Below are 476,057 nucleotides of genomic sequence, written 5' to 3' on the forward strand. Positions count from 1 at the left end.
GTTTTATACATTATAACATTATACATCTCCTGGAGGAGATGTATAATGTTTTTATTAAAGGCAAAGGGGCCAACCACCCAGACCAGTTTCGACCTTTACTGAGGTCTCATCAGTGGGAGCCAAGATAGAAAAATACCAAGATTTTAGTAATGCAGAGCTTATAAGTATTTTACCAGAACAAGTTACTATAAGGTGTTTTAACTTTATTAAATAAAAATCTCAGGAGGAGATATACCATTTTACCATGAGTTGCCTTGCTCTTGCACTACATGTAGGATCAGCTAGACTTGCAACACTTGCAGGTGCAAACTTGACTTGTTTGTCTGTTTGCTTACTTGGGAAATGGAGTAAAACCAGGCTTAAAATAGTTTGGTATCTTTAACATTTATTATACCCAAGGTAAAATACTTTCTACATATATATTAGGTTACCAAGTAATATTATAAGCTTGGTTATTTAACTCCTAATCCCAAGTATGCAAACAAATAAGTTTGCACCTGAAACATAGTTGAAGTCTAAAGATGGTACAACACCAGGGCAACTCATTGTAAAGGTGGGTAAAGCTCTGATCACTATTCTTAGTATTTTCCATAATGTAAAGCACATCTCACTAAAAGATGTATACTGCAATACATTATGGGTGGGGTCACTACCCAGACCGGTTTCGACCTTTTTTGAGGTCTCCTCAGTGAGTAGCTAGACCCTAAATACCAAGGTTGACATTGACATTTATGTCTTTAGGGGTGAAGCAAGATGCTTTTCATATTCCCCGCTATCTGTCGTGGTTACAGTGAGGGTAAAATTTACGAGCAGTTTGCTCGCCCTGAATGGGCATGGAGATTATGTATCGCTATAGGAGATACCAAGGTTTTAGTAATACAGAGCCTTATCAACTTTACCTATACAAGTTGCAACAAGGTGTTTTTATTTTTAATAAGAATCTCTGGAGGAGATATAGATGAAATTAATTTTTTAACTTGGGGATATTGTATATTAGGGTTACCAAGTAATATTATAAGCTTGGTTATTTAACTCCTAATCCCAAGTATGCAAACAAATAAGTTTGCACCTGAAACATAGTTCAAGTCTAAAGATATCCATAATGTATTGCAGTATACATCTTTTAGTGAGATGTGCTTTACATTATGGAAAACACTAAGAATAGTGATCAGAACTTTACCCACCTTTACAATGAGTTGCCCTGGTGTTGTACCATCTTTAGACTTCAACTATGTTTCGGGTGCAAACTTATTTGTTTGTATACTTGGGATTAGGAGTTAAATAACCAAGCTTATATAATATTACTTGGTAACCCTAATATACAATATCCCCAAGTTAAAAAATTAATTTCATATATATATATATATATATATATATATTATTTTTAAAAAAAAAACCCTGTGTTTTTCTAATTTTATCTTCCCACCATGCCTCAAACCCCCCCCCCCCACACACACACGTTTCCTACCCCCTTTAATGGCCAACAGAAGTATGGTGGGAGAATGAAGACATCCTAACATCCAAACAAGGTATGTGCAAAATTTCTTCCTCTATTAGTCTGCATATATTTACCTCTAAAATACACTCATAATGCCCTAAAAATTCTTGGATAAAAATCCAATGTATTTAAAATAAAGGACACTCTTAAACGAAAACAAGCCAAAATAGCCATATAAATAATAGTTTTTAAGAAGAGTAACATGGAATTTTCCCAGAAATAATACCTTAATTTTTAAAATTTCATTTTATTTTGATATAATGCCTCATAAATCTAGCAGTAATTTAATCTTTCAGGTGTATATCTTTGAAGCACTTAGCTATTCTAGATTCAAAATTAATGTCCAACAGCGAAAAGAAGGAAACCAGGTATGAATTCAAAAGTCATAAAATTCTTAAAACTGCTGTTTGGGAGAAATGTGCAGTTCCATATGTATTATCATCATTACTGTATTTATTGGTGGCACTGAACATTTCTCTGAAAATCTCTGTTTATTATGAAACTTTTTCTGTTTATATTCCTGTTATAACAAAATTTTATGTTAATTATTATTATCATTATTATTATTATTACATGACACCTCCAGGGAATCCAAGGACTCATCGTGGGAGGGCATTCTACTTTGCCTCGCTAAATACATCTCACTCTCTCCACTACCTCTCATCATCACCACCATCAGCAGTATTTTTTTTTTTTTTGTCTGTAAATTCTGTAAATTGTGTGTGTTCTTGAAGGCCAATTTGTCTGTATGCAGAAGAAAAAACCCTGCTACTTCCATATGAGATCGGCGAACTCACCTTCAATTGAAAAAGTCCATATAAGGATTCCCCTCATTATGATGAGAATCAAACCCAGGTCTTTTCCAATCGAAAGGTGCAATGTTCTGCTGTTCTTCCAATTGCGCTACAGAGGCAGGCACCAAAATATATATATATATAAATTTATAAATATATATTAAAAAATTATCAAAATTATTTGAAGAAGCACAATATATTGGGTAGCATACTGTACGATTAGGTTTTACTTGTTAATTTGATAATAGGAGGAAACATTGAAGAATCAGTTATTCAGATCTGTCATGATATAATTAATGAAATGACATTGAAACATAAGACTGTATTTTGGATTGAAGTTATATGAATGAATAGCAGAAAATAGCACTTCACTATAGATAAAAAGGTTAGAATGAGTTGCTTTTGCTAACCTTAGGTTGATAATCTAGCTTGCTCATTGTTTAGATTATATTTGGTCATTCAAACATATACCATATTTTTCGGACGATAAGATGCACCCCAAATTTATGAGACGATTTTTAGAAAAAAATATTTTATTATATAAAGATATTTATAAATTTTTACTTAATTTTTATTTATTATTACAATCATTTGTATTAGCAATATTCAATTCATCTTCACTTTCAGTACTATCACTCGTCTTGTTAATGTCACCGTTCGTATTGTTTTGTCTGAACTATTGTTGTCACTTCCTTCAATTGTGGGAATGGATACTTGGGAGAAGGGAGACAATGTGAGGCAACACTGAGCCCAGTGGAGTCTAGAAGGGATAATGCTGGGTATAGAAACAATGGCATTTATATGCTTTATACTAATGCCAGGAGTATCCGGAATAAGGGAGAGGAATTGGTGGTGCAGATAGCATCAGCGTGGCCAAAAATTATTCCGATCACTGAGACGTGGTTGACAGAAGAGGATATAACAACAGAAATAGAAGTCGCTGGATATAGCATTTTTCGTCAGGACAGGCGGGGAAAGCGTGGTGGTGGGGTACTGCTTATGATAAGTGATGACCTATGTCCTCTAAGAGTGGAGAATTTGGAAGGAAGTGAGACAAATGATTTTGAGAGCGTATGGTGTGAGGTAGAGGCAGGCAAGACAGGATATTTAGTGGGGTGTTGCTACAGACCCAAGAGCACAGAGAATGGGGACCAGGAGATGTTTAGACAGCTAAGTTTGGCAACTGCAAGAAGAATGATTGTTATGGCAGATTTTAACTTCAGTAGTATAAATTGGAGAGAGGAATATGCATGTAGCAAGAGGGGAATGGAATTTCTAGAATTCTTGAGGGACAAATGTCTTAGTCAACATGTAACAGAGGGAACAAGAGGTTCAAAAGTTTTGGATTTGGTTATAGCATCAGAAGAGTTGATAATAACTGAGTTGATGTCTCTCCCACCAGTTGGAGAGAGTGACCATATGGTGTTGACTTGGAAAATGAATAGACATGCAGGAGTATCAAAGAGACGGGAACTTATGTGGAATTATAAGGCAGGTGATTATAATAGTCTTAGACGTTGACGAGTTTCATGGAGGCAGGAATTGGAAGGCCTGGATATCACTAGTGCGTGGGAAATTGTGAAAGAATATTTGTTATCAGTAATGGTAAGTTGTATACCACGAGTAAAGAAGAGGACACGATTTGGAGTAAAGTGGATGACAAACAATATTAAACAGGAATTGCATGCGAAAAAGAGGCTATGTAAGAGATATAAGGAGACAGGTGAAGAGCTGCATGAGGAATATAAGACACAGGCCAGAAGAGTGACTAGTGTGGTAAGGAAAGCGAAACTGGAATATGAGAGGAGATTGGCCCTAAGATCCAAAGAAAATCCTAGGGAATTTTTTAGCTATGTGGCCAGTAGGAGGAGAAATAACTGTGGAAGAATGATATTGTTGGATAAAAATGGAAATAGAGTGACTGATGCAGAGGACATAGTGGAATTGTTCAATGAACACTTTATTGGAGTATTTCATCCTAGAGGAGTTAGTTTTCATGCTAGAAGGATAGGGCTGGTTCGAGGTTTAGAGGTACAGGAGGAGAGAGTATTTCAGATACTGAGTACTCTGGATGTCAGTAAAACTTTGGGACTGGATGGTATTTCACCACGAGTTTTGAGAGAATGTGCCAGGGAACTGACAGTGCCTTTAACCTGGCTTTTCAATGAAAGTCTAGCTTTGGCAAAGGTGCCCAGGGAATGGAAGGAAGGTAAGATAGTGCCATTGCATAAGGGTGGTAACAGACTGGAAGTGTCTAATTATAGGGCAGTCTGTGTGTCATCAGTAGTTGTTAAGATCTTGGAGAAAATAGTGAGAGGATTGCTGCTGTTATGAGAAGGACACTGACCTGCAGAGATAAGAGGGTTATCATTCCGTTGCATAAGTCTCTGATCAGACCACACTTGGACTATTGTTCTCAGATTTGGTCCCCAGGATTTGAAGGGGATAAATTAACTGTGGAAAGGATACAAAGACGGATGATAAAGATGGTTTCAGGACTGTACAAGGATAGTTATGAGGATCGGCTGAGAGAATGTGGACTGCAGAGTTTGGTGGATAGAGGAAGGAGAGGTGATATGATTGAGACTTTTAAACTGTTGAGAGGTGGTTACAGGGTTGACACTGGGGAGTTCTTTCTCTTGGTTAAACAGCGGGAAGGAGTAATGACAAGAGGCCATCCCTGGAAGTTACGAAAGGAAACTGTGAGCAAGAGGGTAAAGAGTGGTTTCTTTGTGTGGAGGGTGGTTGATCTGTGGAATGCATTGCCTGATGGAGTGGTGGGAGCGAGAACGGTCAGTGAGTTTAAAGAGTGGTATGATAGACTTTGTGTTTCTCAGGGAGGGGGGGGGGCCCTCCCGTCGATGACTCTTGACAGACTTTATGTCTAAGGAAGGACCTCCCTCGATGAGTCTTTTGACTCCTAGGAGGCCTGAATAATAATAATAATAATAATAAACTGCGTTCTTCGGTACAATCCATCGCATTACTTATCACGCATTTCTTAAATGACTTTATAATTATCTCTTCTTTCACAGATTCCCATGAATTTTTCACCTAGGTACATACTTCTGAAATTGTTGGCCTGTTGCTGTAACATCATGATTTGGCTTTGACATCCATTTGTTCCACTCTTCCAGCATAAAATTTTTGAATGGTTTATTAATAGATCCATCCAAAGGTTTTAATTGACTTGTAAGGCCTCCAGGAATGACAGCTAATTCTGTATTCATTTCTTTTAGAAGCTTCTTGGTTGATTCTGTTTTATGCGGTCTGAATTGATCCCACACTAACATCTCAGGCTTTTTAAACAACGCACCTGGACGTTTTGCCCATATCTTTTGTATCCATAATTTCATTTCTGTTTCGTCCATCTAGCCTTTATCTTGAACGTGGTTAATAATGCCACGAGGAATTTGATCTCGCGATAACGTTTTTCTCTTGAAGATTAACAAGCTAAAACTACAGTGTAGCGAGTTTTTTCGTGACCTGTTGTTTTGATCACTATTGATTTGGTGCCTTTTTGAGTAACATTAAAATGGATGAAGTGCCTGTAACATTAAAAGTTACAGGCACTTCATCCATGTTTGCAATTTGATTAAGCTCAAAGTTAAATTTCCTTCTTGCTGATATGACAAATCCATGGAATTCTATAATTTTTGCTTCATAGTCAGCCTGCATTTTTTGGCCTAGAATGGTTTTTGTATGCATGCATAACCTGTGTCTTTTCATAAATTTAAAGCACCAAGACTGCGATCCTGTAAAATCTAAAATTCCATTAGCAGTTGCCCATCGTTTTGCTTCAAAATTTATCATCTTCGTAGAAACAGATGTTCCCATGTTTCGATGATTTGTTACCCAATTTTTCATTTGTTCTTCTAATTCTGGCCAGTTTTCTAGGTGAACGGAATGTTTTCTTGTGTTTACATATTATATAGCAGTTTTATTTGTTCCTCTTGTTTTCTCCACTCACGAACCATTTTTTCTGTTGGTGGTGGACCAAAATGTCTTTCTGCTGCTCTGTTTCCATATTGTTTTGCATAAATCATCACATTTAATTTATAACTCACGTTATATGAAAGTCTCTTTTTTGTTTTACACTCATTTTTTCTAATTTTAAGATAACAATTTTAAAGACTTATAAAAGTAATTCAAATGAACCGTACAAAAGTGCATATGTTTACACGCTAATGACTATTGACGCTCTAAATCAGTGATTCATCCACATGCAGTGAGATAACTTAGTTACCTACTTTCAGTGGCGTACCTTACTAATTTTATTAACATATTGCGCCACTAATTGAACTTCGCTAACAGCTTCAGTACAGTGTAAAGATTCATATTTTAATGTTACCTTTGAGCCATGAGACGCACCCCAATTTTCAGTCGATTTTTCTATGTAAAAAAAAAAAAAAGTGCATCTTATGGTCCAAAAAATACGGTAATTAAAATGAAATATATATTGATCTTTAATTGACCATGATTTATAAACATCTAATACCAACAAGTTTCAACGATGGGGCTGTCTGGCTTCTTCAGGACTTGTAATGGTAAGAGGAAAAAAAAATTCAAAGTGGCTAGTACAGAGAAAATGGAGTAACACTATCGAATAAATGAAACATTAAAACAGAACTCGTAACATTACACACATGGAGCGTGTTGTGTTAGTCACTGTTATGAAAGCACATTCTGTAGTTTTGAGCGAAATTAAATTCTGGCAGACTGAGTGATCTTATTAAGGTTTTCCATATGTCAGCTATTATCATTCCCTGGTTTCTGTTAAAATTTTCTCCAGAACGGAGGACTACAACGGCTTCCTTGAAATTTGTACAATGGAAATCTTCTTCTAGGTAAGGCATGGAGCTGCTATCTCAATCAATGGTATGGTTAGTACTTGCGAAATGATGGGCTAGACCTGAGTTGTCTCTTCTGCTGTTATTAACATCTCCTATATGTTATTTTTTTACAGATTTCGAGGCTTCTCGACGTCTGTCCTATATAGTTTAGACCACAAGCACATGGGATGTTGTACACTCCAGCATGTTTGAAAAAAGGATTAATGTCTTTTGGCGATCTTAAAATGTGACGGACAGTCTTGACTGGTTTGAATGCAACTCTGATGTTGTGTTAAGTCGGAGTGAAACTTAAATTTCAGAAAATTACGTTTCATATGGACTTAACATGGTCCTTATGCTTTGGGCATAAGGACCATGTTAATTATTTAACCCATGTTAATATATTTAGCCTGACAAATAATGATTTGTCAGGCTAAATAAGCACTTGTATAACAATCAAAATGTACTAAACACAGAATAATTTAGTTTTATGTCTTATCTTGTATTTTATTGTAAAGTTTTTTATTTTATATAAAGCTGCTTAGTCATAACTACTCTGTAAGTACCAAACAATTGCTGGGAAAGAATTGATATTCCATAATGCGAAATGGCCGACTTCTATAACACGTATTTCAGTGCACCGGTATATCCATTAGTAAGCACGGTGCCTTCCCCCCCTTCCATTACTACACTCTGTAAGTTGCGCGAGGATTCCGCGTGCGGCGCTAAGTGCTGGGTGACGCTAAGAAAGCTTGACGTAGGAGGATGGCAGAGCAGAAAGGAGTGACACGGAGTTTAATAGTGCATGTAACGCTGAAGACAAGGCTTTTTTCTTGCTGCTGTAGGAGTGTTCCTGAGTCCTCGCAGGTCTGGCTGGTGTGGAGCCTCCACGTGGTGTTCCTTTGTTCGATGAGGATCCGAAAGAATGACTCAGAAGCCTACCATTTGGCAACCAGCCCAGCAGACGATAATTGCAGAAGACTGCAGAGCTATCCCGATATAAAGTACAGAAAGAATATATAGAGAATATCCTGAAAATGTGGGAAGTGAACTAGACATCAAAGGTGAATATTTGACGAGATTAGTGAAGAGGCCAGAGTAACATGCCAGCAATTGGTAAAGTACATTTTTTATATCTTCTAACTAGTGGAAATGATTAGGAAGATTAATTGTAAGTGCTACGAGAGACTCTTGAGACATCTAATTGACCAATTGTGAAAGGAAGAGAATAATGTTCGTAAAATTTGTGCAGCAGCCAGTATCTAGAAAATAGTTCCTAAATGAACGAGATAGAGAAAGTCATTGTATGAAATAGTCTTGTGAGAGATTGTAAGGATATTTAATTAAGTCTGAATATAATATGGAATTAATTGATTAGAGTAGCATAACAAGAGTAAATGTTTAAATGTCATAAATAAGTTTCTCAGATTGAAATCCATGGGAAAGATAAAGTAATTGTAAGCAAGAATGATATTTCTTCACCTACCTTTTATTGCTTGTTTAATTTAGTGTCATAAAGGGTATTACATGTCTAACAGATAAGCTTAGGCGTTGATGGTTATTCATGACTTATTTTTCACGGTATTAACAACACCACAAACACTTTTATCAACAAGGATGTTTTATTATTATTATTATTATTAAACAAGACCTCATGGAGTCAAAGACTCTTCTAGGCGGTCCTTTTATCTCACACACATCTCATCATACCGGGTCTTAAACACATTCAAACTCCTTGCAGACACCACACTCTCAGGCAAGGCATTCCAATCATTCACAACTCTGCACGAAAAAAACCTGCCTCTCACTCCCCTACTCACATCCTCTTTATACAGTTTCCAGGGATGACCTCTGGTTCTCCCCTGATCTCCCACTATTCGCTGTAGAACTTCTCCACCATTGATCCTATAGCAACCCCTTACCAACTTGTAGGTCTCTATCATATCTCCCCTCTTCCTTCTCTCCACTAGTCTCTGCAAATTACATCTTTTCAATCTTTCCTCATACTCGACATTCCAGAGGTCAGAAACTACCTTAGTCAGTCGCCTTTGGACCCTTTCCAACATCTCTTCATCCTTCTGAAAACCAGGTGACCAAATCTGGGCACAATAGTTAGTCCATGTGTGGCCTAATCAAAGCCTTATACAATGGAACAAGAATCTCCCTACTTCTACACGTTAGTGTCCTCCTCATCATTCCCAGAAGTCTTTGTGTTGTCTTCACAATTTTGGCGATGTGACCCCTAAATTTTAGATCCTTATCCACTATCACTCCCAGATCTCTTATTTCCTCTACTTCCAACAATATATTCTTACCAAGCATAAATTCTGCATCCCATCTTTGTTTTCCAAATTTTAAAACCTTACATTTTGCAACATTGAAATTGCATCCCCATTTGCTTGCCCAACCACTCAATTTATTCAAGTCTTCTTGCAAGGCCACAACATCTTCACTACTCTTTATGGTTCGTCCCAACTTTGCATCATCTGCAAACAACTGAATATCTCCATTAACGCTAATATTTCGCTGATTTTCAACTCGGCATCATCAGAGCACAACACACATGTAAACGCGACAGTGAGTGAGTGAAACAATATAATTGCAAAAGATAAAAGATCTAAAGTCCTATTTTTGGTGCCCTCTAATGGGGAAAAAAAAAAAAAAGCAGCAGTTATCCAGGAGTTTTTCTTAGGATAACCTTCTCCCAAATTTTTGGCAAATTAATGCAACCATATTTGTTAAGGTTGGGAGAATTCTTCAAAGCCATTGCTGACTCAAAAAATAATCTTTCAGATCTATAACGACTCCTAAATAGCACATTCGTTTTCCTCCATCTAATCCTGTATGAAGGAGTGTCCAAAGCGTGGTCTGCCAGTCCCGACTTGCCATAGTAATAGTAGCGAATGTATCTTTCATGTTCTTCCAGGCGGATGCTCACTGATCTTCCTGTTTGCCCATAATAGGCCAAGTCACAGTCACATGGAACTTCATACACTCCTGGGTGTGCTAAAGGGTGAAGTTTATCCTTTGGCGAGCGGATCAGAGTTGCCAGCTTGACATGAGGCTTGAAGGTGGTGCGAAGGCCATGTTTCAACAATACTTTGGCTATCTTTTCCGATGTACCTCTGATATAGGGAATAGAAATGATCATGTTGTATTCTTGTGTATTAGGGGGGGGCAGAGTAATGGGCCTATGTAGTATTTTTTCTATTTTGTAGGGATTGTAGCCATTGGCTAAGAACATATGGTGCAGGTACTGGAGTTCAGTGGTCCAAGCTGTATCGTTAGAACAAATGGCTCTGGCTCTGTGTGTAAGTGTTTTTAAAATGCCGTACTGTTGGACTGGATGATGATGTGATTGTTTATGTAGGTATCTTCCTGTGTGTGTAGGCTTCCTGTAAATAGAAAAAGATAGTGATCCATCTGAAAGGCGGGTGACTAATGTGTCAAGAAATGGTAAACAGTTATTTGATTCTTTTTCTACTGTGAAGTGAATTTTGGGGTGTTGGCTGTTTAGGTAGGTGACAAAAGCATCCAAAGTGTCTTGTACATGGGGCCAGATGGCAAACACATCATCTACATAGTGCAACCACACTTGTGGCTTGTATGTAGCTGTGGTAAGTACTTTGTTTTCAAAGTGTTCCATGTAAGAATTTGCTAACGGGGGGGGGGACCCATAGCAGTACCATTAATCTGTTTGTAGAATTTCCCCCCCATGTAAAGTAACCTGCATTCATGGTAAATTGAAATAATTCAAAAATATCTGGGGGAAATTTAGACTTCATTAAATCAAGAGTGTCTATAAGTGGTACATTGGTAAATAGGGAGGGGACATCGAAACTAACCATTATGTCTGAATTTTTTTAGGATTAGATTTTTAACCAGTGTTTTGAAATGGATTGAATTTTTTACAAAAGTAGAGGAGTTGCCAGTAAGAGGGGCAAGCGACTTAGCTAAATGCCGGGCCAGTTTATATGTGGGACTATCTATGCTATCAACTATGGGGCGTAGGGGAACATTAGTTTTGTGGATTTTTGGTAATCCATAAATACGGGGTGTTTTAACATGAATTGGTTTTATTTTTCTGATGATTTCTTTGGGCCATGATGTCACTTTTTTCAGTAATTTTCGGACTTTTTTCTTTTGCGACATTGTAGGGTCTCGACGTATAATACGTGGAACTGTCACATATGAGATCTTGCATTTTTTTGTTATACTCTTCTTTATTCATGATAACTGTTGCATTTCCTTTATCGGCTTTTGTAATAATAATATTTTTATTATTATATAACTTTTTTAGGGCAGTTATTTGCTTATGTGGTATATTACTTTTTGGAGGCTTAGCTTTGTTTATAATACTTGCTATGTCTAGTCGCACGTTATTGGCCATTGCTGGCGGAAGATCGTGGATACCCCGTTCTACTTTCATCATAATTTCGAGTTTAGGAATTTGTTTGGGCGCGACGGCAAAGTTATATCCTAAACTGAGAACGTTCTTGGCTTCTTCAGTGAGTGTTTCCGATGATAGGTTTACGACCACGTGGTCTCGTCGAAGTTGCGGTAGGGACTTTGTTTGTTGGCGCTGTTGTAGTAGTTCAAATTTCTTTAGGTGCTTGCTTTTAACTTTTGTGAATTCTTTTTTTGCTGCGACTTCGTTGATCTGCTGTAGGACAGTTCATATTTTAGGATTTAACACATTTATTAGTTCTTGTTGTAGAGCTGTTTAGCTTACTAAGCTCTATGCGAGTAGCGGCGATTTGTTCTCGAAGAAGCGCTAAACTCGCCCGTCGATAAATACGATGTGCCTTTGCCGATTGCAACTTTTCTTTGAATTTCAGAAAAGATGGAATAATATCATTGCCGCGGCATCGTTTAGGGAAGGCTAACTGGTTCAATTTTCTGGACAATTTCAGTTTCAACTTACCGAACCGTCGCGCTTTGTAAACAGTATCTTCTCCGTGCAGAATCATTAATCTAACAGATAAGCTTAGGCGTTGATGGTTATTCATGACTTATTTTTCACGGTATTAACAACACCACAAACACTTTTATCAACAAGGATGTTTTATTAATGCTAATATTTCGCTGATTTTCAACTCAGCATCATCAGAGCACAACACACATGTAAACGCGACAGTGAGTGAGTGAAACAATATAATTGCAAAAGACAAAAGATCTAAAGTCCTATTTTTGGTGCTCTCTAACGAAAAAATATGATATGGGATATAATATGGCAAAAATATAATATGGGATATAAAAAGGATAACTGCTGCTTTTTTTTTCCGTTAGAGGGCGCCAAAAATAGGACTTTAGATCTTTTGTCTTTTGCAATTATATTGTTTCACTCACTCACTGTCGCGTTTACATCTGTGTTGTGCTCTGATGATGCTGAGTTGAAAATCACGAAATATTAGCGTTAATAAAACATCCTTGTTGATAAAAGTGTTTGTGGTGTTATTAATACCGTGAAAAATAAGTCATGTGTATTACATGTCTTTGCTTGAATTAAATGTTTTGTTTAAAGTATAAATGTTGTTTTGCCTGAGATTTGTACCTACTGCACTTGCTCATAAAATTTGGCGAACCTAGCAGGAGGATAGATAGTAATAGATCATGACTGCAGATATGAAAAATATAGTTGATAAGATTGAATGCTGAATGTGTTCTAATTCCTTGGTGATACAAGCTTAGTAAAATCTAGGATTCAGGGTGGTGCAGCGAAAAAAAAAAATTCTCTGAGTCTGAATAAGGAATTAGAACCAGTGCTGAGACAAAGGAATAGGCATCCGCCATTAGCATTTCCTTTCTCACAAACCAACAGTTTCACTCTTGTCAGTGATTTGGCCTGAGATAAGTTTAAGTTAAGTATAAATAGATAAAGTTATAAAGCAAATGGTAATAGATAAGTAATAAGAAGGAATTACAAAGAGAAAAGTAGAACAAAGAGATATACATATATAAGGGATAAAAGAGATGGCAAAAATTATAGAAGTAACGACATAACAGTTGAAAGGTTTAAAAAGTTGTGCGATCTTCTCGGACACTGTACCTGAATAAGGAATAACTATGGATGAACTGTATTGAGTGTTGATAGGTTGTTGTTGTTATGGTGGAGGATTTCTATGAAGAATTTTGTTAATTAAATTCCTTGGATAGCCATTTTTTATTAATGTCTCTGATATATGCTGACTGTGTTCTAATTCCGTGGTGATACAAGCTTAGTAAAATCTAGGATTCAGGGTGGTGCAGTGAAAAAAAAAATTCTCTGAGTCGGAATAAGGAATTAGAACCAGTGCTGAGACAAAGGAATAGGCATCCGCCATTAGCATTTCCTTTGTCTCACAAACCAACAGTTGACTTGGCGCTAGCGTCACCGTAGTATGTGGTGGTGAATTTGAGCTGTGCAGAAGAAAGTGATTTTAAATTGGTGAATAGTCAGTTTTTTTTCCGTTTTTCTGCGTTTTTAAGTGCTAAATTGTTTCTCTGAATACGAGTGTACTTCAGTGGTTGTTTTTTGGAAGTTAGTTGCTGTCACGATATAATATATTTTGGTTACGGTAGGAATCGAATGCATAATGGTGGAAGACAAAACGAAGCTAAGTTTTCATTACTGTATTTAGTTATATTTCATTTTATTTAGTGTACTTAAATGTTTTGTTTTGCTTGTAATTGTTTATACTTTTTTTTCTATTTATTTAACGGAATTTATTAATTGAATAATTAACGATTACGCCACTCGGCACTAAGGAATGATGGCGGATTCAGCTGCAGTGCAAGTGGCGTATCACCAAGTCCTCCACCATTTAAGAACTCGATTATAAGAAATATCATAAGGGACTTTGTGGCATGCAGAATTTGCGGCATGTATGCGTCTCGAGAATTAGATATGTGGCTTGTTAAAGAGAGCGGAGAGCATATGTGTGCAAAATGCAGGGAGTGGGCGGAAATAAGTGTCGAATTATCAATATCGGACCTTGTTGCTCCAGGAATGGGGAATGAATGTAGGAAGACGAGTAGCGTGATAGGAGAGAATGAAAAAAATATATGTATGAATGAGAAAATAATAGTTGATAGTGTGGAAGGCGTGAGTGACTGTGAAAGTTTAGGAGATGGTTTTGTTTGGGAGAGTGAATTTAGATTAAGAATGACTGACCTGCAGAGGGAGATACATGAACTGAAAGAGGAGGCGGAATGTCTTGTGAATGAGAGCAGAAGTATGAAAGATAAGATTAGGAGAATGGAAGAGATAAATGCAAGCCGAATCAGAGTGGGGGAGAGAGAGAAATTTGGGAGTATTAGAAGAGGAGAGAAAGGAATCAGAAGAGAGGGAATGAGTGAGAGGTATGTGGGTGCTAGAAGAGGAGAGAATGGAAACAGTAGAAGAGAGGGAATGAGAGAGAGGTATGGGAATGCTAGCAGACGAGAGGATGGAAACAGTAAGAGAGATGGAATGAGAGATAGATATGAAAGTGCTAGAAGTGGAGAAAATGGAAACAGTAGGAGAGAGGGAATGAGAGAGATGTATGGGAATGTCAGAAGAGGACAGAATGGAAACAGTAGGAGAAATGGAATGAGAGAGAGATATGGGAATGCTAGAAGACGAGAGGATGGAAACAGTAGGAGAGACGGAATGAGAGAGAGAGATATGGAAGTGCTAGAAGTGGAGAAAATGGAAACGATAGGAGAGAGGGAATGAGAGAGATGTACGGGAGTGCTAGAAGAGGGGAGAATGGAACAGTAGGAGAGAGAGGTATGGGAATGCTAGAAGAGAGAATAGCAGTAGAAGAGAGGGAATGGGAGAGACCTATGGGAATGAAGGAAGAGGAGAGAATGGAAACAATAGGAGAGAGAGAATGGTAAGAGGTATAATGTATGCCGACTCAATGATCCATGGTGTTCAATACAGGATGCATGAGAAGTGTTTGCCAGGAGGTAGAAAAGGTAGCTATGGCAATTAAGAGAGGCGAAGTGTGGATGAGATGATTGTGATGGTAGGAACAAATGATTTGAGTGGTAATGTAAGTCAGTCAGTGAGAAATATGAGATTTTTGCTTCAGGCTGTATGGAAGAAGACAGAGAGAGGAAAAATAGTGTGCGTGTTGCCTAGGTATGATAATGATGAACTAAGCAGAAGAGCGGTGATATTTAATGGCATAATAGCAAGAATGTGTGACAAGAGAGGACTGGTATATGTGGATGCTTGGAGTGCGTTTGAGGAAAGAGAGGAATTGTATGCGAGAAACTGTTTACATTTGAATGAGGAAGGACGTAGGCATCTGGAGAGATTGCTGTTCTGAACGAGTCAGTGTGTCCCAGGGAGGATGATAGCAGAGGTGGCCTCTTGTGGGAATGGATACTCAGGAGAAGGGAGACGATGTCAGGTAGCATTGAGCCCAGTGGAGTCTAGAAGGGATAATGCTGGGTATAGAAACAGTGGCATTTATATGTTTTATACTAATGCCAGGAGTATCCGGAATAAGGGAGAGTAATTGGTGGCGCAGATAGCATCAGCCTGGCAAAAAATTATTGGGATTACTGAGATGTGGTTGACAGAAGGGAATATAATAACAGGAATAGAAGTCGCTGAGTATAGCATTTTTCATCAGGATAGGAGGGGAAAGCGTGGTGGTGGGGTACTGCTTATGATAAGTGATGACCTATGTCCTCTAAGAGTGGAGGCTTTGGAAGGAAGTGAGACAAATGATTTTGAGAGCGTATGGTGTGAGGTAGAGGTAGGCAAGACAGGATATTTAGTGGGGTATTGCTACAGACCCAGGAGCACAGAGAATAGGGACCAGGAGATGTTTAGACAGTTAAGTTTGGCAAGTGCAAGAAGAATGATTGTTATGGGAGATTTTAACTACAGTAGTATAAATTGGAGAGAGGAAGATGCATGTAGCAATAGGGGAGTGGAAATTCTAGAATTCTTGAGGGACAGATGTCTTAGGCAACATGTAACAGAGGGAACAAGAGGTTCAAGATATTGGGATTTGGTTATAGCATCAGAAGAGTTGATAATAACTGAGATCACATCTCTCCCACCAGTTGGAGAGAGTGACCATATGGTTTTGACTTGGAAAATGAATAGACATGCAGGAGTATCAAAGAGACAGATATTTATGTGGAATTATAAGGCAGGTGATTGTAATAGTCTTAGACGTCAACTTTGTGAAGTTTCATGGAGGTAGGAATTGGAAAGCCGAGATATCATTAGTGCGTGGGAAATTGTGAAAGAATATTTGTTATCAGCAATGGTAAGTTGTATACCACGAGTGAAGAAGAGGACACAATTTAGAGTAAAGCGGATGACAAACAATATTAAACAGGAATTGCATGTGAAAAAGAGGCTATGGAAGAGATATAAGGAGACAGGTGAAGAGAGGATGCATGAAGAATATAAGACACAGGCCAGAAGAGTGACTACCGTGGTACGGAAAGCGAAACTGGAATATGAGAGAAGGTTAGCCCTAAGATACAAAGAAAATCCTAGGGAATTTTTTAGCTATGTGGCCAGTAGGAGGAGAAATGACTGTGGAAGAATGATATTGTGGGATAAAAATGGAAATAGAGTGACTGATGCAGAGGACATAGTGGAATTGTTCAATGAACACTTTATTGGAGTATTTCATCCTAGAGGAGTTAGTTTTCATGCTAGAAGGATAGGGCTGGTTCGAGGTTTAGAGGTACAGGAGGGAGAGTATTTCAGATACTGAGTACTCTGGATGTCAGTAAAACTTTGGGACTGGATGGTATTTCACCACGAGTTTTGAGAGAATGTGCCAGGGAACTGACAGTGCCTTTAACCTGGCTTTTCAATGAAAGTCTGGCTTTGGCAAATGTGCCCAGGGAATGGAAGGAAGGTGAGATAGTGCCATTGCATAAGGGTGGTAACAAACTGGAGGTGTCTAATTATAGGATAGTCTGTGTGTCATCAGTAGTTGTCAAGATCTTGGAGAAAGTAGTGAGGGACCGTATACAACATTGGGCAGATGAGGATAATGTTATCTGTGAGAGTCAACATGGATTTGTGAAAGGGTGCTCTTGTTTTAGCAATATGCTAGCCTTCTATAATAAAGTTACAAGAACATTAGATGAGGGAAAGGCATATACTGTAATTTTCTTATACTTAGCAAAGGCATTTGACAGGGTGCCACATGATAAGCTGATATTTAAGTTGCAGCACATGGGTCTGGATGTCAGATTGATCAACTAGATTCAGGATTGGCTGTCTGATAGTTATCAGAGAGTTGTGTATGGTGGAGCAGTTTCAAGGAGGCAGAGGGTTACAAGTGGGGTCCCACAGAGCTCAGTACTAGGACCTCTATTATTTAACCTTTATATCAATGACATTGCCAGTGGATTGCAAGGGGATATTCAGTTGTTTGCGGATGATGCGAAGCTGGGAAGGATTATTAGTAATAGTGTAAATGTGGTAGCCCTTCAAGAAGATTTGAATAAGCTAGAAAAATGGGCAAATGAATGGGGGTTTGGTTTAATGCAGCAAAATGTAAGGTCTTGAGGTTTGGGAAACATCGATAGGATGCAGCATACTGTATGGGAGGAGTTATGCTGGAGGAAGTAGAGGAGATAAGAGATCTGGGGGTTGATGGTTGATAGAAACCTGAAGTTTAGGGGACATATTGCAAAGGTGGTGAAGGTAACACAGAGGATTACTGCAATTATGAGAAGGACACTGACCTGCAGAGATAAGAGGGTTATCATTCCGTTGTATAAGTCTCTGATCAGACAACACTTGGACTATTGTTCTCAGATTTGGTCTCCAGGATTTGAATGGGATAAATTAACTGTGGAAAGGATACAAAGACGGATGATAAAGATGATTTCAGGACTATACAAGGATAGTTATGGGGATCGGCTAAGGGAATATGGACTGCAGAGTTTGGTGGATAGAAGGAGAGGTGATATGATTGAGGCTTTTAAACTGTTGAGAGGTGGTTACAGGGTTGACACTTCTTTCGCTTGGTTGAACAGCGGGAAGGAGTGATGACAAGAGGCCATCCCTGGAAGTTACTAAAGGAAACTGTGAGCAAGAGGGTGAGGAGTGGTTTTTTTGCATGGAGGGTGGTTGAATCGTGGAATGCATTGCCTGACGGAGTGGTGAGAGCGGGAATGGTCAATGAGTTTAATGAGTTGTATGATAGACTTTGTGTTTCTTAGGGGGGGGATCTCCTCTCAATGAGTCTTGACAGACTTTATGTTCTTAGGAAGGACCTCCCACGATGAGTCTTTCGACTCCATGGAGTACTGAATAATAATAATAATAATATGAGTAATTTTATCATAGAGTTCTTTTTCTTCTGAGATGATGTTCGTTGCGCTATTTTTGAGCATATGTATTATACTGAGCTTCTGGGAAATATGGTGAGTTGATTTGATATGAAGGTAGCGTCCGGTGTGTGTTGGTTTCCATTGATTGAGATAACAGCGCCATGCCTTACCTAGAAGAAGATTTCCATTGTACAAATTTCCAGGAAGCCATTGTAGATCTCCATTCTGGAGAAAATCTTAACAGAAACCAGGGAACGATAATAGCTGACATGTGGAAAACCTTAATAAGATCACTCAGTCTTCCAGAATTTAATTTTGCTCTAAACTATAGAACGTGCTTTCATAACAGTAACTAACACAACATGCTCCATGCGTGTAATGTTACTTGTTCACGTTAATTTATATGATAGTGTTACTCGATTTTTTCCGTAGTAGCCACTTTGAGTTTTTTCTCTTACCGTTATAAATCCTGAAGAAGCCAGACAGCTCCCATCAGCAAAACTTGTTGGTATTAGATGTTTATAAATCATGGTCAATTAAAGATCAATATATATTTCATTTTAATCTAGCTTGCTTTAAGTTGAAACACACACAGCTTGCATTTCAAACTAAATGAAAGTGTTTTTTTTTTTATGATATTCTTAACAGCTAAGTTAACTTTGCTTGTTATTTTCATTACTTCTGTCCCCCCTTGCTCACTTTTTTTTGTCATCTTAATTGCTGTTTATCTTAATCATATGTTTAGATTTGTTTTAATCAATTATGACAGATTTGAATACAATATATTTTCACATAAGTACCAAATGTGATCCAAACAACATTCATAATTTAATTCTATGTTATTTAAATTAAACTTGCCATGAAATTATATTCTTGTGTAATCCTTTATGTAAGTGTGATAATGAGATAAATGAGATAATCCTTTATCTCATGAAGCATCTTCAAGACTAGGCTACTTGTATCTAGATGTCAATAACTACCTGTTAATTGCCTTAGTATCGCATAATGCAAAGCACACATCCTTTTGGACATGTATAATACTATGCATTATGGGAAGGCAACTATCTAGACTAGTTTTGACATGAAGTGGGAGGTACATCTCCAAAAACTGAGTGATCTACAAGATTACTTTGAATCTTATTGAATGACCCTAAAGGATCATTACTAAACTCATCACTACTGACTTGAATCACTCAGGACAGGAAACTCAGTGTCGACTCTGCTCAGTGACAGGCAATAACCCACTCAAATTTTTTGGTGATCGAGTTGCAGAGTGGAAAAAAAAGATCATAAGATGACAGTTTGGTGAGTAGACCCTATGCCAAACCCGATTTAGATTTAGCTTACTTTAGTGTCATGTAGCTAGTGTGTAACTTACTTCAGTGTCCTGTGCATATTGTATGTTTTCCTGATGATGATGACCTCAATATGGATGTTGAAACGTTGAGTGTTATTTACTTAATACTTGAGCACTAACACGTCATTGAGAGTGCTAGAGTCGCCAGAGAACATGTCAGGGGATTTGAGATGTGCTTAATAAAAGTGCTTTTTAATCGGTGAATAGTGACTTCTGTCGAGATTTGTGCTACATTTTTCAGTAATACAAGTGTCCTGCAGTGTTTTTGGAGTTAGTTGTTGTCGCTATATTGTGTATTTTTGGTTACCGAGAAGACGGGATTGGAATCAGATGCATAGCGGTGGAGGAGAGATGAAGATAACATAAGTTTTCATTATTTCATTACTTTTGTTGGTTTGTAAATTTGGTGTCCATAGTAGGATTTGCACCCATGGTCTTTTAGTTTGAAAGGGGATATGCCAATCACTTGGCCAATCAAGCAGGCTATTAGTTACATAGTTTCCATTGTGGTGAAAAAACTCTTGAGAAGGTCCAGCGATGAGTAGCTAAGACAACAATAGGACTCTGGAATATTATTATGGGAATTCAGTTGAGGAAATGAAAGTACCGAATTTGGTGGAAATACAGAGGTGTGTTATTATTATTTCTCAGACATCTCTGTGGAATCAGACTCATCATAAGAAACCCACTTCCACCATTTTTTCACAAAATTCCATACTTCCATATTTCATACTTCTCCTTAAACTTATTTCACTGACAACCTCTTCACTATCCTCCAAGCAAAAAACCCAATCCTTAACATACTTGCTAATCACATTCCTATTCAATTTCCATGGATGACACTTGTTCACCTTCTTGCCATCTACTGAAAAAAAAAAACTCTTTGGTATCAGCCCTTTAAAACCCTTTTTAATAATTTATATGCTTCTGTCACATCCCCTCTGATTCATCTCAGCTAGTTTTTGAAGCCCACAGAACATAAATCTATTTTAATAAAAAGCATTCGATAAATTTGTGACAATCTTGGTCACTTACCTAGGGATCTTCTCTACCACTTCTTCATCCCCCATACAGAAATCAAGGGGACCAAATCTTCAGTAGTTGATGTGGCCTTATTAACACCTTATAAAGAGGACTAATAACCTAAACATATAATCTGATGTGATGTGGTGTTTTGGTCAGATGGAAAAACTCTTTCAATGGTGGTTAATATCTGTTCATCAACCACCATTCTTCATACCAAAGTGCGTGACCTTACACTTCGTCCCCTTAAACTGGTAGCTGTTTACCTTATTTACCTTTGCCTATATTTCCAGTCTGTTTAAGTCATCCTGCAGGATTTCTACATCATTTTCATTGACTGTCGCTCTTCTCAGCTTTGCATAATCAGTAAACAACTGAAGGGGAAACCGTTCAATAATTTTCTATATCATTGATGTAGAAATTGAACAGCATAGAACCAAGTACTCAGCCCTATCATGCACCACTAGTTACCTACCTTCTCTGACTTAACTCCCTCATACGTTACTCTTTGATATCTGTCCATCAACCACTCTCCTATCCATATCACCAGCTTCATATACATTCCCATTTGCACCAATTGATGCAACAGAGTTCCACATGGAATCCTGTCGAATGCCTTTACAAAATCCAGTGGCATCATTTAGTAGCGGGGTTTCTTTAGCCAACTTATTTGTCACTGAGTTGACTGAGATGACTAAGGCAAAAACCTACCCTTCAGTAAACCATGTTGCTCCTATAAAGAATCATTTATGTCCACCAAGTCCATAATTCTGATTTTTACCAATACTTGAATTACCACTCCTGAAATACTGATCAGCCTATAATTTGCGACTTCTGTCTTAGAGCCTTCTTGTTTTGACTAGCACACTGACTCCTGACTCATTTACAGTCAAAGCTCTTCCTATCAGCTCTTTTCTATCATACTGTGGTAACACTCACAGTTTTTACTCTCTCACTCTTATTATTAATTTGTACCAGGAACTCTTTCATATCTTCATACATGCTGTTCATATTATCCATACATACTTGTCATCTGCTAGATCATTAGAACTACTCTATATCCTTCAACATCACTAATATCTTTAATTATGGTCCCCAGGGAAACACAGTTTTTTCACTCTCCCCAAGTGCACTCCTCTTATCGTGGAATCACAATACAAAATTTGAGCATTATTATCTTTTGCTTTTATACTTTGCTTTCTCTCCCCATGCATTTTCCCCCTTCTTTTGCTACTGTGCCATACCACTTACCTAGCATTGTTCCAACATTCTTTTTCACATTTTATTCTTAAGTTGATGAAGGAATTTTACAAGATTATTTCTTGTAAAATGTTGCATAAGAGAGATTATATAGATACACAGAGCAGAAGGTGAGAGGGGAAAGAACAAAGTCTCCCATCACTGGGTATTGTATGTGTGTGTTTATATATATATATATATATATATATATATATATATATTTTTTTTTTTTTAAAGATTTGAATGACTAGAACCGAGATTTAAGTAAAAAGGTTTTAATATAAAAGCACTACTAGTTTCAGCCTTCTTCAGGTGACATTATAAAAGAAAGAAAAAACACTAAACATTGAGGGTTAAAAGACTATGAACAGCATAGACAGTCTCTATACATAATTAGCATGAAAACGTTGTAGTTGTATTTGAAGCTGTTCTTTCGTTTGTTGCATTGTTAGGAGAGTGCGTGCTTGCTGCATCATGTGAACGCCAGTACATGATTACAGCTGAATGACTATCTGGGAGGTTGTAGCTCAAGTTGTTATTTAGATGAACAGGATTGAAGATGATTTCTCTAGATTCCACTATTTTTCTCTCTAGTTAGTCACTGCAATGGAAGATATTAGAAGATTTTTCTCAGCAGACTTTGTTACTTTGGTTATCATCATCATTAGGATTAGCTGAGAAAAGGATATGACTTGATAATGCACTAGCTCGCTGTCTCTTGTAAGTAATGTTTCTCATGTGTTCTTCCATACGCAATTCGACAGACTTGTCTGTCTGCCCAAAGTAAGGAATATCACAATCACACAATATTTTATATACACCAGGGTATTTTAGTTGATGATACAAGGTTTTGGGTGGCTAATTAAGGAACGTATCTTTGGAAGTGGAGTGAACAAGGTTCTGATATTGTATGTTCAATATCAGAATCTTCATTGTTTGGAGCCATGGACATGAATCCCTTATGGTTTTCCTCGAATATCTCAATAGCCAACATCAAAGTATTAAGTTTACTGCCGAGCTTGAAATGGATAATGCCTTACCTTTTTTTGATGTCAAACTGACTCGCTCTTCTGATAAACTCAAAATATCGATATATAGAAAGCCCACACATACCAACAGATATCTGCACAGTCAGTCCCATCATTTCCCTCCTCATAAGCTTGGAATAATTTCCACATTGGGACATAGAGCCCGTTCTCTTCTTGATGACCCAAATGAACTTCTTACAGAAATAAACCATCTGAAAACTTTTTTGAAGTTAATGGATATTCCAAGAAAATCATTGACAAATTCCTTCTTAATCCTCCTAGACATCATTCAGAAGAAACAAATAGATATCAAAGGGAATATATCTATTCCTTACATAAGTACTGTTGCACATAAATTAGCAAAAGTTCTAAGAAAATACAATATCAGAACCTTGTTCACTCCACTTCCAAAGATCTGTTCCTTAATTAGCCACCCAAAACCTTGTCATCATCAACTAAAATACCCTGGTGTATATAAAATATTGTGTGATTGTGATATTCCTTACTTTAGGCAGACAGACAAGTCTGTCGAATTGCGTATGGAAGAACACATGAGAAACATTACTTACAAGAGACAGCGAGCTAGTGCATTATCAAGTCATATCCTTTTCTCAGCTAATCCTAATGATGATAACCAAAGTCACAAAGTCTGCTGAGAAAAATCTACTAACATCTTCCGTTGCAGTGACGAACTAGAGAGAAAAAGTGGAATCTAGAGAAATCATCTTCAATCCTGTTCATCTAAATAACAACTTGAGCTACAACCTCCTAGATAGTCATTCAGCTGTAATCATGTACTGGCGTTCATGTGACACAGCAAGCACGTACTCTCCTAATAATGCAACAAACGAAAGAACAGCTTCAAATACAACTACAACGTTTTCACGCTAATTATATATAGAGACTGTCTACGCTGTTCATAGTCTTTTAACCCTCAATGTTTAGTGTTTTTTCTTTCTTTCATAATGTCACCTGAAGAAGGCTGTTACAGGCTGAAACTAGTAGTGTTTTTATATTAAAACCTTAAATCTTGGTTCTAGTCATTCAAATCTTTTAAAACATATGTATGTTAACCGAGTCAATCATCATTCTGTCATATATATATATATATATTAGGATAACCAAGTTATTTTATAAACTTTAGAACTTTGGACTTGAACTTTGTTTCAGGCGCAAACTTAATTGTTTGCATACTTGGGATTAGGAGTTAAAATAACCAAGTTTATAAATAATTTGGTTATCCTAATATACAATATCCCCAAGTTAAAAATTTTTTTACATATATATATATATTTATATTTAACAACTTAACAACTACTGTGTGTCATCAGTAGTTGTTAAGATCTTGGAGAAAGTAGTGAGGGACTGTATACAGCATTGGACAGATGAGGGTAATGTTATCTGTGAGAGTCAACATGGATTTCTGAAAGGGCGCTCTTGTTTTAGCAATATGCTAGCCTTTTATAATAAAGTTACAAGAACGTTAGATGAGGGAAAGGCATATACTGCAATTTTCTTAGACTTAGCAAAGGCATTTGACAGGGTGCCACATGATAAGCTGATATTTAAGTTGCAGCACATGGGTCTGGATGTCAGATTGGTCAACTGGATTCAGGATTGGCTGTCTGATAGGTATCAGAGAGTTGTGTGGGGTCCCACAGGGCTCAGTACCGGGACCTATATTGTTTAACCTTTATATCAATGACATTGCAAGGGGATATTCAGTTGTTTGCGGATGATGCGAAGCTGGGAAGGATTATTAGTAATAGTGCAGATGTGGTAGCCCTGCAGGAGGATTTAAATAAGCTAGATAGATGGGCAAATGAATGGGCGTTTGGGTTTAATGCAGCAAAATGTAAGGTCTTGAGGTTTGGGAAACATCGATGGGATGCTGTATACTCTATGGGAGGAGTTATACTGGAGGAAGTAGGGGAGACAAGAGATCTGGGGTTGATGATTGATAGAAACCTGAAGTTTAGGGGACATATTGCAAAGCTGGTGAAGGTAACATAGAGGATTGCTGCAATTATGAGGACACTGACCTGCAGAGATAAGAGGGTTATCATTCTGTTGTATAAGTCTCTGATCAGACCACACTTGGACTATTGTTCTCAGATTTGGTCCCCAGGATTTGAAGGGAATAAATTAACTGTGGAAAGGATACAAAGACGGATGACAAAGATGGTTTCAGGACTGTACAAGGATAGTTATGAGGATCGGCTGAGGGAATGTGGACTGCAGAGTTTGTTGGATAGAAGAAGGAGAGGTGATATGATTGAGACTTTTAAACTATTGAGAGGTGGTTACAGGGTTGACACTGGGGAGTTCTTTCGCTTGGTTGAACAGCGGGAAGGAGTGATGACAAGAGGCCATCCCTGGAAGTTACGAAAGGAAACTGTGAGCAAGAAGGTAAGGAGTTGTTTCTTTGCGTGGAGGGTGGTTGAACCGTGGAATGCATTGCCTGATGGAGTGGTGGGAGCAAGAATGGTCAATGAGTTTGAGGAGTGGTATGATAGACTTTGTGTTTCTTAGGAATGACCTCCCACAAAGAGTCTTTTTACTCCATGGAGGCCTGAATAATAATAATAATAATAATAATATATATATATATATATATATATATATATATATATATATATATATATATATATTATTATTATTATTATTATTGCCCATATATATATATGGGCATGCAAACAGTAAAATGAGGTTTTTTTTTTCTTGTATTGTGAGTAGTGAATGAGTTATGAGTAGGTACAGGAATACTTTGTATAGCACGGTTTTGAACAACGTGGGTTTTGGTCTAACGCAGTTTTTATTATTACACTTATCATCATTACACTAACATTGTCAACACTCACCAGCGACTCCCAGGTGCAGCAAGTGACAGTTGTGAGCCACGTTTGTGCAGTAGTTATTCGATTGGCTCTCACATAGACACTTTCTTTCTCCGCGGCATTTTATTATTTACGTGAATATTAGTATTTAATATTTTTTTATTATTTAAGTATGAGTGAAAAGAGACAAAACAAAGAAGACACTGTTGGAGTAACAAAAAAACGCAAGTGGTTGACATTAGAGAAGAAACTTGAAATAGCATGTGAGAATTCAATGAATGAGTCATCTGTACGAACAATTATTCAGAGCAAAGAAGAGATTAAACAACATGGAATGAGCACCGCTTCTTATATGTCAAAAGTGATCACGAGAAATCGATCTTCTACAATGGAAAATATGGAACGCCTTCTAATGATCTGGATTGAAGATTGTAATCAGAAAACAATTCCTTTGAGTCAAATGATAATCGAGGCAAAAGTAAAGTCTATGTGACAAAATAAAAGAAAATGAAAGCGAAAATGAAGGAGGTACAACCAGTGAAACATTTATAGCAAGTAGTAGGTGGTTCTACAATTTCAAAAAGCGTATGGGATTCCATAACATAAGAATACAAAGTGAAAGCGCAAGTGCTGACACTAAAACTGCAGAATTATTTCTCAATGAATTGAAGGAGCTTATTGAGAAGGAAGGCTATACAGATCATAAAATTTTTAATGCTGACGAGACTGGCTTGTTATGGAAAAGAATGCCATTGCGCACATTTCTAACAGAGAAGGAAAAAACCCAAGCTGAGTATAAAGTGTCAAAAGACCGATTGACACTTTTTCTAGGAGGTGATGCATCAGGTGATTTAAAATTGAGGCCACTGTTAGTGTAGAGAGTGAAAAACCCAAGAGCTCTTAAGGTCTTTACAAAAAAACAGTTTACTTGTTCATTGGCGTTCGAATAAAAAAGCGTGACTCATTCAATTTTCGAAGACTGGTTTAAAAACTTGTTTTTGCCCTGAAGTTAAAAGCTATCATAAAAAGAAAGATATTCCTTTCAAAATTTTGCTTTTATTAGACAGACGGCTAGGCCATCCAGCTCTATTGACAGACGTAGATGAAACTGTCAACATTCATTTTTTCCCTCAAAAACACAACATCAATTCTCCAGCCGTTGGATCAAGGCGTTATCTCCACTTTCCAGGCTTACATAGTTCGTCTTACTATTTAAGACGAACTTTTGCTCAAGCTATTAAAGCTGAAGCAGAAGAAGATTCTTGGACTTTGAGTGAATATTGGAAGAAATTATTATTATTACCCCAAGACTTCATGGAGTCAGAGACTCATCTGGGAGGTCCTTTTATCACACACACACATCTCATCATACCGTGTCTTAAACACACTCAAACTACTTGCAAACACCACATTCTCAGGCAAGGCATTCCAATCATTCACAACTCTGCATGAAAAAAACCTGTCTCTCACTCCCCTACTCACACCCTCTTTATACAGTTTCCAGGGATGACCTCTGGTTCTCCCCTGATCTCCCACTATTCTCTGTAGAACTTCTCCACCATTGATCTTATAACAACCCCTTACCAACTTATAGGTCTCTATCATATCTCCATTCTTTCTTCTCTCCACCAGACTCTGCAAATTACATCTTCTCAATCTTTCCTCATACTCAACATTCCAGAGGTCAGAAACTACCTTAGTCAGTCTCCTTTGGACCCTTTCCAACATCTCTTCATCCTTCTGAAAACCCGATAACCAAATCTGGGCACAATAGTCCATGTGTGGCCTAATCAAAGCCTTATACAATGGAACAAGAATCTCCCTACTTCTACACGTCAGTGTCCTCCTCATCATTCCCAGAAGCCTTTGTGTTGTCTTCACAATTTTGGCTATGTGTCCCCTAAATTTTAGATCCTTATCCACTATCACCCCCCAGATCTCTTATTTCCTCTACTTCCAACAATATATTCTCACCAAGCATAAATTCTGCATCCCATCTTTGTTTTCCAAATTTTAAAACCTTACATTTTGCAACATTGAACTCACATCCCCATTTGCTTCCCCAATCACTCGATTTATTCAAGTCTTCTTGCAAGACCATAACATCTTCACTACTCTTTATGGTTCGTTCCAACTTTGCATCATCTACAAACAACTGAATATCTCCATCCAAATCTTTGCCAATATCATTAACATACAAGTTAAATAGTAATGGCCCTAAAACAGACCCCTGAGGCACTCCACTAGTGACTTTCCTTTACCTGGTTATCGCACCCCCATACACAACTTGTTGATACCTATCAGATAGCCACTCTCCAATCCAATGCACTAATCTAATATCCAACCCCATCTGCTCTAGTTTGTCTGTCAACTTATCATGAGGTACTCTATCAAAAGCTTTTGCCAAATCCGAGTATATTACTGTGTATCCTTCTCCTCTGTTCAAGGAAGCAGTCACTTTATTGTAATAAGTAAGTAGATTACTAAAACATGACCTCCCTTTAGCAAATCCATGCTGTCCATAAAAGATTATACCATTGTTGTCAACCCAACTCTGCATCCTAGTTCTCACAAGCTTCTCCAACAACTTAACCACAACACCTGACACAGAGATAGGCCTATAGTTCGATGCTTGAGTTTGATCACCTCCTTTATAAGTAGCACAATCTTGCCCTCTTACCATTCTTTAGGAACTTGACCAAGTGCAAGACTCGTATTAAAAAAAATATGTCAAGGCAGGTGTCAACTCTCTGGCACATTCCTTCAGAATACTTGGTGATATATTATCAAGTCCCACAGCCTTATTTTCTCAACACCCCCAAATACCTCTTGCTCACTTACAGTCAGCCTCTGTCATCAACTGCTCTCAATCTCTCCATTAAGTCACATTCGCAAGATTGAAAGATCTTTATGAACTGCTCATTAAGTATCTCCACCACACATTCTGCAACAGTTGTCTTTATACCATTTAATCCAATCAATCTCATCCTTCCATAATTATTCTTTCTTTCTTTTGCGAGCTACATATCGAAAGAACCCCCTAGGTTTCTTTTTGGCTTCATTAGCTAACTGCTGTTCATACCTCTCTTTAGCTACTCTCACCAACCAAGTCGCCCTCGTTGCCTGGTCTTTGTAGACCTCATGAAATTGGTTATTTCCACTTCTCTTATGCTGCCTCCACAATGCCCTTTTTCTCTGTATCGCTTGCTTAATCTTTTTATTCATCCATCTCACACCTACCTTATTTAACCCTTTCACCCTTGGAATACATTTAGACATTGCATCTACTAGATAGTTTTTGAAAATCCCCCAAGCCTGCATTGATCTCTTTTCCAGCTAACTCCTTCCATGCTACACCTGCAAGTTGGCTCCTGAGCTCTTCATAATCACCCCCTTTGTAGTTCCATATATACCCTTTTCTCACAGGGGTCCTTGCACTGCTGGCAACCACCCAGGTACCTCATGGTCACTCTCACCAATTGGTGAATGATTTGACACCTCATTTATAATTACATCCTTTGATGAGATGACCAAATCCAAGACCCTTAATCCTCGTGTGCACTCTGTTACATACTGTCTGAGGTAGATTTTAAAAGATTCAGTCCTGAAGATATTTTCAGGCACTAACTTTGTTTGCTCTCACTGGGATAAAGGATTAAGCTAAATTTATCATATCACTGTCTGAGGTAGTAATCCCTCAAAAACTCAAGAAACTCATTTTCTTTACTTCCGTTTGCTCTCTCATCATTCCAGTCTATTTTGCAATAATTAAAATCAACGATAATGATCATCCTTTTCTTATTTGCTTGGATAATTTGACTATACATTTCACCATCACCACCATCCACATTACCAGGTCTTTAACAACATCCCACCAAGTATTTGATTCTATTCACCTCTATTTCACACCATACTGCCTCAAAACCACTGACCCTATTTCCCTCTTGCATCTCTACTTTATGTGGACATAACTTTTTCTCTATCATCAATAGCACTCCTCCCTTTTAACCCCTTCTATCCTCACGAAACATATTATAACCTTCTATCTCTATATATCTGTGTGTGCTGCCTCGTTTTGACAATTACGAGTTAAGTAGACGAGCAATGATAATGAATGATATGATTGCAAGAATGTGCAGAAAAAGAGGTCTGGAGTTTGTTGATGTTTGGAGTGTGTTTGAAGGAAAAAGGCAGTTGTATGCTAGAGATGGACTGCATCTTAACATGGAAGGACATAAGAGATTGAAGAAGTTATTGTTTTCTGAACAGGTTGAAGTTATTGGGCAGGGAAACTAATATTGAAAAGGTTGAGTGTAAGAGAGAGAAACTTTAGCACTGATTGTGTATTTATTGATCCTTATAGGCAGAATAAATTGCAGAAGAGAGGGGAAAAAAAATCGGCATAGGACTACGGTAGTTAGTGACTTATATATCAGTTCTAAAGCCGGTACAAGATCTAGAGGGAATCTGCAATTTTTGTAACCAATGCTAGAAGCATTAGAAATAAGAGAGAAGAATTTTTGGCATTAGTCAGTGAAATCTCACCAAAAGTTGTAGGCATTAGTGAAACTTGGCTGTCAGCAGAAGATGTGGTCACTGGAATTGAATGTGATGGGTACAGTATTTTCAGGGAGGATAGAGAAGATAGAACAGGAGGAGGAGTACTGTTGATGATAGCTGATGTGTTGCAGCCAAAGAAAGTAGTATATCATGATGATAGACATGTGAATGAGAGTTCATTTGAGGCAGTCTGGTGCGAAATAGTGACCAACGCAACCAAATATACAGTTGGATGCTGCTATAGGCCAGGGAGTACAGGGGGAGATATTGAATTCATGCATCAGCAACTTAGTGCAATGAGTGAAGGCTTAGTGATTATTATGGGGGATTTTAATTATGGTGATATCAATTGGAAGGAGGAAATATCACGTAGCAAAAAGGAAATGGAGTTCATACATCTGCTACGAGATAATTACTTGAAACAGCACGTAACTGAAGGGACACGTGGTGTGAGAGTGTTGGACCTGGTTATTGGTTCAGAGGTTATATGCATAAGTAAGGTGACCTCGTTACCTCCAGTTGGTGAAAGCGATCATGTGGTATTGACTTGGGAGGTTGCAAAATCTGTGGATTTTTCTATTAAGAAGGGGTATGTACGAAACTACAGGTCAGGCAATTATAACAAGCTTCGGAGTGAGCTTGCAGCCATCCCATGGCAGAACATATTGCAAGGGAAAGATGTTAGCAGTGCTTGGGATAAAATCAGTGGGTATCTGAGGAAAGCAATATCAGATTGTGTCCCCATGGTCAGGAGGTCAAACAAGGCAGGCATTAGATGGATGAGCAGTAGTATCAAGCTTGAACTACAAAAAAAGAAAATGTTATGGAGAATTTACAAGGAGAAGGGCGATCAGGACACCCATGAGCAGTACAAGGCTCAAGCTAGGAAGGTTACCAGCATAGTAAGAAAAGCTAAATCAGATTATGAGAAGACCTTAGCCAAAGAGATCAAGGGTAATCCCAAAGAGTTCTTCCGCTATGTGGCAAGTAAGAGGAAGAATGACTTCGGAAGGATAACCTTAGTGGGTGCTGATGGTATTGAGGTGACAAAATCAGATGTAATAGTCGAGTTACTGAGTGATCACTTCTCAAAAGTCTATCACCCAAGTGAGGATATCTCTATACCTATAGCAATACCTAATGTGAGAATTGAAGCTAAAGAATCAGAGGTATTAAATATATTGCGAAACTTAAATGCAAACACTGCGGTAGGCTTAGATGGAATATCAGCTCGGGTGTTGCGTGAATGTGCAAATGAATTGTCAACCCCTCTTACCTGGATATTTAATTTAAGTTTGAACTCTGGTATGGTCCCTAGGGAGTGGAAGTTAGGCAAAGTGGTTCCTTTGCATAAGGGTGGCTCTAAAACTGCAGTATTGAATTACAGACCAATCACCATCTCAGGAGTAGTAGTAAAAGTATTGGAAAAGTTGGTTAAAGACAAAATTCAAGAATGGGTGGATCAGGATATGATACTCTATAGAGGCCAACATGGTTTTGTTAAAGGTAGATCCTGCCTTAGCAATCTATTAACTATCCATAATAGAATAACATCAGAGTTGGACAAAGGAACTGGCTACACAGTGGTACTTCTGGATTTTGCTAAGGCTTTTGACAGGATACCCCATAGAACACTGTTACGCAAATTGGAGCAGATGGGAATGGATATTAAATTGGTGATATGGATAGGAGAATGGCTCAGGGAGAGATACCATAAGGTGGTGTATGGAGGAGCCGAGTCCAGAATGAGGCAGGTGACCAGTGGTGTGCCTCAGGGCTCTGTGCTTGGGCCAATGTTGTTTAATTTGTATATAAATGATATAGGAAATGGCTTAAAGGGAGATATTCAGTTGTTTGCTGATGATGCAAAGTTGTGTAGTGCAATAAAAAATCAAGCTGATGTTGAAAGTTTGCAGGAGGATTTAAATAAGCTGGTAAAATGGGCAAAAGAAAATGGATGTCAGTTCAATGTGGAAAAGTGTAAAGTCTTGCATTTTGGGATTAAAAGATTACCAGCTGTGTACTACATAGATGGAAAGGTACTCCAAGAGATTGATGAGGCTAGGGACTTAGGGGTATTGGTAGATAAGGAGATGAAGTTCAGAGGACACATTGCTAAGGTGTCCAAGATTGCACATAGGATTACTTGGTTGTTGAGGAACACACTGACATCCAGAGATAAAGAGGTTATTATTCCCCTTTATAAAGCATTGATACTTCCACATTTGGATTACTGTGCTCAGGTCTGGTCACCTGGATTCCTTGGAGATGAGGAGGCTGTGGAGAGGGTTCAGAGAAGAGTGACCAAGTTGGTGAGTGATATAAAAAATGCTCCCTACATTGATAGATTGAGAGCTTGTGGATTGCAGAGATTGGCTGATAGGCGAAGAAGAGGGGATATGATAGAAACATTCAAATTACTAAAAGGTTTTTATAGGATTGATGCAGGGGAAATGTTTCAGCTGTGTGATAGTGATGGAAGAACAAGAGGTCATCTCTGGAAATTAAAGAAGAGTGTGGCTAACAAAGGTGTCAGAACAAGGTTTTTTGCCTGGAGGGTGGTGAATGAGTGGAATTCATTGCCTGACTTTGTTGTGAGCTCTTCATCTGTAAATGAATTCAAGAAGAGATATGACAGATATTGTTTTGCTAGTTTGGGTCTCCCGCGATGAGTCTACTGACTCCATGGAGATACCTGTAATAATAATAATAATAATAATATTCCTGTCAGGATGTCGTCCTCATCTAACCATGTCTCACTTATTCCGACAATCTTTGGGTGAACAGACGCAATTAGTGCAACCATTTCATCCACCTTGTTTCTTATACTTCTAGCATTGATATACAAACACGACAGCTCATTTCTGGATCCACAGCCTAATCCACTGATACCACTCACTCGATGTGATCCCTCAATGCATGACTGGGGCCATTTCCCTTTCTGCTTCTTCATTTTAGAACTTTTCAATTCCAACTGTTTCCTCTTGATCCCTTTTCATCCCATTCCTTTCCTGCCTACCCATGCTCTCACCTCCTCTTGGAGCATCTACCTTTCTCACGCTGTGTACCCCTGTCCACCCTGAGCCTCTGCGTTTCCCTGCTCCTCTTGCACACCCATTCTCTCATTTTCTATACTCATACCACTCACTTCCCCATTCATATCCACTTCTTCAGTCTCTCCTGTCTTACTCTCCCTCTCTTCCACATCACTCCACTCTCAATGTGATTCATTCTCTCTATTCACTTCTCTACCTTCCAGCAGTAGTAAATTTAACATAAAAGATGCCATTCAAAATATTTATGAATCTTTGCATGAAGTGACTGAAAGCAACACGAGAGTCATGTGGCATAATATCTTGCCACATTGTTCAAAGGACTTTATTGCCTTTTGCAACACCAAAAGAGGAAATCTCAACAGAAATTGTGCAAATGGGCAAAGATCTTGGTTTTACATGTTTAGATCGTAACAATGTGAATGAATGTATTGATTCTCATTCAAATGATCTGGATGATGAAACCCTTTTGGAGTTGGAACTGCAATGAGCCTATGAAGCAGAAGAAGATGAAGATAACCGCACTGATGTCATTGTGAAAGAATTTTCCTTTGCTGACCTTTCAACTTTTGGGAGAAAAATCGACGAAGGTTCCAACTTTCTCATAAATGCCCACCCAATTTTGGAAAGAAGCATCAAGGTGAGACAAAGTCTCAATAATGCCATCAAATGCTACAGAGATCTAGTATTTGAAGAGACAAAGAAGACAAGGATGGTTCATCGAACACTAAAAGACTACTTTAGTAAAAAGTAAATTAATGTGTTCTAAAATCGAAGCAATATTTGTTTTGTTTTCTACAACTTTTATATCAGTTTAAAGGATTTTATTTGTTATTTAGTTAATAAAAATAAAAAAAATTGTTCATTTTTAAACACTTTCGTTATCCTAAATTTTGTAATAAACAAATGAAATTGAAAACCTTTATAAATAAACCTCAAACAACACGGTTTTGCATAGCGCGGACGCTTCTTGGAACCAATTAACCGTGCTATGCAAAGTATTCCTGGAGAGTGTTGGGAAGAACTATGAATAAGATTAAGGTTAAATATGATAATTATGTTAATAGGCCAATGCGACATTCTGATGAGAATGTTTGCTTAGTAAAGAAGATAATTGCTTGTAGTCAGCCATTGCCAATGAATGATAAATTGGTATTTCCAATTATGTGGAAAATTCTTTCTTTAGAGTTTAGAAAATTAATTTTGATCTGCTCTGAAAAGAGTGAAGTAAGTGGTTGATTTTATTCTTCTGTGATACTGAATGCCCAACTTTTCACAGTAGTAGTACTTTTTGTTCTTAGTTTCATTCTTTGATTTACAATAAAAACCATAATCAAGTAATAAATTTAACCTTCAGAAATGTAAACATTGTTTTCATAATGGTTAGTAGGGTTGAATGAAGTGCTAATAACAATATTGTTATTATTATTGCAATAACCTTCATGGAGTCAGCAGATTCATTGTGTATAGGGCTACTTAACTTTCAGCATCGCTCACATTGAAAGTTGAAGTAATTTACAATACCTGTATTCACAGTGCATTCCAGTTACTCACCACTCTCCATATATAAAAAAAAAAAAAATCTATTCCTCACACTTTTCTTCACCACCTCTTAATATAACTTCCAGGGATGGCCTCTCTTTCTGTCCATTTTGTTTGGTCCATTATAAATTATTTTTATAATCCCTTCTGTATTAACTATATTCACTAGTGAATACAGAAATGTGCCGCAGGGTTCTGTTCTTGGACCACTGCTGTTTAATTTGTTTATTAACGATATAGGGAAGGATCTGAGAGGAATGGTTCATTTGTTCACCGATGAAGCAAAGTTGGGTAGGACAATAGTGAATGCAGAAGATGTCAAAATTTTGCAGGATGATTTGGATAGATTGGAGGTCTGGGATAAGGAGAATGGATGTCAATTAAATGTAAGGTTATGCATTTTGGGGTGAAAAGATTAGCAGCAGTATATCACATTGGTGGAACTGTACTGCAGGAGATTGATGAGGCCAGGAACATGGGAGTGTTGGTGGATAGGGAGTTGCAGTTTAGGGGGCACATCGCAAAAGTGGGTAAATCAGCTCATCAAATCACTTGGATGCTGAAGAATACTTTGACGAGCAGAGACAAGCAAGTTATTGTTCCTCTGTATCGAGCCTTGATAAGACCCCATCTCGACTACAGATTTGGTCACCTAGGTTTCTTCTTGATGGGGAGGAGGTTGAGAGGATCCAGATGATAGCAGGTCTATGGAATGAACCTTATGAGAACAGGTTGAAGATTTGTGGGTTGCAGAAATTGGTTGATAGGCAGAAAAGGGGAGATATGATTGAGACATTCAAATTGCTGAAGGGGTTCTATAGGATTAATTCAGAAGATGTTTTTGAGAACTAGACTGGTAGTGGGAGGACTAGGGGACATCCATGGAAGCTGGGCAAGAGTGTGGTTAGTAAGGGTGTTAGAGCTAGGTTTTTTACTTTTAGAGTGGTGAATGAGTGGAATAAGTTGCTAGAGTCTGTTGCGGGTGTTATGACAGTGAATCAAAGTATAATAGATACTATGTGAATGTTGAATAGTTGTGATGGACATGATGTTTAGGACCTTCCTCGATGAGTCTAAGTACTTCTTGGAGTCGCCTGTAATAATAATAATAATTTTATTATTAATCTAGTAAAATCTCTTCATTAACTTGAAGATCTCTGTCATATTAATGATAGAGATTGTCAAGAACTTCACTTGTTTGTCTTCTATATTCCAACTTGAGCAATATACATTCCTAAGTGTTCTGCATAATTAACCTTCTAGAGTCATTTGTCTTTAGATCTTCCGTAGTGTTTACATATCACAATGAAAACTAGGTGAGCAAATTTGAGCACGGTGGTCTATTGTAGTCTGACCAGTGCCTTATCCAGAGGTACTACCACTTCCTTATCCCTACATATCAACAGACTTCTTATCATTGCTATAATAAATTTAGTTTAATCCTTTATCCAAGTGTAAGCAAACAAAGTTTGTGCCTGAAAATATCTTCAGGATTGAGGTAAGGTGGAACATCCCCTGGCAACTTGAAGCAAAGGTGGACCAAGCGCTCATCACTCCTTGTCTCAGTATCTCCCATAATGCAAACTTCTAACTTCTTATCATTGCAGCAATATGATGTGCATTCTTCACAACACTTGCAGTATGTCATCAGCCTATGATCCCAAATCTCATCCATTTACTGAAGCACAACTCCACCAACACAGCACACAGCCTTTTATCTCTGCACCCCAAAGTACAGCACCTTGTGTTTATTAATATTAAAATTATAATCCCACTCATTTGTCCAATCCAAGCTAAAAGCCCATTCAAATCTTTCCATAAATAATTCTTCTTATGATGATGCTATCTTCTATCGAAGGTCAGCAACCATCTTGGCTAACAAACTGTGTTCTTGCGTTAATCGGAGCAGTTGTGTGCTTCTCTTTCCTGTCTGCGTCTTGATGTTGTCAAATCATGATATTCTTTTTCTTCCTCTAGTTCCTTTGCCATCAATTCTTCCTACCAAAATAGTTTGTAGAAGTTGGTATTTGCTGTTTATCATGATGTGGCCAAGATATGATGTTTTTCGTTTCTTCATTATTTGTACAAGATCTTTAGCTTTGCCAATGGATTTTAAGACATCTTCATTGGTAATTTTTTCTGTCCATGATATCTTTAGCATTCTTCTGTATAGCCACATCTCAAAGGCTTCAGTTTTCTTGATGGTTGTCACCTTCAATGTCCATGTTTCAACTCCATAGAGCAGAATAGACCACACGTAGCATTTCAGAATTCGGTATCTGACTTCCATGTTTAGGTCTTTATTGCAGAATATTGTTCTCATTTTCATTAAGGACTGCCGTGCAACTTCAGTCCTTGTCTTTATATCTATTTCAGGATCCCACCTTTCATTAAGCCAGCAACCAAGATATTTATATCTTGACACTTGATCGATATTTTTCCCATTGAGTGTCAGTTTCATTGATGAGGTTGGATGTTTGCTGATGACCATGTATTTTGTCTTGTTGATGTTTATATTTATTCCCATTCTTTGGCTTTCTATGTATACTCTGTCAATGAGTTTTTGGAGATCCATAATGTTATCTGTTAACACGGTGTAATCTACATATCGTAGGTTGTTAACAATCTTTCCATTTATTGTGATTCCCTCTGAACATTCTTCCAATGCCTTTTTAAAGATTACCTCTACGTATATGTTGACGTAGATAATTAACATCGGCAATACTACTAATAATGCTACCTAACTTTACATCATCAACAAACATTTGATTATACTTTATATTATACATACCCATAAGGATATGTGCTTTGCATTATGGGATAATAAATCAAGTGATATGAAGTCATTAGCTACTATATACGAGTTTCCCTAGTCCTAATAATATTTCAGGTGCAAACTTTATTTGCTTATGCTTGGATAAAGGGTTGAATGAAGTATATAATTTCTTGATATCTTTAATTTATTTTGCAGTGCACTATTCAGCATTGTGCATAAACATGCACAATGCTGAATAGTGTACATTTGTGTGCATGCATTTCTTTAATGAAGGCTTTGATGTATTCAGACATGTTGACATTTAGTTAAGTTTGGATTTAGACATTTCAGATCTAATATAATTTCCAAGGATTCTCAAATTTTTCTTTCTGTTATGTCATAGCAACAGTCTACTTTTTGTTACTATCTTATTCCAGTTTTCTGCCTTATGATCTGTTACTTGCATATTCATTGACTGGCAAAGACTACAAGCATATATGGGGGGGGGGTGATTACGAAGAGCTCAGGATACAGTTTGCAGGCATAGCATGGAATGAGAAGTTAGCTGGAAATGAGATCAATGCCAATGCAGCTTGGGGGATTTTAAAAAACTATTTAGTAGATGCAATGTCTAAATGTATTCCAAGGGTGAGAAGGTTAAATAAAGTAGGTGTGAAATGGATGAATAAAGAGATTAAGCATGCGATACAGGGAGAAAAGGCTAAGAGAAGTGGAAATAACCAATTTCATGAGGATTACAAAGACCAGGCAAGGCAGGTGACTTGGTTGGTGAGGATAGCTAAAGAGAGGTATGAACAGCAGTTAGCTAATGAAGCCAAAAAGAATCCCAAGGAGTTCTTTCGATATGTAGCCTGCAAAAGAAAGAATGATTATGGAAGGATGACGTTGATTAGAGAAAATGGTATAAAGAGAGCTGTTGCAGAATGTGTGGTGGAGATACTTAATGAGTAGTTCATAAAGGTCTTTCAATCTTGTGAATGTGACTACATGGAGAGCAGTAGATGATGGGGAGGAGAGATTGACTATAAGTGAGCTAGATGCCAGCCTTGACATATTTTTTTAATAAGAGTCTTGCACTTGGTCAAGTTCCTAAGGAGGGCAAGATTGTGCCACTTTATAAAGGAGGTGATAAAACTCAAGCATCAAACTATAGGCCTATCTGTGTGTCAGGTGTTGTAGTTAAGTTGTTGGAGAAGCTTGTGAAAAGTGGGATCCAGAATTGGGTTGACAACAATGGTATTATCTTTGATGGACAGCATGGATTTACTAAAGAGAGGTCATGTTTTAGCAATCTACTTACTTATTACAAGAAGATTTGCCAGCCTGGCTGGCCGAGTGGTTAGCGTATCTGCTCTGCAATCAAAAGGCTGTGGGTTCGAATCCCACCATGAGCATGGATGTTTATGATTGTCTGTGGAAATACTAGTGGTAGTGGTTGGTGGTAAATGGCGTTGGTGGAGTCAGCTGGTGAATTGATGGAGACAGAGTGGTACAGCAGGCGCCCTCCCTCGATGAGTCTTTGGACTCCCTGGAGGTGTCAAATAATAATAATAATAAGGTGACTGCTTCCATGGACAGAGAAAGATACACAGTAATATACTTAAATTTCATCAAGGCTTTTGATAGATTACTGCATGATAAGTTGATAGTCAAACTGCAGTGGATGGGGTTGGATATTAAATTGGTGCATTGGATTGGAGACTGGCTATCTGATAGGTATCAACAAGTTGTGTATGTGGAGCAATATCCAGGAAAAGGAAAGTTATTAGTGGTGTGCCTCAGGGGTCTGTTTTGGGGGCGTTGCTGTTTAACTTGTATATTAATGATATTGGTGAAAATTTGGATGGAGATATTCAGTTGATGATGCAAAGTTGGGACTAACCATGAAGAGTAGTAAAGAGGTTGTGTCCTTTCACGAAGACTTGAATAAATTAAGTGATTGGGCACGGAAATGGGGATATGAGTTTAATGTTGCAAAATGTAAAGTTTTAAAATTTGGAAAACAAAGATGGGATGCAGAATTTAAGCTTGAGGATATATTGTTGGAGGTGGAAGAAATTAGAGATCTGGGGGTGATAGTTGATAAGGATCTGAAATTTAGGAGACACATACCCAAAATTGTGGAGATAACACAAAGACTTCTGGGAATGATGCGGAGGACACTGACGTGTAGAAGTAGGGAGATTCTTGTTCCTTTGTATAAGGATTTGATTAGGCTGCACATGGATTATTGTGCCCAGATTTGGTCACCTGGTTTTCAGAAGGAGGACGAGATGTTGGAAAGGGTCCAGAGCTGACTGACTAAGGTAGTTTCTAACTTCTGTAATGTCGAGTATGAGGAATGATTGAGAAGATGTAATTTGCAGAGTCTGGTGGACAGGAGAAGGAGAGGAGATATGATAGAGACCTGCAAGTTAGTATGGCGTTGTTATGGGATCGGTGCTGGAGAGTTTCTACAGAAAATAGTTGGAGATCAGGGGAGATACCAGAGGTCATCCTTAGAAACTGTATAAAGAGGGTGTGAGTAGGGGAGTGAGAAGATTTTTTTCATGCAGAGTTGTGAATGATTGGAATGCCTTCCCTGAGAGTGTGGTGTCTGCAGAGAATTTGGGTGTGTTTAAAGCACAGTATGATGAGCTGTGTGTATGATAAAAAGACCTCCTAGATGAGTCTTTAACTCCATTGGGTCTTGGGTAATAATAATAATATATGAATTAGTGTTCATTGATTTAAAAAACTATTATTGATCATAATAACTAAATTATTGCACCTTAATGTTAGGCACAAGACTCAAAATAAGATTTTTTTTTGTTTAAATTTGTGCCTTCTGTCACTTCTCAAGTAGCAGTGGTTTTCATTTTGTATAATTCATACATTCTTTATTTTTAATATATTTTATGTTATTGATTATTATTTTTTTAATATTTTTTATTAATATTTTTAGCTTTTAAAACAAACATTGTATTTTAGAATTTTAATATATTGGTATCATTATTTTTATAACAGTCATTGCTATTTTTAGCTAGGAGAATATTTTGGTGCAGCTGTATTAGGAATAGACCTCAACTCTGACAACTTTACAGATCTCCTGGTAGGTGCACCATTATTCTCAAATTTGCCATCTGGAGGGGATGAAGGAAAAGTTTATATTTACTTAAGTAATGGGGTAGTAAGTATATGATATTATTTGTAATATATTTATTGAAATTTTTAATTACAATGCTTCTTAGTGGGAACAAATTATTTTTGATCATGTATGGAGTTCCACAGATCTGGAACTCCATACATGATCAATGATAGCATGAAATATTTACTAAAACAAAATGACTTAATCTGTATGCTAACATGCACCTTGCAACACTACTAGACACCATCTATCAACACAGCGATTTTGTGGAGAGGATGAAATACTACTTGAATACTAATTCTCAGCAGCCTGAGAATTTTAGAAAATATCTTCCAATATTCCTTTGATATATGGGATTGAAATGTGATCAATTTCTCCTAGAATGGAAGAAGAAAGCTGCTGGCCTGGTTGGCTGAGTGTTCAATGTGTCCACTTTCCAACTAATGGGCTGGGGATTCAAATCCCACTGTGGTCGTGGATATATACAATTGTCTTTAGGCAGGAGAGGAATTTCACTGTTTGGTGTGAGATCACTGGTGATTATATATTATTTATTGGTGATTATTTATAATTTTTTCTAACTTTGCACTGAAATAGTGCTCCATACTATGGTCTCATATGTAGGACCAGAAGAGGCTAGGTCCTACAATATTGTGTGCTAGCCAACTCCAGACCTGGGAATTCAAGAAGTCATTCTCTGGTAAGTTCTCCATGCTACCAGCATACCCTGCAAGGCATGCAAAGAGTAGTATTTTGAAATCAGCTTGTGAGAGAGTCTAAAGCTTAGTAAGTCCATATAACTATGCTGACATCATAAACTTTCAAAAGATACAGTTTGCAGAGATAAATTTTGGTATGATGGTGTTCGCCCACACCCACAACTTGTACATCAATATCTCCTCTCTTTACTACAATGTCAGGCTTCTTCATTGTATAGTGGGGTTATGTTAGTGTCCAACCTTTGTTCTTCAACCTATTCTCTACAACCCTCACTATTGCATTGTGTCTTCTGACCCATACTCCATGTGTGCAATAACAGCATTGAGCAACATGAGCTAAAGTTTCTATACTCTGACAGCCTGCTCTGCAGTTCTTGTCATCACTTCTTCCCTGAGTTGTATGAGCTCAAGTTGGCAGAGCATTGATTCTTGCCCTAATTAAATCTATATATTCAAAACCAGCTAGGAAATGAATTTCATCTTTGATCCATTGATGCTGAGAGGGAACATGTTTAGATTCTTGTAATGCAGATCCATCTACTGAATGGTGCAGCATTAAAGCCCACGTCATTTTTTCAGCCAAGGCAGTCATAATCGGTGTCTTTCCATCAAAACCTATCCAGAGATAGGTCTGTAATCATCCTTAATACATGAAGCCCAAGAAATAGAAAGACATACTTGTAAAGAGGAGATAGAAAATTTCTGTAATCTGGATAGACATAATCTAGGCACTAACCATCATAATGAGGAAATACCAAGATCTCCATGGTTTACAGTGCATGGAAGAATGCTAGTGGCACATCGTGAGGAAGACGTAACCATGTCCGGACCGCTGAGTAAACTGCTACATCCATCCGAGATAGTACTAGAGAGAGACTTTACCTAGGACTAACCTATGATAGAGTCTAGGAAGAAGGAAATAATTCAGAACGAAGAGTCTCTGTTGCGGTTTAAGTGGAACTTTATGGAGAGAAAAAAGAAAAGATCCTAGTGTAGATGGGAAAGAGGAACAGCCTGTTAGACAGAAGAGAACACCAAGGTATCTCCACTCCTCCATAACAGAGATAGAATGCAAAGACATGCTGTGCAGGGAAAACTCAAAGTTCTCAACCTTCAGTTTCTTATCTCTACTTGAGGGGACAAGAGCAAGCTTATTTGATTTTGTCATATTGATGTTTAAGCCTCAAACTTTGAAAGGAGTTGACTGTTTGGGTGAGGAGTTCCTGAAAGCTTTCTCTAGTAGAGGCAGTGAGTATAAAGTCCTCAGCAAATGCCATAGTATTAACAGTGGTTGTGTCAAGAGAGTAGCCAATATGGCTTGGAAGAGAGCAAAGAAACTCATCAATGACAGAATTGAAGAAATTAGGAGAGAGAGTTGAGGGTGTTTAAACATTCTGTATTTCTATTACGTATTTCTCAACCCTGCTTTGTCTTTGTTCTGCTTTACTTAAAGCTTCGTGAATTGTCAGAAATGGTGTACTGCCTTAACTATCAACTGCCTTCATTTATATATTTCTACTAGATTTTATGTTCTCATGCTCTATAATCTAACAAATTTATTTGTTTTATGAATGAATTTTAAAATCTTATAATCTCACACTCAGACTATGTATTGAGTGTGAGATTATAAGATTTTAAACTAAAGACAACAGATATTATTAGCATTCTCTGCTTATATTAATCTTTTACCTTTTGCATCTTCCTTACCACATTTCCGGTGGTAAGGAAGATGTAAAGTGCCAAAAGAGCTGGGAGTATAAAGTCTCATGCCTCATGATAAAACTCTGCCCCCAATCCATCTGTATCAAGCTCTTTCTTGGCTCGGCATTGCTTAAAGGCTGTTATTATTTCAGCCACCATAAAAGGACGATCCAACCCTGCTTCAATGTGCATAGGGAGGGTAGTGATGTTCCAAGATTAGTAGTCTGGAGAGACGCCATCATCTGTGTAAATTCATTGTAGTGCCTCTGGAAGGCTTGCAGGATGTCAGAATTGGTGTTGATGATGTTACTGCTTTCCGTGACGTTAAGTATGGTTCTCTCCTCTCTGAACCCTGTCTTCCAAGTGCAAGTGTGTTCTAATCTTGAAATTTCTTTCCTCTGCTTGCCTTTGCTTAGTTGTTGAGACTCTGGAAGAACGCTGGTCTTGTAGGTGCATTAGCCGGGCGTAGATGTTAAGGAACCTTGTGGTACAACCCTGGTTCTTCCGATCTATGGTGAGAATTCTGCATTCCTTTGGATCTTGTGAAAGGCTCCCTAGGAGGGGGGGGGATAGCATAAGTACTCAACTCCTGCACTGAGTGGTGTTCGGCTGAAGTTCCAATTGATGTCAAGGGTTACTTTCTGTTAAGTTCCTGCATGTCTCTGTAGTGGTATAAGTGTGTTTCGTGAAAGAACAATAGCCTGAAGTTGTATGCTAGCATCAGTTTCCACACAGACTCCTGTTTAAATTGTGATCGGAGGCTTCTGATGTTAAGTGAGGTGATGCAAAAGGTTGGTGGCATCATTAGTTGTTTATACCCAGTCTAGATCCTTGATTCTAAGTTCTTTGGAAAATCTAAGCAAGGATTCTGTTCATAGAGGAGAAGTAGAATCTCCTCCCCGCCCCCCTGCAGGTTCGTTACTTCAAGTTTGGAACATGAGTTCGCCAGGACTTCGAACTCGTGTCTACTGTCCTTTATCTTGAAGCTGACTATTCTATCTTCAGAGGTCTTCTACGAATAGATGTAAAATTGTGACTCCATGTACCTCTTGAATTTATGATTGATGTTGTCTTCTCTTGAAGGAAAGAGGTGGGAATCCAGCTCCATTTCTGATTCTGATGTTTCTGTAGTTTTTCTGGTCCTGGATTTTTGTTTCTTTTATTTCTTTGGAGCTGATTCCTCTTTGTGTTTCACCGCCTTTGATGTTTCTGTTGGTGGCAGTGGGCGTGAAGTGTGATATTTCCCTTTCTTCAAGTTGCATATCAGTGGCCAGATCGGTTTGAAAGCACAGTTCTGTTCTGATCACTGAAGTTAAGCAAACCTGAGCCTAGTTAGTACTCAGGAGGGTGCCAACTGGGAACCCTGGGTGCCGCTGGCATTAATTATTTGCCAGCCTGATTGGCCGAGTGGTTAGCGTATTCGCTTCCCAGCCAAAGACTGCGGGTTTGAATCCCGCCGTGGGCATGGATGTTTTTGATTGTCTGTGAAAATAATAGTGGTGATGGCGGAGAGTAGATGACATTGGTGTAGAGGAGGCGGTATGTGGATGAGGTTGAGAGTTGTAGAGTAGGTGCCCTCCCTCAATGAGTCTTAGGACTCCCTGGAGTCCTAAGACTTTTGGCAGCTGGTAAAACAGTTGGTTTTACCAGCTGCCGTTGTTGCCAGTAATATGATTGCTTCTATAGGAGTTTCTGGTTCAGCTGTTGTTTCAGGCTTGGCTTCAGGTGTTGGTTTATCTGGCTGATTGTCAGTTGCTGGTGCCGTCGTAGCTGCTGATGTTGCAGTAGAAGTAGCTACAGGGGTGTTATTCGTAGCTACTTCTTTCTTCGTTCTTTATCTTCCCAAGGACTGTCTGTGTGAAGATCTTCTCCCTGGTGGTCTTAAGGAGTTGTGAAAAATGATCTTGTGCAACACCCTATCATGACCACCGGATAATCACCCGGAGGTCATGATAGGATGTTGCATCAGTGGCTCTATTGGTGCTTCTGCTCTTTCTGCACCTGTGCAGAAAGAGCAGAAGCACCAAGTTTGCAGGTGCATAGTGGGCAGCTAGTAATCCGATGTTCCAGATGGCAAGGGTTAGAGCACTGGCTGGAGATGTACCCAACACTAACATAATTAAAGCATTTGGCTCGGGGCAGTCTTTGCCCAGATGTTTGACCAAGCTGCAGCGTAAACACTGTCACTGCACTCTAGGGTAGTTTACCATTACCTGTGCTGTTCTGATGTTAACAAAGTTCGGCAAAGGTAACCTCATGTATCGTAAAGGTTGCTTCTCCTGGAGAACCAAGTGGGATCTTCTTTTGAAATGCTGCATTTTATGTTACTCACTTTTCCCCACTTTGCAAAAGCTTGTACTAAAACGTCTCCGGATTGGATGTATTCCATAGAGAATCTATCTATTTTGAGAGTACGCACTTGGTTTCCTACCATGACTGGTGTTAGTGCATGGAAGGTGGTTAAGAGGTGTTTGCAGGAAGCAATGGCTGACTGTATACCTAGAGTCCTAATAATAAATCAAGTAGGGGTTAAATGGATGAATAACACCATTAAGATTGAGCTGCAAAAAAAGAAATTGTGGAGGGAATTTAAGGAGAAAGGTGACCTGCAAGCACATGAACAGTATAAAGCGCAGGCCAGAAGGGTAATGAGTGTGGTAAGAAAAGCAAAAGCAGATTATGAAAGAACATTAGCCGTGCAGGCTAAAGAGAATCCCAAACAGTTTTTTTTTTTCGATATGCTGCAAGTAAAAGAAAAAATGTATACGGCAGAATGATTTTAAAGAATGCCGATTGTAGGGAGGTAACCGAATCAGTTGATATAGTGGAATTACTGAGCGAGCACTTTGCAAGAGTATATCATCCAGGTGGTGACATTGCAGGAATGAAAGAACCAACAGATTATACGGAAATTGTGGTAAATGAAGTGGAGGTGAATAGTCTATTACAAAACCTCAATTTCAATACATCTGTGGGATTGGATGGTATACCAACTCGTGTCGTACGTGAAGCGGCTAAAGAATTGTCAGTGCCCTTGACCATTTTGTTTAATTTGAGTCTTGGGTCTGGGTTAGTCCCAAAGGGGTGGAAAGAGGGGAAAAGGGGGGAAGAAAAATAGTTCCACTGCATAAAGGAGGCTCCAAGACTGCTGTTGAAAATTACCATCCGATTAGCATGTCAGGAATTGTTGTCAAGTTCTTGGAGAAAATAGTCAAGAGGAAAATACAGGATTGTATAGATGAAAATGGGATACTGTATGGGGGACAGCATGGTTTTGTGAAGGGTAGATCATGCCTGAATAACTTGCTCATGTTTTATAACACAGTGAGAGCTGAACTGGATGAAGGTAATGGGTTTACAGTGATTCTACTGGTACTTGCAAAGGCCTTTGACAGAATACCACATGGAATTCTAATCAGTAAACTGCAGCATATGGGGATGGATATAGGGTTTGTGAGATGGATAGGGAGGGTGATTGATGAAGAGATATCAGAGAGTGGTTTATTCATGAGTTGAGTCCAAGAGATGGCCTGTGACTAGTGGTGTGCCGCAGGGTTCTGTTCTTGGACCACTACTGTTCAATTTGTTCATTAACGATATAGGAAAGCATCTGAGAGGAACTTCATTTGTTTGCTGATGATGCAAAGTTGGGTAGAGCAATAGTGAGTGCACAGGATGTCAAAATTTTGCAGGATGATTTGGATAGTTTAGAGGACTGGGCTAAGGAGAATGGATGTCAATTTAATGTGGCAAAATGTAAGGTTATGCATTTTGGGGTGAAAAGATTAGTAGCAGTATATCACATTGGTGGATCTGTACTCCAGGAGATGGACACGGCCAGGGATTTGGGAGTGTTGGTGGATAGGGAGTTGAAGTTTAGGGGGCACATCAAATCACTTGGTTGCTGAAGAATACTTTAACAAGCAGAGACAAACAGGTTATTGTTCCTCTGTATCGAGCCTTGATAAGACCCCATTTAGTCTACTGTGTACAGGGTTTCTTCTTGATGGGGAGGAGGAGGTGGAGAGGATCCAGAGACAAGTAACCAAGATGATAGCAGGTCTATGGAATGAACCTTATGAGAATGGGTTGAAGATTTGTGGGTTGCAGAAATTGGTTGATAGATGGAAAAGGGGTGATATGTTGAGACATTCAAATTACTGAAGGATTTCTATAAGATTAATTCAGAAGATATTTTTGGAGAATAGGACTGGTGGTGGGAGGACTAGGGGCCATACATGGAAGCTGGGCAAGAGTGTGGTTAGCAAGGATGTTAGAGCTAGGTTTTTTACTTGGAGAATGGTGAATGAGTGGAATAAGCTACCAGAAGTCTGTTGTGGGTGCCATGACCATAAATCAGTTCAAGGCGAACTCATATGATAGATATTGTGTGAATGTCAAATAGTTGTTCTTGACATGATGTTAGGGTCTCCCTCGATGAGTCTATGGACTCCTTGGAGTTGCCCGTAATAATAATAATATGGTTCCCTTGCACAGAGAAACTCTCTAAAAGTTTCTCTCTCAAATCCATATTCTTGATGATAATGAGGAATGAACATCTACTCCTCCACTCCTATACGGAGTAAAGGAGTAGATGTTCTGTGCCCCAATGATCTCTTTTAATACCTTTCCTGACATGTCTATCCCTAGCATTCTAGTCTTGAAAGGGACTGGAATCAATTTACTCATTATAAACTCTGCATTAAAAACGACCTCACATGGCAGTAAACCGCGGTAAGAGAAGGAGGAGCAACCTAAGACAAAATCCTTTTTGACAATACGGCTTATAAAGGCCCAGACTACCATTGTATGCATGCTTGCATCTCCCAAACTTCCATAATATGGTCATGTGTCAACATCTGAACATGATCACTTCGTACTTCGCAATTCTTTTGAAATTGCCATATATGGACATGGGTTAATAGCATTACACAATGACATCATGTGCCACATTATTTTAACAAATGCTCATGGTTAAGTTATTACAAATGCAAGATTATTATAGAAAAGATTGACATTTCTTTAAGCAATATCCTTAGAAAAACATGTAAAAACGAACATGATAAATTACATATCATGATAGATGATTTTGCAAAGGGGTTGGTCTCCTTGGTATACACTTCTAAATAGTAGGATATATGTTGATTTGGAGCCCAGGGTGAAGGTAATGAAATTTTCAGAGTAATTCTCTATTATGCAGGTAAGGATAGGTTCTGGACATCCTGCCATACGACTGAGCTCAAAGTATAGCTTGAAGAGAGATACTATTATTATTATTATTATTTCCCAAGACCTCGTAGAGTCAAAGACTCATCTGGGAGGTCCTTTTATCACACACATCTCATCATACTGTGTCTTAAACACACTCAAACTCCTTGCAGACACCACACTCTCAGGCAAGGCATTCCAATCATTCACAACTCTGCACGAAAAAAACCTGCCTCTCACTCCCTTACTCACACCCTCTTTATACAGTTTCCAGGGATGACCTCAGGTTCCCCCCTGATCTCCCACTATTCTCTGTAGAACTTCTCCACCATTGATCCTATAACAACCCCTTACCAACTTGTAGGTCTCTATCATATCTCCCCTCTTCCTTCTCTCCAACAGACTCTGCAAATTACATCTTCTCAATCTTTCCTCATACTCAACATTCCAGAGGTCAGAAACTACCTTAGTCAGTCGCCTTTGGACCCTTTCAAACATCTCTTCATCCTTCTGAAAACCCGGTGACCAAATCTGGGCACAATAGCCCATGTGTGGCCTAATCAAAGCCTTATACAATGGAACAAGTATCTCTCTACTTCTACACGGCAGTGTCCTCTGCATCATTCTCAGAAGTCTTTGTGTTGTCTTCACAATTTTGGCAATGTGTCCCCTAAATTTCAGATCCTTATCCACTATCACCCCCAGATCTCTTATTTCTTCCACCTCCAACAATATATCCTTACCAAGCAAAAATTCTGCATCCCATCTTTGTTTTCCAAATTTTAAAACCTTACATTTTGCAACATTGAACTCACATCCCCATTTCCGTTCCTAATCACTCAGTTTATTCAAGTCTGATTGCAAGGCCACAACAGCTTCACTACTCTTCATGGTTCATCCCAACTTTGCATCATCTGCACACAACTGAATATCTCCATCCAAATCTTCGCCGATATCATTAATATACAAGTTAAATAGTAATGGCCCTAAAACAGACCCCTGAGGCACTCCACTAGTGACTTTCCTTTTTCTGGATATCGCACCCACACACACAACTTATTGATACCTATCAGATAGCCAGTCTCCAATCCAATGCACTAATCTAATATCCAACTCCATCTGCTTTAGTTTGACTGTCAACTTATCATGAGGTACTCTATCAAAACCCTTTGTGAAATCCAAGTATATTACTGTGTATCCTTCTCCTCTGTCCAAGGAAGCAGTCACTTTATTGTAATAAGTAAGTAGATTATTAAAACATGACCTCCCTTTAGCAAATCCATGCTGTCCATAAAAGATTATACCATTGTTGCCAACCCAACTCTTGATCCTAGTTCTCACAAGCTTCTCCAACAACTTAACCACAACACCTGACACACAGATAGGCCTATAGTTTGATGCTTGAGTTCGATCACCTCCTTTATGAAGTGGCACAATCTTGCCCTCCTTCCACTCTTTAGGAACTTGACCAAGTGCAAGACTCGTATTAAAAAAAATATGTCAAGGCAGGTGTCAACTCTCTGGCACATTCCTTCAGAATATGCAGTGATATATTATCAAGTCCCACAGGCTTATTTACATCTAGTTCACTCAACTTCCCAAACACCTCTTGCTCACTTACAGTCAGTCTCTCCTCCCCATCATCAACTGCTCTCCATGTAGTCACATTCACAAGATTGAAAGATCTTTATGAACTGCTCATTAAGTATCTCCACCACACATTCTGCAACAGTTGTCTTTATACCATTTCCTCTAATCAATGTCATCCTTCCATAATCATTCTTTCTTTTGCTGGCTACGTATCGAAAGAACTCCCTAGGATTCTTTTTGGATTCATTAGCTAACTGCTGTTCATACCTCTCTTTAGCTACTCTCACTAACCATGTCACCCTGCTTGCCTGGTCTTTGTAGACCTCATGAAATTGGTTACTTCCACTTCTCTTATGCTGTCTCGACAATGCCCTTTTTCTCTGTATCGCATGCTTAATCTCTTTATTCATGCTTCTCACACCTACCTTATTTAACCTTCTCACCCTTGGAATACATTTAGACATTGCATCTACTAAATAGTTTTTGAAAATCCCCCAAGCTGTATTGATCTCTTTTCCAGCTATCTCCTCATTCCATGTTACACCCGCAAGCTGTCTCCTGAGCTCTTCATAATCAATCTTCTCCATTCAAGGGAAATGGCTTCATCTCTACTCATTTCATTTTAACTTAAGAAATAATCAAGTGTTGTTTAATCATTTATTGAATCATTAGTGTCACGTTGCTGTAAGCAAGATGATGCTAAAGTTGATTGACTAAGGTGGTTTCTGGTCTCTGGCATGAAGTATAAAGTTGAATATGAAGAAATTTTAAGAAGATGCTACTTACAGAGTCTAATGGATAGAATGGATGATATGGTATAGATATAAGTTGGTAAGGGATTCTTATTCAATTAATGTCGAAGAGATTTTCCGTAGAATGTTGGGAGAAGTGGGGAGGAACAAGAGATCATCCAGGAAGTTGTATAAGGAACAGTGTGAGCAAAAGAGTGAGAAACAGACTTTTTATATTGAATGTGGTGAATGATTGGAATGTATTCCTTCAGAATGTGGTGTCTGCAGAGAGTGTGAATCTACTTAAGGCACAGTAGTACAGTGAGCAGTATGTATGACAGAGCGATTTCCCAGGATGAGTCTTTGACTCCATGGAGGTTTGTAGATTAATAATAATAATATCAGATAAGAAAGACAATTTACAAAGAACAATATATAATTTAAACTTTATAGTAGAACAGTTTTAAATGAAAATATCCATAGATAAAACTTAATGGCATTTTGTGGACAAACTCTAGTTAGAAGTAAAATAGTTATTAATAGTAAAATAATAGAATAGATAAATACTTTCAGTTATCTTGGATGTGAAATATCATATGAACGAAAAAAAGACATAAAATTAAAAACTTCAAAATTTTTACAGCTGGCCTGGTTGGCACCGAATGGTTAGTGTATCTGCTCTCCAGCCAAAAGGCTACGGGTTTGAATCCTGCCATGGGCATGGATGTTTGTGATTGTCTGTGAAAATACTGTGGCAGTGATGGTGGGCGATAGATGGCGTTGGTGTAGATGATGGTAGTTGCTGTTTGTTGTAGTTGATGGATTGAATGGTGGAGACAGTGAGCTGTAGAGTAGGTGTCCTCCCTCGATGAATCTTTGAACTCCCTGGAGGTGTCACGTAATAATAAAAATAATAAAAAAAATTATAGGCCTGATAAATAGAACATTAAATCCAAATATTGTACAAAAAGAAACCCTCTTGAAAATACACAATACTTTAGCAATGTCCACATTATTATATGGCAGCAAAATTTGGGCAATAAACAAAGAATAAAAACAGGTGAAGTGAAATTCCCAAGAAGAACTGTAGAATACATATTATTAGAAAAAAAAAAAAAAAGGATTGAAGATATTTTACAAGAACTAAAAATAAAATCAATAAAAAGTAAACAATTACAAACAGAATTGGATAGAACAAAAGAGGATACTTGATGGATAATGAGACTGAAACAGACCAATATGGTTTATAGCTGTAATTAGCGTTATCATGGTGATGACGAAACCAGCATATCCCAAGCAAAATGAATGATTTTATTATAATTATTATAAGCAAAATGAAAATCTGTATTATAATTGTCTTTCCTGTTCGATTTCTTTATCATTATTATTATCCTAAGACCCCCATATAGTCCAAGACTCATCTAGGAGGTCCTTTTGTTATACACACAGCTCATCATACCTTGCCTTAAACACATTCAGTTTCTCTGCAGAAACCACACTCATAGTCCATACATTTCAATTATTGACAGCTCTCCATGCAAAAAACCTGCTTCTCACTCCCTTGCTCACACTCTCCTTATACAGCTTGTATAAGCTGTATAAATTGCATCTTCTCTGAACCTTTCTTCATATTAAACATTCCAGATATCAGAAACTACCTTAGTCAATGGCCTCTGGACCCTTCTCTTCATCCTTTTGAAAACCAACTGACCAAATTTGTGCATAGTAGTTCGTATGTGGTCTAGTTAAGGCCTTATACAATGAAACCAGACTCTCCTTACTTCTACAAGTCAGTGTCCTTCACATCATCTCCAGAATTCATTAATTTTGGCAATGTATCCTCTAAATTTTAGATCCTTATCCACCATACCCAAGATCTCTTATTCCCTCTACCTTCAACAATATATTCTTGCCAAGCATAAATTCTACATCTGATCTTTTTTTTCCTCAAATTTTAAAACTTGACATTTTGCGACATTGAACTGGCATCCCCACTACCATGCCAATTCACTCAGCCTATTCAAGTCTTCTTGTAAGGCCAGAACATCTGGACTACTCCTCATAGTTCATGCCAACTTTGCATCATCTGCAAACAACTGAATATCCCCATCCATACTTTCCCCTGTATCATTAACGTACAGGTTAGACAGCAATGGCCCTAAAATAGAATCATTTGGAAAAATATTATTTTTTTCAATTGATTCTGTGATCTGTATATCCAAAGCATGGTCTGCAAGGCCAGATTGGCCATAGTCATGACAGCAGATGTATTTTTTATGTTCTTCCATGCAAGTAGTAGCTGATCTTCCTATTTATTAGCAGGCCAACTTGTAGGAAAAGAACAATATATACACCTGGAACTGAGAGAGAGAGAGAGAGAAAGAAAGGAGGGTGTTTGTCTTTAGTGGAATGGATAAGGTTTGATAGTTTTAAGTAGGGCTTGAAAGTGGTGCAAAGATTGTATTTCTTAAAGATTCTGGATATTTTTTCTGATGGGCCTTGGACATACTGATGATGATAGCATTACTAAAATCTTTCTGAAGAGAATGTTATTTTAGTTTCCTTTTTCATTGTAACAAGTATTACAAGCCTCATATTGTACTCCATGATGATGCTTCTGTAACTGAGATGAAGTATTGGAAGAATTAAATATTATTTTTAATCCTTTCCTAGTGCTGTTTCACTCCATTAAACTTTTAACATGAATAAAAATAAAACTGCTGATCAAAAACTGGAGACCATAGATATGAGAGTTCTACAAGAAATTAGGGATGCAAACATATCCCATCAGTGGAAGAATCATTTTAAAAATGAAGACATTAGGAAGGAAATTGATATTGTTATACATTCAGGAATTCATGAGCAGTGCTAATCTAAGATGGTATGATCACTTAAACAGAATGAGAAAGGAGATTGATGATCATAATTGTTTTATTTGATTATGGGAAAAAGAATTAAGCATGCATGGCCAATGTACATTATGTATGTTATCCTGTGTGTTCTATGGTGCTGGTTTGTCTGTTTTCACAAGATAAAAGAAATCCAAATTTCTCGATTAAAAACTTATCACCTGCAATGAGACTAACTTGGCTTATCGTCAGTTGAAAAAGGCTTCATATATTGTGATGAAAGTGACATGTTGTCTAGCATTAATTATATTTATTTAAAAAATGAGGTATGAAGTATATGTACTGATGCAGATATTGTGAGTCCCACAACATCATGCAATTAATTGTATGAGTGGGCACATGAAATAGAACTGTTAGTTTAATGTTGTAAAGTGAAAGGTTCTTAAGTTTGGTAGACCATGATGGAATGTAAAGTATATGCTTGGTGAGGAAATTTTGAAGGAGGTAGAGGAGATGAGATCTGGGCAGTGGCAGTGGATAACCTGAATTTCAGGGGTCTCCGTAGCGCAATTGGAAGAACACCGGTACGTTGCGCCCTTTGATTGAAATAGGCCTAAGTTCAATTCTCGTCGTGATGGGACGAATCTTTATGTGAACTTTTTCAATTGAAGGTGAGTTAGCCGATCTCATATGGAGACAGCAGGGTTTTTCTCCCAGAAACTCGGGTTTTTTATCCCGCATACAGACAAATCGGCCCTTCAGAACACATGCAATTTACAGATAAAAAATACTAGCTGTGGTGATGGGCGGTAGATAGCGCTGATGTTGATAGTAGATGATCGATGTAGTGGTGGAGACAGAGAGTTGTACAATAGGTGTCCTCCCGCGATGAGTCTTCGGACTCCTTGGAAGTGTCATGAATAATAATAATAATAATAATAATAATATAGCACAAGTTGTGAAGTCATCACATGAGATTATGGCAATAATGCAAAGAACATTGACATGCAGAAATAAAGTGGTTATGGATCGATTGTATAAGTCCTTGATCAGGTCTCATATGGATTATTGTGCACAGGATTGGTTTTCATGGGATTGATATATTATAAAGGGTCCAGAGAAGGCTATCTAAGGTGGTAAATGGTCTTTGGAAAGTGGAATATAAAGATAGATTGAGGGAATGCAATTTTCAGTCTTGTGAATAGGAGGAGGAGAAGGGATATGATTTAGAGATATGAATTGGTCAAGAGTTGTTACCAGGTTAATGTGGAAGAAATTTTTTATATGGGAGTGACTGTGTGTGCATGTGTGTGGAGGGGGTTAGAATAAGAGACCATCTCTGTAAACTGTATGAAGAAGGTGTGAGCAGGGAGTCAGGAGAAGTTCTTTGAATGGAGAGTAGTTAGTGAGTGAGTGGATTGCATTGGCTGAGTGTGTGTTAAATGCAAACACATTGAATAATAATGAGTCTTTTAACTCCATAGAGGTTTGCTATTAATGATACTAAATTTTGCTTGTATTTAGTTCAAATTAATGTCCCAGTCGCAGTTGAAAACAAAAAAAATAAAAAAAACAGGTAAGTCCTATACACTTATGTGCTCTGCTTTGCCACAAGCTATCATAAAGAATTAACATGTTGGCGTAAGTTTTACAGAAAAATGACTAACATAAAGTCATACATTTGAAACAAACAAACAAAAAAAAAAAAAAAACATGCAGGGAGAAAACTGTTAATTAGCACAGCAGAAGACCAGTGCAAAAATCTGAGGTCTCTTCTTCTAGAGAAAGATGTTATTGTTGGTAGAAAACTAGTAATGAAGTTTTTTTGGATTGAGGCATCTTAATATCCTGGATATTGAAGGTACATTCCATGAAAAAATGAAGATGATATCATATCAGCTTAAACTTTATAATTCTTAGCACTTATGTTATTAGAATAAAATATTATTTTCTCCTTTTGTAGGGACTTCAGTTATCAAAAGAGATCCATGGGCTGAAAATATTTAGGTCGAGATTTGGTACAGCTATTGCTGACCTTGGTGATATAAACCAAGATGGCTTTAATGGTAAGAATGTTTTATTTCATTTAATACAACATTTCAGAAAATAATAGAATTATTAATTCCCAAGAATAGATTTGAGGGAGAATACAAATTCAAATGAGCCATCCTATGCATATTTTATTGCACAGGATTTCTGATTTTTAGATGATCCTAAACTCATCGTCATCAATTCTTGATATGTACAGTTTACCATGATAGTACTAACTGTAACGTTTACCTTTCTTTTAGTTTACACAGTAATCAGCATTCATTTTAGAAATTATGGACTTTACAACCGTGTTATAAATAACTCTTTTAATAGTGGGACAAGCGCTGCAGATGCGATTTGAAGAGCTCCTGATTCAGATAAGTTTTACTAGGAATAATTAAGTATATATGTGTAATTGTTTGAGTAAGAGTGGCAGTAAACGTTGTACGCTACCGTATTATTAGTGTGGGGGTTTTTTCTTGCCTAAACTAAATTACGAAATCGTTATTATTAGACCTAGTAACCTGAAGAGAGAAAAAAAATGGCGGCGGCATTGTCATTCCATGATTTGAATTTAGATTTCAGTCGTTTCGCTAAGTGTTAGGTCTGTTATATGTATTCCTTCGATTACATAAATGATTTGTGGATGTTTAGTGCGGATGGAAGAAGGGTGTGTGCGAAGTGGGATCTGAACGAGGAACTGATGAATGCGAATATGAAATTGATGACAGAAAGTGCTAGTACCGATTGTGTCGTGAGTGCACGTTTGAAAGAGGATGGTGAGAAAAAGAGGTGAAAAAATGTTAAAATTTCAACCGTAATGGATGTTAAAAGGGACAAAAGTGAGGCGGAAAGAAACGAAATTGAGAGAACGAATGAAAGTAGAAATGGCATGATGCAGAAATCGCAAGTAAAAAAAATCGAAAGAATAAATGATAGCGAAAAAGAATAAATGATGGCAAAAGTTCGACGCATATTGGACCGAAAGTACTGAAACAAAGAAAGATGAATGACAGTAAAAGTGAGAAGAATGATAGCGAAAGTTGGACGCATGTTAGTCCGAAAGTACGGAAACAAAGAAAGATAAATGAGAGTGAAAGTGAGAAGAATGATAGTGAAAGTTGGACGTATGTTGGACCGATTGTACGGAAACAAAGAAGGATGAATGAGACGGAAAGTGAGAAGAGGGGGTCGAGAGTTAGAAAGTTAGAAAGATTTAATGATAGATAGAATGTGTCGCGAGGTTGCCTCAGGTCTTGCCTCATCCAATCCAATTCGGAAGGTGAATTGGATTGGATGAGGCAAGAAATGAAATGGATATGGAATGAAATTAAGAGAATTCAGGTCAAAACTATTAAAATAAATCATGATGGCATGAAAGAGTTAACGAAAGATGAGCGAGTGGCATTGTATGGCGACACCATTATTAAAGGTGTGCTAGAGGATAAAATGCACAAGGTATGTTTTCCAGCGGTAAAATGAGTAGAGTGATTGAGGCATTGAATATGAGGCGGGAATGAGCAAAAGAGTTAATTGTATTAATTGGTACAAATGATTTGAGAGAGAACAAAGAGCATGTCAAAATGAATGTCAGGAGACTGCTTGGAAAGATAAAAGAGAATAGTGTGACAGGAAGGGTAGTCAGTGTGTTGCCTAGGTATGATTGTGGTGAAATGAGGCGGAGAGCAAGGATTATGAACGATTTTCTGGCTGAAATGTGTGAGGAGATGGAAGTACAGTTTGTTAATGTGTGGAATGAGTTTGAAGGACGAAGTGAGCTGTATGGGAGTGATTGACTGCATTTGAGTGGTTATGGTGTGAGTCGCTTGGAGAGACTACTGCTGGAAAGTAGAGAAGTGAATAGAGAGAATGAATCAGATCGAGAGGGGAGTGATGTGGAAGAGCAGGAGAGATTGAAGAAGTGGAAATGAATGGGGAAGTGAGTGGTATGAGTATAGAAAATGAGGGAATGGGGAGGCTCAGGGTGGACAGGGGTACACAGTGTGAGAAAGATGGATGCTCCAAGAGGAGGTGAGAGCATGTGTAGGCAGGAAAGTAATGGGATGACCAGGAATCAAGAGGGAACAGATGGGATTACAAAGTGTTCTAAAATGAAGAGGCAGAAAGGGAAATGGCCCCAGTCCAGCATGGAGAGATCACATCGAGTGAGTGGTATCAGTGGAACTAGCTGTAGATCCAGAAATGAGTTGTTGTGTTTGTATACCAATGCTAGAAGTAGAAGAAACAAGGCGGATAAAATGGTTGCACTAATTGCGTCTGTGCACCCAGAGATTGTCGGAATAAGTGAAACATGGTTAGATGAGGACGACATCCTGACAGGAATAGAGATGGAAAGGTATGATGTGTTTCGTGAGGATAGAAAGGGTAAAAAGGGAGGGGGAGTGCTATTGATGATGGAGAAAGAGTTATGTCCATATAAGGTAGAGATGCAAGAGAGAAATAGGGCCAGTGGTTTTGAGGCAGTATGGTGTGAGATATAGGTGAATAGAATCAAATACTTAGTGGGATGTTGTTATAGACCTGGTAATGTCAAAGTCTTACAAGATGACTTAGATAGATTGGAGTTCTGGACTAAGGAGAATGGATGTCAATTTAATGTGACAAAATGTAAGGTTATGCATTTCGGAGTGAAAAGATTAGCAGCAGTATACCACATTGGTGGAACTGTACTCCAAGAGATTGATGAGGCCAGGGACTTGGGAGTGTTGGTGGATAGGGAGATGAAGTTTAGGGGGCACATTTCGAAAGTAGCTAAATCAGCTCATCAACTCACTTGGTTGTTGAAAAATACCTTGACGAGCAGAGAAAAACAAGTTATTGTACCTCTGTACCAAGCCCTGATAAGACCTCATCTCGACTACTGTTCCCAGATTTGGTCACCTCGGTTCCTTCTTGATGATGAGAAAAAGGGGAGATATGATTGAGACATTCAAATTGCTAAAAGGATTCTATAGGATTAATTCAAATGATATTTTTGAGATCAGGACTGGTGGTGGGAGAACTAGGGGACACCCATGGAAGCTGGGCAAGAGCGTGGTTAGCAGGGGTGTTAGAGCTGGGTTCTTTACTTTTAGAGTGGTAAATGAGTGGAATAAGCTGCCAGAGTCTGTTGTGGGTGCTATGACAGTGAGCGAGTTCAAGGCAAGGTATGATAGATACTGTGAGAATGTTGAACAGCTGTGTGAACATGATGTTTAGGGCCTCCCTCGATGAGTCTAAGGACTCCTGGAGTAGCCCGTGGTAATAATAATAATAATAATAATGTGGATGGTGGTGATAGTGAAATGTATAGTCAAATAATGCAAGCAAATAAGAAAAGGGTGATCATTATGGGTGATTTCAATTATGGCAATATAGACTGGAATGAAGAGATAGCGACTGCAAGTAAAGAAAATGAGTTTCTTGAGTTTTTGAGGGATAACTACCTCAGACAGTATGTAACAGAGGGCACACGAGGATTAAGGGTCTTGGATTTGGTCATCTCATTGGAGGATGTAATTATAAATGAGGTGTCAAATCATCCACCAATTGGTGAAAGTGACCATGAGGTGATTACCTGCGTGGTTGCCAGCAGTGCAAGGACAACTGTGAAAAAAGGGTATATGTGGAACTACAAGGGGGTGATTATGAAGAGCTCAGGAGATAGATTACAGGTGTAGCATGGAATGAGGAGTTAGCTGGAAAAGAGATCAATGCAGCTTGGGGGATTTTCAAAAACTATTTAGTAGTTGCAATGTCTAAATGTATTCCAAGGGTGGAAGGTTAAATAAGGTAGGTGTGAGATGGATGAATAAAGAGATAAAGCATGCAATACAGAAAAAAAGGGCATTGTGGAGGCAGCATAAGAGAAGTAGAAGTAACCAGTTTCATGAGGCCTACAAAGACCAGGCAAGGAGGGTGACGTGGTTGGTGAGAGTAGCTAAAGAGAGAGGTATGAACAGCAGTTAGCTAATGAAGCCAAAAAGAATCCTAGTGAGTTCTTTCGTTATCTAGCCAGCAAAAGAAGGAATGATTATGGAAGGATGACATTGATTGGAGGAAATGGTATAAAGACAGCTGTTGCAGAATGTGTGGTGGAGATACTTAATGAGCAGTTCATAAAGATCTTTCAATCTTGTGAATGTGACTACATGGAGAGCAGTTGATGATGGGGAGGAGAGACTGACTGTAAGTGAGCAAGAGGTGTTTGGGGTGTTGAGTAAACTAGATGTAAATAAGGCTGTGGGACTTGATAATATATCACTGCGTATTCTGAAGGAATACGCAGAGTTGACACCTGAGTTGACACCTGCCTTGACATATTTTTTTAATATGAGTGGTTAGATGATAATAAAGGATTGAATGTGTGTAGAAAATGTAGGGAGAATGAGGAATTGAAGTGTATTTCGGATCGTGAGTGTGATATTTTTGTCAACCTTCAGAATGAAGGAAATAGCGATATGACAAGAAACGGCAAGGTTGTACATGAAAATTGTGAGAGTGTGAATGTAGAAAGTTTGAATGATAGTATAAATGGTTTCTCAGAGAACAAAAAAGATCAGATAGATGCATTGAGTGAGATCGCTTTGTTGAATAGTGCGATAGAAAGAGCAAAACAGCAGCTAGAGTGCATGAACAAAAGTAGACTGAATGAACCAACCAATAATAAAAGGTATGACAGGAAAAATAGACGTATGAATGTGAACATGAACAAAATGAAGAATAGAGTGCTGTATGGAGACTCGTTAGTACGAGGTGTGTTAGTAGAGAATTTGACAAAATCGTACCAAACTGGTGCGACCATAAAGGACGTAACTGAGTCTATTAGAGAGCAAAAGGAAAGGGTGAAAGAAATGATTGTTGTGGCAGGTACGAACGATTTGAAAGGAGATAAAATGGAAATGATAGAAAACCTAAATGAATTGTTTGAGGTAGCAAAAGAAAAGAGTGAGAGAGTTAGAATGATTAGTCTTTTGCCACGGTATGACAGTGTAATGTTTAAAAGGAGGACTATAATTGCGAATGACTTTATGCGTGGGTTATGTATGACAAGTGGTGTGGAATTTGTGGATGTGTGGAGTGAGTTTGATGGGCGTAAGGATCTATATAAGATGGATGGCTTGCATTTGAATGGTTACGGTGTAAGAAGACTTGAGAAAGTGTTGCTGAATGTAGTGGATGTGCAAATTCAGGGAAACTAGATTTGTTAAGGGGGGGGGGAGTAGAGATACAGTCCTTATGGAGGCAGTTGAATGTAAGAATTAATATAATATGCCAGAGCAAATAAGGACAACAAATCTGAGTGGGACAGTTAATATAAGGCATCAAGGTAGGGTTGGGGCTAATGGGGGTCTTAAATTCATGTACACTAATACTAGGAGTATTAGGAACAAGAAGGAAGAGTTTTTGGCCATGGTTGGCACTTCCAGACCCCAGGTTATAGGTATTAGTGAAACATGGCTGACTGTAGATGATATAACTAGTGGGATTGAATGTGATGGGTATAGTGTGTTCAGGAATGACAGAGAGAATAAAATGGGGGGAGGAGTATTGTTGATGATAGCTGATGAGCTCCAGCCAAGGAGAATAGAAGTTGAATTGCAGGATAGAGAAAAGAGCACATTTGAGGCCATTTGGTGTGAGATTGTGGCTAGCAGAACTAAATATACAATTGGGTGCTGCTATAGACCAGGTGATGGAAAAGATGGTGGTGACAGTATGCACAAGCAAATAGAAGAAATGGGTGGAAGGAGGGTGATTATTATGGGAGATTTCAACTATAGTTGCATTGATTGGAGTGAGGAGAGGACACACGGGAGGAAGGAACTGGATTTTATGCGGTTATTAAGGGATAACTATCTGCGACAGCATGTAATTGAAAATACTAGGGGTCAGAGAGTGCTTGACCTAGTAATTACATCTGAGGATTTGGCTGTAACAAATATGACCACATTGCCACCAATCGGTGAGAGTGATCATAGGGTCTTAACTTGGGTGGTGGCTAAAGGTGTAGAATTTTCAATTAAGACAGGGTACATGTGGAATTATCGGCCTGGAAAGTATGACAAGCTTAGTAGTTTGATTGGTTCAGTGCCATGGCATGTACAACTGCAAGGACTAGAAGTTGATAGTGCATGGGAGGTAGTTAAGAAGTGCTTGCATGAAGCAATGGCTGACTGTATACCTAGAGTCCGAATAATAAATCAAGTAGGGGTTAAATGGATGAATAACACCATTAAGCTTGAGTTGCAAAAAAAGAAACAACTATGGAGGGAATTTAAGGAAAAGGGTGACCAGCAGGCAAATGAATGGTATAAAGCGCATGCCAGAAGGGTGACATGTGTGGTAAGAAAAGCAAAAAAGGATTACGAAAAAACATTGGCAATGCAGGCTAAAGAGAATCCTAAACAGTTTTTTAGATATGTAGCAAGTAAAAGGAAAAATATACATGGCAGATTGATTTTAAAGAATGCCGATGGTAGGGAGGTAACTGAATCAGTTGAGATAGTTGAGTTACTGAGTGAGCACTTTGCAAGAATATATCATCCAGGTGGTGACATTGCAGAAACGAATAAACCAGTAGATTATATGGGAATTGTGGTTAATGAAGTGGAGGTGAGTAGTCTATTGCATAACCTCAATGTCAATACATCTGTGGGATTGGATGGTATACCAGCTCGTGTTGTACGAGAAGCAGCTAAAGAATTGTCTGTACCCTTGACCATTTTGTTTAATTTGAGTCTCGGGTCTGGGTTAGTCCCGAGCGGGTGGAAAGAGGGGAAAATAGTTCCACTGCATAAAGGTGGTTCCAAGACTGCTGTTGTAAATTACCGACCGATTAGCATATCAGGAATCATTGTCAAGGTCTTAGAGAAATTAGTCAAGAAAAGAATACAGGATTGGATAGATGAAAATGGGATATTGTATGGGGGACAACATGGTTTTGTGAAGGGTAGGTCATGCCTCAGTAACTTGCTCATGTTTTATAACACAGTGATGGCTGAACTGGATAGGGGTAATTGGTTTACAGTGATACTACTGGACCTTGCCAAGGCCTTTGATAGGATACCACATGGAACCCTAATCAGTAAACTGGAGCAGATGGGTATAGATATAGGATTGGTGAGATGGATAAGAGGGTGGTTGAAGGAGAGATATCAAAGAGTAGTTTATTCAGGAGTGGAGTCTAAAAGACGTCTTGTGACTAGTGGAGTGCAACAGGGCTCTGTTCTTGGACCACTGCTTTTCAATTTGTTCATCAATGATATTGGAAAGGATCTGAGAGGAAGTGTTCACTTGTTTGCTAATGATGCAAAGTTGGGTAGAGCAATTATGAGTACACAGGATGTCAAAATTTTACAGGATGATTTGGATAGTTTGGAGGACTGGGCTAGGAAAAATGGATGTCAATTTAATGTGGCAAAGTGTAAGGTTATGCACTTTGGGGTGAAAAGAATAGCAGCAGTATATCGCATTGGTGGAACCATACTCCAGGAAATTGATGAGGCCAGGGATTTGGGAGTGTTGGTGGATAGGGAGTTGAAGTTTAGAGGGCACATTGCAAAAGTAACTAAAACAGCTCACCAAATCACTTGGCTTCTGAAAAATACTTTAACATGCAGAGATGAACAAGTTGTTGTTCCTCTGTATCGAGCCTTGATAAGACCCCATCTGGACTTCTGTGCCCAGCTATGGGCACCAGGGTTTCTTCATGATGGGGAGGAAGTGGAGAGTGTCCAGAGACGAGTGACCAAGATGATAGCAGGTCTGTGGAATGAACCTTATGAGAATAGGTTGAAGATTTGTTGGTTGCAGAAATTGGACGATAGGCGAAGGAGGGGTGATATGATTGAGACATTCAGATTACTGAAGGGTTTTTATAAGATTGATCCAGGAGATATTTTTGAAAATATGACTGGTGGTGGGAGGACTAGGGGCCATGCATGGAAGCTGGGCAAGAGTGTGGTTGACAAGGGTGTTAGAGCTAGGTTCTTTACTTCGAGAGTGGTAAATGAGTGGAATAAGCTTCCAGAGTCTGTTGTGGGTGCTACGACCGTGAATGAGTTCAAGGCAAGATATGATAGATACTGTGTGAATGTTGAATAGTTGTTCTTGACATGATGTTAGGGCCTCCCTCGATGAGTCTGTCGACTCCTTGGAGTTTCCCAGAACAATAATAATAATAATAATAATAATAATAATAATAATAATAAAAAAGTTACTAAAGAGTGGAATGAGGGCAAGATTGTGCCACTTCATAAAGGAGGTGATCGAACTCAGGCATCCCACTATAGGCCTATCTGTGTGTCAGGTGTTGTGGTTAAGTTGTTGGAGAAGCTTGTGAGAACTAGGATCCAGAGTTCAGTTGACAACAATGGTATAATCTTTGATGGACAGCATGGATTTGCTAAAGGGAGGTCATGTTTTAATAATCTACTTACTTATTACAATAAAGTGACTGCTTCTTGGATAGAGGAGAAGGATATACAGTAATATACTTGGATTTCGCAAAAGCTTTTGATAGAGTTTCTCATGATAAGTTGACAGTCAAACTAGAGCAGATGAGGTTGGATATTAGATTAGTGCATTGGATTGGAGACTGGCTATCTGATAGGTATCAACAAGTTGTGTATGTGGGTGCGATATCCAGGAAAATGAAAGTCACTAATGGAATGCCTCAGGGGTCTGTTTTAGGACCATTACTATTTAACTTATATATTAATGATATTGGCGAAGATTTGGATGGAGATATTCAGTTGTTTGCAGATGATGCAAAGTTGGGAATGAACCATAAAGAGTAGTGAAGATGTTGTTGGCCTTGCAAGAAGACTTGAATAAATTGAGTGATTGGGCAAGCAAATGGGGATGTGAGTTCAATGTTGCAAAATATAAGGGTTTAAAATTTGGAAAACAAAGATGGGATGCAGAATTTATACTTGGTGAGAATATATTGTTGGAAGTAGAGGAAATAAGAGATCTGGGGGTGATAGTGGATAAGGATCTAAAATTTAGGGGACACATCGCCAAAATTGTGAAGACAACACAAAGACTTCTGGGAATGATGCGGTGGACACTGACGTATAGAAGTAGGGAGATACTTGTTCCATTGTATAAGGCTTTGATTAGGCCACACATGGACTATTGTGCCCAGATTTGGTCACCGGGTTTTCAGAAGGATGAAGAGATGTTGGAAAGGGTCCAAAGGCGACTGACTAAGGTAGTTTCTGACCTCTGGAATGTTGAGTATGAGGAAAGATCGAAAAGATGTAATTTGCAGAGTCTAGTGGAGAGAAGGAAGAGGGGAGATATGATAGAGACCTACAAGTTGGTAAGGGGTTGTTATAGGATCAATGGTGGAGAAGTTCTACAGAGATTAGTGGGAGATCAGGGGAGAACCAGAGGTCATCCCTGGAAACTGTATAAAGAGGGTGTGAGTAAGGGAGTGAGAGGCAGTTTTTTTTCGTGCAGAGTTGTGAGTGATTGGAATGCCTTGCTTGAGAGTGTGGTGTGTGCAAGGAGTTTGAATGTGTTTAAGACACGGTATGATGAGATGTGTGTGTGAGATAAAACGACCTCCTAGATGAGTCTTTGACTCCATGAGGTCTTGTTTAATAATAATAATAATAATATATCCCAATATTTCGGTCTTCATATTAAGATCATCATCTGGAGCATATATACATATACAAATATACAGAACAAGCTAAGTTACATTACATATATTAAGCTAGAGAAACAATGAATTGATCATGAGTTATTCTACTGGCATAACCTCTAGTGAAAAAAAAATTTAATTATTTATAAACTACATCAAGCTAAATTCTATTTATAATAACATGAATAAACATTCTTTCTTACAGATTGTTTTCTTTCAGTAACAATGATGTCCTATTTTTAGCATTACAATTGTTAATTTTGATTTAGGATCCTTGATTATCTACAGTCCTGTTTATAGTTGCTCTTAGAGAGGAAGGTTCCATGGGTCAAATATATGCCTTCCATATATTTGGGATTTTTAGACCATCATTATTGTTCAGATTGGGGTGGTTAGTAATAATCTCACAGGCTTCCTTAAATTTGCGTTCATACCATGTTTTGGTGTGAATCACACCATGTTTTGGTGTGAATCACACCATAAATAGGACTGTAGAAAATCCAGGATCCTAAATCAAATATAACAATTGTAATACTAAAAATAGGACATCATTGTTACTGAAAAAACACTATCTGTAAGAAAGAATGCTTATTCATGTTATCATAAATAGAATTTAGCTTGATGTAGTTTATAAATAATTAATTTTTTTTTTTTTGACTAGAGTTCATGCCAATAGAATAACTTATGATCAATTCATTGTTTCTCTAGCTTACTGTATGTAATGTAACTTAGCTTGTTCTGTATATTTGTATATGTATATATGCTCCAGATGATGATCTTAATATGAAGATCGAAACATCAGGATATTAAAAGAGTTATTCATAACATGGTTGTAAAGTCCATAATTTCTAAAATGAAAAGTTTACATTATTATGAACTTCCTGTTGACAATTTTCCTTCAAATTAGTCTATCTGTCAGAACCCTAATATTGTTAGGTATTTTATATTTTGTCTTCTAAGGCATTTCTGACTTCATCAATCCATCTAGATCTAGGTCTTCTGGGTTTTTTCCTGGCATCAAACACCTACTTTGAATAATCTTTCCTCTTCCATTCTGTTTAAGTGTCAGCATACCACCTGTGATTTTCTCTGCTCACATATGCCTGAATGCTAACATCGGGTTAATTCCTAATATCTTGACTGCCAATGATACTATATGTTCAATTCTCTGATTTTTCTCAGAGGAGTGAATAGTGAACTTTCATAGTTGTTGTGGTCTCTAGTCTCTGATCTACTGTTTATTTCAAACCTAACTCTTAGATCTGTAAGTTAAAATTGGTTTAAATGCTCTCTTGTATATAGTTACTTTAGTTTTCTGACTAATTTTTCTCTTCTTGCATATACATTTATTCAGTTGTTCTGTTGCCTATTCGAACACTAAATTTTCTATTTCATTAAAAATTATGCCTAAAAATAGTTGAAATGTTTTTATTTATTTTTTTATATTGACCCACATGAAAATCCACAAGACGTAGACCAAAAGAGTGCCACGTGTGGGCAATTGACAAGTTTCTTAAAAAGCTTGGTAGATTATACTTATCAGGGAAAACAGTATCAGGAAAGCTATTCTAAAGAACTAAGGCAGATGAAGTGAAAGAAGATGCTGGACAGTTGGTTTGACATGTTGGTTTGGATGTTGACCAGTGGGTGGCTGTTGCTCTAATTCTTGCATGATTAGAGGAAAGCAGATTAATGGTATTTGCTAACTCAGTGACCAATGAATATCTATAAAAAAAATTTAAAAAAAAGTAAGGCAAAAACAGAGCATCTATAATAAAGTTACTGGATGAAGTCTGTGAGAGAGAGGGATCACCTACTGATTGTTTTCTTCTGTATACAATCAAGAATTCTTTGGGGGGGGGGGTTGTGCACACACTCTTCTGGGGGCTTTGAGATTTATAAAGCATTAGGAATTGAACAAGAGAGAAGTTTAATATTCTAAAAATAAACATTATATACATGCATTAAAATCACATTGATTTTGTAATAAAGTACTTGTTTTGTATATATATAATGCACTCATAATAGCTGCATAATATAAAGTAATTGGTTAATCAATAATTCACAATTGGCAAACATCAGAGAATGTGGCGATTCATATCAGGACCTTCCTCTTGTTATTAATGATGAAAGTAAGGTTCTAATTGTGGATCATCAGGGTTGACTGGAGCATTCTTGATATTCTTCATCTGTCTTTGGATCAGTTGAAATGTTTCAGATTTCTTTTTTAAAATAAGAGCCTAGGTTTTGTTTGCATTTCTTGATACCTTTCCGCCCAAAATATGGTAGTAAGTCTGCAACATTGCACCTCTTCTTCTAATAGAATAGCTTCTTTTCCAGTTAGGATTGATACTACCTAGCCTTTACAGGCATTTATCAATCTCAAGAAGAATTTGCTGCAAGTCATGGGTTTTTGTGAAATAGACTCTCTTTGTTGCTGCTGTTTTCTCTTAGCCAAATCTTCTCATTTTTAAGAGGCTGGAAGAATGATTCCATAAACTCCATTACATCATGCTGAACATTGCCAAGCTGTATCGCTTTAGCAAGTCTGGTATTTTATTTAATTTGCAATCTGTGGCATTTCATCAACTCCTGGGAAATCACACTTATACTACATTTTTTGCCACATTCCACTCATATAAGTTAATGTGACCTATTTCCAAGTAGCATCGATGTTGTTGATGCCTTTCAGGATAATATATGAACACCAATATTCTTTGACAGGAATGATGCAGTTGACCATTTTCTAATATCGCCCTGAAAGTCTGCCAAAGGTGGTAAGCTTTAAAATTTCCGTGGCCCTCCTCATATTTATCCTATCATACCAAGGCAGCAGACTCACAATCTTTACTTTCTTACTTTTCATTTTTGCTTCCTCTAAAAACTCTTTTGTATCTTCTCTCATTGCATATTCTCACCTTTCAAATCATTTGTGCCTGCCAAAACAATTAACTTATTCACTTCTTTCTTCTGCAAACTTAAAGCTTCATTATCATCCTTTATCTTTTTACTTAAAAAACATGCTTTCATTATTTTCTCATTAAGTATATCTCTTATCATTCAATCACCATACTATCTCTTTTCTCCCAGTTTCTCACACTTTTATGCTTTTCCCAATCACTCTTTCTCTCATTCTCCAATACCAATCGCTTGAACTCACGTTTTGTCCTGTAAAGGAGTCCATTTAGTGTGCAATTTCTTTCCATGCTAGTATCTCATCATCTACATTAGTACTTTCAACCACTTTCGATCACTCTATCTCCTTTCAAACTCTCATTCGTATTTCATGCACTATCATTCACCGCTTCCGATACATTCTCTACAACACTGTGACAATCCCCTTATATCTATAATATCAGTCACATATTATGCATATGTGTGTATATTGTACATAGGTCAAGATGTTAATGTTAATATCTGCAGCCATTATGAAAATTTTTATCTGTAATTTTTGTGTCTTTCTCATCTCTGATTCCTTTTGCCGTTTTCTCCATTTCTATGCTTTTTTAGTCATATCTAAAACATTTTGCCACCTTCCTGATATGGTGTGTGTATGTATATAATATATGTAACAATGTGTATAGCAGAGTGGAGTAGAGTGCCTTCCAGTGATGAGTCCTTAAAGGTGTCACATAATAGTAATAATAATAATAATTGTTATTATTTATTATTCAGGTCTCCATGGAGTCAAAAGACTCTGTCGGGGAGGTCCTTCCTAGGAAACGCAATCTTTCATACCACTCCTTGAACTCATTGACTGTTCTCACTCTCACCACTCCATCAGGCAATTCGTTCCATGGTTCAACCACCTTCCATGCAAAGAAACCAGTCCTCACCCTCTTGCTCACAGCTTCCTATCGTAACTTCCATGGATGGCCCTTGTCATCACTCCTTCCCGCTGTTCAACCAAGTGAAAGAACTCCCCAGTGTCAACCCTGTAACTACCTCTCAACAGTTTAAAAGTCTCAATCAATATCACTTCTCCTTCTTCTATCTACTAAAGTAGTCCACATTCCTTCAGTCGATCCTCATAACTAACATTTTGCAGTCCTGAAACCATCTTTGTTATCTGCCTCTGTACCCTTTCCACAGTTAATTTATCCCCTTCAAATCCTGGGGACCAAATTTAAGAACAGGTAGTCGAAGTGTGGTCTGATCAGGGTCTTATAGAATGAACTCTTTTGTCTCTGCAGGTCAGCATCCTTCTCAGTATTGCAGTAATTCTCTGTGTTACCTTCGCCACTTTTGCAATATGTCCCCTGAATTTCAAATTTCTATCAATCATCAACCCCCCAGATCTCTTGTCTCCCCTACTTCCTCCAGTATAACTCCTCCCATAGAGTATGCAGAGTCTCATCGATGTTTCCCAAACCTCAAGACCTTACATTTTAGTGCATTAAACCGATACCCCATTCATTTGCCCATCTGTCTATTCAAATCCTCTTGCAGGGCAACCACATAATAAAAATAATACACAAAATTGTTAAATTTTCAAGCAGAAGTCCAGTATTATATAAAAAAATGCCAGGCATCATCATCTTACTGAACATATATTGAAATGAATGTAGTTTACCAGCAGAAAAATTGAATTGGCCCTATTTTATACACAGCAGTTGTAGTTTTGACTTGATTAAGATATTTTAAAAGTTTTTATGTAAGATTTTTAATGTTTTACTTTTTTGAATTGTCACTCTAAAAATGAGACAATAAATAAAATGCACTGTCCATATTGATTTTACAGTCCACATAATACACTTCAGATACTTAAGATGGTGTCAGTTTAAAACTTGAAACTTTTGTTGCATTTTTTTTTTTTTTTTTGGATTTTCACTGCTTATTATTATTATTATTATTTTCTCTGAAGTTCACCTTCCAAATTACATATGCATATTATGCACAGGTGTGTATTTTACATAGGTGAAGATGGTAGTATCTGCAGACTTTAAAAAAATCTTTATCTGTAGTTTTCATTTCGTCTTTATCATCTTTGATTCTTTATACAGTTTTCTTTTCTCCCTTTCAATAGCCTCCAAAGCATTTTACCACCTTCCTGATGCAGTGATCCCTTAATTATCTAACCACATTGGAAAAGGAGTTACTAGTCATGTAATTGAAGGGTTGGGTAACTAAAAGTACATTTATATTGTGCTTTACTAGAAGTTGGTTCTCTCTCTCTCTCACACACACACACACACACACACTAACCTATCGAAGAGATGGTTAATTGAAGATTCAGTCATTTGAATGTTTGATAATCAAGAGACCACTGTACTTACCAAGTCCCATCATGTAACTACAATTAGTAATCCTTAACTCGTATTTATTACTTTTTTGATATATTTTTCTGAAATGGTTACTGAATATGTAAATTTCAACTGAGTTAAAAAAAAAAAATTGATTTCTTCTTGTTTAAGCTGCATGTTGCAGAAGTAGTACAACTGTGAATTAGAGAAAACAAAAGAAAATTATATACCATATACAAGAAACCAGCCATATGACTGGCAGTGCATATTGTAAGTTTCAGAAAAAAGTATGTAGTTTGTTCATTACCCTACAAAATGGGGACAAAATAGCATTGTTAGTATAATGGGAGTTAGGTTTGAAGCTAAGCCAACAAGAATTTTGTGTTCAGAATGCTTCTGAAAGATAACTAGTTTTTTTAATTTTAGTTAATAATATTAAGTTGATTTATAGTAATTTTTTGGTATACATGTGTGATAAATTGAGTTATTTAGATTTAAGAAAAACTTGTATACTGTATTTGTATTTGAGTCAGTATAGTGCCAATACTTAGTAGATCAATGGTGAACAAGATATTTTTGTTGGGTGAGTTGAATGTGCAAGATTTTGCTCATTGCAGTATGTGTGAGATGTATTGTCATGAAAGATAGAGATTTGAAGGATAGAGACTGAACAGGAGATTAGAGAGTGTATGGATATATCAAGTGTGATATTCTGTTGGACTACAAGTTATTGTTAATGTGAAAACTGTCTGATGATGAAATGAAAGAGTGCATAATTGTGGGAGCAAATGACTGTATGAATCACAGAATAGAAGCAATTGCAGGAGCAAATGATTGTATAAATTACAGAACTATGGAAGAGAAAGAAAGTATAGCTGAAGAAATGAAAGCAAGTGGCACTGCAGAAGATAAGAAACTTCAGAATGAGGAAATTCTCTGAAAAAACTTCCCAGATGAGTCTTTGATTCCATGAGGTCTTGGGTAATAATAATAAATGAAAGAAATGAATGATAGACTGACAAATAATGTGATTACCAGGATTCAAGATGAAAAATGAGTTGATCAGAATGACAAGTGAAATGAAAACTATGAGAAGTTTGATGGATAAGAATGGACAAACACAAAAGGTTAGAATGAAGAAAAGCAGAGTAAAAAAGGTGATGAATGACCCGAGAATAGTAGCATATGGAGATTCCATTATCAGAGGTGTGGTAAATGAGAAATCGCATAAGGTGTGTTTTCCAGGTGGAAGAATTAGCAGGATAATTGAAGCATTAGATAAGAAGCATATGAGCAAGTGAGCTGGCAGTGGTTGTTGGAAAAAATGACTTGTATGGACGTAAGGAACATGTAAGAATGGATATCAGTATATTTTTGAGGAGAGTTAAAGATAACAGTGTGGTTGGAAGGGTGGTAAGTGAGCTGCCTAGATATGATAATGTTGAGTTTAGATGAAGAGCAGGGATCATGAATGATATGATGGCAGAGCTGTGTGCGAGGAGAAGGGGGTGGAATTTGTGAATGCGTGGGATGCATATGAAGGAAAGATGGAAATGTACAAAAGCAGTGGGTTGCATTTGAATGGTTAGGTGTGCAGAAATCACAACCTACAAGTGGTATGGGCAGGATGCGTTATAGGCCTAAAAGTGAATTGCCGTTTATTTACAAATTCCAGGAGCATAAAAAAAAAAAAGGGAGATGAAATGGTTTTGTTGATGGAGTTTACTCGACCCAAAATTGCTGGAATAAGGAAACAACATGGTTGGATAAGGATGATATCCTGACAGGAATAGAAAGGGAAGGGTATGATGTTTTCCATGAGGATAGAAAGGAAAAGAAGGGAGAGAGGAGTTCTGTTGATGATAGAAGGCAAATTGTATCCACATTAAGTGGAGAGGTGAGATGTAAATAGTTGTAATGGTTTTGAGTCAGTATGGTGCAAGGTGGAGGTTGACAGGAAGAGATATTTATTTGGTTGCTGCTATAGGCTAGGGAATGTGGAGAGTAGTGATGAAAGATTGATAAGCAAGTTGGATTTGTGAAGAAGGGAAGAGTGATTATTATGGATGATTTTAATTATGGCAGTATAGATTGGAATAAAGAGATAGCATTAGATAGTGAAGGTATATGAGAAATTAAATAAGTTGGATGTCAATAAGGTGATAGGATTTGATGACATCACCACATATCTTAAAGGAATGAATGTTCCAGGGAATTGGCGGCAGCAGCATTGGCATGTCTGTTTAATAAGTCTTTACAACAGCACAGGTTCCAAGAGAGTGGAAACAAGATAAAATGTTTTCCACTGCATAAAGGTGGTGATAAGGCTGTGACTACAAATTATAGACCAATTTGTATATCTGGAGTTGTGGTTAAGGTGCTGGAGAGATTGGTGAGAACTGAAAACTAAGATACAGAAATAGGTTGATAACAGCAGTATTCGCTGTGGTTATCAGCATGAGTTTGTTAAAGAAAGAATCGTGTATTATAACAAGGTGCCATATGTCTTGGACAAGGAAGATGCATATTATAGTGGTATATTTATAAATAATAAATTACATGATAACCACAGTAATTAACTTTAATGAAATGAAAGTACAGTTATTTCATACTGAAAATAACAGTACATCATCATCAGTGTGATATTTCAGTACAAATTATTTGTACTTTCATTTCATTAAAGTTCATTAGTGTATTTATAGTGATGCCACAGGTACCTTTTAAAGAATAATAGTATATTTATATTTAGCAAAAGTTTTTGATAGACTGCTACATGACACACTGTATTAAATAAAATGAAAGAAATTGGATTGGATCACAGACTAGTGCATTGGATCAGTGACTGTCTATCAGATGAGGTATCAGAAAGTTGTATATAGAGGGAGAGTGGTGATGGATAAGAACCACTCTCCACCCAAAGTAGGAAGGTCACTAGTGGCATGCAACTGGATTGGGCTTTCTCAACTGGGGTCTGTATTAGAGCCAATTTTTATATTAATGATATTGAGATGGGTTTAAGTAACTGGAGATATGTAGCTATTTGCAGATGATGCAAAATTGAGAAGAGCAGTGCAGAGTCAAGCAGATGTTATGGCCTTATAGGAGGACTTGAATAAAATCTATGAATAGGCAGATAAGTGGAACTATCAGGTCAGTCTTACAAAGTAAGGTTTTGAAATTTGGTAAGCAACGATAGGATGCCAAGTGTGCACGTAGTGGGGATACTTTAAAGTAGATAGAGCAGATGAGCGATCTGGGGGTGGTGGTAGGCAATGCCCTGAAATTGACATTGCACTAGCTGTAAATCATCACACTGGATAATGACAATGATGCAGAGGAACTTGATATGTAGAAATAGAGAGGTCATGATTCCATTGTGTAAGGCCTCATATGGATTACTGTGCACAGATTTAGTCACCAGTTTTTCATGGTGACGAGGATATTTTAGAAAGGATCTAAAGAAGATTCACAAAGGTGGTCAGTGGTCTTTGGAATGGGGAGTATGAAGACAGATTTTAAGAATTTAATTTGTAGAGAATGTAAATTGCAAAGCCTTGTGAATAGGAGGAGGAAGGATATGGATATGATTGAGACATATGTTAGTCAGGGGGTTGTTATTAGGCTGACATGGAAGAAATTTTTCATAGAATGGGAGAGGGGGGAGAAGTAGAACAAGAGGTCATTCCTGGAAACTGTATAAGGTGGGGTGTGAGCAGAGGAGTGAGGAGAAGTTCTTTGCATGGAGAGTGGTTGGTGAGTGAAATGCCTTACCTGAGTGTGTTGTGAATGTAGACATTGAATTAGTTAAAGGCACTGTTGGATAAGCTTTGTGTATGATAGTGTGTACCTCCTACAGTGAGTCTCTGACTCCATGGAGGTCAAATGTAATAATAATAATAATAACTTGTGAAAGAAAAGTGTGACTGGTAAGCAAATATGAATTAAGTGTTTTAAAAGTGAGTACCATTTTGACTGAAGTCTAGTCAATTTGTAATATGTCTCAAGTGACAATATTGACTGAAGTCCAAAAAGGTAATGTCAATATATTGTTGAAAGTGCAGTGGTTGAAGATCAGGAGAATGAAGAGAACCTCAAAAGGAAAATAGTGTGTGCTTATATGTAGTCCTTCACATGACAAAGTGTGATATCGACAGAATGTAGAAACAACAAGAGTAGAGCTAAGAAGAGGAAAACTTTACCAAACAAAAGGTGCTAGGTAAGAAACAAGACCATATGAGGAAATGAGATAAAGAAGATAAGGAAAAGTTTTTTTTAAATTATTCTATGATAAGAGGAGTACTTCATGAAAGCATCACAAAATCTTGTTTCTCTGATAAAAAAAATAATAATATTAGTAAAATTGTCAGCAAAAAAAAAAAGAAAAAAAAAGGTAATATTGAAGAATTGAGATTTTGCCAGTGCTAATGACTTGAAGGGAGAAAAAAATTATATAAGAGAAGATATGAAAGAGTAATTGTCAGAAGAGGTGTAGAAAAAAAGAGTGAGAGGGTGAGATTGTAAATCTACTGTTATGCTATGCTAGAAGCAAATTGAGGAGGAGGACATGATAACAAATGACTGAAGGCACAAGTTGTGCTGAAGAAATGATCTACGGTTTGTAGACTTATTGAATGAATTTGACAGATGGAACAACTTAAGAGTTAGGTGCCTACAGAGAAATTTGTTCACTGAGAGTGTGGAAGTGCAAAGTTAGGAAAAACTAAAGTAATTAGGTAGGATGATAGAGAAAGAGTTATGTCCATACAAAGTAGAGATGCAAGACGGTAATAGTGCCAGTGGTTTTGAGGAAGTATGGTGTGAGATATAGGTGAATGAAATCAAATACTTGGTGGGATGTTGTTATAGACCAGGTAATGTGAATGGTGGTGATAGTGAAATGTATAGCCAAATTAGCCAAACAAATAAGAAAAGGGTGATCATTATGGGTGATTTTAATTATGGCAATTTAGACTGGAATGATGAGATAGCAACTGGAAGTAAAGAAAATGAGTTTCTTGAGTTTTTTGAGGGATAACTACATCAGACAGTATGTAAGAGAGGGCACACGAGGATTAAGGGTCTTGGATTTGGTCATCTCATCAGAGGATGTAATTATTAATGAGGTGTCAAATCCTATGTAGATTAGAGTAGAGCTAATTGGTGAGAGTGACCATGAGGTGATTACCTGGGTGGTTGCCAGCAGTGCGAGGAACCCTGTGAGAAAAGGGTATATGTGGAACTACAAGGGAGGTGATTATGAAGAGCTCAGGAGACAGCTTGCAGGTGTAGCTTGGAATGAGGAATTAGCTGGAAAAGAGATCAATGCAGCTTGGGGGATTTTCAAAAACTATCTAGTAGATGCAATGTCTAAATGTATTCCAAGGGTGAGAAGGTTAAATAAAGTAGGTGTGAGATGGATGAATAAACAGATTAAGAATGCAATACAAAGAAAAAGGACATTGAGGAGTTAGCATAAGAGAAGTGGAAATTCTACAAAGACCAGGCAAGGAGGGTGACTTGGTTGGTGAGTAGCTAAAGAGAGGTATGAACAGCAGTTGGCTAATCAAGCCAAAAAGAATCCTAGGGAGTTCTTTCGATATGTAGCCAGCAAAAGAAAGAATAATTATGGAAGGATGACATTGATTGAAAAGGTATAAAGACAGCTGTTTCAGAATGGGTGGTGGAGATACTTAATGAGCAGTTCATAAAGATCTTTCAATCTTGTAAATGTGACTTCATGGAGAGATTGAGAGCAGTTGATGATGGAGAAGGAGAGACTGACTGTAAGTGAGCAAGAGGTGTTTAGGGAATTGAGTAAACTAGGTGTAAATAAGGCCATGGAACTTGATAATATATCACCACGTATTCTGAAGGAATGTGCCAGGGAGTTGACACCTGCCTTGACATATTTTTTTAATTTGAGTCTTGCACTCGGTAGAGTTAGTAAGGAATGGAAGGAGGGCACGATTGTGCCACTTCATAAAGGAGGTGATTGAACTCAAGCATCAAATTATAGGCCTATCTGTGTGTCAGGTGTTGTGGTTAAGTTGTTGGAGAAGCTTGTGAGAACTAGGATCCAGAGTTGGGTTGACAACAATGATATTATCTTTGATGGACAGCATGGATTTGCTAAAGGGAGGTCATGTTTTAGTAATCTACTTACTTATTCAATAAAGTGACTGCTTCCTTGGACAGAGGAGAAGGATACACAGTAATATACTTAGATTTCACAAAGGATTTTGATAGAGTACCTCATGATAATTTGATAGTCAAACTAGAGCAGGCGGGGTTGGATATTAGATTAGTGCATTGGATTGGAGACTGGCTATCTGATAGGTATCAACAAGTAGTGTATGGGGGTGCGATATCCAGGAAAAGGAAAGTCACTAGTGGAGTGCGTCGGGGGTCTGTTTTATGACCATTACTGTTTAACTTGTATATTAATGATATTGGTGATATTCAGTTGTTTGCAGATGATGCGAAGTTTGGACGAACCATAAAGAGTAGTGAAGATGTTGTGGCCTTACAAGAAGACTTGAATAAATTGAGTGATTGGGCATGGAAATGGGGATGTGAGTTCAATGTTGCAAATTGTAAGGTTTTAAAATTTGGAAAACAAAGATGGGATGCAGAATTTATGCTTGCTGAGAATATATTGTTGGAGGTAGAGGAAATAAGAGATCTGGAGGTGATAACGGATAAGGATCTAAAATTTAGGGGACACATCGCCAGAATTTTGAAGACAACACAAAGGCTTCTGGGCATGACGCAGAGGACACTGATGTGTAGAAGTAGGGGAGATTCTTGTTCCATTGTATAAGGCTTTGATTAGACCACAGATGGACTATTGTGCCCAGATTTGGTCACTGGGTTTTCAGAAGGATGAAGAGCTGTTGGAAAAGGTTCAAAGGCGACTGACATAGGTAGTTTCTGACCTCTGGAATGTCAAGTATGAGGAAAGATTGAGAAGATATAATTTCCAGAGTCTGGAGGACAGGTGGAAAGGGGGAGATATGATAGAGACCTACAAGTTTGTAAGGTGTTGTTATAGGATCAATGGTGGAGAAGTTCTACAGAGAATAGTGGAGAACCAAAGGTCATCCCTGGAAACTGTATAAAGAGGGTGTGAGTAGGGGAGTGAGAGGCAGGTTTTTTCGTGCAGAGTTGTGAATGATTAGAATGCCTTGCCTGAGAGTGTGGTATCTGCAAGGAGTTTGAGTGTGTTTAATACACGGTGTGATGAGATGTGTGTGTCATAAAAGGACCTCTCAGATGAGTCTTTGACTCCATGAGTTCTTGGGGTAATAATAATAATAATAATAATGTTGGAAGCAGATGAATGCGTGTACAGGCACTTTGGGGGTTGTGTAAGTGGAAGAATTTGAAAAAGAAAAAAAAAAGTGAAATTTTAGAAAATCTCTCGGGTAACAGTATCGAATGGGGTAGTAAATGCAGGATGTAAAGGTGGTTGGGAGCCTAAAAGGATGCTACTGTTTCTATATACTAATTCTAGAACTATCATTAACAAGAGGGAGGAGTTTTTGGCATTGGTTAGTGCAACCTTGCCAAAAGATACAGGCATCAGTGCATCTTGGCTAATGGCATGATGTAGTAATAGTGATGTAGTTGCATTGAATAGAATGTGAAGGGTTTAATCTTTTTTGGGAAGAATAGAGAAGACAGGATTGTAGGAGGGGCACTGCTGACTGACAACAGATGAGCTGCAGCCAAAAAGAATAGGAGAGAGGTTGGAGGGTAGCTGTTCTTTTTTGAAGCAGTTTGGTGTGATATTGAGCCAATAATATAGAATATATGGTTGGCTATTGCTATTGACCGGTGGATTCTTTGGATAATCTGGGAGATGTTCATCTGTAAATTGGTATAATGTGTGAAGGTCAAGTAATTATTTTGAGGGACTTGAACTATGGAGATGTAGCTCAGAAGGAAGAAAGATCACATGATAGGAAGAAAATAGAATTTATACAGCCATTGAAAGATAACTACTTGAGGCAGCATGTGATGGAGGGGACTTGGGGTACAAAAATACTTGATCTGGTCATTGGATCCAAAACAAAGGTGGCCATATTTCCTCCATTTGGAGTAGAGTGATCATGCCACCTTAACTGCTTGACTAGTTTGCAGAGCATATCTTCCACTGAGAATCAGAAAGATGCACCTTATTAACCATAAGTAAGGAAATGTTAGAACACTTTTTGCAAAAAAAAATTGTATGTATACAGATAATCATCCTAACTCTTGGGGAGTTGCCGCTAGAGGGATTCGTAGTGTGTGGTGTTCGTTGAGAGCTCCTGATAAGATAAGTGTTATTTTAAGTTATCATTGACAGATTTACTTGAATATTACGTAGTTTTGTTTGTTTTGCGTATCTTAGTGTGTCTGTTTGTGTGTTTTTGGTGTTTCAATTATTAATTTGATAAAGTACGATAGAAGTGAGTATGGCTCCCGTAAAAAGGAAAATGGCGGCTAGTAATAATGGTTCGCCATCTTTATTCAATAACTGTAATATAAAGGAGATTATTCAGTGTACTATATGCGAAATGTACGCTTTGCGGAGTACGAGTGGTGTATGGCTAAATGATAATAAAGGCGTGAATGTGTGTATAAAATGTAAGGAAAATGAGGAATTAAAGTGTATTTCAGGTCGTGAGTGTGATATTTTTGTCAAACTTCAGAATGAAGAAAATAGTGACATGACAAGAAATGGTGAGGTTGTACCAGAGAACTGTGAGGGCGTGAATGTAGAAAGTGTGAATGACGGTATTAATACAGAGCAATTTAATAGTTTAACAGAAAATAAAAAAAGATGCTATGAGTGAGATCGCGTTGTTGAGCGGAGCGATACAAAGAGCAAAGCAGCAGCTAGAGCGTATGAACAAAAGTCTACTGAGTGTACCAGCCAATAATAAAAAGTATGATAGGAAAAATAAGAGTATGAGTGTGAACTTAAACAAAACGAAGGAGAGAGTGTTGTACGGAGATTTGTTAGTACGAGGTGTGTTAGTAGAGGATTTGACAAAATTGTACCAACCTGGTGCGACCATCAAGGACGTAACTGAGTCTATTAGAGAGCAAAAGGAAAGGGTGAAATAAATGATTGTTGTGGCAGGTACGAATGATTTGAAAGGAGATAAAAGGGAAATGATAGAGGAACCTGAATGAATTGTTTGAGGTAGCAAAAGAAAAGAGTGAGAGAGTTAGGATGATTAGTCTTTTGCTGCGGTATGACAGTGAAGTGTTTAAAAGGAGGGTCATAATTGCAAATGAATTTATGCATGGGTTATGTATGACGAGTGGTGTGGAATTTGTGGACGTGTGGAGTGAGTTCGATGGGCGAAAGGATCTGTATAAGATAGATGGCTTGCATTTGAATGGATTCGGTGTAAGGAGACTTGAAAAAGTTTGTTGAATGAGGTGGATGTGCAGAATCAGGGAAACTAGATTTATTAAGGGGGGGGGAGTAGATATGCCTTAGGAAGGCAGTTGAGTGTATGAATGAGTATAATATGCCCGAGCGAATAAGGACAACAAATCAGAATGGGATAGTTAGTATAAGGCATCAAGGTAGGGATGGGGCTAATGGGGTCTGAAATTCATTTACACTAATGCTAGGAGTATTAGGAACAAGAAGGAAGAATTTTTGGTAATGATTGGCACTTCCAGACCACAGGTTATTGGCATTAGTGAAACATGGCTGACTGTAGATTATATAGCTAGTGGGATTGAATGTGATGGGTATAGTGTGTTCAGGAATGACAGGGAGAATCAAATTGGGGGAGGAGTATTATTGATGATAGCTGATGAGCTGCAGCCAAGGAGAATAGAAGTTGAATTGCAGGATAGAGAAAAGAGCACATTTGAGGCCATTTGGTGTGAGATTGTGGCTAGCAGAACAAAATATACAATTGGGTACTGCTATAGACCAGGTGATGGAAAAGATGGTGGAGATAGTATGCACAAGCAAATGGAAGAAATGAGTGGAAGGAGGGTAATTATTATGGGAGATTTCAAGTATGGTCGCATTGATTGGAGTGAGGAGAGGACACACGGGAGGAAGGAACTGGATTTTATGCGGTTATTAAGGGATAACTATCTGCGACAGCATGTAATGGAAAATACTAGGGGTCAGAGAGTGCTTGACCTAGTAATTACATCTGAGGATTTGGCTGTAACAAATATGACCACATTGCCACCAATCGGTGAGAGTGATCATAAGGTCTTAACTTGGGAGGTGGCTAAAGATGTAGAATTTTCAATTAAGACAGGGTACATGTGGAATTATCGGGCTGGAAAGTATGACAAGCTTAGGAGTTTGATTAGTTCAGTGCCATGGCATATACAACTGCAAGGGCTAGTGTTTGCATGAAGCAATGGCTGACTGTATACCTAGAGTCAGAATAATAAATCAAGTAGAGGTTAAATGGATGAATAACACCATTAAGCTTGAATTAAGGTGAATAAAGTGGAGGTGAGTAGTTGCATAACCTCATTGCCAATACATCTGTGGGATTGGATGGTATACCAGCTTGTATCGTACGTGAAGTGGCTAAAGAATTGTCAGTACCCTTGACCATTTTGTTTAATTTGAGTCTCAGGTCTGAGTTAGTCCCGAGGGGGTGGAAAGAGGGGAAAATGGTTCCACTGCATAAAGGAGGTTCCAAGACTGCTGTTGTAAATTACCGACCGATTAGCATATCAGGAATTGTTGTCAAGGTCTTGGAGAAATTAGTGAAGAAAAGAATACAGGATTGGATTGATGAAAATGGGATATTGTATGGGGGACAAAATGGTTTTGTGAAGGGTAGATCATGCCTCAGTAACTTGCTCACGTTTTATATCACTGACGGCTGAACTGGATAAGGGTAATGGGTTTACAGTGATTCTACTGGACCTTGCAAAGGTCTTTGACAGGATACCACATGGAACTCTAATCAGTAAACTGGAGCAGATGGGTATGGATATAGTGTTAGTGAGATGGATAGGAGGGTGGTTGATGGAGAGATACCAGAGAGTGATTTATTCAGGAGTTGAGTCCAAAAGATGGCTTGTGACTAGTGGTGTGCCACAGGGCTCTGTTCTTGGACCACTACTTTTCAATTTATTCATCAATGATATAGGAAAGGATCTGAGAGGAAGTGTTCACTTGTTTGCTGATGATGCAAAGTTGGGTAGAGCAATTGTGAGTGCACAGGATGTCAAAATTTTACAGGATGATTTGGATAGTTTGGAGGATTGGGCTAGGGAAAATGGATGTCAGTTTAATGTGGTAAAGTGTAAGGTTATACATTTTGGGGTGAAAAGAATAGCAGCAGTATATCACATTGGTGGAACCGTACTCCAAGAGATTGATGAGGCCAGGGATTGGGAGTGTTGGCGGATAGGGAATTGAAGTGGGGGGGGAGGGGGCATTGCAAAAGTGGCTAAATCAGCTCATCAAATCACTTGGCTTCTGAAAAATACTTTAACAAGCAGAGACAAACAAGTTATTGTTCCTCTGTATCGAGCCTTCATAAGACCCCATCTAGACTATTGTGCCCAGATATGTGCACCAGGGTTTCTTCTTGATGGGGAGGAGGTGGAGAGGATCCAGAGACGAGTGACCAAGATGATAGCAGGTCTGTGGAATGAACCTTATGAGAACAGGTTGAAGATTTGTGGGTTGCAAAAATTGATCGATAGGTGGAAAAGGGGTGATATGATCGAGACATTCAAATTACTGAAGGATTGCTATAAGATTAATCCCGAAGATATTTTTGAGAATAGGACTGGTGGTGGGAAGACTAGGGGCCATACATGGAAGCTGGGCAAGAGTGTGGTTAGCAAGGATGTTAGAGCTAGGTTTTTTACTTGGAGAGTGGTGAATGTGTGGAATAAGCTGCCAGTCTGTTGTGGGTGCCATGACTGTAAATGAGTTCAAGGCGAAGTATGATAGATACTGTGTGAATATCGAATAGTTGTTCTTGACATGATGTTAGGGCCTCCCTCGATGAGTCTGTAGACTCATTGGAGTTGCCCGGAATAATAATAATAATAATAGACGATAGTAACAAACAATTTCATGTGTTATCCTGAGCAGAAAAGGTTCTATGCTTAATCACTTTGTGTTCTATGATAAAGCAACATTTAATTTGTTAGGCATCATCAACACATGTGCATACACATCATGATTTGTCTCAGCATTTTTCTGAAGATGCATAACAGTTCCAAACTTATTGTGTTTTGCATTGTGATATCTTTCATAAATTTGTGAACATTTCTTCTTGATGCAAAAACAGGAATCAAAGGGAACAAACACATCTTTGGTGTATCTAGATGTGCTCTACATGTTCCTGGTGGCTCAGTAGGAAGCAAATTTTTCCAAAGAATGATTGCCTTTTCTAGTAGGATAAGGTTCCATTTTACTTAGCTTCAACTTTTGTACTTCAGTGTCATCCTACCAGGCTTGTAGATTAGTAAGGGACATTGGTTTGTGAGGTCTCCAACCTCAACCCATGACATAGAGCAGGGTTTCTGGACTATGTAAAAAATAAATTAATTAAATTTTAAAAAAAATTATAAAATTGATAAAATAGGCAACAAAATCCTAAGCCCACCCTCGGTACAAAATGTACTATATGTTTACAAATAACCTTTCATAGGTAGGAGAAACAAAAAAAAAAACAGTGAAATCCTGTATGGTTTGCATACAAGAATTCACTGAATGGGTTGGAACTATTGATGCATTTAGATATACTGGAGAAATTGATGTCATTCCCACTCATAAAAAGTTGAAACCTTTCATATTAGTAATGTGGATGAGCTAAGGATTAGACAAACAGGATACTGTTCTAAAGACTTATTGTGTTACTTTAGATCATCAGTAAGCAGGTCTTACACTAGGTAATGCAAATTGTTTGTCACTGAAAGGCATTCTTGTCATCTCTGCCGCACTGAGATTAGAACCCATATTCTGTAGTGTAAGAGTAAATACATTGTCTACTTCACCAACTAGCCTGGTAATTGGACTATTTCTCTGATGTTGGCTGTGTAATGGGTGGGTTCATGTTGAACACATATAATCTGGACTTTATTGTCTGTCTTATTTGGCATATTTTGTTTTAGTATTCTGTTTCATGTACACTGTGTTGAAATAGGAAAAGAATGATATGATTAGGACTATAGGAGGTCCCACACAATATTGATCCATATATAGCACTGCATTTTAAAGAAACTTAAGTTGAATATAGCTGAGTACTGTGTGGGCCTCCTTTCATCATATTCATATCACTTCTTTCTAGGCATACTCTCATGCCATAATACAAGTCAGGTATTTCGAACCATTCTTCCTTCAACATTACCACTAGTCTATGCATCACTGTTGGATTCACATTTCGGGCCTGCTTATGTTCAGGTTGGTCCGAAGTTGTTCTTTTGGGTTGAGATTCTGAGTCTGCAGTCCATTCTAGTTTTACTACATTATTCTCCTCAAGCTGCTGTCTACTTAGCTGACTCCTCAACATCATCTACAGCACAGACCAGTACATAAACTGGGCATAAAATTCACACCTTGTAGGAAGTAGTTGCATATCCTTTGGCATTCATCCTTCCAGGCACTGCAAATAAAGGTGTGAGTTCACACTGAGAGAAGCAGATCCAGACCATTGAACCTCCCTGATACTAATCTCCACAGTTAGTGAGTTTCTCCAGGCATCAAACTACACCTTAAATGGTGTAGTCTAATTTGTCATCCATATTTGGACTATCAGTGTTCTATAAACAATAATGATGTTTTTAGAGCAGTAGGGAAGAGGCACAGTTAAATCTGTTGTTCAGATGTTGCATTAGTACTGTGAGTGGAACATATAAGAGTTAGTCTGGAAACCATTTTAAAGCCATTTCAAGCCTCCAGTAAGCAGGATGGCACTCTTGCACCAAGCAGTGTGATTCATCTACTACCTAAACATATTCACAAACATGCATTTATGCTCACAGTAGGATTCCAACCTACTTGTTTGTAGAGTGGACTTGCTGACTAGGTAGGCAGAGTGCTTTATATAGTAGTGTTGGTTATGTTTAGCAATAGGAATATATATGTTGACTAATCTCCACAGTAAAAAAAAAAAAAAAAAGGTGACCAAAAAAAAGTACTTATTTCAACCCATTGCATAATGGAATACCTGTAATATTATCTTCCTCAGCCTGAGGCTCTCTAAAGCTGGTGTGTTTGAAAAACTAATATAAAGAGTAAAAAAGTTTTAATATGATGTATTTCACTAAATAAAAATGTAGTTTTGAAACATTCCTTACTGAAATTCATTAAGAAATTTATTTTCATTCCTGATGAAACAAGGAAATGTTATTTCATTGGGAATGATGGGCATTCTTCTCAATTAGTTGACAGTTTTTTTATACATTGCTAATACCTTAGATGTTGCAATAGGAGCACCATATGAAAATGACAAAGGAACCATTTATATTTACCATGGCAGCAGGTCTGGTATTAAATCACAATTTGCTCAGGTAAGTTAAAAATTAGAAAATAAAATAGAAATAGTCTAATATATTTGCTATAGTATTTCATGCAATATTTTTAATATGCAATATTTTCCAACATAATTTTATGATTTGATAATGCAATAAACCTCCTCAAGCCATCGAGATCTAAGTCAGCAACTACCTGTTTCCAGCACTCTACCGATTTCATCACCTGACCTTTTTTAGTTATCTACCTAGTTACCCATTTTATGAAATGAAAAACATAATTTGTTTTTCATTTCCATTGAAACGAAGGGTGTCACTCTAATGAGGAGGGAAGAAAATGTATTTATCATCTCAGTATGAATGATTTGAGAGGGAATGTGAATTGTAAGTAAGAGATTTGAAAACGATGTTAAAAATGGTGAGACTGAAGCAAGAAAGAGAAAGAAAGAGAGCAGATTTGATGGGTGAACATGTATTGTTCATGTATGACAGTGGATATCTGAAGAGGCAAAATGATATGTTAGCCAGAATGTATGGAGGGAGACTGAATGGGTTGATGTCTGAAAAGCATTTGGCAGAAATAAATTGCATGCTACTAAAATTGCATTTGAATAAGTGTGCACATGTGCACATATGCATTTAGAAACACTTCTGTTTACTGAGAGGGTAAATGCATTAAATCACTGAGCTAGACTTGTTGAGGTGGAATATGGGATGATGATATCTTAAGATTTCAATTTTAAACATAAGATTTCCTAGATAGTTATCATGGATCAGGATTAAAAGCAGAGAGAAATCTTTCAAAAGTTGTTTTGAAATCTAGAAATATACAGTTCAAACATACCCCAATTCATATGACACGTTAGGTTCCAGACCACGTCAATATAGTAAATCACCGCCTTTTTTTCCACTTGTAAATTATTATTATTATTATTATTACGTCACACCTCCAGGGAGTCCAAAGACTCATTGAGGGAAGACACCTACTCTATATATCTCTGTCTCCACACTCAATCCACCAACTACAACTAACCACAACTATATCAATGCCATCTACCGCTCACAACCACTAGTACTTCCACAGACAATCACAAACATCCATGCCTACAGCGAATTCGAACCTGTAGCCTTTTTGCTGGGAAGCGGATATGCTAATCGCTCGGCCAACCTGGCTGGCAATGCATGTAATAGTTTAATAACATGCTTTTAAGCTGTGATATATTTGAGTAAATTACATAAATAAAGCATTTATTTACATCGGTTATGCAAATGAAATTTGACATGTGGTGTTACAGTAGGCTGTTGACTATGTCATATACTGAAAGGTGGATAATGGAGGGGTTCTAGAAAGGATCACTAGAACTTTAAGGCTCCTTAAGGATATTGATAGAGGAAAGTTGAAATACTTTGAACACATTGAAAGGATGGAAAGAGGACTTCTCAAAACAGTAATAGAAAGTAAAGTTCCTGGAAAAAGAGGAAGGGTAGACTGTCAATGAGATGGATGGATGGTATGTCTGGAGTGACTGATCCAGAAAAGCATACAACAGGATCCCATGGCATGGACTGGTGTGGCACATCACTCAGCATCTGAGTGACCATATGGCACTTCTGATGTCGAATGAACAGTTGGATGGATGCAAATGAAAAACTTAGAATGATTTTTGCAACTGAAAAAGTTTTTCTGAAAGCTTGGTTTAAGGAAACATGCCAACCAGTTTGGTCATCAACCTAAACCATTAAAAGTTTTTTCCATATCATCAATCAGATTGTCACATTTATGGATAACTGTAACATTAACTCCAGGCCTGGTAGTGTAACACGTTTCACTTTATCTTAGTTTTTAACAACTGTAACAACATTAATATGAGGTAAATTTAGCTTGCTGCCTATCTCAGTGTTCAACATACCATTGTTGCAAAATTTAATAATTTTAATCTTGGTATGTAATGTAATAAATTTTTGGGTTTTCTTTTCACTGGAAGCAATGGCACTCTTACTTTGAATTTTATCTGCTGTTATGAAGAACAATAAAATAAAAAATAGTTAAAAACAGTTTATAATTCCTGGTGAAACACCAAAACACAGAGAGATGCAGTGAGCAGCTACATCATAAATAAATTTAATTCATAAATAATGTGCATTTGGTAGCATGACATCACTAAAACTGCTGTATGAGGCATCACATGGGCATTGGTCATAACTGAAAAGCATTGTATGAGCAGATTGTAGTAAAGTGAAGCATCGTAAGGCAGGATATTGCTGCATTAGAAAGAGAAAAAGTTTTATTATTATTATTAGGAGAAAATGGTATAAAGACAGCTGTTGCAGAATGTGTGGTGGAGATACTTAATGAGTATACATAAAGGTCTTTCATTCTTGTGAATGTGACTTCAGAGAGAGATTGAGAGCAGTAGATGATGGGGAGGAGAGACCGACTGTAAGTGAGCAAGAGGTGTATGGAGAGTTGAGTAAACTAGATGTTAATAAGACTGTGGGACTTGATAATATATCACCACATATTCTGAAGGAATGTGCCAGGGAGTTGACACCTGCCTTGACATATTTTTTTAATACGAGTCTTGCACTCGGTCGAGAGTTCCTAAGGAGTGGAAGGAGGGCAAGATTGTACCACTTCATAAAGGAGGTGATCGAACTCAAGCAAAAAAACATTGCCAAACTATAGGCCTATCTGTGTGTCGGGTGTGGTTAAGTTGTTGGAGAAGCTTGTGAGAACTAGGATCCAAAGTTGGGTTGACGACAATGGCAACAACAAAAATCTTTGATGGATAGCATGGATTTGCTAAAGGGAGTCACATTTTAGTAATCTACTTACTTATTACGATAAAGTGACTGCTACCTTGGACAGAGGAGAAGGATACACAGTAATATACTTAGATTTAGCAAAGGCTTTTGATAGAGTACCTCATGATAAATTGATAGTCAAACTAGAGCAGATGGGGTTGGATATTAGATTAGTGCATTGGATTGGAGACTGGCTATCTGATAGGTATCAGCAAGTTGTATGGGGATGTGATATCCAGGAAAACGAAAGTACTAGTGGAGTTCCTTGGGGGTCTGTTTTAGGACCATTATTGTTTAATTTGTATATTAATGATATACGTGAAGATTTGGATGGAGATATTCAGTTGTTTGCAGATGATGCAAAGTTGGGATGAACCATGAAGAGTAGTGAAGCTGTTGTGGCCTTGCAATCAGGCTTGAATAAACTGAGTGATTAGGAACGGAAATGGGGATGTGAGTTCAATGTTGCAAAATGTAAGGTTTTAAAATTTGGAAAACAAAGATGGGATGCAGAATTTTTGCTTGGTAAGGATATATTGTTGGAGGTGGAAGAAATAAGAGATCTAGGGGTGATAGTGGATAAGGATCTGAAGTTTAGGGGACACATTGCCAAAATTGTGAAGACAACACAAAGGCTTCTGGGAATGATGCGGAGGACACTGACTTGTAGAAGTAGGGAGATTCTTATTCCTTTGAATAAGGCTTTGATTAGGCCACACATGAATTATTGTGCACAGATTTGGTCGCCTGGTTTTCAGAAGGATGAAGAGATGTTGGAAAGGGTCCAAAGGTGACCAACTAAGGTAGTTTCTGACATCTGGAATGTCGAGTATGAGGAAAGATTGAGAAGATGTAATTTGCTGAGTCTGGTGGACAGTAGGAAGAGGAGAAATATGATAGAGACCTACAAGTTGGTAAGGGATTGTTATAGGATCAATGCTGGAGTAGTTCTACAGAAAATAGTGGGAGATCTGGGAAGAACCAGAGGTCATCCCTGGAAACTGTATAAAGAAGGTGTGAGTAGGGGAGTGAGAGGCAAGTTTTTTTCATGCAGAGTTGTAAATGATTGAAATGCCTTGCCTGACAGTGTGGTTTCTGCAATAAGTTTGAATGTGTTCAAGGCACAGTATGATGAGCTGTGTGTGTGTGTGTTGTAAAAGGACCTACCAGATGAGTCTTTGACTCAATGAGGTCTTGGGGTAATAATAATAATTATTATTACGTAACACCTCCAGGGAGTCCAAAGACTCATCGAGGGAAGGCATCTACACAAGTTTCCATCTCCACCACTCCACTAACCGCAACTACCTTCATCATCTACACCAGCAGCTAATGCCGATCACCACTACTGGCATTTTCACAGACAATCACAAACATCCATACCCACGCCGTGATTGAAATCCCCAGACTTTTGGCTGGAGAGCGGATACACTAACCACTCGGCGAACCAGTCAAATTTTTTTCACTTCCTAGATTAACTTTATCTTTAATTAACCATGTTTTATTGATGTTAATGCAACATAGCTGATAAAGGTTGGCATCCCAGTAGAAATCGAAAGATTGGCATATTCCAGGATGATTTATTCAGCTAATACATTTTTATTAGTTTGGCAGTATTGCTAGCAACAGTAACTTCGTCCTTTATAAAATCTTTCAGATGCAGTAGCTCTGTCAATCAAAAAAATCTTTTTTTTTTTCTGCCATTCTAGGTATTACTTCTATCTCAACATTTACTTTGTACAAATTCCATATTCATTCTTATAATGGATATTTCCCCATAGTGTGGTTGGAAGGTACACTGCCCATTGGTAGTAAAAGAAACAAGTTTGTTCTTTACTGAAGACTTGTGAGGATAGGGCTATAATCAAAGTGGGCATGAAAATTACAGGATTGACTTGGTAATTAATTAGAAGACCGAAAGGAGGATCTTAGAATTAGTCTTAGAGTTGCATATGTTTTAATGTTGCAGCATAGTCTAGAAAGTCTTTTGGACTTAAATTTGCTTGTATATGATAAAGAAGATTTTTTTAACCTCTCCATTATAACCTTATATATGCAGAATATGAAGCATGTCTACAACACTTGAGTGACTATGATAGTCACTCATATAACCATGGCACTTCTGTAAAAGTGGCAAAGATCCTTAAGAAACACAATCTTGTGACCACCTTAAAAACAAACAAAAAATTAGCATCCATTATCTGCTGTCTTAAATATCAGCTATAACTTCTGGATTTACCAGGGTTCTACTAGGTATCCTTTGACTGCAACCTTTCTTCCTTTGGCCAAACAGGCAGGACAGGCAATATTAGGATCTTAGAACATCAAGACCACATCCTATTGCACACTATAGCTGCTGAGGTTCAGCTGACCATGCCTTGGTTACCTATCACTGGATCTGCTATGAAAAAAAAGTCAGTTTACTCCAGTGAAACAAATGCAAATATAAGAGCCTTTCCTGGATTTTGCTTCAGCACTCAGATTACTCAAATCTCAACAAATATGGTTGCATATAGCTGTTCTTTAAGGGGAACTCATCTGAGAAACTCATCCACAGGTAATCAGCCCACCTTCCAAGAACACACAGTCAAATTCAAGGTGGTGCTATTTATGAACTGTAAGCCTATTTATTTATGCTATTTATGCAAGAATGTGCAGAAAAAGAGGTCTGGAGTTTGTTGATGTTTGGAGTGTGTTTGAAGGAAAAAGGCAGTTGTATGCTAGAGATGTCCTGCATCTTAACATGGAAGGACATAAGCGATTGAATAAGTTATTGTTTTCTGAACAGGTTGAAGTTATTGGGCAGGGAAACTAATATTGAAAAGGTTGAGTGTAAGAGAGAGAAACTTTAGCACTGATTGTGTATTTATTGATCCTTATAGGCAGAATAAATTACAGAAGAGAGGGGAAAAAAAATCGGCATAGGACTACGGTAGTTAGTGACTTATATATCAGTTCTAAAGCCGGTACAAGATCTAGAGGGAATCTGCAATTTTTGTATACCAATGCCAGAAGCATTTGAAATAAGAGAGAAGAATTTTTGGCATTAGTCAGTGAAATCTCACCAAAAGTTGTAGGCATTAGTGAAACTTGGCTGTCAGCAGAAGATGTGGTCACTGGAATTGAATGTGATGGGTACAGTATTTTCAGGGAGGATAGAGAAGATAGAACAGGAGGAGGAGTACTGTTGATGATAGCTGATGTGTTGCAGCCAAAGAAAGTAGTATATCATGATGATAGACATGTGAATGAGAGTTCATTTGAGGCAGTCTGGTGCGAAATAGTGACCAACGCAACCAAATATACAGTTGGATGCTGCTATAGGCCAGGGAGTACGGGGGGAGATATTGAATTCATGCATCAGCAACTTAGTGCAATGAGTGAAGGCTTAGTGATTATTATGGGGGATTTTAATTATGGTGATATCAATTGGAAGGAGGAAATATCACGTAGCAAAAAGGAAATGGAGTTCATACATCTTCTACGAGATAATTACTTGAAACAGCACGTAACTGAAGGGACACGTGGTGTGAGTGTTGGACCTGGTTATTGGTTCAGAGGTTATATGCATAAGTAAGGTGTTCTCGTTACCTCCAGTTGGTGAAAGCGATCATTTGGTATTGACTTGGGAGGTTGCAAAATCTGTGGATTTTTCTATTAAGAAGGGGTATGTACGGAACTACAGGTTAGGCAATTATAACAAGCTTCGGAGTGAGCTTGCAGCCATCCCATGGCAGAACATATTGCAAGGGAAAGATGTTAGCAGTGCTTGGGATAAAATCAGCGGGTATCTGAGGAAAGCAATATCAGATTGTGTCCCCATGGTCAGGAGGTCAAACAAGGCAGGCATTAGATGGATGAGCAGTAGTATCAAGCTTGAACTGCAAAAAAAGAAAATGTTATGGAGAATTTACAAGGAGAAGGGCGATCAGGACACCCATGAGCAGTACAAGGCTCAAGCTAGGAAGGTTACCAGCATAGTAAGAAAAGCTAAATCAGATTATGAGAAGACCTTAGCCAAAGAGATCAAGGGCAATCCCAAAGAGTTCTTCCGCTATGTGGCAAGTAAGAGGAAGAATGACTTCGGAAGGATAACCTTAGTGGGTGCTGATGGTATTGAAGTGACAAAATCAGATGTAATAGTCGAGTTACTGAGTGATCACTTCTCAAAAGTCTATCACCCAAGTGAGGCTATCTCTATACCTATAGCAATACCTAATGTGAGAATTGAAGCTAAAGAATCAGAGGTATTAAATATATTGCAAAACTTAAATGCAAACACTGCGGTAGGCCTAGATGGAATATCAGCTCGGGTGTTGCGTGAATGTGCAAATGAATTGTCAACCCCTCTTACCTGGATATTTAATTTAAGTTTGAACTCTGGTATGGTCCCTAGGGAGTGGAAGTTAGGCAAAGTGGTTCCTTTGCATAAGGGTGGCTCTAAAACTGCGGTATTGAATTACAGACCAATCACCATCTCAGGAGTAGTGGTAAAAGTATTGGAAAAGTTGGTTAAAGACAAAATTCAAGAATGGGTGGATCAGGATATGATACTCTATAGAGGCCAACATGGTTTTGTTAAAGGTAGATCCTGCCTTAGCAATCTATTAACTATTCATAATAGAATAACATCTGAGTTGGACAAAGGAACTGGCTACACAGTGGTACTTCTGGATTTTGCTAAGGCTTTTGACAGGATACCCCATAGAACACTGTTATGCAAATTGGAGCAGATAGGAATGGATATTAAATTGGTGATATGGATAGGAGAATGGCTCAGGGAGAGATACCATAAGGTGGTGTATGGAGGAGCCGAGTCCAGAATGAGGCAGGTGACCAGTGGTGTGCCTCAGGGCTCTGTGCTTGGGCCAATGTTGTTTAATTTGTATATAAATGATATAGGAAATGGCTTAAAGGGAGATATTCAGTTGTTTGCTGATGATGCAAAGTTGTGTAGTGCAATAAAAAATCAAGCTGATGTTGAAAGTCTGCAGGAGGATTTAAATAAGCTGGTAAAATGGGCAAAAGAAAATGGATGTCAGTTCAATGTGGAAAAGTGTAAAGTCATGCATTTTGGGATTAAAAGATTACCAGCTGTGTACTACATTGATGGAAAGGTACTCCAAGAGATTGATGAGGCTAGGGACTTAGGGGTATTGGTAGATAGGGAGATGAAGTTCAGAGGACACATTGCTAAGGTGTCCAAGATTGCACATAGGATTACTTGGTTGTTGAGGAACACACTGACATCCAGAGATAAAGAGGTTATTATTCCCCTTTATAAAGCATTGATACTTCCACATTTGGATTACTGTGCTCAGGTCTGGTCACCTGGATTCCTTGGAGATGAGGAGGCTGTGGAGAGGGTTCAGAGAAGAGTGACCAAGTTGGTGAGTGATATAAAAAATGCTCCCTACATTGATAGATTGAGAGCTTGTGGATTGCAGAGATTGGTTGATAGGCGAAGAAGAGGGGATATGATAGAAACATTCAAATTACTAAAAGGTTTTTATAGGATTGATGCAGGGGAAATGTTTCAGCTGTGTGATAGTGATGGAAGAACTAGAGGCCATCTCTGGAAATTAAAGAAGAGTGTGGTTAACAAAGGTGTCAGAACAAGGTTTTTTGCCTGGAGGGTGGTGAATGAGTGGAATTCATTGCCTGACTTAGTTGTGAGCTCTTTGTCTGTAAATGAATTCAAGAAGAGATATGACAGATATTGTTTTGCTAGTTTGGGTCTCCCGCGATGAGTCTACTGACTCCATGGAGATACCCGTAATAATAAAAATAATAATAAAAAAAAAGCCTCCTTGTGTTTTTCTTTGTAATCCTTACTTACTGGTGTAGTGCCTGTATGCACATGTCTGTACTATTGTATGGTTTCTTGGTTCCCCAGATGATGCCAATTTTGGAGAAATATTGGAATTAATAATTAAATAACTTTTAAAAATTTCTGTGTTGTCATTTTGGGGTGCTTAAGGTTCAAAGCTGGATCACTAAGAGGAAACTCCATGTAGTCTTTTAAGGAATACAGAGAATCAACCAAGGCTTCTGACCTAAGGTCCATTCCTCACCTTCTTGTGGTGCACCCTGTTAGGTATCTACCTGGATACTGAACAAATAAGGATGTCCTGTAAATTTGTGATTTAGCTGACCAAATTGTTTTTCTTATTGGATTAAACCATAATGTCAGAGCTTCTTGCCATGCTCAAGCATTACTTAGTTAAACAAGGACCCATTGTTTTTGTCAGAGAATCAAGGCAAACAATGAAAAGTCAGCTGCTGGACCAAATCCCAATTCAACATTGGCAGAGCTGAAAACCAACACAATCGACATAAGAAGCATCAATGAAAAATGAATGGAACTAGCAGAAGATTGGATAAGTGCCAGATTGATATAATGGTGTAACCAAAACAAAGAAGACCAAAGCAGGTAAGATTTTTCTAAGCAAAAAATACAAGATGCTATATTCAGGCAATAACTATCAGGGAAAGGAGTAGCTAATGTATTTAACACTAAATAATGAAAATAATTTTCTTGAATGGCAGGCAATATCAAGGAGAGTGATGTGGAAAATATCAAAATCAGAAACTAGACAATGAGCCTTATTTTTGTCTATGATATTATGGAAGATTCTCCTATGAAAGAAGCAGAGGAATTTTTCAAGGCATTACAGAAGGCAGCTGACATAAAGAAAAAGGAAAAGTTGGATCTTTTTGTGAATCTTAACAGCAAAGTAGGAAACAATTACCAGACATAGAAATGTTTTGGAAAAATTATGAAAAAAGAACAAAGCAAATAACAACAGGTATTCGGGACATGGACTAGTTATTACTAACATCATTTTCAACATAAAAATCTGCACATATTCACATGGAGAGAAGATGTAAGAAATAAGAAGAGTTTCAGTGACTATGTTGTGGTTGATAGCAGTGTTTTCCCACTGGTTCAGGACACAGTGTACAGAGGATTTGAAATAGCAAGTGATCACCATTGAGTATTGAACAGGATAAAATTGAATATTAGATTGGAAGGAAGAGTGTTTAAGAAAGACTTAAAATGAATCAGAATTGAGCAGCTTCCACAGGTGAACTGTAGACTAAATACATAATATTTAATCAAGAAATAATGAAAGAGTTTGAAAACAAGAACCAAACATTGGAGATTCATTGGCAAACTCTGATGAAAACATTGATTGATTTAACCAGAGAGTCATGTTGTGAAGTTTACCTGCAAGATAGAAATATCAAAACTGTATGATATACTCAGGAAGTTAAAGAGGCATCAAGGAAAAGAAGAAATCATGTGAAAAGTTACTAGCAAATAACTCGACTTGTACTCTGAGAGAATACAGAGAAAAATATACGACAGTGAAGCACTAGCTAATCAAAAGAACATGGAAAATAAATATCAGTAAGGTGCATTCTGTAGGCTATTGAAAAAGCATACAAATGGAGGAAAGAGTATTGTGAAAGGAATCAGAGATGATAAACATGACATGAAAACTGAAAATATTCTAGATGTTTGGAGTAATGACTTCAAATGATTGCTAAATGAAAAAAGCAGTCACAGCATGATGGCAGAAAATACTTTTTGGAATGCAGTCAGAAATACATATAAATACTTAAAGTAGGAAAAAAAAGGCCATTGAGAACTTGAAATGTGGAAAGGCAGCTGGAGTAGATGATATTTCACTAGAAATGACCAAATATGGAGGTATAAAAATTTCACAGTGGCTATACTGCATAATTAAGAAGACTTGTTCACAGGATCGAATTTCAGATGATTGGAGGAAGAGCTCTCATAGTAACAATCTATAAAAAAAAAAAGGGAAATAAAACTAAATATGAGAATTATAGAGGAATTTCCCTACTGATTGTTCATGGTATGATTTATGTGCGTGTACTTGAGAAATGGATAAGAGAAATTGTGGCATGGAAGGGAAGCTTGGAAAAAGAACATAATGGATTCAGACCAAATAGATGTTCTCACAATCAGATTTTCACTTTAAGACAAATAGTTGAGAAATATTGGGAATGTAATAAGGATTTGTTGATTTGAAAAAGACATATGAGAAGGTCCTAAGAGAAAAACAATTCAAAATGCTGCAGTTAAATGGTAAAAATTTTTTGTACAGTGCAGGAGGAAAGAGAACGAGCGGTCACCCTGGAAATTGTGTAAGAGTATGGTTAACAAGGTTGTTAGCACTAGATTTTTTGCTTGGAGGATGGTGAATGGGTGAAATGTATTACTAGAGGTAGTTGTGAATGCTTCATCTGTGAATTAATTCAAGGAGGGGTATGATAGGTATTGTGTGAATAATGGCTATTATGTCAATATAGGGCCTTCGATGATGAGTCTCCGACTGCATGGAGTCACCCATATAATAATAATAAATGGGATATTATATCGAGTAATACTTAGTCTAAATTTGATTTGTAAGTCAGCAATTAGAATAGAATTGAATGAAGTATAGGTTTGATGTTAAATCAGGTGTTGAGACAAAGGTATACATTTCCACTCTTATTCATCATCTACAAGAATCACATTATGAAGAAAAGTGTATTAAACCTGATATCAAAACTGGACTAATCTCAGCTCTTTACTTTATGCTGATGATTTTATTCTTCTAAATAAATTCAGTACAAATCTGCAGGATTCCCAGCCTAAACTGAACTTGTAATAAATTTGGTAAGAAATTAGCAATAAAAAGAGAAATCCAGTAAAAATAGGCAGAAACGTTGAAAACATCAATTGTATCCTGAATGGATAACCTATAGAACAAGCAAAACATTTCAGCTATTTAGGCATAATTTTTAGTGCAGATAGCAACTTAAATATGGAAATAGACAGCAGAGTTAGCAAAGCTGGTATAATAGGAAGTCAACTGAAAGAGAGCAATTAATCAAAACATTAAACTAGCTGCATACAAGAGTGATCAAACCAATTTTAATTTATTGATCTGATATCTGGCTTAGAAAGGAAACACTTAATCAAAGACAGGGGACTACAGATATGAGAGTTTGAGAAAGATGAGGAGAGTGAACAGATGGCATCAATGGCAGTATCACGTTATTGTTATTATCATTATCCAGGCCTCCATGGAGTCAAAAGACTCATCGTGGGAGGTCGTTTTTAGGAAACACAAAGTTTATCATACCACTCCTTGAACCCATTGACCGTTCCCGCTCCAACCACTCTCTCAGGCAATGCATTCCAAGGTTCAACCACCTTCCATGCAAAGAAACCACTCCTCACCTTCTTGCGCACAGCCTCCTTTCATAACTTCCAGGGATGGCCCCTTGTTATCGCTCCTTCCTGCCATTACACCAAAAAAAAAAAGAACTCTCCAATGTCTACCCTGTAACTGCCTCTCAACAGTTTAAAAGTCTTGATCCTATCACCTCTCCTTTTAAAAATGAGAATATTAGGAAAGTACTTGATATTGCAAAACATTCAGGAATGTGTTAACAGTGGTAATCTCAGGTGGAATGGCACTTAAATAGTATGACCGAGGAATGGTTAGTAAAATAAGTGTTCTTTTCAATTATATATTTGGTTTAACCCCCAACTGCCCATGACATCTATAGACGTCCAGATAAATCTGGATATGAAGGTCTAAAACTCTTTGAATAACATGGATAAGAAGTGCAATTTGGTGTCACTATTTCATCCACATTGGCTGGTAGGGAAGTTAATCCTTTATCCCAGTGTAAGCAAACAAAGTTTGTGCCTGAAGCATTTTCAGGACTGGGGCAACTCATGGTAATGGTAGTATAAGTTCTCATCACTTGCCTTAGTATCTTCCATAATGCAAAGTATATTTCCTTTCCAGGATGGTAGGAAAAAAAAAAAGGCACAAGAAGACCAAGATATAGGTGGATCAATACAGTAAAAGATGCCCTAGATCAGTGGTTCTCAACCTTTTATATTTCACATATCCCCTAGAAATGTGTATGTAACTAGTATACCCCTTGTATAGATAGATAAAACTATATTTATTGTATAACAATGGGAATAAAATAAAACATATGTATATATACACACACAAACACACATACATTAAATTTTGTATTCATAAATTACATATATCAATAAACACAGAGAGTGACATAAACAATTTAACAAATCTTATAAAATTATAAACATTTCACTGGGGATTAATCAGTGAGGTGGTTGTGCAGTATCAGTGTTGCCAACTTAGTGACTTTGTTACTAGATCTAGCGACTTTTGAGCTCGTACGGCATACATACACCCCAAAAGTCTTACCACATCCCCAAGGGGTACACATACCACAGGTTGAGAACCCCTACTCTAGATTATATAAATATAAGATTAATAATATTAGAATCTTGACAGATAACAGAATTAATTTGAAGGAAAACTGCCTATTACAAGTTAATTATGATTTAACATCTTTAAGTAGTACTATCATAATTATATCCTGTATACCCATGATGATACTTCTGGAATTCAATGATGATTTAATTTCCTGAAAAATGAAAAAAAATGAGAAAAAGAGCTATCAGACAATTAGAACTAATCCAACAGTGATAAAAATTTACATGCAGGATTTTATTTCGTATAAATCAGTTAAGAAAAATATCATTCTGCCCACAACCTAGCATTCAATCCTGGTGATATCATCTGATACCATTTCATATTAACATGCAAAACTCATTCAAGAATATATTGCTTTCTCACTTTATTCTTTCAACATCTGATGACAACTAACTGACTTACAAAATGGGTACATGGTATTGAGGTCTCTTATGTTTAGTCTTTTATCTTTTTACAAGATTTTTAGATAATGTGTCATCTGTGAACATGGATAACAATTTTGAATGTTTTAACTCAGTTTTTCTCATTGTTAGTATGTTGATTCTTTCTTTTGTTTAGCTTAAAGTTGTCCTATCAGGTTTTAAAATTTACAGTTTAATTACTTATTAAACAACAGGCCTGTATAATGGCTTCTATATTTAGATATGACAACATAATAAAACCACAGTTTAACACCCTAACCGGCCATGACGTCTATAGATATCCAGCAAAATCTGGATACGATTCTGTAACACCTATTGAATAACATGGATAAGAAGTGCAATTTGATCTCATTATTTCATTCACCATGGCCGGTAGAGAAGTTAAAGGCATGTAATTGCTTTTAGTAAAATTCATTTGTATTTAAGCTACTTTGAGGATTTACTATTAAATTAAGGGATAGCTCCAAAAATTTGAAGCTTGCTGTTGGAGTAACATGAACACAGGGGTTCAAAAAAAAACCTTGCTAAAACATTTAGTGAAGTTTTGAAACAAACTTGTTCCCAAATTCACATGTATTAAACTGTTCTTAAGTTTAAACTGTCTAATTAGTCCAGTTAGAGTTGAGCCCTATGAATGTAGTAATACTTTATTAACAATATTTTATGTGGCAGTGAGTTTGAAGCCATCTGGTGGCTTCAAACTCACAAGACAAATTACAAGTGAGGTGTTATTACAGATCTGATGGATCATTTGCTGGTGATGAAGAAATACATTACCAAATAGAAAAGATGAGTGCAAAAAGAGTAATAATAATGGGAGACTTTAATTATCCAAATATTGATTGGGTAACAGTAGAATCTCATGAGAAGAATGAAAATGCATTTATTGAACTGTTGCGGGACAACTTCCTCAAGCAGCATGTGACAGAAGGAACTCGAGGTCAAAGAGTGTTAGATTTGATTATAGTCAGAGGGCGTTTCAGTTAAATACCTAACTATTCTGCCCCCAGTTGGTGACAGTGATCATGCGGTACTCACTTGGGAAGTGACTAAGTTAATGAATCTTCCATTCAAAAGGGTTACATGCTGAACTACAAAGCAGAAATTATGACCAACTGAGGCATATACTGAATACAGTGGAATGGGGTCAGCTGATGGATGGGAAGAATATCAACAGTGCATGGGAAACATTTAAACAATACTTAAATGATGCAATATCAGCATGTGTCCTGAGAATCCGAAGAGTAAATAGGGTAGGAGTCAAATGGATGTGTAATCTTATTAAGCAAGAGATTCATAAGAAAAGAAAGATGTGGAAGGAATACCGTTTGCATAAGGATGACATCCGTTATGAACATTATAAGCAGTAAGCTAGAATAGTCAATACTGTTGTATGGAAAGCAAAGTCTGAGTATGAAAAGTAACTGGCTCTGCACTAAAGACAGTTTACAAGAATTCTATCGATATGCTGCAAGTAAAATAGAATAACTCTTCTAAATGCAGAAGTCATGAGGGTAACAGATGCAGAAGAGGTTGTTCAACTAATGACTGACCAAAAGCTATCAACCTAGTCTTCACTGGATGAAGAAACTCAGGTGAATGAGGATGAGTTATTAGAACTGTTGCAAAAGCTGAATAAGAATTCAGCAATAGGGACTAACTGGATATCAGCACATATGCTAAAAGAGTGTTCAGCTGAAGTGGCTATTCCTTTGACCATTCTGTATATGAGTTTCTCAGAAGATTCTGAGAGAATTTCCATTCCTGAATGGAAATTCTCTCATGGAAAGAATGTATATTGTTCCATCGCACAAGGGCAGTGCAAAGACCGATGTATCCAACTATCGACCAGTTAGTATCTCAGGAGTGGTGGTGAAAATTTTGGAAAAATTAGTTAGGGCTTCCATTCAGGAATGGGTTGACATTGAATCTCTACTTTGCAATGAGCAACATGGTTTACTAAGGGAAGGTCATGTTTTAGCAACTTGCTCACATTCTATAATAATGTAACCATTGAATTAGACAGGGGGAAATGGATACATCATGATACTTTTGGATTTTGCTAAGACTTTTGCCAGAATACAGCATGGGAGACTGTTGCATAAATTGGAAAATATGGGTTTGGATTATAGAACATTAGCATAAATAAGACGACGGCTGACTGACAGATATCAAAAAATTGTATATGGGGGATGTGAGTCTGCAAGATCTAAGGTAACCAGTGGTGTACCACAAAGATCAGTGCTTGGTCCACTGTTATTCAATCTGTACGTTAATGATATTGGGAAGGATTTGACAAGCGACATGCAATTATTTGCTGATGATGCAAAGATAGGTGGGGTAATCAGGAATGCTGCTGATATGCAGTACTTGCAGAATGATTTGAATAGGCTGGAATTGTGGCCATGGAAAAATGGGTGTCAGTTCAATGTCAGTAAATGTAAAGTCATTCACTTCGGCATGATCAGATATCCAATGTCGTATTATATTGGTGGGATTAGGCTAGAAGAAACTGATGAGGCTAGGGATCTTGGAGTGTTAGTAGATAGGAAGTTGAAGTTTATTGACCATTTGGCAAAGATTGCAAATACAACTCAAAAGATAATTGCAATGCTGAAATCAACGTTCACATGTAAAGATAAGGATGTTATTTTGCCTCTTTACAAGTCCTTGATAAGACCTCACTTGGACTATTGTGTGCAGGTCTGGTCTCGTGGTTTCTGTTGTGATTCTGATATATTAAAGAGAGTAGAAAGGGAGTGTTAAAAATGATATCAGGATTGTGGCATACTGATTATGAAGACAATTGAGAATTTGTAGACTGCAGACACTAGCAAACAGGAGAAAGAGGGGTGATATGATTGAGACTTATAAACTTCTGAAAGGGTCATAAGGATTTCAATTGATGGAAGTTTTCAATTTATGGAGGGTGGGGAAAGGACAAGAGGGAATCCTTGGAAGCTGAGAATGAATGCTGCCAAGAAGATGTGAGGGCTAGATGTTTCTCTCAGAGGGTGGTGCGCGATTGGAATGGTTTGCCATTAGATGTTGTGAGTGCAAGTATGTGAATGAATTCAAGAATAAGTATGATAGCTGGTGTGTGTGTGTGTGTGTGTGTGTGTGTGTGTGTGTGTGTGTGGCCTCCCTCAATGAGTCTCTGACTCCCTGAAGGTCTCTCTTAATAATAATAACTGGTAGTTGGGTACAGACTTGACTGCAAATAAACAACACATCAGATTGCATATCAGGAAGTTGTTGAGATTGGTAAAAGAGAATAGTGTGTTGCCTTGGTATGACAGTTGTGAGATGAGGTGAAGAGCAAAGGTTATGAATGATCTGTTAGCAGAAATGTGTGAGGAAAAAGGAGTGCAGTTTGTTAATGTGTGGAATGAGTTTGAAAGATGAAGTGAACTGTATAGGAGGGATGGACTGCATTTGAGTGGTTTTGGTGTGAGTCGCTTAGAGAGACTGCTGCTTGAAGGTAGAGAATTGAGTGCAGAGAATGAATCTTATCAAGTGGTAAACAATGTGGGAGAATGAGAGAGTAAGAGAGGAGAATTTGAAGAGGTGGCTGTGAATGAAGAAGTGAGCGGCATGAATATAGAGAATGAGAAAACAGGTGTGCAAGACATTCAGGGAAACGGGAGGCTTAGGGTGGACAGAGGAACACAGCGTGAGAAAGGTAGATGCTCCAAGAGGATGTGAATGCATGTGTAGACAAAAAGGGAAGGGAATGGCCTGGGATCAAGAGAAAACAGTTGAATCTGAAGAAGGTTCTAAGATGAATAAGGAGAAAAAGAAATGACATGAGTTAAGCATGCAGAAGTCACATCAAATAAGTAGTATCAGTGGAACTAGCTATAGATCCAGGAATGAGCTGATATGATTGTATACAAATGCCAGAAGTGAAAGAAACGAGGCAAATTAAATGGTTGCATTAATTGAGTCTGTTCACCCCAAAATTGTTGGAATAAGTGAGACATGGTTGGATAAGGATGACATCCTGACAGGAATAGAGATGCAAGGGTGATGTGTTTCGTGAGGATAAAAAGGGTAAAGAGGGAGGAGGGAGTGCTATTAGTTGCATGAGGGAAATAGTGCCAGTGGTTTGAGGCAGTATGGTGTGAGATAGAGGTGGATAGAATGAAATACTTGGTTGGATGTTGTTATAGACCTGGTAATGTGGATGGTAGTGACTATGAAATGTATAATCAAATTAGCCAAGCAAATAAGGAAAGGGTGATTATTATGGGTGATTTTAACTATGGCAATATAGAATAGGATGATGAGATAACAACTGGAAGTAAAGAAAATGAGTTTCTTTTTTTTCAGCGACAACTACCACAGACAGTATGTAACAGAGGGCACACGAGGATTTGAGGGTCTTGGATTTAATCATCTCATCAAAGCATGTAATTATAAGTGAGGTGTCAAATCACCCTCCAGTTGGTGAGAGTAACAATGAAGTGATTACCTGGGTAATTTCCAGCAGTGTGAGGACCTCTGTGAGAAAAGGATATATGTGGAACTACAAGGCTGGTAATTATGAAAAGCTCAGGAGACAGCTTGCAGGTGTAGCATGGAATGAGGAGTTAGCTGGAAAAGAGATCAATACAGCTTGGGGATTATTCAAGAACTATCTAGTAGAAGCAACGTCTAAATGTATTCCAAGAGTTGGAAGGTTAAATAAGGTAGGTGTGAAATGGATGAATGAATAGATGAAGCATTTGATACAGAGAAAAAAAGGCATTATGGAGGCCGCATAAGAGAAGTAGTAATAACCAATTCCATGAGGATTACAAAGACCAAGCAAAGAGGGTGACTTCGCTGTTAAGAGTAGCAAAAGTAAAGTATGAGCAGCAGGTAGTTAATGGAATCAAAAAGAATCCTAGGAAGTTCTTTCGATATGTAGCCAGCAAAAAAAAAAAAAGAATGATTAAGAAAGATGACATTGATTGGAGAAAATGACAATTACTGCGTAAGATATAGTTGAGATACTTAATGAGCAGTTCATAAAGGTCTTTTTCTTGTGAATGTGACATAATAGAGAGATTGAGAGCAGTTGATCATGGGGGAGGAGAAACTGACTATAAGTGAGCAGGAGGTGTATGGGGAATTTAGCAAACATGATGTTAATAAGGCTGTGGATTTGATAACATACCACCAAGTATTCTGAAGGATTGTTCCATGGAGTTGACATCTGCCTTGACATATTTTTTTAATATGAGTCTTGCACTGGATTGAGTTCCAAAGGAGTGGAAGGAGCACAAGATTGTGCCACTTCATAAGGGAGGTGATAGAACTCAGGCCTATCTCTTTGTCAGATGTTGTAGTTAAGTTGTTGGGAGAAGCTGGTGATAACTAGAATCAAGAAGTGGGTTGACAATAATATTACCTTTAATAGACAGTATGGATTTGCTAAAGGGTGGTCATGTTTTAGTAATCTACATACTTATTACAATAAAGTGACTGCTTCCTTAGACAGAGGAGAGGGATACACAATAGTATACTTATATTTCGCAAAGGCTTTTGATAGATTTTTGCATGATAAGTTGATAATTAAACTATAGCAAGTGGAGTTGGATATTAGATGAGTGTATTGGATCAGAGACTGGATATCTGATAGGTATCAGCAAGTTATGTATTGGGGAGCAATATCCAGGAAGAGGAAAGTTACTAGAGGTGTGCCTCAGGGATCTGTTTTAGGACCATTGCTGTTTAACCTGTATGTTAATGATATTGACGAAGATTTGGATGGGGATAGTCAGTGGATTGCAGATGATGCAAAGTTGGGATGCTATGAAGAATAGAGAACATGCTGTGCCTTAAAAGATGACTTGAATAAATTGATTGAATTGGCACAGAAATAGGGATGCAAGTTCAAAGTTGCAAAATGCAAGGTTTAAAATTTGGAAAACAAAGATGGGATGTAGAATTTATGTTTGGTGGGGATATATTGTTGAAAGTTGAGGAAATAAGAGATCTTGGGATGATAGTAGATAAGGATATGAAATTTAGAGGACACATTGTCAAAATTGTGAGGACAACACGAAGAATTCTAGGAATGATGTGGAGGGAGATTCTTGTTCCATTGTATAAGGCTTTGATTAGGCCATACATGGAATAATGTGCACAGATTTGGTCACCTGGTTTTCAGAAGGAAGAAGAGATGTTGGAAAGGGTCCAGAGACAACTTATAATGTAGTTTCTGATCTCTGGAATGTCGAATATGAGCTAAGGATGAGAAGATGCAATTTACAGAGTCTAGTGGATAGGAGGAAGTGGGGTGATATGATAGAGACCTACAAGTTAGTAGGTCTCTATCATGAGGGGTTGTTATAGAATCAGTGTTGGAGAGGTTTTACAGAAAACAGTGGTAGATCAGGGGAGAACCATATGACATCTGTGGAAGCTGTATAAGGAGGGTGTGATCAGGGGAGTGAGAAGCTATATGTTCATGTTGGAGTCTTAATGGAATATATACAGCACTCAGATAGGATTAAAATTGATTTTTAATACTTCCAATATTTTGTCTCAATCACTGAGACATCTACAGGGATTATTAAAAAAAAAAATGTTACACACACTCAAATATAAAAATACAATACTAAGTGAAATATGTGGGTGACTCTAAAGTCCTGTCAAGGTGGTGCGCCCTCTATGGGAATTTGTGGGTAGTCTAGGATATAAAGTGGGATCTCTGATAATTAATGTTTCCCAAATTTTGGGAAGTTTTATGCAAATGTATTTATTGAAATTCAATTGATTTCTGAGGGCCACCGCAAATTGTAAAAATAGTCTTTCTTTTTTGAATTTACTATAGTGGGGCATGGTTGTTTTTTTCCAGGAGATCGTGTTGGTTGTTTCCAAAATATGGTCTGCCAGTCCAGATTGAGTGGAGTGAGAAGCAGGTTTTTTGCATGCAGAGTCGTGAATGATTGGAATGCCTTACCTGAGAGTGTGGTGTCTGCAGAGAATTTAAGTGTGTTTAAGGCACAGGATGATGAGCTGTGTGTATGACAAAAGGACCTCCTAGATGAGTTTTTGACTTCATGGGGTCTTGTAATAATAATAAATAATTAAAATCCAATATTATAATCAATAGTATATATATGTATATAGCAATTTGTAGTATTAACTTGGTACTCGGATATGTTCATATTTATATATACTGACTATAACCAAGACTAGAATAACAATTAAATTCATTCAAAACGCAACATGTTTCATCGGATTGTCCGACTTCTTCAGGCGTGGGAACATAGAAAGCAAGTAAACACTATAAGAAACATTGTATCACTATAAAACGACTATTATAAAATCAGTTAGCTTTGAACTGTAGCTACAGTCCGTGTTGAAGTTCTATTGTTAAGTAGCTGCGTGTGTCTGATTTCATGCGTGTGCCAATATCGGATAGCAGAGCTGAAAGAGTCCGGTAGATTATAGCTGAGGTTATTATTTATGTGATGAGGGTCCATAACAATTTCCTTAGACTCGACTATGCGTCGCTCCACCTCATCACGGCATATATGAAGGTTTGAGGTTGTTATCCTGTTTATCTCATGTTGACGGCCTTCATCATTTGAGTTTACTGAAATGGCTTGACAGGGCACTTGCTCTAGTTCTTTTGTAGGCAATGTCTCTCTGATGTTCTTCTAGACGTAGGAGGATGGATTTTTCAGTTTGGCGATAGTATTGCTTCCCGCAGTCAAACCTGATTTTGTACACTCCTGGGAATTGTAGATGGTTGTGAGCTTGTTTGTATTCTTAAACCAAAAATTTGGCTAAAATTTGTAGATGACATATTTCTTATCTGGGACCATGGCACCGATAACCTTCAGTCTTTTTTAAATCATTTAAACAACTTCCACCAAGATATCAAATTAACAATGGAGGTTGAAGAAAATGGATCTCTTCCCTTCCTGGACGTAAGACTTACCAAGTCATCTGATTCTATTAAAATATCAATCTTTAGAAAATCTACACACACAGATCGATACCTGCATGCATCCTCACATCACTATCCTGCACAGAAAGTGGGTATCATCTCAACCCTAGCACATCATGCTAGATCTATACTGTCAGATGATGAAGATCTAAAAAAGGAACTACAACATCTACAAAGAACCTTCACAAGTAATGGCTACTCGTCGAAAACTAATAATAAGCATCTATACCACCGCCTTCAAAACAACTCAGAAACACAAGACAATCCAGAAGGTTATATCTCCTTACCATATATTAGCTCGCTCTCCATGAAACTAAGAAGAATTTTAAGAAAGTTCAACATAAAAACCTGTTTCTCTACTCTTCCTAACCTAAGATCGATTTTCAGCAAATACCAACAAGCTCACAACCATCTACAATTCCCAGGAGTGTACAAAATCAGGTGTGACTGCGGGAAGCAATACTATCGCCAAACTGAAAAATCCATCCTCCTATGTCTAGAAGAACATCAGAGAGACATTGCTTACAAAAGAACTAGAGCAAGTGCCCTGTCAAGCCATGTACTGTTTTCAGTAAACACAAATGATGAAGGCCGTCAACATGAGATAAACTGGACAACAACCTCAAACCTTCATATATGCCGTGATGAGGTGGAGCGCTGCATAGTCGAGTCTAAGGAAATTGTTATGGACCCTCATCACATAAATAATAACCTCAGCTATAATCTACCAGACTCTTTCAGCTCTGCTATCCGATATTGGCACATGCATGAAATCAGACGCACGCAGCTACTTAACAATAGAACTTCAACACGGACTGTAGCTACAGTTCAAAGCTAACTGATTTTATAATAGTCGTTTTATAGTGATACGATGTTTCTTATAGTGTTTACTTGCTTTCTATGTTCCCACACCTGAAGAAGTCGGACAATCCGATGAAACATGTTGCGTTTTGAATAAATTTAATTGTTATTCTAGTCTCGGTTATAGTCAGTATATATGAATATATATATATATATGTGTGTGTGTGTGTGTGTGTATGTATCTTCTTTAACCTGTAATAATTGGCATAAAATTCACTAAAATAGCAGTATGCTTTGCCTGTTCCTCCAGCTTCTTTTATCTTATTTCTTTATCACACATTGTTTATATCTCTTTTCTACTTCTCATACAGCTGACTGGTGATTATTTCATGTATTCTATAGTATCTACCTAATTTCTTTGTTCACTTCATCTACTCTGTTTATCCTTTTAAACCTCTGATCACAGTCAGTACAACCAATTTAAAAAAGTCTGATTATTTTACAATTGATGATGACTAACAATTTTAATTTATTGATCTGAGATCTGGCTTAGAAAGGAAACACTTGATCAAAGCCTGGAGGCCACATAATTGAGTTCTGAGAAAGATTAGTGAATAGATGGCATCAGTGGCAATATCATACACAGTTTCTTAAAAACTGAAAAAAATGTTTGTTGCCTTAATTTCTCTGTGTTTTGAAAATATACATTAGATGGTAAAAAGTTGATGACATGCTCTTTGCATGGGCAGCATGTTTAAGGGTCTCTCTTCTCCTACTGCATGCTCCTCTATGCTTTTCTCTTCATCCTGAAAGAGTAATATTGTGGTAAACTCAGGTATAACATCCCTGCAATTAAAATTTCTAGATCCTTTCCACCAGGTACCTGGGTGGAAAGGATCTAGAAGTGAATGGCTAAGATTGCGACAAGTTTATAAAATGGTCCTTATGAGGATACAGCAATCCTCGATAAATGTGCCTAATGCATTCTTTAAAACAGGTGCATTAATCAAAAATGCACTAATTGAATATAATAACCTATAGAAAAAAGTGTAATTCATTCCTGTGTCGCGAGTGCACGTTTGAAAGAGAAGGATGGCGGGAAGACAGGCGAAAAAATGTTAAAAAATCAGAAAAAAAGAAAAAGAGCGATTTGACAACCGTAATGGATGTTAAAAGGGACGAAAGTGAGGCGGAAAGAAACGAAATTGAGAAAACGAATGAAAGTAGAAATGGCGTGGTGCAGAAATCGCAAGTAAAAAAAATCGAAAGAATGAATGATAGCGAAAAAAGAATGACTGATGGCGAAAGTTGGACACATGTTGGAACGAAAGTACTGAACCAAAGAAAGATGAATGACAGTAAAAGTGAGAAGAATGATAGCGAAAGTTGGACGCATGTTAGTCCGAAAGTACGGAAACAAAGAAAGATATGTGAGAGTGAGAAGAATGATAGTGAAAGTTGGACGTATGTTGGACCGAAAGTACGGAAACAAAGAAGGATGAATGAGAGGGAAAGTGAGAAGAGGGGGTCGAGAGTTAGAAAGTTAGAAAGATTTTATGATAGAGTGAATGTGTCGCGAGGTTCAGAGGGTGAATTGGATTGGATGAAGCAAGAAATGAAATGGATGCGGAATGAAATTAAGAGTTCAGGTCAAAACTATTAAAATAAATCATGATGGCATGAAAGAGATAACAAAAGATGAGTGAGTGGCGTTGTATGGCGACTCCATTATTAAAGGTGTGCTAGAGGATAAAATGCACAAGGTATGTTTTCCAGGCGGTAAAGTGAGTAGAGTGATTGAGGCATTGAATATGAGGCGGGAACGAGCAAAAGAGTTAATTGTATTAATTGGTACGAATGATTTGAGAGAGAACAAAGAGCATGTCAAAATGAATGTCAGGAGACTGCTTTGAAAGATAAAGGAGAATAGTGTGACAGGAAGGGTGGTCAGTGTGTTGCCTAGGTATGATTGTGGTGAAATGAGGCAGAGAGCAAGGATTATGAATGATATTCTGGCTGAAATGTGTGAGGAGATGGGAGTAGAGTTTGTTAATGTGTGGAATGAGTTTGAGGGACGAAGTGAGCTGTATGGGAGCGATGGACTGCATTTGAGTGGTTATGGTGTGAGTCGCTTGGAGAGACTGCTGCTGGAAGGTAGAGAAGTGAATAGAGAGAATGAATCAGATCGAGAGGGGAGTGATGTGGAAGAGCAGGAGAGTAAGACAGGAGAGATTGAAGGAGTGGAAATGAATGTGGAAGTGAGTGGTATGAGTATAGAAAATGAGAGAATGGGTGTGCAAGAGGAGCAGGGAAACGGCGAGGCTCAGGGTGGACAGGGATACACAGCGTGAGAAAGGTGGATGCTCCAAGAGGAGGTGAGAGAATGTGTAGGCGGGAAAGTAATGGGATGATCAGGGATCAAAAGGAAACAGATGGAATTGCAAAGGGTTCTAAAATGAAGAAGCAGAAAGGGAAATGGCCCCAGTCCAGCATGGAGAGATCACATCGAGTGAGTGGCATCAGTGGAACTAGCTGTAGATCCAGAAATGAGTTGTTGTGTTTGTATACCAATGCTAGAAGTATAAGAAACAAGGCGGATGAAATGGTTGCACTAATTGCATCTGTGCACCCAGAGATTGTCGGAATAAGTGAGACATGGTTAGATGAGGATGACATCCTGACAGGAATAGAGATGGAAAGGTATGATGTGTTTCGTGAGGATAGAAGGGGTAAAAAGGGAGGGGGAGTGCTATTGATGATAGAGAAAGAGTTATGTCCATACAAAGTAGAGATGCAAGAGGGAAATGGGGCCAGGGGTTTTGAGGCAGTATGGTGTGAGATAGAGGTGAATAGAATCAAATACTTGGTGGGATGTTGTTATAGACCTGGTAATGTGGATGGTGGTGATAGTGAAATGTATAGTCAAATAAGCCAAGCAAATAAGAAAAGGGTGATCATTATGGGTGATTTTAATTATGGCAATATAGACTGGAATGAAGAGATAGCAACTGGAAGTAAAGAAAATGAGTTTCTTGAGTTTTTGATGAATAACTACCTCAGACAGTATGTAACAGACGGCACAAGAGGATTAAGGGTCTTGGATTTGGTCATCTCATCGGAGGATGTAATTATCAATGAGGTATCAAATCATCCACCAATTGGTGAAAGTGACCATGAGGTGATTACTTGGGTGGTTGCCAGCAGTGCAAGGACCCCAGTGAAAAAAGGGTATATGTGGAACTACAAGGGGGGTGATTATGAAGAGCTCAGGAGACAACTTGCAGGTGTAGCATGGAATGAGGAGTTAGCTGGAAAAGAGATCAATGCAGCTTGGGGGATTTTCAAAAAATATTTAGTGGATGCAATGTCTAAATGTATACCACGGGTGAGAAGGTTAAATAAGTTAGGTGTGAGATGGATGAATAAAGAGATTAAGCATGCAATACAGAGAAAAAGGGCATTGTGGAGGCAGCATAAGAGAAGTGGAAGTAACCAATTTCATGAGTTCTACAAAAACCAGGCAAGGAGAGCGACTTGGTTGGTGAGAGTAGCTAAAGAGAGGTATGAACAGCAGTTAGCTAATGAAGCTAAAAAGAATCCTAGGGAGTTCTTTCGATATGTAGCCAGCAAAAGAAAGAATGATTATGGAAGGATGACATTGATTGGAGGAAATGGTATAAAGACAGCTGTTGCAGAATGTGTGGTGGAGATACTTAATGAGCAGTTCATAAAGATCTTTCAATCTTGTGAATGTGAATTCATGGAGAGATTAAGAGCAGTTGATGATGGGGAGGAGAGACTGACTGTAAGTGAGGAAGAGGTGTTTGGGGAGTTGAGTAAACTAGATGTAAATAAGGCTGTGGGACTTGATAATATATCACCGCGTATTCTGAAGGAATGTGCCAGAGAGTTGACACCTGCCTTGACATATTTTTTTAATACGAGTCTTGCACTTGGTCAAGTCCCTAAAGAGTGGAAGGAGGGCAAGATTGTGCCACTTCATAAAGGAGGTGATCGAACTCAAGCATCAAACTATAGGCCTATCTGTGTGTCAGGTGTTGTGGTTAAGTTGTTGGAGAAGCTTGTGAGAACTAGGATCCAGAGTTGGGTTGACAACAATGGTATAATCTTTGATGGACAGCATGGATTTGCTAAAGGGAGGTCGTGTTTTAGTAATCTACTTACTTATTACAATAAAGTGACTGCTTCCTTGGACAGAGGAGAAGGTTACACAGTAATATATTTGGATTTTGCAAAAGCTTTTGATAGAGTACCTCATGATAAGTTGACAGTCAAACTAGAGCAGATGGGGTTGGATATTAGATTAGTGCATTGGATTGGAGACTGGCTATCTGATAGGTATCAACAAGTTGTGTATGTGGGTGCAATATCCAGGAAAAGGAAAGTCACTAGTGGAGTGCTTCAGGGATCTGTTTTAGGGCCATTACTATTTAACTTGTATATTAATGATATTGGCAAAGATTTGGATGGAGATATTCAGTTGTTTGCAGATGATGCAAAGTTGGGACGAACCATAAAGAGTAGTGAAGATGTTGTGGCCTTGCAAGAAGACTTGAATAAATTGAGTGATTGGGCAAGCAAATGGGGATGTGAGTTCAATGTTGCAAAATGTAAGGTTTTAAAATTTGGAAAACAAAGATGGGATGCAGAATTTATGCTTGGTGAGAATATATTGTTGGAAGTAGAGGAAATAAGAGATCTGGGAGTGATAGTGGATAAGGATCTAAAATTTAGGGGACACATCGCCAAAATTGTGAAGACAACACAAAGGCTTCTGGGAATGATGAGGAGGACACTGTCGTGTAGAAGTAGGGAGATTCTTGTTCCATTGTATAAGGCTTTGATTAGGCCACACATGGACTATTGTGCTCAGATTTGGTCACCTGGTTTTCAGAAGGATGAAGAGATGTTGGATAGGGTCCAAAGGCGACTGACTAAGGTAGTTTCTGACCTCTGGAATGTCGAGTATGAGGAAAGATTGAAAAGATGTAATTTGCAGAGTCTAGTGGAGAGAAGGAAGAAGGGAGATATGATAGAGACCTACAAGTTGGTTAGGGGTTGTTATAGGATCAATGGTGGAGAAGTTCTACAGAGATTAGTGGGAGATCAGGGGAGAACCAGAGATCATGCCTGGAAACTGTATAAAGAGGGTGTGAGTAGGGGTGTGAGAGGCAGGTTTTTTTCGTGCAGAGTTGTGAATGATTGGAATGCCTTGCCTGAGAGTGTGGTGTCTGCAAGGAGTTTGAATGTGTTTAAGACCCGGTATGATGAGATGTGTGTGAGATAAAAGGACCTCCTAGATGAGTCTTTGACTCCATGAGGTCTTGTTTAATAATAATAATAATAATAAATTCCCCAAATTTATTTTTTGACCCTTAATTTTTTATTTTTATTTTTATTTTTTTATAAAAGAATTAAGGTATATCTCAGGGTCTAGTTAAAGTAAAACCATGAAGCTGAAAGACAATAGAAACATATTCAGAATGTAAATTTATTATTCTACTTAACAAAGAATTGAGCTAACGTAGTTTGGCAGGCATTCTGTTTTTCTTTTTTCTTTTTTTTCATACAACTGACGGTATGATCCTATTGCCTCTTCTACTGCTTCTGCAAATTTTACTGATTCTCTCTTCACAAGGGTCAGCCTCTAAGCATTGCTGCTTAAAAACTTCGATTGTTTGAAAAATATTTTCAAATTATTTCTGTGAAATCTCTTTGCACTTGTCAGTGATTAAAATTTCTCCATATTCTTCAGGATCTTCTCGCTATGCATCTAAATATGGTAGGTCGGAATCACTGAACTTCTCAGAATGAGATTTAATAAACTTAAATTTATTTGAAAAGCCTCTAAAATCATTTAGAGGCTTTTCAAACTTTAAGAGCCATAATTGAAAGAGGAAGTTATCCTTCTGAACTAGTTTTTAATGCTGATGAAATGGAACTTTTCTGGAAAAAAGTTTCCAGAAACGTTGCTCACTTTTTCTGCACAAGTGAGTACCAGGATTCAAGCTGCAAAAGGCCGTTTAACCCTTCTTCTGGAAGGTAACAACATTGCAGATTTCAAATTAAAACCATTGCTTGTGTATCATTCCAGAACACCAAGAGCCATGAAAAGTAAGCTAATATAAAAATAACTTAAAGTAAAACTTGTTTATTCTTGGTTGCATGTTCCCCTTAAAATGACCCTGTTTAATGCTGTTTCATTTAGCCCTTTTTCTTCTAGGAATGCATCCTGAGCATTAATCAAGGTATTACTGTATTTTTAAGGATATGTGCATTGCATCATGGGATGTCAACGCAATTGATGTGAAGTCAATAGCCTCTATATATGAGTTGTCCAGTCATGAAGTTACTTCATGTGCAAACTTGGCTTTCTTACACTTTGATAAAGGATGAAACCAAGAATATAGTTTATTGGTACCTTTAATTTATGATTTAACCAAGTGGAAAAACGGGGGATTTTTTTGTGTAGAGGGAGGTGAATGGGTGGAATGGATTTCCAGAGGTGCTTGAATGAGTTTAAGGAGAGGTATGATAGGTATTGTGTAAGTAATGCCTGCTGTGTGAATAATGGCTTGCCTGTGATGAGTCTTCTGACTCCATGGAGATACCTGTATAATAATAATATATTGTCAATGAGAGTTGTGAATGTACGGATTGAGAAGGACTTTAATGTGTTTTTTGATAGATATTTTGGTAGTTACATGTGGAATTTATAATAATAATGAAGTTTATTTTAATAGATCCATTTTAGCATTTATTAGTTCAAATTAATGCAGTTCGTCAAAATCTGATAAATCTGTAAAATTCTCTTGGTTAGTTTTCATTAGACTTCTATACATACTGATGAATATTAAAATAATTGCACATTTGTGATTATGACTTTTTTGATCTTAATTATTATGTATATCTGAAGTTCTGTAGAAATTGACTTATTTTTTTCCTCCCTTATAGAGGATAGTTTCTACAGAAATAGATCCTGGATTTGAATGGTTGTGGCATTAGTATTTCTCGTGGTACTGACATTGATGCAAATTTTTATCCTGGTAAGAAGTTCTTAATTAGTTCTTAATTAATAGATATTTTTAAAAAATCATACTTGGTTTACATTTTACCACCAGTTTTTCCTTACAAAAACATTGGTTCTTTTATTTGTTCAAACAATTAAGGGACTATATTGAAACATGCATTTCAGAATTTATATATATAAAAAATTATTTTCAGTCATTTATTATTTTGATATATTTGCTGAAATTCTATTTTAACCACCCAAATAGCCACCATAGGAATGAAATATATCGGTTAATTTAAATCTTTGTATCTATGTTATTATAGTGTACAAATGTTATTTCAATTTTAATGGACACTTCACATCCATGTAATTACTTAGGTGTAAACATGTCAAAGTCTGTTCATCATCATCATCAAATTCCTGCCATGTACCCTCAAGGGGTGTACAGGATATGACAGTACTACATGAAAAAATTACATCATTACTAACTTCCTATCTACAATTTTCCTCCAAATCAGTCTGTTACTTGTCAAGACTCCAACATTATCAGATCTTATATTTCTATCGTCTAAGGCACTTTGTACCGTATCAATCCACCTATATCTTGGTCTTCCTCTGGGTCGTTTTCCTGCCAACCTGGCAGAGAACACTTGTTTTGCTAATCTTTCCTCTCCCATTCTATTTAAGTGACCATACCATCTGAGATTAGCTCTGCTAATGCATTCCTGGATGCTGACAATGTCAAGTTCTTTCCTAATATCCTCATTTTTAATATGATATTGCCATCGATGCCATCTGTTCATGCCTCTAATCTTTCTCAGGACTCTCATATCTGCGGTTTCTAGTCTTTGGTCAAGTGTTTTACTTCTGACCCAGCTCTCAGATCCATAAGTTAAAATTGGTTTGAACACAGTCTTGTATACAGCTAATTTAGTGTTCCGACTAATTTCTTTCTTATTCCATATGAATTTATTCAATTGACTTCCCACGATACCAGCTTTGCTGATTCTGTTGTCTATTTCTATATTTAGTTTACCATCTTCAGTAAAAATTGTGCCTAAGTAGCTGAAATGTTTTACTTGTTCCACAGGTTCTCCATTCACAACACAGTTGACATTTTCAATGATTCTGCCTATTTTCATTGTCTTTGTCTTTTTATTGCTGACCTTCATACCATATCTATTACAACAGCTATTCAATTTAGTCAGAGAATCTTGCAGACTTGTAGCGGATTTATTTAGAAGTATGTCAAAGTCTGTTAAGAGATTTAAATGTGGTAATATAATGCCACATTTGTTTTAAGTTAGGGGAACATAAATGTTTTTTCCCCCAAGACTCACTTTTATACCAGCAATGACAAGCCATTTCTAGTTGGTGTACCCAAACTACAAAAATTAGATAACCATGAATGTCTCATGTACCAGAATAAAAATCTGTAAATGAAATATTTTGTTTATTGTACAGGTAATGTAAATGATTTAGCCATTTTACTTTTTGTGTGCTTAATTATAGCAAACTTGCACAGATTAAGAGAACTTACAATCAAAATTAAAACAAATCTCAATGGGAAACAGTAGACTCATCATCTCTCATGCTGAACTTTGATAAAAACTCCTTCACACTCTTAGCATTTATAACATCTTCTGTCAGCACATTCCTGTCATCTACCCCTTTCCGTGTAAGTCTTTTCCTCACCCCCTTGTTTATCCAACAACCAGAGATGGCTTCTTGTTCTTCTCTTCCTCAGCTTATCCAATAACCAGTTCCAGTCCTGATAGTGCCTAAGTTTAAAATTCAAAGGGCACATTACAACTGCTGCAGAGTTATCTTTGAACTTCAATCTGTGAGTCTGCTATCAATCCCTGATCCTAAATGTCAGCCACCTCCTGGAGCAGGTTATTATTATTATTATACGGTATCTCCATTGAGTCCAAAGATTCAGTGTGGGATACCCTCATAAACTTTTACACGCACACACACACACAAAAGCTATCATACCTCACCCTAAACTCATTTACTGTCAATTCACTCAAACTAATTCTTGCAATCAATTCCACTCGTTCACCATTCTCCATGCAAAAAATCTAGTCTATACATCCTTATCAACCATACTCTTACACAACATCCACAGATGACCCTGGTTCTCTGATTATTTTTCATATATTGAAAAATTTCCTTAGCATCAATTTTATAAAACCCCTTTAATGCCATATGTTTCTATCATGTCATCTCTTTTCTGCTTATCAACTAAACTTAACCTGGGTGGGTGCCAGCAGTGTGAGGACCTCTATAAGAAAAGGGTATATGTGGAACTATAAGGGGGTAATTATGAAGAGCTCAGGAGACAGCTTGCAGGTGTAGCATGGAATGAGGAGTTAGCGGGAAAAGAGATGAATGCAGCTTGGGGGATTTTCAAAAACTATCTAGTAGATGCAATGTTCCAATGGTGAGAAGGTTAAATAAGGTAGATGTGGAATGGATGAATAAAGAGATTAAGCATGCGATACAGAGAAAAAGGGTATTATGAAGGCAGCATAAGAGAAGTGGAAATAACCAATTCCATGAAGACTACAAAGACCAGGCAAGCAGGTGACTTGGTTGATGAGGGTAGCTAAAGAGAGGTATGAACAGCAGTTAGCTAATGAAGCCAAAAAAAAAAAAGAATCCTAAGGAGTTCTTTCGATATGTATCCAGCAAAAGAAAAAGAAAGAATGATTATGGAAGGATGACATTGACTGGAGAAAATGTTATAAAGACAGCTGTTGCAGAAGGTGTGATGGAGATACTTAATGAGCAGTTCATAAAGATCTTTCAATCTTGTGAATGTGACTACATGGAGAGATTGAGAGCAGTAGATGATGGGGAGGAGAGACTGACTGTAAGTGAGCAAGAGGTGCATGGGGAGTTGAGCAAACTAGATGTAAATAATGCTGTGGGACTTGATAATACACTCATGAGCAGCTGAATTAGAGATAACTGCCTAGTAGTGGGTAGCACCCCCTTTCGCCTTGATGACGGCAGCAATGCAGCGTGGCACCAGACGTGTTGGGGAGCCAAACTGATCCATGACCACTGCACAGCCTCCCACAGTGCACGGAGATTGGTCAGAGCAGGGTCCAGGGTGCATATATCTCTCTCGACAGTATCCCAGATGTGTTCGACGAGATTGAGGTCAGGGGACCTCGGGGGGGCCAACCAAGCATCATGTCCGTGGAGTGTTCATCCACCCACTCGGCCACAATTTGGGAGCGGTGGGCCAGTGCATTGTCTTGCTGTAGGTACAGGTCTTCTGCAGGCGCAGAAATGGGTGCACATGATCTGACAGCAGGTTCCTGTATCTTTTGAGGGACGGTGAGGGACGATGGTAGATGTACCAGGGGACCCATTTTATCCCATGTAAACAGTCCCCATACGAGGATACCACCACTGTACTACCACCGGCCTGAACTGTACCCTGCTGGCACAAGGGATCCATCGCTTCATGTGCTTGGCAACCCACTCGTACCCTGCCATTGGTGTGTACCAATGTGTACCTCGACTTATCAGTCCAGGGTACCTTTTTCCATGCATTGAGTGTCCAATGGCGGTGTTCCTGCTCTCATGCTAATTGTTGTGCCTTGTGACATGCTCTGAGCAGAGGTACCCTAGTAGGGCAGTAATGGCTTCTGTACCCCATAGCGAAGAGATGGTGTGGCTGCTCACACGTCGTTTTTGTCCAGCATTGAATTGGTGAGTGATCTGCGACACTGTGGCCCGTCTATCTACTGTTACCATCTGAGCTAGCCGACGGAGTCCCTTGCAGTTGAAACCACAGCAGTTTTCCCTGGTGTCTGTGGTTTTACCCAATTCCATATACTCGCAGTACACTCTTGACACAGTGGCCTGTGAAAAGCCCAGTACCTGCACAACTTCAGAGATGGAGTGCCTCATACATCTGGCTCTGACTATCTGGGTGCGATCGAATTCACTGAGATCTCGAGTCTTCCCAATTCTGTGCTCGACTATTATTCAGATGGTCAGTACAAGGTTTGATGACATCCCCGTCACGTGCCACATGGCACTATTCCATTTCGCCATGGAGACCACAGCACCATTTCGCCAACACGGCAGTTATCTCTAATTCAACTGCTCATCAGTGTATATCACCACGTATTCTGAGGGAATGTGCCAGGGAGTTGACACCAGCCTTGACATATTGTTTTAATACGAATCTTGCACTGGGTCAAGTTCCTAAGGAGTGGAAGGAGGGCAAGATTGTGCCACTTCATAAAGGAGGTGATAAAACTCAAGCATCAAACTATAGGCCTATCTCTGTGTCAGGTGTTGTAGTTAAGTTGTTGGAGAAGCTTGTGAGAACTAGGATCCAGAATTGGGTTGGCAACAATGGTATTAACTTTGATGGACAGCATGGATTTGCTAAAGGGAGGTCATGTTTTAGTAATCTACTTACTTATTACAATAAGGTGACTGCTTCCATGGACAGAGGAGAAGGATACACAGTAATATACTTAGATTTTGCAAAGGATTTTGATAGAGTACCTCACAATAAGTTGACAGTCAAACTAGAGCAAATGAGGTTGGATATTAGATTAGTGCATTGGATTGGAGACTGGCTATCTGATAGGTATCAACAGGTTGTGTATGGGGGGTGTGATATCCAGGAAAAGGAAAGTACTAGTGGTGTGCTTCAGGGATCTGTTTTAGGGCCACTGCTGTTTAACTTGTATATTAACGATATTGGTGAAGATTTGGATGGTGATATTCAGTTGTTTGCAGATGATGCAAAGTTGGGATGAACCATGAAGAGTAGAGAAGATGTTGTGGCCTTACAAGAAGACTTGAATAAATTGAGTGATTGGGCACGGGAACAGGGATGCAATTTCAATGTTGCAAAATGTAAGGTTTTAAAATTTGGAAAACAAAGATGGGATGCAGAATTTATGCTTGTGAGAATATACTGTTAGAGGTAGAAGAAATAAGAGATCTGGGGGTGATAGTGGATAAGGATCGGAAATTTAGGGGACACATAGCCAAAATTGTGAAGACAACACAAAGCCTTCTGGGAATGATGCAGAGGACACTGACTTGTAGAAGTAGGGAGATTCTTGTTCCATTGTATAAGGCTTTGATTAGGCCACACATAGACTGTTGTGCCCAGATTTGGTCATCACCTGGTTTTCAGAAGGATGAAGAGATGTTGGAAAGGGTCCAGAGGCGACTGACTAAGGTAGTTTCTAACCTCTGAAATGAGGAAAGATTGAGACGATGCAACTTGCAGAGTCTGGTGGATAGGAGGAAGAGGGAGATATGATAGAGACCTACAAGTTATTAAGGGGTTGTTATAGGATCAATGCTGGAGAGGTTATACAGAAAATTGTGGGAGATCAGGGAAGAATTAGAGGTCATCCCCTGGAAACTATATAAAGAGGATGTGGGTAGGGGAGTGAGAACCAGGTTTTTTTCATGCAGAGTTGTGAATGAAAAATACAAAATTCTCAGGCAAGGCATTGTAATGCCTTGTCTGAGAATCTGGTGTCTGCAGACAATTTGAGTGTGTTTAAAGCATGATATGATGAGCTGGGTGTTTGATAAAAGGACCTCCTAGATGAGTCTTTGACTCCATGGGGTCAGGGGTAATAATAATGATGATAATAATAAACTTTTTAACCCCCACACCTTCATATCCTCATAGCTAGTTCCACCGACCTGTCACCAGCTTGGTCACTTGTCTCTGAATCCTCTCTACCACCTCCTGATCTCCAAGGAACCCATGTGACCAAATCTGTGCATGTGGCCAAATCAGAGGGATAATAACATCCCTGTCTTTACATGTTAGTGTGTTTTTTCAACATCCAAGTATTTTTTTGAACTATTTTGCCAACTTTTTCAATATGCTGCTTAAACTTCAACTCTCTACCCACTATTATCCCCAAGTCTCAGCCTCATTAATTTCCTGCAATACAGTACCATCAATGTAATACACAGTATGCAACCTTTTCAACCTGAAGTGATTAACCTTACATTTTGCAATGCTAAATTGACATATCCTTTGCCCACAGTACCAGTTTATTTATATCATACTGCAGATATCTACATTACCTTTATCAACTATTGCCATCCTGTTTTGCATCCTCAGCAATCAACTGAATATCCCCCTTTAAATCTTTCCTTATATCATTGATATTCAGATTAAAGAGTAGAAGTCTTAGCACAGAATCCTGAAGTACTCTGCTAGTCATTCTCCTAGATTCCACTGCAGCATATACTACTCTTTTGTGGCTGCCTGCACCCACTTCCTTTTCCATTTGCTGTAACTTTTGTAATAGTTTTCCATGTACTTTTCTATCAAAACCTTTTGCAAAGTCAAGCAGTATCATGTTGTAGCCATTTTCTTTATCTGACTTTACTGTCATTATTATAAAATAAGTAAAGTAGGTAAGACCTATCCTTCAAAAAAACTCTGCTTCCCACCATAGAGTATCGGATCCCTATCCACTAATGTTGGATTTTACATGTAACCAACTTTTTCAGTACTTTAACCACTACTTTTATGTAAAGGAACTATCTTATCCTTTTCCCACTTTGAACCTTCCCAGAGCTGACTTTGATTGAACATCATCAGAGGCAATGCCATTTTTTTTGCATGTCCATGCAATACATAGGCTGACACTGCTGTATTCATGTTGATATTTTTCCATAAAGTGAGCACCTCCTGTTCATTTACCTCAATTCAGACATCAATCTCTGTCACAGCAACTGCATAATCTCCACCTGGAGGATACATCTTTGCAATGTGATCATTCAGCAATGCAACTATTTTTTCCTCTTTTATCATGTTCCTACTATCAGCATAGATTAAAGTCATCCTTCCAGAGTTCTTCTTTCTCTTACTTGATACATATCAAAACAACTCTTTTGGATTTTTTAAAATTTTTTATTTTATTTTTTCGTTTGCTTAGCTAATTTTGTCATAATTTGATTAGGCTTTCCTTGCCATATTAGTTGCCCTTGCTTCACCTTTCTACTGCTCACAAGTATGCTGATCATCTTTTCTTTATTTTTCCTCCAGAGTGTTTTCTTTTTTTTGCAGCTCTTGCTTTATATCTCTTCTTATCCACTTAATACCTACTTAGGTTATCCTCCTGACCTTGGGTATGCACTCTGATATTTCTTTTGTCAAACAATCCCTGACAATTCTTACTATACACTGTTGACATTCTTTCTTTGTAGCTTCTCAAGCCACTGCACCATTCCAAGATACCTCTCAAGTCTGTCATAATTAATAGCTTTATAGTTCAATATAAACGTTTTCTTGACAGAAAATTCCACATATTTAGCAAATTCCCAGAACAGAACTGCATGGTCACTCTGCCTGATTGGAGGCAGAATTTATGAATATATCTTCTGATACTATTACCAGATCCAGCACTCTTGAACCATTGATCATATTGAGCTGCGCTAAGAAAATTGTTTTTAATAGTTTTTAAATAGGAACTAAACTGGAAAGATGAAGAAAAGTACTGGAAGAAAGAGAGAGGTATGAGACTGAGCAGAAGTAAGACAGAGTATATGTGTTGCACAGTGGGCGGCAGACAGGAAACAGATCTGGAGTTGGAAGGAAATGTCATCAGGAAGGTGAGAGACTTTAGATACTTAGGTTCAACATTGGAAGAAGATGGAGGAGCTGAGAAGGAAGTGGAATGCAGGATACAAGCGGGTTGGAGGAACTGGAGGGAGATGGCTGGAGTGTTATGCGATAAGAGGGTGCTGATCAATCTGAAAGGCAAAATCTATAGGACAGTAGTGAGACCAGCTATGACATATGCTATAGAAACTGTGGCCCTGAGGAAAAATAACATCAGCAGGATGGAAGTAGCAGAGATGAGAATGCTTAGGTGGATGTGCGGTGTGACCAGAAAGGATCATCTGAGAAATGACTATGTCAGGGGAACAGTGAAAGTTACGAACTTAGGAGCGAAAATATAGGAGGCAAGGTTGAGATGGTTTGGTCATGTGATGAGGAGGGAGGACGAATATGTGGGAAGACGGGTCATGCAGATGGATGTGCAAGGAAGCCAGAAGTGTGGGCGGCCAAAGAAGAGATGGAGGGAGCTGGGAGAAGAGGACTTGAGGATGAAGAACTTGGATGTGATGACAGCCCAAGACAGGAAGGTGTGGAGGAGACTCATTATCAACAATGACCCCACTTAAGTGGGAGAAGCTGCAGAAGATGATGATGCTGGATACAGATGTATTTCAGTAGTGTTTGTTGTTGGAATTTTGTTTTTTTATTTGTGTTTTGCTATTTGTTTGTTGTTGGAATTTTGTTTTTTTATTTGTGTTTTGCTATTTGTTTGTTTCTGCCACTTTTGCTTTTTGGAAAAAAAAAAATGAAAAGTGAAATGAAGTATCTGAATAATAAGATTAAACACCTAACGAAGAGATTGGCTGATGCAAATTAGGAAGAAGTTGGTATTACAAAGAACAAGTTAAAGGATAATCATAAATCATTGCATGGGGACTCAATGATGAATAATAAAGTACACAAAAAATGCTTTCATGGTGGAACAATGAAACAGATAACCAATGTTCTGTACAGAAGGAAAGAGCAGGTATCAGAATTAGTGGCAGTTGTGGGCACAAATGATTTAGTTGGCGAAAAAAGGAATGTTAATAGAAACATGAGAAAATTATGCAAGGTAAAGAATAATAGTTTTGTTGGAAAAGTCAGCATGTTGCTCAGATATGACAATAGCAATTTGAGGAGAGCAGAGAACATGAATAACAAAATGGCTGTGTGAGGCAAAGAAGGTTCAGTTTGTGAATATGTGGAGTGAATTTGAAGGAAAGTTGGGATGGGTTAAAATTGATGGATTGCATTTGAATGGGTGGTTTGGTGCTGGACATTTAGAAAGACTATTGTTTGCTTAGAAGGCACATAATCAAGAATTTAATTTACTAATGATTATTTAATTGTAAATATTTCATCCTAAGTATCTTAGGACATCATCAGTACAGTATTTAAACAAAAATTAGGAATAACATACAGTTAGGGCGCATGATTACAATAGAATCTCATGAAAATGTGCAAAAGTAGTACCAAAAAAATTGTGTTAAATAATTAACGTTTTTTTTTTTTTTTTTTTTTTTTTTTTGTACTACTTTAGCATGTTATGCACATTTTCATGAGATTCTATTGTAATCATGTGCCCTAACTGTATGTTATTCCTAATTTTTGTTTAAATACTGTACTGATGATGTCCTAAGATACTTAGGATGAAATATTTACAATTAAATAATTTTCACTGTGGTTTATACGTGTGTTTCTTCTAATTGATTGTGAAATGTTTAGGCAAATTGCTTGAGCACAGATAAAGATCCTGATCCTGATGAGAGACTTTAATTACAGGAATATAGAATGGAAGGAAGAGATAGTGTATGGAAACAAGGAGTGAGTTCGTTGAATTTTTGAGGAATAAATATCTTAAGCAGCATGTGACAGAAAGTAACAAGAGGTTTTAGAGTGTTGGATTTGGTGCCATCTTCAAAAGATGTGGTTGTTAATAAGGTATTAACACTGCCACCATTTAATGAGAGTGATGAATTTACTTGTTTGGGAAATGTAAAACAAGAATAGAATACTGTCAAATAGTGATATATGTGGAATTATAACGTGTGAGATTATAGGAAGCTCTGTAGTCCACTAGCATAAGTACATTGTGTAGATAAGCTGTGTAGAAAAGAATTTGGCACTGCATGGAAATTCATAAGGCAGTATCTGATGCGAGCAATGTATAACTACATACTAAGGGATAGGTAGATGAATAGAATTTTCGCCTGTGATACATAGGCGAAAATTATACTATTAAAAAAAATCTTTTTACGTGAGATTTTCCGTCATTAATTTTGTATTTAGATGAATAGAGTAGGTGTGAAATGGATGAACAGTGAAATCAAGCAAGCCACATTAGAAAAGAAAACGCTATGGAGGAAGTACAAGTCAGTTGGTGGTGATTGGATCCATGAAGAGCATAAAGTGCAGGCTAGGAAGGTGATAAGCATGGTAAAGAAAGAAAAGTGCAGTATGAGAGAGAATTGGCTGGTCAGGACAAGATTAATTCAAGGGAATTCCTCCACCATATGGCAAGCAGGAGAAAGAATAATTATGGCAAGTAGACATATTTTTTTTTAAAATTTGATTTTTATGGTGCAAAGACATCAAAGGTCATGCTGTACCAGGACGCAAGTCACATCAGTACATATGGTAATTGTTTAGTAGGTGTTAATTAAGTTAGATGTTGATAAGGTTGTGGAATGGATGACATATCACAGCATATTTTTAAGGAATGTGCACAACAGCAAGCTATACCCCTGACCTAGTTATTTAATAAAACTCTTGCAATGGGTAAGGTTCCTAAGGAGCGGAAAGAAGAAAAAATGTTACCACTCCACAAGCATGGTTCCTAAGAGAGAGGTTTCCAATTATAATAAATTTAGTTTAATCCTTTATCCAAGTGTGAGCAAACAAAGTTTGTGCCTGAAAGTATCTTCAGGACTGGGGTAAAGTAGTACAACACCGGACAACTCGTTGCAAAGGTGGAGCAAGCTAACATCACTCCTATCTCAGTATCTCCCTTAATGCAAAACACATCTCCTTGTGGATATGTATAATGTTATGCATTAAGGGAAGGGCCACTACCCAGACTAGTTTCTACCCACAAGGAGATGTGTTTTGCATTAAGGGAGATACTGAGATAGGAGTGATGTTAGCTTGCGCCACCTTTGTAACGAGTTTCCCGGTGTTGTACTACCTTATCCCAGTCCTGAAGATACTTTCAGGCACAAACTTTGTTTGCTCACTTGGATAAAGGATTAAACTAAATTTATTATAGTCTGACCAAGTGAAAAATAATCTTTCAACATCTTTCTCTAAATCCAGAGTAATTTAATAATAAGGTGGCACACCGTTTGGCAGCTCCTATAGGAGGAGATGACCTTGCTAATGCTTCTGCCTGGTATCTCCACTTGGGCCTGGCTCCCACTGAAGAGACATCAATAAAGCTCGAAACTAGTCTGGATAGCGATACTTCCCTTAATGCATAACATTATACATATCCGCAAGGAGATGTGCTTTGCATTATGGGAGATACTGAGATAGGAGTGTTGGTAGCTTGCTCCACCTTTGCAAGGAGTTGCCCGGTGTTGTACTACCTTACCCCAGTCCTGAAGGGCTGGGGTAAGGTACAAACCTTACTGTTTCAGGCACAAACTTTGTTTGCTCACACTTAGATAAAGGATTAAACTAAATTTATTATAGTCTAACCAAGTGAAAAATAAACTTTCAACAGTTTCCAATTATACACCAATATTTATAACTGCAGTTGTAGTCAAGTTATTGGAGTGATTGGTTAGGAATAGAATACAGGATTGTGGTGACGGACATAGTATTCTTTATGATGGTCAGCATGGATTTGTAAAGGATAGGTTTTGTTTTAGTAATTTACTTTATTTAGAGAGAGAGAGGAGATGCTTATATGTTAATCTCCTCTTGGATGGTAACCAAGAGGAGATTTGGTTGATGGGGAAAAAAAGTAGGAACTAAATTATATCTTTTCAGATATAATGACCCTCTCTCTCTCTCTCTATTCCCAAGATTTGAGAGAGTCCAATCCACATTAATGGCAAGCAGTAGGATCAATGCTGGAGGGTTCTACAGAAAATAGTGGGAGATCAGGGGAGAACCAGAGGTCATCCCTAGAAACTATATAAAGAGGGTGTGAGTAGGGGAGTGAGAAGCAGGTTTTTTTCATGGCTTGAGAGTGCAGTGTCTGTAGAGAATTTGAGTTTAAAGCATGGTATGATGAGCTGTGTGTGTGTGTGATAAAAGGACTGCCTACATAGTCTTTGACTCCATGGGGTCTTGGGTAATAATAATAATAATGTTCCCCCCCTTTTAATTTTTAATTTTTTTATTATTTTTTTTTAATATATTGCTGTATCATTTCATTATGTAATTAAATATAATTTTATTTCAAATCAATTAATTTTAAATTTAGATCTTAATTGTAATCTTATTTATTGTGATTACCCACTGGATGGCATCTGGCATGTGACTTAGCTCTGTAAATAGGATTAACTTTCTTTGTTGTAGCTTCACATTGTGATCATGCTAATGCACTGATAATGACCAGTTAGTTTCTGGGTGAAATATTTGCAGCAGTAAAATTACTATATTCTTGTGAATACGTATGTATAATAATGAAAAAAAGAGGGTAACCAGTGCCGTGCCGCAGGGTTCTGTTCTTGGGACCCTGCTATTTAACTTATTTGAAAATGATGTGTCATGTGAACTGACAACAGATTTTCAGTTGTTTGATGATGTTAATTCCAGTCTTTCAATGCTTCTGCCTATTTTCATTGTCTTTGCCTTGCCGGGTGGTTAGCATGTCCGCTCTCCAGTCAAGAGGCTGCCGGTTCGAATCCCGCCATGGGCATGGATGTTTGTGATTGTCTGTGGAAATACCAGTAGTGGTGGTTAGCAGTAGATGGCGTTGGTGGATTGTGAGTGGCGGAAGCAGAGCTGTAGAGTAGATGCCCTCCCTCGATGAGTCTTTGGACTCCCTGGAGGTGACAAATAATAATAATAATTTTCATACCAAATTTATTACAACAATTATTCCATTTAGTTGTGGAATGTTGGACTTGTAATGGATTTATTCACAAGTATAACATCATCTACATAAAGTAAAGAGCTAAGATTAACATTGACAATTCTGGTATCAGATTTAATAAAACTTTCCTTAATAATGTGATCCATTTAGATAATGAATAACATTTTTACAGTGGAAATAATGTACTCTCTTGTTGCACACCTGATTTAACATGAGATGTCTTGTAAGTCAGCAATTCTAACTACTGGTTTACAGCTTAAATAGAGACTATGCATTGCTGGATATTATTCAGTTGTTTGCAGATGATGCAAAGTTGGGACGAACCATAAAGAGTAGTGAAGATGTTGTGGCCTTGCAAGAAGACTTGAATAAATTGAGTGATTGGGCAAGCAAATGGGGATGTGAGTTCCATGTTGCAAAATGTAAGGTTTTAAAATTTGGAAAACAAAGATGGGATGCAGAATTTATGCTTGGTGAGAATATATTGTTGGAAGTAGAGGAAATAAGAGATCTGGGAGTGATAGTGGATAAGGATCTAAAATTTAGGGGACACATTGCCAAAATTGTGAAGACAACACAAAGACTTCTGGGAATGATGAGGAGGACACTGACGTGTAGAAGTAGGGAGATTCTTGTTCCATTGTATAAGGCTTTGATTAGGCCACACATGGACTATTGTGCCCAGATTTGGTCACCAGGTTTTCATAAGGATGAAGAGATGTTGGAAAGGGTCCAAAGGCGACTGACTAAGGTAGTTTCTGACCTCTGGAATGTCGAGTATGAGGAAAGATTGAAAAGATGTAATTTGCAGAGTCTAGTGGAGAGAAGGAAGAGGGGAGATATGATAGAGACCTACAAGTTGGTAAGGGGTTGTTATAGGATCAATGGTGGAGAAGTTCTACAGAGAATAGTGGGAGATCAGGGGAGAACCAGAGGTCATGCCTGGAAACTGTATAAAGAGGGTGTGAGTAGGGGAGTGAGAGGCAGGTTTTTTTCGTGCAGAGTTGTGAATGATTGGAATGCCTTGCCTGAGAGTGTGGTGTCTGCAAGGAGTTTGAATGTGTTTAAGACCCGGTATGATGAGATGTGTGTGAGATAAAAGGACCTCCTAGATGAGTCTTTGACTCCATGAGGTCTTGTTTAATAATAATAATAATAATAATAATAATAATAATAATAATATAATGTCTCATTAGTTTCCTTGAAACCTTATGACACTATAAAACATCATTCATGGTTCTAATAGCTACTTATGCTTGTCTTGTTCAAATTGCCATGTCCATTTCCCAATGGCTTTACTTATCCATCACTGAGCCAAGATATTATTATTAAGTGAGACCTCCAGGGAGTCAGAGACTCATCAAGGGAGGCCAAATACTACACACACCAGCTATCATACTTATTCTTGAATTCATTTACACTGCTTCCACTCAAAACATCCAATGGCAATCCATTCCAATCACGCACCACCCTATGAGAGAAAAATCTAGCCCTCACACCCTTCTTGCCGGCCTTCATTCTCAGCTTCCAAGGATGCCCTCTCGTTCTTTCCACACCCTCCATAAATTGAAAAATTTCATCAATTGTAATCCTGTATGACCCTATCAGAAGTTTGTAAGTCTCAATCATATCACCCCTCTTTCTCCTGTTTGCTAGTGTCTGTAGTCTACAAATTCTCAATCTGTCTTCATAATCAGTATTCCATAATCCTGATATCATTTTTAACACTTCTTTGTATTCTCTCCAATATATCAGAATCACAATGGAAACCAGGAGACCAGACCTGCGCACAATAGTCCAAGTGAGGTCTTATCAAAGCCTTGTAAAGAGGCAAAATAGCATCCTTATCTTTACATGTGAACGTTCATTTCAGCATTGCAATTATCTTTTGAGTTGTATTTGCAATCTTTGCTACCTGACCCCTGAACTTCAACTTCCTGTCTATTAACACCCCAAGATCCCTAGCCTCATCAGTTTCTTCCAGCCTAATCCCACCAATATAATACAACATTGGATATCTAATCAGTGGTGCACCCAGAGGGGGGGGGGGGGCAAGGGGCCCAGGCACCCCCAAAAGAAAAGGAAAAAACACTAGAAAAATTTCCAAAAAGCTTTTCCTAATTAAAATTCATTTTTTTATTTATGTTGTGTGCTACTTATGAATTAGTGATCACTGCAGATGCTCAGTTATAGGTCATATGCGATGTAGTGTGTATTCGCAAAACGTCTACTCAACTCGGCCCCCCAAAGGTTAAATCCTGAGCACTCGGCACCCTCCAAGATTAAATCCTGAGTGCGCCACTGTATCTAATCATGCCGAAGTGAATGACTTTACATTTTCTGACATTGAACTGACACCCATTTTCCCTTGCCCACAATTCCAGCCTATTCAAATCATTCTGCAAAGACTACGTATCAGCAGCATTCCTGATTACCCTACCTATCTTTGCATCATCAGTAAATAACTGTATGTCACTTGTCAAATCCTTCTTAATATCATTAATGTACAGATTGAATAACAGTGGACCAAGCACTGATCCTTGTGGTACACCACTTGTTGCCTTAAACTTTGCAGCCTCAGATCCCCCGTGTACTACTTTTTGATATCTGTCAGTCAGCCATTCTCTTATCCATGCTAATATTGTATAACCCAAACCCATTTTCTCCAATTTATGCAGCAGTCTGCCACGCTGTATTCTGTCAAAAGCCTTAGCAAAATCCAAAAGTATCATATTTACTTATACTGTGGTTCCTGTCTCTAACTAAAGGTTTGTTGGACTATCACCTCAAACTACAAGGTACTTGGTTTTTAAGAGATTTAACTTTTACGCCTCAATATTTATAAATATACAACAGTTTTCTCATCTGGTTTTCTACTTATCCTGTGTGAGAATTACCTGATCATTAGCAAAATGAAGAGAATGTAGAACTTGTTCTCCTTTGGATACACCCATTTCATGGCATTACCTGTTCCAATCTCCCCAAAGCTACATTGAAGCAAATCTTAACATGTTCGGTGCTACGCTCCTCGGGCATAGTTTGTTACCACACACCAAGCACTTTCACTTCTTCAAGGTCAGTGCGAGTCGACATACAAGTATATTCGTAGTTGGCTTGTGAGGCTCATAGTTTGCTGCCATGTTCCTCGGGCATAGTTTGTTACTGCACACCAAGCGCTTTCACTTCTTCATGGTCAGTATGAGTCGACATAAGAGTATATTCATAGTTGGCTTGTGAGGCTCATAGTTCGCTGCCATGCTCCTTGGGCATAGCTTGTTAAAGCACGCCAAGCACTTTCACTTCTTCGAGGTCAGTACGAGTCGACATATGAGTATATTCGTAGTTGGCTTGTGAGACTCACATACCAACTACGAGTATACTCATAGTTGGCAGCAAACGTGTTAAACAATGTTAGCGACATACATCTCTGCTTAAGCCTTTTACTAGTAATCTAGTCTACATAACATCTCATCTACCTAGTACATTCAATTTTTAGTCTCTAAAACAGGGATTCTCAACCCTATGGTACGTGTACCACTGGTGGTATGTGAGCCTTATTGGTACATTTAATATCTTGAATTAAATATAGTGGTACACCACTGGAAAAGGTTGAGAACCCCTGCTCTAAAACATATGCCTCCCTTTAGGTATTTTCATGGCATCACTCAAACTAGTATGAAATATTCTGACAAATTTTCACTAAATAATTCCGCTATATTTTCTGCCATGGTCACTTTATTGACATTATCGTTATCCAGTGTCACACTTCCATAATTATTCTTCCTTTTGTAGTCACTTTTTTATAGTTGCCATGCTTCTAGTCCCTGTTTACTTGCCAATTTATATTTCTTCTCTAAATACTTTTTCCACACTGCCTAAATTTGCTGTTGATTAATTTCACTCCACTCTTTATTATTCATCTGATTCTTGGTATGCAGTTGTACATTGCCTCCGTCAGATTTATTTTAAGTGGTTTCTATATGCTGCCAGATTCTTTTCATTGTAGATAATTATCCCATGGTATTAATATAATTATATTATTATCATCATTAATATCAGACGTCTATGGAATTAAAAAACCCATTATGGGAGGTCACACACTTAGTTGTTATATGATGCCTTAAACTTATCCACTACTATTGCAGTGGATAAGTTTCACTCTCAAACAATGCATTTCCACTGAGCAACCACTCTCCACACCAAACAACCTGCTCCCCATTGCCCTGCTCATAACTTTCATATATAGCTGAAAGTGATGTTCTGTTCTATTCCTGTCACCATTCTGTGAAAAGTTGCTTCAACATTAATTCAGGAACAGCTCCATAACAACTTATGTCTCAGTTATATCCCTCCCTCTCTCTCTCTCCTCTTGTCCATTGGGCTCTGCAAATTGCATTTCTTTAATCTTGATTTCTACCCAACATGTGAGAGATTAGAAAATGGCTTATTCAGTGTCTCTTGATCAATACGTCTTTATCTCATGAAAATCAGGTGATTAAATATACATAGTTAGTAATCACAATAATCCACACCCTGATCAAGGGCTTATAAGGGAACCATAACCTCCTTTGGTGAATATATCAATGTTGTTGCACAGTGGCAGCCCGTCCATAAGGACTGCAGGGCTAGCTACAACCCCTCCAGTATAAAATGAAGTTCCTGTTTTATTATTGCCATTCTTAAATTTTTATATATTTATCTAAAAACTATTATTTTCTTGTTTGTAATACACTACCTCTTGTAGTATTTTATATAATTCATTTTGAAGCAATAGTTGTCTTTTGCAATAGTCAATGTGCTGTGCGGGCTAGGGCCGGTATCATTACTGACAAGTATACTCAATGCTGGAGCTGCATTCAATGCAGACCGCACCAAACTGCTACCTAGTGGGGATTATGCAGTGGGAGCAATTCATGATTTACATGCAGTTTGGGCTGGTAGCATTGCAGCCCAAGATATGTTGCTACTACACAAACAACACAAATTAACGCCGTTGTCATTAAAATGGATCTAGAAACCATTATTTTCTTGTTTGTAATACAATGCTGCTCGATAGTATTTTATATAATTCATTTTGTTGCAATAGTCAAAGTTCTGTGCAGGCTAGGGCTGATATCAGTACTTGCTAGTATACTCAGTGCTGGAGCTATTCAATACAGACCTCACCAAACCGCTACCTAGTGGGGGTAACACGTGATTTACACAGTTTGGGCTGGTAGCATTGCAGCCCCACCACTACAAATCCTTATGAACGACCAGTGCTGTTGCATGATGTAATAATCTATTGTGATTTCCTTGAAATTTGAGCCATGTGTCCCCTTAATTTTAAGTAATTTTCCACCATTTTCCTGACATCCCTTGTCACTTCCACCTCTTGTAAGATATTGGTTATCTTACTTGGTTATTTAAATTAAGTTTGAACTCTGGTATGGTCCCTAGGGAGTGGAAGGAAGGCAAAGTAGTTCCTTTGTATAAAGGTGGCTCTCAAACTGCAGTAGTAAATTACAGACCAATCACCGTCTCAGAAGTGGTGGGAAAAGTATTGGAAAAGTTGGTAACTTTTCCAATAACTTTTCCATGTTGGTAATATAGTGTATGATAATCTGATCCACCCATTCAAGAATGGGTGGATCAGGTTATCATACACTATAGAGGCCAACATGGTTTTGTTAAAGGTAGATCCTGTCTTAGCAATTTATTAACTTTTTATAATAGAATGACATCTAAGTTGGACAAAGGAAATGGCTACACAGTTGTACTTCTGGATTCTGCTAAGGCTTTTGACAGGATACCCCCATGGAATACTGTTGTGCAAATTGGAGCAGATGGGAATGGATACTAAATAATGATATGGATAGGAGAATGACTCAGGGAGAGATACCAGAAAGTAGTGTATGGAGAAGCTGGGTCCAGGATGAGGCAGGTGACCAGTGGTGTGCCTCAGAGCTCTGTGCTTGGGCCATTGTTGTTTAATTTGTACATAAATGATATAGGAAATGGCTTAAAGGGAGATATTCAGTTGCTTGCTGATGATGCAAAGTTGGGTAGCGCAATAAAAAATCAAGCTAATGTTGAAAGTTTGCAGGATGATTTAAATAAGCTGGCAAAATGTAAAAAAGGTAATGGTCATCAGTTCATTGTGGAAAAGTGTAAAGTTATGCATTTTGGGATTAAAAGATTACCAGCTGTGTACTACATTGGAACAGTATTCCAAGAGATTGATGAGGCTATGGACTTAGGGGTATTGGTAGATAGGGAGATGAAGTTCAGGGGGACACATTGCTAAGGTGTCCAAGATTGCACATAGGATTACTTGGTTATTGAGAAATACACTAACATCCAGAGATAAAGAGGTTATTATTCCCATTTATAATGCATTGATACTTTCACATTTGGATTACTGTACTCAGGTCTGGTGACCTGGATTCCTTGGAGACGAGGAGGTTGTGGAGAGGGTTTAGAGGAGAGTGACTAAGTTGGTGAGTGATGTAAAAAATGCTCCCTACATTGATAGATTGAGAGCTTGTGGATTGCAGTGGTTGGTTAATAGGCAGAGAAGATGCGATATGATAGAAACATTTAAATTACTAAAAGATTTTTATAATATTGATGCAGGGGGAACGTTTCAGCTCTATGATAGTGATGGAAGAACAAGAGGTCATCCCTGGAAATTAAGGAAAAGTGTGGTTAACAAGTGTGAGTTCTTCATCTGTATGAATTCAAGAAGAGATATGATAGATATTGTTTTGATAGTTTGGATCTCCTGCAATGAGTCTACTGACACCTTGGAGATACTACTACTACTAATATTAATATCCTCACAAATTGTGTATTTTGCATTCAATTTTTGCTTTCTGAATTTTAAAACATTACACTTTGCAACATTAAACTGGTTCACTTAAATTCAGTTCTTATGTTCCCTCCATTATGGGTGCATAAGGTTGTTGTTTCTTAAATGCTCAAAATCTGTTCTCTTTGTTCACAAATTTAATCTCTTCAGTTCAGTCAGTATTACCATAAAAACCGTTCTTTTCTTTTCTTTTCTCAATTTGAGTATTCATTTCATTGTTATTATCTTCCACATTCCCAGGCCTATATATAATAACACTCAACTAAATATTCTATCTTGCTGACCACTGTGATATGCTATACCACCTCAAATGGCCACTATTTGTCCCTTCTATTTCTGCTTTCTGCAGCTATAACTCCTCTATTGCTATCGACAACTGCTGTTATCGACAGCAATTCTGTCTCCTTCTTGCTCTTCCAAAGCATCATACAGTTTTTAGATGAATGAATGAACTCAATCAGTGGAACAACTTCATCACTTTTATATCTGATTCTCTTTTTATTTAAACAAGTATAGTCATCATTTTAGGATTTACAACTAGTTCTACTTATGTCATCTCTCAAATATGACTTCTTTGAATCTGCAGTATGCTCTTCCTCTCTTTCATCCTATCCTATGATTTTTCTCACATTTAAGTGTTTCCCCTTTCATTCCAAACCACTTCATTCCTATACAGACTGTCTCCACACACACACACACATCCCCTGCTTCTACTAGTATCCTAACTTCTCACTCCATGTCTCCTTGTCCATCTGAGCTCTTCCAATCCTTTATCCATCTTGCATTCTTCTCTTTTTTCTCTCTCTTTCTCTCCCCCCACTACCCACCTCTGATTTTCACAAGCACTTGTTATTCTCTCATTCTATACTCTCCTTTTCTTTCACATGATCTCCTACTCTCCTTAGATCTTTTATTTACCTTTGTCATTACTCTCCCTTCTAGCAGTAGCATCTCCATTTGACTCATATGAAATCCATTTAAATACAGTTCATCACTTCCCTCAAATTCACTCAACTTGTTCACAAACTGCACTCTTTTCTCCTCACACAGCTCTGCAAAATACCACTATGATCTTTGCTTGTCATCTTAACTTTTTGTCATACCTGGACAACACATTTAACTACATTTTCTACCACATTGTTATCTTTTACTCTTTTCAATAATTTTTTGATATTTATTCTCATATTCTCTTTCTGTTCAACTAAATCATTTGTTCCTACAGCCACTATGTCTTGTTTGTTTACTAATAATAACATAATTCTCATACATTGCTACCCTTAAATTTTTCATTACCTATTTCACTTGGTCATCTCTCACTCGACTCTTCTATACATATCTGCCAATCTTCTGATTTCTCTTGCAAACAATATTCATTCCTTGCTTCATCTTCACCAAGTCACAAGTGAAGTCGGATCAAGTCTTTAATCACTTTCTCATTTACTCTTGCTGTTATGTTATCAACAAGATTTCTTATCATCATTTACATTTGTTTTCATATCAGTTGTCACAATCTCTCATTCACCTGTTTTTGCATACTACCACTCACATTTCTGCTCACTGCCTTTCAGTCTTTTATCAGACATTATTTCCTCCACTTATACTTTCAAGAAATCTTAGTCACACTTCTTGCACACCACTCCACACTTGTTTACTTCTCATGTTCATTCTTTCCACAATACATGTTCTCCTCATTCCTCCATGCATATCTATTATGCTCTCAGGAATGTACCATCTTAGAAAATCACAACATTCATGTTGTTTACGTTATTCACTGACATGTTGTTTTTTGATGGTATATAGCAGAACACAGAATTATAAGTAATCTTATAGGTAATCTTATTGGGATTATAGTGTCCATTCACTCAAGGACAGCATCCCTACTTTATCACCAGGAGTCTACGAAGTACCTTGCTCATGTGATGCATACTAATGACAAGCATACTACGGTCAAACAGAAAGAACTGTGGACATCTGCATCAGTGAACATAAAAGATATATCCGGCACTATGGCAAGTCAGGCCTAGCAGACCGTGCTTTGGATACCCCTGCACACAGGATCAACAGGAAGAAAACAAAAGTACTGCACAGAAGCTTTTACAAGTCAGAAATATTGTTCTTAGAAGCAACAAAAACCCTGAAACATACTCTGAATCTCAACAAATATGGCTGTATAAATTTGCCTAAGATTTGGGAGATAATCATCTTAAGACATAACTAGTACCTGCTTTCTCTCTTTTTCTTTTTTAGATAGAGGGTGCCTAATTAGGACTTTAGTCTGTGTTGTTGCTACAATTTTGTTAAACTAGTCCCTTTGTTACACCATGTTGTTGTAGTCTCGCGTACTGCGACAAACTGTGTTTTTGTGCTCTGAAGATGCTGGTTATAACACCAGCGAAATATCAACAATAAGTCAATAAATAATTATTTACCTATAATTCTGTGCTTTGATATATACCATCAAAATTAAACAACATGTATGATGAACACATAAGCTTTCTACATGCTTATTCACTGACGATGCAGTGATTTCATTCTTACTGCAATCATATCTCCATTGCAGTTAATTTGACTGCAGTGGAGTTGTAATTGCAAAAATTTCCATGATCATCAACATTATAGTATATTATAATTCCATGTGTATTGAGAGATACACATGGAACTATACTGAGAGACATTCCTGTCCACTAGAAATACTGCTAAGAGATATTCCTGTCCATTAGAAATTTTCTGATACTTGGCTTTTTCTATACCAAGGCTTCATAATCACTCTCTACAACCATTGGTACTGTGGATATCTCAATCGTAACAGTAATTCTATGAAGCTATTACTCAATAATTGAGTAATAGCTTCAATAATTAATTACTCAATATTTCTTCAATATTACTCAATAATCAAGATTTAAATATATCGTTTATGTTCATTTAATTTTGTTTTATATTCAAGATTAAAAAATGAAAATATATTAATCATCCTACTTATGTCTTTTTATAACTTTAGATATTTTAATTGGATGTTATTCTTCTGATCAGGCTGTCCTGTTGAGGTAATTAATATTTTATGAATTATGAGATTTATGTATTTTGCATTTTTTTTTTTTGTCATGTTGTACCATCATTTTTTATTTTCCAATCATCGGGAATTCGTCCCTCTGTCCAGGCATAGTTCAGAAAGCCTGGACAGAGGGACGAATTCCCGATGATTGGAGTAGAGCTCTCATAGTACCCATATATAAAAAGGGAAATAAAACTGAATGTGAGAATTACAGAGGTATTTCCCTACTGAGTGTTCCTGGCAAGATCTATGCAAGTATACTTGAGAAACGGTTGAGAAGAATTGTGGAAGAAAAGCTTGGTGAAGAACAAGCTGGATTCAGGCCAAATAGAGGCTGTCAGGATCAGATCTTCACTTTACGACAAATAGTCGAGAAAGCATGGGAATATAACAAAGATCTGTATTCAAGTTTTGTCGATTTGGAAAAGGCATATGACAAGGTGCCAAGAGAGAAGCTATTCAATATGCTGCAGTTATATGGTGTCAATGGGGCATTATATCAAGCAATACTTAGTCTTTATTTGAGTTGTGAGTCAGCAGTTAGAATTGAAGGAAGTACAGGAAAATGGTTTAATGTTAAATCTGGTGTGAGACAAGGATGTACATTATCCCCTCTGTTATTCATTATCTATATGGATCACATTATGAAGGAATGTGGTATTAAACCTGATATCAAAATTGGAGATGTTAATGTCAGCTCTTTGCTTTATGCGGATGATGTTATACTTCTAAATAAATCCGCTACAAGTCTGCAAGATTCTCTGACTAAATTGAATAGCTGTTGTAATAGATATGGTATGAAGGTCAGCAATAAAAGGACAAAGACGATGAAAATAGGCAGAATCATTGAAAATGTCAACTGTGTTGTGAATGGAGAACCTGTGGAACAAGTAAAACATTTCAGCTACTTAGGCACAATTTTTACTGAAGATGGTAAACTAAATATAGAAATAGACAACAGAATCAGCAAAGCTGGTATCGTGGGAAGTCAATTGAATAAATTCATATGGAATAAAAAAGAAATTAGTCGGAATACTAAATTAGCTGTATACAAGACTGTGTTCAAACCAATTTTAACTTATGGATCTGAGAGCTGTGTCAGAAGTAAAACACTTGACCAAAGACTAGAGACCGCAGATATGAGAGTCCTGAGAAAGATTAGAGGCGTGAACAGATGGCATCAATGACAATATCATATTAAAAATGAGGATATTAGGAAAGAACTTGACATTGTCAGCATCCAGGAATGCGTTAGCAGAGCTAATCTCAGATGGTATGGTCACTTAAATAGAATGGGAGAGGAAAGATTAGCAAAACAAGTGTTCTCTGCCAGGTTGGCAGGAAAACGACCCAGAGGATGACCAAGATATAGGTGGATTGATACGGTACAAAGTGCCTTAGACGATAGAAATATAAGATCTGATAATGTTGGAGTCTTGACAAGTAACAGACTGATTTGGAGGAAAATTGTAGATAGGAAGTTAGTAATGATGTAATTTTTTCATGTAGTACTGTCATATCCTGTACACCCCTTGAGGGTACATGGCAGGAATTTGATGATGATGATGATGATGTATTTTGCAAATAGTGCTTAGATGTTGATATGTTTCTCTCAGTATTTATGTTTAAAAATTAGTATAATGAGGTGCAGGTTGAGTAGGTGGCTTCAACTATGGAGACACATTGGGGAGAGGAAAGATCACATGGCAAGAAAGATATAAAATCTATACTATACACCTACTGAGAGATAATTACTTGAAGCATCATGTCATGGAGAGGACTCAGGGTATAATGGTGTTGGATCTGGTTATAGGATCAGAGGATCTGTCCATAACCAAGTACCTACATTGCCTCCGACTGGGAGAGTGATCATATAGTCTTGACTCGGTAGAGTTGTAAATGTGGAGTTTTCAGTTAAGAAGGGTATATGAGGAACTACAAGAGAGGTAAGTTTGACAAGCATAGGGGACAGCTTGAAGCAAAGCAATGACCTAAAAATCTGTAAGGTATTGTCAAGGGGTAGTTGTGCTTGGAACAGTACATTATCAAGATATCCATTATCAGTTTGAAGAATCGCTGTTCAGATGACATCAGAAAAAGGTAAGATCAAAAAAGATCTATCATAATAGGAACAAAACTGAGTATTCTGGATGCAACTGTTTTTTTTTTTTTTTTTTTTAGTATATACTTATGGATGTGAATCTTGGCACATGTAGAATGTGGTGTTGTAGAAGATTGTTGAGGACCTCATGACAAATGGTACTTGAAAAGATCAGTACTTTTAAGTCTCCTTAAAAGTATTGATAGAAAAAAGCTGAAATACTGTGGACATATAGAAAGAATGGAAGGGGACTTCTCTTCTCAAAACAGTAATATAGGATAAATTTCTGGAAAAAGGGAAGTGGTAGATCTTCAGTGAGAAGGAAAGATGGTCCTGATATATTGATCCTCTACAATGTGAGTTTGAGAGATTTATATGCACATCAGTGCCATATGTGAATTGCAGATGAGGACCGAGATAGTTTATTGATGTTTTTTCTTTTCTTTTTTTTTTTTTTTGAAGAACTGCAGGTTGTAGTTGTTTGGGAACACTTCATGAGAAAGGCTTTTCCAAAGAATAGAGATGGATGGAATAAAAGAGGAACGGAAGAAGTAGGTTCAGTGTATTTGCAGTTGCCCAACAAAGGGATGCTGAGCAGTTGATGCTCTTGTATTAACAGATGCAACAGAAAGTGGAGGAATGATAGTTGCCAATTCACTGTAACCATGGAAGTACCTGTAGAATAGAGACAGTGCTGACATTGCATCCTTTTCTGTGGGAAATAAGGCCAAGCGTGTTTTGGTGAGGGCAACAACAATGGTAGAATACCAATTTTGGTCACACCTATAAAAAAAAAAAATGCTCTTCTATTATACAAACTATTCTAGAGGTTTGATATCAGAATGGGATTTCCTCGATCTTTCAGATTAATAGATCTAAAACCAATTCCTAGTACCAACCAGGAATATCGCCCTTACTTTTGTTATTCCCAAATTTTCAAAATCAGTAAAACAACATCTGAATTGTCCTTAGGCTCAACATCCCTACTCTGATGAGATGCTATAAATGTATAAATGACAGTAATAAGGGCATGCACAAACTTGTATGGTGGCTCTAGAACCTATTCCCAGTGTGGTAGTAAGTAGCTTAACAATAAATCTCATTCCACAAAAAAACCTAAATGTGTGAACTGTCAAGAACATCCAGCCTACTCACCATCATCATCATCATCAAATTCCTGCCATGTACCCTCAAGGGGTGTACAGGATATGACAGTACTACATGAAAAAATTACATCATTACTAACTTCCTATCTACAATTTTCCTCCAAATCAGTCTGTTACTTGTCAAGACTCCAACATTATCGGATCTTATATTTCTATCGTCTAAGGCACTTTGTACCGTATCAATCCACCTATATCTTGGTCTTCCTCTGGGTCGTTTTCCTGCCAACCTGGCAGAGAACACTTGTTTTGCTAATCTTTCCTCTCCCATTCTATTTAAGTGACCATACCACCTGAGAAAATTGGAAGGACAAAAAAAAAAAAATATGCAAGATAAAAACAGAACAAAATACACTGCTTGGAAAGAAATCAATGGACGCCCCCATGGGCAAGGTGCATCATGGCATGTAATGAAGCATGCATTTATAGCCAATATAAATTGGAGGAATGTGATGCTCCCAAGTCCATGCAAGCATGTCTGGGTGAAGTGAGTAGGGAACTGATGGAGTTTAAAAGAGGCATTATAATAGGATGTCATGTTGCAGGCCTATCTGTTTGGCAAATTCTAGACAGATTTGACCATCCGAGGTCTACAATCATACTGAGATGGAGGCATGGGGAGTAAACTGCAAGTGCTACCCTTAGTGAACGACCCACCAGACTCACCAAATGTTACCATAGGGTGCAACAAAGCATAATATGCAAAAATCACCATTCATCAGGCATTGAATGGTGGAGTTTCAGGCATCAACTGGAACACAAAAACATTCAACAAAGGCTCATAACATGGGTTTCCATGGTAGGACTGCAACATACAAGCCTCACATTATCTGGATCTACATGCAGTGTTATCTTCAGTGATGCAGATAGCACAGTGGGACGTGGAAGCTTGGTACAGTGTGGGTGAGATGAATGCCTGGTGAACTTCTCTTACCAGAGAGCATGAACTCATCTATGAAATTTGGAGGTATCATGTGATGGTTATGGTCCTGTTTTTCTGGTTTGATCTTGGACCTCTGTTTGTGGTGCCATGAACATTGATGTTCAAGAGGTATCTTAACATTTCAAAAATGCTTTGCTTCCTACTTGTGGTATTTCTGACCATTGTCTCTTTCAGCAAGACAGTGCACTATGTCATAAGGCCGCTGCTATAACCGTATAGTTTGTGAACTGTGTGGAAAGGCTTATGTGTTCGTCGTAATGTTGATTGGATTTTATCAAAACTCGCCATTAAGTCTTAACTTTTTAAACAATTGTCACAAACAATTCTTCCCATCTAAAAAAGTATTTTAGAAAACCACACCTTAAAAAGTTCAGACTTAATGGTGAGCTTTGAAATCATCTCACTATTCACGAATGTACCATTAACTGAAACCCTTAATTTACCAAATTCACAATTTCCCCCTGATATATTTCAGCTATTTAAATTCACAATACAGGCAGGTTATTTTATATGGGAAGGGAAAATATACAAACAATTAGATGAAATCCCCCCCCCCTTAGCCAACTTCTACACAGAACATCTGGAAAAGCTAGCTATCAATACAGCCACTCTCAAACCTAGTCTCTGGCTACACTATTGATGATGTGCTTGCTATTTGGCCACATGCCCAGACACATTGAATACATATTTAGTGCATTTAAATAGCCAGCACCCGAAAATCCACTTTACAATGGAACTAGAAGCCAATGACTGTCTGCCCTTCCTGTACACACTAATCACACCTCTTCCAGAAGTTTCCTTATCATTCTCGGTTTATAGAAAACCCACACATACAGGGAGATATTTACACAATCACACCATCACCCTTCTCAACAATATGGTATCTTAAAAACACTAACCCATAAAGCTAGAGCAATCTGTTCCAATGACATTGTTCTCACTGCTGAACTTTCTCACCTGCGCCACACCTTCCTGACCAATGGCTATAATCCCCATAAGACAGATAAAATACTAAATGCTCCCCAGAAATCCCCCCCCCGTGCTGTCTACCACCAAAAACTACAAAAAAAAACTGTCACCATTCCGTACATTAAAGGCACATCTGAAAAGATATCTGGAGTGCTTAACAAACATCAACTACTCACCATATTTTAAACCTTATGTGAAATTGGCAACTCTCATCCATTCACCTAAGGACAGATTCTCTCCTTTATCACATCCAGGAGTCTATGAAGTGCCCTGTTCATGTGATCAAGCCTACTATGGACAGACAGGAAGAACTGTGGACGTCTGTCTCATTGAACACAAAAAATATATTTGGCACTTTTGCTATGACAAGTCGGGTCTAGCAGACCATGCTTTGGATACCCCTGCACACAGGATCAATTGAAAAAAAACAAAAGTGCTGCATAAAGGTTTTACAAGTCAGAGAGATTGTTCCTGAAATCAACAGAAGTTAAAACATACTGCAAACCTCAACAAGTATGGTATAAATCTACCAAAGATTTTGGAGACAGTCATCCTAAGACCAAATTAATACCTGCTTTCTCTCTCATTTTTTTTTTTTTCCAATTTAGATGGCACCTAATTAGAACTTTGGTCTTTATGTTGCATGCTACTAGTCCCACTGTTACATGGGATTTTGGTTGTTAGAGTGCTCTGAAGATGCTAGATAGAATACCAGCAAAATATTAGCAATTAAGTCAATAAATAGTTATTTTCTTATCAATCTGTGTTCGCATTTATATCGTTAAAATCCAGTCAACATGTGTAGTTTGTGGACATGAACGTCACCACACTTGACTGGCCTCCACATAGCCCAGATCTCAATCCTATCGAACATCTGTGTGATGAATTGGAGCATTACATGAGGTCAAGGGATGTCCACCCACAACAGTCCAGCACCTTATTACATGTCTACAGGAAGAATAGTTCAAAATTCCCATCAATTGCTATTATACACGGAGGCTACTCAAGCATAGGCACTGTGGAACTGCAGCACTCCCAATTTTTCTCGATATATAAATATATTTATTAATTTATTTATATTTGCTTGTAATATTTAATTTTATCATCAACAATCCTATACAATTCTCTTTATTTTGTATAAAAAATTGAAAGTTTATTTTTCACTTGGTCAGACTATAAGAAATTTAATTTAATCCTTTATCCAAGTGTGTGCAAACAAAGTTTGCGCCTGAAAGTATCTTCAGGACTGGGATAAAGTGGTACAACATCAGGCCACTCCTTGCAAAGGTGGAGCAAGCTACAAACACTCCTATCTCAGTATCTCCCATAATGCAAAACACATCTCCTTGCAGATATGTATAATGTTATGCATTATACATATATATTGTATATATATTATGGGTAAAGGATTAAACTAAATTTATTATAGTCTGACCAAGTGAAAAATAAACTTTCAACATCTTTCTCTAAATCCAGAGTAATTTAATAAAAAAGGTGGCACACCATTTGGCAGCTCCTATAGGAGGAGATGACCTTGCTAATGCTTCTGCCTGCTATCTCCACTTGGGTCTGGCTCCCACTGAAGAGACCTCAAGTGCTTCAGCTCAACCCAAACAAGCTGTACTGGAAAATTTTGACCACTTTGACTGGGAAAAGCCCGATCTGGGCACAAACGAAGAGGTGCTGTTCACGAACATAAAAAACAGCTGGGAGCAACCATTTCACCGGGACTTAGCCTGGAGAATCGCCTACGGGAGACTCTCGGTGAAACTGGTAAAATCAGCCTACAGCTCATGACCGTGCAACCCCTTCTGCGACGTCTGCGGCGCGATAGAAACTGTAGGGCACTTTTTCTTTCACTGCCCGCCAGTACAACGTGTTTGGCACAGACTGGCTGAGGTGCTTGCGATCCCAGCACTCACATTCGCCGAAGTAGTTTTGCTACAGTTTCCTCCCCCAGTAACCAAAAACAAGAAACACCTGATTTTCCTAATAAATGTGATCAAACACCACATTTGGAAAATCAGGAAAAAACACCTTCTTAACGAGGAGGATCGCATCTATCTCCGTGTTAGGAACTGTCTCTCAGCCTACCTCCACCGCTTCCTGGAGCAGGAAAGGTGCTTACGTGGTGAGGAGCGGTTCCTGAGGAGATGATGCGACCCACCAACCATCTGCCAGATCATACAGGGGGGAATCCGGTTGTGTCTGCTCCTATAACACCTTCAAGTTGTAGGTGTTGACGCTATCTCGATCTTCCTTCCCGATCAGCGTTTAACCCACAGGTATGTCTAGTCCTTTCGCAGTTGAAAGTTTTTCTGTCCCCCAGGTTGGGGTTGACCTGAACAAACCCGGACTGCGAAGGCCAACATCGAGGTGGTCCCAAGCCCTTTTCAGGGCGGGGTCTTCTGGGCCAGGTCATCTCCCTTCTTTTCCTGGTTATACTGTTCTGGGTTTGCTCGGCAAACTCATTCTTCTATAGAATTGTCTTCCACATAGTCTTTAGATTTATTTACACTTGTTAAATTTGCTTAGTCTCTCCTTTTTTTTCCTTTTCAGGATTTTTCCTTTTTTAAAGTGAAAAATCAACGACCGTTTTAGAAGCACCCCTGGGGGGTCAACAGCTAAAACAGGTCAGCTGAGGCCTCATTCATCTACTCTACTACTATGCACTCTATCTTTATCTCCTCTACTACTATCTGCTGAATCTCAGCCTATCTTACTCCACAGGCCAATGATGAGATACGTTGAACTCACAAAATTAATAAAGGTCGAAACTAGTCTGGGTAGTGGCCCTTCCTTTAATACATAACATTATACATATCTGCAAGGAGATGTGTTTTGCATTATGGGAGATACTGAGATAGGAGTGTTGGTAGCTTGCTCCACCTTTGCAAGGAGTTGCCCGGTGTTGTACCACTTTACCCCAGTCCTGAAGATACTTTCAGGCGCAAACTTTGTTTGCACACACTTGGATAAAAGATTAAACTAAATTTATTATTGTATAAAAAATAATAAAAATACATCTTGTAGCACTTAGGAGGGCGAAGGAAGGTAGCAGCACTGTGTTTACCACAGTGTCATATTGCTATGTGCGCAAGCATATGCACGTCATGGTGAGATGCGAGCTATTAGCATAACGTAACTGTCCTCGCACAGTTCCACTGTTGTTTATATGCAGTTTGCACCAGTAATAGAGTGTTCATAGTGCTTATCGTATTTACTCCATCTCTTTAAATATTTGGACATTACAATTAAAGACATAAAATTTTTTATAGTTTTTATTTTAGAACATTATTGGGGTTATTGACAATTATGACCCCAAAAATGCAACCTCAAGAAATAGGTTTTGTGACAGTGGTGACTGTAAGTGAACTACAAAAACTTAAATTTTCATAGTTGACTCTCGCTGAGAAAGTTTCTATTAAAATAAGAGGTCGTCCTTCGATATTCAAATATCTCAGCCAGGAATAAACAATGATAAGAGGTACATTAGAAGTTTAATACAGAGTGGTATAAAAAAAAAGGTTAAATGCACTTGCGATGATTTCAACGGAGAAAAAATTCTTCAACAGTCGCACAAACATCAAGGAAGAAGATTATACCAAACTGTATAATTTTATCGATAATAAACAATATTTTTTCATGTTTAATTTTTTTTAAAAATTTTTACCATAATTTTGATATTTTATCCAAACACTTATACACTGTACTTACAGTGTGTATGTATATTTCGAAAGTTGCAGCACCCCCACGATTTCAAGCCAAGCCACCATTGATTGCACACTTGTGGAAAGTGTGCCCTGTAGGATTGCTGCTGTCATCACAGTAAAAGGAGGTCCTACATCTTGTTAAGGTGGGAGTCATGGTTGTATGTTTCTCACACTATGGTGTCCTTGGTATATGGCCTTGATTATTTTTTTTAATATGTTCATCTACGTAATATTTTAATAACATATTTAGCTATTTTTTTTTAATTATCAATTTATTAATACCTTGTATTCATCTGTAAATCTTGTATTGGCATAGTACTAGTGCTATTGCTCTTCTTGCACAAGTACGCCAACAAACAACCAACCAACCAACTGAAGAGCAGCAGAGATATGATTGAGACATATATAAATTTTGGAGTGGTTGTTACTGGATTAATGTGGAAGAAATTTTTCATAGAATGGAAGAATGGGTAGAACAGGAGGTCCTTCCTAGTGTGGTTTGAAAGTGGAATGAATTGCTTTTGACAGTGTGGTGAATGCAGACACATTGAATGACTTTAAAGCAGAATGTGATGAGCTTTGTGTTTGTGATGGTGCAGTGAGTCTTTTGACTCCATGAAGATCTGCATTAATGATAAGAATCATCCTTCTCTTGTTTGCCTCCACATTTCCTTGTCACCACCAACATTCAATTGAGTATCTTATGCTGTCATTTTTTGCCTCAAAAAACACTGTTACTTCTCTGCATTTCCACCTTTTTTTCAGACATAATTTGTCCACTATCATCAACATCACTTCTCTTTCCTTCTTGCCTTCCTCTCCCCACAAAAAACATCATATCCTTCCATTTCTATTTCTGTTTCAGGATATCGTCATCATCCAGCTGTGTTTCACTTATTCTAATAATTTTTGAGTGAATAAATTCGTTCATAATGCACCATGGCTTAGTTGATTTCGATGATGCTCTTGTTTGGAATAACCTGATTGAATCCCGTCAATGATGTAAAGGACCTTTATCAGGATATTTCACTTGCAAATGAGCTCAACATGAAAGGATGATGAGATAAATTCAGTCAGTGTGATAATTTCATTTCTCTTATTTATGATACTCCAAGTGTCAAGTCACCATTTTGGTGATGTGACACTCACCCCCTCCCCTACCCACTGACTTATTATTATTATCTGAGACCTCCAGGGAGTCAAGGACTCATCGAGGGAAGTTATACATCATCCAAACCAGCTGTCATACCTTCCCTTAAACTCAATCACATTAGATGTTCTCACTACTTCAACAGGCAAACTATTCTACTCTGTCACTGCTTTATGAGAGCAAATTCTGGCTCTAACCCCTTTCTCAATCACAAACAAACTTAACTTGCCGGCCTGGATGGCCGAGTGGTTAGTGTATCCACTCTCCAGCCAAAAGGCTGCAGGTTCGAATCCCGCCATGGACATTGACGTTTGTGATTGTCTATGAAGGTACTAGTGGTGGTAGTCAGCGGTAGATGGCATTGGTGTTAGATGATGAAGGATGTAATAATAATAACTTCCATGGATGACCCTGTCTCTCCTCACCTTCCATATAATCAAAAATTTCATCCAATGATATCCTATAACGCCCATTCTGAAGTTTACAGACTTCTGTCATATCATCCATCTTTCTCTTGTTAACCAGAGTCCTTACTCAACATACTTTTAGATTGTCCTCATAATCTAAATTCCATAATCTCAATATAATCTTGGTATCTCTTCTTTGCACCATTTTCACAGCTTTTTTTTATCTCCTTGGAACCAAGGAGACCAAATCTACTCACAGTAGTCTAGGTGTGGTCTTATTGATGACTCGTGAAGTAGCAAAATGACTTTTTTATCCATGCATGTCAAGGTTTGCTTCAACATCGCAATTATTATTATTATTTCGGGCTACTCCAGGGAGTCCTTAGACTCATCGAGGGAGGCATTAAACATCATGTCCACACAACTATACAACATTCTCACAGTATCTATCATACCTTGCCTTGAACTCTCTCACTGTCATAGCACCCACAACAGACTCTGGCAGCTTATTCCACTCATTTACCACTCTAAAAGTAAAGAACCCAGCTCTAACACCCCTGCTAACCACACTCTTGCCCAGCTTCCATAGGTGTCCCCTAGTTCTCCCACCGCCAGTCCTGATCTCAAAAATATCCTCTGATTTAATCCTATAGAATCCCTTTAGCAATTTGAATGTCTCAATCATATCTCCCCTCCTCTGCCTATCAACTAGTTTCTGCAACCCACAAATCTTCAACCTGTTCTCATATGGTTCATTCCATAGACCTGTTATCATCTTAGTCACTCGCCTCTGGATCCTCTCCACCTCCTCCCCATCAAGAAGGAACCGAGGTGACCAAATCTGGGCACAGTAGTCAAGATGAGGTCTTATTAAGGCTCGGCACAGAGGTACAATAACTTGCTCGTCTCGTTAAGGTATTTTTCAACAACCAAGTGAGTTGATGACCTGATTTAGCTACTTTCGCAATGTGCCCCCTAAACTTCATCTCCCTATTCACCAACACTCCCAAATCCCTGGCCTCATCAATCTCTTGGAGTACAGTTCCACCAATGTGGTATACTGCTGCTAATCTTTTCACCCCAAAATTCATAACCTTACATTTTGTCACATTAAATTGACATCCATTCTCCTTTGCCCAGAACTCCAATCTGTCTAAGTCATCCTGCAAGACTTTGACATCTTCTGCATTCACTATTGCCCTACCCAACTTTGCATCATCAGCGAACAAATGAGCTGTTCCACTTAGATCCTTCCCTATATCGTTAATGAACAGATTAAAGAGCAGTGGTCCAAGAACAGAACCCTGCGGCACACCACTAGTCACAGGCCGTCTTTTGGACTCTACTCCTGAATAAACTACTCTTTAATATCTCTCCATCAACCACCCACCTATCCATCTCACCAACCCTATATCCATTCCCGTATGTTGTAGTTTATACGGATTAGAATTCCATGTGGTATCCTGTCAAACGCCTTTGCCAGGTCCAGCAGTATCACTGTAACCCATTTCCCTTATCCAGTTCAGCCATCACCTTGTTATAAAACTTGAGCAAGTTACTGAGGCATGATCTACCCTTCATGAAGCCATGCTGTCCCCCATACAGTATCTCATTTTCATCAATCCATTCCTGTATTTTTCCCTTGACTACTTTCTCCAAGACCTTGACAACGACTCCTGATATGCTGATCAGTCGGTAATTTGCAACCATAGTCTTGGATCCTCCTTTATGCAGTGAAACTATTTTCCCCTTCTTCCATGCCTTTGGGACTAAACCAGATCCGAGACTCAGATTAAACAACATGGTCAAGGGCACTGATAATTCCTTAGCTGCTTCACGCAAGACCCGTGCCTGTATACCATCCAATCCCACAGAGGTATTCACATTAAGGTTCTGTAATAGACTATTCACCTCCACTTCATTCATTACAATTCCTGTATAAACTAATGGTTCATTCATTTTTTCAATGTCACCACCTGGATGATATACTTTTGCAAAGTGCGCGCTCAGTAACTCCACTATATCGACTGATTCGGTGACCTCCTTACCATCGTCATTCCTTAAAATCATTTTGCCATGTACAGTTTTTTCTTGCTGGCAGCATATTGAAAGAACTGTTTGGGATTCTCTTTTGCTTGCATAGCTAGTTTCCTTTCATAATCGGTTTTTGCTGTTTTTACCACACTCGTTACCCTTCTGGCCTGCACTTTATACCGTTCGTGTGCCTGCAGGTCACCCCTTTCTTTAAATTCTCTCCACAGTTGTTTCTTTTTTTGCAGCTCAAGCTTAATGGTGTTATTCATCCATTTAACCCCTACTTGTTTTACTATTCGGACCCTAGGTATACAATCAGCCATAACCTCCTTGACCACTTCCCATGCTCTATCAACATCCAGCCCTTGCAGTTGTACATGCCATGGCACTGATCCAAGCAATCTCCTAAGCTTGTCATACTTACCAGCACAGTAATTCCACATATACCCTGTCTTGATCAAAAATTCCACACCTTTAGCCACCTCCCAGGTCAAGACCTTATGATCACTCTCACCAATAGGTGGCAACATGGTCATATTTATTACAGTCAGATTGTGAGATGCTATTACCAGGTCAAGCACTCTCACACCCCTAGTATTTTCAATTACATGCTGTCTCAGATAGTTATCCCTTAATAATTGAATAAAATCCATTTCCTTCCTCACATGTTTCCTCTCCTCTTTCCAATCAATGTTACCATAGTTGAAATCCCCCATAATAATTACCCTCCTTCCCCTCATTTCATCAATTTGTTTATGCATACTATCTCTACCATCTATTCCATCACCTGGTCTATAGCAGCACCCAACTGTATATTTTATTCTGCCAGTCTCAATCTCACACCAAATAGCCTCAAATGAGCTCCTTTCACTATCCTGCAATACAACTTCAATTCTCCTTGGCTGCAGTTCATCAGCTATCATCAATAACACCCCTCCCCCCATTTTATTCTCTCTGTCCCTCCTAAACACACTATAACCTACACATTCTATCCCACTAACTATATAATCTACAGTTAGCCATGTTTCACTAATGCCAATAACCTGTGGCCAGGAAGAGCCAATCAAGGCCAAAAATTCTTCCTTCTTGTTCCTAATACTCCTGGCATTAGTATACATGAAATGCAGTGATCCCTTTGTCCCACCCCTATTTTGATGCATTATTCTAAATGTCCCATTCCCATTTTTTGTCCTTAGTGCTGGCTCAGGTACATTATATACATTTTTACACTCAACTGTCTCGCCGATGTCTGCATATCCACTCCCCCCCTCCTTGGTAGTTCTAGTTTCCCTGGTTCTGAACATCCATTTCAACTTCATTCAGCAACACTTTTTCCAGTCTCTGCACACCAAGTCCATTCAAATGCAGGCCATCCATCTTGTATAAGTCCTTTCACCCATCAAACTCATTCCACACGTCCACGAATTCTACACCACTCCGTCTGCATAACCTGCGCATAATGTCATTTGCGATTATGGCCCTCCTTCTAAACTCCTCTCTGTCATACCGCGGCAACAGACTCACCATTCTAACTCTGTCACTCTTTTCTTTCGCTACCTTTAACAATACTTTCAAGTCCTATCCTCTACATTGTGTTTGCAATTTTTGCTATGTGACTTTTGAACTTCAAATACCTGTCCACCATTACATCAAGTTCCTAGGATCATTACCTCATTAGTTTCTTATAGCATAATTCTACTAATATACTATGCTGTTAGATATCTCATCATACCAAAATGCATACCTTTACTAAAGAAAGAAAGAGACATACGGCTTCATTTCTGTGATGTAAAATTACATAGACAAAGTGGATATTAGATCCAACATTACTTTAAAACTGATTGTTTGTAGAAACTATGAAAGTTCTGTAGAATTGACCTCCGAGCTTATGAGAATTCAATCCTTGGCATCGGAGTTGCCTTAGCTTGTACTACTTAAAAGACGTAAAAGGCGAATATATGGATGGATGCTTGGGCGTCACTCATGTCTTTTAAGTAGTGCAAGATAAGGAAACTCTGATGCTGTGGATTGTATTCTCATAAACTCTCAGGTCAATTTAATGAAACTTTCATAGTTTTTACAAACATTAAACATTTCACTTTGAAATAATGTTGAATCTAATATCCACTTTACCTGTGCATACTTTACTCTTATTAACATTGAACTGATAGCTATTTTCATTTTGCCAAATTTCCAGGCTATTCAAATCATTCTGTAAGTGCTGGATATCACTTTTATTATCTCTTATTGTATATCTCCTAACTCTCTCCTTGTATTTGAGGCTGTTCCATTCTTATGATAACCATTCCACTTTCCTTATGCTGTGATCTCACACTACTCCCTCTCACTCATCATTCATTCACAAGCACTTGATTCTTACCTATTCTACCTTCCAGCTTTTTCATTTCATGTCCTTTTCCTACATTCTCTTGTTCACATCATTCATTAGATTTCCTTCTAGCAGAAGCCACTTCAGATTCCTATCAAATTCAGTTAATTGGGGTGGAATTTTATGCAATTCCATCTGTCCATTAAATACATCTAATACATTAATATATTACTTCCTTTCTCCTCACAGATCTATAAATTAAAGATGCGAAGAAATTATATTATTGGTTTAATCCTTTATCCAAATGTAAAGTTTGAAGTGACTTCACGACTGGGCAATTCATATATAGAGGCTAATGACTTCTCATCACTTGCCTTAGTATCCCCATAATACAAAGCACATATCCTTTTGGGTATGTAATGCATATTGCTATACATTATGGGAAGGGTCACTACCCGGACAATTTTTGACCTTTATTGAGGTGAAAAATTAAAGGGTTGATCATCATATGCCTAGAGTAGTTAGGATAGGGGTGCAAGAGAGCCTGATAGTATTAGGAGGAAGAAAGACGGATAGAAAGCATGAGAGATAGAGAAAAGGCCTCAGCTCTTTTATATCATCATATAGCCAAAGGCTATCAGTTTTTCTTTTTCACCAAGCTCATATAGATGAACAACCAAAAGACCAATTAAAACTAAAGCAAAAAGATGACTAATACCCAGGTTGTTAGCCCCATCTGGGTTAACTGCCTTGAGTTGGCCATCTCTGCTGGGATTGCTCTCCAGTCATCCCTGCAATTGACTATAAGATTACATTGAATTAAGAGGATGGAACTATTTAAAACATCTCTTATAGCAAGAATAGACAGAATTTTATCTCTCCCTGGTGAATATTGCATATGTAGGTGGGCTACACCATCTAGTAATAAATTTGATATCTCCTAGAATGCTTCTTTCTAAATACAAAAATCATCTGACCGAACAATAAAATTTCCACAATACAATATTATGAAGCATTTGGATGTCATATTGCTGGTTTTCAAATCCATGTTTTTTTTTAACCTTCCATAAATGGTATTTTCATTCATTAATTATAAAAATCAAAATTCTCTTCCCATTGCTGACGGGTGGTGGCTATTGTAAAAAAATAACTTGTTCTGTTGTAAATAGTGGAATGCCCAACATATTACATACTCTGTTCCAAATAGCAGAGCAAGAGGGCAGCTGTAGAATGCATGTTCTACTGTTTCCAATTGGTAACAGGTGTCACAGATTGGATCTCCGATGTTAAAGTGCATCCACTTGATGGGATTGACTGGAAGGCAGCCATATGCAATTCTCCAAGCAAGATCCTTCCTGTTAGGGTACCCTTGGAACTTCATCAAGTTATGAAACAAAATATTGTTGTCAGTACCCAACTGTGGAACTTCGCAGCGAAAGAGATTAAAGATTTCTTTATACCAACTTTTACTTTTTTTTTAATGGAAAGAATGTCAATTCCGGAGTGTTTTAGCACAGAGTGTTGTAGTGTTTGGAAACAATCTCAGCTTTTTTTTTTATATGACAGCTCCAGGGAATCCAATGACTCATCGAGGGAGGGCACCTACTCTACAGCTCTCTGTCTCCACCAAGTACAACAAACTGCAATTACACCAATGACATCTACTGCTTATCACCACCACTAGTATTTTCACAGAAAATCACAAACATCCATGCCCACTACTGGATTCGAACCCACAGCATTTTGGTTGGAGAGTGGATACGCTGACCACTCAGCCAACCAGGATGGCTTTTGACTTTTATAATCGTTAACTCCAAACTGGGGAAGATAAAACCACCAGTAGTACCGGAGAAGGTCTGCACACGTGTGATTAGTTTGCAATATTTTATGAATTTTTGAAGCTGTATTGCTTAAATAGCAGAATTTTAAGACTGGAAGTCCAAATCCTCCATGCTTTTTTGAATAGTTGAAGAAATTCCTTTTTAACTTTTTGGTATTGACTGGACCAAAAAAATTGCAGAGATTTACTATATAATTGCTTTTCTTCAGCTTCTGTGATGTCTGTAATATTTATTATGCACAACTCAGCAGGAAAGATTATTATTATTATTCAGGCCTCCATGGAGTCGAAAGACTCATCGTGGGAGGTCCCTCCTAAGAACATAAAGTCTGTCAAGACTCATCAAGGGGAGATCTCCCTCCCCTAAGAAACACAAAGTCTATCATACCACTCCTTAAACTCATTGACCGTTCTTGCTCTCACCACTCCATCAGGCAATGCATTCCACGGTTCAACCACCCTTCATGTAAAGAAACCACTCCTCACCCTCTTGCTCACAGTTTCCTTTCGTAACTTCCAGGGATGGCCTCTTGTCATCATTCCTTCCCGTTCTAGCATATTGCTAAAACAAGAGCGCCCTTTCACAAATCCATGTTGACTCTCACAGATAACATTACCCTCACCTGCCCAATGTTGTATACGGTCCCTCACTACTTTCTCCAAGATCGTAACAACTACTGATGACACACAGAGTAGCCTATAATTAGACACTTCCAGTCTGTTACCACCCTTATGCAATGGCACTATCTTACCTTCCTTCCATTCCCTGGGCACCTTTGCCAAAGCCAGACTTTCATTGGAAAGCCAGGTTAAAGGCACTGTCAGTTCCCTGGCACATTCTCTCAAAACTCGTGGTGAAATTGTATTTCAGGTTTATTCCTTTATCCAGGTGTAAAGTCTGCATTACTTCAACCTTGGTATTACTTTTGGGTCTGGCTCCAACTGATGAGACCTCAATAAAGGTTGAAACCAGTTTGGGTAGTGACTTTTCCCATAATGCATAGCATTATACATGTCCATAAGGATATGTGCTTCGCATTATGGATTACTAAGGCAAGCGATGTGAAGTCAGAAGTCCTTAGCCTCTTTATACGAGTTGTCCAGTTGTGAAGTCACCTCACACTCAAACTTTGTTTGCTTAAGCTCATCATCATCATACCTGGGCAGTACACTAACTACCTTTCTTGCTATACTATTGTTTGACATTCTCTTCAATAATCTCCTGCTATCCATCCTAACAATCTGTTTTCTCTCTCTCTCTGTCCAATTAAATCACATATTTCCATTACTATCTCTATGATCTTGCTTGTTTACTTTTCATATCCAAAGCTCACTGACTGGACAATAGGAGGGTGCACAAAGTTCACTTGTGCATCCTCTCCTCTACCACACCTTTAGTAATTGAACCTTTCTGCAGCTTTGCTCGTGTCATTTGTTACCTCTCTCTCTCTCTCTCTGCTATCTTTCATTCTTTTCCTTCACACCTATTCAATGTCTAATCCCAGTTTGCATATCCTTAATCTCATTTATTGCCTTGATAATCTAATTCTTCAAAGTCTGCATTCTAGCAGGTGTTCTCTCTCTCTACTAATATAACTTCTCAAATAGCTTTTTGTAGTGAAGTAAAATTTCTGACATTGGATAACTGAAAAATTTCTCAGTAACTGATATATTTTTCACAATCATACTTATTGTAAATTATGTGCACTTTGAAGTCCAGCTTCTATAACTTGGCATTTGTTATACAAAATGGCTCCGTTCATATGTCAGCAATTCTATAATCTGTTGATTGGGGTAAGTTTTCTATTCCAAAATGGTAGTTTTTGGAATAGTTGTTTTGCAGCCGCTATTCTTTATAATTTGATAATTTTCAAATTTCACATAGTTATTTTCATTTCCATTCTGTTATTGAACAAGATTCAAGTATTATGCTTCAGTATACACTGAGTGGCCAGTTTATTAAAGCTATTCACCTAATAGTGTGTTGGACCATTCTAAGAAACAGTATTGAAGACCTGACAAATAATTGATTATCTTGGAAGAAAACTGTCGACAGAACGCAGATAATTTAGTTTACATTACTATGTGTAATATAAACAGGTAATCCTGTAATATAAACAAGTAGAAATATAATTACTACATATGGACTTAATTATATAATGCTATCATTAGTAGCCTATAGAAACCCTGAGGATAGAATTGATGTTATATATATATATATATATATATATATATATATATATATATATATATATATATATATATATACACAGTCATACCCCGAAGTTACGCAGTAGGTGGTACCAACAAAGGGCGCGTAATTCGAATTCGCATAACTCGGGGTAAATTTTGCATGTAATTTATATATACAAACATACAAAATATTAGTTAATTGGGACCAAAGGTTTACAAAAACACCTATATTTTTTAAGAAATATAATCATCATTGTAGTTTTTCGTACATAAAAAAAAGACAGTTATTTCTATGTCGATGGTTTCATAAAATCTAATAGATTCGTCTGACGGCATAATGTCTTTTTCTTGTCATACAAAATTTCTTCATAACGAGCTAATGATTTTTTTATTCCTTGCCTTGTGGCTACAATTCGTTCCTCATTAGAATCTATGTCCTCCAAAATCTGTAAACCTTTCTTTTATGATTGTTCTTACTGTGGATTCCTGTAGATCGAACTTCTTTGCTATCTCACAAATTTTCATTCCACCTTCAAAATCCTTAATAATGTTGAGTTTTGTTTCCGAAGTCAGTGTTTTTCTTTTCTTGCTAGCTGTAAAAGAATAATGTCATCCAAAAGAATCGGACTTGCTTCTTTTGGACGACATTATTATTTTTTATGTGATAAAATTTTTATCAAGAACATAACATTAAACAATCACAAGATTTGTAGACTATAAAAATCGTGTATGAATGGAGACTGGCGAAACACGTCAGTGCTTGTTCACAGCATGTGCGACACTGGCGAAAGCGGCCAGCGCTGAAAAGATGCGACTAGTGGTGAAGCGGGATGGGAATACGTACATATAAGAAACTGCGTAAGTGGGGGTAGCGTAAGTCGGGGTATGACTGTATATATATTCACTGCTTGGAACAAAGTCAATGGACACCACAGTGTAAGAAACAAACAGCCATCCTACCTCCACCTTAATAAGATGTATGAACTTCTTTCGCTGCAATGAATGCAGCAAGCCTATGTGGTATACTTTCCACAAGAGTATGATTACTTCAATTCTGATACTTCAATTCATCCCAGATATGCAATAAGGTTGAGATAAGGTCTCTGTGGGGACCAGTCAAGTGTGGTGACATTCATATCCACAAACCACTCAGTTACAGCAGCAGCCTTATGTTAGGGTGCATTGTCTTGCTGAAAGAGAATGGTCAGTTCCATAGAAATGCCACAAAGTAGGAAGCATTGCATTGTCTAGAATGTTCAGATACCTGTGGCAATATTTGTGGTACCACAAACAGAGGTCTAAGGCCAAACCAGGAAAAACAGAACCATATCATTGCACCACCGCCTCCAAACTTTATAGTTAGGGTTATGCACTCTGGTAAGAGACATTCACCAGGCATCTGCCACACCAACACATGTCCATCTGATCAGTAGAGGTGTAGCGTGATAGTTCAGTCCATAACACAGCTGTCGAAACTTCCACATTCCACCACGGAAGACAATGATGCATGCTGGTTCAAGTAATGCAGGGCTTGCATATTGCAATCCTACTGTGGAAACCCATGTTGTGAGCCTTCGTTCTGAATATTTTTGTGCAGATTGGTGTTCCAGTCGATGCCCTGAACTCCACATTCAAACTGTCAGTTAATGAATAGACAATGAATGGCAGTTTTTACATATTATCTTTAGTAGCATATCCTATATTCACATTCAGTGAGTGTGGTGGGTCATCCACAGCAGATAGCACTTGCTGTTCATTCTTGTGTTTCAGTCTTGTCAACCTGGAATGACTAATTTGTCGATAATTTGCTGAACAGAGAGAGACCTGCAACATAGTATCCTATCACAACACACCTCTTTCAAACTCTGTCAGTTCCCTTCTCATAGCCATTTCACCTGGACACAGTTGCACTGACTTGGGATCATCATATTCCTCCAATTTATATCAGCTAGAAATGCATGCCTTGTTAAATGGCACGATGCACCTTGCTGATGAGGTTGTCCATTGACTTCTTGCCAAGGCTCTGTGTGTGTGTGTGTGTGTGTGTGTGTGTGTGTGTGTGTGTGTGTGTGTGTGCGCGCGCACGCACGCGCTTCCCCTCATTGGCAGTCAGGCTCAAGAGCATTAGTTGTAATTTTCTTTGTTCCTTTTTGTGTGTGTTGTATGCATACATGGTGACTGTATGTACTATATATTTGATGACCTTACCACAAATATCAGATTGCGAAACTTGAATAATTAACTTTATATTATCTTTAACTGTATTACTCCAGCCTGTTAGTAATAGTGGTCTCCATAATGAAGAAATAAGTCATTAAATTTATTTTCTATATTGCTGTCTATTTCTATCCCCTGCCTTCCTTTCTTGCTAGGTCCAATCCTGTTGTTCAGCTGAGATCAAATTTGGTATTTAATCCTTCCCAAATAAATATGAATACCACCAACTGCAACTTTAACGGTAAAAGGATGTCTTGTGTTAATGTAACTAGCTGTCTTCAATATTCAGGCAAGCATGTTCCTAGTAGTATAGGTAAGTTTCACTATTATATGATTTTTTAAGTGTAATAAAATGCACATCACTCATTGAATTAGAGACATGATTTTACTCCTTTGGAAAAAACATCAGCACTGCTGATGTTAATTCTCTTCAGTAACATTTAATATATTATTATTATTATCTGATAGTATTATTATTGCACATTCCATGGAGTCGGCAGACATATCATGGGAGAATCATTCAACTGACAACATATTTATCATACCAAATCTTAAAATCCTTAACACATCTTGCATTAACAACACATTCTGGTAATGCATTTCATTCACTGACAATTCTCCTTATAAAAAATCTACTCTTCATCACTTCCAGGCATGGCCTCTGCTTTTATTTTTATTGTCTTATATTTGTTTAATAAAACCACCTGGATTAATCCAATAAAATCCTCTCACTAACTTAAATGTGTCTATCATATCACCTCTTTTCCTCCTTTCCACCAAACTCTGCAAACCACATTTCTTCAAACTCTTTCCATAGCCAGCATTCCAAAGTCCTGATATTGTCTTAGTCACTTGTCTGTGGAACATCTCCAATGTTTCCACATCACACTGAAAACCAGTTGACCCAATCTGAGCACAGTGATATAATAAGACTATAATAAGAAGTACTCTACATATTAGAGTACTTCTTATTATAGCGGTACTACAATGTGCAGTGTGCAACACTTACCATATGCACTGTAAACTTCAGTATACTGTCAACCATCACTCACAAATCTTGAATTTCATCTACTTCCTGCAGTACGACACTGTCAATATAGTACACTGCCTTATATTTCTACTCTCCAAAATGCAATACCTTCCACTTATTAATATTAAAACTAAAACCCCCACTCCTTTTGTCTGAGACAAAAGTGTATTCAAATCTTCCTGGAGGAAATTAACATCAGCAGTGCTACTTATAATTCTCCTCAACTCTGCATCATCAGCAAACAACTGAAGATCCCCAATCAGTCCACGTGACATATCATTTGCAAACAAGTTAAAGAGCAAGGACCCAAGAACAGAACCCTGGAGCATGCTACTGGTTACCCTCCTTTTGTGAGATGACACTATTCCATCATACACAACTTTCTGGTATTGTTCTGATCCAAATTGAAAGAGCCAATATTTGATCCATCTAACCAATATACTATCTATTCTCATCATTTCAAGCTTGTACTACAACTTATGTGCTAAGTTGTGTGGAGGGGTACTATTTTGGCTTCTTTCCACTGCTTAGGAACCCTACCCACTGTAAGACTTTCATCAAACAACCCAACTCAAGGGCATAGCTAACTGTTCATTTCAGACAAATTAAGGATTAATTTTCAATTTTTTTTCAATTATTTTTTTAATTAATTACTTTAATATCTCGACATTTTGACTTTTGTATTAAGGTCATCATCTTTAGTACACACACACACACACACACACACACACACACACACACATATATATATATACTGAGACAAATTATATTACATTTCAGACAGTATGCCAAAGAAACAATGATTTGATCAACCATTATTCTACTGGCTATATCTCTAGTGAGGTAAAAAAAAAAACTTACTTCAAAGCTATATTCTATTTATAACATTATCAGAGAACAAATTCATATAGATAATTTTATTACAGGAAAAATCATGTCCTAATTTAATATGAGAGTCGTTATATTAGAATTAAGATTCTGGATTATTTACAGACATATTTATAATTAACTTAGACGAAAAGGTTATGTGGGTAGAATATATGCCTTCCATATTCTTGGGATTTTTAGACCATCATTATTGTTAAAATTAGGGTAGTTGATAAGAATTTCACAAGCCTACTTAAATTCATGTTATTATTATTATTCAGGTCTCCATGGAGTCAAAAGACTCATCATAGGAGGTCCTTCCTAAGAAACACAAAGTCATACCACTCCTTGAACTAATTGACCGTTCTCGCTCTCACCACTCCATCAGGCAATGCATTCCATGGTTCAACCACCCTCAATGCAAAGAAACCACTCCTCACCTTCTTGCTCACATTTTCCTTTCGTAACTTCTAGGAATGGCCTCTTGTCATCACTCCTTCCCGCTGTTCAACCAAGCGAAAGAGCTCCCCAGTGTCAACCCTGTAACCACCTCTCAACAGTTTAAAAGTCTCAATCATATCATCTCTCCTTCTTCTATCCACCAAACTCTACGGTCCACATTCCCTCAGCTGATCCTCATAACTATCATTGTACATTCATAAAACCATCTTTGTTATCCACCTTTGTACCCTTTCCACACTTAATTTATCCCCTTCAAATCCTGAGGACAAAATCTGAGAACAATAGTCCAAGTGTGGTCTGATCAGGGTCTTATACAACGGAATGATAACTGTTTTATCTCTGCAGGTCAGTGTCCTTCTCATTATTGCAGCAATCCTCTGTGTTACCTTCACCACCTTTGCAATATGTCCCCTAAATTTCAGGTTTCTATCAATCATCAATCCCAGATATCTTGTCTCCCCTACTTTCTCCAGTATAACTCCTCCCATAGAATATGCAGTGTCCCATCGATGTTTCCCAAACCTCAAAACCGTACATTTTGCTGCATTAAACCGACATCCCCATTCATTTGCCCATCTATATAGCTTATTCAAATCCTCTTGCAGAACTGCCGCATCTGCACTATTACTAATAACTTCCCAGCTTTGCATCATCTGCAAACAACTGAATATCCCCTTGCAATCCACTGACAATGTTATTTATATAAAGGTTAAACAATATAGGTCCTAGTACTGAGCCCTGTGGGACACCACTTGTAGGCCTCTGCTTCCTTGAAACTGCCCCACCATACACAACTCTCTGATACCTATCAGACAGCCAATCCTGAATCTGATTGACTAATATGACATCCAGACCTATGTGTGTGCTGCAACTTAAATATCAGCTTATCATGTGGCACCCTGTCAAATGCCTTCGCCGAGTCTAAGAAAATAGCACTATATGCCTTTCCCTCATCTAATGCTCTTGTAACTTTATTATAAAAGGCTAGCATATTGCTAAAACAAGAGCGCCCCTTCACAAATCCATGTTGACTCTCACAGATAACGTTACCCTCATCTGCCCAATGCTGTATACGGTCCTTCACTACTTTCTCCAAGATCTTACTAACTACTGATGACACACAAACTGGGCTATAATTAGAGACTTCCAGTCTGCTACTGCCCTTATGTAATGGCACTATCTTACCTTCCTTCCATTCCATGGGTACCTTTCCCATAGCCAAACTTTCATTGAAAAGCAAGGTCAACAGCACTGTCAGTTCCCTAGCACATTCTCTCAAAACTCGTGGTGAAATACCATCCAGTCCCACAGCTTTACTGACATCCAGAGCACAGTATTTGAAACACACTCTTCCTGTACCTCTAAACCTTCAACCTGCCCTATCCCTCTAGCATTAAAACTGACTCCTCCAGGATGAAATACTCCAATGAAGTGTTCATTGAACAACTCCACTATATCCTCTGCATCAATCACTCTATTCCCATTTTTATCCCACAATATCAGCCACATATCTAAAAAGTTCCTAGGATTGTCTTTGGATCTTAGGGCTAATCTCCTCTCATATTACAGTTTCGTCTTCCTTACCATACTAGTCACTCTTCTGACCTGTGTCTTATACTCTTCATGCATCTTCTCTTCTCCTGTCTCCTTACATCTCTTCCACAGCCTCTTTTTCGCATGCAATTCCTGTTTAATATTGTTTGACATCCACTTTACTCTACATTGTGTCCTCTTGTTCACTCGTGGTATACAACTTACCATTGCTGCTAACAAATATTCTTTCATAATTTCCAACGCACTAATGATATCATGGCCTTCCAATTCCTCTCTCCATGAAACTTCCCCAAGTTGACGTTTAAGACTATTATAATCACCTGCCTTATAATTCCACATACTTTCCCATCTCTTTGATACTCCTGCATGTCTATTCATTTTCCAAGTGAAAACCATATGGTCACTCTCTCCAACTGGTGGGAGAGATGTCATCTCAGTTATTATCAACTCTTCTGATGCTATAACCAAATCCAAAACTCTTGAACTTCTTGTTCCCTTTATTACATGTTGCCTAAGATATTTGTCCATCAATAATTCTAGAAATTCCATTCCCCCTATTGCTACATGCATCTTCCTCTCTGAAATTTATACTACTGTAGTTAAAATCTCCCATAACAATCATTCTTCTTGCACTTGCCAAACTTAACTGTCTAAACATCTCCTGGTCCCCCACCCTCTGTACTCCTGGGTCTGTAGCAACAACCCACTAAATATCCTGCCTTGCCCACCTCTACCTCACACCATATGCTTTCAAAATTGTTAGTGTCACTGCCTTCCAAATTCTCCACTCTTAGAGGACATAGGTCATCACTTATTGTAAGCAGTATTGCACCGCCACACTTTCCCTTCCTATCCTGCCGAAAAATGCTGTACCCAGCAACTTCTATTCCTGTTATTATATCCCCTTCTGTCAACCATGTCTCAGCGATCCCAATAATTTTTGGTCAGGCTGATGCTATCTGCACCACCAATTCCTCTCCCTTATTCTGGATACTCCTGGCATTAGTATATAGCATATAAATGCCGTTGTTTCTATACCCAGCATGATCCCCTCTAGACTCCACTGGGCTCAGTGTTACCTGATGTCGTCCCCCTTCTCCCAAATATCCATTCCCACAAGATGCCACCCCTGCTACCTTTCTTCCTAGGGCACACTGACTTTTTCAGAACAGCAATCTCTCCAGATGGCTAAGTCCTTCCTCATTCATATGTAAGTGGTCTCTAGCATACAATTCCTCTCTGTCCTCAAACTGACTCCAAGCATCTGCATATTCCAGTCCTATCTTGTCACATATTCTAGCTATTATGTCATTCAATATTACTGCTCTTCTGCTGCTCAGTTCGTCATTATCATACCTAGGTAACACAGACACCATTTTTCCTCTCTGTCTTCTTTCGTACCACCTCAAGCAAGAATCTCATATCTCTCGCTGCCCTATTTACACCACCACTCAAGTCATTTGTTCCCACCATCACAATCATCTCATCCACCTTTTCACCTCTGTTAACTGCCATAGCCACCCTTTCTATCGTTCTTCCTGGCAAACACTTCTCACACATCCTATCTTGAACAGCACGGATCATTGAATCCCCATACATTATACCTCTTACCATTCCCTCTCTCTCTCTCCTATTGTTTCCATTTTTCTCCTCTTCTTTCATTCCCATACCTCTCTCTCATTCCCTCTTTCCTACTGTTTCCATTTTCTCCTCTTCTAGCACTGCCATGCCTCTCTCTCATTCCATCTCTCCTAGTGTTTCTATTCTCTCCTCTTCTAGCATTCCCATACCTCTCTCTCATTCCCTCTTTGCTACTGTTTCCATTTTCTCCTCTTGTAGCACTTCCATACCTCTCTCTCTCCTGTTTCCATTCTCTCCATTTCCATAGCCAATTCCATTCTCTCCTCTTTTATCATTCACAAATTTCTCTCCTCTCCTATTATTCCCAAAACTCTCTCTCTCCCCTACTCTGATTTGCCTTGCATTTATCTCTTCCATTCTGCTAATCTCATCTTTTATACTTATCATACTTCTCCCAAGACATTCCACCTCCTCTTTCAGCTCCTCTATCTCCCTCATCTCCCTCTGCAGGTCAGTCACTCTAAATCGAAATTCACTCTCCCAAACAAAACCATCTAAACTTTCAGTCACTCATGCCTTCCACACTATCAACTATTATTTTCTCATTCACATTTTTTTCTTCTCTCCTATCACACTACTCGTCTTCCTGTATTCGTTTCCTGTTCCTGGAGCAACAAGGTCGGTTATTGAGATATCTATTGCATTTATATCCTCCCACTGCCTGCACTTTAAACACACACGCGCATCCTCTCTCACAAGTAAGACATCCAATCCCTGAGATGCATGCATGCCGCAAATACTGCATGCCACAAACTCTCTTATTATATTGCTTATAATAGAGTGCCTAAATGGCGGAGGACTTGGCGACACGCCATTTGCAACTGCAGCTGAATCCCCCATCATTCGTTACTGCTGAGGGACTACTAGCGTAATCGTTAATTATTCAAATTAGTTTCAAAAATAAACAATAAATAAGTATTAGGGAGTACAAATAAATAAGAAAAGTATAAACAATTACAAGCAATGTTCATACCATGTTTTAGTGTGATGTAAACAACAGGTGCCTTTCTATTCAGTTCTATGTACAGTATTCAGGGCATGATCAGAAAGTTCGGATTCACCATAGTTATTAAGTTTAATGTGCCTTTATGTTCCTTTTTTCCGATAGGAACTGTGTGTGTCCTGTTTCACCTATATAGGACAAATCACAGGTGCAACGAATACGGTATACTCCAGGGTGGACCAGAAGATGGAGTGGATCCTTGGATGAGTTGAATAAGTTCTTTAACTTTGCAGGAGGTTTAAAGGTGGCATTAAGGTTGTATTTCTGTAGTATTCTGTTTATCTGATATCCCTTTAAAGTGTGAAATGGTTACAGTTTTGTGGGAATAGTCAAAATGTATGGTATAATGTTTCAAATAGAGTCAAGAGGGAATATTATTATTATCTAGACCCCATAGAATCAAAGACCCATCTAATAGGTCCCTTTGTCATACACACTGCTCATCATACCTTGCTTAAACATATTCAAATTCTCTGCAGACACCACACTCTCAGGCAAGGCATTCCAATCATTCACAACTCTATATACAAAAAAGCCTGCTTTTCATTCCCTTGTTCACGCCTTCCTTATACAGCTTCCAGGGATGACCTCTTGTTCTCTCTGATCTCCCACTATTTTATGAAAAACTTCTTCAACATTGATCCTATAAAATCCCTTATCAACTTGAACTTGTCTATCATATCACCACTCTTCCTAATATCCACTAAATTTTGTAAAAGTGGATACCCAAAATTAATTGGAATCTGAAATTGAAGCATGCGCATTTTCTAGTTACAGATGATGCCACTAGGCATCATGAGTGTGCAGTTTTCCGCACCAGTCTGGCAAGTAGCATCTCTGCATACTGGTTCATTGTTCTGGATGCTTTTTGTTGGCACTTATAAGCAGGTTTGGCAATTTTGTTACTGCTGACCACAAGGAACAGAGAATGTTATGTGATTTTTTGTTTTCTTTTGGATAAAACTGCAGCTGAAACTACTGTTATGCTTCAGCAAGCCTTTAAAGATGATGCTTTAGGAAATTCATTCGTACACCTGTGTTTTACCTAAAGCATGATCTTTGACAAGCAGAAATGATGAAATCATTGAAAAGGTTTGCCAGGAAATCAATGAAGATTGTTGAAAGACCATTGAGCAAGTTTATGAAGAGATGAATTTGTCTTGGAGTTTTTGTAAGCGTATTTTAACAGAAGATTTGCAAATAAAATGTGTGTCCTCTGAGACACATTTCATTGCAAATGAAATGTATGGAAAAAATGTTGGGACTAGTGCATTGACTCACATGGCAAGTACTCTGAAGAAGACTAGAATATGGTATAAACTTTAATAAAATTAAAAAAAAAAAAAAATTCTGGTAATTTTTGGGTCCCCTCCCCCCCAATTCTCCATGCAAAAAACCTGTTTGTTGCTCCCTTGCCCACACACCCCCTTATACTACTTCCAGACTATACTACTTCCAGACCTCTTGTTCTCCCCCAATCTTCCACCATTTTATGAAAAACCTTTTTATCATTTATCCTATAACAACCTCTTGCTAAACTATACATCTTTATCTTGTCCTTCCGCTTCCTCCTATCCACTAAACTCTGCAAATTGCATCATCTCAACCTTTCCTCATATGCAACATTCCAAGCATAAGAAACTACCTTAGTCGTTTGCCTCTGCACCCTTTTAAACATATTTTCGTCCTTTTGAAAACCATGTGATCAAATGTGTGCACAGTGGTTCATGTGACCTAATCAAGGAATTATACTATGGAATCTCCTTACTTCTAACTCTGTATCGTTCCCAGAATTCGTTGTGTCGACCTCATAATTTTGGCAATGTATCCTCTAAATTTTAGATCCTTATCTGCCATCACCCAAGATCTCTTATTTCCTCTGCCTCCAAAATTATATCCCATCAAGTGTAAATTCTACATCCCATCTTTGTTTCCTAAATTTTAAAACCTTACATTTTGCAACATTGAACTGGTATTCCCATTCCTATGCTCATTCACTCAATCAATTCAAGTCTCCTTGTAAGGCCAGAACATCTGCTCTACTCCTCATAGTTTGTCCCAACTTTGCATCACCTGCGAACAATTCTCCATACACCTCTTGGATAGGAGGAAGAGAGAGGATAAGATAGAGATGTATATATTTAGTAAGAGGTTGTTATAGGATATCCCATCCAAATCTTCCCCATTATCATGCAGGTTAAACAGCAATGGCCCTAAAACAGACCCCTGAAGCATGCCACTAATGACTTTCCTCTTCTGGGATATTGCTCCCCCATACACAACTTACTGATATCTATCAAATAGCCAATCTCCAATCCAGTGCACTAGTCTAATATCCAAGCCCATCTTCTTTAGTTTAAGTATCAACTTATCATGTGGTAATATATCAAAAGCCTTTGCAAAATCTGAGTATCCTACTGTGTATCCATCTCCTTTGTTTGATGAAGCCATCACCTTATTGTAATAAGTAAGTAATTTACTAAAACATGACCTATCTTTAACAAATCCATCCTGTCCATCAAGGATAATATCACTTTTGTCAACCTTATTCTGAATCCTAGTTGTTAACAGCTTCTGAAACACCTTAATCAACATTTGACACACAGATAGGCCTATAACTTGATGCATAAGTTCTGTTACCTCCCTTATGAAGCAGTACAATCTTGCCTTCCTTCCACTCCTTTGGAACTCAACCCAGTGCAAGACGCAAGACTCATATTAAACAAATATGTCAAGCAATTACCAGCTCCCTGGCACATTCCTTCAAAATATGTGGTGTTATATTATCAAGTCCCACAGCCTTATTAACAAGAAGTTTGCTCAATTCCCCATACACCTCTTGCTCACTTACAGTCAGTCTCTCCTCCTCATCAAACTGCTCTCAAACTCTCATGTCACATTCACAAAAATGAAAGACCTTTATGAACTGCTCATTAAATATCTCAGTTATATCCTCTGCAGCAGTTGTTCTTCTTATGCAATTTTTTCCAATCAGTGTCATCCTTCTATAATCATTCTTTTTTTTTTTTTTTTTTTTTTTTTTTTTTTTTTTTTTTTTTGCTAGCTACATATCGAAAGAACTCTCTAGGATTATTTTTTGCTAAGTGGTGCTCATACTTTAATTTTGCTACTCTTACCAACCAAGTCACCCTCCTTGCCTATTCTTTGTAATCTTCATGGAATTGATTATTACCACTCCTCTTATGTCACATCCATAATGCCTTTTTCTACTTTATTTAACCTTCATTTAACAAAAAAAAACAAAACATTGCTTCTACTAGTTAGTTCTTGAATATCACCCAAGCAGCATTGATCTCCTTTCCAGCCAATTCCTCATTCCATGCTGCACCTGCAAGCTGTCTCCAGAGCATCTCATAATCACCAGCCTCATAGTTTTACATAGATTCTTTCCTCACAGAGGTCCTCATACTGTTAGCAACCACCCAAGTGATCACTTCATGGTCACTTTCATCAAAACTGGAGAGTGATTTGACATCTCATTTATAATGACATCCTCGATGAGATATCAAATTCAAGACCCTCAGTCCTCATGTGCCCTCTGTACTGCCTGAAGTAGTTGTCTCTCAAAAACTCAAGAAACACATTTTCTTTACTTCCAGTTGCTATCTTATCATCCCAATCTATACTGCCATAATTAAAATCACCCGATTATGATTACCATTTTCTTATTTGCTTGCTAATTTGATTATACATTTCATGGTCTATAATAACATCCACATTACCAGGTCTATAATAACATCTGACTGAGTATTTCATTCTGTTCACCCCTATCTCATTCCATACTACCTCGAAACCACTGCCACTATTTTCCTCTTGCATCTCTGCCTTCTATGTACATAACTTTTGGAGAATATAAATACCTGTACTGATAATGCATTGGTTTTTCTTTATGAGAAATGCCATGAATATTAGGAATAAAAGAAATGAATTGGTGGCACAATTAGCCTCAATCTCTCTCCAGAGATTATTGGAATCACTGTGAAACATGGTTGACAGAAGATCATGTTTTCTTCTATTCCAGACAGGAAAGAAGTAGAAGAATTCATCATCTTCTGTATGGAAATACAAATTGGTTAGTGGAGTGTTACTTATGGTACATGATAAGTTGTGTTCTCTTGGTATGGAGAAAAATTGGAGGGTAGTAACAGTTTTGAGAGAATGTGGTGTGAGATGGTGGTATACAGGACAGGATATTTAGTGAAATGTTGCTATTAGTCAGGAAACACAGAGTGATGAGAAGAAATATTTAGGCAGATAAATTTGGGAAGTGCAAAGTGAGTGATCATCATCACGAACTAAAGGCTCACTGCCTGTTGGTGTCCGATGCCTCCTTCACTATCTTCTTCCACCTTTCTGTACACCCATTCCACACCAGTCCTTTATGTTGTCTATCCATTCTCTGTATGGTCTACTACTTGTGTTTACGGCATCGATAATACCAAACATGAATATCTTTATCATCTGATCCTCACTCATTCTGCAGATATGTCCAAATAATTGCAGCTTCCATTTTATAATCTTCTGCATTAGATTCTCCTTTGGTTGTATCTTCTGATAGAGCTCTTCATTTGTGACTTTCTGAATCCATCCTATTCTTAGAATCTTCCTGTGACAAGTTCTTTCAAATGCCAAAATTTTTTCTTGATTCCTTATTTATTATTATTATTATTATTCAGGCCTGCATGGAGTCAAAAGACTCATCATGGGAGGTCCTTCCTAAGAACATAAAGTCTGTCAAGACTCATTGAGGGGAGGTCCCCCCCTAGAAACACAAAGTTTATCATATCACTCCTTTCATTGACCGTTCTCACACTCACCACTCCATCAGGCAATGTATTCCACTGTTCAGCCACCCTCCATGCAAAGAAACCACTCCTCACCCTCTTGCTCACAGTTTCCTTTCGTAACTTCCAGGGATGGCCTCTTGTCATCACTCCCTCCTGCTGTTCCAAGCGAAAGAACCCCCCACTGTCAACCCTGTAACCACCTCTCAACAGTTTAAAAGTCTCAATCATATCACCTCTCCTTCTTCTATCCACCAAACTCTACAGTCCACATTCCCTCAGCCATCCTCATAACCAAAATTGTACAGTCCTGAAACCATCTTTGTCATCCGTCTCTGTACCTTTTGTGCAGTTAATTTATCCCCTTCAAATCCTGGGGACCAAATCTGAGAACAATAGTCTAAGTGTGGTCTGATCAGAGACTTATACAACGGAATGATAACCCTTTTATCTCTGCAGGTCAGTGTTCTTCTCATAATTGCAGCAATCCTCTGTGTTACCTTCACCACCTTTGCAATATGTCCCCTAAATTTCAGGTTTCTATCAATCATTAACCCCAGATCTCTTGTCTCCACTACTTCCTCCAGTATAACTCTTTCTTCAAACACTTGGATGAGTATGCAGCATCCCATTGATGTTTCCCAAACCTCAAGACCTTACATTTTGCTGCATGAAACTGAAACCCCAATTCATTTGCCCATCTATCTAGTTTATTCAAATCCTCTTGCAGGGCTACCACATCTACACTATTACTAATAATCCTTCCCAGCTTCGCATCATCTGCAAAACTGAATATCCCCTTGAAATCCACTGGCAATCATTGATATAAAGGTTAAACAATATAGGTCCCAGTACTGAGCCCTGTGGGACTGCACTTGTAACCCTTTGCCTCCTTGAAACTGCTCCACCATACACAACTCTCTGATACCTATCAGACAGCCAATCCTGAATCCAGTTGACCAATCTGACATCCCGACCCATGTGCTGCAACCTAAATATCAGCTTATCATGTGGCACCCTGTCAAATGCCTTTGCTAAGTCTAAGAAAATTGCAGTATATGCCTTTCCCTCATCTAATGTTCTTGTAACTTTATTATAAAAGGCTAGCATGTTACTAAAACAAGAGAACCCCCTTCACAAATTGTTGACTCTCACAGATAACATTATCCTCATCTGCCCAATCCTGTATACGGTCCCTCACTACTTTCTCCAAGATCTTAACAACTACTGATGACACACAAACTGGCCTATAATTAGACACTTCCAGCCTGTTACCACCCTTATGCAATGGCACTATCTTACCTTCCTTCCATTCCCTGGGCACCTTTCCCACAGCCAGACTTTCATTGAAAAGCCAGGTTAAAGGCACTGTCAGTTCCCTGGCACATTCTCTTAAAACTCATGGTGAAATACCATCCAGTCCCAAAGCTTTACTGACATTCCGAGTACTCAGTATCTGAAACACACTCTCCTCCTGTACCTCTAAACCTTGAACCTGCTCTATCCCTCTAGCATTAAAACTGACTCCTCTTGGATGAAATTCTCCAATAAAGTGTTCATTGAACAATTCTACTATGTCCTCTGCATCAGTTACTTTATTCTCATTTTTATCCCACAATATCATTCTTCCACAGTCATTTCTCCTCTTACTGGCCACATAGCTAAAAAAATTCCCTTGGATTGTCTTTGAATCTTAGGGCCAGTCTTCTCTCGTATTCCAGTTTTGCTTTCCTTGCCACACTAGTCACTCTTCTGGCCTGTGTCTTATATTCTTCATGCATCTTCTCTTCACCTGTCTCCTTATATCTCTTCCATAGTCTCTTTTTCATATGCAGTGCCTGTTTAATATTGTTTGTCATCCACTTTACTCCAAATTGTGTCCTCTTCTTCACTCTTGGTATACTACTTACCATTGCTGCTAACAAATATTCTTTCACAATTTTCCATGCACTAATGATATCCCGGCCTTCCAATTCCTCCCTCCATGAAACTTCCCGAAGTTGACGTCTAAGACTATTATAATCACCTGCTTTATATTGAACATAAGTTCCTGTCTCTTTGATTCTCCTGCATGTCTATTCATTTTCCAAGTCAAAACCATATGGTCACTCTCTCCAACTGGTGGGAGAGATGTCATCTCAGTTATTATCAACTCTTCTGATGCTAAAACCAAATCCAAAACTCTTGAACCTCTTGTTCCCTCTGTTACATGTTGCCTAAGATATTTGTCCATCAATAATTCTAGAAATTCCATTCCCCTATTGCTACATGCATCTTCCTCTCTCAAATTTATACTACTGTAGTTAAAATCTCCCATAACAATCATTCTTCTTGCACTTGCCAAACTTAACTGTGTGAACATCTCCTGGTCACCATCCTCTGTGCTCCTGTGTCTGTAGCAACACCCCAATAAATATCCTTTCTTGCCCACCTCTACATCACACCATATGCTCTCAAAATCATTTGTCTCACTGCCTTCCAAAGTCTCCACTCTTAGAGGACATAAGTCGTCACTTATCATAAACAGTACTCCACCACCACGCTTTCCCCTCCTATCCTGCCAAAAAATGCTGTACCCAGCGACTTCTATTCCTGTTATTATATCCTCTTCTGTCAAATTACCCACGTTTCAGATCCATAAAGTACACTGCTAAAGATGCATGTTTCCAGTACTCTTAGTTTTATTTGCAGACTGATCACTTTACTTTTCCAGATGTTATCCATGCCCTTCAGATTTGTTCTTCCCTTTGCATTCCAGATCTTTATTTCTTTTTAACAGTCCAAATCATATATCATTTTGCTTCCCAAATAAATGAATTGTTCTGCATTTTCTATATCAATTCCATCCACTTGTATCTTTGTTTCATGTTCTTCTCACCAAATACCATTGTCTTTGTTTTTTCCCAAGTTCATAAGAAGTCCAAATCTCTTTCCTTCCTCATTTAACAACTTCAGTGTTTTTTTGGAGTTCTCTTTCGTCTTCTTCCATAATAACAATGTCACATGCAAATCTCAGATTGTTAATTCTCATTCCATGCACTGATATTCCTTCTGCATCTTCATTTTATCCATTGCTCTTTGTAAATGTGTGATGAAAATGCTTGGTGATATTTGTTCCCCTCCCCCATGTCTAGTACATCTGCTTGTTTTAAACCATTTCCCCAAATTATCACGTATTCTAACTACTGCAACTGCATTCTTATAAACATCTTTTAGTATATCTGTTAGTTTTCTGTCAATTCCATAGGATTCTAGCACTGCTGATGTCACTTTCTGGTCGATACTGTCAAATGCCTTCTGAAAATCAACAAAACAAGTATATATGTTTATGTTTTTTTCTCCTAGCTTTCTCTGCTATTAACCACATCGTCAAAATTTGTTGAATTGTAGTTCTATATTTCTTAAATCCTGCTTGCTCGTCTGCAAGGTATGCTTCCAATTGTGTTCTCAATCTTTCTGTCAAAATCATCATCATCACCACCTTACCATACTTCTGTAACCATACTTTCGCCACCATATTTAATCATTTATCCAGTGATGTTATCATTACCAGGACTCTTGTTGTGTGATAGCTGTCCTATTGCATTTTCTACCTCTCCTCTTAAAATGTCCATATCATACCCATTTCATGGTGGTGATATCTGCTTCAATTCTTCAGTCAGATTCCCAACCCTATCTAAACTTAGTTTTTCTTCATATAACTCACTACAGTATCTTGTCCACTGCTGTACAATTTTATCTTCTATTAATGGTTCTAATCATTTTGAACACCACCCTAGTTTTATGCTCTCCATAGTGCTGTTCTATATTATTGCATTGGGCTTCTAACCATTTCATCTTATCCATTCTGACTGCTTTTTTCACCTCATTACACTTTCTTCTATATTGTTCCTCTATTTGTTCTGATGTATCCCTTCTTATCTTCTAGCATATCAGGGGTCATTGTCAAGGTCTTGGAGAAAGTAGTCAAGGGAAAAATACAGGAATGGACTGATGAAAATGAGATACTGTATGGGGGACAACATGGTTTTGGGAAGGGTAGATCATGCCTCAGTAACTTGCTCAGGTTTTATAACACAGTGATGGCTGAACTGGATAAGGGTAATGGGTTTACAGTGATACTGCTGGACTTGGCTAAGGCCTTTGACAGGATACGACATGGAATTCTAATCCGTAAACTGCAACATATGGGAATAGATATAGGGTTTGTGAGATGGATATGAGGGTGGTTGATGGAGAGATATCAGAGAGTAGTTTACTCAGGAGTAGAGTCCAAAAGATGGCCTGTGACTAGTGGTGTACCTCAGGGTTCTGTTCTTGGATGACTGCTATTTAATTTGTTCATTAACAATATAGGGAAGGATATGAGAAGAACGGTTCATTTGTTCGCTTATGGTGCAAAGTTGGGTAGGGCAATAGTGAATGCAGAAGACGTCAAAATTTTGCAGGATAATTTGGATAGATTGGAGGTCTGGGCTAAGGAGAATGGATGTCAATTTAATGTGGCAAAATGTAAGGTTATGCATTTTGGGGTGAAAAGATTAACAGCAGTATATCACATTGGTGGAACTGTACTCGAGGTTATTGATGAGGCCAGGGACTTGGGAGTGTTGGTGGATAGGAAGTTGAAGTTTAGGGGACACATTGCAAAAGTGGCTAAATCAGCTCATCGACTCACTTGGTTGGTGAAAAATACTTTGACGAGCAGAGACAAGGAAGTTATTGTACCTCTGTACTGAGCCTTGATAAGACCTCATCTCGACTACTGTGCCCAGATTTGGTCACCTAGGTTTTTTCTTGATGGGGAGGAGGCGGAGAGGATCCAGAGGCAAGTGAGCATGATGATAGCAGTACTATGGCATGAACCGTATGAGAACAGATTGAAGATTTGTGGGTTGCAAAAATTGGTTGATAGGCGGAAAAGTGGGAGATATGATTGATACATTCAAATTGCTGAAGGATTTCTATAGGATTAATTCAGAGGATATTTTTGAGAACAAGACTGGTGGTGGGAGAACTAGGGGACATCCATGGAAGCTGGGCAAGTGTGTGGTTAGTAAGGGTGTGTTAGAGCTAGGTTTTTTACTTTTAGAGTGGTGAATGAGTGGAATAAGCTGCCAGAGTCTGTTGTGGGTACTATGACAGTGAATGAGTTCAAGGCAAAGTATGATAGATACTATGTGAATGTCGAACAGTTGTGAATGACATGATGTTTAGGGCCTCCCTAGATGAGTCTAAGTACTTCTTGGAGTCGCCCATAATAATAATAATCTTCAACATTCTTTTCTCCTGTACTAATTTCAGTGTTTCTTGTCTAATCCACTTCTTCTTGATCTTCTCTTCTTCTGGTACTGTTTCTTCAGCAGCATCTTCTATCGCCTTCATTGCTCCTTTCACTCTTAGATTCAATTTTTTTTTCTTTGTCTACACTTTTCTCTTTTAACACTGTTCTGTACCTCCTTCCTATTTCTGCTTCACTTATTCTTGCTATATCTCTTCATTTCTGATGATGGGGTTTATATTTTCTTTTTAATTTCAACTTGATGTTCACAATCACTAAACTATGATCCAAGTCTATATCTGCTCCTTGAAAAGTTTGACACTGCTGTACTGATGTTATTCATCTTCTTTTAATCATAATCATATCAATCATGTTCTTGGTTTTCCCATCATTTGATCGGCACGTCCATTTTCTACAGTCCTTTTGTTGGAATCTTGTGTTACAGATCATCATCTCAGGTCCACAGCAAATTCTAACATTTTTTCACCCCTCGTTCATTTCTTTCTCTGAAACCAAAACCATATTTTCCCATGACACTTTCCCAACCATCATTATCTATTCTGACTTTGGCATTCCAATCTCCTTCAATAATTAGTACATCTTGCTTTGGTATTGTTTCTATTGTCTCTGTGAGATCTTTGTAAAATAAGTCAATATCCTAATCTGTGCTGTCAGATGTGGGTGCATATATCTGTACTATTGATAATGGTTTTGCTTGAAATCTTGCTGCTATGATTCGTTCATTTCACTGGTTAAGAAGGAAGCTAACTCCTGCTTCATGCTTGATGTCATGCCCTCAACATATGACTTCACATCCATTTCTCTCCTGATGATGTCCATCGCATCTCTGCATGTCCTAATATATCACACCGATATCTCTTCATTTCCTCGCGAAGTAGTTCTAGCTTTCCTGACATCCAAAGTGTCCATACATTCCATGTTCCTACTGATAGTAGTTCTGTTAGTTTCAGTTTCTGTTTTCTTTTGGTATCCCACTTTTCGATCCAACCCCGATCGCTCGATTGGTATCATGGACCTTTCCAAGCCGGCATGTTTTGGCTGTTGATCATATAGTAATCATTATGAAAGATTTTAAATATAGCAGTATAAAACGGGCACAAGAAACAACACAGTAGAAAGGGCATGAGATTTCTGAAATTCTTGAGGAGAGCGCAAGGCAACATGTAGTCAGATAAAAGTTCCTCACATCATGGACGGGAATCAAACCCAGGTCTTTCTGACCATAGGGCTTCATCTGTACTGATTGAGCTATAGAGGCTCTATATTCGTATAACAAAAACAAAGACAAAAATAATGGCTTTCAAAGGAGCAAACCCAATAAGAAAAATAGTGGTAGATAATAACATATTAGAACAAGTAAATACTTTCAACTACCTGGGATGTGACTTATCATATAAAGATGAAAAACATATAGACATTAAAATATCGAATTTTGTTGAAGTAAACGGTGTAATGAATAATATATTTAAGCCATCCCTGGTACAAAAAGACTCAAGAATCAGACTATATATTGTCCTGCCTAAACAAATTTATTATATAGAAGTGAAACTTGTACCATAAAAAAGAAGATGAAAAACATTCAAACAGCAGAGTTGAAATTTCTCAGAAAATCAGCTTGATATACCAAGTGGGACCATAAAACAAATGAAGAAATTTTGCAGTCTCTGAATATAATACCAATGAACTACTATAGAAGTAAATATAAACAAAAATGGTTAGAATGTCTAAGGTGAATTTATGACTTAATTTTTTAATGGTATTTAAAATACCAGACAATTTAATCAAAAGATGTTTTATTAACTGCTTATATTTCACTGAATTTCAAATCAGCATCATCAGAGCACAGCACACTTGTACATGTGACAGTGAGTAAGTAAAACAATAAAATTGCAATGTACAAAAGATCTAAAGTCCTATTTATGGCACTCTCTAATGTTTGGGAAAAAAATAATTACAGCTATGTGGGAGTTGCCCTTAGGATGACAGTTTCCGAAATTTTTGTCAAATTAATGCAACCATACTTGTTCAGGTTAGGAGAGTTCTTCAAAGCCATTGCTGACTCAAAAAATAATGTTTCAGATCTGTAACAACTCCTAAATAGCACATTCGTTTTCTTCCATGTGTGAAGGAGTGTCCAAAGCATGGTCTGCCACTCCTGACTTGCCATAGTAATAGTAGCAAATGTATTTTTTATGTTCTTCCAGGCAGATGTTAACTGACCTTCCTGTTTGTACACTCCTGGGTATGCTAAAGAGTGAAGTTCATCCTTAGGTGAGCAGATCAGAGTTGCTAGTTTTACATGTGGTTTGAAAATAGTGCGAAGGCCAAGTTTCATTAGTACTTTGGCTATCTTTTCTGATGTACCTCTGACATAGGGAATAGAGATGGTCATGTTGTGCTCCTGTGTATTAGGGAAGGGAGGAGTAATGGGGCTGTGTAGTATTTTATCTATTTTGTAGAGATTGTAGCCATTGACTAAGAACATATGGCACAGATATTTGAGTTCTGTGGTCAGAGCTGTATCGTTAGAGCAAATGACTCTGGCTCTGTGTGTGAGTGTTTTTAAAATGCCATACTGTTGGACTGGATGATGATGTGATTGTTTATGTAGGTATCTTCCTGTGTGTGTTGGCTTTCTGTAAATGGAAAAAGATGGTGATCCATCTGAAATGCAGGTGACTAATGTATCAAGAAATAGTAAACAGTTATTAGATTCTTTTTCTACTGTGAAGTGGATTTTGGGGTGTTGACTGTTTAGGTAGGTGACAAATGCATCCAAAGTGTCTTGTCCGTGGGGCCAAATGGCAAACACATCATATACATGACGTAACCAAACTAGTGGCTTGTATGTAGCTGTGGTAAGTACTTTATTTTCAAAGTGTTCCATGTAAATGTTTGCTAAAGGGGGGAGAGAGGATGGAACCCATAGAAACACCATTAATCTGTTTGTAGATTTTTCCTCCCCATGTAAAGTAACCTGCATACTTTAGATCTGTATGCAGGTTACCTTTACACGAAGAGATTACTTTACATTTAGATCTTTTGTGCAATGCAATTTTATTGTTTTACTTACTCACTGTTGTGTGTACAAGTGTGTTGTGCTCTGATGATGCTGATTTGAAATTCAGCAAAATGTAAGCAGTTAATAAAACATCTTTTGATTAAATTGTTTGGTGTTGTTAATAGTGTTAAAAAATTAAGTCATGAATAACCGTCAACACCTAAACTTATCTGTTAGATCTAAGGCGAATGGACAATAGCAGACTGCCAAAAATACTATATGAATATAAAATGAATGGAAAAAGAAGAATTGGAAGACAAAGAAAGTGATGGCATGAGATCAGAACAGAATTCTTGGCTAAAATCCACGATAGGAAGAAGATAAATAATTAAATTAAATTGAATCATTTTACAATTTGATGATGAAAGTGAGTTAAAGGATAGGTTAACCAAATAATTCACTTTCATCAAAATGCAAAATTATTTCATCATGAATCATGGGCTTACTGCCCGTTGATGTCTGATACCTGTTTCACTATCTTCTTCCACCTTTCTTTGTCCAGTGCACAGTGTCGCAGTTTTTGTACACCCATTCCACACGAGTCTTTTATATCGTCTATCCATTCTCTGTATGGTCTTCTGTTGGAACCATCCAAAATACCAAACATAAATGTCTTTATCTTCCGGTCCTCACTCATTCTACAGATGTGTCCAAATAATTGCAGCTTCCGTTTTATAATCTTCTGCATTAGATTGTATCTTCTGATAGAGCTCTTCATTGGTGATTTTCTGTACCCATCCTATTCTTAGAATCTTCCTGTAACAAGTTCTTTCAAATGCCAAAATTCTTTTTCTTGATTCCTTATTTATTACCCACGTTTCAGATCCGTACAGTACACCGCTGAAGATGCATGTTTCCAATACTCTTAGTTTTGTTTGCAGACTGATCACTTTACTTTTCCAGATGTTATCCATGGCCTTCAGATTTGTTCTTCCCTTTGCAATCCTGATCTTTATTTCTGTTTTATAGTCCAAGTCATATGTCAGTTTACTTCCCAAATATGTGAATTGTTCTACATTTTCTATATCAGTTCCATCCACTTGTATCTTTTTTTTTCATATTCTTCTCACCAAATACCATTCTCTTTGTTTTTTCAAAGTTCATAACAAGTCCAAATCTCTTCCCTTCCTCATTTAACAGTTTCAGTGTTTTTTGTAGTTCTCTTTCATCTTCTTCAGTAATAACAATGTCATCTGCAAATCTCAGATTGTTAATTCTCATTTCGTGCACAGGTATTCCTTTGGCATCTTCTTTCATTTTATCCATTGCTCTTTCTAGATGTGCGATGAAAATGCTTGGTGATATTGAATCTCCCTGTCTAGTACCTCTGCTTGTTTTAAACCATTTCCCAAAATCATCACCAATTCTAACTGCTGCAACTGCATTCTGGTAAACATCTTTTAATATAGCTATTAGTTTTTTATCAATTCCATAGGATTCCAGAACTGCTAATGTCACTTTCTGGTCAATACTGTCAAATGCTTTCTGAAAGTCAACAAAGCAAGTATATATGTTTTTGTTTTTTCTCCTAGCTTTCTCTGCTATTAACCTCATTGTAAAAATCTGTTGAATTGTAGTTCTATCCTTCCTAAATCCTGCTTGCTCGTCTGCCTGCTCATCTTCCAATTGTGTTCTCAATCTTTCTGTCAATATGATCATCATCACTTTACCAAGGTGACTTATCAAGGCAATTGTTCTATAATTTTTACATTCTAGCTTATTTCCTTTCTTGTATAATGTTACTAATATTGATTTCACCCATTCCTCTGGCATTTTCCCTTCTTTCCATACCATATTGCATAGTTGGTGCATTTCTGTAACCATACTTTCACCACCGTATTTAATCATTTCTCCAGTAATGTTATCGTTACCAGGACTCTTGTTGTGTTTTAGCCATCCTATTGCTTTTTCTACCTCTCCTCTTAAAATGTCCATATCATGCTCATTACCTGGTGGTGATATCTGCTTCAATTCTTCAGTGAGTTACCCAATGCTATCTGAATCTAGTTTTTCTTCATATAACTCACTACAGTATCTTGTCCACCGCTGTACAATTTTTTCTTTATTCATCAATGCTTTGCCCTTTTCATCTTTAATTGTGGTCTGTTTTGGTTGCCACTTTCTATTAATAGTTCTGATCATTCTGTATACCTCCCTTGTTTTATGCTCTCCATAGTACTGTTCTATATTGTTGCATTGGGCTTCTAACCATTTCATTTTATCCATTCTGACTGCTTTTTTCACCTCATTACACTTTCTTCTATATTGCTCTTCTATTTGTTCTGATGTATCCCTTCTTATCTTCAACATTCTTTTCTCCTGTACTAACTTCAGTGTTTCTTGTGTAATCCATTTCTTCTTGATCTTCTCTTCTTCTGGTATTGTTTCTTCAACTGCATCTTCTATTGCCTTCATTACTCTTTTCACTCTTAAATTCGAGTTTTTTTCTTTCTCCACACTTTTAAGTTTCTCTGCTAACACTGTTCTGTACCTTCTTCCTATTTCTGCTTCACTTATTCATGCTGTATCTCTTCTATTCTGATGTTGGGGTTTATATTTCTTTTTCAACTTCATCTTGATGTTTGCAATCACTAAACTATGGTCCGAGGCTATATCCGCTCCTTGAAAATTTGACATTGCTGTACTGATGTTATCCATCTTCTTTTAATCATAATCATATCAAAATTATTTAGATTCAATTTAATTTGGTGATTTGACATGGAATGACCCATAACTGAGGATGTACACATTACTGTTTTATTTATTTCAGGTTGTATACCCATGATTCTCTTCACTTCCAGGACATTGCATTTGAGGCCCTTTGATAATAAGATATTTTGCTCCCTCCTTTACTTTTGTATTGACTGCATTATAGAAAGTATGTAACCAATACTAAGCTACTAAACCTTATTCCTTTTCATCTTCTTCTGGAATGTAGAGAATTTATATCTTCTTTCTTTTCAATTCATCCAACCCAGTGCTCATTCTCTTAGTGTCAAATTCTAATGTTCAGTGTTGTCCTAAATCTTCCTTCTTTTAGTCTCTTAATATATATTGTTCGTGTCTCTTCAAACTTGCCTACCTATCATGATGTGTGCATAACTTATTTATACTGTAACTGTAGAGATCAAGTGATGTGTCTACTCTAACTGGGAGTGCTCTAGCTTTCATTTTATTCCCTGGATCTGCATCACATAGACATTGCAGCAAATGTTTTATGACCAGATGGGCTTTATATCATCAACCTACCTTCCTCCTCTATCTTTTAGCTTGTAACTAGCTATAAATACACTAACTTGCCCATCTCTATGCAGAATTTGGAATGGCATCTCAATGATGTTATCATTAATATTGATATTTGGATCTCTTTCTGTTAAAAAAAGGTTCCATCACTTGAAATTAGGATTGACAGCTGACTAGGAGAAGATATATATATTATGGTGTGTCAGCAGTAACGCATCCCCTAAATTTCAGTTCTGTGTCTGCTTATATTGCCTATATCGCCACAACAATTAACCCCCCCCCCTGCAGCACAAATTTTCCAATAAAGTATTATAATATATATATGGTATTTTGCCTCTCTTCATGTTCTGCAATTATTCAAAAGTCTTTCATGATTTTTAAAACTTTTAAACATGTTAAATAGAGATGTTTTTGAAGAGACAGCTATACTTACTTGCTTTTCCATTACAAATGTTCCATGTTTGAGACTGTTTCTCCCAACACCCTTGTTGTCAAGTGTAATATCATTTAAGGATGATCCCATGCAGTTATTCACCCACCAGAAATTGGTGATCCAAACTATCTAGCCCTTTGCCAATAAGTTATTCTCACTAATTTATATCATAATCCCCTCTTTCTTATGTATATTGAGTTCTAATTTCTATTTCTTTAGTCTGCACTCAGAACTCTCATAATATGATCTAGCATTTTCAAAGTGTAAAACTTTTCAAGCTTAAATTAGACATTAGACCTCCATAGATGTCTGAAGACTGACAATGGGAGGTGGCCACTATCACTCCCATACATAAGGATTACACACCATTCCTCAAATTAATTCACCATTCTGCACTCACCACACTCTCATGCAATGCATTCCATTTAGTAGTCACTCTCAATGCAGAGAATATACTCCTCATCTCTTTGTTCAAATCCTTCTTACAGTTTTAGAAAAGGCCACTACTATGAAAAATACTATACTATGAATACTATACTAGCCAGAAAGGTTGGCAGAGTAGTTAGCATATCCGCTCTCCAGCCAAAAGGCTGTGGGTTCAAATCCCGCCATGGGCTTGGATGTTTGTGATTGTCTGTGAAAATATCAGTGATAGTGGTGGGTGGTAGATGGCATTGGTGAAGTTGTGGTTCATTGTAGTTGGTGGATTATGGGTGGTGGAGATAGAGAGTTGTAGTGTAGATACCCCTCCCTTGATGAGTCTTGGTACTCCCTGGTACTCCCTAATAATGTGGTATTTAGCAGTTTCTTCTTAAAGTAACTAAGGCATTGTATTTTTATCAAAATTGTACTACTTATGAATTAGAAATTTCATTAATTGATCTCATATCATTATTATTATACAGGCCTCCATGGAGTCAAAAGACTCATCGCATTAGGTCCTTCATAAGAAATACAAAGTCTATCAAGACTCATCATGGGAGGTCCCTCCTAGGAAACACAAAGTCTATCATACCACTCCTTAAACTCATTGACCATTCTTGCTCTCACCACTATATCAGGCAATGCATTACATGGTTCAACCATCCTCCATGCGAAGAAACCACTCCTCATCCTCTTGCTCACAGTTTTCTTTCGTAACTTCCAGGGATGGCCTCTTGTCATCACTCTTTCCCGCTGTTCAACCAAGCGAAAGAACTCCCCAATGTCAACCCTGTAACCACCTCTCAACAGTTTAAAAGTCTCAATCATATCACCTCTCCTTCAAATATCCACCAAACTCTGCAGTCCACATTCCCTCAGCCGATCCTCATAACTAACATTGTACAGTCCTGAAACCATCTTTGTTATCCCCCTTTCCACAGTTAATTTATCCCCTTCAAATCCTGGGGACCTAATCTGAGAACAATAGTCCAAGTGTGGTCTGATCGGGGTCTTAAACAACAAAATGATAACTGTTTTATCTCTGCAGGTCAGTGTCCTTCTCATTATTGCAGCAATCCTCTGTGTTACCTTCACCACCTTTGCAATATGTCCCCTAAATTTCAGGTTTCCATCAATCTTCAACCCCAGATCTCGTCTCCCCTACTTCCTCCAGTATAACTCCTCTGTTGTGTCAGAAAAAGTGCTGATTCATTTTGATGAGTCATCCTTTCTCTGACCCAACATAAGGTAACGTCAGAAAGGACGGATAAGGACATACTTATACCTCCAGATGGAAAATGTGCCTGTTAATGACCTAGAACATGTATATATTCAGTTTTGTAAGTATTAAGTAATGTAAGAGAAGCCCATAACTTGAACAGAGAATGTTTGTAAATTATTTAAGATAAGAAATCCATGTAAAATTGCTAAGAACATGTATATATAAGTTAATACAAGCATTAGGCCATGTCAAAGGCAGTTTGGAGCCGCGGTAACCAATTGGCTGCTGCCGTATGCATGACGACACCACGAAGTGAGGGCGCTGTTTTGTGGTATATAGGTTTTGGTGGGGAATTTAATCGCTCTCTTTTTTGTCAGTTCCTGGTTTCCTGAGCGGAGGGCTGAGTAGCTGCGGAAAGCTTGTCGCTGTGTGCAGCAAGAATTTCCCCTTGCTGTACGTGCCATGTGGATCACAGCTGCAGCTAAAATGCAACCTGAGTTCTGGAAGAAAGGGCCGCTGGTGAATCAACGCCAGCGTACAAGTCAGTGAAAGAGTGTTCTCTTTGAGTAGAATAAAAGAACAGCAGAGACGCCATTGAAGAAAATACGGTGAGGAGATCCGAGAATCTAATTAAGAAGTCCTAAATCTACCAGATAAAGCAAGAACGGTAAACTGAAACCTTTTGTATTAAAATAGAGTAACCAGAGAGGAATGAGAAACAGAACGTTGAGAAAATAGCCAATTTTCCATGTGTTGCTTAAGGAACTATCTTCCTTTGGACATTTTGTCTACACCTGAGGAATAAGAGGCATCTTAGGCTTGAGCCGAATAGGAAACCGAGGCTTCGGACTGTTTGTATCGAAAGAAGGAAATTAATGTTATTATGTTAAAATTTAATTTGAATGCTAGCTAAAATTCTGGGGGGGGGAACAAAGTTTAAATACAAGAAGGAACGTTATCTCATGAAATCCATGCCAGGATTGAAGAATAAGCCTGTACATATGTGTATTTTCTATGTGTGATAGTAATGAGTAATTCAGTATCAATTAACAGAGTCTGAGAATAGATATATAAGGAAGAGTAAGATTTTGATAGTATAAGAAATTATACTGTAGAACCTTTTTTTGGATGTGTTAACTTAAGAAAAGGGAGGGCACTCAGACTCTTTTAGAATTGAAGGTTTAACTAAAGTGTAACTCTATGTTTTGCCAGAATAAATGTATTTCTTATGTGTAAACCAAATGAGTCTGTCATGTTTTCTGTGGATTGAATTACCGCTTGAAAAATCACAAACCGTGCATTAGAGGAAAATCAATTAGTAACTAAAGAAACGGGACCACGACTGCAAACTTCCTGATCCCTGCATTCTTTTTCTTAGTAATCTAGGATAATATATTAGAATTCATTTGCCGGCTGGCACAGTCATAAAATAACTATAAATTTGTCGGCAAACGAAATAACTGATATTTACATAAAATAAGATAAAGGATAACTGATTATATAAAGATAACAAACAACGAAGGAAAGTAACAAGGGACTTAACACCTCCCATAGAGTATGCAGAGTCTCATTGATGTTTCCCAAACTTCATGACCTTACATTTTACTGCATTAAATTGACACCCCATTCATTTGCACATCTGTCTAGCTTATTCAAATCCTCTTGCAGAGCTACCACATATGCACTATTACTAATAACCCTTCCCAGCTTCTAATCATCTGCAAACAACTGAATATCCCCCTGCAATCCACTGACAATGTCATTGATATAAAGGTTAAACAATATAGGTTCCAGTATTGAGCCCTGTGGGACCCCACTTGTAACCCTCTGCCTCCTTGAAACTGCCCCACCATACACAACTCTCTTGATACCTATCGGACAGCCAATCCTGAATCCAGTTGACCAAACCTGATATCCAGACCCATGTGCTGCAACTTAAATATCAGCTTATCATGTGGCACCCTGTCAAATGCCTTTGCTAAATCCAAGAAAATGGCAGTGTATGCCTTTCCCTCATCTACTACTCTTGTAACTTTATTATAAAAGGCTAGCATGTTACTAAAACAAGAGCATCCCCTTCACAAATCCATGTTGACTCTCACAGAAAACATTACCCTCATCTGCCCAATGCTATATATGGTCCCTAACTAATTTCTCCAAGATCTTAACAACTACTGATGACACACAAACTGGCCTATAATTACACACTTCCAGTCTGCTACTGCCCTTATGGAATGGCACTATCTTACCTTCCTTCCATTCCATGGGCACCTTTCCTGTATCTAGACTTTCATTGAAAAGCCAGGTGAAAGGAGCTGTCAGTTCTTTAGCACATTCTCTCAAAACTCATGGTGAAATACCATTCAGTCCCACAGCTTTACTGACATCCAGAGTACTCAGTATTTGGAACACACTCTCTTACTGTACCTCTAAACCTCGACCCTGCCCTATCCCTCTAGTATTAAAATTTACTCCTCCAGGATGAAATACTCCAATAAAGTGTTCATTGAACAATTCCACTATGTCCTCTGCATCAGTCACTCTATTCCCATTTTTATCCCACTATGTTATTCTTCTACAGTCATTTCTCCTCCTACTGGCCACATAACTAAAAAATTACCTAGGATTTTATTTGGATCTTAGGGCCAATCTCTTCATATTCCAGTTTCGCCTTCTTACCATACTAGTCACTCTCCTGGCCTGTGTCTTATATTCTTCATGCATCTTCTCTTCACCTGTCTCCTTATATTTCTTCCATAGTCTCTTTTTCATATGCAGTTTAATATTGTTTGTCATCCACTTTACTTCAAAATGTGTCCTCTTCTTCACTTGTGGAATACAGTTTACTATTGCTGCTAACAAATATTCCTTCACAATTTCCCCAGCACTAATGATATCCCGTCTTTCCAATTCCTCCCTCCATGAAACTTCCCCAAGTTGACGTCTAAGACTATTATAATCACCTATTATTAAAAGAACACTTAAGACCACAGTAATAACTTTTAATTAATAAAGGTACAGGTATTTCATACTAAAACTAATAGTACATCTTCAGTGTCATACGAACAGTTATATCATAGGAATGGAATACAAGTAACGAACATTCACTAGATCACCTATTAAAATACAATTGTTGCCGCATGCTAGGAAATTATAGAAAATAATAATTTATCTTTAAGATAATTGTTTTTTTTATTTATTACATAAAATAAAAGTCTCCCAGATTTTTGAGAGAGAGAGAGAGAATCATTTCGATTTAAATTCGGTTGGTGTAAAATAGCTTCACAACTTTCTTTAAAAAGGCATTCATAATTGAACCTGCATCTATGGAGGAGAATAGCTTTATCCAATCCCTTACATTCCAGGAATCTCAGAACCTATAGGTAGAATTTTGAAAAAGTAGAATTTTTTAAAAGTACCAATTGATTCCCACGTATGTTCCTATCAACAAAATTTCCTCTTTATTGCCTTCTACAAAGGATAAATTGTCATCTCTATTTTCGGCTGGCATTTTCCAAATACTATGTCAATGTGATGTTTCTTGTTTTGGACTAACTGACTGTTAGTCCAAAACAAGAAATGTTTTGGACTAACAGACTTTAGACTGTTAGTTCCGTGGAAAAAAGAATTAAAGAACATCAATATTATATTGAATACAACAAACCTCAGAAGTCTGGTCTAGCACAACACAGTATTAATATTAGTCATAATATCCAGTGGGATAAAGCTATTCTCCTCCATAGATGAAGATTCAAATATGAATGCCTTTTTAAAGAAAGTTGTGAATCTATTTAATTCCACATACGTCCCTTGATATTCTTGCATGTCTATTCATCTTCCAAGTCAAAACCATATGGTCACTCTATGGTGGGAGAGATGTCATCTCAGTTATTATCAACTTTTCTGATGCTATGACCAAATCCAAAACTCTTGAACCTCTTGTTCCCTCTATTACATGTTGCCTAAGACATTTGTCCCTCAAGAATCCTAGAAATTCCATTCCCTTATTGCTACATGCATCTTCCTCTCCCTAATTTATACTGCTGTAGTTAAAATCTCCCATAGCAATCATTCTTCTTGCACTTGCCAAACTCTACTGTCTAAACATCTCCTGGTCCCCATCGTCTGTAGCAACACCACACTAAATATCCTGTCTTTCCCACCTCTACCTCACACCATATGCTTTCAAAATCATTAGTGTCACCGCCTTCTAAAGCCTCTACTCTTAGAGGGCATAAGTCGTCACTTATCATAAGCAGTATTCCACCACTATGCTTTCCCTTCCTATCCTGCTGAAAAATGCTGTACCCTGCTATTTCTATTCCTGTTGTTATATCCTCTTCTGTCAACCACGTCTCAGTGACCCCAACAATCTTTGGCCAGGCTGATGCTATCAGTGCCACCAATTCCTCTCCTTTATTTCGGATGCTCCTAGCATTAATATAAAGCATAAAAATGCCATTGCTTCTATACCCAACCCACTAAAATTGTAGAACAGCTGTATATATATATAGATAGTCTGCAATGCTACAAAAAGCAATAAATATATATATATATATATATATATATATATACACATTATACATGTTATCAAGAAGTGAAATTCTACCCTCTAAAAAATCTAACTGTAGTGTCCATCCATTAAAACTGTAGAACATCTGTATGCACATATACTGATACTGTATGCATATATAGATAGTCTGCAATGCTACAAAAGAAATACACACACACACACACACACACTGTTGATTGTATAAACAGGTCATTTTTGCTTTGCAGCACTGAAATGCTGAAATGGAATGATGTTATAATGTTACTTTATCAGTAAAGCTGTATTGGGTGGCAAATTCACAGGTAGATAAGAAAATGAAAATCATGTTACAGGCAACATGAAAGCCTGCAGAGGACATTTCTGTAATGTGACAATCAGCAGACAGTAACTGAGATGATGCTACTGTTTTAGGCTTTGATTAGACTGCATTAATCATCAGGCTACACTAGTAATCTAGTTTTTGTAGTGATAAAAAAAATTAAAACTAGAAAGAATCAAAAGTTGTCAACTAAGGTAAGATCAGAAATCCGAAATATTCACTGAGAATTAATTGAAGGAATGTAATCAGAAATCCTAATGCTGAGAGCTTCAAGAAAGCCTGATGAGCCTGACTAGCTCACACAAGCCTCCTATTATGAGAGAGGCTGATAAAAATTTATGTTCTGAAAGGGCCTATCAAAAGCTTGTTGTCATGGAGAAATGACAAAAAAAAATCATTGTTATTTTCACAAGAATTCCATGGAGTCAGGAGATTCATTGTGGGATGTCTACTTCATATTATAAAAACTTTAATACTTAAACAAATTTATCATCTACATTTTTGCCACCTTTTTTGGATAGTGCATTCCATCCATCTTCCACTGTCTTACTCACTATTCTCTCGCATAATTTCAGGAATGGACCATCCTCTGAAAAATCTCCTAACCATCCAGTAAACATTTCTCAACAGCTTAAATGTCTCAATCAAGGTCAGCCCTCTGAGCTGACTTTTTACAAGCATTCCATAGAGAATTCCATCTTCCAAAATCTGCAGGTTAAATACTCTGTCTTTCTGCATAATCAATGTTCCAAAGACCCAATAAGCATTTTGTTACTCTCCTTCGTGCATTTTCTACAGTTTCTTCTCTCCTATTTCCTCTAATGTTTTTTTTTTTTAATTCCCAAAATGAGTACAGGAGCTCCTTTAGCCCTAACTAAACTTAAGATTGATGAGTAGTCACTTTCTGCCCTTCAGCCATCATTGATAGTGAGCTTCAGACTAAAGCATAACAGATATATATTATGTCTGAAATAGTGATAGTTCTATGATTGATGTTTTTGAGCTGCAATGTTATAAACCACCTGAGTTTCCAGGAGGTAAAACCCTAATTGACTGCACCGAAGATCAATTAACTCAGGTAAACAGCCAAAGAAAGACCTAGGAAATGTTACTTTTATCAGTGACTAGAATCAAACCTATAATTATCTTCCAGGTTGTCTAGCACTATGGGAGCAAACACTATTACCACAAGCCTACACAGGCACTAAAGTGTCCTCCTCCTTATCCCAGCCACCAGAACTGACAGTATAGTAGTCCATATATGATCTGATCAGAGTTTTATATATTGGAAGCACCATACTTTTATTTCTGTTGATTAACATCTTTCTCACTTTTGCAGAAATCCTCTTGGTTGTTTCAACCATCTTTGCAATGCATTTCCTGACTTTTTGATTTTCCATCTGTCATTGCCCTAAGACAGATGTATAATTCCATTGGAGTTTGCAGCTTTCCATATATTGATCCCAAGTCCAAACCATAGTTATCATTAAATTTGATCCCACCACTTTTCAGCCTTTCCAGCTTATTCCGATATTCTTGAAGAGACATAATATTCATTACCATTGCTAATAACTCTGTTCACCTTCATGCATCACACACACACACACACACACACACACACACACACACACACACACACACACACACACACACACACACACACACACACAGTGGAGCACTTAGGATTTAATCTTGGATGGGGCAGAGCACTCAAGATTTAATCTTGGGGGGGGGTTTGAGTAGACGATTTGAGAATACACACTACGCATCGCATACGAGCTATGACTGAGCATGTGCATTGATCGCCAATACATGATACCCGTGATCTCCTCTGACCCGGCTCGGGCAAACGAAGTAGCCCCGAGCACTACTTCATTCACTTTGCGTTCGCAGCGGCCAGGATTCACGAGAGCTATAGGGTATTCCCACCTTATGTGACCGCTAATTCATAAGTAGCATAGGAACAGAAGATTTCTTTTTTTTGGGGGGGGGGGGGGGCAGGCCCCTTGGACCCCTCCCTGGGTGCACCAATGCACACACATAACTGAATATCTCCTTGTATTCCAGTGAAAATATCATTGGTATAAAAGATGAATAGTTACAGTACTCCATGCCATGCCTTGTGAAATTACTCTTCTCTACTATGCTTCTCCCCTGTACACATTCTAATGTCTTTCAGACAGACAGCTGCTAATCCAATCCATTAACTTGCTATCTTGCCCCATTTGTTGTAGCTTGAAATTCACACCAATTCACAACAATAAATGGCATAAATATCAACCACATTAAATATGCAGAATCTGAAAATATTTCATCCCTTAAATTACAAATAGGAAGCATTGTTATAAAAAACCCATATAATAACTTATTGAAAAATCCTGACCAAATTTCTAATACAGCGCTATTCTAGAGAAAATTCACCATGACAGACTATTCTGTAGTCTTTTTAAGTTGGTTACACTAAATGTCAGCTGCTGTGTAAGTTTCATAAGTTAGATGAATCTTGCTTAGCCACTCATTTTTTAGTTATCTGATCTGTAAAACATGTAAAATATATATCCAAATTTACTTTACTTTTTCTAAAAACTTTCCTTTGTATATATAAAAAAGAATGAAATAGTTTCCCCACCCCTCCTCCATCTTTTATAGATGTGTTGGTAAACCTTGAGGTTGATTCTATTAAATGGAGAGAGATAAATGTACCAAGAGGATATTTTTTTCTTAAAAATGGTGTTGTCTTTTTGGTTCAGAAAAAAATGACATTACGAGAAGACACTGAAAGCTGCTTTTCACTTCTGACCTATGTTCAAGTAAGTACTCAAAAAATGCATTTGTCATTTAAATTTTTTTGCCTTGCATTATTAATAGATAGCTCTAGTTCAGAGATGTGGTTAAAAATGTGTTCACAATAAATAAAAAAATATTGTTTGTTTGGTACGTTATTCACACTTGACACCACTGGATGCCATATGGCCACTCCTTTACTTTATAGTGTTTTGAGAGAAGCTGTCTGCCAGAAGAAGTGGTAGTTTCACAGACACCCTTTCAACATGGAGTTAGTCGGACAATTACAAACATCCATGCCCATGTCGGGATTTGAACTTGCAGCCTCTTGGCTGGAAGGCTGATGTGCTAGCCACTCAGCTAACCAGGCTGGCCTCTTTTGCTAACCTGTTACTGAAATCATTCAGTATTCATAATAAAGAATTCATTCTATTATCAGTGATACAAAAACTACATAGCTAGTTTTAAACAAGGTAAGAATATATAGCAATTGACTACCTTCGAGCCAAGTGCTGCACACTACCAGAAATCATGTGCTTCACTATTGAATGCTTTCAAGTTTATTAAAATGATAGATTTATTCTCAGATTTATAACACTTAAAGTGGCTGCTGTTTTGGTTAAAGTGAAACTGCCACCTCCTAACATTTCTGAACCCAAACATCTCACGAGTTCTATGAAATATAATATAATATTAACTTTATCATCTTGAAAAGCAATTAAAGGAAACCCATCATTAATGGATAGGATAGATCTTCATTATTATTATTATTACATGACATCTACAAGGACTCATCATGGGAGGATACACTATTCTATTACACACAACTCATTATTTCCTTGACTTAACCCTCCTACTACACACAACAACACTGCTATTAACAATACGCAGTTCCATTTAATGTACACCACCACCACCACCAGAAGCATTTTTTTTGTCTGTAAATTTCCTCTGCTATGCTAGAAAGAGTATAATTATTTTTTTAAGATAGGATTACCTATTAAGTGATAGTTGCAATATAACTAAAACCAGATAAAACTAGGAAAAAACTTGATAAAGTCACAAGCTTGGAGTAGGAACAGGCTTAAAAGTTATGGACACCTTGGTTTTAGAATTCTATCTGTTCCACAAAGATGGCTGCCCAGTGTGACCAGTTATAAATTGTACTAGTGCAGCTACCTAAAAAAAATTCTTATCATGGCTTCTAAGTGCAAAGCATTCTAATTTCATCAAAAATTTGGCTGATTTTCTTGTCAAATTTGCAAGTATGATATCAACTTCTATATTATGTCTTGTTGACTAACATCCCTTACCTGATATATTTTATCTTTTATATCAAGAGTTTTATCCTGATATAGTTAACATTTTTGACTCTTAACATGCTCTAATTATTTTAGCTGGAAAAACAAGATCTACAAACAGATCAAAATTACTGCAAAGGGAAGAACACCTTCTTCTTATTCTTCCTCCCTGGCGAACGGTTATTTAGTAAATCTGGAAGACCAACTGTGTTCAATTATACAACCTCTGCTATCACTTCAGGTCTACCATAATGACTATTACATTTGGCCTCATTTAGATTCCAAATTGATTATCTTCCTTTAAAATAATAATCTTCACCCCCAGATTCAATTTAATGTGGCAAAAGAAATAAAAAAAATTGTTCTTAGATATACTTACTGAAACTTCTGAAGGCACATTTGCCTGCTCTATGCTGTTAATCTATTCTTCACATGGAGATACAGAAATAAAGTTGACTCTTTATCCTTTACGAGAATATAGCATCATAAAAATACTAGTCAGCAAAGCTCACTGCCATCATTCTGTTAATGCAGCTTTACAACAAGACCTTACTATCCTCAATGCAGCAAAATGGTTATCACAGACAATTACACACTTTTTCTCCAACCATTACTGCTGTTGATAGAAGGGTTCTAGTTCCTTATTGGAAATACTTGTATATCAATAGAATATCAAGAAAGTACAAATTTGCCACTGCATTTGTTTCACACAACAGAATTTCACTTTTTTTTCCCTCTCTGCTAAAGGCAAACAAGTTCCTTTCTTTACTTGGTGTATATCAGCTGTACGAATGTAACCTCTTATTTGTCATAGTGAGCACACCAACACTGATTATCATATGGTGAATTGCATCAGTCATTCTAGCTCAATATGCTGTTGATACTGAAAATATGATCCTTTGGGAAAATACTAAGCTTATTTACAGAAGCAGTTACAGAACTTCCCTTGTTGTTGCCTTGCTCTAACTTGAATTGAAATGATGGATTATCTATGCCAGTGATTTGGAAAATTCTTATCTTAAATGTGAATTAAGTAAGTTCATAAGTGATATGTATTTTACATGTAAATTTGTCATTCGAGTCCACATGAGAATAAATTCCAACAGTGAAATGCATCATCTCTGGAATGTACCACTTTCCTCGAACAGTTAGCTAATTGTTGTACAGTATTACTTTATTTTAAACTAGCTATATAGTTCTCTGTTGCTGGATGGAATGTTCTTATTCAGAAATGATATTTTAAATTATTAGTAAACAAGTACTTTTTTATTATTATTAGTTAATGTATACTAAAACCAGTTTTTTTCCCCAATTTAAAACTTTGTTCACTTTGCAGTTTAAATTGTTCACAGAAATAAATAGAGTTGAAGTGATAGGCAAATTTCACAGGAAGATGCAAAATGAAAGCTTGCAATAGCTTGAAAAAATTCTATATTTGATTTATTCAGCAGAGTTTCTAGATTATAGGTTTCTAGATTTATTCAGCACTGTTTCTATCATCTAGCTCCAATACTAATGTACTGTGATCTTTGACAACCTATCATGGGTGAGATTGACTTATTAAAATAGTCATTTATACATGACAATGACAATTTTTATTATGTAAAATTAACATAATTAAATAGCTGTATGGGAGCGATGGACTGCATTTGAGTGGTTATGGTGTGAGTCGCTTGAAGAGACTGCTGCTGGAAGGTAGAGAAGTGAATAGAGAGAATGAATATGATCAAGAGGTGGGGGGGAGTGATGTGGAAGAGCAAGAGAGTAAGACTGGAGAGATTGAAAAAGTGGTTATGAATGGGGAAGAGAGTGGTATGAGTATAGAAAATGAGAGAATGGGTGTGCAAGAGGAGCAAGGAAACGGGGAGGCCAAGGGTGGACAGGGGTACACAGCGTGAGAAAGGTGGATGCTCCAAGAGGAGGTGAGAGCATATGTAGGCAGGAAAGGAAGGGGATGACCAGGGATCAAGAGGAAACAGATGGAATTGCAAAGGGTTCTAAAATGAAGAAGCAGAAAGGGAAATGGCCCCAGTCGAGCATGGAGAGATCACATCGAATGAGTGGTATCAGTGGAACTAGCTGTAGATCCAGAAATGAGCTGTTGTGTTTATATATCAATGCTAGAAGTATAAGAAACAAGGCAGATGAAATGGTTGCACTAATTGCATCTGTTCACCCAAAGATTATCGGAATAAGTGAGACATGGTTGGAAGAGGATGACATCCTGACAGGAATAGAGATGGAAGGGTATGATGTGTTTCGTGAGGCTAGAAAGGGTAAAAGGGGAGAGGGAGTGCTATTGATGATAGAGAAAGAGTTATGTCCATACAAAGATGCAAGACGGAAATAGTGCCAGTGGTTTAGAGGAAGAATGATGTGAGATAGAGGTGAATGGAATCAAATACTTGGTGGGATATTGTTATAGACCAGGTAATGTGGATGGTGGTGATAGTTAAAAGTATAGTCAAATTAGCCAAGCAAATAAGAAAAGGGTGATCATTATGGGTGATTTTAATTATGGCAATATAGACTGGAATGATGAGATAGCAATTGGAAGTAAAGAAAAAGAGTTTCTTAAGTTTTTGAGGGATAACTACCTCAGACAGTATGTAACAGAGGGCACATGAGGATTAAGGGTCCTTGATTTGGTCATCTCATCGGAGGATGTAATTATAAATGAGGTGTCAAATCATGCACCAATTGGTGAGAGTGATCATGAGGTGATTACCTGGGTGGTTGCCAGCAGTGCAAAGACCACTGTGAGTAAAGAGTATATGTGGAACTACAAAGGGGGGGGGGTGATTATGAGGAGCTCAGGAGACAGCTTGCGGATGTAGCGTGGAATGAGGAGTTACCTGGAAAAGAGATCAATGCATCTTCGGAAATTTTCAAAAACTATCTAGTAGATGCAATGTCCAAATGTATTCCAAGGGTGAGAAGGTTAAAAAAGGTAAGTGTGAAATGGATGAATGAATATGAGCATGCGATACAGAGAAAAAGGGCATTGTGGAGGCTGCATAAGAGAAGTGGAAATAACCAATTTCATGAGGTCTACAAAGACCAGGCAAGGAGAGTGACTTGGTTGGTGAGAGTAGCTAAAGAGAGGTATGAACAGCAGTTACTTAATGAAGCCAAAAAGAATCCTAATGAGTTCTTTCGATATGTAGCCAGCAAAAGAAAGAATGATTATGGAAGGATGACATTGATTGGAGGAAATGGTATAAAGACAGCTGTTGCAGAATGTGTGGTGAAGATACTTTTCATAAAGATCTTTCAATCTTGTGAATGTGACTTCATGGAGAGATTAAGAGCAGTTGATGATGGGGAGGAGAGACTGACTGTAAGTGAGCAATAGGTGTTTGGGGAGTTGAGTAAACTACATGTAATTACTGTTTAACTTGAAAATAAGGCTATGGGACTTGATGATATATCACCACATATTCTGAAGGAATGTCCCAGGAAGTTGACACCTGCCTTGACATATTTTTTTAATACGAGTCTTGCACTTGGTCAAGTTCCTAAAGAGTGGCAGGAGGGCAAGATTGTGTCACTTCATAAAGGAGGTGATCGAACTCAAGTATCAAACTATAGGCCTATTTCTGTGTCAGGTGTTGTGGTTAAGTTGTTGGAGAAGCTTGTGAGAACTAGGATCCAGAGTTGGGTTCACAACAATGGTATTATCTTTGATGGACAGCATTGATTTGCTAAAGGGAGATCATGTTTTAGTAATCTACTTACTTATTACAATAAAGTGACTGCTTCCTTATACAGAGGAGAAGGATACACAGTAATATACTTGGATTTCCCAAAGGCTTTTGATAGAGTACCTCATGATAAGTGGACAGTCAAACTAGAGCAGATAGGGTTGGATATTAGATTAGTGCATTAGATTGGAGACTGGCTATCTGATAGGTATCAACAAGTTGTGAATGGGGGTGCGATATTCAGGAAAAGGAAAGTCACTAGTGGAGTGCCTCAGGGGTCTGTTTTAGGGCCATTACTATTTAACTTGTATATTAATGATATTGGCAAAGATTTGGATGGAGATATTCAGTTGTTTGCAGATGATGCAAAGTTGGGACGAATCATATAGAGTAGTGAAGATGTTGTGGCCTTGCAAGAAGGCTTGAATAAATTGAGTGATTGGGCAAGCAAAAGGGGATGTGAGTTCAATGTTGCGAAATGTAAGGTTTTAAAATTTGGAAAACAAAGATGGGATGCAGAATTTATTCTTAGTGAGAATATAGTGTTGGAAGTAGAGGAAATAAGAGATCTGGGGGTGATAGTGGATAAGGATCTAAAATTTAGGGGGACACATCACCAAAATTGTGAAGACAACACAAAGGCTTCTGGGAATGTTTCGAAGGACACTGACGTGTAGAAGTAGGGAGATTCTTGTTCCATTGTATAAGCCTTTGATTAGGCCACACATGGACTATTGTGCCCAGATTTGGTCATCGGGTTTTCTGAAGGATGAAGAGATGTTGGAAAGGGTCGAAAGGCGACTGACTAAGGTAGTTTCTGACCTATAAGGTAGTTTCGAGTATGAGGAAAGATTGAAAAGATGTAATTTGTAGAGTCTCGTGGAGAGAAGGAAGAGGGGAGATATGATAGAGACCTATAAGTTAATAAGGGGTTGTTATAGGATCAATGGTAGAGAAGTTCTACAGAAAATAGTGGGAGATCAGGGGAGAACCAGAGGTCATCCATGGAAACTGTATAAAGAGGGTGTGAGTATGGGAGTGAAGGGCAGGTTTTTTTCTTGCAGAGTTGTTAATGATGGAATGCCTTCTCTGAGAGTATGGTGTCTGCAAGGCGTTTGAATGTGTTCAAGGCACGGTATGATGAGCTGTGTGTGTGATAAAAGGACCTTCCAAATGAGTCTTTGACTCCATGAGGTCTTGGGGTAATAATAATAATAACTTGTAAATGAAAAATATATTAGCAAGGCACTTGCGAAATAAATGAAGTGCCAATAGCACTTCATTTATTTCACAAGAAATGTGTTACATTTTTTCATTCATCTGGAATTTAGACAGTTGGAAATTCCAACTCAGTATACTCCTATTCAGAATTTAGATTTAGATTGCTTGGATATATATATAAATATTTCAAAGGGAAAGGGAAGGACCACTCATTAGATCTCTAAAAATGCTGTTGAAGTATCATCATCATCATCATTTCAAAATAAATGGAAGAAATGTGACACTAAAAGGTTCAAAGAAAGTGTGAACTGCTAGTGATTTATGGATGAAAAATGTTGTTCCAAAGTGAAAATAAATCTGTCAGAATCTTTTTATTATATATGCGTAGCAGAACCTTGCAATCAGTTTCTGAAGGCAGATTTAACTGAAATTCAAGACACAAGCCAAGCAATGCTAGTAGCATGAGACCTGAATGCTAAGCACACAGCCTGGAATAGCAGAACCAGGGCCGGTTTTAGACTTAGATGCCTGCGTGCTAGAGATGATTGGCCACCTTTGAGGGTAAGGCTACACTAGTATTCTTTTTCGAACATGTACAGCAGTGAATAGAATATATGCAAGAATGGTGATGGCCACGTTGATGGAAAAAATTTGTACAGAACATCACCATTCTTGTGCATATGTTCTATTCACTGCTGTACATATTAGAGAAAAAAAAAACTAGTGTAGCCTTACCCTAACAATGCAGATTGCAAATAAATTTACAGCATAACTCAGAATATTACTATTAGTACGTTTTTATGACAGTATAATGTAGCCTAATTGTCAAAGGAAAATTCATAAAATATTTTATATACTGTGTAGGCTATTTATTTTAATTTTATAAAAATAAAAAAAGTACAATGAATGTATAAATTATATGAAACAGATGCAAAATGTACAACTTCCCAAACAGGTGCAATCATTACGTCAGAACATTGCTCTTCTTGCTTTATTTGCCAATTTATCAAAACATATGATAATTCTAATTTTTCAGACAAATCCTTTTCTATTGCTAGCAATCCTAAATCACTAAACCTGTCTAGAGTCATTGATGTTCTTAAATATGTTTTTATAAGTTTGAGTTTCAAAAAGCTCCTTTTACATGCTGCTACACTAACGAGTAATGTGAGGAAAATTCTCAAAGCTATAAATAGATTTTGAAATGATGACATCAAGTTATTTTTTGCAATATATGTCAAATTTTTTAATGGGTCAGTTTCTGTAATGCCACTGCCACCGCTAAAAGTTCTGTACATATTGCGCCCTTCGATTGGAATAGGCCTAAGTTCAATTCTCGTCGCGATGGGAGGAATCTTTATCTGGATGATTTCAATCGAAGGTGAGTTAGCCGATCTCATACGGAGGTAGCAGGGTTTTTTCTCCCGGAAACTCGGGTGTTTCATCCCACATACAGACAAATCGGCCCTTCAGAACACATGCAACAATTTACAGACAAAAAATACTAGTTGTGGTGGAGGTGGGCAGTAGATGGCACTGATGGAGATGATTCGTAGTAGAAGTTCGGTAGTTGAGACTAGTAGTTGAGACAGTTGTAGGTGTCCTCCCGCGATGAGTCTTCGGACTCCTTGGAGGTGTCACGAATAATAATAATAATAATAATTTTTATTAATTTGAAGGGATACATCTAAATCAACACATGATTTTTTAATTTTTTTTTTTTTGGTCATTTCTCTGAATTCACAAAGGAATTTAAATACTTTATTACATTCATTCAGAATTTCAAATCTTTCCTTAATGGAATTTAATGCAGTATCAACAATTATTAGATAAAATTGTATTCTGAACAATTCTTTTGAATTTTTTATTTCTTCATCAAGTTCAATTGGACTTTCATAATCTAAGTGGTGAACTTTAGTTCTGTTCCTTACAACTGGAAATTCGGATACTACATTTACTTCTTTAGCTAAAACGTCTGCATCTTTAATATAAATATTAAATGCTTCATCGCATCTAGCTGACCTTAAAAATTTAACAAGCTCATCCAAAACATTAAGAGATTCATTTATATTAGATTCAGGAGACTGCAACATTTTGCTTACGACAGCAATTTTTGACAGAATATCGTTCCATATAACAATTGAGCAAATGAACTTGAAAGAAGCAATCTGATCGAACAAACACTGAACTGTATGTTTTGTTTTCATGTCTCTGGAATTATCATCTAATATATCATTTAAACTTTTTAAAACTTCACTTAATTGCAATCTGAGAGGTTGCATGGCTTTTATTCTGCTCTCCCGCCTTGTATCACTTACAGGCTTTAGTGTCAATTTAGGAATATTGTTTTTTAGTAATATTCTATAAGGGGATGCAGAGAAAAATGGATACAATTCTTGGATAATGTTAAAAAAATTAACTGTTTCAAATGTTTTTGGCAGCATCGTTTACAATAAGATGAAAGAATGAGATGCACAAGGTACAAAAAAGGCTCTAGGATTTATATTCCTAATTTTGTTCTGCAAACCATTATTCTTGCCACGCATATTGGCTCCATTATCATACCCTTGTCCATGCAATTCAAGAATTCTTAAATTGCAATATCAGAAGTGTCAACATTTACAATTCTTACTACAAATGATATCTGTTTAATGTGACTGGCATCTGGAGTGCAGTCGAGAATTATAGAAAAATATTTTGCCTTTTTTACAAATTCCTTAATTTTTGATTTAATGCTGTTGCTAAAACAGATATAATTTCATTTTGAAAAGAATGGCCTAAGTAATGGAGTATATGATTTCTAGAATTTGAGATTCTGTTATATTGTTTACATGCTGTGAAATAATAGGGTCAAATTTTGCCAACATTTCTACAGCCTTTAAAAAATTTCCATTATTTGCTTCATATAATTTATTATTTGTACCTCTGAAAGCCAAACACTGCCCTGCTAAAAATTGTACAATTGCAACGATTCTTTTGATGATTGCTCACCATTGTCTTTTTTTCAGATTCAAAATACCGTTGCTGTTCTTTATCAATTGTGCAATTGTTGTCAAGGCGTGTTTTTAATTCATACCACTTTTTACAATTTTGCATATGTTCTACACTTGTTTCATGTCATGATAAATTAGTGGTCAAATATCGCCAATCTGAAAACCCCTGACTATCTGTTAATTTGTTTTTTCTTTAAAGCAAACAGCTTACAACAAAAGCAAAATACACTATTGGATTTTTCAGAATAGATTAACCAAGTTCTTTGAACTTTTCCACCATTAGGTAAGAGTCTTACAAATTGTGACGTGAAAAATGATCTTCCATTGTTATCTTTAATAAAGTTTATATTTTGAGGTGTTACAGGTACCTTATGAATTATGAGTTCTAATAACCAATTATTAACAATAGATGGTCAGGTACAAGGATCCCCTGAATCACATTCTGTTGTGAATGCAGCACAATTACCAGAAGGCCTGTGGGGAAATCAAGCTGTGGGGATAATTTACTTTGTAAATTATCCCCCTGCTTGATTTTGGCATTGACTCTTCCTCCTGGCACAGTTCTGAACGAAATTCAAACTTTTCATTTGATTTTTCACATTCTACTTTGATTTCACCCTTACTGCCTGGAAAAGGTTCTGAAGTGATTGATGTTGTTGAGTTATCTTCGTCTAACTTTACATATTTCAGTATGGATCCATGTAATTTTTCCTTTTCCTTATTATTATTATTATTATTATTATTATTATTATTAAGCAAGACCTCATGGAGTCAAAGACTCATTTAGGAGGTCCTTTTATCTCACACACATCTCATCATACCGCGTCTTAAACACATTCAAACTCCTTGCAGACACCACACTCTCAGGCAAGGCATTCCAATCATTCACAACTCTGCACGAAAAAAACCTGCCTCTCACTCCCTTACTCACACCCTCTTTATACAGTTTCCAGGGATGACCTCTGGTTCTACCCTGATCTCCCACTATTCTCTGTAGAACTTCTCCACCATTGATCCTATAACAACCCCTTACCAACTTGTAGGTCTCTATCATATCTCCCCTCTTCCTTCTCTCCACTAGACTCTGCAAATTGCATCTTTTCAATCTTTCCTCATACTCGACATTCCAGAGGTCAGAAACTTTCCTTATCACTTTCATTCTTTCTTTTGCGATAAAAAGCACCAGACAGATGTTTAGTTTTCCTATCCAACATATCTAAAGATAAAATAAAAAACATTAATACTAATGGTAATAATAATAATAAGCACAAATTATTTTTTCTCTTTTTGAATGAATAAATAAATGTTGTAATGACCCAAACTGACTTAAGCCTTTCTGTACAGATTCCGAAAAAACTACTATCTGTCCGTCAGTCTGTCAGAAAGACAGTGGTATATTTTATAACAGGTACTAGAAAAAAAAAAAAAAAAATTGTAATTCCATTTTTTTCCCAATTATGTATTTTTAGTAGCAAAAAACTAGGCCAAAACTATGGTTCGCTTGAATGAACATTCCTAGTTGAGTGAGGTTTTTAAAGAGATAGAGAATGAAACCCAAAGAAGATATTTCGAATTTAGTACCACTATAAGTTTTAACAATGTTATGTTCCTATTTCATCGCCAGTATTTTAAAATTAACTATAGGCTATATCGAATTTATACCATCGGCCTCCCTAGAGATTTTGCCACCTACGTGCACGCACTCCCTGCACACCTATTAGAACTGGCCCTGAACAGAACCTTTAATAGCTGCTGCTGCTGCCAGGAACATCATCATTATAAGACATCCATAACACATGTTCTGCAATGTACAGGACTTTGTTTCTTTTTTTTTTTTTTTTTAAATATATATATATATATATATACAGGGTGTTCGGGATAAATTTGAAATATTTATAATTAATTATATTTTTCCGTAAGTTACATGTATTAACACACACTTCTCTTCATTTAAAAGTTTGGACCCTTCTTCATTCATATACAAGATGTCAGAAAGGATGGATAGCTGGAACCCACCTGAATCATGGAAGAGAATAACTTGTATCATGATGATTCGTGCCCGCCATCAAAATAAGGATATTACGACTGCTGCCCAATGCTCCCTGAATACAGTAAAAACAATCAGGCATGAACTAGAGACTTGCAATGGTGACTACGAGGATGTAGCAAGAAGAAAGATCCCTAGCAGACGATCTGATTGCGTTCGTACAGCAGAATTCCTCGCAAATCTGCAGGAACAGGTGTTGAAGAACCCTGGCATTGGAATTCGGGCTTTGTTCGTGGAGTTGCTAACTGTAGTCAAGCCCTGGATAACAAGGGTAGCCAATGGTAGGCCGTATGTATGGCAGCAGGATTCGGCCCCTTGCCACACCTCTGGGAAAAGTCAAAAATGGTTGTCTGAAAATTTCTATGACTTCACCAGTCCAAATGTTTGGCCTCCAAACTCCCCAGACCTTAACCCCATGGATTATTTTGTATGGGGCGCAGTTGAAAAAGACACCAATCGCACTTCCAGTAATACAAAAGCCCAGTTAATGGATAAAATTAAAACAGTTTTTGCGGCCCTTCCCAGGGAGACTGTAGCATCAGCTTGTTCGAGGTTCCGAAGCAGAATTGAAGCTGTGATCGATGCTAATGGTGGTTATTTTGAGTAAATCTTGTTGATAGTATTGTAATTAACTCTGCCTGTAATGTTTTTTTGTCAATTCATTAAATTTAATAGATACAAAGAAGATTTTCTTTTTCCTTACGAAACTGTCAAATTTATCCCGAACACCCTGTATATATATTGATCCCATACACTAGAGGTCAAACAACCTATAAGCCCATCAGTACATGTAATAAATTTAGTTTAATCCTTTATCCAAGTGTGAGCAAACAAAGTTTGTGCCTGAAAGTATCTTCAGGACTGGGGTAAGGTAGTACAACACTGGGCAACTCGTTGCAAAGGTGGAGCAAGTTAATATCACTCCTATCTCAGTATCACCCATAATGCAAAACACATCTCCTTGCGGCTAATAAAGGTCAGAACTAGTCTGGGTAGTGGCCCTTCCCTTAATGCATAACATTATACATATCCACAAGGAGATGTGCTTTCTTATGAAATAAACCTTTTTTCACCAGCAAGACTATTCAAACACTGTACGGACAACACTTTTTTTCATATTTGAGGACAAATATTGGGAGCAAACATGACATGGGTATACTTCCCCTATCTCCAGCCTTGGCCAACCTCTTTATGGAAAATTTTGAAATGAATACTGTTAAAAACCATTACAGGAAACCAGAACCTGGTTATGTTACATTGATGATATTTTCATTATTTGACGAATGATGGATGACTTAATTCCTTTCAAAGACTATCTAAACAGCTTGGCATCTCAATATAAAATTCATTCTTGAACTGGAAGATCACAAAAAATTACCATTCCTTGTGATATACTTGTCAAAATAAGAGAAGAATTATTTACATGCAGCTTCACACTATCATCCATTACAAAAGATAGGCATGATTACAGAGGCATAGCTGGGGGTGGGGGGGGGAGAACCGGTCTGCCCCAGGTGACACTTGGAACCTTTTGGGACTTTTGCAGTTAATTCTAAAATGCAATCTCAAGAACTCATTTCCAAATATTGTAATACTACTGTGAATTTTCCTCACAATTGCTGTAAGTGTTGCTAGTTGTGAGAAGAGTTTTTCGAAATAAAATTGATTAAGAATTACCTACATTACTATGAAATAGACTTTGCCAATGTCATTGACAATTTCACTAACAGAAAAGCAAGACAAATAACATTTTAGAATGTTGAAATTAAAGTTTTACTTCAAAAATAAACATAGTGTTTTAATTTATTTCCCTATACGTCGTTTTGACTTTTTGTAGTATTTTTGCTGTATATTGAGAGGGGCGGCAAACTAAGAGACTGCCCCGGATGGCACACAAAAGCTCTAGGCTACACCACTGCATGATTAAAACATTATGAGCTAGATCATACAAGATGTCCATTACATTAATTAATAGGAATGAAGAACTACACTACCTGAGGCATAACCTCACCTTCAATGGTATTAACCATTGAGGGTGAGGTTATGCTCAAGATGATCAACACAATTCTTAATACATCTTCTACAACTCCTGTACTTAAACAAGATTTTAAGAATGCAGTCATGCTACTTTACATCAAGAATGTTACAGGCAAAGTTGCTCTGTGAGTACAAATTAAAGTGGCTTTATGACCATTGCATAAAATCTTCAGATTCTTACATGCACCAAAACCTCCACATCATCCAATGAAAAAACCAGGTGTTTATGAAATTCATTATAACATTTGCTATGTAGGCCAAATGGGAAGGTTGGGGAAGATCCGCATGCCTGAACACTTAAGAGACATTGAAAAAAGATGACATAAATCATTTTTGGCATCCCATACAACTAACACAGGCTATCAAGTAGTTTGGCAATAAACAAAAATAGCTTATACTGATCATAATTCTTTTACAAGAAAGTTTAAGAAAGCCCCTGAAATGCTGTGGATCCCCAGACAATGTAGCAAGACTTGAGACTTAATTCTACATCAAGTTTGGTCTGGTTTCACTAAAAATCTAACTGCCATGGACCTAGGATGCAATATGCTTGATGCTACAGAATGTGACAGCAGCAACTAGCATTGTTCCAACACATACAGTAATTAATTTAATGTTTTTATTCTGGTTATTTATTTATATGTATGAATTGTGAAGTTCTGATAATATCTAATATGTGTAATTAATTGTTTCTAGTCTCTTTTCTGTAAAACGTTTGCTAATACCCCCCTGACAATGTAAGTCTGAACATATTTCCTCAAAACTTGAGGGATTATATTAAAATAAAGAGCCAAAAGGCTTCAGTTCGGCAATGCAGAATTTATAAAAATCAAGTGGATATCAGATCCAGCATTATTTTAAAGCCAAATGTAGAAACTATGAAAGTTTCATAAAAGTAAGTTGGAGATGTTGAAGATCTGTTTGTGTTTCTTCAGAGACCAGGCAGAAACCTTAAAAAAAGCATGCATAGTTTCTACATTCAGCTTTGAAATAATGCTGGATCTAATATTTACTCGATTTTTATAAATTTTGCATTGCCGAACTGAAGCCTTTTGGCTCTTTACTTTAGTAAATAATTTTACAACCCATCTGAGAATTTGCTTATGAAAAATAAACCTCTCCAATGTTTCAGGTTCCTTAGTGTTGAAAGAGAGTTTTTGCTGTCTTAAGGTTTTTGCATGGTCTCTGAAGAGAACCAACCAGTTTGAAACAGCTGTCAGGCCAGTGAAACCTTAAAAAATGGACCAAATTGCGAATATATAGATGCCTGGGCAGCATGCATGTTTTCTAAAGTGGTCTGTGCTAGGGTGACTCATAAATGCTGGTGGGCATATTTCCATAAACTCTCTGGTCAACTTATTTTTACAAAACTTTCATGGTTTCTACATTCGGCTTTGAAATAATGCTGGCTCCAATATCCACTTGATTTTTATATATTGTAGGATTATATTTTATTAAACTCCTTATTGATCTTAAAACATGTCTTCTCAATACCAGAAGCATCTACAGATGTGTTTTCTCATCTCATAATCGATATCATCAAGGCTTACTGCACTGCCATGAGAGAGTCAAGAGCTTTTTAGTTCCTCCTTAATGAATGGCTGATTTTGAGTGGAAGGAGGGTAAGATAGTGTCATTGCATAAGGGCAGTAGCAGACTGGAAGTGTCAAATTATAGACCAGTTTGGATTTCATCAGTAGTTCTGCATTTTTATGAATTTTGCAAAGGTATTTGACTGGGTGCCACATGATAAGCTGATATTTAAGTTGCAACACATGGGTTTAGATGTCAGGTTAATCAACTGGATTCAGGATTGGCTATCTGATAGGTATCATAAAGTTGTGTGTGGTGGGGCAATATCAAGGAGGCAGAAGGTTACAAGTGGGGTCCCACAGAACTCAGTACTGGACCTGTATTGTTTAATGTTTATATCAATGACGTTGTCAGTGGATTGCAGGAGGATATTAAGGTGATGTCATCAAGATGATTTGAATAAACTGGACAGATGGGCACATGCATGGGGGTCTCATTTTAATGCAGCAAATTGTAAAGTCTTGAAGTTTGGGATACATCAATGGGAGGCTGCATACTCTGTTGGAGTAGCTGTACTGGAGGAAGTAAGGGAGACAAGAGATCTGGGACTGATGATTGATAGAAACCTGAAATTCAGGGAACATTGCAAATTTTTTGAAGGTAACCTACAGAATTGCTGCAATAATGAGAAGGACGCTGACCTGCAGAGATAAAAGAATTGTCATTACTTTGTATAAAACCATGATCAGACCACACTTATACTATTGTTCTCAAATCTGGTCCTCAGGATTTGAAGGGGATAAATTAACTGTGGAAAGAATGCAGATGCATATAACTAAGATGATATCAGGGCTGTACAATATTAGTTCTGAGGATAGGCTGAGGGAATGTGGACTGCAGAGTTTGGTAGATAGAAGGAGAGGTGATATGATTGAGACTTTTAAACTGTTGAGAGGTAGTTACTGGGAAGATCTTTCGCTTGGTGGAGCAAGAGGAAGGAGCAAGAACAAGGGGCCATCCATGGAAGTTACAAAAGGAAGCTGTGAGCAAAAGGGTGAAGAGTGGTTTCTTTGCATAGAGGTGATTGAACTGTGGAATGCATTGCCTGATAGAGTGGTGAGACCATGAATGGTCAATGAGTTCAAGGAGTAGTATGATATGTGTGTTTTCTAGAAAGGGCCTCTCACAATGAGCCTTTTGTGGGTCCATGGAAGCCTGAATCAATAATAATAACAACAAACAAATATTTGCATTTTGGAAATGTACGAATCTAACCGTAATTGTTATCTGTTCTATATGGCTTATCATTAGAGGCCGTATCTAAAATAGTTGAGTATATATTAATATTTAGCATTTCTTACCTTTTTCAAAATTATTTCATTCATCATATCTGCTTTAGTAATTTTCACTATTTGGGTTTATATTTCATGCCTTTAAGTAATGTGTGATATTAATTGGTGTTCATATTTATATTCTGCATAAATCTCTGTCATTATTAATGTTATCAAATTTTGTAATGGTTTCTGTCAAATGAAGAAAATTCCCATTATCCCATTCATAAAGTTTCTTGGACATTCCTGTGAACGCTAGACATTGCTTTGCCAAAAAACTGACTCATGTATATTATTCATTCAATAACAGCAGGTAATATATTTTTTCTTCTCTTCCCATGCATTGTGTGTATGTGTGTGTATTATTTTTATTTATTTATTTGATTATTTTTTCATAGATTTCAGTTTTGAATAATTAATGTGAACTTCACTTTCTTTATGGATTACTAAGAATATGTGATAAGTGCTGCCTATTTCTGCACCAATTCACTATTTGCTTTTTATTTCCACCCACAAAGAGTTTCCAGTATTGACAAAATGCAGAATCTTTGATGGTCAAATAAATTAACCAGGATCTAGTAATTTTTTTTTTTTTTTTCACTATTCAGAAGAATGTGCAGGTGTTATATATTTTTTCTGAAAATTTCTTACTTCTACTGTATATCAGTAAGTTAAAATTTCTTACTTGGATGATGTTTAACAAGACCATTAAGCATCATCAAATTACTTGGCCATACCCTTGAATCAACAGAAAGCACATTGTTCAATTGATTTTCTTTTTCTTTTCTTATCATCCAGTGTTTCTTGAATTCATCAGTTATTTTTTTACATGAAGGTAGAATATAATTTGCATCCTGTTCTTCCATTAGTGGCATATCTGTATTAGATTGTGTTGAAACCATATCACTTCTTTTTTTTTTCAGTCTATTTTCTTCAAAAATTTATTGAATAATCTTTAGATTATTTTCTTTTATTTTCTTCTCTAATGGCTTGAAATTTTATATTTTCTTATGCTGATATATATATATATATATTATTTCTCTTTTCAAAATCTGGGAGAAATACTGTGGAAGAATGACATTGTGGGATAAAAATGGGAATAGAGTGATTGATGCAGAGGACATAGTGGAATTGTTCAATGAACACTTTATTGGAGTGTTTCATCTTGGAGGAATCAATTTGAATACTAGATGGATAGAGCAGGTTCGAGGTTTAGAGGTGCAGGAGGAGAGTGTGTTCCACATATGGAATACTCTTGATATTAGTAAAGCTATGGGACTGGATGGTATTTCACCACGAGTTTTGAGAGAATGTGCTAGGAACTGACAGTGCCCTTGACCTGGCTTTTCAATGAAAGTTTGGCTGCAGGAAAGGTGCCCATGGAATGGAAGGAAGATAAGATAGTGCCATTCCATAAGGGTGGTAGCAGACTGGAAGTGTCTAATTATAGGCCAGTTTGTGTGTCATCAGTAGTTAGTAAGATCTTGGAGAAAGTAGCGAGGGACCATATACAGCATTGGGCAGATGAGGGTAATGTTATCTGTGAGAGTCAACATGGATTTGTGAAGGGGGAGCTCTTGTTTTAGTAGTATGCTAGCCTTTTATAATAAAGTTACAAGAGCATTAGATGAGGGAAAGGCAAATACTGCCATTTTCCTAGACTTAGCAAAGGCATTTGACAGGGTGCTACATGATAAGCTGATATTCAAGTTGCAGCACATGGGTCTGGATGTCAGATTGGTCAACTGGATTCAGGATTGGCTGTCCTAAAGGTATCAGAGAGTTGTGTTTGGTGGAACAATATCAAAGAGGCAGAAGGTTACAAGTGGGTTCCACAGGACTCAGTACTGAGACCTATATTGTTTAACCTTTTTTATCAATGACATTTTCCGTGGATTGCAAGGGGATATTCTGTTGTTTGCAGATGATGCGAAGCTGGGAAGGGTTATTAGTAATAGTGCAGATGTGGTAGCCCTGCAAGAGGATTTGAATAAGCAAGACAGATGGGCAAATGAATGGGGTGTCGGTTTAATGCAGTAAAATGTAAGGTCTTGAGATTTGGGACACATCAACGGGATGCTGCATACACTATTGGAGGAAGTTGTGGAGACAAGAGATCTGGAGTTGATGATTGATAGAAACCTGAAATTCAAGGGACATATTGCAAAGGTGGTGAAGGTAACACAAAGGATTGCTGCAATAATGAGAAGGATGATGAAATGCAGAGATTAAAGAGTTATCATTCCTTTGTATAAGACCCTGATCAGACACCCACTTAGACTATTGTTCTCAGATTTGGTCCCCAGAATTTCAAGGGGATAAATTAACTATGGAAAGGGTACAGAGGCAGATAACAAAGACAGTTTCAGGACTGTACAATGTTAGTTATGAGGATCGGCTGAGGGAATGTGGACTGCAGAGTTTTGTAGATAGAAGGAGAGGTGATATGATTGAGACTTTTAAACTATTGAGAGGTGGTTACGGGGTTGACACTGGGAAGTTCTTTTGCTTGGTTGAACAGCAGGAAGGAGTCATCAGAAGGGGCCATCCCTGGAAGTTACGAAAGGAAACTGTGAGAGAGAGGGTGAGGAGCGGTTTCTTTGCATGGAGGGTGGTTGAACCAAGGAATGCATTGCCTGATGGAGTGGTGAGAGTGAGAACAGTCAATGCATTTAAGGAATGGTATGATAGACTTGTGTTTCTTAGAATGGACTCCCACGATGAGTCTTTTGACTCCATGGAGGCCTGGGTAATAATAATAATAGAGCAGCTTAGCATTACATGCTAGAATTTGTAATATATCTAAATAATATGTATGTATACTTCTGATTTTTTTTAGGAAATGACAATGTAAACTAAATTATTAATTATAAAATCTTTAATAACTACCTATATTCGGCAATGTTACATTACCATCTTCAGGGATCACAAAACAATGATATGTGTACACAGGTACTCACACTAAGCAAATGAGGCTGAAGAAATGCAACTTAAGTCAATCCTAGAGTCCTAAAAGATGCAAACCCCCCCCCCCAAGTTGGCTAAAAGGAAACACTTGTACTTGCTGTGGTGTAATAAAGTGGCTTTCTTCCAGCGTATTGTGGTGGGTGTCCAAAATGCATGGTCAGTATGATCTGAGTGACTGTATTGGTGAAACCAGATATAGTCCTTCTGTGCAGGTATCCTGATATTGGCTGTCCTGCTTGTTTGGCCATAGTAGGACAATTTGCAACCGCATGGGATTAATAAAAACCCATGTATACTCTAGGTAGGTCTATGGGAAGTGGATAAGAGATGCCAATTTCTTATGTGGTTTGTAACTAGTTGTGAGGTCATATTTTCTTAGGATTTTTTTGTTAGTTTTTCAGATGTACCCTGGATGCATGAAATGGTTACAGATTAATGAAATGGTAACAGAGTAATCTCTCTTATGAATGGAAAGTGGGGGTTGGGAGTTGTGGTTAACTTGTTTTAATATTTTTTGGATTTTTCAAGGGTTATAGCCATTTGCTAAAGTGTTAAGCATGTGGTTAAGTTCAGCAGTTATCATTTGGGCATTGTTATCTGAACTGATTATTTTTGCCCTGTTATATATGGGGTTTTTATAATCCCATATTGTTGGGAGTGTAGCTTTTCTGTAAACAGAAAGGCAGGGATCCATCAGACTGGCATGTAATCAGAGTGTCTAGGAAAGAGCTGAATCCTGGGGTGTTGATTGTTTAAGTGCGTTGAAAAATTGTGGAGTATATCCGGGCCGTGCAGCCAATTGACGAACTCATCATCCACTTAGTGTAGTCAGACAGTGGGTTTCTGTGGGGCAGAGTTTAAAGCTTTTTCTTCAAAGATCTCCATGGGTAGTTATTAATTAAAGTTTTTATAATTAATAAGATTGTGTCAGTCGTTTTCAGGTAATAAGATTGTGTGAGTTGCTCCAAGTGACTCACTGTGTGAGTCGATTGGAGAGACTGCTGCAGGAAGGTAGAGAAATGAATAGAGACATTGAATCAGATCAAGGGGGGAATGATGTGGAAGAGCAGGAGAGATTGAAGAAGTGGATATGAATGGGGGAAGTGAGTGGTATGAGTATAGAAAATGAGAGAATGGGTGTGCAAGAGGAGCAGGAAAACGGGGAGGCCAAGGGTGGACAGGGGTACACAGCGTGAGAAAGGTGGATGTTCCAAGAGGAGGTGAGAGCATGTGTAGGCAGGAAAGGAATGGGATGAACAGGGATCAAGAGGAAACAGTTGGAATTGAAAAGGGTTCTAAAATGAAGAAGTGGAAAGGGAAATGGCCCCAGTCGAGCATAGAGAGATCACATCGAGTGAGTGGTATCAGTGGAACTAGCTGTAGATCCAGAAATGAGCTGTTGTGTTTGTATACCAATGCTAGAAGTATAAGAAACAAGGTAGATGAAATGTTTGCACTAATTGCGTCTGTTCACCCAAAGATTGTCGGAATAAGTGAGACATGGTTGGAAGAGGATGACATCCTGACAGGAATAGAGATGGAAGGGTATGATGTGTTTCGTGAGGATACAAGGGGTAAAAAGGGAGCAAGCGAGTGCTATTGATGATAGAGAAAGAGTTATGTCCGAACAAAGTAGAGATGCAAGATGGAAATAGTGCCAGTAGTTTTGAGGCAGTATGGTGTGAGATAGAGGTGAATGGAATCAAATACTTGGTGGGATGTTGTTATAGACCAGGTAATGTGGATGGTGGTGATAGTGAAAAGTATAGTCAAATTAGCCAAGCAAATAAGAAAAGGGTTATCATTATGGGTGATTTTAATTATGGCAATATAGACTGGAATGATGAGATAGCAACTTGAAGTAAAGAATGAGTTTCTTGAGTTTTTGAGGGATAACTACCTCAGACAGTATGTAACAGAGGGCACGCGAGGATTAAGGGTCTTGGATTTGGTCATCTCATCAGAGGATATAATTATAAATGAGGTATCAAATCATCCACCAATTGGTGAGAGTGCCCATGAGGTGATTACTTGGATGGTTGCCAGCAGTGCGAGGACCCCTGTGAGAAAAGGGTATATGAGAAACTACAAGGGGGGGGGTGATTATGAGGAGCTCAGGAGACAGCTTGTGAGTGTAGCATGGAATGAGGAGTTAGCTGGAAAAGAGATCAATGCAGCTTGGGCGATTTTCAAGAAACTATCTAGTAGATGCAATGTCTAAATGTATCCAAGGGTTAGAAGGTTAAATAAGGTAGGTGTGAGATGGATGAATAAAGAGATTAAGCATGCAATACAGAAAAAAAGGGCATTGTGGAGACAGCATAAGAGAAGTGGAAGTAACCAATTTCATGAGGTCTACAAAGACCAGGCAAGGAGAGTGACTTGGTTGGTGAGAGAAGCTAAAGAGAGGTATGAACAGCAGTTAGCTAATGAAGCCAAAAAGAATCCTAGGGAGTTCTTTCGATATGTAGCCAGCAAAAGAAAGAATGATTATGGAAAGATGACATTGATTGGAGGAAATGGTATAAAGACAGATGTTGCAGAATGTGTGGTGGAGATACTTAATGAGCAGTTCATAAAGATCTTTCAATCTTGTGAATGTGACTTCATGGCGAGATTGAGAGCAGTTGATGATGGGGAGGAGAGACTGACTGTAAGTGAGCCAGAGGTGTTTGGGGAGTTGAGTAAACTAGATGTAAATAAGGCTGTGGGACTTGATAATATATCACCGCATATTCTGAAGAAATGTGCCAGAGAGTTGACACCTGCCTTGACATATTTTTTTAATATGAATCTTCACTTGGTCAAGTTCCTAAAAAGTGGAAGGAGGGCAAGATTGTGCAGCTTCATAAATGAGGCGATCGAACTCAAGCATCAAACTATAGGCCTATCTTTGTGTCAGGTGTTGTGGTTAAGTTGTTGGAGAAGCTTGTGAGAACTAGGATCCAGAGTTGGGTTGACAACAATGGTATAATCTTTGATGGACAGCATGGATTTGCTAAAGGGAGGTCATGTTTTAGTAATCTACTTACTTATTACAATAAAGTGACTGCTTCCTTAGACAGAGGAGAAGGATACACAGTAATATACTTGGATTTCGCAAAGGTTCTTAATGGAGTACCTCATGACAAGTTGACAGTCAAACTAAAGCAGATGGAGTTGGATATTAGATTAGTGCATTGGATTGGAGACTGGCTATCTGATAGGTATCAGCAAGTTGTGTGTGGGGGTGCGATATCCAGGAAAAGGAAAGTCACTAGTGGAGTGCCTCAGGGGTCTGTTTTAGGGTAATTACTGTTTAACTTGTATATTAATGATATTGTCGAAGATTTGGATGGAGATATTCAGTTGTTTGCAGATGATGCAAAGTTGGGAAGAACCATGAAGAATAGTGAAGATGTTGTAGCCTTGCAAGAAGACTTGAATAAATTGAGTGACTGAGCACGGAAATGGGGATGTGAGTTCAATGTAAGGTTTTAAAATTTGGAAAACAAAGATGGGATGCAGAATTTATGCTTGGTGAGAATATATATTGTTGGAGGTGGAAGAAATAAGCGATTTGGAGGTGATAGTGGATAAGGATCTGAAATTTAATGGATACATAGCAAAAATTGTGAAGACAACACAGAGGCTTCTGGGAAGGATGCAGAGGACACTGAAGTGTAGAAGTAGGGAGATTCTTTTTCCATTGTATAAGGCTTTGATTAGACCACACGTGGACTATTGTGCCCAGATTTGGTCACCTGGTTTTTAGAAGGATGAAGAGATGTTGGAAAGTGTCCAAAGGCGACTGACTATGGTAGTTTCTGACCTCTGGAATGTTGAGTATGAGGAAAGATTGAGAAGATGTAATTTGCAGATTCTGGTGGAGAGGAAGAAGAGGGGAGATGTGATAGAGACCTACAAGTTGGTAAGAGGTTGTTATAAGATCAATGGTTGAGAAGTTCTACAGAGAATAGTGGGAGATCAGGGGAGAACCAGAGGTCATCCCTGGAAACTGTATAAAGAAGGTGAGTAGGCGGAGTGAGAGGCAGGTTTTTTTCATGCAGAGTTGTGAATGATTGGAATGCCTTGCCTCAGAGTGTGGTGTCTGCAAGTTGTTTGAGTGTGTTTAAGACACAGTATGATGAGATGTATCTGTGATAATGGGACATCCCAGATGAATCTTTGACTTCATGAGGTCTTGGGGTAATAATAATCATAATAATAAGGTAGTTTATGTTGTCATTTCCTAAAAAATTAGAAGTATGTCTAACCAACACATATACGTATCTACAAGTAATATGTATGCATGTAACCAGCTGTTAAATTTTAACAGCAGTTAGCTTTGGCATATAAATATAATTGCAGATAATTATTTAGTAATATCTAATTTATGTCTATGTATTAATTTATAAATAAATATCAGTTATTTCATACCAATTTGTGTCATAATGAAAGTACTTGTAGATTTAAATTGGGATCTTAGCCATACCATTCTGGGACAGTAAACAAAGGGAAGATGATGTGAATTGCAATATGAAATGTTGAATCTAGGTGTGCACTAATATCAGTATGTTTTTATTTTATTATTATTATTATTATTATTATTATTATCTGAGACCTCCAGGGTTTCAAGGACTCATCGAGGGAGGCTATAAATCACGCAAACCAGCTATCATACCTTCCCTTAAATTCATTTACACTAGATGCACTCACTCACTGCTCTCTCTGAGAAAAACCTAGCTCTTACCCATTTCTTGACTGTGAACAACCTTAACTTCCATGGATGCCCCTGTGTTCTCTCCCTGCCTTCCATATAATGAGAAATTTCCTCAGTTGAAATGCTATAATACCCATTCAAAAGCTTATAGACCTCTATCATATCACCTCTCTTTCTCCTGTTAACCAGTCTGCATTCCACATATTGCAATCTCTCCTTGTAATCAAAATCCCATAATTCGGATATAATCTTTGTAAATCTTCTTTTCACCTTTTCCACAGCTTCTTTATCCATTTGGAATCTGGGTGACCAAATCTGCACACAATAATCCACTGTGATCTTATTAAAGCCTTATAAAGAGGCAAAATGACTTCCTTATCTTTGCATGTCAAGGTTCACTTCAAATTTTTATTTTATTTTTTTTGTAAGTCTATGCTGTGAATAACTTGGAAGAAGACACTTTACTTCCATTTTTCAGGACATTTTTGTGATAGATATGTAAATGGCATATATTTGATGGCATCAAAGTTATAATGAAAAAAGGCAAAAAAATTTCAAAACAGTGAACACACCTACTGTGTAAATGGTTGCTATTTTAGATGTAGAATCTTTGTGCTGTGCACAACCTGAACACACCTGTATGTTGCAGCCCTGGAGGGAATTGTATGCAGTTTGTAGATATATGGAGGAATTTGATAAGTTTATAAGTTTATATGTGATTGATGGCTTGAACTTAGCAGTTGGCCTTGCTGAGGGAGGCAGCATATTTTTGACTATCAATACATGGTTGCTGCTTTAGGCATAGGGTATGTATAAAGATATAAATACCATGCATTGGCAGATTAGCAGGAGTTTGTGCCAAGTATTTATTATAAGTAACTTCAAGTATATGATTATAAAGAGGAAACAGAAAGGATACATTAGAAGTGAAATTTATACACTACTAATAGATAATGACTTGAAACAGCATGTGATAGAGGAGGACTCACATTTTTCCGAATGTTGCATTTGGTAAGAGTATCAACATATATATCCATAATCAAAGTTTGTATTTTGCACTTCATCTCTGATTGGGGAGCATCATCATGCAATCTGAGCTATGAGGGTTTCAAATGTGGAATTTGGGGTTAAAAGGAATAGAGCATGTGGAAATACATATGATTATAACAAACTTAAGCAACTTGAAGAACTTCCATAGCATAAAAGATATGATATTCAGTTGTTTGAAGATGATGTGAAGCTGGGAAGGGTTATTAGTAATAGTGCAGATGTGGCAGCCCTGCAAGAGGATTTGAATAAACTAGATATTATTATTATTATTTCCCAAGACCTCATGGAGTCCAAGACTCATCTGGGAGGTCCTTTTATCACACACACATCTCATCATACCGTGTCTTAAACACACTCAAACTCCTTGCAGACACCACACTCTCAGGCAAGGCATTCCAATCATTTACAACTCTGCACGAAAAAAATGAGGAGTTTGATTTAATTCACCAAAATGTAAAGTCTTGAAGTTTGCGATACATAGTTGGGAGGCTGCATAACCAATTGGAGGAGCTGTACTGGAGAAAGTAGGGGAGACGAGAGATCTGTGGGTGATGATTGATAGAAAACTGAAATTCAGGGAGCATATTGCAAAGAAAACCAGGACGTCCTCTTAATCGATTCAATGATGACTTCTAAGGCTGGAACAGGCCATGCTAGGCCTAAATCCTTGATATACGCATGATGATGATGTTGCAAAGGTCGTGAAGGTAACCTAGAGGATTGCTGCAATTATAAGAAGGACGTGCAGAGATAAAAGAGTTATCGTTCCATTGTATAAGACCCTGATCAGACCACACTTAGACTATTGTTCTCAAATTTGGTCCCCAAGATTTTAAAGGAATAAATTAACTGTGGAAAGGATACAGAGGTGGATAACAAAGATGGTTTCAGGACTGTACAATGTTAGTTATGAGGATTGGCTGAGAGAATGTGGACTGCAGAGTTTGGTAGATGAAGCAGGAGAAGTGATATGATCGAGACTTTTAAACTGTTGAAAGGTAGTTACAGGGCTGACACTGGGGATTTCTCTCACTTGGTGGAATAACGGGCAGGAGAGATGACAAGGGCCATCCCTGGAAGTTGCAAAAGGAAGCTGTGAACAAGAAAGTGAGGAGTAGTTTCTTTATGTGGAGGGTGGTTGAACCATGAAATGCATTGCCTGTTAGAGTGGTGAGAGTAAGAATGGTCAATGAGTTCAAGTAGTGGCATGATAGACTTTGTTTCCTAGGAAGGACCTCCTACGACGAGTCTTTTGACTCCATGGAGGCCTGAATAATAATGATAATAATAAAAATCTGCAATGGATGGATGTTATCAGCTCATAGTAAATGGCTAAGGAATGTTTTAAAGGAAGCAGTTTCAGACTGTATGCTCAGGGTTAAGAAGATAAATCGGGTAGGAGTCACATGAATAAACATCCTTAAGCAGATGAAAAAAAAAAAAGCATAAAAAAAAATAAAGTGATCAGAAGGCTAAAGTGCAGGAAAGAGCACAAGAAAGAAAGGATAACCAACATGATAAGAATGACAAAATCATATGATTTGAGAAAATTTACTATCCCAGCAAAAGGAAATCCGGAAGGGTAATTCTGTTATGTGACAAGTATATATTTTCTTTGGTCACCAGGTTTTCAGAAGGATGAAGAGATGTTGGAAAGGGTCCAAAGGAGAATGACTAAGGTAGTTTCTGACCTTTGGAATGTCGAGTATGAGAAAAGATTGCGAAGATGTAATTTGCAGAGTCTGTCTGGTGAACAGGAGGAAGAGGGGGTGATATGATAGAGACCTACATGTTGGTAAGGGGTTGTTATAGGATCGATGCTGGAGAAGTTTTACAGAGAATAGTGGGAGATCAGGAGAGAACCAGAGGTCATCCCTGAAAGGTGTATAAAGAGGGTGTGAGTAGGTGAGTGAGAGGCAGGTTTTTTTCGTGCAGAGTTGTGAATGATTGGAATGCCTTGCCTGAGAATGTGGTGTCTGCAAAGAGTTTGAATGTGTTTAACACGTTCGCTGCCACGCCACTTCGGCATAGTCTGTTCCCCTCGCCGAGCAATTTCACTTCTTCAAGATCAGTACGGTAATCTCGTTGCCGGCGGTAAGTGTCATACGAGTATACTCATAGTTGGCTTGTGCAGAGCATATACCATCTATGAGAATACACAGTTTTGATGCTAGCTCCACAAGCCAAGCATTTTCACTTCTTCAAGGTCAGTACAGTAATCTCGTTGCTAGTGGTAAGCATCATACGAGTATACTCGTAGCTGGCTTGTGTAGCTGCTTTACCAACTACGAGTATGCTCGTAGTTGGCAGCGAACGTGTTAAAACACGGTATGATGAGCTGTGTGTGTGTGTGTGTTTGTGTGATAAAAGGACCTCCCAGATGATTCTTTGACTCCATGAGGTCTTGGGGTGATAATAATAATAAGTACACTGGTTTCCAAAATGATATGTGGAGTGATATGTTTCCAAAATGAATTTGGAATGTATCCTGGCCATGAGGCCAAATTGCAAACACATCATCTACATAGTGTAGCCAAACAGTGGGTTTATGTGGGGCAGTTTAAGCCGTTTTCTTCAAAGGTCTCCATAGGTAGTTAAAGTTTTTATAATTATTAATGTAGTTTATGTGACAATTTACATAACTGACGATTTCAAGTAGAAAGCAGTTACACATTCATATTTTCAAATTGTGCACAAAGGGATCATGTGGTAGCACTCAACAGCATAAAAGAAAAAAGATTGTACTAAGTAAATTGTGTTTGAAGGAAGCTCTTTTCATGAAGGAAGAAGGTTGCAAACTTGGATATCTTGTAATGTCTAATAGACATAATCTAGATGATTTCACTTGTGGAAGAATTATTGGAAAGCTTGAAGATGGTCACAGAATTATCAATATTGCCAGATAATTTGGAATTGCACATAGCATTGTATCCAGGCTCTGGGCAGTGTTTCAAACCAATGAAATGTGTTCTAGATCTTGGCTAAAAGTTCACCCTCACTCTACCATGGAGCATAAAGACAGATTTTTGGTTATAACAACCAAATGTAATCGATGCACCACAGCAGGTCAGCTTACAAGTCGGCTCCATTCAAGCACAGGTATGCAGATATCTTGACAAACTCTGACAAGACATCTCCAACAAGTAATCTTATACACCCAAAGGCCTGTAGTCTGTGTCCCTTTATCCACAGCTCATGGTAGAGTGCATTTTCAGTGGTGTTGTATCCATAAATATTGGAGGAGACACAAATGGACTAATGTGCTCTTTACAGATGAGAGTCATTTTAGTCTTTCCTCTGATTCTAGACTACACTGGATCTGGTGTGAAAGTGGTACTGCTTATCATCGCGAAAGTGTTTTTAAAAGGGATAGACACGGTAGCACTGGGGTCATGCTGTGGGGAGGCATTATACTTAATGGATGTGCTGGAAAAAGGGATTATGACTGGTGAACGATATTGTAAAGAGGTTCTTCAATGTTCATATTTGATTGTTCTGTGGTGCTGTAGGCAAAGAATTCATTTTTAGGTATGACAGTGCCACACCACATTATATACGAGCAGTGGAGATGCTTCTGTAGACCACAGATATTAATTGAATTGGGTGGTCAGCATGCTCTCCAGATCTCACCCCCAATAGAACACTTTTGGGACACAATAGGGAAATGTTTCTCAAAATTCCCCTCCAGAAAACAAACAAAGGCTTATCATTGCTCTGAAGGAGGAGTGGGCCAGTTTGTCTCGAGAACTCCAAAATCACTTGGTGCTAAGTTGGTACAACATAACAGCAAGACGTAATTGATGCACCACAGCAGGTCAGCTTACAAGTTAGCTCCATTCAAGCACAGCTATCATCACACCTCAGGGCAGATATATTCCATACTAAATGACTCATCACATAGTCTTCTGTAAGCACTGTACATTAATTCCTTTACTACATCCTTAGGAAATTTGTAACTTTTACCAAAAATGCATTACAATTTTATTTGTATGAAATTTATAACATATTTTGTGTAATGTAATTTACTAGTATGCTGGTAATAAATTTATGCCCACATTTGGCTGTAATTATGAAAACGTTTCTCATATACAGGTAAAAATGTAGTTGTTTTTCCTTTTACTTTCACGTCCTTTTGGACACAAAAGTAAAAGGAAGAATGGCTACAGAAACATAACTTTAGTGGATGCTGATGGTGGGAGATTGCAGAAACAGAGGAAATAGTTGAATTCCTAAGTGGTCATTTACAAGGATACTTCAGGTGGAGATATTGCAGTTGCCAATGTAGGATAAAATCTGAGAGCAGAGATTGATTAGCTGAGCATGGTACTGGAGAGGATATCTGTTTGTTTTGTGTGTGTGTATCAGAATGAGCCAGAGAATCAGCAATGCGTAAGATCCTGAGGGGGGGGGGGGAGTAAGGGAAGAAAGATTTATGTGAAAAAGGCCCCAAGACAGATATAGTCATTAGAGACTGATCAGTATGTTAGTATACTGATGAATTCTTCTCTTGGTTAAAGACAAAATTCAGGAATGGATAGGAATAGCATAATGAATGGGGAGGACAGCACAGTTTTGCAAAGGAAAGGATCTACCTTAGCAGTTTGCATAATAGTATAATATAGTGGTACTTCTGGATTTTGCTAAGGCTTTTGATAGGATACCCCATGGAACACTGTTACGCAAATTGGAGCAGATGGGAATGGATACTAAATAATGATATGGATAGGAGAATGGCTCAGGGAGAGATACCAGAAGGTGGTGTATAGAGGAGCAGAGTCCAGGATGAGGCAGGTCACCAATGGTGTGCCTCATGGCTCTGTGCTTGGGCCATTATTGTTTAATTTGTACATAAATGATATAGGAAATGGCTTGAGGAGAGATATTCAGTTGTTTGCTGATGATGCAAAGTTGGGTAGCACAATAAAAAATCAAGCTGATGTTGAGAATTTGCAGGATGATTTAAATAAGCTAGCAAAATGGGCAAAGGGTAACGGATGTCAGTTCAATGTGGAAAAGTGTAAAGTCACGCATTTTGTGATTAAAAGATTACCAGCTGTGTACTACATTGATGGAACGGTACTCCAAGAGATTGACGAGGCTAGGGACTTAGGGGGGTGTCGGTGGTTAGAGAGATGAAGTTCAGGGGATTGCTAAGGTGTCCAAGATTACACATAAGATTACGTGGTTATTGAGGAACACACTGACATCCAGAGATAAAGAGGTTATTATTCCCTTTTATAAAGCGTTGATACTTCCACATTTCAATTATTGTACTCAGGTCTGGTCGCCTGGATTCCTTGGAGATGAGGAGGCTGTGGAGAGGGTTCATAGGAGAGTGACTAGGTTGGTGAGTGATGTAAAAAATGCTCCTTACTTTAATAGATTGAGAGTGTGTGGATTGCAGAGGTTGGTTGATAGGCTGATAGGCGGAGAAGAGGGGATATGATAGAAACATTTAAATCACTAAAAGGTTTTTATAAGATTGATGCAGGGGAAATGTTTCAGCTGTGTGATAGTGATGGAAGAACAAGAGGTCATCCCTGGAAATTAAAGAAAAGTGTGGTTAACAAGGGTGTGAGAACAAGGTTTTTTGCCTGGAGGGTGGTGAATGAGTGGAATTCATTGCCTGACTCAGTTGTGAGTTCTTCGTCTGTAAATGTATTCAAGAAGAGATATGATAGATATTGTTTTGCTAGTTTGGGTCTCCCGCGATGAGTCTACTGACTCCATGGATACCCGTAATAATAATACTAATTTGACAGTTGGATAAAGAAAATGGTTACACAGTAATACTGCTAGAATGTTGTGTAAATTGGGGCAAATGGTGCTGGATATGATATGGATAAGATAGTGGCTGACAGACAAGTATCCAAGGATCGTGTATGGTAGAGTGGAATTAAGAAGTAAGCTGGTAACCAGTGGTGTGCAGCAGTACACTGCACCTAAGTCACCAACACTTAATATTTACGTTAATGACATAAGGAATGGTTTGAAGAATATCCGATCATTTGCTAGTGATACAGAACTGAGGAAGCCAATAGTTAAATGAAAGTGATGTAGAGATCCTGCAGGATGATTCAAATAGATTTATAGCATGGGTAAATATAATGGTGTTTGCAGTATGTGTAAGATTGTGCACTCTGGCATGAAAAGATTATAAGCTGTGTTACATCTACAGAACTGAACTGCAGGAAATTGATGGTGTTGGGGGATTTGTTTTGGGGTGGGAATAATAGTAGATAGGGAGTTGAAATTTAGAGATAATCTTGCAAATGTGGAAAAAACAACTGTAAGGATCACCTGGATTTTGAACAAATTGACAAGTAGAGATAAGGAGATATTACCCATCTTTATTAGGCTTAAGTTTGCCACATCTTACTACTTTGTATGGACTGGTCGGCAGTGTTTCACTGATCTGTTCACAAGATGTGAACAGATCCATTCAATATCCCTATGAGGATATACTGAAAGTGTGTGGGTTACAAAGTTTAATTGACAAGTGGAAAAGTGTATCTTCTGACTTCTCAGAGATATCTCTATAATAATAATAATAATAATAATTTAATATAATATATATATAATATAATATATACTGGTATAATTATGCAATTAACATATAAAGTTTTCTTTTGGAAGTATGCAATGCTGCCAAAAGAAAATTATGAGTTTATTTTTATTTATTTTTTTATTTTTTCATTTTAGGCTCAAAAACATGATATTGTAAGACCTATATATTTTACTTTGACCTATGAGTTAGCTGGACGTGTTTCACGACAACAAGAGTTTTGCAAGTCATGTCCGATTCTTGATCCAAACATTCCTAACCATATTACTAAAAAGGTATGAATTTTTTTTAATATGTTGAAATTAAGTAAGTTAGATTTCATTTAATAAAATATTTAAAAATTTGATTAAATTACTATCAAATTTTAGTAACTGTTAATGAAAATGCAAAATGAACATTATTTTCAGTTCATAAAAAACATTGTTGGCTCATGTTGCAAATAAAATTTCTTTAATTTAGCTGAACTCTCATGCTGGAATATGCATGAATGTTTGCAGTTGTCTTTAGATGGGTTTGTGGATTATGTTAACAAATAAAATGAATTAAAAAATATTATTACTGACTCATTTTAATGATATTACAATATCAAAAACAAATTTTGACACTAAATTAGAAAATGATGTTTATTAACCAGCTTATATTTTGCTGGATTTCAAACAAGCTTCTTCAGAGAGCTTGTTCCCTTTGCACATTTTTACATGAAGCATATTGAGAACAAAATACTTACCACATTGATGATGTGTTTGCCATTTGCTCCCATGGGCAAGTCATTTTGAATTCCTTTGTAACTTACCTTAACAGCCAACACTCCAAAATTTGCTTCACAATATAAAAAGAATCTAATAACTGTTTCCTTTTCTTGACACATTAGTCACCTGCCTTTCAGATGGTTTACTATCTTTTTTCCATTTATAAAAAAAAATCAGCACACAGTAACACATCTACACATACAATCACATCATCATCTGGTTCAACAATGAAATTCTCAAAACTATAACTTATAGAACAAGAGTTGATATTTAAGTTGCAGCACATGGGTCTGGATGTCAGATTGGTCAACTGAATTCAGGATTCGCTGTCCGATAGGTATCAGAGAGTTGTGTATGGTGGGGCATTTTCAAAGAAGCAGAGGGTTACAAGTGGGACCTATATTGTTTAACCTTTATATCAATGACATTGTCAGTAGATTGCAAGGGGATATTCAGTTGTTTGCAGATGATGCGAAGCTGGGAAGGATTATTAGTAATAGTGCAGATGCAGCAACCCTGCAAGAGGATTTGAATAAACTAGATAGATGGGCAAATGAATGGGGTTTTCAGTTTAATGCAGCAAAATGTAAGGTCTTGAGGTTTGGGAAACATTGATGGGACACTGCATACTCTATACTGGAGGAAGTAGGGGAGACAAGAGATCTGGGGTTGATGATTGATAGAAACCTGAAATTTAGGGGACATATTGCAAAGGTGGTGAAGGTAACACAGAGGATTGCTGCAATAATGAGAAGGACACTGACCTGCAGAGATAAAACAGTTATTATTCCATTGTAAAAGACCCTGATCAGACGACACTTGGACTATTGTTCTCAGATTTGGTCCCCAGGATTTGTAGGGGATAAATTAACTATGGAAAGGGTACAAAGGCTGATATCAAAGATGGTTTCAGGACTGTACAATGATAGTTATGAGGATCGGCTAAGGGAATGTGGACTGCAGAGTTTGGTGGATAGAAGGAGGAGAGGTGATATGATTGAGACTTTTAAACTGTTGAGAGGTGGTTACAGGGTTGACACTGGGGAGTTCTTTCACTTGGTTGAACAGCGGGAAGGAGTGATGACAAGAGGCTATCCCTGGAAGTTACGAAAGGAAACTGTGAGCAAGAGGGTGAGGAGTGGTTTCTTTGGAGGGTGGTTGAACCATGGGCATGGCCTGAAGGAGTGGTGAGAGCGAGAATGGTCAATGAATTCAAGTAGTGGTATGATAGACTTTGTGTTTCTTCGGGGGGGGGATGAGCTTCCTTCGATGAGTCTTGATAGACTTTGTGTTTCTTAGGAAGGACCTCCCACGATGAGTATTGACTCAATGGAGGCCTGAATAATAATAATAATAAAGAGTTGTTTGTTCTAATGATGCAGCCCTTTCCATAGAACTCAACAGTCTTAGCCAGTCTTTCTTGGCCAATGGCTACAGCTCCTACAAAATTTTATCTAGGAGCAAAACACCTCTTAGATAAAATATTACATGACCCCCTTTACCTCTCTGTCTCTCCAAATGCACAAGAACAAAATACCACTATTCCTATTCCACATACCACATCTGAAAAGATAGCCAAAGTACTATAGAAACATAACCTTCACACCAGATTCAAACCACGTGACAAATTAGCAACTCTGATCTGTGTTCCTAAGGAGAAACTTCATCCTCTAGCACATCCTGAAGGGTATGAAGTTCCTTGTGACAGTGACTTGGCCAACTATGGACAGACAGGAAGACCCATTAATATCCATTATGAAGAACATAAGAAATACATTCACTACCATTATTATTATGGCAAGTCGGGACTAGCAAGATAAGCTTTGAACACCCCTTCACACAGGATTAGATGGAAGAAGTCAGATAGACTGTTTTTAGAGTCGGCAATGGAGAACTACAAAAAACACTGAAACTGTTAAATGAGGAAGGGAAGAAATTTGGACTTGTTATGAACTTGAAAAAAACAAAGACAATGGATTTTATTAAATCTTACGTTGTTTTAAAACTGAATAAGAAACTCAAAGATTGAAATCAGAGAGTTTCATGCCGAATATAATAAGTATCAGTGATTACTAGCGTGAGCTACAATTTACAAGTAGTCCTAGTACGTAGTACAATCTCAGGCAACTTGCAGCAAAGGTGGTAAAGTTCTGATCGCTATTCTTGGTATTTTCCATAATGTAAAAACACATTTCCTAGGAAATGTATGCTGTTATTACATTATGGTGGGAGGTCACTACTCAGACCGGTTTCAGCCTTTTTTGAGGCTTCATCAGTGAGTAGCTAGACCAAATAGATACCAAAGGGTATAGCGAAAAGAACTTATATATTCTGCTATACGAATTGTCAAAAAGGCGCAACATTAAGTTACTTAAATATAAAGAGCCAATAGGCTTCATTTCGGCGATATACCTTGTACTACGTACTAGGACTACTTGCATTAGCTCATGCTAATAATCGTCAATACTTTTATAGTTTACTATATTCGGCATGAAACTCTCTGATTCCAATCTTTGAGTTTCTTATTCTGTTTTAACACAATGTGGGATTTAATATCCCCTTAATTTAAATAATGTTTATATCGCCGAAATGAAGCCTATTGGCTCTTTATATTTAAGTAAAAAAAGACAATGGTATTTGGCGAGAAGAAAATGAAACAAAAGAAACAAGTGCATGGAACTGATATAGAATATGTAGAACAATTCACATATTTGGGAAGTAAACTGACATATGACTTGGACTGTAAAAAAGAAATAAAGATCAGGATTGCAAAGCAAAGAATAAATCTAAAAGCCATGGATAACATCTGGAAAAGTAAAGTGATCAGCCTGCAAACAAAACTAAGAGTACTGGAAACATGCATCTTCAGCAGTGTACTGTATGGATCTGAAACGTGGGTAATAAATAAGGAATCAAAAAAAAGAATTTTGGCATTTGAAAGAACTTGTTACAGGAAGATTCAGAATAGGATGGGTACATAAAATCACCAATGAAGAGCACTATCAGAAGATACAACCAAAACAGAATCTAATGTAGAAGATTATAAAACGGAAGCTGCAATTATTTGGACACATCTGTAGAATGAGTGAGGACCGGAACACCAAACATAAAGGCATTTATGTTTGGTGTTTTGGATGGTTTAAACAGAAGAGGTAGACCATACAGAGAATGGATAGATGATATAAAAGACTGCTGTGGAATGGGTATATAAAAACTGTGACACTGTGCACTGGACAAAGAAAGGTGGAAGAAGATAGTGAAGTAGGCATCAGACATCAACGGGCAGTGAGCCCATGGTTCTTGATGATGAATGGTATGAAGCATTCTCCTGCCTTAATAAGTATGGCTATATTAATCTCCCAAAAATATGGAAGACAGTCATCTTAAGATCAATTCCTATGCAACTACAATAACTTCTTTTATAAAGCAGTAGAGGGCATCAAATTAGGACATTAGATCTTGTGTCCATTACAATTTGAATTGTTTCGTTGTCATATGTAAACTGCAATGTTGTTTTACTTGGAAGATGGTGCTTCATAATCTAGCAAAATATAAGCAAAGCATCCTTTAATAATTTAGTGCTGTTATACCATTAAAATAAGTTATGAATAATATCCAACACCTAAGCTTATCAACATTATTATTACTAAATTAAAAATGCCAAGAAATGATATTGTTGTTCAATCCTTTCTCCAAGTGTAAGCAAATGAAGTTTGCTCATGATTCACAACTAGGCTACTTAGATGTGAAGGCAAATAATGCAAGGCAAATAGCTGAAATATAACTGAAGTGAAAAAGTAAAAGTGTTTTCATCATAGGCATAGGGTAGTTAGTATAGGGAGTGCAAGATAACCTGATAGTATGAGAGAGAGAGAGAAAAGACCTCAGCTCTTTTATATCATCATATAGCCAAAGGCTGTCAGTTTTCCTTTTTCACCAGTCTCATGTGGATGAACGAACAAAAGACCAACTGAAACTAAAGCACAAAGATGACTGATACCAAGGTAGTTAGCTTTATTGGAGTTAACCACCTTGAGTTGTCCTTCTCTGCCTGGGATTGCTCTCCTGTCATTCCTGCAGTCAACCATAAGACAAAATTGAACTAAGAGGATGGAACCATTTAAAAAAAAAAAAACTCTCCCACCACCTGTGCATAATGGTGGTCTACACCATTATGCAATAGTGCACAGGTGGTGGATACAGCCAAAAACAAAAAAACAAAATAAAAACATGCTCTGGTGCAAGTAATGAAATGCACAACACATTACATAATCTGTTCCAAATATGCAATGCAAGAGGGTAGCTGTAGAATGCATGTTCTACTGTTTCCAATTGATAACAGATCACAGATTGGATCTCTGATGTTCAAGTACCTCCATTACCTTGAAGCACCATTAAGCTTGAAGTAATGCAGAAATGATATATTTCTCATATACAAATAGTGAAAACGTGTAACACCTTGAAAGTTTATTTTTCACTTGGTCAGACTATAATAAATTTAGTTTAATCCTTTATCCAAGTGTGAGCAAACAAAGTTGGTGCCTGAAAGTATCTTCTGCTTCTGCCTGGTATCTCCACTTCGGCCTGGCTCCCACTGAAGAGACCTCAATAAAGGTTGAAACTAGACTGGGTAGTGGCCATTCCCTTAATGCATAACATTATACATATCTGCAAGGAGATGTGTTTTGCATTATGGGAGATACTGAGATAGGAATGATATTAGCTTGCTCCACCTTTGCAATGAGTTTCCTGGTGTTGTACCACCTTACCCCAGTCCTGAAGATACTTTCAGGCACAAACTTTGTTTGCTCACACTTGGATAAAGGATTAAACTAAATTTATTATGGTGTAACACCTTATTATTAAAATACTCTGTATTCGACTTAGTTGTAGAGAGTTTTTCACTTGGTTATAAATTAAATTTTAATAAATTAAAAATGCCAAGAAATTATATTCTTGTTTATTCCTTTATACAAATATAAGCAAACAAAGTTTCTACATGAAATATCTTCATGTATATAGAGGCTAATGACTTCACATTAATTGACTTAGTATCCCATAATGCAAGGCACACATCCTTTGAAGTGTGTATAATAACTTGGGATCAAAAGGAAACAGTTGGACTTGAAGAGGGTTATAAAATGAATAAGCAGAAAGGGAAATGACTCCAGTTGAACATGGAGAAATCACATCAAGTCAGTGGTATCAGTGGAACTAGCTGTAGATCCAGAAATGAGCTGTTGTGTTTGTATACAAATGCTAGAAATCTAAGAAACAAGGCAGATGAAATGGTTGCATTAATTGAGTCTGTTCACCTAAAATTATTGAAGTAAGTGAGACATAGTTAGATGAGGATGACATTCTGACAGGAATAGAGATGGCGGGGGTATGATGTATTTTGTGAGGATAGAAAGGGTAAAAAGGGAGGGAGAGTGCTACTGATGATGGAGAAAGAGTTACATCCATACGAAGTAGAGATGCAAGAGGGGAAATAGTGCCAGTGGTTTTGGAGCAGTATGGTGTGACATAGAGGTGAATAGAATGAAATACTTGGTTGGATGTTGTTATAGACTTGGTAATATGGATGGTAGTGACTATGAAATGTATAATCAAATTAGCCAAGCAAATAAGGAAAGGGTGATCATTATGGGTGATTTTAACAATGGCAATATAGACTGGAATGAGCAGATAGCAATTGGAAGTAAAGAAAACGAATTGATTGCATTTTCGAGGGACAATTACCCCAGACAATATGTAACAGAGGGCACAGGAGGATTGAAGGGTCTTGGATTTAATCATGTCATCAGAGGATGTAATTATAAATGAGATTTCCAATCACCCACCAATTGGTGAGAATGACCATGAGGGGTTTATATGGATGGTTGCCAGCAGTGTGAGCACCTCTGTGAGGTGAGGAAGAGATTATATGCGGAACTACGGGGGGGGGGGGGGTTGATTATGAAGAGCTTAGGAGACAGCTTGTGAGTGTAGCATGGAATGAGGAGTTAGCTGGAAAAGAGATCAATGCAGCTTGGGCGATTTTCAAGAACTATCTAGTAGATGCAATGTCTAAATGTATCCAAGGGTTAGAAGGTTAAATAATCTAGGTGGGAGATGGATGAATAAAGAGATTAAGCATGCGATACAGAGAAAAAGGGCATTGTGGAGGCAGCATAAGAGAAGTGGAAATAACCAATTTCATGAGGTCTACAAAGACCAGGCAAGGAAGATGACTTGGATGGTGAGAGTAGCTAAAGAGAGGTATGAACAGCAGTTAGCTAATGAATCCAAAAAGAATCCTAAGGAGTTCTTTCAATATGTAGCCAGCAAAAAAAATGATTATGGAAGGATGACATTGATTGGAGAAAATGGAAGACAGCTGTTGTGGAAGATGTAGTGGAGATACTTAATGTGCAGTTCGCAAAGGTCTTTCAATCTTGTGAATGTTACTTCATGGAGAGATTGAGAGCAGTTGATGATGTGGAGGAGAGACTTACTGTAAGTGGGCAAGAGGTATATGGGAAGTGAACCAACTAGATGATAATAAGGCTGTAGGACTTGATAATACATCACCACATATTCTGAAGGAATGTGCCACGAAGTTGACACCTGCCTTTACATATTTTTTTAATATGAGTCTTGCATTGGGTCAAGTTCCTAAGGAGTGGAAGGAGGACAAGATTGTGCTGCTTCATAAGGGAGGTGATAGAACTGAAGCAAGGGCTCAAATTATAGGCTTATCTGTGTGTTAGGTGTTGTGGTTAAGTTGATGGAGAAGCTTGTGAGAACTAGAATTCAGAATTGGGTTGACAATAATGGTATTATCTTTGATGGACAGCATGGATTTGCTAAAGAGAGGTCATGTTTTACTAATCTACTTACTTATTACAATAAGGTGAGTGCTTCCTTGGACATAGGAGAGGGATACACAGTAATATACTTAGATTTTGCAAAGGCTTTTGATAGGTTACTGCATAACTTGATAGTCAAACTAGAGTGGATGGGTTGGATATTAGATTAGTGCATTGGATTGGAGACTGGCTATCTGATAGGTATCAGCACGTTGTGTATGGGGAGCAATATCCAGAAAAGGAAAGTCACTAGTGGTGTGCCTGGGGATCTATTTTAGGGCCATTACTGTTTAACTAGTATATTAATGATAGTGGAGAAGATTTGGGTGCAGATATTCAGTTGTTTACAGATGATGCAAAGTTAGGACGAACCATTAAGAGTAGAGAAAATATTGTGGCCTTACAAGAAGACTTGAATAAATTGAGTTATTGGGCACAGGAATGGGGATGTGAGTTCAATGTTGCAAAATGTAAGATTTTAAAATTTGGGAAACAAAGTTGGGATGCAGAATTTATGCTTGGTGAGGATAATACTGTTGGAGGTGGAGAAAATAAGAAATCTCGGGGTGATAGTGGATAAGGATCTGAAATTTAGGGGACATATTGCCAAAATTGTGAAGACAACACAAAGACTTCTGGGAATGATGCGGAGGACACTGACTTGTAGAAGTAGTGAGATTCTTGTTCCATTCTATAAGGCTGTGATTAGACCACACATGGACTACTGTGCCCAGATTTGGTCACCTTGTTTTCAGAATGACGAAGAGATGTATGAAAGGGTCCACAGGTGACTGACTAAGGTAGTTTCTGACCTCTGAAATGTCTAATATGAGGAAAGGTTGGGAAGATGCACTTTACAGAGTCTGGTAGATAGGAGGAAGAGGGATGATATGATAGAGACAAGTTGGTAAGGGGTTGTTATAGGATCAATGTTGGAGAGGTTCTACAGAAAACAGTGAAAGATCAGTGGAGAACCAGAGGTCATCCCTGGAAACTGTATAAAGAGGGTGTGAGTAGGGGAGTGAGGAGCAATTTTTTTGCATCCAGAGTTGTGAAAGATTGGAATGCCTTGCCTGAGAGTGTGGTGTCTGCACAGAATTTGAGTGTGTTTAAAGCATGTATAATGAGCTGTGTGTATAATAAAGGACCTCCTAGATGATTCTTTGAATCCATGGGTCTTGGGTGGTAATATAATAATAATGCATTATGGAAAGGGCCACCTCTGTATCTCTGCATTATGGAAAGGGCCACTACCCAGACTTATTTTGTACTTTATTGAGATCTCATTTTGGGAGAATCAGATCAGAAATAATATGATTATTGCTAACTGTATTAATAGTTTTTCTTCAAATTAGTGTCTCATTTGTCTTTTACTGAAATCTGAAATATATGATTTGATAATACTGGTATCAGATCATATATTTCAGATTTTAGTCTTCTAACTGCATCAGTCCACATACATCTTGGTACCTCTGTATCTTTTTATCAGCGATCCTGGCATCTTTCATGTTATCACATTTTTAATATATGGCTGAATATATATCATTTATATTTTTATATTTAATCACAGGAATAAGCAGTGTTTCTATAACAGAGGTGCTTCTTAAGAATATACACAAATTTGCTATATTATAATATTTGCTATATTACAATTATCTTCAGGTATTCAAAAAAAAAACTGATTAGATTCCTTTTTTGTTCATATATTCTCTTGTCCACAAAAAGCTCTGATATGTGCAGATTTTGTGACATTTGTTAAAATGAGTCAGATATTTAAATATAAAGAGCCAATAGGCTTCATTTGAATAATGAGTCAGATATTTAAAAATAAAAATTAGAACACTGCAGATTACCTCTGCTCACACATTCCTGAATCCTTATACTGTCAAGTTCCTTCTGAATATCTTCCTTTTTAATCTGATTTTGAATCAATACCATCTGTTCAAAACCCTAACTTTTCTCACAACTCTCATATCTGTGGTATTTAATCTTTTGATCAACTATTTTTTATTTCTGACCCATTTCTGAGATCTGGGAGTTAAAATTAATTTAAACACTGTCTTGTACATAGCTTGTCTTGTATATAACTAATTTAGTTAATCAACTGAATTTATTTAAGTTAAGGGATATTACATCCCATATTGTTTCTTAGCCGAATAAGAAACTCAAAGAGTTTCATGCGAATATAGAAAACTATATAAAGTTCAGCGATTCCAAGCGTAACCAAATACCTGGATAGTGCAGTAACTGACCCTTAAGGTAGTGCAAGCTGAGGCAACTCGTAGCAAAGGTGGAGCAAGTTCCGATCACTATTCTTGATATTTACTCATAATGTGAACTTAGTTCCTAGGAGCTGTATTACTGTTCTACATTATGAGAGAAGGTCACTACCCAGACCGGTTTCAACTTTTATTGAGGTCTCATCAGTGAGTAGGTAGACCTAGTTTATAATACCAAGTTTGTAGCGAACAGAACTTGCATCCCTTCTATGAGAATTGCCAAGAGGTGTCCTAAGCAAAACTTTTATTTCCTATTTCATACTATATTCAATTCATTTATCAAGCTCTGTAACTAAATACTGTGTGATCTCTACCTTCAGATCTATTCAGGTATGTCTAATTAGTGATTTTTCTAATGCATAATAAATTTTAATTATTAAAACTATTATTTGGGCAACAGTAGGGTTATAATAATGGGTGACTTTAATTATGGAAGTATTGACTGGAAGTAGGTGACATCATCTCATACAGCAATGATAGAAGATGTCACCATGGTGCCACTAGTTGGAGGGAGAGTGATCATGTGGTCTTGACATGGGGAGTGGCAGGCCACGTATGAGGTTAATCAAACAAGAGATATGTGTGTAATTACAAATCAAGGAACTATGATAAATTAAAAAAAAAAAAAAACAGATTGCTCATGTGCAGTGGCTTGATCGGTTGAAAGGGAGAGAAATCAATAGTGCCTGAGATTTGGTGTGGAATAAAATTACTTAGGGAAATGTTAGATTATGTTTTTAAGGTTTTGGGAGGATAAATAGGAGTGAAATGGATTAATTGTGGAATTATGGAGGAGATATAAAGAACAGGATACCTATCAGCAGCATGATTAATATACGATGCAAGCTAGGAAGGTGGTGACAAGTGTTTTTTGCTAGTAGAAGAAAGGGTGAATATGGAGAACTGACTTTAGTTGCTGCAGATGAAAAAAGAGTCACATCTGCTGAAGATAACTAGGAAATGTTTAATGAGTATTTTGTTAGTGTGTTTCATGCAGGAGGCTTAGAGTAGTGTTGAATAGCAAAGGAAGGAGGACAGACAACTCACAGTTCAAGAATGGGAAGTGTTTAGAATTTTAAGTAATCTTGATGTTAATAAAGATGTGGAATTGGATGGGATATCACCACATATATTAAGGGAATGTGCAAAAGAGATGCCAGTACACTTGACCTGGTTGTTCGACAGAAGTCTGGCAACAGAAATAGTCCCAGAAGAGTAGAAAGAAGGAAAAAATAGTGCCACTGCATAACAGAGAATACAAGTCAGTAGTGTCAAACTGTGTAAATAAGTTGGTGCCACAATTTATGTCAAGTATAGTGGTATAGTGTTAGAGAGAGAATACAAATGTGGATTGATGAGAATGGAAAATTTTCTAGAGAGCAGCATTGATTTGTTTGAGGGAGGTTATGCTTTAGTAACTTGGTTACATTTTATGACTGGATGACTTGCATATTTGATGGGAGAGATGCTTATACAGTGATTTATTTGGATTTGAACACCACATAATAAACTACTGTTGAAATTTGGGCAGGAAGGGGTTAGATATTCATTTGGTAGCTTGGTTACAAGGCTGGTTGATTATTATAGCCAGAGATTTGTGTATGGAGATGCAGCATCCCAAAAAAGGAAGGTGATGAGTGGGGTGCCACAAGGTTCTTTTCTGGGAGCACTGCCATTTATAGTACAGTGTGTGAAAGGAGATATTCAGTTGTTTGCTGATAATGCTAAATTGGAAAGATTAATGTCAGGAAATTCTGATGTGTTGTTGCTGCAAGAGGATTTGAATAGGTTAGTGCTTAATGCTGAAGAATGGGGATGTCATTTCAATGACGCTAGTGTAAAGATCTGGTTACCTGACTATATTGGTGATAGGGAAACATTGGAGAGAGTTCAGAGATAAATAACTAAGACTGTCTCAGGATTCTGGAATATTGAGTATGAGGACAAATTGGTAGATTGAGGGAATATGGTCTTCGGAACTTGAATGATAGGAGAAGGAAGGGGGGGATGATATGATTGAGACAGATATGATTGAGGTGAGAGGAGTCTGCCAAATAGATGTAGAGGAATTATTGCATAGGATAATGGGTGACTCAAAGAACTAGAGGTCATCCCTGAAGGCTGTACATGAGTCATGAGAGTAAAGAAGCTTGGCTGGTGGTGAACAAGTGGGATGTGTTGCTAGAATGAGTTCTGAGGGGTTCAGCATTGAATGTGTTCAAAGCAAATTATAATAGTTATTGTGGTCTGTCAGTATTTGACCTCCTGTAATGAGTCTTTGGACTCCATGGAGGCATGGAAGTAATCTTCTTCTGCAGCTTGTCCCACTTAAGTAGGGTCGCTGTTTGTGGTGAGTCTCCTCCACATCCTCCTATTTGGATGTGCTATAACCACATCCAAGTTCTTCATCCTCAAGTCCTCCTCGACCCACTCCCTCCATCTCTTCTTTGGCCGCTCGTGCTTCCTCCTCCCCTGCACATCCATCTGCATGACCTTTCTTCTCACATACTCATCCTCCCTCCTCATCACATGACCAAACCATCTCAACCGTGCCTCCTGTATCTTCTCTCCTAAGTTTGTAACTTTTACTGTTCCCCTCACATAGTCATTTCTCAGACAATCCTTTCTGGTCACACTGCACATCCACCTAAGCATTCTCGTCTCCACTACCTCTATCCTGCTGATGTTATTTTTTCTCAGGGCCACAGTTTCCATAACATAGCTTGTCTCACTATTGTCCGATAGATTTTACCTTTTAGATTGATTGGCACCCTCTTATCGTATAGCACTCCAGCCATCTCTCTCCAGTTCCTCCATCCCACTTCCTTCTTGGCCTCTCCATTCTCTTCCACTGTTGAACCTAAGTATCTAAAGCCCCTAACCTTCCTGATGACATTTCCTTCCAGCTCCAGATCTGTCTCCTCGCTGCCATTCACTTTGCAACACATATACTCTGTCTTACTTCTGCTCAGTCTCATACCTCTCTCTTCCAGTACTTTTTTCCATCTTTCTAGTTTAGCTGCCACTTCTCTTGATTTTACACCGAGCAAGATGTCATCCCATACAACATTGTCCAAGGTGCATCTTCTCTCACCTCCTTCGTCACCACCTCCATCACAATATTAAACAGGAACGGACTTAATGCTGACCCTTGATGTAAGCCAACTGTCACTTGAAAACTTTCTATCTGTCCCAGGCAGGTCCGAACTCTTGTCTTCACATTTCTGTACATCTTCTGCACCAACCTGACATATTTCTCCAGTACCTTCTTCTCCCTCAGACGCCTCCAGACTTCTTGCCATGGCACTCTATTATACACTTTCTCCAGATCAATAAACACCAGATGTAGCTCCCGTTGTTTCTCTTGAAACTTTTCCATCATCTGCTGTAACCCAAAGATAGCATCTGTCGTTGATCGACCAGGCATGAAGGCAAATTGCTCCTTTGCAATCTCCACCTCCTTCCTTAATTCTTCCATCAAGAAACCTTTCTAGGATTTTCATTGTGTGGGACATCAACTTTATTCCTCTATAATTCTTACAGTCTTGTGCATCCCCTTTACCCCTGTAGATGGGGACAAAAGTACTTTCCCTCTATTCCTCGGGTATATTTTCCTGTTGGCAAACTTTCATGAACAGGTCCCACAGCAGGTCAATTCCCTCTTCCCCAATGCCTTCCATGCCTCCACTGGGATCTTGTCAGGGCCCACCGATTTTCCATTCTTCATCCTCTTCATGTCCTCCTTCACTTCCACTCTACTGATGTTCTGCACCATCCCCTCAGAAGGCTGCCCATCTTCTCTATGAGTCCTTGCATTTTCCTCATTCAATAGTCCTTCAAAGTATATTTTCCATCTATTTCTTATATCCACATCCCTCCTTAATACTCTTCCTCCAGAGTCTTTCATCTGCCTCACATGTAAGAGGTCCTTTGATGCCTTATTTCTACATTTTACTAATCGATGAATTTTTCTCTGTCCTTCCTTGTTTCTAATTGATCATAAAGATCTTGATATGCCATGGCCTTCGCCTGTGCAACAAATCATATAACTCAGCTGCATTGTGTTTCCATAATTATCAATGTGTCATCTACATATCTCCACCAAATTGACAGTTTAGGATTTGTAGATAACAAGACCTAATTTTCGAACTTTTCCATGAATAAGTCCACACAAGGAGATAAAGGGCTTCCCGTTGCAAGGCCCGAAACTTGTTTGTAGATTTTTTCATTCCATCGGAAAAACATTTGTAAATAACAGTACAACATCCAGACTAGGCAGAATGTTTGTTCATGAGATAGGAATTTCTCCTAGTTTTTCTACAAAGTGTTGTGTATTTTTGATATATGCATCTGTGTGTTGTAATGTGCTCCTTTAGAAGATGAGCAGGATGTTTTGATAACAAATAAGTTGTCAAGCTAATACCATCTACGATCAGTCAAAGACGAATATTAGTTTTGTATACTTTTGGTAATCCATATAAATGTCAAACTAACGGATACATGGATTTCAGTTTTTTCTTAAGATCCGCAGGCCATGTAATCATGTTGCATAAAAGGTTGTTGGTTCCTACATGGTTCATCCAAGTAGGGTTAGAATCTAACTGAGGAAGTAGAAGTATCAGAAAGTAAAATTGAAATTTTGGTCATATAATCTGTTGTATTCAAGATCACAGTTGAATTGCCTTTGTCAGCCTTAAGTACTATAATATATTTATTCTTCTTTAAATTAGATGGTGCTCTTTTTTCTAAGGCACTGATATTCTTTTTAGGAGGAATATCAGCAATGGATATCCTAAAAAATAGCAAAAAAAATACCACTCTCTAATCCCTCTCTACAACAAATCCATGGCATTCATTACAGAACTTCAGTTTCCATCCCTTTTGTTATTGAACTCTCACAAAAACTTGCTAATCTCCTGAAATGTCATGACATTAGAGTAGCCTTCAAACCAATTATGACAGTATGAAATCTGTTATGCTCACCCAAGGATCACAACTCTTTTACAAATATCCTAGAGTTTACAACATCCCATGTTCTTGTGGTCTTAATTATATAGGACAAACTTCGAGAAGTTTAGAAATAAGACAAAAGGTACATATTGGAGATGTCAACAACAACAGAGAGAACAGTTCAAGGGTATTCCATTTCTTCAACACTAACCACAACATTGAATGGGATAAGAGCTCCATGCCATACATAGAAGAAGACTACAGCTCCCGCAACATAAAAGAGGCTACAGTGGTAATCAAAAACAACAGCAAAAAATAAATAAAAAAAAACAGCATCAAATTCCCCCACTCTGTACTAAGACCATAGTAACACGTACAGCTGCCACCCAACATCCTTTCACAGTACACCTTGAAGCCAACAGAACAAGTTTCTTTTCCTCTTTCTTCATCCCTGCTACTGCTGTACTGTGAAACAGCCTTCCCTCTGATGTATTTCCAAAGGAATACAATATGTAGGCTTTTAAATCGAATGTCAACAAGTTTCTCCTTTCTCATTCCGCTGCCCATATACGGTACTAAAGTACTATAGGTTGACCGGCCAACCTCTCATATATGGGCCCAACATAAAAAAAAAATATATATATATATATATTCCAATCCACCGAGTCCTGAATTCTGGTCTTTCACCAATTTCTCCAATACCTTAACCATCACTCCTGAGATGAAAATTGGCCTATAATTTACTACTTCTGTCTCCTTTATGCAAAGAAACTATTTTGCCCTCTTGCCACTCCATTGGCACCTTCAACTGAGGTTTAAATTAAAGAGCTTGGTCAGAGGAGCTGATAATTCATTTTCACATTCTCATAATACACAGGCTAATATGCCATCTAATCCCATGGTGTTTGTATTGAAATTCTGCAATATTTTAAGCACCTCCATTTCTGCAACCTTTATTCTTCTATCAGTGGTAGCATTATAATAGAATGTGAGCAAGTTGCTAAAACATGACCTTCCCTTAGTAAAGCCATGCTGTTCGTTGCAAAAATTTTGCATGCCTGGTAATTTCCAAGGTCAAAACTATGATCACTTTCTCCACATGGAAGAAGCATAGCTAGATTGGTTAGTGTTTAAGTTCTCTGATGCAATGATCAGAAGTTCAGACTCTTGAACTTCATGTCCCCTGTGTTACCTTGGTAATTATCTCTCAGCAGCTGTATAAATTCCATTTCCTTCCCTGCCTGAGACCATTCCTCCTCCCAGTTTATGTCCCTAAGTTGAAATCCCCCATAATGATTACTCGTCCTGTGCTCACCATGCTAATTTGAGAGTGCCTATCATCTACATTCTCCTATATACTGTCTGGATTGTAGCAGCAAACATTACATATTTAGTCCTGTTGGCCTCTATCTCATACCAGATAGCTTCAAATGAACTACCCTGTGAATCTCTGTTTCTGTGATACTTCTACTCTTTCTGGTTTTAATTCCTCTGCTATTATTAAAAAATATGAATGGGAACATAGCAGTGAGACTGGATGGCATATCAGCCTGTGCACCACGTGAATGTGCAAGAGAATTGGAATTGCCCCTGACGAAGTTGTTCAGTCTAAGTCTCAGCACTGGCAAGGAAGTAGAAAGAGAGTAAGATGTCCCTATAGTTGAAATCCCCCATAATGATTACTCAACCTGTGCTCACCATGCTAATTCTGTCTTGGAGGTGTCTCCAAGACAGAAGTAGCAAACAGCAGACTACAGACCAATTAATATATTGTGAGTGGTTGTATTTGGAAAGTTGGTGAAAGGTAAAATACAACAGTGGGTGGATAGGGATGCAATACTCTATAGTGGGCAGCATTGCTTTGTAAATGGTAGGTCCTGTCTTAGTAACTTATTCACATTTTATAATAACGGGACAGCAGAATTAGATTAAGGTAATGACTATACCTTGAACTGCTTGACTTTGTCAAGGCATTAACAACTTACAACATGGAAAACTAATAAAAAAAAACTAGATCAAATGGGAGTGGATTATGAACCTAGTAGCATGGATGGGGGTTGTGGTTGATGGACAGACACCAGGGAGTAGTATACAGTGGAGTGAAATCTAGGAGCATGCTGGTAACTGATCAATCACACAGGGAAAGATTTAAGAAGGGATATTCAGTTGTTTGCTGATGATGCAAAACTGGGGAGAGTAATAGTTGATAAAGGTGATGTAGATTATTATTATTACCCAAAGACCCCATGGAGTCAAAGACTCGTCTAGGAGTTCCCTTTGTCATACACACAGCTCATCATACCATGCCTTAAACACATTCATATTCTCTGCAGACACTACACTCTGAAGCAAGGCATTCCAATCATTCACAACTCTTCATGCAAAAAACCTGCTTCTCATAGAGCATCCAGGGATGGCCTCTTTTTCTCCCCTGATCTCCCCATTTTACAAAAACCTCTTCAACATTGATTCTATAACAACCCTTTACCAACTTGTATGTCTCTATCATATCACCCTGCTCATTCTCCTAATCACTAGAATCTGTAAATTGCAACTTTTCAACCTTTCCTCATATTCAGTATTTCAGAGATCAGAAACTATCTTAGTCAGTTGCCTCTGGACCCTTTCCAACATCTTTTTCCAACAGCAATGATAGTATTATATACTATGAAGAATGATGTTAATAAAAAAAGAAACTGTAGACAAACCATTTGTAAATTTGTATTGAATGACAATGAAGAATAAACATTCTTTAACATTTCTATGGCATAAATAATTATGATTTGCTTGCATTTAAAAGCTTTGTTTTAATTTCTTTGAATAAATAAATCATTGTTTAAGCAAAGAATACTGTTTTGTTAACCTTTATTTAGCATTACTATGCTTTTATGAAATTTCATAGTTGGAAATGTAAACTTCTGTTTTTAACAATAAGTCTGTGAGAAATAAATTCCTACTTAAGAAGTTTTCGCTTTATGAGCTCATGCAAGGAACGAATTAACTTGTAAAGTCAGTACCTACCTGTATTTCATTATAGTCATTCATTGTTATTATTTTTACAGCTATTTTTGCCTGTTTTTGTTTAGGAGTGTCCCTTATTTAAATATAAATTATTTAAAATTTTATTTTAAAAACCGCAACTATCCCACACAACTAATAAATTACGTGAACAGAACAGCAAAAACCCGTCAAAACACCCCTACAACCAAAACAGACTTCTCAACATGAAAGGTCATCAAACTGCCCTACATCCAAAACACATACAAAGCCTACAAATACATTTTCAAACACATGGTTTATAAACTAGTATTCACCACGAACCAAAAATTAGCAACTCTCTTAAAATCCACTAAATCTCTCGCGCACAAAGAAATATTAGAACACCACAATGTTGTCTACAAATTTCCTTGCCAAAAGACTGTGATATCACCTACACAGGTTCTACCATCAGGTCTTTATGGGCCAGACTACAAGAACACTTCTGGGACCATAACATCCCTATTCCAGAACATTTAAACACAAAAAAATGCATCATCAAAAAGAAAAATAGAATACAGTGTACAGGGAAGACAGAAATAGCAGATCACACCCTTGAACAGAAACATTACCCGCAAATTGACAAGGCCATAATAATAGACAAACAAGACAATGAAACAATGCGAATATCAGAAACTATTGCCATAAAATGTGACGAAAACTCGATCAACGTCCACCGACCCTACCTAATTTCCGAGTGTTGGAAGCGCCACAACATAAAAATTAGGTCAAGACCCCGACCAATATGCGATAACATAAGCTCCCCTAAAGCAGATACACCAAGCCACCATGACATAGCCCTACACTTATCCCGAAATGTTCCGATGACGAAACATGATCGAAACGACTCGCACTCCGTTAATGCTCTCCCCCACCCCTGTTTCCCATAAGACCCTTCCCCTTCCCCAAAGTAGCGCCCTTAAATATAATATATATATATATATATATTATTTTGAAAAAAACAGGTTTTCTAATTAATCCCCCTCCCCCTCAACAGCCTAAACAGCAGAAGTATGGAGAACGAAGACATCCTAACATCTAAACAAGGTATGTGCAAAATTTCTTCCTCTATTAGTCTGCATATATTTATCCTTAAAATACATTTATAATACCCTATGAATTCTTGAGTAAAAAGCCAATGTATTTAAAATAAGGGATACTCCTAAACGAAAACAGGCAAAAATAGCTGTAAAAATAATAGTTTTTAAGAGGAGTAACATGGGAATTTCCAAGAAATAATACCTATATTCATAGTTATGTTCTTATGAAAGCAGTATATATTTAAAATCTTTCTTTGTTTATTTTGTCGTAGGTGATGTTTCTGACTGGATGTGGTGAAGATAATGAGTGCCTTTCAGATTTAATTATAAAAGCAACAATTCTGGAACAGAAGTATATCTAAAACTTTCAGTGAAATATTTAATATATATATATATATAATCATCAATTTCCTTATATGTATCCCAAAGGGTATTCAGGTTACTATGACAGCATTACATGATCAGTTTACATTATTAATAATCTCCTATCAACAATTTTCCTGCAAGTTGTTTATTATTTTAACGGTATAATAGAACACAGAAACTAAGTAAATAATTAATTTATTAACTTGATGCTGATATTTCGCTGGTATTATAACCAGCATCTTCAGAGCACAAAAACACTGTTTGTCACAATACGCGAGACTAAAACAACATGGTGTACTTAAACAAAATTGTAGCAGCACTTACACCACACCTTCTTGGCCAACAGCTACAATCCACAAAAAATAAACAAAATACTAAACACTCCTAAGAAACCCCTCCCACCATCCACCACAGAGAACTACAACAAAACAGTCACCATCCCTTACATTAAAGGCACATCCGAAAAGATCTCAAGAATTCTCAATAAACATAAACTACGCACTACATTCAGACCATGTAGCAAAAGAGCCACCCTCATCCGCTCACCCAAGGACAGCATTCCTCCTTTATCACATCCAGGAGTCTACCAAGTACCCTGCTCATGCAATCAAGCCTACTAAGGTCAAACAGGAAGAACTGTGAATATCCGCATCAGCGAACATAAACGATACGTCCGGAAATATCATTATGGGAAGTCGGGCCTAGCAGACCATGCTCTGGATACCCCTGCACACAGGATCAACTGGAAAAACACAAAAGTACTACACAGAAACCCATATAAATCAGAGAGATTGTTCTTAGAGATGACAGAAGCCCTAAAACACACTCCAAATCTCAACAAATATGGCTGTATTAACTTGCCGAAGATCTTGGAGACAGTCATATTAAGAAAAAACTAGCGCTTTTCTAGGACTCTAGTAATATATGATAGCGTTTTTTTTTTTTTTTTTTTTTTTTTTTTTTTTTTTTTTTTTTTTTTTTCAGATAGAGGGCGCCAAAATCAGGACTCTAGTCTTTGTGTTGCTGCTACAATTTTGTTTAAGTACACCATGTTGTTTTAGTCTCGCGTATTGTGACAAACAGTGTTTTTGTGCTCTGAAGATGCTGGTTATAATACCAGCGAAATATCAGCATCAAGTTAATAAATTAATTATTTACTTAGTTTCTGTGTTCTATTATACCGTTAAAATAATAAACAACATGTTCCACGAACACATAAGTCTGTCCACAAATTTTCCTGCAAATCAGTCTATTACATGTGAGCACTCCAATATTGTCATGTTTAACATATTATGCTTCTAAGGCACTTCTGACTAAATCAATCCACCTAGACCTTGGTCTTAGTCTGAGTCTCTTTCATGCCATCTTGGAATCAAACACCTGTTTTTGCTAACCTTTCTTCATCCATTCCATTTAAGTAGCCATACAACCTTAGATTAGCTCTGCTGACACATTCTTTAATACTTATAATGTCAAGTTCATTTCTAATATATTCATTTTTAATATGATTCTGCCATTGATGCATTAGTTCACTCTGCTAATTTTTCTCAGAAACCTTATATCTGTGGTCTCTGATCTTTGATCAAGTGCTTCATTTCCAACTCAACTCTCAGAATCATAACATAAAACTGGTTTAAACACTGTTTTGTATATTGCTAGTTTTGTTTCGGATAATTTCTCTCTTATTCCATATAAATTTATTTAACTGGCTACCCATCATACCAGCTTTGCTTATTCTGTTGTCTATTTCCAGATTTAACCTTCCATCATCACTAAAAACTGTGCCTAAATAGCTGAAATATTTTATTTGTTCTATAGGATCCCCATTCAAAATGCAGCAGAAATTTTCTATGCTCCTGCATAGTTTCGAGCTTTTTATTTCAGATTTTCATGACAAATTCATTATACCTGTTATTCAATTTAGTTAGTGAATCCAAGAGACTTGCACTAGATGTGTTTAGGAGTACAACATCATCTGCATACAGCAAAGAGCTAAGTTTGACATCTCCAATATTAATATCAGACCTAATGCCACTTTTTTTCACAATATGATCCATGTAGATGGTTAATAAGAGTGGAGATAATGTGCATCCTTCTCTTATCCCTGATTTTACATAAAACCAGCTTCCATTATTTCCTTCAATTCTAACTGCTGACTGACAATGTAAATATAGAATATGGATTGCTCTGAATAATATTCCAGTCACCCCATATAATTGTAGTGTTTTGAAAATCTTTTAAATCTACAAAACTTAAGTACAGATCCTTGTCATATTCCCATGATTTCTCAACTATTTGTCTTAAAGTGAAAATCTGATCTTGACAACCTCTATTTGGCCTGAACTCAGCTTGTTCTTCTCCAAGTTTCTCCTCCACAATCTTTCTCAACCTTTTTTCAAGTATGTTTGCATAAATCTTACCTGGAACACTTGGTAGAGAAATTCCTCTGTAATTCTCACATTCAGTTTTATTGTGAGAGCTCTACTCCAATATTTTTATTTCATGAGAGCTCTACTCCAATCATCGGGAATTCGCCTTTCTTACCAGGTGTTCTGAATTATGCAGTGTAGCCACTGCAAAACCTTTATACCTCCATAGTTAAGCATTTCTGGTCGAATATCATCTATTCCATCTGCCTTTCCACATTTCAAGTTTCTGATGGCTTTTTCTAATCAAGTATTGATATGTACTCCTCTTTGCATTCCTCTTGAAAATTTTCTAATATGGTTCTGTCACTGCTTGGTTCATTAGTCTTTCAAAGTAATTATTCCAGACATCTAGGATATCCTTATCTTCAGTTTTCATGTCACCTTTGTTATATTTGATTCCTTTTACAGCACTCTTCGTCAATAGCTTCCAGAACAGTTTGCCACCTACTTGATATTTATTTTCTATCAGGTCATCCCAAAAGTAATGTTGTATTTTTATACTGTGCTTGTTCAAATGTGTCTAAACATGAATTTTTAAAGCTATATAAGTACCGCTAAGATGAAGCGGCCTCATTCTAGTGGCTTCCATCATAAATAAAGGGTTATTTATGATGTATGATGGTCTTCCAAGGTGGAATATCATACATCATAAATAACCCTTTATTACTATAGAGGTCAGGTCACTGATGAGCACATTAGACACATCATGCTTTATGAGTTCGAAAAGCGGCAACACTGCAAAAAATGTGCAAGAAGTGCTGATGATAATGTTTTGAATGTGCGAAAGTGCCAGCGATGGTTCCAAAAAATTTTGACCAGGGGAATTTAGCTTGAAAGACTCCCCTTGTTCTGGGCACCCTATCTCTCTTTCAATAATGATATGCTGGAAGTTACTATTGCTATTTCTTGCAATAGTAGCTTCCAGCATAACTTAAGCATAACCATTGAAGATTTAGCAAAAAGATTTAGCTGATGAACAACAGTTGAAGAGAGTGCATCAACATTTGTGCTGTTCTTCATTCTCAAGTGGTTCAGTCCCTTACGCTCTCACCACCCTATCAGGCAATGCATTCCATGGTTAAACCACTCCTCACCCTCTTTCTCAGAGTTTCCTTTCGTAACTTCCAGGAATGGCCATTTGTCATCACTCCTTCCTGCTGTTCAACCAAGCAAAAGAACTCCCCAGTGTCAACCCTGTAATCACCTCTCAACAGTTTAAAAGTCTCAATCATATCACCTCTCCTTCTCTCCAACAAACTCTGCAGTCCATATTCCCTCAGCCGATCCTCATAACTAACATTGTACAGTCCTGAAACTGTCTTTGTTATCTGCTTCTGTGCCCTTTCCATAGTTAATTTATCTCCTTCAAATCCTGCAGACCAAATCTGAGAACAGTAGTCCAAGTGTGGTCTGATCAGGGTCTTATACAACGGAATGATAACTGTTTTATCTCTGCAGGTCAGTGTTCTTCTCATTATTGCAGCAATCCTTTGTGTTACCTTCACCACCTTTGCAATATGTCCCTTGAATTTCAGGTTTCCATCAATCATCAACCTCTTGTCTCCCCTACTTCCTCCAGTATATCTTCTCCAATAGAGTATGCAGCATCCCATTGATGTGTCCCAAACCTCAAGACCTTACATTTTGCTGCATTAAACCAATACCCCCATTTATCCATTCTCCTTAAATTCCCCCCACAATTGTTTCTTTTTTGCAGCTCCAGCTTGATGATGAAATTCATCCATTTAACTCCCACTTGATTTACTCTCCTGACTCTAGGTATGCAGTCTGCCATTACCTCCCTCAAGCACCTCTTTACCACTTCCCTTACACTATCAACATCCCACCCTTGCAGTTTTGCATGCCATGGCACTGATTTCAGCAATCTCCTAAGCTAGTCTTACTTACCATTCCTGTAATTCTACACGAACTCCATCTTAACTGAAAATTTCACACATTTAGCCATCTCCCAGGTCAAGACCATATAATTACTCTCACCAATTGGTGGCAACATGGCCATATTCATTATAGACAAATTCTCAGATGCAGTTACTAGATCGAGCACTCGTGAATCCCTAGTCTATTCCATTACTCAGGTAATTATCCCTTAGTTACTGCATAAAATCCACTTCTTTTCTCCCATGTGTCCTCTTCTTCTTCCAATTAATGTTAGCATAGTTGAAATCCCTCATAATAATTACCTGTCATCCACTCATTGAGTCTCTTTGCCTATGCATACTATCTGTCATCTATTTCATCGCCTGGTCTATAGCAGCACTCAACTGTATATTTTGTTCTGCTGGCCTCAATCTCACACCAGATTGTCTCAAATGTGCTATTTTCACTATCCTGCAGTTGAACTTCTATTCTCTTTGGCTTGGCTGCAGTTCAATAGCTATCATCAATAACACTCCCCTCCCCCATTCTTTTCTCTCTGTCTTTCTTGAACACTATGCTCTTCACATTCTATCCCACTAACTATATCATCTTCTGTTAGCCATGTCTAGCCAAAGATATATGAAAGGAGATTAATTGGCTGAAGCAGCAAAGCAAAACCTCCCTATATTATGTTTCAGTTATGTTGCTAGCAGAATAAAGTATGATTATGGAAGACTAACTTAGTTTCTGGAGATGGAACACAGGTCACATCAAATTGTTCAGTGACTATTTTGTTAGTATATTTCATACAGAGGTTAGGATTAGTGTTGAATAAATGAAGACTGAAGAAAGTTCAAGACTAGGAAGTGTGTAGAATTTTAAGTAACAGTAACATAAATACAGTTAGAGGTCTGGATGAGATATCACTGTGTATATTAAGGGAACATACAAAAGTGCTACCTCTGCCTTTGTCCTTGTTTATTCGAAAGGGCATTCTGAATAAATAACCCTGAAAAGTAAGCATAAATAGATTATAGTTGCAGTGCATAAGGCACTATTCAGGCTTCTTATGGATTTCTCTGAACAGAACTTGTTACCTGGTTATGGGCAGTAAGAAAGCATTAGAGCAGAGGCAAATAACACTGTCTTATGATTTTGGAATGTAGAATATGAAGGCAGATTAAGGGAATAGAGTCTGCAGAACTTGGTTTATAGGAGGAGAGGAGATAATGTGATGAATTATAAAGTTTGTGAATGAGCCTGTCAAATAGATATAGGAGAATTATGCAGAATTAGCAGAATGTGATGATGAGAATGGAAAAATCATCCGTGAAAGCTGTAGAAATATAATCATAGTATTTTTGCAATCTCTGCATCTTTTACATGATGCTTTTTGGCTTGATGATACCTGTGTTAAATTATATTCACTTTTGAGAGCCAACTTTTCAGTGTTTGCCTTGGTTCTTAGATGAAACATTTTGATTAGTTTAGTGGTTGTTATATCCACTTTCCCATCAACAGGCTGTGAATTTGAATCCCACTGAGAACACGGATGTTCTGTGAATGTCTTTAGGTAGTAGACAGATTTATTTCCTGGTATGAGATCACTATCTTGTTTATTAAGTCGTGCAGTGCATTCTAAAAATACCACCTTTGGTATCTAGAGCAGTTTTTTTTATATTATTATTATTATTCAGGCCTTCATGGAGTCAAAAGACTCATCACAGGTGGTCCTTCCTAGGAAACACAAGTCTATCAAGACTCATTGCGGGAGGTTCCCTCCTAGGAAGCATGAAGTCTATTCATACCACTTCTTGAACTCATGGACCGTTCTCACTCTCACCACTCTATCAGGCAATGCATTCCATGTTTCAACCACCCTCCATGCAAAGAAGCTACTCCTCACCCTCTTGCTCACAGCTTCCTTTCGTAACTTACAGGGATGGCCCCTTGTCATCACTCCTTCCCACAGTTCATCCAAGCCAAAAAATTCATCTGAGTCAACCTTGTAACCTCTCAACAGTTTAAAAGTCTCAATCATATCACCTCTCCTTCTTCTATCCACCAAACTCTGCAGTTCACATTCCCTCAGCCGATCCTCATAACATTGTACATGCTGAAACCATCTTTGTTATCTGCTTCTGTACCCTTTCCACAGTTAACTTATCCCTTTCAAATCTTGGGGACAAAATTTGAGAACAGTAGTCTAAGTGTGGTCTGATCATGGTCTTATACAATGGAATGATAACTCTTTTATCTCTTTAGGTCAGCGTTCTTCTCAGTTTTGTAGCAGTCCTCTTTGATTCCTTCACCACCTGCAATATGTGGTGAAGGAATTCAATGACATTGCAATATGTGCCCTGAATTTCAGGTTTCTATCAACCACCAACCACAGATCTTGTCTCCCTTTCTTCCTCCAATACAGTATTGATGTGTCCCAAACCTCAAGACCTTACATTTTGCTGCATTAAACCGAAATCCCCATTCATTTGCCTATCTGTCTAATTTATTCAAATCCGCTTGCAGGGCTACCATATCTGCACTATTACTAATAACCTTTCCAAGCTTCACATCACATGCAAACAACTGAATATCTCCCTGCAATCCACTGACAATATAGGTCCCAGTACTGAGCTCTGCAGGACCCCACTTGTAACCTTCTGCCTCCCTGAAACTGCCCCACCATACACAACTCTCTGTTACCTATCGGACAACCAATCCTGAATCCAGTTGACCACATTCAAACCCATGTGCTGCAACTTAAATATCAACTTATCATGTGGCACCCTGTCAAATCCCTTCGCTAAATTCAAGAAAATGGCAGTGTATGCCTTTCCCTCATCAACTGCTCTTTTAACTTTATTATAAAAGGCTACCATATTACTAATACAAGAGCATCCCTTAACAAATCCATGTTGACTCTCACAGATAACATTACCCTCATCTGCCAGATGCTGTATATGGTCCCTCACTAATTTCTCCAAGATCTCGACAACTACTAATGACACACAAACTGGCCTATAATTAGACACTTCCAGTCTGCTACTGCCCTTATGCAATGGCACTATCTTACCTTCCTTCCATTACCTGGGCATCTTTCCCATAGCCAAACTTTTATTGAAAAGCCAGGTCAAAGGAGCTGTGAGTTCTTTAGCACATTCCCTCAAAACTCATGGTGAAATACCACCCAGTCCCACAACTTTACTGACATCCAGAGTACGCAGTATTTGGAACACACTCTCCTCCTGCACCTCTAAACCTCGAACCTACCCTATCCCTCTAGTATTGAAACCTACTTCTCCATGATGAAATACTCCAATAAAGTGTTCATTGAACAACTGCCTTATGTCCTCTGCATCAGTCACTCTATTCCCATTTTTATTCCACAATGTCATTCTTCCACAATCATTTCTTCTCCTGCTGGCCACATAGCTAAAAAATTCCCTAGGATTTTCTTCGGGTCTTAGGGCCAGTCTCTTCTTATATGCTAGTTTCGCCTTCCTTACTATGCTAGTCACTCTCCTGGCCTGTGTCTTATATTCGTTATGCATCTGCTCTTCACTTATCTCTTATATAGCCTCTTTTTCACATCCACTTCCTGTTTAATATTGTTTATCATCCACTTTACACCAAATTGTGTCCTCTTCTTCACTTGTGGAATACAGCTTACTATTGCTGCCAACAAATATTCCTTCACAATTTCCCCAGCACTAATGATATTTGGGCCTTCCAATTCCTCCCTCCATGAAACTTCCCCAAGTTGATATCTAAGACCGTTATAATCACCTGCTTTATAATTCCACATACGTTTCCCTCTCTTTGATACTCCTGCATGTCTATTCATCTTCCAAGTCAAAACCACATGGTCGCTCTCTCCAACTAGTGGGAGAGATGCCATCTCAGTTATTATCAACTCTTCTGATGTCATGACCAAATCCAAAACTCTTGTTCCCTCTATTACATGTTACCTAAGACATTTGTCCCTCAAGAATTCTAGAAATTCCATTCCCTTATTGCTACATGCATCTTACTCTCCCAATTTATATTTCTGTTGTTAAAATCTCTCATAACAATCATTCTGCTTAAACTTGCCAAGCTCAACTGTCTAAACATCTCCTGGTCTCCGCCCTCTGTGCTCCTTGGTTTGTAGCAACACCCCACTAAATATCCTGTTGCCCACCTCTACCTCACACCATATGCTTTCAAAATCATTAGTGTCACTGCCTTCTAAATCTTCTACTCTTAGAGGACATAAGTCATCACTTTTCATAAGCAGTACTCCTCCACCATGCTTTCTCTTCCTATCCTGCTGAAAAATGCTGTACCATGCTACTTCTATTCCTGTTATTATATCCTCTTCTGTCAACGACATCTCAGTGATCCCAATAATCTTTGGCCAGGTTGATGCAATCAGCACCATTAATTTCTCTCCTTTATTCCGGATACTCTTGGCATTAGTATAAAGCATAAGAGGGTTTCCCGAATTGCAGAGCTTCTGACTCTGTTCAGTTTTGTCAGTCCCGCAACCCCTCGAAGGAACCTCATTTCAGCCGCTTGGATTCATGTCCACATTCTTTCGGTCATTACCCAACTCTCATAGGTGAGGATGGGGACGACTGTATTGAAGACAGCCAGCTTTGCCTTCTGGCTTAACTCCCGCTTCAATACTATCAAACGGCCAAGCTCAAGCAATATTGAGCTTGCTAAGCCAATTCGAGTATCTAGCTCTACGAACCATTTTCCATCATTCGTGAATATGGACCCAAGGTATTTAAATTTCTCCACCTGCCTCATTGGGACTCCACTTACATGTAGAGTGCACTGGGATGGTTGTCTTGAGACCACAAATGTTTCAGTTTTGGCCACACTGATCTTCATTCCGGTGTCTGCAGAAACAGCTACAAACCTATCCAGGGTCCGCTAGAGGTCATCTGTATAAGAGCTCAGCAGAACTAGGTCATCTGCAAAAGCAGACGTCCAATGCTACATCTTCCAATTACGACACACTCACTGCCATTGCTGTGCCTATCAATCCAGTCCATAAATATGAAATGGAGGGGTGACAGAACACACCCTTAGCGGAGGCCAACGGAGACTGTGAAAGGTTCAGATTTTGTGCTGTTTACCCTGACATAAAACTCTGGGCATTCATACAGGGACTTGATGGCAGCTAATAGTTGGCCACCCACTCCATACTCCTGGACTACTTGCCAAAGCTTATCCCAAGGAACCCGGTCATATGCCTTCTCCAAGTCCACAAAACATGTGTAGACATTCTTGGCATATTCCCAAGATTTCTCAAAGACTTGCCTTAAAATGAAGATTTGGTCAGTTGTGCTTCTACCAGGATGAAAACCACATTGTTTTTCCTGGAACTTTGACTCAACTATGCTCTTGCACTGTTTTTCCAAGCACCTAGCATACACTTTCCCGGGCAGGCTGAGCAGAGAGATGCCACGATAATTACTGCAATCCTTTTGGTCTCCCTTCTTGAAGACTGGTATTATTATGCCTGTCTGCCATTGCTTTGGTGCTCGCCCAGATCCAAGCAGCCTGACACACTCGAGTCAGCCAGAGAACACCGTCTCGATTTAAGGCTTTTAGCATTTTGGGCCAAATTTCATTATTGCCAGCAGCCTTGCCCAATTTTAGTGATTTTATTGCTAAATGGACATCTTCTGCTGTGAGACTAGTCATTGCCCTGATCTGCACCTCTTGGATGTCCACAACTGCTGGGCCACCTGGGTTAAGAAGACTCTCAAAGTATTCCCTCCATCTGTGGAGGATATCCTTCTCAGTTGTTAAAAGTGCACCATCAGAGGCCTTAATTGCCCTTGCTGTGCTCTATTTTCTCCCTCGAAGGTGGCAGATGGTCTGCCAGAATACTTTGTTTGCATTTGCATAGGATGAGTCTAATATTTCTCCAAAGGATTCCCGAGCCTTCTGCTTTGCTGTCTTTACTACCTCAGCAGCAGCTTTTCATGCCTCAGCATACTGCAAATGCATCTAAGGTGACCTGACCTTAAGCCATGTTAGGTAGAACTCCTTTTTTACCCAGACAGTTTGTTGGACTTCTTGGTTCCACCAAGGTGTCCTTTTCTCACTGCCCATTGCCATGCCGAGCCACTTTCTCCCACAGCATGAGAGTGCAGAGGCAGTGACAGCTGTTCTGAACAGCTTCCACTCCTTCTCAACATCTGCAGTATGCTTCGGAATCTCTTTGAACCTGGAGGAAATGTCATCTGCAAAATTCTTCCTCACGGCCTCGTTTTCCAATGCCTCCCATTTCACACGGTATAGCTGCTTAGTCCTACCAGCGTTGATGGTAGCATCTGGTTTCTGAAGCTGTAGAGTGCACACAACAAGGTGGTGGTCAGTTGACAGTTCTGCCCCTCTTCTCACATGAACGTCCAACACTGATGAAAATAGGTCTGCTGAGACTATAAAGAAGTCAATCAGAGACCTTTGTTCTGGTGTATCCCTGTACCAGGTATACTTATGGACTTTTCAGTGCTGGAAGAAGGTATTCATTATGGACAAGCTGTTAGTACAGCAGAAGTCCAATAATTTCAACCCATGCACGTTAAGGTCAGGGGCGCCGTTCCTCCCAACCACACTCCTCTATGTCTGGTCATCTGTTCCAACATGTGCATTGAAGTCACCCATTAGCAGGACTGATCCCATGTCTGCCACCCTGGCAAAAGCAGCATCCACTTCCTCTAGGAAGGCAGAGTATTCTGACTCCAGATTAGGTGCATAGGCTTGCACCACAGCCATGGTTTTTCATCTGAAGCCTTAACACACATACCCGTCCCCTCAATGGGATCCACTCAGCCTCCAGCTGTCAGACTGTGTCTACCACCAGAGTAGTAGAGCTTCCAGCCCTTATCCAGGTCGTCAGTTCCAGAGCCTCTCCTCTTGGTCGAAGAAAGCCCGAATAAGTCTAGCCGGTAGTGCTTGGCTTCCTCGATCAGTTCCAACTCCTTCCCTGTCAGAGAGAAGATGTTCAGTTGCCTAAAGCCATAGTCTGGTGCCGTTGTCATTGCCATTTCTGTCCTTTTGCAGAACCATTTCTTTGTGCTGCCCCTAAACACCTCCCCAAATGGGTAGCAGGCCCATTGATGGAGTTTCCTCTAGCAGAGTGCTGAGGAGTGGTGTCTAAGGGAGACCGTAACATATTTTTCGAATGGGTCCCTCTGCCTAAAACCCGAACACATCCCTTGGTAACCCGCGCGACAGACGATGCAGTATAAACATTTTTTGATGGCCTGATCATGTTACAGTGTTTGATAATGTCTTGTTAGTACAAGACGAAATGACACAGCAAAATTGGAAAGATTCCCCTCGAATACTCTAATAGCATTCGGGGGAAGGAGAAAGAAGAGAAGAAAGAAAGAAGCAAGGGAGGAAGTGGAGGGACTAGTCTACAGATAATATAACAGATGTATATTACATGAAGTAAGGCATGGTCCAACATCAGGTGCCTTGGGTTTGCCAAGCCCATACTCACTAAAGTGAGCCCCTGAGGCTATAAGTTAACTTAAATATATAAACATATATAAGTTAACTATAAGTATAAAACATATTTAAGTATACTAAATATCTCCATAATGAAAACTTATGTTATCTTCTTCACTGCTATGCGTTCGATTCCAACCAACCCCGCCTTCTCGGTAACTTATAGTTACCGAGTGAATATTTCTGTAATACAAGTGAAGAACACTTGTATTACAGAAAAACAGTGTAGCACAAATCTCAACAGAAGTCATGCTATTCACTGATTAAAAAAGCATTTTTTTCGGCACAGCTTGAAATCTACTGCCACATTCTTCGGCGACTATATAGTGCTCTCCCAATGAACAAGCTATTTGGAAACTGTACATAGATGGACCTAGAATACAAGATTTTGATAAAGCTAGGCATTTGGCTGAGATGGTGGAGAGGGAGTTGAAGTTAAGGAAGACATATTGTGAAACTCAACAAAAAATGTTCAAAGGATCAATTGGATGTTGACATGCATACTGACAAGTAAGGATAAATAATTATTCTCTCTCTTCTATAAGTATTGACATACCATATTTGGACTACTGTGCACAGTTTTCATTATCTCAGTATCTTTGGAACGAGGAAGCAGCCAGAGAAGATCTAGAGACAGGTGACCCCTGAAATCTAACCCATAGAGTTATCATTTCAATGAAATAAGATTGTTTACCAAGGTATGAGGATTATATTTTTTGTTTGAAACTCATAACAAGCAAAATAAGTGCATTGTTAGTGAATGAATTTAAGGAAGGATACTTTATGTGCATCAAGTGAATAATAGTTATTGTTGGAATCTTATAATAAGTCCATTGACACTTCATGGAGATTTCTGGATAATAACGAAGAGACCAAATATAGAACTTTTACAAGCCTCCACCAAAGTTCCAGTAGGCTCACATTGGGTGATCAAAATTATACACCACTTAAATAATCATAACTATTCATGCCATGCTGATCTATAAATTTACATCCTGTTCCTCAGAGATCAGATATGCTTTCAACTTAGCCCATCCATGTGGGGAACCTGGTTTTGGTGGAGAGGATCTCCCAGTGATACTTCTAGCCCTTTTCATTTTCTGTCTGATTCTGTTTTTTTCTTCCAACATTCTTTACTCTCCTCCTGTACCATTCCTTTGCCACCTGTAATTGTAACTAATTATAACTGTAATTCCTTTGCCATCTATTGTAACAGAAGGATAATAAAGACATGCTTCACTCTAACAATTTCCACTCATGGAGGCAGTTATCATTTGCCTCTCAGTAGGACCTCTTACTGTCATTCTTCATACTTCTAATGGGAGATTTAAATGGCCATAGTTCTCTTTGGGCTAGTGCACAAAATCAGAGAATGGGTTGTTGAGCACATGTCCAACAACATTAATATTTTCCTCATGAAGACCAGATATACTTTCTTCTGCATGCCTACCTGAACATTTATTGCTATTGAATTTCATCACTATCCTGCTTCCCATTGTTTAAGTGGAAAGTAGAGAATAACATCTATAGGAACAATCATTTACGCATTGATATCCATTCTTTTATCTAGGCAACCATGTAATCTAACAGATATATATATATATATATATATTTTTTTTTTTTTTTTTTTTTTTTTAATTCATTACGTGACACCTCCAGGTAGTCCATAGACTCATCAAGGAAGGGCACTTGCTCTTCATTAAAACTATTTATTGCAAAATGTTATTTTTTTATTTGGTTCTTTTTGTAATCTGAAGAAGCCGAAACCCTAATGAAAATGAAGAATATAAAAGATTAAGACAGACAAATAAAAATAAATGTAGATTTATTTTTATTTGTCTTTTATTTAAAGATATTTTTCTTTAAATATACAGGAAGTCTAATGTAGATAGAACCTATTTTCTGTTGATACATATGTAATATATTTTAATGTTTTGTCAGTGTTTTTTGTGCTATATATGTTTGAATAATGGCAACTCATGCAGTTCAGTTTGACAGTACATTACTGCCTAGCCCATTCCATTTAAGGACTAAATTTTACACAGCATATTACAATATTTTGTGGTATGTGGAAAACATAGGTGAATTAAAATAAATGCTTAGAAGTAGAGAAATTAAATAATTATCATTATTATTACATGGCACCTCCAGGGAGTCCAAAGACTTATCAAGGGAGGGCACCTGCTCTACAACAAACCGCAATCACACCAACGCCATCTACCACCCACCACAGTGGTATTTTCACAGACAATCACAAACATCCATGCCCACAGCAGGATTCGAACCCACATCCTTTTGGCTGGAGAACGGATACACTAACCACTCAGCCAACCAGGCCAGCAGATATCATGATGAAAACGAAATCAGTTTGACTGGAATATCTGCTGATCATTGGCGGAATTTGAATCAGCCTTCCTTAACACTATAGCAACATATCAAGTTACAGAGTATATAATATGAGCTTCCAGAATTGCATTACTGAAAATCAAATCACTTTCAGCTATTCCCCAAATCACAGTAGAATTCAGAATGTACAGAAGCAAAGAAAATCCAAAATTAAACAACAGGACTCCCCTTTTGGATACTTAATATTCCATTACTCTATGGGCAATATTCAATTTTCCATTTACAGGGAACCTGCCTTCACTGGCAGGTATTCTACCCTGCTTCACATCACCATTCATCATTAAAGTGAGGTATTATCAAAAGTCTTGTTTGCAGAGTTCTCAGAGTTTGTTCTTATCCATTAGAAGAATTCATTAAAATAAGAATGACATTGGCATCTAACTGGTATAATGACGTCACTGTTCAGAAAATAACAAAGAATTACATTCTTCAGCTAGACTACAAGCTGATTTTAAAAGGATTTCCATGCCTTACCATAAAAAAGACTTCTGAACAAATAGTACAGATTCTTCAGAAATACAATCTATACACTACTTCCAAACCAGCTTAAAAGTTATCTTCTTTCTCAATAGCTATCAAGAATAAATTGTGACCTCTATCCTTATGTGGTATTTATAAAGTGCCGTGTTCCTGCCAACTTTGGACAGATTGATAAGGAAAGAATATAAGAATACCAAAAGGAAAGAAGTGAATACCAAAACAATGTAAGATTTTTAGGCTCCGAGGTTTCCAGCCTTGTTTCATGCCATAGACAATAGACACGAAGTTCAGTGAAATCAAACTTAGATTTTGTGCTAATGTAGATTTAAATTCATTCATCTATTCTTTTAAACTTTGAAAGCTCTTGTGATTTTCCTAATTTTTATCACCAGACTACATGCCTATGTTGTAGTTTTTGGAAGCAATTGCCATAAACTGTTCCAGTGTTTATGGTGATTCCTGTTTCCTGTTCAGTCAGCTGTGAGTGAGACATGATGAAGTATACTTATGCTGTAAGACTTATTCTAGTGTTTTATAATTTGAATATCATAACCAGTATTTTTGTATTCTCCCTGAATGATGATCATGTTTCTATGAGTGAAATATTGGAATTGATATTAAATTCTAATTTCACTTACATGTATTAACAGTTTTTACCTTATTACACAATCACTATCTGTATAAATTCTTTGATGAGCTTTACCACCCATGTTTTTATTTTCCTTTTCACTAATATATTTAGTATGGTCTATAGTGATGATACAGTAAAATGTTTTAACAAAGTGACAGCAAATGAAGATATGTTTTTTTATATATCTTTTTCTTTAAATATACAGGAAGTCTAATGTTGATAGAACCTATTTTCTGTTGATACATATGTAATATATTTTAATATGTTTTGTCAGTGTTTTTTGTGCTATATATGTTTGAATAATGGCAACTCATGCAGTTCAGTTTGGCAGTACATTACTGCCTAGCCCATTCCATTTAAGGACTAAATTTTACACAGCATATTACAATATTTTGTGGTATGTGGAATTTGTATTATATTTGCATCCAGGCCATTAGAAATGTGGTAGGCAGGAGAGGGACTGAGAAGTGAATATCTGCTTAAAACATAAGAAATTGGAAGGGCTCAGTCATATGGAAATTAGCATAACAAACTCTGGCAGCATTATGTCAGAAATGAGTGAATACCTACTAAAAGAGACAAGTAGCATGACTGAGTGTGAGGAAGACAAGCATCATGAATAATAACATAAACTTATGGAGTATAGCAGGTTTAGGAGATAGTGTTGAGCGGAGCGGTGAACATCGAGTAAGAATAGGTTGCTTGGAGAGAGAGAAAGATGTACTGAGAAGAAGTGGAATGTATATGGAATAAGTTAAGAGATTAGGAGACTGGAAAGAATGGAAGTGAATTGAATGAGAGTTGTAGTGTGAGAGAGGTGTTGGAATGATAGAATGGGAGAGTATAGGAGAAACAGACAAAGAGAGGGAATGAGAGGAAGGCAAGACAGTAGCAGCTACACATGGAGAGATCACAGAAAAGCAGGTAAATGGAAAAACAAGAAGAGAAAGTATCAGAGGAGAGACAGAATCACACAGGGAGAGAGAGAGAGAGGATGCAAGTGATCAAGGATAGAACAAGGTGGTAACAGGTGTGCTGAAATATTGGATGAGATGATTGTGTTGTTGCATATGAATTACTTGAGAGGCAGTGCAAATTGGGTGGCAAGAGATCTGGAGTTTATGCTTAAGGTTGTACGGTAGAAGAGAGAGAGAGAGGGGGAAAGATAGTATCTTACCTATGTGTGATAAATGCAGAGCTGAGGAGACAAGAATGAATGGTATAATAGCCATAATGTGTTGAAAGAGAGATTTAGATTATTGGGATGCCTGGAGTGCATTTGAAGACAGGAAGAGAACTTATGTGAGGGATGCCTGCATTTGAATGAGGACAGGTGCCTTTTAGAGATTCTCTGGATGAACAAATCTTGCATGCTCTTGATACTAGGGATTTCATAATACCAAATTTTTGAGATGGATGCATGCTGGGCTGATGTATTGTGGATATGTAAAACTACCTGTAAAAGTAGTTTTTTTTGTAGACAAAAGTGGAAATGGATCCATTGTGTTTATGTTGGATGTGCACACCTAGATAGAAAATACCTGTTGATGATTCTTTTTCTAGTGTGAACTTAATAAAGGATGTAGAATGTTGATTTTTTTGTAGAAACGAGTGGCATTCTGATTCTGTGTGAAACCAGACTGCAAAGATGCCATTAATGTTCCAAAGCCAAATTGCTGGTTTTGGGTCAAGAGAGAAAATTCTTTTTTCTACTCGTATGTGTTCAAGACAAAAGTTGATTAGATTAGGAGATAAGGATAAGCCCATTGCAATTCCTTACTTTTGTTTATATGTTTTCCTTTCCATGTGAAAAACCTGATGTAATTCTAAGTCCACTATTACCTTGATGGACCTGTGATTTCAGTCAGGATTTCTCCATGACTGCAGGTCATAAAGAGTCAAGCTATTCCTATCTTGGGCCTTTCTTCTTCATTTTCTTCCAACTTTCTTAATCATTGGGTCTTCCCACCTTAAGGCTGGTCTTCGAGGTTTCAGTTTGTAACTCTGACTGTCCATCTGTTGTCTCTCATTTTGGCAAGATGTCCTGCTCATATTCTTTTGCTGCTGCTGATGTCCACTATATGTCCACCAGCAAAAGGCCACTATATCCAACAGAAATTTTTGGGCTAGAAATTCTATCGTCTCTTTCTGAGGAATATTTCTAAATATACACATTTAACATAAGCAAAATAGATCCATTTCCACTTCTGTCTACCAAAAACACTTTTACAGGTTGCTCTATCCTCAATACATCAGCCCAGCATCCATCTCGAAAATTTGATGTCGTGAAATTTACAGTATCAAGATCTTGCAAGATTTGTTCTTCCAGAGAATCTTTAAAACAAGAACTGGAAACTATCAAACAACCAGCCTTACTAAATGGCTATAATCCCAGAATGTAACATGTAAATAACATGTAAAAATAAATTTTTATATAAATATTGACCATTATATCAATAAACATTTTTATTGTTGTTCACTGTTTCCACTAATATGTCTTATGATACGTAAGACAAAATATTTGCATAATAAATTTAATTTTTTACTGTGGTACACATATGATTCTATAATTATGGATACTCTACAGGTCTCTTTATACAAGAGACCTCTACAGTATCCATGAAGTCACATTCACCCTCTTACCACGCTTAAAAGGTTTATTGATATAATGGTCAATATGTATATAAAAATTGAATTTTTCATGTTATTTACTTGTTACATTTTCACTCCTAAACTTTGACCCTCAGCATTAATAGGCATAACTGCTCATACACCATTAAAAGTCCAAATAACAACAGACATTCACTTTACTAACCAGAACAACAATTCCTTTTAATTATAGTGAATTCAACTCGTGGTGTTTGATTATAGTAAAACATTGCAAATTAAAGTTATTATATGACTGACTTCAGTGTCTCCGTTAACATTTTTATTTTTCCTTTTCAGGCAGAATGAATCTATGATGATTGGACAGAATATGAGTTTCACTCTAGATGTGGAAGTAACCAATTTAGGAGAACCAGCATATTTGGCACAGGTTCTTATTTCATTGCCAACAGAATTAATCATCATTAATGAAGCTCAGTGTGACATCATTCGAAACACAGGAAATTTACAAAATAATGTTAGACTAGTGTGTGGTGTAGGAAATCCACTTCATCATAATCAGGCAGTAATTGAAGATATCTGATTTAAAGTCTAAAAATTTACAATATTGGGAAATAAAAAGTATTGTTTATTATGCCTATTACTATCATATTGGAAAATTTTAAAAATTACCTATTAGAATCCATTTTATCTGATAAATAATATTAAAATACTTTTTTTTTTCTCAAACATTGTGGTATAATTTTGTTTTTAATTTGATAGTTACCATATTTAATATTTCATTTTAAACCAAAAAAATTGATATTTTATTATTACTTCACTTTTATTGTAATAAAGTAATGTACTAAAAAATAATTTTTTGGCTTACTATAAATTTGTCAGGTATTAAGAATTATATGAATTAACATACTTTTTTGTTTACAGTATCAATTTTCCATAAAACTGGATATATCTAAATTGTCAAGTGATGTTGAAGAATTGCATCTTAATTTGTCAGCAACAACAGTCAGCCAAGAGATCAATTATGCAGATAATACTCAAATTATTAAGGTGCACTTTGATGTTTTAGCTGATGTGAGCATTATAGGGTATGTACTACCATTATTATTGTTAAAAAAAGTCATTATTATTATTATTATTCAAAAGTCATTATTATTATTATTAACATCTGATCAGAACTTGCCAGCTGGATGTAGTGTAGATGATGATGATAATTTCAGTTCATAGTGGTTGGTGGATTGAGTGGTGGGGACGGAGTTGTAGAGTAGGTACCCTCCCCAATGAGTCTTCAGACTCTCTGGAGGTGTCGCATAATAATAACAACCCATTCACAGTTTTCGCACAAACTACAATCATTCTTCATGCAAAGAACCTTCTTCTTGCTCCCCTGTGCACACCCTTCTTATACAGCTTCCATGGATGGCCTTTAGTTCTATCCCTTCCACCCTCTACTCTAAGAAATATCTTCTCCACATTAATCTGGTAACTACCCCTCACCAACTCACCAACTTATGTCTAAATCATATCCCCTCTTCTTCTTCTATCCATAAGGCTCTGTAAGTTGCATTCCCTCAGTCTTTTCTCATATCTGGCATTTCATAAACCTAACACTAACTTAGTAAACCTTCTCTGGACTTTCTCCAATGTACCCCCCCCTTCCAAATCAGATAACCAAAAATCTATGCACAGTAGTCCATACATGACCCTATCAAAACTTACAGGGGAATCATAACCTCTTTGCTTCTGCATGTCAATGTCCTCCTCATTATTGCCATAATCTGTTGGGATGTTCTAACAAATTTAGCAAGGTGACCCCTAAATGTCAAGTCTGTGTCCACCATCACTCCAAGATCTCTCATCTCCTTCACCACCTTCAAAATTTCTCCATTAATTGTAAACTCTGCATCCCAACCTTGCCTACCAAATTTCAAGACCTTGCATTTTGCAACATTAAACCAATGCCCCACTCATTTGCTCACTCACACAGTCTATTCAGATCCTCCTGGAAGGCCACAACATCTACTCTACTTCTTATAGCTCTTCTGAACTTTGCATCATCAGCGCACGGCTACATATCTCCAGTTAAATCAGTTCCAGTTCATAGTAAGTGTCATTAACGTACAATAAAGTACGTGAACGGCCCTGCCTACTCCCTATACGGGAACAAATAGGCGTTAGCTGATTTTTTTTTTTTTTTATGATACTGGGTTAATGACACAATAATGGTCCAAAAACAGATCTCTGTGTCACTTCACTCTTTTGGGGGTACCACTCCTCCATACGCAACCTGCTGATACCCTGTCGAGGGACCTATAGGCACATCAGTGCCGTGTGTGGGGTCCAGATGATGATATAGAAGTTTATTGATTTGTTTTGGAAGAGTTACAGGGTGTAGTTGACTGGAAATATTTGTATAATATCATCCCTTCTTATTTTATCCACATATCTTCCATCTGTTCTCATACTGAATATTCCAGGAATTTTCCACAGACATGCTAATTTAGTCACTTTCTCTCTCTCCCTTCTGAAACCTCTTCATCGCTTCAAAAGCCAGATACCAAATCTGCCTAACATATATACACTTATACAATGAAGCAGAATTCACTTGATTTCTACATGCTGATGTCCCTACCATTGTCATAATTAGTGCTTTGTCCATCATATCCATTATCTCCCTCATCTTCCTTAATTTATGCTTACTGAATAATACATAACATTCTATCTAAATTGCAGAATCTTCCTTTATAACATTGTCTTGGCATATTGTTGCATTGGCGATATACTAGGAATGTTCTTTTGGTATTACATAGTAAAAATATTTGAACCTGAATAATGATTGGAAGCAAGCATTTGCTGGTTCATGGACGATGTATACCACTGATAACTGCCTGTGTTAGTAAAGACTGATGAATTAGTAAAGACTAAACCACACGTAAAATCATACCTTGTTTTGTGTTACACTGTAGAAGGTGTTTCATCATTTCAGCTGATTCTTTAAAGGTTTTTTGGAAAAAAAATCTGTAAATGCTCTGTGGAGAATTTTTGTTTGTTGCCATAGTACTTGATGTTTTGTTTCAATTATATATGCTACCAGTCCTGACTTGTGTTTTCTTTTGTTCTTGATGTGTTCTGATCTGTGTACCTCTCTTGGCCTTCAAGTCTGTCCTGTTTAGTGAAGACCACAACTAAACTACAGCTGATCTTGTAGACACCTGGTTTTTCAAGTGGCAGATAGGGAGTTTTCAGATTATTAGAGATCTTGTTGATTAGGTAGAAGGCGATCTTTATATTTTGTTATCAAAGCAACTTTACTATTTTAGTGATTGATTATATATATGGGAGAATCACTGTCTTTTAAAGTCTTGGTTTACTGTTTATCTGATGACTGTTTTGGAAGATGTAGGATTTTTTTATTAATATTCTATTGTAACCATACTTTGGTAGGATTGAACTCAGGTCTAGTAACTCTTGGTTACTTTTATCTATATTAGTGGAAATTCTGTAAGCTTTATTGCATAGGGAGTACAGGGGGAGATATTGAACTCATGCATCAGCAAATTAGTTCAATGAGTGCAAGTTTAGTGATTATTATGGGGGATTTTAATTATGGTGATATCAATTGGAAGGAGGAAATATCATGTAGCAAAAAGAACATGGAGTTCATACATCTTCTACGAGATAATTACTTGAAACAGCACATAACTGAAGGGACACGTGGTGTGAGAGTGTTGGATCTAGTTATTGGTTCAGAGGATATATGCATAAGTAAGGTGTCCTCGTTAGCTCCAATTGGTGAAAATGATCATGTGGTATTGACTTGGGAGGTTGCAAAATCTGGGGTTAAAAAGGGGTATATACTACAGGTTAGGCAATTATAACAAGCTTCGAAGTGAGCTTGCATCCATCCCATGGCAGAACATATTGCAGGGGAAAGATGTTAGCAGTGCATGGGATAAAATCAGCCAGTATCCGAGGAAATCAATATCAGATTGTGTCCCCATGGTCAGGAAGTCAAACAAGGCAGGCATTAGATGGATGAGCAGTAGTATCAAGCTTGATCTGCAAAAAAAGAAAATGTTATGGAGAATTTACAAGGAGCAAGGCAATCAGTACACCCATGAGTGGTACAAGGCTCAAGCTAGGAAGGTTACCAGCATAAGTAAGAAAAGCTAAATCAGATTATGAGAAGACCTCAGCCAAAGAGATCAAGGATAATCCCAAAGAGTTCTTTCGCTATGTGGCAAGTAAACGGAAGAATGACTTCGGAAGGATAACTTTAGTGGGTGCTGATGGTATTGAGGTGACAAAATCAGATGTAATAGTCGAGTTACTGAGTGATCACTTTTCAAAAGTCTATCACCCAAGTGAGGATATCTCTGTACCTGTAGCAATAACTAATGTGAGAATTGAAGCTAAGAAATCAGAGGTATTTAATATATTGCAAAATTTAAATGCAAACATTGCTGTAGGTTTAGATAGAATATCAGCTCGGGTGTTGCGTGAATGTGCAAATGAATTGTCAATCCCTCTTACTTGGATATTTAACTTAAGTTTGAACTCTGGTATGGTCTCTAGGGAGTGGAAGTTAGGCAAAGTGGTTCCTTTGCATAAAGCGGCTCTAAAACTGTGGTAGTTAATTACAGACCAATCACCATCTCAGGAGTAGTGGTAAAAGTATTGGAAAAGTTGGTTAAAGACAAAATTCAAGAATGGGTGGATCAGGATATCATACTCTATAGAGTCCAACATGGTTTTGTTAAAGGTAGATCCTACCTTAGCAATCTATTAACTTTTCATAATAGAATGACATCTGAGTTGGACAAAGGAACTGGCTACACAGTGGTATTTCTGGATTTTGCTAAGGCTTTTGACAGGATACCCCATGGAACACTGTTATGCAAATTGGAGCAGATGGGAATGGATACTAAATAATGATATGGATAGGAGAATGACTCAGGGAGAGATACCAGAAGGTGGGGATATGGAGGAGCCGAGTCCAGGATGAGGCAGGTAACCAGTGGTGTGCCTTAGGGCTCTGTGCTTGGGCCATTGTTGTTTAATTTGTATATAAATGTTATAGGAAATGCCTTAAAGGGAGATATTCAGTTGTTTGCTGATGATGCAAAGTTGAGTAGCGCAATAAAAATCAAGCTGATGTTGAAAGTTTATAGGATGATTTAAATAAGCTGGTAGAATGGGAAAAAGGTAATGGATGTCAGTTCAGTGTGGAAAAGTGTAAAGTCATGAATTTTGGAATTAAAAGATTACCAGCTGTGTACTACATTGATGGAACAGAACTCCAAGAGATTGATGAGGCTAGGAACTTAGGGGTGTTGGCAGATAGGGAGATGAAGTTCAGGGGATAAATTGCTAAGGTGTCCAAGATTGCACATAGGATTATTACTTGGTTGTTGAGGAACACACTGACATCCAGAGATAAAGAGGTTATTATTCCCCTTTATGAAGCGTTGATACTTCCACATTTGGATTACTGTGCTCAGGTCTGGTCACCTGGATTCCTTGGAGATGAGGAGGCTGTTTAGAGGGTTCAGAGAAGCGTAACTAAGTTGGTGAGTGATGTAAAAAATGCTCCTTACATGATAGATTGAGAGCTTGTGGATTTCAGAGGTTGGTTGATAGGGAGAAGAGGAGATATGATAGAAACATTTAAATTACTGAAAGGTTTTTATAGGATTGATGCAGGGGAAATGTTTCAGCTGTGTGATAGTGATGGAAGAACAAGAGGTCATCCCTGGAAATTAAAGAAGAGTGTGGTTAACAAGGGTGTCAGAATAAGGTTTTTTACCTGGAGGGTGGTGAATGAGTGGAATTCATTGCCTGACTTAGTTGTGATTTCTTCGTCTGTAAATGAATTCAAGAAGAGATATGACAGATATTGTTTTGCTAGTTTGGGTCTCCCATGATGGGTCTACTGACTCCATAGAGATACCCAAAATAATAGGGAACAGTGATGCCTATTTTCTGTGCTGGGTGGTGAACAGAAGGCAGGACTAGCAATAGGCTTCCCCCCCCCCCTTGTTAGCAAATTTATTCATGGAGAAGTTTGAAGCCTTTCATATCAAGGAACACAACCTAAAATTTGGCAGAGATAAGTCAATGATTTTCTCACAGTCTGGCCTAGCTCTTTTACCGATTAGAAGCTTTCATCATGTACCTCAACTTCCCTCACCCTCAAATTAAATTCACTGTTGAATTAGAGGCAAATAGGTCTTTGACATTTTTGGATACACTTATTGGGATATCTGAACAGAACACACACACACACACACCATTTCTTAGTCTGTAGGAAGCCAACAAATACCAGAAGTTACCTACACATCACATCCCATCACCACTGGGTGCAGAAAATAGGCATCATCCATTCCCTATGTAATAAGGCTTATAGGATTTGCACTAATATAGATAACAAGAACCAAGAGTTACAAAACCTGAGTTAAATCCTACCAAAGAATGGTTACAATAAAATATTAATTTAAAAAATCCTACATCAACCTCCAAAATAATGAGGTGAACAGAAAAATCAAGACTTTAGTGGAGCAGTGATTTTCCTATATATACAATCAATCACAGATAAAACAGCACTGTTGCTATAGGCTGTGGGTTTGATTTACACTGCGGCATGAGTTTGTGAATGTCTTTAGGTAGATTTTCATGGAGACAAGAGACTATCATTCTGCTTATTGGAGACCTGAAATGGCTCAAAAAAATTCCAAGTTTGATCTGAGATTATTTGTAGATTATGTAACAATAAATAATTGCACAGATATGTAACTCTAACCCAACCATAGTACTAAAATGTGGTACACATTTATAACCATTTGTGGTTAGAGATGACATTGATATAGCACTGTATATTCATCCATACTAATCCTTTCTTGTATACATCTCTTAATCTATTGTAATATGTAAGTAAATTTCCAAAAATTGATTTCTCCAGAATCATAATGATTGTCATAGAGATTTCTGCTGTTATCATAACAATTTGGTATTCCACTCCTCTCATCCTCTCCAGTACCATTATCATTTGAAGAATTGCTTTAATTTGAAATCTCAGTCTTCATATTTCACTTGTACACCAGAAAAGTTTGACCCTCTTTTCATATCCTTGGATCCTGAAACTATTTGTTAACATTAAATTTACTATTTAGCATTTCAGACTTCATACTCCTGAGGATGTTCCCAAAGTTCACAAACATAACGTTCCACTTTGGCCGATAGTTGAAGATATAGACAGTCCTAATTAACCTAACCAAGAAATTAGCATCAACACTCAAGGAGTTGGTAGCTCATTTTACCCCCCCCCCCCCGAATTGTGTCAGTGACATGACACAATTCTTCGCGTACAGAACAAATTTCTGCTTGATATTATAGCTCGCTTTGTGCATATACTACATTCTGGTTACTTCGTGTGGCAAAATAATTTTTACCTACAAAAAGAAGGTACAGTTATAGTAACAAAGTGTAGTAAAATGAAGGTACACCAAATTGATTGGAAAGGTGCCCGTTTCTTACATCATACATACAAAAATGTGTATGAATGCAAATTCAAGGAAGTCTGTGAAATTTTGATCATAAACAATAATGGTTGCATAAAAATCCCAAGAATTTGGATTGTACACATTCAGACCACTTAAGTTCTTTCGTGTTCTCCAGCAAACCCTTGCTATAGGACTCTAAGCAATAATTTCAGCCCCTATTTGCCATCATCTATACTGTTTTGTTCTAATTTATCTGAGAGCACATTACTGTCTAGCTTAACATATACTTAATGATTTGTAATCAAATAACAGGACACTAGTGTTAATGAAGTAAGCCTTTTTTTTTTCTTCCAGAGGTCAGGTCAGTAGTGTTAACAGTTGACCAAATTAGCGTGACTTTAGCATACTATATAATTGTAATGTAGCTTTTTTTTTTTTGTATGTATGTGTATACTCCAGATGATGACATTGATATGAAAGTCAAAATGTTGGGTGATTATTTTGCTTTATATTAAACTGAAGTTAAATATAGTTACTATAACACAGTAGTTGTTTCCATAATGCATAATGGAAACAACTACGATTATGCATGCAAGCTTTGTAATGAAATTTCACTCACCAGCAAAAAAGTACCTCAGTGCTGTTAAGTATACTTCAACACTACATCTTCTGCAGTAGTTAACTGCATACCATTCCCATGAATCATCAAACCTTCCCCAGTAATCATTCTTTTTTATATTGGTACCAGTGGCACGCACCTGGGGGGGGGGGGGGTCCTGGCCCCCTCCATAGGAAAAAAACACTGAAAAATTTTCCAAAAATATTTTTCTAATTAAAATTCATTTTTTAAATTTATGTTGTGTCGTGTCTTCTATTTCTATACTACTTACGAATTAGCGATCATTGCAGATGCTCAGTCATAGGTCGTATGCAATGCATAGTGTGTATTCTCAAATTGTCTACTCAACTCAGGCACCCCCCAAGATTAAATCCTGAGTGCGCTACGGATTGGAACTACCTGAAATTTTTCTTTGTGCTTTTTTTTGGTACCAAATATGGCACATTCCTAACCCTCTCTTTGTACTCTTCATGAGTCTACCTTCTTAAACTATCCCCACAGATACATTCATCTGTTTTTTATGCATTTTGTTTAACTTCCTGATTTTTGGAATTCATTTAGGCATTGTTTTTTTAAATATTCTTCAGCTGGCCCCCAAAGATAGTATTAATCTTCTATCTACCTAATTCCTGATTCCACTCTCTTGTTACCATCTACATCCCGAGCTATCCATAATCACACATGCCTTTTAGTTCCTTATATACGTAAAGGGATATATTCTACTAGGATAAAATGTAAACTAAATTAACTAGGCAATCTTCATGACATTAAATACCACAGTTTGCTTATAATATGAAGTGGTAGATGACATTTCTCCTGAGCAGAGGTTTTGGTTTTAATCTCTTTTTTCCACACATTACGAGCAGTACCTTCAAGGACATGCCAAACACAATGTGGAGACCCAATGCATCCTCTATTCAAGGTACAGCAGTAAAGCAGTTTGACAGGAACCAGTACCAGATAGTATGTGGAGCCACACCTGATGGTGATGTCAGGAGGCATTCTGGATCAGCTGGTATATAATCCTACTCCACATACTCTGCAATATTGTACCTAGAGGGTAGTCCAGTTAGTGAGATAAGGGGGAGGGGAACAATGATAAGACCACAATATAGCAAGAAGATGAGGAGGTTGTCCAAAAGTCCATGTCTTCTCATTGCATATTTCTGCTTTCTTTTCAACCAATTAACAAAATGAACTATGAACAGAAAAACAGTTCATATTGTCACTGTGGTTAAAAAAATTCACTTCTACATCTGTTTCACCAAACATAGGGAAAGTGAGAAGAGGGGGTCGAGAGTTAGAAAGTTAGAAAGATTTAATGATAGAGTGAATGTGTCGCGAGGTTCAGAAGGTGAATTGCATTGGATGAAGCAAGAAATGAAATGGATGCGGAATGAAATTAAGAGAATTCAGGTCAAAACTATTAAAATAAATCATGATGGCATGAAAGAGATAACAAAAGATGAGCGAGTGGCGTTGTATGGTGACTCCATTATTAAAGGTGTGCTAGAGGATAAAATGCACAAGGTATGTTTTCAAGGCAGTAAAATGAGTAGAGTGATTGAGGCATTGAATATGAGGCGGGAACGAGCAAAAGAGTTAATTGTATTAATTGGTACGAATGATTTGAGAGAGAACAAAGAGCATGTCAAAATGAATGTCAGGAGACTGCTTGGAAAGATAAAAGAGAATAGTGTGACAGGAAGGGTGGTCAGTGTGTTGCCTGGGTATGATTGTGGTGAAATGAGGCGGAGAGCAAGGATTATGAATGATATTCTGGCTGAAATGTGTGAGGAGATGGGAGTAGAGTTTGTTAATGTGTGGAATGAGTTTGAGGGACGAAGTGAGCTGTATGGGAGCGATGGACTGCATTTGAGTGGTTATGGTGTGAGTCGCTTGGAGAGACTGCTGCTGGAAAGTAGAGAAGTGAATAGAGAGAATGAATCAGATCGAGAGGGGAGTGATGTGGAAGAGCAGGAGAGTAAGACAGGAGAGATTGAAGGAGTGGAAATGAATGTGGAAGTGAGTGGTATGAGTATAGAAAATGAGAGAATGGGTGTGCAAGAGGAGCAGGGAAACGGGGAAGCTCAGGGTGGACAGGAATACACAGCGTGAGAAAGGTGGATGCGCCAAGAGGTGAGAGAATGTGTAGGCAGGAAAGTAATGGGATGATCAGGGATCAAAAGGAAACAGATGGAATTGCAAAGGGTTCTAAAATGAAGAAGCAGAAAGGGAAATGGCCCCAGTCCAGCATGGAGAGATCACATCGAGTGAGTGGTATCAGTGGAACTAGCTGTAGATCCAGAAATGAGTTGTGTTTGTATACCAATGCTAGAAGTATAAGAAACAAGGCGGATGAAATGGTTGCACTAATTGCGTCTCGTCTGTGCACCCAGAGATTGTTGGAATAAGTGAAACATGGTTAGATGAGGATGACATCCTGACAGGAATAGAGATGGAAAGGTATGATGTGTTTCGTGAGGATAGAAGGGGTAAAAAGGGAGGGGGAGTGCTATTGATGATAGAGAAAGAGTTATGTCCATACAAAGATGCAAGACGGAAATAGTGCCAGTGGTTTAGAGGAAGAATGGTGTGAGATAGAGGTGAATGGAATCAAATACTTGGTGGGATATTGTTATAGACCAGGTAATGTGGATGGTGGTGATAGTTAAAAGTATAGTCAAATTAGCCAAGCAAATAAGAAAAGGGTGATCATTATGGGTGATTTTAATTATGGCAATATAGACTGGAATGATGAGATAGCAATTGGAAGTAAAGAAAAAGAGTTTCTTAAGTTTTTGAGGGATAACTACCTCAGACAGTATGTAACAGAGGGCACATGAGGATTAAGGGTCCTTGATTTGGTCATCTCATCGGAGGATGTAATTATAAATGAGGTGTCAAATCATGCACCAATTGGTGAGAGTGATCATGAGGTGATTACCTGGGTGGTTGCCAGCAGTGCAAAGACCACTGTGAGTAAAGAGTATATGTGGAACTACAAGGGGGGTGATTATGAAGAGCTCAGGAGACAGCTTGCAGGTGTAGCATGGAATGAGGAGTTAGCTGGAAAAGAGATCAATGCAGCTTGGGGGATTTTCAAAAAATATTTAGTAGATGCAATGTCTAAATGTATACCACGGGTGAGAAGGTTAAATAAGTTAAGTGTGAGATGGATGAATAAAGAGATTAAGCATGCAATACAGAGAAAAAGGGCATTGTGGAGGCAGCATAAGAGAAGTGGAAGTAACCAATTTCATGAGTTCTACAAAGACCAGGCAAGGAGAGTGACTTGGTTGGTGAGAGTAGCTAAAGAGAGGTATGAACAGCAGTTAGCTAATGAAGCTAAAAAGAATCCTAGGGAGTTCTTTCGATATGTAGCCAGCAAAAGAAAGAATGATTATGGAAGGATGACATTGATTGGAGGAAATGGTATAAAGACAGCTGTTGCAGAATGTGTTGTGGAGATACTTAATGAGCAGTTCATAAAGATCTTTCAATCTTGTGAATGTGACTTCATGGAGAGATTAAGAGCAGTTGATGATGGGGAGGAGAGACTGACTGTAAGTGAGCAAGAGGTGTTTGGGGAGTTGAGTAAACTAGATGTAAATAAGGCTGTGGGACTTGATAATATATCACCGCGTATTCTGAAGGAATGTGTCAGAGAGTTGACACCTGCCTTGACATATTTTTTTAATACGAGTCTTGCACTTGGTCAAGTCCCTAAAGAGTGGAAGGAGGGCAAGATTGTGCCACTTCATAAAGGAGGTGATCGAACTCAAGCATCAAACTATAGGCCTATCTGTGTGTCAGGTGTTGTGGTTAAGTTGTTGGAGAAGCTTGTGAGAACTAGGATCCAGAGTTGGGTTGACAACAATGGTATAATCTTTGATGGACAGCATGGGCTAAAGGGAGGTCGTGTTTTAGTAATCTACTTACTTATTACAATAAAGTGACTGCTTCCTTGGACAGAGGAGAAGGATACACAGTAATATACTTGGATTTCGCAAAAGCTTTTGATAGAGTACCTCATGATAAGTTGACAGTCAAACTTGAGCAGATGGGGTTGGATATTAGATTAGTGCATTGGATTGGAGACTGGCTATCTGATAGGTATCAACAAGTTGTGTATGGGGGTGCAATATCCAGTAAAAGGAAAGTCACTAGTGGAGTGCCTCAGGGATCTGTTTTAGGGCCATTACTATTTAACTTCTATATTAATGATATTGGCGAAGATTTGGATGGAGATATTCAGTTGTTTGCAGATGATGCAAAGTTGGGACGAACCATAAAGAGTAGTGAAGATGTTGTGGCCTTGCAAGAAGACTTGAATAAATTGAGTGATTGGGCAAGCAAATGTGGATACGAGTTCAATGTTGCAAAATGTAAGGTTTTAAAATTTGGAAAACAAAGATGGGATGCAGAATTTATGATTGGTGAGAATATATTGTTGGAAGTAGAGGAAATAAGAGATCTGGGAGTGATAGTGGATAAGGATCTAAAATTTAGGGGACACATCGCCAAAATCGTGAAGACAACACAAAGACTTCTGGGAATGATGAGGAGGACACTGACGTGTAGAAGTAGGGAGATTCTTGTTCCATTGTATAAGGCTTTGATTAGGCCACACATGGACTATTGTGCCCAGATTTGGTCACCTGGTTTTCAGAAGGATGAAGAGATGTTGGAAAGGGTCCAAAGGGGACTGACTAAGGTAGTTTCTGACCTCTGGAATGTTGAGTATGAGGAAAGATTGAAAAGATGTAATTTGCTGAGTCTAGTGGAGAGAAGGAAGAGGGGAGATATGATAGAGACCTACAAGTTGGTAAGGGGTTGTTATAGGATCAATGGTGGAGAAGTTCTACAGAGAATAGTGGGAGATCAGGGGAGAACCAGAGGTCATACCTGGAAACTGTATAAAGAGGGTGTGAGTAGGGGAGTGAGAGACAGGTTTTTTTCGTGCAGAGTTGTGAATGATTGGAATGCCTTGCCTGAGAGTGTGGTGTCCGCAAGGAGTTTGAATGTGTTTAAGACCCGGTATGATGAGATGTGTGTGAGATAAAAGGACCTCCTAGATGAGTCTTTGACTCCATGAGGTCTTGTTTAATAATAATAATAACATAAATAACATACATCAATGTTTACAGATATCCACACCTGAACTTTTATTTCTAACAGAACCTCAAATATGAACTTCAGTTACCTAATAAACTGTCTAAATTACATTCTGTATGACTCCTTCCACCAAAAGGGTAGTGTTTATGTCTGTGATTTGATGTCTCCAAAGAATGAAAAACCTGGAATCCTCTTTTTTTTTTTTTGATATTCTCCAAAGGCTTAAGGTTTCCTTGCCCCATTCACCTGCTGACTTTATCACTCTCTAAATTCTGAAAGTCTTTCTGATTTCTTTGAATTTCTATCACTGGAGGTTGACTATCTGCATCTTACTACCCAAACAATAAAATCATATCCTTGAGTTCAGTGTCCGCAATTCAACTCTAACTGGTTTCCCATTTCCAATTCTGCTGAAGATGGAAGAGATGCAGGAGTATTTGTTGTAAGCCATGATGTAATGCAAATCATCTACTACCAACCAGATTACCTGATAACCCTCTCCACTTTCCCAACATCCTCAATGTTTACTGAACCAGTTGTCTTAAAGCATATCATAGAAGTTTCATTAATTCAAACCATAGTCTTGTGCAAGTTTTATCTCCCCAGACTGCCCTTCAGTTAACCATTCTAAACCTCATTTCCTTTAGCACTATAACAGGACTACTACACTTGCTCCAAGTGAGTTACTAAAATTTATCTCACTGGAATGAAGGGCTTCATTTTTCCCATTCTCTTCATAATTCCCACCACTATCCAAGCTTTGGTTTAACCACAGGTCTGTGAAAACTGTCCAAGAGAAAAATTTAGCCTATTACAGGTTAACACAACTCCATCCTCATTCTTAGCTCATAGTGAAGCATACAGCAAATACAAAATAATCCACAAATCCAAATCTGGACTAATTTCCCACACTTTTGGAATGGTAAAACAGTTGTTATGATTGCGGCTAAGTCGATTGAGTTGGGCTTCAGTGCTTTTCTTGTATAAACATTTATGTTTATACATGGATCTGTGTAATAGTTTGGAGTTTTTCCATTGGATCCCGTGACTGATGTTTTTGGTTACTTGTTGTGCTAGGTCGGATTTGTGAGGTTTGATGAGCTGAATGTGGTCTCGATGTTCAGAGATACATTTATTGATAGACCTTCCTGTTTATCCATAGTAAGACAAGTGGCATTAACATGATACTTTGTATATGCCAGGTAGCATCAATGGTGAGAGTTTGTGTATTGGAGAAACTAACAGGTTCTGAATGTGGTTGTTGGGTTGGTAGGTAGCAATGAGTTTTTTTTTTTTTGTGATTTTCTTATTCAGAGATCCCTTTCATGGTATAGGAGTCCTCTGGATTTCTTCTTGTCTAGGTTGTCATATAGGAGGGTTGTTAATTATTTTCTGTGTTATTATTGTATTCTATTTGCTTGATACAAGAATTGAAAATTATTTTCTTCCAGAATAATGTTTCATATAAATGAAACATTATTCTGAAAACATTATCCTATATGATCCAAAACTTCTAGTTCAACTTCCTTGAAAATAATAATTATTATCCAGGCCTCCATGGAGTAAAAAAGACTCATCCTGCAAGGTCGTTTTTAGGAAACACGAAGTTTATCATACCACTCCTTGAACCCATTGACTGTTCCTGCTCCAACAACTTTCTTAGGTAATGCATTCCAAGGTTCAACCACCCTCCACGCAAAGATACCACTCCTCACCCTCTTGCGCACAGCCTCCGTTCATAACTTCTAGGGATGGCCCTTTGTCATCGCTCCTTCCCGCTGTTCCACCAATTGAAGGAACTCTCCAATATCTACCCTGTAACTGCCTCTCAACAGTTTAAAAGTCTCAATCATATCACCTCTCCTCCTCCTATCCACCAAACTCTGCAGTCCACATTCCCTCAGTCAGTCCTCATAACTCATATTGTACAGTCCTGAAACCATCTTTGTTTTCTGCCTCTGTACCTTTTCCACAGTCAATTTATCCCCTTCAAATCGTGGGGGACCAAATCTGAGAACAATACTCTGAGTGTGGTCTGATCAGGGCCTTGTACAACAGAATGATAACTCTTTTATCTCTGAAGGTCAGCTTCCTTCTCAGTATTGCAGCAATCCTGTGAGTTACCCTCACCACCTTTGCAATATGCTCCAGGAATTTCAGTTTTCTATCAATCATCACCCCCAGATCTCTTGTCTCTCCTCCCTGTTCCAGTACAGCTCCTCCAATCGAGTATGCATCTTCCCACCGATATATCCCAAACCTCAAGAATTTACATTTTGCTGCATTGAACCGAAATCCCCATTCATTTGCCCATCTGTCTAGTTTATTCAAATTCTCCTGCAGGGCTGCCACATCTGCACTACCACTGATAACCCTTCCCAGCTTCACATCATCTGCAAACAACTGAGTGTCCCCTTGCAATCCATCGACTATATCATTGATATAAAGGTTGAACAATACAGGTCTCATTACTGAGCCCTGTGAAACCCCACTTGCAACCTTCTGCTTCCTTGATATTGCCCCACCATACACAACTCTCTGATACCTATCAGTCAACCAATCCTAAATCCATTTGACTAACCCAACATTTAAACCCATGTGCTGCAACTTAAATATCAGCTTATCGTGTGGCACCCTGTCAAACGCCTTTGCAAAATCCCAAAAAATGGCAGCATATTATTTTCCCTCATCAACTGCTCTTGTCACTTTATTATAAAAGGCAATCATATTACTAAAGCAAGAGTACCCCTTAACAAATCCATGTTGATTCTCACAGATAACATTACCGTCATCTGTCCAATGCTGTATATAGTCCCTCACTAATTTCTCCAAGACCTTAACAACTACTGATGACACACAAACAGGCCTATAATTAGACCCTTCCAGTCTGCTATTGCCCTTATGCAGCAGCACTATCTTACCTTCCTTCCATTCCATGTGTACCTTTCCCGCTGCCAGACTTTTATTGAAAAGCCAGGTCAATAGAGCTGTCAGTTCTTTAGCACATTCTCTCAAAAACTGTGTTTAAATACCATCCAGTCTCACAGCTTTACTGACATCCGGAGTACTCGGTATTTGGAACACACTCTCCTCTTGCACCTCTAAAACTTGAACCTGCCCTATCCCTCTAGTATACTGTGTTAAAATCTATTTCTCCAGGATGAAATACTCCAATAAAGTGTTCATTGAACAACTCCACTATATCCTCTGCATCAATCACTATTCCCATTTTTATCCCACAATGTCATTCTTCCACAATCATTTCTCCGAAGAAGAAATTCATTCCTATTCTCTGAAACTGAGTAGAATTACAGTGTATAAATGCTGAGACAGTGATTGTTCATTCACAAATGAACAATCACTTATCATTTTTATTAGTTTTTATGTATGAAAAGTTTATTCCAAAACTTCTGATGAAGCATATCACAGACTTTGTGGGTGAAAACATCCTATACACTTTTTTTCAGGAAAACAGATCACTTTTTTTTTTGTATGAAAACGCTTCACCGATGTTTTGCTTTTAATGAACTCTTTCAGTGACTTATGCACTCAAGTCACAGAAATTTTTATATCAGCCCATTAAGGAAAAAAAATCTCTGCTCCGATATTTTTTTTTTTTTTAATAACACCCTATACCTCTGTTTGTTTAGATTTTGAATTGAGTGGTAAAATAATACTTTAAAGCTTCAAAGAGAAGTATAACCAGCTGTACAGAGTTTATGTTTATCAACCTCACACAAGAGTTAACACAAAGTTCCATTTGTGATCAAGTGATCAGAGAGAAGAAAGGAAGCTATTAAAGTGTTTATTGAAGAGTTGGTGGTTGTATGTTTTGGAGAAAATGGTATGAGAAAGATGCATCCAAAGGACAGAGGTATATGGAATGAAGAAAGAGAATAAGAAATTGTTTCATTGAGTCTGGATCTGAATTGAATTTAGATATTGAGCAGCACCTGTCCATCTTCATACATGATTAGAGAGAAGTGAAATAATAGTAGCAGCCAGTTCAATGGAGCAGCATCCATTAAATACTTAGCAAAGATTGAATGCAAAAACAGAACTTCTATGGGAAAGCAGTTAGAGGGAATCAGTGAAAGAAGGGCTATCTATTAAATGAATAGCTCTCTTTTGAATATAATCTTGCATCTGAGGTTTTTGAAGCAAGGTTGGGCAGAATGGAGTTGGGCAGAACAGAAGTAATGCTTTAACAAAATATATATATATATATATATATATATATATATATATATCAAGCTTTTTGGAGATTTAATGGAGTATTGATATGTTGTATTTATGGTAGGATGGGCTATATGTTGAAAGGCAACCCACAAAGAGAAAAGTGGTGTTGGTTGGTGAGCAGCATGTTATAAAAAGTGAGGGAGAGTAAATCATGGTTTTTCTTCCAAGAAATAAGATACGATTATTATTATTTATTATTATTATTATTAAACAAGACCTCATGGAGTCAAAGACTCATCTAGGAGGTCCTTTTATCTCCCACACATCTCATCATACCGGGTCTTAAACACATTCAAACTCCCTGCAGACACCACACTCTCAGGCAAGGCATTCCAATCATTCACAACTCTGCACGAAAAAAACCTGTCTCTCACTCCCCTACTCACACCCTCTTTATACAGTTTCCAGGTATGACCTCTGGTTCTCCCCTGATCTCCCACTATTCTCTGTAGAACTTCTCCACCATTGATCCTATAACAACCCCTTACCAACTTGTAGGTCTCTATCATATCTCCCCTCTTCCTTCTCTCCACTAGACTCAGCAAATTACATCTTTTCAATCTTTCCTCATACTCAACATTCCAGAGGTCAGAAACTACCTTAGTCAGTCCCCTTTGGACCCTTTCCAACATCTCTTCATCCTTCTGAAAACCAGGTGACCAAATCTGGGCACAATAGTCCATGTGTGGCCTAATCAAAGCCTTATACAATGGAACAAGAATCTCCCTACTTCTACACGTCAGTGTCCTCCTCATCATTCCCAGAAGTCTTTGTGTTGTCTTCACGATTTTGGCGATGTGTCCCCTAAATTTTAGATCCTTATCCACTATCACTCCCAGATCTCTTATTTCCTCTACTTCCAACAATATATTCTCACCAATCATAAATTCTGCATCCCATCTTTGTTTTCCAAATTTTAAAACCTTACATTTTGCAACATTGAACTCGTATCCACATTTGCTTGCCCAATCACTCAATTTATTCAAGTCTTCTTGCAAGGCCACAACATCTTCACTACTCTTTATGGTTCGTCCCAACTTTGCATCATCTGCAAACAACTGAATATCTCCATCCAAATCTTCGCCAATATCATTAATATACAAGTTAAATAGTAATGGCCCTAAAACAGATCCCTGAGGCACTCCACTAGTGATTTTCCTTTTCCTGGATATTGCACCCCCATACACAACTTGTTGATACCTATTAGATAGCCAGTCTCCAATCCAATGCACTAATCTAATATCCAACCCCATCTGCTCTAGTTTGACTGTCAACTTATCATGAGGTACTCTATCAAAAGCTTTTGCGAAATCCAAGTATATTACTGTGTATCCTTCTCCTCTGTCCAAGGAAGCAGTCACTTTATTGTAATAAGTAAGTAGATTACTAAAACACGACCTCCCTTTAGCAAATCCATGCTGTCCATCAAAGATTATACCATTGTTGTCAACCCAACTCTGGATACTAGTTCTCACAAGCTTCTCCAACAACTTAACCACAACACCTGACACACAGATAGGCCTATAGTTTGATGCTTGAGTTCGATCACCTCCTTTATGAAGTGGCACAATCTTGCCCTCCTTCCACTCTTTAGGGACTTGACCAAGTGCAAGACTCGTATTAAAAAAATATGTCAAGGTAGGTGTCAACTCTCTGGCACATTCCTTCAGAATACGCGGTGATATATTATCAAGTCCCACAGCCTTATTTACATCTAGTTTACTCAACTCCCCAAACACCTCTTGCTCACTTACAGTCAGTCTCTCCTCCCCATCATCAACTGCTCTTAATCTCTCCATGAAGTCACATTCACAAGATTGAAAGATCTTTATGAACTGCTCATTAAGTATCTCCACCACACATTCTGCAACAGCTGTCTTTATACCATTTCCTCCAATCAATGTCATCCTTCCATAATCATTCTTTCTTTTGCTGGCTACATATCGAAAGAACTCCCTAGGATTCTTTTTAGCTTCATTAGCTAAATGCTGTTCATACCTCTCTTTAGCTACTCTCACCAACCAAGTCACCCTCCTTGCCTGGTCTTTGTAGACCTCATGAAATTGGTTACTTCCACTTCTCTTATGCTGCCTCCACAATGCCCCTTTTCTCTGTATTGCATGCTTAATCTCTTTATTCATCCATCTCACACCTACCTTATTTAACCTTCTCACCCGTGGTATACATTTAGACATTGCATCCACTAAATATTTTTTGAAAATCCCCCAAGCTGCATTGATCTCTTTTCCAGCTAATTCCTCATTCCATGCTACACCTGCAAGCTGTCTCCTGAGCTCTTCATAATCACCCCCCTTGTAGTTCCACATATACCCTTTTTTCACAGGGGTCCTTGCACTGCTGGCAACCACCCAAGTAATCACCTCATGGTCACTTTCACCAATTGGTGGATGATTTGATACCTCATTGATAATTACATCCTCCGATGAGATGACCAAATCCAAGACCCTTAATCCTCTTGTGCCCTCTGTTACATACTGTCTGAGGAAGTTATCCCTCAAAAACTCAAGAAACTCATTTTCTTTAATTCCAGTTGCTATCTCTTCATTCCAGTCTATATTGCCATAATTAAAATCGCCCATAATGATCACCCTTTTCTTATTTGCTTGGCTTATTTGACTATACATTTCACTATCACCACCATCCACATTACCAGGTCTATAACAACATCCCACCAAGTACTTGATTCTATTCACCTCTATCTCACACCATACTGCCTCAAAACCACTGGCCCCATTTCCCTCTTGCATCTCTACCTTGTATGGACATAACTCTTTCTCTATCATCAATAGCACTCCCCCTCCCTTTTTACCCCTTCTATCCTCACGAAACACATCATACCTTTCCATCTCTATTCCTGTCAGGATGTCATCCTCATCTAACCATGTCTCACTTATTCCGACAATCTCTGCGTGCACAGACGCAATTAGTGCAACCATTTCATCTGCCTTGTTTCTTATACTTCTAGCATTGGTATACAAACACAACAACTCATTTCTGGATCTACAGCTAGTTCCACTGATACCACTCACTCGATGTGATCTCTCCATTCTGGACTGGGGCCATTTCCCTTTCTGCTTCTTCATTTTAGAACCCTTTGCAATTCCATCTGTTTCCTTTTGATCCCTGATCATCCCATTACTTTCCTGCCTACACATGCTCTCACCTCCTCTTGGAGCTTCCACCTTTCTCACGCTGTGTATCCCTGTCCACCCTGAGCCTCCCCGTTTCCCTGCAAATTATGTTTTGATTTTGATTCTGAATTATGTTTTGGTAGTATTACAATTTAATTTACTAAGTTATTACCTCACTCAAGAATGATTAAAATATCAGAGTTTAAGGCATCAGCTATAAAGATCTTGAAACTTGAGTCATTGTGCTACAATGTTTTGTGAAGAGTGAAGAGGAATGAAGTGCACTGTTGTCATCAAAGATATAAATATGATTATAAATAATGTTAGTGAGAGAAGTCATTGGTGTAAGGAGAAAGAGTGTAGGTGAAAGCACAGAACCTTGGAGTGCTCCAGCATCGATTTAAAATGAGAAGGAACTATCCACTATGAAACACAGTGAATAACAAGAGAGGAAGCTGTCATTCTGCTCCCAAGGGGGTAGAGTGGGGGAGAGAGACCATAGGATGGTAACTTGGAAAGAAGACCACAATGCCAGACTCAGTCATATGCCTTGAATATCAGGAGAAACCACAAGATTCTTCAAATCTTTCCATAGTTTATATCCACAGGTGGGTAAGATTAGTGAATATGTTTGTCTAGAATGAGATGTTGGAATCCATATTGGTGATCACTAACTAATGGGTCTGTAGATAGTGAAGAAGCTGGTTGTTGAAGATTTTTTCCATTACTTTTGGAAGAATGGTTTAATGGCTGACTTTTACCTCCACTAGAAACAGACTAGATAAAAGCTTTATTTCCTGTTGTTGGATGGATAAGAACACAAATTCTTATTACAGCTGGAGGGACCACCGGCTGGTTTACTGATTAGTATCAAGGCTAGTAAGTATTTTTCTAATGGCCTTCTGTTGAAAGGTCAAAGAAGGTATACTGAGAGTGAGTTGCAGAATATTAGTTAAAGATTTGCCTTTGTCATCTAAATAAGAGTTGCAGGCAATGACTGATGCCAAGAAGTCTTTATCTTTAGAAGATGTTGCATTGTTTCATTGGGATGAGAGAGGGGTGGAAACATAGTAGGGTAGAGGTTTTGCCCTACATCCTTGGCAAGGGACCAGAAGACCTAACTGCCATTTGTGCAAGGCAGGCATAGTGCATTTAGCACTTACAAAATCAGCTTCAGACCTATCAATTTTTTTTCCCCAGTTGTTACTAGCTGTTGTGTAAGCTAAAGGAGAGGCCAGAGTCTTCAGCTTGAGTCATTGAGTGTATGCTGCATTTTTAGCTTGGACTGCTTTGGCACATTTGTTGGATAACCAAGGCTTAACTTTAGAGTTGGTGATTTTGAATAGAATGGGGAATAAAGACAATAAAGACCCCTCCCCCCATCCCAGCAAGAATAATTTCACTTATTAGATCAGACCATGTACTTGGATTGGGAGAAAACGAATTGGAAATAAGGTTCAGAAACCCTGATAGTCATCCAAGTTAGTGCTATTGTAGTGATCATCATCTTGTGTATCAAGGATTTAGGCCTAGCATGGCCTGTTTCAGGCTTAGAAGTCATCGTTGAATCATTTAAGAGGCCGTCCTGGTTTTCTTTTTCCTAATTTCTTGTACTTTAAGTCTTGTTTTGGTAATCTTTCTGTTTTCATTCTTTGAAACTGTAGTGATACTATGCTGAAATTAGCTTAGAGATGGATGGGCTGTAAAAGAAACAGAAGATGTTGTGGTCAGAGTTATCAAAATGAGAGCTAATGTCACCTGTATATGTGGAGACAGAGTTTGGTTAAAAGGGCCAGGATGTTAGGAGAATAATGGGATTATCTGGAATTCTGGCAGGTATGCTAACAATTGGTGTTAAATCATTATTGACAGCAAACAATTCAGCTTCTCTTCCAGCTTGGTTTGTGAAGTTAGAGAAGGGGAGCCAGTCAGAATTGCAGATGTTAAAATCTGCAAGGAAGATTATATCACTGTTTGAGTGATTAGATCCAATATGATCAACTTTCAGAGAGAGAGAGAGAGAGATAAACAGAGAGAGAGATTGGTATAATCATAAGAATTATGAGAGAGGTAAAGGTAGCAAATTATTATTATTATTATTATTATTATTAAACAAGACCTCATGGAGTCAAAGACTCATCTAGGAGGTCCTTTTATCTTACACACACATCTCATCATACCGTGTCTTAAACACATTCAAACTACTTGCAGACACCACGCTCTCAGGCAAGGCATTCCAATCACTCACAACTCTGCACGAAAAAAACCTGCCTCTCACTCCCTTACTCACACCCTCCTTATACAGTTTCCAGGGATGACCTCTGGTTCTCCCCTGATCTCCCACTATTCTCTGTAGAACTTCTCCACCATTGATCCTATAACAACCCCTTACCAACTTGTAGGTCTCTATCATATCTCCCCTCTTCCTTCTCTCCACGAGACTCTGCAAATTACATCTTTTCAATCTTTCCTCATACTCAACATTCCAGAGGTTAGAAACTACCTTAGTCAGTCGCATTTGGACCCTTTCCAACATCTCTTCATCCTTCTGAAAACCCGGTGACCAAATCTGGGCACAATAGTCCAAGTGTGGCCTAATCAAAGCCTTATACATTGGAACAAGTATCTCCCTACTTCTACATGTCAGTGTCCTCCACATCATTCCCAGAAGTCTTTGTGTTGTCTTCACAATTTTGGTAATGTGTCCCCTAAATTTTAGATCCTTATCCACTATCACCCCCAGATCTCTTATTTCCTCTACTTCCAACAATATATTCTCACCAATCATAAATTCTGCATCCCATCTTTGTTTTCCAAATTTTAAAACCTTACATTTTGCAACATTGAACTCACATCCCCATTTGCTTGCCCAATCACTCAATTTATTCAAGTCTTCTTGCAAGGCCACAACATCTTCACTACTCTTTATGGTTCATCCCAACTTTGCATCATCTGCAAACAACTGAATATCTCCATCCAAATCTTCACCAATATCATTAATATATAAGTTAAATAGTTATGGCCCTAAAACAGACCCCTGAGGCACTCCACTAGTGACTTTCCTTTTCCTGGATATTGCACCCCCATACACAACTTGTTGATACCTATCAGATAGCCAGTCTCCAATCCAATGCACTAATCTAATATCCAACCCCATCTGCTCTAGTTTGACTGTCAACTTATCATGAGGTACTCTATCAAAAGCTTTTGCGAAATCCAAGTATATTACTGTGTATCCTTCTCCTCTGTCCAAGAAAGCAGTCACTTTATTGTAATAAGTAAGCAGATTACTAAAACACGACCTCCCTTTAGCCCATGCTGTCCATCAAAGATTATACCATTGTTGTCAACCCAACTCTGGATCCTAGTTCTCACAAGCTTCTCCAACAACTTAACCACAACACCTGACACACAGATAGGCCTATAGTTTGATGCTTGAGTTCGATCACCTCCTTTATGAAGTGGCACAATCTTGTCCTCCTTCCACTCTTTAGGAACTTGACCAAGTGCAAGACTCGTATTAAAAAAATATGTCAAGGCAGGTGTCATCTCTCTGGCACACTCCTTCAGAATTACTTCACACTCCTTCAAATGAAGGCAAAAAATGAAGCAAGGAAATCTTGAGCCAAAGTAGATCACACAAAGGTGATTCCAGGTCTGATAACCTTTGGCCTGGGATATCTGACCTAACAAACATGCATGTTACACTTTCCTTACAGAGGGCATCATTCATAACATAATGTGAAAATTTTGGTGAGCTGTAGTTATAGATGATACAAGTTAAAGTTCAATGATAAATTACAGATCAGGTTTGGATGCCTGTAAGCAGTAGTGTGCATCATTGATTTTGGTATTAACTCCCAGATGTTGATAAAGTTCACGTGGAAGTTTTTTTTTTTGGTATATTTTTATCAGTTTTTTAAATTTTTCATTGATATTTTTGATATTGTTTAAAATTTCAGTTGTTTTTTATTTGAGTTTTTTTTTTTCTCACCACAGAAACACTACTCTATAAATTAAAGTAGAAGTTAAATACTTTTCTACACAACTTTCACAAAAGGAGTGCCTGTACTCCTATGTAAGCCTGAACTTGACATTGTCTTACCCCACCTCCACAAGTTTCTATAGTTGAACTCTCTCCAAGCACAGTAAGCAATAACAGGAATAATCATCACTGGATGATCAGGAAGTTTCCAAGAGGTTGCCCATATACTATCTAGTTGCTGGTCTGCAGAAGCTGCTACCCTTAAACAGAAGAAATACTGGCTCTCTAGTTCACCTTGCAGTGTAGAGAGTATGCCCAGAGAAGACTACTTCCCACACTGCATGTGAGAAGAAAGGGAGGCATCCTACAAAAATCAGTGGCCCTACTTTAGAGACAAAACATGGCAATAGCCCATTTACACATCTTGTAAGCAGTGTTGTGTTTCACTGGCCAATGAAAGTCCTCTGTTACCTAGAGTTCCAGTTGGCATTTCTCAAACTAGGGAAGGTATGCTTTTAAGGCAGAAATACTCACCTGCTAGATTCCTATTTGTGGAAATAGGGCATACCACAGGAAGATAGAGTTGACGTAGCTGGTAGAGACTATATATTGTATGTTACTAGACCATTAATCACCCGTTATTTTAAGATGATTATAAATTGGAGACAGTAATGATAGAGAGTTGATGTTGCTCCAAGAGGATCTGTTTCAGTTTTTGCTTATCATATGAAGAGAAATATCAGTTCACTGTTGCCAAGTGTAAAGTCATGCACTTTGGCCAGACAAGACTAAATGAAATAGTGAATTAAAGTTAAGGGGATCATTGCAGAAGTTGCAGCTGTTACTCAGAAAATTGTTGCCATAATGAAAAGGATACCGACAAGCAGGGATAAGAAAGTTACAATGCTACTAATTAGACTACATCTTACAGCACTAATTAGACTACATCTGCATCTAGGTAAGTGGCAGTGGCAAGTGGTGAAGACTGTCTTAGGTTTACAGAATGTTGAAATACCAGGACAAATTGAAGGTATTTGCTTCTCTGTAGAGCATGGTAGATAGGAGGAGGAGGGATGTTGTGATTGTGACATCTACATTGGTGAGAGGATTCTATTGCCTATCAGACAGATGTTAGAGAAATATTACATAAAGTAACAGACAGTGGGAGAGTCACTGGAAGTCATTCACTGGTCATCACTGAAAGCTGTATAATTGTGATGTGAAAGAAGGTGAGAATTATATTTTTTTCATGCCAGATGGCAAGTGAATGGAATGCATGGTACTGTGGGCTCTAGAGAGACTTCTGAATTCATCTCCACCATCTCATCTTTACATACACCAGCAAGAAATGCCTTATTGAATTACTCACTCAAAAGTTCATTCATGTCATTTGCAGCAGTAATCATTCTTTCTTCTCTTGACCACACATTCAAGGTGTTCTATATGAATTTTCTAGTCTGATTGCCTGAGTGTTGCTCATACTGTATTTCTTTCTTTCCTCAATTGTGTCACCTGTAGATTTCCCTTATTACTAATTATTACCTCCCACTTTATACCACCTGCATGATTCTTTCCTTTTCCTGATTGCCATTAATTTCATCATTCATTCAATTTTATGCTTAATCCTATTTAATCTCCTTATGATTTAAAATACTTTCAGTTATTGCTACTTAATTTTCAGTAGCAATAACTGTTTTCTTCATACTTAAGGAAACATTTTTCTAGCCTTGTGCAAGTTCCAAAATGGTACCTTTTACTCATCTACAATAAATAGGTTTTATTGAACTCCACTGGTCAGCTGATATGAATTCAAAGCTAGCCAATAAAAGTACAGGTTTCTGTATGCTACAGCATGCAGATAATAGGATAGAGCTGTGCCCTTACTTGAGAGGTTTGGTATTCTTAGTTGGTTAATTCTTTCAATTATTCTAAATAACTAGAAATCTTTGTATTTTTTAATTTATTTTTATTTTTAATTAATTTTTTTATAGAATTGCTGACAGAGACCAGATTCAATATAATGAAGATGAAATCAGTGCTGATGCTGTACCTTTTATCCATACTTTTTTTGTAAGTAATACCTTATATAATATGCTGTAACCTCCTCTAACTTGCCTTCAGCTGCATGTTGGTTGGTCTGATAGAGATAACAGAGTTTTCTTTCTGCACTATAGTCTGAACAGTCAGAGAATGCACACAATTAACAGAAAAATTTGTTTATGGTGTATTATGTAACACAGAGTGTCTTCCTTGATGAGTTCTGCCAATTCTTGCAGGTGTCATAATGAAGAATAAAAAAAAAAAAATACTGACACACAAACAAAATTCACAATATTTATCATATGGCATTTTTCACCCTGTTGTTTTGATTAGGTGCTAATCAGGTTAGTCAATCTGTTTCAAAAGTGTGATAATCAACTTTCACAATTACTGTAACAGCAGTAGCAATAACAACAATTATAAAAATTTAAAAAAAAACTACTTGAAATGGACCAGTGCCCACAGTGCAATATTGAGGCAACTTTCACTAACAGTGATATTCAGAAAGTTATCTAAGAGTTGAAACAAAAAATGATGCATTATTTTGAATTTTGAATAAACACATTGTTCTTTGAAATACTTGTACCATAAGAAGTTTCTTTGATACACAAGGAAATAAGTAATAATATTTATTTAAAGCCATATATTTCAGCCTGAATATTACATGCCATCACCAATGGAAAAGATAGTTAATTACAAGGTAGAGTGGACATGAACAGTCAATTGATTTGAAACAGTAACAATGAGGATGCTAATATACTTTGGAAGTTTCATCTGTCCTACTGAAATCTAAAGAGATTTGTAGGTGGAAGTTTGGATTTCAGTAGGACAATAAATAAGATGACAGTTGCATCTTAATTATTACTAAAACTAACAGGGGAAAGCTACAGTAGCTATGGTTACTGCAAATTATAGAAGAAAAATCTCTTTTATTACAGGATCGAACAATGTACCAGGAATTGGATCACAACCCCACGAACAAGCAACTCAGAAAACTAAACTCACTATAGACAAACTTAAAACTTATTTTGCTAGAAACCATAGGTTCTATGATCTAACTAAGATATATTATTATTATTATTATTACACACTCCATGGAGTCGACAGACTCATCGTGGGAGGTTCATTCAACTGACAACATATTTATCATATAGAATCTTAAAATCCTTAACACTCCTTGCATTAATGACATACTCTGGTAATGTATTCCATTTACTGACAATTCTCCATGTAAAAAATGTACTCCTCACACCCCTCTTCACCACAATTTTACATACTTCCAGGGATGACCTCTGGTTCTTCCCCTCTCACCTTCTACTCTTTTTATACTCCCCTCTGGATTAATCTGATAAAATCCTTTCACTAACTTAAATGTCTCTATCATATCACCTCTCTTCCTCCTATCCACCAATCTCTGCAATCCAGATCTCTTCAACCTCTCTCCATTGCCAGCATTCCAAACTCCTGATATTGTCTTAGTCACTCATCTCTAGGAAGACATTCCTCTTCATCCAATTGTTGACTGCATAGATTCACCTGCTTATCACATAGCCAAATTTTTAGTAACCTATTGAAAGCTCAGATTGGTAATTCCTCCTCATTCATAAAAAATTCTTCTGATTTTCTAGATAAAGTGAAAAAATGTTTCCTTACAACCCATTGATCTAATAATCATTAATTTCAATATAGAACCTCTCTCTCTCTACCCCCCCCCACTAATATACCTCATCAGGATACAGTACATCTACTTTCAGAAGCATTTCCACAGGATATACCGAAATAACTTGACTTTGTTATTGACTCCATGTATTTTATTTGTCAAAATAAGTTTTACAGTCAAATTGAAGGAACTGCCATGAAATTCACTCTCCCCTGCTCTCACAAAAAAGTTTTATTTCAAACATTTAGAAGGCATCCTTTTCTCATCCATACACACTCAGCCTTCATTTTGGTTTCATTATATACACAACATTTTTGCTATCTGACCTCATAATGAAGAAGCATTACCTACTTTTTTTTTTAATCTAATATAAACCATCTTCATCTACAAATTAAATTTACCATGAAAATAGATAAAGACAACAAATTATCCTTTCTTAGATATTCTACTCCTTCACTCACCATCAAGTGAATTAATTACTTCCATTTAAGGAAAGCATACTTTCAATGGATGCTAGTTCAACAACAGTCTGCTACTATCCTCATCAGATGACTGAAATTATAAAAACTTGAGTATAATGTTCTCATACTATTTATTTTACACCTCAACAATTATAGCAAGAATTCTTAAAAATCAAACAATACAAGAAGCTCAGTGGCTTCTTGTATTGTTTGATACAAGAAGGACTACACTACATAGCTGTTGTGTAGTCCTTCCCAGGAAGGACTACACAACAGCTATTTGATTCTTATAATCCTAGCTCAAATAACAACAAAATAGTACATCAAGACCCAGTCCCATACATTTCTGGCATCTCAGAACCCATTTCCAGAATTCTTAAAAAATACATTTATTGCTACTTTTCTTCCTATCAACAAATTGGTTTCGATCTTCTAAAGATGAACATTCTCCTCTGGCTCTTTCTGGTATCTATCATGTTCCTTGTCACTGTCATCATTCTTACTTTTAACAAACTGGATGCTCAGTAGAAAAGAGAATAGAAAAATACCAATTTTTATTAGCAATAGGAAATCTGGCTTGGCACAGCATGGAATAGATACAGACACAATCTCCCATTGTCTAAAATATGCTTACTTCATCTGTGCTTCTGTAAATTTGAATGTTTGTTTTAAAAAACACTGAGGCCTTACTCCACCATTTGAACTTAAATCAAAATGATTGCCTCTCGCTATCTAAGATACGCGAAAGTATTATTCTAATCATACATCACTCAAGATTTTTTTTTTTTTAAATAGAATTAATGAATAACTGATAATGCAATTTTTCCTCAGTTATATCATTGAATTTTTTTTATGTATTACATCATTTGGTTCTTACTTTTTTGAATCAGTCCATTATTTCTGTTCCACCGTAATTAACTATCATTGCCACTGATGATGGCCTGCAATATTCAGGCTGAAATATATGACTTTAAATAAATATTATTACTTATTTTATTGTGATTTTCATGTGAATTAAAGAAACATTGACAACTTTGTTTCATAAACACACCACAAATATAGCATTTTTATGAATGCACAGATGATTTCTTATTCACAAGTACTTTATCCTTCTTCCACAGTGATAGTTGTTGTTATTATTAACACCAGACCTTCATGGATTCAAAAGATACATGTTCGGTGGTACCCACTGCCACATACGAAGTATATCAAACTGTGCTGCAAACTCATTCAATGTGTCTAATTACCCACACTCTCAGGTAATGCATTCCACTCCCAGCTACTCTCCACATAAAGAACATGCTCCTTACTCCTTTGTCCACACTCTTCTTATAGAGTTTCCAGAGGTGGCCTCTTGCTTTACCTTTGTCTCCCATTATAGTGCTAGTGACTTGAGGGTGTACAGTGTGAATGCAATACATGAATATTTAGTGTCATGTTTGCCATGCTATAGGACTGGGAATGTGAAAGATCACAAAAGCAAGATATTTAGGTAAATTAGATTAACTGATGCAGTCATCATCTCATAATAAGAAAATTGACTCTCAAATTGTTGAAGGAAGTTATTCAGCCAGCTCATGGTTGAAGCAGGAGGACTAAGTGTCTGGGATTTCATCCTAGCAATAGAAGGTGTTATTATGAATGTGATGTGATTTCTGCACTGCTAGAGAGAGTAATCACTGTAGAGTTAGGTGAACAGAAAGCTACATCATAATGAGCATAGACAGTAAAAGTAATAGTGAATGTATTTTTTGCATGTGTGTGTGTTTGTGAGAGAGAAATGCATTAGTCTGGTTTAAACAGGACAGGTTGTGGTAAGGGTGGGGACTAAGTCATCAGTCCCCACCCTTATTTTCATATGGCAAAAATTTGTTCAAAAACAAATTTTTGCCATTTCTTTCTGTCTGCTGTCTTTTTGTAAAGTTCTATTATGGAGTTTAAGTGGATGCTTTCTTTAATGTTGTCAATCCATTTCTTTCTTGGTCTTCCTTTGCTGGGCTGTCCTTCAATTCTACCATTTAATAGCATGTGTGGTAGTCTTTCTGGGTTCATTCTAGAAACATGTCCAAACCAGCTTAGTTGGCTCTTTTTTAGTGCTGTAATTATTTTGTCTTTAAAGTTAAGTTCTTCTCTGACTTTTTCATTTGTTTTTCTTTCAGTCCAGTTTGTTCTATTGATTTTTCTTAAGCATTTCATTTCAAAAGCATTGAGTTTATCCGTTCCTTTTTTCCTTAAGATCCAGCATTTCTGAGCCATAGAGTACTGTGGGTATTATCATTGTTTTATATATCTTTAATTTGAGTTCTTTGCTTAATCTTTTATTGTTCCATATACTTTGTAGTCTGCCCATTGTTATCCATCCATTATTGATTCTGTGTTTTATGGTTTCAAAATAGTCTAGACCTTCAGTGATCATTGATCCTAGGTAGTTGAACTGCTTTACTTGTTCTATATTATTGTTTCCTATTTTCATTTGGATTGCTTCCCTTTTTCTTCCTATTACCATTAGTTTTATTTTACTAAAATTGATTTTCATATCATATTTGTTACTTGTTTGATGCAGCTTGGTCAGGATATTTTCTAATTTTTCTTGCCTTTCTGTAGTGATAACTATGTCATCAGCATACTTGAAATGTTTTATATTTCTTCCATTTATGGTTATGCCTTCACACATCTGTAGTCCTTCATCTACTACTTCTTTTAGGTACAGTTTGAATAAATATGGTGACAATGAGCAGCCTTGCATAACTACTTTTTTAATTGCTATTTGATCTGTTTCTATGTTTTTGTAATTTTTATGTATTTGTCAAACCCTCTGTTTTCCAAAATTTTAATGAGTTTGCTTCTGTTATTTAGTCAAAAGCTTGTTTGAAGTCGATAAAACAGCAGTAGAGTTTTTTTATTTTTGTCTCTCATAAGATCTGCTAATCTGTTTAATGTGAAAATTGCATCTGTTGTGCTTCTGCTATTTCTAAATCCCATTTGCTATTCTTCCATTTGTTCTTCATAGGAATGTTTAACTCTGTTAAGAATCATAATGAATATTTTATAGCAATGGCTTAGAAGGGTGATAGGTCTATAGTTAGTACAGGATTTGACATCTCCTTTTTTGTGGATGGGTATGATCTGGCCTATTCGCCATTCTGTTGGTAAATTTCCTTTCTTTAGCATTTTGTTGAACAGTTCCCTTATGTAATTTATGCTTTCTCCCCCTTTTTCTAGAAATTCTTTTTGGATGTTGTCTTTGCCTGGTGCTTTATTATTTTTCATATGTTTGATTGCTCTATGTATTTCTTCATGTAGTATGTCTTTTGTGTTAGAAGTTTCTTCTGGGTTGAAGGCATCTTAATCTATGTTTTCTTCAGCTGCAAATGTTTCTTTAAAATGATTAGTCCATATTTCTTTTATTGTGGTTCCATCTTTTTGCAATATTGAAACTGGGTTGGGCGAGTATGTTCTAGTTATCTCTTTAACTATTTCATAAATGGTCTTGGAGTCATGTTTTTGTATGCTTCTTCACATATTCCTGCTTTTTCTTCTAAAAATGTGATTTTTGCTAATCTGCATTTTTTGTCTATTTCTTTTTTCAAATTTTTGTATAATATTCTATTTTCTTCATTATCTTCTTTTGAGAGGTTAGTTTTGGATATTCTTTTTTTCTCCCATAAGTCCAAAATCTCTGGTTAAAGCCAATCTTTGTTTACTCTTGTCTGATAGCCAGGTGTTTTGTTGCTGTTTCTTTAATAATTTCTTTACCATTTTTCCAAGACTCCGAGACTGTATCTAAAGCAAGATTATTTAGTTTTTCTTTTAATGTTCTCTGATAGTTAGATCTTGTCAAGCTATCATTGAGTTTTGAAATGTCTATCTTCTTTTGCTTTTGGTGGTTTATTCTCTTTCTTTTGAAACTGATTTTTAGTTTGGCTGATAGTAGTTTATGGTCTTTTTTCCATGTCAATCTTTTTTAGTGTTTTGACATTTTAGAGAGAATAAAATATCAGCAGTTAACAGCATTGAAACGGACATATCGCATAGGCATGTGTTTCCTTACTTGTGTCTTAGTGAGACAGGTGTTATCAAAAATCTTATACATCAGGTTCAGTTTCTTCTGGTCTGCTGATTCCCTTCTTTTGGAAGAAATAAACAAAAATTACCATAAATGCTGATGGATATAACCAAGCTTTGGTTAGAAAAGGTTGATAAAAATCATCCACGAAACCATATTGCAATCAGATATTAGAAGAGTCACTGTAATCTACCTTAAAGGAACTTCAGAACAAAAAGTATGAGTTCTTCTCAAATAGCACAAGTTTAATGTATGTACCACCTTCGAGCCATTTCTGAAACTGACCTCTTTACTACCATGCACCAAGGATAAAATACTACCTTTTTGCTTACCTGATGCTTATAGAGTACTCTGTTCCCATCAACTTTGTTATGTTGGACAGACAGGCCCTTCTGCTGAGATTGGAATCCAGGAATATCAGGACCACATTGAGTTGCTGGAATTTAATAAGTCTGGCCTTGCTTATTATGCCATTTGACACAGGCTACAAGTTCATTGGAATCAAACCAAGATTCAGCACTCAGATAAATTTGATCATCTGTTTCTTGAAACATGTAACACTATCCAAATCTCAACTGCTCTGATTGCATGCCTATCTCAAAATTATGGGAGGTTTATGTAACCCAGTAACGAATTACAAAAACTTGTTTCTGTTGAATTCTAATAATATCTTTCCTTTGTTGAAAATTGTTGATAAGCAATTAGGCATAATGTAAACTTAATCATAGTACTGTCTTAGTACCTCTTGAGGATACCTATCAGGAAATTGATGATGATGATGATGTGTGTTCCTGTTTACCCTGCTGCAACGATACATGATTTAGTAAACACATGCTTTGTAATTAATGTCAGTTTTGAATGTTGTTAACTGATCTTTCTTTCACTCTCTCTGTGATGATGTCCTTGTAACAATGAAGAGATATATAGGAGTAGTGTTGCCAAATGAAAATTGCTAAAAACAGCTAAATCTTAAAAAAAAAAGCTAAAAAGGAGTTAAAAATAAAAATTTGAAGCTAAAATTTTAAAAGTAGTAGCTGATACTTTTAAGTTACTTACTTTATTCAAGTTGAAGTGATACTTGCATATAAGTGGCTAAATACATCTTCCATCTAGTCTTCTGTGCTTAATTCACCCACATTTTCACTTAGATTTTCAGCTTTATTATATGTGTCCATCGTTCCAATATTACTCTGTGTAGATGCTGGTAAATGATAGTCTGTACAGCACTTTTTGTTGTGCCTGAGGCCATACTTGACTGACAAAATAGCTGTCAGCATTGGCAACTCCATCTTGTTTCTTAATTTAGTTTTAACTACATTCATGGAACTAAAAATTCGTTCAATTTCCGCATTAGAATTTGACAGTATTAATAAATTTATTGCACACTGAGCAATTTTTTTAAATGGATTCATTCCAGATGCATCTTTATATTGTCATACTTCAGTCCAGAATATCTCAGTGTTTTCTATATTTGTCCATTTATTTAAGTGGATAGTAGAGTACTGGTATTCAGCAGCAGCAACATCTTTTTCTGTTTTCAGCATTATTTCTAAGATGCGAGTAACAGGTTCTTTTATATGTTTTAGGGTATTGTGAACAGAAAAAGAAGACATCATTCTTAAAATATTCAAGTTTTCAGGTAACCTTTGCTTAAGCTGTTTGAAGAGACCAAGAAGAAACTGTCTTGCTCTACTTCTAAGATTTCGCCCATCATTTTGAGTTATTTTCTTTTGTATCATCAACTCTGAAATTTTTCTTTCAAATCTATAACCACGATTTGGATTGGGATCCAAATAGTCATCAATCTCTAACTCTAGAGGGTCAACTGTGGATGATGCACTAACATATTAGCAATAGAGCGAATCAAACGAGAAAGGTCTTCAAATAATCTCGTCTTATCTGCAGTGTTAGATTCGAAAATTTTGTTAACTTGCTGAACTTGAACTAGAACAGGATCCAAAAATAAAAGGTACAACAGATTCCTTTCATCTTTGTACATTTCTCACAAAATTTCGGCTTTGTAACATTTCTCAGTCACACTCACGACTTCGAAGGAGTTTTTCATTCCAACCACTGGCTGAGAATTCTGTCTACTGCAGGTTCAATGGAGAGTCACCTTGTTGCATAATTGCTTACAATTTTCAGAGGAGCATCATTTTCGTTGATAGTGCGATACAGCTCTTTGTATGCTGCTTGTCTTGAAGAAGAATGTGAAAACCACTTATACGTTTCGGCAACTAAAAATTATAATTTTCTTGGGAGAGATTCTGCACAAGTGTGAGACATTGCCAGTTGTAATGAATGGCATACACATCTAATTAAAATTAAGGAGGGAATATATGCCTTCATTAAAGGAGGGAATATATGCCGCCATTATTGACACAACCATAACACTGCCGTTGTCTGTACCAACTGCAATGAGATTTTTAATGTCCAGTTTCTTGGTGAAGAATTCTTTTTTCAGTGCAGCCACAATACCACTAGCGTCACACTTTTCTAGAACCACCATGCTCAGAAATGTATGCATAATTTTGTTGAATTTCTTGCTATAATAAATGATAGCCATTTCTAAAATCTTATTCACTGTGATATCATTCGATTCGTCTATTAGCAAGTTGAAATTTTCATCTCCAATGTCTGCAATTAGATCTTCAAAATACTCACTTAGAATATTCTTTACAATTGCAGAGCACTTAGTTCGGCGCATTTTTATCTTTGCCATAATTTGACTGTCTGGGATGATATTTTTGCAAAGATCTACTAGATGATTGCAACTGTTGAATGATGAGTGACAACAAAGAAATAATGCTAACCTACCTTCAAAGTTTGCGGTCTTATCAGACTTTTTCACAAGCATATTTGTAATAGGAACAGCCTTATACAGAACTGCAGCAAGATGTTTCTTAGTTTTGCTATGCTTTACAAGCTGACAATATTTAGCAGCTATATCACATCTGCAAAACTTACAGTGGCCTTTTGTGGCATCACCAGGAACTTCATATAACCATTTACTAAACATTCCCATTTGCAACAACTCTCTAAATTTTTGCAAAATGTAAGCTTTATTTTTCTCTTTGCTCATTTTTGAAGAAGGATATACAACTCTTTACTGCAACGAATTACGATCAGTCTTTGAAACCTTCCCACTCGCTATTCTAATTACCAACCAGAACACTGTGCAAAGACTAATTTGTAGCGGTGCTATCAACTTTAAGGTGACAAAATGGCAGACTGTTGGGCCACGTGACTGACTAACGTCATCATGTGTTTGCGTGTACGATGCTCGCACCACATGTACAATGCAATTCCTTATCCAATGCGAACATCTGGAAAACTTTCAAAACAATTTCTTTAACAGTAAGTTATAAAAACAACTAAAAAGAGCTGAGACTAGTCCTGAAGGAGCTAGGTGCTAGATTAAAATTTTTGGAGCTAGGGAAGAAAAAAAAGAGCTAGATCCAGCTCCAAAAGAGCTAAATTGGCAACACTGTATAGGAGATATAAATTCTGTCTTAATAACATTCACATAAGTGAAACTGGGTTGGGTGAAATGATGTAGTGATGGAAATAGAGATGGAAATTATGGTGTTTTCCATGAGGATAGGAAGGGGGAGGTGATGATGATAATGATGATTTGTGGAAGTACGAGTATGAGTTGAAGATAGTCAGAATGATGTATTCATTGGGATGTTACTGTATGCTTGGAAAAGTTACTATATTATTGAAAATTTAACCTCTTCTTCTTGCTTTAAGCTTCAACTTGTTGCATTTAACAATACTTTAATGCAAACAGTTTGTCCATTGTTTTATATCTACCAACTGGTCTTTACATATTTAGTTTCCAGTCTCTTTTTTTTTTTCTAGTTTAACTATTCTTTTTTGAGTTCATTCTGTTAATATGTTTATTGCATTCTGATATTCTCATTTCAGAGGTTGTGTATGAGTTGTGGCTGATATTCTTCATAAATCTTTTCATTTTTTTTATCCTATCAAATTTTGTGTGTCTTTTGTGTAATCAAGTGTGTCTTACTACACAATGGGAATGTATATGGCTCAATTCCTATTGGCTATTCAGTCCACTTAAAGGAAACATATGAGGTTCTGAAGTTATTAAAATATACAGACCATAACTGGATCATCTGTGTGGATCTTAAAATGGTGAACTTTTTACTTGGCTTTCAAAGAGGATATACAAAGTTTCCGTGTTTTCTATGCTTCTGGGATAGTTGAGCTAGAAACCAACACTGGAATCAGAAACATTGGCCTCTTAGAATGTCCTTAAATGTTGGAGAACAGAATGTTATAAATCAACCTTTAATCGACAGAGAAAAAATCATTTTTCCACTTCTACACATCAAACTAGGAGGCTGTGGAGAGGGTTCAGAGAAGAGTGACCAAGTTGGTGAGTGATATAAAAAATGCTCCCTACATTGATAGATTGAGAGCTTGTGGATTGCAGAGATTGGTTGATAGGCGAAGAAGAGGGGATATGATAGAAACATTCAAATTACTAAAAGGTTTTTATAGGATTGATGCAGGGGAAATGTTTCAGCTGTGTGATAGTGATGGAAGAACAAGAGGTCATCTCTGGAAATTAAAGAAGAGTGTGGTTAACAAAGGTGTCAGAACAAGGTTTTTTGCCTGGAGGGTGGTGAATGAGTGGAATTCATTGCCTGACTTTGTTGTGAGCTCTTCATCTGTAAATGAATTCAAGAAGAGATATGACAGATATTGTTTTGCTAGTTTGGGTCTCCCGCGATGAGTCTACTGACTCCATGGAGATACCCGTAATAATAATAATAATAATAATAATAAAAACTAGGTCTTATGAAGCAGTATGTTAAAGCTTTAGATTTACAAGGTGACTGTTTCCAATACATATGCGAAAAATTTCCACGACTTAGTTATGAAAAAATTAAAGCTGGTGTATTTGATAGACCGCAAATTAGAACTTTAATGAGAGACCCAAATTTCATCAACTCTATGAACAAAATTGAGAAAGAGGCCTAGACTTCATTTATGATGGTTGCGAATAATTTTCTTGGAAACAAAAAAGCGTGCAATTACAAAGATCTAGTGGAAACAATGCTTGAAAATTTCCAGTGTCTAGGTTGCAACATGAGCATAAAGCTTCATTTCCTATACAGTCATCTTGATAGATTTCCCAAGAATTTAGGTGCTGTAAGCGATGAATAAGCAAAAGATTTCATCAAGACTTAAAAACTATGGAAGATCGGTACCAAGGAAGATGGGATTCTCACATGATGGCCGAGTACTGTTGGGGTATTTAAAGGGATTGCCAAAACAGAACACACAGCAGAAATTGCTACAAACAAAAATTTATTCCCTGAAACTCGTGTAAGTAAAATTGTTATTTTTTATAAATATTCTTGTAATTTTTAATGAATATTGTTAAGTAGTTATGTATCTAATTATCAGCGTCTTTCTCATTCAAAGCGCCAGTACGTGCCATTGCAGGTTCTTATGCATTTATTCGTTTACTAACAAGTGAGAGCAGTGAGCGCTCCGATTCTGATCTGCGCACCGCTTTGAATAATAGGCTATATCTTCGGGAATTTTTCAAATTTCTTGATAAAAAGTTAGGAACAGATTTTTAAAAGTACATACTTTCAGAAAATAATATTAAAAAATCGATTTTTTTGATCCTCTAAATAGTACTGCCTCCTTAAAAATATCAAAAACTTACAAATTAGCAAAAAGAAAATGCCATAGAGGAAAAACCTGACGTGATAAAAAAAAATGGGTTTGATATTTGAAATCAGCGCACCCAAATTAGTAAAAAACAAGTCTCATATAAAAGTCAGCAAAAATTGTGTTGGACTGTGTAATTAATGACAAGGAACTTCGTATGATAGATAATCCACCCACTGATCTAAATCTATAGAGTATTGTTACTATTGGGAAGATAAGAGGTAAATAATCTCAAATAACTCCAGAGATCAATCATACTTCATTTTCATGCTACTTTAACATTCAATAAATGGTGTTTGCAGTCTGACACTAAGAACTGAAAATCACCTACCACCTAAAGATAATCACTAGCATTTGTGTTGCAAAGATTTTAATCACTTTACTAGCACATTGACCATGTGGCATCATGCATATGCAAAATCATACTGCCTTCAAGCATAGAAACATGGCATCAGCACACACACTGCTTGGGAAGAAGTCAACAGACACCCCATGGGCAAGGTATATCATGCCATGTAATGAGTCACGTGTTTGTATCTGATATAAATTGGAGGATTATAGTGCTCCCAAGTCATTGCAACTGTGTCTGGATGAAATGGTTATGAGAAGGGAACTGACAGAGTTTGAAAGAGGTGTTGTGATAGGATATCATGTTGCAGGCTTATCTGTTCAGCAAATTGTTGACAAATTGGGCTATCCCAGGTCAACAATCAGTGATATCATACTGAGATTGAGATTCAAGGAGTCAACTGCAAGTGTTACTTCCTGTGGATGACCCATCACATTCACTGAACCTGGCTGTAGGATGCTACAAAAGGTAATATGTAAAAATTACCATTTGTTGTCTGACACTTTGAATGCAGAGTTCTGGGCATTAACTGGAATGCAAACCTGCACCTAAACATTCAGAACTGAGGCTCACAACATGGGTTTCCATGGTAGGACTGCAATATTCAAGCCCCACATTACCTGAAAACCAACATGCAGCATCATCTTTAGTAGTGCAAAGAGCTTTCAAAGCTGTTTTATGCAGAGACAATGATGCTACACCCTCTACTGAGCAGGAATGGGTATGGCAGATGCCCAGTGAACATCTCTTACTAGAATGCATAACTCTAAGGTGGTGGTGGTGATGGTGTGTGACCTCAGACCTCTGTTTGTGATGCCACAGATACTGAACTCTGAGAGGTAGCTGAACATTCTGGACAACACGGTGATTCTTATTTTGTGGCATTCCTACAGAATTGACCATTGTTTCTTTTAGCAAGACAGTGCACCATGTCATAAGGCTGCTGCTGCTGTAACTGTGTGGTTTGTGGACATGAACATCACCACACTTGACTGGCCTCCACAGAACCCTGATCTCAACCCTAACAAATGTGTATGGGATGAATTGGAGCATCGGGTGAAGTCAAGGGACATCCACCCTACAACAGTCCAGGACCTCATTATATACTTACAGGAAGAATGGTCCAAAATTCCCGTTGATCGCTATTGTATTGTGGAAAGTATGCTTTGTAGGATTACTGCAGTCATTGCAGCAAAATGATGTCCTACATCTTATTAAATTGAATGCCATAGCTTTGTTTCTCACACTGTGGCATTTATTGACTTCTTGCCAAGCGGTGTATGAGAGTAGAGAGAGAGAGAGAGATGCATTTAATCATCTTTCAATATGCCATATTTGAATGATGATTAAAAGCAAAAATAAGAACTTGAATGCTTCAAGAATATCTTAATCAAAATGGTCACAATAGGAAACCAGTGTTATTAGTATTAGACCTCCACAGAGTCAAAAGGCATCACAGGAGTTTCTCTGTGATATGCTAAGAATACTAAACCATGCTTCACTCACCTTAAACACATTTCTGCATCATTCACAACAATCCATTTTCCACACCAGCCATTCTCCATTGAAAGAATCTATTTCTCACTCCCATGGTAATACTCTTGTTTATAAGCAAGGTTATAAACGAGTATTACCATATTAATAGCAGGGTTTTTTCTCCCGGAAACTCGGGTATTTCATCCCGCATACAGACAAATCGACCCTTCAGAATACACGCAATTTACAGACATAAAATACTAGTTGTAGTGGTGGAGGAGGTGGGCGGTAGATGGCGTTGATGGAGATGATTCATAGTGGAGGTTCGGTGTAGTGGTATCAGTTGACACAGTTGTAGGTGTCCTCCCGCGATGAGTCTTCGGACTCCTTGGAGGTGTCAGGAATAATAATAATAACTTCCACAGATTGCTTCTTGTTCTCTTCCTCTATTCTGTGAAACCCTTCACCACATTATACATCTCAATCATGTCCCTTCCCTCATCTTCCTATCCACCATGAGATTCTGCAAATGAACTTTACTCATTCTTTCATAATGTCTATATTCTAGATCCACGACAGCACTTAGTCTATGGACCCTCTCCAAGCCATCGTTATTCCCTTCAAATCCAGTATATTCATGTTTTCAAGGAAATAAGGTTGGTGATTAACCTATACAAATCATCAATCCACCTAACCATTGATTACTGTTCTCACATCTGGGAGGGGGGGGACATCCCTAAGAGCTCCTTAAAAATGTTTGACTCATTACACAAGAGAACAATTAGATTGATTAATGACCCATCTTTCACCATTTCACTCACTGCTTGCATCATCTAATTACTACCATGGCCAATGTTCATCTGAACTGGAATCAATAATTCTCCACACCCTCTGGTAAATCCATTGAAACATGTACAGAGACTACTCAGCATACTTCACAGTTCAACTCCAAACCTAGGGAATAAATTTCTCCCCATCTTATATATTTCCCAAAAAATATAATACACAACTCTTCAAACTAAATGTGAACAAATTCCTTCTTGTTCATCCATGGTACTAATGTAGTATAAGTTGCCAATCTACACTACATTAGTATCATGGTGATTAATCCTTTTGCAAGACCATTATTAAACAAGTTCTTCAAGGCGCCTATTAATTACATCATAAAAAATAAATAAAATAAAACATGATCAAACCTTGTATGTCGATGTGTGACCTGATCAAGGCCTTATACAATGGAACCATAACCACTTTGTTTTCATATCAAGGTTCTCCATATCAATGTCAGCTCTATTGTGATGGTCTCATAATTTTAGCAATGTTTATTCTCAAAATTTTATTATTATTTAGGCCTCCAAGGAGTCAAAAGACTCATCGTGGGAGGTGAAGGTTGAATTTCAGGTTTCTATCAATCATCAACCCCAGATCTCTTGTCTCCCCTACTTCCTCCAGTATATCTCCTTCAATTGAGTATGCAGCGTCCCATCGATGTGTCCCAAACCTCAACACCTTACATTTTGCTGCATTACATTGATACCCCCATTCATTTGCCCATCTGTCTAGCTTATTCAAATCCTCTTGCAAGACTACCACATCTGCACTATTACTAATAACCCTTCCCAGCTTCACATCATCCACAAACAACTGAACATCCCCCCTTCAATCCGCTGACAAAGTCATTGATTTAAAGGTTAAACAATATAGGTCCCAGTACTGAGCCCTGTGGAACCCCACTTGTAGCCCTCTGCCTCCTTGAAACTGCTCCACCATACACAGCTCTCTGATACCTATTGGACAGCCAATCTTGAATCCAGTAGATCAACCTGACATCCAAACCCATATGCTGCAACTTAAATATCAGCTTATCGTATGACACCCTGTCAAATGCCTTCGCTAAATCCAAGAAAATGGCAGTATATGCCTTTCCCTCATCTACTGCTCTTGTAACTTTATTATAAAGGCTAGCATATTACTAAAACAAGAGCGCTCCCTCACAAATCCATGTTGACTCTCACAGATAACATTACCTTCATATGCCCAATGTTGTATACGATCCCTAACTAATTTCTCCAAGATCTTAACAACTACTGATGACACACAAACTGGCTTATAATTAGACACTTCCAGGCTGCTACCGCTCCTATGCAATGGCACTGTCTTATCTTCCTTCCATTCCCTGGGCACCTTTCCTGAAGCGAGACTTTCATTGAAAAGCCATGTCAAAGGAGCTGTCAGTTCCTTAGCACTTTCTCTCAAAACTGGTGGTGAAATACCATCCAGTCCCAGCTTTACTGACATCCAGAGTACTCAGTATTTGGAACACGTTCTCCTCCTGCACCTCTAAACCTCAAACCTGCCCAATCCCTCTAGTATTAAAATTTACTCCTCCGGGATGAAATACACCAATAAAGTGTTCATTGAACAATTGTCCACTATGTCCTCTGCATCAGTCACTCTATTCCCATTTTTATCCCACAATGTCATTCTTGCACAATCATTTCTCCTCCTACTTTTAACATAGCTAAAAAATTCCCTAGGATTTTCTTTGGATCTTAGGGCCAATCTCTTCTCATATTCCAGTTTCACCTTCCTTACCATACTAGTCACTCTCTTGGCCTGTGTCTTATATTCTTCATGCATCTGCTCTCATCTGTCTCTTATATAGCCTCTTTTTCACATGCAGTTCCTGTTTAATATTGTTTGTCATCCACTTTACAAATTGGGTCCTCTTCTTCACTTGTGGAATACAGCTTACTATTGCAGCTAACAAATATTCCTTCACAATTTCCCAAGCACTAATGATATCCTGGCCTTCCAATTCCTCCCTCCATGAAACTTCCCCAAGTTGATGTCTAAGACTATTATAATTACCCCTCCTTATAATTCCATGCACATTCCCTTTTCTTTGATACTGCTGCATGTCTTTTCATCTCCAAGTTAAAACCACATGGTCACTCACTCCAACTGGGGGGAGAGATGTCATTTCAGTTATTATCAGCTCTTCTGATGCTATGACCAAATTGAAAACTCTTGAACCTCTTGTTCTCTCTATTACATGTTGTCCAACAAATTTGTCCCCCAAGAATTCTAGAAATTCCATTCCCTTATTGCTACAATGGATCTTACTCTCCCACAATTTATACTGCTGTAGTTAAAATCTCCCTTGACAATAATTCTTCTTGCACTTGCCAAGCTCAACTGTCTAAACATCCTATTGGTCCCCACCCTCTGTGCTCCTTGGTTTGTAGCAACACCCCACTAAATATCCTGTGTTGCCCACCTCTACCTCACACCGTATGCTTTCAAACTCATTAGTGTCACTGCCTTCCAAATCTTCCACTCTTAGAGGACATAATTTATCACTTGTCATAAGCAATACTCCACCACCATGCTTTCCCTTCCTATCCTGCCGAAAAATGCTGTACCCTGCTACTTCTATTCCTCTTATTATGTCCTCTTCTGTCAGCTATGTCTCAGTGAGCCCAATAATCTTTGGCCAGGCTGATGCTATCAGCACCACCAATTCCTCTCCTTTATTTCAGATACTCCTGGCATTAGTATAAAGCATAAAAATGCTACTGTTTCTATACCTAGCATTATCCCCCTTTAATATGATTGCAAGAATCATATTAGAAGAAAAAAATGTCTGGAATTTCATGTCTGGAGTGTTTGAAGGCAAAAGGCAGCTGTATGCAAGAGATGGGTTGCATCTGAACATGGAAGGTCATAAGCGATTGAAGAAGTTACTGTTTTCTGAACAAGTTGAAGTAATTGGGCAGGAAAACTAAAATTGAAAAGGTTGAGTATAAGAGGGAGAAACTTATCCAGTGAAAGTATATTTGTTGATCCTTATTTGCAGAATAAATTGCAGAATAGAGTGTATAAAAATCAGCATGGGACTACTGAAATTAGGGACATGTATGTCAGTTCTAAAGCTGGTACAAGAACTAAAGGGAATCTGCAATTTTTGTATGCTAATGCACAAAGCATTTGAAATAAGAGGGGTGAATTTTTGGCATTAATCAGTGCAATCTCACCAAAAGTTGTAAGCATTAGTGAAACTTGGGTGTCAGCAGAAGATGTTGTTACTGGAATTGAATGTAATGGGTACAGTATTTTCAGAGAGGATAGAGAAGATAGAACTGGGGGAGGAGTACCGTGGATGATAGCTGATGAGTTGCAGCCAAAGAAAGTAGTATATCAGATGATACACATGTGAATGATAGTTCATTTGAGGTGGTCTGGTGTGAAATAGTGACAAACGCAACCAACTCTACAGTTGGTTGCTGCTATAAGCCAGTGGGTACAGGAGGTGATATTGAATTCATGCATCAGCAAATTAGTTCAATGAGTGCAGGGTTAGTGATTATTATGGGGGATTTTAATTATGGTGATATCAATTGGAAGGAGGAAATATCACGTGGCAAAAAGGAAATGGAATTCATACATCTTCTACGAGATAATTACTTGAAACAGCACATAACTGAAGGGACACATAGTGTGAGAGTGTTGGACCTGGTCATTGGTTCAGAGGATATATGCATAAGTAAGGTTTCCTTGTTACCTCCAATTGGTGAGAGTGATCATGTGGTATTCACTTGGGAGGTTGCAAAATTTGTGGATTTCTCTCTTAAGAAGGGGTATATCCAAACCTATAGGTTAGGTAATTATAACAAGCATGGGAGTGAACGTACAGCCTTCCCATGGCAGAACATATTGCATGGGAAAGATGTTAGCAGTGGATAGGATAAAATCAGCAGGTATCTGAGGAAAGCAATATCAGAAGGTCAGGAAGACAAACAAGGTAGGTGTTAGATGGATGAGTAGTAGTATCAGGCTTAATCTGCAAAAAAAGAAAATGTTATGGAGAATATACAAGGAGAAAGGCGATCAGTACACCCATGAGCAGTGCAAGGCTCAAACTAGTAAGGTTGCCAGCATAGCAAAAAAAGCTAAATCAAATTATGAGAAGACTTTAGCCAAGGAGATCAAGGATAATCCCAAATGAGATGAAGTTCAGAGGACACGTTGCTAAGGTGTCCAAGATTGCACATAGGATTACTTGGTTATTGAAAAACCAACTAACATCCAGAGATAAAGAGGTTATTATTCCCCTTTATAAGGTGTTGATACTTCCACATTTGGATTACTGTGCTCAAGTCTGGTCACCTGGATTCCTTGGAGATGAGGAGGTTGTGGAGATGGTTCAGAGGAGAGTGACTAAGTTGGTGAGTGATGTAAAAAATCGCTCATCAACTTAGAAATTTTGAAGTTTGCCCATATAACTGTCCTGGCGAGATTGGTTGATAGGCAGGGAAGATGGGATATAATGGAAACATTTAAATTACTAAAAGCTTTTTTTAAGATTGATGCAGGGGAAATATTTCAGCTGTGTGATAGTGATGGAAGAGCAAGGAGTCATCCTTGTAAATTATTATGGGTATCTCCATGGAGTCAGTAGACTAATCGCAGGAGACCCAAACTAGCAAAACAATATCTGTCATATCTCTTCTTGAATTCATTTACAGACAAAGAACTCACAACTAAGTCAGGCAATGAATTCCACTCATTCACCACCCTCCAGGTAAAAAACCTTGCACTCTTAACTGCACTCTTCTTTAATTTCCAGAGATGACCTCTTGTTCTTCCATCACTATCACACAGCTGAAACATTTCCCCTGCATCAATCCTATAAAAATCTTTCAGTAATTTAAATGTTTCTATCATATCCCCTCTTCTCCACCTATCAACCAACCTCTGAAATCCACAAGCTCTCAATCTATCAATGTAGGAAGCATTTTTTACATCACTCACCAACTTGGTCACTCTTCTCTGAACCCTCTCCACAGCCTCCTCATCTCCAAGGAATCCAGGTCACCAGACCTGAGCACAGTAATCCAAATGTGGAAGTATCAACGCTTTATAAAGGGAAATAATAACCTCTTTATCTCTGGATGTCAGTGTGTTCCTCAACAACCAAGTAATCCTATGTGCAATCTTGGACACCTTGGCAATGTGTTCCCTGAACTTCATCTCCCTATCTACCAACACCCTTAAGTCCCTAACCTCATCAATCTCTTGGAGTACTGTTCCATCAATGTAGTACACAGCTGGTAATCTTTTAATCCCAAAATGTATGACTTTACACTTTTCCATATTGAACTGATATCCATTACCTTTTGCCCATTCTACCAGCTTATTTAAATCATCCTGCAAACTTTCAACATCAGCTTGATTTTTTATTGCGCTACCCAACTTTGCATCATCTGCAAACAACTGAATATCTCCCTTTAAGCCATTTCCTATATCATTTATATACAAATTAAACAAAAAATTAAGGAAAAGTGTGGTTAACAAGGGTGTGAGAACAAGGTTTTTCACCCGGAGGGTGGTGAGTGAGTGGAACGCATTGCCTGACTCAGTTGTGAGTTCTTTGTCTGTAAATGAATTCAAGAAGAGATATGATAAATATTGTGTTGATAGTTTGGGGCTCCTGCGATGAGTCTACTGACTCCAAGGAGATACCCATAATAATAGTAATAATAAAAATAAAAAAGTGGGTGTCAGATTACCACATGATAAGTTGATGTTCAAGCTGCAGAGGATGGGAATAAATAGTATATTGGAAAGATGGAGCAGAGATTGACTCTCTGAACGATACCAGCAGTTTGTGTATGATGGAGCAGTGTCTCAAAAAAGGAGGGTTCTGTTCTTGGGCCACTACTGTTTAACTTGTTTGTAAATGATATATCATGTGGAACAAGTGGGAATCTTTAGTTGTTTACTGATGATGATGCAAAGTTAGGGAGAATATAAGTAGTACTGCTGATGTTAATTCCCTTCAGAAGATTTGAATAGACTTTATACTTTGATAAAGGAGTGGGATTATATTAATAATCCCACTCCTTTAATATTAATTAATGCAAGGTGTTACATTTTGGAGTGCAGAAATATAAAGCTGGGTATTATACTAATGGTGCTGTAATGCAGTAAGGGAATGCAATTAGAGATTTGGGAGTGATGGTTGACAGTAGACCGAAGTTTAGAGGGCCTATTATTAGTGTTGTAAAGGCTGCACATCGTAATGCTGCTATGCTAAGAAGTACTCTAATATGTAGGAATAAGGAAGTGGTTATGCCACTGTATAAAGCACTGGTCAGACCACACTTGAACTATTGTGCTGAAATCTGGTAACCTGGTTTTCAGTGTGATATAGAGACATTGGAGATGGTTGAGAGGCAGGGACTAAGACAATATCAGGACTTTTAACTGCTGACTATGGAGAGAGAGAGAGAGAGAGAGAGAGACTGAAAAAATGTGGATTGCAGAGTTTGGTGGATAGGAGGTAAACAGGTGATATGATAGAGACATTTAAGTTAGTGAGAGTATTTTATAGGATTAATCCAATGAAGACATTATAAAAGGAGTAGATGACAAGAGATGAAAAATCACAGGTCATCCGTAGATATTACGTAAGAGTGTGGTGAAGAGGGGTGTGAGGAGTAGATTTTTTACATGGAGAATTTTCAGTGAATGGAACGCATTACCAGAATATGTTTTTAATGCAAGGAGTGTTAAGGATTGTAAGATTCAGTATGTTAAATATGTTGTCAGTTGGATGAACCTCCAACAATGCATGGAGTGTTTCCTTTCATGGGAGTCGGCAGACTCCCATGAAAGGTGTAATAATAATAATTTTGAAGTTTGCCCATATGATTGTCCTTGAATCTGCCCTTCAATCAAGAAGTTTATCTTCATGTTTGGTGTTGAATGCTATTTCTACCAAGACTCACTACTGACAAAGCTTTTGAAATGCCAAAAATTACAAATGACACATGAAGTAAAGGTTATTCCTCAGTAGATTGATATTTCTAATAATATTCTATCCTTTCTTTGATCGTTATTGCCTGAAAATAACATCCTATACTTATTATATTATTTAGTAAGATCTCACCTGTTTTTGTCTTCTTTGTCTCAGTAATGCCAATTATGTTGATATGGTACTTTTTTAGTTTTTCTGCAAGTTTGATATCCTTTTCATTAATACTTCTTATATTGATGGTTCCTATTCTTCAGTTTTTCTGATGTTGGATTTATTTTTCTTCTTCCAGTAGCTAACATTTTGCTGTTAGCCCTTGTTCACAAAAATACCTTAGAAAATTTCTATCTTCTAAGGCACTTTTTACCATATCAATCCACCTATATCTTGGTCTTCCTCTGGATCTTTTTCCTGCCAACCTGGCAGAGAACATTTGTTTTGCCAATCTTTCCTCTCCCATTCTATTTAAGTGACCATACCACCTGAGATTAGCTTTACTAATCTCAGGTGGTATGGAAAGATATTAGGAAAGAACTTGACAATGTCAAGTTCTTTTCTAATATCTTCATTTTTAATATGATATTGCTATTGATGCCATCTATTTGCACCCCTAATCTTTCTCAGGACTCTCATATCTGTGGTCTCTAGTCTTTGGTCAAGCACTTTTCTTCTAACCCAGCTCTCAGATCCATAAGTTAAAACTGGTTTGAACACTGTCTTGTACACAGCTAATTTAGTGTTTTGACTAATTTCTCTCTTATTCCATATAAATTTATTCAGTTGACTTCCTACCATACCAGCTTTGTTGATCCTGTTGTCTGTTTCCATATTTAATTTTCCATCTTCACTAAAAATCGTGCTTAAGTAGCTGAAATGTTTTTACTTGTTTGGTAGGTTTTCCATTCACAATACAGTTGATGTTTTTAATGCTTCTGCCTATTTTCATTGTCTTTGTCTTGTTATTGCTCAACTTTATACCATATCTATTACAACAGTTATTCAATTTAGTCAGGGAATCTTGCAGACTTGTAGTGGATTTATTTAGAAGTATAACATCATCTGCATAAAGCAAAGAGCTGACATTGATATCAGATTTAATGTCACTTTTCTTCATAATGTGATCCATATAGATAATGAATAAAAGAGGGGATAATGTACATCCTTATCCGACACAGATTTAACATTAAACCATCTTCCTGTGCTTCCTTCAATTACAGAAGATGGTTTAATTTAAATTTGATTCACATTCAGTTAGTACCAAATAGATACTTACTAATGGGGTGCATGGCGTGAAGGTGAGGATTGTACATAAGTCAGAAGTCTAGTCTGTTTTCTGCATGCCTGAAAGGCAATGTTGGAGAACTCCTCCCAATTATTTGGTTTTGATCTTTAAGAGACCCAAATATTTCGAATAAAATAGTATTATTATTGTTTTCTCAATCATAACACCTCTAGGGAGTCCAAAAACTCACCAAGACTCACTACTGACAAAGATTTTGAAATGCTAAAAATTACAAATGAAACATGATGTCTAGGTTATTCCTCGGGATTGATATTTATTATTATTATTATTATTACATTTTGTTGGATCGTACTTCCTTGTTTTTGATCCGTCATCTTGTTTTAACTCTGTTCTTAAACAAGTAATAAGTTGCTGGTTGATTACTAATTTAAATATAGAGAAATTTATATTTTTAGACTGCGCCATTCTATATCTAGATTAGTCTAATGAAATGTAGTGAAACCAATCATTAATTAATTTTATATCAATATTATTTCTTACGTAGGCCGAGCATATCTCTCATTTTGAATCGGAGAGAGTGGCAATTCTTACGGGTCTCCTTAAATCGGTAACATTCTTCCATAATTTATCTTTTATTCTTAGGAAATAATGCTTACTGATGGTTGAAGCATTACAACCTGTGTCAAATAGAATTTACATTCGTGACCTTGGACATTTCCTGTAATCCTCATCATTGATTCTCTTAATCTAGGGAAATTTTGAAATTTATTACATGCTCTGTGAGTTACATTCAATTCCAAAACTAGAATTCCATTTGCTGTCAGTGTAGTTTCTTTTATTTAAGTAGCAATGTGTCCAATCTTGTTGCAACTAAAACACTTAGGAGGATCTCTACCATCAGCGAGAATTTTTCTCCTTGTCTGAGGTTGAGAACCAATGGGTATTTGCTGTCTAACATTTTCTAGGGCTTCCACCACTCTATCCAATTTAGTCAAAATGGGTTTATTTTGCCTCTCAACTTCCAGTTTGATTACTTCGCTAACATAATCTGCTGTGGGATTAAAGTTTTCTTGAAATCCTATAGTTATTTCTGTCAATTTTTTCATCACTTCATCTAAATTAATTTTCATTGGCTGTTGCAACTTCTCTACCTCCTGGTGAACAAAGGTTTGTACTTCCTTGAATAACTTCTTGTTTGTCTGCTCATTACTCTCAGACATGCTGTTATAATTTATGGAATTCTCTTTAATAATTTTCTTTTCATCTTCTTTCCTTCTATTCTCTTTTGAAGATTTATTTAAACCTAGGGAACAATCAGCTTATTGTTCCCTAGGTTTAAATAGGGAACTTTCAACTTATCCTTCTGTGTAATCCTCTGTAGCTTCCATAAATTTGGTCCAACACTTCTCTGTTTACAAAATTGAGATAGTAAAGCTTCTTTAAATTTTTTGTACTCAAATGTTTTTCTAAGTATAGGAGATGAGAAAAAATATGTTTTAGCTTTACCAATTAGCTTGTTTCTGAGTAAAATCAACAACTGAAAGTCCGTCCAACCTGCTGTTTCTCTGAGCTTCTCAATAAAAGTAAAAAATGATAACACATCATCAGAGTCTTCTCCAGAAAATTGAGGAAAGACCTGTTGGGGATTCACACTTCTGAAAAATTCACTGTCTTCCATCTCTGAATTAGATGAAACTGCCATTTTAATTTAAAGCTTACAAACTTAATCTTAAAAAAATTCAGAATTCTAAAACAATTTCTTTCTTTGACTGACTCTAGTTTACAACCTGTCCACTTTGATTCACTTAAATTACTTTTGAAGTTTCTGGGATCACTTTTTCTAATACTATCACAAAATTAATACTTAATATCTTAACTTATATTAGTGGAATCAAATCCTGTCGACTGCTGCACCATTTTGTTGGATCGTACTTCCTTGTTTTTGATCCACCATCTTGTTTTAACTCTGTTCTTAAACAAGTAATAAGTTGCTGGTTGATTACTAATTTAAATATAGAGAAATTTATATTTTTAGACTGCGCCACTCTATATCTAGATTAGCCTAATGAAATGTAGTGAAACCAAGCATACTCTAATTTTATATCAATATTATTTCTTACGTAGGCCGAGTATAGTATATCTCTTATTTTCGAAGCGCCTGCTAGGTCCGATAATTTCATGAATGATGCAGTAAAGGAGATTCAGGCAAACACAATTTTAAAATCATCAAAACAAAACATTTAATTCTGGGTTATATATTATACATATAAACTCAATTCTGAGAACAAGATAATATAAATGTCTTAGCTTAACTGGTCACAACATCTTACAGATTCAGTCTATGGGTATTCTGCTATCAGACTTATAGCTTTCACAATATTAAAATAACTTTTAATAGAGTTCAATATCACAAAATCTCTTAGTAACAAATTTTACTATTATCACACAGTCAGTAAAGTCTCAATACATTAATGGTGGCAACAACTGCTTCATGAGTATACACTTTCATACTTCATGCTCCGGCTGATTTCAGTAAAAAAACATTATAGTTGTTGTGTCAGAAAAAGTGATGAGTTATCCGTTTTTCCCACCCAACATAAGTTACCGCAAGAGCAAGGGATAAGGACATGCTTGTGCCCCAGATGGGAAGTGTACTGTATAATATCCTAAGAAAGTGTAAGCAACCAGATGAATAAATTCCAAACACTGTATAGATAGCCCATGAGTTCATTAAGATAGTAATTGTGTATGAATTAAATTAGAAAGTCATGTAATATTAACGAATAAAAATGTATAAGCTAAGTACAAGTTTAAGGTTTGTAAAGGCAGTTCGTAGCCACGGCGTCCAATCGGTTGCCGTCGATTACGTGACGACACCGCCGAGTGAGGGAGCTGTTTCCGGAGTATAAGAGTTTCGGCGGGAGTTCGAATCGCTCTCTTTTCTCTCGTCTCCGAGGTTCGTCGGCACCAAGTTTCCCGTAGGAGAACTATGTAGGGCTTGCCGCCACATGCAGCAAGGATTTCTCCTTGCTATGCATGTTACATCGAAAAGCTGCAACTACAGTGTGTTCAACACATTAGGAGAAAGAGCCGCTGATGAAATTCACGTCAGCATACAGATCTGTGCATGAGTGCTTTCGGTTCGTGTAGAACAAAGAAACAAAGCCCGCCATCAGAGGAGGTATAGAGAACAGATCAGAACACCCAGTCAAAGCAAGAATGGTAAGCGAAGATTTTCTTATATTAATGTAGGATTAAAATATCCATGGAGCAGAGAACTAGAAGTTAAGAACACATGCCATTTACGTGTTGTGCCACAAGAACAGTATACAATTTTGGACATTTGTGTCTACCGTTAAAAAGAGACCATATTAGGCTCCAGCCGGATAGGAGGCCTAGCTCCGAACTGTTTAAGTGTTTAAGAAAAGTAATGTCATATGTTCAGAAAGTAGTTAAATGTTGAAGGACAATTTTGGGGGAGAAAATTAAGTAGAAATAGTTACTATTGTCCCAGAGAATTATGTCAGATTTACTGAATTGTCTAGTGTTTATATAAATGTTTCATGTATGATATTATCAGGTAACTTAATTGTGAGAGTCTGAGGACAGATATATGTACAGAAGTGTGGAATTCATGCCCAGTAAGAGATCATAGTGCAGTAGTTTAAATGTGTTAAATTAAGTAAGGAGAACCCAGACTCTCTTAAACTCTTTTAAGGTTTAAGAATTTAAATACTATGTATACTTGTCTTTGTGAAATAATAAATGTGTTTTCTTTTACATAATCAATTGAGTTTGTTATATCTTCTGCAGATTTGAATTACCGTTTGAAAAATTTCGTACCTTGCATTTTAAGGGGAAACCAATAGTGATAAGTGAATAGGGACCACGACTGCATATATCTTGATCCAGCCATTTTCTTTTAGTGTTATTGGATGATATATCAGAGTTTAGTTGCCGGCTGGAGCAGTCTTAAAAACCATACAAATTTGTCGGCAACCGAAGTCTGATAGCAAGAGATACAAGACTTTAATGTTAACTCTTAAGCAAAATAAAGATAAAGTTAAAATATAAAGAAAACGGGGACGTAATAATAGTTAATGTGGGGAATAACAGGAGGAATTACACATATATCTCTGCACTGAAGTAACATAAAATTGGAAAGTTCTTACTGGATAAATCCTTTGCTCATCAATTTCACTATGGGCACACTTTATAACTATATTTACTTAGCACACTATGGCAACACTATTTAGAATAAATCTTCTCAATGATAACTGAACTATTAATGGTCGCACTTCACATGTATAGACGTACTTGGATAAAGGAAAATGCTCATTCCTTCTTTAACACTATTCGACCAATTCAGCTCTCTGTTAAAGTTCCATGAAACTAATGGGATACGTAGTAATTCTTTAACTTTTAGAATTATTCTCAGTCCTATTACTTTCCTGGTCCTTAAATAGCCCAATTACAGCACTAAGGTTCTGGACACAGCAATGCTTTGCATTCACTTTGCTGCCTCTCAGTATTCTCCTCATCTGTCTGTGCTATACTCAATGCTCTCGTGTCCCAGAATGGTCGATCCTCAAAAAGAGAAGAGCCCCGGTTTTCTCTGATCTTGGCTTATATACCTCCCTTCTATTCCCCCCCCCCCCAAAAAAAAAATTGTTTCCCATGCTCTCACTTATGTCAATTCTTTCTCTCAGTTGAATACCATATCTCGCAATCCAAGCACGCGCTATCTATTTCTAGCCCGTCTCCATAGTAACAAACAAAATAAAATAAAAACAGAAATATTGCATAACATTATACCTTTACATACTGGTAGTGATAAATAAAAAATGAAAATATTATAATTCACATAAGGCATATTAAACTTATATATACAATTCCTCATAATATTAAATTAGGAATAATCAAAATAAACAATATTTCAATACAAGGTTCTATCATTGCTAACACATATTTTAGATTAATTAATAAAATTTAATAAATAAACTGAAGGCAATTACATGAATAATAATTTACAATCATGGGATTAATATCAAATAATTTTTACAAGTATAGCCTTTGGTATGGTGGATTAAATTGGATTCTGTAAGGAATATTAATAATTTAAATTTCTCCTTAATCAGAATCCAACAAAGGCTTACTCTTCCTCTGAAAAATTTTTCTTTAAAAAAAAATTTTTCACCCCAGGCCCTTTTGTGGAGGAATCAGACTGCTTATTTCCTTTCTGAATTCTTAATCAGTTCCTAGGTAATAGTCTTTGGTATGGTGGATTAAGTTGGGGAGTCCAAAGACTTCAGGGAGTCCAAAGACTCATCGAGGGAGGGCACCTACTCCACAACTCTCTGTCTCCACCACTCCGCCAACCACAACTACCTTCATCATTTACACCAATGCTATCTATGGCCAACCACCGCCACTAGTATTTTCACAGACAATCACAAACATCCCTGCCCACGGCGGGATTCAAACCCGCAGCCATTTGGCTGGAGAGCGGATACGCTAATCACTCGGTCATCCAGGCTGGCATGATCAGTTACATAGTGGGGTGTTGTAACAGACCTGGTGGATCGGTTGCCAATGATGAAGAAATGCATCGCCCAATAGAAAAGATGAGTGCGAAGAGAGTAATCATAGAATGGGAGATTTTAATTATCCAAATATTGATTGGGTAGCAGTAGAATTATTATTATTATTACCCCAAGACCTCATGGAGTCAAAGACTCAATTGGGAAGTCCTTTTATCACACACACATCTCATCATACCGTGTCTTAAACACACTTAAACTCCTTACAGACACCTCACTCTCAGGCATGGCATTCCAATCATTCACAACTCTGCACGAAAAAAACCTGCCTCTCGCTCCCCTACTCACACCCTCTTTATACAGTTTCCAGGGATGACCTCTGGTTCTCCCCTGATCTCCCACTATTCTCTGTAGAACTTCTCCACCATTGATCTTATAACAACCCCTTACCAACTTGTAGGTCTCTATCATATCTCCCTTCTTCCTCCTCTCCACCAGACTCTGCAAATTACATCTTCTCAATCTTTCCTCATACTCAACATTCCATAGGTCAGAAACTACTTAGTCAGTCGCCTTTGGACCCTTTCCAACATCTCTTCATCCTTCAGAAAACCCGGTGACCAAATCTGGGCACAATAGTCCATGTGTAGCCTAATCAAAGCCTTATACAATGGAACAAGTATCTCCCTACTTCTACAAGTCAGTGTCCTCCGCATCATTCGCAGAAGCCTTTGTGTTGTTTTCACAATTTTGGCATTGTGTCCTTTAAATTTTAGATCCTTATCCACTATCACTCCCAGATCTCTTATTTCGTCTACTTCCAACAATATATTCTCACCAAGCATAAATTCTGCATCCCATCTTTGTTTTCCAAATTTTAAAACCTTACATTTTGCAACATTGAACTCACATCCCCATTTGCTTGCCCAATCACTCAATTTATTCAAGTCTTCTTGCAAGGCCACAACATCTTCACTACTCTTTATGGTTCGTCCCAACTTTGCATCATCTGCAAACAACTGAATATCTCCATCCAAATCTTTGCCAATATTATTAATATACAAGTTAAACAGTAATGGTCCTAAAACAGACCCTGATGCACTCCACTAGTGACTTTCCTTTTCCTGGATATCGCACCTCCATACACAACTTGTTGATACTTATCAGATAGCTAGTCTCCAATCCAATGCACTAATCTAATATCCAACCCCATCTGCTCTAGTTTGACTGTCAACTTATCATGAGGTACTTTATCAAAAGCCTTTGCGAAATCCAAGTATATTACTGTGTATCCTTCTCCTCTGTCCAAGGAAGCAGTCACTTTATTGTAATAAATAAGTAGATTACTAAAACATGACCTCCCTTTAGCAAATCCATGCTGTCCATCAAAGATAATACCATTGTATTATCTTTGATGGACAGCATTATCAACCCAACTCTGGATCCTAGTTCTCACAAGCTTCTCCAACAACTTAACCACAACACCTGACACACAGATAGGCCTATAGTTTGGCGATGTTTTTTTGCTTGAGTTCAATAACCTCCTTTATGAAGTGACACAATCTTGCCCTCCTTCCACTCCTTAGGAACTTGACCAAGTGCAAGACTCGTATTAAAAAAATATGTCAAGGCAGGTGTCAACTCCCTGGCACATTCCTTCAGAATTCGTAGTGATATATTATCAAGTCCCACAGCCTTATTTATATCTAGTTTACTCAACTCCCCAAACACCTCTTGCTCACTTACAGTCAGTCTCTTCTCCCCATCATCAACTGCTCTCAATCTCTCCATGAAGTCACATTCACAAGATTGAGAGATCTTTATGAACTGCTCATTAAGTATCTCCACCACACATTCTGCAACAGCTGTCTTTATACCATTTTCTCCAATCAAGGTCATCCTTCCATAATCATTCTTTCTTTTGCTGGCTACATTTCTAATAATATTCTTTCCTTTAGTGTTACATGGTGATCAGCATTCCTGAAAGTTGTAGAGTCTATAATTTAGGACAAATTATAGACTCTACAACTATGTTATAAATAATAATTCTTAATTTCCCAACATTTCGACCTTCATATTAAGGTCATCATAAAGCAGTGTTTCTCAAACTTCAGATATCCACATACCCCCTCTTAAATTTTCATTATTACCAAGTACACCATTATGAAAATAATAATAAAGAAATAAATAAAGTTTATTTCATTGTAAATGTCTATTTTATTTGAATTTATATGTTTATGTAGACAAAAAATATGATTTATTTTTAATAGAACAAAATTTGGAATAGGTTCCTCTTCATTTTCTGTCTATGAAAATCCACATTTCAAGTAATTCACATCATACTTACGTAGATTTTTCATCTTCTTCCTAGTTGGTTTTCTAGAGATGTCAGACGACACACCCTTATCAATTTCATTTCCAGATACAATATCAACGTTTTCTTGTTGCTTACAGCTACTTGTATACGCTATATTGCTCTCTTTTTTGCATTTTATAAATCCATTGGGAGTATTTGAGTAGGAGAATTCATACATAATATATAATTTATTGAAAAATATATACATTTAAAATAATTCTTTTTTTCTTAATAATTATTCCATGCGTTAATGATGCATAGCCGAAAATTTCCACGTACCTCCTGAAGACCTTTCACGTACCACCAGGGATATGCATACCACACTTTGAGAAACACTGATCTAGAGTATACACACATATATATGTGTGTATACTAGCGTGTAGAGACAAGTTAAATTACATTTCACACAGTATGCTAAAAAGACAGTGATTTGATCAACGGTTATTCTATTAGCCTGACCTGTAGTGAAAATAAAATTAAATTAAAATAGCAAACAACACAATACATACAATTCACAATTGAGGTTGAAAAAGCAGAACACACTTCCGTTTCTAGATACATTTGTCACACGTCTTTCTTCTGGTGGTCTTTCCTTCACTGTTTACCAGAAACCGACACATACTTGCCATTATATACACATAAACTCCTATCACCACCCAACACATAAACTAGGTGTCATTAATACACTAAAGAACAGGGCTTTGAAGATTTGCTCCAATGAACAAGCACTTAAAGATGAATTAAAAGTTATATAATACCTTCCTAAAAAATGGTTACATCCAAAATACTATCAACAAAATTCTGTACAAGATCCCATTTAAAAATAAACTAGACTACATTAAAACTCTAACCATTCCATGCATTAAAGGGATATCAGACAAAATAAACAAAATACTACAGAAATACAACCTTAAAGCCACCTTTAAACCTCCTGCAAAATTAAAGAACTTACTCAACTCATCCAAGGATCCACTCCCTCTTCTGGTCCACCCTGGAGTATACTGTATTCATTGCACCTGTAATTTGTCCTATATAGGGAAAACAGGATGCACAATTCCTATCAGAAGAAAGGAACATAAATGACACATTAAATATAATAAGCTGCCAGAGTCTGTTGTGGTTGCTAGGTATGATAGATACTGTGTGAATGTCAAATAGTTGTTCTTGACATGATGTTAGGGCCTTCCTCGATGAGTCTATCGACTCCTTGGAGTTGCCCGTAATAATAATAACTATGGTCAAGTTGGCCTTTCTGATCATGCCCTGAACACTTTACATAGAATTGACTGGAAAAGCACCTGTTGTTACATCACACCAAAACATGGTATGAACATAAATTTAAGGAGGCCTGTGAGATTCTTATCAACCACCCTAATATGCTAATTGTATGCAGAAACATTAAATTGACAAGAATATGGAAGGCAAATATTCTACCCACTTAACCTTTCTCCCTAAGAGTCAATTATAAATAGGACTATAGATAATCCAGGATCTTAAATCTAATATTGATGTACACTAACACTAGGAGTATTAGGAACAAGAAGGAAGAGTTTTTGGCCATGGTTGGCACTTCCAGACCACAGGTTATAGGTATTAGTGAAACATGGCTGACTGTAGATGATATAACTAGTGGGATTGAATGTGATGGGTATAGTGTGTTCAGGAATGACAGAGAGAATAAAATGGGGGGAGGAGTATTGTTGATGATAGCTGATGAGCTCCAGCCAAGGAGAATAGAAGTTGAATTGCAGGATAGAGAAAAGAGCACATTTGAGGCCATTTGGTGTGAGATTGTGGCTAGCAGAACTAAATATACAATTGGGTGCTGCTATAGACCAGGTGATGGAAAAGATGGTGGTGACAGTATGCACAAGCAAATAGAAGAAATGGGTGGAAGGAGGGTGATTATTATGGGAGATTTCAACTATGGTCGCATTGATTGGAGTGAGGAGAGGACATATGGGAGGAAGGAACTGGATTTTATGCGGTTATTAAGGGATAACTATCTGCGACAGCATGTAATGGAAAATACTAGGGGTCAGAGAGTGCTTGACCTAGTAATTACATCTGAGGATTTGGCTGTAACAAATATGACCACATTCTCACCAATCGGTGAGAGTGATCATAGGGTCTTAACTTGGGAGGTGGCTAAAGGTGCAGAATTTTCAATTAAGACAGGGTACATGTGGAATTATCGGTTCAGAAAGTATGACAAGCTTAGGAATTTGATTGGTTCAGTGCCATGGCATGTACAACTGCAAGGACTAGAAGTTGATAGTGCATGGGAGGTAGTTAAGAAGTGCTTGCATGAAGCAATGGCTGACTGTATACCTAGAGTCCGAATAATAAATCAAGTAGGGGTTAAATGGATGAATAACACCATTAAGCTTGAGTTGCAAAAAAAGAAACAACTATGGAGGGAATTTAAGGAGAAGGGTGACCGGCAGGCACATGAACGGTATAAAGCGCAGGCCAGAAGGGTGACGAGTGTGGTAAGAAAAGCAAAAAAGGATTACGAAAGAACATTGGCCATGCAGGCTAAAGAGAATCCTAAACAGTTTTTTAGATATGTAGCAAGTAAAAGGAAAAATGTACATGGCAGATTGATTTTAAAGAATGCCGATGGTAGGGAGGTAACTGAATCAGTTGAGATAGTTGAGTTACTGAGTGAGCACTTTGCAAAAGTATATCATCCAGGTGGTGACATTGCAGAAACGAATAAACCAGTAGATTATACGGGAATTGTGGTTAATGAAGTGGAGGTGAGTAGTCTATTGCATAACCTCAATGTCAATACATCTGTGGGATTGGATGGTATACCAGCTCATGTTGTACGAGAAGCAGCTAAAGAATTGTCAGTACCCTTGACCATTTTGTTTAATTTGAGTCTCGAGTCTGGGTTAGTCCCGAGCGGGTGGAAAGAGGGGAAAATAGTTCCACTGCATAAAGGTGGTTCCAAGACTGCTGTTGTAAATTACCGACCGATTAGCATATCAGGAATCATTGTCAAGGTCTTAGAGAAAATAGTCAAGAGGAAAATACAAGATTGGATAGAAGAAAATGGGATACTGTATCGGGGACAGCATGGTTTTGTGAAGGGTAGGTCATGCCTCAGTAACTTGCTCACGTATTATAACACAGTGACGGCTGAACTGGATAAGGGTAATGGGTTTACGGTGATTCTACTGGACCTTGCCAAGGCCTTTGACAGGATTCCACATGGAATTCTAATCAGTAAATTGCAGCATATGGGAATGGACATAGGGTTGGTGAGATGGATAGGAGGGTGGTTGACGGAGAGATATCAGAGAGTGGTTTACTCGGGAGTAGAGTCCACAAGACGGCCTGTGACTAGTGGTGTGCCACAAGGATCTGTTCTTGGACCACTGCTGTTTAATTTGTTCATAAATGATATAGGAAATTATCTGAGAGGAACAGTTCATTTGTTTGCGGATGATGCGAAGTTGGGTAGGGCAATAGTGAATGCAGATGACGTCAAAATTTTGCAGGATGATTTGGATAGATTGGAGGTCTGGGCTAAGGAGAATGGATGTCAGTTTAATGTGGCAAAATGTAAGGTTATGCATTTTGGGGTGAAAAGATTGGTGGCAGTTTACTGCATTGGTGGAACCGTGCTCCAGGAAATTGATGAGGCACGAGATTTAGGAGTGTTGGTAGATAAGGAATTGAAATTTAGGGGACACATTGCAAAAGTGACCAAAACAGCTCATCAAATCACTTGGTTGCTGAAGAATACGTTGACAAGCAGAGACAAGCAGGTTATTGTTCCTCTGTATCGAGCCTTGATAAGACCCCATCTAGACTACTGTGCTCAGATTTGGTCACCTAGGTTTCTTCTTGATGGGGAGGAGGTGGAGAGGATCCAGAGGCGAGTGACCAAGATGATAGCAGGTCTGTGGAATGAACCGTATGAGAACAGGTTGAGGATTTGTGGGTTGCAAAAATTGGTTGATAGGCGGAGAAGGGGAGATATGATTGAGACATTCAAATTACTTGAAGGGTTTATATAAAATTAATTCAGAAGATATTTTTGAGAACAGGGCTGGTTGTGGGAGGACTAGGGGACATCCATGGAAACTGGGCAAAAGTGTGGTTAGTAAAGGTGTTAGAGCTGGGTTCTTTACTTTTAGAGTAGTGAATGAGTGGAATGCGCTCCCTGAGTCTGTGGTGGATGCCGTGACAGTGAATGAGTTTAAGGCGAGGTATGATAGATACTGTATGAATGTCAAATAGTTGTGATGAATATGATTTGGGGCCTCCCTCGATGAGTCTAATGACTCCCTGGAGTTGCCCGTAATAATAGTAATAATATAACAATTGTCATGTTAAATTAGGACATCATTTTACTGTAATAAAACTATCGATATGAAAGAATGTTTCTCTGATGTTGTCTTAAATAGAATATAGCTTTGATGTAGTTATTTTATTTTATTTTTTATTGTAATTTTATTTTCATTAGAGGTCAGACTAATAGCATAACCGTTGATCAAATCATTGTCTCTTTAGCATACTGTGTGAAATGTAATTTAGCTTGTCTTTGTGTGTATATATATATATATATATATATATATATATATACATACTCCAGATGATGACCTTAATATGAAGGTCAAAACACCGGGAAATTAAAAATTATTATTTATAACACAGTTGTAGAGTCCATAATTTGTCTAAAATGAATTCTAATAACATTATTATTATAGCACTTCTAGGGAGTCAAAAGACTCACTAAAAGAGGTCCCATTCCGCACAGTCACCACACACTATGAGTAGAATCTAAACCTTACATACCTTCTGACCATACCCTTTGTCAACTTCAGTATGACCCAGAATTCTTCTCCCTACTGCCATAAGTTGCAAAATTTCACATGTATCTGCATTATAAGATTCCTTTACTAACTTGTATATGTCTGTCATCATCATTCCTCCAATCTGTCCAGTTTCATAAGTCAGTTATTATCTTTGTTGTCTGCCATTGAATCCTTTCATTAGTCACCTCATCACAGCAGTGTGGTCCCTAAACTGTTATTCCTTGTTCATCATAATTTCCAGGTCTTCATCAACTACTTGCAGAAAATTGACATTAATGTAATTCTGTTTGTAATGTACTTGGATAATAATAATAATTTCGACTAAGACCCCCGTGGAGTCAAAGACTCATCTAGGAGGTCCTCTTATCATACACACAGCTCATCATACCGTGCTTTAAACACACTCAAATTCTCTGCAGACACCACATTCTCAGGCAAGGCATTCCAATCATTTACAACTCTGCATGAAAAAAACCTGCTTCTCACTCTCATACTTACACCTTCTTTATACAGTTGCCAGGGATGACCTGTGGTTCTCCCCTGATCTCCCACTATTCTCTGTAGAACTTCTCCACCATTGATCCTATAACAACCCCTCACCAACTTGTAGGGTCTCTATCATATCTCCCCCTCTTCCTCCTATCCTCAAGACTCTGCAAATTACATCTTCTCAATCTTTCCTCATAGTCAATTCCAGAAGTTAGAAACTATCTTAGTCAGTCACTTCTGGACCCTCTCAAGCATCTCTTCATCCTTCTGAAAACCAGGTGACCAAATCTGGCAAAATAGTCCATGTGTGACCTAATCAAAGCTTTATACAATGGAACAAGAATCTCCCTACTTCTACAAGTCGGTGTCCTCCACATCATTCCCAGAAGCCTTTGTGTTGTCTTCAAAATCTTGGCAATGTGTCCCCTAAATTTCAGATCCTTATCCACTATCATCCTCAGATCTCTTATTTCCTCCACCTCTGACAATATATCCTCACCAAGCATAAATTCTGTATTCCATTTTTGTTTTCCAAATTTTAAAACTTTACATTTTACAACATTGAACTCACATCCCCATTCCTGTGCTCAATCACTCAATTTATTCAAGTCTTCTTGTAAGGCCACAAGAACTTCTCTACTCTTCATGGTTCGTCCCAACTTTGCATCATCTGCAAACAACTGAATATCTCCATAAATCTTCACCAATATAATTAATATACAAGTTAAACAGCAATGGCCCTAAAACAGACCCCTGAGGCACACCACTAGTAACTTACCCTTTCCTGGATATCACTCCTCCATACACAACTTGTTGATACCTATCAGATAGCCAGTCTCCAATCCAACACACCAATCTAATATCCTACCCCACACTTGATCCTTATATTCTCTCAAACTACGATCTGTGTATAGGGTTTGTCTGTTTTGAGAATGAAAAACCCCCGAGTTTCCAGGTAATGCCACCACCGTAATATGCTAATTGTATGAGGAAACATTAAATTGACAATAATTAATATCTGCCCATAGAATTAGTCTGTTGTCAACCTGCAGGGATTCTGTATCACATGTCCCTTGTTCCAATTTAGCAACATCAGAATATAACTGGATGTTACTTTTTAGCCTATTTCAAATATCACTACTATACAAGATAAACCTGAGTAGTTAAGTACAGATCACTATAATAATCCACTGGTCTCCCTCCTTCACTTTGCATCTTCGTACTTCACTTTGTGAGACCTGTTAGTCAGCCATTGTCCTCTCCATGTCACAAGACTATTTTGTATATCCATGTTTGAAAGTTTTTTCACTTGGTTATATTATAAATTAAAGATGCAAAAAAAATTATATTCTTGGTTTAATCCTTTATCCAAGTGAAAGCAAATAAAAATTTTGTGCAAGTAATAACATCACAACTGGACATCACACATACTAAGGCAATTAATGTGAAATCATTAGCTTCTATATACAAGTAACCCAGTCATGATGTTATTTCACACACACAAATTTTTTTTTGCTTAAACTTGGATAAAGGATTAAACCAAAAATATAATTTCCTGTCATCTTTAATTTATGGTATATATCCATATCCCTTATATAGTTCTGCTGTCACTATTATGGAATGTGGATAGATATCTAAGTAAGATCTAACCTGAATAAAACAGTGTTATCCTCCATGGAAGATCACATTGCTATCTCTTCAACAATAAATGTGATCCCTCACCATCCCTTGCAGTATTTTCATGACTGCACCAGGCATATTGATCTGTAATTTGTTGTATCGGTACTAGCTCAATTTTTGTATGATGGAATTATTTTGTTCTTCTTACACTTGTTAGGAATTGTGCATGTGCTCAGCCAAAGTTGAATAACACGGTCATGGGCTTCACTAATTCTCTTTCACCTTCCTTTAGCATTTGTGCTGATGTCCAATTCTGTCCATTAATTAGCTGGTGATGTGCAATATACAGCCTCTCTCTCAGCTAAATCAGTCCCAGATCTCTGTAAAATAGCACATTTCCAATAACTGGACTCTAACAAGATGATTATTGCCACCTTATAATCTTATCAACCTTAGAGTATGTCTAATAGATCTTTAGATAATAGATGGTTTCATAGTCCTGTGAAATACAACTTTCCTGCTTATTGGAGGCATGAGGTACCAGGGAATGCACATCCATGTTGTGTCTTTAGAGCAGCTCTCCACTTTCTGTCCCTTCACGACTGGGCTACTTGCATATAGACGCTTCACACTGATTGCCTTAGTATCCCAGAATGCAAAGCACATATCCTCATGGACAAGTATAATGCTATGCATTATAGGAAAGGCCACTACCCAGACTGGTTTTGATCTTTATTGAAAAAATAAAGCAGTGCTCATCATAGGCCTAGAATACTTAGTATAGGAGTGCAAGAGAGCCTGATAGTATTAGGAGAAGGAAAAGACAGATAGATATAATAGTATGCGAGAGAGAGAAAAGGCCTCACCTCTTTTGTATCATCATATAGCCAAAGACTATCAGTTTTCCTTTTTCACCAGTCTCATGGAGATGAACAACCAAAAGACCAACTGAAACTAAAGTACAAAGATTATTATTATTATTATTATTGTTATTATTTGACACCTCCAGGGAGTCCAAGGACTCATCGAGGGAGGGCACCTACTCTACAACTATCTGTCTCCACCACTCAACTTCAACCACCCATTATCCACCACCTGCAACATCTACACCAACACCATCCACCACCACCACCACTAGTATTTTCACAGACATCAATGCCCATGGCGGGATTCGAACCGGCAACCTTTTGGCTGGAGAGTGGATACGCTAACCACTCGACCAACCAGACTGGCATGACTGATACCCAGGAAACCAAAGTACAAAGATGACTGATACTTAGGTGGTTGGCCTTATCTGAGTTAACTTGAGTTGGCCTTCTCTGCCTGGAATTGCTCTCCAGTCATTCTTGCAGTTGACCATAAGACCACATTGAACTAAAAGGATGGAACAAATTTGAAAATTTCTAAATATGTGGCAAGACAAACTATGTGCCTTGTACAGAATTTTTTTTAAAGATAATTATATTTTTCTTTATAATTTTCATTTTAATCTCTAGAGCAGTTTTTTTTCATCACACGTGGGTTCACTTTTTCCACTTCTGTTACATTTTTCCAGTCATGATTGTTCTCTATCCCAGCACACACAAACACTAAAAATAAGAAAGTGCATGAATACACAAGACGTCCATGTTCAATAGTAAGCAAGATGTATGCATGCACTTTATATGCTATTTGCCTTGCAGACAACCATTGTTAGGAGGCAAGTAAAATTTTTATAAGTCCAATTTTTTTCATAGCTCCTTGCAGGATAATTTACATAAGTCAAATTTACATAAGTTGGAGACTGCTTGTATATACATTGTTTTAGATTATCTGATATTGACATCAATAAGCAATGGTCAGTACAAAGGTTTTCTCTCTTTAATAAATTTAGTTTAATCCTTTATCCAAGTGTGTGCAAACAAAGTTTGCGCCTGAAAGTATCTTCAGTCCTGAAGATACCATCAGGACTTCAGGGTAAAGGCAGAGCAAGCTACCAACAGGGTTGGTAGCTTGCTCCGCCTTTGCAAGGAGTTGTCCGGTGTTGTACCACTTTACCCTAGTCCTGAAGATACTTTCAGGTGCAAACTTTGTTTGCACACACTTGGATAAAGGATTAAACTAAATTTATTATAGTCTGACCAAGTGGAAAATAAACTTTCAAGATGTTTTCTCTCTTTCTTTTCTTTTTAGGTTGTTAAATATCTTTTTAGTCCTGTCAACTCAGTTGATATTTTGCTGTCTGTTCCTATTCTAGAATCTGGATTGGAATTCCTGCATTTTACAAATGTTGAGGTACTGAAATCATATAATGGTTAACTGGATTCTATTTATATATATCAGATGTTATGTTTAAATATATTTATAATTTGAAAGTTTTTTTTCACTTGGTTAGACTATAATAAATTTAGTTTAATCCTTTATCCAAGCGTGAGCAAACAAAGTTTGCACCTGAAAATATCTTCAGGACTGAATATGGTGTTGTACTACCTTACTGGGGTAAGGTAGTACAACACCGGGAAACTGGTAGCAAAGGTGGACCAAGCTAACATCACTCCTATCCTAGTATCTCCTATAATGCAAAACACATCTCCTTGCGGATATGTATAATGTTATGCACCTTTGCTACGAGTTTCCCGGTGTTGTACTACCTTACCCCAGTAAGGTAGTAGAACACTATATTCAATCCTGAAGGTGCAAACTTTGTTTGCTCACACTTGGATAAAGGATTAAACAAAATTTATTATAGTGTAACCAAGTGAAAAATAAACTTTCAACATCTTTCTCTAAATCCAGAGTAATTTAATAAAAAAAGGTGGCACACCTTTTGGCAACTCCTATAGGTAAAGATGACCTCGCTATTGCTTTTGCCTGGTATCTCCACCTCTGGGCCTGGCTCCCATTGAAGAGACCTCAATGAAGGTCGAAACTAGTCTGGGTAGTGGCTAATCCCTTAATACATAAAATTTTATTCATATCCGCAAGGAGATGTGTATTGCATTATAGGAGATACTGGGATAGGAGTGATGTTAGCTTCGTCCACCTTTGCTACGAGTTGCCCGGTGTTGTACACCCCAGTAAGGTAGTAGAACACCATTTTCAGTCCTGAAGATATTTTCAGGTGCAAACTTTGTTTGCTCACACTTGGATAAAGGATTAAACTAAATTTAATTTGATCACCCATAGCACATTTTCTACATGGGATTGGCTAATGTCTAAATAATTCAGAAATCCCATTCTAGAGACCAAATATGGACATATTTGGTCTCTAGAATATTTGTTAGCAGCAATGGTAAGTTGTATACCACAAGTGAAGAAGAGGACACAATTTGCAGTAAAGTGGATGACAAACAATATTAAACAGGAATTGCATGTGAAAAAGAGGCTATGGAAGAGATATAAGGAGACAGGTGAAGAGAGGATGCGTGAAGAATATGACACAGGCCAGAAGAGTGACTATTGTGGTAAGGAAAGCGAAACTGGAATATGAGAGGAGATTGGCCCTAAGATCCAAAGAAAATCCTAGGGAATTTTTTAGCTATGTGGCCAGTAGGAGGAGAAATGACTGTGGAAGAATGATATTGTGGGATAAAAATGGGAATAGAGTGACTGATGCAGAGGACATAGTGGAATTGTTCAATGACCACTTTATTGGAGTATTTCATCCTGGAGGAGTCAGTTTTAATGCTAGAGGGATAGGGCAGGTTCAAAGTTTAGAGGTACAGAAGGAGAGTGTGTTTCAGATACTGGGAACTCTGGATGTCAATAAAGCTTTGGGAACGGATGGAATTTCACCACAAGTTTTGAGAGAATGTGCTAGGGAACTGACAGTGCCTTTGACCTGGCTTTTCAATGAAAGTCTGGCTACTGGAAAGGTGCCCAGGGAATGGAAGGAAGGTAACATTGCATAAGGGTGGTAACAGACTGGAAGTGTCTAATTATAGACCAGTCTGTGTGTTATCAGTAGTTGTTAAGATCTTGGAGAAAGTAGTGAGGGATCATATACAGCACTGGGCAGATGAGGGTAATGTTATCTGTGAGAGTCAACATGGATTTGTGAAAGGGCGCTCTTGTTTTAGCAATATGCTAGCCTTTTATAATAAAGTTACAAGAACATTAGATGAGGGAAAGGCATATACAGCAATTTTCTTAGACTTAGCAAAGGCATTTGACAGGGTGCCACATGATAAGCTGATATTTAAGTTGCAACACATGGGTCTGGATGTCAGATTGGTCAACTGGATTCAGGATTGGCTGTCTGATAAGTATCAGAGAGTTCTGTATGGTGGAACAGTTTCAAGGAGACAGAGGGTTACAAGTGGGGTCCCACAGGGCTCAGTACTAGGACCTATATTGTTTAACCTTTATATCAATGACATTGCCAGTGGATTGCAAGGGGATATTCAGTTGTTTGTGGATGATGCGAAGCTGGGAAGGATAATTAGTAATAGTGCAGATGTGGTAGTCCTGCAAGAGGATTTGAATAAGCTAGATAGATGGGCAAATGAATGAGGGTTTCAGTTTAATGCAACAAAATGTAAGGTCTTGAGGTTTGGGAAACATCGATGGGATGCTGCATACTCTATGGGGGGAGTTATACTGGAGGAAGTTGGGGAGACAAGAGATCTGGGGTTGGTGATTGATAGAAACCTGAAGTTTAGGGGACATATTGCAAAGGTGGTGAAGGTAACACAGATGATTGCTGCAATTATGAGAAGGACACTGACCTGCAGAGATAAGAGGGTTATCGTTCCATTGTATAAGTCTCTTATCAGACCACACTTGGACTATTGTTCTCAGATTTGGTCCCCAGAATTTGAAGGGGATAAATTAGCTGTGGAAAAGATACAAAGATGGATGACAAAGATGGTCTCAGGACTGTACAAGGATAGGTTACGAGGATTGGCTGAGGGAATGTGGACTGCAGAGTTTGGTGGATAGAAGAAGGAGAGGTGATATGATTGAGACTTTTAAACTGTTGAGAGGTGGTTACAGGGTTGGCATTGGGGAGTTCTTTCGCTTGGTTGAATAGCGGGAAGGAGCGATGACAAGATGCCATCCCTGGAAGTTACGAAAGGAAACTGTGAGCAAGAGGGTGAGGAGTGGTTTCTTTGCATGGAGGGTGGTTGAGCCGTGGAATGCATTGACTGATAGAGTGGTGAGGGCTAGAACGGTCAATGAGTTTAAGCAGTGGTATGATAGACTTTGTGTTTCTTAGGGGGACCTCCCCTTGATGACTCTTGACAGACTTTATGTTCTTAGGAAGGACCTCCCACGATGAGTCTTTTGACTCCATGGAGGCCTGAATAATAATAATAATAATATTTTATGCCTATATAAACTTCCGTTAAATGAAGGGGTTATAGTCTTAGAGCAAGCGATAAAGTAATCTATCATCTGAAGAACTTGCACAAATATCCATTCCACAGTGGGATTTGAAGCAATAGTCTGTTCATTTTGAGAGCACAAGCACTATTCTCTTGGCCAGCCAGATGAGGAAATATAAATCACCTTTATCTTTCCCTTAACAAGTTTAAGCTTGGCATGGACTAGTAAAAACATCTCTTCTACATTAACTTTGCCAATATTCATGGTATAAACAGAAACTTAAGTGATGTGCATCATTATCTGCAGATATCCAAACCTGATCTCCTGTTTTTTCCCAAACTGAAAATTACTGCTACAGCCTATAGTCCATCTTAACCATTTCTACTATACTCTACTGTCACAAGATGGCAACAGCTCAGTCAGATCTCCAGATCACATTTTGCGACCGTAGTGTGCAAAGATAAGAGTTGTGATCTAGTCACTGAAATTATTTGTGTTGAAATGAAGGTCTTCATTATCTATTTTAATCAAACAGTGACTTGCTCTGTCACTGACCTTTAGAATATCCTCCTGGAAGGCCATGACTGAGTGAGGCACAGGTATCAACCAGTGGATGCTGTGTTTCACATGATCACACAAATGTCTGATGGAATTCAAATTAGGAGAATTAAGCAACTAGGGTAGCATACTTATTATGCTTAGTACAGAAATGCTTAGTATAGAAAATTTTTCACTTGGTTACAAAGTAAATTATATTAGCCAAGTAATTATATTCTTGTTTAATCCTTTATCCAAGTGTAAGCAAACAAAGTTTGCGTGTAAAGTAGCTTCACAGCTGGGCTACTTTTACATAGAGGCTAATGACTTCACATCAGTTACTTTAGAATCCCATAATACAAAGTGCACTTTCTTTCTGACATGCAGAGGATTACACATGTCTGAAAAAGGAGGATTTTCTTGTTTAATCACACTGCTGAAACCTCATATGGTCTCAGTTTCCTGCAAACCAGATAGGTCGTTACAATGTTTTGATTCATGAGCTTATATATATAAATAAATAATAGTTCTTCACATCCTAGATGGGATTCGGATACAGGTCTTTCCAACCAAAGGACATTTTCATTACTGAATGAGCTACAGAGCCTCACTGCAGATATAATGTACTTTTGGTTATATATCAAATTAAAGACATTATTATTACTGAGTGAGCTATTAGTGGCTCACTTCAAATATAATGTAATTCAGATTTATGTAATATAAATTATTTGATATATTTAATACAAAATATGAATATGAATGATATAAGAAAAGAATACAAAAGTGTTGGATATAGGAGAATATATTTTAAAATTAAAATGGAGATGAGCAGAACATATTGAATGGATGAAAAGTGATAGATGGACCAAGATACTCACCCAGTGGCATCTATACAAAGGAAAATAATTGCCAGAATGATCAGAGAGGAGATGGCTGGAGAATGTTGTTATTGAAGCCATCAACAGAGAAAGATAGAAACAAATGGGGGAGGCCTATAAACAAAAATGGTTATAAAAAAGTTTTTAGAAGAAGGTGGATATGGAATGAAATAAGAATTAATGAGCATAAAAAATGAGAGATTCCACATTGAGTTTGGGGAAGGTGCATTTTAAGCATAGAAAATGTGGTGCAACAATTCCCATTAGAAAGAGTAGCTGATAAGATCATGGACAAGAGATTGGGAAAGGTGAAAATACTGAGATTAGTTGTGCTGCCTGCATGTGTTCTAAAAAATGGGTTATTATTTATTTTTTTTTTTTACACTACTATATATTTTTGGTGAATAGCATTGTCATCCTTAGTTTGGAAAAGACCTTCCTTTGATTTCTGTCATGGTGTGAGAGGAACATTTTTGAGGGATTTTCAAGTAAAGTTAAGTTATCCAATTTCATATGGAAGTGTCAGAGTTTTTCCTCTTTGTTAAGTGAACAAACTGACCAGAGATCAAAATGCTTTAACATTATGTAATAGACTGTAGATCGAGTGTCTTTTTTTTTTTTTTTTATATCAGCTCTACTTATGGGAGGTTGCAAAATATATACTCATAAGTGTTGCATGTGTTCAGATAGTCAAGAAGAAAGAAGGCATTTATAAATTAAAGATAGCAAGAAATTATATACTTGGTTTAATCCTTTATCCAAGTGTAAGCAAACAAGTTTGCACCTGAAATATTTTCAGGACTGGGCCAGTATAACCAAGTGGAAAAACTTCCAAAACTTCAGTCCAATAAGTTTGAAGCTGAAGTATGTGTAGATATGTGTGCCTAGTAGCTGCTCATTATATACATATATATATATATATCAGTGGCATCGCGTGCCCATTTCAGTTGGGTGTGCTGTCGTAGTTTATGCAACCCACGCTACAAAATTCACGTCAGTTTGTATGATTGCATTTTTATCGGTTTTAAGAGTGTATAGCATATCAGTACTCATCTTAATTGGTCTAATGCAATTAATTGCAGGATAAAAACCTGGATAAAAACAGAAAGGAAAGATGGATCTCAACCATCAATGAACTCGATTTCATCACATCTAGTCGGAGAAGCTGGTCACTTCTGAGAAAATTAGGTGGAGCAGAGCCAACAACACACAAAGCAACAGAGATAACTCCTGATAAATAGCTAACCATTTATTCAAAACCTCCAAGATTCATCCCAGCTCTACCAGGAAAATTGCTGTACAAGCTTCCACCAGACAAATCCTGAAGATGGAACCTGAGTTTCCTGAACTCGTACACCCAGTATCTAGGGAAGAGGTACAAATAGTCTTAAAACTTACCAAGAATGGCAAAGCTGCAGGAGTGGATGGTATACTCCCTGAGTTCCTAAAACATCTTGGTCAACATGGCCAAACATGGCTAGCTGCCCTTTTCTCAGAAATCATCATGACTGGTAAACTGCCAAAGCTGTGGCGGGAAGCCAAAATAATTGGCGTGCCCAAACCAGGGAAAGATTCAAATGATGTGAAAAACCTGCGACCTATCTCCTTGCTTTGCACCACCTTTAAGCTCTTTGAAAGAATTCTCCTTAAAAGAATTTCACCACTTGTTGAAAGAGCACTCCTGACTGAACAAGCTGGCTTCAGGCCAGGAAGAAGTTGCTGTGACCAGGTCCTGGCCTTGACAACTCAAATTGAAGCAGGCTTCCAGAAGAAACTTAAATTTGGAGCCACTTTCATTGACCTAACATCTGCTTATGACACTGTCTGGATCAGGGGCCTCCTCCTAAAACTGGGAAATATTATAAAGTTTAAAAATCTTTACAACTTTTTGATTCTATTCTCTCCAACAGAAAGATCTGGGTCCATTTTAGTGGAAAAAAGAGCAGGCTCAGATTCCTTCACAACGGTCTTCCTCAGGGCTCTGTGTTATCCCCCTATACTTTTTAACATCTACGTGTATGATCTACCTCATACCAGATCAAGCAAGTATATGTATGCCAATGACCTAGCGATCTTACATCAATCCACCTCCTTTACCAACCTAGAATCAACCTTGAATACAGACCTGAACACCCTGGAAGAGTACTTTAAGCAGTGGTACTTGAAGTCAAATCCAACGAAAACAGTGTCCTCAGTATTCCACCTGTACAATGCAGAGGCAAATCGACAACTCAACCTTTCTTTCTGTGGAAAAAATGGTAGAACGCGAGCCTCACCCAAAATACCTTGGGGTATTGAACCTGGACAGAAGCCTAACCTATAAAAGGCACATCATCAACCTCTCCAATAAAATTAAAACCAGAAATAATATCATTTCAAGGCTTGCTGGAACAACCTGGGGTTGTGGTGCAGAAGTCCTACGGTCGTCTGCACTAGCCCTTGCATTCTCTGCAGCAGAATATTGTGCCCCTGTCTGGGAAAGAAGTACACATGCTAACATTATAGACGCCCAGCTAAACTCTACCATGTGCACAATTAGTGGGACAGTGAGAAGCACCCCTCTCTCCTGGCTGCCTGCTCTATCTAATATTGCTCCACCACACATACAAGAAGACAAGCCTCGATTAAGGAATTTAATAAAGCAGTGAGCAACCCACTCCTTCCCCTACATCAGACTCTCATAAAACTACCTAGTCTATGCCTCAAATCTAGAAAGACTCTCTGGTCCATGGACGAACTCTCTTCAGCTGCATTGCCATTAATATCTGACATATGGAGAGAACACTAGTCCAACAATCTACCAACAAATGGCTTCCTGGTAGAAGATCCCTGTGCTCCACAGCCTGGTTTTGATCTTCTTAGGAAGATTTAGTCATCAGTAAACAGGATCAGAACTAGTCAGGGCAGATGTGGCTACCTTCTGCATAAATGGAGACTGTCAGATCACCCTTATTGTGATTGTTCTCCCGTGGCTCAGACGATTACTCATATTGCGTATGATTGCCCAAAGCGCCAATTTCATGGTGGTGGCCTACAGGACATCCACAAAGTGACGGATGAGGCCTTAAATTGGCTTTCCAGCCTGTACCTTGACCTGTAGTTGGTGTGGCGGTGGTTATGGAGGAAACAGAAGATCACGGTCCCATCTCACCACGAAGACGTTATTCTCGTAGTCACTCTCATAGTCCTCGTCATGGTATCAACAGAACTCCTCCTTATGTTAGAAGATGATTTAATGTGAAATGGGCCCCCCTCTAATGGATCAAGTTTTCTCACACAAGACACAACTGCTCTCTAATTAAACCTAGGATACAGCTACATTTATGTTGTGAAGTGTTGTGAGAATATGCAGCCTTGTCATACTTGTTACAGTATGATGATAATTGCCCCTGGCTTGATTATGACAAGTTACTTTTGCTTTATTTAATAAAAAAAAAAAAAAAAGGAAAGACTTAGAAAGCTGGTTGTGCCTTTTATGTAATGAACTTTTATACGTTAAGATTTTCATCATTTGTTGCTGGAAATTGTGATTGTACTCTTTGCTTACCAGTTTCATGTAGCCATAAGCATAAATAAATAAATTGCAGGATAACTTCAAATACTTTAATTTATTAATTAACAAAATCTGTGCACAGTGGGGGACAATGTGTTTTTTATTAAGATTCTGTATGGGACGAAAGTGAGGCGGAAAGAAATGAAATTGAGAGAACGAATGAAAGTAGAAATGGTGTGACGCAGAAATTGCAAGTGAAAAAAATCGAAACAATAAATGATAGTGAAAAAAGAATGAATGATGGCGAAAGTTGGATGCATGTTGGACTGAAAGTACTGAAACAAAGAAAGATGAATGAGAGTAAAAGTGAGAAGAATGATAGCGAAAATTGGACATGTTGTACTGAAAGTACGGAAACAAATAAGGATGAATGAGACGGAAAGTGAGAAGAGGGGGTTGAGAGTTAGAAAGTTAGAAAGATTTAATGATAGAGAGAATGTGTCACGAGTTCGGAAAGTGAATTGGATTGGATGAGGCAAGAAATGAAATGGATGCAGAATGAAATTAAGTGATTTCAGGTCAAAACTATTAAAATAAATCATGATGGCATGATTTATTTAACAAAAGATGAGCGAGCGGTGTTGTATGGCGACTCCATTATTAAAGGTGTGCTAGAGGATAAAATGCACAAGGTATGTTTTCCAGCCGGTAAAATGAGTAGAGTGATAGAGGCATTGGATATGAGGCTGGAGCAAGCAAAAGAGTTAATAGTATTAATTGGTACAAATGATTTGAGAGAGAACAAAGAGTATTTCAAAATGAATATCAGGAGGCTGCTTGGAAAGATAAAAGACAATAGTGTGACAGGAAGGGTAGTCAGTGTGTTGCCTAGGTATGATTGTGGTGAAATGAGGCAGAGAGCAAGGATTATGAATGATATTCTGGCTGAAATATGTGAGGAGATGGGAGTACAGTTTGTTAATGTGTGGAATGAGTTTGAGGGATGAAGTAAGCTGTATGGGAGCAATGGACTGTATTTGAGTGGTTATGGTGTGAGTCGCTTGGAGAGACTGCTGCTGGAAGGTAGAGAAGTGAATAGAGAGAATGAATCAGATCGAGATGGAAGTGATGTGGAAGAACAGGAGAGTAAGACAGGAGAGATTGAAGAAGTGGATATGAATGGGGAAGTGAGTGGTATGAGTATAGAAAATGAGAGAATGGGTGTGCAAGAGGAGCAGGGAAACGGGGAGGCTCAGGGTGGACAGGGGTACACAGCGTGAGAAAGGTGGATGCTCCAAGAGGAGGTGAGAGCATGTGTAGGCAGGAAAGAAATGGGATCACCAGGGATCAAGAGGAAACAGATGGAATTGAAAAGGGTCCTAAAATGAAGAAGCAGAAAGGGAAATGGCCCCAGTCCAGCATGGAGAGATCACATCAAGTCAGTGGTATCAGTGGAACTATCTGTAGATCCAGAAATGAGCTGTTGTGTTTGTATACCAATGCTAGAAGTATAAGAAACAAGGCGGATGAAATGGTTGCACTAATTGCGTCTGTTCACCCAAAGATTGTTGGAATAAGCGAGACATGGTTGGAAGAGGACGACATCCTGACAGGAATAGAGATGGAAAGGTATGATGTGTTTCGTGAGGATAGAAAGGATAAAAAGGGAGGGGGAGTGCTATTGATGATAAAGAAAGAGTTATGTCCATACAAGGTAGAGATGCAAGAGGGAAATAGTGCCAATGGTTTTGAGGCAGTATGGTGTGAGATAGAGGTGAATAGAATCAAATACTTGGTGGGATGTTGTTATAGACCTGGTAATGTGGATTGTCGTGATAGTGACATGTATAGTCAAATAAGCCAAGCAAATAAAAGGGGTGATCATTATGGGTGATTTTAATTATGGCAATATAGACTGGAATGAAGAGAAAGCAACTGGAAGTAAAGAAAATGAGTTTCTTGAGTTTTTGAGGGATAACTACCTCAGGCAGTATGTAACAGAGGGCACACTACCATTAAGGGTCTTGGATTTGGTTATCTCATCACAGGATGTAATTATAAATGAGGTGTCAAATCATTCACCAATTGGTGAAAGTGACCATGAGGTGATTACCTGGGTGGTTGCCAGCAGTGCAAGGTCCCCTGTGAAAAAAGGGTATATGTGGAAATACAAGGGGGGGGGTGATTATGAAGAGCTCAGGAAACAGCTTGCAGGTGTAGCATGGAATGAGGAGTTAGCTGGAAAAGAGATCAATGCAGCTTGGGGGATTTTCAAAAACTATTTAGTAGATGCAATGTCTAAATGTATTCCAAGGGTGAGAAGGTTAAATAAGGTAGGTGTGAGATGGATGAATAAAGAGATTAAGTATACGATACAGAGAAAAAGGACATTGCGGAGGCAGCATAAGAGAAGTGGAAGTAACCAATTTCAGGAGGTCTACAAAGACCAGGCAAGGAGGGTGACTTGGTTGGTGAGAGTAGCTATAGAGAGGTATGAACAGCAGTTAGCTAATGAAGCCAAAAAGAATCCTAGGGAGTTCTTTCGATATGTAGTCAGCAAAAGAAAGAATGATTATGGAAGGATGACATTGATTGGGGGAAATGGTATAAAGACAGATGTTGCAGAATGTGTGGTGGAGATACTTAATGAGCAGTTGATAAAGATCTTTCAATCTTGTGAATGTGACTTCATGGAGAGATTGAGAGCAATTGATGATGGGGAGGAGAGACTGACTGTAAGTGAGCAAGAGGTGTTTGGGGAGTTGAGTAAACTAGATGTAAATAAGGCTGTGGGACTAGATAATATATCACCACGTATTCTGAAGGAATGTGCCAGAGAATTGACACCTGCCTTAACATATTTTTTTTATAAGAGTCTTGCACTTAGTCAAGTTCCTAAAGAGTGGAAGGAGGGCAAGATTGTGCCACTTCATAAAGGAGGTGATCGAACTCAAGCATCAAACTATCTGTGTGTCAGGTGTTGTGGTTAAGTTGTTGGAGAAGCTTGTGAGAACTAGGATCCAGAGTTGGGTTGATAACAATGGTATTATCTTTGATGGACAGCATGGATTTGCTAAAGGGAGGTCATGTTTTAGTAATCTACTTACTTATTACAATAAAGTGACTGCTTCCTTGGACAGAGGAGAAGGATACACAGTAATATACTTGGATTTCGCAAAAGCTTTTGATAGAGTATCTCATGATAAGTTGACAGTCAAACTAGAGCAGATGGGGTTGGATATTAGATTAGTGCATTGTATTGGAGACTGGCTACCTGATAGGTATCAACAAGTTGTGTATGGGGGTGCGATATCCAGGAAAAGAACGTCACTAGTGGAGTGCTTCAGGGGTCTGTTTTAGGGCCATTACTATTTAACTTGTATATGAATGATATTGTAAGATTTTGATGGAGATATTCAGTTGGTTGCAGATGATGCAAAGTTGGGAAGAACCATGAAGAGTAGTGAAGATGTTGTGGCCTTGCAAGAAGACTTGAATAAATTTGGTGACTGGGCAAGCAAATGGGGATCTGAGTTCAATGTTGCAAAATGTAAGGTTTTAAAATTTGGAAAACAAAGATGGGATGCAGAATTTATGCTTGGTGAGAATATATTGTTGGAAGTAGAGGAAATAAGAGATCTGGGGGTGATAGTGGTTAAGGATCTAAAATTTAGGGGACACATCACCAAAATTGTGAAGACAACACAAAGACTTCTGGGAATGATGCAGAGGACACTGATGTGTAGAAGTAGGGAGATCTTGTTTCGTTGTATAGGGCTTTGATTAGGCCACACATGGACTATTGTGCCCAGATTTGGTCACCTTGTTTTCAGAAGCATGAAGAGATGTTGGAAAGGGTTCAAAGGTGACTGACTAAGGTAGTTTCTGACCTCTGGAATGTTGAGTATGAGGAAAGATTGAGAAGATGTAATTTTGCAGATTCTGGTTGAGAGAAGGAAGAGGGGAGATATGATAGAGACCTACAAGTTGGTAAGGGGTTGTTATAAGATCAATGGTGGAGAAGTTCTACAGAGAATAGTGGCAGATCAGGGGAGAACCAGAGGTCATCCCTGGAAACTGTATAAAGAGTGTGTGAGTAGGGGGAGTGGGAGGCAGGTTTTTTCGTGCAGCGTTGTGAATGATTGGAATGCCTTGCCTGAGAATGTGGTGTCTGCAAGGAGTTTGAGTGTGTTTACGACACGGTATGATGAGATGTGCGTGTGATAAAAGGACCTCCCAGATGAGTCTTTGACTCCAGAAGGTCTTGGGAAATAATAAAAATAATAATAATGTTAAAAAACAATAATGTAAGTGAATTCTGTATTTGAATTACTCAAAGGTTTAAAATTAGGAAGAGGAAGATGAGGCTTACCTCCCCTACTACAATACTGTTTCCATTGTAAATAAAAAAAGTTATTTTTTTATCGAAAATTCTATATTAAAAACTTGTCTATATTATATATAAAAACTTGCCTACCATGTCAGTTCACACTTCAAGCATGCAAAACAGATGAAACTCAGAAAACAAAAACAGCTACTCATGACAAATGACAACATTCATTTAGATTGGGTGACACAATAACCAATCACAGCCTTTAGGTTCTACTGTCTCAAAGCTCACCCAGCCTTGCCTTCTCAGCAGTTTAAAGCTAAGAATCTGCGCCATCTATACATCTTTTCAAATGGCTTAAAGGCATACGTATTTTGACAGCACACCTGGGCTATCGACGTGAATGAGATGCAATGTTTAAGCATCGAAAAATGTCCGCTTCATGAAATATTAGATTATTATGTATACTTATAGGAATCACATGAAGTTTGGAAACAATTAGAGGAGTCTTTAATGAGATTAAATGCAAAAATATAATATCAGTGATATTGCTATTCAGTGGATGAGTACCGCACACCTGGAATATTTGCCCCTGATATATATGCACAGTCATCCCTTGACTTACATCCAGGTTCTATTTCATCCTGCAGTAAGTCGATACATTAAATCAACAGAGTTTAGGGGGTTATGGACTTAACCGTAATAAGTATACTTATAAGTAAATAAGCCTTATATAAGTATACTGTCATTTTAATTTTTTTCAACCTTATAAAACTGTACTGTGCATTGCTGCCACTATAAAACAGGAGAAAAGGAAAAATTACCCTAATCTTCCTCCACAATTACATCTTCATTACCTTCCCTATGTGAAAGAACAGGTGACTGTTCTTTCACATAGGGAAGTGTATGGGGGGACAGCATGACTTTCTGAAGGGTAGATCATGCCTCAGTAACTTGCTCAAGTTTTATAACATAGTGACGGCTGAACTGGATAAGGGTAATGGGTTTACAGTGATACTGCTGGACCTGGCCAAGGCCTTTGACATGATACCACATGGAATTCTAATCCGTAAACTGCAACATATGGGAATGGATATAGGATTGGTGAGATGGATAGGTGGGTGGTTGATGGAGAGATATCAGAGAGTAGTTTATTCAGGAGTAGAGTCCAAAAGACAGCCTGTGACTAGTGGTGTGTCACAGGGTTCTGTTCTTGGATGACTGCTGTTTAATTTGTTCATTAACAATATAGGGAAGGATCTAAGAGAAACAGTTCATTTGTTCGCTGATGATGCAAAGTTGGGTAGGGCAATATTGAATGCAGAAGATGTCAAAATCTTGCAGGATGATTTGGATATATTGGAGTTCTGGACTAAGGAGAATGGATGTCAATTTAATGTGACAAAATGTAAGGTTGTGCATTTTGGGGTGGAAAGATTAGCAGCAGTATACCACGTAAATAAGCTGCCAGAGTCTGTTGTGGGTGCTGTTACAGTGAGTGAGTTCAAGGCAAGGTATGATAGATACTGTGAGAATGTTGAATAGTTGTGTGGACATGATGTTTAGGGCCTCCCTTGATGAGTCAAAGGACTCCCTGGAGTCGCATAGTAGTATAATAATAATATTTTTTTCTATATATCACTCGTACATTGAGAGATCACTTCATCCAAAGCCACAGCAATATTTTTAATAGCATGATAGTTTTCTATAGATAGTTTTTTTTTTTTTGATGAAAATGCCCATTGTTCTTGGCTTATTCCTCTTCTTTTCATAATAAATTTGTTTATAGCAAGCAAACGCGTTCAGAGTGTTTGCTAGACCCACTGTTTCTTCACTCAGTTTACAAAAGTTTTTATTTCTTTCAAACCTTCCAAAATTGTGCACAAACCTTTTTAATATATTTTTCCGTATGCCATTCATACATTGAGAGATCGCTTTGTCCAAAGCCACAGCAATATTTTTAATAGCATGATAGATGTTGAATGCTTTTCAGAATTGCATGAAAGTCTGATCATTTCTTTCGGTGGCGGAAATCTTGTGAAAAAGTTCTCCGTAGACAATAAGCCTTAAACACTACAAGAACTCCCTGATCCATCAGTTGGATCAAAGAAAGTGTTTGGAGGGAGAGACATGACCCTGGACTTGGTGAAGATCACAGATGACCTGGAGCATTATCTAGAATTAATAAAATTTTAAATTCCACATTTTCTTTCACAGAATAGCTTTCCATTTCACTCACAAAACAGTTTATTAAGGCATCCACAAACAATTTTTGAGTCATCCAAGACTTCTTATTACTCTGATAATGAACTGGAAGAGTATGCTTCCTAATGTTTTTGAAGGCTCGTGGATTCTCATTGTGCCATATCACAAATAGTTTCAGTTAATATCCAGCCACAATACCCCCCCCCCCCCAGCAGAACCATAATACGGTCTTTAAGAACTTTGAAACCAGGCCTAGATTTTAGCTTTTTGTGGATGAATGTCTGCTTGGGCATTTTTTCCAACACAAGGAGGTCTCATCCATATTAAATATTTGCTGGGGCAAATAATTTTCCTCTGTAATAATTTTATCCAATTTCTCCACAAACTCCTTGGCAGCCTCCTCATTGACACTTGCAGATTCACCATACATTTTCACATTATGCAGCGCAAAATGCTGTTTAAATCTCATGAACCAACTGGAAGAAGCAGTTGAATTCGTAGTCATAATCAGGTCCTGCTTTTTCCTTCAACATGATGAAGGGACTTAGTGCCTTAGTGGTTCATGATAGTGCTAAGGGGTATACTTTTTTGGTTGAGGTCCTCTATTCATGACGCAAGTAGCTTTTCCATATCATCGATACGACCTTGTCATTGCTTCGTCACTATCGTCGATTTAATGGAAGCAGATCCTTTCACGGGGTCTATGATTTTACCCTTATTTTTCAAAATGGTCATCACTGTATAATGAGACCATCCAAAGTCATGTGCAATTACACTGACAGGATTACCAGCTTCATATTGCTTTATAACTTGCAACTTTGTTTCAAGATCAATTACTCGTCTCGTTTTCTGTGATTCTTCACTAGGTTTTTTTTGGGGCATGTAGGTGCCATGTCACACAAAATATTTAATGATAAATACACAAATATCCTATTATCTCAAACACAAAATCAACATGGGAACTGTTGAAGACATGTGCTGACTGCCGAGGGAGGTTGCCGCTGAATCACTGTTGCCACTGCGCATGATGATGAATTGTTGCTAAATAGAAACCTTTTTACTTTATGTTTGCTTGTGTCTTGTTCAATAGTATAGTCGAAAATGTTATTTATTTTCTTATGGGATGATCGACGTATCTTCGAATGGATGTAAGTTGAAGGATGACTGTGTATATATATATATATATATATATATATATATATATATATATATATATATTACTTTTACATGCTTTTATATGTATTTAAGGGAAAGCGGAAAAATGGTGATGGCTGCTTTGATGGATCATCGCCGATGAAAATACCTATAGAAGAGACAGTATCTCTGAGCTACTCTGGGTCATTTGTTTTTGTGAAATTTCCACTTCTGAATAATATCAAGTACTCTTAGCGAAATTTTTGTTGCATCATCCCAAATGTAATTGCACTATTTTAAGATTGGTGATTTCAGATTTATATAGTGTTAGGAGTTGTACTGATGAAAAGCAGCATCTTGAACAAAAAAAAAGACTGTTTTTTTTTTTGAGACTAAGAAGACTATAGATGTCACCTGATTCTATAAAAGGAAACTAGAGGTGTAAGTCAGCCCAAGAAGAGAAATTTGATCCTGACTAGAGACATGAATGCAATAAAAAATAAGGGAGAGAGTGAAGTGAGGTTTATCTTATTTCTTATGGAAATAAAACTGGACTGTTTATTTTGGTGCTTTGAATAGTTTGTTCACTAATTAATTCTCATCTCACTGGAAAATGGTTAGAATTTGTGTTTACTGTGAGAGGATTGTCAATATATAGGAGGAAGGGCTACTTGGAAATTATGGCTGAAGCAGCCTCATAGCCTTAGCTGCTTCAGCCATAATTCTAAATAGCCCTTGTATGTATACCAGTCTGATACAGTTTGCTTGCATGTACCAGACCATTGTGCTAAATGTAATTTAAGATGGGATTAAATGTTTATTTACAAAGGAATATCAAAATATGCGAAAAGCATTCTGTAGTTGTGACTAAATCACAGAAATCAGTGGTCTGGGTCAGATAGTTGATTGAAGATTATATACAGGCAAGTGAAGTTTACAAAATGTGTTTTTCCATGCATCTTTCAGACCAAAATTGTATTTTCAATAAAATTCACACCACATTTATGTGATAGCATGTTAAAGCCTAATTTCAGCTGTACTTCTTGGAACACCAGTGCTTCATTCTCAGCAGGCAACAAACCTTTCATGGCCTTGAGTTGTAGCATTTCTCCTGCTCATCTTGGTTTTTAATTTATACAGTTATTGCATAATTATTTTTAAATCATTAATTGTTGAAGACCTTATGCAATCTGCTAATATTGTATGCTGCACTGTTGTTGTCAACTAGACCATATCAAGTAATGTATAACATCAAACTTGTGGAAAACAAAACACGTGCTGATACTTCTGCAGGTTGAAATTACATGAAAAAAAGTTAATTAAAATGTAAAGGAAGACCAAAATCCAATATAAATAGTCAACAAGACTTTCCATGGGTAAACAGTTTAGTAGTAAGCGAGTGATGATAATGAATGAAATGATTGCAAGAATATGCAAAAAAAGAGGTCTGGAATTTATTGACGTCTGGAGTTTGTTTAAAGGCAAAAGACAGCTGTATGCAAGAGATGGGTTGCATCTGAACATGGTAGGTCATATTATGCAATCATAATAAATTGTCTTGAAGAAGTTACTGTTTTCTGAACAAGTTGAAGTAATTGGGCAAGGAAACTAAAATTGAAAAGGTTTGAGTATAAGAGGGAGAAACTTAAGCAGTGATTGTATATTTGTTGATCCTTATTCGTGGAATAAATTGCAGAATAGAGTGGATAAAAATCGGCATGTCACTAATTTCAGTAGTCCCATGCCGATTTTTATCCACTCTATATCAGTTCTAAAGCTGGTACAAGAACTAAAGGGAATCTGCCATTTTTGTATACTAATGCAAGGAGCATTCGAAATAAGAGGGAAGAATTTTTGGCATTAGTCAGTGCAATCTCACCAAAAGTTGTAGGCATTAGTGAAACTTGGCTGTCAGCAGAAGATGTGGTCACTGGTATTGAATGTGATGGGTTCAGTATTTTCACAGAGGATAGAGAAGACAGAACTGGGGAAGGAGTACTGTTGATGATAGCTGATGAGTTGCAGCCAAAGAAAGTAGTATATCAAGATGATAAACATGTGAATGATAGTTCACATGTCTGTGAACTTTCTGAATTTAATAAGTCAATCATTAATGGCTACCCTGAGACTGATGAGATCCTGATAATTTTTCAATATCAGGTTCAATGTTCGACAAACGAGGTCTCAAATCTCCTCTTTCACTTATTTGCAATCTATTAGCTAACAATTGCACCATGACACTGAATCCTTTCTCGACCAAGTATGAAGAAGGAAAAGCAATGAGCATTAAGTTTATTTATTGCCAAAGCTGAGGATACTTGTATTGAATGTTTGGCCAGAATCTTTCATACCCACTCTGCTGAAATTGTACTTGAGCTTAAAAATAATTTTTTAAGTCAATAAATTCATCATACAAATTTGGATGAACAGAAGCAGCATTAGAAAGAAATGGATTTATGATCCAATTGGGTATTTTGAGCTTATCAAACTCTTTGAATCTGATCATCAAGTCTTCTTTTAGTGTCAGAAGATCAAAAGATGGAAACAATAACAATCCAAATCTGTATCTAATATTATTAAATCATCATCTATTATTTGTAGACTTAGGAACTGCAGAAAATCTCATCTTGCTATTAAGTCCAGGATGATTTTTAAATGGTCTTTAATTCGCAAAAGTACTCCACATTCTTTTTTGCTTTATTTGGATGCTTTGTTCTTAAATGCTCAATCATTCTTGAAGGTTTCATTCCTTTGTTTTAGAAAGTTTTTTTCACATATTAAACATTGGTAACTGCTCATTATTTATAGATGGAATAACTCCATATTTTAAATATTCACTTGGATATTATTATTATTATTATGATTATTATTATTATTATTATTATTATTTGACACCTCCAGGGAGTCCAAAGACTCATCGAGGGAGAGTGTGCCAACAGCATCGAATGATTGGTCCAATGATACTTTCTTTTTTAACACATTTTAATGGACTGCAGTTCTACAAACTGCAGTGTAAACCAGGGTTGGCAGATGGGCATTAGGAAAAATAGCAGATAAAGCTTATAAAAGTAATGGATTCTGCTAAAAATAACCCAAATTAATTATTTTCAATGTAAAAAAATTCAGACCAAAAAGTAGCCCAATTACTTAACTTTCAATGTAAAAATTCTAAAAAATAAGTAGCAAATAAATTTGAACAGTATTGCCAGACATACAATATTCTAAACAGTGTTGCCAAACATACAATATAAATAGGAATGCTAGATTAAATACGGAATTTTTTGCTTTTATTATATTAGTAGTATTATAACACTAACTGCCCCGTAGCCACTTACCCCCCACCCTCAGTGTTGACAGCACCCCAAAGGGGGTGCTACCACCCAGGTTAAGAACCACTGCAATAGATATTCTCTAGTAAAGGAGGATACACTGAATAGGAAGGAAAAATGTTCTGTGTGCTGCCAAAGAATGGAAACTAATAGAAGAAGCTAAAAAAAAAAAGGAATTCAGAACTGAAGGAGATTAACAAGTAAAACATATCAGTGGTTGCTGCCATAGACTAGATACAAGTACACAGAAACATATTGATGACCTTCATCAACAGATTGGTACTCGTTGTGCCAATTTGTTGACCAATTATTTATTATTATAATATAGTATCTCCATGGAGTCCAGAGATGCATAATGGAAGACCCATACAAACAAAACCTGTCATACTCCTCCTTAAACTCATTCACTGTCATTGCACTTAGAACTAATTCTGGCAATCCATTCCACTTATTCACTACTCTCCAAGCAAAAAATCTAGTCCACACACCCTTACTAACTGCACTCTTACACAACTTCTATGGATGACCCTAGTTCTTTATTTGCTATATACTGAAAAACTTTCTTTGCATCATGTTGTTTATTATTTTAACGGTATAATAGAACACAGAAACTAAGTAAATAGGTTACCGGCAAATTCATCGAAAAACAGTTAATCGAAAGACAATTCACCGAATGCAATTCATCGAACAGCAATTCATCGAAAAAGCAATTCGCCGAACGGCAATTTAACGAATGGCAATTCGTCGAAAAGGCAATTCATCGAATGACCAATTCCTCGAATGACAATTCATCGAACGACAATTCGTCGAAAATGCAATTCATCGAAAAAACAATTCACCGAAAAATTTTCGATGAATTATGAAAGAATTCATCGAAAAGTCATTTTTCTTGCAAACTATTGTTTAGAAAATGTTCAGTAACAATGTGGAACGTTACTCATGATACAGACATCATATGGAAGCGGTCATTGAAACGTAATAATTATTTTCTTGCATTTTAGAGCATTTAATGTAAGTGTACATCCTGCTTCATTGTACAGTTAGCGATTTATCTGTAGGGAAGACAGGAGTACCGCATGCACTTATCTCCCGAATAACCTCGAAAACATGTAATTGCAGTTAATAAGGGGAGGAATAGGCTAAGAAATTCGTTCTACCAAATTTTGCACTTGACATCCTTGATAAACGTAGGATGCTGAAGTCCTTTTCAGCAATTTCATTAAATGAGCTGTAGAATTTTTCTCTTCTCGGTTTCTGCAGTTTTGATGAAAATAAGTTTAGGATGGAGAACTTTTTTTTATACATTCACGCCAAGTTTTTTTGTGGTCTTCCATTTTCCAGAGATGAGATGTTTCTTAAAGTTGAGTTTTCTGATTTGGAATTTTCGAGTTGGTTCGAAAAAATGGCTCAACAATGCGATCATGCATGATCGCATTGTTGAGCCATTTTTTCCATGAGGAGACGATTACGAGAGTGGCATACCTAAATATGCTAGAGAAATTTGTGTTTCCCCAGATTGAGAATGTGTAGGGCCTCATTTTCCAACATGATGGAGCAACTCCACATTATGGTGACTGCGCGTATCCCACTGCTTGTGGCCACCGCGCAGTCCCGATTTGATTCCGATGGATTTCTTCTTTTGCGTATATTTATATTTGTGTATAAATAATTAAGTAAAAGAGTTATTTTCCCAAATGATTACTTTTTCCGATTTTTACATATGGCTATGTTCGTGTCCGAACAATTCATCGCGAGGAAAAATCAGAAAAATTCATCTCGCGAACTATTGATTGCAGAAAAAATTCGCTGAAAATGTTATTCGCTAGAAAATTGAAATGATATTGCATTGATACCGATATGAAAAGTAAATGCAGTGAAGATAAATTTCGTAAAGGCGTAAACTTTTACTAACGCATAAACTGAACAAACTTATTTGCCATCGCAATACATAAATGTCTTTTTACCGTATTCAGTGTTAAACAAAGCCACCTGTTTTTCTGGCTTCTGCATTATAGCATCTGTTGAAGTGAAAGTTTCTTTAATGGTACATGGACATTTTCATCGGACAAAACAGAAGTAGTAAAAATTTATCAATTCCTGAGTAAAAATGAATACTTCTCTGTGTTATAAGAAGTTGATTTACAACAAAATATTAGCATTTTTTTATTTTTGAGATCTTCTATTATTGATAAGACATAAGCGCTGCTGACAGTAAAAAAATAAATAAATAAAATAAAAAAAACCTAATGTATTGAGATTAACAAATTGTTCAATGCTAGCAATGTTGAGTTCTTTCCTCATATCATTGTTTTTAATATGATATTGCCATTGATGCCCTCTATTCACGCTTCTAATCTTTCTCTCTAATATCTGCGGTCTCTAGACTGATAGTGTTTTTTTTTTCTAAACCAGCTTTCAGATCCATAATTTTTTAAAACTGGTTCGAACACTGTCTTGTATACAGCTAGTTTTAGTGTTTTGAATAATTTCTCTAATTCCATGAAACTTTGTTCTTTTTCCTTCCTACCATACCAGTTTTGCTAATTCTGTTGTCTATTTCCATATTTAAAATTTTAAATTTGCCAACTTTACTAAAAATTGTGCCTGAATAGCTGAAATATTATGCTTCTTCTGTAAGTTCTCCATTCAGGATGCAGTTCACATTTCGTCTTTTTATTGTTGATTGTTATACCAAATTTAATACAGCATTTATTCAGTTTATTTAGGCAAGCAGACTTATACTGGATTTATATGAGAGTATATATATATATATATTTTTTTTTTTTTTTTTTCTTGTAGGATGCATATTACGATAATATCCAGTGCGTAACCATTGTAGATATGTTGAAAATATAATATGAAGGATATCATATACAGAATGATTCAAAATGTATGCTTATTTTGAAGAATTTCTAATGCTTACGCCCCTCTCCCCTCCTTATTCTCTCCTGCAATTCGATTACATAACCACTCTAAATTTCTACAGGTTTGAAAAGTTTCCAGATAGTATTCAAAATCTCTTACTTCATTTTACCATTTTGACAAAAGAAATAAGAGAATAATATTGTTGTACCGTGCAGATTCTAATTCTGTACTCTTTCTTTGCCATCTAAAATCAACTGTTCTACTGTCTGCTGAAATTATTTGAAATTTTAGAAACACTATGCTATTTTTTCAACGTGTAAAACTGCTTATATGCATACCACAAAAGAAAGTTCAGTAGAAAGTTCAGATTTTTGTTTCTTTTTCTTAAAATAATCTAAATATTTTTACTTCTACTTCAGATGCTGGTTGCTATTTCTGAAGTAAAATACGTCTTAGAAATACTACGTCTTAGAAATATTTGATAGTAATCCTCTTAGCTGGAGGAAAAGGGTAAAGGCTTAGATTACTCTGGGTGCTACTGAGAAAGAAAAGAGAGGACACTTAGCCAGAAGGGACACTAAAGTGCCTCAAGCTGTAGTGCGAATTACATCAAGAATGTCGTGTTTTGTTTTCAATTGTTGATTAGTAGACATCCTAACATAGAAATAAATATAGACATTTCTTTCACAGGCTGATACAGTATTTATCTAAAATAAGTTCTTAATTTATAATGATCAGTTTCATTTTTATTATCGAAAAATTATAAATTATTTCTTTCAATTATCTTGAAAAAGAAGATTTGAATTGTTTTTGAAAGAAAAGGAACATATGCATAATCTTATTTTTTGGTGGGGCGGGGGGTTATAGACTTATTCAATCTGCAGATATTTCAGAGAATTTATTTTATAAATCGTTCGCAAAACAACTGTTACAAACGTAAATCACTTGGGGAAACATGTCCAATCATTTTAATGTAAATACAACAATGCCATGTATCTAAACTGGAAGAAAAAAATATTTATACAAGAGTAATAACGTCTAATAAATCTGCTGATGCTAGAACTCTTTCATAAATAATTTTTTTCTGACATATCTCTATTAGTTATAATGTAATCAATCTACAGATTTTTGCCCTCTTGTATTCTACCATCTTATGGGCAGTAATTTCTTCTTTGTACTACAAAAAAAAAAAAAAAAAATCAGTCAACAAGAAAAATATGTAATATTTTCTTTTTCATTGGGTGAATTTACAATGTCCTTTCTTTGTGTTTTGGAAGGAAAGTGTAAATGATTATTTTCTTACTATTTTTGCCATTATAACATCTGATACAATTAGTATATCTGAACTAGCAGAAAATACATACATATCAATTTAAATCATAACCTTTAATTTCATTTTGTAATGACCAATTATACAGGGAAACCAAAAAGATCACAATATAAAGAAAAAAATCAGTGATATGATTAAAGAATTTCATTTTATTCTCTATAAAGCAGAGTCGCTCAAGCACGTCCTTCAGGAAATCTTCAAAACATGATTTTGAACAAAAATATAACATAATCTTGAACCTCCGCAGCCTGTTTTTTTCAAAAATAATTCAAATATATCAAATAACTATCGTGAATTATTTTTTTTCGAGAACAAAGAAAATGTTTTGTGGAGTAAGCGATTAGAAAAAAATTAGCAAAAAAATAAAAATAAATAAAAATGAAATTAGTGTTCCAAGGTAAGGCAATATTTAAATGAAGAAACTATGCAAGAACCTTTATTTTGTCCAGGCATTAAAATTGCTTTGTACAAGAAAAAGAGAAAATAAAAATAATTTCTATATTTTTAGTTTATCCAATATAACTAGGATTCAGTTACCCAGCATAGAACGAGGAACTGCATTCCTTGTTATAGACAACTGAGATGCAGCTATGAGCGTGAGATAATCCCATTAACTGTTCTCTTCAGCGGGAGGGTTTATCACACCTTCTAATGGATATGCTGGCCGAATTGCACTTCTTATAACTTCAACAGATAGCATTCTCGTATCCAGATTTATCTGGACGCCTATAGACGTCCTGACCGTTGAGGGGGGGGGGGGGGTTAAACGAGGAGGAACTGGTACAATTAAAAGATGACGTCGAATCAAATGGCGGGGAAAGTTCTGCCAAAGATTATGATTGTGATGAGTCCGTTAAAGAATTCAGTTTAAAGAAATTAGCAATAGGATTAGACTTGGCAAGAAAGTTATTTTATGGATAATGATCTCTCAATGGAGCTTTCCAGAAAATTTACGAGACAATTGGATATTTGTTTAGTTCCGTATTATGAACTTAATAAAAAATTGTAGCATAGTGGTAAGCAAGGTCTTATTACTGAGTTCTTGAATTCATAACTAAACCAGCCGAAGTATACAATAAGAACTATTGCATATATAAATAAAGAACATCTATGAAGTATACATACAATTTATAATTTTTATAATTTTTTACTATGTATTTGTTGCATAGTTTATGTTTTCTTAACTTACATGAATTACCTGAATATGTCATTGTTTATAATCTTAAAAAAAAAGAAAAAAACGATTTGGGAACCTAAACCTACTTTTTCTATGTGATTTGAGTCTCGCATAACGCGATTTATACAACGCGGTATTTTTGTGGAACCTAACATCCGCGTTATACGAGAGTTACCTGTACTTCAATTTGTATCTTACATGAAGAAAAAAAAAAAAATTGACCTCTACTGTAAGCCGAAATTGTTCTATTTTTTTTTTTTTTTCATTTTTATGCAATTTACATAACTGTTTACTATTAATTTACAAGTATACATACACATATCATTTGTAGAGAATTAGCCAAGAACTAAAATTAGACAAGATATTTGCATGCGCATCTTAAATATTTTTTATATTATTTAAATATTTTAGTTATCATCTTTATGCTAAGATCAATATTGTAGATAAAAATTCCTATTACCAACAAATTTATCATTTTTGTCAACAAATTTATTTACCAAGTATTGAAACTAATCGATTTTCAGTAATAATAATAATCGTATGATGATACACGGCCGTGAGTCCCCTTTATGAGGAGGTACGGTACCATCTCATTCCCCCCAAAATTTTATCCGGGCTCCGGAACAGATGAGGAATCAGACCTATGGCTGGGTCAGTATTCCTGACTGTAATCCGTGTATGTTCACTGGACCGGTTTGCCTGCTTGCGGGATGAAAACTACCAGATAAACTGGTGGAAAAAACCCTGCTGTCCACGCCCAAGATCCCTCAATGGAGCTTTCCAGAAAATTTACTAGACAATTGGATATTTCCTTAAGCTCCTCACGTCATTGACGAGAATCGAACCTAGGACACTCCTTCCCCAGGAGTACGGTTGCGAAGCGCATAGCCACTAGGCTAACCGCGCGGATTGATTTTCAGTGATATGATATTACACTGTAAATGAATCATATAGTTTATATTTATGTTATCTGATTTTGCTGAACTTTTTTTTTCCAAATAACTTTTCCATTTTCATTCAGTTTAAGTGACTTATTTACACTTAGGCTGGTAGTGATGCATTTTCTCTTGCTTTTATAATATGTATAATGTAATAAACTTGCCCTACTTTTATATTCCCGTTATTTTCCATATGTAATTGCAATTACCAGCAACTTTCGTATACTGATAATAAATTAATCATATGAGAATTAGTAAGGAAATACAATTATTCAGTGACATATATTATATATATTATTATACGTATTATATTATACATTATGTTACATTTCAATTTTTGCAATAATGTGCATTTATTTTGGAATACTATTCAAAACATAACACCGCAAGTTTCTTAAGCAGTATTACTCTACATTGTAAACTGAAGACAGTCGTTTTTGTTGTTTTCTATACTTCTTTTTATTATCTATTTTTCTGAAATCTAGTCTTCTAGTTCCCGATAATCTTTGTTAGTGCATCCTTATTTATTTATTCATTTTAATTTACTCATTTTAAACAATGCATTTGTATACCAATTCTCTTTCCTGTTTTGGATTATTACATGTGGTCATTAGAGGATTATTATCATTAGGGGAGATACTAAGGGAAAGTGATCAGAGCTTACTTCACCTTTACGACGAGCTGCCTCAAACCTGAAATTACCTAAGGCGCAAACTTCACTAATCTGTCTGTATGCTTACTTGCGAAAAAGGATTAAAACCCAGTTTAGAAAATTGCTTGGTATCTTTAACATAGTATATACCCAAGTTAAAAAACTTTTCACATATATATTATTATATTATATTACATATAATTATACTATATTATATATATTATATTATAAGCTGTTGATTATCCGCCATGACAACTGGAAAGTGTAGTTCACAAGTTGAAAGTGTAGTTTTAATAATTTTACAAATTATTAAAAATCAAATCAAGCTATAAGATACAAACGGGCGTGAAATCCGTCGCATTAAATTAAACATTCAAGATTTCTGTTTGTGTTAATTATTTTGAGTTTTTGTCTGCAGCTTCGTGATGCGACTTTTTTTGGTTTCTTGTTTTGTTTGTGGTTGATCGCTCTCAAACTGCTATCTTAGGGTATATTCCTAAACAACTAAATGTTTTCGAGGATGCCATATGTGTAGTTTCTTCATTTGAATTTTATGGGTTTCACACTAATGTCTTTCCATATGCAAACATCTGTGGCATAAATATGCTTCGGCCGAATGGACTAAGCCTTCGATGACTGTGTAATGTCTAAGTGAATATTAAATATGTTCTTCTGGCCTGCTTGCTTTTAATATAATAAATAAATAAATAAATATATGGGCCACACTATGGAATCTGTGATGCTTGTAGCTTTCTAGTGAAAGCTCTAAGTGTATTCTACAAAAATTCTGAATTCTGAAGGAACTTCGACAATGGAAATAACTTCAACCTTAATACCCCATTAGGAGATGGAAATGAAATTAAATGTTAAATATATTAAATATCTGTGATAACTTCAGCGTTCTCCTTACGATTTCTTTTAACTGCACAGAATAGGATATGTAGTTGTATCTCATTAAAATCTCAATCTGAGCTAATTTCATAATTTTTGATTACATTTCTTTCTTAATTGCGAAAAGGCGGTATGCCCTAGGTTTCCCATTGCTATTGACACTATGGAAAACTGTGATGCTTGGAGCTATCTAGTAAAAGTTCTAAGTGCGTTCTACAAAAATTCTTTAAATTCTTCGTTTACGATGCAACTTTATATTCAATGGTGAAACTGTTGATTTCAGCCATTGATTTCAAAAATGTGATAATATAAGAACTTTTAAAAGATAAACCAGAAAGAAACACAAATAACAGTTTATGAATAATATATTATCTATTATCTACCTTTTCCGCAACATGAATAATTATTCACTTTTAAGTGAATAATTATTCATATATAAACAATTATTCATAAATAAACAATTAAGCTGACCGTCAATTATAATTGACGGTCAGCTTAACAGCACAATGCAACTTATATCTGAGACTTCTCAACAAAACTAACAGCTCCGGGGGCCGCGCCCACAGTTTGGGAAGCGCTGGACTAAAATACTCCACATCTGTCTCAAATAATCAAAACGACCCATAACGGTCTTTCCAAAGGTCGAAGTTCTCGAGGTAGCCAGTCAGCTAAAATACCTAGGATAACAAGAGATTGAAAATTGAGATTGAGGGATTAGGCCAATGAGCCCTGAAAACAATATATACAGGAGCTATACTACCATTGATAATTGACGGTCAGCTTAACAGCACCATGCGACTTATATCTGGAACCATTAAAACAACTCCTATTTATTGGCTTACAATGCTAAGCAACATAATACCACCAAATCTAAGAAGTGATGCTTGTTCACGAGAACATGACAAAGTACTCAGAAATACTGTATTGCCTATACATAATGACATATCAAAACTATAGCTTAACAGATTGAAATCAAGAAAGCTCACTCTTCGTGAAGATAAACATCTGAGAATGATTAATTAAAATACTAAAAATTAATGGAAACGAGTGTGGAGCATAAATACTAATGCTCAACTCAAAATTTAGTTTGATAGTTGCTGCCTCAACATCCCAGCAGGGGCGCGCCAGTAGTGTCTGGCGCCTGTGTGCAAAACTTTAGTTGGCGCTCCTATCCTCCCCTCCAATAAAAAAATCACTTAAAAAAAACGTTTTTTTTTTAAGTATTTCCTCCTCTTTGGCGCCTTTACTATCCTGGCGTCTGTGTGCGTCGCACACATTGCACATATGGCCGGCGTGCCCCTGTATCCCGGGTTTGGAATTGGAAAGACATGGATAACAGTGAACAGGATTCGTACGCAATAGAAGATGTGCAAGCTTTCTGTACAAGTGGAGGAAAATTCCCTCACCGGAGTGTGACTGTGGACACCCGAACCAATCAATCCATCATATTTGCATTGAGTGCAGTCTTCGCGCATATACAGGTCAAAGGAGCGACTTCCTAGAGGCGACACCGCCTTCTATAGACTGGATCAGAGAACATGATCTTAACTTATAAGTGCGCTGTCCGTCAAACGTGTAACTGCCTGTTTTATTGTAATTATTTATCATTTACACTTTTTTTTTATTTTACTTTTTACATATCTGTACCCATTTTTGTAAATGTACTTTTATAACTTTATGTAGATTGTCATACGATAAACAATAAATAACCTCCCGGTAGGGTTACTGTTGGGAAGAAAACGAAAACACCACACACACTTAATAATCTACAGTTTATTCGACATCTGAAACAACTATCGTTCAAAGATTTGAACCATAGGTCAGATGTCCACAGAAACTGCACTTTCTCGCGATAGTTGAGGGCTCCTGTGCAGTCATTCGAAATTATCAATTTATTGTTTTTTCCCTTAACACTAGATATCACTCTTTCTAGACATGTAGAATGATGCTAAGCTGCAAACATAACTTTAACTAGGCAAAATAGCTGAAAATATCACAACATTTTCTGCAAAAATGGTATGGCGCCGTAAATGAATTCATTTTTTATATTTAGAAAGACATCCCAACTAATGTAATTCTGATTTTTATGTGTGGTCTCTTTGAGTTTACTTAGATAGGGCGATATCGATGTTTATTCTTCTTTCCGTCAATTTACTATTTCATAGCGAACACTCTCTCTCGTTTCGTTTTGGTTGCCTAAGAAATATCGATGTTTATTTTAATTTTTTAAATTTAGTAAAAAAAAAAAAAGATTACAAGCATTTATACGTCCAGTCTATTTTTGACATCCGTGCATCATGGTACGTGAAGAAATTTCATAGTGAATGCTTTGCTTTCTCTATGTAAAAAAATGTGGCTAATATTCCTTTCTTAATTAAGTTCATGTATTTCAGTAATGTAAACTTGCGTACTACAGAACTATATATATATATAACGTTTTTTAACTTGGGTATATTATGTATTCAAGATACCAAATAATTTTATATAAACTTAGTTTTAATCCTATTTCCCAAGTAAGCAAACGGACAAGAAAGTCAAGTTTGCGCCTGCAAGTAGTGCAAGTCCAAGACAACTCTTGGTAGTGCCAATCGAGGCAACTCTTGGTAAAGGTGGATAAAGTTCTGATCACTTTTCTTAGTGTGTATAATACTAATAACTAATTAACTAATATATATATATTATGCCTCGACTGGCACTACCAAGAGTTGCCTTGGACTTGCACTACTTACAGGCGCAAACTTGACTTTCTTGTCTGTTTGCTTACTTGGGAAATAGGATTAAAACAAAGTTAATATAAAATTACTTGGTATCTTGAATATATATATATATATATATATATATATATCTTCTTTCTTAGCATAAACGTTCATTTCCTGATAACATGATCAGGAAATGAAACTGTCTACCAGCAATTTATTCTTACAATTCATTTATTTGTAAATATATAGGCTGTGTATTTTTTAATGCCTGGAAAAGAAACTTTTGTTTTTCCTGGAATCATTCATTCATTATTTGGTGCCACAAGTAAACATGTGGAGAGCAATTAACTTTTCTTAACAATTAACTAGAATCTACACAACTCTTAGTGACTGATCTTCAGGGCCGTTCCGTGGGTTTGCGCCGCCTGAGTGCAAAATTTTTGTGTCCCCCCCCTTTAAAAATTAAAAGATCCCGAAGTACAATAACACGTTTCGAATCATTTTATTATACTGCACATTAAGAGCAAATCTCTCTCTCTCTGTAAAAAATATAGTTTATGACCCTTTTTCATTAACGTATGAATTTTTATTAGCTAATGCTGCTATTTAGAATTTATGATCAGAGATGTTGAAGCCTAGATTAATATCATGGCTTTTAAGACGTCATTAAAATAGTTTTTTTTAAGGGGAAGGGGCGGAAAAATATGCTACTGCACGTGGCGACAAAATTTCTAGGGTTGGCCCTGGGGCCAGTCCTGGTGAATATGGTGTTTGAGGTAGATATTGAAATCCCAAGTCGTATATTGTCTGTTGGATTTCATAAGCAGGTGCATTATCCTGCAAAAGTAACACGCCTCTGCTTAGTTTCTCGAACCGATTTTCCTTCAGTACCTCCTTCAATTCCTTCAGAGCTGCTGTAACAGTTTCACCTTTCTTGAGGTAAGGTAAGGATTACACCATCCATATCCTAAAAGACAATGGCAAGAACTTTCCCTGCTGACTGTTTGGTTCGAAACTTCTTTGGCCATGGAGAACCTTTGTGTCTCCACTCCATTGACTGTTGTTTGTTCTCTGGGTCATAGTGACGAAGCCATGTTTCATCAACGGTTAGAATATGAGCTAAAAAATTTCACGAAGATGAAATCCCTTTATGAAATGTTCTTTTAACATCTCAACTATACCCGCCTCAGTGGATATCATTCACTGCAACCAGTATGCCCCGCCAAAAATTCGCTTTCCGAACGAAGTAGGATAAATAATAGTTATAAATAGTAGGATAATAAAAAGATATATATACCTCTCAAATAATATAAAATACCTCTCAAAATAATCCAAAACAAAAAAAAAAAAAAAAAAAAAAATTGCACACACATCTTTGCCCCCACACGCCTTATAATTCATTTTTCGGTGAACTGTATATTCGATGAATTGTGATTTTTCGATGAATTGTTGTTTTTCGATCAATTGCGTTTCGATGAATTGTCTTTTCGATTAACTGCTCATCGGTGAATTGCTTTTTTGGGGAATTGTCTTTCGATGAATTGCTTTTTCGATTAATTGTTGTTCGATAAACTGATTTTCGATGAATTGTTTATTCGGTGAATTGCTTTTTCGATGAATTGTTGTTCGATGAATTGGCTTCGATGAATTGTCTTTCGGTAAACTGTTTTTCGATGAACTCTCCGGATACCAAGTAAATAATTAATTTATTAACTTGATGCTGATATTTCGCTGGTATTATAACCAGCATCTTCAGAGCACAAAAACACTATTTGTCACAATACGCAAGACTAAAACAACATGGTGTACTTAAAATTGTAGCAGCAATACAAAGACTAGAGTCCTGATTTTGGCGCCCTCTATCTGGAAAAAAAAAAAAAAAAAAAAAAAAAAACCGCTATCATATATTACTAGAGTCCTAGAAAAGTGCTAGTTTTTTTCTTAATATGACTGTCTCCCAGATCTTCGGCAAGTTAATACAGCCATATTTGTTGAGATTTGGAGTATGTTTTAGGGCTTCTGTCGCCTCTAAGAACAATCTCTCTGATTTATATGGGTTTCTGTGTAGTACTTTTGTGTTTTTCCAGTTGATCCTGTGTGCAGGGGTATCCAGAGCATGGTCTGCTAGGCCCGACTTCCCATAATGATATTTCCGGACGTATCGTTTATGTTCGCTGATGCGGATATTCACAGTTCTTCCTGTTTGACCATAGTAGGCTTGATTGCATGAGCAGGGTACTTGGTAGACTCCTGGATGTGATAAAGGAGGAATGCTGTCCTTGGGTGAGCGGATGAGGGTGGCTAATTTGCTATATGGTCTGAATGTAGTGCGTAGTTTATGTTTATTGAGAATTCTTGAGATCTTTTCGGATGTGCCTTTAATGTAGGGGATGGTGACTGTTTTGTTGTAGTTCTCTGTGGTGGATGGTGGGAGGGGTTTCTTGGGAGTGTTTAGTATTTTGTTTATTTTTTGTGGATTGTAGCCGTTGGCCAAGAAGGTGTGGCGTAAGTGAGTGAGTTCAGCAGTAAGAGCCTTGTCATTTGAACAGATTGCTCTCGCTGTATGGGTTAGCGTTTTTAATATGCCATATTGTTGAGAAGGATGATGGTGTGATTGTTTGTGTAAGTATCTGCCTGTATGTGTGGGTTTTCTGAAAACTGAAAATTCTAAGGAACCATCTGGGAGACGTGTGATGAGTGTATCCAGGAAGGGCAGACAGTTGTTGGCTTCCAGTTCCATAGTAAAGTGGATTAAATTAATTATTTACTTAGTTTCTGTGTTCTATTATACCGTTAAAATAATAAACAACATGTTCGACGAACACATAAGTCTGTCCACACGTTTAAGGTTTCTTTGCATCAATTTTATGAAACCTATTTAATATCCTATAACGTTTCTAATATTTCCACTCTTTTCTTCCTAACAACTATACTTTGTAGCACATACACATGCAACCCTATTAGAGCATTCCAAAGACCCCATCAGCAGTTTAGTCACTTATCTCTGAATCCACCATCTTCCAATCCCCAACAAATTCAGGTGACCCAAATATGTGCAACAGTAGTCAAGATGTGGCCAAAACATAGCCTTACAAAGAGGGATAATAATTTCCTTATCTTTACTTGTTAGCATGTTTTTTAACATCCAAGTAACCCTTTGAGCTATTTTACTAACTTTTGTCATGTGCCCTCTGAATGTCAAGTCTCTCAGTCCACCATTATCCCCAAGTCCTTAGCCTCATTTATGTAACTTTTTCAGCCTGAAGTGCATATTTGCAACATTAAATTGATAATTCTTTGACTACAATGCCAATTTATTTAAATCATCTGACAGGATATCTACATCACCTTTATCAACTATTGCACTCCCCAGTTTTCCATCATCAGCAAACAACTGAATATCCTGCCTTCCCTTAAATCTTTCCCTATATCATTCATATACAAATTAAAGAGTAGTGATAGTACAGAACCCTGAGGTACTCTAATAGTCACCCTCATTCTCCTAGATTCCACTTCATATATTATTATTATCAGAGTCCTCCAGGAAGTTAAGGACTCATTGAGGGAGGCTATAAATTACCCAAACCAGCTGTCATACCTTCCCTTAAATTCATTCACACTCACTACCTCCAAAGGCAAACTATTCCACTCACTGATCTCTGAGAGAAAAACCTAGCTCTTACCCCTTTCTAGATTGCAAATAAATTTAACTTCCATGGATGCCCCCGTGTTCTCTCCCCACCTTCCATATAATGAAGAAGTTCATCAGATGATACCCTCTAGCACCCATTCAATTGTTTATTGACCCCTATCATATCACCCCTCTTTCTCCTGTTAACCAGAGTCTGCAATCCACATACAGTCTGTGCTCATAATCTAAATCCCATAATCCAGGTATAATCTTTGTAGCTCTTCTTTGCACCCTTTCCACAGCTTCTTTATCCCCTTGGAACTGAGAGAACAAATCTGGAAAACAAGGAAAAATGACTTCCTTATCCTTGCATTTCATGGTTCGCTTCAACATCACAGTTATCCTCTGAGTTGTATTTGCAACTTTTGCTATGTGACCTTTGAACTTCAAATTCCTATCCGCCAATATGCCAAGATCCTTTACCTCCTTAGTTTTTTGTAGCATATCCCTGCTAATATAATATGCCACTGTACCTGTAATCATGCCTGCATAACTTTGCACTTACTAACATTAAACTGAAGGCAATTTTCGCGTACCCAAATTTCCAGCCTATCTTCACATCATCAGCAAAATGCACAATCTGATGTTAGACCCTGCCTGATGTCATTAATGTACAGATTGAACAATAATGGCCCAAGGACTGAACCAGGTACACCACTGGTCACCTCAAATCTGGCAGATTCACACCCACTGTATATTTTGTATTAGTGTAGACCGTATACAATATTGGGCATATGAGTGTGATGTTATCTGTGAGAGTCAACATGGATTTGTGAGCAGGAGCTTTTGTTTTAGTAATATGCTAGCCTTTTATAATAAAGTTACAAGAGCAGTAGATTATTATTATTATTATTATTATTATTATTACCTCAAGACCTCATGGAGTCAAAGACTCATCTGGGAGGTCCTTTTATCGCACGCACACACACAGCTCATCATACCTTGCCTTGAACACATTCAAACTCCTTGCAGACACCACACTCTCAGGCAAGGCAGTCCAATCATTCACAACTCTGCATGAAAAAAATCTGCCTTTCACTCCCCGACTCACACCCTCTTTATACAGTTTCCAGGGATGACCTCTGGTTCTCCCCCGATCTCCCACTATTTTCTGTAGAACTTCTCCAGCATTGATCCTATAACAACCCCTTACCAAATTGTAGGTCTCTATCATATCTTCCTCCTGTCCACCTTAGAACTTCAAATTCCTATCCACCAATATGCCAAGATCCTTTACCTCCTTAGTTTTTTGTAGCACACCCCTGCTAATATAATATGCCACTGGTCCTGTAATCATGCCTGCATAACTTTACACTTACTAACATTAAACTGAAGATGATCCATGAATCATCTTCTCAATCTTTCCTCATACTTGACATTCCAGAGGTCAGAAACTACCTTAGTCAATTGCCTTTGGACCCTTTCCAACATCTCTTCATCCTTCTGAAAACCAGGTGACCAAATCTGGGTGCAATAGCCCATGTGTGGCCTAATCAAAGCCTTATACAATGGACAATATGTGTTAAATCATTACTGATAGCAAACAGTTTGGCTTTTTTTTTTCTAGCTTGGTCTCAAGTTAGAGAAGGGAAGTTAAATACTCAAATAGGTTTGTGAAGTCATCAGAGTTAGGAGAACAGTTTGAACCAAAGCAGATCATATAAATTGGATTCCAGGCCCAGTAACCTTTAGTAAGACCTGATAAATGCACAAGTCCCACTTCTTGCAAAAGATGCTAGTTCGTTGTGGTTCAGTGATGAATAACATATCAGTGGTGTTTTTTTTTTTTTTTTACATTTTATTTTTTTGGAGTATTTTTTCTATTTTAAAAGGTAATTTTTTTGATGGTTTTGTCTCACTTTTGTATTTTTTTAAGGAATTCAATTCTTGACAGAATCAGTAATATTTAATAACTCTGAAATGTAAGAACTGGGCAACCTAGTTTGCCAACTAGTTAGCATATCCTCTTTCCAACCTGCATGCTCAGGTTCAAATCCTGCATGGATGATTCTGTATTTCTGTAGGTGGGAGATGAATTTCATTGCCTGGTGTGAGGGAACTGTCCTGTTTAATGGAAGTGTGCAAAGTGGCCTGAAAAAATTCCGTGTTTGATTTCTGGAGCAGTGTTCCCAAAAACTTTAAATTCCCAAATATTCTTTCCAAAATTTTAGAACCAATGCACCCTCTCTCTCTCTCTCTCTCTCAGCAAAGGCAGTTTGGGAGAAGTTATAATAATATCTCATTCAAATGTGAATAATTATAAAAATATTTATTTTATAATTAACTATGAGCATGTGAAACATTTTTTTAAAATTATTAAATACATTTTAGTTATACTAATCCAATATACATACAGTAGTAACAGAAATTGTGAAATTAGCAGAGAGTTGCAATTATGTGGTTCAAACCACAGAGCTCAGTACCAGGACCTATATTGGTTAACCTTTATATCAATGACATTGTCAGTAGATTGCAGAGGGATATTCAGTTGTTTGCATTTGATGTGAAGCTGGGAAGGGTTATTAGTAATAGTGTGCAGATGTGGCAGCCCTGCAAGAGGATTTTAATAAGCTAGACAGATGGGCAAATGAATGGGGATGTCGGTTTAATGCAGCAAAATGTACGGTTTTGAGGTTTGGGATCCATCGATAGGAGGATGCATACTCGATTGGAGGAGCTATACTGGAGGAAGTAGGAGAGACAAGAGATCTAGGATTGATGGTTGATAGAAACCTGAAATTCAGGGGACATATTGCAAAGGTGGTGAAGGTATCACAGAGGATTGCTGCAATACTGAGAAGGAGCTGACTTGCAGAGATAAAAGAGTTATCATTCCATTATATAAGACCCTGATCAGACCACACTTAGACTATTGTTCTCAGATTTGGTCTCCAGGATTTAAAGGGGATAAATTAACTGCGGTAAGGGTATCAAGACAGATAACAAAGATGGTTTCAGGACTGTACAATGTTAGTTATGAGGATCGGCTAAGGGTATGTGGACTGCAGAGTTTGATGGATAGAAGAAGGAGAGGTGATATGATTGAGACTTTTAAACTGTTGAGAGGTGGTTACAGGGTTGACACTGTGGAGTTCTTTCGCTTGGTTGAACAGCGGGAAGAAATTATGACAAGGGGCCATCCCTGGAAGTTATGAAAGGAAACTGTGAGCAAGAGGGTGAGGAGTGGTTTCTTTTCATGGAGGGTGTTTGAACCGTGGAATGCGTTGCCTGATAGAGTGGTGGGAGCAAGAACGGTCAATGAGTTCAAGGAGTGGTATGATAGACTTTGTGTTTCCTAGGAGGGACCTTCCACGATGAGTCTTTTGACTCCATTTAGGCATACCTGAATAATAATAATAATAATAACTATTTGAAATTTAACTTTTCAAGCAAACAGTTTGTACCACTCAGCTGAAATGCAAAGAGACATATTTTGTTTACAACATCCTTTAGATTTTTTAGTTATTGAAAAATTAATTATAGGATAGACCTAAACTTATCTGCCAAAATACGAAAGTGAAATAAATAAAAAGTGCCTCATACTCATACGCCCTAATGATCCTTCACATACCACACTTTAGAAAACACTACAGTGCTTTCTTAAGTGTAAAATAAATAAATAAAGTTAATAAAGGAAGAAGAAAATTCCTAGCCCACCCATGATACTAATGTGCTATGTGGCTCATACCCAAGAAAAGTTTATAATCTTTTGTGGGTGTAAGCTGCATAAAAAAGAAAAAATGGCATCATTTATAGTATATATGTAGAAGAATTCATGTCAGTAGATCATGGGCATGAATGTAACTTCACCCACAAAGTCTAGCCTTGCTAAACCGAACATCAAGTAAATTTTCTAAAGCTCAGCAAGGTATAATTTTTAGTGTTCTTATTGTCATAAACTAAAAAAAAAGAATTACTTTCTAATGAATATTACATTTCATTTTGTTTCTCAGTACTTCAGTACCAAAATACAAACAATATATTTATTCTGTTAAAATTCTGCATTCTTATTCACTCTTATTGAAACAAATTATATAGGTTGATGATGGTAAATCATTCTCAGTGCCAGGGAGCTGTAATGTGACACTACTTGACATGAGTCCTGGAATTGCAGACTATGAGAAGCATAAAGAGATATCTATAGATATATTTGGTAGTCTTACTGCTACAAATAATACTGAATATAAATTACTGAGAAGTAAAAGGAGTGTAGATGAAAGTGAACATTTGGTCCAACCTCCCAATGAACAGAAGATTCAGAAATATATTCTGGTAAGAGAAGGACTTGGTATTATTAATTAATTCTTACATATCTTGTTCTATCCCTGTTTTGTTTAAGATTTAATTCAATTAGAAACTGTTTTGATATAATAATAAGTATTATTGCTATTGGTTGCTGGGTGGCCTTGTAAGTTTCACAAACAATGATAGATCAACCAAAAAAAAAAAAAAAGCTTATATGTTCACCTCTTTGACTGACTAGAACTTCTTGTAATCCTTTTTTCAGTTGGTTTTCACAAATTAGTTTGTTTTTGGTAGTGGTATGTAGGGTTTCATTCTGAAAGCAGCTTGGGATTTTAATCCTATGACTAAGAAAAATTAACCATTAAATGCAATGTACACATACAGTAATGCCAGTTATAACTGGAAACCACAAGCAATAGTGACAGTTTTCTATTATATTTTCTTTGTCTTCATCTTGCATGTTTCAGAAAAATAGAATAGACTACACTCAAGAAAGCTTCAGGAATGTGTGAGCAGAGCTAATCTGTGGTAGTATGGTCACCTAAACGTAATTATTATTATTTACTTGGGCATCTCCATGAATCAATGAATCATCACTGTAAGACCACAATCTTTCACTTAATACTTATTATACTTCTACTTCTTTAGCCTCCCACCCATTTTGTTTACCCTTACTCTGAACTTGCAAATTCTCACTGCGCAACACTTTTTCTAGATACCTAACTCTAAATCTATTGAAATGTAAACCATCAGCCTTATATGAATTTTTTTCATTAGTCAAACTTGCTCCACATATCTACAAATTCTAATTTGCTTTTTCCTCTTTCATATCCTCTTGCATACCACTGGTCAAGAAGGTGTGATGTAACTGCTGAACTCACACACACTTATATCATAAATTTATTCTGGCAGATTCACATCCACTGTATATTGTGTATTAGTTAGGGACCGTATACAACATTGGGCATATGAGGGTAATGTTATCTGCAGAGTCAACATGGATTTGTGAGCAGGATTTTGCTTTCTGCTTTTTTTTTTCCGACATAGATAGTGCCTAATTAGGACTTTTGTCTTTGTGTTGCATGGTACAATTGTTCAAACTAATCCCATTGTTATACCAGATTGTGGTTGTGTCGTGTACTGTGAAAAACTGTTTTTCTTCAATAATTCTCACACACACTTAAATCACATGGCTATAATCCCCATAAAATAGACAAAATACTAAATGCTCCCCAGAAATCCTCCCACGGTCTATCACAGAAGACTACAACAAAACTGGCACCATCCCATACATTAAAGGCACATCTGAAAAGATTTCTAGAGTGCTTAATAAACATCAACATCACCATATTTAAACTATATGTGAAATTGGCAATGCTCATCCGTTCCCCCAAGGACAGAATCTCTCCTTTATCACATCCAGGAGTCTACAAAGTGCCCTGTTCATGTGATCGAGCTTACTATGGACAGACAGGAAGAATTTTGGACATCCACCTCAGTGAACATTAAAAATACATCCGGCACTATCACTATGGCAAGTCATGTCTAGCAGACCATGCTTTAGATACCCCTACACACAGGATCGATTGGAAAAAAACAAAAGTGCTGCACAGAAGCTTTTATAAGTCAGAGTGGTTGTTCCTGGGATCAACAGAAGCCTTGAAACATACTCCAAACTGCAACAAGTATGACTGTATGAATTTACCAAATATTTGGGAGACAGTCATCTTAAGACCAAATTAATACCTGCTTTCTGCTTTTTTTTTTTCCAACATAGATGGTGCCTAATTAGGACTTTTGTCTTTGTGTTGTACGGTACAATTGTTCAAACTAATCCCATTGTTATTATTATTATTATTATTATTATTAAACAAGACCTCATGGAGTCAAAGACTCATCTAGGAGGTCCTTTTATCTCACACACATCTCATCATACCGGGTCTTAAACACATTCAAACTCCTTGCAGACACCACACTCTCAGGCAAGGCATTCCAATCATTCACAACTCTGCACGAAAAAAACCTGCCTCTCACTCCCCTACTCACACCCTCTTTATACAGTTTCCAGGGATGACCTCTGGTTCTCCCCTGATCTCCCACTATTCGCTGTAGAACTTCTCCACCATTGATCCTATAGCAACCCCTTACCAACTTGTAGGTCTCTATCATATCTCCCCTCTTCCTTCTCTCCACTAGTCTCTGCAAATTACATCTTTTCAATCTTTCCTCATACTCGACATTCCAGAGGTCAGAAACTACCTTAGTCAGTCGCCTTTGGACCCTTTCCAACATCTCCTCATCCTTCTGAAAACCAGGTGACCAAATCTGGGCACAATAGTCCATGTGTGGCCTAATCAAAGCCTTATACAATGGAACAAGAATCTCCCTACTTCTACACGTCAGTGTCCTCCTCATCATTCCCAGAAGTCTTTGTGTTGTCTTCACAATTTTGGCGATGTGACCCCTAAATTTTAGATCCTTATCCACTATCACTCCCAGATCTCTTATTTCCTCTACTTCCAACAATATATTCTTACCAAGCATAAATTCTGCATCCCATCTTTGTTTTCCAAATTTTAAAACCTTACATTTTGCAACATTGAACTCACACCCCCATTTGCTTGCCCAATCACTCAATTTATTCAAGTCTTCTTGCAAGGCCACAACATCTTCACTACTCTTTATGGTTCTTCCCAACTTTGCATCATCTGCAAACAACTGAATATCTCCATCCAAATCTTCGCCAATATCATTAATATACAAGTTAAATAGTAATGGCCCTAAAACAGATCCCTGAGGCACTCCACTAGTGACTTTCCTTTTCCTGGATATTGCACCCCCATACACAACTTGTTGATACCTATCAGATAGCCAGTCTCCAATCCAATGCACTAATCTAATATCCAACCCCATCTGCTCTAGTTTGACTGTCAACTTATCATGAGGCACTCTATCAAAAGCTTTTGCGAAATCCAAGTATATTACTGTGTATCCTTCTCCTCTGTCCAAGGAAGCAGTCACTTTATTGTAATAAGTAAGTAGATTACTAAAACACGACCTCCCTTTAGCAAATCCATGCTGTCCATCAAAGATTATACCATTGTTGTCAACCCAACTCTGGATTCTAGCTCTCACAAGCTTCTCCAACAACTTAACCACAACACCCGACACACAGATAGGCCTATAGTTTGATGCTTGAGTTCGATCACCTCCTTTATGAAGTGGCACAATCTTGCCCTCCTTCCACTCTTTAGGGACTTGACCAAGTGCAAGACTCGTATTAAAAAAATATGTCAAGGCAGGTGTCAACTCTCTGGCACATTCCTTCAGAATACGTGGTGATATATTATCAAGTCCCACAGCCTTATTTACATCTAGTTTACTCAACTCCCCAAACACCTCTTGCTCACTTACAGTCAGTCTCTCCTCCCCATCATCAACTGCTCTTAATCTCTCCATGAAGTCACATTCACAAGATTGAAAGATTTTTATGAACTGCTCATTAAGTATCTCCACCACACATTCTGCAACAGCTGTCTTTATACCATTTCCTCCAATCAATGTCATCCTTCCATAATCATTCTTTCTTTTGCTGGCTACATATCGAAAGAACTCCCTAGGATTCTTTTTAGCTTCATTAGCTAACTGCTGTTCATACCTCTCTTTAGCTACTCTCACCAACCAAGTCACTCTCCTTGCCTGGTCTTTGTAGAACTCATGAAATTGGTTACTTCCACTTCTCTTATGCTGCCTCCACAATGCCCTTTTTCTCTGTATTGCATGCTTAATCTCTTTATTCATCCATCTCACACCTAACTTATTTAACCTTCTCACCCGTGGTATACATTTAGACATTGCATCCACTAAATATTTTTTGAAAATCCCCCAAGCTGCATTGATCTCTTTTCCAGCTAACTCCTCATTCCATGCTACACCTGCAAGCTGTCTCCTGAGCTCTTCATAATCACCCCCCTTGTAGTTCCACATATACCCTTTTTTCACAGGGGTCCTTGCACTGCTGGCAACCACCCAAGTAATCACCTCATGGTCACTTTCACCAATTGGTGGATGATTTGATACCTCATTGATAATTACATCCTCCGATGAGATGACCAAATCCAAGACCCTTAATCCTCTTGTGCCCTCTGTTACATACTGTCTGAGGTAGTTATCCCTCAAAAACTCAAGAAACTCATTTTCTTTACTTCCAGTTGCTATCTCTTCATTCCAGTCTATATTGCCATAATTAAAATCACCCATAATGATCACCCTTTTCTTATTTGCTTGGCTTATTTGACTATACATTTCACTATCACCACCATCCACATTACCAGGTCTATAACAACATCCCACCAAGTATTTGATTCTATTCACCTCTATCTCACACCATACTGCCTCAAAACCACTGGCCCCATTTCCCCCTTGCATCTCTACCTTGTATGGACATAACTCTTTCTCTATCATCAATAGCACTCCCCCTCCCTTTTTACCCCTTCTATCCTCACGAAACACATCATACCTTTCCATCTCTATTCCTGTCAGGATGTCATCCTCATCTAACCATGTCTCACTTATTCCGACAATCTCTGGGTGCACAGACGCAATTAGTGCAACCATTTCATCCGCCTTGTTTCTTATACTTCTAGCATTGGTATACAAACACAACAACTCATTTCTGGATCTACAGCTAGTTCCACTGATACCACTCACTCGATGTGATCTCTCCATGCTGGACTGGGGCCATTTCCCTTTCTGCTTCTTCATTTTAGAACCCTTTGCAATTCCATCTGTTTCCTTTTGATCCCTGATCATCCCATTACTTTCCTGCCTACACATTCTCTCACCTCCTCTTGGAGCATCCACCTTTCTCACGCTGTGTATCCCTGTCCACCCTGAGCCTCCCCGTTTCCCTGCTCCTCTTGCACACCCATTCTCTCATTATCTATACTCATACCACTCACTTCCACATTCATTTCCACTCCTTCAATCTCTCCTGTCTTACTCTCCTGCTCTTCCACATCACTCCCCTCTTGATCTGATTCATTCTCTCTATTCACTTCTCTACCTTCCAGCAGCAGTCTCTCCAAGCGACTCACACCATAACCACTCAAATGCAGTCCATCGCTCCCATACAGCTCACTTCGTCCCTCAAACTCATTCCACACATTAACAAACTGTACTCCCATCTCCTCACACATTTCAGCCAGAATATCATTCATAATCCTTGCTCTCCGCCTCATTTCACCACAATCATACCTAGGCAACACACTGACCACCCTTCCTGTCACACTATTCTCCTTTATCTTTCCAAGCAGTCTCCTGACATTCATTTTGACATGCTCTTTGTTCTCTCTCAAATCATTTGTTCCAATTAATACAATTAACTCTTTTGCTCGTTCCCGCCTCATGTTCAATGCCTCAATCACTCTACTCATTTTACCGCCTGGAAAACATACCTTGTGCATTTTATCCTCTAGCACACCTTTAATAATGGAGTCGCCATACAACGCCACTCGCTCATCTTTTGTTAACTCTTTCATGCCATCATGATTTATTTTAATAGTTTTGACCTGCATTCTCTTAATTTCATTCCGCATCCATTTCATTTCTTGCTTCATCCAATCCAGTTCACCTTCTGAACCTCGCGACACATTCACTCTATCATTAAATCTTTCTAACTTTCTAACTCTCGACCCTCTCTTCTCACTTTCCCTCTCATTCATCCTTCTTTGTTTCCGTACTTTCGGTCCAACATACGTCCAACTTTCACTGTCATTCTTCTCACTTTCACTCTCACATATCTTTCTTTGTTTCCGTACTTTCGGACTAACATGCGTCCAACTTTCGCTATCATTCTTTTCACTTTTACTGTCATTCATCTTTCTTTGGTTTAGTACTTTCGTTCCAACATGCGTCCAACTTTCGCCATCAGTCATTCTTTTTTCGCTATCATTCATTCTTTCGATTTTTTTTACTTGCGGTTTCTGCACCACGCCATTTCTACTTTCATTCGTTCTCTAATACCAGATTCTGGTTGTGTTGCGTACTGTGACAAACTGTTTTTGTGCTCTTAAGATGGTGGATAGAATACCAGCAATAAGTTAATAAATAGTTATTTTCTTATAAGTCTGTGTTCTCATCTATACCGTTAAAATTAATCAACAAGAAGTTGATGTACTTTGGACATATTATGCAAGCTGATGAATCATTGGAAAAGGCAGTTATATTGGGGAAGATTGAGGGAATGAGCAGAAGAGGAAGGCCACAAAAAAGTTGGATGAACAATACAAAAGAACTTACCAAATTGAACTTATGATTACTGAAAGAAAGGCCGAGTGGAATGGAGAGCCTTTGTTCACAGGATTACTAAGAGTCAAAAACGACTGGATGACACATAACAACAACAATAATTCTTATCAGTATCTACTATTACTGCTATCATCATTACACAACTACACAACATTGAGATTAGCAGTGATAATGAATAACTGAAAATGAATGTCCAGAAAGAAAGGTTTGGTATGAATGAATGCCTGAAGATTAAAGTAAACATTTGTATGTATTCTTTTTAGATAGGTTACTGTTTCTGAATGCATTTAGAGAATCATGGAATGAAATGAGATAGAATGCAGCATGAATAGTCTAGATTAGAGATTTAGCTTGCATAAAAGGATGTTGGACAGTATACCACAGGGAAAGCGGAGACTAAGAAGGACAATAATGCAATCAGGCTAATCAAAAATACCACCATTGCAGTGCATTTTATTATTAACGCCAAACTTACATGAAGTCAAAAAACTCGCAGGAGGTACACAGTTGCACATAAAGCCTATCAAACCATGCTTGGAACTGATTTACCATCATGTCAGGCAAAGCATTCCTGAGGGGTCTGTTTTAGAGCCATTACTGTTTAACTTGTACATTAATGATATTGGTGAAGATTTGGATGGAAATATTCAGTTGTTTGCAGATGATGCAAATTGGGACGAACCATGAAGAGTAGAGAAGATGTTGTGGCCTTACAAGAAGACTTGAATAAATTGAGTGATTGGGCATGGAAATGGAGATGTGAGTTCAATTCAATGTTGCAAAATGTAAGGTTTTAAAATTTGGAAAACAAAGATCGGATGTAGAATTTATGCTTGGTGAAGATATATTGTTGGAGGCAGAGGAAATAAGAGATCTGGGGGTGATCGTGGATAAGGATCTGAAATTTAGGGAACACATAGCCAAAATTGTGAAGACAACACAAAGGCTTCTGGGAATGATGTGGAGTACTTTGATTAGGCCACACATGGACTATTGTGCCCACATTTGGTCACCTGGTTTTCAGAAGGACGAAGAGATGTTGGAAAGGGTCCAAAGGCAACTGGCTAACTGACAGTTTCTAACCTCTGTAATGTCGAGTATGAGGAAAGATTGAGATGTAATTTGTAGAGTTTGGTGGACTGGAGGAAGAGGGGGAGATATCATAGAGGCCTGCAAGTTATTAAGAAGTTGTTATAGGATCAATGCTGGAGAAGTTCTACAGGAAATAGTGGGAGATCGGGAGAGAACCAGAGGTCATCCCTGGAAACTGTATAAGAAGGGTGTGAGTAGGGGAGTGAGAAACAGGTTTTTTTAGTGCAGAGTTGTAAATGATTGGAATGGCTTGCCTGAGAGTGTGGTGTCTGCAAGGAGTTTGAGTGTGTTTAAGACACGGTATGATGAGCTGTGTGTGTGTGTAATAAAAGGACCTTCCAAATGAGTCTTTGACTCCATGAGGTCTTGGGATAATAATAATAATTCCATTTACCAACCACTCTCCATCCAAAAAAAAATGCTTCTTATGTCCCTGCTCCTAACCTCCTTACACAGCTTCCAGGGATGTTCCCTTGTTCTATCCCTTCTATGAAAAATTTCTTCTACATTAACCTGGTAAACAACCCTTTACCAACTTAAATGTCACAATCATACCCCCCCCTCCTCCTAATCACAGGGCTTTGCAAACTGCATCCTCTCAATATGTTCTCAAATCCCAAAGACCAATTACCACCTTAGTCTGTTTTCTCTGGACCCACTCCAATATATTCTTAATATCATGAAAACCAAGGAACCAAATCTGTGCACAATAATCCATACAAAGCCTGATCAAGGCCTTACACAATGGAATCAGAACCTCTTTATTTCTGCAAGTTCCTCTGCATCCTTGCAATGTATTTATTTATTTAGTCAAATACAGCAAAATAGAACTATTTACATCTTTTATAAATAAAGTTTTAAATTAGACAACCACTGCACTGCTCCTGTTGTAGACTGTAATTCTGCTATTCCCCCTGGGAAATGGGAAATTGGACAGGACTCCAATATATGAGACACGGTTTGTGGATCAGATCATTCACAATATGGCTGATTGGCAATTTTCCATTTATGAAGAAGATATCTACATCTTCCATGGCCCATCCTAATCCTGTTTAGGAAGGATGTTTGCATGGCAGATCAAATCCTGGAGGCTAGGAAGAGGGTTCTCAGTAAGTTATTGATTTTAACATTAGATTGTTAAAACAGTTCCTCCATAAATCCACATAAGTAAAGTTGCGAGTTTCCAATAATTGTCCCTCAGACCAAAAGGGAGTACGGGATCTGAGTCAGGAAAAATCTACAAACAGATTAATGGTACTTCTATGGGTTCCCCCATTTATCAAACTTCTACATGGAACACTTTGAAAACAAAGTACTTACCACAGCTATATACAAGCCCCTAGTGTGATTATTATTATTATCATTATCTCCCAAGACCTCATGGATAATAAATTTAGTTTAATCCTTTATCCCAGTGAGAGCAAACAAAGTTTGTGCCTGAAAATATCTTCGGGACTGAATATAGTGTTGTACTATCTTACCTGGGTAAGTAGGGCAACACCAAGCAACTCGTAGCAAAGGTGGAGCAAGCTACCAACACTCCTATCCCAGTATCTCCCATAATGCAAAACACAGTTCCTTGTGGATATGTATACTGTTATGCATTCAGGGATTGGCCACTACCCAGACTAGTTTCGACCTTTATTGAGGTCTCTTCAGTGGGAGCCAGGCCCAGAGATGGAGATACCAGGCAGAAGCAGTAGCAAGTCATCTTTACCTATGGGAGTTGCCAAAAGGTTTACCACCTTTTTTTTTTTATTAAATTACTCTGTATTTAGAGAAAGATGTTGAAAGTTTATTTTTCACTAGGTTAGACTATAATAAATTTTAAACTAATAAAAATAAACTTTCAACATCTTTCACTAAATCCAGAGTAATTTAATAAAAAAAAAAAAGGTGGTAAACCTTTTGGCAACTCCCATAGGTAAAGATGACTTGCTACTGCTTCTGCCTGGTATCTCCATCTCTGGGCCTGGCGCCCACTGAAGAGACCTCAATAAAGGTCGAAACTAGTCTGGGTAGTGGCCAATCCCTTAATGCATAACAGTATACATATCCACAAGGAAATGTGTTTTGCATTATGGGAGACACTAGGATAGGACTGCTGGTAGCTTGCTCCACCTTTGCTACAAGTTGCCTTGGTGTTGCACTACTTACCCAAGTAAGATAGTACAACACTATATTCAGTCCTGAAGATATTTTCAGGTGCAAACTTTGTTTGCTCTCACTGGGATAAAGGATTAAACTAAATTTATTATAGTCTAACCTAGTGAAAAATAAACTTTCAAAGACTCATCTGGGAGGTCCTTTTATCGCACACACATCTCATCATACCATGTTTTAAACACACTCAAACTCCTTGCAGACACCACACTCTCAGGCAAGGCATTCCAATCATTCACAACTCTGCACAAAAAAAACCTGCCTCTCACTCTTCTACTCACACCCTCTTTATACAGTTTCCAGGGATGACCTCTGGTTCTCCACTGATCTCCCACTATTCTCTGTAGAACTTCTCCACCATTGATCCTATAACAATCCCTTACCAACTTGTAGGTCTCTATCATATCTCCCCTCTTTCTTCTCTCCAGACTCTGAAAATTACATCTTCTCAATCTTTCTTCATACTCAACATTCCAGAGGCCAGAAACTACCTTAGTCAGTCACCTTTGGACCCTTTCCAACATATCTTCATCCTTCTGAAAACCCGGTGACCAAATCTGAGCACAATAGTCCATGTGTGGCCTAATCAAAGCCTTATACAATGGAACAAGAATCTCCCTACTTCTACACGTCAGTGTCCTCCGCATCATTCCCAGAAGTCTTTGTGTTGTCTTCACAATTTTGGCAATGTGTCATCTAAATTTTAGATCCTTATCCACTATCACCCCCAGATCTCTTATTTCCTCTACTTCCAACAATATATTCTCACCAAGCATAAATTCGGCATCCCATCTTTGTTTTCCAAATTTTAAAACCTTACATTTTGCAACATTGAAATTGCATCCCCATTTGCTTGCCCAACCACTCAATTTATTCAAGTCTTCTTGCAAGGCCACAACATCTTCACTACTCTTTATGGTTCGTCCCAACTTTGCATCATCTGCAAACAACTGAATATCTCCATCCAAATCTTCGCCAATATCATTAATATACAATTTAAATAGTAATGGTCCTAAAACAGACCCCTGAGGCACTCCACTAGTGACTTTCCTTTTCCTGGATATCGCACCCCCATACACAACTTGTTGATACCTATCAGATAGCCAGTCTCCAATCCAATGCACAAATCTAATATCCAACCCCATCTGCTCTAGTTTGACTGTCAACTTATCATGAGGTACTCTATCAAAAGCTTTTGCGAAATCCAAGTATATTACTGTGTATCCTTCTCCTCTGTCCAAGGAAGCAGTCACTTTATTGTAATAAGTAAGTAGATTACTAAAACACGACCTTCCTTTAGCAAATCCATGCTGTCCATCAAAGATTATACCATTGTTGTCAACCCAACTCTGGATCCAAGTTCTCACAACAACTTCTCCAACAACTTAACCACAACACCTGACACACAGATAGGCCTATAGTTTGATGCTTGAGTTCGATCACCTCCTTGATGAAGTGGCACAATCTTGCCCTCCTTCCACTCTTTAGGAACTTGACCAAGTGCAAGACTCATATTAAAAAAATATGTCAAGGCAGGTGTCAACTCTCTGGCACATTCCTTCAGAATATGCGGTGATATATTATCAAGTCCCACAGCCTTATTTACATCTAGTTGACTCAACTCCCCAAACACTTCTTGCTCTCAATATCTCGATGAAGACACATTCACAAGATTGAAAGATCTTTATGAACTGCTCATTAAGTATCTCTGCCACACATTCTGCAACAGCTTTCTTTAAACCATTTCCTCCATTCAATGTCATCCTTTCATAATCATTCTTTCTTTTGCTGGCTACATATCGAAAGATCTCCCTAGGATTCTTTTTGGCTTCATTAGCTCACCTCACCAAACCAATTCACCCTCCTTGCCTGGTCTTTGTAGACCTCCTGAAATAGGTTTACAAAGACCACTTCTCTTATGCTGCCTCCAAATGCCCTTTTTCTTTGTATCGCATGCTTAATCTCTTTATTCATCCATCTCACACCTACCTTATTTCACCATCTCACCCTTGGAATGCATTTAGACATTGCATCTACTAAATAGTTTTTGAAATCCTCGAAGCTGCATTGATCTCTTTTCCAGCTAACTCCTCATTCCATGCTACACCTGCAAGCTGTCTCCTGAGCTCTTCATAATTACCCCCTTGTAATTACCCCACATATACCCTTTTTTCACAGGGGTCCTTGCACTGCTGGCAACCACCCAGGTAATCACCTCATGGTCACTTTCACCAATTGGTGGATGATTTGACACCTCATTTATAATTACATCCTGTGATGAGATGACCAAATCCAAGAACTTTAATCCTCGTGTGCCCTCTGTTACATACTGTCTGAGGTAGTCATCCCTCAAAAACTCAAGAAACTCATTTTCTTTACTTCCAGTTGCTATCTCTTCATTCCAGTATATATTGCCATAATTAAAATCACCCATAATGATCACCCTTTTCTTATTTGCTTGGCGTATTTGACTATACATTTCACTATCACCACCATCCACATTACTAGGTCTATAACAACATCCCACCGAGTATTTGATTCTATTCACCTCTATCTCACACCATGCTGCCTCAAAACCACTGGCACTATTTCCCTCTTGCATCTCTACTTTGTATGGACATCTCTTTCTCTATCATCAGTAGCACTTCCCCTCCCTTTTTACCCCTTCTATCCTCACGAAACACATCATACCCTTCCATCTCTATTCCTGTCAGGATGTCGTCCTCTTCCAACCATGTCTCACTTATTCCTACAATCTTTGGGTGAACAGACACAATTAATGCGACCATTTCATCTGCCTTGTTTCTTATACTTTTAGCATTGGTATACAAACACAACAGCTCATTTCTGGATCTACAGCTAGTTCCACTGATACCACTTACTTGATGTAATCTCTCCATGCTGGACTGGGGCCATTTCCCTTTCTGCTTCTTTATTTTAGAACCCTTTGCTATTCCATCTGTTTCCTCTTGACCCCTGGTGATTCCATTTCTTTCCTGCCTGCACATGCTCTCACCTCCTCTTGGAGCATCCACCTTTCTCACGCTGTGTACCCCTGTCTACCCTGAGTCTCCCCGTTTCCCTGCTCCTCTTGCACACCCATTCTCTCATTTTCTATTCTCTGTAGAATATCTACAGAGAAACTACAGAGAACATCAACAACTATGTTGATGATGTGTTTGCCATTTGGCCCCATGGACAAGACACTTTGGATGCGTTTGTCACCTACTTATACAACCAACATCCCAAAATTCACTTCTCGGTAGAAAAAGAATCTAATACCTGTTTACCTTTTCTTGACACATTAGTCACCTGCCTTTCAGGTGGATCATATTTTTTCATATACAGAAAGTTAACACATACAGAAAGTTAACACACATTTACATAAACAATCACATCATCATCCACTTCAACAGTATGGCATTTTATAAACACATGCAGAGCCAGAGCAATTTTTTCTAATGATACAGCTCTGTCTACAGAACTCAAATATCTGTGAATGATAAATGCACGTAAACACAAGAAAGATATTTAACTAACCAAATATTTTGTTAATTAAATATCCTTCTTGTGTTTACATGCATTTGTCATTCAGTCTTATGTTGCAAGTATCCTTAAGACAGCAAATTCAAATATCTGTGCATACTTTTTGGCCAATGGTTACAATTTTTACATAGCTCCATTGCTTCTCCCTCCTCTAATACACAGGAACACAATGTTATGATATCTATTCCCTATGTCAGAGGTACATCAGAAAAGATAGCTTAAGTATAATGAAACATGGCTTTTGCACCACATTCAAATCTCATATTAAATTAGCAACTCTGACCCACAACTTAAGGATAAACTTCACCCTGTTACACACTATAGAGTGTATGAAGTTCCTTACGACTGTGACTTGGCCTACTATGGGCAGACAGGAAGATCTGATAACATCTGCCACCATTACTATGCAAGTCAGGACTGGCAGACCATGCTTTAGACATCTCTTCACACAGTATTAGATGGAATAAAACTTGTGTGCTATTTAGAAGTCATTACAGATCAGAAAGATTATATTTTGAGTCAGCCATGTCTATGAAGAATTCTTCTAACTTGAACAAATATGGTTGCATTAATTTGCCAAAAATTTGGGAGACCGTTATCCTGAGAGTAGCTCCCACATTGCTGTAATTTTTTTTTCTTTTTTTAAAAATATTAGAGGCTGCCAAAATAGGACTAACTCTTTTGTATGTTACAACTGTGTTTCACTTACTGTCACGTATACATGCCATGTTGTGCTCTGATGATGCTTATATGAAATTCAGTGAAATATAAGCAAGTTAATAAAACATTTTTTTTTTATAAAATAGTTTATTTGATGTTGTCAGTACCATTAAAAAAAATAAGTCATTTATATCTGTTAACTTAGCATGAGCACTTCTACTCCAGACCGTAATACAGTACTCTGCTGTTGAGAAAAGCAAAGCCAGGGCAGACACCCTAAGTGTGGAGACTCTGCATCCCCAGCCAGTTCTGTTCAGTTTTAAGATGATAATATTGTTTCTAGTATCAATCTTATTTCCCAGTTGTTGTATATGCTTTTTGTAGGCGAGAGTTCTGTCAGGTGACTCCTAAATATTCTATGTAATCTAGGTAATCTTCATGGTTTATGACTTTATTCAGAAATTAAGTTTTAGTGTGAGGTGGAATGTAGGTGAGAATTTTTGCTGGATTAGGTCTTAGATACCAGGAGTTGAAATAATTTTCCAGTTGTATTAGGTCATTGTCAAGGGATTTCTCTCTTGTCAAGGAATAGGGATCATTGCTGTAATCTGATGTGATATCTTCACAACTTGTTCTGTGTGATCTCTGAACTTCAGATCCTTGTCTGCTACTGTTCCAACTCTCTTTACTCAACATCCTCCAAAATTTCCTCACCAAGTGTACTTTGAATCCCATTGTTGACTACCAAATTTCAGAACCTTACACTTTGCAACACTCCTTAGAATATTACCTCAAGGCATGTGGTGTTATTATTAAAAGAAATGTAGGACCACAGTAATTATTATTATTATTATTATTAAACAAGACCTCATGGAGTCAAAGACTCATCTGGGAGGTCCTTTTATCTCACACACACACACACACACACACACACACACACACACACACACACACACACACACACACACACACACACACATCTCATCATACCGTGTCTTAAACACACTCAAACTCCCTGCAGACACCACACTCTCAGGCAAGGCATTCCAATCATTCACAACTCTGCACAAAAAAAACCTGCCTCTCACTCCCCTACTCACACCCTCTTTATACAGTTTCCGATGAGATGACCAAATCCAAGACCCTTAATCCTCCTGTGCCCTCTGTTACATACTGTCTGAGGTAGTTATCCCTCAAAAACTCAAGAAACTCATTTTCTTTACTTCCAGTTGCTATCTCTTCATTCCAGTCTATATTGCCATAATTAAAATCACTCATAATGATCACCCTTTTCTTATTTGCTTGGCTTATTTGACTATACATTTCACTATCACAACCATCCACATTACCAGGTCTATAACAACATCCTATCAAGTATTTAATTCTATTCAACTCTATCTCACACCATACTGCCTCAAAACACTGGCCCTATTTCCCTCTTGCATCTCTACCTTGTATGCACATAACTCTTCCTAGGGAGTTCTTTCGATATGTAGCCAGCAAAAGAAAGAATGATTATGGAAGGATGACATTGATTGGAGGAAATGGTATAAAGACAGCAGTTGCAGAATGTGTGGTGGAGATACTTAATGAACAGTTCATAAAGATCTTTCAATCTTGTGAATGTGACTTCATGCAGAGATTAAGAGCAGTTGATGATGGGGAGGAGAGACTGACTGTAAGTGAGGAAGAGGTGTTTGGGGAGTTGAGTAAACTAGATGTAAATAAGGCTGTGGGACTTGATAATATATCACCGCGTATTCTGAAGGAATGTGCCAGAGAGTTGACACCTGCCTTGACATATTTTTTTAATACGAGTCTTGCACTTGGTCAGATCCCTAAAGAGTGGAAGGAGGGCAAGATTGTGCCACTTCATAAAGGAGGTGATCGAACTCAAGCATCAAACTATAGGCCTATCTGTGTGTCAGGTGTTGTGGTTAAGTTGTTGGAGAAGCTTGTGAGAACTAGGATCCAGAGTTGGGTTGACAACAATGGTATAATCTTTGATGGACAGCATGGATTTGCTAAAGGGAGGTCGTGTTTTAGTAATCTACTTACTTATTACAATAAAGTGACTGCTTCCTTGGACAGAGGAGAAGGATACACAGTAATATATTTGGATTTTGCAAAAGCTTTTGATAGAGTACCTCATGATAAGTTGACAGTCAAACTAGAGCAGATGGGGTTGGATATTAGATTAGTGCATTGGATTGGAGACTGGCTATCTGATAGGTATCAACAAGTTGTGTATGGGGGTGCAATATCCAGGAAAAGGAAAGTCACTAGTGGAGTGCCTCAGGGATCTGTTTTAGGGCCATTACTATTTAACTTGTATGTTAATGATATTGGCAAAGATTTGGATGGAGATATTCAGTTGTTTGCAGATGATGCAAAGTTGGGACGAACCATAAAGAGTAGTGAAGATGTTGTGGTCTTGCAAGAAGACTTGAATAAATTGAGTTATTGGGCAAGCAAATGGGGATGTGAGTTCAATGTTGCAAAATGTAAGGTTTTAAAATTTGGAAAACAAAGATGGGATGCAGAATTTATGCTTGGTGAGAATATATTGTTGGAAGTAGAGGAAATAAGAGATCTGGGAGTGATAGTGGATAAGGATCTAAAATTTAGGGGACACATCGCCAAAATTGTGAAGAAAACACAAAGACTTCTGGGAATGATGAGGAGGACACTGACGTATAGAAGTAGGGAGATTCTTGTTCCATTGTATAAGGCTTTGATTAGGCCACACATGGACTATTGTGCCCAAATTTGGTCACCTGGTTTTCAGAAGGATGAAGAGATGTTGGAAAGGGTCCAAAGGCGACTGACTAAGGTAGTTTCTGGCCTCTGGAATGTCGAGTATGAGGAAAGATTGAAAAGATGTAATTTGCAGAGTCTAGTGGAGAGAAGGAAGAGGGGAGATATGATAGAGACCTACAAGTTGGTAAGGGGTTGTTATAGGATCAATGGTGGAGAAGTTCTACAGAGAATAGTGGGAGATCAGGGGAGAACCAGAGGTCATGCCTGGAAACTGTATAAAGAGGGTGTGAGTAGGGGAGTGAGAGGCAGGTTTTTTTCGTGCAGAGTTGTGAATGATTGGAATGCCTTGCCTGAGAGTGTGGTGTCTGCAAGGAGTTTGAATGTGTTTAAGACCCGGTATGATGAGATGTGTGTGAGATAAAAGGACCTCCTAGATGAGTCTTTGACTCCATGAGGTCTTGTTTAATAATAATAATAATAATAATAACTCTTTCTCTATCATCAATAGCACTTCCCCTCCCTTTTTACCCCTTCTATCCTCACGAAACACATCATACCTTTCCATCTCTATTCCTGTCAGGATGTCTTCCTTATCTAACCATGTCTCACTTATTCTGACAATATTTGGGTGCATAGACGCAATTAGTGCAACCATTTCATCTGCCTTGTTTCTTATACTTCTAGCATTGGTATACAAACACAACAGCTCATTTCTGGATCTACAGCTAGTTCCACTGATACCACTGTCTCGATGTGATCTCTCCATGCTGGACTGGGGCCATTTCCCTTTCTGCCTCTTCATTTTAGAACCCTTTGCAATAACATCTGTTTCCTCTTGATCCCTGGTGATCCCATTTCTTTCCTGCCCACACATGCTCTCACCTCCTCTTGGAGCATCCACCTTTCTCACGCTGTATACCCCTGTCCACCCTGAGCCTCCCCGTTTCCCTGCTCCTCTTGCACACCCATCTCTCATTTTCTATACTCATACCACTCACTTCCCCATTCATTTCCACTTCTTTAATCTCTCCTATCTTACTCTCCTGCTCTTCCACATCACTCCCCTCTCGATCTGATTCATTCTCTCTATTCACTTCTCTACCGTCCAGCAGCAGTCTCTCCAAGCAACTCGCACCATAACCACTCAAATGCAGTCCATCGCTCCCATATAGCTTACTTCGTCCCTCAAACTCATTCCACACATTAACAAACTGTACTCCCATCTCCTCACACATTTCAGCCAGAATATCATTCATAATCCTTGCTCTCCGCCTCATTTTACCACAATCGCACCTAGGTAACACACTATTCTCTTTTATCTTTCCAAGCAGTCTCCTGACATTCATTTTGACATGCTCTTTGTTCTCTCACAAATTATTTGTACCAATTAATACAATTAACTCTTTTGCTCGCTCCCGCCTCATATTCAATGCCTCAATCACTGAACTCATTTTACCGCCTGGAAAACATACCTTGTGCATTTTATCCTGTAGCACACCTTTAATAATGGAGTCGCCATACAACGCCACTCGCTCATCTTTCGTTAACTCTTTCATGCCATCATGACTTATTTTAATAGTTTTGACCAGAATTCTCTTAATTTCATTCCGCATCCATTTCATTTCTATACAACATAACCCATACAACATTGTTCAAGGTGCATCTTCTCTCACCTCCTCTGTTACCACCTCCATCACAATATTAAACAGAAATGGACTTAATGCTGACCCTTGATGCAAGCCAACTGTTACTTGAAAACTTTCTGTCTGTCCCAGACAGGTCCAAACACTTGTCTTCACATTTCTGTACATTTCCCACACCAACCTGACATATTTTTTCGGCACCTTCTTCTCCCTCAGACACCTCCAGCCTTCTTACCTTGGCACTTTATCGTATGCTTTCTCCAGATCAATAAATGCCAGATGTAGCCCCCTTTGTTTCTCTCGATACTTTTCCATCATCTGCCGTAACCCAAAGATAGCATCTGTTGTTGATCTACCAGGCATGAAGCCAAATTGTTCCTTTGCAATCTCCACCTCCTTCCTCAATCTACCATCAAGAACCCTTTCTAGGATTTTCATTGTGTGGGACATCAACTTTATTCCTCTGTAATTTTTACAGTCTTGTGCATACCCTTGTAGATGGGGACAAGAGTACTCTCCCTCCATTCCTCAGGTATATTTTCCTGTTGGCAAACTTTCACGAACAGGTCCCACAGCAGGTCAATTCCCTCTTCCCCCAGTGCCTTCCATGCCTCCACTGGAATTCTGTCAGGGCCCACCGATTTTCCATTCCTCATCCTCTTCATGGCCTCCGTCACTTCCACTCTACTGATGTTCTGCACCATCCCCTCAGAAGGCTGCCCATCTTCTCTGTTAGTCCTTGCATTTTCCTCATTCAATTCAATATAATATTGATGTTCTTTAATTCTTTTTTCCACAGAACAGCCAGTTTGTCCAAAATAAGAAACATCGCATTCATATGGTATTTGGTAAATTCCAGCCAAAGATAGAGATGACAGTTTATCTTTTGTAGAAGGCAATAAAAAGGAAATTTTGTTGATAGGAACATATGTGGGAATCAATTGGTACTTTTTCAAAATTCTACCTATAGGTTCTGATATTCCTGGAATGTAAGGGATTGCAACTCTGCAGACTGTTGAAGAAACCTTAGGTATTGGAACATAATATGTGGTGTTATGACATCAAGTCCCATTCCCTTATTGGCATCTAGCTTACTTAACTCATCATATACTTCTTGCTCACTCACGAGTAAGTCTTCTCTCATTTCATTATCTATGCTTGTACTTCTGATATTACACTGAGTTTGAAAAACCCCTGATAAACTGCTCACTGAATACCTAAATTGTGTCCTCTGCAGCAGTTACAAATCTACCACTTGAATTCATCCATTAACATCATCTTGCTATAATCAATATTCTTTCTGCTTTCACATATTGAAAAAAACTCACTAGGGTTTTGCTCATACTGCACTTTTGCTTTCTTGGCAACTGTCACTGCTGCAGCCTGCTCATTATACTCATTGTGCAACTCATCATTATCGAAATTCCTGAAAAAGTACTACATGAAAAAGTTACACTATTATTAACTTCCAATCAACAATATTTTTCCTCAAAATTATTCTGTTATCTGGCAAGACTCTGACATTATCAGATCTTATATTTCTATCTTTTAAGTCACTTTTTACTGTATCAATCCATCTTGATCTTCCACTGGGTCTTTTTCTTATCAACCTGTCAAAGAACACTTGTTTTGCTAATCTTTCCTCTTCCATTCTATTTAAGTGACCATACCACCTGAGATTAGTTCTGCTAACAAATTCCTGAATGCTAACAATGTCAAGTTCTTCCCTAATATGATCATTTTTAACATGATACTGCCATTGATGCCACCTGTTCAGTCTCCTAACCTTTCTCAAGACTCTCATATCTGTAGTTCCCAGTCTTTGATCAAGGGTTTTATTTCTAATCAAGATCTCTGATCCATAAGTTAAAATTGGTTTGAACACTGTCTCGATACAACTAGTTTAGTGTTTTGACTAATCTCTCTCTTATTCCATATAAATTTATTCAGCTGAATTACTATCATATCCATATTTAATTTACTATCCTTACTAAAAATTGTGCCTAAATAGCTGAAATGTTTTACTTATTCTATAGATTTACCATTCAGGATACAGTTGAGGTTTTCAATGTTTCTGCCTATTTGCATTGTCTTTGTCTTTTTGTTGCTGATTTTTATATTAAATTTATTACAACAGTTATTCAGTTTAGTCAGGGAATCTTGCAGACTCATGCTGGATTTATTCAGAAGTATAACATTATCTGCATAAAGTAAAGAGCTAAGATTAACATTCCCAATTTTGATAACAGATTTAATACTACTTTCCTTCATAATGTAATCCATTTAGGTAATAAATAACAGTGGAGATAATGTACATCCTTGTCACACACCTGATTTGACATTAAACCATCTTCATGTACCGCCCTCAATTCTAACTGCTGATTTACAGCTTAAACAGAGACTATGTATTGCTCGATATAATGTCCTATTTACACCATAATAACTGTAGCATTTTGAAGAACTTTTCTCTTGGCATCTTGTCATATGCCTCTTCAGGATCAACAAAACTTAAATACAAATCAGGGTTTTGTTTTGTTTTTTTGCCCGGAAACTCTGATTTTTCATCCCACATACAGAAAAATCGACTTTGAGAACAAACACAATTTATAGACAAAAAATACTAGTGGTTGGTGGGCAGTAGATGGCATTGGTGTAGGTGATGATTGTAGTAGTGGTTTGCTGTAGTTGATGGATGGAGTGGTTTTGGAGACTGAGAGTTGTAGAGTAGGTGCCTTCCCTCGATGAGCCTTTGGACTCCTTGGAGGTGTCATGTAATAATAATAATAAATCCTTGCTATATTCCCAAGATTTTTCAACTATTTGTCTTAAAGTGAAAATCTGATCATTTGTGCCAAATTTCATTCTTAATCTCCTCATTCATTTATTTAACACTTACCTTAATCAGCCTTTTCACTTTCATAATTATTATTATTATTAAACAAGACCTCATGGAGTCAAAGACTCATCTAGGAGGTCCTTTTATCTCACACACATCTCATCATACCGGGTCTTAAACACATTCAAACTCCTTGCAGACACCACACTCTCAGGCAAGGCATTCCAATCATTCACAACTCTGCACGAAAAAAACCTGCCTCTCACTCCCCTACTCACACCCTCTTTATACAGTTTCCAGGGATGACCTCTGGTTCTCCCCTGATCTCCCACTATTCGCTGTAGAACTTTTCCACCATTGATCCTATAACAACCCCTTACCAACTTGTAGGTCTCTATCATATCTCCCCTCTTCCTTCTCTCCACTAGACTCTGCAAATTACATCTTTTCAATCTTTCCTCATACTCGACATTCCAGAGGTCAGAAACTACCTTAGTCAGTCACCTTTGGACCCTTTCCAACATCTCTTCATCCTTCTGAAAACCAGGTGACCAAATCTGGGCACAATAGTCCATGTGTGGCCTAATCAAAGCCTTATACAATGGAACAAGAATCTCCCTACTTCTACACGTCAATGTCCTTCTCATCATTCCCAGAAGTCTTTGTGTTGTATTCACAATTTTGGTGATGTGTCCCCTAAATTTTAGATCCTTATCCACTATCACTCCCAGATCTCTTATTTCCTCTACTTCCAACAATATATTCTCACCAAGCATAAATTCTGCATCCCATCTTTGTTTTCCAAATTTTAAAACCTTACATTTTGCAACATTGAACTCACATAACCATTTGCTTGCCCAATCACTCAATTTATTCAAGTCTTCTTGCAAGGCCACAACATCTTCACTACTCTTTATGGTTCGTCCCAACTTTGCATCATCTGCAAACAACTGAATATCTCCATCCAAATCTTCGCCAATATCATTAATATACAAGTTAAATAGTAATGGCCCTAAAACAGATCCCTGAGGCACTCCACTAGTGACTTTCCTTTTCCTGGATATTGCACCCCCATACACAACTTGCTGATACCTATCAGATAGCCAGTCTCCAATCCAATGCACTAATCTAATATCCAACCCCATCTGCTCTAATTTGACTGTCAACTTATCATGAGATACTCTATCAAAAGCTTTTGCGAAATCCAAGTATATTACTGTGTGTCCTTCTCCGCTGTCCAAGGAAGCAGTCACTTTATTGTAATAAGTAAGTAGATTACTAAAACACGACCTTCCTTTAGCAAATCCATGCTGTCCATCAAAGATTATACCATTGTTGTCAACCCAACTCTGGATCCTAGTTCTCACAAGCTTCTCCAACAACTTAACCACAACACCTGACACACAGATAGGCCTATAGTTTGATGCTTGAGTTCGATCACCTCCTTTATGAAGTGGCACAATCTTGCCCTCCTTCCACTCTTTAGGGACTTGACCAAGTGCAAAACTCGTATTAAAAAAATATGTCAAGGCAGGTGTCAACTCTCTGGCACATTCCTTCAGAATACGCGGTGATATATTATCAAGTCCCACAGCCTTATTTACATCTAGTTTACTCAACTCCCCAAACACCTCTTGCTCACTTACAGTCAGTCTCTCCTCCCCATCATCAACTGCTCTTAATCTCTCCATGAAGTCACATTCACAATATTGAAAGATCTTTATGAACTGCTCATTAAGTATCTCCACCACACATTCTGCAACAGCTGTCTTTATACCATTTCCTCCAATCAATGTCATCCTTCCATAATCATTCTTTCTTTTGCTGGCTACATATCAAAAGAACTCCCTAGGATTCTTTTTAGCTTCATTAGCTAACTGCTGTTCATACCTCTCTTTAGCTACTCTCACCAACCAAGTCACTCTCCTTGCCTGGTCTTTGTAGAACTCATGAAATTGGTTACTTCCACTTCTCTTATGCTGCCTCCACAATGCCCTTTTTCTCTGTATTGCATGCTTAATCTCTTTATTCATCCATCTCACACCTGACTTATTTAACCTTCTCACCCATGGTATATATTTAGACATTGCATCCACTAAATATTTTTTGAAAATCCCCCAAGCTGCATTGATCTCTTTTCCAGCTAACTCCTCATTCCATGCTACACCTGCAAGCTGTCTCCTGAGCTCTTCATAATCTCCCCCCTTGTAGTTCCACATATACCCTTTTTTCACAGGGGTCCTTGCACTGCTGGCAACCACCCAAGTAATCACCTCATGGTCACTTTCACCAATTGGTGGATGATTTGATACCTCATTGATAATTACATCCTCCAATGAGATGACCAAATCCAAGGCCCTTAATCCTCTTGTGCCCTCTGTTACATACTGTCTGAGGTAGTTATCCCTCAAAAACTCAAGAAACTCATTTTCTTTACTTCCAGTTGCTATCTCTTCATTCCAGTCTATATTGCCATAATTGAAATCACCCATAATGATCACCCTTTTCTTATTTGCTTGGCTTATTTGACTATACATTTCACTATCACCACCATCCACATTACCAGGTCTATAACAACATCCCACCAAGTATTTGATTCTATTCACCTCTATCTCACACCATACTGCCTCAAAACCACTGGCCCCATTTCCCTCTTGCATCTCTAACTTGTATGGACATAACTCTTTCTCTATCATCAATAGCACTCCCCCTCCCTTTTTACCCCTTCTATCCTCACGAAACACATCATACCTTTCCATCTCTATTCCTGTCAGGATGTCATCCTCATCTAACCATGTTTCACTTATTCCAACAATCTCTGGGTGCACAGACGAGACGCAATTAGTGCAACCATTTCATCCGCCTTGTTTCTTATACTTCTAGCATTGGTATACAAACACAACAACTCATTTCTGGATCTACAGCTAGTTCCACTGATACCACTCACTCGATGTGATCTCTCCATGCTGGACTGGGGCCGTTTCCCTTTCTGCTTCTTCATTTTAGAACCCTTTGCAATTCCATCTGTTTCCTTTTGATCCCTGATCATAATACATTCATGCATTTTAATTATCTCTTTGTCTGTTTTCAAGTAGCATTTATTTCTTTTCTGCTCATTCCATGCTATAGCACCAAGCTCTTACTTGTCTTCTCATAATCATCAGTCTTGTAATTCCACATGTATCCTTTCCTCACAGAAGTTTTCATATGTCTAGCCACAACCAATGTGATCACTTCATGATCATTCTCACCAATTGGAGGAAAGTGCAGAACCCCACTCACAATTACATCCTCTGATGAAATGATCAGATCTAAAGCTATCGATCCTTTACATGCTGTATAAGATATTTGTCTTTCAAGAATGCTAGAAATTCATTTTACTTATTCATGAATGCTATCTCTTCATTCTAGTCTATGCTGCCATAATTAAAATCATCCATAATAATTGCTCTTCCCTTGTTCCCTAACCCTGGTTGGTTATACATTTCTTCATCACTGCTGACCACATTCCCTGGCCTATAGCAACTTGCATCCAACTATATATCTCTTCCTGTCAACCTCCACCTCATACCACACTGCCTTAGAACAGTTGCAACTCTTCGCCTCTTCATATCTACCTTATGTGGACAGGGAATGTGAAAAACACTGTGGTTGAAAAACACTGTACCATTTCATTTCTATTCCAGTTAAGATATCATCTTCATTCAACCATTTCACTTATTGCAATGAATTTTGATTGAATAAACTCAATCAATAAAATAATTTGACTTCCCTTATTTGTGATGCTCTTGACATTTGTAAATTATCAAACCGTTCACTTTTAGGGGGGTAACTAGTCCATCGCAGCCACCTGTTGGTTGTGATTTTCCCACCACACCTGTCCTTGCCCAATCACTTTTATTGCTGCTTACCCCATATATCTCCTCAGTCTCAACTCTCCCCTCACATCCTGAACAACTCCATTTCTATGCTAATCATCCCTAAACACTACTTTCAGTACTATTTCCAACACCCACTCTCTCAATGCAGTCCTCCCTCCCTTTTCTCTGTTCTTCTTGCATTCTCATTCTCTCTTCATCTTTTAAAATTTCCCTACAATTTCCATTACTAAGAACTTCAGCTTCATTCGTTCCATTCCTCATCTTTCACTTTCCCTTTTGCTTACTCTGATCTCTTGCTTGCATCTCACACTACACTTCCTTCTAGTTCCGTTTACCAGTTGCCAAAAGATGTCACACCTTATTATTAAAATTCTCTGGATTAGAGATAAGTTGATGGAAGTTTTTCAATTGGCTATGCTACCAATTATATATTTGGTTTAATCCTTTATCCAAGTTATCTCTAATCCAGAGAATTTTAATAATAAGGTGTGATACCTTTTGGCAACTGGCATAGGTAAATATGACTTCTCCATTACTTCCACCTTAGTATCACCACCTCTGGGTCTGGCTCCCACTGATGAGACCTCAATAAAGGTCGAAACCGGTCTGAGTAGTGGCCCTTCCCTTAATGCATAGCATTATACATGTCCGCAAGGAGATGTGCTTTGCATTATGGGAGATACTAAGGCAAGTGATGAGAACTTATACCACCTTTACCATGAGTTTTTCCAGTCCTGAAAATACTTCAGGTGCAAACTTTGTTTGCTTACACTTGGATAAAGGATTAAACCAAATATATAATTGGTAGCATAGCCAAGTGAAAAACTTCCATAAATTTTCCCAAATTATTTTTTACAACTCTTAATCTAGGGATAAACTTCCCTGTAATATCATTTATTTTTCTAAACATATCTCTTTTTCTATCTGTAATATTGCTTCTTCAATTTCCTTGCACTTTTTGTTTAGATGTTTTTCCTGATCTTTTCTAGCCCGTCTCTGGAAACCTGCACTTAGTTGCCTAACCTTTTCTATGTAATTAATTTTTCTAATTTCCTCTGCTATTTGAATAGCTTCTTCTGACAACCATTTATCTTTCTTTCTTCATTTCTTGCTGCTTCTATGACTGTACATTTTGTTTCTTCCCACAGTTCTTCTAATTCTCTTCCTGTCTTCTTCAGACCCCTACTTTAAATGTTTCATTTATATGATTTAAATCAAACCTGCACTTAGTTGCCTAACCTTTTCTATGTAATTAATTTTTCTAATTTCCTCTGCTATTTGAATAGCTTCTTCTGACAACCATTTATCTTTCTTTCTTCATTTCTTGCTGCTTCTATGACTGTATACATTTTGTTTCTTCCCACAGTTCTTCTAATTCTCTTCCTGTCTTCTTCAGACCCCTACTTTAAATGTTTCATTTATATGATTTAAATCAAATCTGATACCATCCTTTTGTTTCTTCTTAGCCCCTAATTTCAATTTAACTTCAGCTATCAATAATTCATGAGCTGTCCCAGTGTCTAGTGTTTTTGCTGCTTCGATAGCACTCCTGCACCTTCTGCTGGCAACAATAAAATTATCTGATTTCTGTATTCTTAATTGTGTGACGTTCATGTGTACAATCTTCTTTTATGTTGTTGGAAGCAAGTGTTTGCAATAAAGCAACTGTTCTCAGGCAAACTGGCCCCTTGAACACACACAAATTACAGTCATAAATACGTCCAGCCATGTGCTGGTCACGAAGCTGAATAAAATGGGGGGGGGGACAATGGTGAACTATCCTGTAAAAACTCACCAGGAATACTTTGTGGGAAATGCCTACAAAGTCATCTACGGTTGGAAACAACTGAAAGGGAAAACCAGGAACTGTTCTCAATACAAACCTCCAACATCCTTTCTCCTGCTTTATTCCTCAGTCCTAAACTAAATTTTCCAGATACCTCGTTCTTCTTTTTCACACCAATCACCTGATATCTAGAGAAAATCTGTTTTATCAATACTATATACTATTTGTTACAAGCTGCTTTAAAATTCTTCTACCTGATCTTCACTTGAATCTGTAGTGGGTATATACACCTGTTCTTTATTCTTTATTCTGATTAGAATTATTCTCTCATACACTGGGTTGTAACACAAAATGTATTTTCTGATGTATTTTCTGTATTCTCTTCTAACTATAAATGCTACTCCATTTCTTCGAAGGTTTCATGTCCAGAGTAATACATCATGAAATTATCAGTATCAAAATCATCCATTCCTGTCTATCTCAGTTTGCTGATTCTTAAAATCTTAACTCAAGTTTTTCTAATTTCTTTCTTTACCTGTTCTAGTTTTTTCCTTGATACATGCTTCTTTGATTCTATGTTTCTATTTTATGTAAATCAATAAAGCGAAGCATCTTCTTCTGAGATTAACCCTTTCAGAAGTTGAACTTCCAGATCTTGTCACCCAATTGAACATTCTAAAACCTCGAGTTGATTCCGTCATATGCTGCTTAAGATTCCTGAGAAATTATATATAGCTCTCTTCTGTACATTTGAAGTAATCAAATGTACTTCAAGTATCCACGTTTTTCATCCCTCTCTTCCTTTACATATTTTAGCTCCTATTTCATTATTATTCTTTTCTGAGACATCTTCATGGCATCATAGACTCAGTTGGGGGATGTTGACTTCCATTGTTAGCACCATAATTTTCATACCTGTCTGTGAAGTCATTCACTGACCAAGCATTCTCCAATTCTGGAAACTGAATCACACTCCAAGCAAAAAATCTAATCCTTACAACCTTGTTATCACACTCTTATGTGAGGGTGGTCTGAAAAGTTCTCGTCCTCGACCATAGATGGCAAACTATTGCCAATATGTTTTTTCCCTAAGTTGGTACATCTGTCATAAGCATCCATGTGAAATTGCAAGTCATTCTATCAAGTAGTTTGTTTTATACAGCTGTCTGAAGCAAAAGTGTTGTCTGTATCTCTTCGAAAGAAATTCATTTGAAGTTCATAAAAGTTTATGGGCACTCTTCTCCTTCGTTTTCGACAAATAAGAAATGAACTGCCGAGTTTAAATATGGCCATACCAGTCTTGAAGATGATCCATGTGAAGTACGTCCAAAAAGTGTAACAACACCAGAAATCATTGATCAAGTGCACAATATGGTATTCGATGACTGGCAAGTTAAAGTGTGTGAAACTGCTGAGACTATAGGCATTTCAAAAGAACGTGTAGGATATATTTTGCATGAAGAATTGAATATGAAAAAGCTTTGCGCAAGATGGGTGCTGTGCTTGCTCACAGCAGATCAAAAACACACTCGCATGGATCTCTCTGAACAGTGCTTGGAGCGTTTGAACAAGAATAAAACTGATTTTGTGTGTCGATTTATTACTATGGATGAGACTTGGATTTACCATTATACACCAGAATCCAGCCAGCAGTCAAAACAGTGGACAGAAGCTGGTTGTTCAGTGCCAAAGAAGACAAAATCAGTTCCATCAGCAAGAAAGGTCATGGCATCTGTGTTTTGGGATTTTGTTTATTAATTATCTTGAAAAGGGTAAGACAATAACCAGGGAATATTATTCCAATCTTTTAACCAGACTAGACAAAAAAATTCGTGAGAAAAGATCCAGTTTGCAGAAGAAAAAAGTCATCTTTCATCTGCCCAGAAAGTTGTTTTGGCAATGGGAAAATTAAGGGATCTGCACTATGAATTGTTGGAACATCCATCCTATTCCCCAGATTTGGCTCCCTCTGACTTCTGTCTCTTCCCAAAACTAAACTCTTCCTCGCTGGTCAGAGTTTTTCTTTGAATCAAGAGGTGATTGCAGCTGTAGAGGGGTATTTTGCAGATCTTACTGAACAGAGATGGGATAATGATGCTGGAGCATCACTGGAATAAATGTATTAGTCTCATCATCATCATCATCAAATTCCTGCCATGTACCCTCAAGGGGTGTACAGGATATGACAGTACTACATGAAAAAATTACATCATTACTAACTTCCTATCTACAATTTTCCTCCAAATCAGTCTGTTACTTGTCAAGACTCCAACATTATCAGATCTTATATTTCTATCGTCTAAGGCACTTTGTACCGTATCAATCCACCTATATCTTGGTCTTCCTCTAGGTCGTTTTCCTGCCAACCTGGCAGAGAACACTTGTTTTGCTAATCTTTCCTCTCCCATTCTATTTAAGTGACCATACCATCTGAGATTAGCTCTGCTAACGCATTCCTGGATGCTGACAATGTCAAGTTCTTTCCTAATATCCTCATTTTTAATATGATATTGCCATTGATGCCATCTGTTCACGCCTCTAATCTTTCTCAGGACTCTCATATCTGCGGTCTCTAGTCTTTGGTCAAGTGTTTTACTTCTGACCCAGCTCTCAGATCCATAAGTTAAAATTGGTTTGAACACAGTCTTGTATACAGCTAATTTAGTGTTCCGACTAATTTCTTTCTTATTCCATATGAATTTATTCAATTGACTTCCCACGATACCAGCTTTGCTGATTCTGTTGTCTATTTCTATATTTAGTTTACCATCTTCAGTAAAAATTGTGCCTAAGTAGCTGAAATGTTTTACTTGTTCCACAGGTTCTCCATTCACAACACAGTTGACATTTTCAATGATTCTGCCTATTTTCATTGTCTTTGTCTTTTTATTGCTGACCTTCATACCATATCTATTACAACAGCTATTCAATTTAGTCAGAGAATCTTGCAGACTTGTAGCGGATTTATTTAGAAGTAGAACATCATCCGCATAAAGCAAAGAGCTAACATTAACATCTCCAATTTTGATATCAGGTTTAATACCACATTCCTTCATAATGTGATCCATATAGATAATGAATAACAGAGGGGATAATGTACATCCTTGTCTCACACCAGATTTAACATTAAACCATCTTCCTGTACTTCCTTCAATTCTAATTGCTGACTCACAACTCAAATAAAGACTAAGTATTGCTTGATATAATGCCCCATTGACACCATATAACTGCAGCGTATTGAATAGCTTCTCTCTTGGCACCTTGTCATATGCCTTTTCCAAATCGACGAAACTTAAATACAGATCTTTGTTATATTCCCATGCTTTCTCCACTATTTGTCGTAAAGTGAAGATCTGATCCTGACAGCCTCTATTTGGCCTGAATCCAGCTTGTTCTTCACCAAGCTTTTCTTCCACAATTCTTCTCAACCGTTTCTCAAGTATACTTGCATAGATCTTGCCAGGAACACTCAGTAGGGAAATACCTCTGTAATTCTCACATTCAGTTTTATTTCCCTTTTTATATATGGGTACTATGAGAGCTCTACTCCAATCATCGGGAATTCGTCCCTCTGTCCAGGCTTTCTGAACTATGCAGTGCAGCAACTGTAAGACTCTTATACCACCATACTTCAGCATTTCTGGTCGAATATCATCTACTCCTGCTGCCTTTCCACATTTCAAGCCTTTGATGGCTTTTTCTACTTCAAGTATGGATATGTATTCCTGACTGCATGCCTGGTCAGTGTTTTTTATCACTGTGCTGTCATCACTGCTTGTTTCATTTAGCAGTTTTTCAAAGTAATTACTCCATACTTCAAGGATATCTTTTTCTCCTGTTTTCATTTCACCTTTATCATCTCTAATTCCTTTTACAGCACTCTTTCCTCCATTCCTAAGCTTCTTCAACAACCTCCAGAATATTTTGCCACCTTCTTGATATTTATTTTCTATATTCTTGCCAAAGTCCTCCCTTGACTTTTGTTTAGCTAGTTTTACACACTGTTTAGCTTTCTTACATTTGTCTCTGTATTCTGTAAGAGTAAAAGCTGACTTATTTGCCAGGAACTTTTGATATGCTTTCTTCTTTTCCTTCACTGCCTCTTTAACTTCCTGTTTCCACCAGGGAGTTTTGATTTTTTTTATCCTTGCACACAACCTCACCACATGTCTCTCTGGCAGAATCAATCAATGGTTTCTTCAGAGTTTGCCACTGAATCTCCAAGGTTTGATTCCTGTTCTCAAACTCTTTCATTTTCTTTTCAATAATCTTTCTGTATTTTAGTCTACAGTTCACATCTGAGAGCTGCTCAACTTTTATTCGCTTTAAAACTTTCTTACATGTTATTCTTTTCAATATGAAATTCAATTTTATCCTGCTCAAGACTAAATAGTGATCACTTCCAATTTCAAATCCTCTGTACACTCTGGTGTCCTGCACCAGGGAGAAAACATCACTATCAACAATAACATAGTCAATGAGACTTTTCTTATTCCTAGCCTCTTCTCTCCATGTGAATTTTTCAATATAATCTCCCTTAAGACTAATGTATTAGTCTTAAGGGAGATTATATTGAAAAATAAAAATAATTTTGAAATTATAAATTCAATTTTTCATTGTTAGGCGGAGAACTTATCAGACCATCCTCGTACAGTTTCCAGACGTGATCCCCTGTTTTCTTCCTCCCTGCGATACAGTGAAAAATGTCTTTGGTGTCAATCCTGTAAAACCCATTTAATCATATAGCTTCGTTTTTGGCCTCTCAAATTCTCTTTAAAACCCACAGACCTTCAGTATGTCTTCATAGGAATCACTTCATAGACCTACAACAGTCTTGTAGGGACTGTTAAATGTGAATAAAGTATTATAATTCCCAAATACTGTATCTTCATTCACAATTTAACAATATTAAATATTCCCAAGCACATTACATCGATTTTTTACTTAGGTTAAGTCCCATATGAATATTGTAAAAAAAAAAAAGAAACTTTGTTTATCTCGGTATACTTTGTATTAGATGTTTTTGTAAATAACTCTTTTGAGGCTAACTGTATATACTGCTTTAATAATATGTTAGTGTTAAACACAAAGGCAATATTTTTGTCGCCGTAGCTGTACATGCCGACATTAGAAAGATTGTTATTGAAACTTGTATGTATGAGAAAGGCTTGCAGGCTCTGAGTATAAACATCTCCGAAGTCAGTCAGAAAGAGTTCCAACAACTTTCCGATGGCCGGCAACTTATAATCAAAAGAAAGTAGAGGAGAACAAAAGGCATGCTGAACTTGAAACTTACGATGAAAGACTCATACGAATTCTTTGGGGGTTGCCAAACTTCATGCGAGGTCTCAGAGGAGGCCTAATAAAAAGGGACTGAAGCAAGCAGAATGGGTCCCGGATCCAGAATTGCTGTCAGAGAGGAGGCTGCCCTGTCCAGAGTCGCCGTTAGAGAGACTGCCCGGATCCACGTTGCTTGAGAGAAGAGTTTCCTGCTTCCAGAAAGGAGCTTCTTGGTTCGAGACGTCGCTAGAGAGACTACTTCTAGGCTTCAGACAAGGTTTCGAATTGCCGAAAGGAAGAGTTCCAATTGCCGGAAAAAAGTTTCCAGGCCAGGTTAATGTCAGACATTCACCAGTGTGTTGCATTTTCATTAAAATTTGATGAATCAAATGACTTCACTGATATTGCTCAGTTAATAGTATTTCAATATTATTCAAGTAAAGAAGACCTTTTGAAAATTATAGTATTATTGGGAAGGACTAGGGGAGAAGACATTTTTTCGGCATTTGATGAATTTGTGAAACAACACAAACTTCCTCTTTTTAAACTTGTGTCTATTACTACTGATAGTGCTTCTGCAATGATAGGTAATAAATCAGGTGTCATTTCATTATGTAAAAACGATGACAATTATCCAGATTTTTTAACGTACCACTGTATTATTCACCAACAAGAACTGTGTAGCAAAAGATTTAAACAGAAAAGATGTTTTGGATATTACATTTAAAATTGTACATTAAAAAAACCTCTGGAATGTTGAGTATGAGGAAAGATTGAAAAGATGTAATTTGCAGAGTCTTGTGGAGAGAAGGAAGAGGGGAGATATGATAGAGACCTATAAGTTAGTAAGCAGTTGTTATAGGATCAATGGTAGAGAAGTTCTACAGAAAATAGTGGGAGATCAGGGGAGAACCAGAGGTCATCCCTGGAAACTGTATAAAGAGGGTGTGAGTAAGGGAGTGAAAGGCAGGTTTTTTTTGTGCAGCGTTGTGAGTGATTGGAATGCGTTGCCTGAGAGTGTGGTGTCTGCAAGGAGTTTGAATGTGTCTAAGACACGGTATGATGAGATGTGCGTGAGATAAAAGGACCTCCTAGATGAGTCTTTGACTCCATGAGGTCTTGTTTAATAATAATAATAATAAAAATTCTGGTTGAGGAAAACCCTGCAACGGCGGTTATTTAAATTACAGGCAGATGATGATAGGGAACTTCTGTTGTACAATAATGTTTGCTGGCTCAGCAGAAGTCAATTTTTAGAAAGATTTCTTGTATTAATTAACGATATAAAAATTTTTCTTGATGAAAAAGGAGATATTTATCCACAATTGAGTGATAAAAGATGGTTGTTACACTTATCATTTTTAGTAGATTTCTGTACGAAATTAAGCAATTTAAATTTAGAGTTACAAGGTAGAGATAAAAATTTAATTGACATGTTAAGATCAATAAAAACTTTCCAATAAGACTTACTTTTATTAAAGAAAAATATAAATGACTGTGAATTTAGACATCTCCCATATTTATTAAAATTTTTTGAACAAAATCAAGAAATGCTCCGCTATGATTTAAAAGAATTTATTCGTGAAATAGAATTATTTGAGGAAGAAATAAATTCAAGATTTAAAGATTTTAATAAAACTGAAATGATTGTATCTTTTATCAATAATCCATTTCAAGAAAACTTGAACATCACAGTAATTTCAAATAAAATTAGTGGGCTGTTTGATATATACCAAGCTGAAGTAGAACTTGGGATAATAAACGTTCAGAATAGCTTACATTTAAAATCAATAAACAATGAAGTCATTTGGAAGTATGCACATGAAAAATTCCCAATATTAACTGATATTGTGTGAAAAATTCTGTCGTGTTTCGGATCGACATACTTGTCAGAATCCGCTTTTTTAAATATGACCATCATAAAAAATCAATGAAGAAACCAAATTACAAATGATCATTTGGATGGTTGTCTGCGATTGGCCACTTCTTCATATCAACTTGACTATGAAAATATTGCGAGGTCCAAACAATGCCAAATTTCACATTAACTTTTTTTCTTTTTTTTTTTTTTTAATCAACCAGCATTTCCTGCAACTTATGAATCCCATCATAAGGATCAGTTTTAAGTGTCGTGCTCTTTGCAATCAAGGTCAACTCAATAGTAGAACAAATTCCATGCCCTCTATGTGGTTGACTTCATCATGTTCTGTCATTCTTGTTAATATGAGGATTAAGAAAGACAGCTGCGGCAAACCATTGACCATCTCTTAAAATTAACACATGCAAATGGGTTCAGATTTTCAGAGCAGAAGACAGTTTGTATGCACTTTTGCACAGATGTATTCTTCATCCTAACCCTGAACTCTGACTAGGAAAATCATTAATCGCATCTGTACCATAACCAAGTTTTTGGGACTGATACTTGATAGTAGACGTGGTCTTCCCTTACATATGTCAGTTATGAGACAAGTGATGAAGCAATGCACACTCAATGCAGCCTATCCACCTGTTGAAGCGCTGAAAGATGTTCTTTGCTTCGTTTGTGCAGAGTTGATAAGATGAATACTAGATAATGGGTCCCAAGTATATACTTCTGTCAGGGAGAGGATACCATGATGGCTAGTCATTATTCATCACAACTGCAATTGGATCATTTCATGTCACTTATTCATAGTCTGTACATCAAGAATAATGAACCACCTTTGTTGCTTCAACATCAACAGGTTATCTGTTATATGCAAGAAAAATAAAATTCCTGTAAAGCTACCTCATGTAACCAACTGTTTTTCATTCCAATGGAAGAAACTTTCCAACACTCAACACTGCCATAAAATCCTTTGGTTTGTGGATGAAAGCTCTCCTACAAGTTGTAGAGATTGTAGTGGACAAATATACCCTCGATGAGTCTTGACAGACTTTATGTCTTAGGAAGGACCTCCCTCGATGAGTCTTTTGACTCCATGGAGGCCTGAATAATAATAATAATATAGCTCAGATTCTGCCAAACATACTTCCGCTGTCTTAATCATACATAGCAGCATTAGCTTTTCGTTTGTCAGGCTACCAAAATTTAAAATTTTCCACCCCTTCTGTTGTCTATCAGAAGCTCTTCCAAGCTCATAGATCTGCATGCTCAGATTTTGTGCCTCTCTACACAGATGGTTCAAAATTGGAGGACCTGATAGGATTTTCTTTCATCATAGAGAACATTATATCTTAACAAGTCCCACTAGAGTAAAAATTTTGCAGCTGAGCTGTATCTGATAGAGCTTGCACTTTACCTCACACTAGTCACTGATGCGTTATAGGTCCTTGCACCTCTCCTGTGTTGGATTTAAAAATAAAATAAAATAAAATACATCGCATTGCATTGCTACCAAAGTTGCACAATATATATTCAGACTCTCAAAGTGCTTTTCAGGCAATAACAGGTCTAGAGCTACAGAAACATACCTCTTTCAGTTATTATTATGTGTTATTATGTGACACCTCCAGGGAGTCTAAAGACTCATTGAGGGAGAGTGTGCCAACACCATCGAATAATTTATCCCTTCTAACTACTAACCGGCTCAAACTTGCTTAACTTTTTGCGAGCAATTAGTAGCAGAGGCTCTACCAATCGACCAACATAGTTAATACAGATTATGTCAAAATTTTGCAGGATAATTTGGATAGTGACCAAGATGGTAGCAGGTCTATGGAATGAACCTTACAAGAACTGGTTGAAGATTTGTGGATTATAGAAACTGGTTGATAGGCAGAAAATGGGTGATATGATTGAGATATACAAATTACTGAGGCGTTTTTACAAGATTAATTCAGAGGAAATTATTCAGAACAAGTGTGGTGGTGGGAGAACTAGGACCATCCATGGAAACTGAGTAAGAGTGTAGTTAGTAAGGGTGGTAGAACTACGTTTTTTGCTTGAAAAGTGGTGAATGAGCGAAATAGGTTGCCAGTCTGTTGTGGGTTCCATGACTATGAATGAGTTCAAAGCAAAGTATGATAGATACTGTGCAAATGTTGGATAGTTCGTAACTTGATGTTTAGGGCCTCCCTCGTTTGAGTCTAAGGATTCCCTACTTCAATATACACTTCTGTCAGATTCCAAGCCATGTTAGAACTAAGGGACACAAGGCTGCAGATATTATAGTTAGGTCAGTTTGTTTCTCAAACATCTACCATCTGAATAGTAGAGGTTTGAAAAACGAATAGAGAGAGAGAGAGATGAATAATAAGCTCTACTAAATTAAACCTGAAATTAAATTATGGCAGTCTACCTGCACAGAGTTCGAACTGAGGAAGTTGTTTTTGCTCACTCCACTTCAGTTATAACCGATGTGGAGCAACCAAAATTTTGTAAACCCCTGGTGGCCAGGGGTTTAGAAAATTCAGTGTACCTGTACAGACCTTACATAGGTGAAACAGGATGCACCATCCCATTTATAAAAGATGAACACAAATGCCACATTAAATACCTCCACTGTGGTAAAACAAGGCCTATCAGACCATGAACTCCAAACATGTCACAGAATTGACTGGAAAGGCACAAAGTTGATACACCACACCAAAACCTGGTTTGAAAGAAAATTCAAAGAAGCTTGTGAAATGCTGAAACATCATCCAGGTCTGAACAAAAATGGTGGATTAATTATTCCAAGAATTTTGAGAATCCATCTTCAACTCATATAGCATCCAGAACAACCCCAAACAGAAGAATCTTAATACAAGAGGATTTTAGAAATTGTTTAATGTAGTTCTGTTTTTTTTTTTCCACCAGAGGTCAGGATAGGGTAAATGATTAACAAATATTTAGATTCATTTTACTCGTGCATAGTGCAGTGCCATGTAGCTTGTATTCTGTACACGTTTTCCTGATGATGACCTCAATACAGTGGTCGAAACATCAAATGTTACTTTATTAATATTAAGTAAAGTAATTATTCTAACACCTGTATTGTGTCTCCATAAATTCTTCACTATGAATGTCTTCCATCTTGCACTGTTCTCCTGTATAATCCCTAACATCTACTTCAAATATTTCACTGCTCCATTTACGGTACTTGTTGAGTCTTTCATACTAGCTAGTACTATGATCTCATCAATATTTTCAACCTACTTTATTGCCACTGCCATACACTCTGCCATACCTTCAGGCAAGCACTGCTCTACACACTCCTAATCATTGAATTTACTTACATCACACTCCCTCTCAACTCCATTTTATTCTCTCTCTGACATCCCTAACTCTGTATTCTTCCACACTCTCCCTCTCTCTTTCTCTTCTTACTCTAATCTCTGCCTCTTGAACCTATGATGTTTTGACTTACTCTCATTACCTTCCTTTTCTCACCTTCTTCTATCATTTGCTTTTATATTATCATGCTTTTTTTCTCATACCTATTCTTTCTGTTTTAGTACCACTTACAGACACCTTTCTCAATTTATTCTTCGTGCCTTCCATTTCCTTTATCAACACTTCTATTTCTTTTCTCTGCACATGTTGTATTTGTCTGACATTCTCTCATGCTGTTAAGGCTATTCCTCAAAACATCTTCCTCTTCCACACTTTCTCTAAGGTCAAATCCATTGACACCTATATCTTGTTTCCTGTTTTCTTCACCCTTAGACATGATTTTTGTAATCTGTATGTCAGTATTTTGAACTCTATAATTCATCTGCTTTTAAACCCAGAGATCATAACACTTGTGTCACCCAGTGATCTGCTATGCTATATATATAACATAGCTATATATATAACATGCTAACCACTCGGCCAGCCTGGCTGGCCGAGTGGTTAGCGTGTCTGCTCTCCAGTCAAGAAGCTGCGGGTTCAAATCCCGCTGTGGGGATGGATGTTTGATTGTCTGTGGAATACTAGTGGTGGTGATCGGAAATAGATGGCATTGGTGTAGTTGCAGTCTGTTGGTGGATTGTGAGTAGTGGAAGCAGAGTTGTAGAGTGTATGCCCTCCCTCGATGAGTCTTTGGACTCCCTGGAGGTGACAAATAATAATAATAATATAATATATTCTTGAAATGGTGGCTGACCGGGTGATCACATATTAGTGGACACTGCTTTGGCAGCTGTCATAATGGATACATTGAGTGAAACTCAACACAAGGTACGGTAAAGAGATGGTATAGTTCGCCCACCGATTAGAAATCCCTCGACACCTCTGCGCATGTCAGAAAAAGGAGAATCCATTCCGATAATAGGGTAATCATTCCGTATTGTGGGATGAGTTGTTTATTATTACAGGTCGGAAAATTAACTTCTCTTTTATGATTATTGTAGTTAACTATGTTGCTTGTATAACAGTTGGAAAAATTTACCTATAAAGCACGTGATTTTGCGTGTTGGCAACCAATTGTACGTCCTTCATTTCTTTCTCCCCTTCAGCATGAATCGACTATTCTTGGCAAGACGCCAACCAGGGACTTACAAACTGTGGGCGAACTATATCTCTCCAGTCGTTCTCACAATTTATGCTACATAATTCATCTATAGAAGCTGTCATAATCATTTGGCATCTACCCACCATCACAGTAGCAAGCCTTTATCCAGTTTTTTATTCTAAAAAGGGAGACAAAAGTCAATCATAAAACTATTTTCTCAATACTCTCAAAAGTGATGGAGAGGATCACTGACAATGACCTTCATGAGCTTCTTCACTACCTTTGATAACATCAGTTAATTAGTGATAGCCATTGTGGATTCTGCCATTCTTATTCTAGAGCAGACCACCTTGTTCACCTCACGTCCTTTGAATGCATACTTGGAGAAGTCTGTGTTCAAAGTCTGGAAAGATTTGGAGAAAGTCATGTGGTTGTTCTTGATATTTCCAAGGCATTTGATGATGTCTGGCAGCAAGGCCTACCCAGCATGCTACCTTATTATGGTCTCCCTCCTGTCCTTTGTAAATGATTGTCAGCTTCCTCTCTTTGGTCATTTATTATGTTATGGTGGATAGATTCCTGTCATCAGATTTTTTTTTCTTCAGTGCTGGGATTCTATACTCTCATCTATGCTATTCCTCTTATACATCAGCCATCTTCTCTCTCGCTCTCTCTCTCTAACTTCATATCCTATTCATAGTTGTGCTGATAACAACTCTCTCTCTCTCCCCTCCCTCCTCTCTTCATTTGATCAACCTTGTAGTACTCAAATGATTCACCCTTCAAGATCTTCCATAATTATTGTCTTAAACACTAATCTCACCATTCTCAAATGAGGTGAAGACAATTTACTGAATTTCCATGCTTTCAAAACACAGTCCTATCTTATTACCTGGATGAAAAATCCTATTTCATCCTCTCTTACTTTTACTTGATTTCTATTAGAAATCAGATTTCCTTTCTTGCACCGACTTTCACCTTCAACTTAACCTGGTGTAAACATTTTATAACCATAGCATAATCAATCCTTAAAAAATGTTGGTATTCTTTTTCATTCAAAACATGACTCTCCTTCTCAACTCATAACACTATAAATCTAGCCAACCTTAGAGAATATTTTGTCACATTTGTTGTGGTGCCCTTCCAATTTCTTTAAGAATTCTTGTAGACTGAATAGGGTAGTCTGCCTGACTGACCCACTCTTACAATCCCCCTTCAATCACTTTCTTGTTGCTCTGTTTATGTATTATGCTTTTTATAAAGGTACTGTATAGGTACTAGGGAGGCAATAGTTGATAAAGGTGATATAGATATCTTACAAGATGATTTAAATAAATTGGCATTGTAGGCAAAGAACAGTGGTTATCAATTCAATGTTGTAAAATATGAATAACAAATTACATGATAACCACAGTGATTAACTTTAACGAAATGAAAGTACAGATATAATACAAGGTGCATACAACAATTGGTTTATCAATTAAAAATGGTTGCTGTGTGATAGAAATTAATATATTAATAAATTTTCCCAATTTTTTTTTTTTTTTTGGGGCAGTAAAAGGACTTTGCAACTTTCTTTGAATAGGCATTCATATTTAAAACTGCTTCTATGGAGAATACAAGCTTCATCCCACTGGATAACATGTTTAGTGCCAATACTATGTTGTGCCAGATCAGACTTTTGAGGCTTCACATATTCAATGTAATATTGATGTTCATTAATTATTTTTTCCACAGAATGGCCTGTCTGCCCAAAGTATATCAAATGATATTCACAAAGAATCTGGTAAACACTAGCTAATGATAGAGGTGGCAGTTTGTCTTTTGTAGATGGTATTAGATGAGAAATTATTTTGTTGATAGGAAAATATGTGGGAATGAGGTGACCAGTGGTGGCCCGTGGCTTGAAATAATCATGGGGGTGCTGCAACTTTCGAAAGGTACGTACACACTGTAAGTACAGTGTATACGTGTTTGGATAAAATATCAAAATTATGGTAAAAATTTTAAAAAAAAATTAAACATTAAAAATATTGTTTATTATCGATAAAATTATATGGTTTGGTATAATTCAAAATTACTTAAAAATAAAATATATTCTTCTTGTTTTGTTTCATGAAAAAATATTGTTTATTATCAATAAAATTATACAGTTGAATATAATTCAACAAACAAAAAGTTGCATTCCTTCACCTTTATCAAGATTAGTGAATATTATATTCCTGTATAATGAAGGAGATAAAACAAGATATTAAAGATAAAATTTGAAATGTTTTATAAAAAATTTAGTGATTTACTTTTCTCATTAATATGCTATTTGTAACCAAGTTTCTGTTTGTTTAAATGGTATGCAGAAATGCCAAAAACAGGTACCATAAATTATTGCAATTTGTCACAAAGTTTTATACCTCTAAATTAGAATTTCATGGCATTTTAAATAGAACACATTTGTTGCACACTGTGAGACCACCACCTTGCTTATTAGAGGCCTTAAGTGACTTGAAAAGTTCCTTGTTTGGTTTCTAGATCAGAGGTTCTTGATTATTTAACACTTAGTCAACCCACGTTAGTAATGTGTCATAAGTTTAAAGCATTTTATGGGTGGGATTCACATTGTACATGATCTACTATTAAAAAGTAACTTAGGTCATGATTTCTTTCTGTTTCCAAAGTTTTCACAGAAAAGCTTTTTTGTTAAAAAAAAAATTATTATTAACAGAATTGTACTTCAAGCAAGTGTAAAATGATACACTGCATGGCTGGCCCATTCTTGGACAATCAGAAAGTAGCTGCCATAAAAGTGATGGTTTCCGTTAATATCAGTGTTTTAAATCTAGGTCTTGTAAGTATTATTTTTCTATTTATAATGTATATGTTTCAATTATTTTGATTTATTCTCTAATACCAGTGTAATAGAACGATTGATGCCAGGTGTGCCTTACATTTAAAAGACAATATATGCTTCTAATGAAGGAGAAATCATGAAAACACACTTTCCTTCAAATATAAAAATCACTACTATTATCAAATTATCAGTTATTCTGCACCTTCTCATATACAGTTATAGTGAAGCAGTTTCTAAAAATATAAATAAATAATTAATTAAAAACAGGGATTATTGAGTTACTTAAGGGTCACCTAAATAACAGGAAGGAGATCCCATATAACTATCTAAGGAATGAGGAGAACTGTCAGGACTTCTCACCTAATATCTATTGTCACTTCTTCATGGTCACCTTGTTATGTCTACCTGGAGTGAATGAGGATGAGTGGCAATTTGGAGATTTAACCCTAATTGCATTCTGTATTGGCTTAAACCAAAAGACAGTGATGGTACAACAAGATGCAATGCCATGCTGCTGAGACATCACCCAGTTATACATGCTGTTTTTACCACAGAAGTAGGATGAACAGTGAGAAGTCAGCCAATAAAACAAATCCAAAATCAACAACACCACAATTCTAGATAGGCACCATCAACATAAAAAGAATAATCAACAGAAAAGAAGTAGATATGGAAGAATTAGAAAAGAGTGAAGCTATCAAGACAAAGAAATAATATAAATTTAAAAAATCAATATTACTGAGACGAGCCAAAATATGAGATTCTTTTAAAATAACTGCTAGATTTTATGCAGCCCATAACAATGAAAATGAATGTTATCAGATACTTACCAATAATTTACTATTATTACTACTTTCTCACACTTCTGTGGGTCAACCACTCATTGTGTAAAGTCACTGCTAGACAGCACAGTCTATTGTACCATTTCTTGAACTCACCCACTGTCCACACTTTCACCATCCTCTCAGGCAATGCATCCCATGCTTCTAATATATGAAAATTCTCCTCAGCGTTAATACAATAATAACCTTTCAACAGCTTTAATGTTTTGATCATATCCCCCCCACCCTTGTCACCTATCAATCAAATCCTGAAGTCTTCATGCTCTCAGTCTTTCCTCATAATCAAGATTGTAGTCCTGATATCATTTTTGTTATCCTTATCCAGCATTACTTGATTCCCTTCAAATCCCAGTAACCAGATCTGACCAGAGAAATTATTATTTTATTATTATTCAGGCCTCCATGGAGTCAAAAGACTCATCGTGGGAGGTCCTTCCTAAGAACAAAAAGTCTGTCAAGACTCATTGAGGGGAGGTTCCCCCCCCCCCCCAAGAAACACAAAGTCTATCATACCACTCCTTAAACTCATTGACCATTCTCGCCCTCACCTCTCCATCAGGCAATGCATTCCACAGCTCAACCACCCTCCACGCAAAGAAACCACTCCTCACACCCTCTTGCTCACAGTTTCCTTTCGTAACTTCCAGGGATGGCCTCTTGTCATCACTCCTTCCCGCTGTTCAACCAAGCGAAAGAACTCCCCAGTGTTAACCCTGTAACCACCTCTCAACAGTTTAAAAGTCTCAATCATATCACCTCTCCTTCTATCCACCAAACTCTGCAGTCCACATTCCCTCAGCCGATCCTCATAGCTATCCTTGTACAGTCCTGAAACCATCTTTGTAATCCGTCTTTGTATCCTTTCCACAGTTAATTTATCCCCTTCAAATCCTGGGGACCAAATCTGTGAACAATAGTCCAAGTGTGGTCTGATCAGAGACTTATACAACAGAATCATAACCCTCTTATCTCTGCAGGTCAGTGTCCTTCTCATAATTGCAGCAATCCTCTGTGTTACCTTCACCACCTTTGCAATATGTCCCCTAAACTTCAGGTTTCTATCAATCATCAACCCCAGATCTCTTGTCTCCCCTACTTCCTCCAGTATAACTCCTCCCATAGAGTATGTAGCATCTCATCGATGTTTCCCAAACCTCAAGCTCTTACATTTTGCTGCATTAAACTGACATCCCCATTCATTTGCCCATCTATCTAGCTTATTCAAATCCTCTTGTAGGGCTACCACATCTGCACTATTACTAATAATCCTTCCCAGCTTCGCATCATCCACAAACAACTGAATATCCCCTTGCAATCCACTGGCAATGTCATTGATAGGAAGGTTAAACAATATAGGTCCTAGTACTGAGCCCTGTGGGACCCCACTTGTAACCCTCTGTCTCCTTGAAACTGCACCACCATACACAACTCTCTGATACCTATCAGACAGCCAATCCTGTGTCCGATCAAAACTTTATACAATGGGACCATCACTATTTTATCTATTGTAGACAATGTCTTCCTCAATATTGTAGAAATTCTCTGAGATGTCTTTACAACCTTTGCAATATGTCCTCTGAACTTCAAATTTCTATTCACAATCACCCCAAGATCCATTGCTTGGAACATATAATTTCACATATTAATTTTTGTTACTAGAATGGTATATTTATATTACAGTATTTATATACAGAGTGCCCCTTGACAAATCCATTTTGATTCTAACGCTGTATATGATCCCTCACTAATTTCTCCAAGACCTTAACAACTACTAATGACACACAAACTGACCAATAATTAGACACTTTTTCCTATTCCGTGATACTGCTCCCCATATACAACTCTCTGATGTCGAACAGAAAACCTGTTATGAATCTAATCCACTAACCTGATATCCAACAAACCTATATGTTGCAACTTAAAAACCAAATTGTCATGTTGCTTCCTGTCAAATGCCTTTGCAAAAAAAAAAAAAAAACTGCTCTTGCTACTCTATTATATAAAGTAACTACATAGTACTAAAACAAGCACACCCTTTAACAAATCCTTGCTGGCCTGCATAAATAATATTGTCCTTTCCAGTCCAATTTGGTATATAAGTTCTTATCCATTTCTACAAAATCAGAAGTTTTACAAGCTGGCCTATATTTTGATGCCTCCATTCTACTATCTTACCCTCATTCCACTCTCTAGGAACCTTTCCTATCTCAACACTTTCATTAAATAAACAGCCAAGTTAACTGCATGTCAGTTTCAGAGCACATTCCCTTAAAACAAATGGTGAAATTCCATCTAGTCCCCATGCCTTATTGACATTTAGTGTACTCATCCTCTTCATTCACTTCACAACTCCTTCTAGGAATAAGGCTTGCTAAACAGGATGGAATTCTCTACTAAGGTGATCATTGAATATATTTCAAATATGCCATGTGTATTAATGACTTGAGTCCCATTCCATCCAGCAAGGTGATCCACAATCATTTTCCCTCCTATTTGCCACATAGCAAGAGAAAAGAAAAACTCATATATTTTTGAGGCACTTTTTAAGAGCCCATGTAGCTCAGTGGAAGTGGTGTTTGCACTCCTCAGCGCTAAACTGCCCGAAGGTAGACTTAGTTGAAGTCTAGTCGCTGACTAGAAGAACTTTTACTAAGCTTTTCTTTGACTGATTCCCGAGTTAGTTGATCTCTGGCATGGACAAATGGGTTTTTTCTCCTGTAAACTCAAGAAAATCGACCATAGAACCCCATACAATTTCAGACATTAAAATATTGTGTTAGGGACCACGAGATGGCGGCACTTACTAGCCACCTTCTTCACTGCATACTACTTAATTAGTGATAGCCTTGGGCTAGCTATATCTGATTGGCTACCAGTGGAGATTAAACTGCCCACTCAGTCTCCAAAATTAGATAGGGCTAAAACGGCCTCGCCTATTCCCTATACAGGAATAAAAAGGTGTTAGCTGATTTTTTTTTTATTATAGGAATTCTCCTTGGGTTCAGTGCTAGTCTAATTTTTCTCTTCTTACACTACTAGTCACTTTCCTAGCATGAGCCTTATATGCCTCATGCAACTGTTCACCTCTCTCTTTTTCATCTGCAATTCCTGTTTAATATCTTTCTTTCTCATTTCTCAATTTTTTCTTATCTCCTATATATGGACCAAAAGTACGGAAACAAAGAAGGATGAATCAGAGGGAAAGTCAGAAGAGAGGGTTGAGAGTTAGAAAATTAGAAAGATTTAATGATAGAGAGAATGTGTCGCGAGGTTCGGAATGTGAATTGGATTGGATGAGGCAAGAAATGAAATGGATGCGGAATGAAATTAAGAGAATTCAGGTCAAAACTATTAAAATAAATCATGATGGCATGAAAGAGTTAACGAAAGATAAGCGAGTGGCGTTGTATGGCGACTCCATTATTGAAGGTGTGCTAGAGGATAAAATGCACAAGGTATGTTTTCCAGGCGGTAAAATGAGTACAGTGATTGAGGCATTGAATATCAGGCGGGAGCGAGCAAAAGAGTTAATTGTATTAATTGGTACAAATAATTTGTGAGAGAACAAAGAGCATGTCAAAATGAATGTCAGGAGACTGCTTGGAAAGATAAAAGAGAATAGTGTGACAGGAAGGGTGGTCAGTGTGTTACCTAGGTGCGATTGTGGTAAAATGAGGCGGAGAGCAAGGATTATGAATGATATTTGGCTGAAATGTGTGAGGAGATGGGAGTACAGTTTGTTAATGTGTGGAATGAGTTTGAGGGACGAAGTGAGCTGTATGGGACCGATGGACTGTATTTGAGTGGTTATGGTGCGAGTCGCTTGGAGAGACTGCTGCTGGAAGGTAGAGAAGTGAATAGAGAGAATGAATCAGATTGAGAGGGGAGTGATGTGGAAGAGCAGGAGAGTAAGACAGGAGAGATTGAAGAAGTGGAAACGAATGGGGAAGTGAGTGGTATGAGTATAGAAATGAGAGAAATGTGCAAGAGGAGCAGGGAAACGGGGAGGCTCAGGGTGGACAGGGGTACACAGCGTGAGAAAGGTGGATGCTCCAAGAGGAGGTGGGAGCATGTGAAGGCAGGAAAGTAATGGGATGACCAGGGATCAAGAGGAAACAGATGTTATTGCAAAGGGTTCTAAAATGAAGAGGCAGAAAGGGAAATGGCCCCAGTCCAGCATGGAGAGATCACATCGAGTGAATGGTATCAGTGGAACTAGCTGTAGATCCAGAAATGAGTTGTTGTGTTTGTATACCAATGCTAGAAGTATAAGAAACAAGGCGGATGAAATGGTTGCACTAATTGTGTCTGTGCACCCAGAGATTGTTGGAATAAGTGAGACATGGTTAGATGAGGATGACATCCTGACAGGAATAGAGATGAAAAGGTATGATGTGTTTCGTGAGGATAGAAGGGATAAAAAGGGAGGGGGAGTGCTATTGATGATAGAGAAAGAGTTATGTGCATACAAGGTAGAGATGCAAGAGGGAAATAAGGCCAGTGGTTTTGAGGCAGTATGGTGTGAGATAGAGGTGAATAGAACCAAATACTTGGTGGGATATTGTTATAGACCTGGTAATGTGGATGGTGGTGATAGTGAAATATATAGTCAAATAAGCCAAGCAAATAAGAAAAGGGTGATCATTATGGGTGATTTTAATTATAGCAATATGGATTGGAATGAAGAGAAAGCGACTGGAAATAAAGAAAATGAGTTTCTTGAGTTTTTGAGGGATAACTACTTCAGACAGTATGTAATAGAGGGCACGCGAGGATTAAGTGTCTTGGATTTGGTCATCTCATCGGAGGAGGTAATTATAAATGAGGTGTCAAATCATTCACCAATTGGTGAAAGTGACCATGAGGTGATTACCTGGGTGGTTGCCAGCAGTGCAAGGACCCCTGTGAAAAAAGGGTATATGTGGAACTACAAGGGGAGTGATTATGAAGAGCGCAGGAGACAGCTTGCAGGCGTAGCATGGAATGAGGAGTTAGCTGGAAAAGAGATCAATGCAGCTTGGGGGATTTTCAAAAACTATTTAGTAGATGCAATGTCTAAATTTATACCACGGATGAGAAGGTTAAATAAGGTAGGTGTGAGATGGATGAATAAAGAGATTAAGCATGCAATACAGAAAAAAAGGGCATTGTGGAGGCAGCATAAGAGAAGTGAAAATAATCACCCTCCTTGCCTGGTCTTTGTAGACCTCATGCTGTTCATACCTCTCTTTAGCTGTAGCTAAAGAGAGGTATGAACAGCAGTTAGCTAATGAAGCCAAAAAGAATCCTAGGGAGTTCTTTCGATATGTAGCCAGCAAAAGAAAGAATGATTATGGAAGGATGACATTGATTGGAGGAAATGGTATAAAGACAGCTGTTGCAGAATGTGTGGTGGAGAAACTTAATGAGCAGTTCATAAAGATCTTTCAATCTTGTGAATGTGACTTCGTGGAGAGATTCAGAGCAGTTGATGATGGGGAGGACAGACTGACTGTAAGTGAGCAAGAGATGTTTGGGGAGTTTAGTAAACTAGATGTAAATAAGGCTGTGGGACTTGATAATATATCACCGCCTATTCTGAAGGAGTGTGCTAGAGAGTTGACAACTGCCTTGACATATTTTTTTAATACGAGTCTTGCACTTGGTCAAGTTCCTAAAGAGTGGAAGGACGGCAAGATTGTGTCACTTCATAAAGGAGGTGATCGAACTCAAGCATCAAACTATAGGCTATCTGTGTGACAGGTGTTGTGGTTAAGTTGTTGGAGAAGCTTGTGCGAACTAGGATCCAGAGTTGGGTTGACAACATTGGTATAATCTTTGATGGACAGCATGGATTTGCTAAAGGGAGGTCATGTTTTAGTAATCTACTTACTTATTACAATAAAGTGACTGCTTCCTTGGACAGAGGAGAAGGATACACAGTAATATACTTGGATTTCGCAAAAGCTTTTGATAGAGTACCTCATGATAAGTTGACAGTCAAACTAGAGCAGATGGGGTTGGATATTAGATTAGTGCATTGGATTGGAGGCTGGCTATCTGATAGGTATCACCAAGTTGTGTATGGGGGTGCGATATCCAGGAAAAGGAATGTCACTAGTGGAGCCTCAGGGGTCTGTTTTTAGGGCCATTACTATTTAACTTGTATATTAATGATATTCGCAAAGATTTGGATGGAGATATTCAGTTGTTTGCAGATGATGCAAAGTTGGGACGGACCATAAAGAGTAGTGAAGATGTTGTGGCCTTGCAAGAAGACTTGAATAAATTGAGTGGTTGGGCAAGCAAATGGGGATGCAATTTCAATGTTGCAAAATGTAAGGTTTTAAAATTTGGAAAACAAAGATGGGATGCAGAATTTATGATTGGTGAGAATATATTGTTGGAAGTAGAGGAAATAAGAGATCTGGGGGTGATAGTGGATAAGGATCTAAAATTTAGGGGACACATTGCCAAAATTGTGAAGACAACACAAAGACTTCTGGGAATGATGCGGAGGACACTGACGTGTAGAAGTAGGGAGATACTTGTTTCATTGTATAAGGCTTTGATTAGGCCACACATGGACTATTGTGCCCAGATTTGGTCACCAGGTTTTCTGAAGGATGAAGAGATGTTGGAAAGGGTCGAAAGGTGACTGACTAAGGTAGTTTCTGACCTCTGGAATGTTGAGTATGAGGAAAGATTGAAAAGATGTAATTTGCAGAGTCTTGTGGAGAGAAGGAAGAGGGGAGATATGATAGAGACCTATAAGTTAGTAAGCAGTTGTTATAGGATCAATGGTAGAGAAGTTCTATAGAAAATAGTGGGAGATCAGGGGAGAACCAGAGGTCATTCCTGGAAACTGTATAAAGAGGGTGTGAGTAAGGGAGTGAGAGGGAGGTTTTTTTCGTGCAGAGTTGTGAGTGATTGGAATGCCTTGCCTGAGAGTGTGGTGCCTGCAAGGAGTTTGAATGTGTTTAAGACACGGTATGATGAGATGTGTGTGAGATAAAAGGACCTCCTAGATGAGTCTTTGACTCCATGAGGTCTTGTTTAATAATAATAATACTGATCTCTCCCTTCAAATTCTTTCATCAATTGTATACTGTTCCAAGGTGGTTTCTAAGTCTATTGTTATCTGCCTTGTAATTCCACATAAATTCCTTCTGCTTTGTTACTTCTACTTTCCTGTTCATTCTCTAAGTCAGAACTACATGGTCACAATCACTGACTGGAAGCAAGTACAACTTTGGCCAAATACAAAACTCTTGATTTCCCTGTTCCTTTCAGTGTGCTTCCTAAGACATTTGTCCTTCAAGAAGTTCAAAAATACAGTTTCCTTAGTTCAGCTTATATTGCCATGGTTGAAATCCCATATAATGATTACTTGCAAAGTTAATTCATCTAAATTTCCTGATCTATAACAATATCCCACTAAATAAATCCAGAACTCCTATTTTGCGCCATATATTCTTAAAACCATTTGAGAGTATATGGTGCACAACTCTTTTTCCCACTCTTTTCATGTGTAATACCCCACCACTGCATTTACCTTCCCTATCCTGCCAAAATTTGCTGTACCTTTCAATTTCTCTCAGTTAAGTTTGATCTTAAGCCCACAAACTTTGGAGAGACTGAGTGAGTCAGTGCTACAAACTCACTTTCTTTATTCCTAGTGCTCATGACATTTGTACACAAAAAAAAAAAATAGCACATTTCCATACAGACATTATTATTGCCACATACGCTACCTGTCCTTACAATATAGTATACACCAGTGGTTCTTAACCTTTTAGTAGTCGCGGCCTACTAAGTATCCTAAAATATTTTCACGGCCCCCTAGTTTGTAGTAACATGACAATAATAATTAAATTTTTATAAAATAGTGGTTTTACTTTCTGATTATAATGACAAAAAAATCAGAAAACAGAAATCAACTTTACTTAAATATTATGTAGAAACTTTATTGTATTTATATTTAGGAAATCAAATAAAATTAAAACTCTAACCACTCGGCCAGCCTACCTGGCTTGCCGAGTGGTTAGCATATCTGCTCTCCAGCAAAAAGGCTGCGGGATCAAATCCCACTGTGGGCATGGATGTTTGTGATTGTCTGTGGAAATACTAGTGGTGGTGGTCGGCAGTAGATGACATTGGTGTAGTTGTGGTCAGTTGGTGGATTGAACGGTGGAGACATAGTTGTAGAGCAGGTGCCCTCCCTCGATGAGTCTTTGAACTCCCTGGAGGTGTCAAATAATAATAATAATAATAATAATGTTCTTTGTTTGCTCATTTTATAAGGGAGTAAATTTTAAGAAATAACAAATCAGTATTACAGCACTGAAAGTTTCAAAAAGTAATTGCACTGAAGTAGCACCTAACAATGTTCAGTTCTATGCATTTGTACTAGTACTATTTAAAACTTCAGAGAATCACTTCTATCACATGTCCAGTAGGCAGATGTCATGACTTGCAGTGTAGCCAGCAGTGAAAAGTCGACTTGTGATGACACTACAAAAGAAACTACTGCAAAATTCAGATTACTAATTCAAAACGATACAAATTTAAAACAAAGTAAAATAAGGAACAAAACATGATTATTTTAGAGATTTCAAAATTTTAAAAACAAGAAATGTTCTATAAATTTTCTGCAGCCCCTAGGGGACCGCGGCCCACCATTTAAGAATCACTGGTATAACTGTCTCATTTCTTAAACCACTATCTTTATATGAAACCATCCCTGCTATGTTCCACTCCTGTAACTCTAATTTCCTGGCCTCAACACACTCATTTGTCCAGAAACAACACTCTTTCAATTGTCTGCATACGGCTCCCTTTTATCCTGAAACGTACTCCATCCATCCACATATTTTAGACTCTCTTCCTACACGTTTGCTCTATCACCTTATTCATTATCACTGGTCTTTCCCAACTCTGCAATATGGTATGAATTCAATGCACTCGTTGACACATTTCTGCTGCACTGTCCGTAACATCAGTCTCAAATCTCTCGTTAATCAAAATCCCATTATACGAATGACCTCTGATGTCTTTTGTGCCAACCATCCCTATCATTCTCCTCTACATTTTCACATCACTTCATTGTAACCCTCTCTATCATTCCTACTGACAATAACTCCTCTGCATATCTCTAATCATTGAATCTCCATACATAACACTCCAAACAGCTTCATTTATACTTTTCTCACTTGCATTCCTAACTTTCTGCTTCCCTTTCACTTGCTCTCACACATCCTTGTCTTTCCCCAGTTTCCTCTCTTTCTCTGTTTCTTCCATTTTCTCGCTGCCTTCTTTCCCTTCCTCTCTCATGCCCTTTTCTTCCAACTACTGCATTCCCTTTGTACAAGCCAACCACTCCAGCCTTGATATCTCTTCATTTACTCTCAACTTAGTCTTTGTGGCTTCCATCTCGGAGATGGTCATGATAGGGAGGATGAATGGCGAGTAAGAGTGGCTAACTTGCAGAGAAAGATAGATGAGCTGAAAGAGATGGTGTAATATCTCAGAAATGAGATGAGAAGTATGAAAGATGAGATTAGGCAAATGGAAGAGATGAATGCAAGGCGAATCAGAGTAGCAGTGAGAGAGGAGTATGTGAATGATAGAAGAGGAGAGAATAGGAACAGTAGAAGAGAGGGAATGAGAGAGAGTTATGGGAATGATAGAAGAGGAGAGAATGGAAACAGTAGGAGAGAGGGAATGAGAAGAATGCGAGGGAGCACTAGAACCAGGGATAGAGTGATGTCAGGTAAGTAGGGGAACACACAGAGAAAGTGTTACAGGAGAGAGAGAGTGAAAGATGCAGGTGAGCAATCGAGTAACAGGTGTGATGTATGGGGACTCAATGATCCATGGTGTGCAAGATAGGATGCGTGAGGAGTGTTTGCCTGGAGGGACGATAGAAATAGTGGCTATAGCAATTAAGAGGGATGAAAGGATGAATGTGATGGTAGGAATGAATGACTTGAGGGGCAATGTAAATTGGGCAGAGAGATATGACATTCTTGCTTGAGGTTGTACAAAAGAAAATGCAGAGAAGAAATATAGTGTGCATTTATCCTAGGTATGATAGTGATGAACTGAGCAGAAGAGCAGTAGTATTGAATAACATAATAGCTAAAATGTGTCAGAAGAGAGGATTGGAATATGTGGATGCTTGGAAGGCGTTTGAGACAGAAAGAAATTGTATGCGAGAAACCGCTTGCATTTGAATGAGGACGGACCTAGGCATCTGGAGAGATTGCTGTTTTCTCAAAGAGTCTGTGTGTCAATGCAGGGAAACTATGATAGATGGTAGCAGGGGTGGGAATGGGTGCTTGGGGAAAGGGGGACGACATCAGGTAACACTGAGTCCAGTGGGATCTGGAGGGGATAATAATAGGTATAGAAGCAGTGACATTTTTATGCTTTATACTAATGCCAGGAGTATCCAGAATAAAGGAGATGAATTGGAGGCACTGATAGCATCAGCCTGGCCAAAGATTATTCAGATCTCTGAGACATGGTTGATGGAAGATGATATAATAACAGGAATAGAAGTAGCAGGGTACAGCATTTTTCAGCAGGATAATAAGGGAAAAGGTGGTGGTGGTGGAGTACTGCTTATGATAAGTGATGACTTATGTCCTCTAAGAGTGGAAGATTTGGAAGGCAGTGACACTAATAGTTTTGAAAGCATATGGTGTTAAGGTAGAGGTGGGCAAGACAGGATATTTAATGGGATGTTGCTACAGGCCAAGGAGCACAGAGGGTGGAGAACAGGAGATGTTTAGGCAGTTGAGCTTGGCAAGTGCAAGAAGAATGATTGTTATGGGAGATTTTAACTACAGCAGCATAAGCTGGGAAGAGAAAAATGCATGTAGTAATAAGAGAATGGAATTTCTAGACTTCTTGAGGGACAAATGTCTTAGACAACATGTAATAGAGGGAACAAGAGGTTCAAGAGTTTTGGATTTGGTCATTACATCAGAAGAACTGATAATACTGAGATGACATCTCTCCCCCAGTTTGAGAAAGACCATGTGGTTTTGACTTGAAGGATAAATAGACATGCAGGAGCATCAAAGAAAAGGGAGAGAACGTATGTGGAATTATAAGGCAGGTGATTATAATAGTCTTAGATATCAACTTGGGGCAGTTCCATGGAGGGAAGAATTGGAAGGGCAAGATATCATTAGTGCTTGGGAAATTGTGAAAGAATATTTGTTAGCAGAAATAGTAAGCTGTATTCCATGAGTGAAGAAGAGAATTTGGTGTAAAGTGGATGACAAACAATATCAAACAGGAACTGCAGGTTAAAAAAAGATTATGGAAGAGATAAGGAGACAGGTGAAGAGAAGATGCATGAAGAACATAAGACTCAGGCCAGGAGAGTGACTAGTATGGTAAGGGAGGAGAAACTGGAATATGGGAAGAGATTGGCATTAAGATCCAAAGAAAATCATATGGAATTTTTTAGCTATGTGGCCAGTGGGAGGAGAAATGATCGTGGAAGAATGACATTGTGGGATAAAAATGGGAATAGTGATTGATGCAGAGGATATAGTGGAGTTGTTCAATAAACACTTTATTGGAGTATTTCATCCTGGAGAAATAAGTTTTAATACTAGAGGGATAGGGCAGGTTCGAGTTTTAGAGGTGCAAGAGGAGAGCGTGTTCCAAATACCGAGTACTCCGGATGTCAGTAAAGCTGTGGGACTGGATGGTATTTCACTACAGGTTTTAAGAGAATGTGCTAAAGAACTGACAGCCTGAAAGAACTGAAAGTCTGACTGTGGGAAAGGTACCCAAGAAATGGAAGGAAGGTAAGATAGTGCCATTGCATAAGGATAGTAGCAGACTGAAAGTGTCTAATTATAGGCCAGTTTGTGTATCATTAGTAGTTGTTAATTTTGTGTATCATTAGTAGGTGATGAGGGACCATATACAGCGTTAGAATCAAAATAGATTTGTTAAGGGGTGCTCTGTATATAAATACTGTAATATAAATATAGCAAAAATTAATATGTGAAATTATGTTCCCAAAAATATCAATGTGTATTTTTACTGTTCATATGCTTATTATTTATTGTCTTCTGTTTCTTGGAAATGGTTCTCACACAAAGTGAATGTTCTCCAAACAATGATATAACACCACTAATCACTTTATGCAACTCCTATTCACTTACTGGGAACTCCTATTCACATATCATTAAAAACTGAAGGGGTGGGGAGTTTGGATGAGGACTTTTTTGTAGTGATTAGGATTTTGCATAATTTGTTAATCCCTGATATTGATGAAATTTGATTTGTCTAAAGATATTGAGGGAAATGTAGTCTGAGGCTTAATGTTTTTAATTATTAATTTATCTATTTCTTGATTTTATTTAAATTCATGTTTTATATATTGTATTCAGTATTGTATTTTATATATTAAATTCATGTTTTATATATTGTATTCAGTATTGTATTTTATATAATTAGAGATAGAATCGATGGATATTTTCTGATATGTATTTTGGTCCTTTAAGTCATTTATTTTATCACTTTAATCAGATTTAGTTATCATAATGTCTCATTAAGTATTTTATGTCTTTTAGTTGGTTTAGTAAGTTTTAAAGGTGATTGGGTTGTATTCTTATTTGGATGTTAAGTTTTTTTATTTATTTATTTTGAAGAATGCTTCTTTATTGGGATCTATTTCTTATTTAGCTTGAAATTCAATAATGATATTTTAGGAGGAATGCTAACATATAAAGGAATAGTCTCAGGAATAGTGAAGTTTAATCTTTTATTTAAAATGGCTATTTCATCTAAAAAGAGAGTAATAAAAAGTGACTGCTTCCTTGGACAGAGGAGAAGGATACACAGTAATATACTTGGATTTCGCAAAAGCTTTTGATAGAGTGCCTCATGATAAGTTGACAGTCAAACTAGAGCAGATGGGGTTGGATATTAGATTAGTGCATTGGATTGGAGACTGGCTATCTGATAGGTATCAACAAGTTGTGTATGGGGGTGCAATATCCAGGAAAAGGAAAGTCACTAGTGGAGTGCCTCAGGGATCTGTTTTAGGGCCATTACTATTTAACTTGTATATTAATGATATTGGCGAAGATTTGGATGGAGATATTCAGTTGTTTGCAGATGATGCAAAGTTGGGAAGAACCATAAAGAGTAGTGAAGATGTTGTGGCCTTGCAAGAAGACTTGAATAAATTGAGTGATTGGGCAAGCAAATGGGGGTGTGAGTTCAATGTTGCAAAATGTAAGGTTTTAAAATTTGGAAAACAAAGATGGGATGCAGAATTTATGCTTGGTAAGAATATATTGTTGGAAGTAGAGGAAATAAGAGATCTGGGAGTGATAGTGGATAAGGATCTAAAATTTAGGGGTCACATCGCCAGAATTGTGAAGACAACACAAAGACTTCTGGGAATGATGAGGAGGACACTGACGTGTAGAAGTAGGGAGATTCTTGTTCCATTGTATAAGGCTTTGATTAGGCCACACATGGACTATTGTGCCCAGATTTGGTCACCTGGTTTTCAGAAGGATGAGGAGATGTTGGAAAGGGTCCAAAGGCGACTGACTAAGGTAGTTTCTGACCTCTGGAATGTCGAGTATGAGGAAAGATTGAAAAGATGTAATTTGCAGAGACTAGTGGAGAGAAGGAAGAGGGGAGATATGATAGAGACCTACAAGTTGGTAAGGGGTTGCTATAGGATCAATGGTGGAGAAGTTCTACAGCGAATAGTGGGAGATCAGGGGAGAACCAGAGGTCATCCCTGGAAACTGTATAAAGAGGGTGTGAGTAGGGGAGTGAGAGGCAGGTTTTTTTCGTGCAGAGTTGTGAATGATTGGAATGCCTTGCCTGAGAGTGTGGTGTCTGCAAGGAGTTTGAATGTGTTTAAGACCCGGTATGATGAGATGTGTGTGAGATAAAAGGACCTCCTAGATGAGTCTTTGACTCCATGAGGTCTTGTTTAATAATAATAATAATAATAATAATAATAATAACTTGATATGATGATTATAGAGTTGTTGCAATTAAGTTTGCCTGCAGTCTTTAAAAAGGAAGCACATACCAGAGTTGAAGAAATTTAGCCTACAGTTTTGCGGGAATTAATTCAAGAATACTAATTTTTTATTATTTGTTGCTTCAGTTAAGTGGATGATGATATTAATTTGTGACTGAATATGGTATGAGAAAGAAGCCCAATCATTCTGGTTTAGAAAAGAAATGAGTATGTTTTATTTGATAAGTGAATTTGGTCTATTATAATATAAATAAAGAGTTTAATAAAAATAAGCAATTAAAACTCGACAAGTTTCATATGTCATAAGACTTGCATCATCAGGTGTAGTGGCACATGAAATTTTTACACAACAAAAGCCTATTAATAATTAATTATGCATATTAGATGTTTTTGATAACTTCATAATTGATAAACCAGAATACAAATGATAAATTTATTAATGTATGGATGTTTGAAACATTGCTAGTTGTTGCTATCATGTGTGCTATATCCTAGGTCCATGACAGTTAAATTTTAGATGAAAGCAAACCATACTTGATGTAAAATTAAGCCTTGATTTTTATTACATTGTATAGGGATCCTAAGCATTTGTGAGGCTTCTTTAAATTTTCTTGTGAAACAGTTATTATCAATATATGACATTTTTGTTTGTTGCCAGAGTACTTGATGGCCAGTAGTGGTTGTGTGGAATTATTATTATCAACACCCGACCTCCATGGAGTCAGAGACTCATCTTGGGAGGTACTCACTATTGCATACAATGCTCATCCAACTGCATTTTAAACTGATTCAGCATGTCCACATCCACAACACACTCAGGCAATTCATTCCACTTACCAACCACCCTCCATGCAAAGAACCTGCTATTCACTCCTTTGCTCACACCCTCCTTATACAGTTGCCAGCAATGGCCTCTTGTTCTACTTCCCTCTCCAATTCTATGAAAAATCATTTCCATGTCTACCTGATAACAACCAATGACCAGTTTATTTATATGTCTCAATCATATCTCCTCCCATCTTCCTCCTATTCACGAGGCTCTGCAATTTACATTCCCTCAATCTGTTCTGGTACTACATATTCCAAAGACCACTGTCTACCTTTGTGAATCTTCTCTGTACATTTTCCAACATATCCTCATCACCATGAAAACCTGGTGACCAAATCTGTGCACAATAATCCATATGAGGCCTGATCAAAGCCTTATACAATAGCCGACTCATAACCTCTCTATTTCTGCATGTTAGGGTTCTCTGCATCATTGCCATTATTCGATGTGATATCTTCACAACTTGTGCAATCTGGCCCCTGAATTTCAGGTCACTCCTAGATCTTTCGTCTCCTCTACTTCTGTTAAAGTTTCACCAAGTGTATACTTGGCATCCCAAATCTCAAAACCTTACACTTGGCAACATTGAACTGACAGTTCCACTTACCTGCCTATTCATACAATCTATTCAAGTAATCTTTGTAAGGCATTAACATCAGCCTGACTGTGCATTGCTCTCCCCAGTTTTGCATCATCTGCAAACAGCTGGATATCACTCGTTAATCCCAACCCAATATCATTAACATACAAATTGAACAACAATGGCCCCAAAACTGACTCCTCAAAAGCATTTGCAAAATCCAAGTACACCACTGTATATGCATCTCCTCTGTCCAAGGTATTTGTCACCTTGTTATAGTACATAAGTTAGTGAAACATGATCTCCCCTTAACAAACCCATGCTGATAACCACAGAGAATACTGCTGTTATCAACCCATTTCTGTATCCTACTTCTCACCAATCTCTCCAGGACCTTCACCACAACTCCAGATATACAGACCGGTCTATAATTTGAAGCTACAGCCCATCACCACCTTTATGCAGTGGAACAATTTTACCTTCCTTCCACTCCCTTGGAACCTGTGCTGTTGCAAAACTCTTGTTAAACGGGCATGCCAGTGTTACTGCCAGTTCCCTGGAACATTCTCTTAAGATGCGTGGTGATATTTCATCAAATCCTATCACCTTATTAACATGAAGGTTATTTATTTCCTCAAATACCTCCTGCTCACTCACAATTAACCTATCCTCTCCTTTACACTCAAGTTCCTCATGATTCCACCCTGATCAGGATGAAACACACTTATAAATTGTTGGATCCTACTTCTTCTCAATCTATACTTTGGATCCGATATATGATTATTACAATGTTCTTATCTAGTTGTTAGGTTTTGCAAGTTGATTTCTAATTCAAACATAAAGAAAATTTATATTTAAAGACTGCGCCACTTTATGTCTGAATTAGTTCAAGAATTGAAGATAAACCAACTCTTGACCACCTTTCCCTTATATGTTGTTATTATATATACTGGCCGAGAATATTTAACTTGCTTAATTTACCCGCTTTGGTTTGAATATTTTATGAATGGTGCAGTAAAAGAGATTCAGGCAAAATACAACTTTTGATTAACAGAAACAAACATTTAATTTAAAATCACAAATTTTACACTTAACTTCAAATCAATAATTAAGATATCACAAACATTTCTGCTTCTCCGATAAGTACAATCATACAAACTCTGACAATGATAAATCTGTTATCTCTATAATACAGTCTTCTCACAGTTCCTTAAGTTCCAAATACAATAAAAATTGCATTAACACCTCTTCACAAACAAACACTTTAAATCTTACACTTCAGCTAATTCTCTGCGATAGTTACTGTTAGTATAAGGAAATTCTGGGATGAAACTCGCACACTTCTCTGTATAGAAATATTAAGGTTGGAATAATCTTACCGATAATCTTTTTTCTTCCTTCCACTTATACGTAAACACTTTTTATAACTATAAACACGTAAGCAGTATACAGCACTCATTAAATAATTCTTCTAAGTAATAACTGAGTTAATCATCGGTCACTATACACATAAACAAAAGTTCTTGCATGAAATACTACTGATCACTCATGAATTAAGGCAATGCACAATAATTCTCAACTTGAGGTTTTATATGCACAGTTGTTCATTCTTCCTGCATTTAATTAATTCTTTAGGCACTATAACTCTAAACACAGCTATCCTTAAACTTCAACTTTACAGCCTCCACTATTCTCTAGTAACTCCGTGCTTTATTTGCCAGCCTGTCTGGCCGAGTGGTTAGCGTATCCACTCTCCAGCCAAAAGGCTGCGGGTTCGAATCCTGCCGTGGGCATGGATGTTTGTGATTGTCTGTGGAAATACTAGTGGTGGTGGTCGGCGGTAGATGGCGGTGTAGTTGCGGTCAGTTGGTAGATTGAGTGGTGGAGACAGAGTTGTAGAATAGTTGCCCTCCCTCGATGAGTCTTTGGACTCCCTGGAGGTGTCAAATAATAATAATAATAATTATTTCAAGATTCTGTGTGTCCTTGAAAGGTCGGCCCTGAAATTAAATCTCAACTCGAGTATCGCTAGTCTATTTAGTAGTCACTCAGCTGTCTTCCGTAGCTATAATTGTTATTCTACAACTTATTAGCTAACTGCCTCTCAACTAGTAGACTTTAATTAGCTCTTTGAGTGATTTTGCCGACTCGCTATTATCCCACTGATTCCCGAGTGCTGAGTGCTCCGATTCCAACCGAATGCCAATCCTCTGCCTCTATGTTTCCTCTCTATCTCCTTCTATGTCCTTCTATATCCTTTCCCTTCTCTTCTCTCTCTCTAATTAAATTTTCAGCATTCCTCGCTTATATATCCAGTTTTCCCGCCTAAATTATTCTTGTGCTCTCTTTAACTAAAACTCTTTTCCAGTAAACTTCTAACGTTCTCCTCGCGCACTGTTCCAAACTCTCACTCGCTTACTTACATACGTCTCCATGACAACAAAACAAAACATAATAAAGTTGCGCTATTGCATAACGTTAAACTTTCACAAGTAGGAATAAATAGAGAATATTTACATTTCAATAAATGCACAGTTAAATTATCAAATACAAATTCGTATAATATTAACATAACAATAAATAAAATAGCTTAATAATATTTAATAGTCTTTTCATTATTAATACATATATATTTGATTAAATAATTAAATATTAGACAAAATTAATGTAGTTATATGAATATTAAATTATAAAATAAGTTATTTACATTAATTGATGTTTACAGGTCTAGCCTTTGTGATGGAAGACTATGTTGGATTCTGAACCAAATAATATTTACTCTAATCTCTACATAATCAGAATCCAACAAAATTGATCACTGAATACCTCAACAATGTCTTCTGTAGCAGTTACCATTCTACCCCTTTCATCCCTTAACTTCATCTTTCTATGATCATTCTTCCTTCTACTTGCCACATATCTAAAAAAAACTCTCTAGAGTTTTTCTTAGCCTGATTTGCCAATTCCTGCTCATACTCTACTTTTGTTTTCCTTACTAACTGAGTCATTCTCCTGGCTTGTTCTTTATATTCTTCATGTGACTGATTACCATTATTCATCTTGTACTTCCTCCAAAGTACTTTCTTTTTCCAGATTTCATGCTTAACACGTTCGCTGCCGCACTCCTCATAGTTTGTTCCCGCACGCCAAGCACTTTCGCATCTTCAATGTCACTACGAGTAATCTCGTAGCTGGCTTATGAGACAGAATTTTATTTCATACGCCAACTACGAGTAATCTCGTATCACCCACGTCTTCAAGGTCACTACGAGTAATCTCATATCACACCCCCCACATATATATTACATGCGCTGACGACTGTGTTTATTGCGTCTAGTCTCTAAAAATCTTCAGTATCGCCATGACCAGTAAAAGAAAACTTACTGATAAAGAATTAGAAGATTATATGAGTGATGAGAATTATGCTAATATGAGTGATGATGAATTTAATGAATACATTATCGCAAATGGAAGGATAAGAGGGAAGTTCTTTCCATTTCAAATATGCACAAATTTAAAATGATTGAAGCAAAAAATCGGAATGGCAAAATTCAATTAAAACCAAATATCGTTACGGACTATAATTTGGGTATGTCAGGCATTGATCTTTCTGATGAAATGCTTTCTTACTATTCTGCCTTACGAAAGACAATTAGATGGCCAAAGAAAATGGCAATACGCATTTTTGATATATACATTCAAAATGCGCATAAATTTTATAATATAATTACTGGAAACGCAATGTCTGCGTTAAAATTTAGAGATCAATTTATCTCAGTTTTTGTTGGAATGGATGAGCTTACAGCATCACAGAATATCAGCAGGATTCGGGATCTTCATTTTTGGAAATTTTACCACCTAAAAAAAGAATCGCCCGACAAAGCCATGCCATGTATGTACACGAAACAAACAACGACGCGAAACACGTTATTATTGTCCTGTTTGCCAGAAAAACCACCATTGTGCATGGAAAATTGTTTTAAAGTGTATCATTCGTAATTTGAATAAATTGGTTTTTATTTTATTATTTTTATTGATTTTATTAGTTTTAATTTGGTTTAAAAATTACGAGGTTAACTCTTATTTGGCATAGGAGGTCGATAATCGACATACAAGTATATTCGCAGTTGGCTTCTGAGGCACATAAATAATATACTATATTTTAGCCTGAATTTATTTCCCTTCTGCCAAGACCCCAGACATACTCTCTGCTTTATTCACAAGCGAAGGGTCCAAATTAAGGTACTTATACTAAGGGTTAACTCGTGCTTGATATAGGAGTTCGGTAATCGACATACAAGTATGCTCGTAGTTGGCAGTGAACATGTTAAGCTCCGCATTCATCCATTTTACACCAACCTTATTCAGCATTTTGGCCTTTGGGATACATTCGTACATTGATGCTGTTATGTATTTCTTTGTAAGTTCCCATGCATCATTTATTTCCTTACCGCTCAACTCCTCGTTCCATGTTATAGCTTGAAGTTGTCTCCTAAGCTTGTCATAATCACCAGCCATACAATTCCATATATATCCTTTCCTCGCAAAAGCCTGCATATGACTAGCTAGCCACAACACAGGTGATTACTTCATAATCACTTTCACCAACTGTAGGAAAATGTGAAACCCCCTCTAGCAATTACATCCTCTGATGAAATGATGAGAAGCCTGCATATGACTAGCTAGCCACAACACAGGTGATTACTTCATGATCACTTTCACCAACTGTAGGAAAATGTGAAACCCCTCTAACAATTTACATCCTCTGATGAAATGATGAGATCTAGAACTCTTGATCCTCGTGTGCCTTTCTTTACATGCTGCTTGAGATAGTTATCTCTCAAGAACTCGAGAAATTCTCTTTCCTTATTCCCAAATGCTATCTCTTCATTCCAATCTATACTGCCATAATTAAAATCACCCATAATAATTACCCTTCCTTTGTTCACTAATCCAAGTTGTTTATACATTTCTTCATCACCACCTTCCACATTCCCAGGCCTATGGCAACATCCAACTAAATATGTCTTCCTCTCAACCTTCACATTACCCAACACTGCCTCATAACCATTGCCACTATTTCCCTCTTTCATGTCTGCCATATGTGGACTTAATCCCCCTGCTATCATCATAAACACTCCCTCTCTCTTCCTGCCCTTTCTATCCTCATGAAAAATACAGTGCCCTTCCATTTCTATTCCTGTTACAATATCATCTTCATTCAACCATGTTTCACTTATTCCAGTGATTTGGGGCGAATAAACTCAATCACTGAAACCATTTCATCCCCTTTATTTTTGATACTTCTGGCATTTGTAAACAAACACAACATGCCAGGCCTAATTAAAAATCCAGGTTTCTATGAGATTCATTGCGCTTGTGGCATTTGTTATGTAGACCAGACAAGAAGGTCGGGAGAGATCTGCATGTCTGAACATGTAATAGACGTCGAAAAAAGAAGAGAGCATAAATCAGGCCTGGCATTCCACACAACCACTACTGGCCATCAAGTACTTTGGCAACAAACAAAAATGTCATATATTGATAATAACTATTTCACAAGAAAATTTAAAAAAAGCCTTGCACATGCTTAGGATTTATTACAATGTAATAAAAATCAAGGCTTAATTTTACATCAAGTATGGTCTGCTTTCATCAAAAATTTAACTGCTACAGACCCTAGGATATAGCACATGTGATAGCAACAACTAGCAATGTTCCAACATGCATACAGTAACAAATTTATCGTTTGTATTTTGGTTTGTGAAGTTATCAGAAATATCTAATATGTGTAATTAATTGTTAATAGACTTTTGTTGTGTAAAACTTTCATGTACCACTACCCCTGATAATGCAAGTCTTACGATATATGAAACTTGTTGGGTTTTAATTGCTTACTTTTAATAAACTTATTTATATTATTATGCTGTCTCAATACCAGAAGCTTTCCACAGAATCTTTTAGTTTATCAGGCTAAAATTTTTGTGTGAGATTTAACACAGTTGCACAAATAAGTGAGGGTGAACATTTATACAAATGTTGGAGTGAGTTGGAAGGAAGATAAAAAAAAAAAAAAAAAAGATGTGGTGGAAAATGAGAACATTCCCAGAGTGACTGTAACAAAAGACATAATACCCCTGCATAATCTTTTACATGAGAAAACATGAGTTTAAGCAAATGGCGAAGTGTCTAGCAATTGGTACAGAAAAGAGAAACAAGGGAGAAGTTGATAGATCAGGTGTGATGATATATATGTTTTTGTTTTTTTGAGTCAAGATTCAAAGTATGAGTGATACTATTGGAATGCAAAAGGGAAAATGTTGATAAGTCTGGCCAGTATGAATAACTCAAAAGGTGAAGGTATGAAACAAGAGAAGATATGAAAGTTCAGTAGCCCCCCCCCCCATCCATGGTTCTAAAAAAGCATGCGAAACAGTCGAGCACTGCACTGGATGAAACATGCATACGCGCAGGCTGAAAACTTGTCGAAACATGATTGTTTTGCCAGGCATGTGGACTTAAACATGCGTGTTTGTTCGTGTTTAGTTTTACTCGAATTGTCGAAGAAGGCAGTCAATTTGTGTCATTGCAATAAAAAATTGCGTTTAAATTGAAGCAAATAAATTGCGAAAAATTTAAAAATGTCTTCAAAACTGAAGAGAAGATGTTAAGTGCTGAGTATTAGTGAAAAAATCAAAGATTATCATTAAAGTAGAAAAAAAGTCAATTGCAACCGTTACCAAGATCTATAATAAAAATGAATCTTTGATACGTGAAATGTTGAAAGAAAAAATTTGTACCAGTCTTTCCATTGTGCCCAAATCTGCAAAAGTTGCAGGTACAGTGCATGATAAGGCATTACTCAAGGTAGAGAAAGCTTCAAATTTGTGGGTGGAAGATATGAAAAGAAAAAGGATTCCTAGTGACGGTAACACGTTACAACAAAAAAGTATTGATCCTATATGAAGACATGCTACTGCAAGATGAAACAGAAGAGGAAGAAAAGTTATTTACAGCAAGCAAGGGCTGGTTGCATAGATTCAAACTAGGTTTAATCTAAAAAACATAAAAATTACCGAAGAAGCTGCGTCGGCTGACACTAGGAACAATGCAGACAGAAAGCTGCTGCATTGTTCCCAGCAGAATTTAAAAAAGTTATTGCAGAGAAAGGTTATCATCCTAAGCAAGTTTTTAATTGTGATGAAACTGGCCTCGTTTGGAAGAAAATGCCCCAACGGACCTGCATCCATAAAACTGAGAAGCAAACACCAGGCTTTAAAGCATTTAAGGACAGATTGATGCTGGTACTTTGTGGCAATGCAGCTGGTCATATAATTAAACCTGGCCTTGTTTACCGAGCACAGAATCCACGTGCCCTTAAAAACAAAAACAAAAGTTGTCTGCCTGTTTTTTGGCAATCAAATCCGAAAGCGTGGGTCACGGCCGTGTTATTTATGGAATGGTTCCATCGATGTTTTATTCCAGAGGTGAAAAAAATACTTGGAGAGGGAAGGATTACCATTTAAAGTTTTATTGATAATAGACAATGCTTCAGGGTATTCTGAGTCACTAGTCACCGAAGATGAAAATGTTCAAGTGGTTTTCTTCCCACCTAATACACCTCATTGCTTCAGCCACTCGATCAAGGTGTCATTAGATGCTTCAAAGCCTCATATGCTTGGCATGTTTTTGATATGATCCGTGCAATGGTTGAGGATTCTGCTGATGTTAGAGTCATGGAATGCTGGAAATCATTCACATGCAATTGTATTCATCAAGGGAGCAATGGACAAATTGAAACCAGAAACGGTAACTGCCTGCTGGAAGAATTTGTGGAGTGATGCCATTCATAATTTCCAAGACGTCCCTGATATTAACTCACAGATAACGATAATTAACACAGCACGGAAAATATGGACATGTGAGGTGCTCACTAACGAGGAGTTGAAAGATCTTGCCAAATCTTCTACAGAAGACGATGACGATGAGGAACAAGTGCCACCAGCGTGGACACTCGAAAAATTTGCTACGATATTTCAAACGGCTCAAACATTAAAGGAACAGATAATGGATTATGATTCAATGATGGAGTGCAGCATAAAAATTACTCACACAATAACAGAACCTTTGCAGAACCTGTTTACTGAATTGAAGAGACAAAAATGGCAGCTTCCAATAAAATAACAATGATTTTTTAAAAAAGTTGACAAAGCTTCTACTATCGATGATCTTCAGCCATCCACATCATTTGCTCAGTAGGCAAGCAAGCAGCCAACTGCCAAAGATTCGGAAGGTGAATAAATATGTAGCTGAACACAATGAGGTGTTCTGATCTCAGTTGATTCCTCCTAATAAGAATAAAAATGTTAAGAATTTATTAACGATTACATTTTCTTTAGCATATTTTCTCATTTCGTTCTACATAATTATTATGTGAATTAAATTTTATTTGTCTAAAGACTAAGTATTATTGAATGAGGCAATTTTTTTGGTTTGCCACTTCACCCATACTACTTAGGGGTGATTTCTACCACATTTGGGCACACATTTCATTGCTCCTCGTAGATTCTAAAGACTTAAAAATTGTTTCATGATAATTTTAAATAAATATGATATATTAATTTCGAGGAGCAATGGAATGTGTTCCCAAATGCGGTAGATAGCATCCCTGGATAGTACGGGTGAAGTGATAGTCTAGAAATTACCTCATTTAATAAAGAAATAACTCTTTTTATTATTATTTATTTAGCCATACAATTTAGTGTATACATTATATATTAACTACATAACATATTCACTAAAGAACCCTATAGTCCTAGCGCATGCGACTAAGTCAATTTACTAATAATTTCCTGCTTCAATTTTGCTATATATATGCAAAAATCTGGGTCTCACTAATGGTTCGCTACTATCCGTGGTTTCAGGTATCCGCAGAAGACAATGGAACCAAACCCTGTGGATACAGGGGCCTACTGCTCTCTTTTTTGCCATCATTCTCATACACTATCATACCTTTAGTTACGGTCTCTTTCTTCCCATCAGGGAAGAAATTTTATTTTATCATCAGTGATGTTTCCATAACAGAGATGAAATTCTGGAATGAATTAAAAATGTTTAATACATTTCTTATGCTGTCTTCATTACATTAAACCAAAATAAGAGCTTCAGCCAGCTCTTAGACTTATATACACCAAGGTGAAGATGCAAGGAGGAAATAGTCAGGGCTGGCTCTACCGACGGTGCAAGATGTGCATTTGCACGGGGCAGCAAAGTTGGCATAAACTATATGAAAAATAAGGGAGAAGGGGCTGCAAAATATGCTACTGCACAGGGTAGCAAAATTCCTAGGGGCGGCCCTGGAAATGGTGGTAGTATTGACTTTGTGGCAATATTTTGTTTTATGATTTTACTTATGATAATATAGACTGAAATGAAGTCTTAAATTTGGTTGTATCATCAGAGGATGTTGGATCTTTTTTCTAGCTGATTAAAGTGACCATGAGGTGGTCACTTCAGTGGTGGCTGGTGATTATTAACATTTTGAAGCTATAGTGTGGGAAGGAAATAAGCTGCTTGGAGACTTTTCCACTTTGTTATACTATGAATTAAAGATACCAAGAAATTATATACTTGGTTTAATCCTTTATCCAAGTGTAAGCAAACAAAGTTTGTGCCTGAAATATAATCAGTACTGGGGCAACTCGTATGTAGAGGCTAATGACTCCACATCACTTGCCTTAGTATCCCATAATGCACAGCACATATCCTTACGGGTATGTATAATACTATGCTTTATGAGAAGGGTCACTACCCAGACTGGTTTCGCCCTTTACTGAGGTCTCGTCAGTGGGAGCCAGACCCAGAGGCAATACTAAGGTTGAAGTAATGCCGAAGTCGTATTTCATATATGAGTAGCTAAAAGGTGTCACACCTTATTATTAAAATACTCTGGATTAGAGATAGTTGTTGGAATTTATAGTTTAGGGTCATGTTGCTAAAATTTTGAAGATGTTATACCTGATAGTGACAAGGAGGACTATGATGTGTAGCAATTGATCAGGTCACATGTGAATTATTCTACACTGATTTGATAACCTGGTTTGAGGATATTAGAAATGGTCCTGAGATCGACTATGGTACTTTCCAGCATGTGGAATGCAGAGTATGAAGGCAGATTGAGGAAATGCCATGTGCATAGTCTCATGTATAGGGAGATATGATACTGAGACATAAGTTGGTAAGCAGTTGTTAACAAATTAAGGTGAAAGAGATTTTTTATAAAATGGAGGTAGAACAAGAGATCATCTGCAGAAACTGTATAAGAAGGGTATGTGCAAGAGGTTGAACATTAGGCTTCTTACCTTAGAGCATGGTCAATGAGTGGAGTGGATTGCCTAAGAGGTGGTTAGTGTGAAAACAGTGAATGAATTTATTATTATTATTATTTGTCGCTTCCAGGGAGTTATTTGTCACCTCCAGGGAGTCCAGGGACTCCCTACACCTCTGTCTCCACTACTTCACAATCCACCAACACCATCTATCGGCGACCGCCGCCACTGGTATTTCCACAGACAATCGCAGATATCCATGCCCATTGCAACTGGATGTAAATTATAATAGACAAGAAATTCTATTCTTGTTTCAATCCTTTTATCCAAGTGTAAGTAAACAAAGCTTGAGAGTGAAGTGTCATCACCACTGGTCTATTTATATATATATATATATATATATATATATATATATATATATATAAAGGCTGTTAACTTCCCATCAGCTGCTTCAGTATCCTATAATGCAAAGCACATTTTCTTTCAGATATTTATATTGCTATGCATTATAGGAAGGTTCACTACCTCTATATATACTGGTGTCCAAAAGCTAAGGACGAACTACATTTTACTGCATATGAATAAACTTTCATGACTTCAGCCAAATGCGGACATAAATTTATAGCCAGAATGCTAATAAATTATATTGCAAAAAAAAATGTGTCATAAATTTCATACAAATTGCAATACGTTTTTTGGCAAAAGTCACAAATTTCCTAAGGATGTAGTAAAGGAATTAATGTACAGTGCTTACAGAAAATATGCAGAAAGATATTTCAGTATGAAATACATCCACATCGAACTGCGATGCAGTCTTCACAACGTAGTACCATGCTTATCTGTGGTCTCTAGTCTTTGGTCAAGTGTTTTACTTCTGACCCAGCTCTCAGATCCATAAGTTAAAACTGGTTTGAACACTGTCTTGTATACAGCTAATTTAGTGTTCCGACTAATTTCTCTCTTATTCCATATGAATTTATTTAATTGACTTCCCACCATACCAGCTTTGCTGATTCTGTTGTCTATATTTAATTTACCATCTTCAGTAAAAATCGTGCCTAAGTAACTGAAATGTTTTACTTGTTCCACAGGTTCTCCATTCACAACACAGTTGACATTTTCAATGATTCTGTCTATTTTCATTGTCTTTGTCTTTTTATTGCTGACCTTCATACCATATCTATTACAACAGCTATTCAATTTAGTCAGAGAATCTTGCAGACTTGTAGCGGATTTATTTAGAAGTATAACATCATCCGCATAAAGCAAAGAGCCGACATTAACATCTCCAATTTTGATATCAGGTTTAATACCACTTTCTTAATAATGTGATCCATATAGATAATGAATAACAGAGGGGATAATGTACATCCTTGTCTCACACCAGATTTAACATTAAACTATCTTCCTGTACTTCCTTCAATTCTAACTGCTGACTTACAACTCAAATAAAGACTAAGTATTGCTTGATATAATGCCCCATTGACACCATATAACTGCAGCGTATTGAATAGCTTCTCTCTTGGCACCTTGTCATATGCCTTTTCCAAATCGACAAAACTTAAATACAGATCTTTGTTATATTCCCATGATTTCTCCACTATTTGTCGTAAAGTAAAGATCTGATCCTGACAGTCTCTGTTTGGCCTGAATCCAGCTTATTCTTCACCAAGCTTTTCTTCCACAATTCTTCTCAACCGTTTCTGGTTAAGGTTTTTGGTTATAACAGCAAAGTGTTCTTGATGCACCATGGCAGGCCAGCTTGCAAGTTGGTTCCATTCAAGCACAGGAATGTATATATCTTGACAAACTGTGGGAAGAAAATCTGTGACAAGTAGGCCTTTCACCTGAAGTATGCATCTCTTAATCCATAAGTCATCGTAGAGCACATTTTAAGTGGTGTTGAACCATAAAAATTGGACAAGACACCAATGGGCTAATGTACTTTTTAGATATTATGTTCTATTGTTTCATGGTGCTGTAGGTGAAGAATTCATTTTTATGGATGACAATGCTACATCACATTATATACGAGCAGTGGAGACCAAGGATATTAATCGAGTTGAGTGACCAGCACACTCCCCAGATCTCAGCCCCATAAAACACTTCTGGGATGCATTGCTGCTTGAAATTCCCCAGAAATAAGCACCACCAAATGATACCTTGATCAAGTGATCCACTCCTCCTTCAGAGCAAGGAGAGGGGAATTTCCAGAGGAAGACAAAGATATAGGTGGATTGATACGGTACAAAGTGCCTTAGACAATAGAAATATAAGATCTGATAATGTTGGAGTCTTGACAAGTAACAGACTGATTTGGAGGAAAATTGTAGATAGGAAGTTAGTAATGATGTAAATTTTTCATGTAGTACTGTCATATCCTGTACACCCCTTGAGGGTACATGGCAGGAATTTGATGATGATGATGATGATGATGAACCAAAAACCTGTCTTCATGCTCTGTGAATCTGGAGCCCATTGCATTGGTTTGAAACACTGCCCAGATCCTGGATACAATGCTATGTGAGATTCCAAAGAATCTGGCAATATCGTAATTCTGCGGCCTTAAAGTTTTCCAATAAATCTTCCCCACATGAAATCATCCAGATGATGTCTTTGAGACATAAGTCATCCAAGTTTGCAATTTTATTCCTTCATGAAAAGAGCTTCCTTCAAACACAATTCGCTTAGTGCAGCCTTTTGCCTTCAATCCTGCTGAGTTCTATCACATGACCTTAGTGCATGATTCGAAAATTTGAATATGTACCCACTTATTACTCAAAATCATTAATTATACAAATTGAAACAAGCTGATTCATCTGAATTTGTGGTTGTAATCTTGAGAAATATTGTTCATCTTTAGATTTTGGAAACAAGTGTACAAATAGGGCAGCTGTGAAGATACTTCACTCTCAAACTTTGTTTGCTTATGCTTTGCCAAATGATTAAAACAAGAATATAATTTCTTGTTTATCATAGTAAAGCAGAAAATCTTCCTAGAACAGCTTGATCATTTTATGCACACACCTCCTATAATGATTCTTTTGGCTCATTGGACGTCAAATGTTTTAATAATTTTTATCCAAAATATATTTATTTGTTTACAATAAGCAAGAAAATTGTATGAACCAAATTATTTATCTAGTATATCAAAATATAGTAACTATTACCTGTTGGTTTACACATGTTTAGTATTTTTACTTTTTTTTTTTTTAGGACAAATGGGATACTGTAGATATCGTAACTGCTGCCAGAGTGTCTATTAGGGATGAACGTTGGGATATCCAGCCTAAGAACCATCATCCAGATTATACCACGGTAACTTTATGTTTAAAGTCCAAAAAATTTCCCGTGTTTTTGCATATAAGATAATATTTTTTCCACTTTCTTATACAAATTCATTAAGTGAATTAATATTAATTTTCTCATATAAGTTATAGCTTTAATGATACCTCTATTATATATTTAGAGGTTATGTTGCTAAAATTTATACTAATAAATTATATATAAACCATATTAAATAAAAGTATTTATTGAAATTTACCAGCAGATATTTTACATTGTGTGGAACAAATAAGCAGCTTAAAAAAACAGCAAACAATTCATACACTACAATTATTTAGTCAATAAAAGCAATAGTGCTGCAAACTATAATAATAACAAGAGATAAATAATCAGTTTTACTTAATAAAGATAGGAAGCACCCAAGAATTGAATCTGGAGCCCATTGCATTGGTTTGAAACACTGCCCAGATCCTGGATACAATGCTATGTGAGATTCCAAAGAATCTGGCAATATCATAATTCTGCGGCCTTAAAGTTTTCCAATAAATCTTCCCCACATGAAATCATCCAGATGATGTCTTTGAGACATAAGTCATCATAAGAACAGTAAAGCCCCAGAACTATCCAAACAGACATTCATATTTAAAACTGCTAAAGAATTCAGATATCATTTCAACAGATTATTACTATTATTATTAACAATATTACTTTTTTTGGGGTCAAAAGACTAATCACTTTTAACCACTAAAGAAAGAAATTGAGCTAGCTGAGGAATTGGATAAGCACCAGATCAACATAATAGGGGTGACTGAAACTAAAAAGACAAAAACCCGTGAGATCTTTTTGAGCAGTAAATAAAAAAATGCTATATTCAGGCAATCACAATCAAGGAAAAGAAGGAGTAGCCATAGTATTCAACACTAAATACAAGACTGATCTTCTTGAATGGCAGGCAATTTCAAGTAGAGTGATGTGGGCAAATATCAGAATGAGGAATTGGACAATGAGACCTTGTTTGTGCCTATAGTCCCACAGAAGGGACTACTAAGATGGAAGTGGGGGAATTTTTTGAGGCTTTAGAGAAAGCAACTGACACAATGAAAAAGGAAAAGCTGGTCCTTGTTGGGTTACACCTAGCAGAGAAGGAAATGATTGTCAGACATACAAAAATGTTTTGGGAAAATTTGGAGAAAAGAGAAGCTAATAATAATGGCAAAATACCTGTTGGATTTCTGTTAAAGACAGGGACTGGTTATTACTAACACAACGTTCCAGCATAAAAATGTACACAAATTCACATGGAGAGAAGAGGCAAAGAATAAGAAAGTCTCGTTGTCAATGTTATTGTTGATAGTGATGTTTTCTCTCTGGTACAGGACACTAGAGTGTACAGAGAATTTGAAATTGGAAGTGATCACCATTTAGTCTTGAGTAGGATAAAATTGAATTTCATATTATTATTACCCAAGACCCCATGGAGTCAAAGACTCATCTAGGAAGTCCTTTTATCAAACACCCAGCTCATCATACCGTGCTTTAAACACACTCAAATTCTCTGCATACACCACACTCTCGGGCAAGGCATTCCAATCATTCACAACTCTGCATGAAAAAAACATGCTTCTCACTCCCCTACTCACACTTTCCTTATACAGCTCCAGGGATGACCTTTGGTTCTCCCCTGATCTCCCACTATTTTCTGTAGAACCTCTCCAGTATTGATCCTATAAATAATAACCCTTAATAACTTGTAGGTCTCTATCATATCTCCCCTCCTCCTGTCCACCAGACTCTGCAAGTTGCAACTTCTCAATCTTTCCTCATACTCGACATTCCAGAGGTTAGAAACTACCTTAGTCAGTCACCTCTGGACCTTCTCCAACATCTCTTCATCCTTCTGAACACCAGGTGACCAAATCTGCGCACAATAGTCCATGTGTGGCCTAATCAAAACCTTATACAATGGAACAAGAATCTCCCTACTTCTACAAGTCAGTGTCTTCCGCATCATTCCCAGAAGCCTTTGTGTTGTCTTCACAATTTAAAAGAAGAACATGTAAGAAAGTTTTAAAGCAAATAAAAGTTGAGAAGCTCTCATATGTGAACTGTCGGCTTACACAAACATTATTCAAGAAAAAATGAAAGGGTTTGAGAACAGGAACCGAACCTTGGATATTCAATGGCAAATCCTCACCACATGCCTCTTTGACTGATTCAGCCAAAGAGGCATGTGGTGAGGTTGTCTGAAGGATAGAAAAATCAGAACTCCATGGTGGACACAGGAAGTTAAAGAGGCAGTGAAGGAAAAGAAGAAAGCATATCAAAAGTTCTTGGCAAACAAGTCAGCTTGTGCTCTTAGAGAATACAGATGTAAGAAAGCTAAACACTGTAAAACTAGCAAAACAAAAGTCACTGGAAGACTTTGGTAAGAACATAGAAAATAAATATCAAGAAGGTGGCAAGATATTCTAGAGGTTGTTGAAGAAGCTCAGAAATGGAGGAAAGAGTGCTATAAAAGGAATTAGAGATGATAAAGGTGACATGAAAACAGGAGAAAAAGATATCCTTGAAGAATGAAGTAATTGCTTCAAAAAATTGCTAAATGAAACAATTAGTGACAGCACAGTGGTAAAAACCACTGATCAGGAATACATATCCATACTTGAAGTAGAAAAAGCCATCAAAAGTCTGAAATGTGGAAAGGCAGCTGGAGTAGATGATATTCGACTAGAAATGCTCAAGTATGGAGGTATAACTTACAGTGGCTGCACTGCATAGTTCAGAAGGCCTGGACAGAGGGACAAATCCCAGATGATTGGAGTAGAGCTCTCATAGTACCCATATATATAAAGGGAAATAAAACTGAATGTGAGAATTACAAAAGGTATTTCTCTACTGAGTGTTCCTGGTAAGTTTTATGCCAGTATACTTGAGAAACAGTTAATATTATTATTATGTGACACCTCCATGGAGTCCAAAGACTCATCGAGGGAGGTGTGCTCACAGCATTGAACGATTGAACCCCTTCCAACTACTAACCACGCTCAAACTTGCTTAACTTTTTGCTGAGCCATTAGTAGCAGAGGCTCTACCAATCGACCAACCTTTGCTGGTTGAGGATTGTGGAAGAGAAGCTTGGTGAAGAACAAGCTGGATTCAGGCCAAATAGAGGCTGTCAGGTTCAGATTTTCACTTTACAACAAATAGTTAAGAAGTCCTGGGAATATGACAAAGATTTATATTTAGTTTTGTAGATCTGGAAAAGGCATATGACAAAGTGCCAAGAGAGAAGCTATTCAAAACACTACAGTTCTATGGTGTCAGTGGGGAATTATATCAAGCAATACTTCGTCTTTATTTTGAGTTGTAAGTCAGCAGTTAGAATTGAAGGAAGTACAGGAAATGGTTTAATGTTAAATCTTGTATCAGACAAGGATGCACATTATCCCCTCTGTTATTCATTATCTATATGGATCATATTATGGAAGGAATGTGGTATTAAACCTGATATCAAAATTGGAGATGTTAATCTCAGCTCTTTGCTTTATGCAGATGATGTTATACTTCTAAATAAATCTGCTGCAAGTCTGCAAGATTCCTTGGCTAAATTGAATAACCGTTGTAATAGATATGGTATGAAGGTCAGCAATAACAAGACAATGAAAATAGGCAGAAGCATTGAAAATATCAACTTCATTGTGAATGGAGAACCTATAGAACAAGTAAACATTTCAGCTAGTTATGCACAATTTTTAGTGAAGATGGTAAATTAAATATGGAAATAGAGAACAGAATCAACAAAGCTGGTATGGTAGAAGTAAACTGAATAAATTTATATGGAATAAGAGAGAAATTAGTCAAAACACTTAATTAACTTTATACAAAACATTGTTCAAACTAATTTTCACTTGTGGATCTGAGAGCTGGGTTAGAAATAAAACACTAGACCAAAGACTAGGGACCACAGATATGAAAGTCTTGAGAAAGATTAGGAGCATGAACAGATGGCATCAGTGGCAATATCATATTAAAAACAGGATATTAGGAAGAAACCTGACCTTCTTATCATCCAGGAATGTGTTAGCAGAGCTAATCTCAGGTGGTGTGGTCACTTAAACAGAATGGGAGAGGAAAGATTAGCAAAACAAGTGTTCTCTGCTAGGTTTGCAGGAAAAAGATAGAGAGAAAACCAAGATATAGGTGGACTGATGTGGTAAAAAGTGCCTTTGAAGATAGACATATAAGATCTGACAATGTTGAAATCTTGACAGTAACAGATTGATTTGGAGGAAAATTATACATAGTAAGTTAGTAATGATGTAAATTTTTCATGTAGTACTATCATATCCTGTACACTCCTTGAGGGTACATGTCAGAAATTTGATGATGAAGACTAATCACAGATTAGTCTTCATCATCCATTTAATTCCATTTCGTTACTATGGTGTGTGAAATGGAATTAACAAGCTGTCTTATGAGATTTTAAAGTATCCGAATGTAGTACTGATGCCCACTATTTCTCTTTTACCACTGAACAGCTAGTCTTTTCAAAATATGCAGAATTAGTTACACAGATACATTCAATACAGCTAGAGATAGAGGCAGAATTTGTGGTTGGCAGATGGTTTCAGCCAATTTTGAGGAACAAGTATTGTGTGCTCTTATAACTAAAGTTTTAAATCTGATGTTCTGATTAACTTTGACATTGTATCTCTATTCACAGTAACATCCTCTTGGCTGAAACCATTTGCTTAATGTCTGAAGACATTAAGCAAATGGTGTGGTGAAATTATTGTTGTAATTTCACCACACCAAACGCTACCATCAATGCTGGTAGACCTCTAAGCATCTATACCGCTTGAAATGGGAGGCATTGGAAAATGAAGTTGTGAGGAAGAAATTTACAGATAGCATCTCCTCCAGGTTCAAAGAGATTCCCAGGCATATTGCAGATGTTGAGAAGTGGGAGCTGTTCAGAACAGCTGTCACAGCCTCTGTGTGTGGTGATGGGCAGTGAGAAAGCGGCTCGGTGTGGTGATGGGCAGTGAGAAAGCGGCTCGGTGTGGTGATGGGCAGTGAGAAAAGAACACCTTGATTGAACCAAGAGATCCAAAAAGCTGTCCGGGCAAAAAAGAAGGCATACCTAACATGACTTAGGGTCTGGTCACCTGAGATGCGTTTCCAGTACTCTGAGGCACGAAACGTTGCTGCTGAGACAGTAAAGACAGCAAAGCAGAAGGCTTGGGAATCCTTTGGAGAAAGATTAGACTCATCCTATGCAAATGCAAACAAGGTATTCTGGCAGACCATCCACCAGAATTCCTCCCTTCAAGGGAGGAAATCGTGCACAGCAAGGGCAATTAAGGCCTCTGATGGTGCACTTTTAACAACCAAGAAGGATATTCTCCACAGATGGAGGGAATGCTTTGAGAGTCTTCTTAACCCAGGTGGCTTGGCAGTTGTGGACGATGACTAGTCTCACAGAAGAAGAGGTCCATTTAGCAATAAAATTGCTAAAACTGGGCAGGGCTGCTGGTGATGATGAAACTTTGCCCGAAATGCTAAAAGCCTTAAATCGAGACGGTGTTCTCTGGCTGACTCGAGTGTGTCAGGCTGCTTGGATATCTAGGCGAGCACCAAAGCAATGGCAGACAGGCATAATAATACCAATCTTCAAGAAGGGAGACCAAAAGGATTGCAGTAATTATCGTGGCATCTCTCTGCTCAGCCTGCCTGGGAAAGTGTATGCTAGGTGCTTGGAAAGAAGGTGCAAGAGCATAGTTGAGTCAAAGTTCCAAGAAGAAGAACAATATGGCTTTCGTCCTGGTAGAAGTACAACTGACCAAATCTTCACTTTAAGGCAAATCTTTGAGAAATCTTGGGAATATGCCAAGAATGTCTAGACATGTTTAGTGGACAAAGATATTATGAAAGAATTAAACCAAGAACCAGTAATAGAAAAAATTAAAAAATATAAACATAAATGGATGGAACACGTTCAAAGAATGAAAACAGAAAGATTACCAAAACAAGCCTTAAAGTACAAGCCATTAGGAAAAAGAAAACCAGGACGTCCTCTTAAACGATTCAACGATGACTTCTAAAGCCGGAACAGGCCATGCTAGGCCTAAATCCTTGATATGCATAATGATGATGTTCAGTGGACTTGGAGAAGGCATATGACCGGGTTCCTCGGGATAAGCTTTGGCAAGTAGTACAGGAGTACAGAGTGGATGGCCAACTGTTAGCTGCTCAAGTCCCTGTATGAATGCCTGTAGTTTTGTATCAGGGTAAACAGCACAAAGTCTGAACCTTTCACAGTCTCCGTTGGTCTCTGCCAAGGGTGTGTTCTGTCACCCCTCCTTTTCATAATATTTATGGACTGGATTGATAGGCACAGCCAAGGCAGTGAGTGTGTCAGAATTGGAAGATATAGCATTGGATGTCTGCTTTTTGCAGATGACTTAGTTCTACTTAGCTCTTCCACAGATGACCTCTGGCAGACTCTGGATAGGTTTGTAGCTGTTTGTGCAGAAGCTGGGATGAAAATCAGTGTGGCCAAAACGGAAACATTTGTGGTCTCAAGACAACCATTCCAGTGCACTCTACTTGTGAGTGGAGTTACACTGAGGCAGGTGGAGAAGTTTAAATACCTTGGGTCCATATTCACGCCTGATGGAAAGTGGGACATAGAGCTAGACACTAGAATTGGCTCAGCAAGCGCAATATTGCGGGAGCTTGGCTGTTCGGTAGTGGGAGTTAAGCCAGAAGGCAAAGCTGGCTGTCTTCAATACAGTCTATGTCCCTATTCTCACCTATGGTCATGAGAGCTGGGTAATGACCGAAAGAATGCGGACACGAATCCAAACGGCTGAAATGAGGTTCCTTCGAGGGGTTGCAGGGCTGACAAGACTCGACGGAGTCAGGAGCTCTGCAATTCGGGAAACCATCAATACTCAACCTCTGTTTCTCTGTGTTGAGAGATCACAGTTACGATGGTATGGGCACCTGGTCAGAATGCCACAAGAGAGGTTCCACCAGCAGGCCCTCTTTGCCAAGCCAGAGGGTAGGAGACCACGTGAAAGGCCAAGGACTCACTGGATAGATTATATCCAAATCCTTGGGTGGACATGTCTGGGAGTCCCACCAGAACACCTGAGTTTGGTGGCAGAGGATTGTGACCATTGGAAGTCCCTCTTTCAGCTGCTGTCCCCACAACCCAATTAGGAAAGGTGGGCCTTGAAGATGGATGGATGGTTGTACAGTTAGATCACTTCAGCTGGAAAAATAAAATGTATAAACAGAAGGTATGGCCATGAGGTACTCTCTATCTCTTCCTTTGGCCAATTACTTCCTAAACCATCTAGAATATATATATTGCTTTCCACACTTCATCCTCAGTTCTAAGTCCATTATGTGAACAATATATTTGCTCTCTGACCTCATTCTGAAAATGAACTAATCACCTTCTTAGTACAAATCATTGGTGTCTACATCTACAAATTCAATTTACCCTGGAACAAGAAATGCTATGGAATGCTACAGAAATCCTACTACCTCTGTAGCATCTTGTACCTTTGTCCACCTGATGTATACCAAAGTTCATCATTCCTCCCTTAATATCAGAGTTGTTAAAACTTTAGTTAATAGAACGCAGAACATTTGTTCTTCATGTATATATGGCAAGAGCTTCTCTGTCACATGCTTAATAGAATTAACTGGACACAACCCCAATCTATTCAACAGATCTTGGAAACTTACAAAATCCTACATCAAAGGATGCTATGCTAGAATACAGGTTTCTTGCCCCATACATTTCAGAATCCCTAAACATATTTGTAGATTGAAGTGTCACCTAACCTGCCTATTTTCCCATCAACAAGATTTTACTTCTTTGGCAACCACAGAAGACAACCTTTCACCTCTATCTCAAACTGATGTTTATTAGATTCCTTATGATTGTAATTTATCATATATTGGACAGACTGACCTTTCAGTAGAAAAAAGAATTAGTGAATTTCAGTAATACATTCGTACCTTAAATCTCAGGTGAGGCTCACACAACACAGTGTGCAGACTGATTACAATATCCATTGGAATGGTGCCTGTTTATTTCATCTTCTTCTTCTCTTCTGTCTAAGATGAGTTGAGTCTTCCAGTCCTCTTTATTCCTTGCTTTTTGAAAAAGTTCTTTATAAGTTCTACATCCCAAAATGTTCTTTGATTTCAGCTAGGTGATTCTTGTTCTCCCAGGTCTTCTTCTTTCTGTTGTAAAAGTATATATTAGGATGTTGGTAGTCTGTCTGCATCCATGTGTACAGTGTGGCTGAACCATCTCAGTTGTTTTCTAATTTTTTTCTAGTTTAATTCATAGAAGCACTTTTAAATTTGAACATCTATTCACAGAAAGTTCAGAAGCTTCATTAAACTATCAATGTCATCAGCAAATTTCTGATATATAACCCTGAAGAGATGTACAGGATGCAATGATAGTACTACATGAAAAGTTTACATCATCACTAACTGGCTATCAAGAATTTTCCTCCAAATTAGTCTGTTATTGTGCTGCATTTTTATACAGTTTGGATACAAGTATCCTTCAGTGGTGATGGTGTCGAAATTTTTTTTCTTGTTTATATTGCGTTTTACTACCTGTTTGTTATACTGCTTCAGCTTCTGAAGATGGCGTCCATAAAGAAATGTACCTCAGCAGCATGGAAGGCTTCTCTACGAAAGTCTGGCTCTGCTTTCGATTTTTCGCAGTGGATGTATTATGAAAACTGGCAGTTTTCATAACAGTTTTGTTGCATACATATAGCAGTTTTAAACTGCTATATGTATGCAACAAAAAATGAGAAAGATTTGTGGACTTTTTGGGAAAATGAAAAGGACAATGTAATGTATGTGAAAAGCATCTGGATAGATTAGAGCAATTAGAAATGGGAGCAAATATTGGGACCATAGTAGAAGAGCTTCGGTAAGAGATAGTGAAAATGAAAAGCGAAATGAAACATCTGGAAGAGGATATTAAACATCTAAAGGAGAGATTGGCTCATGATAAGGAGAAGGAGAAAGTTAAAATTATGAGGAATGAGTCAAAGGATAGTCATATATCATTGTATGGGGACTCTATCATTAGAAGTGTGATTACTAATAAAGTGCACAAAACATGTTTTCCTGGTGGAACAATGAAGCAAATAACTGATGCATTGCGGAAAAGGATATACCGAGCATCAAAATTAGTGGTAGTCATGGGCATGAATGACTTAGTTGGGGAGAAGAAGAATGTTGATAGAAACTTGAGGAAGTTGTTGCAGCAGGTAAAGAAGAATAGTGTTGTTGGGAAAGTTGTATGCATGTTGCCCAGATATGACGACAGTGAATTGAGAAAGAAAGCAGAGATGAATACTAAGATGGCTGAGTTGTGTGAGGCAAAGGGGGGTTTGATTTATAAATTTGTGGAGTGAATTCGAAGGGAAGTTGGAATATTATAAAATTGATGGATTACATTTGAATGGGTTTGGTGTTGGGCATTTAAAAAGGCTATTGTTTTCTGAGAAGCAGAGTCAAGAAGTTGATGTAGCAAATGATCAGAGTCCACCCGTGAAACAGAATAGCAGGAAGAAGATGGATATGAGGTTGAAGATGTGGTTGCAGCAGCACAAGATGATGGAATGCATAAAGGTGAGGATGAGACAGGTAGGAATGGAAATCACAGTCAGGATCAGGGATATGGGAGTGGTCACACCGAAGAGAGAGATGTGGTAAAGCAGCTAGAATAGAGAATGTTGGTGCTGATGGAATGGCCTCAAACACACGCAGCAATTGTTATGTTTATACACAAATGTAAGGAGCATTCGAAACAAGAGAGCTGAGTTTGTCGCATTGATTGAGATGGTATACCCAAAAATAATTGGAAGAAGTGAAATTGGGTTGTCTGAGGAGGATGGGATGTTGGGAATAGAATTAGGATATATAATTTTCCGGAAGGATACAAATGTGAAAAGAGGAGGGGGGGGTGCTGTTAATAATTGCAGAGGAATTGTGTCTGCAAAGTGTGGAAGATGATAGTGCATGCACAGATTTTGAATCTGTGTGATGTGAAGTTGAAATAAACAGATTAGTATATCTGATAGGATGCTGTTATAGGCCAGGGAATGCAGAGAATACTGATTGTCTCAGGCAAATTAGTTGGGCATGTAAAAAGAAGGTGATCCTGATGGGAAACTTTAATTACAGGAATATAGACTGGAAGGAGGAGATAGTATATGAGAACAAGGAGAGCAAGTTTGTGGAATTTCTGAGAGATAAAATCTTAAGCAGCATGTTATTGAACAAACTAGAGGCTTTAATATTTTGGATTTGGTGATAACTTCACAAGATGTAGTTGTTCATGAAGTGTTGACACTGCTGCCAGTTGGTGAGAGTGATCATGACGTACTTGTTTGGGAAGTGATGAAACAAGAAAAGGTCACTGCCAAAAATGGACATATGTGTGGAAGTATAAAGCATGTGATTATAGGAAGCTCTGTAGTCAGTTAGCATCAGTACATTGGGTAGATGAGCTGAGTGAAAAAGATGTTGACAATGCATGGAAATACACAGGGCAGTATAGGATAAAAGCAATGTATATCAAGGGTTAAGCAAGTAATTAGAGTAGGAGTGAAATGGATGAACAGTGAAATCAGGCAAGCTGTGCTGAAAAAGAAAATGTTATGGAGGAGGAGGTAAAAGACAGTTGGTGGTGATCGAATCCACGAAGAGTATAAAGTGCAGGCTAGAAAGGCGATGAGTATGGTAAAGAAAGAAAAGGCGCAGTATGAGAGGAGATTGGCTGGTCAGGCCAAGGTTAACTCAAGGGAATTTTTCCGCTACATGGCAAGCAAGAGAAAGAATAATTACAGCAGATTAACGTTGGTGGATAGTCGTGGCAGCAGGCTAACAGCTGCAAAGGATATAGTGGAATTACTGAATGAGCACATTATCAGCATACATTATGTAAACGATGCAGTGCAATATATAAAAGGGAAGCAAGTATTAGAAAAATTTGAAGGGAAGGAATCAGAGGTGTATCAGGAATTGGTTGGGTTAGCTGTTAATAAGGCTGTGGGAATGAATGACATATCACCACATATTCTTAAGGCATGTGCACCACAGTTTGCTATAATCTTGACCTGGTTATTGAATGAAAGTTTTGCAGCGGGTTTGGTTTCTAATAAGTGGAAAGAAGGCAAAATAGTACCACTCCACAAGCATGGTTCCAGGACAGCAGTTTCCAATTATAGATTAGTCTGTATAACTGCAGTTGTGGTCAAGTTGTTTGAGAGATTGGTTAGGAATAGAATACAAGTTAGGGTTGATGGACATAGCATTCTTTATGATGGTCAGCATAGATTTGTAAAGGGTAGGTCCTGTTTTAGAAATTTACTTGCATTTTATGATAGGGTAATGGGTGTCTTAGATAAAGGAGAATGATATACAGTGATATTCTTGGACTTTGAAAAAGCAGGTGTTAGATTACCACATGATAAGTTGGAGTACAAGTTGCAGAGGATGGGAAACCAAGTCACCAGGCAAGGCGGAGGACTTGGTTGGTGAGAGTGGCTAATGAAGCCAAAAAGAATCCTAAGGAGTTCTTTCGATATGTGGCCAGCAAAAGAAAGAACTATTATGGAAGGATGACACTGATTGGAAAAAATGGTATAAAGACAGCTGTTGCAAAAGGTGTGGTGGAGATGCTTAACGAGCAGTTCATAAAGGTCTTTCAATCTTGTGAATGTGACATCATGGAGAGATTGAGAGCAGTTGATGATGGGGAAGAGAGACTGACTGTAAGTGAGCAAACTTACAGGTGTATGGGGAGTTGAGCAAACTAGATGTAAATAAGGCTGTGGAACTTGATAATATATCACCACATATTCTGAAGGAATGTGCCAGGGAGTTGATGCTGGCCTTGACATATTTTTTTAATACAAGTCTTGCACTCGGTCAAGTTCTTAAGGAGTGAAAGGAGGGCACTTCATGAAGGAGGTGATAGAACTCAAGCATCAAATTATAGGCCTATCTGAGTGTCAGGTATTGTGGTTAAGTTGTTGGAGAAGTTTATGAGAATTAGGATCCAGAATTGGGTTGACAACAATGGTATTATCATTGATGGACAGCATGAATTTGCAAAAGGGAGGTCATGTTTAAGTAATCTACTTACTTATTACAATAAGGTGACTGCTTCTGTGGACAGAAGAGAAGGATACACAGTAATATACTTAGATTTTGCAAAGGCTTTTGATAGATTGCCGCATGGTAAGTTGATAGTCAAACTGGAGTGGATGGGGTTGAATATTAGATTGGTGCATTGGATTGGAGACTGGCTATCTGATAGGTATCAACAAGTTGTGTATGAGCGATATCCAGGAAAAGGAAAGTCACTAGTGGAGCCTCAGGGGTCTGTTTTAGGGCCATTGCTGTTTAACTTGTATATTAATGATATTGGTGAATATTTCGATGGAGATATTCAGTTGTTTGCAGATGATGCAAAGTTGGGATGAACCATGAAGAGTACAGAAGTTCTTGTGGCCTTACAAGAAGACTTGAATAAATTGAGTGCTTGGGCATGGGAATGGGGATGCGAGTTCGATGTTGCAAAATGTAAGGTTTTAAATTTTGGAAAACAAAAATGGGATGCAGAATTTATGCTTGGTGAGGATATATTGTCGGAAGTGGAGGAAATAAGAGATCTGGGAGTGATAGTGGATAAGGATCTGAAATTTGGGGACACTTAGCCAAAACTGTGAAGATAACACAAAGGCTTCTGGGAATGATGCGGAGGACACTGACTTGTAGAAGCAGGGAGATTCTTATTCCATTGTATAAGGCTTTGATTAGGTCACACATGGACTATTGTGTGCAGATTTGGTCACCGGGTTTTCAGAAGGATGAAGAGATGTTGGAAAGGGTTCAGAGGCGATTGACTCAGATAGTTTCTAACCTCTGGAATGTCAAATATGAGGAAAGATTGAGAATTTGCAACTTTCAGAGTCTGGTGGACAGGAGGAAGAGGGGAGATATCATAGAGACCTGCAAGTTATTAAGATGTTTAATGTTATAGGATCAGTGCTGGAGATGTTCTACAATAAATAGTGGGAGATCAGGGGAGAACCAGAGGTGATCCCTTGAAGCTGTATAAGGAGTGTGTGTGAGTAGGGGAGTGAGGAGCAGGTTTTTTTTTTTCATGCAGAGTTGTGAATGATTGGAATGCCTTGCCTGAGAGTGTGGTGTCTGCAGAGAATTTGAGTGTGTTTAAAGCACGGTATGATAAGCTGTGTGTTTGATAAAAGGACCTCCTAGAAGAGTCTTTGACTCCATGGGGTCTTGGGTAATAATAATAATAATATTGGTTAGATGGATCAGAGATTGGCTCTCTGAACGATACCAGCAGTTTATGTGTGATGGAGCAGCATCTCAAAAAAGTAAGGTAACCAGTGGCATTCCTTAGGGTTCTGTTCTTGGGCCTCTGCTGTTTAAATTGTTTGTGAACAATGGAACACGTGGGAAACTTTATTTGTTTACTGATGATGCAAAGTTGGGGAGAATTATAAGTGGCACTGCTGATGTTAATTCCTTTCAGGAAGATTTGAATAGACTTTTTATTTGGATAAAGGAGTGGGATTATAGTTTTAATATTAATAAATGCAAGGTGTTGCATTTTGGAGTGCAGAAATATAAGGCTGTGTTCTATCAATGCTGTACTAAAGAAAGTGGATGAGATTAGAGATTTGGGAGTGAAGGTTGACGGTAGGCTAAAATTTAAAGTGCATATTGTTAGTGTTGCAAAATCTGCACATCATAGTTCTGCTATGATAAGAAGTACTCTAACATGTAAGGATAAGGAAGTGGTTGTGCCACTGTATAAGGCACTGGTCAGACCACACTTGGACTTTTATGCTCAGATCTGGTCACCTGGCCTTCAATGTGATGTGGAGACATTGGAGAGGGTCCAGAGATGAGTGACCAAGACGATGTCAGGAGTTTGGAATACTGACTATGGAGATAGAGGTTGAAGATATGTGGATTGCAGAGTTTGGTAGATAGGAGGAAGAGAAGTGATATGATAGAGACATTTAAATTAGAGAGGAATTTATCAAATAAATCCAGAGGGGATTATCAAAGGAGTAGAAGGTGAGTGGAGAAGAACCAGATGTCATTCCTGGAAGTTATTTAAAAGTGTGGTGAAGAGAGTGTGAGTAGTAGATTACATGGAGAATTGTCAATGAATTGGACACATTACCAGAATATGTTGTTAATGAAGGAGTGTTAAGGATTTTAAGATTCTATATGATAAATATGTTGTCAGTTGAATGAACCTCCCACGATGAGTCTGTCAACTTCATGGAGGGTGTAATAATAACTCTCCCTCTGTTTAAATGTACGTTTATAAGAAAAAAAATGAGTATTCAGAATTGTACACTCAATCTCTGTAGTGACCAAAAAATGTAACAAAAATATGTTAAAATTGTATACAAATCATCATCATGCATACCATGTATGTATGCATGATGATGGTGGATATATATAACAGTATATATTGTAAATAGTATATATAAATTATGAAGTTTGAATAACTACTGTATTTTCCGGTGTATAAGATGCACTTTTTTACCTTAAAAATTCATCTTAAAAATGGGGTGCGTCTTATATATATAATGAAGGTAAAGATTGTTTCCTCTTTTCAAAGTCATACGCACTCCCTTTTATGTTCCAAGATCTTTGTAGACGGTTAATGGTGCAATCAAATTGATGCGTGACCTTCACGTGACTTCTAGCGCGTCATTGGCTAAGAACGGGGAGTCCCTATTCAAGTTTCATAATATCTTATCCGAGTAATCAGTTAGTGATATTTATCAGTATTGAGTTGATATGTTGAGATATTTTGTGTTAGGTTTTTTCCAGAAAATTGTACTAAATTTCTTGGGTGCGTCTTATACATGGGAGCGTCTTATACACTGGAAAATACGGTAATTAAAAACTATTATTAATTCTACTCTGTAAAAAAACAGAAGCGGTACTCAGCACTGAAACCTTAGTACACTGTGTTATTTTTTTTTTTTAAATATCACTTTTGTATATGTGTAATTTCTTTGAATGAGAATATATATATATATATCTTACTTGTTTTATAGGTTACTGTATTTTAAGACTATAATATCATCTCCATAAATTATTATTATTATTATTATTCAGGCCTCCATGGAGTCGAAAGACTCATCGTGGGAGATCCTTCCTAAGAACATAAAGTCTGTCAAGACTCATCGAGGGGAGATCTGCCCTAAGAAACACAAAGTCTATCATACCACTCCTTAAACTCATTGACTGTTCTCGCTCTCAGTACTCCATCAGGCAATGCATTCCACGATTCAACCACCCTCCATGCAAAGAAACCACTCCTCACCCTCTTGCTCATTTTCCTTTCGTAATAACTGAGATTAGCATCTCGAATTTTGATATGAGGCATAATGTCGCTTTTCTTCATGAGATCCACATAGATGATGAATAACAATGTGAGATAGGGTGTGCATCCTTTACTTATACATGTTTTACATCAAATCATCTTCCTGTACCTCTTTAAATTCTCAGTGCTGATTAACTATTGCTTGATATAATTGCTTGATGCATTTAATGTACTAGAGTGAACCTCCATAGCTCACTCACTATAGATGATGTCTTTTGGTTGAAAAGACTTGGATTTGAATTCTGTCTTACATGTGTGACCTTTATGAGGGATTTTTCATTGACAGTGAGTTAGCCAGTCTCATGGAGGTGGCATGGTTTTTAATTCCAAAAAATCAAACAAACTGGCCAGAAGAACACAGGCAATTTATAACCATATATAACAATGCTGATAGGATTAATAACCTTATCATAATAGATTTAGTTTAATCCTTTATCCCAGTGAGAGCAAACAAAGTTTGCGCCTGAAAATATCTTCAGGACTAAATATAGTGTTGTACTATCTTATCCAGTAAGTAGTGCAACACCAAGGCAACTCGTGGCAAAGGTGGAGCAAGCTACCAGGCACTTCTAACCCAGTATCTCCCATAATGCAAAACACATTTCCTATGTGGATATGTATACTGTTATGCATTAAAGGGATTGGCCATCTACCCAGACTAGTTTCGACCTTTATTGAGGTCTCTTCAGTGGGAGCCAGGCCCAGAGCTGGAGATACCAGGCAGAAGCAGTAGCAAGTCATCTGTGCCTATGGGAGTTGCCAAAAGGTTTATCACCTTTTTTTAAAAATTACTCTGGATTTAGAGAAAGATGTTGAAAATTTATTTATCACTAGGTTAGACTATAATAGATTTAGTTTAATCCTTTATCCCAGTGAGAGCAAACAAAGTTTGCGCCTGAAAATATCTTCAGGACTAAATATAGTGTTGTACTATCTTATCCAGTAAGTAGTGCAACACCAAGGCAACTCGTGGCAAAGGTGGAGCAAGCTACCAGGCACTTCTAACCCAGTATCTCCCATAATGCAAAACACATTTCCTATGTGGATATGTATACTGTTATGCATTAAAGGGATTGGCCATCTACCCAGACTAGTTTCGACCTTTATTGAGGTCTCTTCAGTGGGAGCCAGGCCCAGAGCTGGAGATACCAGGCAGAAGCAGTAGCAAGTCATCTGTGCCTATGGGAGTTGCCAAAAGGTTTATCACCTTTTTTTAAAAATTACTCTGGATTTAGAGAAAGATGTTGAAAATTTATTTATCACTAGGTTAGACTATAATAGATTTAGTTTAATCCTTTATCCCAGTGAGAGCAAACAAAGTTTGCGCCTGAAAATATCTTCAGGACTAAATATAGTGTTGTACTATCTTATCCAGTAAGTAGTGCAACACCAAGGCAACTCGTGGCAAAGGTGGAGCAAGCTACCAAGCTACCATACTAGGAAATGTGTTTTGCATTATGGGAGATACTGGGTTAGAAGTGCCTGGTAGCTTGCTCCACCTTTGCCACGAGTTGCCTTGGTGTTGCACTACTTACTGGATAAGATAGTACAACACTATATTTAGTCCTGAAGATATTTTCAGGCGCAAACTTTGTTTGCTCTCACTGGGATAAAGGATTAAACTAAATCTATTATAGTCTAACCTAGTGATAAATAAATTTTCAACATCTTTCTCTAAATCCAGAGTAATTTTTAAAAAAAAGGTGATAAACCTTTTGGCAACTCCCATAGGCACAGATGACTTGCTACTGCTTCTGCCTGGTATCTCCAGCTCTGGGCCTGGCTCCCACTGAAGAGACCTCAATAAAGGTCGAAACTAGTCTGGGTAGATGGCCAATCCCTTTAATGCATAACAGTATACATATCCACATAGGAAATGTGTTTTGCATTATGGGAGATACTGGGTTAGAAGTGCCTGGTAGCTTGCTCCACCTTTGCCACGAGTTGCCTTGGTGTTGCACTACTTACTGGATAAGATAGTACAACACTATATTTAGTCCTGAAGATATTTTCAGGCGCAAACTTTGTTTGCTCTCACTGGGATAAAGGATTAAACTAAATCTATTATAGTCTAACCTAGTGATAAATAAATTTTCAAAACCTTATCATAAGCAATTTTTCTTGTTACAGCAAATAACTTAGCTGTGACAGGTCTTTGAATCTAACACAAAAGGGAAGCTGGATGGATTTAATTGCACAATATGATGTCCTGTTTTGAACAGCTTTTCTTTTGGCACTTTGTCATATACCTTTTCTAGACCTGTAAAACTAAAATGCAGATACTTATATTCAGTACTTTGATTTTTCAGCTGTCTAATTTAAAGTGAGAATCTGAAGTTGACAACTCCTGTTTGATGTGAGTCCAGCATAATCTTCTCCAAGCTTCTCTCCCACAATTTTTTTAGTCTCTTCTCTAGTATGTTTGCATAAATTTTAACTGGACTGCTCAGAAACAAAATTTCCTCTTTAATTCTCATATGTAGTTTTATTTCCCTTTTATGAGTGCTATGAAAGCTCTTCTACACCAATTATTTGGAATATGACCTTCTGAAGCCACTCTATGGCTTTTATATCTTAATATGTGAGCATTTCTGGTCAAATATCATTTACCCCAGCTTCCTTTCCACATTTCAGGTTTTTATCTCTGATGATATGTACTTCTGATTGCATTCCTCTTGAAATGTTCTACCATAGTTTGGTCACTTCTTGTTTCATTCAACAATCTTTTTTTTTTGCACATTTTGTCAAAATTTTGCAAAATGATTTGGATAGATTGGGAGACTGGGTGAAGGGGAATGGATGTCAATTTAATGTGGCAAAGTGTAAGGTTAGCAGCAGTATACCACATTAGTGGAACAGTACTACAGGAGATTGACGAAGACAGGGATTTGGGTGTGTTGGTGGATAGGGAGTTGAAGTTTACGGGGCACATTGAAAAAGTGGCTAAATCAGCTCATCAAATCACTTGGTTACTGAAGAATACTTTGACAAACAGAGACAAGCAAGTTATTGTTCCTCTGTATCAAGCCTTGATAAGACCCCATCTTGACTACTGTGCCCAGATCTGGGCACCAGGGTTTCTTCTTGATGGGGAGGAGGTAGAGAGGATCTAGAGGCGAGTGACCAAGATGATAGCAAGTCTATGGAATAAACCTTATGAGAACAGGTTGAAAATTTGTGGGTTGCAGACATTGGTTGATATGTGGAGGAGGGGTGATATGATTGAGACATTCAAATTACTGAAGGGTTTCTATAAGATTAATTCAGAGGATATTTTTCAGAACAGGCCTGCTGGTGGGAGGACTAGGGGCCATCCATGAAAACTGGGGAAGAGTGTGGTTAGCAAAGGTGTTAGAACTAGGTTTTTTGCATGGAGAGTGGTAAATGAGTGGAATAAGTTGCCAGAGTCTGTTGTGGGTGCCATGACTGTGAGTGTGTTCAAGGCAAGGTATGATAGATGCTGTGTGGAAGCTGAATAGTTGTTGACATGATGTTTAGGGCCTCCCTCGATGAGTCTAAGGACTCTTTGGAGTTGCCCATAATAATAATAATATATCAATGAGGCCTCAAATTTACTTCATTCCTAATTTACTTCTTGCTCACTGACAATGCCATTTATTCAACATCCCAAGCACATGAATGCAGTTAATTTAGTAAATTCACATGTATTACCCTTGTCACTAAGGGACATATTAATTGACTAATTAAATTTCACAGCAGTTGGTATACTGTTAATGATGAAATTTTTTAAAACTGCCTAAAGTCTTGCTAACTGGTAATTAGTTTACGGAATTAACAACGCATATAAAGTATAATTAAAGGTAACTTTAATGAATAACTTCTATATTTCAGCAACGTCACATTGCCATCTTCAGGAACATAAAGATATGGTATGTGCACTCAGGAACTAACACAAAGCAAATGAGGAAGAAAGCAAGAAACTAATATTGTTCCTAAAGTCCTAATGGTGCCCTCTTGCGGGCTAATTTGGTAGTCTTGGCAGTTGGGCTGAAGTTCTCATAATGAAAGTCTCCCAAATTTGTTGAGGTTAGGAACGTTTTTTAGAGCTGCTGAAGATGCTTTGAATAATCTTTCGTATTTAAACTTGCTGCGATGAATTATTTTTGTTTTCTTCCAACGAATTTTATGGTGGGTATCTAAGGCATGGTCTGCCAGCCCAGAGCAGATGTACTGGTGAAACTGGATGTAGTCTTGGTGTTCTGAAATCCTGATATTTGTTGTTCTGCCTGTTTGGCCAAAGTAGGACAATTTGCAGCTGCAAGAGACCTGGTATACACCAGGTAGGTCTAGGGGAAGTGGTTGGTCTTTGGTAGAGCGGATAAGGGATGCCAACTTTTTATATGGTCTGTAACAGGAAGTAAGGTCATATTTTTTGAGGATATTGGTTATTTTCTCAGAGGTGCCCTGGATATAGGGGATGGTGATAGACTTGGTGTAATCTTTATTGTGGAGGGGGGTTGTGGTTTACAGGTTTTAGTATTTTTTGGATTTTTTTGGGGTTATAGCCATTGGCTAAGAAAGTGTTGAGGATGTGGTTTAATTCAATAGTCAGGGCCTTGTCATCTGAGCAGATTAATTTTGCCCTGTTATATGTTTTTATCACCCCATATTGTTGTGGGGGGGGAGGATTGCTGGTGAATGTATCTGCCAGTGTGGGTGGGTTTTCTGTAAACCGAGAAAACCAAAGATCCATCAAGCTGGCGGGTGATTAAAGTGTCTAGGAAGGGGAGGGTGTTGTTTTCCTCTTTTTCTAAGGTGAACTGGACTCTGGGGTGTTGGTTGTTTAAGTGTGCTAGGAAGGAGTGGAGTGTGTCTGAGCCATGTGGCCAAATAGCAAACACATCATCCACATAACGAAGCCAAATAGTGGGTTTTTGTGGGGTGGAGTTTAAGGTTCTCTCTTCAAATGTCTCCATAAAGAAATTAGCCAAGGGTGGGGAAAGTGGTGAACCCATGGCTGTCCCCTCTATCTGTTTGTAGAACTTTCCTTGCCAAACGAAATAGCCCGAGTTCATTGTGAACTGAAATAGGGCTGAGATATCGGGAGGAAACTTGGCTGGGATGAGCTCAAGGGTTTCTTTGAGTGGGACATTAGTGAATAGGGAGGAGACGTCAAAACTGACCATTATGTCAGTGTGTTGGAGTGTGAGGTTTTCTATACTGGCTTTAAAGTGGGCTGAGTTTTTTTATGTGTGATGGTGTGTTGCCAGTGTAGTGTGTGAGCATTTTGGCTAAATGTTTGGCTAATTTATATGTGGGGGAATCAATGCCATCCACTATGGGACGCAATGGCACATTTTATGTATTTTTGGGAGTCCATATAATCGGGAAAGGGGGTCTAGAGTTATAAGGTTTAAGTTTGTTGGTGACTTCCACAGGCCAAGAAGTGACTTTCTTAAGGAGTCTGTGGATAGTTCTAATCTGAGAGCTGGTCGGATTATATTCAATGGGGAGGTAAGTAGTACAGTCTAGTACTAAAGAATACCATGATCCAAATAGAGCGTGGAATTCGCAACCTGCCTAGCCATATCGCCAACAATGTAAGACTGGATGTAGTCGGTGTTCTCACTAAAGCCAAACCTCCAAAATCCAACTTATCCAAAAACGAATATACAGCCCTACAAGAATTGAAAAACAACAAAAAAATAGTAATTACCAAAGCTGATAAGGGAAGCGCCACTGTGGTACTCAATCAAAAAGACTACAAAGGTAATCTAAATTCTTTAGTACTAGACCGTACTACTTACCTCCCCATTGAATATAATCCGACCAGCTCTCAGATTAGAACTATCCACAGACTCCTTAAGAAAGTCACTTCTTGGCCTGTGGAAGTCACCAACAAACTTAAACCTTATATATCTCTAGACCCCCTCGATTATATGGACTCCCAAAAATACATAAACAAAATGTGCCATTGCGTCCCATAGTGGATGGCATTGATTCCCCCACATATAAATTAGCCAAACATTTAGCCAAAACGCTCACACACTACACTGGCAACACACCATCACACATAAAAAAACTCAGCCCACTTTAAAGCCAGTATAGAAAACCTCACACTCCAACACACTGACATAATGGTCAGTTTTGACGTCTCCTCCCTATTCACTAATGTCCCACTCAAAGAAACCCTTGAGCTCATCCAAGCCAAGTTTCCTCCCGATATCTCAGCCCTATTTCAGTTCACAATGAACTCGGGCTATTTCGTTTGGCAAGGAAAGTTCTACAAACAGATAGAGGGGACAGCCATGGGTTCACCACTTTCCCCACCCTTGGCCAATTTCTTTATGGAGACATTTGAAGAGAAAACCTTAAACTCCGCCCCACAAAAACCCACTATTTGGCTTCGTTATGTGGATGATGTGTTTGCTATTTAGCCACATGGCTGAGACACACTCCACTCCTTCCTAGCACACTTAAACAACCAATACCCCAGAGTCTAGTTCACCTTAGAAAAAGAGGAAAATAACATCCTCCCCTTCCTAGACACTTTAATCACCCACCAGCTTGATGGATCTTTGCTTTTCTCGGTTTACAGAAAACCCACCCACACTGGCAGATACATTCACCAGCAATTCCCCCCCCCCTCACAACAATATGGGGTGATAAAAACACTATATAACAGGGCAAAATTAATCTGCTCAGATGACAAGGCCCTGACTGTTGAACTAAACCACATCCTCAACACTTTCTTAGCCAATGGCTATAACCCCAAAAAAATCCAAAAAATACTAAAACCTGTAAATCACAACCCCCCCTTCCCCCCTCCACAATAAAGATTACACCAAGTCTATTACCATCCCCTACATCCAGGGCACCTCTGAGAAAATAACCAATATCCTCAAAAAATATGACCTTACTTCCTGTTACAGACCATATAAAAAGTTGGCATCCCTTATCCGCTCTACCAAAGACCAACCACTTCCCCTAGACCTACCTGGTGTATACCAGGTCCCTTGCAGCTGCAAATTGTCCTACTTTGGCCAAACAGGCAGAACAACAAATATCAGGATTTCAGAACACCAAGACTACATCCGGTTTCACCAGTACATCTGCTCTGGGCTGGCAGACCATGCCTTAGATACCCACCATAAAATTCGTTGGAAGAAAACAAAAATAATTCATCGCAGCAAGTTTAAATACGAAAGATTATTCAAAGAATCTTCAGCAGCTCTAAAAAACGTTCCTAACCTCAACAAATTTGGGTGCATAAAACTGCCCCAAATTTGGGAGACTTTCATTATGAGAACTTCAGCCCAACTGCCAAGACTACCAAATTAGCCCGCAAGAGGACACCATTAGGACTTTAGAAACAATATTAGTTTCTTGCTTTCTTCCTCATTTGCTTTGTGTTAGTTCCTGAGTGCACATACCATATCTTTATGTTCCTGAAGATGGCAATGTGACGTTGCCGAAATATAGAAGTTATTCATTAAAGTTACCTTTAATTAATATACTTTATATGCATTGTTAATTCCATAAACTAATTACCAGTTATGTCTAACCAACGTATAAGTCTTGCTACTAAAGTTTTGCTAGTAAATCGATAACTTATTTTTTTTTTATTTTCTAAAAAAAAAAATCAGAATTAATATATTTGTACACAATATTTGCATAGATAACTACAACATTACTTAGAGCTTGGCATCCTCCTCCAAAAAAAATACAGAAATGGATTATTGCCTTGAGTGTTGGAATTGGGATATTGTTATTAGTTTTGATTCTTCTTGGCTTGATTAGGGTGAGTATAAAATTATTTCTTTTTTAAAATTACAAATAAGAAATATAAATATCTCTTGATATACAGAAGGAAATATTAAAAAACAGAAGGAATCTCACTCACAAAATGTAAACCAATAGTACATTTTTATTAGGTGAACAAAGCTGCATAATCCTGCAATAGAGATCAAGTAGAGAACTTTTTTTTCACTAAGTTTTATTGTCTAGTGGTTTCACTACATGATAAAAAGTATCTTTATCTAAAAACTCAAAAACTTTCATGCCACATTGTCTTATAGATAAATAAATACTTACCATAATTATTAGCTTTGCCCTTTTCTCTTAATTTTCCCAAAATGTTCCTATATGCCTCGTGGAATTCATTTCCTACTCTGATGTTCAGATCTCCAACAAGGACCAATTTTTCCATTTTCTTTGTCAACTGCCTGTTCTAATGACTCAAAAAATTTCTCCACTTCTAAAGAAGAAGATTCTGTGTGACCATAATCACAAATAAGTTTCATTGTCCATGTCCCCATTTTGAAGTTTGCCTACATGACTCTACTTGAAACTGCCCTACAATCAAGAAGCTTATCTTCACGTTTGGTGTTAAATGCTATCATTACAACTTCCTTGATCATTATTGTGAAAATAACATCCTATACTCATTATTTAGTAAGATCTCACCTGTTTTGTCTTCTTTGTCTCAGTAATATCAATTATGTCCACATTGTACTTTTCCAATTCTTCTACAAGTTCGATCTCCTTTCCATTAATACTCCATTATATGATGGTTTTTATGTTGGGTTTGGTTTATTCTTCTTCTTGATGTTGAGTTGGAGCTTGTTCCAGTAGCTGACTTTTCACTCAGGTTCCCTGGTGAAAACAGTGGAGGGCTTTGTTTAACCAGATGATGCCCCAGACAGCATGAAATCTCATCATGTTGTACCATCATATGCATTTGTGGTTTAAGCTAGTAGGGTACAATTTGGTCAGCTAAGTCCCAAATTGCCTGTCCATCCTTGTTCTTTCAGTACCCAGTAGATACCTAACTTAATGGGGCATGAAGATGAGGACTAGGCATTAGGTCAGAAGCCCCAGTCAGTTCTCTGCATTCCTGAAAGGCGATGTGGAGGTCTCCTCTCTGTTACTTGGCATGGATCCTTAAGCAACCAAATATTATATATATATATAGATAATTGAGAAATTTGAAAGACTGAATGTGGATCTGAAGGAGCAGGAAAACAAAGGGCATGCAAGACTGGTTGCAGACAGTCTTACTCCATCATCAGAGATGATAAAGTGAGATATAAAAAAATAGGTCTCAAGGAATACAGTAGAGTGCAATGACTGTAGTGACTGCAAATGAAAAAAAATATTCCATTTCAGAATTGTTGAAAAAAAAAAGAAAATCCTCCAGAATAACAATAGTGATGTGCATGCAGCAGAGCTCAGTCACAATTGACTATTTTCTGAGAGAAAGGACTTATTATATACATGTTGGTAATTAGTTGTTAAAAAATATAAGTATTAGCAGTAAACAAAGATTTTGTTCTTTGTTTTGCTACCAATATGGGATTTTAAGTTTATTTACACTATTGAAATCATTGAGGGGGGGAATTGGTGTTGACTTTGTTAGGATATTATATTGGTATTGCTTATTTTCAACATGGCAGTTTCCACTTCTAAAAGGTTGTTTCTCAGCCAACCACCATTTAAACACTGTGTTATTGATAGCATAGTTGATAATTGCATACCTTGCTTCACATGCAGTATGTACACATCTAATACCAATTTGTGAATACCAGTAGTGTGTTTGTGGGTGAAGAGAATGTGAAGGAAGTACATATGAATTTGACCTTGGGCAGGGCAGTGTCACATAGGAAAATGATTTGTCTGATGTCAGTTGGAAGCTGGATGTGTGGACAGAGAAATAGAACTGCTGAGTAAGGATTAGGAGGGATGAAGAGAATAGCAGGCTTGAGAAGTTGGCTAATGTGAGAGAAGAGTGAGATGGAAGGAGAGGCAATGAGAGAGAGGAGCGAGAGATTGGAAGCAGAAAGAGTCAGAGATGCTGGCGTTTGAATGAATCTATTTGAAGTTATCATACATGGAGAATCGATGGTTCAGGGAGTGCAGAGCAGAGTGGTATTTGCTGGGTGAAATAGAGAGAACAGCAATGGCAGTCAAAATGTAGAGGAAATTATAGTATTTGTTAGTATGAATGACCTCAGAGGTAGCATGAGATTTAAGGTTGATGTTAGAAATTAGTGCAGCAGAAATGTGTCCGAGGAAAGATAGTGAGCATGCTGCTCCAGAATGATAATATGGAGAGGAGGAGAAAAGCAATGATAACGAATGAGATGATAGCCTTTGCAAGAAGAGAGGTCTGGAATATGTGGATTACTGCAGTACATTTGAAGATAGAAGAAAGATGGATTACATTTGAATGCAGAAGGATGCAGATATTTGGAGAGGCTATTGTTTTCTGAGCAAGTGATTGTGTCAGGCCAAGGAAACCAGAACTGCAGGAATAGCCTCATTTGGAAACAGTGGCTTGAAAAATTAGAGGGTATACATTATATTGCAGAGCAAGGTGTAAGTATCAGGGGAGTAATAATGGCAATAGGAATGCTTGATATTTTAAGGATACTTGTGACATAAAGATTGAATAAAATAAGCACGTAAACACAAGAAAGATATTTAATTAGCCAAATATTTTGGTCTGAAAATTGCAGACCATCTTCGGTGGCACTACAAGAAAAGTTTTAAAAAATACAAAACAAGCCGCGTGATGTTATATCACTAAGTATTAAAGGGAATATTATTAAGCAAACACATGATTGAAATAAAGATATTAAATAACATAAAATTAATGAGTTATCCTGATTAGACTTTCCCAGATTTTTGATACAGATATACAGTCATTCTGATTCAGGTTAGGATGATGGAGTAATGCCTCTACACTTTCTTTGAATAAACATTCAAATTTATAGCAGGATCTATGTAAGAGGCGAGTTTTTGACCAAAGGATGTTGTGGTTAGTTTCAATCCAGTGCTGAGCCAATTCAGATTTTTCAGGTTTGTTGTGATGATTGGAGGATTGATGTTCTTGGATTCTTTTTTCAAGAGAGTGTCTAGTTCGTCCAAAATAGGAGAGATCACAGTTGCAGGGAATTTGATAAACTCCGGGAAGAGACATAGTTGAGCGTTTGTCTTTAGGCGAAGGAAAATGGGAAGATAATTTGTTAATAGGTGAATATGTAGCTGTTAAATCATATTTCTTCAGAATTATTGAGACAGGTTCTGAAATCCCGGAGATGTATGGAATTGGAACTCGACGTATTGAATCTTTGTTGTTTAGTGGTGGATTAAAAGAATCGAGAGGATGTTGTGCACTCTTTTCAGAAAAGCCATTGAGTTTCGTGTGTTGTTGGATAGTAGAAAGTACTTTCTGTAGAAAATTAGAAGTAGAACAATTAGTTTTGGCTCTTCTGATTAGACATTTTATGATTCCTGTTTTTTGACAAGGATGATGGGCTGACTCTTTAAGACTATACCGACCTGTGAACATTGGTTTCCTGTAAAGAGTATTTGAAGGTGATCGGATGAGGAGAACGTTGGGGTATACAACTTACCATTGCTGCTAACAAATATTCTTTCATAATTTCCCACGCACTAATCATATCCCAGCTTTCCAATTCCTCCCTCCATGAAACTTCCCCAAGTTGACGTCTTAGACTATTATAATATCCTGCCTTATACTTCCACATACGTTCCAGTCTCTTTGATACTCCTGCATGTCTATTCATTTTCCAAGTCAAAACCATATGGTCACTCTTTCCAACTGGTGGGAGAGATGTCATCTCAGTTATTATCAACTCTTCTGATGCTATAACCAAATCCAAAACTCTTGAACCTCTTGTTCCACTATTACATGTTGCCTAAGACATTTGTCCCTCAAGAATTCTAGAAATTCCATTCCCTTATTGCTACATGCATCTTCCTCTCCCCAGTTTATTCTACTGTAGTTAAAATCTTCCATAACAATCATTCTTCTTGCACTTGCCAAACTCAACTGTCTAAACATTTACTGGTCCCCACCCTCTGTGCTCCTGGGTCTGTAGCAACATCCGACTAAATATCCTGTCTTGCCCACCTCTACCTCACACTATACGCTTTCAAAATCATTAGTGCCACTGCCTTCCAAATCTTCTACTCTTAGAGGACATAAGTCATCACTTTTCATAAGCAGTACTCCCCCACCACGCTTTCCCTTCCTATCATGCCGAAAAATGCTGTACCCAGCAACTTCTATTCCTGTCATTATATCCTCTTCTGTCAACAACGTCTCAGTGATCCCAATAATTTTTGGCCAGGCTGATGCTATCTGCGCCACCAATTCCTCTCCTTCATTCCGGATACTCCTGGCATTAGTATAATGCATATAAACGTCATTGTTTCTGTACCCAGCATTATCCTCTCTAGACTCCACTGGGCTCAGTGTTAGCTGATGTCGTCCCCCCTTCTCCCAAGTACCCATTCCCACAAGAGGCCACCCCTGCTATCATCCTCCCTGGGACACACTGACTTGTTCAGAACAGTAATCTCTCCAGATGCCTACGTCCTTCATTCAAATGTAAGCGGTCTGTCGCATACAATTCCTCTCTGTCCTCAAATGCACTCCAAGCATCCACATATTCCAGTCCTCTCTTGTCACACATTCTAGCTATTATGTCATTCAATATTACTGCTCTTCTGCTCAGCTCGTCATTATCATACCTAGGCAACACACACACTATCTTTCCTCTCTGTGTCTTCTTTCGTACCACCTCAAGCAAGAATCTCATATCTCTCGCTGCCCTATTTACATCTAATAGATAACAAGATCTTAGAACAGGTGAATTCATTTAACTACCTATGATCACATATGAAAATGAAAAAGATATAAATGTAAAAATTGCAAAATATTGAAAACTAAGAGGTGTAATTAACTCTATATTTAAACCAAACCTAGTTCAAAAACAAACCAGACTAAAAGTATACAATACATTAGCCCTACCAGTCTTAATGTATGGAAGCAAAATCTGGACAATAAAACAAAAAGACAAAGATTAATAACAGCAGAAATGAAGTTTATGAGAAAAACTGCAAAGTATACCCTATTTGATTACAAAAGAAACGAAGAAATTATGAAAGAATTAAACCAAGAATTAGTAATAGAAAAAATTAAAAAATATAAACATAAATGGATGGAACACGTTCAAAAATGAAAACAGAAAGATTACCAAAACAAGCCTTTAGGAAAAAGAAAACCAGGATGTCCTCTTAAACGATTCAACGATGACTTCTAAGTCCAGAATAGGCCATGCTAGGCCTAAATCCTTGAGATGCATGATGATGTATGAAAATGGTAACTGCTGCAGAAGACATGGTATTCAGTGAACAATTTGTAAGGGTATTTCATCCTCATCAGGTTGAAATCATGAGAAACTTAAGTTTGATGTCAATAAGGCAATTGGATGTGATGATATTATTATTACGGGTGACTAAGGAGTCCTTTGGCTCATCGAGGGAGGCCCTAAACATCATGTCCATCACAACTATTCGATATTCACACAGTATTTATCATACTTTGCCTTGAACTCATTCACTGTCATAGCACCCACAACAGACTCTGGCAGCTTATTCCACTCATTCACCACTGTAAAAGTAAAAAACCCAGCTCTAACACCCTTACTAACCACACTCTTGCCCAGCTTCCATGGATGTCCCCTAGTCCTGTTCTCAGAAATATCCTCTGAATTAATCCCATAAAAACCCTTCAGCAATTTGAATGGCTCAATCATATCTCCCCTTTTCCGCCTATCAACCAATTTCTGCAACCCACAAATCTTCAACCTGTTTTCATAAGGTTCATTCCATAGACATGCTATCATCTTGGTCACTCACCTCTGGATCCTCTCAACCTCCTCCCCATCAAGAAGAAACCTAGGTGAGCAGATCTGGGCACAGTAATCAAGATGGGGTCTTATCAAGGCTCGATACAGAGGAACAATAACTTGCTTATCTCTGCTTGTCAGAGTATTCTTCAGCATCCAAGTGATTTGATGAGCTGATTTAGTCAATTTTGCAATGCCCCCTAAACTTCAACTCCCTATCCACCAACACTCCCAAGTCCTTGGCCTCATCAATCTCCTGGAGTACAGTTTCACCAATGTGATAAACTGCTGCTAATCTTTTCACTCTAAAATGCATAACCTTACATTTTGCCACATTAAATTGACATCCATTCTCCTTAGCCCAGACCTCCAATCTATCCAATTCTGCATTCACTATTGTCCTACCCAATTTGCATCATCAGCGAGCAAAAGAACCGTTCCTCTCAGATCCTTCCCTATATCGTTAATGAGCAAATTAAACAGCAGTGGTCCAAGAACAAAACCCTGTGGCACACCACTGATCACAGGCCATCTTTTGGACTCTACTCCTGAGTATCTCTCCATCAACCACCCTTCCATCCATTCCCATATGTTGCAGTTTACGGATTAGATTTCCATGTGGTATCCTGTCAAAGGCCTTAGCCAGGTCCAGCAGTATCACTGTAAACCCATTACCCTTATCCAGTTCAGCCATCACTGTATTATAAAACCTGAGAAAGTTACTGAGGCATGATCTACCCTTCACAAAATCATGCTGTTCCCCCATACAGATCTCATTTTCATCAATCCGTTCCTGTATTTTTCCCTTGACTACTACTCCTGATATGCTGATTGGTCGGTAATTTGCAACAGTAGTCTTGGATCCTCCTTTATGCAGTGGAACTATGTTCCCTTCTTTCCACCCATTCGGCACTAAACCAGACCCGAGACTCAGATTAGACAACAAGGTCAAGGGCAATGACAATTCTTTAGCTGCTTCATGTAAGACCTGTGCTGATATACCATCCAATCCCACAGATGTATTCACATTAAGGTTCTGTAATAGACTATTTACCTCCACTTCATTTACTACAATTCCCATATAAACTAATGGTTTCTTCATTCCTTCAACGTCACCACCTGGATGATGTGCTCACTCATTAATTCAACTATATCGACTGATTCAGTGACCTCCCTACCATCGGCATTCCTTAAAATCAATCTGCAGTGTTTTTCTTTTACTTGCAGCATATTGAAAGAACTGTTTGGGATTCTCTTTAGCTTGCATGGCTAATTTCCTTTCATAATCCGTTTTTCTTTTCTCACCACACTCGTTACCCTTCTGGCCTGCGCTTTATACCATTCATGTGCCTGCAGGTCACCTTTCTCCTTAAATTCCTTCCACAGTTGTTTCTTTGTTTGCAACTCAAGTTTAATGTGTTATTCATCCATTTAACCCCACTTGATTTACTATTCGGACTCTTGGTATACAGTCAGCCATAACCTCCTGCAAATGCACCTTGACCACTTCCCATGCCCTATCTGCATCAGCACCCTTGCGGTTTTACATGCCATGGAACTGAACCAAGCAATCTCCTAAGCTTTTCATACTTGCCAGGATGGTAATTCCACATGTACCCTGTCTTAATCGAAAATTTCACACATTTAGTCACCTCCCAGGTTAAGACCTTATGATCACACTCACCAATAGGTGGCAACATGGTCATTACAGTCAAATTCTCAGATGCTATTACTAGGTCAGGCGCTCTTTGACCCCTAGTATTTTCCATTACATGCTGTCTCAGATAGTTATCCCTTAGTAACTGAATAAAATCCAGCTCCTTTCAATCAATGTTACCATAGTTGAAATCCCCCATAATAACTACCCTCCTTCCACTCTTTTCATCAATTTGTCTATGCATACTATCTCCACCATCTATTCCATCACCTGGTCTATAGCAGCACCCAACTGTACATTTTGTTCCGTTAGACTCAATCTCATACCAAATAGCCTCAAATGAGCTCTTTTCAGTATCCTGCAATACAACTTCTATTTTCCTTGGTTGCAGTTCATCGCTATCATCAATAACACTCCTCTCCCCATTTTATTCTCTCTGTCCCTCCTGAACACACTATACCCTACACATTCTATCCCACTAACTATATCATCTTCTATCAGCCATGTTTCACTAATGCCAATAACCTGTGGCCAGGAAAAGCCAACCCAGGCCAAAAATTCTTCCTTCTTGTTACTAATATACTCCTGGCATTAGTATACATGAAATGCAGAGGTCCATTTGTCCCACCCCTATCTTGATGTGTTATTCTAACTATCCCATTCTGATTTCTTGTCCTTCGTACTGGCTCGGGCACATTATAAACGTTCTTACACTCAACTGCCTCACTGATGTCTGCATATCCACTTCCTCCCCTCCTTAATAGTTCTAGTTTCCCTGATTTTGCACATCCACTCTCACTTCACTCAGCAACACTTTCCAGTCTTCACACACCAAATCCATTCAAATGTAATGCCATCCATCTTGTACAAATCCTTTCGCCCATCAAACTCACTCCACACATCCAAAAACTCCACACCACACCGTCTGCATAACCTGCACATAGTCGTTTGTGATTATGGCCCTCCTAAACTCTTCTCTGTCACTCTTTTCTTTCGCTACCTTTAATAATTCCTTCACGTCCTCTGTCATATCAAATTTATCTCCTTTCAAATCATTCATTCCCGCTACGACTATTATTTCTTTCACCTTCTGAGCTCTAATACTTATATCTAATAATTATATATCACTACTAGTCTTAGTGCAACCTTCTAGGAAATTTACAGTAGCACTAGCATGATTGTTTAATAAGTCTTACACCAGCACAGGTTTCAAGAGAGTACAAAGAAGGTAAAATTGTTTCCACTGCATAAAGTTTGTTATAGGCTGTTAAGCTACTGGAGAGATTAGCACAAAGTAGGATACAGAAATGGTTTGATAACAGCAGTATTCTCTGTTGTTATGAATATGGGTTTGTTAAAGTGAGATCATTTTTTATTAACTTGCTTATGTACTATAACAGTGTGACAAATATATTGGACAAGGGCGTGTATATAGAGTGGTATTCTTTGTGTTAGATTTTTGTCAATTGCTCCTTCGTTATCAATGTTAGCTTCCAAGTATATTAAAATTCTTAACTTCTTCTGCATGTTAGTTAATTTCAATTTCTTTCTAACATTTGCTGTTCAATTTAAATAAAACAAATGTTCTTAAGTCCAACATTTTCAGTTGTTTTATTCAATGCTTCTGATTTTGCTTGTGCTTTCATAATCTAGATCTTCCAGTTATATCTGATTCTATTTTATTCCTCTCCTTTTACTTGTAACTTTTCTTATAACTCAGTCATCGTGCAACCCTGTCTTAATCATTTATCTCATACCATTCTGATGTTTGCTGTACAAAAACAACTTTCACATCCTTTATACATTGTTTGTTTATTATTCTCACATATTTGTTAATTCTATAGAGAACAATTTTCAAAATATTATGTTATAATAATCCATAATCTATCACATTATTATTATTGACACCTCCAAGGTGTCCGAAGACTCATCGCGAGAGAACACCTATTGTACAACTCTTCGTCTCCACTACTACACAGAACCTACATCAATGCCATCTACTGCCCACAACCATCATCACCACTGCTAGAATTATTTTATTTTATTTTATTTTTTTTTTTTGTCTGTAAATTGCATGTGTTCTGAAGGGCTGATTTGTCTGTATGCAGGATGAAAAACCATAGTTTCCAGGAGAAATCACATGTTTTGCAAAATACATAATATTTAGGTTTAATGAGATTCTAAATTCCATACTTTGTTTGGTGATATTGCTTAAGGTAAAAATGTGATGCATGGTACTCCACCTGTTCTAAAAGCAATTTCCTCTGTTTCACATTTAATCCTATTTATCAAAAGTTGTTACTGATAGGCAATCTCTTCTCTCAGTTTCACATTATTAAAGATCACTTGAAATTTAAAAGCTGCAATTTCTTTAGTTGTTTTAATATTTCTATTGACATTATTGCTGTATGCCTTTCCACTTTTCATCTTCTGTATTACGAAATGTTCTTTCATTATTGAACATCAGTTACGTAACTTTCTACATGTAACATTTCATAAAAGGGTCTCTCTCCATCTTTTAACAATCTTATTCTTTTCAGTGGGAAGCACCATTTGTATTCCTTACTTTGTTGATTAGTGGTTAATCATTGGTCAGACAAGAAATTTAGCCTGTTATATTTAACTTGTGTAAAACTTTGCTAATTTATGTCTCACTCATATTCTTCCCTCCTATTCATGAGACTGCACATGGCAGCCTTTAAACTCAACTTTCCAGAGACCTAACACAATCTTATCTTTATGTTAGCCCATACATGTGAGGTTGGTTAATCATCCTATAGTATGTTAGTACTGTGTATGGATTGGGAAAGGAGAAACTTGTTTACATTTGATTAAAGACTGTATATTTTATTCCTTGGGAAACACATCAGGAGGAAGACTGTTCTACAATACAGCAGTAGCAGGCATGGAGGAAGAGGAAAAGAATTTTGTTCTGTGGATTTTTTCAAGGTGTACTGTGAAGGGATGTTTGGGTGGCAGCTGCATGTGTTCCAACGGACTTAGTACTGAGTGGGGGAATTGATTAATTATATTCCAGATGAACATCTGCCATGGAATTATTTATAGAATACATGAAATGCAGAAACCAAATGCCTTTGTGAAAGTGGGAAGAGTCAGTTGATAAGAGATGGGTTATTAATCAATCTTATTGTACTCTTCTGTATTGAGTCAAGCATTTTGAGGGAGTTCTTAGGGGCCATTCCAAAGGTAAGAGCAATATTCAACAGCTGGGTGGATTTGTAATTTGTATAAGGTTAAGAGCTGTTCAGATGTAAGGTAACATCTTGAACAAAAGATAAATCCTAGTTTTTTTTTAATAGCTAAGAATGCAATGGTTGTGATGTGTTGATGTCAGGGTGATTCCAAGAAGAGAAATCTCATCTTGTTTGGAAATTTGAGTGTTGTCGAATATAACATTGGGAGAAAATAGTAGCTCACAAAAAAAAAAAAGTTTTACAAGCATTGAAACTGACAAGGTTATCTGAACCCAGATAAGAATTGAGGGTTGAGGTGAGTTGTGTAGAGTAAGATTTATCAAAGCAATCTGCAAAACTATGTATTGGGATGGAGGTCAACTGAAGTAGGTCGTTGAGAGAACAGAACTTTCTGGAATCTCAAGCATTAGTTGAATGGTGAGAGGATAAGGAACCATCCACCACCACCACCGCACAGTGTGTGTCCAGACAGAAAACTAGCAATCCAACTGCAGAAGACCTGAGAGACCAAATGATGGGAGTTTGCTTAGTAAGAGATCTGGTCAAAAGCTTTGGAGATATCACATGCAACCACTTGAGATTCACCAAACTTCTTCATGGCATTTCATTTTGTTTTGTTTGTAATTGTTTGTACTTTTTTCTATTTATTTAATGGAATTTATTTATTGAATAATTAACGATTACACTACTCGGCAGTAAGCAATGATGATGGATTCAGCTGCAGTTGCAAGTGGCGTGTCGCCAAGTCCTCCGCCATTTAAGAACTCGATTATAAGAAATATCATAAGGGACTTTGTGGCATGTATGCGTCTCGAGAATTAGATATGTGGCTTGTTAAAGAGAGCGTATGTGTGCTCTCAAAATGCAGGCAGTGGGAGGAAATAAGTGTCGAATTATCAATATCCGACCTTATTGCTCCAAGAATGGGGAATGAATGTAGGAAGACAAGTAGCATGATAGGAGAGAATGAAAAAAATATATGTATGAATGAGAAAATAATAGTTGATAGTGTGGAAGGCGTGAGTGACTGTGAAAGTTTAGCAGATGGTTTTGTTTGGGAGAGTGAATTTAGATTAAGAGTGACTGACCTGCAGAGGGAGATAGATGAGCTGAAAGAGGAGGTGGAATGTTTTGTGAATGAGAGCAGAAGTATGAAAGATAAATGCAAGCCAAATCAGAGTGGGGGAGAGAGAGAAATTTGGGAGTGTTAGAAGAGGAGAGAAAGGAAACAAAAGAGATGGAATGAGAGAGAGAGATATGGGAATGCTAGCAGACGAGAGGAAACAGTAGGAGAGACGGAATGAGAGAGGGATATGGAAGTGCTAGAAGTGGAGAAAATGGAAACAGTAGGAGAGTGGGAATGAGAGAGATGTACGGGAGTGCTAGAAGAGGGGAGAATGGAAACAGTAGGAGAGAGAGGTATGGGAATGCTAGAAGAGAGAATAGCAGTAGAAGAGAGGGAATGAGAGAGACCTATGGGAATAAAAGAAGAGGAGAGAATGGTAAGAGGTATAATGTATGGTGACTCAATGATCCGTGGTGTTCAAGATAGGATGCGTGAGGAGTGTTTGCCAGGAGGAACAATAGAAAGAGTGGCTATGGCAGTTAAGAGAGGTGAAAGGGTGGATGAGATGATTGTGATGGTAGGAACAAATGATTTGAGTGGTAATGTAAGTGGGGCAGCGAGAAATATGAGATTTTCGCTTGAGGCTGTACAGAAGACAGAGAGAGGAAAAATAGTGTGCGTGTTGCCTAGGTATGATAATGATGAGCTGAGCAGAAGAGCGGTGATATTTAATGGCATAATAGCGAGAATGTGCGACAAGAGAGGACTGGTATATGTGGATGCTTGGAGTGCGTTTGAGGAAAGAGAGGAATTGTATGCGAGAGACCGCTTACATTTGAATGAGGAAGGATGTAGGCATGTGGAGAGATTGCTGTTCTGAACGAGTCAGTGTGTCCCAGGGAGGATGATAGCAGGGGTGGCCTCTTGTGGGAATGGATACTTGGGAGAAGGGAGACAATGTCAGATAGCACTGAGCCCAGTGGAGTCTAGAAGGGATAATGCTGGGTATAGAAACAATGGCATTTATATGTTTTATACTAATGCCAGGAGTGTCCGGAATAAGGGAGAGGAATTGGTGGTGCAGATAGCATCAGCCTGGCCAAAAATTATTGGGATCACTGAGACGTGGTTGACAGAAGGGGATATAATAACAAGAATAGAAGTTGCTGGGTATAGCATTTTTCGTCAGGATAGGAGGGGAAAGCGTGGTGGTGGAGTACTGCTTATGATAAGTGATGACCTATGTCCTCTAAGAGTGGAGGCTTTGGAAGGAGGAGAGACAAATGATTTTGAGAGCGTATGGTGTGAGCTAGAGGTAGGTAAGACAGGATATTTAGTGGGGTGTTGCTACAGACCCAGGAGCACAGAGGATGGGGACCAGGAGATGTTTAGACAGCTAAGTTTGGCAAGTGCAAGAAGAAAGATTGTTATGGGGGATTTTAACCACAGTAGTATAAATTGGAGAGAGGAAGATGCATGTAGCAATAGGGGAATGGAATTTCTAGAATTCTTGAGGGACAAATATCTTAGGCAACATGTAACAGAGGGAACAAGAGGTTCAAGAGTTTTGGATTTGGTTATAGCATCAGAAAAGTTGATAATAACGGAGATGACATCTCTCCCACCAGTTGGAGAGAGTGACCATATGGTTTTGACTTGGAAAATGAATAGACATGCAGGAGTATCAAAGAGACGGGTACTTATGTGGAATTATAAAGCAGGTGATTATATTAGTCTTAGACGTCAACTTTGGGAAGTTTCATTGAGGGAGGAATTGGAAGGCCAGGATATCATCAGTGCGTAGGAAATTGTGAAAGAATATTTGTTAGCAGCAATGGTAAATTGTATACCGCGAGTGAAGAAGAGGACACAATTTTGATTAAAGCGGATGACAAACAATATTAAACAGGAATTGCATGCGAAAAAGAGGCTATGGAAGAGATGTAAGGAGACAGGTGAAGAGAGGATGCATGAAGAATATAAGACACAGGCCATAAGGGTGACTAGTGTGGTACGGAAAGCGAAACTGGAATATGAGAGGAGAGGTGTCCGCTGCACTTGGCCCACTAGCGCCCCCATTCAATATCTATATATATATACAGGGTGTTCGGGATAAATTTGACATATTTATAATTAATTATATTTTTCCGTAAGTTACATGTATTAACACACACTTCTCTTCATTTAAAAGTTTGGACCCTTCTTCATTCATATACAAGATGTCAGAAAGGATGGATAGCTGGAACCCACCTGAATCATGGAAGAGAATAACTTGTATCATGATGATTCGTGCCCGCCATCAAAATAAGGATATTACGACTGCTGCCCAATGCTCCCTGAATACAGTAAAAACAATCAGGCATGAACTAGAGACTTGCAATGGTGACTACGAGGATGTAGCAAGAAGAAAGATCCCTAGCAGACGATCTGATTGCGTTCGTACAGCAGAATTCCTCGCAAATCTGCAGGAACAGGTGTTGAAGAACCCTGGCATTGGAATTCGGGCTTTGTTCGTGGAGTTGCTAACTGTAGTCAAGCCCTGGATAACAAGGGTAGCCAATGGTAGGCCGTATGTATGGCAGCAGGATTCGGCCCCTTGCCACACCTCTGGGAAAAGTCAAAAATGGTTGTCTGAAAATTTCTACGACTTCACCAGTCCAAATGTTTGGCCTCCAAACTCCCCAGACCTTAACCCCATGGATTATTTTGTATGGGGCGCAGTTGAAAAAGACACCAATCGCATTTCCAGTAATACAAAAGCCCAGTTAATGGATAAAATTAAAACAGTTTTTGCGGCCCTTCCCAGGGAGACTGTAGCATCAGCTTGTTCGAGGTTCCGAAGCAGAATTGAAGCTGTGATCGATGCTAATGGTGGTTATTTTGAGTAAATCTTGTTGATAGTATTGTAATTAACTCTGCCTGTAATGTTTTTTTGTCAATTCATTAAATTTAATAGATACAAAGAAGATTTTCTTTTTCCTTACGAAATTGTCAAATTTATCCCGAACACCCTGTGTATGTATGTATATATATATATATATAAACATCAGTATATTATATTGAGTGGTATATATTTAATTTAATAATATTATATGATGGTGGTCTGAAAAGTTCTTGACCATAGATGGCAACACCCATCAACAAGATTTTTTTTTTCTAAGTTGGTACGTCTGTCATCAGCATTCATGTGAAATTGCAAGTCATTCTATCAAGTATGAGGATGGTCTGAAGAGTTTTCAGCCTAAGAATAAAAAAACGAATTATAATTTCATAATTTTTATTTTTCAACATAATCTCCCTAAAGACTAATACATTTATTCCAGCATCATTATCCCATCCCTGTAGTGGTTCTCAGTAAAATCTGTAAAATATCCCTCTACAGCTGTAATCACCTCTTGATTCATAGAAAAACACTGACCAGAAAAGAAGAGTTTTAGTTTTGGGAAGAGATAGAAGTCAGAGGGAGCCAAATCTGGGGAATACAATGTATGTTCCAACAATTCATAGTGCAGATCCCTTAATTTTCCCATTGCCAAAACACCTTTGTGAGCAGGTGCATTGTCCTCATGAAAGATGATTTTTTTTTTACTCGAAAAGTTATTCTAACAAACTACTTGATAGAATGACTTGCAATTTCACATGGATGCTTATGACAGATCAACCAACTAGAAAAAAAAATCCTGCTGATAGTGCTGCTATCTATGGTCGAGACTGAGAACTTTTCAGGCCACCCTCGTATACAAACACAACAGCTCATTCCTGGATCTACAGCTAGATCCACTGATACCACCCTTGTAGTTGTTTTATACATCTGTCTGAAGCAAAAGTGCTGTTTGTATCTCCCTTGAAATGGATAAAATCGAGTATCATGTGGTTATAAAATTCTTTGTAAAAGAAGGTTTAACACCAAAAGAAATTGAATCGAAGTTCATAAAAGTTTATGGGTACTCTTCTTCTTCGTTTTCGACAACTAAGAAATGGGCTGCCGAGTTTAAACGTGGCCGTACCAGCCTTGAAGATAATCCATGTGAAGGACATCCAAAAAGTGGAACACCAGAAACCATTGATTAAGTGCACGATATGGTAGTGGATGACTGGCAAGTCAAAGTGTGTGAAATTGCTGAGACTACAGGCATTTTTTCAAAAGAACGTGTAGGATATTTTGCATGAAGAATTACAAATGAAAAAGCTTTGTGCAAGATGGGTGTCATGCCTGCTCACAGCAGATCAAAAACACACTCGCATGAAAATCTCTGAACACTGCTTGGAGCGTTTTAACAAGAATAAAACTGATTTTGTCCATCGATTTATTACTATGGATGAGACTTGGATTCACCATTACACACCACAATCCAAACAGTGGACAAAAGCCAGTTGTTTAGTGCCAAAGAAGACAAACTCTGTTCTATCAGCAGGAAAAGTCATGGCATCGGTGTTTTGGGATTTTGTGTATTAATTATCTTGAAAAGGGTAAAACAATAACCAGGGAATATTAATCCAATCTTTTAACCAGACTAGATGAAAAAATTCGTGAGAAAAAATCCGGTTTATTGAAGAAAAAATCATCTTTCATCAGGACAATACCTGCACACAAAGGTGTTTTGGCAATAGGAAAATTAAGGGATCTGTAGTATGAATTGTTGGAACATCCACACTATTCCTCAGATTTGGCACCCTCTGACTTCTATCTCTTCCCAAAACTAAAATTCTTCCTTGCTGGTCAGTGTTTTTCTTCAAATCAAATAGTGATTGCAGCTGTAGTGGGATATTTTATAGATCTTACTGAAAACCACTACAGCGACAGGATAATGGTGCTGGAGCATCACTGGAATAAATGTATTAGTCTTAAGGGAGATTATGTTGAAAAATAAAAATAATTTTGAAATTATAAATTCGTTTTTTCATTGTTAGACCAAGAACTTTTCAGACCATCCTTGTAAATGCACTAATTCTCATTAAGTTAATTCAGAATCTGTAGCAAATTTCAGATAATTTAGAATTAATTTTTCAACACCTGTAATATAATTTCATGGTCATCCATTGGGAATATTATCACATGAAAAATTTTTATTTTTCAGATTGGTTTCTTTAAGCGACAACAGAAGGAACAGATGAAAAGAATGATGCAACAAGCTTGTCTCAAGGAATGGGAACCATATTTAATAACTGGAGCAGAAATGGAGAAGGCAAAAGAAGCATACAGTAATATGGGCACTGATGCAGATTAAAAAAAAACAAACATTGTACATTCCAAGGATTCCTAAACAGGCTTCATTGCTGTTTGTATTAGGCAAAAATAATAAAACACCAAGTTTTGAAAGAGATTATTTGCTACAAGGTTAAGACATAAAATAAAATTCACTTTTCATAAATCTTGGTTCACATTATGCACACCTAACACCCATGTGATCCATTTTTATCATCATCATCATTATAACCTCTGTGGATCTAGCAACATATCTATTATATAGAATCATAAACACACTTATGCTCCCAGCATTCACAGTGCATTCTGTCAATTTATTCCACTCTCTATGTAAAAAAAAAATTCTATTCCCCCTTCAAATGCACTTCTTTCCCTTCTAGGTATGGCCTCTCATCTTCCATTTTGTTTATGATTCCCTCTGTATTTTAATTCAATAAATTCCTTTAACATATGTCTCTATCATGTAAATTTTTCTCGTGTCCACCAAACGCTGCAATTTACATTGTCTTAAACTCTCTACATAACCAATATTTCATAATTCTGATACTGCCTTGGTCATTCGTCTCTGGTTCACTAGTACAGCGCTTCCCAAACTGTGGGCTACGGCCCCCTTGGGAGCCATAAAATAATGAAAACAAATTTAAAATGTTTTAAGACTATGTAGATTTTTTTTAATCTTAAAATAAACATATTTAATTTTTATTATATATTCTTTTTTGTTCCTTTTTATCTTGTAATGGAAAATATCACACATTGGTATTGGTTCACAAATTTTGCTTCTTGCATATTTCAGTGATTAATGAATATTAGTAAATATATGCCTATTCATATAAGTTTCATTTCAAAGGTTTTGATAAGAAACGCAAAAAAAAAAGATTACAAACGCAAAATCTTGAATATAAATACAATAAATATTATATAATAATATATGTCTATATTACGATTTTTTTTTCCGATGGGGACCGTGAAATATTTTAATTTTTCCAAAGGGGGCCTTGGTATCCATAAATTGGGAAGCACTGCACTAGTATACACATTTCAGTGTAAAGTAGGTGACCAAGTGTGAACTCAGTAGTCCATCTGAAGTCTGATCAATATTTATACTGTGATGCTGCCATCTTCTTATCCTTCGCTTGTCAATGTATTCCTTA

General features: G+C 37.6%; 1 protein-coding gene and 1 pseudogene across 1 annotated transcript; both read left to right on the top strand.

Annotated features, from left to right (window-relative positions):
- Positions 1 to 44,637: 44,637 nt before the first annotated feature.
- LOC150094571 (5S ribosomal RNA) lies at positions 44,638 to 44,754 on the top strand (annotated as a pseudogene).
- Positions 44,755 to 137,036: 92,282 nt separating this feature from the next.
- LOC150094572 (integrin alpha-9-like) lies at positions 137,037 to 475,024 on the top strand. Its single transcript, XM_090411818.1, has 14 exons — positions 137,037 to 137,077; positions 158,300 to 158,457; positions 190,711 to 190,871; positions 222,434 to 222,571; positions 241,474 to 241,553; positions 259,856 to 260,081; positions 260,441 to 260,604; positions 286,120 to 286,198; positions 325,964 to 326,065; positions 363,286 to 363,519; positions 404,566 to 404,688; positions 434,507 to 434,608; positions 457,720 to 457,842; positions 474,779 to 475,024. Exons 2-14 carry the CDS (start codon positions 158,358 to 158,360, stop codon positions 474,926 to 474,928), a joined length of 1,782 nt encoding a protein of 593 aa, XP_090267944.1. The 5' UTR covers positions 137,037 to 137,077; positions 158,300 to 158,357; the 3' UTR covers positions 474,929 to 475,024.
- Positions 475,025 to 476,057: the final 1,033 nt, after the last annotated feature.

Source organism: Typopeltis vanoorti, chromosome 22, assembly GCF_054136105.1.
Source record: "Typopeltis vanoorti isolate ZY-2024b chromosome 22, IOZ_Tvanoo_1.0, whole genome shotgun sequence".
In the NCBI taxonomy this organism is placed as follows: Eukaryota; Metazoa; Arthropoda; class Arachnida; order Uropygi; family Thelyphonidae; genus Typopeltis; species Typopeltis vanoorti.

Bases quoted from the DNA above. Each gene is read 5' to 3' on its own strand.
- LOC150094572 (XM_090411818.1), top strand. From the start codon at position 158,358: ATGAATACCACCAACTGCAACTTTAACGGTAAAAGGATGTCTTGTGTT. The intron at 260,605-286,119 runs GTATGTACTACC...ATTTTTTTATAG, and splicing joins GCTGATGTGAGCATTATAGG to AATTGCTGACAGAGACCAGA. The intron at 326,066-363,285 runs GTACTGAAATCA...CAAATTATATAG, and splicing joins TGCATTTTACAAATGTTGAG to GTTGATGATGGTAAATCATT.